At 38.5% G+C, this 576,716-nt stretch overlaps 1 protein-coding gene across 17 annotated transcripts; it reads left to right on the forward strand.

Moving 5' to 3' along the window:
• Positions 1-24,369: 24,369 nt before the first annotated feature.
• Positions 24,370-472,648, forward strand: PARD3 (par-3 family cell polarity regulator). Of its 17 annotated transcripts, none has more exons than XM_033067619.1 (26): positions 24,370-24,556; positions 72,253-72,354; positions 175,105-175,285; positions 205,206-205,384; positions 220,196-220,327; positions 253,428-253,519; positions 256,334-256,345; positions 256,485-256,568; positions 265,385-265,510; positions 266,889-267,268; positions 277,497-277,636; positions 279,151-279,279; positions 283,132-283,170; positions 295,893-296,081; positions 296,598-296,768; positions 306,636-306,786; positions 313,397-313,586; positions 318,343-318,494; positions 319,526-319,570; positions 325,781-326,008; positions 332,683-332,899; positions 354,543-354,653; positions 372,592-372,843; positions 456,035-456,155; positions 467,023-467,150; positions 470,534-472,648. In XM_033067619.1, the coding sequence occupies exons 1-26, from the start codon at positions 24,437-24,439 to the stop codon at positions 470,925-470,927; spliced, it is 4,065 nt and encodes a 1,354-aa protein (XP_032923510.1). In that variant the 5' UTR covers positions 24,370-24,436; the 3' UTR covers positions 470,928-472,648. The 17 variants fall into 17 exon arrangements, with proteins under 17 accessions (XP_032923510.1, XP_032923517.1, XP_032923580.1 ...); XM_033067626.1 differs by having other exon boundaries at positions 318,343-318,491; XM_033067689.1 differs by lacking the exon at positions 354,543-354,653.
• Positions 472,649-576,716: the final 104,068 nt, after the last annotated feature.

Here is a 576,716-nt window from a genome sequence, read left to right on the forward strand (position 1 = left end):
ATGCTGAGAGAATTGCAATGAACATAAACTTGGTGTCTCTATTTATTCTGTACTATTCAATACTACATCATGTTATAGTCATATTTAAACCTGAATGTTTTGCAAGTGTCCCTTCAGAGATCAGTCAGATGTGAGAAGGAGTTACTGTTTTGCAATATGTCTTGGGGGAGGGGTAGATGATAACCCTGCTTTTTATTTTTAATTCTCATGAATTTGTTTTAATATGTAGAGGTTGACAGGTTTCACCCCTGTATCCTCTTGAAGGACCTCTGGCATGCTGCACAATGTAAATTCTGATGGGTGAGGAATTAAGACTATTTCTTGTAGACCTTCTGGGGACAGGCTGGTTGCTTTTGCATTTCTGATTCTGGCAAGATGTGGTTGTATTTAGTCCTCTGATCCTTCCCTTTTTCTGTCTGAAAGATTGAGTGTTTGCTTGAAAGGTCTGAGATTAGTTTCTGGAGGAAGGTCTGTCAAGGATGCCTTTCTTCCCTAATAGGCTGTATTTCTTTTCCATGTGATTGCCAGTTTGAGGCAATATGTGACAAACAGAAATGTCTTGTTAATGGGAGTTTTCTTATTGTATGTGTTGTTTGCTAGAGAATGAGCCTAATTACTTCTTATATTTCTCATGCTCTGACATGAAGGTAGCATTTATGCCTATCAGCTTTAGTGGTATTTAAGCCAAAGTACTGGTGTAAGAAGATGAGAAAAATAGAAGCTGAAGTTTATTATCATTTTTTTCTTCAAAATTCTTTGCTTCCTCTGTTTCTACTGTCTCAGAGTGGGTAGTTATCTAAAGAATGTCTAAAATTGAGACCTTCACAGCTGTGCAAGTTGTGCAGCAACCAACCGTTTCAGGTGTCCAGAAAGGAAAGCTCTTTCAAGAGCAGGAGCTTTTCTCAGAGTTAAAAAAAAGACATATTTAAAATTCTTTTGACTCTGCATCATAGCATGAGCAGCTGTCACCACATCTGACTGGGAGCCTGAAGGATTAGAGGGAGAAAAAACTTTGTTCACTGCAGAAAGACAAGTTCTTGTAAGTGGTTTTAGGCCATTGTGCCTAGTGGTGGGAACCCTTCCTAATTCCTCTTCACCTCCTTGAGCTTTACGTCATCCCCAGTTCTCACCTTGTCTATAAAGTTTTCTGCCTTCATGGTTGCCTTGATTTTATGAAGATAATTTTGTTTTTCTAAAAGGCTGTCTCCCAGCACTTGTTTACAGAGATCCAACCTTGTCTGCATTAAGAGATACATTAAAAATTCCAACCCAGCCCTGGCTGCCCATTCATGTCCCCCATGGTCAGGGCATTGGGTCTGCCTTGGGACAAGGACCCCCTCATCTCAACCTGAGCAAAACCAAGATGAAGAGAAACAATATGAAATAATAATCATAGCGCACAGAAGGTCACTGTATTAACTGTGGCATGTGTATCCTATCAAAGGGGTTTTTAAACTTCATTAAGTAGAATCTATTAATATGGGATGCATATTGCAAATAAAAGTATGTCTTGCAGCATGAAAGAAAGCTCTAGAAGCTCAAGCAAGTGGTTAAAGCACGGTAGAGCAGTAAGAAACACATGTATTGTGAAAAACATATTAAAGCAAACTGCTTAAATAGATTCAATCCTTATGCTTTCTTAAAGCATGTAGCAAAAATAGTTATGATTCTCTCTCTCTAGTTTTCAAATTTCAGGAAATAGCAAGTTAGAAGGAGGGAATATCAAGTACATACAAGGCAAGGAAGTACAGGCTTGAGAGGGAGAAAGTCTGATTCCACACTCTTGTGTGTGATGCTGTTTTCTGTTTGTTCCTTGTGAGCTAGCATTGACCATCTGTATTTCCTTCCATATGTTTTGCTAATAATGCTGGTGGATTTATGTTGGGGAGGAATTTCACTGACTGCACAGTAAGAATGTTTCCTTGACATTTTTTGGTGAAGCCTTAGCAAAAGCATTTTAAATTTAAACTTTCATCTCAGACATTACTGCTGTTTCTGCTGCTGAATTCGGAGAATGAAACTGGCTTGATAAGAATGGACCAAATTCAAAAGTGAGTCAGTTTTAATGCCTAAGTAAAATAAAATGCAAAATGTAAAGAATTTAGACATGAACTCAAGATTAAAAGTTGTCTTTTAGTACTGTAGTTACAAGATATTAGCATTAATAACAATTTCAGTTAGTAGTCTCATTAATAGTAGTACAAGATGGTGCTGTTAATAAAAAAAATATATTTATTAAGTTTTCTAATAGTTGTTTAGTGTTTTGGGCAGTGTCCCTAGTTTGTATTTAATAATATACATATGTAAAATCAGTATTTCCATATTGTGCCACATTATTGACATTTTCTTCTCCTTGGCTTGTTGGTTACTGAAGATACATAGACATAATGCTCACAGAGTCAAACCTTACAGAGATTGAGGCAGACCTCCTGCCAATGCAGCGTGGTATTTTAGGCTGAGTGAAGCCTTTCAGGAGAGAATCACTGAATAATTGATCTGCTTATGTGTCTCAGTGAACTGTCATGCTCCAGTTCACCTGTCTGTGCTTGGCTGAATCCACTGTGAGATGATGGCTGGAGCCAGCGGGCAGAGCCCAGAGGAGGCAGCAGCAGCACCTGTCCCAACATGGACAGGTGGTGAAGCTGTCCTTGCTCCGCCAGGTTCCTTGGACACAGCTCTTGGGATCACAGTTGCTAGAGGCAGGAAAGCTCTTTTCATAGATCTATGTCTACTTTTTTTTCTTTTTTTTTTTAAATGGCAAACCGAAACAACTCTTGTTTAATCAGGGCGTGAGACTCATGTAGCAAACTAACCAGCAGTTTGCTTTAGTATCTCACCTATGTCTACACAAGCATTTAGAAGTTATTTCTTGTGTTTTTAAACTCTGAGGGGGGTCTTGTGCTGCTCTCCAAGCAGCAGCTGGCCTGTCAAAGCAGCAGGCAGCAGCAAAGCTCAGCCTGGAGAGGCGTCACAAGCAGTTTTCCTGCTGTAGCTGTGTTCACCAGGGTCATTCCATGGGGTCTGTTTCTGGAATGCAGGATGACGACGGTGCTTATTCACCACTGGAGAGTATATTTGTAGCATAGTTGAAGGGAGCAGCTGGTTCTTGCTGAGGTCCCTGTGAAATTTATGGGCAAGTGAGTAGCAGTGGAAAGCAAGTTTCATGCAGAAGTTTTGTTCAATGACTCCATAGGTGACTGTAAAGTTTCCTGTAGAAAGAAATATTTAGGAAAACATTTGTGTCCATATAAAATATTGTGTTAATGTCATGTTACTGTAGATTTTCCATGTTTATTTTAACCAAATAATAAGTTGTCCTCTGAGATTAATTAAAAGCATTATATCTGAGGTACATGAGGATCAGTACTGAGTCTCCTGCCATGAAAGGGTGACATGGAGTTCACTTAGAAGCAGCACCAGATCAACCTCTGTCCTTCCTTTAGCTGTGTCTTTCAGACCAGGTGTGTCTTCATACCGAGATATCAGACTTGGGGTAGAAGCCACAAGGGATGCTTAGTGTAGCTGGGGCACCTGGAACTGGTCACTGGAACGTGTCACATTGGGGCTGCATTAGTGTTTTGTAACAGCAGTGGTAGCTTGGCAGGAAAACACAAGTTCTTTCTAGGAACACATAGCATGGAAGTGATAATGCAGCACAATAATTGCTTGACATTGAATTATTATTAATTTTTTTAAAAAGTAGGTTCTGAACACATCTATGTGGGCTTTTTTTGTAACTCATAATGAGTTGCCAAGCACATATGGAGATTTCTCCTTCAGAGGAATTTTTTCAGAGCAAACGTTTGCCAAGAGCTGGGCAGCTCAGTGCAAAACTGTGAGGTTACACAGAGACACAAAAAAACCCAAAAATACAACCCCCCAAACCAACAGACAAAATTTGTGCTTACTGTATCTGTGATTCATTTGATTGCAGTATCAAATCACAAGAGATTGCCCTGAGAGCAAGCTCTTGTGGTTCTTACAGTGGGTAATTCATGCTGCCTCAGTGAGCACTTCTATCCCAATCTGCAACTGTTGGTTTAGTAACTTTGAGGAAAAACCTAAAGCAGTGCATATAAGCCATATAATTTGTAATTATATATTTTAGGGCTTTTCAAGCAGATTCATTAATTGGGAAAGACAAAATAAATTTCCTACTTGTGAAGTTCCTGGACTTGCTGTTTACAAATTTATCACTGTAGCTACCAATTATACCTTATATAGCATATACACTCAATGGGCTGTCCCAAGACTCTGTGAAATTACTTAATGCTTCTTCAGAAAAGAGATATTAGAGAAGGAAATATAGACATTTTGGTTTGGAGTTGAAATGAGTTCAAGTTGATGGAAACAAATGAAAGATTAAACCATAGGACTATAAATTATTGCTCAGTTGAGCTAAGTGAAAGCATCAAATCTAAGCAGCAGAAATGTTTATCTGTGTCACTGTTTGCTTTCTACATATTTGTAACTATGTCATCTGGGAGTGATGTATAGAGGGGTGGATGGGGAGAGGATTTCATCAGCAGCCAAGGATGGGCAGGGTCAGGCTACTGCAGGAGCTGGGTATGGAAGAAGGACAGTGCAGCATTCTGAGAATAATGCAGGCTCTTGGAAGGGTAGCTTTTACCCACGAAAAAGGGCCTAGGGGATTAATTTCCGTCTGCTGCTGCTTTATGGGCAAAAAAACCCCAAATCCAACAAAAAATAACCACAAGGAGTTAGAGATGTGAAACGGGGAAATCTGTCAGTTCTAATGGGGTTCTCCAGATATACACTATTGCCACTGTGCTCACAGTCTGGCTGCAAACCTGCCTGAAATTACATTAACTAATCAAGAATTATGTTTCAGATTGTATTGATTGGTGATATTTTTACTGCTACATGGAATTTGGGGTTTATTTCCATTGAATGAGGGTTTTATTTATTTATTTATTTATTTAGCAGCCCATGAAGTTCATAATCAGTACCCAGGTCATTATTTTATTACTTTTGGGGTTTTTAAAATATTTGTATGTTTTATATTTTTATATATACTTATGTATATATATTATATTTTCATATATTATATATATGCTATATATATTCTATATTTACTTATTCTCATTACTTTTATTGAAAAGTAAAACACGCTATATAAATTTGTGATACTATTTTATGTTTATGGAAATAATATCTAAAATTACGTTGTCTGTAAGACACTAGGGATGAAACAACAGGAGGAGGTTTGTTTTCACAGCCTCAGTGTTTGTCCTGCCAGCCCTCTGGTCAATGTGGACTTTTGTTGCTGAACTGTGCAGTGTCCTGGCCTTGGGCTGCATGGTGTCCACCCAAGCTGTTCTTGTAGCTTTTAAACCAGTGCTGCTGGGGCTTGTTAGTCCACTTCAGATTCCTCCCAGTCTCTGCTGTTGCTACTGGTTCTAAATGCATAAGAATATTATAAAGACACAGTCCTGTCCAGTTCAAAGGAGGTTTTGGTGGAAAAACAAAGGTTGTCATTTATCACCCTTAAGGCCCTTGCCATGGGTTTGTATGCCAGCAGAAGCTCCTTGCTGTGTGGCTGGGAAATTGGTGTGTCCTAGTCTGCCTTGGGAGTGCAGGGCTGCAAGGGAAAATACGCAATTTTACAGGAAATCTAGAGATGAAGGACTATTTTTGTCTTCAAAAATAGTCCTTTGTTTCTTTAAATTCTTTTAAAAGAGTATGATTTGCAGCAGAGTGTGCAGCAAGGTGTGACAAGTAATAGTGACAGAGGAGACATTAGGTCCTGCTGTATGAGACAGAGGGGGAAAACCATCTGTTAGAAGATCTCAAGGTGAGATGGGATATTAGCATCATGATGGAACTCTTTCTGGTAATAAAATCTGCAAAGGAGAAAATCTTTTTTAAGATAGCCCATTTGCTGAAATGAAAGACAGGCAGTAGAGAAGGTGGTGATAAATGAGAAACAGTAAGAAAGAAAACACAACTGGGTAAAGAAACCACCCGACCATCTGTACCAAGAAAAGTGTACACATGGCATCCTCTTTTAGAGACTAATCCCCACAGAAAGGTAGAACTTGCCATCAGTTTCAGAAAAGTGTTTGGTTCAGTCTGATTTTAAAACTTATATACAGCAAATCATTGATGTTCAGCCAGGGTCTGCCAGGGGTTTTATAAAGTATGGGCAATGTTAGAAAATTAGACAGTCAGCTCAGAAGACAGGAGCTGCTTCATTTCATGCTTTCATTTCTTTAGGACCTAATTTCAATATCTGCTTTTATGGAATAGGAAGGCATGGGATGTCCCTCTGAGGGAGCTGAGCTGTTTTGGTAGCACCAAACTTTTGTCCCAGCATCTGGTGGCAGCGAGGTTGACACGGTGTCATGTGCTTGCACTTTGCTGCTGGGTGGAGCTGGAAGCATTCCTCCCACAAAGAAAACCAGGGGGCTTGGAAAATGTGTTTTGCAATTCCCCTTCACTGTAGCTCTTTCAATTACTGGGATTTGGGATGTGGTGCAGTAAGCCAGCATGTTCCTAAAATATCCCATTGCAAACAAATACATAGTTGTACACTGGCCCTGTTCCTTTGTTTTCCTCCATGGGGTAAACAGTATTTTCTTGAGTGCAAAACAGCCTTATGGCCATAGGCTAAACTTCAGTGCCCTGAGACAGAAACACAAATTTTGACAAAGGGCTGGATAAAAAAACAGCCAAGGATTTCACCTCTGGGGCCCTTGAGCAGAAGGTCACTGGGCTGATACTTGGAAAGAGATGTCTATGTGCAGTTTTAGCTGGCAGGTTTATATGTATAAATAATGCAGTAACTGTGACTATGCCCTCTTTACTATGATTTTCCCAGTGTTTTATGGACACTTATCCAGTCTCTCAATCAAATCACTTTGATGGACTAAAGAAAATGAGTGTGACAGTGCAGAGTTTGGTGAATGACAGTAGATGGGCTAATTCTGATTAGCCTGGAGGTTTTAGGTCTGCACTAGAAGTTTCTTTTTATCCTCTAGCATTGGGGCATCTGGAAACATGGAAACATGTAATATTACATCAGTCACATAAATATTTAATGTGGTGCTGGAAGCTGTGAAGAAATGCCATGTGGAGATTCACACTAGAAATACTCTGTCTTCCCAAAAACATCTGCTCCTAGTTCTGAGCTTACAATAGTGAGCTAGATGGATCATGATTCTTGACACAGTATGGCAGGTTTTATGTCCTTAAACATAAGTGTTGGCTTAGTCTGGCTTGTGGCTGCGGTGTATTTCCAAAGTGGTTATGAGTTAACAGAGGAGTGAGCAAAACATGTGGATGGGAGGATGAGGATCCAGCATAAAATTGCTATTTAAATGTTAATGGGAAGGATGTGTACAACACATTCATGAATATAACTTGGTAGTCAAAGGTGTCTTTTGACTGAGAAATATTATTTTACTGTTTATTGTATTTGAATCTAGGTGGTATTCATAGAATTATGTGTTCTGGTAGCCTGGGCTACACGCTGCTTGCACTCCTGCTATTAACCTTGTGAGCAAGGATTCTAATTGCAGTACAGACATAGAGATGGTGCTGCTGGGAACAGAATTGCACCCAGAGTTGCTTTTGAATTGGCAAGCTTAGAACTAGTAACATACCAGATCACAGCCATTGACGAAATTCAGCTGATGAAAAAGATGCCCAGCTTAGGTAAGTGTTCAAAATACAGAAACGTAACTGTCAGCATGTCCATTTATCTGTAATATTTGGTAATTCCAAAAGTTTATAGTACTTTATTAAAACAAAAATGTCAACTTGTGTTATGACTTGCTAGCAAGTGTGCTGAATACTTTTTCAGAATTTCCTTTTTATTTCCCCAGGAAATAAAGGAGGGCAAAATTTACCTGAAGCGATATCACTCAACTTACATTAAACCATGTAATCTGACACAACATAGCAGTTCTGTTTCTCCACAAAGCTGATTTATTTGCTCCTGAAAAGGCTCTTCTTTGGGAAGAATGTCATGTAGGAATTTTGGTTCTGAGTACTGTTGATTCTTGTACTCCTGACCGAGTCAGAGAGATGGAGCAGAGATATTCGGAACTGCTCAGGGAGATGCCTTACCAGGATGCTGCTCCTGAGCACCTTTTGGGTTTGCAGTACTGAGATATTCTCAGAGCCAAAGGAAAAATTCAGAAAATAACCTCAAGATGAGAGTGATAGGAAAGTGATCCTCATGTCACCTTTTCAATCTCTGACTTGCACTCTCCCGTTGTGCTACACCCAGCAAGCTGGCCCACTGCTGTGCTTTGGAAAAAGCGTGGTTACAAGTTGGGGCAGGTTAGTTTAGGCAACACTTGCTTTGAGAAGTCATTGCCTTCAGACGCCCATGCACACACCTACTGCTTTGTCCGTAAATAATTATATGTACATTAGATTACTCTGAATCCTAATTATGACATGCATTTAGTAAATTTGAATGAAATTGTGTGTCCATGTTATATTTGGAAATGGGCTTGGTTTTTTTAAAGTTTAAAAAAAGACCTGAGAGAGGCTGATTTCACCGATAACTTCTACAGTTCTCTCTTTCATCCACCTGTTGTGTCTTCTTGTAACACTTACGTGGCAGGAATTATTTCTATAGACTTTGAAATGCACCCAGTGCAGCTGCTCATCATGAGCCACAGACTCTGCTGTCTGCAGGGCAGGAGGCAGCCAGAGAAGGGGCTGGCAGGAAGGCAGGGCAATTTATGAACCCTCCCTGCCTTGTATGCCAGCCATGCCTAGGAGACTCAGAGCCTTCCTATCACATCTTCTTGTTTTTCCTACCTGGATAGTATATGCAATGAGAAATATTCTGTGTCTTGCAAGTAAGTCACAATACTTCCAGGACTGGTGTCACACTGAGGAAGAGGTCATCCAGTTCTTACTGATAATGGCAGAATATCTTCCTTAAAATTCACATAGAGAAGGAGGCATTTTTGAGTCTAATAACTTAAATGAAAAGGCAGTGATCATGGAACTTACAGCTCTTAAAATATCTCTGTCTCTGCCAGTGACTCACTCCATGGCCCTAAATACCCCCCCGACTTCAGCTTCCTCCTCTGTCAAGGGGAGATGAATACTTACTTGTGTTCAACTGCAGAGATGATGCAAGACTTAATTAGCAATGTTTGTTGAGAGCTCTGAAAATGTGGAAATGTCAGTGCTCTTGATCATCTTGAATAGCTGTTGGCCTGCCTTGTCAATGCGTTACCATCAGGCCCCTCTTCAGAGGTGAATGGGACACGTGAAACCTCCTGGGTTTGTTTGCCTGCCTCGGTGCACAGCTGAAGCTTGGCTTTACATGTCTAAGTAGGTGGACAGAAACTTGGTGGTTTCAGGAGGGAGGGTCACATCCCACCTGTTCCTGGGTGCACCAGTTCCAGGTTTCCTCCGGGGCCATGTTAGAGAAGGTGCTATGGGCTGCCTCCTTCGCCTGAGGTTACATCTGCCTGCTCTACAACTGTGTTTTCTCTTCTGTTTTGTTAACACGACAGCTCATTGGTGGAGGCTATTAAGAAATTATGGCTCCTCTGGCAGGACTCCGGCAGCTGCTGTACCAGCAGAGAGCTGCCTAAACTTACAAAAACAAATCAGAGAGGAATATCATCAGAGGAGAAAAACTTCCATGCCAGTGGTGAGGACCTTTTGAAGCATGAGTTTTTCAAGCCTTTTTTTTTTTTTTAATCAGATGAGGCTGTGCTCATTCAATTATCCATGGGTTCAGCTCATTCTGAGTTCTCTCTTCCTGGGATTCAAGCAACCCTTGGGGAAAACCCTTGTTCAGGGCTGGAGGGTCAGGCAGCCTGCAGGAGGAGGAGGAGGAGGAGGGTGCTCTTCTGTGAGTTTGTCCTACCATGCTGCAGTGAAGTTTCACACACCCAGGCTGTAAAATGGTTCTCAATGAACTCTTAGGCCCAAATATGGGCAGTTCTTCCTATAAATATACAGGAAGGAAGGAACTAGAAGCATGAGTTTTGGATACAACCATAGACTTGGCATTTTTTCATACCTCTATTATACAAGAGCCTGTATACCATTTTTAGGCTCATATTTGAAATGGCTGATACATTTCATGTCCCATGCAGTTCATAATTGCCCAGAACTTTAGTGTTGTTCATTAATACAGAGTTAAAGTCAGACTCCTTTGCAGAACAGGTGGAGTAACTCTGTGCAAGTCACAGAGACTTTCGGTAGCTTTGGGCTTGTGGTCCATGGACATCTGAGGTGCTACTGATAAAAAGTGGCAGCTAAAAAACTCCCCACTTATTGTCAGTAGGCTCTAAATTTTTATGGAAGCATCAAAAGACCCATTGATAGTTGTTTGGGGTCTACACACTGAAAAGGACTGAAAACACTAAATGTAAGTTCCCTTAAGAAAGGCAAATGGACAGTGGGTATCGAGTTATCAAGCACAGATGGCCCACAGAGAGAAACGCCCAAGCAGATGAAATGGTTACAACCTAAAATTAATCTTTCTGTAGTTAACCTCATGTAATTTTGTGGTCATTGAATTACAGAATAGAAAGAAATGAGGAAAATGCCTGGGGCCAAAGTACGATTTCGGTGATAAGTGATTTGGAAGTAATAATAAAAAAAACCTTTGCAGTGCCCACCTAAATATAGGTTAAGAAAATAAAATTTATTGCCTATTGCATACATTTTCACAAAGTTAAAAGTATACACACATAATTAATTGTCTTGGAGGCTCTATTTAAGTGACAGTAATGAGACTTGCAATTCTGTACCTTTCTTTTAAGTTGTATCAGCCTGTCTGTACTTGAAAAGTGTTAACAGGTTTGTTGGAAAATCTTGCTGTGATTGGCCAACATTTTATAAGCTGCAGCCTGATCCAGTTTGAAGATACAGATAAATATTAACCACTCTCAGGTAGAAAATCAATATCAGTTTTATTTTGGCACTCTAGCCTAAACTAGTGACTAGCCTGCCACTGGTAGGTCATGCCACCCTTCCTACCCACCTCTACATATATATGTATATACACAGCTTCCCCCAGCATTTTGTGCCTTCATGACAAGATGAAGACTTCCTATGGTGACCTGGCAATTCCTTCAAGATGCAGTGCTATGTGGCACACACAAACATTCCTTTCCCAACCTCTGTAAAAGAGCAGAATGGTTTTTCTTTCACAGAACTCAATTATTTTTGCAAGAATGCAATGCCATTGCTACTACCTCTCTTGTCTCCTCCCCAGCAGGCCAACATTTATCTCTAGCCTGATGAAGATGAATTTTCCATTTCTACCTTCCCCATATCACCCCGATACTCTCGGGCTGCCCCTGGCCCCCTCCCTGAGCTCGCTCACAGGCAGCAGTTGTGGTGGGTGGTCGTTTTATTTCAAACTCCTCAAGCTGGGAAACTCTGCCAGAGTGAATCACTTTGCCTTCTTATTACTGCAGTTACAAGCAAGCCAAAACTTGCCATTCACGAGGTAACTTTCATTTTGTTCCCCACATTGTTTCTTTGCCCTTGGCTTCCAGAGCTGAGGTTTTTTTCTCTTCTGCCAGCTCTGCTTGTATCCAAAAACAGGCTGAGTGAAGTAGTTACTAAAACTGTCTGAATTCAGGTTACTGCTAAGGATCTTTACTATTTGTGTTTATCTATCTTTTAAACATGCTGGACTCTTCTGGTTGACATGAACAGTCAAGTTCAGTGCTGTGGGTTATTTCACAGTCTGATGAGAAACTGGTGATGAAATCAGGTGTGTCTGTGGCACAGTCCTGTTTATTTATAATCAAAGCCTTGCTTTCCCCTACTATAGGGTAGATCTTAAGCAGCAACAATTTTTCAGATCTAAATCCTATTTCAGGCTCACTCAAGCCTGAAATACTATTTGTGAGGCTTTTTCTCAGGTTTATACATTCTAATATGCTACTATTGCTTGCTCTCTCAGCTTCATGAACTTCCTATCCCACTTCATCCAATATTGCAAAATAATACTAAAGAAACTAGTCCTTTAACGTGGGGCTCTATTTTGGGTAGTGATACATGGAATGAAAGTTGTGTGTCATAAAGCAGAGTTGCAGCTCCTCTTCCTATTCAGCCCACTTAATTACAGATATTAACATGATCAGATGGGAAATCATTGCATTTCTAGGGAGAGGTGAGAGCAGGCAGGTAGGGCAGATAGTCCATAGCCATGTCCAAGTTGTTTTTGGCAAGAGATGGTTTTTGCCAGAAAGAGAGATGTCAAGAGGAAGAAGAAAACAGGTCCTATAAGCCTCAGGGATCACTGTTGTTCTCTGGGTTGCAGGAGGAAAAGCAGATGCTTGAGATAATAGATTGGGGTTTTGGGCAGGGAGGTGTTTGGCTGTATTTTCTTGAGGACAGTGGTGCTTTACCAGGTATCTTTCATCATCAGATGCAATACTTCTATAAAATGACTGCTGAGAATATTTGTGCTGGTGGAAACTGGAAGTGTAAACTGGATTAGGCAGCTCCTGGAACAAAGCTCTGGAGTCCAGAGGAACATCTGCCCCCCAGGGATATTCCTGGGAGGGCAGGACTACCTGGATGTGTGAGTTACTCCTGGGTAGGCAGTGTAATCTTCAGAACAGATATTCAAATATAAATATGAGTCTGAGCCTCCTGACAGTGAGCCAAATTTTCCTGCAGTGTGAAGGCAATCAGATTCATGATGGATCCATTCCACTCCACTGTGGATGCTATAGATCAGTTGGAAATGTGCTATTTTTTAAGAAAACAGTGCTGGACTGAAGGATGTGTCAAGGGGACACCTTTACTGAAAATGACCACCCACACTCTCTGCTGTGGTGATGAAACTGGTAGCTCTCATATGTCTTATATTTCACGTCAGAAAAGCTTTGACTGACAGTTCCAAACAGAGCCAATGGCTGGATGGTGCTCTTTGACCATTATGGTGTTCTTTTTCTAGTGCAAAAGCCAATATATTCTTCTTCTGCCCTTCAATAAAATCTGCAGAGTTCAATGATACAAAAATATACTGCATTTCATCTATTTGTTTAAAGTTTTCACTACAGTTATCAAAATACTGTGGGGCAAACCAAGAAATAAATTATGTTTCAAATAACTAGCCTGTCTCTGGTTAGTAAGATAACACAATACACACTTTTTCCCAAGCCTTTCCAGAGTTTGCAAATACTAAAAAAGTGTATTTGTCTCCAAGAAAATACAACAGAAGACTAATCAAAGCTGAGTTTGTGCCTTCCAATAAGAAGTTAATGGCTTCCCTGGTTTGATGTATAAGAAAGCTTATTAATTTTCTTGCTTGTGGTACCAAAAATATATTGAATAATATACTGAATATATGAATATAATAATATATTGAATAATATGTCAACCGTATGTGCATGGAAGTGCTGACTCCACAGCAGGATAGGCAGACACCAGCAAAATGATGCTCTTAATCCTTCTGCCCATACACTACTGGCTCTGTGAAAACTTGGCCTAGTCATTAGTGCTGCAAAACAAGTGTGCTAACAATTATTAAATCAACCCCCCTCCAGTCAAACCAGTAATGTTTTGTTCCACTGAGTTAGAGTAGACATAAAGCACTACACAAGCGAAATCTAGAGCAACATCTTCCATGTCTGATAAGTCTGGCACTTTTCACCATCACTAAAATTATCTCCAGCCTCCCACGCACTAAAACAGGGCTTTACAATTAGTTCCACAAGTGCCAGTGAGAAGAGTCTCCTAACCATGCCAACAACTACAGCTGAGTTTATCCTGTATGTCTGTATTTGCAGAGACAAGGGTTGGATCCTTCCTGCTTCCACGTATGCAGCCCCAGGGAAAGGCCTCACTCAGCCCATGTGTTGGGATATTTGGTTTTGTGTCCTTCTGTGGGCACTGTGATTAAAAGGGAGCTTTACCTTTTCTTTAGTAGCTGAAGAAATTTGAGACCACAGAGGACTGTGGCTTACTGCAGAGATGGCTGTTTCTCAGTGCTGGTGATTAGTTGCAAGAAATATTTAGAGAGGAGAAAACTGGCAAAGGAGAAGAAGGCTGCATTTAAAAAGATGAACAGAAAGAGAAATCACGGTAGTGATGGGAGACCAGAGCTGTATACAGCTCTCATATCCCTCAGCTGGGATTGTGTGTTTGTGTTTGCAGTAGGGATGAAAAGATTTTTTTAGTAAGCAGCTGTGAATTATTGAATATATCATGGATCAGTATACATAAAGAGGAAACTAAAATAGAAAAAGGAATATCAATATTGCATAAGCAATACAGAAAAGCTGAAAAAATGTCAAAGGGAATAGGTGAAATTATGATCTGATGAACCGGTGAAACATGCAACTAGAAAAAGTTAGAAGAAGTCATAATATCCTAAAAACTAGAGACATTAAAAGAGACAAGAAAGTATATTTGGTCCATAGTACTTAAAAATGCAAGAAGATGCCATGAATACAAAGCTGTCCTGTAAAGATGGGCAAAATATATTAAATATTTTCATGATGAGCAGCAGGAATCCAAATTCACAGTCATCACAAAAGAAGAACAAGTTCAGGTAATTGCTATATGCAAAACAGGGTGCCAGGCAGTATGGAAGAAGGAAGAGATCTACACCTAGTAGATGTTTCTTGTCTGAAAAAAACCTCACTTTTCAACAGGTGCATGAGTAGAAGGATCTGACTGAAGATGGAGAGGATGAGATCAAACCAAAAATTTCTCAGGAAAAAGATCACTCCTTGCACACAGCTTTCTGATGAGGCTGTTATTTAACCAGTGCGCCTTGTGGCAGAGGTGTAATCCTAAGCAAATGTTAGGAGTTGAAGTACTGACCTAAGTCACATAATGTATGTGCAGTCACATTGACTACCTTACCTTTACCAATTTGCCTGGGTACTTGGCATTCAAATATGCCCATGCATAGGCATTCAAATCAGCCATTTTACTGTGAATTTCAGTGCATATGTGACTGAGCTAAAAAACATCAAATTATAATGTAAATTTGCATAATACACTTCTTTCAGTTTTTTGATGCAACCGAAGTGCTTCAAGCTCTCTAGGTAGAGATCCAAGTATATAAAAATACACAGAGACAGTTCATTTCCAGAATTAATTCATTGGCAAAAAAATAAGACATTTATAGAACATTGCTAATAGGAAAAAAAAAAAAGAAATATTCACATATATTGGTTGCAGTCAGGAAAAAATAAAGCAAACTTAAGAGAACAGGTGAAAGCAGAAGTCAAGTACACACTAGATATGCTAAAAATTCCTTTTGGATCTAAACCAGGTTGAGATCTACAGATGTTAAGTGGTAAATATTTTGTGTTTCAGAAAATTTGGATGGATAGACTTAAATAGATGACCCTCAAGCATTGCTAACACCTTCTCTTTTGTCTGAACCATGCAAATCCAAGGGTGTGCAAGGCTCTGTCCCGGACAGAGTGCCTGTCTGCAATGGCTCCCTACAGTGCTGAAAGAAGCAGGGTGAAATATCAGAGCTATTAATCTTGGAAGACCAAACCAGACACCCTCACAGAAGGGACAGGCTCACATCACAGGGAGCCCAAAGCTGTAACTGGTGACTGCTCTGCATCGTGCCATGGACAAGGACAAGTCAGCAAAAGTCAGCAGCTCTTGAGCTGCTCCAGTTTAGTAGCTGGGGTTTGTTTCAGGTGCCTTTGGACACCGTGAGTGACACTGCTGTGATTCAGAGTGTGTCATCGGGCTGTGAGCTCAGTGACCTGCAGGGACAAGGGGGAGACATCCCCAGGTAGGATAAATTGTAGTGTAAGGTACCCATGACCACCACAGCTGCACTTTGCAAGAGTAAGAATTGAAAAACATGGGATCCCTTCATATCCCTTCTCAGTACTTTAGACTTTAAAATCTATTTCAGGTGGAAAAAGTATGGAGAAAGCAGCATTCATTACATTCCTATTTCAAGCTGTGAGCTGGATAAGTACTGGATTCTTCAGGAAAAAGTTGAAAAACTTTAGCAGTGTATTGATAAATCTTGCAAGAAAGAAAACATATTTGCAACATTTACAATATTTACAAATCCCCATGTTACCAGTTTAACAGCTTAAGAAGAAATTGTTTCCTTGGTAGAAAATAGTTGTTTCACCCCAGCAGACTCAAATGATTGAATTCTTGCAACAGCCTATACATAGCTAAACTCTTTGTTGGCTTTTCCGTGTGCTGGTTTTGGCTGGGGTGGAGTTAATTTTCTTCATAGTAGCTGGTATGGGGCTGTGTTTTGGATTTGTGCTGGAAACAGGTGAAGTTGTAATTTCTGTGGTGTGAGAAAGATAATTTTTGAGTCCTTGAGAGCAATTACAGCTTCTTTGGTTATAATGCGCTTGCATACGAGTATCAGTGTTTTACTTCCACTGCCTTTTTGTATGAAGCAGCATCCTGTACTAGTGATTCTCTGTACTTCAACTCATCAATCTGAGCCAAAATTAAAGTTCTTAGTAATTTATTTGTAATAAATTTTATTTTTTTTCCAAAAGAGAAAATAAACTTTGGATAACTTAATAAGGTATATATAATGCATACTTATTCCATATGAAAGAAGAGTTTTTAAACCTAGAATAAATTGAAATCCTAGAGTAGATGACATGGTACATGAAAGGTGCAGCATCAGCTGGATTAGTGTGGAGCCACAGTGTGAACTTCTGGCAAATTAGTAGGCTCCTGAGTTGCTAATTCTGACTGCAGGAAGGTTGGTAGAGTTAATCTTGTCCATCTGATCTATCTGTTTTGGTTTGGATGCATGAATTAATCTGCTTTAAAGTCTTCTCTCAAATCTGAACACACAGCCCCTGCTGACAGTAGCAGGACCTGTGCTCAGGTGTGGTCCTGAAGACCATTCTGTAATTATAATGTGTGGGAAATCTTGGTTTCTAAAGACGCTCCTAAGCGTTTCCTTGAGCCCTGGAATGTCAGTTGCTGAAGGGCCTTTTTGCCCAGTGAAACAAGATCAGACCTGAGTGAAGACTTCTTTTTGGCACTGAGCAGTGGCTCTCAAGATGTTCTACTGCTGCTCTCTGCAGAGACACTCCTGCAGCATGCTCTATGTATAATCATAGTCAACAACAGATTAAAACCTAAAAGATGTTCTTACCAAGTGATTTTGTGGTCATTGCTTTCAGCTCTGCTCACCTGTTGCACCTCGATGGGCCTGATATCCTACCTCTGCCAGGGCTAGCTAGTTGACTTTGTATTGGAGAAGACAGCTTGGCTTTGATTACAGCTTTTGAATCTTTGCAGATCAATTTAAACTGTTTGGCTTCTTCTGTGAGGAATTAAAACATCCTTATGCTGTATAACACTGTACTGAATTTTGGAAAACCTACCCATATACTGTCATAATCTTTTCACTCTTGAATTAAATAGATTACTGGTGGCATGTCATAATCTGTCATGTATTTTAGCTCTTGGGGATTTTCCTATTTCATGTGAGTCTTCCTTTTTACTGATTTCAGCAGCTGCAAATACTTTTAAGCAAGACAACAAGAAGGAAAGGCAATAAAAGGATGTGAGATGCAAAGAGAAGTGGGACTGAGTATGGAAAAGAATAAAATAGAGAAAGACAAGGGGAAGAAAGGAGAGTGAGGTTAATGAAAGGAAAATAAGCAAAATCATAGAGAGAAACAGATCATATGTCACCTCTTTCTGATTTTTTTTTCTTATTTTTTCTCCTCTAAGTCAAGAACTATCTCAAAAAGCAGTGTTTGTATTTCAGCTGTCTGCTTTTGCCCCATTCCTGTTTCAAACACTTGACTCTGGTCATAGCATGCATTTGGAAATTTTTGGAAGTTTTCAGTGAGTAGTTCTGCAGCAGCAGTGGAGGTGACCGTGTGTATCCTGGTCACACTCCCTGCAAGGAAATGTGTAACACATTCCCTGCTAGTTCTTCATGCTGTGACACTTGACTGCTGGCCTGTGCCCTAGAAAAGGCTTTCTGCAGATGCTATGGGACTTTGCTTGGGAGCAAATATTTATGCAGGAGTGATTGTATGTGTTTGCATCAGGAGTGTATTTAACTCCATGTGTAACAGAGATGAACGTGTTCCAACTGCATGTCAGTATTTTTATCCCTCTAAATTCCTGTGTAAATTGGAAAGTCTCTGTTGTAATATCCTTACCCCATGCAGTCCTCCCTGTTACCATCAACACAGGGAGAAGCTGAGTAAAGGATGTATTTCCCTTCAAGCTTTATCAATGTTTTCCTGCAAACATCAAGATAACATGTTTTGAAAGCCATGACACTATCCCATTCACTTTTAGTCCAACAAGGATGAGAAGAGGGTGTGAAATTAAACAGAGATCCCTAAAGAGGAACACCAGCTGAGAAATATATTCTTAATATGTTTATAAACCACATGAATAATTTATTTGGTGGAATATATGTTCTATCATGTTTTGATAGGCCTTTTGACTAACATATCCTGTGGGTGTTCCTCTTCATGTCACAGGAAGGTATTTTTTCAGGAATGCTCATCAATAGATAAAACCTGATAGTGGCAAATAATTTGGCATAGCTTCTCTTCAGCAAATGAGTTTCTCTGGCAGTATTTGAATTTGTTCCAGCTCTGGCAAGTACTTGACAAATGATCCTAATACTGTAGCTCTGTGTTGATGTTGTTTATTCTTTATTTGGGTAAACTAGATAAGGCTGGAGGGCTTGATCCAAAGCCCACAGAAGTCAGTGAAAAGACTCCATAAGCCTTTTTAGTCACTGGAATTCTGTATTCTGTGTTTCAGAGCTTGGAAATCTGTGCCAAGAACTTCTTCAATATCTGAAAGGCTGGAAGAGGAGCAAAGAGCAAACTTCTGGACAGGCAGAATGAAAAAAAAAGAAAGAGAAGGAAAACATCCAATAAATTCTTATCAGAAACAGAATGTCTCCAAGTAGCTTTTATAGGTGAGGTTTCAAAGTGAAATAACCTCTGACAAAAAGGTTTCAACCTTTTCAAGAAAAAAAAAGCTTTAAGACAAAAAGCTTTAAGACAAAAATGAAATAGACATCCTAGAGTCTTAAAATAATATATTCTACAAGTACTCTTTAGTTCAGTCTTCTGTATATTAAACAGGTTCACCTAGATTCCTGATGCTGCTTTTTAATCTCTCAAATTCTGCTATTTTAAATAGCTTTATTTTTACAATTTTAAAATTTTTAATAGTTGCTGGTAATCAAAAAGTTGCTGCAGATTCAATGTTACTAACAATATGCTTATATGTTAATTTTAAATATTATAGGACTAGGTAGCAATGACCCCTCTACTTAGATTATCTAGTATTTTCTAGAGGTAGAAAATATTTTGTTTAGCTTTTCATTTTTTAGTTGTTGGGAAGCTTTGATGACTGTGTGCCTGGAGCTGCCCTTTGAAATTGGTCAGGGATAAAATTCCAAATCTCTGTAAGTGCTTTTTCTTTGTCCTGTGAAATTTTGCAGGGATTTTTTGGTCTCAACTGCTGACATTCAGTGTTTCCATTTTCCCTTTTCCTTTCCTCTGTAAAGCTTGCTGAAACTATAACTGATGATGGACTTTGGGTATAACTAGCTTCATATCCCCAGAGCAAACCCTAGGCTGGGTGGAGTCTCCAGAACAGTTCTGTGGCAGGAGAGAAGGTGACAGATCATTCTCCTCCCAGTGCAATCCCTGCAGTGGGTGTCCCTCATGGCAGGCACAAACCTGCAAACTCCCCACAGCCCTAAGGGCAAATAAAAGGAGTTGGCCAGCTCCAGTGTGTGACTTAGATACGTGCTTTGCTGTACAGGGACATTCAGAACCCTACCTGTATCCTTATGTGGATATAATTCTGTTCAGCTAATAGCATAAATACAGTATGTGGTATAAGAGCAGGCTAAAGCAATTGGTGTGAATTTTTTCCTTATGACATGCCATAGCTCTAGCACACACAAAGACTATTTCAGTATCTCCTGGCAAAGCCCCCTTGTGTGCTCTGGACAGCCCAGTAACTTCCCTCTTTTCATATAGATAATGTTTTTAATTTTTTAGACCTCTAATGATTCTGCTTCCTTTACTGTGGATTGCCTTTAAGGGCCCACACCAAGAAGTAACTCAATATATTTTTGTTCAAGCCTTCCCAGATCTCAGCTCAATAAGCCATTAGTTGATATAAGTTAGAGAAAGCAATTCCCTTAAAACAGTTCCATGATCCCTGAAAACCACCAGAACATTATCAAGAAAACTATTCAAAATCCTTTAACATAATTCTTTTAAAAACAGTATAAGACTAGTATAGCTACAGAAACAAAGAGCAGTGAATTTACCTATACTCATTCTTTAGCCCTAAATACCTTCCCACTACCCAAAGTTGCCTGAGACACAGGTTAGAGCTCCTGGAAAGGGTAGCAGTCTTGTGGCTTTTTTTGAAAATCATACATTGTTCTTTGCTACAATTTCCTTCTTCTATTATACCACAAAGAAAGTTCTTGTCTTCCTAAATTTGTGTGTCTGCATCCCCTAAGTTTAACATTAATACATGTGTAATTCTGTAACTACCTTTTACTGATTTTAGGGCTTTTCAGTCCCCAAATCCCAGACCCTTTGAGAAGTTGTAGAAAATAAGTTTTTATTCAGTTTCTTTTTTCTTTTTTTTTTTCGCAGACCATGGCTAGCCACAATTACTTAACAAGCTTTAATGATTTTCTCATTCATAAAATAAAATGATGGGAAACACTCCCTTACTCCTTTGTGGAAGAACCATAAGTATGGCAGGCAAAAAGTCACAAAATATAATAGCTGAGAAGTCAACCCACTCTTATAGCTGAAAGGTCATTAATGGAAAGATCAGTCACAGACACATTTACTTTGACTAGATTTCTACCTCAGAGTGAAATGTAAATGATTCAGAACTTTCAATTCAGATTTTTGAAAAAGAAATTAAGGCTTTACTAATAACTCAGCAGAAGTGTTACAGCAGGTAGGTATCTTAAATCATTAAAACCTAGTACCGTTTGGTATATCCCTAAGGCATTTTCACAAATGGCACTTTAAAAAAAAAACTGTAATTCTTCAAGGAATACTCTTGCTCTTCAAGTTTGACACTGGTCTTTCTACAGTACTGAATGACCTTTACTTGGTTTAACAAAATATCTATATTAAAAATAGAATTAATTTCAAACACACTGTACATGGAATCAGTGTTTTCTTGTGAAACCAGGGAATATCTGTATGCCATGAACAGACTACGAAACCTGAACATATCCAGAATTATTCCATAAAAATTCTTTGATGTAGAGTAAAAAGGTGGGATAAACTCTGAAATAGCTCTGGAAATCAGCTGCATTCCACTCTCTGAATATTTTAACATTCACATAAAAAAGGCTTTTGATAATCTGCATTTAATTGCAAGATTCTCACTCCTTGCATGTTTGCAGTGTCTATGCAGGGGCTTTTAACCCTTTGGCTGTTTTGAACAGAACTTGACTAGTGATCATTAGTAGTCACAAGCTCTGATTCCCTCCATCCCATGCCACCTACTTCTTCCTGCAAGACAGATGATGTCTTCATGGAAATCCTCCAGCAATGTACCATTAATAAATTAATTGACAGGTTCTGTGGTATGTTAGCTCAGGAAAGCTCAACATCCAGAACTATATATGTGCCACCCATATTGCAGCGTGTAATTTTTGTAAACCAGCAACTCTTGCCAATTCTTCTCCTGATTAGTATAATCCTTTTCTCATAATCTCTTATAATAATGTTTTATACTTCATTTATCTTACATAATTAGACCTCATACAATCTCACAACCTTGTTAAATTTGTTTTTTAAAGTTCATTCTTCCTTTTAAGGAAGAACAAAACAAACACTATATGCAGTAAATTTTGTTAAAAATGTTTTCAGAATGATGTATGTATAACTTGTGTGTTTATCTAGTGGGGAAGAAACTCAAATCTTGGAGGTCTCATTCCTGTTAGGTCTGTCTTATTCATGTGCAAGTCTTTAAGTTTTGGCCTTAAATCAGATCCCAGGATAGATTTGTTTTCATGTACTTCATTACCAAATTTTCCTGTTTCACACATTCAATGGAAAAACTATCAATATTTCTTTCTAAACTGTTGGAGGTGTATTTTTTTTTTCCAGGAGACTGTTAGAACAGCTGGGAAAACTGCCAAGAAACTTGTTAAAGACAGTAAGAGCAGGAATTAAATCACAGAAAAACATGAAAAACCTGTAGCTGTGTCTGAACAGTGAAATACTTACTGTCGACCAGCAACAGTATTAAGCTTTATAGATAAAAAAATATCAAGTTTTAGAATGGTATGGTACAGCTTCTAATGTGCAACATTATGGTTTAGCAGATAAATGCAAATGACAACAGAAGTATAATGTGGAACATTGCAAAGTCTATGACATTGTAAAATTCTAGTTAAAAACAACCTGGTAAGAGCCTCTATTGACTTCACATTTTCACAGTCTTTTCTGCAAGTTTTTTAGCTGATGTATATTAAACCAAGGATTTATAGCTCCTTCATCCTTTCCCAGCAGCTCTTATGATCACCTAGAAAGTACAAAAGCAGCAGGTTAGAGGACATTTTCATATTTTTCCAGTAATAAATGTGATGAGCTATGGCCATAAACCTGCAGAGTGTACTCAGTTGTCTCAGTCGTGAGCTGTAAACTGTTTACACCAGTTTTATTTCATTTCTGCCTTTCTGAACTCCTGCATGCTGCCTTTATTCCACACAAGTGAACACTGGGGATATGACAAAATATAATATGGCAGGTGTGCTTGTTTCCTGCTTTAAAGACAGACTATTTCTCATATAAAGTTCAGATATATTAGTCCAGATAACTCAGGTGGGTAATGGTAATAAAACTGGCATCTAAGCTAAAAATTATCTGTAGGTCAGCAAATGGATTCTTTGGTCTTCAAAGAAAGCTTTCCAAAACTGCATTTATTAGGAGAGGTTCTATGGATTTCAATGAAATTGGACAATATGCATGGAACCAATTTAATATAAACTGACTCCTCCATTTTCTATACTGGAAACTCCTACCTAGAATGGAAAGGGTTAGGGATGCCATTCTCACCCTTGACTTAACTGGGCAATAATTTTACCTTTGATGTTTTAAAAACATCATTAATCCTGCTCCTTAGCTCTCTACCTACTAAACCGCAGACAGCTTTGCCATTTGTACCAGGTTTGAAGTTCTTAAAGTTACTAATACTATTGCTAAGGGAACGAGAGCAGACTGCCAGCTGGGACAGCTGCTGGGCAGGGAGCACCAGAGGACACGTGCTGAGTTGTCCGGTGTTGTAGCAGGGTGTTGACATTATGTGCTACAAAGCTTACTTGAATTTCATATCTTTAGTACTGTGTGTAAGTTAAGGAAAAAAAAAGAAGAAAAAAAGAAGAAAGGTTTTTTTTTTTTCCCCCACTGCCTTACTGTCCTCCAAACTCTGCTTTCACTCTAGATAAATTGTTTTATCATTTCTACACAAAAGATATATATTGTCAGGCCAATGAACTGTGCAATTCCATTGTCCTCGATGAAATCCGTGGAAAAAAATGAACGATAACTGTAAACTCCTATGACTTCTGACAGCCTTGCGGAGGGGATTGCTCAGCGGTTCCATTGATGCTGGCGTTACTGATGATACACCAGCTTTTGCACAGCGTTGGTCCTGTTGCGTTAACAGATGCCCGACAGAGCAGGCAGACCATCGGATTTCGGCGGTGCGCCGTGGCTGTGCCCCCGGGACAGCCGGAGGAGCAACAGAACCCCGCGGTGTCCTGCCTTGCCTTCCCCGGACCCGCGTACCTGAGGCAGGGCGGCAGCAGGCAGCGCCCCGAGAAGGAGCAGCAGCGGTGCCCGTTCCCCCCAGTGGCCCAGCCGGGCCCGAAGGACCAGCACCCCACGGGGCTCCTTGTGCCGGTGCCACCCCGGCTCCGCATCCGCGGTACCCAGCGGGGCATAGCGAGACGGGGACAACCGCAGCCCCTCGGGCTCGGCCGCGGCACTCGCTCCGGCCGTGTGCGGGGCTCGCGGCTCCCCCGCCCCGTCCGCGCTCCGGCGCCCCGCGGAGCCGGCCGGCTGCCCCCGCCCCGCCGCACCGCCCCACGCCTCCGGAGCGGGAGCCAGCGCCGCCGCCCCGCCCGCCGCCGCTGCGCGCCGGGGCAGGAGCCGAGCAGGTGGCCGCGGGCAGCGCCGCGGCATGTGAGCGGCCCCGGGCCTCGGGAAGGCAGCACCGGCCCCCGTCCTGCGCTGCCCTCCCTTCCCCGCGCCTCGCCGGGCCGGCCCCGAAGCCGGGGCGGAGGCAGGGCGCCCGCAGCGGCAGCCCGGCGGCGGCCGGGGGCTGAGCGCCGCGCCCCGCCGGGGGGCGGCCGTGGCGGAGGGCGGAGGGGAAGAGGAGGAGGAGGAGGAGGAGGAGGAGGAAGGCTGTGCGGGGCCGGAGGGACGCGGGAGCCCCCCGGCCGCGCAGGATGAAAGTCACGGTGTGCTTCGGGAGGACGCGGGTGGTCGTACCCTGCGGGGACGGGAACATGAAAGTTTTCAGCTTGATCCAGCAAGCGGTGACCCGGTACAAGAAGGCGATCGCCAAGGTGAGGGGCGCGGGGAGCGGCGCCCGCGATCAATATGGCGCTTCCCGGAGTGGGGAGGGAAGCGAGGGGGAAAAGTCCGGGCTGCCCCGCCGGGGGGAGCGGTGGGAGCGGGGCCGGGGGCGGCCGGCGGCGGCGGCGGAGCCCGCGGGGAGCGGGGAGCGTGTGCCCGGCGCCGCCGCGGGGAGCGGGGGCCGGGGGGCTCGGCCCCTCCGCAGCGGCCAGCGCGGCCCCTCCGCAGCTCTCCGCGGGCGCCTGGCGGGCCTCGGCCCTTTGTTCGCCCGTGCCCGGCGGCCCCCGGGGGTGTCGGTGCGGGAGCCGCCCGAGCCCGGCCGGCAGAGAGCGCGGGGGCCGGCGGTGCCGGGTCTGCCCCGGGGCGGGTGGCGGGGCCGAGGCGCCGCGGGCCGGGCGGGAGCCGCCGCGGAGGGCTGGAAATCCAGCTCCAGGCTTCCCGGCCCTCCAGGCCCGGCGGGGAGGGCGGTGCGAGGGGACCCCGGCGCAGGGGCGTCCGGCAGCGCCCCGCGGGCCGCCCCCCGCGCCGGGCGAGGCTCCGAGGGGCCCGCAGAGCGCGGCCGCCCGCGGCCTCTCCGCCCCCCGGCCGCAGGGGAGGCTGCGCGCCTGCGGGACGGTCCGCGGTGCCCCGGGGTGCGGGCAGCGCCGGCCCGGCCCCGGCGGGGCTCAGCCCCAGAGCCGCCCGCGCCGGCCTCCCGCAGCCCCATGTTGAAATCCCTGGCTGTGCGTGTGAAGGCAGTTGCAGACTTGGCTTTCCCTCCATGGGCAACTTGTTGGGCTTTGAGTTTTTTCCTTTTTTTATTTTTTTTTTTTCCTAATTTTTCTTTCTTTCCTCCTCTTCTCCCTTCCCCCCCCCCCCCCGTACTTTTTTGTTGCTTCAAACTTCTTTGTAATCAACTGGTTTGTTGGGCAGTATGACCATCGTTGGCTGAGTGCTTCAGCAGTGCCCTTCCCCTTTCCTCTGCTTTATCGATCCAAGAAGTTTGAGAGTGCTTCTCTCCCTTAGCCGTTCTGAGACATTTTACACTTCTGATCCTGAAGGTTTTCCTTTGGCAAATGCAGACTGGCTGGCATGTCCTGAAATGTGCAGTGGCAGGAATATTGTGAATGGTTCATTGATTGGTTTGAAGTGATTCCCAAGAAAATTTTTAAAATCACTTTTAAAAGATGCTGGGAGGAGAAAGGTAACTGAGTTTCCCATCACCTTCTCACTTGATTCTTGAAGAACATGGTTTTGAAGGCAGCAAACATATTCTGATTCTGGCTGGAAAAAGAGAAAAATTATTTTTTAGGATATAGCATACCAGCTGTCATTCATATACAGCAGTTAATGTATGTGGCCATCTACTTGCATGTAGGAGACTGGGGCTGAAAGTGCCTTTCTGGTTAAGGTAAAGCCATGAACAGTAAAGTGTGACTCTTGGTGGGACACTGAATGCCTCATTGGGCCATACAGATGAGAGATGTTTGCAGCATTTGTCCATCAGTGTTACAGCATTAATTAAAAATAATTATTTTGCTGTGTTTTGTTCCAAAACTGTAGCCCATGTAACTCCTGTGGCAGTGGAGCATCTGGGCTTCCAACTATTTAGTGGCATTGAGGGATGGCAGTTGCATTCTGCACATAATGTTAAACCTGGAAGGGATTGAAGTTGTAAGCACAGGGGAGACACACAACAGTCACCAGGAAAAGGTTACATCCTTGCAAATTTAACTTAAAGAAAAAGTGGCCAATCTGTGGAAGCATGGGAGGGAAAAAAAGTAACTCTGAATATGGCCGTGTACTTAGGAAAAAGACTGTGGAGAGGCAGCCAGACTTTGACTGGTCCCTGGTATCAAAAACTCTGCATCCTGGGCTAAAATGACACAGTGGTTTTATTTATTAGTATTTATATGGTGGTTATGCTAAATGCCACTGGTATGGACTTGAGGTAGCTGCAATTACTAAGATTGTTTCTCTTATATGGAAATTCAGTGGTTGAAAACTGTAGCAGTGTCCGTGGGCATTCTCTGATTGTTTTATATGGACACTGTCAAACCTTACTTTTAACTTAAATTTGCTGAACATTTTCTGTGGTGATGTTTAGGTGGTGAGGAACTGGATCTTGCAGTAAGTTAGTTTTGTAAGTAGGTGTGTAGTGCTGTTTGCTGTACTCTGAGTAGAGTAACATAGTAATTTTATGGTTTGGATGCCAGAATTCCAGATGACTGTATTTTTGTAGCAGTTAGATGGTTCCTTTCTGTGATAGTGTAGCAGATGAGTGAATCTTCACTTCATAAAGAAAGGGGATGAAATAATCCCTAACTGAGAGGATCAAAGTATATGTGCCCATGTGAACTTACAGCCTGGCAGCTGGTATCAAGCTGACACTGAAATCTACTTCACCACCACTATGCTCTTATGAAAAGAAACATATCTGGTGGAAGATTATTCAAAATATTTGAATGAAGTTTATGGTTTTCATACTTTCAGGAAAACCAGCATTTCTCATCCTGCAAGAATGTGTGTGTGTCTACTGTACACAGCAGTTCCTTCAGGAGAACTTGAGAACTGAGTTGTCAGCCCTTCCCAGATTGCCTCCCACTTTGTCATGGTTTCTTGGTTGTGATTAGCAGTGAGTGATCTGCACAGTGCACTTATGATGTTCCTGTGCAGTCATAGCGAGGCAGCCCAAAACCATGCTTGCAGAGTGCTAGGAGTGAACTTCAAAATTTGACCTCAGTGTTATGGCTTGGTATTATTTAGGTTCAAGAGACATGTTGAGAATGGAAAAAGTACTTATGGAGAACAATCCACATGATAGTACAGTTTTCCTCTCTGTAAAATTTTAGGAGTTCAAAATACACAGATAACAGAACTGCAGTTAGTTCTGGGTGCTATGTCTTTGATCAGGATTCAAAAATTTACAAAAGTTAATTATGGATTAACGCTGCTGTCCATGCTAAGTCTTTGTGTGTGGAATTAGTTATTAATATGAAAGGCTGTGTTTAAAGGCTGGTCTGTGTAGTGTGTATAAATTTTTCTGTTCTTTTGCTTTTGTTCCAAGAGAAGCTTTGTGTCTGAAACATGATGCGTTCTTTCTGCAGGTTGTGTTTGCGGGAAATGAACAAGCAAATGATTTGAGATGTTTGAAATGTCCACCTTGTTCAGGGCAAGTGGAGTCAGCAAAATCGATCATGTTTAATGAAACCCAGTTTTCATGGGGGCACGCTAATGGTGCACTTCTGTGTGGCTGGATGGACTGATGCAGCCTCTGGCACAATCTCTGCCTGAGTCTTAAAGGAGTACAATGTGAGCAGGGGACAGCTGGCCTGAGGAATGGTAGATGCATTTTCCACAGCCTGCTGGTCGAGGGTTGCGCAGATTTGGAGTTGGTGTAGTCCTAGCAATTAATTTAATGGTTTAAAACTTGAAAGAAGGCAACAGTGGTTTAAGAGGGGAGGTCAGCCACATCTGAGTGACTGGATGGCAAAAGATGATGACCTGCACCGAAAGGGTAGATGAAAAATGGGTTATCAAATATTGAACCAGTGTTAAAAGGTAGAAAATTATTATAAAAACGATGTATTGAGCAACTATCAAAAGGAAGTCATTGTGCATCTTGTAACTTTGGTTTGATCTAGATGCAACCAGACTCACTTTTCTTATTGACTTTTGACTGTCAGCATAATCTCTCATGCTTTGGTTTTTGGGGAGGATATTGTAGGACTTTTATCTTCTTTTACTTGCAAGTAACAATAGGCATAAGCAATGGGTAGATATAATTAAAAAAAAAAAATTATCGGATTGTTTGGTCTCCATGATATTTCAGGCTGATGCCCTGCAAATCATGAGCTTGTAGTGGTGCTCCTGGACCTCATATATAATCCTCATTTTCCAGTTAAAATAAGTAAATTAATAATTCTTCTACTGAATCAAAAAAAATTTAATAGAAGTCTTGAGACACCTTTCCTCTCTCCCTTGTCAAATGCTGTAGGAAATGAAGGTTTGTGGGGGTTTTAATGTTGCATGGAACAATACTTCAATTGTTAATTTGAAAACTGCAGTGCACTAATATTTGTGAAAAGAAATGGTAATCTGCTCTTTGATAGTGTTAGAGGCTGTTGCTGATAAGAAACCAGAACTCCAGGAAGGTTGGCAGTGTAAGCAAAGGTAACAGGTGTCAGATGACCATATTCTCATTTAATTTGTACATTGGGGGCTTAGGCCACCCAGAGCTTAAAGCTCCATCTCTTTGGTAGGTCTGACATTCATCAGCAGGGAATTGTGAGGGAGGAAGGCTGTAGCCTGAGCAATTGTGTTTGTGAAGCTTGCTTTTTTTTTCTGTTTTTGATTTTATTCCCCCCAGTGCCAGCTAACAGGGATTATTTGCTTAAAAGTCAGTTTCAGACAGTCGGTTTTGTGCCAGGTACACAACGACAGCTTTGATGCAAGTTCTGTTCTGTAGAGCAAACAGTTGCACAGCTCCTCATGACTGTGTCACTGGGGCATCGTTTGTAGAGCCTGATGCCTGGTGGGTTGGTATGAAAATCTGCTGATTTTTCTTGGGCTTTGTATTGTTCTTGGCGCATTCCCTCCTCCAGCCTGACCACTAGGTTTTTGCCACAGGCTTAAATGGATCTGCCACAATGCCCATTCGGTGACCCCTTTGGCAATACTCAAAGGCAGCAGTGGCTAAATTTAGCATAAAAAAATGTAAAGTTCTTTTTGTGTGTGTGTTTTTCTTGTGTTTTTTTTTTTTTTTAGATTTGGATTTAATTTTTCTATATGTGCAAATCTCAAGCCTTTTTAAGTGGAAAGAAATCTTACAGGCTAATTCCAGAATGCACAGGAGTCTTCTCAACCCCCAAAAGGAGCCAGAATGTAAAAAAAAAGCCTGTCACCCCTGCTGCCCAGTTGGCTATCCGTTTAGTTCTAGCTGACCCCCCGAGGATGATGGTTCTGGACTCTGCATTCATTGTTGGCTGGGTAGTATTTTGGTGATTTACCTGAGGTCAGCCAGGATTCTGTGGGGCTCCTGGCAGTTTTCGCTTATGCTGGGCTCCCAACAGTGAAACCCAACTGATGGGGAACATCATTCTGCTGAGGCTTGGTGAACAGCAGTGGAGAGATGCTAATTTAAGGAGGATGAGTACTGAAATGGGTCATGATTCCTTCATGTTTAGAAAGCTGCTGTGTGATCCTGCAGGTTGGGTGCTGGAAATGCAAGGCATTAACAATATGCATTAGCAAAATGCAAAGGCTGTAGCAATAAATTCCCTCTGCTCATTATGGAAAACTTTTAACCTCTTCTCTCCACTTCCCTGTGTTTTCAGCCAAATCAATGTTTTCTTGTCATTGGTTTATCTGTAAAAACAGGTGGCTCTTGCACATTGCAAGAGAAGTTGCAGGGTGAAGGCAGAAATGAACCTTTGGAGCGAGCGTGGCAGTGGCTGCAGAGGTCCCTTGCATGGGGACTTTCCTGTACAGCAGTGCTGTGCCCCAGGGGACCTGTGGCTTGCAAGGCAGGGAGCTGCACAAGCCCTGCCATGCCCTCTCTGCCAGCTCTTGCCTGTGTTCAGCCATCCGTGGAACAAGGGAGGAGGCTCATCTTAGGAAGGCTTGATAGCCACGCTGAGGCTGTACCCCTGTGATGTCAGCAAGCAGGCACCTGGGATTATTCAAAGCTAATGAAGACAACTGAATTCTGTAGTGTTTAAGAAGAGGGGCTTGAGAAGTGAAGTGCATTAAGCCCTTCAGCTTTGAAGGTGCTTTCAGTGAAGCTTATTTGTGGTACTGCTGAGGCTGGCTGGTGTGAGTAGCACCTATCTCCGGCTGGGATGCATCATGGATTTCAGTTTGGCATTATATGGTTTCTCACTTTTAATTAACAGTGATTAAAGTGAAGTGTGTGTTTGTGGAAGAGTGGCTTGAGAGTGATTTCCCTTTGAGCAAAGCATCATTCAGCTGCTGAGCAATTCCTGTAGCTCTGAGGGGAGGACTGTGGAGCAGCCTGTGAAAGCGCTCAGCACATTTGGGGAGCAGTTCCTGGAGGCAATCTGGGGTTTAGGGAGTTGCCAGCCTTTCTTCTCCTGAGCAATAGCCTTCCACCAGTGGAAAGCCATCTGATTCTCATAGCTTTTTACACTTTAACTTGACTTATAGCAGTCACAGATGTTTCAGTTCTGTTATAAAAACATCACTGGAAGTAACACTTTCTCAGTTGTACCAGACTATGATATCTTTTGGTCGTGGCACATTTAATCTGGTAAAATAAGATGGAGTAAATGGGGGAGAAATGCTGATGATCTTAGTTATACAGAATATGATTCATGTAGCTTTAAAACAATTTCCTGGTTCTTCAAAGGAAAACAAACCGTTTCATCCAAATATAAATTGAATGGATAAAACATGCAACAATGCTGAACCAGTGCTTATGTATATTGAAAATAAAGTAGAATTCTTCTAACATCAATCCAGAATATAGCACAGATGTTCTCACTCAGAAATATTTTCTGAGCAGTAAGAAAATAAAAAGTGAAGCAAGAAGTATTAAAAAATTCTGGAAGATACTTTAGGGCATCTGTGCTTTATTTTTTTTCCTCCTTTTTAATATACATTATGTATTTTCTTTTTTTCTTTGAGGTCATTTTGATGTAATGCTCAGCAAGTCTGGTACTGGAAAATGGATAAAAAACCACCAAGAACCAAACTGCCTTTGAGCTAAGTTACATAATCCAGTGGGGTTGTTTAAAAAACAGAGAAAGTAAAAAAGAAAACAGCAGCACGGACATACATAATACTTGTCGAAATGACTAAGATTACTAGTGAAAGAAAAATGAGTCAAATTTTAAATTGGGGAAAATAATTTTAAATTAACAGCAAATATTACGGCCTTTCTATTTTTGAGAGAATGCATTACTTGTTACAATACCTCAGCAACGTCAGGTTTTTTTTTCCTATGGGTATCACTAGTTATTTTCTCAAGTTGGTCCCAGGTATAAGTAATTTCAATAAATATTTTGTTGCAGTATTTGCCTTTTTTTTTTTTTTTTTTTTTTTTTAAAATCAGGAGCAGGTACTTGTTGGTGACCCATTTTCTACTTCAGTTCCCTGCAGCAAAGTGATTCACATTAATCACCTATTTAGTCCCAAACAAAAGGAGAAATGCATTCCTACTTTCCTACTAAAACTCTTGGACTGCATCCCACACCCTGCATCTGAAGGCTGGGGTCTCTGGTAAAGGAGAAGAGGAGTGAAGAACAAAAGAGTTTCTGTGCAAGGGGATGATCCTTGGTGCCCAGGAGCAGAGATGAGCATCCCCTGGGGCTGGGCCCTGGGGTGCTGCTGTGTTCCTGGCAGAGACCACGCTCTGGTGCTGGGGAAGTTGACTGGTTTTGCCTCCTGGATTGTTGTGCCTCCAGCTTGTCAGGACTTCTACGGTGACAGAAATAGGGCTGACAGAAGGGAAATGCCTGTGGGGAGAAGGATGGTCTTCTGCGGGGCTGGAAAAAAGGATGGGATGTCCTTGGAGTTTGGTGAAAGGAAATGCTTTTGAAGTATAGATAGATCGATATGACTCCCGTTACTTTTTTTTTTCCATGTGAGTGGGAAATGGTTTTTGCATGGAAGCAAGACCCTAATGCAGTACATTAAGTACAGATAAACAGAAAATGCCAAAGATGGGAAGAAATGGGTTAACTTGGTGCCCTGGAGGCAGGTGGTCCATTTAGCAAGAGGACGAAAAATTGACCTCAGTGACGCAACAGATGTCACTCAAAGGCTTTCTTTTTAAAATAAACCTGTGGAATTTATTATAGGAAGCTTTTCTTTCTGGGCAATAAGCTTAGTGAAAGTAGCGTATCCCTGATTTGGTAGGGAAAATAGACTCTGTTTTGGAAAAGCAGTGTCACATTTTTGGCCATACTCTCCACATTCGCTCATGCTCAGCCTGCTGCTGATGCAGTGAAATTATGAATTTGTTGCAGGAGGAGTTAGCTGGTATATCATTAGCAGTTTTCTTTTTAAGTGGCAACATTTATACGATTTTTTTTCCGGGTGTGCATGTCTTTACAGACTCAGAATAGCAATTTAAAATGTTTCTGGTGTTGATGTTGTATTACTAGAAAAAAAGAGGTCACATGGGTATAAAGTATTTTAAATGGAGATAGAATTTCTGGGAGTGCCTGTATGTTTGTGTGTGCACCCACTTAGGTGTTCTCATTTGTTTGAAGAAATGTAGCCACATTTACTAAATGGAAAAGTAGTTTCACCTTACCCCATCTTTTTTGCATGTGCTTTCAAAGTTGTTGAGTTACTCTATCTTCCCCCTAGGCAAAGGCCACATAATGTTTTTTTCTCCTCTGTTAAATGTCAAAAGCAATATCTTACTTGTGAGAACCTTGCAGCAATGTACCTCTTTGCACATGTAATGAACAACTTTGTTCCAAGTTCTTGAAGACCTGAACAGGAAGGAGCTGAATTCAATAAACAGTGGAAAAATTACTCCTGGGGATGCTGAAGTGTCTCTAAGACACTGCACAGCTGAAAGTTTTGTTGCTGCAACAACTTAAATAACAGTTGAAAAACCCCAATAAATTGAAAGCTTTAGAACCTTTTGCTTCTTTAATAAGCTGCTAAGTGAAATAACAAAGCTTGATTTAATTTGACATCTCTAAAAACCTGTTGGACCATATGTTGTGTTGTTTTAAGTGTGGTTTGTTTGTGCTGTCAGTTTGCTCCTCTGTGAAGACCCTGTTCCTGCAGCTGTGAGCACCAGGGAAGCAGCCAGCTACCAGGTACCAAAAGAAGAATTTAGGCAGCAGGGCTGTGGTGACCATCCATTCCTGGTGAATGAGTTCTGGCCTCAGCACTGTGTGCAGCCTGAAGAGGGAAGGGATTTTACGCGCCTTGAATTTGTCTCTGGCAGTAGCAGACTGCTAGAAGACTGCTAGCCTGAAGTGTTAGGCTTTGCTAAAAGTTAGAAAGTATTGTGCAACTGTAGTAATTTGGAGAGTATTACAATAGTAGGAGACTCATCTCTGTACACCTCACTTATTCTGCTGGCTGTTTCTGGTTTTTATTACAGAGATGATGCTGCTGCTTTTGCAGAGAGATGAGGGGAGGTAGCCCAGCCATGGCTGTGGCTTTTCTGGTGGGAAACTGGTTTTGCAGAGCTCCTGCCAAGGGTATGTGTGCAAGGGGCCCAGTGTGAGGCAGCAGGTCAGGCTTGCATTGGGGTGAGGGTGTGCCCTGGATTCATCCCTAAACGCTGACAAAGCTGCTGCTGCTCTTGTGGCACTGTAGGAACGAGGTGACCAGTACAAGAGAAAAGGGCAAAAAAGACTCCTCCACCCTCACTCAGTCAAACTGAGTCCTGTCTTCTGGGCATGGTGCAAGTTCAGAGCATTGTTGCCAGATTCTGTATTGAACAGTTTTTTTAATGTCATTAAGAATACTAATTTGAGAAGATAGTTTTGATGGTTTTTTGCTCTCACTGAGCTTTTTTAACAGCAGCTTTAATTGCTTTTTTTTTTTTTCAAATGCAAAATAGCATAAATAAATGCTGTCTATAATAATTCTGGAAAATTCCAAGTCTAAACTAAGAAATAGCAAGAAAAAGTGGACTGGCTGAAATAAAGTAGAGCTTTTAAATTCAGAATACTGTTTGTAAAAACACCAATGAATGGGATTTTAAATGACTATCACTGTATGCAAAATATTTGTATGTTTAAGAGTTTCCATTTGAAGAGAAAACATTCTATATTTTCTGGACTTAACTAACCTGGTCTTAAAAGAAAATGTTATGCTCTGTGTGTAAAGCAGCATGTTTAACTTGTGGTTATGTTAGCTAATGGAGTAGTCTCCTCACCCTATAGTCAGGGATCACTCAGGAACACAATGCTTTGGTAAACTAAACCCAGATGTTAATGTGTGTGAAATATTACTGTAATCAGTGTCTTATAAGTCTCTCCTTTATTAGTGTAGCTGTTTGAAGTAAATTCTGATGACCCTTTTGTTGCTGTGGCATTGCCATAAAATAGCTGTTGTTAGCTTGAAGCCCTTGCTAAATTGGAAACCATAGGTAATGAAAATCCTGTATTGTATCTTTTGGTGTTTATGAAATATTTAGCTGAAAAGGCTCCCAGGCCTTACCCTGTTTCTGTGGAGGTTATAACTTTCTCTTGCTGGTGAAATTCCCTAGCTGAGGAATGGAAGCAGCAGTGAAGGAGAGTTAACTTGTACAAATTTGTGCTGAGTAAAATATTCTTTTGATATTTGAATATGAGGTAATTAGCTTGAATGTACTATTGTTTACCTTTTAGCATCTGGAAAAGTCTAAACAATCTGCTGAAGGGAACTGTATCCTGAATCTTCCTCCAAAATACGTTTTTTTACAAATGTTTATTTCAGACTTGACTAAATCTGCTTTTCGTGGTGATATTTTCTGAGTGGCCAGTGACCTGTGGGAGAATTGCTGAGCTAAATGCTTGAGCAAAGGTTTGGGCAATGCTCTAGTGTTTTTCTGTGGGTTGTTCAGGGTGATCAGATAGATCCACATAGTTGTCCCCTTTCTAAAAATGCTGTCGAGGTGGAGCTGTAAATGCTTATGCATGCATACTACTCTTCTCAATTAAAAAAGTCCCAATATTTACCATAGCCATCCGCTTCTTGCTTTCATATCAGAGCAAAATAAACAGAAGGCTTTTGAAATTTGCTTTATGTGAGTTATTAAACTATTTGGAATCTGTACATTTTATAAAATGTTTGTCTTGTTTTCATAGAATCATAGAGTGGTTTGGAAGGGACCTTAAAGATCACCTGCTTCCAGTCCCCTTGTCATAGGGGACACCTTCCATTAGACCAGGTTACTCAAAGCCTGATTCTGCCTGGCCTTGAACTTTTCCAGGGATGGGGCAGCTGCAGCTTCTCTGGGCAGCAGAGGAGTTGCAGATTTTATGGTTTTTATGGGTGGTCTGTGTTACTCTCTTTAAGACTATGCATTGTGTCTGTGATTAGGCAGTGTGTAAAGACTGCTTTAACTCTAGCAGCCTTCACAAGCTGCTTCTGATTCAGTGAGCCAGTGTTTTGTTGCCTTCTGAAAGACTTTGTTTCCAAAGGTTGGTGGATGCCAGAGACATGGTGAATAGAGAGAATTAAGACACAATGAGTCCACATTTTTGTCTTGATCACTCTTGGCGATTAGAGCTGTGTGTGATACTGAAATAAAAAAATAATAGTTTTTCTGTAATTAATTAGCGTTTTAGAAACAAGCTGTTTATCATTCAGAATTTTCCTGTCACTTTTTTCAGGAAGTGTGCTGTTCCTTTTGAACCTAAGCGTGGAATGTGACAATTCACTTTGTGTTTTGTGTTACTCTTCAGTGTAAGGTAGAAACTGAGATAGGAAGCAGAGATCTGAACTCAGTTTATAATCAACAGCTCTTTGCAGCCTGCATTTCACCTGATGGGCTGAAGCCAGCCTTTGGGGAAGACCACATGGCTTTGGGTTTGTACACTGTACCTAGATGCAATAAATAAGAGGGTTGGTTCTTTGCAATTGCAAATTGTGCATTTCTCAGCATGAACAGCAAATCACAGCCTGGTGCTGTTCATTGCTTTACTGAGAGGGAGGGGCTGTGAAATCAAACACTGAGCTCAAAGATGCCAAGGTCTGTCTGTTTTAACTTTGTGGTTCCCCTCTCCCTCTTTCTGAATAAGTAGGACTACAAATACAGCATGATATGTAAAAGCAAAGCTGTGGAGTCCTCCCCCCCACTGCTTGCAACTTTATATATAGTTCATTCTGCAGATCAGACTGTCATACCTGCTACCAGCCTCCTTCAGAGAGCAGATTGCAGCCTTGCAATGTAAGTGCTTCTAACATATGTTGGTGATACACCAGCAGCAGGACAAGGCTTTTAGCTTTGACAGGCTCTGCTGGTTTGAAATGTTGTTAAATGGACAAGGGAGAGACAAAATAACGGAGTAATTTGGAAAAAAACCAAGTAAGGTAAACATGCAGAAAGATAAAGTGAGCTAATATAGTCTGCCACTTTTTTTTTAAAGCCTGGCTTTTTATACATATTATGCTTGGTATAGAGCTCCATGAATAAAACTTTCCCCTTTGTGTCTGACTTACACTGTTGCCCTGGTCATTGCCGTGGTGTTGAATTTCCACATCTGTATTCAGACTCACTGGTGCTGGGTTGCACTTGCTGTGTCCCGTTGCAGGCACCAGCTCTGTTAATGCAAGGTGAGCAGAGGCTCTGATTTGCTGTGTGGTTGGGCTACCATGATATATTCCTCACTAGTAGATGAATAGTTTCTATAACTTGCTTTCATTATAGAATGAGCTACTTTAAGTTGCCTAATTTTTAACATGGAGGTAAGGTTAAGTATAAAGGTTGTGCAAGTTAGAAAAGACTGAACATTTTGTGTCCCTACACAGTTAAAAGATTCGCTAATTCAGCTTAAATTCAGAAGTCAGAGCGTCTTAAGAGAAATTTAATGTGATTTTAATAATATATTGTAAAAAAAAATGGGAAGTATTTTTTGGTGAAAACTCTTGCTTACTCCACTTTAGCAAGTTTCCTGGTGCACAGGAGCTTGAGTTGTAGAAAGAGATATAAACAGAAATGAACAGGAGAGGCTAGAAATGCTGTGATTCAGATTTCAGAAACAGTTAGTGTCTTTTGGTTCCTTTCAGAAGCATTGGCTAAATCTTGTGGTGAAGATACAGGAAATATCTGCTTAGTTTTGCTTCCCTAATGCTGTGATTTGAGAAAGAAAGTGTCTGTATCAATGCCCTGCTTCTTCAGGTGTGAAAGAGTGGCACAGAGTAGGAATGGGCTCCTTTTTATCACTGCTTACAAACACAGGCCTGCATTAACTGGGAAGCTGTGTAGGTTTATTCCAAACACAGGTGATGGAGTATGGGATTGCTCACCTGGGAGCAGTATTGTGTATTCCCGTGGCTCATTCTCTGCAAAGACCTCATTAACTGCATTTCACAACAGCACAATGTTAATTGCTGCAAGTGAGTACTGGCATAAAGTCCTTCTGTGGTTTTCTCTGTGTCTTTCTTTGACCTTAGGAAAGAGAAAAGTGCTTTGCTGTACTGGTTGGCTATGCTGCAGCAAAGCTGTGATGCACCCATCAGCTGTAACAGGACACAACACCCAAACCATCTGCAAGGAGATGGCTCTTCAGCACCTACTCCTCCTAGCTGGGCAGTTTTCTTCTTTGCTTTACCACCTTTCCCTTCAAAAGCAAAACTGGCAAACAAATGTCATAGCATGAGATTGGCAAGTATGGATTTATCCCTGCAGGGTGCATAGAGAAAGAAGGCACAGGAGGTCACTGGCTGATCCAGGACCACACAAGCAGTTCAGAACCACGCTGGAAATAAAGTGCTGACCTCCTGACTCCTTAATTGCAAGGCTGTCTTTCCTCTATAGTAAGGATGTGGTAAAATATTACTGTACTTAGTCCTTCTCCTGTCCTGTAGCTCACATACTGTATGGAAAGACACACCAGGTTTTCCAAGCTGAAAACAGAGCAGCTTGTGCAAATTGGAGGTTGAAAAGAAAGTCACTTAGTTTTAGAAAAGTGTGGAGTCCATCATGTTAAACTGCTTAATAATGTCTGTTTCTTTAGTGATTTTTTTTTTTCAACTTGGGTTGAAGCTTTCATATAGCATCTGTCCTTGACAGTGTAGGATGTTGATTCCAGTATTGTTTAAATTGCTTAGAATGTAAGTAAAGGAAATGCTTATGTTTGACTTCAGTATAGCTATCTAAAGAGATTTATGAGTAGCGATTTTTTTTGAAGTGACACACTGAAACCAGAGGAGGTCTGCTAGTGATGTGTTTGGTTTAAGTATGAGAAAATTGGAGAAGGGAGAATATTAATCCATGATAGTAGAACTTAAATCTGTTTTTCAATTTTTTTTTCCTTATTAAAGTTCTGTAGTACTCTCCTAATACAGAAGTGTTGTAAATAAGGTGGACATGGCCACAAAATCTGGGGAGTTGATAAGTCCTCTATTAGTGTTCAGCTGATGCTGGTAAGAAAGAGCTGTCTTCATGCTTATGCACTTTTTTTTGTTTTTAGATTGATGGGGTTAATTGCCTTGCTCTCAGCTTGTAGACTACTGTGCTACAGGTGCTGATTTAAAAGGAACTCAATCTACCAAAACTTTTTAATCCTTTCTGCATGCAGTGCTGAAGAAAGCATGTTTTTCCCTTGTTAGGTGTAAGTGTTCATGATTATAAGGTCATATTAGATCTCTCTATTATGGATAAGGAAATATATAGAGCTGCAGTAGGGCCGGAGACAGCAAACAGGAGAGTAGTACAGAGTAACTTGCTGTAGTACAAATTAAATAATAATAATACTAAACCCTGAAAATTGGGGTTTTTCAAATTATAATTCCAACTTAAACCAGTTCTTTTAGAATGATTGGTTTGAATTTAGCAAGTGGTTTAGATTTTTAATTTAAAAAAAACATGCTACAGCATAACTGCCATTTATTAATACTGCTTTTGTTGAAGCCTTCAGGTTTTATTAACAACTGTGATAGTCATTGTGTTATCTCCAGCATTCTGCAAAAAGGTGGCTGGTGGACTATGCAACTGGGGATGTTTATGAAATAATTTTAGATGACATTATAACTGTTTTTCATATTTTTCCTCTAGGACCTGTATTTTCAAGTGACTCTGTACAGCTTTGATAAACATGCTGTTATTAGGCATGGAGAACCTGAGAGATTTCCGTGAAATCTTGTAGAATGTATCTCTTAACGATTTACATGAATTATTTTGTGTTTCTCCTTGTTGTTTTGACATAGCCCTCTTATTTTAGACAGCTCTCTCCAGTAGAAAGCCCTTGAGAAAAGAAAATCTGCTTGTATTTAGATTTAACAGTCCTGAAGGTAACAGTGCTGATGCTTTGCTTCCTTTGCTGCTTTTGGAAACAACTGTTCCTGACCTGTTCAATTGCATCTCTGTTCCTGGCTTTTTTGGAAAAATTAATTCTGTTCTACTACATTCTAGCCTTTATTGTTTACTTACTTGTTGTTTCTGATTCTTACTATTGATTTTTGCACAACAATGTCCCTTTTTTTTTAATGTGTTGTATGTACATCAAAGATTCTGGTTTCTTTGTCTCCTGCATTTTTGAGTTATATAATGATGCTGTGGAGAGAAATAATGATTCTTTGGAAACTAGTACTGTATATATTCTGTTTTATTTTTAGGCTGTTCACTAGCTATCTTTTAGGCTGTTTTGGTGCTTCTTTTTTAGCTGTTTTAAACTCTCGCCATTCTCTATACCAGAACAGTAATCAAAGAATTCTGTACTGTCCTATTAATTTTGCTGATTAACTGCTTGGAGTTGTTCCTTAAGGCTGCAATAGCAAACAGAAGGAGTGACTGGTGTGCAGGAATGATAACAGCAGTGCTTTTGCTCCAGTCTCTTTCCTGCTCTGTCCTCATACGCCTGAGCTTGCCCTGTGAGGAGGATTCACATGGACAGATTTTTAAGCTACCAGCAATACTGTCCTGGCAATCCTGCAAATGCTACTGAGTCAGGCCTTTTAACAAAAAGTTGAGTTTTATTGAAAGCAATTGAATTGTGATGAGTGGTGATGAATGGATGTATGGTGGTAGCGCTCTGCCAATTCAGATGTTGCTTTTTTTGTTTGCCCTGTACTTTGTAATTGGGATGTGTTTCCAAATGAGGATTGTTCTGATAATGACTTAAAAGGCTATTTCTGTTTCTATTCTATCCCAGGTTGCATTTGTATTGAATTTGTACACCATTAAATAACTTTAAAATATTTATTTAAAAACTAGTGATACTTTTTTTCCATGTAAACACTTTTACTTAATATTAAGAGGGTGTACAGTCAGCATTTCATCAACAACAGACAGAAAATGCATTGGATGAGCTTATTGCCAAGCAAGCTGGATATAGAATCAATATTAAAAAATCAACAAAACTCTGCACTGAGCAATGGGATGTAGAGGAAATAATTTAGTTAAAAATGCTGATTGATAATTGTCTGTATTGTATAGTTATATACTTTTCACTGAAATAAAAAGCCTGTAAAGGCAGGTATGTTCATTGATTTACAGATCACTCAAACGTGACTGTGATCTGAGTCAACTGAATTTCCTTTCTAGGATAAACTAGCATATCCTGAGGATCTGGAACCCTGAAGCACACTTTTTTTTTCCAGTCTTACATTTCCAGGCAGAAAGCAAAATATTCTCATTTTCCTCCATCCTCTCTTTTTTACTTTTCCCCCTCATCTGGAATTGATTGTAGCAGTGGGCACTGTGCTTTTACAAACCAAGGAAACTTGCATACAATTGTGCTATTTGCTTGCTATTTTATCAGTCCAGGGCAAACTGTTCAATTGCACAGTGCATGGGCATAATTGTTAAGGTTTAGCTGTATTTGTACAGAAGAATGAATAGGAGTCATCCCAGCTCTACTGGCCACTGAAACACCTTCTCTGCTTTTCTGTTCTAAAAAACTTATTCATGTTTTCTCCATATCTCATCTGCAAAGCATAAAACTTTGCAAGCATCCTATAGTTTGTGCTGTATGAATCAATGGAGAAAATAGTCTGCTGTGTGTCTGGAATTTGATATTTACTTATGAAATCTGGAAGGTAGAGCATCTGAAAAACAAAGTTGTCTCAACCCTTCTTTTGCTGTACTCTGTGATAATGCCACACTTAGTAAATATACTTTTGAATCTTGTAATGAATGTATGTGGTACCAGGCTGCTCAGGGTGATGTTGTGGTGTGTTTTGTGATCAGGTTTGGTTAAAAACTGGGTGGAAGTACCCTGAAGTCAGCAGAACTGTGTCCAGGCAAAGGGATCTGCCCAGTACAGCTACTTGTAAAATTCTGCGGCTAAAATCGTAATGATATCCATTTAGCACTTTGTGACTTGCAGTTTTTTCAGGTAGCAGCCCTGCAACTGGATACATACAGTGTCATGAAACCTGTGCAGTGCAGCTCAGTGCATGAGCCGGGTGGCCTTGTTCCCAAGAGTGACCCTGTGCAGTTCCCAGCTCTGATCAAGGCTGGTGCTTTGATGTGATTGGATCACGGGGGATTACAGCAGGCAGTGGGGGTGGGAAGGAGGGAAGGCACAAGGGTGTATTTGTGTTGGGTAGTTCACGTCTGAACGCCTGCTCTCTGGAAATGGTGAATGTCACCGGTGTCACTTGCTTGGGTCACTCTGCTGTAGTACTCGTGGAGGGAATTGCTCCATGGGTGATTGTGACATCCAGGAGCAGAGGGAACTGCTGTGTTGTCCTGACTGTGTCATTGCCCTTCCCGAAGCTGCCATGCATGAGTGACAGCCCCTCCTCATCACCTGTCCAAGAGGTTCCCAGAGCTGGCTCTGCTGGCCTTTGAAGGACCTCAAGTGAAGCTGATGGCAGTGCATTTATAGGTAAATGCCCTGCTGAGTGATTCTCTTGCTATTAAGTATGTGCACTGTAGTTTCAGTCTGAATATAGAACATGACTTTTTGGTCTTGTATGTTGAAGCTGATGTAGTGGGTCTTGGTTTTCAGGAGTAGAATATGTTTGAACTTTTCTGGTGGCATTTGAGATCCTCATGAATCAAATTCTCCTTTACTTATGGATCATTGCAGGCTCTGTGATGACAATCATCCTTCCTGTTCTAGATAAATTATTTTTGAAAAAATAATTGATAGGGAAAACTGAAGAGAAAAAGGGTAAAGTAGTAAGAGACTACATTTGATCTTCCAATGGTTTATCTTCTGGATAACCACAAGATTAAATTTCATTGTATTTCAGTTACTGGAATAGAAGTTCATAATTAAGTAGTTAAGTGAATATGTTGAGAGCCAGGTTACTGACATTTTGAGGAGTTACTTAAGTTAGCTTAATTTTTGTTCAGAGGTGGAACTTACATGGGTTTGCATTTATTTTGGTATTTCTTTTATTGTCACACTCGCACACACAAAGATTTTTCTGAAGTAGAGTTTAGTTGCTGTTTTATCAAGAAAGAATTTGAGCTTTGTCCTCAAAAGCCCCCAGGTTTTCCAGAATGTGTTTGGAGTGGCCCCCTGAAATGCTTTCCTGTGACAGAGAACTTCTGCATGGGTACATTTCTCTTTGGTGGCGGTACATGGAATTATTCAGTTACTCAGAAGTCCCTCTGTAGTAGTTTGGGATGAGCATGAAGTTTCACTTTGGAGTGATCTGACATCAGTTGCTGAAGGTAGCCTGCTGCCCCTCATGGATAAAAGTTGAGATTTCAGCTGTCTGTCAGTCTGGGCAATGTGGTTCCCAAGTGAAGGGGCTGCTCTTCAGTTGCCATAAATTGTGAGTGTAAGGGTGTGCTGGATTCCTTTCTAGCAAAAGAAAACCACAGTGATGTAAACCAGTTACTGACCTTCAGAGTTTTGTTTTCTGCAGTTTTGCTGAGCGCTGTTCATACTCCTGATCAATGCATGTGCTTTCTGAAGTGTCTTTGCCTTTGTTGCTTAGGGCTTACAAATATTAAAACTCTTTTAGAGTAGCCCATTCACTGGTGAATGCTGTTAGTGATTCACATACCTATTTTCAAGGGCAAAAAAAACCCCAGAAATTCTGAGCATGATTTTCTTTGTGGTTGGGCAATCATTTTTCACACAAGAAATGATGCTCTTTTAGCATTCAGAAGCTAAAAAATGTAATGGAACAAGCTTCAATATAATTTTTTTGTAATAGAGTACTGTCATATCTCGTGATCTTTGCTATGTACTGCTGGTTAAAGGTGTCTCTTTGCATTTGGAAGGAGCAATAAATGGAATAGTGAATCAGCTGGGATGACAGCTGAGTCAGGCAGCCGCCCTGCTCATGTGGTGGAGTGTGTGTGTGGACTCTGAGCACAGCAAGGCTGCATTGAAGCTTCAGGTGTGTATTGAGAGAGTATGTTGAACTTAGATACTCACACTGAAGTGGAGGTGTGTACCAAAGAGGAAGAGCACAAAGGTCACATTGGCATGAGCAGGGAGAATAAAGGTGTTGAATTTTTCATTGAACAGGCTTGTACTTGTCAGGGTTTAGCCACAGAGAGTGTTTGCCACTATGAGATTTAATGTCAGAGTGTGTGAGAGCTGTCGCTTCTAGTTGTATATGCTGCTGTCTCCAAAACCCTTATCCTTGGTTTTGTTTCATATTCTATATTGAGAATTAAAACCCAGTTTGGAAGACTTACCCAGACTGGTCTGTATAACTGTCAGCTTCTTGTGGATGGTTTAAGAGACTTTTGTAGCATAATTTCTTGTATTAAATGCTGTTGTTTTGCACAGAGACTATGCACAAATCTCTAATTGCAGCTTTTATTGATACCACAAAGTGATATCCTCATACTTAGGTTATCTTCATCTCCTCACCTTGGTTAAGTTTGATGTGTAAGGCAGAGTTTATGCAGCCTGTTAACCTACAAAATTGCAGTCTGCATACATTCTGTTTAGAGGCAATGCAGAGAAATAAATGTCTTTAAGATGTGATTCACCTGTCCTGAAGTAGCCACGTGAAATAGCTCAGTTTTTAGAGTTCAGGAGCTGGCTGCAGCATGCTGCAATCACTTTGGCACACACATTTCCAGTGTGGACTGTCGGGTTGCTCTGGTGGGTCCCAATCATTCCATTTGTAACAGGCCACTTTTACACTGGGGTGTGATCTTGTTGAGTGGCTGTGGTGTGTAAAAGTAAATATACACATGCAGAAACACAACTACCTCCCTGAATCACTGCTAGCTTGCTGTGTGGCCATAGGTAGGGAGCTCTGTCTTTACATGGGATAGAAATGTTGATGGCTTGCAGGATGTTGTGAGGGCTAGACAATGTCTGTATGAGATTGTGTTTATCAACTCATTCCTGAAGGACAGACTTCCCTCTACTCTGGGGACTATTTAACTTCGTGGAGCTGAGCCGTGTTGAGAAAGGCCTCTTTGTATCTGTTCTTGGGAGGAGGAATTGGCACACTCCAGCTTCTCCCACTTTATGCATTTACTCCAATCCATCAATAATGTAATGAGCTTTTTTTTTAAGGCCCGCAACGTCAAATTGTTTAGAAAAGTTATACATATATTTTTTAAAATAAGCTCAGATAAACTTTCCAAACCCACAGATTTAAAGAAAAGGAACATAAGACCCTGTTCATGTCTGTAATCTGATTTTTTTCCCCCCTTACTGCTTCCTAGTTGTATAAAACTTCACACTTTGTGAAAGCAGACAGCTAAGTGGTGATCACATAGGGGTAAATAGGTTTTGCACATGCCTTACTCTTAGAGATGAGAAGTGAGATCTAAATTATTAGGAATCCTGGAAAAAGTGCAGGAGAAATACCAGGGTTGTGTCACCATTTCTGTGCAGTAAAAAGTGGTGTTAATCAGATACATAGGCATGTTGCAGCACAACTGGAAGCTATTTGAAAAGAAATCAGGGTCATTGTTCCTTTTACTGTAAACATTTTGTTACTCTAATTAAATGTATAAGCAGGTAACAGTTGTTCCTGCAAAGTAGGGAGTTGTTATATAGTGTGTTGGGGCAAACAAAGTGTATTGTTTGGCAATTTTATGTAATGTAATTTAGAAAATGAAGTTTGTAGTGGGATGCCCTTATGGAGGTAGTCAGTGTCAGACAACCCTAATCTGCAGCCAGCCTGTTACAAAGATAAGCAGGCCTAAAATTTGCAGGCAGTTACTTGCACTGTTTTGAAGTGAAGTTGATGTTAACAGCTTGCTAGTGTTGGTAAATTTGGCAGTAAAACTTTTTTCAGTTCATTTCATAGCATGAACACTATCACACACAAACAGGTTGTTGCAATATGTTGGATGCAGATGTATTGAGAGGTGAAATGCTCGTTTGCAGTCTTGAAGGGTAATGTTTCCAGTTCAGGATGGGCAGGCATCAGGAGCTTTGTACCATTTCTGGTGTTCTGGAAATGAGATTTTTATAATCCCTATTGTTATAATATTTATAGCTTGCCATTGCTCAGCAAAATACTGAGAATTGTTTCAAGGCTGCAAACCTAGATCTTCTGCTGAAACAGTTTTAACTGCCAGAGCTCTTTTGTGTTGGAGTTAGATGAATATGGAATATTCATTTGGAATATGAAAATACATTTCTTTTGGTTACTTTACAAGTCATGTCTTTGTTTATGTGAGCAATGAAAAAGCCTTCTCCAAACTGGTGTTTCTAAACCTAGTGATCATAAAATCTGTTTAGAAAGACTTTTTTTTTTTTTTTTAATTAGGAGAAACTTGCACAAGATCCAACTTCTTTCTCAGGACTGGGTACTGGTATCTTACCAGGGAGCCTTCTTTTTGTTTCTGCACCGCTTCTCACTGTAATCCTTAGTAATTCCCTGCTGTGTCTGGCTGGTTTATTATTGCTATTATTACTGTTTTTCTCGGTGTAGGTCTTACCCAGTGTTTTCCCCTGCAGTATTTAAGTGAGTGTTTGTTGGGTTGGCAGATGAAGGGTGGGTGTTGGTGGGCACTGGACACTTGGGAGGAGAGTGGGTACTGTAAAGCAAATCTGCTCCTCAGTGCAGAGCCCTGTGAGCTTTGACAGTTCTTCCTCAGTTTCCATGTGGCATTTTCCCAACCTTTCCTGGTGAACACTGATACTTATACTTGCATGTACTGAAATCAGGTATAGTATTGTTAACATTTTGTGAAGCCAGAGGAGCTGCTTATGTGGTATGACACCATTAGTTTTTTAATTTGGAACTCCTTTTGGTGTTTAAAAAGGTGCTTCACAGCTGGGAAATTTTACTTCTGAGAATCCAGGTGGGAATTCTTAGCATTTTATCTCTGCTTAGTGTGGACAAATATGAAGTATCATGAATAGCAATTCCCATGAAACAGTAGATCTGGATAGGTGAGTTAGTGATGAAGTATCAGATAATCCATTGGTTCAGCCAAATTCTGTGGAAAGGTAGAAGATGCTTTGCCACCTGCAGTGACCTGTGAAGCAGTTGGGTTGGTGCCTTGGGTATTCAGGACAAAAAAACAAGCACCTTTTCAGTGCACAAAGCTTGCCTGGTCAGGCCTTGCTATAGTGAGAGTTCACACCAGGTAAGTCCTAAATTTTCTAGTTTATTACTTACTTCCTTGAAGTTTTTAATTTGTCAGAGTATTCACTTCAGACATTTGCACAAATTTGAGGTTCTTGAAAGTCCTGCTGTGCCAACATTGCCAGGCTGATACAAGTGGGCTTTGAACATCTTGACGTTAATAGTGGTTTGAAATGAAGTATTCAAATTAGAAACTCCTAGCCTTAAACCAGACTACTCTAAAATCTTTTATGTTCTGCATGGTGGATGTTCAACAAATATTTTTACTGCAAATTATTTAGAATATCTGTGCTCATTAGGTGCTGGTATCTGAGTGAAAGAAATAGGTCTATCTAGCATTGCAAAAATGTGTATCAGTATCAACACTGGTCAGAAAAAGAAATTCTTCCAGGGAAAATGTATCATCTCTTTAAATTACATTGCATTCAGGTGTTACTTATTCTACTGCAACTTAGAAGAATTTTTTTTGGGAAAAACAACATGGGGAAACTCTGAAAAACAATTAGGAGTAATTGCAGACTTCATCAGGGATGTTAGTGTACAGTTGCCTGTAATGACCGATAAGTTTTGTCTTTCCTATTCCCACCATTCCTCTTTATTTGGAATGATCTTGTGCCTTCTCAGCCTCATAGTCAAGGTTTTGAATAAAGCTTTAAAAACTGGCATTGCTTTGTTAAATGGAGTAAACTTACAGAACCAGTAGGTAGCTGGAGTGTGAGGGATTCTCAGTTTTAGGTTTTTTTTTATTTTTGGATACCATCACTGATGGTGAAATCAATAACAGTTTTAGGCTATATGCATTTGTCATCCTAAGCGTGTTTTTTGATCCTTAAACAAGACACGTTGACTTTTCACTTGTGCTTGAAGCCTATTGCTGGTTGAGGTGTTGACTCTTGTAGAAGCAGCAGTGCCTCCCTCCCTGATGGACATGGGGAGGGACTTGTGCATGGCTGTCCCCCAGGGCTGTGGGGACACTGCTGAAGGGTGGGTGCTGAAGGTTCTGCTGAGAATGCACTGGAGCCAAAGTGGAACTTTTTAGGTGAGGCAAGCAAGTGGTGGCTCTAGGAGAGGCTTTGGAAAATGTCAGCAGTGGCAAGAATGGGGAAGAACCTGATGAGCAAGTAGGTTAGCTCCCAAATGGAGAAGGGTAGCCAGAGGCAAGGAATAATAAGGCCAAGGATAATCATCCTTCCGGTAATGCCTGTACTGAAGAGGGAAGAAGGTTCAGTTATGGCCCTGCCAGCAACACTTTGAAGTGGACCAGAAACTTCTGTAGCCTTTGGACAAAATTAGTGAAAAAAATAGTTGTGAAATGTTTTTTCTTTTTGCTTTTGCTTAAGAATTCACTGGAGAGGGCTGGGGGAAGGGAGAGCAGTCTGTCTTCAAGGAGCAGATTGAAGAAGCATGTGTGTTTTGTACGAAAAAAGAGATAGGAACCAGGAAGGGAAATGTTTGAAAACTGCAAGTTTGTTTGTAGTCATGGGGGAGCTGAAGGAAAGCAAAAGTTGCCTGACTGTATGCACCAGGATGAACTTGTAGTTGAAGGCAACATGCAGTCAATTCAGGTCCTCCTTGAGCTTTTGAAGGGGTCATCATGCTGATGCTGCTGCTCAAAAAAATTCATGACCCAGAAACTACCATTAAGAAAGACTGTCCTTCCCAGCAGGCACCTCTTCATTTCATTTTATTCACAGTCTGGTAGTGAGGGCATTAGTAACACCTAATGCATTCTGGCAACATTTTTCTATATTTACACACTTGCACACTTATTTCCCCTCCCCTAGTTAATAAGAATGCTTGATGTTCACATTCCTCTTTATGCACAAAGGAAAAACTGGGGCAGCAGAATGCTGGGACTGTTACTTCAAATACTGTGCACCTACACAACAACCTGTGAAATCAACAGAAGGAATGTATAAAGGTTTTTCCAAGTCCGAGCTGTGTGTTACCCGTCTGTAATTTTTTTAACATTGGAGTGAAAATTTCTGGGTTTTGTCCATCTGTCTTCTACCTTTCTGCAGCACAGAAGCTAGTAGATCTTCCCCTCCTCCCATTATTTATGCTCATGTCTACTTCCTTATAAATTATTGGCATGTTCTCTAGTTAGTTCTTTGACGACAACAAAAAGAAGCTTGTGTCTTGTTTCAGTAGAAAGCAATTTCCCTGAGGTGAATATCTCATTGTTTTTGCATTGCTGCATTGGCTTAACTTCCGTGTTCCCTTCTTCTTGCTTTTAAATTGATTTAAAAATAAAATCATGAAGGACAGAGGCAAAATGTTTTATTTTGCTACAGGTATTATGTTACCTAAATGATATAGCTGAAAAAGGAAGGAGAAACACTGAAGGGACATGCAGCTGCAGAAACCTCTGTTCCACTATTTATGCTGCTGCCTGTCAAAGTCAACAAATGGCACCAAAATGTGTCAGTGCTGGGTCTGTAGTTAGGTCTGCTTTCTGCTGTTCTCCAGGTGGGTGTTGCCCATCTCTCAGCAGAGCATGGCAGTGTCACTGCCCCTCTCAAGGGGGAGATGGGGTTTTGTTGCATGGTCCCACTGAAATGAACACACAGCATCTGAAAGGTGGGGCCTCTCCCCATCCTGCCTGGAACTGTGATGCTTTGCCTTCCTGTCTATTAATAAATGCTCAGGTGTTTATGAACTTTATTTATTCTTTAGTTTATGTATTGACAGAGGCATTTAAGTGTAAACATTTACATTTTAATTTTAATTTTTAATTTCTTCGAGGCAGTCTCACTATCTGTGTAGTTACCTGCAGGGATTTTTGCTGTTCATGAAAAATTTCAAAATCCTTTAAAATATTTTAGTATAAAATCAACTGTTGTAAAAAGACTTTTTTGATGTGTCTTTTTTTTTCCCAGTGGAATCTGCAGTTACGTTAGGCTGGGAGATTGCTTTTTCAACCACTGAAAAACTTTGAGACAATTTTTTATATTTTATTTTTTATTATTCAGGATAAAAAAAAATTGGTAAATCCGTTCTATGGAGTAGTATGGTTTGTTTTACCAGAAATTGTACTGTATGTCAGGATGTACAGAAACTCATTTGAATCCCATGGGGGCAGATAATAAAAGCGTGAAGGTTACCCTTGTGTTTGCCTCACTGCTTTGTTATGGACACCTGGATGGGGAGTCCTGTGCCAGTGATCCCACTGCACCACAGGTTCCTCATAACCACCCAGTGACTGACAACTGTATTGCAACACAGATGCTTGCAGAGACTCAGGTGCACTGGCAAGGCTTGGTAAAGTGGTGCCTTGTCTTCCCTGGGGTCCCGTGCACCTGCAGTAGGTCTGGTTGTGGCTGTGGCCCCTCTGGCTTCCCTGGGCACAGCATGTTGGGCAGTCATAGTCCCAGCAGTGCTCAGTTACCTTTTACCCTGTACTGGACTGCACCCCATCTCCCTGTTGCAACATCCTGAGCTGAGTGTTGGGGCTATTCAGAGCATTGCCACCTGACCTGCATTTGCAGATATGTTTGATGTTTGGTGCCCAGAGCAGCTGCTGGCTGGGCTGTGCTGCTGGGAGTCACCACAACATGAAGAGTATTGGTATTTGTGGCCAGTGGCATTTGTGTTCTTTTAAAAAGTTTGCAATGTGTTGTGAGCTCCTGCACTGGTACTCCATCTGTTTAGTAACCATGCCCATGTCATTAACAGAGAAGATGATAAACACTTTATAAGAATGGAAGCTTTTGTAAGCTTATTGAAGGCACAGGATTTCATGAAAAACTGCTTTGTGATATTTTGCTTATATTGCAGAATTCTCACTTGAGGTCATAAAAGTGAGAGTATTCCAATTTTTCCAGCAGCAGCAGTATTCCCAACACACCCTGTAACCACAGAAGGCACTAAGCCTCCTGCCCGTTTTGTTCGAACAGAGCTCTCTAGAGTTCTTGAGAGGCGATTCTTACTACATATATATGTATAGCATTATGCTAAATATGCTTTGAAATGAAAAGCAGGTATTCCCTGTTCAAGTACTGTCCTTGCAGAGAAAATCTGTTTTGCTCCAAATCTTCTGATACTTCAGGATAGCTGTGAAGTTAAAAAAATCTTTCCAACAGAACACCAACAGGAGGTTAAAGAAAAGCACAAAGAAACAACACCCAAGAGAAACCCCAACACCCCCCCTGCCATGTACTGCCTATACCCTTTTCCTCTGTTCCCAGTGTACTCATATTTTATTTTCCCTCTCAAATGAAGAAATTATAATCTTTCCAGACAAGATGGGTGAGGCTTGCTCATAATTTTTCCTTTAGAAGTATGAACTTCTTTCAGTCTAAATAAATGGAAAAAAACCCAAAATACACTGAGAAAGCAAATGGGTCGCATGTACTTTAAGTGTGTTAGAAAGTGCATGATGTGTTTTTTAATGGAGGCAGGAATATGCAGAAAATGGAAGAGAGTGCAGAATGTATGTGGCTGTTGCAGAGTCCTTTTTGCAGTGCATTGTGGAAAGTTTCTGGCACCAGTTCTGAACACAGTCTGTCTGTGTTTCAGAGTGAACTTCCTTTCCTAAAGATCTGCGCTGGAAACAATACTCTGGAAAGTATAAATGTACACTGAGGGACACCAGGAAAGGAATCCTTGAGCCCACTTAACTGTAATGCACAGCATTGATTCCTGCAAGAAGAATTGCTTAATCATAAGCTTTAAAAAAACAAAACAGCTGAGCTTGTTTAAAAGTCAAGCTAGTGAAAACAAACCTGCGTCAGGATGTAGTGGAAGGCTTATAAATGTAACTATGATATATGGATGCACTAGATTTTTAATCAAAGGAATAATTTTATCCTCAAGAAAGCACCTGAGGGAACTGAAGGAAATTGGAAGAAGAGAATAACTTACTGTCACCCATGTTTACATTTCCTTTACCCATCCTTGCTGCCATACTCAAACTGCATTTATAGTGAAGTGTATTTGTTTTCACAGTCCAGCAACTCCAGATGTTACAAACAAAATGAGATATGCAGAATGATTATTTAAAAAAAAAATAGTAGTCTGCAGAAGATTTTGGGACTGAAAACCAGACATCTGTAGTGTCAAGAGCCAAAGTGCAGATTGGATGCTCATGAATGCTTCACAAGGAGGGGAACAGTGCCTTGGCCCTGCTGGCTTTCTTGCTGGTCTTGAGTGACTGGACTGGGGTTCAATCTTAGATACAGCTGAATGCAAGATCATTTTCAGTAGAATATGATTTTTTAGCAGTGATAATCAGAGAAGCTGGTTTACATTAGCTTTTGATTTTCATCATTTTTGTTGCGGTTTCTGTACAACATGATGTAGCAGCTAAATTTTTGTGTATGGAGCAACTATCTACACTGTGCAGCAGTACCTACGTTTTAATGCACCAACAGCTGTTCCTTCAGCTAACCTTTCCTATTTTAAAGACTACAATAAATCAGATATTTTTTGCTAAGCATTTTGTGTAATTAGCTTTATAACTTACATATACAGAGAAAGCCATTTAATACTCTTAAGAGTTGAAGCAAAGCAGACAAAATATTTTATTTGCTTTGTCCGCAGATTCACTTCCCATTGTTGTCATTTGACAGTTGATTTTCTTACTTTCTAATACCTTTACCAAAGAACCCCAAACAAACAAAAGCAGCAATAAAAAAAACAAAACCAAAAACAAAACAAAACCCCAAAACCAATTAAAAATTCCTGTGTTTCCTGGAGGAGAGATGCATCATTTCGTGCATTAGAATTTTCTTAACTATTTAAGGAAGTTTAATATTAACAAAATGAGTAAATTACCAGAGAAACTTAGTGTTATCCTGCAAGAAGTCTTGCAAAATGTATAGGTGTGTCTTTTTTGTTGTTGGGTTTTTTTTTTTTTTCTTTTGGTGTAATGTCTGTTTGCCAGATGGTCAAGGCTTTACAGGAGCTGATCTGAGTGTTTGAAGGGCTTGGTGTGAAGTGGGCTGGAGTCCTTTGCTATGTGGTGAATGCCAAGAGATTCTTGCAGGTGTGAAGGGTTTGGGCAGTGGTGTTGGCAGGAGAGGGAATTTTGGAGCTTGGGTGGTTGGGGGATGCTTTGTCTTAAGGATCATTGAAATAACTGAGTGCACATGACTGCAGAGTGAACTTCCTTGAGCCACAGGAGGACTGCCTTCCCCTCTGCATTTCTTGCCTTCCAGTAATGTTATGTAAGGAGCTGGTCCATGCTACAAGCCTCAATGGTGCATTATGCTGAGAATAACTCTTCTTGTTCTCTCATATAAACAGTGGGGATTTAATGTACAGAAATGGCTGCTCAGCAGCAGCTTAGTGTTCGGGCAGTATGTCTGTGAGGATGTTGAAGACTCTTTGTGGCCTGGTTATCTGTGGTTTCCTGGTTTATGGTGGCTGTGGCATATGGGCTTTTTCCTCCCCCAGAGACAGATAGTATGCAGCCATGATTTCTGCTATGGTATCTTTTCCTTGGTCTGTGTGGTTGTAAACCTTGCTTGGCAGAGGGCTTGGAAAAGCTGCATATGACTTCTTTTTTTTCCCCCCAGTAGGAAAGGTGAGGAAGCTGGGAAGGCTCTTGTTATCCTTTGCCAACAATGAATTTGTCTAGTGAGCCTCCTGTTCTCCCCTGTATGTTCAGTGATAGTCCTTGGTGAAGTGGAGGAGGTCTCTGTGCCTTGTTGGTTTTGTTTCCCTGAGGTGCCAGGTGCAGGCTTTGGTCAGAGGAGTAGCATTTGCCATCCAGCAGACCAAGGGCTGTTGGTACTGCTGGCCAAAGTGCCCGTGAGTTGAATTTGAGGCTGTTTTATAGCTGCTTAAAAAACGTGAGCCAGTGCTACTGCTGGCATTTCTTTCCCCACCCTGTTTTCCCTGCTGGGCTTTGCATTGCTGCAGAGGCAGCATTTGGGAGCTGCTTACTTTCAGACCTTGTGAAAGCCAATTAAGGAGAGAAGAAACAGCAAAAAAGATAGACTTAGGCTGTATTGAGGGGTGTAGGAGAGAGCTTGAGGAGGCCTGAGCTTGCTTGATTTGCTTAATTGCCAGGGGCCACTGGTCACAGCATCCCTGGGGTAAGTCACTCTGGCTGTGGTGGAGAGCTGTGTCCCATGGAGCTCTGGCTGCTGTTCTGTGCCCTGCTGATGCCGTGCTGTCCCAAGGGGAATGTGATTCCTAGTCCAGCCTGCCAGGCACCTCTCCCCCACCTCTGACTTGGGGCAATCCTGTTCCTCTACCCCATCCCTACAGTCACCCATGCTGCTGAAGGCCAGACTTCTGCAGGTGGTGGTGGGGCATGAAGGGATTTCCCCAAGTATGCTGGCATTAGAATTTTGTTTTGAAGACTGAATAGGTAAATACTAGATTATTAAGCGTACCCTGGTTCTCCCTTCTTCTTTCCAAAAGAAGCTGAAAAAAAATTGATTTTCTTTTTGTATCATGAACTACTAAGTAATTTTAGTCTAGCTATTTTTTTTAAATGAAACATTTTCCAATAGTAATTTAACTGCAGTAAATAAAACACTTTTATCAACATAAATAGGAACAGAATAAGCAACAAAAGTTTGCATAAAAAACCTTTATGGTTAGGTGACTCAGATCTTGGCAGTGGTGTTTTTTCAGGGGCAGGAGGTCCTGTTGTCCTGGAGAATGTGATATATGACCTCCAGTTGTTTCTGTCCTGCATGTTGTAGCTGAGCAAAACTTCTAGTAATAATATTACACTGAAATTCCTTTATTTAATCCCTTCTTTCCTTGAAGTCATGTGCAATATGTTTGAGAATTTTCTTTTAGTTATTCTCTGATATAAACCAAATCTTGCTCTCATCTACTGAAGGAGGGGGTCATATAAACTAATGAGCTGGCTGTTGTATAGACATCTTTCATATTATGACACACTTTCACTATTTATGCATATGTGCCAACTTCCCTGTGTCATAGCACAGTGCCTGCTTTATAGCAAAATGACAATTTTCCTCTTTGCACATTTCATGGGTTAGGAATTAAATGTATTTCTGAACTTCATTTATTTGCTTTGCTTCCCAAATGCTTCTTGCAAGGATTTCACTAGAGTAAAATGTGATGCTCTATGCCAAGTTAAAAAGCTTTCTGAGAGTGTGCAAGAAAAACAATGCAGATGTGCTATACACATCTTGGCAGAAGTCTAGGGCTTTTTATAGTATATCTGCCATTACAGCTCCTTGGCAAAACATTCCTGTAGCATATGTATATGGCTTTTCAGGCAAACAGTAAACAGAGCTTAATGTGGCTTTCAGCACAGACTGAATCTCTCTGGAGTTGGGGATGCTTGCTCTTGACTTCAGTGCCATTTGAACCAGACCAATTATGCGGTTGCACGTTTGTCTTGGCCTTTCAGGGTAGTCTCTTTTGGTTTTAGTCTGTAATCAAAAGAGAATGTCAGAAACAGAAGTATCAAATAACCTTTTCCTTTTGCCTGTAAGATTGAAACGAGAGACTTGTGTAGGCAGAAATAATCTGAAGCTAAATACAAGGTAATTGTACAAAATGCTTCTTATTTCACTGTTCTGGACTGCCCTGTGAAAGTTTGAACTGCAAACTGAATCTTGTAACTGTTGAAAGTTGTAGTCCAAAGACAAACTGTATTTTCCAGAGTTTGGCTGAAATGATGAGTTTTTCTTTTAGAGGATGGAGATCTCTAAGAAATGACTAATTCTGACTTCTCTCCGTGCCCTCTTTTTAAAATCTTTCTCCTGTAACATTTCTGTGCTGTGCTTAGAGTTTCTGCACATCTTCAAAGGCTGGATGAACATCACCCACTGAACTGATTCTCCTGCTTGCCCTCCCTCCTGCTTGCCCAGGCTAACCCACGCTTCATCCATATAATTTAGACTGTTAAGCCTTGGTGTGGGACAAAGCCCTAGAGTCTCTAAGGGATTTGTGTAATTTTCCCAAGATTGTTTTGATGCTGGTTAGAGTATACTAAAGTTTATTTCTGGCCTGAAGCCCCCTTGTATTTTATTTTTTTTTTGGCTTCAGAAGCAGCCAGGCTGAGAGAGGCAAAGAAGAGCCCTTCTGCCATGCAATGCAAGCAGTGAAACAGGCATGAAGGCTGTACTTCATTCCTGTCAGAGAAGTGCAAAGTACATCTCATTTAATTGAACCAAAATAGGCTGGGTGTTCCAGAATTTAAAAGTAACTAAATTAGCACTGACACTTACAATTACCTCCTAATTGTGGAACACCCCTGTGCACACTTTTCTCTGAGAATAATAAAATGAAATTTTAGGAAATCCACTGAGGTACATCAGTACAATTTCAACTGGATCAACTATGAGCTGTAAGTTTTCTGGAGCAGATGGTCCATCTTTGGCAAAGCAGGATTCTGGTTCCTGCTGAAATGTGTGGTGATGTCAGTAATGAGGTGGGGTGGAGGAGGAGATGGCAGGAGCTTCCCCTGTGCATCACGCATTCCCCACGCACTGCTCACCTGCAGTGTCTGTGCTGAGCTGGGCATGCTCTGCTCACCCCACCCAGCTCTGCTTCTCCTCACAGTTTTCAATAAGTACCTGTAACCTCACCTGGCTTTGGTGCTCACAGAAAAGGTGAGCTTAAAGTAAAGCTTTGCATCTACATGTCTAATATTTGAGGTCTGAAACTCCTAAAGAAATAGAACTTTTCTTTTTTACCCTGTTGGATTGTCACGGTGGTGTGAATAATAATGCACATTTTCAGTTGTGACCAAGCTCCAGATTTTTCATCTTGAATATAAAGCTCTGTGCAGAGTGATATATGCAGTTGTAATTATTTATGGAATTGTTGCTGATATCTGTCATTTGTATATTGAATTAATTGTTTCAGTGAAACATTTGTCTTCTGAATACATGTGAGAATGAAAACTTAAGCAAAGTCTTTCTTGTTTGTTTGGTGTTTGGAAGAAAAGCTGTTTTGAAAACATGACCTTTTTCCTGTGAATCTTGAAGGTGTCTTGTAGCTTATCAAAGTAAAAATGCTAAACTACTAAAAATTTCAAGGATGTCTTATTTGTAATTTAAAAAAAAAACACCCAAAAACCAATCATCCAGAGAAGACTGATATAAAATTCAAAGTTTAAGAAATTTCGTTAGATTTATCATATGAGGTTATAAATTACCACTTTAAAACATCAGTTTGTTAAATTAAAATTGATTTAATTTAGAAGATATGGCTTGTTCTGAATTATCAGCATAACTGTCTGCTTTTAGTCTTACTTTGCAGACCAGTGCAAAGAACAGCTTGAATATGTTTTATTGCATTGGGCAGCAAGATTGTACTTCTCATAGGAAGAATTAAAATCTCCAGTTTCAGAGGTGTATTTTTTCCCCTTGTCTTTATATTTTAGGAGATTGTTTGGCTATTACAGTATTATGTTTGATCTCGTCTGATGTAGATAGTCCAAAAAGAATGTTTTATACAAGCTTTGTGATTCTCAAAGTTTTTGAGTCCAAGGCAGTTTAAATTATCTTTTTTCTAAAGCTAAATGACTTTTGAAGCAACCGTGGTTTCAAGTAATAGAACTAGCTAGGGAACACATTTTTTTGTTGTGTGAAAATAAGTAAGGTTCCCCCCCTCCCCCAACGTTGTAATGAAAGGGATAGCTTTTGTGAAAAATACTTTCTAGAATGCCTGTGAGGGCTGTTTCAGGGAGAGGAAGGTCTCCATGGGACAGGGATGCTCAGCTGGGAGAAGGGAGGACTGATAGCAAGGTCATATTCTGCAGAGTTTTCCATAAACCTGCATCCTCTCAACACAGATGTTGGATGTCTTAATCACTGACACTAAAGTCTCTTCTAGAAAGGCTTTGGATCAAAGGAAAGCTTTGAGTAAGCTGACATTTTTACTTCAAGTTTGGTTTGCACAAAGCTGGCATTTAAGAAAGCTTTCTCCTCAGGGTGAAAAGGATTCCCAGTATCTCTAAGCTGACTTAAAAGATTTCTTTTTTCAACTGGCAGAATTTTACTTTATTGCTAATTCTTGCATTTTACTTCGTCTTTCTTGATGAAAGGGAGCTGCATTCCTAGTGTAACAACCTTCAAGGTGTGTAGAAGAACAGAGTGAAATGACATCAGCCTTTTACAAAATCAGAAGAGTAGAAGATGTGTGAGTCATCCAGCGAAATAAAATGTTATTAAGGCTAAATTTTATGATGCAAACCTCCTGATGGATGTGGACTTGGAAGAGAAGCTTGGCCTAGCTGAGGGTGTTGCTGTGAGTCAGTGTCTGATTTCCAGCAGCTGGGAGAGTCCAATCCCTGCCCGTGTGTGCTGCGTTTGTGTCCCATCACCTACCTTATAGTCATGGGATTTATTACATCTACTCATATAAACAGTCTGGTTTTTAAATTGAGGCCTACATCAATAGGTTTCTTGCCTCTCCCTTTTCTTCATCACTAATGCATGAAAATACCGCAAAGCTTTGATTCCCCTCTTTAGTTTTAAAGGACTTTGGGTCTGTGTGTTGGAAATGCTGCCTGTTTGGAGGGCAGCAAAGGCTTCATCCCTCTCTTGCAGCTGGTACATCTTGCTCTGTGTCTTAACCAGTCAAAGTTCATGACCTCTGTGTATCTGAACAGCTCACTATATATAGAGCAGGATGTTCCCTGGGAATTCTCCTAGCAGCCTGTCTGGTGCAGCCCAGCAGCTCAGTGCCCAGGTGCAGGTGCTGTGTGTAACCAGCTGGTGTGTGCAGTTGTTTGTCCCCCTGTTGTGTGCTGGGGCTTTAGTCTGTACATGGTGGGAGTTAGGTTTCTCCAGGAAAAAGCCTGTGAAAGCAGTGTAGGACCCTCTGCCAAGCTGAAGATTTCTCCTTTAGAAAGCAAAACCCCCTGCTCTTAGAAAATAAAAGTTATTTAATGGAATATTTTCAATTGTGTACGTGTACATAATTATTCTTCTGAATCAAACTAGAATACACAGAGTACAAGAGTAGTCTGAGAATCCAAGTCCAAAGGCTTTGAGGTTGATTTCTTCAAGAACAGTATTTTTGGCTTTAAGAACAGGAGAGCAGGTTTCATATACAAGAGTGGGTGTTTGTGTGTATGTATATATATGTATTTATACACACAAGGTTGTTATTTTTATGCTTGCAAGCTTTTATCAGTCCAGACATCTTGATATTTAAAAAAGTATGAGTGGCTTATAAAAAAAATTAAATTCTTTCAGTTATTGATACTTTCATTGTCTTTTAAACAGTGCAGTTGTTATTAATATAGAAGAGACAAAACAAAGGCCTGGTGGTTGTTACAGAAGAACTGGCAAAGTTAAATTAATTTATTTGAAGTGTTTTGCAAAAATACATGGATGTAGCCTTGTGTTTAGATGAAATGGTTTGAAACTTTGGTTGGCTTGATGCAGTCCTGGCTGGGGAACTGTTAGTGTATGCTATCTAAACCATATGCTAAACTTGTCAAAAAAAATGCCATATTTTTCTGTTCATCAAAGTCTTTTCTTTTTGCTCTACTCTGTTACATAGCAACATGCAGATTTTTCTCTGTAGTGGAGTTTAGGACACTATCTCCATGTACCTATCTACAACCTTGGTTATGCACTGATCATACAAAGCTAGCAGGAGATAGTACAGCCACCTTCGTCTAGCTGCATTTGGGTAGGAAACACATTGGAGAGATCCCAGGTGCTTAATAAAAACAGGTTTTCTGAAAGAAAACTTGTGCAGTTTCTAAGAACCTGTTTGGATTTATTTTTTGTTTTTCTCTACACTTTATTAGACAGAGTTTGTTGCTTAATCTCAAGCATACTGTATGTGTTTCATTTGGGTTAATTACAGAAAATAGAAGTTGCAGTGTTTTTAAAAATACTGCTTTTCTGTGAACAGCTGAGCTGCACCAAAATGAATCATAATTTTTTTCTATTTTATTTAGTTTTTAATCCTGTGTGAAACTTATTTTTGCCGTGAGTTATGAATAATTCTTAGATTCTGTGTATGTGTACAATATAATTAGGCTGTTACACTGAAAACATTTTCAATAAGGCTCTGAAAGCACATAAAGAACTAGAAACTGGAGGTTTCAAACTCTAAGTAGAGGACTCTCTCTAATAGTAGAGGATTCTCTCTAATTTGTCTAGCAGAAGAGAAGAGAGATAATTACTTGGGTTTTACCTGGCTTGAAGGTATAATTCTAGGTGGAATATTATGGTGTGCTTGAGTGTATTTCTAACATTGTCCCAGTGCATGCAATTGTAGTAATTTCTCTGTACCTTCTGCCAAAATTGACTTTGTTACAAATACGAGAATTTCTAATTTAGACCACAGTATAAGTTATGGCTGAAAACACCACTGTCATATCATTCTTATTTTAATCAAAACTTCTGGACATGTAAATTGAAGTGCTCGGATCTCAAAAAATTAAATAGTTGTTACAATTTTATATGTGATATACTCTCAACTCAACTGAGAAGACTTGAAGGTTTAGCTCTTGTTCAAAATAGGGCTTGGCATTGCTGCACTGATTTTAATAGTTATTTTTTATTGCTTTCTTTTCTGGTCAAGAAGACTAGCTGGTTTTGCTTCTCTCTTAATAAAGTCTTCTGCTTGAATTTTGACGAGTGCAGACATGCCGTCGGAGATTTAAGTGATTTTGAAAGATGTGTAATGGGTTAGAGTTCAATGCACTGCTGTTAGCTGCTCCCTATTGCTGGGGGTGACAAGGGAGAAGGTAACTAGAGATGTAAAAGGAGATTTTTAGTGCTGATCACCATCTTCCTGCATTAGTGGATTCATTCTCATGCCTTAAACTTTGCTGATGTTGGTGGGTGCTAATGCAACTGGTCTGGGAGGGGATTGCAGTATTTGGTTGGAAGAGATCTGCTGTGGTAAATGGAAGGGGGGTACACTTTAAAATAAGTTTTTTCCAATAGCCATCATCTGTGTTTGCTTTAAAATCTTGGAATGCCTTCTATTTTCTGCTACTGACCAGGTGTGGAAGTGATGAGAAGTCATAAGCAAATGTGGATGATGGAGGAGAAGAGTGGGTTTTAAGAAGCTAGGGGGAGAAGGGAGGTTGTGGTGCAACTGGCAGGTGATTTTTTGTATTTGTACCAAATTCTGGAACTAGTAGTGAGATTGAGGGAGGAGTTTGAAAATGAAGAGTCCTCATTAAGTCATGAGTAAGGTTCCTTCATTAGGGTTTTCCTGTTATGGGCTCTCTTGACTATTCAAGAGTGTGGCAGTGGGATTCTGATTGTACTGGGGCTAGTCTCAAACTTAGACCTGAGCTTAGTTATTGATTTGAAAAAGAGGATTACTGCTGATTTGTGAGGAGGAACTGTTACTGGTGATCTCTAAACAAAATATAGATGTGAATTAAAATGGCAGGAAAGATAAAATGTAGAAATGGTACCAGTTAGCATTAGTTCTGCCTTTATTTTCCTAGTGAGCTCTCCAACCAGATATGCTACTAGATTTTTTTCATGGAATACCTTACAGCATGGTCAGTCAGTAGGACTACAGCCATAGTAAACCTTAGGGTCAATTAAAAAAAAAAATCTTCAGAAGTAATGAATATATTTGAAAACAAATCAAATAATCCTTGTGAGTTTAGTTTATGGAAGTTTAGTTTTAAGGTACTTTCTCTCCTTCACACTAACATGAAATGCTGCATTGCAGTTTCTGCCCTGGGTTAGCAGCAATCAGAATCTTGAATTGAAAGAGAATTGCAGATCTGTTTTATTTAATCTTATAACATAAACCTGATTATAGTAGTTGAATTTATATAGTGATTGTTCTTGAAGTTCCAGAAAAGCATTAGGCATGTTTAGAAAAGAGTTTCTACATACTTAAATCAGTACCACTGGAAGGAATTGAAATTACACTCCTTCAAAAAAGATTGAGCAATTTGGAAAAGTAATAGCTAAATATTATTGCTACAAATTGTTCCCTGGAGATGAAAATAAGACCTGCTTTGGTTGAAGTATCTTGAAAAGTATTTAAGAGATAAATTAACAGGATACCATGATTATTTCCACATTACTTTTGCAGATGTTTACTGGAAGCCAGTTTTCCTTGGTGGGTTTGACCTGGAGGTACCTGCTCCAGGAGTGTGTCCAGGAGTGTGTTAAACACAGATCCTGTTCCATGGGTGTCCCTTAGATGGTGGAGTGGTGGTGCATGGAGATTCTGGCCTCATGTCAGCCTACTTATGCAGTGTAAAAAGCTCTGTCCATGAGTTAGAATGTGCACACAGGAGAGAAGGACAAAGGTGGGGAATATGGTTGTAATCTTGGGAACAGTTTTATAGAGCACAGGGGAAACTCCTGAACCTTTCACTATTAGCAGGTCTTTCCTACAACACAAATCAGTAGAAATGTCCCTTATATCTATTCTGGTGTTGATTTGTAGGTGTTTCTCAGCATATGTTAGTTTGCCACTTCATTTGTTCCATTTACCATCTTGGTCCAACAGCCACGGGTGACACGCTGCTCCTCTAAAGCAGACAGGGAATTGCTGTGCAGCAGCAGGCAGTGCCCAGGCACCCTGGTGCAGGGAGTGTGGGGGATCTGCTCCCACGTGCACCCTGCTTACAGCAACTGCAGAGGGGCAGGGACATCTCCTGGGTACCCCAGTGCATGGCTGATGGGGTGTAAAGCACCAGGCATGCTGAAAATCTAAATCCTATCAGAAACATACAATATCATAGCTGACCTAAATTGAGATAAATTTTTTTTGTGATTCACATAATTTGTGCATTCCTTCCACATGGTTCAGCAAAACTGTTTATATTGCAAAGTCCTACCCACCAACCCTTGAATCTGAAGTTCCCTGGGGAGTAATACAACCATGAGGCCAGAGAGTGGTATTTAATTTTTTGTCTTAACTTTATATTTACAGCGTGTTTGAAATGTGAGGCAGTGTATGTAATAATGATTTTGCAACTCTCTGTGTATTAATCATTGTTTAGAGTTCACATACTACACAATTAATTGACTGTGTCCATTTGGGAACATATATCAGAACTGGTTGTTTCTATATTTCATGGTACTTGAGATTAATGGCCCCTAAATGAAAATCTTCATTCAAGTGCATTTCTGAAAAAAATTAGGCTATTCCTCTTAAGCTGGATGCCATTTGGGTAGATAACTCTACCCTCTTAAATTTTCCCTTGAAACATTTTACCAGAATAGTTTTTATTTTTGGTTTTGCTTAATCAACATCTATCAGGAGCAACACATGTTGGTCTAAAACGTACAGGTCTGTATGTACACACATGTGTATGTGGTTGGTTATTCCAGTAAAACTCATCATTCTGGTCTAAATCTAGTACTGTAGTTGAAGAGCTGCTGTGGTGGCTGAAAAAAACACAATGAACTACTTAAATCCAAGTAATGCTGCAATGATGGGTGGAGGTAAATAAACTCTTGGAAGAAACAGAAAGCACTTCTTTCATCAGATTCACTTATGGTTCAATTGTCAAGCTGCAATCCTAAGATGTTCTGCATTTCTTCAGCACTGTTACCCAAATTCTGAATCCCCAAGTACAAGATTGTGCACCATTGTAGACAGTGCATTTCACTGCATATTCATGAGCTATGGATTTGATTTCTGTAATTAATAGCTGTCATTTGGAGTTAATACTAGTGATTTAAAATTGTAATCAATGAACAATTCTGTTGTTTTATTTGTTGTATTTAGATGCAAATTATGAAGTAAGCTCTGTGTTACAGCAAAATAATCTGAAAAGATCACATTTATCTTTCCTTACTTGTGGATTTACCACAGTTGGACTTTGTGGCAGTGGTTCAATAGATGTCTTGGATTTTCTTTATGTGGAATTGAAATAAATCCCGTGTAAAGTTTTATTTTGCAGTTAGGGCAGGACAGTGTTACTTAGTGCTCACAGCATGGGCATAATGGAGTTTAGAGATACAGTGTCATATTTAACTTCTTCCACTTAGCAAACAGAACATAGTTGCTCACAGTGTAAACTATCAGTAGCGATGGTGAAAAGTGTGTTAGTGTTTCATAGCCAAGTGTAAAGCTTTGTTCTTCTTTTAATGATTCTGAATTTTGGTTGCCACATGCATTCTGTGGCAGCACAAAGTAACTTTTCCTTTTTGCGGGTGCCTGACTTGGTGCTGGTATCAGAGTCCAGGTGCTGACCCGGAGCTGCCCTTTGGTGGTGGCACCTCCTAGTGGTCAGAGGGCTGTGTGCTGTGAAGAAATGTCACCATGTCATCAGTTTAGACTGCAGGCAATGTTTTCAGTGCAATGTTTTTGGAATAGACTGCCAGGAGATGTGAAATGTGGCCAGAACCCCAGGACCTGAGGGTGTTGATCTGCAGCAGCCAGGCTCACCATGAGCCAGTGTGTGCCCAGGTGGCCAGAAGGCCAGTGATATCCTGACCTGTATCAGCAATAATGTGACCAGCAGGACCAGAGCAGTGATTGCCCCTCCTTGAGTCCTGTGTCCTACTCTGGGCCCCTCAGTGCAAGAAAGACCCTGAGGTGCTGGAGCATTTCCAGAGAAAGGGAACAGAGCTGGTGAAGGGTCTGGAGGAGAAGCAGTGGAGGGAGCTGGGATTGTTCAGCCTGCAGAAAAGGAGGCTCAGCACAGACCTTACTGCTCTCTACAGCTGCCTAAAGGAGGTTGTGCAAAGTGGGGACCTGTCTTTTCTCCCAGGTAACAAGTGATGGGATGAGAAGAAATGTCCTCAAATTGCACCAGGGGAGCTTTAAACTGGATCTTAGGAAAGGTTTCTTCACAGAAAGAATTATCAGGCATGAAAAGAGGCTGCCCAGAGGAGTGATTGAGTCACCATCCCTGGAGGTATTTAAAAGACTTGTAGATGTATCACTTAGGGACGTGGTTTTGTGGTCAACTTGGCAGTGCTGTGTTAACAGTTGGACCTGATGATCTCAGAGGTTTTTTCCAACCTAAGCAATTCTATGATTCTGTGCCTAGTCCTGCACTAGAGGAGGAGTCCCATGCAGTGCCACAGGCTGGGGCTGGGCACAGTGAGTGGGCAGGAGCCAACCATGCACACTGGCAGCAGGCAATGTCAGGAGCATATCCAGGAAGCAAAGGAAGGGATCATCCCCCTCTGTTCAGCATGGCCCCTGTCCAATTCTTGGTGTCCTGAGATCCATTCCAATCTAAATTATTCCTTGACATTAAGTTATTGGGGCATATAGAGATTCTATTCTATTTAACAGGTAATGAAATTACGCAGTGCATGGGAAAGTTGATTTAAAGCAATTAGTGATATGATTTGTCATGGATTAGTGTAGATTGCTTCCAGGTAAAGTAGATGAGTTAAATAAAAATTCCAGGCTTTCATGATGCATGGGGGAAATGCATTAATAGAAAGAACTTGCATATCCTTGTAGGGTAGGAAAACAGGAAGTTTACTGGTACAGTAATCTTGGACTACTTTCCTTACAGATTAGGAAATTACCATTTCTTTTCAGAAAAACAAGGATTTCATATATATATTCAAAAATTTATGTAAACTATGAAGTGGCTAACAGCCAAATTTACCATTTTTAATAGCAAACTTTTGCCACTTTAAGCAAGATTAAGTAGTTCCTTGATGCTTTACTCCAGTGGTAATACAGCACAACTCAATATGTAGCAGTGTTCCAGCAGTTTACTGAACATATTAGTTCAACTTAGTGGATTTTAAAAGGCATTTAATTGCTGAAGTGGATGACTATTTGGCTTATTTTTTTGGCTATCAGACTTCTGTACTGAACACTGACATTGATAGTGTAATGTAATTAATTTTTGAGTAAATCTTTGTTGAAACTGGACATACAGGATGCGTGCAAAACCCAATATTACTTTTTTTTTTGGCTTCATAACATCCTTTCTAACATTTCAGTGTGTCAGGAAGAGTGATATTTGCCATATGTTCAGATTTTGTCTTGGATGGATTTCTGGTAAGCTAAAGCCCTTATAGCAAGGCTGGGAAAGCATTGGTAAGTGCAGAAGTGGAACAAGATGCTTCAGTGATCAGGCTTGTATGTTTTTCTCTTTTTTGTAACTGGTTCCTATCAGATCAGTGTGCATCCCTTGGTTGAAGACATTATGTATAATCTGGTATGTTTGAAAAATTGTCGAATCCTACACCAAACTCTTTTATTAGAGCATGATGTGAAGCCTTCCTGAATGTGTATTCCTCTTTCTCAGTAATGCAGAATAGCAAGAAATGAGCTTTATTGTGGTGTATCTTCAGAACAAAGAGCAGTTTTACAGGTTAAGGATCAAAAAGGTGAAAGGGATAAGGCTTATTTTCTGCTGTACAGCATCCAACTATTTTCTGTTGTAGTGTGTAGCCCTTTTTTTCTTGGCTTCATGGGATACAGGGAAAGTGTATGTGAATGTGCTCTAAAATTCATGGGAGGGGAGTGATTGCAGGTGGAGTAAAGTCAGAAATGGAAAAGACAACTGTCCCTTCAAGTCATCACCTGGTAACTTAAGAGTTGCTACAGGTATCAGTTGCTTTCTGAGCCTTACTGGGCTGCTTTCATTAATGTTAAGTATTTTTGTGGCTTGTGCTCTCATGAGACAGAGAAAGCATTTCTGTTGCACCAGAACTGCCAACTGTGCTGCAGCATCAACATGCATTAGAGAGCACATTTGGCTTTGAAGCTGATTCTCCCATTGCTGCTCTTGGGTGTTATGCAGCAGATCTTCGTGCCTGAAATTCGAGGAGACAGATGATGGGATGGAGATGCAATTGAAACCCAGGGACTTGTTCTTGCTGGCTTCTCAGGCTGTGGAACGTAACTGGAAGCCAGCTGACGTTGCAAGCCTTCATGGCTGTCTTTTGGCACCTGACTCCTTGTGTGGATGGTTCCCGCCTGCAGCACAGAGCTAGACAGGGAAATGAATGAATTCACTGGCAAATTTTCAGATATATTAGTTTTTTATTAACCATAGTTTCCTTTCAGACTGCTTTAACACGCCCAAGTGCCATATGCTGCTAAACAGACAAGTCCAGTACACACCCCAGCCTGGTGATTTAGTTAGTTTTTTTTCTGGGTGTATTCTTGCCACAAAGGCTTTATCTGTTCTCAAAAAACTCAATCCAGTGAAAATAGCCACACACATGGCCTTGTAATTTTGAATTCCAGATGATTTTAAGCAGAAACTAATAATATATACTTACTTTCCTTTTATCTCCTCATCTGTAATTGCAAAGTTATATTGACATACTTGGATATGCTTCTACTCTGTCTTTTCTCCTGTTGGCGAGTCTGTTTTCCTTTGAGTGTTACACTGAAATACAACTGTGTACAACTGTCCAGCTGGTAGTGATTTTTAAAAATCATATAAGGATATGTTTTAAAGCAAAAAGCTATAAATGTTATCTAAATTTAAATAACTTCAGTTCTAGAGACATGATCTTGATAGGCACAGACAGCTTCTGGGAGCTCAGCTTGGCAAAGCCGATTCATTTTCCAAGAATGTTATGTGGTAAAAAATACACTTCCTATTTGGGCCAGAACAGATTAGAAAATACAGGAGTGTGGGGGGGAAAAATACCTGTCTTGCTTGATTTCCAGATGTGTAACAAATTGTAGTGGCAACTGATCTGCACCCAACTGGAGGGTAAAGCAGTTGGGAAACGTGGGCAAAGTTAAAAAGTACAAAGAGCTCCTGGGGAAAGCTTGGTGTCCTCCCTCAGTAGTGTTCTCTGCATGGGCTTCAAACAGCACACAAATTCCACACACACACTCCTCTGCCATCCCAGCTCCAAGTACGTAATTGTAACCAGGCAGATTAATGTCGCTTTTCTGATGCTTCAGGACATCCTGCTGGTGACAGGTGAGATTAAATCGCAGTAGTGGGCACAATTAGTAAACACCAAGCATTGTTCATCAGGCTTTTAGGAGCCTGATTTTCTGCCTTCTGTTAAATAGATTGCTACTTCTCGGAGGTTTGTGGTGCCGTCTTCTTGTAAGATAGGGACAACGTATTTTAAGGAATAATCCTATTTACTGTTACTTTTAATGTTAAATATTTAAATATAATTTTGGAAAGGGTACATTTGTGAAAACCAAGACACCTATTTATATGTAAAGGAATAAGAAATCTTCCTATGTCATTAAGAACACATTGCTCTTTCCATTCTGATTTCTAGATATTGTTTTCCACATATGGTCCTTGTTTCCATTATGTGGGAACATGAAATTGTTAACTACAGAACGCTGAATGATACTACTTAAACTAATGGTTTTCTCAGTTTTTCCTTTGTGCTTTTTAGGTCATTTTATGTAATAAACAGAATGTGAATGCCTGCATTTTTACTGCCCTTGTAATGTGCTCTTGCTTCCAGTCTCAGTGCTGGTGTTCACTTAGCAAATATTTATCTCCCATTGCTGAGGATTAGAAAATGTAATGCTCATGAGCTTAAATCATAACTACCTTTATAATCATAGTCAAGTTGAAGAGTTAAATGGGTGTAGACAGGAAACGGGAGATCTGACTTGCTTAGACTTGAGCTGAGTGATGCAATATTTAAATGAGGATATTATAAATCAGGTTTAGCGTTACTTCTATCCTTGTATTCAATGAAGTGAACTTGCTGGTTCTTCTACCTGAACTAGTGACAAAGGCATCTATGCAGCTTTTTCAAAATAATTGTACTTTGCTAACTTAAACACTGGTGGAGCAGTGAAGCTAATGAGCTCTCTATCACCACTTGTTTTTCTGTCTAAATGTGTTGCAGATTTGGAGAGTGCAGAACCTTTTTGCATAATGATAGCAGTGAAAGAATATAAATGTAGCTTTGTTTTATTGACAAAATATGAAAATCTGATTCTAATATACAAATTCAGATTTTAAAACAACAGCATTGTGTCTGACTAAACCATAACTGAAGCAGGTTTCTTGAAAAACTTGTGGGAGATTTAAAAAAATTTGTTTCATAATTTTTCAGGTTTTTTTGTTTTTTGTTTATTTTACAGAAACTTGACTTATAGACTTGATGTAGTTAGCATTTTTTTTTCTGTTTGATAACTAGAAGACATTTTCCTTTTAGCTTGTGTAAACACCCTTATACATGTGCCCTGAGCAGATCACTGTGGGTAAGTGTTGGTGGCAGTCCCTCATTTTTGAGGTCTCACTTGAGAGCCCTGCACTGCCATGAAGAGAGGGTGATCCCAAAGGTGTTCAGGTGTCCTGAAGGGGTAACTGGACCACTTTGTCTCAGATGTCAACTCCAGTAAATGTCAAAAGATATCGACTCCAGAAATTGGAAATAACCAGTTTCCAGTTTAGGAACTGGTCTAAGTCAAAACTGTCTATTTGACTGGTTCAAAAAATGTTTGAGGACTGCATTACTGCTATTGCGTAGGGAATCGTGAATGTCTGTTTACTGACTGAGATGGAGAAATACAACTTGACCAAGCCATGAATATCCATGTAGGAGTACTTAAAGTCCAATTTGCATCAAGTCTGAAGTTTCTTTCATATTTAGCAGACAGTGCATGTGAGCTGACTCTAGTACATTGTGTTCATTTTAGACACTTCACAGAACAGGAATTTAAATGTGAACATTTATAAAGTTTGTTTTTTTCATGTTGTTTGAATAATATATAGAATGTATATATATTATATAATATGTAGAAATAATTGCTAAAAGTTGGCACCATAAATAGCTGTGGATTTTCATAACTTGGTAAAATCACTGGTTTCCATGTTGTTTTCCTTTTTTTGTTTCTTTTTTCCTCCCCCAGTATGGTGTAACTAATCTCTGTGCAATGTGAGTACTCCCTTGCCTCCTAGACCTCTCTTCCCTCCCAATCCTCCCCCACCAAATCCCTGATTTATGCAAAACCTTTAATAGAGTAAAAGGGCCTCAAGAGAAGACTGTTCTGATGTTTGGAGAGGGCTTTAATGAAAAGTTGCATTGTTATTTCATATTTACTTACCAAATCCCGCCAGAGTAAATTCTTGCCAAACTAGTTTTATATATTTCTTGTCTGGTCTTGCTCACGTATTGTTTTGTATCAGGACCTTGTCTGACAGGAAAAGCGACCAGAGCAGTTCAGGCTATGGCAGTACTAACAGGTGATGCAGTAGAAATGAAGTCTATCTAAAACTTCTTGTGCAATATTGAGAAACTTTTAAAGGAAGTAATTAGCAGAAGTGATGCAGCTTATATATCAAAGCTATTTTTAAGTAGATTGTGCATGCTGAAATAGCACAATAGTGATTTAGGAATGGGTGTTTCTGCTATTGATTCTGTAATCGTGAATGTTTTTTTACATTTGCCTTGGAGGTAGGAAATAGTTGTGGTAGGAAGCAAAAAACAAGGATACATGGATATTGAAGTTTCAGCTTGGGTGCTGTTTGTTTTGATGGATGTAGTCAGGTCACTGAGTCAGTATTGCAGTTATCCGTTTTTAATGTTTCCATTCTTCAGTAAGAAGATTAATTGTTGCGAACAAAAATGGTGAATTGGGTGACGTATGAGGGATCAGGCTCTCTTAAAGCCCAAACTAGGTTTTGCATCTATGATTTTGTAGTGAAGGCTGGCTTATGGTTCAATTCTAGCTTAGCTTTGAGATGGGGAATCTCAGCAGAGGAAACCTCAGTCAAGTCCTTTAGGAGTGCAAGGTGCTTCACAGCTTGTCTGTTTGTGTCTTCTGAGTCTTGGTCTTTGCAAATGTGTTTCAGTATTTGCTGTAGTTATTAGCGGTAGAGGAGTTTTTTTAAAAATGGGCTGGAGGATGAGGAAGGATCTTTTTTAAATTTGAGAGCAGTTTACAAAGGCATCTCTTCAGTGGACTTCCCTTTGAATGTGTTTGTTAAGAAATGTTGAAAGATTTCTGGTGTACACAGGTGACTTTGTCCAACCTGTATATACTAGTGGAGTATTCAAACTTTACAAGTTTATCCTATTATTTGCACTATGTACCTTTTTTTACAGAGCAGGTTTGTGTATTAGCCAGCTATGTAGGCACCTCTGTATGCATGACAGTGTGAATAATGAATGACCATTTTTAATTGTTCCTGAATCTTTACTTTAAAAAATATCTACTGGGTTATCCCCTGTAATATGCTACAACAGTAAGTCTGTTTAGTGCATAAAAACCCACATACTTGAAATCCAGTTAATTGTATAATAAGTGCTTGCTTAGAAGAAATCAGTTAATGATATTTACTACTTAGAGAAATCATAGAAAAAAGTCTGTAACTTAATTTTTGAAATGACTAGCCTAATGACTGTAAAATGTAATTCTGAAATTTGATCATCTGATGATGATGACTTGAAGCAGTATTTAAGGAGGATGTACTTATAAAAGCAATGAAGTTTCATAGTTATCAAATATCTACAAAATATTTGACCTATGCATATATATTATGTGCAAATACATAGAGTTCTAGGATATCAAAACCAAGATGAATATCTCTTGATCTTCTTTTATGCAGCATGTTCTGTCAGGATTTATATACATATATGGATTTAGAGGAATTTTTGGAGTCCCATTTCTTGTCCTGTTCCATGTTTAAGAAATCAAAATATTTTCAAACCTTTTAGGGTGGAGGTTATTTATTTATTTATGACTTCTATTTTTAGTGTGGGTGGGATTTTGTTAGGTTCAGGTTTGGCTTTGCTGTGATGTTTTTATTATTTTTGTTTGTTTGATGCATCACTTCTAGACACCATACCTGAAAAGGCCGATGCTAATTGCTATTTTTAGGAAGTCAGGAACTTTGCAAGTTGATGCAAGTTTGATGGTCCTCCCAGCAGAAACGTTGTGCAGCCTTCTCAGTGAAAAGCAAGGAAGCTCTTTTATTGTGATACACAGTGCAACAGCCTGGGGCACTGGGGGGTGTATTTGAGAAGCAGGATTATGTAGCGTGATCAGACCCTGTGTTTACAGGGCAACATTCCCCCATTAGCAAACAAATCCTTTAAGAATAGCACACTGAGTACTAACCAGCACTTGGGTCTTATGCTGGAGGCACTTTATGGACACAACCTTATTCCCTATGGCTTCCTTTCCTATCAAAAGTAATAATAAATACTATAAAGCCAGTCTTCCCAGTTACTGCTAGACACATGTATAAGCACAAAGCCACACCCACACATTTGTATGCATATATGTATCTGTGGGTATATATAATTTTTTATTTTAGATGTGGAAAGTGTTCTTGATATAAGTTTTAGATATTCTGTTTACCACCCCTAGCAAAGGGCAGGTAGTAAGCATTTTGATGGTGTTAAAATATTGGTTTGTTTCTTTTTATAGCTGTTCTATAAAACCTCATGCCTTTTACAGCTGTATTTAACCTTTTGTGCCTGTTGACCACTATCTGACATGCTTTATTTTGAGGACAATGTATTTTCCTTTTATGCAGGGAATATTGGGAATGTGTCAGAGTCCTAAGTGTCAGTGATTGAATTGTGACTCATGCAGATCTGATAGAAGAGGGAAGACTACATATCTAGTCTGAGGCAATTTATAAAAAGAACTTGAGCTTTACCTCTCAATTTACATTTATTTACAGAACTATGACCTAACTAGATGTTTGATGTCAAGCATTTGCAGGACTGCAATGCAGACTATACGGTAGAATAACATTTTCCTGTTGGCATGTGATAATCTGATACTATTTCCTTCTTCTTTTATGCAGGATCCAAACTACTGGATACAAGTGCATCGACTGGAGCACGGGGATGGTGGGATCTTGGATCTTGATGACATTCTCTGTGATGTAGCTGATGACAAAGACCGTGTAAGTACCAATGGCTATGAAAGCAGCGTGGCACAAGCTGCACATCTGCACATCACTGATGTGTGTTTCCTGCACATGTCCCAAAGTGGGAGTCAGCACAGAGATTTTAGACATTTTTTATGTAGCTTGCCTGACATATGTGAGAAATTGGTTACTGTCATGGGGTTTTTTTTAAATTGAAATAGTGGGTTTTCCATCCTTTCTGGTTCTTTAGCAGTTCGAATAGGAAAAGGAGACTGCAAGGATGAAAAAACCTCAAAGAGTGGAACATTAATGTGCAAAAAAAAAAAAACATCTGTGAGCTGATGTTGTAGCTTTGTGTTACCAGTTAAATATGTGAAAAAAAAAACCATGCTGGTTTTAAAATATTGAGTGTTGGGATTTTTTTTTTTTTTGTTTAATCCAAAAGTCATTTTTGGAGGAATTGCTAGTTACACAGAACTTGAGACAGTAATTATACACTGCTGGGCCTTGAGTGCTTTTATTCTTTTTTAAGTAGAGATTTAGACCACAGTCAACTGAGAGGCCTTTTGTTTGTTGGCTATTTGTTTGAAGTTATAGATACAAGAATCTTTGAATTTCTTGTTCAAAAACATGTAGGTAAGAAATATTGTGGCAAACTGTAAAGTTATGCAAATGTGCCACTTTTCTCTGGAAGGCCACACGTGTTTGCTGAAGTCCTTGAAAGCATCTGAGCCTGATACAGACTTCAGTCTGGAAACATTTTTTGGGACCACACTCCTTCACAGAAAGCATCCTTAATTGCCTCTATTGGAACAGGCACTGTGAAGGCTCCTTGAAAACTGGCCAAATGATGACTCTTAGGCTAATTTTTCAGAAATAGATACTTTGCCTGTAGTTATTTCTTGTGACAAAACTTAATTGACATGGTTATTTCAACCAGGACTTTATAAAGAAAAATTATGTGAGGAGTCTTGGGACATGAAGACTCCTCACTGTCTGAAATGTTGGGATTACTCAAGCTGTATAGAGTAACAGTGCTGAGTTTTCAGGAATTTCTTCCATAAAAATAGTGCCCAGATAAGATTTCATGAAAAGCTAATTAAAACCTCTAGTTGGTTATCTCATATTGAAGTGCTCAGCTGTGTGATTAGTTTAGCTTTTGCTTACAGGCCTCAGGGAGGCTGGTGCAAGTTGTCACTAAATATAAATATTTTTATATATATACACACACAGAGACTTATTTGAATAATGCACTTCTTAGCTTCTCACATGCTCTGTCTCTCAGAAGTTTGAATTCTGGTGATTTCAAGACCTTATTCTTTGGATGTTACCTTGCCTTGCTGCCTCCAAGTGGGGTAATTCCTCACAGTGAAACTCTGTGGGTGTTTTTATGTGCGTGACTAATAGCTGAAAAGGTCTGACTGCAATTGAAGCAAGCAAAGTCATTATTACAATATTGTTTTTGTGTATAGATGGACAAGATACTTAGCAATTAGTAGTATTTATCTCTGCATTTGCCAAGCTCATCTCTGCTGATGGCACCTATGAGTTAAATTTCCTTTTTTTAAAGGAGCTTGCAGCATTGATTAGGAAGGTGCAATATAAACATGCACTGTGCTGTACTGGTTTATATCCTTGAATTAGTCATTCTTGCTTGACCTTCACTTTTGGGTCTTTTCAAGTATTTTGGTCATTAGTAATTGGTTTTTTAGTTTCCTGTAGTGTGTTTTACAGCTGACCTTCTTGGCTCCTTTTAGTTTTGTGTTGTTAGCTTTGCCCCTGTAGCAAGTGTATTCAACTGGTTTTGTGTTGCTAGAACCTAATACAAGCTTCATAAATGGGAAGTTTGGAATATATCTCCAGTTAGGGATATTTTGTATCTGTACACTTAAACATAACTTGTAAAAAAGCATTTAAACAGATGGTGTCTAAACATGTAATTAAATGATTACTGAGGTCTGTAGGATTAGCTGTGCTTAAAATTAAACATTTGCCTATATCTCTCTTTTTTAAAATTGGGACAAAAATGTCTAGGATAATTGGAAAGCTGAACACTTAATGTTTCAGTGTTCATTTTCACAAGAAACTTCTTTATATTCTTGAAGAGAAGTTTGTTGTGTTATTTACTACCTGACATCTGTATTTTTGAAAATCAGTTTGCTCTTACTGTGGTTCTTTAGACTTAAGGGTCAGTGACAAATGTAATTTTTGTCTTTGGTGGTGCTTTAATGCTATAATTGTGCAGTGTCATATCAGCACAATACAGAATGCAGAGCAGCTAAGGACCACTTGTCCTCTTGATGGATTTATTGCTCTGTATAGTCAACTGCCATAGTAAAATAAAACACTTAAGTGATGTGAAGAATATATTTACTCCTATTCCACTGTCTCCATGGAGAAAATGTTCTGTCCTATAACAAATACAAAGACCCTTAGAGCAGCTGTTCTGAAAGGAATGGGAGAAGTATCTTTGATGGCGTCCTTCACATTAAAATGCAGCTTGGTAGGGTACTTTATTTAGCTGCTTCTTCCCTATATTTTGCTATTCTCTTGTCATTTACTAAAACAGAATGGATGAGTAAGGGTTAGCCAGTTGTTTTCTGGAATAATTTGTAATGCTCAGTGTTGTTCCTTCTTAAAAAAAGGAGCAAAGATTGAAACAAACTACATGGAAAAACTGATTTTGCTAAGCTGTTTGTTCCTTTGTTCCTTTCTGAAACAGCTTTTCTTAAGCCCTTTAACATAGTTCATTGAGAAAGGGCATAAAGCACTCCAACTTAGCCAGCATAAGATGTGGACATTTATATTACACAATATCACTGCATGTGAAGTTGCTTGGTTAATACAGTTAATGGTAATAACTTTATAAACAAAAAAGTAATAAATGTTCATTTGAATAATTTTTTTTAGAGAACTTTAAAAATGTATTGAAATGTAATTTTTTTCAGGTTTTACTATGGAAATATGGAAAGTTTTCAGTGGAAACATACCAGTATTTTTTAATTTATGTATTTCTGTGAATACAAATCGGCTGACTTGTTACTGTTTTTGAAAAATATTTGGCTACAAGAAACAAGACTCTATTTTCAGCTAGCATTTAGTCAACTGTTTAACCTACTTCCATTATTTTAAAAATACAGATTTCTTGTGCATTTAGTGATTAGACCAATATTTTCAAGATAGGTTAATAGCCTGTTTTGTTCAGATTTCTGTAACTTGCAAAAGTAGCCCTCTCTATGAAGACTCTCAAAAAACATATGTCATCTTGATAAGTTTCCAACTTGATGATAGCATACTTGATGACCTCAGTTCAGTTTTTAGTAGGCAGACATTCTCAGCAGCAAGAAAAAAACCAAACCAAAAAAAAAAACCCAACTGCAGAAAAATAACAGAACCCAACCATCCTTAACTGTGTTTTCTTCAACTAGGCTGAGGCACGTAGATACTTTAGTAATTCTCATACTTTGGGTGTAATATGGAAGTGCTTATCCTGGGATTTGGTAGATCCTTGTTTATCCATGAAAAAATATTGAAGAAATTGTGGTGTAATCTCCTAAAAAAAAAAAAAGTAGCCAACAAACCCAAAGTGTGTGTATGAATATAACTTGCTCACATTTCAATTCTCACTGAAATACTTATTGTATTTTGAAGAATTTGAAAATAAAATTTGTTTGCAATTATATGTAATTTTTTTATGAATAGAAATGCTCAGACTGTTGCTCAGTGGGAAACTTTAGAGATCAAAATGTCTGTGTTTGGCATAGCTATACTGGTGAAAAAGAGTTTTATTTCTTACCAAGAGAACAAGGATCTGCCATTAACAGCCACTGATTGTGATGGGAAAATAGAGCTACTTTGAAACAATGTAGGTATAAACCTAATGTTAGTTATTCATAAATTCATTTGCTCCAATATGCTTATTTTTTGACAGATTAGTTTGGAATTAACAACGTGTAAATGTTAAAGGCCTTGGCATCTTTTACATTCCTTCATCACTGTCCTGTTAAATTCAACACTGGTTCTTAAAAATAACCACAGTAATTTGGTATATGCTTAGATTTACAGCCTGGCATTATTTCTCTAAACTAAGGTAGACATGGACTTTCTTTGCTTGACTGAACATTTTCAAATATTCAGTCAGCTCTTCACCCTGCATAATTCATGCTTACACCCACTGAGTGCAGAGATAAAAACCAGAGGAATATGGTTTGGTCTTGTCTGGAGTGAAGTCTCCTGCTTCCCACAGTGTTTGTGTGTGTGTGGTGCTAGGTCTGGCCCAGGTCACTGGAAGTTCAAGGTGATGTTGGTGCTTAGTGCTACTTAGACAAACTTTGAACCTCCCAGAAAGACACACAAGAAGTTGCTGGTTTGAGTGGAATACTTCTGGTGAGAATGAGATGGAGATTAATTTCATGGATCTGTGCTGAAATGGAATTTGTAAACATTGATGAGTTAGACTTAACTGTGTTAAGTAAGCAAACTGCAGCTGAAATTCAGGGAAATCAATTGTGCTTCATTTGCATCTGCTTTTAACAGACCTACAGAGATTCTATTAATATTATTATGAAGTGAGTGCCTGCTTGCTTCAAGTGTGAAGAAGTGTGAAGACTTCTAGTGGGAAAAAGTCTTTGAACAGCTTCTTCACATAATATGAAGATATATTAGGACCTTTTCCCAGTGCAGTGGAAAGGAGATGAACTTTGGGGTTTTGTATTAAAACAGATGGTCAATTCTAAATAATACTGTTGTTTTGTTTACTTCCTCTTGGAAAGCTCTGTTGAGTTAGAGAGGCATGTGATACACAAAATGTGGGTTTGGAAAGAATGACTATATTTTGTTTGTAACAAATGTTAACTGGAAGCACAGAAATAAGGCTATTTTGAGAAAATCCATTATAATGTTAAGGTTAAAGGCTAGCTGGGGACTGGAGGGCTGTGATCACAATATCCTGCTGCTATTGATTCTTGCTCTCTCACTCTTATTTTTAAGGGCGGTTATAAAAGACCCTATTTCTGTAGTAAATTCAGGGTAGGCCAGTGACAGCAGGATGCTGTTACAAAGAATGAGATTCTGGTAACCCTGCGCCTGTTCATTCACTCAAAAATGTTAAAGAGCTTTTGAAGTCAATGAAAGCTGTGCAGATAAAGTTGTGTTATCTTTAGATTTCCATCAGCACATAATCAGAATACTCAAAGTTGTGTTGTTTATTCCAAGTTTTGGGTGTCTCTGCCTCATTTAAGCAAACTTGCAGCTGAATTTGCATGTGATTTCTCTTTGATTCTCCAAGTTAAGAATTTAACCCTAAAACCATGGGTAGAGAATAACAACTTTTTGTGCTTATTGTTTCTGCCATTAACAGATTAACACCCTGGAGTGAATGAAGGAACATCTTCTCTAGGTCCCATGCAGCAAATCTGACAGCAAAACCTTAAAATACTCCAAAAATTACTCAGAAATAGGATTATTATAATACCATGATTGGTATATGCTTTTTCCCTTCAAAACCTTTCTATCAAATTGATCATGGCAATAGTTGAAAATTATCTTGTGCCACAGTGTGCAACTTCTCTCGTCTTGTTCTGTGTCTTCATTCCCAGTATCCCAGGAAAACAAGATGACCTTGAAACAATTTGTTGCTACTCACAAGTGACTTGGCAAACACATTTTGGGCATAAGGCGTTCTTTTCTTGTAGCAGCTTAAAATAACTGCTTGAACCACCAAGCTTGGGAAAGTATTGATACTGGGAAAGAAACCCATCATATAACAACCTCATGATTTTCTGTTAAAAAAATTCAGGTTTTGAACAATGGGCTCTTTATGTCATCTACTGTTTGACAGCGGTTTTTATTTTAATTATGTTTTTAGATATTGACAATTTTATTTTACTGAAATTTTAAAAATTGGTAGAAACAGAATGTGTCCATTTAAACCAGGTGTTTTTGCATTAACACCATTGACTCATTGGTGGGATGGCCACATGATGATTTTTAGGTCTGTCTTGCTGATGAATCTAAGGCAGAAAATCAAAGTATTTACACAACCTTTATTCCTAGCTGCTATTTAATGAAAATATATTTGAAAATAACATTCTCAAAATATAAATATTATTTTCAGTCAAAGAATGGAATTTAAATGCTTGTAGTATTTCTAATAGTAAACTAGATTTTAATTTCACAATGTTAATGGATGAGACTAATACCTAATCATATATCTATGGAAGTGAGGAAATAAAGGTCATAATACATAAATATTGGAGCATGCATTTTTCAATCCCTAAGAGATATTTAGATGTAATTAAATGCAGTCTCCTAACTGTAGTTCTTAATTTTTCACCTCTTTCAGCACTGTTCTTCAAGTTGTTAATCTCATCATCACTTAGTTTTTTTAGCTATGTGGTGACTGCATTTCCATTCATGATTTGCTGTGTATTTTTGGGATAAATTGCAATATTCTAATTCCTTTCCTGTAAGGCTCAAACAGTTGTATTGATGCACAAAGAACTTTCAGGTAGGAAAGGACTGACATTTGTAAATCCGTAAGTCAGTTTCCATGGAGATCTGAAGATCTGCAGGTTAATCTGACTTCTGAAAATTAATATTTTGGTTAAAACTGTCCTCTGCAGGCCTATGCATGAATATGATATACTGGAGAAGATCATGACAGTGTTGTCAAGAAAGTCATATCTCACAATATTATTCTATATTCTCAGCACAAACACAGACCTGAGCAACAGTGACTGGATTAGTACAGTCAAAAACCCCCACAGACTTGGCATGGAATAAGAGGAAGGGTTTTATGGATGTGTAACTGGTTGGAAAATGGAAAACAGAGCATGTATTGTTCAATATATTTGCAATTGTTCTGAAAGAAGAGAAGGGAGATTTGAATACTGGAGTGACAAATTCCATTATTGTGTGGGAAACCGAACATGGATGGTGAATGCTGGTCATGAAGAGTTGCAGAGCATGCAGGGAGTAGACAATACCATGGTGGATGTAATATCATTTTGGCAAAGGTGATGTTCTTTTGGAGAGAGACTGCTTTAACTGAATACACAAACTAATGAGTTCTGCAGCTCTTACATTTGGGACAATGTGTCTGATTTTGCAATGGACCTCTGGACACAGTGGTTTACGTGCAAGGAAAAACCAGGTCTCAGAAGGCTTCCAGCAGTTTGCCCTGTTTCTGCCTCTCCCCAGTACTTTCATCCCAGTCCTGCTGCTTGGCTTGTGAGGGCTCTGGCCTCATGACCAGAGGGCTCTTTGGACCCCATCTTGCAGCAGATTTGTTCACTCAGGTGGCAGAAGACTCTTCCTTGCAAAACTAAATGAGTATTTTTCTGCAATTTTATGAGTACAGTAAGTTGACCAAAGGCAAGCTGAGGAGGAAAGGGAGAGGATTTTGCATCTGGGAGTGGTTGAGGTATGAAGGAAGAGGAGGAAGAATGGGAACATGAATGGGCTGAGACTTTGCTTCTCAGTGCAGCAAGGCTGCTGGTGGCTGTGGAGCTGCTGCAGTGATCCCTGTGGTGCAGCAAGGGGTGCAGAAGGGGATGGGTGGGAGGATTTCTCTGCTGTGTGTGCTGGTGGTGAGCCCCTGCTTCCTCCAGCACCAATCCAAGCAACCAAAAAAGATTTTGTAGAACTAGCAAAAAGCACAAAGCAAATGCCAACACTGACTTCAGGTACAGATTAATGTTCTTCACCAGCAATGTCTGAATGCAGCAGGATCTCAGCCTTGAGAAGACATTATAAGAAGCAAACCATAGATGGCTGTAGAATCAGAGGTGATATTGAGAAGTGGTTCTTTGTTTTTTTCAGCACAAGATCTGGGGCATCAAGTGAAACTGTCATAAGAGTAGCTGTCTGCAAAAGGTTTTCAAACTGTCCTTGGCCTTAATTTTCATCAGAATATCTCTGATGTTTATCAAGTGCTGTAGATACTTCATGAACTTTTGAAGGATATATTTTTTCTTGAGGTGTTGTGGTTTGCAAGCACATAATACTGAATTCTCTGCTTATTATAACTCTTCCAAAAGTGATGCTTTTAAACCATGAAAACTGGTAATTTAAGTAGGATTTCAGTTTGTGAGAAAAAGTTTCTTTAATCTAAACTTTGGTGAAAACCACAGTGTGTTGAAATGATGATTGTGTCAAAGTGTCTAATATTGTAACACTGAAGGTCAGTATGTGACTGTGGATAATGACTTCTACAGTATTATAAGCACATCACAATTAAGCAAGACTTTGTACTAAAAATATTTAATAATGGATTTTTTCTGTATCTTGTAATAGTTACAGATTCACTGGTTAGATATAGTTGCAGATAATATAAAGTTGTGCTTTCTAATCCTTCACAGTGTAAATCTCCACTAAAATGTGCAGTGAATCCAGAATTAGGCCATTATAGCTAATAAATACTTAACATTCTGATAGTTTTTGGTTAATTTTAGCAATATCACTATGTCCTAGAGGTATATTATTCATTCTACAGCAAAGGAGGAAGTTGTAAGAAAGGTTAGTTATGGGGATTCATTAACACCGCACTCTTACTCCTTGAGATCAGCAGGTCTTAAAAGAAATGCTGTTCCAGCTTCACAGATATTTCCTAACAGAGGTGTAAGACTCATACACCAGAGGACTGACCCATATTAGAGCTTAATTATAGTAATGGATAATCCGGCAACTATAAATTATTCACAGTTGTTTTGTACGCGAAGTAACATCATGAATAAAATAAGGAAAAGTTTCTGGAAAAGACCCTAGACAGTGCCTAAGTTTGTCAAAGGTGGTTTTCCTCCTTGTCTTTCAACATGGATTAAATGGTTTGTAGAGCTTGGCTCTTTGGATGTGTTTTGCTTAATGGAAATCAGGAGCAGCAACTCGGGGCTCTACAGCCTTGTAGAGTTCCTTGGCTAATACCTTATGCAAGAGAAACATTCCTACCTAAACACAGTCCTGGTACAAAAGTTGCAATCTCAGCTGTCTGATAAGGTTCCCACACTGTCACTAGGATGATAATTCATTACCCTCTTATCCATTGATACCAACAGGTCTTAAGAGACTGCAATAACTCTGTAGTTATTTCCCAGGAAGGATGGTAAGGTTCAGAGTCAGGTGCTTTATTTTCTAGTTGACTTGAAGTTGAAATATCTCCTAGGTTTGTAGCATGAATAGTCTTACTGACAAAGCAGAGAAGGGAATATTTAAATTAGATTAGAACAGAGCCCTTTATGTATTTAATGGGGTGCTTACTGCATGCTGAAGGTTTCTTCAGAAAGGGCCTTAGATCCAAAGAGAAAAAAATAATGCTGTCTTTCTTTGGGAGCTCTGACTTTTCAGTTGACTTCCCAGCAGTAGCCCAGAGAGGAAGGAGTTAAGAAGATGCTTTGAACCAAAGTCTTCTGCTTCATCCCCACACCCTGTTGGTGTACTTCCACACCCTCTTGGTGTGCAGGGAACTACCTCCCGTTCACCTTTAGCGTGCTCAGCAGGATAGTCACTACGTTTTCAGATTAGCATCACTGCTGAAGCCTGTTTGAGTTTATACAGCAAGAAGGAGCTCTGCCTGCTCTTCAGTGACAGACAGCATTGCAGAACCATTGGCTTTTTTCATTTTTACAACCTGTTGGAACAACTGAAACTGTTCTTCTGTGGGCTTAATTCCTTGCAGGCTACCAGATTTCCTGTAGGATTGAAGACTGTTTCATACAAGCTTGGTGGGAGCTTGATGATACTGACTTTTATTTTCTTGGGATGCTGTTAACTTGAAGGTAACCATACTTTGGATGAAATGGCAGACACACCTAAGAGGAAAATTACAAAGAAGTCGTCGTCTTTTTCATATGATCGCCGGAGAGATTCAGTGAAAGTTAGGAGACAGTCCAAGTCTCTTAGCTTTAAGTCTGCTACATTGGGTGCTCAGAAGAGGCAGGCACAGAAAAAGCAGGTTTGTATTTGGATATTCCTCAAAAAAAATTCTTGCTTTCTGAAGTTTTATGGAGTAAATCTTGCTGTGTTATTATGAAGCGGAAAGTAATCTCTCCTGATTTGCAATCTGTGTGTCTGTAGGTATGTGTATATATACCAGCTTGTGGGCAGGTAAAGCTGGATTTCTTTTTTTTTTTTCTGTAATATTTCTTAAGAGCTACATAGATGTATACTGAGAAAAGTCTTCATCTTTTCTGCTTTTAAGATGTGGTTTATGATTTCTGTTTTGTCTCAAGGAGTTTCTCCTATAGTGCAATATGCGTCCTGTGAGCTTTGGCAGTGTTGTTTGTTGTGCTGAAAAACATGATGGGTGCTGAAACTTTTGAAATTATTATTCAGATTGCAGCTGTTCCACTGTTCTTCGTTGTTATTTTTCTTTTTTTAATGTTGAAATGTACCAGACTGAGAGCTTTAGGGAGTGAAATATCTTACTTATTCCAGAACAGGTAATGCAAGTCAACAGAAGCACCTGTTCTGGTGGGACCAGTTCTTGGGTTAGAGGGCAGTTTAGTGCCTTGGCAGTGCTGCTCTGCCATAGTAAAAGACTTTCATACACAGGTCTTTCTTTATATTTTGCTGGGATCTAATTTAATGAAATGTCTCCAACGAGAAGATGCAGTGTCAACTGTTGTAAATGGAATAAAGTTTAGTCAGTTCATGAAATATCTTCGTATACTGATCTCTAAAATTTGTTCTACTATGGAAGGCGTATGGGATCACTGACTGATCCACCTCTCACTCTGCACTTGTGTGCAACTTCTTGAAGGGTTTCAATGAGCTTTTCAGGGGATTTTTAATTAGCTGTGTACATCATAAAGCACTTTAACACTTTGCAAATAGTGTTTCTTCAAATGCTTTGAAACAGACTAGATCTTCAGTAGCACTAAAGCGAATTTCTTGCAAGCAAGTAGTTTTCGGATCCCGACTGTTCCGACTGCGTCTAAATTTTGAGGGCATATATCCATTCAGATTTAAGAGAATGAGTCCAGTTATTGTGTCCAGTGTAAACTTTGGTATGATTGAAAATACTATGTGTTTTATGTTTGTGGGATCATATTTGGTTTCATTACTATTTCTCTTGTTCTTGGAATGTTAAAATGTTCATTTTACATAGCAATAAATTCACTATAAAATATTAGAATAGTCCAGCTTAGTGTTTTTCTTTAGTGTTAATTACAGATATAGCTGAAGCTGTTTTACTTGAATTGAAGTTCCAGAAGTTCAAATGAGGAAATATTTGAAGAAATCAGGAAAACCTTCAAAAGCACTGCAAGCTCTGACAATCCTGCTGCACCCCCACCCATTATTTGATGTGTTTTTTAGAAGTAAAATAATAAATCTCAATTTTATGAAGATGTTAAATGCTAAATGACATCTGTGAACATTCAAGTTCACTGAATCGTTTGGGGAACTAGGCAACTCTATTTCAAAATTTCATTTGTGAGTGCAAATCAATGAGTATCCCTGTATTTTGATTTTAACAGACCATAAGGTTGTTGAGTCCACTCATCTTTTGGATGTCTGCCATGGTTACTGTGTGACCTCTAGTGGTTAATGAAAAATATGCTCAATTACTGAATTAAGGCTGTTACTTGAGCAAATCCTGAATGTGTATTCTTGTTGGTTTCATTATTTAGTCTTCTACATTCTATTTTTATTGAAAATTAAAAAAAAATCATCTGCTTTAGCTAAATCTTTTCCAGTGTCACTTCCAGAAAAAGTGCTTTGCTAAAATTCTTATTCATAGGGATGTGTGTCTGAACTGCAGTACTCATAGATGCAGAATTAGTTTTAAGAGACTTTTACTACTTTGGCTTGGTTACAGTATGTTAGTGGGTGATACATCTGAAATGAAGCACTCTAGACAAAGGTCCATTTTGATCAACATTTGTGTATTGGAAAGATCTGAATAAAGGCTTTTCTAACTCAAGAACGTATTTTTCCCACTTCTAAATGCTCCAGTTAACTGTAAGAAAAGTTAATTTTTCCTGCAAGCTTGGTCTTGTTTCAATCTTCAGATCATTATAATTAAGTGAGACAAAACCATTTTTACCTCCTCCCTGCCCTCCCCCTCTTCCCGCAAGGGCAACTACTTCTATGTGTATTGGAAAGGCTGTTGAACACAAAACACAACTGCATTTGTTACTGTTAACTTTAAAAATTATGGGTTTGAAGTTACCAGAATCTGATCAGTTTTCAACCAGCCAGACCTAATTCTGCTCAGCACAGTGTGACTCCAGGCTGGGTTACTGAGTGAGCAGTAGTTCAGTTACAGCACCAGGAGAAATGTTACTTAAAAATGCTTTTCTTTGTTGATTGAGTTTCTTTCTCTTTTTTTTTTTTTTTTTTTTTAAACGTTTTTCTAATAGATGTTTGACATCTGAGAGTATTTAAAACTCTGCTTTGGTCTTTGCTGTTTTAGGAGACAATAGTAGACTTTGCTGCTCACAATATATGTGGTTTTACTTGGGTGGTTCCCTGGAGGAGCAAGACTCTGCTTCTGCTTATACAAGCAGGCAAGCCAAAATTATTTTTTAAATGTTTTGGTAGATTGATATCAATCAAAGTCTGTCTCAAAATTACAGCATGCTGCAAAATCCTTTTCTGCTTCCTTGGCCTTAGTATCACTGACCTCCCTTTTTTGCAGTTTAATTTCTTATTTTCCTTTTTTTGTGGTAAAATTTCATTTTGACCTCCCCCCTAGTGAAAATTATTATATTACTGGTAAAATAGTAATAAGAATCTGAAAACATTTTTGAGAAAGCATTTTTTACATTTGCTGAATTACAGTGATGTAAAAAATGTTAAGGCAATTTGCTGTGCTTCTCTTGCTGTTCTGTGGGGTTTTTTTGTTAGCTTGGCTAACTTACTAGAAATGAAAAATCATAAAGTGTTCGTTCAAACCCAACAATCTCCTGATGTAGCAATGAATCTCTTTCAAGATAATCTTCCCATCAAATTATTTATTAGTACAGATCACTTTTTTATTCTGTTGCTTTCCCTGGGCTTATCTGTTCTGTGGTAGAAAATATGATGGTAATTACATTCACTGGCTGCTGATACTGTCATATTGATTGATCTGGATGGAAATTACATTCCAGAAATATGTAGGCTGGTCTTCTTAGGTGTAGAAGTATTATGCAACATAATGTATATTTGATAGTTTTAGGAGAAATGGCTGCCTCTTGTTGTCTTTCAAATGAAGAACAAAGTCAGTTGCATGAAGTATAAACTATAAATAAGTAAAAATTTGAGAGCAAAATCCTTATGTGCCGGGGAACATAAAAAACAGATCCAGTTTTATTTTTAGCTGTTTTGTGAGAGCCTCTCAAGTCCTACTTCTCTTTGTCATCGCCAGCTGACTGATTAGTGGGACATGGGCTGGAGCCTCAGTGGATTAATTAAGTTCTGAAGCTGTTTTCCTGATAACTACTTATGTGTTGCTTACAGCATTTTGGAACCTGGCAAAGTTCCATGCTCATACAAGGCTTGCATAGACTGCAGATTTGTGGTTTATTCACTAATATTCCTATTTTTCTTGCATGGAGTGCTACAGAATTGAGATGACAAACCTTTTTTCTCTTTTCTTTCAAGCTCCATAACTCCTGAACCATGTGGGGTTCACTGCCCGCTATCCCAGATGTGGAACAATACATACAAAGAGGGTGTTGTTAGAAAATCTTCCAATCCCTGTGTTTAAATATGATTCAGTTAATAGGAGTGTTCCAGATCCCTTGTTATGAGCATCTGAGAGCAGGCAAAGGCCTATGAGTTACACTTTCTGCTGTCATATCAGAAAGAAACAGAGTGGAAAAAGATGGCAGTGAGAAGGCTGGGGATGTGGAAGGGGTTTCTCAAAAATGTTTTTCACATCAATATATAGTAGACATTCCAGGATCGGGACTATTGGTGTGTGACAGGTCTGGTGAGCAAAAAGCCGTAGCACCAGCCACCATCAAATGATTTGTAATCATTTAAGATATTTAAGATAACTAAGCAGTAAAGAAAAATTAATTATTCTCATTTAATTTTCAGATGTTATTTTTGCAAACCATGATCTGTGATTACTTTTCATCTAGTGACTTTCTTCCTATCTTTTGCAAGAGTTTGTTTTGAATCCTCTAGGGTATCTCGAATGCCTTCTCTGGGGAGAAGGAAATCAGCTTTAAGTGTCAGCCTGAGGATTTGTTGTGAAAAATCTGATCCTATTTTTTTAAAAAAATGAAACCAGACAAGCATGTAAAGAGGAAAAGCATGTGATGTGTAACAGAGCACTGGGAGATAAGAGCGTGTAGGTTCCTCTGGCAGCTGGGTTGTTGGTAGAAAGTGGCCTAGCAAAACTCATTCCCTGTGGAGCCTGGCAGGCTGTTAACCATAGTGGTTTGCTATTATTATTAAAACTGTGGTCACAGCAGGGTGAGGTGGGTTGTAGCTGGTGAAGCAGTAACTCACCTTCAGTTAAACAGAGTAAAATCGAGGCAGAGTGGAATGATAGTGAGAAGTTTGGCCATTGTGAGTCTTGAATTCATGTTTTCCTTTTCTTATTGAGGCTTGTTCATGGAGATTGTGGTAGATGTGTGTGTTGGAGTGTTTCCACAGCAGTGTAAATCATGGTGCCTTGATGGAATTTGCTGTGGTGGTGTTGGTTAGTGTCCTCCTTGCTGCTGATTTTCAGTGCATTGAGAGAGTAGTTGTCCTCTTCCAGAGTTGTGGGTTCCCTCTCTTGGTGCCTTGTCCTGGAAGTTATTATGGTATTACATACAGTCATACCATCTCAAGAAATATTTTGTTGTGGTGTTAAAATAACAGCACGTTGCCAGGAGGTTTTCAAATTTAATTGGTGATTTCTTTAATGCAAGCAAAATATTAGGCTTTATTTTGACAATTTAGAGGTTCATCTGATCTAAATTGAGCTATTATTTTTAATTCTGTTTGAGTAATTGTTGTTATAATTCATGTAAGAGTTAACATGATTGACCATACTTTTTGATTTCTAAAAGTGTGGCTTTGTGGCAGATTTTAGCTGATTTAAGACTGTGGTGGTGCTGCAGGTGAGTGTGACCTGGCCATGTCTGTGCTTCCTATCTCTCCCTGGCTTCACCACTGGGAATTGTTGATTGTGACAAATGGGGTCAATGTGCTGATAACTCTGCCAGAAAAAAAGGACAAGCCATAGGAGAAGGGGTAATACAATGGCCTCTGCTGCAAGGAGCACTCTGGATGCTGGGAGCAGCTTTGCTGTCAGCAGAGCTCTGGATATTACAGGAAAGAATGAGTCTCCCTTAGGAAAGCTGGGTGAAAAAGGCATTCAGGGGTCCAGCTCTGCTAGCCAAGGGAGCAAAATGGCCAATTGGCCATTCCATTTGGCAGTGCATGATCTTACCCAATGCTGAGAGGGAAGGAGGTGCAAGGGAAGGCAGGTCCTTGTTCTTGCTTGTGCCCACAAAGGGCTGATGGAGACCCACAGAAGACTGGGTTAAGTTTGGCCAAATGCAGTATGCTGACCTGGTAGGTTCTGTGTGTATTCACTAAAGTTCTCACAGCTGGAAATACTCACCCTGCCCCAGATGAATGCTTTTGATCTGCTTTAAAATGTAGGCACTGAGGAGAGTAAGAAACAAAACAGTCATGGAGCTATAGGATGGTTGAGGCTGGAAGGGACCTCTGGAGGAGCCAAGTCCAACCCCTTGCTGCAAACAGGTCCTGTGCAGTGTGGATCTGAGCATCTCCAAGGCTGCAGATGGCACCGCCTCTCTGTGCACCTGTTTCAGTTTCTGCTGACAAGGTGAAAAATTGTTTGCAAAGCCTCATCTGACTTCCTGGTGTTGTAATTAGTGTGACTATTGCATCTCCTCCCACTTCTGTGCCACCTCTCAGAAGATCACAACTCTGTTTTCTTTCTCCCCTCCCATTAGGTCACAGATGACAGCAACAATCTTCTCTTTTAGCCTCCTCTTTAAACTGGTTAAGCCCAGCTTTCTTGGCATCTCTTTGCAGATGCTGTGGTCCAGCCTCCACTGTGCTGGTGACTGTCCCAGGATGTTCCAGCTGCACTCAGTGCTGTCACAACCTGGTCTGCAGGAGCTGCCTTCACCACGAGGGTACACTCCTGCCTCGCCTTCCAAGTGCTGCCCAGTGGGGATCTGCCCACCCTCCTGTACCAGCTCAGCATCCTGCTGGCACCCAGCCAGCACTGCTGCACACTGATTATTAATTTAAAATTCTTGGTGGCATTCCCTGATTAGCAAGGAAGCAGCATGCATGCAGGTTTTTTTGCTGCTTATTGTAAAGCATTGTATCCTCAAAATGGGGATGATGCATTTCAAAAGACACTGTTGTCAGCTGCAATAATACCTTTCTAGGTTTAGCCTTTTTTTCCAGTTACAGGGGGAAAAGCCTGCTAAATACAAACTAGATGGGAGAAAAAAAAAAAGAAGAATGATTTCTGGATATAAGTATTATAACACTCCATTTCAAAATGCTCATATTCTCAGCACTTTAGCAGAAACAGAAAATTAGGGTTTTAGTACCTCTCAGTACTTAAAAGTACATTTTAAGTGCTATGCCACTGTTTTTGTGGAATGATGATCCTTGCCTAGTATAGAACTTGTGGGAGTTTTTTGTGCTGTATAAGCAATATTTTGACATGAATTTTAAACAGTCACTGAAGTTCTGAGTGAATGGTCTTTGTTTTTGTTTTAATACTATTAGAAGAAGTTGCATTTTAATGTTACAGAATTTACTAATGGAAAAGGATTTAATCACATTTCCAAGATGTTGTCAGCTTTGTAATAGCAACAAAGTTTTACCCCCTGTTGTCCTGTACAAGAGTGAGTGAGCTTTTTGCTTTACAACAGGCTGATTTTAATATTTCTTGACAAAAGGAAAGAAAAATATTTTTAATTATCTAAAAATATGTCCCCTGGCTCAAAGTATACTTCTCAGATAGAAAGCAAGCAATGTTTTGCTTTCTCAGCAATTTCTGTCACTTGAAGTGTGAATTGATCATGGAGGTAATAGCACATGGGGAAAATCCAGTGGGAACTGTCTGATTTCATATGTGTTTCAGTTCAAACACTTAGGTTCTTTTGATTTGTAGACTGTAATTTTCACTGACAGTATTAGTGGCTTTTAGAAGAACAGTCCCCTGACAGATGACATCCATCTAACCAGCTGCTGCCTAATCTGACTTCAGGCTGAATATTGTGTTATCTGACTAATCTGAAATACAGTAAATATTAATGACTGTTCATCTGTTATTTAAAATAAATAGAAAGTAGTGAGAGAGTGATGCTCACATTTCACGCTTCTGCTGTAACTGGCTTCTTGTCATCTGTGACTGACAGCTTTTCTTCTAGGGTACTTTCTTTGTGAAAAATCGATGTTGTTTTAATTTTCTCTATTCTCCCACAGGCTTTATTACTCCAGTTTTCAGTAGGGTCAGAAATAGTGAGATGTCTCATGTGGTCTAAGTTTAAAACTGAAAAATCAAGATCTTAGTTTTCTTGTCAGTCTTAGGAAAATTACCTTTCACATGAATTAGATATAGTCAAGAAATGAAAAAAAAATAATAAAAAAGCATAAATAGTGCATTACAGATTTAGAATCATATAGTCAAAGAATCCTTTGGGTTGATAAAGGCCTGTAAGATCATCAGTTCAGCTGTTAACCCAGCACTGCCAAAGCCACCACAAAACTGTGTCCCTAAGTGCCACATACACAAGTCTTATAAGTACCTCCAGGGATGGTGACACAGTCACTCCTCTGGGCAGCCTGTTCGCATGTTTGATAACCCCTTCTTAGGAAATCTTTCCTAAGATCCAATCTAAAGCTCCTCTGGCCCAACTTGAGGCCATTTCCTTCTGTTTTAGCACTTATTAGTGGGGGAAGAGAGAGACCCCCACTTAGCTACCACCTCCTTTCAGGTAGTTGCAGCGAGTGATGAGGTCTCTGCTGAGCCTCCTTTTCTCCAGGCTAAACACTGCCCGCAGCTCCCTCAGCTGCTCCTCCTAAGACATGTGCTCCAGCCCTTTCCTCAGCTCTGTTGCCTCTCTCTGGACACACTCCAGCACCTCAGTGTCCTTCCTGTGGTGGACAAAACTGGAAACAGAACTCAAGATTCACCAGTGCTGAGTACCGGTGCACGATCACTGCCCTGGTCCTGCTGGCCACACTATTGCTGATCCAAGCCAAGATGTCACTGGCCTTTTTGGCCACCTGGGCACAGACTGGCTTGTATTGAGCACTCCCAGGTCCCCTTTCCTCCAGGCAGCTTTCCAGCTACTCTTCCCCCAGCCTGCAGTGTTGCAGGGATTGTTACGACCTAAGTGCGGTGTCCTACACTTGGCCTTGATGAACCTCAGGCCACTGTCCTCTGTTCACTGATCCAGCCTGTCCAGATCCCTCTGCAGAGCCCTCCTGTCCTCCAGCAGGTCAACACTTTTGCCCAACTTTGTGTTCCCTGCAAACTGACTGAAGGTGCCCTCAATCTCTCCTCATTCAGATCATTGATAACAATTGTTGGATCCAGCAAGTCAGGTCTCTCTCTGATTTCTTCAGAGAGGAATCAGAGTGCAGGGATTGAATTAAAACCCTTGGATGGATTGAAGTATGTTAAGGCACTCACACATAAAGTAGAGGTGTAAGTTTAAGTTTTAGAATAAGGAAGTAAGTACGTTTTAGAATGAGCTTTAATTACTTTTAGTGAGTAAAAGGTCTCAGATGCCAGAGTAAAAGTATGAGTTCTAGTGAAGGTTAAAAAACATAGCCTTAGATACTAGAGTTTTCCATGGAGGCTTCAGGAACATAGTTTCAGACATAATAGAACTATAGTAAGAATATTGCTTACATTTTTCAGATAAAACAAGATAGACCATATGGATAGTTTATATGCTACCTGGCATGTTAGGAAACTAGAATTCTAATAGGTTAAGAAATAGTGGTTCAAATTTGTGTCTTAGCTTGTTGGGAAGTTTCTTTATAAGAGCATGCATTGGGGAGAGCTGGTGCTTTTGCCATTTGCTTTTGCTTTGCTTTGCTCTCTCACCACCATCATCAACACCTGAGATGAAGACAGGAGCTGCTGCAGCAACATCAGGACTCCAGGAGCAGCTTCTGCTTCTACCTGGGACTTTATACCAAAGCTTAGCATGGATTTTAACATCTGTGACTTTGCTTTTAAGACTAATGTGCTTCTGCAATAACTTTATAGCAACTATTAACTGCTTTGCTCATTTACAAAAACAACTCAAAGAAATTGGTGCCCAGAGCACTGGAGATTTAACCCCACAAACAGTATTAAACAGACAATAGAGATAATAGTGAGCCCTGGGGAGCAGCACTGGTGACTGGCTGCCAGCTGGATGTAACTCCATTTAGCACCACTGGGTCTGAGCCTTGCTTTTCAGACAGTTTTTCACCCAACAAAGAGCCCGCCGATCCAAGCCATGGATAGCCAGTTTCTCCAGGAGATTGCTGTGGGAAATGGTGTTAAAAGCCTTAGTAAAGTCTAGGCAGACACATCCTTTCCCTCACGCAGTAAGCGGTCACCTTGTCATAGAACGAGATCAGGTTGGTCAGGCAGGACCTGCTGTTCATAAACCAGTGCTGGCTGGGCTTGATTCCCTGGTTGTCCTGTATGTGCTGTGTAGTGGCACTCAAGATCACCTGCTCCATGACATTTCCCAGTTCTGAGGTCAGGCTGACTGGCCTGTAGTTTCCTGGATCTTCCTGCCTCTTTTCTTGTAAATGGGCATCACATTTACCAGCTTCCAGTGACCTGGGAGCTCCCTGGTTAGCCATGGGTGCTAATGAATGATGGAAAAGGGCTCACTGAGCACCTCCCCCAGCTCCCTCGGTACCCTTGGGTGGATCCCATCCAGCTCCATAGACTTGAGTGTGTCCAAGCAGAGTAACAGGTTACTTACTTTGGATTATGGTGGTTTCATTCTCTTCCTCATTCCTGTCTTCCAGTTCAGGGACTGGGTACTTGTAGTACTGCTCTTTAATATAAGATTGGGGCAAAGAAGATGTTAAGTACATTTGCCTTTTCCTCATCCTTTGTCATTATGCTTCCCTCTGCATACAGTAAGGAATGGAGATTCTCCATAGCCTTCACTTTGTTGCTAATGTAATTATAGAAACACTTTTATTGTCTTTCATGACAATAGCCAGATTTAAGTTCTAGTTGGGCTTTGGTCCTTCAAACTTTCTTGGTATATAATCTTACAACATCCCTCTTGTCCTCCTGAGTAACCTGTCTTGTCTTCCAAAGGTCATAAACTCTCCTTTTTCCCCCCTGACTTCCAACCAAAGCTCTCTGTTTAGTCAGGCCTGTTTTTCTCCTCAATGACTTTTCTTTCAGTACGTAGGGCCATCCTGCTTCTGTGCCTTCTTGAAGAATGTCCAGCCTTCCTGGACTTCTTTGTGCTTCAATACTGCTTTCCAAGGGACACTGTCATCCACGTTCCTACACATGCCAAAGTCTCCCCTCTGAAGTCCAAGGTGACAATTCTGCTGCCTGTGGCAGTTCTGCTTCTTTCATACTTCTTCAAGAATTGCAAACTATAATTTTGTCATCTCAGTGCCCAAGACTGCCTCCAACCATCACATCACCCATCAGTCCATCTCTGTTTACAGACAACAGGACCAACAGGCACCTTCCCTAGGTGACTTCCTCACCAGCTGTGTCAGGGAGGTCACCTTCCATAAACCTCAGGTGGCTCCTGGACTATTGCTCTGCTGTATTTCCAGAAGACATCTGGTAAGCTGAAGTCTTCCATGAGAACAAGGGCCAGCAACTTGAGTCTTCTGTCAGCTGCTTATAAAATATTTCCTCTGCAACTTCATCCTGGTTAGACCTGGTGGTCTGTGACAGATTTCCACCAGGATATCTGCCCTATTGGCCTTCTTCCTGATTCTTCCTCATGAACACTCAGCTCTAGCATCACCATTATTTAGCTCTAAGCAATCAAAACAGTTCCTAATATATACAGGACTACCTGACTTCACCTTCCTTGCCTGTCTCTACTGTCAACCTTTGTAGCACTCCAGTTGTTATTACAGTCCAGTGAGTTATATTTTCAGGATGGCAAATATGGCAGCTGTCCTCCTGCACCAATGGATTTTATCTCCTCTTGTTTTTATATTCAAGTAGAGCCAGAACTTTTGTAGGAATGGGAATGGTTTCAAAAATCTTTCCTCGAGTGGTTTCCAAAGCATAGGATAGAATTCATGACCAAAAGTTGGAAAGAAGCAGTGTAGAACAGGATGGTGGTTATGGTTATTCCTACTGGTCAGAAAAAAAATTTACACAGCCTCTTGAACTTAGATCTGCTGTATGCTATACATAATAAAGAAATGGTTAGAAAGGTTACTGTAAACTTAAAAACACTTTAGTTGTTCCTGTGCTGATGACGTTTAAAATGAATTATGGAAAGTTTTCATAATGTAGTTTTCTACTTCATTTGCTAATTCCTTGAAAAAAAAAAAAAAGCCACAAAAGAAAAACCTCAGAAAACCAAAGAAATTCCATGGAATTGTTTCCTGAAAAGAAAACCAAAGAAAATTGAGGTGGCAATAACTTGTACCATTTGTCTTTCATTGCTTTCATTCTGGTTTTATTGAGAGCAAGGTCAAACACAAAGTGTTTGTGTTTGAGAGAACCACAGTGTTCCACAGTCTGTCACACTTGAAGTAAATTTGTTCATTAAGGGCTGTTCCAATTTTTAAAATATTGTAAACTTTAAACATTGTTGTTAAACTGCCTTAGGTTCTCTTCTACAGTCCCTACTTTACTGAGTTAGTTTCTCTTGCTCTATTAGTATTTTGGCATGTTCAGGCAGACTACATTGATTTCTTTGTTTTGAATATTGTTAATCTTGTTGCTCATTTTTCATCAAAAATAGCTTTCATAAATCTGTCAGCTGTCAGAAATAGAAGTCAGCTTTGAAAACTTTTTAAATATTGCAATGAATTTTCATTAAAACAAGTTGACAGCAGAGAACATATTTCTTTTTGTGACACCCATCACAGTGCTTTGATGAATGACACTGGGCAGTGTTTTTTTTCACTTTATGACATTGCTCAGGCACAATACCAGCTTTGCAGATGCAGACTGAGACTCCCAACTCTTCCCTATCAGCTCGTGCACCTGTTTGCTCCACAGACAAGCAATGGAGCGTTGGCACCGGCACTTGCTCACAGACATGAACAGATTTGCATTGGGGGAAACAGATGCATAGCAGTGGTGTAATAGTTTGTCTTCCTAGAATGACAATGATTACCTGAATTATTACAAATGTTGATGCTTCCTGCTACAAAACAATTCACTGAACTTCAGTTCTGTACATGTAAAAATATGTTCAGTTACTGAAATATAATGAATTCATTTTTCTTCCTCCTTCCGTGCTCCATCAGAAATTAGGTGGGCTGAATACAGACACTTAACTCAGTTGCAAATGAACTAAATAACTTGAATGTTGCCTTTGGCCTAATGCCTTGGAGTCAGTATTTAGGCACCTGAACAGCTACATGTGGATTACAGAACAGGGAATTAAACTTTTTTCCCCCTGTTATACATCTTAAAAGAATAATAGCTGGCATCTACTAATTAGTAAAAACGTAAGACTTTAGTCCTTCCAAGTGATAAAGTGGTGGTTTAGTAAGCAAATAAACTCTGTAGTAGACTATTTAAATCTTTGGATATAGAGCCATCCTTGCTTAACTAGCTTGCAAGTTAAAGGTTTGTGACTGCAGGCAGCAGGGTCCAACCCAAGCAGGGTAGGTCTTCAGGGCATTTCTGTCTAGCCCTCTGCCTCTCGGCTCTGTTCTCTTAATTCCTGTTCTCAGTCTTCTGAGTGGCCATCGAATGCAAAGGAGTGAGGGTATTATATTGTGAAGGATTGTTCTGTAAAGGTGTTTTTGAGCTGGTGTATGAAGCTTACTGGTGCAAAGATCAGGATAACCATCTTGATGTACCCCCCACCTCCTTCCTTTTTATGGCTTCCAAAATGTATTTTCATTTGCCAAAATAATAATTTAAAAAATGGGCTGTTATGTGTACACTCACGTTTATTGGGAAGTAAAGTGCCTGATTAGCCCCTCTGAATGTATTGCATCCATCTTATGGAAAGGGCAGTGTTTCCTTCAGATTTCCATAGGACCTCCTAGATATGGTATGGATATTGAATCCAGATTAAAGAAATACTTGGAACTGCTCTTACCTGTTCTTAATAATTTCCAAATGTAACAGCTTGGTGATATGGAGCTCAGATAGGCTCCTTTTAAATCACTTCAGAAGTTGATAGGTAGTTATTGATACATTCAGTGAATTTATGTTTTGGTAACTTGCAGAGATTAACACATTAATCTTCTGCTGCATTTTAGTAAACACTTCATGATTCTCATACCCTGAAATTGAAAACGTGTTGCAAATTTGAACCTAGCCTGTCTTTGCTCATACTGTTTAGATCAGCATTTGGGTTGGCCTCATAAAATGTAGCAGCTGTATCTCATGCTTTGATCAAACAAAAAAATAACTTTAAGCTTACTGATTTTGATTGAGGTTTCTGTGTTGTAATCCTAAAATTGTACCATAAGAATCATAATCTGGAGAAAATTCTCCCTTTAAAAAATCTAGATATATTAATTTCTAAAATGCAACCTGCATTTTTAAGTAACTTACCCTTTCTGGTTTTTTTTTCAAGTTTCTTTTCATCACTACTTATTTTCTTAATTTTAGTGCTAGAAAGCTGGTTTTACAGAGAGACTGAAGTGGAAAAGCATATGGCTTTGTGTTGCTGTTGAGGGAATTATTCTTGGAGCCATGACAAAATTATTAAGAGAAAAAAAGCAGTAATTTTTTTTTTGTTGGTTTTACTTTCTGCTTCATTATGTGTTTACTTCAGTAGATAAATCAATAGCAACATCTGTAACACAGTGAATTAATTTAATAGAAAAATTTTGGAAGGAGTAAATTAGTGACATGGCAAAGAGCTTCAGTGTAGATGGAATTAAGACAGGACCTATATATATTTTTTTAAATGAAAACTTTTAAGAAGATAGATGGTGGAAGAAAGTAGGAAGTCTCAGATTTTAAAAAAGAGCATTCTAATACAGTATATAAGCAGAATACACAGCAATCCCAGTGATCTAACTGTGGAAGGAGGGAGGATAGACAGATTTCTCTTTTGGGAAGTCAGCGGAATGACTGGAGGACCTCTGGGGAAAAATACTGATCTTCCACTCCTCCTGTAGCTGACTGTGTTTTGACTCTGTCACAATCATCCTGTGTGACTTTGGGCAAGTCTGTTTTGGAGAAATTGTTGTTATGGTACACCTTGCTAATGAGGAGAAGGAATGCGGCACAGCCAGCTCGGATTTTGTTATACAACTGCTTGTAAGCAGGAGCAGAGTCTGACTTGACAAAGGAACAAACATGAAGGAAGACTTTGCAATTGATTGCTCTTCTTACATCCTGATGTTTTTATGAATCGGATCTTGTGGGCTAGGTCGATGTGTTTTCTAACTCTCATGTTTGTTAGTAGAAGTCATATTTCATAAATCTGTTTGGGTTACTCTGGTGGAATTAGGATGATCCATATGGATCTATTTTTCACTTGGATTTCTGAAAGATGTTTGACAAATTTTGTCCCCAAAAGCTCTAAAGACTTAACAGCCATGGAATAAGGGAGAAGTTTGTCTATAGCTACCAAAAAAAAAAAAAAATAGGAAATAAAGTGGAAGGGTAAATATCAAGTTTTATTGCCAACAGTAGAAGGTCACCAGCGTTTTTTTTCAGAGATGACTGAGACTTGTGCTCTTAGACAGAACTATAAATGAGCTATAGAGGAAAGCAAGAGATGGCAACACTGAGGGATGATGCTAAACTGTTTGGAATGATAGAGAAGGTATCTGTCACAGTCTTCATGTCTGGTGATCAGAAGACTGTGTGATGGGCACTACAATGATAGATGAAATTAGTTCTGTTATATGTTGTGGGTTTGTAGGGGGTTATTTCTCCCCTTTTCAAGTTTATATCCAAAATAATGAGTTTTGAGATAGCTGTTGGAACTAAGCACAGATATCTTATGCTTACAGTTTATAACTTAACAAAAATATCTCTGTCATCCATAGCAGAGGGTGGTGTAATTTTTTTTTTCTATTTACATCACAACTTTTAATTATTTGTAATGGTAACTTCTTTCTACAGGTTTTCTGTAGAAAAAAATATATTTGTTAATGATACTTTAGATATATTTAGCTTTCTGTATTGGCATCAATAGATGAATCTGTAAATTATAAGTTTATTTTTTAAAAACATAAATCTTTCTACTTTTCTAAGATGGTAGTGCTGATCTGGCTATAGCCAGGTATTTTGCATGCTCAAGTAAAGATGTTTGTCTGTGGATTTACAGTCTAGAATGATATTCAGCACATTTTCATTAAGTGACTAGTTTATATAGTACTTTTAAATTTATATTGATATTTACAGTGGTGTGGATTTTTTTATAGCTATTGTAATGTTTTTTCCCCCTACTTGTACTACATTGTGATTGTTATTGATAAGATGGAGAGATATTTCTACCATCTAGTGATGTAGCAGCATGGAAATGGATCCACTGATTGTAAATATAAGCATTAGTTTGTATTCTGTCCATAATGTGATAGAGGATGACTTCATCTAGGATATTTATTGTGATGTCTAAGTAAATAATAAAAGAGGACTGCAGTAATTCAGTTCCCTTTTTTCAAAACTGAGAAATATCTGAAGTAGTCTAGGTAATTCTATTAAGTGGATTCACCCAGTATGAAGTACCTCCCTGTCCTCACTGTCCATTTAAAACCCAGTATATTTGCCCCAACCCTGGCGGTTTTTAAAGCAATCTGACCTAGTGAGAAGTGTCTCTGCACATGGCAGGGTGAGTTGGGACTATATGATCTTTAAGATACTTTCAAACCCCTTGATATTCTGTGATTTTATGGTTTGTAATATGCCTAATTTGTAGTATTCAAAACAATTATTAATATTAGTAATTCAGTTATATGAATACCTTTCAGATATGTTTGCCTTGATCAGATACTCACAAATGTGACAGTATCATGTCGGTGTGTGATGACTCTCCCTGAAATGTGACTGTGAGTGTGAGTCTCCTCTCCTTGTTTTTGGGTGGCAGGATTTGTCTCTGAATCCTGCTGGAGCAGCAGCTGTAGTTTGGCCCCCCCTGAGCTGTGCTCTGGTGGAGCCACTCTCTGGTTATCATCCACCAAGGGAGCGTAAGCAGATTAGTGAGTGGAGCTAAAGTCAGCTTCTGCGAAAGCTTTGTGTCCAGATGCTGTCAAAGCTCCAATTTAAAAAAGTGTTTTGGGTGCCTAAATGCCCAAATCCTTTGACTTTGACAGACTCCAGACATCTTACCGGTGCTGTGAAGCTGTTTCTCAGAAATGATTAAATTGTAGGAGCATGCTTGTTATCTGTGTGTGGTTCTCTCTCACCTCTCTTAGGTAGCGAGCCCAGCCTCATCCATCTCGGCCATTTCTTGCTCCCCTTTGTCCCTGTTGGCAAAGGAGCCCTAGGAGTGCATGCAAAACTGAGGGATGGAATAAAGCAGTTTTCATTGACAGCGTGCAATTTAAGTGGGGGGTGATGCAGGTCCTGGCTAAGGGCTGCTGTTGCTCTGGGCCTTCTCTGTTGGCTTTCCAGTCAGGTTACCTGTGTTCTGTTTTACTTGAGATCAGGCCAAAATGAAATGGCATCTAGCTGACCCAGTTGATATTTAATCTCCTTTGGTGCTTCAGCCTCTCTGTGTTCCAGGATTGGATTCCTCTGGTTTGTCTTGTCAAATAAACATCAGCATTTAAGGATGTTAGGTGGGTAAGAGCATTAGGTGAATTACCTGCTTCTCCCTGTTAGCAGCCTGGCAGTTCACACAGGTAGTGCCAACACTGTCACTGGTACTGTACACTCAATTAAACTGGAAAAATTGTATTTTCCATTGAGCGTTACAGCTGTGTTGAAACTTAAGTGTGTTGAGCTGCTTAGGTTAAATATTTCACTAAGTCTACTTAAGTTATTTAAATAAAATATTTTGGGAATGAATCATCACCTCGTGTTTTCAACAGCATCTGAAATGGGTTCATGAAAAAAGAAATGTAGACTATAATAGATTATGAAACAGATATTAGATTATAATATTCTTTCCCCTTTAAAAATTAAATAATGGCCTATTTTTATGTGATGTTAATGAGCCCTGAAAGTAAATCAGGGTTGAAACTAAGGTCATAGTATCCTTATTTTTGTTTTCAGTAAACATTGGGAACTAGTATAGTTTTTAGCTGCATTTATGTTTCCCAAGAACATGGTGCAAAGTTAAGTGATATGGGGATTTTATCTCAAATACACACTTATAGTGTATTTTGTTTCCTTCTGTGTTTTAGTATTTGCCCATTTCAGGGAATATACATATCTGTATCTATGTATCTGTGGTTCTTATTCTTTGGTAAATTTTATACTGTAGAGATGATATGTGGTGTTCACTGCATACTGTGCATTAAATATTTTTGTATAAATAGTTACCTTTTCAGCATAAAACATTAAGTACTTTGAGATCTGTTACTTAAAGATTCTGAGTGGGAACTGGGTATTGAGATGACAAATGTGATTTGTTGTGGCACTGAATATTACACATTAATGTAGCAATTGGCAAAATTTCCCTCACTCCATTTATCCCATAGGAAATCCCTTGTTGATAAGGATAAGAACAGCTTTTATTCAAAGTAAAGAGTTTTACATGGTTCTTTGCACTGTTTTTGTGATAAAAGTCATCCTAATTTGGTCTTTCATGTTGAGTGCATTCATATATTTGAAGAATGTTGGCTAAAACTGGGATCTTGCCATTGCAGGAGCATATCTGCCTGAAGGATGCTACCCTAAAGAAGAGATCTTATTATGAAATTTATTTATGTGTACTTGTTTGTGTCTGTACACACAAGGGAGATGCAGCATCTATCTTGAGTATAGACAGCTTCAGTCCTACTGTGAGAGGTTACTTGTTTAAAATTCACCTGCAACTGTATCTTGGTTGAGTACGGAATTGTACCTGTAGTATCTTCGTACAGACTTTTTTTGGTCTTTTGCAAAAGACAAAATATGACTTTAGAAAGGTCCTAGGCATTATTTTCTGATTTTTTGGGATTTAAATAATAGGTAACATGTACAAATTGTATGAAAATTAAGATTATCTGTATTTTTAGGCAAGCCTAGAAGGTTTTTATAAAAGTCTCTTTTTTGCAGCATAATTGCCATGGACAGGTGAGCATAAGCTTGGTGCTCTCAGTACTGCTCTGGTTTGACACCTGAGTGTGCCACTGCCAGGGAGGAGCAGCAGTCAGGGAAGAGGAGCTGCTCTGCCCGGTTCAGAATTCTGCATCCCGGAGTTGACCATAATGAATATTCTCTTTTGGTTCTCAGCACGTGTGTAATTAATGGGAGAAACTATTTGAGAGTGAGCCACAGGTACAGGGTATTGTGTCCAGCTGCCTAATTATTGTCATTAGGAAACATTTGCAAGTTCCTGGTGTGCACTTTCAGGAACTTTACAGTGAGGGAATTTCTGTAGATTTTGATGGATTTGTCCATTGTACTAAAAGATGATTAAAGTGATTAGATGTGCAGTGTTGAAGCATTAATTTTCTAAACTTATTTATCAAGATGAGGTAATAATTCTAGTCTACTTGATAATGTTATACACATCACACTCCTTTTAGCCGATTTTTTTCTCTGCAACTTTGCCATATATTTTAGTTAACATATTTGAAAACAGGTATAAAAACTTGTGCACTTATAATTGCATCTTCAATATCAATATCATTGTGTTTTCAAGAAGGTGACTTTACCATACAAAAAAGGGCCTAGAATTAGGGTAAGTTTAATGATCCTCAAGAAAATACTGGGGTTATATGTGAAGCAGATGCCATTGCTTGGCAGTGGGGAAAAAAAGCAGCAGCCTGGATGAAAAGCAGCTCTTCTCTGTGGACTCAGGGCTTTGCTATGAAATGACTCAGAGTGAACAGGGTGCTTTCCACAGAGGTACACCCAGAATAACCCACTCACTGCTCTCTCTGAATTCTTGGAGCCCAGAAAAATCCCTTTATCCATCTTGCTTTTAAAAAACACATCTTTCATTGAGGCAGCTGTATTTGCATTTCCTTTTGCTTTCCTGTTCCTAAGTGGAATGAAGAACATGGAGACACGAGCTACCTCTTGTGTTCAACATGTTTAATTACACTCAGGGGCTTTTTTTTTCTATGTGGTTGTTTTTTGTTGTTGTTTTGTTTTGTTTTGTTTTTTTCTTCTTTTTTTTTTTTCCTTCCCCACAAAAAACATTAAGATTTCAAAAAATTTTCTGAAATATCAGAAGTAGTTATATAGGTTTTTTTTATTATTATTATAATTATTTTTTTTGCTATTGTGCAGAGAGGTAGATGTGGCAATATTTCTACCTATATGTCTTTTAGTGAGACACAAGTTCTTTTGAAGACCTTTTTATAGAGGAGCTGGTCTTCATTTTGCATTCATAAAAACTAGTATATGTTAAAGAAATCAAAGATACGAAAATAGCTTTACAAAGCTATTTTTAAAAACTTTCTGTTAAAATGTGGCAAAATCTGTAACTTCTTCAGAGACATGTAGGTCACTATAAATTAAGATGAATAAAATAACCATAGGTGCAGTTTTATGGCATGAAATTTTTAGTGTTTGTTCAATAGACGACAAAAAGTGTATTGCAAATGGCAACAAATTGCTTTGACTATTTGATCTTTTTTTTTTCCTAGATGTTTGGGAAATCTTTGTCATATTTAAAAACTGTTTAGGGAGAATCTGGCCAGCTAATTTGTAATACTAATGTATCTGCTTTGTCTTAAAGGATTCAAACATGATTATCTTCTGTAAAAGGAACACATAATGCTGCAAGCTTTTATAACATAGTATGATCTAAGATCAAAATCATTGTAATTGCATGAAAATTCAGGGTTCTCTGTTGTTACAGCGTACAGCTCTTTGGCCTTCTTGATTCATGGACTCCTAGACATTTTTCTTTATTAATTTCTGAATTGTTTCTTTCTATTTCTTCACTTATTCCAACTGTTGGAGACATATCAGTTATATGAATCTATTTTGAATCTGAAATTAAGGAAAAAAGTTAGAATTTTTATAATTTTTGGACAACAGAGACTACTATTTCTGATTTGGGTGATAACAGTATAATTGCAAAAGTAGTTTCATAACATGTTTATCTCCTTAATCAGACAGTTTAAAAACTAAAAAATACTGCCTTATTTCTAAATTAGTTGTCAGCAGAACAGCAAGGTACCAGGAGCATGACTGGTGTCAAGTGGAAGTTTATTACTTGAATTCCAGCACTGTACTCGATCCAAACCAATAGAGCTGCAGATCTGTAAAACTGTCTCAATAAATATCTGAGAGCATGGTTGTGTGACAAAGAACTTCCTCCTGCAACTGTAGAGTAGCATGTAAGAGAAGGAGTGAAATATTCTGCTCTTTGTGTAAATGTTGGATTTGGGGGCTCCTTTTTGTCCAACTTTTGTGCATCCACATGTGTGTAAACATGAAGATAGGCTCTCTGTAACTCAGTAACTCTGGAACTGAGGTTTCTTCAGTGGATATCTAGTATCAGCTGTAAACGAGAATGCAAAATATTAACAATGTATGGAAAATGTCACAAGTACAGCGACTTTTGAGTGCTTGACTGCAATCTCCTCCATGATGATTTAATATGATTTAACCCAGAAGTTCCTGTTTATGTGTGAGGTTAACTCCTCAGATGTTTAAAGCTGTTTCTGTCAGTAGTTTGATCCCCCGTTTATGCTTAATTTTTTGCTCTTGGCAGCTTTTGCTTTCTTGTTACTGGCAGGTAGCTGAAGAAGATTTTCATTCTCCTACTAGTTTATTTGAACCCTGAAATGTTTTTGTTACCTACAGTGTAGCAGGAATGTAGTGCAAAATATTTCTGCTGGATCTTTCTATGCATTTAAAAACACCAGTTGCTCGTTGAGAGGCATAAGTGTCAGTTCCCATTTCAGTAAACTATTCCATTAAGCACAGTATTTCTTGGTTATGGGGTCTCCTTTCTAGTTCTTTATTTCTTACAGCATTTTATATATGACACAGATTTATACCACCATGCAGGCTTGTGTATATTTCACATGACCTTGGAATATGCTTTAAGTGTTACTATTTTTCTAAATATAAACACACTTTTTTTCCCTTTTGTTGTCACAACAGATAGGGAACCCAGGTGCCATTCTTGAGGCATTTTGATTTTCTGGTGTGGTGTATCCCTGGCTCATGCTGCACAATTCAGCTGAGGGTGCTGAGTGGAGGAGCTCACTCATTAGTTTTGGCTGGATACAGATTGCTTCTGGGTTTCCCCCAATTTACCTGCTGTGTGCAAGTTTTGCAGTTTATTTGTGCACAAAATCCAGTGGAGATCCCTTGTGAGATTTGTGTGTGAAACTCTATTTAGATGTGGGGAAAATGCCTTGACACTTGCTTTCAGCTGGGATGTGGAAGCAGCGAGCTTTCCTTCGATGCTCTTGTCCAAGCTGTGCAGGGCAGGATGGAGCTGCCTCATGGGCTCACCAGATCGTGCAGCTGCTGCTCTTAACACTGTTAAATGACACCACTTTTGCAACATATCCACTTTCTAATATACACATTTTCAAAACTTATTCACAGTGAGCAGTTTACACTTGATGTGGTTAGTTGTTTGCTGTTTAAATACACTACACTGCAGCCTTGGGCTTTTCTTAATTTAAGCCCTTCACTCATTTTTTTTTGCTATATTAGAAATCTCAGTCTGAATGGAAGGCAGTGGAATGTGTGGCTGCTGTGTGCATGTGACTCTGGTACAGGGGCTCCTGCCAAGCCTTGGAAATAACATTTATGTTCCTATGAACCTGTCTCCAGTAAAGGCTGTTCATCTCAAAGCAATATTTTCCCCTAGAAGACAGTACATTTAGTGCTGGACAAGTAGGTAAAGTCTCTTCAAGGACAAAGAAGTATTTCACTCTTGTTTTATATATTTAGGAAACTGCTGGTGCTTTTTTAATTTCCCCCACTTTTAACCGTTTTATCTAATTCAGGATGTTTTGAGTTATTATTCTAACAGTCACTTAAATAAAAATAAACAATTTAAAATACATCATTAAAAAGTATGTTGTTCCCAAAATGGAGTCAATGATGTGTCCCACAGGACCAGAAAATGAACCTCAGAATATTATGGACAATTTAAAATGGGCAGATTTAATTATAGCAGGAGTGTGCAATTACTGAATGAGGTATGAGAGACATGGGAAATGTTCCCATCTAAATAATGACCAGAATGTGCTTGTTCTAATAATATTCCATAACACATTTAGGGCCCTAGGATTACAACACTCTCAGGTTATTAGAAGACGATGATAATAGTGTGTTTTATTGCCAAATTACTACCATACTCTCTGAGGTATGAAGTGATATTAATGACCATTTTCAATAAGGAATAACATTTTGCAACATCAGTAGCATTTAACCATATTAAAATATGTTGTGTTGTGCAGTAAAGCCCTCGGGTATAGAGATGAAAACTAAAGGGTTTAATTTTGAGATGCAATTGGGAAATTATTTGGACATTCAAGAAAGCTTTAGGGTAAAAATACATTAATGAAGTAAGTTTTTTTAACTATTTGCAATAAATAAAAGATGCATTTATATTACCTGATTGTAATTTTGGTTTATAAAAATGTTAAAATCAGTGCATGGCTCATATTCTGTTTAGTGTGCTATATAAAATTTCAATTATCTACATGTCTGTTAAATCTAGAAATGAACCAATAAAAGAGAGAATTAGTACATATACGTAAATGAATGCTGCTTGGAATGCATATTAAAAATATTTTTCATAACAGAGGAAGCTTCATCGAATAGGTGACAAGATAACATTCAGTTTCTCTGGTAGCATATTCTCTTAATGAGGAGCTCTGTGTTCCTACAATTTACCAACAGCCATTCTTTACAGATTTGTCTGCCTCTTTAACTGTAAATATTGCAATATTTGTTTTGCCAAGGTCAGATGCTCAGACTTGGTGACATTATTGTCATTGATCTAATCAACTGTAACTCTCACACCATCTGGTTAAGTTATTATGTTAATTCCAAGTAAATAAGTTAATTCCAGTCACTCAGAACTGCCAAAGATGGGAATTTTTATGATGTCAAAATATGTCTCTGAAGCTAAATAAACCCTCTGTACATCTTGTGTGTTATGGAATGTTGTAAAAACTAAAGATGTATTTTCCTGTGGGAGCATCATTTTCATTTGCTTAAAACAAATCTGAGTTTTATTTAGAGTCGTAAAAATAAGGAAATCATATTGTGGTTTTATAGTTACTGTAAAATACCATAAAATATTTGTAAGTTTCCATCTTCTGTTGAGTCAGCAGCTGAAGACTTGCACATGATACACATTCTAACTGTATATGATATCATTTTATACTATACAAATACTATTAAATGGGCTCCATAGGATACATTAAGGATTGGTTTGCAGCCATGATTTTGCATTTAATGTCAGATCTGGAAGTGTCAGAATCACAAAGCTTGACATGGATCTGTACAGAAATAATGTGAAGAACATGCTGTGTATTGATTTAGAGCTTTAGTTCTGCTTAGAGATATGAAAGTTAAATCAGTCCTTAATTCTGTGCTAGATCATGGAAGCTTTAGTTCTGTTCTCCCTTAATGTACAAAGATCATGATTTGAGTGAAAATTCAAGAGGTTACCTTTTAGAAATCCTTGGAATTTGTTGGAAGTTCATCATAAGAGAATCGTTCTCATAATGAGAAGTGTCTTCATAAAATGAAGAAGCATTCAGGGTTTAAGATAAAATCTATGTTTTGAAACTCTGGATTAGAATCACAAGAGTCTGATGAAATATGAAGGGCTGAAAATCCTGAAATTGTAGTTAGGACTTGAATGAACCCTGGTTCAGCTCAGATTTGATGTGTATCTTTTCTTTCCATACTGTTTTGAAAAGGTCAGTTTGTGGCTCTTGAGGCTACTCTAGCTGTTGCTGCATTTCTTGTCTCACAATTATTTTGGTTTTTAAGAATAAAATAAAAAGTCTCGTTCTCGTCATTAACAGAAACCTGGTTAGGCCATGTCAGGATAATAAAATCTGGAATCCCACAAGTCTTCATGGTTTAGAGCTGTAGAGGTGCAGAGGTGCTGTCTGCTAGCTCTGATACAGGAGCATGGCCTTGGGAGCTGTTGTGTCTAAATGAACAGAGTAATTGGAAAGGCTCTCAGGGAAGTATTAGAGTTTGGTGGCATAATATGCAAATTATGTGCTTGGCAGCATGGTGTGTAATGCAATTTGAGATGGAGTTTTAACTAGTCCAGTTTTATGCGGAATAACTTAAAAGCAATATAGAGACTTAAACATTAAGCTATTTATGTCGGTCTCACAGTTTAATATGGTTTATTTGACTGGATATTGTTTAAATAAAAGCAAGTTTGCATATGGAGGTGCACAAGTGGATTAAATGGCTCTTGTAAGTAATGATTATAACTTGTTTCTGGTAAACACTAGTAAGTTTGAAATGTATATGGTTGTCTGATGGAGAAACAAGTAAATGAGCTTTCCCCCCCCCATTCTGTATTCATAAGTGCAGTCACCTGCTATGAAGTAAAAAAGTAGGAAGTAGGGAAGTATCGGATGTCTTCTCGTAGCCAGCAAAATTTATTTAGGCTTGAAGAATAATGCATTTAGTTGTGCTGGCTTTGAGTAAAATGTACCATGTATCTGTGTACAGGTTTTTCTTCTGTATTTCATAAAAAGAGAGGTGTGGTAACAAAGCAACTGTTTATTCATCCAAAAGGCTTTTATTGATCCCTCTCAGCAGGAAAAAGCCCCAGTATCTTCACAGGAGATACATATATATATTTATACATATATATATTTTATATATATATATATATGTATATATATACACACACATACACATTATACACATGTGTGTGTATATGTTTTTAATGCACACCAAGAGGAACCACTTTTTCTGTACCTCTGTGTGGGATGAGTGCACTGAAACCCCTCTCCTTTTATTTCTAGGTCCTGGAGTAAGTGCTCTGGGATATGATTGATTTGGCCAGAGAGACTCCACTATTTACTTTCTAACAGGGAAGGAAAAACAAAACAAAACAAAACAAATCAAAACAAAAAAACCCCCAAAACAACACCAACAAAAAAGATGGACTTAAATCTGAATAGAAAAAAGGAATCCATCAGCAGAACATAGTTGCTGTGCCTCAAGACAGGAAGAAAATGGGAGCTATGGAGGGAGATGGAACTGAAGTGCTATTATTCCTACTAACTTGGAAACAGAGTCCAGAAGGAGTTCTTAATTTTTTTTTTTATTTTATTTATTTTTTTTTTTTGTTACCCCTTGCTCCTGGATAGACACAGCTTGGAGTAGCAGTTGGGCTTCACCTACATACCAGGCAGTGTGAGAGACTGCACCGGGAGAAGTGGGAGAGGAAATCCCCGTCCCATTGTCCCTGCTGTGCACTGCAGAGCCCTGGCTGATGTCAGATGCCCAGGGCAGCTCTCTGCTTACACTGCTCTGCTGGGGGTCACAGCTGGAGAGAAGCAGCTGTCCAGTGTTGGCAAGACTGGTTTGGACAACTGCACCTAGCCTAGGAAGAAGATTTTGAGAAATAGAAATATTTGCAGTAGTCTTAAAGCCATGTCAGACAGAGATTTATAAAATCAAAGTATTCTTAGTGTACTGCAGCCAGTGCTGCTCTCATCACAGTCATTATTTAGGCCCTGGAAGCACAAGCAGCCTGCTATTGTTTAATTTGCTGAAATAAGTATAATCCCTTAGTGAATAATTGAAATTACTGTATGTAGCCAATAGCATTAGATAGCTCACAAAGTGACATATAGGGCTTTGGTGAAACCTAATCTTTTGGTTTTGGCTTATCAGAAGATTCCTCTTGATATTCTGCATAAATTTTATCTGTTCCATATCAAACAGAGCTGTGGGTTTTGTAGCTTAAGCAGTGACATTCCTTTCAAAATGCTGCTTGTGTGACAGATTTGTACGTGCTGGGATTGGCAGTGTAGCAGCTCTGTTTTCTGCCTGGAAGATGCACTAACTGTTCAGCAGAGGTCACTGTGAGTTTGTGCTTGAGACATTTTAATGCAACTTATCAAAATGTAGTACTGAAAATATTAATATTATGACTAGGAAATTCTTGTGCCTGCATTAGCTTTGAAATGAAACTGTGTGAATTTTAAGAAAGATTTTTTTTTGAAAGTAGAAAGTGGAGGTGATTGCAAGGTTTCAGAGAAACCTGAATAGCCTTAAGAAATGTGGCATGTGTCCAGAATTTAATCATCTTTGGTATTACTTATCAAGATTTACCCAAATGATGACTTCTGTAGAAGTCCCTCTTCCTCCTCCTCCTTCTAGAATGTGTTGCTCCTCTGATCGCCCAAGAGCCAGGTGTATCTATCCCTTGCACAAATGTTTTACTCCTTCCTGAAGCTCCATTTCCCTGTGCTTAAAAGCCCCAAGATGAGGACAGAAAGGACCATGGTTTTCTATTTCTTTGTTGACTTACTAAAGGCAGCATTAAAATCAACTGTGAGTTCCATCTATTTTCCAAGCTCTGTATGTTTTGTCTTGTTCCTTTCAATGCCACAGTAAGCCTTTTAAGTTTATGGCAGCAAAATAAGCTTTTGCTGCTGTTTGCCCCCTTGACTGCCATTGTCATGGAGGGATCAGTAGTAGTTCTCATCTGCTGTTGGGGAATGATTTCAAGTTAGAAACAAACTAAACCACTCTTAGAGCTTCTGAAAAATGCTGTCTTAAGGCTTTTTGTTTTCCTGCTAACCAATGCTAATTACAGCTTGGAAACAAGTCCTTGGAGAAATCTCAAGAGCTCCCCTTCTTCTAAAGACAACTTCCGATTCTGATTAACCAGAAGCTAATGAGGATTTCAAGTCTTCTGGATTTTTCACTTGATCTTAGTTCTTCAAGGGCTTGTATAATCTTATTATGGAAATAGTGCCAACAGATGTTCGCAATTTTGCATCCGCTGCAGCTCTATCACTGTAAAGGCATGGGAGACTCCAGATTAGCAGAGAAAAGCAGGTGGAGTTACATTGCTGCTACGTGTTTGGATGGAACAAGGAGCTCCAATTCCATTCAAGAAAATACAGGAAGGAGGAGTTCATTTGAGCATGGACACTGCAGGGTGGAAATGCTGTTTGTGAAATTTACACTGGGAGTCTTTTGTTAGATTGGCAAACAGAGCCTTGTCTGAACATATATTCTCAATTTATGTTGACCCTTTATCAGTTTTACTTTTTGTCATTGCACTGAGGTGAAGTAAACTGGAAACCCAGCATGGTGAGCCTTGCAGTAAATCATGCCTGTATTTGTGACTTTGGAAACAACCAGTTTTGGTGGTTGCCAGAAACGGGAACTGTATCACTATTTAGAAGCCTCTGTGGTTCTGTGGCTTTTCAGTTCTACTCCAGTTCAGTCATAGTGTTGTATTTTGAATACCAGAAGACCTCAAAGAGTATCCTGAGGGTGGAATGACAAGTAGTGGTCAATGGCATTTGTGTGTGCACTCCGTAGTGACATTTTTTGAGTATGCCTCATTCTCAAAGATGCATCTGGGGCAAAGATGAGTGGCAAAGGGGTTGATCTGTTCCCCACAGAACAAAAAATTGTGGCTCCAGCTTTGGCAAGGACTCAAAAATTCAGACACAATCTGCAGTTGCAAGGGACCTCCTTGGGCAGAGCCCCTGTGACCACAAAGGAGTTTTTAGCCAGTAAGTTGGAGGTGGAGTACGAAGCTCCCATCCCTTTTGAGGGAAACAAGTACCACAAGGCAGGTGTGTACAGCTATGATCAGAGCAAAACTTCTGATGCTTCAAAATGGGTGGTTTAAAAACAGCATTGTTGGTGTGATGTTCTCTTTTTTCCTTTCTCTGCAGGGTACTGAGGCAAAGTCAACTAACACAAAGTGCAATAGGAGTAGTGGGTTAAACATCTATGTAAAATCTGTGGCCAGGATATTTGAAAAATATGCATAAAATTATCAGTTCCCCGCTCCCCTCCCAAAGTTTCCTCTCTGCAACTATATCTATATATTGTTATGTCCCACTCAAACATTGCATGGTGCCTTCCACTTGAAGATGAACTGTACTAATTAGGATAACATTAAGGTGTTAGATCACACCTTACTGTTAGACCACATCAATTTTGCTTTGATTAAGATACAAAATATCCTTTTTGATTAGTCATCTTGAAATATTCATGATTATTTCTGTAAAGATGAAGGGACAGAGTTAATGCATTTTTGGAGACATCTGCATGACTAAAGAAAGGCTTTATGCAAAGCATTGAATAAAGACAAGGGTTTGTTGTCCACAACAGGTTATTCCATGCACAGAGCATTATTCTGTGGCAAGCCTGTGCTGAAGTATTCCTCAGCTTATAATGGTTCAGATGTTGCTGTGCAGGTGCAGCTGGAATTCCTGGCACAGGTATTTCTGAGGTAAATAACTGTGGCTGAGCAGGTGCAAATAGCTGATCTTCCTCATAGGTGACCTGACAAAATTTACAGTTATGGCTTTTTTTCTGTTAAAGAGCTTAATGCTTGTTGGAGTCTTTGTGTCTTCAGAATGGAAAGATTTTGCTCTGGCTAGCTTGCTGTTTGTTTTTAATTTTTTTAAAAAACTTTTTTTTTTTTTAACTTTAAGTAAGAGAAGATAAGGATTGGACACAGGCAGCAGCTCGTCATAAGGTCTGAGCAATGCTTGCCTGCATGGCATCAGGAGCTCAGAGATGGTGATCCTTTCAGTCATTTCTGTTCCTCTTTTGTCAGTAACCAGAAAATTGTGAAATATTAAAACAGAAATTGCCAACTCATTCTCTACTTAGTGATAAAATGTGTATCAGTTTTCTGGTCCTATTCCCAAGTTTGGCAAACAAAATGGAACCCATTGACTTGTGTTGTATTTATGGAAAATGGCCATGATTTTGGGCTTTTCTGAATAAGATGGATGAAAAATCATAGTAGTTTAGCTTATTCATGCTAAGGTATGGAGAAGAACATTGTGACAGGAATGTAATTTTAACACTGCTGTTAAAAATAAATTGAAAATGTTTCATACATGACATTAGTGGTAAAGAGCATTCTGCTTGTTAGAACTGGTACCCATTATGTGTGCATTAGACACATCCAAGATATGAACAAGTTTTATTGAAAAACAGTTTGTTGAAATGTATTTTTATAACTATGAGCACTGTGGTTTGATTCTGCAGTCTTTTCAGTGAATATCCATAGTTCTAAGACAAATATGTAGGTAACAATGAAGAAAAAACTTTGAAATTCAGCAGTGGTTGTGTGCTTCAAAGCATAGTTGTAATATGGTTGATTATCCAAATAGGTGAGTCCTCTTCCTGATCTCATCCATGTTGTTACAGTCTTTTAACAAAGGTAAGGCAGAGAGCATCTTCACAGTCCCACATCATTGGCGACCTTTACAGGGACATGGCATTGAAGTGACTTCCAGCTGCTTCTGTTTGCACAGCAACATTAAATACTGTTCCTAATCCCATTTTCCTCCTCTCCATATCCATGTAGAGAGTGATTAATTATTATTGTTATTTATTTATTTTTATTTGTTTAGCAATAAATTATGAAAGATAAAAATAAGAACCTCCCCATCCCATTATTTGGTGACCAGTTGCTGCCCAAGGTTCAACTGAAGGGCAGTTGAGAAAAATGATGGAACATCATCCAAAAAAAGGAGGCTTAATCTACACACTTTCTTCCTTAAATTCCCCCCTCTAGAAAATTATATGTTTCTTTGTTTCTTTAAAAACAGTATATTTAGTGGCCTTTGATATGCAAAGTATTGAAATGGTGATGAGTGGTGAAATAAATCTTTCATTTTATCTCTACTTTGATTAGTTATTGACATTTTGTCTCTTTGTGATCCTCCACATATTAATATTTAATGTGCAAAAGGCTAGGGGATTCAAAATCTATGCAAATCAAACCTTCCATATTCTGCCCAGCAATAACCTTGCATAAGAAGAAATATGGACCAGTTACAAGGGGAAATAAAAGGGCAGCTCCTCTGGGCTTGGGTTGGTTTTAGTTCTTTGTAGTTTAAGTTCCACTTGGTGATAGTACTGACTGCTTTCTACACCTTTTCAAATGTAGATACTGAACTGGGAGTGAAGTTAACCTTCCAAGCAATTACATATTCTCCTTTCATAATCAAACATCACTTTTGCTGCTGTTTTGGAAGTGCCTTTGTTTATTTATCTGTGTATATATAAGGATTTGTAGCAGTTCTCAAGCGATGTCTCAGCTTGGGTTTTGTACCTAATTATGATCTTTCCTGAAATAGTCTTCTGAAAGAAGTTTTGGATGTTGCAAGTAGTTAGCTAAATTGAATGGAATTTGGAAATATTTTTGGTCCAAATTTGGTAGGTGTGTGAAAGCTGCCTCCCAGCTCAGAGTATCACTAATCCAATTTGTTGATGTAAAAGATAAGATTGCTTGACTGTAAATTTAATCTAGGCAAGGTCATTGGGAAAATTTGGAATTGGCTAAACTGGGAAAAGGAGGAATGTCATTGTGTGGAGTACAGGCTTGATCTGCTGAAATTAATTTTCTCAGTGGAGAAGGTAAAGGCTTTCTTTCATTTCTCTCATTTTCTCTTTTGAGGTTTGTTGCCTTATGACATGCATTCTTAAGCTTTCAAAGCAATCAGAAAATTGGGGATTCGTCTGAAAACCTACAAAGGAAAACCAAAAAACTCTAAAGAAAACTGTCTGATATTAGTGATTAATGTGCAAATTAAGGTAGCAAACAGCTCAGCATTAAGGCTGGCCTGGGCTATGGTAGTATACCATGGCAGCAATCTCTAAAAAAACCCCCCAAAATTCTCTTTGACAAAGAACTACTTTCTCTGAGAAGGCTAAACAATTTCTGAAGGCGTCTGCCACTCTACAATATGTACATACTCTTTGTATGTTTGTCAGTACTAAATGGATTTGCTTTTAAATGAGCTAGCATATTTGCAGCCAAATGTATTTATCCTCCTACTGCCTCCTGCAACCAAGCATCATAAGTATGACTGTTTAGCATCATAAACTTTTTGACAGGAATGGGTTGACTGCTGCATTTCCTTTGGCTTGCACGATCTTTAAGCTGTCCATTACCTTAGTGCAATAGAGTCTGCCCCAGCCTTGGTTGGACATGTCTGTGAACCTTCACCAGAAGGTGGAGATTCATGTTCCTCCCCTGATTCCTCTGAACCACAGCACAAACCACATAGCCAATTTCTTCCAGACTGGAAAGCACACACACCAGGAGTGCTACAACATTTTTGACAAAATTTTGGTGCCTTGTTTACAAAAATAACTAAGGAGCATAATTTGACATAAGGACTGAATTAGTGGAGATGAGAGCTGAACAGATGGCTTAATACTAAGATTTATGAGTCACCTGAGATATTGAACTTTAAATATATGCATACTTCTTCCTATTCTTAGGGATCTGTACACTTCTAATTCCTCTGGTACCCTTATTTTGGTGTCATGTGGCCTGTTGTGATGTGTATTTTTATAAAAACCCAATTGGGTAATGAAACACTTTTGTTATAGGTTTGCACCTGGAGCTCTAATGAAAGGCCAGCTGATCATTGTAGAAAGTCCTTTCATTTGTGTTATCACTACTCTTTAGGAAATGACAGTCTCTGTCAATTCCCTGTCCAGCAGAAGAAATCACATAAGGATTTACCTGCTTCAGTGCAAAACCAGCAAGGGTGTTCGAACTAACCTGGGTGCCAAGAATCAGGTCTGCAAATCACTCCTCAAAACTCCTGACCTTAAGGCTCTCTAAAATATCAATTTAGCTTCCTAAATATTGGGCCACCTTCTTTTTCAACTATAAGATTTATTAATGACTTTTTGCGTTATATTTATTGCTTTCATTATTAGAAAACAGTGAATTGAGTTTAACAGAATTTTCATTTAATAGAAAAAAATAGTAGTTTCTTGGGTGTATTTTTTCCCCCTTCTTTTTATCCATGTCATGGCTTTTTATTTTGAGCAGGGTGTGGATATATTTTAATTTCTCTTGGCTTCGTGCCTTTCCCACCCAGCCACATGAACAAGAGGGAACATCTTTCAATTCAGAAGTTGGCAAAAATAATGGAGCAGCAAAATTCTACCCTTGGGGAGGACGTTAGGTGTTCTTTTAAGAATGTGAGAAAAGCAGCAGGTTTTGCCTTAAGGTACCCGGGGTGAAAATTGTTATCTTTGCATGGGATCTTTCATTAACACAGAACAAAGGCAACACATTGGAAGATAAACAGAAAAGTGCTACTACTTATAGAGAATATCAGCCTTTTCTTACTAGGGAATTGGGGCATTTTGGATATTCCTTAAGTGTATTCACCTAGACTTTTGTAGCTGGTACTGAATGGTGTTTCAGCTTTTCTAAAATTCACTTTTCATCTTTACTACCCTTTTTCAGGAACCCTGAAAAATTACTTCAATCCAATATAGTTGAAGTTGAAAAGTCATTCATTGGTGAGGAGGTGTAATAACAACATGTATGGGAATAGCTTCCTATTTTCATATTTTATGAATAAACCAAATACTATAGATAATTCAATTATGAAGGATCAGAGAATTTTGTTGATCAGAGGGCACGCTGATTTATGCCATTAACCAATTCAAATACCACAGATCTACTGTGGCAGATGGAGGATCCCAAGGGAAATTTGCTGAAACTCAGTAAGAGCTTGCAATGAAATGGGAAGTAGCAGGAGAGATGGAGAGAGCAGCGTAAGAGGAAGATGAGCAGCAGTCTTGCATGTTGTGTTCTGGAGCTGCATGGCTTTTTGAGTCAAATTTAATATTAGAGTTAGTGCTTCTGTTGCAAAGTTTCTGTTTGGCTGCACTCTTTTACAAAGCACGTAAGACAAGTCTTGTCTGCGGGTGTTTGCAGATTTTGAATTCAAGGTTAACATGAAGAAAACTTCTTGTTTCAAAACATCTCTTGTGCTGAGGGCTGTGGTGATAGTAAGTGCTTGAGTGTGTGTTTCTGTGTATCTACTTAGACACAGAAGGGAGAACTCCTGTCATGCTGTCTCTGACAATAAAACATTGGTTTCCAGTGTATTGATTGGAGATAGTGTAGGCTGTTACTAGTGGGAAATGCTGGTAAGTGCAGCAGAGGTTGAGAAATGGTGTCTTGACTGCTAGGATAAAGAAACTTTCCAGAGGTCACTGAGGTCTGTAGAAACTGGCTGCTTTCTGGAGAGTGTATTTATTGCAATATTTAAGATGTGATATACTAACTCTGACTATGATTCTCAGAAGAGCACAATATTCTGATGTTCTAATGTCACCATTCATAGTCAAGCTTTGTAATTATCATTTATAAGGCACAGTCAATGACATCAGCACTTTACAGGAATGAAGTTCCTGGTCAGAGGAGTTTTCAGTCTAATTATGTAATTAACATGTATTAATTTATTAACTTGCAGATGAATGAGAATTAGCAGAATGATAAAAAGTGAAAAGACTTATTAAACTCCTCTATATTGTGCTTTGTTTTTTTGGTATGCACAGACCTGGACTATACCATCTCATTGAACAGTTGTTTCACTGCAAGAATTTACACACTGAATTTCCTATATGGATAAAATATTGGTAGGATGGAAGTAAAAAAAAAAAAAGTCAAAAAATAAAGCTAAATGACACACTGATTGGATAGATTTTAAAAATGAAATTTCAGGGGATGTACATAATGTATAATGCATATATTGGTAAAATATTTAACATCTGTTTTATATTACTTGCAGTTTCTCAAGGAACTTAAAATTGCTAACACAGTTACCAGGCTGCTTGGGACTTGAACATCTGTGGAGTAGTTGTTTCTCTGTGATTTTTAATTCTTTCCCTATTTCCTTAGATGATTGGTTTTTGGTTTGTTTGGTTGCTTTTTTGGTTTTGTTTTTGGTTTCTTTTCATAGTGACAGTTGCAGTTAGCTGCCTAATTGCAGAGTCATTGCAAATCTTTCTTCTTTAGAGGCTTGCTAATGGCAGTAATTGATTAACGAGAAGCACGTTAAGGTGTCATTATATAACCACTGAAATGTTTCTTTCCATTTCATGGTCAGTGGCTCTTGTTGACCCTGCTGATTACATCATAAATGCAGAAACGTCCTACTGGAAGTTCTGAGGTTCAGTTAAGGGCAGGAAAGAAAATGCTTTTAATGCTGTTTTATTGTCAGGCCACGTTCAAAAATAATACAGAATTTTATTGATGCATTTCACATCTATGATATAAAGATTTCCTGGGAAAAATATTGGTCACAAAGGTAATTTGGAATATAGGCACAAAAGAATATAGGCATTCAGTGTTTATTCTCTAATTTAAAGAACAGGTATTTGTGTTTCTCTTGCATAATACGTGACACTTATGTATATAGGTATTTATATGCATCTGAAAACTTCAGACTGTGGCAAAATTTGTCTTTTACTATTGTTTTTTATTTGTTTGTGTCCGACACACAAACTTTAAAGTCTCTGCCTTTATGTGTAAATAATCCATAGGTACTAATAGGTAGAATGATAATTACAAAATATGACTGAAATAATTATGTAACCAAATGAAGCACTTCCCTGATGCAATGTTAGAATTAGGGCTCTTTATGTACATTTTAAGGTTTCACCCAATAGTTTATAAGATTTTTTCCTTTTTGAGTGTAATTTCTTATTTTCTGGGAAATGCAAACTGGAAACCACATTTGGTTTCAGCTGACTGTGGAGAGCTTAGTTGTGCTGCCCAAAGCTCTGGTAATACTGTAACACAACGAAGTTGAGTATTTCCTTTAATCTCACTTTGCATGTAGGCAAGCAGGAAATAATCCTCATGTTTAACTAGTGCTGTACACAAGAGGAATATTTTCAGTTAATGACTGTGGCAGGGCTCAGTATTGACTGGTGAAGATTTTTCTGCCCCTTTCTACTGAATTCCATATATTCCACGTGCTCCCTTCCAGCCTCTTCCATCTTGCCTTGCTCTTGTCTTGGTTCCTTTATCTACGTAGTTTCAATTGTTCATTCTTACTCAGCACCTTTTATTTTCTGGTCCTAATCTCTTCCTCACTTTCTCAGCTTTGAAAAGATTTCTTTATTTTATCTGCTTTCCTGTTGTATCAGTTTGATACCATTATTAGTAAAAGTGCTGCTTTTGTACTTGGCATAAGAGAGAAATAAAATCAACATGCCCAGCATGTGATGATATTTACGGGAATTTATAATCTAAATTAAACAGTACTAGAACTTGCTGTTATTTGTAAAGAATCAGTTCCTATATGTTCTGTCAGATTTCAAAAACATAAACACTAGAAGCCCTGCATATTCAATCTGTTTGGTTTTATGGCTTTTCTGCAGGCCAAGTGAAATATATTCAGGTTAGCTGGTTCCCGTGTTGCCATCATGTCTAAACTTTCTTCCGGGCTAGAAAATTGATAAGTATCTGATAACCACTGCAGAGACAAAACAGAAACATAAAGATCATATGTTGTGTAATCATCCTGATTACTCTGAGCAGTATAATGCTGCAGGTTTCACTAATCAAGATTAATTGTGATCTAGGCTACCTGAACTGTCATGTAGAGTGGATTGTAATTAAATAAAAATATAATTATTTTAACATTGTGCCACTAATATGTATTTACAATAGGTAGTACTTTTGAAAAGACTCTTTCTCTATACAGTGATTAGGAAGCTGAGTTGTATTTTCTAACTGCACAGATGTTGTTAAAAGCTCATATTTCAGGCCATAAAGACTTATTATATTTGAGCTTGTACAGCAAAAGAAAAATGGTTTCTACATCTGTCTGCTATGTGAGGCATTAAAAAATCTGGAATGGTAGAGATGTATGGAAAGCCTCACTTGTGTGCGTGTGTGTATATATTTGTTTTAAATATGTGGTAGATAATTTATAGTGGGGTATTGCTAAGAAAAAAATGATTTGACAGGTCTTGACAACTCAGAGGAAGAAAATATTTAATACAGTGTATAATAAGAGAATCGCCTCTGTTTCAGCTTTCTCAGCGTGAGCTGACAGGTCTTAACTTGACTTCTTTCATATGGTGTTTTTCCATTTTTATCAAGAATGGATTGTACAAATGCTTTTCTTTAAGGCCTAATGAACCAAAACTTTTTAGGGTATGTATACTCAGGTTGTTTTGTGTAGGGGCCTAAATCTATATTTCTGGACATTCTGTTGTGTATTCTGGCAACTAGAAATGTAATAAGCTTAAATATTTCTTCTTTCCATAAGGAAAAAGGAGTGCATCCTAGGCAACCATACAAAAGAATAAAAAAATATTATCATGCAAGTGGATTTCTGCCCATATACATACAGAATGTTCTTTTGGGTGACTTTTCCCTCTGCTGCTACTGTTTCTGACTCTTGACCATTGCTTTTATTAGATACTGCTTTGTTGGGTGTCTGTGCTTCCATCTGCGCCACTCAGCGATAATGAAGCACAAACACTTCCAAAAGACCTCTAAATATGCTGGCTGGGTGTGTTCCCTGCTATCCGAGGCTCTGCCTTCCTGTGGCTTCCTGCTCAGGCAGGATATTACTTAGAAAAGGTTATTTACTGACCTTGGATGGGTTCATTGAGAGCCATGCTGGGGTTGGGAGGGTATCAGACACTTGCAGGGAGATTGCACTGATGCTTGCTGGGGGGAAGCCGTGGTGTCACGGGTAGAGCAGTCTCGTGCGCTTAGCTGAGATTTTATCTGTGAGCACCAGCTACGGTGGGCTTTTTCTAAATGTGATTTTCTTTTAGAAGATGTTCGTGTTTAAACCAAAGGAAATTAAATTCAAATGTGCTCTCAGATATTATTGAGTCAAGCAAATAAGTGGATAAAAGCAGGCAAGCTCCTGCAATGTCAGGGATCTTTCCCCATCCCTCACAGGCTGGCTGGGTTGTCACAGGTGTGCTGCCTTACGTGTGGTCTCCAGGATCAGGTCCTGCTCTGTGGTCTCCAGGCTGTATTACTCACTGGGCAGGCTTTGAGTGACCCATAAGCAAGCACTTGGGTGGGAGCTCTGTTCTGCTTGGAGGAAACAATTTTGAGCTCCATTCCCAACAGTCCCTTGTGGTGTGGCCACCCCAGCAGGCAGTGCTCAGCTTTGGATGCGGGGCGACTCCAGAGAACATCCTCTGCAGCCTCAGACAGGCTACAGGACATCCCTGTTACTCTGTCATTTAAATCTAAGCAGTGAAAATATATTTCTTAAATTATCACAGAAAAAATTACTGTTTTCTAGAAAAACCCAATCGCAACTAAAAACCACAAAGCATGTGGATTTTTTTTTTAAAGGATTGTATCAGGAAAGGAAAGTATATTTTTCCTTTCTCACAGCTGAAAACAGAGACACTTCTAAAATGGGTCGTCTTTATTTATTTGGTGTCTGTATGAAAATGTAAATATCATGCTGTGTGTCAGACACTACTGAACCTGCCACATGTCCCAGCCCTTCTCCTTGGGAGTGAGTAGCTTTATTCGACCTCTGAAAATGATCAAAACTGTCTTATTTTGTGGCTGACTTTGAAGATGAGTGGCTGTAAATTGCTTGTGCCTCAAGCACTGCAGTGTCAGTACAGGGCTCTAAGAAGAGCAGTCTCTCCCCCCATGCCTGAGCTGCTGAGTGGGTCAGAGGTGGGGGTCGCACAGCTGAGAGAGGTTGCACCACAAGATGGAAACAAGAAATCATTGCTGTGATTAAAACCATCATTTATTCAACCTACATAACCACACACTATGAGAAATTTGTCTTTTCTAAGCAAATGTGCAATAAGTATTATTTGAGTATTACTTATCCAATCATGGTCAATGAGGCACTGTTAATTTCCCAACAGAATAGAATTAAAGCATGTTATTAAGCCTCAGCAGCCTTAGTTCAGCCCAAATTCATGAGACTGTGAACTTCATAACCATAGTTGAGTATTGACACACTACTGACATCTAGGTCCTTTTATGCATTCTGTTTCTTACATAATGGTGGATGCTTTCAGAGGGTACCTGGAAATGATGGGCAGTTTCTGTTCTTGTGCCTGCTCCTGCTGTCATCTTTTTTTTTTTTTTTTTTTTTTTTTTGAAGACTTCCATGTATTTCTGTACACATAAAGCATGTGATTTCTTCCCTGTAGGCACAGTTCAATAAAGAACTTGAACAAGGAACAGTTACATTCATTTCATTGCAACTATTTAAACTGAAATTTAACCTAGAGTATTAAATGCTTTGTGGAGTCTGGGATGAAATGATTGCAATAGGAAACAAATCCTTCTTGGCACATTCCCAGGCTTATAGAGGTGTTGCTAATGTTGTGTGTGGTTAGTTGTTGGGGATTTTGAAAAAGGAGGGAGTAAAATCACCTTACAAGATAAAATGTTTCTTTTTTTCCCATTTTCTCCTCACTGATAAAGACCGGATAGTTAAGTCTCCAACTACTCTTTGCTCTACCTTATGGAAACTTTGGATTGCCAGGAAGTTATGTTATTACCAATATATAATTACCAATATAATGAGTGCCTGGTCAAAATAATGATTTGACCAAGCACTCATTATATATTACTGTTAAATTCTAATTGTGGGGATAAAGAAAAGAAAGACCTCATTATTTTCTATCATCCTGTTTTGACCTTTGTGTTACTGATGTTTTTCATATGTCTATTTGACTCTTTTGCATTGCAAATGTCTCAATTCTGCTTACTTTTAATAAAACTGGATGGAAATTATAATTTCCTTACTCCTTATCTTTAAATATGTTTTATGGTTTTTTTTTTCTTCTCCCCAGTTGTTAATTTTGTCTTGTATGTGAAGTTTCCTTTCTTGGCTTTTGTAATAACAAGGATTTCCTTACAGTTTCAAGAACAGCTTTAGCTGAGCTAAACAAATGTGTACCATGAAACCTCTTTTGTGTAATTGTGTTGCTACATATGTTCCACAGTTTCCACTTGATCTCTAAAACAGTGATTATAGTGTGTGTATGACATGTACATATTTAATTTTCACAAATATATACGCACACCCCTGTATGTCCTAACTTAGGCTATTGTCTCTTAAATTCTTGCATGAGCTGTTGGTTGACTTGTTCCCTGGAAGCTGATTTTCTTTTAAAGTTGAAGCCTTTCTAGGAGATACAGTAAAATGAGATTATGGTTAGATTTCCACTAAGTAATCTATATGGATTGACTGTTGCTAAAGGCACTTTTATTTCCTAAAAAAAAAAGAAATGTGACTTTCTCTGCTTGGGTTTATTACTTTTAAATTAATGTGACTAGTGTAAGTCAGATAGGCTTAGTATGCCAAGTATAGTGCAGCTATTTAATACTTTGATGAAATGTGCTGGAACAAGTGGCAACAAGGCATTTTGCAAAAGTAATCTACTGCTGAAACCACCAAAAATCTATGTTGTCTTTTGGTTAGGCTTTGATTTTTATGAACAGATGTTCTGGTCTTCAGAGATGGTTACCACTTTTTTAGGAAAATTCATATGTGATTTGACAGAGAGGGTCTCTATTTCAGTTGGGATTTGATTTTTTTGTTTGTTTCTGTTCTCCTCAGAGATTCTCTGCAACTTACTATCAGTCCTTCTGGTAACTTTGCAAGTTCAAGGAGTTAAACTGCAATAAGCTCTTTAATCTTACCGGACTTAAAAAAAAGAGCCAACATCCATGTAATTACATATTAGGATAAAAAATTATGGTTTTCACAATAAAAATGCTTTTGGGAGTTGTTCTCATTAAATGAGGCTTAAACATTTGGAGTTTGAGTTTCTGTGTAACAGCCTACCCCCCTGAAGGGGTTGGAGGAGGTCAGGTTTGAGCAGCAGCTGTGTTGTGCAGATGTTTACTTCAGCTGGAGGCAGCCAGCCAATCTGAGCAGTGCAGGGCATGAGCTGAGGACAGTGGCACTGGAAGGGCTGAGTTCCACTGACTCCCACCTCTTCTTTCTACTGAGCTGCTTTACAATAACAGATATGCTGGAACCAGGGCAGGAGGAAAGGTACTGCCCGTCTGGGTGTATGTTTGACTAGTGGAGGAAACCAGGTAGTGAAAGAAGAAGAAAGACTTGATGAAAGGAAGCAATGGAAATAAACAGTAATAAAGTTAAAAGAAGTTAATCTTATCTTTTTCACAGAACTGTGAGAAAAAGCAGCAATGATTTCACAAAAACCTTTGTTAGTCAGAAGAGTTATTTTTTTCTCCTTCCTGTTCTCATTTAAAGTGATAACCTTATTCAAAGTAGCAGATTTGGATGAAAATTATAATTTAATAATCTTTGGCTGTCCTTTTACAGTAATTTCACTATTACAAGCCGCACTGAGTATAAGCCGCACTTCCGGGTGCCAGCAACTTTTCGTTCTTTGTCCATACATAAGCCACACCTGATTATAAGCCACACATTACAATACAGAGTGTGATAAAAGGTATCTATTCTATCACCATCTGTTGAGGGTGGGGGCAGTGATCCTTATCTCTGTGGAAGATACTCTGCTAATGGGCCATCCATTGAAACCAGGTGGGGCATTGTTCTTTATCTTTTCACAACCCATCCTTCCTCCAGCCAGTCATTTTCTGCTAATGGCCATTGAGTCCCATTGTGTGACTGATAAAATTACTGCATCCCATTGGGAGTTGCTCCAGCCAGGGGGAAGAGCCCAACATTTCTTACCAAGATAAAAACAGAGGTTTTGGGACACTAAGGGAGCCCCTTTCTCCACTGGACTCCAGAGGAAAACCGGATTTCTCCACATCACCACTGGACCTCCGGAGGGAAACTGCACCTTGTACAGGAGCACTGCTCCAACTGAATCACATCTGTCACTGCAGGAGGATGCAACCACCGTTTAATGGGACTGCTTCCAACACCCTGCCTGACAGGGTGTCAGGTTGTACTCTGACTTTGTCAGGGTTTGGAGTTTGTTTCTTTGTAGTACTGTATTTCTATTTTAATTTCCTTGGTAAAGAACTGTTATTCCTAATTCCCATATCTTTGCCTGAAAGCCCCTTGACTTCAAAATTATAATACTTTGGAGGGAGGGGGTTTACATTCTCCATTTCAAAGAGAAGTTCCTGCCTTTCTCAGCAGACACCTGTCCTCCAAACTAAAACAACAACTTTTCGTTCTTTGTCCATATATAAGCCGCACCTGATTATAAACCGCACTTTGGGTTCGGACCAAAATTTTAGTCAAAATGGTGCGGCTTATAATCGTGAAATTACTGTACATAATGGAAAATGGGAAACAAACTATCAGATTCCCACTGCAGAGCTTTTAAGCCCTCTGCAACAAAAAAAAAAAGGTAAACATTTTTCCCGTCTAAACAATTTTTGTGAAGATGGCTTTTAGCCAAAGAGTAGATGAATGAAACAGTGACTTAGTAAGATTTGTTTTTACTAGTAATCCTTTTGTAGGTACGTTTTTGACAGTCGTCTGGTTGAACAGAATTCTGTAGTTGAATCAAAAGCATTTCAGACACAGATTCCTTGGTCTGGGAAGGGGTTGGTGTTCAGGAGGAATCTGTGCTTCCTCACTTTTGAACTGTGATCTGTTTGTGTGGTGATATTTTTTTTTTTTTTTTTTTGAGTTGTGACCTGTAATGCTGACACTTGACAAAGGCAAAAGACATGCTTCTTTCCATGATTAGTAGAGATCTAACTTTTTTGAAAAGTATCTTACAGCAAAACAGTAGCACTCATTTGATTAAAATGTAAGTCAAAACTGATTAAAGCATTTCACCCGTGTCTGTCTTCAGATTAGAAAATGCAAGGAAATGAAAATCTAACTTTTCTCACCAGCTTGTGATAGCAATTAATCAAACTTTCTGTAATGAACACAGTCAAACTTTATTGCTACCATTTCCTAAAAGCTTTCTTAAATAGTTCTTTGGAGAAGGAATTCTAGAAGCAGCAAGATCAACTCAGCTGCAGTGTTGTTTTAAAGGGGAAGATGTTTTCCATTATTATTCTCTCTTCTTGTTTTGTTTTTTTCCTAACAGGGTGTTTTGCACTATGTATGAAGTCCTTTGTTTGAGAACAATTTGCTTTTTGCTTTAGAGAAGTGACAAGATTTAATCTCTAGTTCCATTGAGGGGAGAAAGAATTAATGGAAATTTTACTGAAAACACAGAACAACTACAAATATACCAGTTTTAGGCAAACACAAAACAAAACTAAGCCCATTCTGTATTTTCATGGAGAGAAGTTTTTCTGTTGGGAGAGAAAATGAATGTTAAAATTTGCCATTGATTTTGAAGAGAGATTTATACACTAGTAATGTAGACACAAGTTGCTTGTATGTGAGAAATTGATAAAGATCTTCTAGATTTGACTTTGTTTCTTTTTCTTCAGGCAAAATAGTGACAGGTGATTTTGGGATAATACATAATTAATCATTACAGAAAATTCTTAACAATAATCTTATCCATCAGTGGCTTTACCAGAAGACCATGTTTTCTCTCTTAAAATACACTATGTATATACATTTGTCTGAATTGGCCTTAAATGATCTAAGAAGACCACCAATTGGCTCTAAGAATCCTTCACTGTGTATTCTAAAGGTTGCAAAAGAGCCATGGCTTGCATCATTATTGGATGCTTTATTGAGGCTTGTAATAAATGTTACTTAGCTCTTTGGAGATGTCTTGTTCCTCTCCAGGTGGCTTACTTCAGAGTTTATAGACTTAAATTTATTTTTATTGCTGTGATATAGGGTCACTTATCTTCTTCTTTTTACATGTTTAAATTTTGCCTTTTCTTTCCAAGTACACTCCACTGCTTGTGACATCTGACTGTTTTTCATTCTCTCTTTCTGTTGGTCATGTTACTATCCACTGTGCAGCTTGCCTGCTCTATTTAAATACAACTTTTAGGAAAGGTCCATTGTAGATACTAGAAATCAGAAGATGTACATACTGCTCTGATCTTTGTTTTACTGCATTTTTAAGTATAATAATGTAGTTGTCTGCAAGCCTGGGCTACTGATACCTCACTTCTTTATTAAAATGCTGTTTCTTTACCTCCTGTAGCAGGTGTTTGGACAGAAAAGTCTGACATTTTCTTCTGTACAACATTCCTCTCGGCTGGGGAACTCTAACAGGAATTGTTGCACAATGTGATTTAACAGTTTTTATTCTTACTTTGGGAGTGTGAGGACATGACTAGACAGCAAACAGAGAGCACTGCCGAGGTGGGCTCCGAGCTTCTCTTCCCAAAAGTTCATCTGACAGCAGAGGGAGCCTTGATTCACACACCTGAATTACAAGCATACATTTCAATTATGCTGATACCAATTACAAGGGAATTTTTCCCTGGCACAAGTGCATTGGGACTGTTATGGAGTTGTGGCTGGCAGTACCTCACATCAGCCGCCAAATATTGAGCCTTCTAGCTTGCAGACTTAATTACAAATCCATGGTTTTCTTTAGCAATCTGTTGTGCTCAGCAGTGCTGGGACTGGTGATAAGTCTATCAGTTTTTACTAGGTCACTAACACATCACCAGCATTAAATTCTAAATGGCACCTTCTGTGTACACTGCCCAGGCTATCTCTGATAAAACATTAATCATTTCAAGGTTCCATTCAAACCCATTGATAGAAATTGCAAAATGTAATTTAGCTTTGAGAATAGAATTAATGTTTTCTAATAGCTCTAACCTATTCTATGATTTATGGGTTCCACTGCTTGAGGGTTTTCATAATCTAAATTGGTGATTACAGATGATACACAACATTGTGTATCATAAATAGGAATTATGTGTCTGGTGAAAATGATAATGGGGTTTTGTACCTTGTATGTAAATTAGTACATTCAATATTATATTAAAATCTATTTTAGAATTGGAAGATGATTTTGCCTACATATAGCTCTTCCCATCTCCTTCAGTCACTGAATCTGCTGCTGTTTACTCATCCTCCTCTAATTTGATAAATATGTGTTGCATCAGAACACTGTAAAATTAAAGGTGTACCTGTGGAATCTTGTTTTCTATGATATGCTCTTCTTTAAAACATTCTTCTTATTTTTGCTTGCTTCTGAGGATACAATTAAGACTATAAAACTGTTTATTATTCCTGAGGAAATTTTAGCCCAGTGCTCGATGGGTGATGAATGTATTTACTGGTCATATCTGGGAGGATAATTTTTGCATGGCCAAGTCCACAATTGGATGGTCTTAGTAAACGTGGAGAAGATGAAGTAAACATCTTTGTGGACAGTATAACTTTTATATACTTTCATTAAAGATTTAAAATGTGATGTTATTTTTCTTTATTGACCCAAATTTTTACCCTGCTGTGTAGACAGCCAGTATTGAGCTGCTCTTTTTCTTTCATCGTGGGATTGGTGTGCTCTACAGTCTTTGTCAACAACCAGTGATTTTAAAAAGGCTCTTGCTGTTGTAGAAATTAAAAATACCTTGTCTTTAAAACAAAATCATAGAATGGTTTGAGCTGGAAAGAACATTCAAAGATCATCTAATCCAGCTCCCAGCCATGGACAGGGTCATCTTTCACTAGACCAGGTTGCTCAAAGCCCCATTAAACCTGGCAAAGAACACTTTCAGGAGCAGAGCATCCACAACTGCTCTGTTGCCCCAAAGATGAGGTATTCATAACTTGTCTGAAAATAAGTGTGAAACCTGTAGGAAGTTACCTGGAACAACTGGCTTATAATAGTGATCTGTAAATTCTTCCCTTAAATATTTACTTTAATATAAATCTTATGAAGAATAGATGTTAGAATACTCCAAATACTGCTTGCTTTTCCTTTTGTTCTTTATAATGTGAAGATATGCAGTAAAAGTTAATGTAAATTTTAAGTAAAATTAATGGTGATTTTTTGATAGAAATAAATTATACTTTTTAAACAAGGTATTTCTTATCAAACAGTACAAATCCATGTGTATTTCTTATTTATTGTCTATATGTCTAATAATAGAGAAACTTGCTTTAGACCAGACTTTCAATGAACCAAGGAAGTCATTTATTACATTTCCCTTAGAATTTGTAAGGCACTCAGCTTTCATGGTGATGACCATTTATTATTATTTTTATTATATAAATACTTAGATAAAGAGAAATGGGTGCCAGCAGTGAATTAAATAAAACCCTGAATTGATCAATAACTCAATTTAGTTGGGAATTTCTTTAGAAAATACAGTGGTATTAATCAGGAGAGAACACTTCAAGTATAAAATTTGATTTTCTTAGTGGAAAATCAGTTTGCTTTATCAAAATCCTAAGGTCTCTTTCCCCCTTTCTCTCCCCCTCATACAATTCTTCTTCTTCAGTAAAGCTAAATCAGATTTGTCTGAAGCAGTAATTGGTGATTATCTCCTAACTGCAAGACATAGTTGAGCCTCTTTGGTTAATCCTATCTTGCTGCCATCTCTAGTGAGTCACAGCACAGCAGGGAAGAGAGAGGACTGCCATGTGATTTCATTTTTCCTGTGAGGTGTAATTATGTCCAAGAGCTCTGCAGATTGTGGAGGGAAGAGCAGTTGGACCTCCCCAAAGAGATGTGAAATGGTTGGGGTGGAGAATGACTTCCTGTCTCAGTGTGAGGTTCTGTGGCATGCAGGAGGGATCCTAGGTTGTGTTCACAGAATAACAGGTTCTGTGTTCACAGAAGAACAGAATAAGCTGAGTTGGAAGGCTCCTCAAGGACTGTAGAGGCCCTGCACAGCCCCATCCCCATGTGCCCAAGAGTATTGTCCAAATGCTTCTTGAACTCAGTGTGGAAAAGTAAAAACTCCTGTGGAAAAGTTTTTATAATGTTTTAAGCTTTCTTGTGTACTCTTGCATGATCTGTTCATTATTTGGACTAATGAAGTGTTACAAAATGAAATTTACCTAATGGAAAAAATCCCTACTTTATTCTACACAGAAATTAAAAATGAGAAGTGAGGATTATTTATATTTATTCAATTTTCTATATTCTGTTAAAAGCCTGGGTTTTGCTTCACACTTGAGGAAGGATTTATCTGCACTAAAGCATAATTATTATTATTGTTGTTATTATTAACAATGGAGTAGTCTAATAAAAGTTATCTATCACTTCAAATCCTGACTAGCTTGTTTTATTGATGCATCTTAAAATCACTTTGTCAAAGATAACAGTTTCTGTAGAAGTAACTCTTCTGAGAGATGTGGAGAACCTTTCAAGTGACCCCCGTTGGAGCCAAAAGGGTGATTTATAATTTTATTAGCAAAGTTTTCTCTTCTAGACAGCTTCATTGGATGTTTTATGGGAAAAGAAGTGTTTTAGAACTCCAGCCACTAGTTTGTTCTTTCACATTTATATCCCAGAAAACCTGACTTCACCCTTAATGCCAGGTTCTTGGCTCCTTGGCTAGAGTCCCTATTGTTATCAGAACAATCCTATGTAGTGTGGGAAAAGCAAAATGGTAATGAAATTGAAATTTCATAGTTTATGAATTCATTGTGCATCCTCTCTCTAGTCTGTGTTGCTTTCAATTTTGGAGAGCAGATCAATATGATAACTTATGTATCAATCTCTAGGTAATGTTGCATAAAACTAATAACTATAAAGGAACTTTTTCATGAATTGCTGATATTTATGCCTTGTGCTCTTTTAAAGCATTTTTTACAGTATTTTGATATGCACTATAGTGATACTGTGATAGAAGGAAGATTTTTTTTTACATGAGTAAATCTTTGATATGTAATTTTGTTAGTGCAAGTATAAATATATATATGTTTCTTCCAGAGCTTCCCTTTTTCAATTTACCATAAATTTGAAATGATGTTTTCATATTCTTACATCAGCAGAATGCTTTGTTGTCTTACATATTGTAGAAAATGTACTGAAAATCTCTGCTACTTGGTAGAAATCTATTAGTCATTCCAAAAAAACATATTGACAGTATTAGGATTGTATCTTCTATGCTTGTGTAATACAGTAGACTGAATTTTCAGGCCATGGGCAAATCTTGTGTATGCAAAATCCATTTTTAGCTACTTTGAGACTGTCCTTAAGTCCTGTCTCTTAAAATGTCAGTTGAGCAGAAGCAAAGCCTCTAAAAAAGCTGTAGCACAACATCTGTGATTTCAACAAATCTCCTGCTTCTTGTGTTTTGGTGCATTGCCTGAGAATTTGTGGGATGCAGCCAGGCTCAAAGGCTCAGTCTGTAAGGTTAACATGGAGGCATTCACATCATCAAGGATATGTTAAACAGAAAACACTTACGGGTGGTTGTGGGGAAAAAAAAGTATTTCATTTGTTAATAATTGTTATTAGCATTTTATAACTAAGTAACTTCATATAGATCTCCCTGTCTCCCCTCTTCTTGAGATCAGCCAAGATATACAGTTAAAGGTAGGATATGCTTGACATTCCTTGTGAGCCCCTTCCAACTTAGAGTATTTTGTGAAAAACTCTTAAGAGCTGCGAGCAGCTGTGCAGTCCTCGTAGGGGAAGGTAGCACAGTGAGCACCAGCAGTGCTGAGATTCTCTGAGTAGTGCCTGCACCTTGTCAGCTCTGCTCAGCCCTGTGGACACCTGTCAGAGGATTGAAGATCACAGTTGCCTCCAACACTGTAAAGGCCACAAGAAGGAACTTGCTGTGAGATAGGCCACCACATCAGGAGCTTGAGATAAGTGCAGAAGAGAGGAATTTGCAACAGAAAGGTGCGACAAGAGGTGAGGTTTGGTTTGCACATCCTGATTAATGCCTCTGGACAAAAATACCCTGCTGTGGCAAACTGAGGAAGTAGTTACTGTAAGTCATGGGAGTGGCATCTGTGCTCTCTGGATACCTGGAACTTGGGCTGTGTAAGGAGGTATCCCTGGAAGAACAACTTTGGGAACAGCACCACCGAGAAACCAAGGGTGAAAAGAAGGACCAGCTGGATGCTGCTGGATCCATGGGCAGTGATGTCTTTCTGCTTAATGTCTCTCACTCTCTTTTTCTCCCCTACTGACTCCCCCTTTGCCCCCTTCCCCTCACTTTCCCATTCCTTTCTCTCTCTCTGCCTCACATTTACTGTTAAATGGAGACCATACAATTGACTTTTCTTTTAGTTTTCTTTGCACCATAACTCCAGCAGAAGCATCTCTCAATAACTGAACTGCAACAGCACCATGGTGTTCTGGCATAGGAATGAAAATTAACCTACGTGTCCTTAATTGTTGTATTTTCCTCTCGCTCTTCTTGCTTCCTATACTTGGCAGTAAGATTTCAAATTCCTTTTCAGAAAGTGCTGAAACTGCTGATGGTGTGTAGTTAGTTTTTGTTTTGTCCTGGACAAATTGTAGTCATAGAGAGGAGGTTGTAACTTAGGTAAAGTCAAAACCAGAGATTTTGTCCTTAAAAGACAAAATATTAGTAATTGATATGTCTTTTTTAGGCCAAGGGGATATGACAGTAGTCAGATTTTTCTTCTGATTTCTAGTAAGCTGGAAACTGTCAAAGCTTGCTTTATTTTCTGGAAAAATGTTCACTTTCTTGTGAGACATTTTTAGTGTCTTAAGCAGTATAATTACTGCTCTTCTAAAGAATAGGGTTTTGTTTTGTTGAATTGCTAATTGCATAGTTTTACTGAGAATTGGTATGTGCATTTTCCTCCCATCCCCCCAATGATTGCAAAAAGACACATGAGGTTTTCCTCCCTCCTTATATATTTCTTATGTATTAGACAAAATTCAGAGTGAGTGAACAAGGAATAGTAGGCAAATTTTTGACCTGTTACTCTGTGTTGTAATTCCTGCAGGTCTGTCAGAATGAAATTTCTGAAAATGAGTAACAATTATGTAAGTTCAAGGTACTTTTTGGGGTAGAATAGCAGTATGCTACTTTCAGCATTTGCATTTTCAATACTATTGTGTGTGGTGTACGATGAACCTGGCTGGTGAGGTCAGAGCAACTAATTTCCTGCTGATGTGGGTTGGCTTTTCAGAAGTGGTAACAAGATTAAAATAAATTCTGTGGCCAGGAAATGTTGCCATCTCTAGTTGTGTGCTTGCAGATTTTTAGAATGTATATGTTCATGGATATTGTGCGCTGCATATGAAAGAAATAATTACCTGATTTGCTTGTTTGAAATCTGAATTCTCATTTCAAAGATAATTACTGAAGACACAATTATATTTAATTGTTTGAATTTTCAGTTTAATGAGTATTTTTGTAATTGTGGCTTCTTTTTGTTCTGTTCAGAATTCAATGAGAGATGAGATTTTTCTTTTTTTGGTTAGTCATTAGTATTCACAGCTCTATCAGACTGCAGTTCAAACTCTTCACTTGTTTTTGTCACAGAAGATGATGGAGCAAGGTTGCTTAGAAACACTGAGCCACACTCGCAATGGGAGATATCAATCTGTTCTGTGTATTCACCTGCCCATGCAGGGCAGAAAATTGAGTTTTTCTGCAGATTATGTTAATTCATTGCAAGTTTGTTTTATCTGTAGTATGCTTAAATATAGATAAACAGACATTTTGTTTCATTAGATATATTGAGAAAATGTACACTATCGACTTTTTTTAAAACAGTCATTTCAAAATATGAGAGTTCTAATCTGCATACATGGCTTCCAAAAAGAAAGTGTTACTATTCTTAGCTGAGTTAATCAACTTGTCTTTTATTGACAAGTTGCATAAATTGGAGATTATTTCATGATGTATTTAAACCAATTTTTTAAAAGTTCCCAGCTTTAGTCTTCAGTTCAAGAAAATATGTCTGTTTAACTACCACCAGCAATTACATTTTCCCCTAATCTAGTGGAACTCTTGATCTTTTCAAGACGGGCCTAAAAATAAACCAAGTCACTCAAGTTATACAATTTTTGATCTTTTCAGCCATGAGTAACTTTGCCTATTTTTAGACCATCTGTAATTGTACACTAATGTGCTGGAAAAGATAAATGTAGATTTTAATCACTCTAACTTCTAAGCATTTCAATTATTGCACATATTAAATATGCTGAAAATGCATATATTTCCTCCTGTGAGTCTTGAACAGACCTAATATATTTTCAAGGGACTTAAATTTTTTGTATCACTGAGCTCCTACCTCTCTCTCTAACACACAAGCTGTTGTATGGGGAGGTTGTTGACATGACCCTGCTTTATTTTCCTTCCTTTGTGCTGAACTCATCCCCTTTACATCTCAAGAACAAGAAATTAGGTTGAAAGTTGCACAGCAGTTCTTTTGTAAAGCTGTAAAATGCTTGTGGGTAGTAATACAACAGAAAATTATTGGAATAACTATAGTGGGGCCAGAGTAGTAACAGACCAATAAATGCCAAGTGTGAATAAACAGGAAATAATTTAATTCTTGGTTTAGTTTTCACTAAGATTTTAATAAAAATCAGAATCAAGTTATATAATTTATTAAAGCATGTTATGTGTTGTTAATAATTGAATTACTCTGATGTCCACAGACTGAGATATTTTTAAACTGCATCGTTATCTGAATTTTTTGCATGCTTAAAGTAATTGAGTCCGACTTTTCATATAAAAGACTTCAGTAATAAACCCAATACAACCCCCAAAACAAAACAGTAATTTATTATGACATACAACCTTTGGAGTTGTTACAGGAAAATATTTGGCAAACTTTCTTTTTTAAATTTTATTATAAGCACAGTATAGTGTTAAGGAGGAAATATATCTAGTACTTTATGGTGCCACCATTGTCTCCTGCAGCTTCTCTTTAGACCAGGTGTGGGTCATAAGAAAAAAAGATCCCACAACTATGGTCTTTGTCTTTTTACACTAATCTTTTTCCCCACATTGTACTTTCACAATTGCTTTTATAATTTTGTGTTGAACACTACTTTGCATTGTATGACATTGTTATATTCTTTTTAAATTTGACTCTGCATTGATTTCCTAGTCTGTACAGTTATTTCCTTTCTTTCTGTTGATGCAGCAGGTGGCTGTGTGTTTGAACACAGCTATGGATGAGGTGTGCAGATATCTGGGTAATTTTCAGTTCTGTAGTTTCTTATTAGGAAATAATATTTTGAAGATACATGCTTATAATGCTACAAAGTCAAAACACTGTCAAGTTATCCAGGTAACTTGGCAATGGTAAGGAGCCAAATCTTTCCTGAAAGTAATACCATGGAGATAAGGTTTCAGGAAATGTGTTAGGAATGGATGAATCTATTACTGTGGCAGAGTAAAATGTGCAGTCTTCATTACACTTTCAGACTGTGTATGAAAAAACCCCAGGATTAAAACCATCCATGTCAGTAGTTGCTAATTCAACATCACTACAAAGTTGTGCTCTAAATGAGATCCCAGCAGAAAATACAAAACCTCCTACATGTATTAATAAGAGGAATTCTCAGGGGAGAGCCTGTAGATAGGGTAAGGCAAATGCATGAGAAAGCAGAGCCAAAAATATTCTCAAGAGTAAAATCGAGAGGGAAGCAAGTTGAATATGCTCTCATTTTCTTCTGAGTTTGTCTCTGTTTCTTTCTCCTGGCTCTGTGATGAGTTCTGCCATTTCCCTACTGCAGGAGCCACCAGCATTTTGTAAAAGCAGCTGTGCCCAAGCCTCTGCCTGCTGCCTTCAGGCTGCAGTGCAGAATGTGTATTTTTGCAGTGTTCCCTAGGAGCTGTTTGCATCATTTTAGAGCATTTGACACCAGATTATGAGGTCCAGTATTGCAGGTTGATTGTTTGGGTGGTATGGGAAGGATGGGATTGACATGCTGTATTGATGAAAATGGAGTTGGCTATTACTACAGACTCTTCTTGTTTATTTGTTAGTGAAGATGCAGGTAAAGCTGCAGAAGGAATGATTGCTTCTCACCTCCCTTTACTCACCCTAATGATTATTTGAATTCATATTTCATAGCTTTAGGGAGGTGTCTTTTTTACCTGTTCAAACCTCCCTTACTATTGACCCTCAAACACCCCAAAAACACCCCAAAAAAGCAACAACAAAAAAACCCAAGCAAAATCAAATAAACAAACAATCCCTTTAAGATCCTGAACACCAGGCACAGAATTCAGTTTTTGGTATGGCAGCGGGTGATAATGAAGTTGCAGGAATATTTTTAATATACTTGAACAAGATTTTGTTACCCATTTGCTTCTTCTTGGTCTTAGTTTCAAAAAAGCAATACTTGGTTGTGGATGTATGTTTGTGGCTTCTCATGACTGGAATGCTCACATATAGCAAAGGCAAAATTTAATTCTAATGCTGTCTTCTCATCATGTTTAGTAAAGATAATTTGGGATCTTTTCCTTGTAATGAAATCAGAGGGTAGGAATTTTTCGAGTCGTCGTTACCATGAGTTCCTGTGGTAGTAGATGGTGAATGGGGGGAAGGTCTGTGTCTGTGTTCAGGAATGGAGAAGGATCCATTGGTGAGAGCTCAAGCACTGCAGTTGGAAATGGCTGTACAGAAACTCTTTCTCTCTCTTGCTAAAGGGCAGAAATCAAGGGAATCCATATTTAATGTGGAAAGATTTTACAGTCAGAAAAAAATTTTAAACTAGAAGGCAGCATTTTAATGTTCAAATAGAAGTGGCTTTACTTTGTTAGGCAGAGATAAGTCATTGCTTTGAGCTCCCAAGTCTTGTGTTTGTGCTAGAGAGTCTCCCATTATCACATGTACAATAAGACTACTTTTTTTTTTCATTTTCTTTAAGGCACAACTTAGTTCACAAAATGACCTAATTTGGTGTCATTGTCAATATAGCAGTTGAAAGTGGCTTGTGTACTGCTGATATTTGGGAGCATTTATTAAAATAAAGACCTCTGCCTCTATGCAAAACACATACATCCTTTATTACCAGAGTTACTTAATTCACTTTGTGTTTTGTGACATTTTCCTCTTTTTTTTTTTTTTGAGGAAAACCAATTGTTTTTCTAAAACAGTGCATTGTTGCTGTTTTTTTCAATGTTTGAGTGATTTTTTTTTTATCCTACTTATTTAGGGCTAAACCTATAAAATTTGCAGAAAATTTCCTTGACATACAGAAAGGAATAGTAACTTGCACATTTTTCGCCTGTATGCATTTTTCATTATAAGAAAGATTTATGATTGTAATATGACCCTGTGAATTGAGCCACTTTCTGCAGAGCATTGTTTCAGCACCTAAAGCACCAGGAATTATTGGAATGCATGTTTTGCATTTTGATTTCCATCCTATAATATTGACCTTTAGTTTCTCTTCATTTTTGTCATGTTTGCCTTTCTTTGTGCTTAATGGATATCAGTGTTGCTTTTTCTTCATATTGATAACAGCTTTCAGTAACTTCTGTCTTTGTTCACTGGGAGAGATAAATAGTTTAAGTCTTGATTAAATGCCATGTTAGATGTTGAATTATTATTAATAAACCCTTTGCTCTAAAATCATGAGTACAGTAATTTCACGAATACAAGCCGCACCAATTTGACCAAAATTTTGGTGGAAACCCGGAAGTGCGGCCAATATTCCAGGGCGGCTAATACATTAACAAAATTCTAAAAGCTGCCAACACGGAAGTGAGAGCCCGCGGCAGCCCCAAGCCAAGCTGGAGCCCGGCCGGCCCCGGCAGAGGTGGGAAAGCCTGGCAGAGGTGGGGCCAGCAGTGCGGGGGGCGGGCGGCTGAGCCTGAGCCAGCAGGGCGGGGCAGGGAGGGCAGCAGAGCCTGGGCCAGCAGGGCGGGGGAGTCGGCAGAAGCGGGGCTGGCAGTGCACGGGAGCCCGACTGCATAGGGGAAGATAGCAGAAGCAGGAAACCCGGCGACGCGGGGCTGCCCGGCGGCGGAGAAAAACCCCGTAGAAGCAGGACTGGCAGTGCACGGGAGCCACACTGCATAGGATAGGATAGTAGAAGCAGGAAGCCCGGCGGCGCGGGGCTGCCCGGCAGCGGGGAAAAGCCCCGTAGAAGCAGGGCTGGCAGTGCACGGGAGCCCAGGGGAACCGGGGCTAGCAGCGTGGGGGAGCCCGGCGGTGCGGCGGCCAGCAGTGCCGGCCAGGGCGAGCCAACATGGCAGCGGCGGTGCAGACGGGAGCGGGGAGCCAGGGAGTCTGGCAGCGGCGGCGGCAGCAGCACCGCCCGCAGGGCAAGCAAACGCAGCAGTGGCAGTGCAGACGGGAGCAGGGAACCTGGCGGCGGCGGCGGCAGCAACACCGCCTGGCCGGCCCAGCCAAGCCGTAGCGCCGAGCCGGGCCATCCATCCCTATCGGCAACCATGAGCGGGCCGAGCCTGCCTGGCCCCGCCCCGAGCCAGTAAAGCCCGCTATGCCGCGATCCTGTTACTAATTGGCCAATTTGTGAAAGCTGCGCACGGATTCTCGCTACAAACGAAAGTGCGGCTAATATTCGGGGTGCGGCTTATCTATTGACAAAGACAGCAACATTGTCGAGGCACCGGGGGTGCGGCTTATAATCCGTGTGGCTTGTATTCGTGAAACTACTGTAAATCTGAGTGTATTCTTTATGTTCCTCTGGAACTGCTGACTGTATTCAGTATGCATTTCTGGTGCAGCTTTGATTTCAGAGTGAAATGGAAAACTTCGTGAGAAAAGGGAATATTGATTTTTCTTCTAGTTAAGCAATGGTTTTCCAGGTGACAGAGCTCAATTATATTATACTGGTTATTGGACTATTTAACATATACCTTTTTAGTGAAGTGATTCTGAACAGTAATGTCCTATATCTTAATTAAACCAATATTTTGAGGGCAGTTGGATAGAACATACATTTGAAAATGTAAATGTCAAGTATATTGTACCAAGGCTTATCTGTTAAATACTGTGAGGTTACTGCCCAGATGAGGCTGCTGGGAATAACAATTGTTCAGCCTTTTTTTTTCTTTTCTTTTCTTTTATTTTCTTTTTTTTTCCTGTTGACGTGTAATTGGATCATAATGTTTATCCATTTGATAACTACTGCAAAGTGTAAATTAGAGTAAGTTGGAGGTGGATGTAAGAACATGTTATTTAAATTTAAATTTTTAATTACTGAGTTGGAGTAGGTACTCCATGGGAGGTCAGTGTGCAGGCCTCTCCCAGAAGCCTTGTCAGAAAATTCCTGTTAATGGTAGAGAAAAATGCTGAAAGAGAAGAGGTGCCTTGAATGGCAAAGACAGCTTAGTCACTTAAAGGAATTAAGTGCACTCTTTAAAGTAGGTGAGAAGCTGACAGTGTGTAATGCAGGCATGGTTTGTATTCTATATATATACCCTGCATATTGTGAGGCATCCTGACTCTGTGCTGTGTGGGTGTGTGTGTTTAGGGAATCAGTTTCAGTAGTGATACATTCATGGCCTGTTTGGGAAGCACTGTATAGATTTTGTTAGGTGGGTTGCAGTTTCTATATTGATCTAAAACCATTGCATATAAAAATGAAATGTATGGTAATAGGATCTCATTAACCTCGTTGATTTATACATGTTAAAAACTCTGAAATGCTATCTGCAAGGTTTTTAGCTTCCATCTTTTTCTTCCTTCCCTCATCTCCAAGTAGGCACCAGTGCTTCCAGTGCCATGTACAGTGAAGTTAACATTATCAGTGCAATGCAGACATGCTTCTTTATAGCTGGAAATATTTTAATAATTCAGGAAGAATAGTATATTTTTAGATTGCATGTTTCTGCTTCTATTAAATAGCAAGGACAGTTCTGAGTTTTAAAAACTGATCAGGACAGTGATTCATGCTAAAAGTACCTGTAGGGACAATTTACAGCTGTTTTCAGAAATGTTTTCACATTGGATAAGAATATGGTAAGATATATATAAATGTACTGGTGCTATCCCAATAGAGTGTGCCAGTATGACAGAAATAAATAGCCTGCATCTTACTCACTAGCAGCTTTTTATTCCACTTGTTTTTTCCTACCTTAGTGTAGGTTCTCTGAACTATTCTTAAATGTAGAATAGATGAAAATTTTAAATCTCTTTGAAGCTAGCAGAAGAAAGTGACATCTCATCTATAGATGAGCAAACAAGATAAAATATATGACAGGGATAAGTAAGTGGCTATCCTGGTATCTCAGAGCTTCTGTGTTGTTTTGCAGGATGTGACCTTCCAGTTGAGTGAGCATACAGTGAGGGTATCTGTAACTCTGTTTCTTTCTTAAAATAATGCAGAGAGACTGGGGAGTAGAACAAAAACCAGAGGCTTCTCCTTGTAAAGTTAGGTGGTATTTACCTTCATTCTAGCAGTACTTGTTTGATAGGATATGTGCGCATGTCACAGCTGCCGAATGCTGATGCATTTCTTTTCTGGCTTTGGAGCAGATCTGACACAGTCTGGGCTTGGAAGGTTTTTGTTCATCTGGATTAGAGAAAACTGCTGGCTGAGTTGAGTGATCAGGCTGACTGTAAACCTTTTGTTTTGGAAAAAGGTTAAAAAACTGAATAAAAGCCACCATGCCTTACTTCGTGAAGTTGAGATCTTTCAAGATGTTTTATTCTATGTGGAAATAAATTAGCATTTCCAAGCAGGTTAAAAAGAAGAACCAGCTGGACTATCTTACCTGAGAAAAATTAACTAATGCCCTGGAATTTTTGAATATTTTGTGATATTTCTTAGGTTGTTTCCCCCCCCCCCTAACTTTAGGGTCCCAAAAATGAATGCAGAAAGCAATGTAGTTCCACATGGCTGCTGATATATTATCATTCTTCTAAAAAAATGCACCTAATTTTTTTCCCCTTGCTTAACCTAGGCTTTCAAGATACATAATTTCTGTCTTTTAAATGAGATTAAGAACTATTTTAGGTATTTTGCATAATAAATGTAACATACTGTCCTTTAAGCACATACTGTTCCCATATTCACTAAAAAAAAGGAAGAAATAAGCCAGTTTGATTTATAACCAAGAGATTTTTTTTTCTTTTGACCATCAATATCTTTTGACCAGTGCCATCAATATTGACATTATAAGAGCCTGGGCTTTCCATAGAGCTGCACGAGCCACTGAATGGAAAAGGTCTACTTATGCTCTGACAACTTTGTGATTTGTAATCTGCTTTGCTGTCTTTTGGTTAACAGAACATCCCCTCCTAAGCAAGATTCCATTGATGTCTTGCTCCTCCACATGCACTTTGCACTGATAATGTAGCTCTGTGGAGGAAATACTTCCACACAGATGTTACATGAAAGGCATGTAGGAAAAATAACCTTTTAATCTGATTGATGTGTTGCTGTCCCATATGAAGCATAGGCCCCAGCTCTGTTGACCTTTTTGCCTGCCAGGAGCTGTCTCTGCCAGGTGTCCTGTTGAACTTTGGTGAATTTTCTGGGCATGTAAAATTCTACATGCCCACATACATTGGAAGTCTCTTGTGTGAGTCACAGTTTCTATGACTGAGTCTTCTCAAGAGGGAGTTATTACAGATCTTGAGCTGAACCTTGGGTTCTGAAAAGCTATTTCCACCAGAATTGAAATATGATAGACTTGTCTTGTGTAGCTTATTGCTGCTTGCAGCAGTGGTGGGCTTTTAACTTTTAGCTCTTTTAACACTTAGCCTTGAAAACTGAAGGCAAGAAATAGTATTGCTGCATTTTCCCAACAAATTATTTGGTTTTTTGTGGTTGCCTTTGCAGAACCTTCTTGCCCACATCTCTGGCAAGTTAATGCCATTAGGAGTTAAGATATTGCCATCTCTGGGTGGAAGGGTGCTGCCTGACCTGCAGGGTTGCAGGGAGCAAGGCAAGGACAGCCTGTGGAGGGTGTGAGTTCATATTTGTCTCTGTCTGTGTGAAAGGGGAGAGACTTTGAGCTGCAAATGGAGAGCTGGAAGGAGTCAGGAGAAACAGCAGAGAATTCTGCTTGGTATATTTTTCTTGGATTAATTTTTTCTCACCTGCAGTTTTTATTTCACCTAAGCATTACTGAGAACGCTGGACTTTTATTTCTTGAAATATTACAAAGTTTGTTGCCTCTTTAAATTGCAGTAATTTACTTTTAGTTTTAATGACATTTACTCTCTAGGGAGATTCTGAGAGTGAAGAAGTAGTAATTGCTGAAACTCACATGGCTCTTGATATATGAGGGTTAATGTCCATCTCAAAATTTATAAGACCATAATATTTTATAAGGAGTTTGAGGGACATGATTCAGACTTAGCTATTGAAGAAAATTCAGTTTTAAGGTAGCAATAGTGTTGAGCCCTTCTGTGTTCTGTGTGGACCGTGGCAATGTGATGCTGAGTCCTGTGCTTGGGTCACAGCCACCCTCCCCCATGCATCACTGCAGGCTTGGGGAAGAGTGGCTGGAAAGCTGCCTGGTGGAAAAGGGCCTGGGGGTGCTCATCAGCAGTTGGCTGAATATGAGCCAGCAGTGTGCCAAAAAGGCCAGTGGCATTCTGGCTTATATATAAAATGGTGTGATCAGCAGGATCAGGCCAGTGATTGTCCCTCTGTACTCAGCACTGGTGAGGCCACACCTTGGGTTGTCTGTCCAACTGTGGGCCCTGCACACCAAGAAGGACACTGAGGTACTGGAGCATGTTCAGAGAAAGGGAACAGAGCTGGTGAAGGGTCTGGAGAGTAAGTCATGTGGGAGCAGCTGAGGGAGCTGGGAGTGTTTAGCCTGGAGAAAAGCTCAGTGGTGACATTACCAGTCTGTGCAATTCCCTGAAAGGGGATTGTAGCCAGGTGGGGGTTGGCCTCTTCTCCCAGGCAACCAGCGACAGGACAAGAGGAAACGGCTTCAAGCTCCAATAGGAAATGTTCAGGTTGGACCTTCGGGTGAATTATTTCACTGAAAGAGTTGGAGTGGGTTGCCCAGGGGTGTGGTGGAGTCAACATCTCTGGAAATGTTCAGGATATGACTGGATTTGGCATATAGAGCTAGTTTAGTTGACAAGATGGTGTTCAGTCAAAGTATGGACTTAATGATCTTGGAAGTCTTTTCCAACTTTAATGATTCTATGAATTAAAATAAAAAATTGGTCTCAGTCTGTGAGCTGTTGGGCCATATGCCCTGATGTTGGCATTAGCTCCTATCTATAAATATTCTTGTCTTGGCTTTACATGGGATTTAACTGGGAGATGTTTGGTCATTGTTTTGTTTGCATTCAAATGTGGAAACCAGCCAGTTCAAGTAAAACATGCTTGTTAGGGCAAACTAGAAACAAGCCAAGTCTTGTGTCTGATGGCAACAGGAAAGCAGTTGTTTTAGCTGCCATTCACTGGTGATTTTGCTGAAAAATGATGTACAGTGTTTCCAAATCAGTTATGGTCTTTGGGAGATGCCAGTCGTTGGTAAACTTGGCTCCTTTCTTTTTGTCTGGTATTCATTTTGTAATTGTGTGAGGGCATATTACTAGAAAAAGTGGTTTTTATTTTTCAGGCAGAGTGCTACAATTTGAGATTTCTCTTTCCTTCAGTCAGTCTTCATCTCTGTGGTACTGCTCTTGTCCAGACATGTGCCTGACTTGTGTCTTATTACTCTGAAGAGAAACCAGAGCAATACTTTGCAACTCACAAAACCTACCACCATTCTGAATCAGTCTGTTTCCAAAGTACTGTTCAGACTCCTACTGAGAGTGTCCCAGGAGTGTGACATGTGCAGACTGAGGCTGGTGCTGATGGCTCTTCGTTATCTAGAATGCATATTAACTGTATTTTATGTATAAAAACATCTTTGCATACATATGGCCAACAGAACGGTTTATTTCTGGAAAACAGCTCAGCTGTTAATGCTGCTTGCTGATTCTGACCTAGGAAGTCTTCTTGAGGCCCAAATTAGAGTTTCTTTGGGCTTGTTTGTGCCTGTGACGTCATTTATGCAGACTGTGGGCTTCACTATAATGCCAAGTATGAAACAGCATCTTGTGAAGAATTATTTTTGAACAGCTAATTATAACAAAATAAGTAAAAAACATTCTGTATTCATTTTCAGCAGACCCTTCTTTAAAGTTTCTCATCAATTAAATTTTATTTTATACTTGTATCAGCCCTGGTGGTAAATACTTTCTTCAAAAATTTCTGGAAAAAAAAGTGGTTTTTTGTTTCCCCTGTTCATATGATGTTCATGTTGTCATGATGATATTAGGCAATTTTTCACCTCTACACAATCCCTCTGCTGGGTGTGGACTCTGAGGAAATGTCTTAGAGACATATTTTACTTTCTTCTGGTTAATATGGCCGAAATTTTCCTCACAGATCTTAAAAGAAGCCTTATAAATTTTTCTTCAAACACTTTTTTGTTAACCTTCTTAAAGGGTTTATTGCTTGAAATCAGCAGGGAATAAAATATATTGATTTGGAGATAATGACTCAAATTCTGCACTTTTTTTCCAAATGAATTTTATACTTATCTTATAAAAATTGAATTCTGCAGGCATTGCGAGCAGCTTGAAAATAGAAATGGTTGCACAGGATAAGAAATGCAGGGACGAAATTTCTGGCATACTGGGGCAGGTGGTGTTTTTCAAATTGTGGTTTTAGGAATGTGAAAGGTGATGTCCCTGCTGAATAAAATGTAGGACTGGAACTGAAGAATGTAGGTATCTGTTCTATGTCTTACAGATTTCTGAAGTCACTTGCATGGGCATTTAGTCTCTTAATAACCTGTCACAGGCACTGTGAAACATTGGCTTGCCTTGGAATGCTAATATAATTTGGACATTTATGTGGAGATGCAAACATACTATGAAATAATTTTATATTAAAGCTTACCTGTCCAAGAGAGTAGGTAGATGAAACAGATACTTTGGTAGTTTTACAGTCTCTGCCCTAGGGTTCTGTCCATAGCAATCCATATCTGTATCCCATTAGTACTGAGGTGAAGTTGTGGAGTTCCATCGGTGTGACGTCAGTCCCAGTTATTGAGGGGCAAATACAACTGTGTTTGTGGTATCTTTGTTTCTAAGCTGAGCTGTAATGGGTTCTGCCAGGATTTGCCACGTTAGGTTATTCATTGGAAAGGAGAAAACTAGAGAATTTTTTTTTTTAAACATGGTGATGCAAACATAAAGTTGCAAGGCCTTTCTATACAAGGATTTTGTCTTAGCCTTTTAAAACTTTTTTTTTCTCACTTTGTTTTGCAGAGACCTTTGGAGTGTGCTAGTGAAAATAAGTGAAAATACAGACTTCCTGGCACTGAACACTTCCTGGCACATTAACACTTTTCAATTTTCATAATTTGTTTTTGCTGGCTAAGGAGTGGTTCACAGACCACCAGGTGTTCCAGACCTGGAGGTGAAAGCCCGTTGTTTTAACGTTTTTTCTTGAGTACTTTGGTGTTTCTATGGTTTTGCTAAAGCCAAAAATTCTGAAATTTTGCTACAGGGAGACTGGAGTATATGAAAGGAGAAAAAGAAGGTTTCATCTTAGTATGTTTTGTGAGGTGAGCATACACATGTATGTGAAGTCCAAGAGTTTTAAAATGTGTTTGATAACTATAGTATTGAAAAGGTCATAATACAGGAGTGTGCAAACATGTAGCTAATCGTGTACTCATGCCAAAATGTATTGCTGCACATTTCCAGGCACTGGATTTATTATTAGAGAAGGTGGACTTAAAATGAACTCTGAAAGATGCCTTACGGGGGGAAGCCAAATACAGGAGGACTTTCAGAAGTACAGGAGGGAGCCAGTCTTGCTCCACACACAAAATCCTGTTCTCAAAGATGTTGTATTCTTTTGACTTTTATTTTGTACGTTGTTTAAAGAGAACATAGAATGGAATTTATTGATGGAAAAACTAAAGACAAGAATTTACTATAGCATTTTTCATGAATGTATGCCACTGTTTGATGTTTGTTTTCCTTCTATTTTTGACTAAAAAATAATTTGTCTGGCATTAGGGTTGCATTTACCTAGTAAAATGCTGGAAATATGTAATCCAAGTCCTTTTTTTGTTTCTTTTTGACACCTTAAAAAGGGGCATGTTTTACATATCAGAAAAGGAGTAACTAAAGGCTTTTTATTTCAACATTTATTCCAGGAAAATGATCAGGATCTAATAAATAACCAATAGGGAGAATGATAAAGGAAGAGCAAGTCAAGGTATCATATATAATGCTTTCATGCAGCATATTCTAAACTATTTTTTTTCCTGAATGCCCCTCAAGTCAGTGTTTGCCAGCTTTAACTGGCTAGTAGTCAAACCCTGTGAGTGGCTCGCAGGCTTGTGGACTTCATCACGTTTGGTTCTCCTTGTTGGTTTCAGTTTTAATTTAACCTAAGCTCTAAAGATCTTTTAAGGTCTCTTGAACAGTGGATTAGTACTACCTGTGTCTGGGGAAGCATAATGTGAACTACGTTCTATCATCTTGCGTAGGTTAAGGATAGTTGCTTGCTACATCCATAGGGATGTGAAGGTTCTGGATGCTTTCCGTCACCCTTGCACCTGATGGCATATTTGTTGTTTAGTAATTGTGGGTTTCAGCCTTTGTTTTACAGCCCTCAGTGTATTTTTTTTCTTTGTTGAGAAACCAAAAAACCATTGGTTTAATAAAAATGTTTTCAAGAATTATACATACTAATGCATGTCCTTTTATTGTGATATTAATGATACATAACCCCCACTGAATTTGTCAGCCCCAGTCAACCATAAACTGAGGAGCTGTGATTTTTAGCAGAACATTTTGAAATATGAGGAAACGGAAAAAAAAAATACTGCTATAACAAATCATACTTTTCTGCCGAATTGGTATAAAACTGTACTCTAATATGGAAAATCACATTGTGGATCATATGGAACATTTTAAATGGTATCCGCATCTGTTGTGTTTTTCTACTAGCAACACTTACTTCAGAAGTGCTTTTTTGTTGTTCATGTGTGTACTTTTAGTTTCAGTTCAACAAGGTCAAATCTTACTGCTGTTCTGGGAGCAGTTTTTTCTAGAAAAATTGTTTATCTGCATACTTTGGTGGATGGGTAAGAAAGTCTATTAAAGTATAGAATAATGATTTAAATTATGGAGCAGATCTTCTGTTAGGTGCATAAAGAGGAAGCACCTCTTTATGGTAAAAGGTACCCATTAAATATTTTGGGAGATTGTACCATTCCTTTGTTGAGCCCTTGTCTTTCATAGCAGCTCTGTGTTGGTTCTATATAATGAGCAGCAATCCTGTACTTCTCCCCCTCATGCTAACCCAAAATAAAACATTAACCTGTGGGGTTTTTATTGCTGCATTATTTTTGTTACTTCTCACTCCATTAGAAGCATGAGGCAATCACTGGGCAGTGATACATGCAAAGACAGCTGGCTTCTGCCAAGGACATTTGAACACTAAAAATCTTGTTTTGAAATTGCCGTAGTTAGATGTTTTCCATCAACGCAGACCACCAGACATATAAACTTGAGAGAAAAACTTTTTCTGTGGGTGGCTGAAGGTATTGCTCATGTAAGGCCTCCAGGCATTATTGAATTCTGGAGGCCATGATTTAGCACCAACATTGGAAGGTGTCTGGACCATTTTCTCCTGTCATGATGTGCTGAAGCCACCTGCCCATGTATTGCAGCCTGTCCCTGCTGTTAAGGGGGGAGTTGGAAGACAACTGCACATCTCCAGTTGGTCTATCGCCGTGGTACTTGGCAGCACGAGCTCCTGTGTGGTGTGACAATTTTGTGGATGTGCAGCCTGGTACTGCTTCAGGTGCTCATCCCTGTAGGACCCTGAGATGAGGGAGCACTGGTTAATCCAGTAGCTGCAGGAGACGTTGTGGTAGTTTTGTTGAGCAGAGTGAACAAATTCTATCTAATGCACCACTTCCAGAGGTCTAATATTTGTGCAACTCATTAAAATTAAAATACAAAATCTATGTTAGTGGAAGACTGATGAGGGAAGGATTGATGTGTCCAGAAGTCCGTCTTTTCTAAGAATATTTGCAATAACTTATTAAGTACAGTAATTTCACGACTATAAGGCACACCTTAAAGCCTAAAATTTTGGTCTGAACCTGGAAGTGCACCTTATATATGGACAATATTTAGAAATTTGCCAACCTGGAAGTGCGAGCTGTGAGCTGAGCTGCGTGGGGCCGCTAGGCTCGGCCAGGGCGGGGCGGGGCCGCGTGGCTCGACGGGGCTCGCGCGATTCCGTTTCTTATTGGTTACTTTGTTATGCGCGGATGCTCGCTGCAAAAAAAAAGGTGTGCTTTATAATCCAGTGCACCTTATATATTGAAAAAGTTTGGAAATTTTTCCGGCACCCAGAAGTGCACCTTATAATCCAGTGCACCTTATAGTCGTGAAATTACTGTAGTTTACTTTTCTCTATAAATGTTGTTTCTGTAAATTTACCTGAATTGAATACTCTCACGCTATGGAGTGGCTTTTCCTGGTTTCTTTGGTTTGGTTTGTCAGCAAGCTCTTGTATCAGCTCTTATGTTTGTCAGTGCAAAATCGATTTACTTTTAGGGGAAATCAGCTGGGCCAGAGGTAAGCAAGTGGAAGAAAAGTTTAATTTGGTGGGCTTTGATGAATATTGTATTGCTGTTTATGTCCTGAAGCAAACATCATTCAACTTAATAAGACTCATTCAAGTGTATTGAGTGGGATGTGATTGTTTCCTGTTTTGTTCTTTTAGAGACACACAGAGTTCAATGTGTCAAATTATATCTAAATTTAGGACAACAATCCTGAAAAAAAAGGTTTTTTTTTCTTTGAACTTTGAAACATTGCATGGTTATCTTGCATTCATCTACTTTGCACTTGCGTTTTGTATAAAATAATGATTTCACCCTGGATTTCTTGGCAATTTTCTGTTATTAAATCAGTACACTGTGATTAAAATCTATTCTTAACTGAAAGATATATTTAGGTGACACTTGTTTTGTATTTTAATCCAACCCATATTTTAAGATGAAAAACTAGTTGCTGTTTACTATATTAAAGATGTCTGGTAGTACCAAAGTCAGTGATGCGTAGGGGTGTTAGTAATTGGCAAAAAACATTTCAGCAGATACAGGAGTATCTGTGCATTGGGAAATTAAATACTTTATTTTTAACAAAATGGCTGGACTTATTATTTCTAGGAAGAGGGAGTAATAAAAAGGGGAGGCAAAAGGCATTAATAATTTAAGAAAGTTGTCTCTCATAGAAGCATTGCTATCTTTGTGTATCACAATCAATACATCAGATTTCTGTTTTCAGAGTTTTTATGCATGCCATTTTATCTGACAGGTAAAATAATTCAACTAGGAAGGATGGATATGTACAGATGGACTATTTGACTACTCTGCATCAATGGGATTTCCATTTTGCTTGCTTGAAGTGTCATACTGAAAACTTTTTCAACAATTTTTAAAAGATTCCTGACTCTGCTTATCTGTGACAACAGGATAATGCACCTATAACAATAGATTTGAAAAAGTTCCTTGTTTTTTAGTAATCTTACACTTTTTAATAACAAAAAAACCCCCTAAACCTGTGAAAAGAAGTAGACTGTGTTAAAATGCCCAATTCAGTGAAAGATAGTGTAAAAACAGAAGAAAACCCATATTCTTTTAGAAATAGCTGGGGGTTTTTTTTGACACTTCCCTTGTAACAAGTGCAGGGAGCTTCTCCACACATGTAGGTATTCCTGGTTATTTCTTACCTTTAAACATTTTTGTTCTGGAACAGGATGGCTGCTTAGATTCTTGTTAACTTCATCTGTGAAATGGAAACAGTAGAATAAAACCAAAAGCAAATGATTTTTCTAGAGCTAGCGTGTCACACAAAGAGCCATTCACAAACTCCTGTTGAGCTTTAAGTAGGCTCCTGTGTCAAATCTGAGCACTGAAGAGCTTGACTATAGATGAAGGCTCATCAATTTTCTCCAAGTAAATGAAGCTGTTTGTATGTATTATTACTTTAGGACTGAAATATCAAATTGTTCTGTTGGGGAGAGGGAGGGCAGAAATTTCATGCTCCAAATCAAGAGATTGTGGGGTGTGAAATACACAGTGTGTTTGTTCTCAGGATATTTTTTTGCTTATCTGAAGAATTATTTGCTACAAATTGAGCAGACTTTGTTGTAATTTATAACAATATTTTTACATTTTATTATTTCTGTTCTGCTCTTTTCTGTCCTTTCTCTCTCATTTGGAAGTATTTCCTGTAATAAAGCAGCCTCACACACTGGCTTATGCATGTGATGGAAACTAATGATATATGCAAGAAGTATTTCTTCAGTGTCACAGAAATGTGAAAAAAAATTAGAATGACTGTTTTTTTTGTTTGATTGTCACTCCTGCTCAGTGTCACTGCTACTAGCATTGGCAAAATCTGCAGCAGGATACATGGTGCTACTTGCAGGGTTGGAAATAAGTAGATTGTAGGGACTAAGACTACTTGGATCTCAGCTTGGAGGAAAAAATATTAAGGAATTTTTGGGTGATAGTGAAGTTGAAGACCTATGCTCATCCCCCATACCTGGAAGATAATCAGTGACAAGGAAAGTATTGAAACCCTCGAAGGTCACTGTGTACCACATCCATGTCTCTTGTGCCAGTACAGAGAGACAGGAACCAAAAAAAGAGAACACAATTTTTTTTCCAGGCTGCTACCTTACTGAAGTTGTTATTTTGGGGAATTGCAGGGTAGAAACAGATTCCTGTTAAGATTTAGCCTTGTTTTACTCACCTGTATTGAAAACCCCTTTAAATGTAAGAAATTTATTTAGGCCTTTCTGTTCAGACCTGTAGTAATGTTTGCTCTAAACAGACATAGATTTACACTTGCTACATGGCTTTGAGCGTGACTGTTGTTTTTATGGAGACTATTTTACAGCAAAGCTAGCAGGATTATTTTACTACTGAATCCTCATTTTTGAAGATTTCAAGGGCCCTTTTCATTTCAAGTTTTCAAAACCGCTTAATATGTGGACTTTCATGGTCTGGTTTTCCATCTGTTTAACCCTCTACACAAGTTAGGTATTTCCTGAAAGGATAAGTACATAATATTTAACTCTCTGGCTTTTATTTCACTGTCTGTCTGAGGAATATTTTCCTTAGCATTTCAGAAATGAAAGACTTTGTAAGAGGTGTGTTACTCAGAAAATCAAACTTTCAGCTCAGGCAACCTTTGCTTCCTCACAGGGGAATCACACATGTTTGTGTCCTCCAGGTGACTGGTGAAGAAGAGCCTTGCCCCAGGGTCTCCTGTGCCTGTGCCTTTTGAATTCCCTCATCCTGGGAGCTGCAGAAGGGAGTTGTTGCTTGAAGGAGTGTACAGTGCTGTCAGTTCCTTCCCTGCAAATCTTGTTTCTTCTTGTCAGTGTGATGCTGATCTTGCTCTGAAGCAGCTCCAGGTCTCTCGTGGGGTTCTCTGCTGGGTGACCACAGCTCTCAGTGCTCCTGCAGCCCTGTGCACCCTTGGGAGCTGTGTAGGCTGGCACAGTGTGTGCTCCGTGTCAATGCAGGCTGGCATTCCAAACCCTCTCTAGGCACTGGTCCTGCAAACAGAGCCTGGAAGGACACACAGGATGCTCTTCCCGCTGACTGCCAAAGGGCAGAGGGCTTTTCAGAAATGCTGATGGCATTGTTCCTTGCAGAGCTTTCTGAAGCCTGGACACCTCTTTGAAACCAAACTTTGTGGTGTTTCAGATGAGGAACGCAGTGGTGCTGATTCATTTACTTTGCCATTAGACTGAGTCCATTAGTCACCTCTCTTTCCTGAGGGCACGAGTGGGAAGCTGCCAGGCATGGAGACCTCCTCTCTGCTGTAGGTGCAGTCTGGTGTTGTGTGGGGATCACCGTCTGCACACAGGCTAGTCTTTGATACAAACCTCATCCCCTGCTATTTTTAATTAGATCTCGTTTAAAGTATAATATTCTTCTAGCGGGATAGACAAAAGAGGGTCTTTTATTAGGTTACAGCGTAAAAGTGCCATCTATCATGCTGCTCTGCTAAAATAGAATTATCAAATTTTTAATGTTCCTGTGTCTGGCCTGTCTTCTGAAACATGGTATAGTTTTATAGACCCTATTCTTGGTCATGTGGAGACTCTGGGTGAAGTGAGCATTCTTTATAAATATGAGATAGATTTAAAACAATTCTGTTTATTAATTGTGCATTTGTATATGTGAGGTCAGCCTGATTATAGGCTGGACCACTGATGACTTATCTTGCTTTTTTATCATGTATAGGTTTGGGGGAAAAACAGCAATTGTAACTGGTTGTGAAACTGCTTTCATGCAGTGGCACTCTTTGTAAAGACAGCTGTTTTTTGGGCTGGCTGTTGCTTTGCTAGGTTCTTATGCTGTCCCTCTTTCCTGTTGCAAGAAGCCTTGGAAGCAGGGGGGGAGGCTGGTGTAGCCATGAGCATGCTGGCCCCATGTGAGATGTGTTTGACTTCATCTGGGGAATCAAGGAGGTCTGGAAATGTGTCCTCATTTCCCCCTCTAGAACTTTAGGACCCAACAGTGCTGTGTGCTGATTCCTGAACAGCAGGAGAGGTTAGGTGCATAATGTTGAAGCAAAATCATCATGCCTAATTGTTCTAGAATCATGACTTGAGCTAAATATTTCAAAAATATTTCTAGGACTTCTTGAGTAACATCTATGTTTCTTAAAGAACTAACTGCATTTTTAGCATTATTATTAATATGCTTCTTCTAGGTAGTGTTGGGGAAATATTGTTAACATCATTACTTATGAGCTTCTGAGGTCTAGTGTACGTTTCTTTAATTTAATTTGGATTTTCCTGACTCTGCTCATTAAAGCCCCTGAGAGAGATTTACATCAAAATTAATTATATCAGTGGTTGAATTGCTTAAGTAACTCAGAGAACTCAGTTTTGAATAGGTTTGTAAGATGCTGGTTAAATAGTATGCTTGGGTTTCATAAAATGAGATGATATAAACCCTATGGATTCTCATCCAAGATGGCTTTAATGGAAGTAATGACCTCTGACAAGGACCATAGAAATAACTACTGCACATATATTTTACAGTCGGGCTTTTTTCTTTTTTTTTTCTTAAAATTTAGTTGCAGAGTACTGGAAATTGTAAAAAATAATAAATGCAGATATTGTAATAAGAATGTATACAAAAGTAGGCTTCTGAGAAAAGTGTGAGAAGAAAAGAAACAAACTTAATGGAACAAGTAGTGATATTTTGCCTCACTATGAAAAAACTTCATAAAAGCTAATTGAAGTTCTACCTGCAGCCCCTTTGGTTACTTTTAGAACATGATCCTTGAGCATTTTTCACTTAAAATAACCATAAAACTGTAAGTTTGGGTTTGGGATTTCTATCCCTCCCCCCTCCTTTTTGTGGCAATGTAGACCTATAAAAACACGAATTCTAATATGTAAGATGAAGTATCTGGTTGGAAAGGCATGATGCACTTACAGTTCCAGAACTTCTGGCTTTTATAGAAAGATTTCTAATCATGTCGTAGAAAGTGAACATGTAAACCTTATTTGCAAAGTACTTTGATATATTTAAATGGTTTTGAAATCTTATTTAGTTATCTTTTTTTTTTTTCCCAGAAAGCAGCATAAAATACAATACAATATGATTTAAAATACTGAAAAACAGAATTACTTAGAAAACAGAACATAATAGTGTTGTGGTCTTGTTGTTTTATTTTATTCTAAACAGTTAAGGGCTAAAAAACTATTTTTAAGTTTGAAGATGAGGAGAAAATACTTGATGATCCTACCATTTTGTGAGTGCAAAACTTACTTTCACAGAAGGGACTGTGTCCCTTCTGCTGAATGTGCCTTGAAGTGCAGAGAAACCCATCAAAGTTCAGAGCAGCTCTTTATTACTTCTGTCAGTGTTTGCACTGTGCACTGAGACTTTGCAGAAAGGCCAGGAGAGTTCTCCTGGAGGAGCTGGATGAGCACATTGCAGGGATCTGTGTGCTGGAGGTAACCAGAGCTCTGGAGGAAACCTCTGGGGCTGGTCTGCAGTGTGAATAAAGGGGAATGTTGAGCCTCTGGCACTCCTACAGAACCAGAGCCAGCTATTAAAGTGTGACTATTGGGAACTTTGAAGCTGATCCTTCAGGTGACACCTGGCTGAGGGATAACACTCACTGTCAGAAGCTGTTATCCACGGTTCTTTCAGAGTTTCTGTAACTCAGCAAAGGAAGCAGTGCAAAAAATTACTTTGGTGGTATAAGTAAATAGTCTTTAAATTTGAAAATATAGTGAAGTTTTTAGAACTGAATAGGGCTCTTAGGGTTATTCCCAAGGATATCACACAAGCTTGATATTCAGGTTAATTTGAAACATATTTTGAATTTTGTGTGGATCAACTTGATACAAATTGTAGCAGGAAAAAAAATAAAAAGCTTCTTAGTTTTATAATTTGGAAGTCTTGGGTTGAAATGCAATGCTTGAAAAGAACAGATCTGATCAGGTCTGAACAAGTGGCATAAATAGCACTAAATCCCAGAGCCTAGATTTAGATAATTTGTAAAATATTTATATAAAATATTTGTATTATAAATGTATATTTAATTTTGGCTTAAAGAGCCTAAGCAGAAGCACCATATATGTGATTTAGGATGTCCTTGAGTGGCAGGTCATGGAAGAACAGAGACAGGAAATATTTTTGCCCTGTTCTTAACGGCATCTGCTGTTGAAGGTTGTTAAAAGCAGAATAGTGGGATGGGTGGATCCAGGACATCTGTGTGCTTGGTGGGTGTTTGTTTATTTTTTGTGTGTGTGTGTGTTGTGGGGGTTTTAAAAACTTACTTAGTAAATGCCTGATTTTCTAGAAACATTTGAGAGTTGCTTTTCCACGTGGACCTATCTTTAATATACATAGAAGGTATCAGTGGGCTTATCTGCTCAAGTGTCAAAATGGCCTGCTGCTGAATGCTAGTACACAGTTAATTTGTTTTAATGCCATTTTTATGTGCATGCTATCAAGGGATGTGATTTAATGATCAAACAGTGTGGATCCCCCTGGATGGCTCTAGGAAGTAAGGATGCTCAGAGGAACCCACTGAAGACAAGTGTCCCTTTGGCAGCTGCTGACTGCAGCATGAGTGGTGGGGGCTGCCTCCTCCCTGGGTGCCAGTTGTGCTGAGATTGGCCTCAGATCAGACTGGATGTGTTTTTAAAATTGTAATAAATAGAATTTTCAGCTCAATTCTCCTCTCACTAGTGTACTGGGAGAGATGACATCTCACTGATTTTCACTTTGTGGTTTTTGCCACCACTTGAGTGTGCAGGAGAAATAATCTCCATTTTCTTCACTGTTGCTCCATTGTTCTATATTTTTCAATTATTATGCAGAGTAGATTGTACTGTCTAATTATAGGTGAGCTTAGTTAAAGTAGGCAGTCTCTGCTTATAGGGAACATTTCAGCCGTGGTGTTTGTTGTCGGCTTGTTTTTAAAGTGCAGCAGGAAAGAGGTTTGAAAGGTGAATGCTTTTATTTAGTGCTTCTGGGTTTATCTGTCAGATCACAAATCTTACTTGCTGTGAATTTACTGTGCACTGAAATGACATTACCTGGTTGATTTAGTGTGTATAATTTAAGATATTAAAGTAATATTAATGCTTTTCAATAATTGCTCTCTCATTTATCAGTATTTTGATTAATAAAAATTAATATCCTGCATCTTCCTAATGGAATAATTAGGCTATTTCAACACAGCAAAAAGAAATCCAACTCAAACCTATTTCAACAAGAAGATAACCTAGTTTTCCCACAAAAGCCTATAAAAGTAGGGGAAATATTTTTCCTTGCTATTTCCATTTCTAGCTTGTCTTCTGAACATCAGGCTAATAACTTCTTGCCATGTTCAGAATATTTCATTTGAGTTCTGACAGTAATAACCATGTTTTATTTGGCTGTCAGGGGCCCTGTAAGATGGAAAGATAATGTGTTCATTCTCTGTCCAGTGGGAAGAAAATACATTGACTATCTAAAACACTATGAGAAGAATGAGAGCTAGTTAAGTTGATTTTAAAGAAAATAAAAGCTATATATATATATAACTATCTATTGCAGTGGTGTATTGCAAGCTTTTTGTTAGATGGACATGAGTAATTTCTTGAGGATTCTATGGAACAAACTAAAACAAACAGAGCCATGTCTCTTTGTGAATACAGACATCCATTTGTTCTGGAGGTGCCATCACTTGAGATGCTTCCCTGTTTCCTGTACGTGTCATAGGAGATCCAAACTGTTGCAAAGTCTGCAGTGAAATACAGCCTTTAATAGGGAAATACACTTCCTGGGACATCTGATTTAGCAAAACTGACCCGAGGAGTTCTGTTTCAAAGGGTGTGGCTACATCTCCATCGTGGTCACAGCACTGTAGCAGTAAAGCACATGTGTCCTTCTCAGCACTTGCTGGGTTGTGGTGCATGGAGAATTAATTTTAATTTTGTTTGCTTGTTGTCCAGTTGCTGGAAGTCAGAATATGTTCCTGATTTCTTGCCTGGTGGCAGGGGTGTGAGGAAAGGAGCTGCTGTCCATATTAATAATGCTTTACTTCTTTGTCACTCCCATCTGCCTGAGTCTCTTCTCCACCTCAGTCATGTAATTAATCTAATACTGTAGACTGTAAGTCTTTAATGTAAAATAGCCTGTGCATGGGATTTTTAAAGTGCTTGAAAAGATTCATATTTCACAAGAACACAGTAGGTGGATCGTTAATAATGGGCAGACAGATCTAGAATCCTAAATCTAAAGAGACACCTGCTTTTGCAGTCCCTCATGTCTCCCAAAGCTGCTGTGGTGGCAACTCTGCCCTAGTTAAGAAAGAAATTCTTTCCTGAATGATGGTCAGAGCATAAAGTGGGTGGGGTATTCCACTGAGGAAGGCAGAGTTATATTTGGTTGCGTTACTGGGTCATCTACAACGACCTGCAAACAAAAATTGGGCTGTGTTCCTTGGAAGTGCCTGTGAGAGGCAGTTTCAGCCAAGAGTTGCACGGGGCTCAGTGACTAAAAATCAAACCATCACTTTATTTTCTGCTTGTGGACAATTTCAGGGAAACTGGGGCAGGCAGCCCCTTATTATTTTCAGCTCTCGTCTAGACTGCGTGTCATTCCTGAGGGTTAGCACTGCTGTGGGCCACACTAAGACTGCAGGCAGCCACTGATTATGGTTACATATGTCATGTAGATGGTTTTGGGCATTGTGAATACCTTTAACGGGATTTTTTTCTAACTTGCTTTCAGTGTTTTAATTAAAATGATGCTTTAGCTTTCCACAGTCCTCTGTGTGACATCAATAAACACTTGACTGATTGCCTGTCTGACTAATTCAGCTGGACACTTGTCAAAATAATCTAAGATCTTTTCCTATATACAAGAGTAAAGACGTCTGACCATCCAAATTTTTGTCTCTAACCGATGCATTTTTTTTACTTGAGCACAGTCAGCTCTTATTAGTTTGCTGAGTTGAAGATGTGAAAATGACCTATCACGTCATTTTGATGCAGTTTGAATTACTCCTTCAAAATAAAAATCAGATCATGGAATGGATGGTGTTATGAACACTTTGTAACCTTTTGTTTCGTGCTTTCAGATTAGGCTTAAAACATCAGCCTAGGTCTGAAGAGGAACTGGTGTCTTAACAGCCATGTCAGTCTCATAAACTGCATTTTTGTAGCCTTTTAGTCACTTGTTCTTTGATTTAAGCCACGTGGTTAAGATGATGCACAGCATGCAATACTACTACAGTTGTTCCTCTTTGAGCACAGGTTCTGTAGATTTATCCTCAAATGTTGTAAATTATATTTGGTGGCAGTTCTCATATTTGTTAATATCTAAGTTTGATAATTGGAAGTACAACTCTTAAGTGGAATTATACAATCTCTTTTTTTTTTAATCATTATTTTCTTCTCTCCACTCTCATATATCTGTGCAATTGAGTAACACAGATGGGTACTTCCATTTCTTAATTTTAGGCATCGGAATTGTGCTAAAGTTAAACTGGTATCCTTGTGTCTATACTGCTAGTGGAAGATTGCTGCACCCTCCAGAGAGCCATTCAGCAACAGGCACACTGAGTTCCTGCTGCTATGCAGAAACTGGTTTTGCAAAACGAGAATCTAAGGTTGATGTCTGAAATTGTGCAATGCTTCTCCAGGAAAAAATATTACCAAAGTAAATTTTTTTAATGGTTTAGTGTTAAGGTCAATTTGCAAAATTAAATCTGCTGCATGACAGGATGTAAATAGAATGAACTGAGTGTGTAGGAGACTCTTTGGTGCCCAGGTTGTAGGAAGTGTGTCTGGCTGCTGAATAGGTGCCAAGCAGTGTATTTCTTGGTGCTCCTTGCTGGTAGCTGTTCTGCTAACAGCTGTGCAAAATCCAAGACTTTGGGGGTATCAGAAAAACTTCTTCCAGAATATATGTGCAAAATCAGTACTACAGGTTTGGCTGGCATTGGTGACTGGGTTCTGGCAGGAGTGACTGAGGTGCCTTGGTGAAGCAGTATAGCCTGAATATAGTTAGAACTTTTATCTTCAAAGCATCTTTTAGTTTGTAACCACCACTGTTGGTGCCTACTGCAGGTGAATTACTTAACACAGAATGTAAAATCTATGCATAATCTCAATTTTCTTATTTGATGAATTAGACCTTGACAGAGAGGTGTGAGGAGGAGCATACACAGGATCTCTATAACCAGCAGTGGCCCCTGGTTGTAGCAGGTAGCCCTTCTCTTTCTCCAGCTGTGGCACCTCTGCAGGTGCTGATGTTGGCCAGCTCTCCTTACACTGCTTTGGAAGAGTGCACATGCTTTGGAATCAGTGCACAAATAGCTGCACAGAGGAATTGTGTGAGTGTCCTGCCCTTCCCTCGGCAGCCAGGAAGGTCCTTGGCCTGGCTGAGACCAAGCCAACAGCTGTGGCCTGTTTGCATGCATATTTTCTCAGTCCAAAAGTTACCTGCTAGGCTCTGTACGGCCCACTGACTCCATGCTGCATGGCCCTTCTCCAGGAGAGCTGCCCCATCCTCAGCTTCAGGGGTTATGGTGGAATGAGTTGCAGTTCTGGCTCTTTAACCAACCAATTTCCAGGTTTTGGGGAGCACAGCAGTCAAATGATACGTTGATCTGAAATTTTTCATTCCAAAGTTGTTCACTGGTCTTAAATTATTTTTTTTAACCAAGAGGTCTGAAAATGACAGATGATCCAAGCTTTCCACAGAGTTATTTAGAGCTTAGAGGAAGGAGAAAATAAAAGCATCCCTTCAGGTATCATCACCAAATGCCTTTTGCCAGCACTGAACTTGTACTGTTTCCTTGTCTGACTGTGCTCTGCAGGGGAACATTGCAGGAAGAATTTAGGAAGCTGGTCTCTCTCAGCTCAGTTTGAACTGTTTCTACCTGACAGACTTGCATGCAAGATATACTGGACTTTGAGTGACCCTCTTAGAAAAACAAACCCCATTCCTAGTTTGATGTTATAAAGTAAAAAAATTGGGTTGAATGTGTGTTTCTGATGAGAATTAATCACAGCTTGAGTGCCTTAGTTGAGTGATTTTTTTAAAGTTATGTAGGCACAGGGTTTTTTGTTGGTTTTTGGTTCTGGATTTTTTTTTTCCATTCTTTTGTATTACTAGATTTCTAGGATCAAAGTGAACACAGTGAAAAGGCAAGCATGCTGTTAAATCAGTATAATTTTATTTTACAGGATTTAGAAACTGTTCTAATGGTTCGAATTCAGGGTTTTCTCATAGGAAGTGTTTGCTGGAAGGTGAATGGAAAAGTACATTGGATCAGCACAGTGTAAATTAGATTCCAATGTACTTCCAATGCAATATTCAGAGTAGCTTATATTGAACTGTTCATTGCTTTTGCTCACAACTCTCAAAGGTTTTTTGGGTTTTTTTGGAGAGGCTTGGTGAGTGATCTGAGCTGTTCTGTGCTTTTGAAAGCTGAGTGTGCTTTGCATTTCTTCACCCACATTTCCCTGTGGTTTTTCACTTCTGTGCAGTCAGCTGAGGGGGAGCAACCTCCTCCTCATACAAACCTTATACAAACCCTTCTGGGCTGGGCACGTACCACAGTCCCTGTTTTGGGAAGCATGGAGTGTCAAGGTGCATTGTGTGAATGCAGAATGCAGGACGTGCATCCAGAAGACACAACATGCACAGTATTCTTGCTTGAAAGAGCAGTGCAAAACACTGAATTGAGTTCTTAGAAGCACTTGTCCTCTTGAGCACCTGGTGCTTCAGCTCTGCAGTGATTCACACCCAGGCCACAGTTTCTTCTCCTGATTGTGAGTGGGTTCACTTGCTGGTCCATGACTGTTGGTATTCAGATACTTAAGAAAGTTCCTTTACTCATGAGTTGTAGGGGTGGGAGTGGAGTGAAATGAGCATGTAAATAGCTCCAAGTGGAGCTAAAGTTTACTTGTGGGAAGTGTTGGAAAACCAAAATTATGATGCTCAGTTGTTTTCTCAAAGGAAACTTCACATACCAAAGCCTTGATTGGATCCTGGCATTTTCAGGATACAATTTGCTAAATTAGAACTGAAGGAATATAGCTGGTAACAGGCCCCAAATCAACTCATAAACTTAACTTTATTCATGCAAGGCAACAGATAAAGAATGAACAGAAATATGTATAAAGATTGCAGCTTTCTGACAGTGATGAGAGAGTGAGGGAAGATTAGGCACAGCAGTGCTACTGGGGGCAGAATTAAGTGGCCTCAGAAGAAGCGACTCTCGTGTCTGCTCCTCAGCACAATTTACCTCTGAATTTCTGCTGTAAATTGATGACTCCCACCATGAAAGGGTGGGGGAGGCTGCTTTGTATGTGCTGTCTCTGAGATACATCCCTGTTATCTATTCTCTGCTGGTAGCATGCGTGAACGTGAATCCTGTGCTTTAATTCCAGCACTGCATCCGCTGTGCATTCCTTCTGAGCTGTCCTGAAACCTCCACTCCTGCATCCCAGGCTGTGAGTCTTCCCTTTGCCTTGGTGTTGCTGCCTGTGCTGCTGCCTCCTGCTCCCACACTGGAGCCCTGTTACCTTTTAATGCTGCCAGTGTACATGCTTCCAGGGAAAAAAGTGCATTACCTGTCCACTGGCTGGTGCAGAGAGCCATGGTACAGCTGTGTTTTACACAGCTTACACGATTCTTACCTTACGTAATTGCACATCTGTTTATTCTCCTCTCACCTTTGAGAAGCATCAAGACATCTGACATCATAAAATGTCTGTATTGGACAATGCTAAACTACCAGTGCCAAAATAAAAAAGACATGTTCCAGTACAGTGTAACTTCTATTTCCTCTCTAGTTAGTTGTTTGCTTTTTTTCCTTCTCTTTTCCTCCTATCTCTCCATGGTATCTGAATGTGAAAGGATGGTGGAGACAGTCCAGGTGGTGCTTCCCTTTCCCATCTCAGAAATTTCTGTACCAGAACATCCTAAGTAGATGCTTAGTGGGCATAAGAAGTGAGTCCAGCTTTGGAGCTCTATGTAATACTGGCATCCTAAGATTTTGTTGTTGCTATTACTGAGGTTAGTTTTGAAGTACAGTTACGGTTGGCAGCATGTGTGGGTGGACTGGGCTGGGGGATGTGCAGCCCCTCTGCTCTTTGCCTTTTGATTCTGCTTTGCTCACTGCCAAGCTGAGGGAGCATTTGTGGGAATTGGCATGTAGTGGGAACCACATTTTCTTTCTGTGTAATTTCTAAGGGAATTTAAAATTTCAGTTTGGATTGAGTTTTTTACAGATTCCTGGGGCAAATGCTCTCTGCATGCCCTGGTGTCCGCACAGTGGTCTGACAGATTTATTTGTTTGCATTTTCAGGCAGCTGCACTAGTTCACCTCTGAGGATTAATCTCCTTTTCTTCTGCATTAGTTATTTTGGAATTAAGTGTAACATGGAAATATTACATATTTGAAACTTGAGGATTTATCTCTTGGAGTTTTAAGGGACTTAGCACAGCTCAACTACTCTTGGTAAACTAACATAATTTAAAATTTTAATTTAGATCAGCTTAAGGACAAAATGCTTTATCAGTGATCTGTAAATTGTATTGGCTACAACTCAAAATGCTAAAAAAATTCTTTTCCAGACATTTGCCACTTCTCATAAGGAATTTGGTAATGATAATGATTATGGATATGATATGGGGGTACATTTCCTCTATTCATTGTACAGTCTCAAGCCAGTGCTTTCAAATATGTGTGCCTAAAGTTAGGTCTTACCAAAGTGTATTTCAGTACCCCGTGGTGGTTTCTGAGGAAGGTGCTACAGCTATCCTTTGTCTGAAAGTTGGATCACTTCTAAGGGCCTTGCCTGATCTTTATACCAGTCAGGTCAAGAGTGGTTTGCTTTGTAGAAAATAAGAACATATAAAGAAATGACAGTTCCTTTCCTCAAATTATTTTAATATATTGAACTTACATACGCACACGTGGGCACTCAGAGCAGGATACCCACAGTAGTTAGCTCCTTTCCAGAGGCTGGTCTGTGAGCTGCTAGTTTGTACACTGGCAGTACTGGAGCTTCACAATGAGGAGGCTTCCCTCCTGTTCCCCCATTTCTGGCAGCCAGCTATTCTGCTATTTTTCTTGCTCATCTGCTCCATCAGATGTGCATGGTCTGCATGCTGCCTCTCTCACACTCTGCTTTGCATTTTTGCGTTATATCCCATTTTGCTCTCCGTTCTCCCCAAGACGTTTGAGGTTCCCATCTCAGGAATTCCTGTCAAGTTCTGATGTCAGCATCTGTTCCTGACATTATCCAGATGCTCTAATTTTGGGGGCTTTAAAAACATGACTTGTCTGATTCTGTTTTTCTCTGAAACACAAGTAACCTCAAGAGCAGATACGATCATGAAAGTGTTAATCTAATTGTTAAACAATACAGTCGTTTTGGAAAGGACACTTTTGACCACAAGAGTTTTTGCAATTGCTGGTATGTGCTGAATGTAAATTAATTCATTGTGCCTGGGATAAGGTTACTTTTGTGTAGCTGTGGCTAGATGGAGCTGTCAGAATGCGTAACACGGTTTGATTTATGTGCAAAGGCTACACGTGTTAGGCTTTCCTGGTATGTGCTATTCATTTTAACTACTATGGGGTTCAGTGGTGATACCCTTTTACTATTTTAGGACAGATGATATAATGTTTGGTAATTATTTTGGAAAGTAGAGAAATCATTTGGGATACAACAATTAGTCACAGAGACGGTTGCTTTCAGTGAGGGGCAACATTATCCTAAAGCAAGGACATTTGAAACAGTAATGAATGCATAAATGTTTCTGATTAAATGTGTATTTTTTTGTTTTAGTGTGGGCAAAGTTCTTTTAATAAGTGAATGGTCTCCAGTGAGACCGTTAACTTAAAAGTGATCTTGCACATGAGAAAAGGTGACCCTTATGAAAAGTATAAAAACTATTTTCTTGAAGCTATGCTGTCTCTCATTCTCAGTCTTTGCCTTTTAATAATAATTGCTAAGATGTTTTAATTAAAAGCAGATCTGGGATGTATTATCTGCTTCCTCTGTTTAGTTCTTTTAAATGTTAATCACTTTTGACAGCACAATTTACCCAGCTACCTGTGTTAGCCTTATGCAATGTATCTGCTTTGTGTGGCTCCAAAATACAAACTGCACCCCAAAAAGGCTTTCTAAAAATTCATACAGTTGCAAAGATTAAATGTGGCAGGAGAAATACAAAGAAAGAAGAATTAAATGAAGATTTAATGAGGCAGTCAGAAAAGCTATTTCAAGATGGCTGGAGCTTCCTAAGAAATTATTATTTCACGAAAGGTAACCAGATTGAATTCACTTCTGTTTCTGCTGGAAGACATTTAGAGAGCAGTGGAAGGTAGGAGGCAAAATTGGAGATGGCCCTGGAGCTTGTGGACAGTTTCTATCAAGGAGGATTGTTAGGTGCATGCTGAAGAACACGAAAAAAAAGAGAGAAAAGGAAAAAAGATCTTGCCTTCCCCTCAAAAAAATGGCAACCTTTAACTTATTATAATTATATGTATAAATTAAAGGAAACTATAAATTAATCAGCAGAGTTTATTTATCTGTAGGTTATAAATAAATAATCTTTTGCTACATGAGTCAAACAGCTTGTTTTGTGTGATGCTTTTGAATGGAGACTTTGGCAATCAGATTCCACACACTCTCTAACCTTGTGCAAAATTTAATGAAAAACAGAGTTACTACTGAATATACTGTTTTGCCAGCTCGACAAAAGATGTTAAGTTCTGCATATTTTTGCATAATAAAGATGAGTGTTGACAGTGTAATGATCCATTTGGCACAGATAAAATCATGAATGATTTTAATAACCTTACAACAATATTTGAAGTCACTATGAAATATAGACACTTCAACCAGGGACAGACTTGCTGGCCTGGTATGAGGTGTCAGCTACTTTTATAACCTTAATTTTTCCAGGAGAGAATAGAGGAGAAATATAGGCTAGATGAGCCCTGAGGAGATGAGGAAACATTAGGGGACCTGCAGAATGGAAAGGATCTGTTTTGAGATTTTCAGTTCAGTCCTTGTCCACAAGTTGAAGCTGATGGGTTTTGGCAATGCTTTGTGTCTCCTTCCCTAGGCTGCAGTACACTTTTATTATGTGTTGAAAAATGCATTTTATGGTTATGGGGTGAGTCAAGGTAAAATGTAAGAATGATAGTCAAGTTTGGTAGCTTGAAATGATTGTGCATACAACTGTAATTTCTCTTTTGGGTATTTATTTCTTTTTCAAGATTTTTGTATTCATCCAGGTGATGTAGTTGCATTGGTCCCAGTTCCACAGTGATTTAGGGAATTAATTTTCAAAATTAGTCCTGAAAATAAGTCTGGAGTCTTTCAAGCTTTCACAAAAAATGATTTAGGAATATAGTTCTGTCAAAAGCCTCTATTTATGTTCCTGTTTCTTTGGTTATAATGCACTACATTGCTGTCTAAAGAAGGAGCACTGCAAGGTGGAGGCTTCTGCAACAAGTAGTCAAGAATCACAGACTGATGCAAAATTATTGTTAGAGTAGTATTAGAGATGTGTTTTACTGGTCATCTCTGCATTTAAAAGAAAGAAAACACTTGACTACCTGAGAATATGTTTTCAAGATGAATGTGATGATATTAACTTGCTGGTTTCCTTCTGAAATTCTCCCTTCTTACTCTGTTATTTCTTCCTGCTTCTTTTTTTTCCTCTGTTTGTGTTCATAATGACTTAAGAGAACAGATTTGAAAATTCACCAGCTGGCTTTTAAAAGCAGAGTTTCAGAATTACCTGGGCATCTGATTTCTAGCAATTTTATGGGGAGAAAATACATGGGATGCTCTTCCACAACCTTATCTGCCAAAATATTGTTGAAAAAGTGGTTCCAGATAATTTTGAAAATGGTTTTGGCATTGGCAGCCCAGGTTTTGGTCAATGTCCCTGGAGTTGTGCTACTAAGTCATTAAACCTGGTATTTTGTGGGAGACAAACTAGTGTGTGGTGGATGGAAATCCACCTGGATGTGGATGAACAATGCTTTTTGAAATCCATACAGAGATCACTGTAATCTTCTTAGCTGTAGAAAATGTAAAAGTGTTTAGGAAGAGTCTCTCCTTTTCTGGACTGTAAAATGTCATCTAAGGAGTATGTTTTGGTTAAGAGCAGAGCTCTGTGTTTGGCATAGATTCACATAATAACTGTGGTGAGTCAAGATCCTGTGTCTGGAGATTGCCACAGGATGGGACAACCTCCATGGATGTCCTGGCACTTGTCATTTGCAGTCAGCCCAGTGCTGGACAGCTACCTCATAATTTTGTAAGCATAGCCCTAATGTAAGTTAAGTTGCAGTGTTTTCTCTGTTGTTACATTTTAAAGTAATAAAAACTGTTAATCACGGGCAAACAAGTAGTCATTTGCATTTAAGATATTTTACACCCTTATTTAGAGAAGGGGGGCAATAATTATTGTCTAATGTGCTGGTTATTTTTGTCATTATACACAAAATGAAGAATACTGTTATTGTTTTCTTAAATGTCAGAGTTAAATGATTCTCTGTTGGCTTTTTTAAAAAAAAAATCTAGATAATGAAGTTAGTTTAAAAAGGCACCGTATCTCATTGTTTTTCAGACCTCTGAAAAGTTTGGGGGGTGGGGAGGGGATGTGTTATACAAAAGGCAAAAGGCACACAGTGTTGCCTTTTGAACAGACCTTGACGTTTATTTAAAATAAGCCTAATTTAATCGGTATTGTATTGCACACTGAAGATAATTTAGGCTAGTGTCAAGGACAAGTGTTATCTATTCCTTTGTTGTAGTGAGGTATTGAAATAATGAGTGGAACAGAAGGGAATCAGAAAATGTTTGAAGTTTTTCATCTGTGTCTCTAGATGGGTATTTTTAATCACATTCTCCTGGCTTTTGCATGCAAATTACACTGAACAGCACACACTATATAAAATGAAGAGCTGTATTCTACAAAATCTATTTTCTTGAAGTTTAATAAGCTTGCAAAGATTGTCCTGTGCTTTAGCTAACTAGTTACCTTTTTGTACCTCAGCTGAAATTAAAATCTAAGAATTTAATGCTGCTGTTTTGATCCTGTAGCAGAGGAATGGAGAACCTAGTCTTTTTTTGGAGGTTCCTGAAACCGTTTCTTTCTTGGTACTCAATGACTGCAGCTCCCAATGACAGATGAGACAACGGTTAAGATTTAATACATTTTTATTTCAGCAATATATCTTGCTCTGTGACACCAGCCCCTCTAATAACCTAGTGTCTGGATTACTTACTGCATAGCGTCACTGTTTAACTGCTGACCTCTGTGGCAGAAATAAAATACTGAACTCCTGTACGGTCTGTGCTTTTGACTTGGAAATCTGCAGACCTGCAGAGTCATCCCATACCACAAACTCGCCTGCATGAACTGCAGTCAGGGTATCCTTTTGAGCCTTGTGCTGTAAGACATACAGGATATTTCATGGTGTGCTCTAAAAGTGAAAAATTGTTTCAAAAGTAATACTGATATGATTGTCCTCAGTGTGGTTCGCTTGTACTCGTTTGTGCTGAGGAGTCAAGAATGGAAGAGTTGAAATTGTCTTATTCACATGCCCAGATGTTCCCCAACTACTTCCCAAGCACAGCACTCTCTCTTCTGATACCATGTTTTCTTCATGCATCACTTTAAAGCCAGGATGGATATAATTTTTTCCAATTTCTTTTCAGAATGAGCTAAGGAGATACCGTGGTAAATCACGTATTGTGGTAATTTTGCAGAGTATGTCCTTAGCCGTGAACAAGAGGACTGTTGCTACAAAAGCATTTGGAAGAAATCTTTTCTGTATAAATTGAGGATTTAAGAAAATAACAGGGCAGCATATGCAGAAAAGTATTATATATGCTTTCAAAGGAAGAGTTGGTGAAGAAACAATCCATTAAAGAAATACCATGATAAAAACCTTGTGATTGAAAAACTATCCTATTTAGGACAGATATTTTCTCCAGCTGTTCTCATACCCTAACCAAGCATGGATTTAAGCATTTTTGTACCTATCATGGAGGGCTTGCAAGAATTGTGGGAAGCAAACTTCTCTCTAAGCATAATACCTTAATTTTTGCTGAGAAGCATAAAACAAAATTGTTTAAAATAAATTGGGATGGTGTTCTTTCTTCTCACACTCTTAACCGCAGTTCTGCTTTTAGCTGGAAGCTGGGAAATGTCTTTACCCCATAATCTTAACCAAACCAGTTCTGCAGTGGGATGTCTGCAGCATTTCTTGTGTTTGTACTCCCATGGCTGGCTCCATCCTCCGCGAGATCGGGGTGCAGCGATGGCACTGCCCATCCTTTCAGGGCTCAGCTGGTATCAGTGCTGATGAACTCCTTCACTGGGATCAGAAGCTAATTGCAAGAGTTTGTGTAGTGCTCCTTAGCACGGTTACAGCTAACAGCAGAAATAAAGCATTCAGAAGCATGATTTAAAGTACCAAACTGCAGTTTCTAGACCTGTTCCTGGGCAGGTCAGCATGCCCTGCTGAAGAGAAACTCAGCTCCTGGCTCCATTGTCCTTCTGCCCATTCTGTCAGCTTCAGGAAATGTGGGGCCTTTCTGCATTTCTGGGTTGTCTGTCTGTGAGAGCTGACCGGTGTGGATGTGTTTGGAAATCAGCTGCTCGTGAAGACCAAGATCCAGCCCTGGTGTTGGACTTTCTGTGTCCAGTAGGTTTAACCAGGTCAGCACGTCAGAAGGGCTCTGCAGGCTAATCTGTGTGTGCTCTGTCTGTCCTTGTGTCTGTCTGTCAGTCTGTACGTGTGGGCTGGCGGTTCAGCTCTCAGACAGTGCATTATGTGTAGAAGTGAAGAGGTCATGGAGAACCCAATCCAGCCAGCCAAGCAGGAAGCTCAGTGTCAGCTACTACTAATAGTCCTTGAAATAATTCTAACTCTGTTCAGTTATTGTCTTACTTCTTTGTCTAAGGCTCAGCCTGATTTACACCCTGGAGGTCAGGTCAAGAGCAATTCAGACAGAATATACACAAATGACTTTTTCAGGGTGCCATAGTCATGCTTGCTTTTAGACTGTTGCTCAGCAATAAGGGGGAGAAGAGAAAAAAAAAATCTTCTAAATATACATAATATGAAATTAATATTTAAAATAATTTAACATCTTAAATATACTTAAAATATTTTTAATAGCATGAGAACTTACAGAGTAGTACCTAAAACTGCATTTAATTCCTAGTGGGAGAGGATTAGATTGCAATTTAATATTGATTCTAGAATTTCTCAGATCAAAGTGCCATGGGAAATGAATAATCTAAAGCAATGTTTTAATAAAAAGCTTGTATATTTACTTCAGAATAATTTCTTAGATTTAAAGAATCATGAAAAGAGAAGATTTTAAAACTACCTGTGAAATTAAAGTATCCTTCAAATCAACAGATGAGTTTTGATCTTGCAGATACGATTTAACTTGGTGTGTTAAGTTGAGGTTTGAAAGTGAGGGGTGCTTACTTAGTCAGCAGATTTGGAAACGACTTTCATTGAGACCTATGATGTATTTTCCAGCTCTGGCTATTTTATCTCATGGGATTTTGAAGGGGGGGATTACATTCAGCATAGGTAAATGCAGAGTCCTGCCTGTGAGCTGGAATAATCCCTGTCAGCAGTATGGGTGGGAGGCTGCTACCTGTAGGGGAGGAGCTGGTGAGAACTGGAGAGCCTGTTTAATTGTGTCAGCAGAGCCCTTGTAAAGATGTGCAGCTCCACTGTGTTCTGTATGAGCAAGTCTGTAGCCAGCAGGTTCAGGGAAGTGATGAGGCTGGACCTGAGCTGGCAGTGTGCACTCAGAGCCCAGAAAGCCAGCCATATCCTGGGCTGCATCCAAAGCCCTGTGGGCTGCACAGGGAGGGGATTCTGCCCCTCTGCTCTGTTCCAGTGAGACCCACCTGCAGTGCTGCATCCAGCTCTGGGGTCCCAGCACAGGAAAGGCATTGATCTGTTGGAGTGACACCACCAAGGTCATTGGAGGGATGATGGAGCACCTCTCCTATGAGCAAAGGCTGGGAGAATTGGGATTGTTCAGCCTGGAGAAGAGAAGGCTGCTGCTAATTGCAGCCTTCCAGTACCTGAAGGGAACCCACAAGAAAGAGGGAGGAGGATTTTTTTACGAGGACATGCAGTTACAGGGCAAGGGGAATGGATTCAAATTGAGAGTAATGTGAGGGACAGCAGACACATCGTAACAAGGAAAAAGGACCACGAGGGCCAAATGCTGGGAGAGAGCCTACAGAGGTTGTGGACTGTCCATACTTAAGGTTATTAAACAATGCAGCTGGATGTGGCTCTGAGCAGCCTCCTCTCACTGACCTTGGTTTGAACAAGGGCTTGGACTAGTTGATCTCCAGAGGTCTCTTCCAGTTCAGGTTATTCTATGATTCTTTATGACCTTACACTTCTGTATAATCCACTGAAAATCGAATACAAATATTAGTATGATGGTGGAATGTGACCCTTCAAATGCCCTTATTTTTTCCAAAAGCTATAATGCAGTAAAGGTACCATGAAAAGTTCTTTGTTTGGTTCCCTTCCAGCTACTTTACTTTGAAAAGTTTTATGAAAAGCTTGTTCTGAAGTGATTAATTAGGATAGGTAATGATTTTCTTGAAATTCTAGAGGTTTGTTGTTTGTGCTGAAGCTTATCCTAAATTGAAATGGTGCTTGCCTTTTTTTTCATTTTAAAATGCTGGGTAATGTCTTGAGTCTGTAGAGGGGATGCTCAGGTTGCACATGACATCCAGCACAGAATGACTCTTAGATGCTGCTATTTTGCTAATTGATTTTTTTTTTTAAATATCTGTGGGCAATAGTGTATTATTATGAAAATACCTATTCTGTATTTTCTCTTACTAGCTCATTGAAACAGTAGTTATATTTAAATGGGTTTTTAATGAGCCATGTAGAAGAGTGAAGCTCAAGGAATAATAAGAATTTGGGTCTGGCATGGGGCTATTAAAGTCAGTTCAGTCACCAGAAAACCTACGAATTGGTTTTGTATTTAGTTTCTTTCATTTCTAAATAATAATTGGCTACTCCCTTGCTAGAGATTTTCCTGAATTTATGTTTTTTTTTTCCTTATAGTCATCTGTTCATTCACAAGCAACTTGTGTTTTGGGATGTTATGGAGTCTGAGGTGCCATTAGCTGAAATTTGATTTACTGCTGGGCCTTATTAAACAACTACTCCTCAGTTCTGCATTGTAACATGGACTGAGTAACACATAGACTGCTTTAGGTGTAAGTGGTTTTTGCCAACCCTCGAGACTTGCTATAGAGCTATGCTGGTATTCTCCTGCAGTGTCCCTCACCTGTGCTAGTTGCAGAGGATGTGTGTAGTCAGTTCTGTTGGTGCCTTGCTAGTTCACTGTACAGTCTTGCTTGAGACTGGAAACACCTTTTGCTGAGGAAAGGATGCCAGTGATGTTCATGTTTAAATTTTTTTGCCAGACTTCTCCATGTCCTCTTCCCTGGCACTTGCTGCATGTCTGAAAGCGTATGGTCATGATGTGAGAGGGTTGAAATCTCCCTCAGCAGCAGCCCATGGCTGTCACAGTGAGTGCAGGCAGAGCCCTACACAGTGGGACTGCAGGACAGGGCTGGGCTTAACCCTCTGGCATTGGAGGTTAAAGGAAATGCTAGAAGTAGCTACTTTAGTAGCTACTTTTCACAAAGCTCATTTAGATTTTAGGGTCTCAATTGTGCTATCAAAATTTATTTTCAAGGACCGTAAGTGCCCTGTGAAAAAGTTCAGTTATTAAGCATAAACTGAGAGCCAGAATCCCTGACAGCATTGATGCCTCACCAGAGGTGTGTGGTTGAGCTGCTCCATCACTTGGATGCAGTCTATGCTCTCTGTTCTGCTGGAGCCAGAAAAATGACATCCTGGGTGAAAGGCAGTTTTGTCCATGGATGGCCATCCTGCAGGAGAAGCTGTGCAGCATAAATGCCAGAAGACCACAGCAGCTGTGAAAGGGAAGACCACATCTGGAAGTTGTATAGACCAGGAGGGGAAGTGCAGGGTTCAGCCAGGGGAATCCAGACACTTTGGGTTACTCAGCAGATTAACTACTGAGCAATTGGCCATTGAACAGCCAGAACAGACTAGGAATGTTCTTGCATGAAATTATCTCCTAAGTGTCCTTCTGGTGAGAATAAACCAGATATCTAAAATGTTTCCTAAGAATCGAAAAAGGTGAGTAATTTCAGTTTCACTCAGTGTTAAAAAGAGAGGATAAGAAGTGTAGAGCCTCTGTGAGACCCAGAGGGTATGAAACTGGAGGATCAGTTGCTGTCTTTCCAGCAGGAGAATGGAGCTGTAATACTCACAGACATTAAAATAAATCTGAAATCATTGCTGGTGCCTACACATGAACCAGTATCAGATTCATCAATAAATAACACGAAAGAATTAGCAATTTTTCGACAAGTACTTAAGAATAAGAAAAAATTCAAGTGATCAAGTGACAGTCATATCATAGTGGTGGAAAAATGCAGCATAAGTTTCTAGCTTTATGAGTTTCTTTGGTGTGGAGGATGTCTGCTTTTGTGGTTTGGTTCTGAAGAGAGATTACTTGATTGGACTATTTGATAGTGATGAATTGGTTTATATGATAGTGGTACTTAATGAAAATGTAAACAGCCATTGCTGGTGGAAATAGTTTTTTAATCCAGTTAATTAACATTCTTAATCTAGTCTATTAATTAAGACTGCATATGTGTTTACTAATTTTTAATTACTTTAGAATAGAAGGAAATTGTAATAATTAATGTTGGAATGCAGACTGCTGCTGCTGTGTCAATATTAAAATAAATCAATCTTCTTGCCTTTTATTTATTTAAGTAAATATAACCTGGTTAGCATCATGTGTTGAGTCCCAGACAGAGCAATAGAGAAGCTCATCCTCTCTTTTAGAAAGAACAAGATGTTGGATTGTAATTAATTCAGAGCAACCTGGTGTTATAGAGGGCTGAATGCAGTCATAGGCTGGAATGCCTTCCTCCTACCCCAGAGCTAAAGGTACCTCAGTAAAACTTTGTTTTGATATCTCAGGCTGTGAAATAATTTTTTTATAAGGCATTTGGTTGATGAAGCTAACATATTTAGAAAAAAAAATATTATGTTACTCTCCATTGTCTGTCTGCTATGCTGCTATGGAAAGACTCTTTTATCTGTCAAAAGAGAAGAGCATCATGTCACTGGTTTTAAACTGTACTCCTATATTTTTTTGTTGTCAGAGGATAAGGATGGCAATAAAAAAATCCCTTACACCTCTTGAAATATACTAAAGATCACAAGTATGCTTTTACAGCTGGGATAATTGTTGAGTTTTACTGCATCTTTATTTCTAAAAAGAGAAAAAATGTTAGTGAAACACTGAATGCTGTTGCTTTTTAAAATAATTGTATCTTTTGTTGATGATGCACACAGACTTGCTTGTATTTATTAGGGTAGAGTTTAAAAAATATTTTAGTTTATACAGTTGACCATTTGAAGGTTTACTCTAATCCCTTTGCTGAAAGGGATTAACCTTCCATGATTTGTGATCTCAACAAAGCTACTGTCTTTATATCTGAATGTATTAATAAATATTTGAATCTTATTTTTTCTTGAAATAGTTATATACACATACCAAAATCTTATATTGTTCAAACTGATGACACTTCCTGTGCCATATTACTGTGACAAATGATGAAAATAAAATCTCCCACCTTTCAGTTACTTTTGCCATATTATAATAAGAAATGTAAGCACGCCGATCTAAATTAAGCATTTCATTTATTAAATTTGTTTTGGGATGACAAGGTGTTGTTTTTACTTGATTTTATTTCCTATTTGCAGATTTTTAGTTCAATGATTGAAAAATGCAGATAGTCCTTTTCCTCAGGTGATTGAAACTACTACCATATTATCATGTCTTTGATGCATTCAAGTTGAGGTCCCATGGAACATGGGGTGGACAAAATATATTATAATTAATTATTAACTGTTGTTGATATTATATTTGGTCTTTGGTGTGGGTTTCTCTTTCACAAAGAAAAATAAAATTAAACCAAATGGCACCAGTACTCACTGAATTTTGGTGGAAGTTCTTTTAAAGAGCTGATGGTGGTCTAGTATTGAACAACTAAGCTATTTTCTTTATTAATGCATTACTATAGTTTGTTCAGTCTTTCTGCTGTTCATTTCTGCATAAGAGTGGATTTTATGATGAGTTTCTCAGGTTACTGCAGGTGATGAGATCTAAAACTGAAGGACAGGGTACAGGAGGCACAGATATTGGAAATTATTGTGATTCTCGAAAGGTTAGGATAACTTCAGCCATTTATTTCTTATCTAAGGAGAAAAAGATCAACATGGAAGCAGTCTCCTGAGAGTAAAGATGATGTTTCCAGAAAAGATAGTCATCTTCATTTTCTATTCTCGTTATAAATCTGACATCTAAAGCCCAGCAAAATACCATAGGCTTACCGTTGACTTTGAGGCTGATAAAAACTAGTCTAGTAAAGTGTGCTCAATTTTTTTCCAAATTAAAAACATCTCTGTGGCCTTTAAACATGACTCATCACGAGTCATGTCGATGGCACAGAGCAGTGTTTATTGGTGTGGATTCCTGCAGCAAAGGATTCTTCATAGCTTCAGTGACCTGCTCCTATGGTTCCTTCCACGTTGTCTAAGGTGTCTCTGAATGTTTTTTGTTTTGTTTCTTGTTCTTGCAAGGACAGTAGTCAGGGTGTGATACTGCAGTGCAATTCCTCTCCTTGAATAATCTCCTTTGATTAAAATAAAAGGTGTCAAAGAAATTAGAGATAAATGCTTGATACCATAATAAAGTACAAGATATGTTGGCTGTCCTTGTTTCCTGTGAACTCATAATCTTGCAGAATGGCATACCAGGGTCTGGAAACCAAGATTCAAGAGTGTTTTTTTGTATTAAGACTTCCTGTCCCCAAGACTTGCTAGCTCGTTATGAGGACTGAGCTACTGTAGTCCAAATGGCTACTGTACCATCGTAGTGTTGTTCTACAGTGAACTTCCTAACCTGTATTCCTAATGCTAAATAGATTTGGAGAAATCTAACATGGCTTGTGTTTTTTCATGCTGAAAAAATGTTACAACTTGGTATGCCTTTTAATGGAACTGAAGCCTTTTGAAGGTTTGATGCTGTCAAAACTGTGAATACCTGCAAAAAATGATAAGATCAAAAGCTAAGCTTGAAATAAGAAACATTCATTTTTAGGTGTTCTGAAGTTATAGGTTGTAGACTGTCTGGAATAGGCAAAAAGCTGGAGGCAACTTAGAGTAGGAGATAACATATATAGAGATTTATGTGCACATACCTTTTTGCATATATGTAATATCCATAAAATACTTGCAGCTGCATGCATTGAATAATATTTTTCAATCAGACTCAAAGGAATAGAATGTAATTGGGGGATTTATCTTGATACATGACATGCGAAGGACAAAAAGATTTGATGTTTCATGCTAGGATTCTTAAATGCTTTGTTTGTCTTTTGTTGGAATACCTTACAGATCTTCACTTGTGGATTAATTTATTTTCAGTTGCTGGAGACTGGTAATTAGCTTGCTATAAAACAGTAAGAGAGTTATGAGTAAAGTTTTGGAAACATATTTTTGTAAGCATCGATATTTCACATTGTGTTAGAAAATTAAATTTCCAATACTCTTGAGCTACTGACATTTTGGTGTTGTCACGTCTCTTTTGTGTGTAGATTTCTCAAGCATAAAATAATGACTTTTATGGTAAAAACATGTTCCAGCTGTCTGCAGCTGCAGTCTGGTTTTCCTGTTGCTGCCTACCTTTCAGCTAGCACTGGAGAGAGCATGGTCCTTTATCCATTACCAGTTTCTTCTTTCTGTTTTTTGCATGCCTGAGCCTAAATTTGCATTAGGTATGGAATTATTGGCAGAAGTTTGCTATTCTCTGTAATTTCAAAATAACTTGTGAAAAGAGTAAATGCCTGAGAATATTTTTCAAAAACTGAATTCCCAAATGGTTTCAACTTGGACTTAGAGCTGCGGTTTTAAATTTTTTTACTGATGCTTATGTAAGTTAAATTTGAGTAAAGGGACTATTATTAAAATCTTTTGGCTAAGATGATGTTTGAAATTGCTTAAAAAAAAGAGAAAATTACCTCTGATGCCTTTTGGTTACATAAAGTTTTAGCTGTTGTGCTAACAGAATAAACAATTTGCAGAGACCAGCACAGGTTTAAGTTGATTTGCTCCATTTACCCTTCCAATTTGGACAGAAGAATGTAATGCTTTCTTGGAAATGTCTTTCAAATATTATATTATAGATTAATTTGCAGGCTGCAGAATGCTGCTATCCATAACACTTTTTTCTCGTCTTGAAAATTAAGTTCTAAAATGAAATGTGTATAAGAGCTGGTGTTACCTCTTTCAGTATGTTACCAAAGATAAATTGGGATAAATTATTTGTTTCAAATAAGTGCATAAAATCATGTATAGTGGAAAAAATATGTCAGGTTTATCAAAAATCGCTGTGATATTTTTCTTGCAGTGGTGAACACAGACGTAGTAAATATTTATTTAATTAGGGACTTGGCAAAGTTCTAAATGGGACTTGAGACTTCAAACTTTTCTTGGAGAAGTGATGGCAAACAGATACAGACTCCATAAACCTGACTAAAGAAACTTTGCAAGAGAAGCCCATAGCTGAAACTATAATAATAGATAATAGATTAATAGATGGAAGATTAATAGATGATGTCTGATTGTGATTACAACACATTGCACTTTATCTGTAGCTTTCAGTGTGTATCTATATAACTTCTTCTTGAATGTTTTTATTCAAGATAAAACTGTGATTTTGCTCATGATTTGACTCTATGGTAATGATGCATGTAGAGGTATCTAAACACAGATACTGAATTCCAGTGCACAGGCATCAATCCACACTTGGATAGTTTTTTGCATTTCTTGGTAAGATGAAGTGGTTTGCTGGGGAAGGTGCAACCCTTGCTTTCCCTTGGTGCCATTCTTTCTGTGGCCCACAGTGATAAGTTTTGTGTCCCATCAGAGCTGTTGACCCTTTGTAGTATCCAGTTAAGACTGTCTTTCCTTGGGCTGGTGATGTTGTGATCTGGGCGTTGATCAGAATCTCTGCTGATCTACACTTCTTGCTCTTTGGTGGGAAGAAATGATGAAATGCTGATCTGCAATGGCATTTTGATGGTGTTGAATTTTTTTTTTTTTAACAGTAGATTAAATTGTCATTTGCAGCTCGTGGCTGTGTTTGATGAGCAAGATCCTCACCATGGGGGTGATGGCACCAGCGCCAGCTCGACAGGCACGCAAAGTCCGGAGATTTTTGGCAGTGAGCTTGGCTCCAATGCAGCATCAGCCTTCCAGCCTTACCAAGCAACAAGTGAAATTGAGGTCACCCCATCAGTCCTTCGTGCAAGTGAGTAAATGTTCTCGGTATCTCAACATGTTTTGTCTAAATTTACAAAGATGCCAAATGCTGTTACCATCGATGCTGCTGGGAAAAAATGATTCATTATCTGTCCTTATCGAAAGCTGATCAGAACTGAGAAACTGCGTAAATGCTTCTTGCATGCAAGTAAACAAACCTGTTCTGTTTTAATAAATTATTTATAAATTGCTTTTAGGAGCCATAAGCTCCTTCTATGCTGCCAGTTTAAAATTGTCCTCACACTGAAAATCACAGCAATATCTCCAAATGTAGTTGCTGCATGGTGTAATTTTTGGTTTGCCAGTTTTGTTCCATTTAACGAACAAAATGGTAAAAAGAAACTAAAGATAGGAGCACTTTCTACTTAACCTGTCAATGTTGCTAGGTTATGCTGTCACCTTTCCATTAAAACACCTGCTAAAATATGCATTTACTGTGTTGGAAAAATACACTTTAAAAAGCAGAAACTACAGCCAGAAACATCCCTTTATTTTGCTTATTTCAATGTGGGGAACATTTGTTGGAAAACCACATAGCGAGAATTACTTTTTGAATTTCTTGCTCAGGCAGGTTCTTTGAATATTTGAGCTTGTTAAGAAGAAAAATTATGGAATGAAATTTACTGTGTAATTTTCATTGTTGTGAAAAGTACCATGCAAACAAGACAATGTGGATATGGCATCGTCTCCTTTTATGTGTAGTGTCTATCATTTTGCTCACTGAACTTTGGAAATAGGGACTCCACTCCAGAAAACTCTTAGCAGAAGTTAGTATTATCAGTAGTTTGATCTTTTACAGATACATTGTTTAAAACAACCGTATGTAATTTCTAAGAGATTGATTTTGTGTAGGTGTTTTTTAGTGGAAAAAATCTGTGTTTAAGCAGTCAGGGAAAATACGAATGGAAAAGTTACCACTCTGTTAAGTTTGAGGGGTTTTGTACCAGAATGTTTTCTGTAAAATTAAGGGAATAGCATTTAACAATTACCTTACATAGAGCTGAATGCGTGTCTTTTTAAGCTACTACTATGCTTCACTGCAACACAGAATTAAATTAGGGAAGGATTAATGGCAGAATAAAGAAGTATCCTGGAATTTCAGGACCCTTCCATTTTGCTGTCACTAGAGTATGTCACTGCTAAATGCACATCTCATTTCCATGCATAAGCCAAAAAACTGTCCTCCTTGGTTCTCATCTTAGCAGGGGTTAGAGCAGGCAAATGCATACACATTTTCTCCTTAGTGTGATTATCTGGTGTATTATACAATACATGAATTTTAGTGCATCAAAATCATATAGTACAGATAAAATTCAGTGTTGTATTGGACAGCTCACTTATCTTTGGTGTCATTCTGGAAAATACATAGAACACTTGGCTAGTTCAATGATTACTAAGATGACCAAAAAGGGGTTTGAGACCCTTCAGTACAAAGATCTTTAGAAATACAGAAGACTTCTGAAAATGTTGGTAAGGATTATAGCTCTTTGTCACACAAATAAAGTATGTGGAACAATTTGTAATAAATATGTTAACATAAATCAGAAATGTTCCCCTATCTATCTAATTCCTTTTTTAAATGTTGACAGATATATTTTGGTTTTGAATGTTTCAAACCACAGGCTTGGAATCCCAATGCAGTAATATTATCCTATATTAAACATACCTATTTCAGGAATTTCATTTAAATATACATTGAAAATGGAAATACTATCCTTATTGTATTTCCTTTATAACTTGTGAAGTGAAGCATAGCATACAAATGGTATTCTCAGTATTTCAAATAATTATCTTCTTACTGTGTAAGTTCTATTCAGCAAATAAAACCCATCCAGTTTTGCGGTAGATGCAGATCCTGATTATTACATGTTGACAAGGTCATATATCTATTAATTGGATTGGAGATGGGATACAAAATTGCTGTAATTATTGTAATTTTCCAGCTAATTGCAGGGTTGGTGGTGAATATTTTACTTCTAACAAATGAAAAACAGTATTCCGTCTGGAATTGGTTTATAGCATTTGAGACGTTTTGTTTTACCTCTCTGGTGCTTTTTGCGGCAAGGCGGGCTCTGCTCTGCAGCGCTCCCCGCAGTTTTGTGCCCTCGTGCTGCTGCTCACCTGCACCCTCTGCTCCCAGGCACGAGGCTGGGGCTCAAAGCCTGCTGAGATCCTCCTCTCTTTGTTCTGGTTGCCATGCTACTCCTTCTGTTTGTTTATAGATCACACCATCGCTCCTCTCCCAGCAAGGGAAAGGTTAGCTAGATCAGGTCCAGCTGGAAAAGTAATATTCATCTGGAGCCCCTCTTTTCCCATGCACAAACACAGCCTGTACTTTGCATGTTGGTGAGGGTGTGTGTGTGTCAAATTTAATCTTCTTGTATAAACATGGAAACAAAAATGAGGCTGGCCCATACCCTCTGTGTTGTTTTGCATGGTGAAAACACTATTCATGGATACAAGCAGTTGATTTATTTACGTTTCTTATCTAGCTCTTTCTTTTTTACTGCTTTTCTGTTACCCAAGTTAAACTTCTTCTTGTATTTCATCACTTCAGCTGCATCTTTTTTCTAAGCCTACAGTACACAAGGCTTTTTTTGTGTTGTGCCTGCGTGTTTTCTGGGAAGAGGTTGGAAGCTCACTGCAGAAGATTGTTAAAGCATACTGATGTTTATTCCCTGCTGAAATATAAACTGGAGGCGCAGGTGAAAATTGCCAAACCTAATGAGCAATTTGGCAGATAAGACAGGATGTCAGGCAGTGACAGTTCAGCAGCGGGTGCACTGCCTGTGAACCAAGTTGTTTGTTTCACAGTACTGCATTTAAATATTGTAAATAAAATCCCTTTTCAGCTTCATGAGATATTGTGAAAAGGGTCATCTCTTTGTCTTGTTTTCCTTTTAAATTATTTAGCTTGTTCAAGAACTAAGACCACCCTTGGTTATTTGTCTTGGTGTGATTATGTGTAACAAGTCTCTCTGAATATTTCAGCAGTTAGAGTGAAAAAACATTTTTAATACATAACATTATTTGGAAAACATAAGAGAGGTAGGGAAGTTTGGAGAACTGATGTTTTTTCCCTTAAGGGGAAAAAGAAGGTTTGCAGATCCTGTTTTTTCTTCAGCTGTTTAATGGAAAGGTATTTAGAAAATTAAGCCAGAATCTTCTCACATAGGCACATTATTGCTGGGGATAAAAAGCACAAGTTTTGGGAAGGAAAATGCCAGTTAGAAATAAGGAAAACCATTCTCACCTGGAGAGCCAAACAAGCTGCTCTGAGAAATTGTGGCATCTCCATGTGCTTGGAGATAGACAGAACTTGACTGAACATGGCCCTGAACTGCCTGGTCCACCTGGTCCTTTTTAGTGTGGACTGAGTAAACCAAATTACACCCAGAGATCTCACCCAACCTTTGTAATTCTGTGATTACAAATATAAGTAATAAAAGTAAACGATCTACTTCTCGAATCTATTGCTTTTGGAAGTGAATGATGTCCACAGTGACATATTTAGCAGACAGGTGTACAAGCATATTGTGCATGTACAGCTTCCCACCCTGGGTTGTATTGTACTGCTTCGTGCCACTGTGACATAAATCAGCTGCCTGTGCATTTTAGAAGACTCCTGCTTTTGCTTTCAGGATGTCTTGTAGGTGCCTCAGTTCTTTGAAAATGAGATCTGGGGTAATTGTAGGGTTCTCCTAAAGGGTCAGTATCTCCCAGAACACTGGCCAGAGGGCCTAAGAAAGGACTAAGATCTAGCTGGAATTGGTGCACTCCGGTGAATTATATGCTCAGGTGATCTGTATCATATATTTTAGCAGGACTCTCAACATCAATTTCATATTCTGGTCACGGAACCAGACCATGAAAAAAAAAAAGTTGAGATGAGAATATTGTGAAGTGAGTGCACAGCTGGCTGTGAAGATATACTAGAAGTGCAGAGAAGCAAAGAAATTGCTGCAACTTCACATCATTGTTTACCCAGCAGCATGGCTGTTGCTTTTAGGTTCCCTGTGTGCAAGTGTGCTCTTACCCTGCAATCAGCACAAGTTTATTCCTCTCAGGTAAGAGCATGCATGCAGACTTTGACTGGGAATTCGTTGCTATAATAAAGTTCCTGACCTTGCTTGCCTTTGAATTTGTGTCTCTCTCTGCTTTTTGAGTAGTTTTCCGTTGTTCAGTGACAAATTAGTAGGACATATCAGGTATAGTCTCTGAGGGCTCTCTTAGTTTAAGGACTGTTTAATATTTTAGTAAATCTGAACTGGAATATAAAGTATTGCATAAAAACCTAAGGTGGAGTTTCAGGCACTGTGTTTCAGTTCAGCATTGACTTTTGATACATTTATAAACTGTTTTGAAATCAGTGAGCCACTGAATCTGGGAAGAAAAAGGTAATTTGGATGGCAGTACTAATGAACAGTAAAGCCCACAACACTTTTGGAAAGATCCTGGAAATACGGTGCATTATTACCCTGCAGTCATATTTACGTGCTTCCACCAAAAGAGCAAAAGCAAAAGCTGTTGAGGGCTTGCTGCTGTGAGCAGGAAAGCTTAAACTGGAGTGACCAGTTGTGGTGCCAGCCTGGAGAATTTCTAAACAAGATGGAGAGAGTGAAAAGAGAGCAACAAGACTAAGTTACTTTGGAGACTATGATGAATTGGTAGGACTGGTTTATTTAGTTAAGGAAAGATAAAAACTGGTAGGATCCAAGTGTTCAAATGTGTTGATATTTTTCTCATTCTTCACAGCTGATAAGAGAAGGAGGGTTGGCATTTCCTGGGCAAAAGCCATTTTTTTGTAACCCATAGGGCTAGAAAACATGTTTACACCTCATATAGCAAGTCAGTATTTATGGGAATGGTTCAGAGGCAGGATCTGCATGCTGCTGAGCCCTGTGCTGTGCTCTGAGGCAAAAGGGCTGCTGGGGGCAGTCTGTCCTGTTCTGGCTAAGCCACTGGGTTTTTTGGTGATCTCAATGGTGAACCGTTTCTTTTGTCCATTGTAACAATGGGTATGTGTTAACAAATTTGAGTGTTCAAAACATCCAGTGCTAAGCAAACCATTTAAAGATGGGAGTGCATGAGTGTGTGACTTTCAAGTACAGTAATTTCACGATTACAAGCCGCACCTGATTATAAGCCGCACTTCCGGGGTGTGGGCAACGTTTCATTTTTCCTCCATATATAAGCCGCACCATATTGACTAAAATTTTGGTCCGAACCCAGAAGTGCGGCTTGTAATCCGGAGCAGCCAATAAATGGACAATGTTCTGAAAGTTGCCAACCAGCGAGAGAGAGCCCGTGGCACTCTGATTTGATACAAGTATTTATCTAGAGTCCCAAATGTATATTCTGAGAATTTATATGTAAATATTTATAAGGTAAAGACTTTGGTTTCATGGTTTGGAGCACTCCATGTTAGAGTGTTGGCAGAGAACTGCAGAGGTGAGTTCGTATTTGTTCCTGTCTCAAAAATTATGATAGTTTCAGCACTCTTTCCCACATATGGCCACTAGAAACTTTTTCATTCTTGTTTATGTCTGCTTGACTCCTAATTCAACTCTGAGTCATCTTTATGTATGGAAATAAAGATATTTTCAAATGTTGAAGAACTAAGGAATCAAGAGATTAGAAATGGAGAAAGAGAAAGATGAGTTCATCAAAACCCAGATGTTAGGAACTTTATCAGATTGAGTTATCTCTAGGATTAAATAGCTGATTACAAAATATACAGAAGGTCATCCACATTTATAATGAAAGATTAGGGCTTTTTTTACAGACAGTGCTTGCTGAAGTCAGGGGGAGGTTTCCTACTCTCTCCAGTGCGTTTTGGATCAGCTCAGCTTTCCACAGTGTATCTCCTTGGTCACCTTCATTGGTGTTCAGATGCCTGATGTTCCAGTGAAGTTCCAGGAATGGAATACAAAGGATTCCCCAACCATCATCCCCACTGCTACTCCCTTGTCAGGTTCTCTTAGGTTTCTTTTACTGTGTTGGATAGTACAAAAAGAGCCTTGAACTGAGGCTTGCACCTCAGCTGTTGGCATCTGAATAAGGAAGTTTTCTCCTGCATTGGAGTTTGAGAAGATTTAGCAGAGTCTGTTTCCTCACCTTCTGGTGCTCTCACCGTTCAGGAATTCTTATCGCATTTTATCCTTAAAGCTCTGCAAGGGATATGATTGTTAAAAGCCAGAGTTATTGAATCAAAAAATCAGTACCAGGTGCCACTTCCTTCCATGAGGCTAAATTTGATCTTTGTGCAGCACAGTTCTGACTTGAGTGATCTCCAGTTGGTGTTTTCTCCAAGTGTAGTGCTCTGCTGTTAATTTGGGAGTGTTGAGGAGTTTAAAAACCATGTGTTTTTGATGAGACTGTGACACGTTTGTAAAAACAAATGGATTTTAAACTGCTTAAGTTTCTAAATTAACCTTTAATATCTTCAATCTTCTTGGTATACCAGCAAGCAAAATACTGTTGCTTCTAGTAGGATTAAAAAAATCCCTGAAACCAATAAAGTAAAAAAATCTTAGAACTTATTGATTCTCTAGAGGAAACCTGAGTAATTATGGTGCATTTTAAGATATTATTCCATATGGTGAAGACTTCTATCTACAAGTACTAATAATGAGAAGTAATAAAAATACAGTATTGTATCTGATACCTGGTTAGAGGTATCAGATAGCTGGAGAATATAGAACAAGAGAGATAATAAGGAGCAGTTATGAAGATGTAAGTGTTGAATTTGAATAGTTTAAGAAGTCAGTCTTGGATATTAGTCTAAATTTGACATCTTAAATAGATTTAATGATCACTCGAACAACAAGCTATTATGGAAATCAGGGCTGTATTCTCAGAATATTTCAGTACTCATGTTGCGGTTGTTGGGTTTTATTTTCCCTTTCTTTAAATGAAAGGCAACTTTTTTCTTAATGGAACTTTATTTTTTGTGTATGCAAAAATATGATGTCATTTTATCCATTCAAACATTGCAGTGTAGCTGCTCCAGTCTGTAATATTGTGGTACCATGGGTTTAATATCACTGAGATAAAGCTGTATTTATTTAAAGGATTTGTCATCATACATATCAATAAGTATTATATCAGTAAGTGTAATAACTCTTAAAATAGATACCTTCTTGATTGCTCCTGTTTCTTGTAATTTCATTATAAGCAAATGAGGAGCACAGTGAAGGCAAAGAAACATGAATCTGAAATGAGTAGGGAATGCTTTCTCAGAATACAGACAACCATCCTGCGAAATTTTTTACTCTATGAAGGCATATGTACATACTACATTTTTTTACCCAACAGTTTCTAAAAACCTTGTGCAGTATTTTATAGATACCTGTTCTGAAATGTGATAAAACAATATGCTTAAAGGCATCCTTAACATCCAGAGCCACTAGTCTGCAACAGTAACTGGTATCCCAGTTGTACTTTGCTTTGCTTTGCTTTGAGGCAACAGGAATGGTCTTTGAAGTGTTATGAAAAGGGTGGGTAACTGACGTTATTTACTCACAAAAAATCTTTCAACAGGAGAGGATGCAAAGTTTATCAAATGTACTTAATTACTTACTTGGTCCTAAGCAGGCTGATCTTGTGGGATGGGTGGTTTAGGGCTGAATGAGGAGGGGTCTGTGCTGGGGAATCTGTGCTGCACTGTCTATGGTGCTACTCTGTGTTCAATGCTAGTGCATGTCCCTCCTCACAGAAAAACATAGATATTTTTGATCACAAACCCAATGTAGTAAGATATTACACTTAAATTATATCCTCTCTTAGGCAAAACTTTTACTTCAGTGTGAGAATTGTTGCTTACTTTTGTTCATAATTCACAAGGGATCTTCTTGCTCCCTTCCTTATTACATTTGCAGTGCATCAGCACACTATTTTATCTATTTTATTTTATTTATTTATTTTTTGGATGGGAATGTGTTTTGGAGATAGTCCATCTCTTCGAGTGATTACTGGAAAAAAGTTGCTTTAAATTCTGTGTCTTTTGACGTGTTCCTTTGAGGAGGAGGATGAGAGAGAGAGACAGATGGCTACTAGTTGAATAGGGTTGTTTTTTATTTACTGTCATGCCCTGAAAAGGACTGAAACATGATACTGAAATAAAGGAGTGGGTGAGAAATAACTTTCCATTAATTTATTGCCTTATTTCATACTTTAAACAAAGATAAAATTTGTTCTTTCTCCTACCCATCTCTTGCTGTAAATCTTAAATGAATTGAGTACAGTAATTTCATGATTATAAGCCGCACCTGATTGTAAGCCGCACTTTCGTTTGCAGGGAGGATGCTTGCACAACTTTCACAAAGTTGCCAATTAGTAACAGAATTGCGGGATTGCGGAGTTTAGTGGCTCGACTCGGGGCCGTGCAGCCTCGGATCGGCCCCGCTTTTCCCCCGCCGGGGCTGTGCAGGCTTGGATCGGCTCGGGACCGTGCGGTCTCGCACTTCTGGGTTGGCAAATTTCTGAACCTCATCAATATATTGACCGCTCCTGGGTGTAAGCCGCATTTCTGGGTTGGGAGCGAAATTTTAGTCAAAGTGGAGCGACTTATAATCGTGAAATTACTGTAATTAAGATGAGTGCCACCTTCGGAGTGCTGTGGGTTCATGTTAGGGGCAGATGAAGCATTCGGGGTGATAATAAAGTATATGTATTTAGAAGAACTTTCCTCTTTTTGACCCCTGGTACTGGATGCTGTGGAGGTGACAAGCTCTACTTCAGCCCATGGACCTGTTCTGAGCTGAGAACAAGGCACGAGCCCAGCATCTGCTCTCCTGCTGTCACAGCTTGGCCTGGCTCAGTGCAGCTCAGTGTCCTCTTGCTGCCTGGGCTGATGCCAGAGCTGGGCTGTTTGGGGTTGGAGTGGATGTGAGCTCGGGCTCTGTTCCAGGTCTGTGTTTCTAGGCTCTGTTATGCATTTAGGCAAGTCATTTTATCAATAGTTTTGGATTGACAGAAAGTAGAAATGATTGTATATGTAGACAGGGAGTTGGGGACCATGTGGGTTTGCAAACAAAAGCAAACAATGGTGCTTAGGTTAAGTTAAAATGTCACTACTGCTTGCATTCATACAGTAAATGATTGTACAAAGACACCAAGAACAAGCTTGCATTAGCTTCCAAATATTGTGCATGTGAGTCAGAAATGAGGCTCCTCAAAGCAAACTTAGATCAACCATTCAAACCTTATCCTGAGGCACTGGGTTTGATTCAGTTCTCAGTACAGCACTATTCATATTCACGACTCAGAGTAAAATTGGGCTCTTCTGGCAATTGCTGAGCAACAGCTGATTCAAAGCAGACATGATGGATGAGGTTACTACCAACAGACTTCAGGTTCTGCATCTGAGCTAAATGCTCAAGGCAACCCTGTTTCCCATTCTTGGGCACCTTTAGGGTGCGTTCACCTGACCTGTTTTACCACTTATTTCAGGGTGAAATGGACCATTGGCTGCACTGGATGCACTGGCTAATCTCTCTTGTTGGAAGAGAAATGGAGTTGACCAGTTCCAAAATACATGTCTGCAAATCTCGTTCTGCCTGTGATTTAACTCACATTGTGAAAATAATTTCTTACATGAAAGATTAAAAAAAAAAAAAATTATTATTAAGTAGGATGTTGCCTTTGTTGCCTTAAAAAGGTCATTTGCAAATTCGGAAGAGAATGAGTAAGTGGAATTTTACAAAGCAAACAGCTTCTCAGTTTTACTTACTGAGCAATTTTGCATTGCCCCATGAAATACAACCCTATACACCCCTACTTATACTTGGGGCATATATTTGGGTTGTGGACAGTATGTCATGAATGCAGAAAACCTCATGTTCAATTTTTTTTCAGAGTAAGACTGAGTTTGAGATACTTTGATGGAATTTAATGGTTAAACCAACAGTGCCATCTGCCTTGGGTCTGACACTGGTGTCTGGTCACTTTGTGGTGCTGGTCCCAAATGGGTGAACCTCCGCAAAGAGGTGGCTGTGCTTTTTCTTGCAATGAGTTCTCAGATGCTGAGGCATCATAGGTGCCATGTGGCACTGAAAGCCAGCCCAGATCTGGAGGAATAAACATGATGTGGAGTTAATGAGGTCTGAAGCATGTGAGTTGTTTTCACTGCTCTATGCAGTTGAGTGTCTCTGTACCCCATTCCCTGTGCAGGGTGTTACTGCCATCCTGCCTTTCCTGATGTTCAGGGTAACCTGGCTCCCTGTGGACTTGGGAAAGTTCTCTGTATACGTGCTCAGCCTCTGCAATGGGTGACTTTGTAAAGGAGCCCTCAAATACAGGCTATTAAAGTAAATGCACTTGCAAGTTTACAGACAGAATAATGATGAGCAACAACTGCTGAAACTCTTTTGAATGAAATAATGTTTGAAGCAATGCTAGCAGTTCTTTTTAGTAGATTATAAAAGAACAAAATTATATTCACCAGTTTCTAACAAGTTGGAAAATGGACACATGTGGCTTGTTAACCAGCCTTATATAATACACAAATAAGTGTTTCAGTGTTTTCAGTAAGTCCTGGCTTGATCTCTCTGCTTTTGGGCTTCTTGGAGGTTTTCTGCATATGAAAGCTTTCTCCACCAAATATAAAACTGACGTTACCTTCTTCTATTCCAACCCATTTTGAGCTCTGATGTTTAAGACTTTCATTAGATGACAGAGAGATTGTAGGTCAAACACTGACTGACTTTAACAATGATTTCCATCTGAAGGGTCTTATATAGTATAGTCTCTTCATGTTTTATTTAAAATTTTAGTTCAGCTCTTGACTCATGGAAAAATAAATAAAAATGAAGGTCTTACTGCAGTGAAAAAAACATGAAAGTGCTCTGTCAAATGAACTGCATGACATTTATCCATGGGAAATATCCATTAAGTGAGTGAATAAAGTTACTGCTCTAGCTTGACATAGTAGGCAATATTTCTGTGAGTATTGTACATGTAGATGATTTACCTCTACCTCTGTTTTAAGTTCACCTTTAAAGTAATAAAACACAAGTGGGCAAAGTCTTCCCGTAATCCTGCTTTCCCATAGCTCTTTGTTATGTTGCTTAAAACATAACATTACAGTGTAATAAGTATTTTCTGTTCTTCCACCCATAAAGGGTTGGGGGAAAATCTGTTTGCAGTTAGTGCTGGTACTGAGATATTATTTCAGGTTTGTGCTTCGGCGGTGACCGGGGGAGCAGGACGTGCAGCTGAAGGCTCGAGGAGAGGTCACTGCCAGGGTGCTGCTCCAGGAGCTCAAGGAGGAGAAGCCATGTGTAAGCAGCAAGGGAAGGAAGGAGGAGAAAACAGAACTTTTTAAAAACCTATCACCAAAAATTGAAGGATGAAAACGCTTCAGTGATACTGCAGCTGGGAATACTCATGGACACTTGTTTACTGCAGCTTGGTCTGCGTATTTCTTCTGTTAGCTGAAGAGTTTATCCCAAACTGTGTGTGCTGGCAGCTGCTGTGCAGTAGCGTGTCATGGTGGTAGCAAATCCAGAGAACTCATAGAAAATGGGGGTACCAAAGCAGTGTGTGCTTGAGCCATGTCCTCAGTGGTGCTGAGAGTGAGCAGCTGCCCTCCAAGGGTGCAGGCTCTGGGTTTGCTGTGCCCAGAGTGTGCCCCAGACCCCTGGCAGGGAAGCAGTGCTCAGGGCAGCGCGGGCTTTGCTGGGCTCAGACCCTTTGCTGGGCTCAGACCTTTTGCTGGGATTAGACCTTTTGCTGGGCTCAGACCTTTTGCTGGGCTCAGACCCTTTGCTGGGCTCAGACCCTTTTCTGGGCTGAGATCTTTGCTGAGCTCAGACCCTTTGTTAATCTCAGACCCTTTGCTGGCCTCAAGCCCCTTTGCTCGCCTCAGACTCCTTGCTGGGCTGAGATCTTTGCTGTCCTCAGACCCTTTGCTGTCCTCAGACCCTTTGCTGTCCTCAGACCCTTTGCTGAACTCAGACCCTTTGCTGGGCTCAGACCCTTTACTGGGCTCAGTCCCTGCAGTCCCTGCTGCAGCTCACAGCTGCTGGGTCCATACCCAGTGGAATGAGCTCCAGGACGAGAGCTGTGCCTGTGTGTGTGGCTTGACTGCTTTGTGGAAGTTCCATGTAGTTCCCCATGGCTGTCACTGCAGGGTAGATTGTAATGCAGCTGTTTATGTGCTGTTTGCCTGGGTGCCTGCTGGTGTTCGAGCCAGTTTCTAGGAGTCTTCATTCTGTGTTTTACCAGAGTGATTTCGTGCATGTGAATTTTTTGCATGGGATTGCTATTATGGGATGAGTTGAATATTAAATTACTCCTCAAACCCTGAAGGCAGTACATCAGCTCCACTCATCCTAAGCAATTTGTGCTATGCTGTATGTACCATATCCTAGGTTCAGTTTCTCAGTTTTCCCAGGGCTGGGATTTTGCTCCATTTGTTTCTATTTTTCTTTTTCAAAGTCGGAATGTTTTACTGAGGGTGAAAAATATTTTTAATGAAGTATTTTAATTTGCTCTTGTGTTATGGGCTTGTGTTCCGCCTCGCCCTCATCCAGGTTTTGCCAGATGTTTTAAATATCTTCTTAGTACATATGCTTTCAAGGTTTTTCTGCAAATCCAATTGTGTTTAACAGGCACTGAGTCCTTGTGAATCAGTGTTGTATTTTTCTCTACTTTATGCCTCCCAGATCTGACAGATGTCTTGAGTTCTAGGACAGCAGGTTTTCAGTGTTTTCTGTATGAAAGCAGTTAAGTTTGGTACATAGTTAGAATTTCCTCAGAAAGGAGCAGAGTTTCAGGCGTCTGTGGGAGGAAGGCATTTCATTGACCACATGTTTTTACAGCATTTAGTAAGTTTAGTAAATAATTAAATCCAATAATTCATCTTATGCTATATCAAAAGGGATGGCTTTTGTAAGGAAAAATGTATTTGTGGGGGTTTTTTTTTTGCATTTCCCCTCCTTTTTTTTTTTTTTTAATCTTTCCTTGGAAAAATTTCTTAAAGTCATACTTTTAGCTAGAGGGATGGTAATTTTCACTCATAGAATTCAGTTTTGTTTTCCTTTTGACCAGCCAAATTAAATACATTTGTTTCATTTTAGTCATAACTATTTTATTACTTTCACTGCAATGTAAACTGTTTGCTCTGTGTTTCCTTCCTTGATTTTTTCCCTCACTATTTTTTCTGTCATTTACTTGTAAGATACCTGAAGGGTCATTTTTAACGATGAAAAGTGAGGAAATGTCAAAGGTAGAGCTGCTGCTGAAGGCTCTTTGTGTGCTCAGGGCTTTCTGTCTGTGGTTATCAAGCTGCAGAATGTGAGATGCTCAGCACGTGTGATGGGATGAGGATTTAACCCAAGAGAAGGTTAGCTGGTGACTTGATGCTCCTTCCTTCTGTTTCTATTTGCCGACTTCCAGATTGAGAACCTGGTGCATCTGGGTTAACTTGATGCCTCATGGAAATTTTAGAAAGAAGAGGGTTCACTTTATATCAGCCTGTGATCAGAAACAGAAGGAAAATGAAAAATAGAAGGCATGAAGAATTCAAGACCAAAGATGCATGGATCAGAAAAGAGGAGGGGGGAGGGCAGGAAGAGGAGCTAGTGGCAGGGAATGCTTACCTCCCTGGGGACAAATAAAAATACATAACTGTTTCCGTGATGTTACTTTGCTGTATAAACAGTTACCCTAGGACCCATGTAAATGATCTATGACTATTAGAGAGAAAGTGAGTAGGTTGCTGCTGCCCTCCTGCTCACCCTTTTGCTTTGCAGAACTCTCTGTAGAACCTGAGACCTGGTCCATGCGAGAAACTGAAGAAACAAATCCCCAAAAAAGTTAAAGACACGAAAAGGAAGGATAATCCCACATGATTACACTCTTCTTATTTCTCAAGTGTTAATCACAAAATGAAAAATGGTAGTGTGCAATGTTAGATTTGTGTAAGTGCATGATGACATTTTGAATTACCTTTCCTGAAACACAAACTGTGGATTGTCTGACATAGAAGACATTCACTGAATTGTGGAGCTTTAAAAATGACAGTCCTGGGGCTTTGATGGATTCTCTGTCTCCCGAAGTCTTGAAATTAAAGTCAATATTTTTCTGTATTTCCAACAGAAGTTAAAAGACTAAATGCAGACATTATTGCATGGTGTACCTGGGCTTATATAGGTGTTTGACAGGATGATCACAGGGTGTCTTCAGGATCTGAGTTATGAGTCTTGTTTGGAGTCTCACAGTAGTGCTGCAGTGTGTGTAGCGAATGATTCTTTGCATACTTGGACCTAGGCTTTTCTCATTTGAAGATTCTTCTGTATTTGTTTTCTTAACATTTTATTTCTTTTTGGTGCAGTTTTTTCCAGCTGCACCCTCTCTCATTGTTTACATTGTCCATTCCAGCAAATTCTATAGGCTTCCCATCCTGTCTGCCACTGAAATCTGTATATACTGCTCCAATTATCCCTTGCTCCTGCAAACCCTCCAGCAGCCGGGTTTCCCATTTATCCATACCCTACATTTTGTTTGTAGGTGGAGTGTGTTCACTTGGTTAGGTATGTTTTGTCTAGCTTTGTTGTGTGTTTGATTTTTATAAGGATAAAAACAAGAAAATTAATTTTAATTTTTTTTTTTTTTGCATTTGTTTTTTTATTCAGCTCCTCCTTTGTTCAGAGGAAGTGCAGACTAAGGAGGATGGAAGCATCAGGTTGAGTCACCATAACCTGGGCTGGTCATGTTCTCCTGTGGAACTGGCTAGTGAATCACCCAGGAAACTGAGGCTGACAAAAATTCCAGATTAATTTTTAATGCTTTCTTGGCCTATTAACAGAAACTGATCTGTTTTGGCTCAGCTGAACAAAAAATTGATGTTTTGAGCCCTTTTCTTCCCAGAGTATTTATTCTCTTTACTGTACTTCATGACCAACTGCTGGCATAGCTGTATTACAAAAAATTCCTAAGACTGTATTTTGCAACAATGGCTTCAAGTGTGCTCTGACTTAATTAGTAGGAAAAACCAGCTTATATCTCTGGCTGTATTAGGGGCTTCACGCTGCTGTGTGTGACTGCTTATTGTTGAACATTTAATGCAGAAGACAGTGTACCTGACAGATGTGGGATTTTTTTTGAGAGAAAAATAGGTTAAATATGTAAGTCACCACATAAATGCTGAGTATGATTATAAAATGCAAAACTGATGATATAGAAATCTGTGAGGAGAGCCGTGCAAGACTGCCTGTGGGCCTAGGATTTTTTTCCTTTGCTTTTACAGCAAGAGACTAGAAATGCTTATGCAATATTAATTCAGGATATACAGCAAATTGGCATTTGGAAGCATTCAATTTTCCTCATAATTGTTCTCCATTCACTTGGCCGATTATCAGTAATTTCAGGGAATTAAAGATGCTCTTTTTAGAAGTTTCTAGTGAACTCTTTAGAATTGTCAAACAATAACAAACCTGCCACTTAGGCAGCAATTTTCCCTCTTGCTGTCCTCACACTGATGTTAGATTGTTGTGTGGAAGGGCTAGACAAGAAAACTGCCATGTAGTAAATCAGCAGGAAAATTTTTTTCAGCCTCATGCTGCTGAGTGAATTTTGATCCAAGAATTTTTGTGTTTGTTTTGTTCATGCAAAGACTTTAATCCTTCAGTTTGGGAACAGAGAGGTTGGTTTTCTTTGATAGCAAATCTGCTAAAGTGTATTTTGTTAAAGAACTTAGTATTATATTTTTGTGGATTAAGCTTGTTAAGCTTCAGTCATCTCTAGGTGAATCCCACTGGAATGCAATTCAAAGCGTGTGATGTCCATTCCTTTCCTTTTCTCTGCTGCAGTGTGAAAAGGGAAACAAAATAGTTAAAAACCTCTCCGAAAGGAGGTTGGGAAGTGCCATTTACTGAAAAGGTGGCACTTTGTCCTCTACTGAGTCTGTGTCACAGGACTTCCTAAAGCAGAAAGTGTGCACAGGGGCAAGAAGTGCAAAATGTCAGTGGTCAGAAAGGGACTGTTCTATGGTGATCTGTGACAGCGTGTTCCAGTGACCTGGTGGAGATACTATATTATGTACCTGCCTGCAGGTTTTGGATGTGCTGAGCATAATCATCTCTGTCTCATGATCTCTGCCTCTTCCTTTCTCCTGGAGTTGGCAGGCCAAGGGGCCAACATCCCTGTGCCAGCCAGGAGTGAGGAATGTGGACATCGGAATATGTGTGCTTGGGTAGTTTTGGCTCCCATTTCCAGCCCCGCTGAGATGTTACTGCTGAAGAGGAGCAGCAGAGCTCTCCAAGATGTTTAACTGCTTTTGTCCTCAGCTATGTGGAAACAGCAAAAATGTCTCTACATTTGATAGGTGGTTTTAGTCCGGCATTTGTATTTGAGATAACCCAGCTGCTTCTGAGGAACGTAAGAGCAGCCTTTCTTTGCACAAATGGTTTTGGTCATCTCAGAAAGAGCACATGCATCTGTTTGGTTTATTTAAATCTTCCCTAAATTAGAATTGCTGTAGTAATCACACAAAAAGGTACAATGATGGTTGTATTCCAAGATATGGTAAAAACTGAGGGGGCTTACTGAGGCTTGCTTGATGCTGGGCATGGAACAAGATGCAGCCCAATCTGTCACACTCTGGAGTGTTTTGTAATACCTGCAGCCAGGAGTTCTTCCTCCATGAGTGGTCTTTTGTCTTGCTGGCTTTTGCATGATAACCCCCCCCCACTTTTATTGAAAATATTCTGTTGTGGAGGGCGTGGAACACTCTCCATTATTAAGATTCAGGCTTCGTTTCCCACATATGTAGTCTTCTCTGCCTTTTTAAAATTGTTGAGAAGGTTTGCATTTTGTATATGTTGCATCACCAATAGGTAAGTTTTCTCTCCTAAGCTTGAACTTGAAAATGAAAATGTTATACATCCTTTGGAAGTATTTTCAAAAGCTTGAAAATCTCATCTGACCAAAAATAAAGTGAACTCTGTCATAAATTAATAACTTTTACTATAGTTGCAAAAATTCCAGAGAAGAACACAAAGTAATGAACTTGTCCTTAGAAAAGTATTTAGTTTCAGAAACAGTTCAGAAGTATTTTTCATGTTTATTTGAATGGTATAAAAGATAATGTTTTAGTTTTTCTACAGACAAAATCCCAACTAAAGATAATATGTATCTGTATGAATACAAGTTTACTTTTCTGGAATGACTTTGAAAAAAAATCTGCATTCTCTGTTTCAGCTAGTCTTTGTATTTGTAGTGATGAATAAGTATATTAGATGTTATTTAATGCAATAGATTTTTGACTTCTCATATGAAATATTAAATACACTAGCTCTCATATAGTTATAAAAATACTCTGCCTTCAGATATTGCATAAACATAGGTAGCTAAACAATAATAAACTATTTTTCTGCTTTCTTATTTCACATGAAACACAAGATAGCTACTTTTATTAACCAGTAAAGTGATTTTAGTCAGAAGCACCATATTTAATGTAAAAATGGTGCAGAATGAGAACATTTGGAGTTAATTTTCAGATTTTTAACTAAGCACTTCAGAAAACAGAGGTGGTTCCTGCTGGAAGCACATTGACTGTGTGGTGCATGCTGCAGAGAAGTTGATGATCTGTGAGAGCTCATGGGTGTTCTTCCACTCACAGTCGTTTGTGCATCTTCCTTGTGTGTTTTGCACAAGCCATGTAAGGATGTCTGGATTTAAAATTAATATCATAGGAAGGTCTTATTACTAGGAAGTGTTCTAAATTCTAATGATAATAAGACTTATTCCCTAAAACCCTTTGCTCTCAGGTAGGTTAAAGAAATAGCTCCATCAGTACAGGAGATGGCTCTTTTCTCTCTGTGGCTTTTTATTTAGTGGTTATGCAGGTAGATTTCTTTAGAGGAGTGGAAAACTGTGAGGAACTGCATTCCACAGAGCCTTTGTGAAGAATTAACTGAAGCTAAAAGTATTACTACGCTGAATTTTATTTTTGGTTATAACAGGAGCCTCTTATGGATATGCAGATATAGTGGGGGTAGGGGAAGCCTGTGGATGCTGAGGACTGGATGCCATAGTGCTCTTACAGCTCTCCTTTACATCCTGGCTGGCATGCCAGTGCAGCTGGGACACTTAACTAGAAAAGTAGCTCTTCCTTTGCATCTCCATGTTGGCATTGGATGGAGAGTGACCCTTCCATATCCCTGCTTTGCTCCTGGATGCATTTTTCCATGGGCTGAGGTTGTTAGCCTTGACACTGCAGGGCTGTGTCTGGGTGTGTGGCAGTCAGGGAACTGAGCACTCTGTCCATTAGCCCACATGAAAAGCAACCTGGCCATGGGCTCGTGGGAATTAGAACAAGTGTAGTTCCTTTGTTTTCCTGGTTTTCCTTCTGTCCATCCTCAGCAGAGACTTTGTTAACTTCCAATCTTTCTGTGAGGAGGGCTTGGGAGAGAGTGAGGTGCACAAGGTGCTTGTCTGGCTTCAGGGGCAGAAGAAGCCTGAAATTCAGTTGCCAGACCAGTTGGAACATGTTTTCTTCTGCTTAGTGTAGGGTGCAGAGTGTGAGGGATTTTGCAGACTACTCTTGTCCAGCTGACTACTTGCAGGGCATTTCCAGGATGACCTGCCCTGGGCTGTTGATTTTCCTTGGAATCTGTTGACATTCCTCATGTTTAAGCAACAACTCTAATTATTCATGCTAATGGAAGAGGACCAAGTAAAATATACTGGTAGTCCATTCTTTTTCTGACTTCAGTGTATCAATATATTTTGGGCTGCAGAAAAATAACTACCTTATGAATCTTCTTCGAAGAAGGAAACAAAATGAGAATTCTTTAATAGCATAAAATGAATAATAATAATAATGATAATAATAAGTTTTATAAAATAAAATTTGTCCGCCTCATGTGCCCTCTCTGCATGCAGATACTTTAAATTATTGTAGCACATTCTAGGATGAGACAAGGAGAGAGCCTTGTGGTGTGGAAACAGCTTGGAAAAGTTAGCTGCTGGGAATCTGACAAATTCTGGCACGAAGTATATACCATAGTATTTCAGTAAATATCTTCTGTTAGTTCTGGCTAAAGCTGTTTCTCCACTAAGAAAGATGATCTTCTTCTCTGGGCTAGAACCAATCACAAATTCTAATAAAATCTGGCAACTGCAAGCATGAAAAGTTATTGATCCAAGAATTCACGAACTGTCTTTCATGTAGCAAGATTTCCTTTTGAACCTCAGTTGAAACTCTTCCTATTGGCTTATTCTTGGTTTTGAACTTTTAGGAATATTTTTTTACTCTTTTCAGATTTGGCAATGTGAAATAAAAAAATGGAGTGAGAGGCACATAATTAAGCGTGCAGTAGTATAACAGCATGCTTCCATGGCTGTAGAAGGAGAGGAATGGGAAGGAAAAAACAGAGGAAAAATAAAAATTAAACAAATGAATTAAAAAAAAAGGAAGGAAAAAAAAAGACATTGCCAAAGTTTTTTTAAGGTGTAAAAATATTCTTCATTTTTAGAAGAATAATTTATGCTCCCTCTTGTTGTAGAGGGCTTTGAAAAGTACATGTAAACATGCTCAACTTTGCACATACTTCAAGCAGCACTAGTTTTCTACTGTTTACTAGACATGATTTTAAACAGTAAGGGGATATTGAGAAAAGAATTAAGGATGTCTGCTGGTCTGTCACCCTGTGGAGAACAGCAGGCATTATGTGTTATTGTCCCGTTGTGGGCATTACCTGAACGATTTAACAACAGCTTCCAGTGTAGTCTAAATTGTCTTACTATTTGGCTTTTGGAAACACCAGAGTTTTCTGCAGAAAGTGATCTTTAACATTAAGAATGAACAAGAAGATTATAGCATGTTGTGTTGAAGCTGGAGCTTCTTACTCCCCGCTGTGTGGTTGGAAAGACGCTGTTTGGTCGCCATTAGTTTTGTGTAGTCACCAAACTTTGCAGTTTGACAGACTGTTCTCTGACCTACCCCCAATGAAAGGGCAGGCACAACCTCACATATACCTGCAGTGAGCAGCACTCCTTGCCCTGCCATGCCATGGTCATGGCAGCTCTGCTGCCGTGCGTTCCCTGTGGATGGGAAGGGTTGGTGGCATTTCATCTCATTACTTAAACACGCAAATGTTTGATGTGTCTGTGGGGATTCAGCTTGATACTTGCAACTGAATGACAGAAAATAATATTCTTGAGATCTTTATGCTCTGTGCTTTGCCTTTGAGCTGTATTAGTCCCTGCGTGCAGAAGAGCCTTTTGCTAAATATTGTTTATCTGAGCACATGGGGTGGCATGACGTGGCCTTTTCCTACTTCTGCTTGAGATCTTTTGCTCTTCTTGGTCATCAGCAGCAGATAGGAGTTCAGTGGAACATTAACTCACAGATTTGATAATGAGAGCATTTGATAATGAGAAAATGTTTCATGAATGTACCAACATGCTTCTAATAATCCTAGTAAATGTTTCTGTCATGGAAACAAGAGCAATTGCCATTAAAATTGCAGAAGCTGTTGGTAATTTTTAATAGAAGTTCAGGACTATGTTCACTCTGTCTTTTATAGATGTTAGTTGTAAATTTTGTTTGCTGTGTTGAAAACTCAGTAATGAGCATAGAGGCTATTCCTTCCCACGTGTTCTATTTTTTTTTTTCATATTGTGCATGTAGCTATGCACATATAATTTCTGTGCAAAACCCTAATCCTTTAAATGATTGTGGTCAAGTTTTCTTGGTTGTCACAATTACTGTACTTCAGTTAAAAATCTGTCTAAATAATTTCTGTTATGAAACTATCTGGATTATGTGTAACTCAGCTTCAGATCCACCTCCAGGCACTGATATCCTCAAATTGTTGCCTTCTCCAGCTTGACAGTGGCCTGTGATATACAGGCTTGTTTTTGTATCTCAAAACCCCCCCAGCTCAGTTCTTGGTGACTCCTGAACTTCTCTGCAGTGGAGCAAGGCTGGAGCCAGCCATGCTCACCCCAGCCTGAAAAGGAGTGTTGCCAAGTTCCTGCTCAGTGGGAAGGAACTTCTCCACACAAACATGGAGAAGTAGCAGATTAACAGCCATACATCTCCAAAGACTGAGCATTCATCTGATGACTGGCAAAGAAATACCTCTTCCCTTACTGCTTCAAAAATAACTGAGGTAAACAACCATCATACATAGCTTGTTCATAGGTGCTGTAATTAAGACACCAGTAGGATCCCTGCTTCCACCCCTAATTTATCATACCCTGTGTACACACTGGACTGTTCAGTGGTGGTACTATCATGATGTCTTACTCATGCGGAAGTTTGGGGCTTTTTTTTTTCCCATTCTGACCCTTGATAGAAATGCTGCAGGTTTTCATTTCCTTCCCAGGGAGAGGCCAGTGTGTAGGATTTCCTTCCCTGGGCAGTTCCCAGACAGGAGATGCTGATGGACAGCCTGCAGGCTCTGAAGCCCTCTGGGTAGTGCAAGCCTTTACTTTTCAAGTCAATATGTAGTATAATTCATGAGCGAGTGGATGAGCATTTGGTTTGGATGGAGAGTAGGGGAGGAGAGAGATTCCCATACCAGCTTTGTAAGGACTTGTGTAGTGACAAATATCGTATTAATTACACAGATACCTGCTGAATTGCAATTAAGCATGTTTAACTCTTTGGCATCTGCAAATGATCCACACAGGAATTCTCACTTCACACATGAGGTCATGTAGCGATGTCCGAGGCTGTGTTGGCAACAGATATCAAAAGAAACTTTATTCTCTGATAAGTCAGAAATGGACATAGACTAACAAGTAGTACTGAACCCCTAATAACTGGTGCTGCAGGGTACTGCATTCTCCCAGCCCTTTTCTCATCACATAAAAGCACAGTGGTGGCCTGGGGACCAGAAGGGGGTCATGACATTAGCAACCACAGCAGGTTTTCTCTGACTGACTCACTGATGAAAGAACTGTACTGTGCATTATACACATTATATCCTTACTTGTTCTTCCCAACTGAGCTCTTCAAGTTACAATCTAAATCCTATTTGTTGCGTCTATATATTTTCTCCTCTATCCAGGAAAATGTTGCAAACATCTTCCTTCTTTTCTTAGCCTACCCAAAGCATATAGACCATAAACAATCAACAGTTTTCATAGCACTGCATTGTGTTTAGTAACAGGAGGAATTTTTCCATTAAGTTTTAGGGGATGTTTCAAAGTTGTGGTAAGAAAAATATCTGTCACCTTCCTTCCTGTGTCTCAGTATGCTGAAGTTTTATCAACTCAAAGCAGCCAGGAATTTGCTCCCATGACTGTAAACTCTTGCTTGCACTGCAAAATGAACGAAGATGTGTAACACAGTGTCTTCATTAAAATATAAATAAATATTAATCATAGTGTTATTAGCAAGGCATGATCTTAAATGAAAGCAAAATAACTTCAGCAGCAGCAAAGCTGATAATGTTTCCTACTGTCACACAACTGTTTGAAAAAATAAGACATAAATTTTTGCAAAAATTTTGGCATCTTGAGGAATAGAAGTGCATTTTTCTTACATATGTAGTGGTAGCATGAAAATAGGTAAAGAGGTAATCCAGCATGTTTTAAGGAAATCATGAAGAATGTACCCAAAACCCTGAGACTGTAGCTCATTAAAATATACTGAAACACAATTTTTTGACAGAGATGAGTAGAACATTTGTAAAATCTGACATTTTTGTCTTTTCTTTTGGCATGCAAAGATATTTGCATTTTAGAAAAGAGCCCAGAGAAAAGAGACAGAGAGGGTGAAGGTAATTAAATTTTAATTTCAGTTTTAAAGATCTTTCTCTAATTAGCTTTAAAAGTCAGTGTCTAAGTAAATTGAGTTTCAGGGTGCAATCATAATTTTCTTCCTGGATCCTAGTATTCAAAAGTAAGAAGAAAGAATATTAGAGAAAGAGAAGGAAGATTGTTATTTTAAAGGCCTTTCAAGATAAGGATTTAACATTACCTCATTATTGAAATATGACTGTGGCAGGTTGTTTTTTTATTTCTGAATTTCAGAGTCATTGAGCAGTCATGGTTGGGGAAATGGGAAACTTAGGTTCTATTAAAAGTAGCTGAAAATTATACAAGGAAAGTAAAGACTTTTTTTCTTTCTTCTGCTTTGTAACAAGATTTTTTTTTCAGTGGCTTGCTTCCATTCTTTTCTCTGTTATCCATTCTTCCAGTTCTGATCATAAGCATACGAACATAATGTCCTATGTTTCTTAAAGGTATGCTAGCATGCAGTGGGCTTCTGTTTGAGTGTTTTACACAGCCAAGTGCCTTTTCTCTACATTTATGTGATGGCTGGGGACACAACCTGCTGCATTGATCTGCCATCTGCCAGACCACGTTGTGTTTTTTTAGTGCCCTGGCCCAGCCTCTGCCCTGCTTCTGCTGTGGCTGCCTGCCAGAGCTCCATCTGCATGGGGCAGTGGTGGGAGGAGAACAGGCTAAGGGTTACTTGACATGGTTTAATGTGCAAGTACTTATAAATGTGCCATTTTAAAACTAAAGATACAAGAAAACAAGAGAATATTTGATAACATTGAAAATATGTCTGTGAGAAGTACATAAGCTGTTGTTTGACGATGAATTGCTAGAAAAACAACTGAAAACAGTTGGTTTGTACATGAAGTAGTTATAAATATCTGGAATTGTGTGAAACAATGATTTTTTTCTCGTAAGAGCAGAGGAAGTCTTGGTATTTAACCAAGAGATCTGAATGTAGAAAAATTAATTTTAGAAGTTGATCTTTTCACGCATAAACATATTTTCAAGTAGAGAAATGCTAATTATTTAAACTATGTCACCTTTCTTGTAATTCTGAAAGGGAAAGCCATGAATACAAAATACTTGGCATTTGCAGGTGAATGCTGTGTAATTCATGTAGTATTTGCAAATGTTGAAGCATTTTATAGAACTTAAGTGTCTTGGAATGTGACCATAAACAATTCAATACGGATTAAAAATCAGCATAGAAATCATAAAAGTTGGAGGCAATCTTAGTCTAGAGATTGTTGCCCAATAGGCTTTCATGAGGCTTCCTGTCACTTTTGGTTTTATTTAACATCTTTAAATCTGAGAGAATCAGTACTGTAAAGAGTATGTTAATTAAATTTCCAGATGTTAATAGACTATGAAAATAGAATAGCATGAATGAAGGGAAGATATAGAACCCAACAGATGTGTACTACACAACTGAATACAGTTTGATTCAGCTTGAATAAATAGAAGATAATGTATAAGAACATTGATCTAAACTGAACTTACACTTTAATTATCAAGACGCTGAAGTGAGACTACAGAAGAAATCTTAGGATTTCTATGGATGTTCTGGTTGATACCATGACAATAGAAGACCCAAATATGATTACTGCAGACTATGTATTAGCATCAAAGTTCAAAAAATGACAGGGATGATTTAAACAGCACTGAGGGTATTTCATAAAAGAAATGCACTATTCAGGGTGCCTTCTGAACAAGTTAAGACTGGAATAATATTTACAAAAATGAACAGCAATAGAGACTTAAAAGAGGCAGAGGTTTTGTGCTGTGTAGCACTGTTTAGGGGAGAATTGAGAGGTCTGTGACATAAAAATAAAGTTTTTAAAGGGCAGGGGGGGTAGCTAATGACAGGAGGATAAACTTGGAGAGAATAATACAAATAAACAGATTCTGGATATTTTGACATTTGGAAATGCTGTTTTTTTTCTTTTTTAATGGTTTCCAGGAGAGAAAAAATACTGCTCTGGGCCACGAGGAGAAAGTTAGTGGTGTGTGTATAAATAAATAAATAAGTATATGTGTATCCTCTTCCTTTACTGTGACATTCAAAAGTATGATTCTGAAAAGATCTGCAACTGGTGGTAGCTTTGCAGTGCTCCTGTTTTGTATCCCTCCCAGCTGCCATCTCCCCATAGTGTGCCTGTTTTCTTCTGCAGGACAGATGGTGCTGTTATCCCAGCAGTGGTTCTTCACCTCTTGGAATGGCTTAAGGGGTTTTTAAAAATTATTTTCATTTCTAATTCAAGATGCCTACATTTGATTTGCACTGTTTGTTAATCTTGTAGAGAAGTGCTGGCTTATGTTAGCTGCTCTTAGGGTTTAATGTAGTTTGCAGATAAGTTCACAATCAGCTGGTTTTTGTCTCCAACTGTTTTTCTTCTATCCATAGTCCAGCCTTCAACGACCCTGGTGGTCTTTGCAAGTTACCATCACCTTGTCTTTAGAGGTTTGCAAATATGAAAATTGAACTGATATGGGGATTTGAGCTTTTGAATTTTGTAAGGGGTGTTTGGCTCTTGCTGTGTCCAGCTGAGTGGAATAAGGAGATGAACTGAACCTACTGAAATTGGAACCACAGCTCTAGGAGCTGTGCTGGAGTGTGAAACTCTAAGGTTAATCTAAATATTTTTGAAGAGATATTTCAATTAAATATAGACAAAGCCTTAACTTGTAGTTCCAAGAACTTCAAGCTGAAAGAAGCAGTCCTGCTTTCCTCAGCTGCAGGATGACCCTGATTAATCCTTTCTCTTGGGCTCCACATGAGGATTTGAGCAGAATGATGAGCTTTGCTGTTCAATTTCTGTCTCCCATCCCCAGACTGGATTTTGATGCTGATGTGGGATCTGTGTGTGTCTTGTGTATACAGTGCACCCTGATGTACATACATATATATCTATGGGATCACTTTCAGGAATTCTGTCTACCCTGAGCAGCTTTTTGGTTAAAAGCTGCTCTTTCCCACAGAGTTTTTTGCTTTTTTGAATGATTTATCATTTTCCCAGAGATGTCTCCTTGAGTATGGAGAGAAAAAAAAATCCTCTTCCGCTCTACTCATCTGTCATGAGCCTGATGGTCTGTGTGAGGTGGCCAGAAATGGCTCTAAGATCGTTTTTTCATTTCTGTGCCTTAAATCCACTGCACACCAAATTGCGCAAACTGCAGTGGCACTGGGGAGCTATAGCATCAGTTGAAACCTTCACAGAGTAAAATTATCTATAAATATAACTATGTATTTTTCTAGTCATGCCCTCCAAGTTGACATCCAAGAGGAAATTGGTATGGGAAGGTATATATTAGCTCTGCTCTGGGGGACCACCATCCATTGTGCTGAGTGCCTGCACGCAGGGCGACACACTCAGCTTTATGGATGAAATTTGCCAGATCCTCAAATACTTTTGCTCGTGAGCATATTTGAAAATCAGAGAAGGTGATGACCCTTTTAAAATAAAAATGGAATTGCTGGCAGGAAGGGAAGGTACAACTCTGTGTTCTTTACATTTAAAGATGGTTGTAAAATGTGTATTGGCTGTTTTTATAATTTATAGTGAAACTGCTGTTGCTTTTAATAAAATGAGACTTCCAGTCAGAATTTCATGATTATGAATGTGAGCATTTTGTTATACAGCTTGGATCTATCCTACAAATAATCATTTTCTAGCAGAATTCTGGCTATATACATAACTTAATGGGATTCTCTGTCAACATAATTCTTTCTGAAGTTGACTCTTGGTTGAATACTTTAAGTCCTTGAATGTGACTCAAGAACTGAGTTAGTGGTAACTTTCATGATTTTTAATTTAATTTTTCTTTATTCCTTAGACTTTTAAAACTTCCTGTAACTCATTATTAGATTTACCATTTCAAGTGCTTATTTAAAAGGCACCTTAGCTGCAGAAGCAAATCAATATTTACAGTGCATTAGTGCCACAGAGAATTTGAAGCCTTGTGATTAGAGTTCATTGCTGTTTTATCCACTCTTCAAAGAAACCACAGACTTCAAACAGTATCAGCCATCATCCTGGAATCAGTGACATTGCATCGGTCCCATGCGTACTTTATCTTGTGGTTTAATTATTAAGTTCTTTTCCTTTGATTTTCCTTTTAATATTTCAAAGTATATCCTCTTCAAATCTATAAATTCTAGTCAAATTCTGTAAACTAGAGGATTGTAACCAACAATATATTGGTTAAAAAAAAATCTGTTCAATATATTCTTTTATGTTGTTGTTTTAATGGAGAGTATCAAACCCAATTTAGAACAATCTCTCAGATCAGAACTGAAGAGAATGCAGGAGATGGTGTTTGCAGCTTGTGGTTAACATAGTGTGAACAAGATTTAGTTCTTGGATTAAGACCTATTGACCAAGCAGCATGCATTAGAGCCAGCTCTGTGTGCCTGTCCCCCTCCAGTGATAAAAAAAATAATGCCCATATGTTTAAATTTCTTGTTAATTTGGGAAATACATAGATGCAACAGACACAAATTTTTGTCTTCTATAAGTCACTTTATTCCAAAATTTGCTTGGTAAGACAAATCACTTCTCCTTATGTATAGAACCATTTCCATAAGAAGAGACTAGAGGAAATCATTTGTATCTTCATATTGACTGAATACCCTTTTTTCCCTTAAGATTTGATGAAATGTTTAGCAAACATCTGAAAATATCTTGATAGCTAAACTTACTAAAATTAAACTAGTCATACTAAAGGTGGCTCATCTATGAGTAGATTTTGTAGAGAGGCTTCTCATAATGTTCTTTCCATAGCATATTAATATTTGGGAATTCCACTGTATGATTGACTACCTGTATTTTGAAGAGTCTCTACTCACCGTTGTGCAAACTGCCAGATTTTCACTACAAAGCAAAAGCCAAGGCAGAGATAACGGCTTGCTCCTCTCCAGAAATGCTGGCTTGATTTCCTTTCTTTGTTGCAATTTGGCTTTACTTCTTACAGAAGTTCACCCAACTGAACTTTTGTTTTGTCAAGCAATTTGAAGAAGAAGTGTAAAAATACAAGAACATTTTGCTATCACCGTGCTTATATATAGACGTACAAACATAAGGAGCAAGTGAACTCATGTTTGAAAATTCTGATTCTCTGTTGTAGGGTGGGTAGTGAAGGCAAACATGATAATATGCATGGGCTGCTACTTGGAACAAATATAGATTGGTATTTTACTTAAGTGGCACTACATGCTACAGAGCCCCTTTTTGGCCCAGGCTGATCTAATAAAGCAGAGTGTGTGCTCAGGGCTGTGCCAGCAGCACAGGCACCGCTGGGAAGGGGTCACCTCATCCTGTGTGCTGGGGCTGCAGCTGAGCCACCCCTGCTCACAGATCTCCTGGGCTTTGACAGGCACTGTTTGTGTCTTTGCCATCCAGGGGGAAAGGAGATGCTTTGCCTTCAGTGGCTTCATGAAAGTGAAGTAGTTGAAAACAAGGCAAAGAAAAACCCTCTATTAGAGTCTACAAGTATATACTGAGAAATCAAATTCTTAGTAGACTTAACTCTGACCATTAATACTTGCCTTCATAATTAGTGATCTTTCATAAAATATTCCTTTAATTAATTCTAATTCCATTATGCCCTAACGTGTATATCTATATGTGTATACATATTTATAAAAGAAGCTGTTTTATTTGCTGGAAATTACCTTTTGTTATGAAAATTAAAAAAAAAAAAAGAAAATTGAAAGCAAAGAGAAATAGTACAACAGTTGTGGGGGGAAAAAAATCCATTAATTATTTGTTATTCTTGTTTACCAGAATGAACATGAAATAGATTGACTGTTTTGGTGTTTGGTCATGTAACACTTGTTTATATCTCAGTAGCAGGAGTCCTAGTGGATTAAAAAAACCTCGTGTTTTCATTGTGTGGCATGATTTACTGTATTTTTCAGTGTCTTCATAATGCCCTGCAAAATAAGATTCTTTCATATTAATAAATGTAACATTAACATGAAGCTATTGTCAAGATTGAGACAAGTCATTTAACAAACAACTCCTGTCACTGTGTTTTCCTGTTAGTATTGCCAGACATGCACCCTCAGTTTCCTTGGGAACTGTTTCATCAGAGCATTAGTCCTGGTTTTTATTCTCAGCTGTTGCCCATTGTGCCTTTCCCACTGACTCAACTGCTTAGGTGCTATTGCTTTCACCTTTTTCCTTTGCACTTTGCATTCAGAGTTCCCAGTGCTGCAATAAAGAGAAATAAAACTGATAAATCACAGCCTCTCCATTCTGATGCTGAGTGGGAGAGTACTAAGAGGTCACAAATTCAGGCAGTGAAACTTCTGTTTGGGCAAGCAGAGGATAGATGTGTGGGTATTTTTGTAGGAAAATAAATAAAATTGGAAAAAAATAAGTTGTATTTCAAAAGAAACTTACTTTAATGTGCTATTAAAGTTTCCAGAATGGATGTGACCTCTACATATATTAAGAAAACCTTACCTCTTTCCAATCAGTCTACCTTCCTGCTGCATCATTTTTTACTAATGATATATTTTTCTCCTGTCCATCTTACCAGCTGGAAGGCTAAGGGAAGCAGGGTAAATCAGCACAGATCTTGCTTGAGCTGTCAGGAAGAGGCAAAGGAAGAATGCAGAGTAGAAAACAGTCTCTTCCCTAAGTTTAGAAAAGACATGCAGAGTATGTTTCAGAAGGTCAGGAGGTGCCTTGGCTGGCCTGCAGCTTCCTGCAGCATGTTGTGCCAGCAGCCCTGGCACTGGGGTGGGGGACACATTGTCCAAGTCCACCCCTTCCTTTGCCACCAGGCTTTGGCTACTTGCTCTTTAAAATATCTGCAAGTCACCTTAACCTCCTGGTTGTTCAAGTTCATGTTGCGTCTTTTTATTTTGCACAGCACCCAACAGATAGCTTTGTACTTGGAAAGCCACTGAGCTGTGCTTGGTTCAAAGGAGTTGTTTTTCCCTTCATTTTCTCCCTGTGTGGCCAAGCAGAAAAGCTGTGGTTTTGAGGGACAGACCTCGTCCTTGAGGAGCTATGCTGAGGTCAATAACTCCTTACTCTGTGATACCACATTTGGTCGCAGCCACCCATCCAGAGCTTGAAAAAATATTTTTTCTTTGTCAAAACCATTTTAAATCTAGTCAATGTTTATTTACTGTCTGTTTTATTCTTCAGATATGCCTCTCCATGTCCGACGTAGTAGTGACCCTGCACTGATTGGCCTCTCAACCTCTGTGAGTGACACAAATTTTTCTTCAGAGGAGCCTTCTCGGAAAAACCCTACCAGGTGGTCCACAACAGCAGGCTTCCTCAAGCAGAACACCCCTGGAGTGCCCAGTGCTCATGAAAGAAAGGTATACTTCTTTCTCCCTCTTTAGTAAATAAATTACAAATGTACGTGAATCTTAAATTGTTTTCTGCTTCTCTCATCTTCTTTAAACTTGTGTTTTTTGACCTTGTCCACGAAACCCCATCAGCAGCAGTGGAGTGTTTGAGTCACACATATCCTGCCCTTCACAGACTCTCTGTGATAACCACAGCAGGGACTCTAAAAACTTGATTTTTGTCCTCAGCTGTAGTTGAACCTCTGATTACTCACTATTCTGCAAATTTTATTTTATTTTATTTTATTTTTCAACTTTTTCTTAATGCTAGTAGGCCAGGTCTGTAATAATTTTTACTGATCTCTGTAGAAGGCCTAATGTCAGTGAATAATCTGCATGCCCACAGCTAGTCTGGTTTGTCTTGCTATCACAGCATTGCTAATTTGTACTTTCTGAGGCTCTAGTCAAGTAACACAAAACACAAATTGCAAATTATTTCTCTCCTTGATAACAGTCTTAAAACAGTGACATGTAGTGTATTTTTCCTTCATTTTTTCAATATGATTTCAGTATCTCTACATCAATTGCATTATTTGCTAGAGAAGTCAGCAAGAAGCGCTCTTCTCAGGGCAATATTAAAAAATTGGAAGAATCATGCCCTTTTGTACAGATCCCACATTGCCCATAATTGTGATGGTAACTTGCAGACAAACTCAAAAGGAAAAAATTTACATTTTCCAACAGAAATGAGTAATTTTAAAAGAATGTTGCATTTTTGGTTGCCATTCTGACTACACAGCACAAAGTCCTCTTGGAAAATATGCAGCTTATTATAGCTTTCATTCTTTTCCCTTCATTCCTATTAACTCTGTGTAGTATAAATGCAAACTAAGTCTCAGCAGTCAGGATTCACACACCCCAAATAAAGAAGTCTTTATACACTGCTAATGAACCAAACTATTTTCAGTGGGCCTTTGGTCATTTCAAAAGAATCTCTAGAAGCTTAGTGCTCATAGGCACTGAGGTCCCTGTTTATGCAGAGGTGTCATTTTAAATAGGTTTTGTTAGGTTTCTGCTTGATCAGGATTTCAGGCAGGTAATAGTATGTTTTCTGTCACTTGTACTGGTGTGGTACAGAAGTGTGTGCTCTTTTGTAAATATGTGTTTTATACTATTCTGATTCAGAGAAGAAAAATTGTAATCTAATCCATTTGAAGTATTAACATTTTCAGTTAATTTTTGTGAAATGATAATGAGATGACACTTTGTTACTCCACAAGCATAGATATGAAGGGCTATGCACTGCATAATCAGATTTGTTTGAGTGTCTGAAGTTAGCAGATATTGGAGAGAACTGAACAGCAGCTAATCTTTCACACTAGTCTTCTTGCATCATTAGCTGTCCAACATGTACTTACTCTTGATTTTTGTGAAAATATTTCATGTCTACTGGAGCATGGTGACCAAACTGGAAAGGAATGTATATGATCTCATGTAGGGATGGGAAGCAAGGCACCAGAGAACATTAAATCAAGAAGATTGGAAAGAGCTGAAGTAACATTAGTTAGTACAATAAATGCTGATAATTTCCTTTATAATTTTTGAACACTCTGTATATTGATCATTTGAATAGAGCAGATCACTATTTTTAATAGCTAAGGTGCAGTAAACACCTGGAATTGAATAATTGCTTATGTGAAGTGTGCTTTGAATTAATCCTGAGTTCATTTATGCTAGATCGATTTTTTTTCTGTTTTCAGTGTCTTGATTTTTTCATGTGAGTCAAGATTTTGTAGCCAATCCTATTTCTTTTAGGGAGAGGTATTAAGAAGTGTTGTTTCCTTTCACAGTATTAGCAAAAATTTCATTTGTATTGTTTTTCTAAATGGTGGCATTTTTGAAGTCCGTCACCAATCTCCTACCGAAGTACTAATAACGAATTTTCACAAATATATTTGTGTTATTTGAGCTATAACAAGTCATCAGTAGTTTTCTTATGTTAGGTTGTTTTCTTCAGCTACTCGGATAACAAAGAGATGGCTGTGCTTTGTTCCAGACTGTTTCATTGATTATAGATGACACAGACATTTTGAGAAAAGCAATGAGAACAATCTTAATTTTCTGCTCAGTGCATTGGGCTTGAGCACCCATATATCTTTTGTGAGTAGTTGGCACTATGTAATGTTTTCACTGCAGTTCTCTTTCTTGACAGCACAAGAACATATGTTCTTGGGCTGAGATTTGCAGCACAGTTGTAGATTAGCAACTTTGCCCCAGCAGTATCTTGCAGAAACATGAAAAAGGTTTCTGGGAGAGTTGCCAAAAGCTTCATCCACCTACTGACTCTAAGAAGTGACATTATTTTCAACCCGTCACCTCTAAAGAGAAATAATTGACAGGTAGAAACCCTGTCCAATTTTTGGAGGAATTAGCACAGGGGAAGCTGCATGTGTCTGGCAGAAGGGATTTATTTCGCAGGGACAAGTGAGAGAGGACGTCTTACTGGTGTTTGTTTCGTTTTGGGTATGAAGAATTTGGAATGGCAGGAAAATGGGCAGATGCCCAAGCTGAAATGAAATGAAGGGGTGAGAGTGCTGCCATGCACAGAAGGCTCTGAGAAGCCAGGACATATGCCAGTAGTTCTGGGCAAACAGAAAGGGAAAAGGGTGCTGGGGTAGAGAGCAAAAATATGGGCTGTTTGAAGCATCCTGCTACTGTAACTGTAGTGCAACCTGTAGTCACTGGGATAAATGAAATGAGGATCAGGATCTCCTGTGTCCCTAAGGAGGGAATGACCAGAGGAATGCAGAGTATGCTTTGGAGGGGCCTGAGTTGGTCCTGCAAAGATTTGGATGTGTGTTGAACTTGAGATGCATTTCTGTTATAATAAATAGGATGTTGTGATATGAAATCCTTACCCAAACTGGCTGTGCATTCTCATCCATTTTTCAAATAATCTTCTTTATTAACAGGATATCATAATATACTCTGTATTGTTAGAATTGGAATCTCACATAATTTCTACTTTCTGTGTTTTTCATCTGTAAGAGCAACTGGAAACCAAGGGGTTTTTGTCCCAAGGTACTAATTTATTTGCAGAATTATTGATTATTTGCAAGTTATTGTAGTGCTGTTAACTGTACTTAGGTAGGTAATTCATGACCTAATCCTTCCCATGAATGGTTTCAACTAAATGAATACGTCTTCCCATCTGTGAAATATTCACAAAATTGGCTCCTGATCACCTCTAGTGGGTAAATTTGCTTCTTGGGATTTATTTTTTAAAAATTGAATATTAAAATAATTTTCAGATATTTTTGTGTGTGTATGAGAGATATGTCTTTGCTACCTAGTGACTCATGGCTTGGCTTAATCCTGTCCCTTGCTTCCTTGAGCCATTCTAGCGAAAAAAGAAGAAGTCTCCAAGTAGAAATCTCTTCTCAGAGGCCAGGAGTAATAGCAGATTTGCAAGGTGTAATTTTCTTTGAATTGTATTGAACTGTACAGGTGAACAGATTATACACAACTGAAGCATATCATATGTATTTTTTTCCACTGCAGTAAAATCTTTTTTGATATTGTTGTTTTCTGAATAACTGCTGACTTGAATCACATTCTTAATAATTCAGTACTAAAGCCTATTGGCTTAACTAGCTGTCTTTAATAGATGTGAGCTTCATTAATAAAAATCATGTTTCTTTCCCCTTAGATGTTGTGTTACAGTATTGGAAGAGTGTAAATGCAACAACTAGTTATGTTGCATCTTATAACAACTGTGAATTAATTATCCTGTATATTTTCAGTGTGGTTTTTTTAAGTTTACAGCTTAATTTGCGATAAGGAATGTTTATAATTACAAATTATTTACCTGCCTTGATCCTGCTTCTCTGAAAGGATGAAGGCTTATCTAGTTAACCTGCCTTACTTAATGCAGGGATCCACTGTGGATAACCAGCTTATGACAAACTTACCACTGTGGCTTTTCTGATTTTGATTCATATGTTGCTCTGTCAGAGATAACAACATTGATACAGCAGAAAGAATTGAAAATGTAGGTTAAAAAGGAGAGCTCATGAGAGAGAAAAATGTTTGTGCATGGGCTTCTGTGCCTCTGGCTCTTGGGTTCACCCACCTGCAGCAAAGCAAATGGCACACAACGTGCTCTGTGGGGTGGATCAGCAACAGCAAGCACATAACTCAGTGTACTTGGCACATCATTTTGTAATTGCTTTTTTTCCTTTGCTTTTTGTCTTTGCTGTTTAGTCAGCAGCCAAATTTTTTGCTTATTTGTTATTAAATGGGTTTGTCCATATATGTATTTTGAGGTGGACTATCACTGTAGGAATAACAGTTTTTTTCTAGGGTATGCTTTCTTCCTGCTTGGAAACCTAATTTTTTTGGCTCTATAAACTGCAGAGAAAGAATTTGAAACTTCATGTGAGTGCTCTAAGTCTCATCTAGCATCAATTACCTTACCTGCAAAACATTGTGTTTCCCACATCTCCTATTTCAGGTAGTTTTTCTGTTCCTGTGGGTTGAGACTGATGAGTACAAATTTTCAGATTGCTGGGTTGCAGGGTTTTGCAATTACGTGAAAGATGCAATGCTTTCTAATCCTCTTTGTAAACAGAATGAAAAAAATACTTCTCCAATGAACTGTATTTAGATCAGAGAAAAGCATGCATACATTTTTTGAAAACCAGTTTCACAATCAAATTTAAAGTGAAAATTAGTTTTACTTACCTTGAAGTCCTTTTAAACACAGCTTAATGAAGTTTGTTTTGTCACTGCCACTAAAGACATGGTATTTCAATAGAATTTAAGTTTAATTCAGAGGGATTGAAGAGCCCTGTGTTAGAATTGTGTGTTAGTCATTTTATAGCCAGGAAATCTAAGTGGCAGAGTAGAAATCTATTAAATTAACTAGGGAAGGTTGTGGGCTAAAAGACTGGGCATCATTCTGGGAGCCAGAGACCACAAAGTGTTGCTGATGTTTCTTGGAAGCCTTAGTCTCTGTTTTTGACTCCTTCAGAAGGGAGGTACTGTGAACAGTATTGGTAAAGTGCTGTAATGCAGATCAATCGGCTAAGGAGAAGTTCAGGATATCTGCAAAGAGCCTGGCATCTCTGTCATGAGAGGTTTTAAACCCCCCATGATGAATACAGCTTCCTGCTTTTGACCTAAAAGTGAAATGTTTTAAACAGAAGTTCTGAGGGATTCAATAGCCATGAGTATTTGTTCATCCAGTTATGTTTGAGCAGGGCTTTTTTACTTTTCAATGATATGGTCATGAGTTTTGTCATTTCAGATGTGATTTTGCATAGACTGAGAGGAAGGGAGAATGAGTGAGGGTTATCCACAGGTGATGAAATAAAGTGTTTTAATATGTAAAATGTTATAGGAGAGAGATTAATGGAAAGTCAAGAAAATAGAAGTTATATGCATCAGTTTTCTTCCTTTGTGATAGTAACTTCTTGCTGGCAGTTTGTTGCTTGGTAATTAAATAGTTTAGAGGAATTGTACCTAAAGAGAATGCAATGTGAAACCAACACAGTATGTGTGGTTTTTGTCTTGGGTAGTGTGCAAAATTCATGACTTTCACTGAATCACAGTTCAGCTGAAGTTGGAAGGTACCTCTGGAGACTGTCAAGTCCAGCCTGCCTGGTTAAAGCAGGGTCAGCTAGAGCAGGTTACTCAGGTCTGTGTCCAGTCAGGTTTTGAGTATGTACATCTCCAAGGATGGAGCCTGCACCACCTTTCTGGGCAACTTCTTCCAGTGTTCGATCATTCTCAGAATAAGAAAGATGTTTTCTTACGTTTTGATGGATAATTCTTATTTCTTCTTGTGCCCTTTGCCTCAGATGCTTTCATGAATACCATGAAGAATTCTCTGTCTGTCTTCAGCAGAATAGCTGGTGATATTTTAATGCAATGAAAACTCTTTGAAAGAGCTCAAATTTCCTGACTTTCAAAATGTGAAAAGAAATATAATGTTTCTTATCATCACCAGCAGGTTGGGAATAAGAGACACAAAGTGAAAAATCCTTGCCTAGTGCACAGAGGTAACAGCCAGTGTGCATCATTTGATGCTATGCTGTTCCATTTGCTGAGGACTGTGTACATGGACAGGATTCAGCTGTTGGCATTCTGAAGTCAGTCATGACCACATGTTAAATAGGAAAAAAAAGCCAACAACAAAAGCAATAAATCTGAAGTGAAAGTGTAATTTTCTCTCTCTCCTTTGTTGTTTTACCTCTTTTTGCTCCAAGTCATCCGTTTGTGGATGCCCATCTGTCAAATCTCCTCTCTGTCCCCCTGAAGAGAGATATCAGTGCAAGATCTGAGAGCTGGTGAGTTTTTTCCACTTCTGCTCTCAGGCTGAGCAAATCTGTTAAACACACTGCCTTTGTTTTTCATCAGTAATGTAGGAAGAGTGTGTATTTGTGTCCCAGTGCTGTGCTGCCCCATGTCTCGCTCAGAGTGATGGGTGAGGAATGTCTGGGTGAGCAATGCCTGCTCCATGGGTGAGGGGACATGGTGCTGCATCATCAGCTGGGAGTGCCAAGGAGGGTCAGGATGAGCGAGTCTCTTACTCGTGATAAAGGAGTGGTGGAATGTGCACAGGTTGTTTGTCTTTTCACTTCAGTAAGTGCAGTGTACAGCACCTCTCTGAGAGCCACTGAAAGCTAAACTGAAAACAGAAAGCTTTCAAGTACATGGTGTAGGATAATTGAAGATTTTGGCATTCTTCTTAGTGAGGGTGTACTTTGTAAATTCCCATGTTTAAGTGTTTGTTTCTATTTGTTTTAATTTTTTATGTTTTTGCAGCTCTCTCTTGGTTTGAGGGTGAAAAACTGAAGAGTAGGTTGATAAAAGATTGAGTAAGTTTAAAAAAACCCCCAAATGTTAGACATTCAAGTTCAGTGGATTTTTTTACCTCCAAAGGCTAGAAGCACATATATTTTCTGTGGTTATAGCTGGATCTTTTTTGACCTGCTTTTGTCTATTTAGTTGTAACCTACAACCATGCAACCACATACACTTTTCATTCAAGAGCTTTTGCAGAATAAAATATTTGCCTGTCTTGCTTTCTGATTACCAAGATTGTGTATTGGTGCAAAGCATTTGTGGATTTTGGCTGCATGTGCAGCTAGCAAGAAAAAGAAGTTTAAAGTACAATTCAGGTTGCAGGCTGTGCTTCCCAACAGTGTTCAGACATGAACTTGCAAGTTTTAAATGGTGAATATTTCATCCTTTTTTGCTAAATTTGTTTCATTTTTAAATTGACTTAACTCATCTAGCAATGAATAAAGACAAGACAACCAAGCAGTATCAGAATAAAATTCACTCATATGTGGAACTAATCAGTGCAAAGGAGTAGTAAGGCTGGGGTGGAGATGTTAAGCTTTAGTTAGTGGGGAAAATCAGCTCCAGTAAATACAGGAATTCCTAGTCACCCTCTGCACTTACTTCTGTTACGTCTTACTTTGAGGCTGAATCAGACGTCACTTGGCCTGGTTTTGTTTCACAGCCTGATGGGATGATCATTGTGTGCTACCATCCAGTTTTATTGTGTCTTTGTAAACAAGCTCTTCAGCTCTTGTACGCAGATGTCCAATTTAAGAGCATTGTCTGCTGAGCACATGAAATAAATGAAACATGGACGAAGCTAAGATGAAGAAAGATGGGAGGGAGGCTGTTCAGAGTGAGGAAGACCAGTGAGACTGCAAGGAGCTAAGGGTGTGTGTGCTACTGTAAACTCAGATAAAAGAGAAACACTGCTACAAGCCCTGGCCTGGTTCCTCTTTGGGCTTTTCTCCACAGATCCCAGGAGTAATTCTGGCTGAGGTCTGAAATGAGTTGGCAAGTTGGATGAGGTGATGGATGCTTTGCTGAGAGCCCAGTGGAGCTCCTGGTCCATACAGTTCCATACAGAGGAGGGTACTGGTGTGTGGGTGACACTGGGGAAGGGTTGGCGTGTGTGAAGGTACCACGGGTTTGGAACATGGCCTTTGTGCTTCTTACCTTAAAAACCTGCTCTTCTCCATGCTGGCCATGTCATGAAGAAAGGGGAAAATCACTTTGATTAGTCAGAAAAGACAGACTGGTTACCTCATATCTCAACCTCCTTTCTTCATTTCAGAACATCAGATGCAAGTTTCTAAACATACAGACAGCCAGTTGCAGCATTTTAGTGGTATGGCCAACTAAAAACATCTACTGAACACTTAAAAGGCTAATGCTGATGGTTTATAAGATATTCTTTATTTCAAGATCTAAATATAAGGTCTCCATGAAGTTTCCTATATTCCCTTGTTTCCTGTTTCTCTTAGCTTCTGAAATATTTTTAATATTGGCATTCAATTTGTTAAATCCTATTTTCAGAGGCTGCTTTGAAATTAATTAATTAGCAGCTTTTTTTTCCTTCTTTAATTTCTTGGCTCTCCCAAGGAATCAAATGAATCATGTCAACACTTAAAATAAACAAACAACTTTACAAATTGCATTATCTCTAAATCCAAATTGGCATAAAATAAATAAATTTGGGTACAAAAGCAAATATCTGGTGAAAATGACAGGACTGTGCAATATTATATTATTGCATTTAAACAGATACCTACAGAGATTCATGTATAGGTGGACCTAAAAATCTTTAGATGCCTTTAAAGTGGCACAGGAAAAGAGAATATTCACTTGAATGAAAAATAATAGAAGGGGAAATGGTCTTCTGAGTATAATGTGTAGAGAAATCAGAACTGTAGCTTCATGACACTTTAACTTAGCTGGTTCATTTATTTTTCTCTAAAATAGAACCCTGGTAAACCATTTCTTTTTAGTTGCGCTTACAGAAATGAAAGCCAGCTTCTGAATTATAATTGCAGAATATAAACTGCTGTATGTTATTTGAGCTGTTTTGCATTATTCCTTGTGGGGGTTTATTAGGAGATTAATAAGTAATGAGTGGAAGGAAGAAGCAGCTCTTTCCTGTCCCTACATCTGAGAAATAACAGCACACGCTGTTTGGAAACTTCTGGCTTTGCATGTGTATGTGCAGAGATCATGACATTTTTCATTTTTGTGTTGTAAACAAGAGACATCAACAGAATGTTTTGGATAGGCAGTATTGTGTTTTTTAGTTTACTCTTAATTTAGCCCATATTCTTCAACACTGAGTGTTTACATATAACACCACTTGCACAGAAAACTATCTGTTTATCATGGCCTATAGTTATTGCTTTGTTTTAAGGTCAGGCTGTGCTTGTCAGTCAAAGGATAACATGGAATATATAAATTGGAATAGCACAGCTCTGGAAATTTCTGAATGTAAGGTGATAGAACTTAAGCAGAACACTGTATTTTCAATTGCTTTTTTCCTTGTTGGTATCTAATGAGCTCTTCTAGAAGCATAATACATTAATTCCTTTCATGGAGCTGTACAGAGGGTCATTTCTGAGAAAAGTCTTTCTGAAAAGATCCAAATAAATGTGGAGTGGTCATTCTTCTCATCTATTTTCACCATAAATAGGGCATGCGAGTTCTTTATTAGACTATTATATTTGTATCTTCTGCAAATCAGTTTTTACCAGTTGGAAATGACCCCTGTTCTGGGTCAGAGCTGATAGAAGACATGAAGCTGTGGTAATTCTTTAATGTGAGAGTCCTCTTTTACTTTACTCCTTGAAGAGTGGCCTCAGATCAAAGGTTTCGGATACTGGGTGACTGTAACTCATTCCTTCTTCTCTACACTAAATGGCTGGGCTGTATCTGGATTATTGCAGCTTCTGGGGTCGTGTTCTTCAGTATACATCAGGAAAAGAGCAACCTTGGAAAACTGAATCTACCAGGCATAAAAGGAAGCTCACCCAAGCAGTACTGTTAGTTTCCTAAGACATATGGATAGTTATAGGAAGTGACTGGTACAATTAGTTTGGAGGTAAATTACTGACATTTGGGAGAAATTGTTGTTAAAAGATGCTATGTTAATAGAGAGAACAGTTCCAAATCTGACATCTGTGTAAGTAGGGTTTTTTAAAAAATAGAATTTCTGTTCATGCATTGCATCTTTTGGATTAATTAATTTTATAGATGTAATATATTTTCGATGTAAAATAGACATTATTTGTGCAGCCTTCTTCATTTTTTGGCTTTATTTTTTTTTTTTTTTTTAGAATTGGGGGTCCATTTGGTTTTATCCCATATTTATTTGTCTCAAATACAGTTAAAAAGCAACCACAAAACCTCAACAAAATAAGAAACTTCAGGAATCTATTTGCTAGACCATCAGACAGCATGGAAAATGGGTCTATGTGTATATTATTTCATTTATAAACAGATGTTTTCATCAGACAGATTTGCTTACATAAACTCACATAAACTGTGTGAATGTTTTGGTAATTAATTACAGCTTTTAGCATCCTGTCTGAGAGTGACACCAAATTGTTCAGTGTCTAACATGGTCATAGTGGAGCATTAAAAGAAAGTGATTCAACAACAATAATTGACCTTATAGACATGAATTTGCTCAAAGTCTTTCAGGTGAAATCATAACCTCAAAAGACTAAACAAAGTCTTTTTCTTAATCTTTCATCACAAATCCTATCTCAGTCTGAGAACATCACAAGGAGCTAAAGCCAAACAAATAAGCAGCCTTTTCCAAAGTGCATAGAATAGAAGGAAAAAAAACTAGATAGCAAAAAAATGATCAGTGCCCAAAATGATCTCTCTTAGTGACTGTCTAAAGGACACATGGGCTATTTGCTGTAGGAATAATTCAAGTGAAAACTTGGTTTGCATATTTGAATTGTCTTTCAGAGAATTACTTTGAAGAGGTCTGTAATGTATCTTACCTCTGTTGTAATGCTGTCTAGTGTAGTTTTGTTTTAAATAAGCAACCAAAATTTGCCACACTTTAGCCATTCTGGAGGTGAAACAAAGGGAAAACCCAGTTTCTTCACTATTTGTAATGTAGCAAATCATTTAGCAGGAGTGGAACTGGCACCACACATGTGGAGAATGTTCTGGTTGGGTTGTGGTGCTGGGAGTTTGCAGAGGTACAACTGCAATTTAAAATCACAAGTGAATTTATGCAATGACAGCTAGTAATTGAAGTACACAGATCATTCTAATGCGTCATTTCGTCTACAAGCTGCAAAGTCTTTGATGAGACTCTTGTTACATATTGCAAATCATCTGAAATTAAAAGTACAGCAAAATTGCTTCATTTTTCCTGTCCCCTTTCACCCAATCCTCCAGCAAAACCCCACAGGGACACCATGCTGAACTAAATCTTAAAGTGTTAGATTATGTGTCCTTATTAAAATGACTCTGAAATGCTGCAGTTAAGTGTAGTGGTGGTATTATGACTTGGCAGTTTTAGTATTATATTGATCAATTTCCATTTCAAACATGATAAACCTGACATGGCCCATGGTCCCCAAAGATGTTTGGGAAAAAAATCCTTCTTTTTTAAAAAATTAGGGCATTTAATTGTAACTGATGATGCATGTCAGCCCTGCTCCCAGGAGGGCTTACAGCTGCATTTCCAGAAGAAATGGGAATTCCCTGTGTGACCCTGATGGCTTCTGTACCATGAAATATCCTCCTTTATGATATTGTAGCTTTTTCAGCTGGATGTTGGGAGCACATGTGCTAAAACTAGATCATGCTGAAGACAAGTACAGCTTTCTGGATTAGCAATGAATATTTTACACAAAAAAAAAAATCCCCAAACAATATCTATTTCAAATAGCAGCATCACAGCTGGCTCAGTAAATCCCAGTGTTTAAGCTGCAGTGATGTTTTTCACCCATACCTCTATAGTTTGTCAGCATAGCTATCTTTGAATTAGCTCTGGCAGAAATGGAAACCCCTGCAAATCCGGGGTTACAGGTAGCCAGGAGCACCTTCAGGCTGTGTGGTGTAGGTGTCTGTGAGAAGGATGGCATGTGGCAGTGCTGAGTGCTGATCCCTCTGCTCCTTTTCTAGCTTGGTGCCTGTCCCACTGTTGTCACTCATGGGGTACAGGGACAGCTGTTTGCCACAAAGCAATGACAAAGAAAGGAGTGAAAGTTTTGTCTGTGGCTGGTGGATCTTCTAATATTTCACTCGTTGGCTAACGGCATCATGACTGTGTGTGTGATTGCAGCACTGGTATTTTATTCCAATCTGATGATAGCACTATTTTGAACATTTGAAAAAAGGTGAGAGGTGAAAGTGCTGAGAAACCAAAAGAGTTACAGAAACCACATCTCACTACCATTTCAGCTTTTATTTCTGGTGTCAGAAAAAAATTACTGAGTGACTTGGATGCCTTTTGTGTAAAATGAGCTGATTTAAGTCTTAGCAGGAGAAAGGTAATCTTCTACAGAAGTAGGCTACAAGCAGAAATATTTTGGTAGGTGGGGTGAATGTACTCTTCCTGTCAGCACAGATAACACTAGGTGTAAACTCTTTGCACAATTCTTGACATTAGTATAGATACACAAAACAGAGGCCTAATTTAACTCTCTTGGCTTAGATAATTTCACTTACATTGAGTGCTGTGATACCTGAGACTTTTTACAGCACAAATTTCCAATATAAACTTTGTGCAATGTGACTGTTCATTGTGATTCTGTGATCTGGTGATTGAATGATTGAAGAACAACACATCCCTAGATGAGCATTTTTCCTTCTCTCTTGCTCTTGTGAAACACTCCTGTGCAGGCATAATGGATGCTGCGTGGAGACAGGTCTTTGTGTTTTATAAGTAAAAATGTCTTTCTAAAAAGTTTCTATTGAACATTGTAAGTGGGAATCAATAAAAAAATGGAATTCTCTATAAAATACAGAAATACAGAAAACATCTTTTTTCATAGGAAGAAAATTCTGTTCATTCAGACTAGGTGATGGTGTGTCAGGTAGTGGGTTATTGTAGTAGGTGACAATAATGCATCCACCAACTGTATGGGTGGTTTTGTGCATAAAATGATTTTTCGTTATTTCTTTGTCAGATTCTGATTTTGTTGTTATACCTGCCCACCACTTTGAACAAGAGAAATTGTTATTTTGGCGTATAGGAACTGTGCCATCCCTGTCACCTGAAGAGAAGAATTGAATAAGAGAAGCAGCAGGAAAAAATCAATTTGTACACACCATTCCCTGGCTTTTATGGCATTTGCTGTACAAATGAAGCTGACTTCTACTTCCCCTTTCTAAGCAAGACACTGAGCAAGTTTCTAGTTTGCTGTGGTGTTAACCAGCACTGGAATACTGGATTGTTTTTAGTTGCTGAAACACAAAGTTTTTGCTCATTTGTGGCAGAGTAAAGTAATTTAGATTTATTTGTTAGGCTGGTTACCTGTGCAAACATATTTTTTCAAGGTTATCTTGTGCTGGGTGAGTTGAAGCTTTAACGTCTTAAAATGGAAGACTTTATTTTATAGTACAGTGTCTTTCAAGAAAATAAGTTGTCATCAATTAAGAAAGCTGGGAAAAGATTGGTCTTGCACAGGAAGCTTTTGAAAACTGCTGTATTTCACAGTATTTATACTAAGACCTGAATTTCTTAGCAAAACCTGTAATGTGTTTACAAGCAACAAAGTTGTGAAGGACAGTTGTAAGAGAATTGATGCTACATCTAGAATACTGGACTAATATTGTTCCAGGCCAAAGAAGTATCAATATGGCAAACAGGGAAAGGAAATACTCATGCTGATGGAATGAAGCATTGATTTAAGAGGGGGTCAAAAATCTGCTGTGTGCTATAAATAAAGAAAATAACAGTTTTCTGCAATGTGCACTGGTATTTGTTTATTATTTTAGAGGGTTTTGAGATTCCTAAAAATAGTAATATTGCAAAATATGTAGGAGTACAATCCTGTTTTTAAAATAGATACTTTCTCTAAATTATCTGATTTGGCATGAAGATAGACAAACATTGACTGGAAAAAATACTCTACTTCTGAAGGAAGTATATTTAAATATTATATAGTATATTTATAATTTTTCTTTTGAAAAGCTAAGCAGAATTTTTCTCTCCATGTATTATTTCAGTTGGAAGGAACTAAGCTATGTAAGCTATCAGTAATACTGACTTGAGGCTAAAGGTAACTCCCATCATTAAGAATCTACCTCTGTGCTTTTGTTGGCTTTTAGTGATCAGGCTGGGTAAGGACTAATAACCTTTAGAAGCTGAAGAATTTGTACAGCTTGTAGGAAGGATGTGCAGACAAATTCATCAATTAAAAATAAAGAGAAAAATTATCAGTCTCAGTAGGATCAGTGTGTCTCTGTCAGCACAATCTCCATCTGCTGCTGTTCTACAAATGTGACTGTATTTGTATACCTTCAGGCAAACCAGGCAAAGCACCATTATGTGAAATAATAAATTCAAGTTTTGAACTCTACAGCATGCTATTGTGGTCTAAAAGACCATACCTGGAGCTGTGAGACTGCTTTGATTGTAAAATTGATTGCATACAGAGACTTGAAAAAATTATATAGCGGCCATAGCAGTCACCAAATGGGCTCGTTTGCTCTCAGTGAGAATGAACTGAGGAGCGTGATGCTCTGAAAGCCTTGCTGAGTATGTACTTGGGAATCTCTGCACCAGAGGTTTGAAAAAGAGGAAGGGAGCATGAGTGGGTGGAAGATTTACAATGCCACCAAGGCTTTATTTGGGCATCCCTGGCATTAAGGAATGGGAGCTCCTGCCCTTGAGTGGCCAAGCAATCGCACTGTCCGTGGGTCCAGTCCTTGGGTCCAGTTTTCCTTTTGTATTAGTTTAATAACCAGCTGCATTGTTAATGTGCAAGGACTGGTTGTTTTTTATAAGACACTTTTTTGTTTCTTTTAAACTAGAAAGATGAAAACTACAGAAGCCTACCACGAGATACTAGTAGCTGGTCTAACCAGTTTCAGAGAGACAATGCTCGTTCATCGTTAAGTGCCAGTCATCCCATGGTGGACAAGTGGCTGGAGAGGCAAGAACAGGTAATATATATGTGTATATATATATTACTTTATCAATCTAATCTTTATGCTACTCCAAGCTATTACAAAGAAGTGTATTCTTACCTGACATAGGCTCTCAGAGCATAATAGAAGCATCAGAAGTATGCTGACTTAATTTGTATGGGATTCCTCTGCTTCAAAAAAACCTGCATTAAGACTGAAATGAACACCTGAAAATAATTTAATTTCATAAACACATTCCTATTGTATATGGAGTGCTGCTGTTCTTCACAACTGCTACCAACAGGGCTATTTTAATTAGTATTATTTTGATAAACACTGCCATTGAAATCCAACAATAATACTACACAATAGCCAAATGTGGGTCAGTTTTGGCACTGCACTTTAAAATGCTTGTTATTTTTAAGACCGCAAACATATTAATTGTACATTTTATGACAGTCTTATATTTCTTTACTGTATATTTATATTGCTTTTTATCTTAGGCATTTTTGAGACACAGTAATTTCAATTTGTGATTGTTTTTATTTTATTTAATTATTTCTTAATTTATTAATAAGTCAGTAGTCACAGAGGTTTAAAGGTCTGAAATTCAAATTACCTAGCAGTCACTTCACGTCTTTGTATATGCCTGAAATTTTCAAAGTGTCTTCAGATGTATATGGAAAATGCATCTTTAATATGGAAATTGGAAATACAGCAGCAAGCTCATCTGTAGGGTAGTGCATATGTAGAAACATTACCTCATTTTTCTTTTTTATGCAATGTGCCATGAAAATACTGAATTTTTGCATTGAACAAAATGTATAGATTTTCTATTTTACAGCAATAGGACCTAAACTCAGAATTTCCTTTATACAGAAGAGCTTCAAAATGAAATTTGCTATTTGACACAGCCAGACTTGGTTACACTGTACTGTGTGATTGGAGGGGAAGGTTTGTAATCCAACATTGGGCTGGTATCCTGGGACTGATCTCCTTCACCCACAAATCCCTTACTGACATTTGAAGTTTGGCATTGCCAAAGCATAGCAAACTCCAAATATTCTTTATTCAAGCCCATTCTTAGTTTAAAAGGAGCTTAAATAACGTCACAGAGTATTAAAAAAAACTACTCAAACTCCTCCCAATTGTGAGTGATTAACTATTTTTATGCCGTGTAATTATCTGCAAACTAATTATATGTTCTATGAGAAAAATTCTGTCTTTGGTGTTTCTATTATTTTCTCTGCACATTTAATGCCAGTGTTCCTTCCATTGCTGTTTTCCTCCAAGAAGATGCAGTGTTAGGTTGGATGAAGTGAGCTGCTGTCTCTGTATCAGCCTGTGTTGAAAGGGAAAGTGCCCACATTTGAAGGCACCTCCTGTGTCAGTTCTGCTTGTTTGATGTTGTCAAGGCATGTTTCCATGCATCATTAGATTTGCACTATGGCAGTTAATGAAACTGTTGTCTCAGCAAAAGAAGTTGGATTAGAAATCTTAATAGTGATCATCTTGTAAAATGTCGGGTACATGAAATTTTAATATATGATGTTTCATATTAAGCTTTGTGTTGATTTTAGTCTCTGAACAGCTTAACTAGTTCAATTTGTTCAACAATTAGATAAATAATTTGCCAGTAGTGGTAGACTGGTAGCTTTTTTGTTACCAGAGTTAACTGTTCACAGTTTGAGATTGTAAATATGATGTTTCTTTAGAGCAAGTTCTCTGCTTTTTGTTTTTGTTTGTTTGTAGTGGTGGCTTTTTTATTAACAGAGAGAGTTTATTCTTTGAATATGTTAATGATTCTGCATGTACCTGGAAGATCAGGATCCTTGTGCAGTTTCATATCAGCAGGATAATTAATTAGACTGAAACCTGTTTAGCAGGATACATTCAGGATAAAGTTTGTTGGGAGAGTGGTATGCACTGTATGGAAGAAAGGAAGGGCCTGGTAGGGGATGGAGTAGCTGCAGACAGAGATATTCTTCCACACATTTCAGTGTTTTTAATGTCTTCTTCAGTGTCCTCTGTGGGACGTCATTTCCCACTGGTTAAACCTTCACTTCTGAGAAGGGGAAGCTCAAGCAATGAGGTTGCAATCTGGCATCATCAATTAACTGAGCAACTTGTGTTCCTGTGTGCTTGGCAGAGCTGTGGAAGGGCTGGAGTGCTCTGTGCACCCTGCCAGGACCCAATGAGCAGCAGACAGCAGGTCTGGCACCAAGGGAAAGGCAGCAACAGTGCCAAGGAACCTGTAGGGCAGAACCCATTACAGATACCAGGGGGATTAATAGTGCTGATCTGACCTGCTCTTCAGAGAAGGTAGTAGAAAACATTGTGTTCATCTTGCAGAATCCAGAGACTTTTTGTTGGATGAAGGCTCTTCTGTCTGGGCTCAAATTACTTCTCTCAAAGTTGGTCTCATCTCTTTCTTTTGAATATAGGGCGAGAAAAAATTCCAGGGTGATCTTTGTCACCTTCTAGCATAAATGAACTTTCACTGGAATTACATTTTGAACGTGTGATGTGCTGAAGAAGTACAATTATTTTTGTGTGGACAACACCTCATTTCTTATTAACAGCACTAGGGAGCAAACTAATTCTGTAGCATCACTGCTCACCCTGAAGATGAAACAAGAGACATTGTTTCTAGGAAACCATTATAGACCACTGTAGTAGGGATTAATAAGGGCATAGAATTAGATATGTTCAAGTAGATGTTAGAGAAGTAGTTCTGTAAACTTGTCTGGGTTTTAGCACCTAAAAATGGAGGAATGTATGAAACCCATTAAAATTTCTGGCAGTAATTGTTTTTGCTTGTATCTGTTGAGTTTTACTTGGGCTCTAGTAAATTAGAGTGATACATCAAATAAATGGAAAAGATTGGTTTACGAGTCTTTAAGGTCTTGTAGGTGTATGTGCTGGTTAGCTGTATCTGCCTAGCAATTGTTCCCAGTTAGTTCCAGAGCCCTCTGGTTGTCCACAGGGCAAATGATCCAAGTGTTTCTCAGTAAATTCTGATATTTCTCAAGCCCATTAGATAAGTTATGCGGAAGACTGTACCAAGAATCATTTCACCACTCTGGAGCCAAAAATGCAAATTCAGTTTCAGAGTACATTTAGAAATGTAAGGATTTTTAAGGGCTTTTTACAAGAACATGTAGTGATGGAACAAGGGGGAATGACTTTGAACTGACAGAGAATAGGTTTAGAATAGATATAAGGAAGAAAATTTTCACTAGGAGGGCAGTGAGACACTGAAACAAGTTGCTCCAAGAAGTTGTGGATGCCTCATCCCATCAAGGCCGGGTTGGATGGGGCTCTGAGCAAGGTGAAAGGTGCCCTTGTCCATGGTGAAGGGGTTGGAGCTGTAGATGATCTTTAAGGTCCCTTCCAACCCAAACCATTCTGTGATTCCAAGATCATATTTTTTACTCTTTCACTCAGTTAATTCTTTTTAACAGATTGTCAAGTACTGGGAAAAAAAATTTGCAATCTTTAATTTGATTCTGAAATATCTTAAAAAAAGTTGGTTTTTATTCTTTGTCTTGCCCTTCACAGCACCTTCCTTTTCCCCACAGCAACCAAACTTTAAAGAATAGTTGAAAAATCTTATTTTCTCTGAAATTTATTCATATATGAGGTAATGTCACTTTTATTTGAGAACTCTTTCTTCCCTTAGTTCACCTCAAGACTTGTTTGGGCCCTGATCAAATCTGGCCTCATGCTGTTTCATACCAGGGAGACATGAAAGGGAATGCGTGAAAGAGTTAAAGTTTTCACCAATTCCTTAAGTTTAGGTACACAGAAACTTTCTCTCACATGGTCATTTTTGTTTTGTTAGTCAAATATTGGAACTGACAGCAAACAAGACACCTTGAATTGAAGCAGTATATTCCTTGCTCAGCTGGTTGGGAATGCATGCAAGGACAGCAGGAAAGGAAATCATAAAACAGCCTCACTTTAGTTGATCAGATTCGCAAATACAACAAGTTTAGTGTGTTTAAAACTACAGGTAATTCTATATATATACGGATATATATTTTTTATACATTTATGTATGTGGTATATATCTTTATTTAGTAGTGCATGAAAACAAGGTAGGAGATGGAGTAAAATTTCATAGTTATTACTGAAGGACGTCTGATTCCCAAGTGCCCTATAGCTTTCTGATATCCAGCAAAAGCCAGAGACTAGAGCAACTGGAATGCATTCTGAAATGGCAAGAGAAGCTGGTTACTACTGCTGTCTTCTTGAGCAGAAATGTGCTGTATGGAACAGTTCCCTGAGTTATTTTTGTTCATGACATCTGCCCATAGTAATCTGGTACAGTTCCTCTGGTTCCTGTTGCCGCAGGATCAGACATGGAAGTAGCATATGGGTCTTGTGTCTCCAGCTGTAGAGTACCTGCCTTCAGCTTGTATTTTCAGCAAAATAAGGCCTGCTTTTAATATGATTGAATATGCTCTCCTCAAATATTTGGATACTATAAATTAATGCGTTTCAGCACTGTCAAGTTGAAAAAAAAAAAATCAAAGCTTCAGAGTTAGTTTGGTGAATTTAAACCACTAATTTTATGTGGATTTGTCAAATTTTCATGTAACAACAAAAAACCTGTTTCTATTTAATGCCTTAAGAAAGAAGGCAGCAATGCAGCTCATTTGTTTTGTTTATTTCTAAATGTTTCATAGTGTTATGGCTGATGTATATCTTTTGTTTTCACTAGTGTACCTCTCTTGTGCTTCCCCTTGTCTGACAGGTGTATTTTGGCTTTTTTTCTCTCTCAGTTCTATCTTTTATTGTGACTGTAACTGAAGTGGAAGGGTCTGTTAATACTGTTTCATGGCCTGAAAATGGGGGAGGCTCAAGGGTGTGGAGGCTCTTACCTCAAACTCTTCACATCTAGAGATTGAAACTGCAGTAAAAATTATTGTCATTATAAGGAACTGGGCTTTAAGATTTGGAGAAAGGAATAGCTAGGCTTCAATTAGAGGAATAATTTTAACTGGTTATCTATTACTCTGTAAAATGTCAGGGTTGAGTCTATTGCTTCCCTCTCTCTCCAAGGACCTTGCACTTCATAATTTGTCTCTTGTGATAACAACCTTAATGAACATAGAGCCATGGCAGCATATACATTATAAAATACAAAGATGGTTTTAAAGTGTATCATACTCCCTGTAAAGGATATCTGTCACAAAAATAGAGAAATGCATGTGTTCAGAGCTGCACATAATGCAGAGAGCTACCTTTTTGGGGGGTTGTCAGTGGAGGTCCTGTATGAAATGCAGGGAAATGTGTGTGTGTAACCATGAGGCTGCCCAGTGTTTGTGAAACCAGGCAAGAACATTGAGGCTGATCGTGGGAGGAGTAAATGTAACTAAATGTCATGTGTTTGCTTGTTTCTGGCTGGGCACATGATTTAATACTGAGAAATTTGACACAGTTGTAACCAGGGGAGGTAGAAGTGACCAGTGCTCTGGTGGAGGATTTAATGAAGGTTTGTGTTAATCAAAGAGTTGGTTGGAAGACCTCAAGGTGCCCCTGCAAGAGTTCAAAGTCTTCCTATCCACTGGCAAATAAAGGTTTTTTACTACTTGAGATGGGTTCTTGGCCCTGTGATCACTCTGGCTTCACTCTGATAGGGCTGTCAACATCCTGACTGCTACAGCAGTTGTTTCTTCTGGGTTTTGTACTGTGAAGAAGGTGGAAAGCTGGTTTTGGCCAAAGAATATTTTCTCTTAGCTGATGCTGCTACAGGTAATTAGGTATTACCTGCTCCCTTTATTTCTTTATATTGGCAAGATGTGAGCTATTTCAGTGTAGGAGCTCGAATGCGCAGATGAAATGTAAGCTATCAAGTGCTGGCTTCTCAACCTCCACTCAGCATGAAGAGGGACAATTACAGCTCAGTAAGGGCAGTGGTCTGAGGCAGCCAAATGTCCTGTCTGCCTGCCAGAAGAGCACCCTGACATCTTGGAGCTATTACTAAATATACATGTAATAATGTTTTCCTTATTTTTTCTCCTTTCTTCTTAGACTAATCACCCCTATGTGGAATACTTTGCATATGTAATATGGTCAAAATTCGTACGCAATTTCTAACAGCATTTGACTTCCCATAAGACTGTTGTAATACTGGAGAACCACTGATCTGTATGGGACCATGATCTCTACATTTGTTTCAGTGTTCTTCCTCTGTTGCTTTTGTTAGATAGGAGAAAATTCTATGTGTAGTGAGCTTCAAAAGGAGAAACCTGTATTTCAGTGGTTATAATGTGAGTACTTAACAAAAACTGTCCAAACTCCTGGTTTGTTTACCACCGGAGTATGGATCTGCTTGAAGCTGAGGTGTGCAGGAGCTCAGCTGGTCACTTCCAGGCTGGACATGCTGAGCTGCTTCCAGCAGTGAGGTTCTGCTGCTGGTGAAAGGTCCAGTTCCCACAGACACATCTCCATGTGGAATGGCTGGAGCTGGTTCTGGTACATGTCAGAATGCTTAAAAAGGGGCAGGGAACTGGAAACAAGCTCTTATGACGTGCATTTAAGTTCTCTGGTTCTGTATTTATGGTTTCTGCTTTTAAGGTTAAAATTTTCACCATTTTTCAGTGGTGACAATCAGAATCGTAGGTCTGTTCTAGGTATAAATCTGCCTTTGGATTGATTTCTAAATCTAATCCTAATTTCCATATTTAAAATAAAATTGATTTTTAAGTTCTATCTTAATCTTTTTCTGATTTTTTTTGTATTCCTACACCCATGGAAGAGTTTTCATATTTCCTGAACTCAAACAAATATCTGTGTTTTTCTGTATAAACTGTAGCTGTGAATATGTTAGTACAGATATTTATTAAATATTCTCTGAATGTTTGTATATAACCACAGAAACAAAGAAGCCTTAAAGAGAATTATTTTTATGCTGAATGCATCAGTACAGAGATAGAATAAAATTTCAAGATACAACCAATGCAGTATGTATTAATGTTAAGAAAATATTAATGCGGAATTTATAAGTCTGTGCATTTTCCTAGAAAATGGACATTTCTGGACATGACCATAATTGTATATTTTGGAGAGAGAAGAGTCTTATTTGTCTTGAAGTCATGAACAGATTTGAAGTTGTTTTTCAGTGCTGAGGATTTCAGTTTATATGAGGTAGGAGGTTGGAATAAACAGCTTTATTGCTTGGGGACAGCTGTAGTGGTGATGCTTTTATAAACACTGTTTCATGCTGGCATCTATCTTGTTCTCCTTTCAAAAATAATATGTCATTTCATACTGTGTATTAAATAGGTGAGACAGTTGGGGGCTACAGTCAACTTTCAGTTATATGCTGCTGTGTAGATACGAATTCAGTGGCAGAATGTAACTCCATATGTGTCCACATTAAAAAAAAAGAAGGAAAAAAAAAAAGTGCCATACCAAAGCCAGAAATGGCAATTTTACAAAAATATTCCTGTTTTTTAATTTTTATAGAAAGAGACATGCATCATGTTCAGGTGTGTATTATCCTCCCACTCGTACACTCTCACAGATGTTCAAGTATAAGCAGGCAGATGATAGACTGGTCTGAAATTTAAAGAATCAACAGCCCAGGTTGGAGGACACCTGATCACCTGATCCTACCTTTTGTGGGAAAGAGAGCCTAGATGAGACTACCTGGTACCCTGTCCAATCCTGTCTTGACCACCTCCAGTGATGGGAACTGTATCATGTTCTTAGGGAGGTTCTTCCAGTGATTGTTCAGATTATAACAAAATCCCCCAAAAACCAAAACTAAACCAAACCAAAGAAACACCACCAACAAATCTTTCTTGTATTAAGATGAAATCTTGCCTGAAGCAAATTATACCTGTAGCCCCTTGTCTTCCAGCTGTGTGTTCTCTTTGTGGAGACACAGCCTGTCCTCTCTGTAGCTACCACTTAAGTACTCAAATAATGTGATGAGGTCCCCCTGAGCCTTCTCCAGGAAGAATACTTCACTTCCTCAGTCCTTCTCTGCAGTGCCTGCTTTCCAACCCTTTAATCATCTTCACAGGCCTCCTCTGAGCCCTCTCCAGTGCATCCTTGTCTTTCATAGACTGTGGCAGATAGAACTGGATGCAGTTCTGCAAGTGCAGCCTGACAAACGCTGAATGGAGTGAGATATAACTCTGCCTCTGCTGTAAGACCCACTCTGTTTTGCAGAAACTTTTTGGAAAGTGTTGTCACACATGAAAGGCATTTTCTGATTTGCTAGTAACCATAGATTGCTAATTTTCTGCCGTTTTGGACCAAGCTATTTAAATAATCCTGTTGTTATGGTAATTTATGGTAATGAACTCACCATACCAGCAGTATAAATAATACTCTCTAAAATTGCAGAGAGATGCTTTAGGAAGCTTTCAGTTAATTATTGCTGTTAGTTTTTTGACTGTTTTCTAAATAATATGTGGAACAATGTTATCTCATTCTTTCTAGACTTCTGTCTGTCCATGGCAGCAGGTCAAATAATGAAATCTGAAAATCCATTAATGGCCCTGGAAAAGCATTTTGTCAAAGGATGTGTCTGGATTTTTTCTTCTTTGTTTTCTTTCTTCATGCTGTGAAAAACGTTTATCTTCTCATATGTTTACTTTCTACTCCAGGTGTATATAATGTATTCCCATTTCTTGTTTATAATAAAAATGCTCTCTCTGTTTCCATAATGTGCTTGTTGGTGCTACTGTGCTGTGTCTTCAGTAGTCCTGATGGGAATGTGGCAGGAGTTAGTCCCGTTCAGCCCAGCTTGGGGTGGTGATGGTCACAGCTCCCCCCTGCACAGCCCTCCCTGCCTGGGAAAGAGGGGGAGAGTGGCCCCGAGATGGCCGAGTGAGCAGCACAGAGCAGGAGCCACAATTACAGAGTGCCAAAGTAATGCAGAACTGAAATACATTAGTAAAATTAAAATTTGTCCTCATTCCCTCGGTGGGTAATACAGTTAATGAAAATAGATCCAACCAAATTAAGATAATTTATTTCATTAGTTTACGGCACTGTAAAACTTTTCAGGGCAGTAGAGCCCTTCTGTGCAAACCTGAAATAGATGCAGTTCCACTGTTCACTTCAAAGAGCACAAAGGTTAAAACTTTTAAGTGTATTAAAGCAATTCTGTTAATTGTGTCTATAGAGGATTCTCCCTTGCCCTTCTTGGTAAAGTATTCTTAATTTAAAATTCACATTACACTCGTTCTGCATTCTAGCTTTTAACCAAAGTGTAAATATGTGATTACTTGTGTCTTCAAGGCATAAAAAGAAATTATGCATTTTTGTTTCAGAAGGTGGTACTGGTAGTACATGGTATTTATATTTTACCTTTTCCCCTTATCTGTATTCTTATTTTCTCTGCACTACCTTTCTCTTCCTCCTGTGTACCTGCTTAATGGTTTATAATACAAGTTTCTATGGGGCAGGAACCAATTCCTTGGAAGGAAAGAGGTGCTATCTCTACACTCCATTTCCTAAATCCCTTTCCTGTTTTATTTTGTGCAGTCTTGATGCTGTTTTTTTTCTATGTTCTATCAGAAGGACACCATTCAAAATTAGAAGGTCAGTCCAGATGCTGTAGGCTTGGGTTTTTTTCACCAAACTACTGAGTAATTTTTCTTGGAAGGAACCTCAGATCATGTAGTCCAACCACCTGCCTGAAGCAGGTTCACCTAGAGTGCACATGATCATATCCAGGCAGGTTTTGAATATCTCCAGAGAAGAAGACTCTACAAACCCTCTGGGCACCTTTTCCAGTGCTCTGTCACCTTCAAAGCGTTATTTTCTTGTTCCTTTCAAATTATAAGAAAACCTAACATTGACAATTTGCTTGGTTTTGTTGTCAAACCAAGCTTTTATAAGTCTTCATTAGGAGCCAAACTGGTCTTAACTTTAAATGGAAAAGTAAGTGCCCTTTTTATTTTTTTTTTTAAAAACTGATTTTCTTCCTGATACAATTTTTTTCTTCTAAATGGCTTATATTACTTTAATTTTAAAGTCGTATTTTTTATATTATTAATTTGTAGTGAAAGTTTTAGTTTTCCTACACTAAAATAAAACCACTTTTAACACTAAAATAAACTTTCCTGGACTGGAACATGGGTGTGAGAACTCTTGGCTTCTCATTTTAATTTTTAGGGGAGGTTCAGGTAAATCACTGATGAGACCTGCAAGTCAGTTAACTCCAAGCAGAACAAAAATAAAGACAAAATGGTTATTTTGGGCAAGAGAAAAAGATTTTAGATTTAGATTTAGATTTAGATTTCAAATAGTAGCAGAATTATTTTCATTTTTTTTTTCTTTCTATGCATTTTTCTTTCACTAATTGTGAGGAAGGTGCTATCAGAAAAGGGCCAAGTTTGTCCTTTCTGTTGTAGAAGTGATTGTTAATTTGTCTTCCATTGGTGGAAATAGGAAAGGTGCTTGCTCTTTGAAATCCTGTGTGGACAGGTCATTTTAATGACATGGTTGCACTTTGCTGTAAATGGGAATGAGACTGTGTAACTTGGAGTTAATAATTGAGTTATGTGGAAGTAATTTGTCTGGGTTTTTGTTTTATTTTGGGTTTTAAATTTAATCTTGATTTTATTGCTTAAGTATGAGCATTTCATTATTGAATGTAGTACTCTCTGGCTGTATTAAGTGGTTACTATAATTTATAGGCTACTTTGAGAAATGTCATGATTCTCATGAAGTGACACAGCAAGATTTAGAGAGTGCAGCAACTGAGTGAATGGAATTACGTCATATGACCTAGTTGATGTGTGATACCATAAGATTTTAATTTATTTCCTCAGTATAACTGGGTGAGAGAAGAAGATAATAGGCCAACCTCATCAGTTCATTCAGTGGCTGATTTGAAAATAAGTCCATTCTAAATTGATCTTGAAACTACTTGGAGTACTGCTCAACTTCCTATCCAGGGTGAGCAGGTACAACAGGAACTAAGTTGGTTAGGAAATGGGGCTGTATGAAGAAGTTATTTATATATGTCACATACAAAACAGAAAAAACCAAAAATACCTCTTTTTTGTAAATACTTTTATTTGATCTGATTTAATAAATAATTAAAAATCTTTTCAAACTACCCAGGAACTAACTGCCAGCTGCCTTGTGGCACTGGTGAGGTTTTTTGATGAACCCCTGTGCCAAAGTAAGAACACCGATATGTAACTGGTTCACTTATTCTGGATGATGGAGGTTCATACTCAGAATACACAGAATTAAAGCAAATACAGCACAACCAGTGTTTCAATGAAGAAGCAATCAGTTGGATGAACAAAAGAGTTTCTGTAATAAACTGCTGCAAAATTTTACTTTTCAAAAAAATACTACTTTTAAGTTTGATCTCTTGAATGTGATATTTTAAGAATAAGAATTGTTGCCCAGATTCCATTTTAAGGTATTACTTTCATGCCATCTGCATGTGGTTGCTTCCACTTCATTTTGATTGAAATTTTTTATGCTTCTTTTTCCAGCCAAGAGTTGACTATTTATGAATTTGAGAAGAATCAGTTGGCTATCATTTTCATTTGCCATTGAAAATATTGCTTGTTTTTGCTGTTTAAAAATCAGAGCAGTATACTTATAAAATTATTTTTAAAATGGGAGGGGAAAAAATTACTCTTTGGTTTGTGTACTGCAGGCATTTTTACAGACTATGGAATACACACACATGAGGAGTGAGGTACCCAGTATGATCCAAACCTCCAGTTCTCTTACTATTTCTTCAAAATGCTAGGCAGGAAGCCAGTGTTCAGTCACTTTGTTTCAAAGCTTAATTTCCGCTTCCTTTTGTGATACCCTCATTTCTCTTCAAAAATCTTTACTTTCCTAATGTGTAGGAACTCATGATTGCTTTTAATTTCCACTCATTTATCCAAAGCATAGACTAAATTAAATGTCCTGAAATAAAGCAGACATATCTGTTTAAAATTATTGAAAGTTGCACTGAGTATTCCATCATGCCATTTTTATTTATCTTGTTTTTCTAGGCAATAATTGTTTCAACAAAGCACAGAGTTCAAAAAGCAAGTCCATCAGTAGTTCTTCCATGTAGTTACACTTTGCCACTATAAATAGCTTTCTCTTCATGACAACTCTTTTAACTCATCCTCTCATCAGAGCTGATGTATTTTTCTGACTTGAAGGTCTTTAAAACTGTTCTCCATGTAAAAGACAAGATATTATATTTCAGTAGGATAGCGTGTATTGTAGCATTATGGGTAGGTGAAATTAATATAGCTCAAGGACTGGCACATTTTTCTCTAGATTAACAAATGTCAGTCGTACTGAAAAACTAAAGATTGGGTAGGAGGCACTTCAGCTCCATACTGGTGTGTCAGAGGACAGCAGAATATACTGGGATGTAGGCTGGGAAATATGTAGGGAAAAAAAAAGTTGATATATTAGAATCAGTGTGAACCCACATAGCTACCTACACCATTGCAACGCAGCTCCATAATGATTGTTTAATTTTATGGCTTGTTTGAGACACTTTGTGCACGTAAAATAAAAGGAGGTGCAGTGGAAGAGTTGTGCCCTCCCATGGTGGCCCCTGGGGGTTTGAGCACGTTGGTGTCAGGCACGCTTTGACTTGTCTTACTCCAAAGCCAAACCTCAGAAACCTTGGGTGAAACCAGAGCAGTGCTTGCATCTGCTGAGTGCAGCTGAGACTGTTTTGGGTGGTGGGAGTCACTTCGAAACCACCCTGGGGCTGTTTCAGCAGAGCAAACAGCAGCTGCTGGGGCTCGCTCTAGCTGGGTGTTCTGGTGAGAAGCGGTGCCTCTCTGGGTCATCTCAGCCAGGAGACTCTGCAAAAGATAAAGTTCATTTCATCCTTGCTATCCTTGTTTGCCAGTTAGAACACAGCGAACCTTCACGTTCATTTTTACAGTTCAGCTTTGTTACTGCTCATCAATATAAACATTGGAGTTAAATGAAGTACAGGTCCATACTTGTTTGTATGCCGGAAATACAGAGCAATTTGTTAACTGCTCATTTTTAGGAACACTTAAATTGTTGTCATTGATGGCATGCATACATATACATATATATACATATATATGAGCATCTCTATGTTTACATGTGTCTGTATATAACTTCTAAAACTTTCAAACAAAGGTTCTTAATGGATTTTTGTTTTTTTTAAACATTCATGTTGATGAGTGTTCAGTCATTTTCCTTATATCTTGTGCTTATCTTGACAGCATCAGTAATTGTTTTAGGTAAGAAAGTGCCCAGTGTAAACTTCAGCATACTGGAAAAGGTTGTAAATAAATATATATTTTTTTTTCTTAAAAAAAAAATTTGGCTCTGCTTTTAAGCCTTGTGAAAAGCAGTGGTCTTTATGGTTATGTCTACAGCTAGCCTGAATTGAAAGTGATGGCATAAGATGCTTGGTTTGTTCAGTTACACAGACCAGCATCAACAGAATTCATTTAGCAATCTGGAAAATTGGTCTTACATCATGTGTTTTTAAAGTAATAATAATAATTATTCACATTTAGATTCTAAAAGGATCTTTCAGGAAAGGCTGAACTTCAAGCATATGCGCATCAGTTTCTCAGTTTTCAAATCCTGGATTATTTTTCTTTCCCTGTTTTAATACCAGTAGTCTAAACTGGGATAGCTTTTAGGTAGTTATGGTGATTAAAATCTAGGAGACCCTAAATAAGACTGGGGGTCAGCAAAGTTATAAATGTGGCAGTGCTTGACAACACAGACTCTGGGAAGCACAGTCCTCCTTGCATCTGTAGCAAGAAGCCTGAGTATCATTTCAAGCAGGAATGTTTTAGAAATGCTCAAATAACCAGTTCATGCTCAGTTCTATAGTATTATAAATCTGTAAATGGATTCTGCAAGTCACCTCTCTAATCTCAGTGACAAAGTTAATTTTTTCTTCCCCCCAAAGACATTAATGTCACAGTGTGGGATAGTTCTAACTTGCTTCCCTTCTGTTTTAGTAGCCTGGCAGAGCAGATATCACGGTCCCTGACACATCATTTTTTCTCCATACAGTACAGTGTACTTTGGGGCTGTAGCGCAGCAGTAGACTGGCCCAGGAATCACAATCTGGGATTATTGTCTTTGTGTATCCTCAAGGAGTAATATTTTAAAGTCACTGCATCTGTTGGTACTTAAGAGCATGATTTTTACGTTTAATTTTTGCCAGTTTTTACCATCTGTGTGTCTGTTTTTTGGCTCCTCGCTTTAATTTTTCAGTTTAATTTCTCAGTTGCACTGGGATTGCTTTCTCTTTCTCACACATGCTCTTTTTGAGTCATCCATGAACTTCTATTAAAAAAAATTATTTACAGCAGTTGCATAAGAAAATTCTTGGCCTTCACATTCTGATTTTTTTAATGATCTCTTTATATTGAGTCTCTTAGTAAATGCATGTCATTTTTGGAACTGAAGTAACTTATTAGACTTTGTTTAAGTTTTAAAAAATTACTTTTGGATTAAATTGAAGCATTTTGGCGGGAAAAGCTAGCTTGATCACATTCAACACATTCTAGTCTTTCATACTCATTTAGTTTTTAATGCCCAGGAGGGAATAATTTTCTTGAGAAATCTGTGTTATAATCATAAACAGACATAATTCAGTAATTTTCTCATGAAACATTGGCTGAAGTTCTTGCACTAATGACTTGAAGCTCACACAAGCGGGAAGGTTTTTGTTTAAATTCCAAGAAAAATACTAATGAAATGCATTAAAATAGAAACCAAATACACAGGCAGTGTATTACGGGCTGTTTTCAATAAAAATGATATATCTTCATCAATTGAATAAATGTCTCACAAATTCAGGCATGTTCTAGCATTTCAAAAATGTTCTGATAGTACTTGAGTCATTTTCTCTGCTTATCCCTGATAATTTTTTTACAAGAAATTACATTGTGTAAATAAAGTGTTAACGTGCAAGGGTAACTCTATTGCACATCTATCAAATATTTTCCTTCTGTATGCATTTGTGAGTATTGAAAACTCCACTGCTGCTCTGATCTTTTTCTTTACTTAATTATTTTATACTCACTTAAAATATAATACATTCTTTAAGGTCAAATTTAGTGGCTTTTTAAAAGCATGCTAGTTTCTTTTTAGCCTCTTTCAAATATTTGTAACTGAGGATTTTAGAGTTTGTATTTACCTCCTGGCGTACTTGCTTGCTCTTAGTTGACTTTAAACTAGAATATGAACTTGCTTCCCTTTTGATCTTTCCCCCCCACCTTGGTTTCTAATGAATATTTTGTGTAATGCTGCATAAAACACTGAGTAAGGATTACATTAAAATACCAACACTAGCAGGTAAAAACACGTCCTTGTGTATGAATATGGGGCTCCTATAATCTGTAGTGCCCCCTCTCTTTGTGTGGGCTGCTTTGCATTGTTAACAATACTGTAGATTATCCAAAGACCAAAAAAGTAATGCTTTGTTCACCTGAGAATTTTTTTTTTGAAAGGAAGTGTTGCTGTGAATTTCCAAGAAGCAGAATTAGACGTCTTCTCTTCTGTCCGCATATGCCTCTAGCTTTTCCTAAAAACACTGTAACCACCTTTTACTGCATTACAAAACTGGAAGGGGATGGTGTTTTTTCCTCTAGGTAATTGAACTTTCATTCCTATGCAATTTTTTGTTTGTTTTAGAGGAAGAGGACTGTTACTGCTTATTTTTAATTATCAGTTGTCAAAAAATGTAGTGGCATTTTTCACATTTACTAGTAGAGATTCAAACTGTATTTGAGTGGTATCAGAAATTATTTAAATTACATCTTTCCAAGTTAGAATTCCAGAATTTTCTCCAGTTCTAAGGATTTTATTACTGCCAAGTTTAAATTCCTGATTTCCTGACAAATATTCTGTTACTGTAAAAGAAAAGCTGAAGGAGCAAACCAGTATCCATTTCCCAGTGTACTGAGATGAGCATGTTTTTACTACTCTGCAAAAATATGGAGCTGATTTAGAGTTGATAATATGTAATCAAGAGACTGCTGATTATTTTTTATCCTGTGACTTGACTCTTAAAAATTTGTGTGTTTTCAGTTGTGAGTATAAAGTAAGAGTAACAAGCAGGATCCCTTCAGTACTATGGTCTGTTAGAAAGTGCCAGTCACCTCTGCTGTCTTTTTTTCTTGCCTTTTACATGGAAAGCAAGTTGTCTCATATTCTCATGAGATGGAGCTGTAATACCATGAGAGCAAAACCATGTATGCATTGGTCTTTCCACAGTGTCAGTTTACTTTGGGCTGAGAGAATTCAAGTAGTATTAAGTATTCCAAATGCAATGATGAGAGCAATCCATCTGTTTCCAGCAGCATCCCCTCTGAACTGGAACCTTGCTCTTACCTTGAATTTTAACTAACTGTGTAAATCTAAGGATAACCTATATTTGAATGCCAGACACTCAGCTGTACTTTACAGGATATTTTAAAAGGCTTGTGGGAAGCTCGATGTAAACTTTTGTCTTAGGTAGTTTCCCAGCTGACTGGTACGTTGAATTAATTGAGAATGGGAAGGGCTGGTTCAATTCATTTCCATCCCTTGCATCTCAGTCATTTTCTGCAACGATGCATAAGGATTGATTGCCATAGCAACAGTGTTTTAGCTTGTACTACTGTGAATGTGGTTAATGATAATAGAATTATCTACTCATTTTAAATCCTGTTATATTATTAGGTCATCTGAGCCATCCTCTTGCTATGTATTGAGTTATTCCCTGTAGCCTATCTTGTAGTTCTTTGTCCATGCTGCTTTTACATGTGTTGAGCAGTGGGGATTCTGCTTCTTCCCTTGGGAGACTTTCGAAATCTGATATATCACTCCATTAAGGATTTTTTCCTGGTATTTAGCCTTATTTTACCTTCTTTCTTCCAGCTACATGGATTTGTACCACATGGATGTTCTTTCTTTTCTTCTTTCCTATCCAGCGTTTAATCCTTTTTATTTACCTGTATCAGAATATAACAGCTCGGTATTTGTGTATTTCTTACAGGATTTTCTTATAGGGAAAAACAGGTTTATAAATACATTCTTTGTTCTTTACTACCTCATTTTGACAGGAAACTCCCTAGTTCTCAGCTAGTATTTAGATTACCTGAACTGCATAGACAAAAAGCTTCCAACTTTCCCATGTTTAACTCTGTTTGCTGCAGCATATACACCACTGGATTTATGGTTCTTGTATGTGCATCTGTGCCTGATTCTGTCTGGTGTTCATAGTGGTCTGTGGTGAGTGGGAAGATGTAGTTTTTTTCTCATAAAGCTGGAGAGATGTTCCTTCATCCTTGCTCCAAGTCAGCAGAAGTCTCCTCTCTGTTTGTCCTTGTATGGCCAGGCTAAGGGTGGATGAGCACTGGTATCTCTGTTCCCCTCCACATCCACAGTTTGCACACTTTACTCTCTGGAAATTTACTGGGTTTCTAAATCCTTTCTGCCTGTGTGGTGTTTCCACCATAAATAGAAATATTTTCTAGTCACGTCCAAAGAGACATTCAAGTGGAAATGCAGTTGTCTGCTCCACTTCAGGCATTTCTAACTCTGTGCTATGTGTAGGTCAAGCAGACCAGGAATTAGTTTAAAACAAATAAAATATAATACTTTCCCATACAATGGGACTGTGGGTTACATACTGCATCATTGGCCCACTCCATGTCTGCTTTCTCCAGTGTTGTTGTGGAGCTGGTAAATAAGACAGAGGAGTAATGTAATCTTTCCAGTAATCTGTTGTTTTCACTGCTGCTTATGCTTTTGGACTAATTTTCTTCATTAATATTTGATGTTATACCATTGCCCATTTTCTTTTGTTTTATTCATCTACAGTATAAAGAAGTACTTATTACATTAATATTCATCCATACTACACCAAGAGGGAAAAAGACTAAAGGGAATTGCTATTTGAATTTCTTTTAGAGCTAAATTTGATGCAAAATCATTTCATAATGTAGTTTAAACCAGATATATAAATATACCTTAGTATTATCACAGACCAATTATTTAATGTATGGTTATTTTTGATGGGTTTTTGGAGGTTTATTGGTTTTTGTTTTTGAGAGGTGCTACTTTTTCCAAGATTCTTCCCTTTGAAGCTTAGGCTAGATTGCATTTCTCAGAATTCTTTGTCTTGCATTTATTTGTGTTTCAATTTCCTCAGTCACCAGAATTCTCAGTCCACCAGTGTAATATAGTGAAGTCTTACAAAACTCATTGATCATGTTTTAAAAGATTGTTTTAAACCTAAGTTGTATTTCCTGGCAAATTTCATCACTTTGTTTTTAACTTCCTCTTCCACTGATTAGAATACATGTATGTTTTGTTGTTTGCTTTTATTTAATTAAACTGCAAGCAGATTCTAAGTATTAATACTAAGGAATCATTCTGAGCTTGTAAATAGATGAGGATAGACTACAAAAAAGAGGAGTCAGTAACCTGCTGATTATATTAAATGAAAATTCATAGGTTTTGAACTAATTTGTTTTGTTTCTCCCCATTTTTTTCATCAAATCATATAATCTTATGAGAACACCATGAGCTTTATTAATTTCAGTGAGGAGCCTTTGAGCCTTTGTCACAGAATTTTCTAATTTTTTCCCCCAAATTGGTTTTGCCTTTATAGTAAATCAGTTTTAATATAAGATTTCGTGGACTTTACCGTGTTTCAAAAGTTCACTCTTTGATTCACTCTTCTAGTCCTGTAATGATAAAGCAGATAATTTTCTATTTTCCATCTAGTCAGTACTGGTGGATCAGTATTGTCCTTGCACTGCCCTGTGCAAGAGCCAGAGCTGGCAATAGCAAGGTGCTGGGCTAGCCCAGCTAGATTGTCTGAAAATTTATGTGTTCTGTGACACTGGAAAGGGCCAAAGATCTTACCCAGGGATGTAGAGAAAGAAGCTCTCAGTGCAGCTTGATTTCTAAAGTCACTTCTTACTGAAATCCCAGCATTTGCTTGTTCTTCAGGTTTCTGCAAACTTTCTTTTCAGAGTTTGAAGAAAAAAGCTTCAGAATGGGAAAGTAATAGGACTTGCTTCCATCTGGTTTCCTAAAAGTATTTTGTTTTCCAGGTTCAAAAAATAGACGTGAAGAGTTAAAGCAAAATAAACATTTATTTCAGGAGGTCTTGGACTGGATTAGCTTCATTGATTGGCTCATCTGGGATTTAAATGTGATTTATGGGAAACTGACAAGTTCCTGTGCATTTGGAAACCTTCAACCTGCCTTTAGCTACTTTGGAACTGATTAAGTGGCAACTAAAAAACCTTGTGTCAAAATCAGAATGTTAAAATGTGGGATTTAACAGTGTCTATGCTTTTGGAGTTCAGCAGTCTATGCTTTTAAAATCCTAATCAACAAATGCTTTTCTTGTTCCTTGTTGAATTTTGCTCCCCCAAATGCTACTTGTTTGCATTTAAAAAGTGTTTATATAGACATCGATGCATAAAGTGCTACAACTTTGATGAGAACACTCAGGTACATGCTTCTCTATTGTGTCTTCTTTATTTTTACCTTTTTTTGGGGGTGGGATGGATGAAGAGGAATTCAACCAAAGGATGTGGGGTTTTTTTCCCCTTTTTGTTCATGCATCTTAACTTTTAATGCATTCAAGAAATAGCATTTAAAAGCATATCTGTGTCTGTGTCTTAATTTGGTCTCCCTCTAAGGAAGATGGTAGAATTTTAGTTATTCATATGAAGTTGTTCAGTAACTGCTTATGTGGTGACAAAGGAAGTTCTGCTGTGGATTAGAAACTGGCAGGGAAAAAACAAATTACAAAAAATAGGTCAGCAGCATGCAAGGGCAAGAGGGATTTATTCCTGGAAAGCCTGCTCTTTTTGAAAGAGGGGGAGCTGCTGATACAGCAACTTCAGTGAACAAGACACAATTATTTAGATTAGTTGAAAATAGGTAGGATTTGGAAGGAGGTAATAAAAGAGGGATGATATTAAAAGAGAGATGGACATAGTGGAAGTTACTGAATGCTGAAATGAGTGCCTTGAGCTGTTTTTGGGGCTGCAGATGAGCAGTATCCTTTCAAACAACATTCTTAGGCCACAGCAGTAGAGCCATGTTCAGTTGCCTCTGCTGCTGAAAGAAGCAGTCTTTGCCTGCTTTACTTCCTCCCTTGTGCCTCCCTAAGCTTTTATGAGGCTGTTAATTAGACTGAACTGGACCAGCCTGGGAAATGTAACCAATTAAAATTGTTTTTATTAAACATTAATTTTAATTTAGCTCTTTTGTATAATGATACAAATGCTTGAATAAACTGAAAGAAGAAGGTGGACAGAGGAATCCAGTGCCAGACGTGACCATCTGGGGAGGGGAGAAGAGGAGACTGCTGCTTTCAACAACCCACATCTGTGGTTTGTGCTGGCCTTGCAGGATAATGAAATGCCAGGCTGAGGTGTTATTATGGGCTGCAGAATGAAAATACAATTGCTTGGAAATACTGTACACATGCTGAATTCAGTCCAAACTGCCCCGACTTGTTGTGGAAAAGGAAGAGAAAGAATTGCAAATGGAAATAAGATCTCTGAGAAGAAGTTTAAAAAGAATTAATTTTATTGAGGAGCCAGGATTTCTTCTGCTTCCACAAATGGCACTAAATGAGTTACTTATTGAAACCCCCTTTTTTCAACAGGTAGTTTGCAAAGTGCCTCTGGAACTGTGGTTGTAGCAGTTGTGTGATGTCCTATACTTTGTTCCTTGGTACATTTTAGACAAGGAGTCTTTGGTGGTCCCTGGATAACTTAATGAGGTGGTGATGATGAAGTTTGGCTGTTGATCTTGTTTCATCACATGTGGAAGGGTTTTGCATGGCAGTGAGCAATGCACATGTGCTGGTGCAGGCCCAGGACCAAACTGCTCCAAGGGAGTCAATGCTTTTCCCAGCCTTTCTCCAGCTGCCATTCTCCAAGAGGTGATGGAGCCTGTGCTGCTGCCTTTTTGGTTGAGTTCAGGAGTACATGTAAATATTTTACATTTTTCTTAAAGAAAGGCTCTGTCTGTCTCAGAGACATCACCCAAAACTGAAAGCATCTGAGGCTGGAGATGAAGCTCAAAAACAGGGAAAGAATTCTCTTTGGTGCCTCAGTTTCCTCAAATAAATAATTTGGAGAATAACCTCTAATCTTCCTGTGGGTGCAGTGAAGCTGAAGTCATTATTGTCCATTAACTGCTTTTGCCATACTGTGCTGGAGGGCACTAAAGAAGTACTGAATAGTATTTATTTTAAATTTGATTTAGTGCTTTTGATTAAAAAATGAATAAAATTGTCATAGACCAGATTGTAACCCTGTAGGCACTTGGAATGGAGCATTTGTAAATGAAGCATTTACTGAGAAGTTTGAAATTGTTTTTCATGTTGGTTTCAACAAAACAAATTGAGCAAAGGACAATGAAAAATGCTATAGCATTTTCTGTTATTAAAATGGTGAATTTGTTTGGTGCCTAAGGTAAAATCCATGTTGTGCAAAAGACTGAAAAAGAAAATTTTACAGCATAACAGCGAAACTCAATTGAAGCAATTTTAGTGGAGTTTCTCCGTGGAATGAGGTGGAAAAAAAAGTGGAATGCAACTGTGAATTCAGTGAAAGAGAAGTAAAAGATGAAACTGCTAAATGATGAAATCTCATCACTCAAAATTTCAAAGGAGCTGAGAACAGGCTTGGGTGCCTTGTCCCTCTGCTTCAAGGCTGGGTGTCCTGCATCACCATCACAGTGCTGGCACTTCTTTCTGAGTCTTCCTTCTCTGGACGTGGGGCCAGAACCTTGCCTGGCTTTTTTCTTTTGGGGGAAGGAAGAGCTGGAACAGTAAGACTTAACATTAAGGTCTATGCACATTAGGGCTCCTTTACCTCGGGTGTGTTTGATGTGTAACACAAAAGACCTTTAGAAACAGATGTGTTGGTGTTTGTATTTTTAATCAGTATGAATATAAATTTAAAAAGTCGTAAACTAAAGCTATATGTTAGCAAATCCTAGCAAATGAAAAGTGGAGTTGAGTCACTGTCTAAATGAGAGGAAACCAGTAGATTTTTCTTTAAGCAAGATGATAAGATTTTAGAATATCAGTGGAATTGAGGGCACCCTCGTTAAATTTGCTGATGACACCAAGCCTTGTGGTGTGGGTGACACTCTGGAGGAAGGGACACCATCCAGCGAGAACTTGAAGGGCGAGCACGTGCAAAACCTCATGAAGTTTAAAAAAGGGCAAGTGCAGGATCCTAAATCTGGGTTGAGGAAATCCCAAACCCAAAATACAGACTGGGTGAAGAGTGATTTGAGAGCAGCCCTGAGGAGAAGCACTTGTGATTTTTGGTTAAGGAGGAGCTGGACCTGACCTGAAAATGTGGATTTGGCCCAGAAGGCTACATGTGTCCTGAACTGCATCCAAAGCTCCGTGGGCAGCAGTGAGAAGGAGGTGATTCTGCCCCTCAGCTCTGCTCTGAGATCCCACCTGGAACACTGCATCAGCTCTGGGACCCCCATTATAAAAATTACACAGACCTGATGGGGCAAGTCCAGAGGAGGCTGGAAAGATGAGCAGAGAGCTGGAGCACCTCTGCTGTGAGGAGAGGCTGAGAGAGTTGGGGCTGCTCAGCCTTCTCAGGGGAAACCTTATAGCACCTCCTGGTACTTAAGGGGGCTTACAGTAAAGCTGGAGAGGGACTTTTTACAAAGGCATGTACAGTACAGGAGAAGGGGGAATTGCTTCAAACTGAAAGATGTTGGGTTTAATATTAGAAGGAAATTCTTTAGTGTCAGAGTGGTGAGACACTGGAACATCCAGAGAAGTGGATGCCCCATCCCTGGAAGTGCTCAAGGCCAGGCTGGATGGGGCTCTGAGCAGTCTGGTCTAGTGAAAGATGTCTCTGCCCCAGCAGGGGATTTTAACTTATGGGACCATTTAAAACAAAACTATTACATGATTTTTATGGTTCTTTGGTCAAAACTAACAGGGGGATTGTTAGTAACACAAAAACAAAAGCTTTGAAAGTTGCATTATCTAAAGGAGACAGAACTCAAAGAATATGTCCTACATTTAAACTCCCACCAATGTACAGACTTTTGCCTCATTGGAAAACAGATATTTTAATAAAATTTTTAAAAAGACAAGTCTTCAGTGAGCTTTCTGATGTAATTTCTGAACAGTCCTGAGCCATTCTGAGAAAAATACCCAGAACTGAATTTTGTTATTAAGATGCCTGTGTGAGTAAAATGATGTTTTGTGTGATGGGGAGCAGAGTGCTATACTTTTACCTTGCTTCTAAATTGAGTCTTACGTTCAGTACTCCAGGGCATTGAACTGTTCTGTACTTGGCTGAAGCTAGCGAAATCCTTGCATGCTGATACAGATCTGCAAATCAAGCAGCAAGGGACCATTTCAGATTAAAAAAAGAAAAAAAGAAATGAATAAGGATAAAAGAGCTATGAGACCTGTTTGAAAATTGCCTAATGACAAATTCAAGTTGCTAAATAAGAAATGCTTTTTTGTATCTTTAAAAAAAAAATCCTCAGAAGGATGAAAATCATGGTCTTTGAAAAGGTGAGGTGAATAATAATATATTCAGGAGTGTTAGAGGGAAAATGTGATTAATAAATTCTTTCCTTTGTCTCAATATCAAGGGGAAACTATGTGACTTATCTATAATACATCTCTGCAGAAGTCTTTTAGATCTCTAAACTTATAGGTGGAGGCATGTGCACTTGGTTTTCTGCAGGGAAAGTGTGTCCCAATTTCATGTTTCTGTTGTCATTTTTTAAAAAAAAATCACGCAGGACTTAACAGCTTTTTTTATTTTCCTGGTGTCTTTATACAGAATAAACTAACTTGTCAGATTAAAGGGAAAAGTATTTAAAATTCTCTTGCTCTACATTAGTTACAAGCAGGTGAATTCAGTGTGGATCTATTTATAGGAGAAGTAATGGATGTGCCTAACTTGACCTACTTTAGACTACTCAACAGAAAAAAAACAAACACAATGTAGTTGTACTGCACTGCCATGTAATCTGTAACCTGATTTTTTCCTACCTTAAGAACAAAATAATGTCTTGTTGTTGTGGCCTTTTAAATACATGTGTCTATTTAGAAACATATCTATCTATCTATCTGTATCTATATCTATATCTATATATCTGCATATATTTATTTCCTGGATGCCATAGTAACAATCCATGTTGTTGAGTTTTTTTTTAGTTCCATAAACATCAACTTCTGAACGTTTCTGGTCCTGAAATCCCAGAACTGTATTACCTGGCATTGTGGAGTAGGAAGAACGCAAGTTCTAAAAGAAAATCAGACTTCATTTTGTAAAATCAGTTGTGATAAAATTCAAGTGAAGCACCTTCTCCCAAAGCAGGGGCAGTTTCCTCTCTGTATGCAGGTGTTACATGAGTTAGCAAGGGGTGGTCGTAGGAGCAGTGTGTGTATCAGTTACCACCATGAAAGGGAAAATAAATTGTGTAAGAAGACATCAACCAGAGTGTGTTTGTTACATGCCAAGTGCTACACTTAGGTTGGTTCACCATGTGGGGATGTCTCTGTAATTGAGGTAATTCCTGCATTATGCAAGGTAGATGATAACCAGGCCTGGCCTTTGGGCTGAACTTTGCAGGGGAATTCGATTATACATTGGCCTATAATTGTAGCCTTGTTTCAAGTAAAGCTGATAACTATTTCCTTTAAATACACTTCCCATAATTCTGACATCTAAGTAAGACTTTGAGCCTGTATTTAATATGAACCCTAATATTTGTTCTGCACTGGCAGATCTTGGTGGTCTGTATGTCAGTCTGTGAATCATATGAAAAGAATATAAAACTTCAGAGATTTGAACATGGAAATACTCTGTAGATAAGCCTTATTTAAAACAAACAAAGAGCAGACTTACACCTGTGAAACAAATATGTTTTGAATCATGAGAAAAAACAGAAAGTGGAATAAAGACTGTAACTAGGCAGTTACACAAAATAAACCCATTTTGAGGCAACTATCAATTTGAGGTAATTTGTTATAGTTTTGCATGGGTCTATAAGAGAGTTACTTGTCTTTGCACTTCTCTTGGACACATCTATAATTTGTTATTGATCAGATCTTCTGAAAGCTATTTGGATGCTTCACTTAATATTAAAAGTGTGACAATCCATGCTTTATATATTTGATACATGTAGTGCATGAGAGATTAGTACTTTATTGTTGCATCTAATATTTTGCTTGATTTTATCATTAAGTTTGATTTTAAGGATTAATTTTAGTGGGCTCCCAACAGGCAGCACTATAAGTGCTGTGAAGCCTTGTCTGGTCCTGCCAAATCTTTTCTGGCTATTCTTGTTAGCTGTGGTTGATTTTACTTACAGGTTGCTCTGTAAATGAACTGCCTGACAAATTCATTATGTGATGAAATGCTTTGAATTTTGTAGTTCTTCAAATACTTGGCATCTAATAAAATGTTTAAAAAATAGGTTATGCACTGCAGGTATTAAGGTGCTAAGAAAAGGAAGAGATAAGCACATTTGGTATCTTTGAGCAAGATGCATTTTATAGCTTAGCATCCTAAGCTGCTGCTGAGACATTTGAGATCCATTTTCATATTTCTCATTTTCAAGAGTCTTACATTTGCCTTTGCAAACATATATTATTATCCCCAACATGTTAATAAGGAAATGCATGATTTTTGCCACTATCATATAGCAAATCATTGTAGGAAATTAGAAAGGACACTTCATTTTAAGTCTCTCTTTAATATAATAAATATATCATCAAGGTATTTTTAAAGTTGAATTTGGCAACACTTTACCCATTTGCCATAATTATATTATTTTGTAATGTGCTGTGAGTGCTATAGTGGGGCACATTGTATGTAGACTTAGAACTGATGCAAAATGACCGCAAAAACAACTTTGTGCTCCAGTAATACTTGAGCCTTCTTTAAAATGTCTCTTAAATATGATCTGGTGGGAACAGCTACATATTTTTGTTATCCACTTGATACTTGCCATCTGTAGAGGAACTTAGATGTATGGATTTGTTCTGGTAGCTATTGCTTTGGAGCACATCTCCCTCTGCTTCCCACCCTGGACTGTCAGTGGTCCTGGAGAAGCCATTGAAACAATCCAGAGTGGGATGACCTCAGTTTGGGGAAAACAAACCCTTTAGTTTTCAGTCAAACAGCAAATGCAGCCTGTGAAATATGATTACAATGCACATTGTGAAATGCTTGACAATCGGTGGTGCTTTAGACATTACTAATGGGCTTTTTTTCTGTCAGATCCCTTTTGGTGCTGTTTTCCTTGTATGGGGTTGCCAAGTTACATGAGCGTTTGCAATTTTTGGCTAATAATTTTTTCCCTTTTCCTCAATATTTTTTTCTTTGCTGGTAGGCAGAGACTATTCAGATACATGAATTAAGAAGCACATTCGATCAACAACAAAAAAACCTTTTGACTTTTAATGCTGTTTTCTTGCTGTTCGTTGGTAAGCTACCACTGTAAGGACATACCCAAGATTTTCTTAACTGTGAAGAAGCAGAAGCAGCAAAATGTCTCAAGCTGAATTCACTAGCAGGAAAACCTTTTGCCTAGGCTACTAAAGCTCTCAAAAGGCTCTTGTACTTTTCGCTGCTGTCTGCAATGCGTACTGTAAAAAGAATTAACTGCAGCATAATCTAGTAAAAATAATTTTTACTGGAAACTCTGCTACATGGCCAAGCAGTATTTGTGTTGTGCTCCTGCCACCAGCCTGGCTTGCTGTGTGATAGAGGTGTCTGCCACCAAATCATTACAGAACATATGGGTGTCATTTCAGTGATGCCTCACAGGTTGTTGAGCCCCTAAATACTACTGACTTCAGTGAAGCTCTAAATTTATGCACTCTACAAAATAACTGGAATACTATAAGACTTATTCAGCTGTTATTAATATTGCTAGGTTTTTAATACATGTTTTAGGAAGTCATTATGAATGAAAAAATGCTAGTTATTCAAAATTGAATGAATTGTCACATACCTTTTGCCAAAGGAAGGTTGTATCAAATTATATTGGCTCTCAGGTGTTCTGCTTTTTGGACAATAGGAATACAAATTCATCTCTCTTTAAATCTGTAAAAACATTTCCTTTTAAGGCACTTCAAAACAGAAATAGTGCCATTGTGAAGCCAACTAGGCTTAAGGCTCAGCTTGATCAGTTTAATAAATGGGAAATAAGAGATGATTGCCTGTGATAGCAGGGAATGAATTTGATATTCATCAGAGACCTGAGAAATCCCTTCCATTCTGCACTCCTCTATGTCTGTATGATATCTATTCACTGATTTGACTGAGCAAGGCAAATTTCATTTTGGAGTAGTGAGGCATATTAAAACTATGTGAATATTGTCATTTCCAATTGCAGGATGACCATCTTGCAGAAGGACGTGGGTAACACAGGGATTATTGAGATGTAAAGAGAATATTAACTTGTATATGTGTGTGTGTGTGTGTGTGTATATATATATATGATGAAATAATTTTTGCATGGGTTATTTTGTGTTTAAGTGGATGATGATTTAATGTAAGTCTTCTCTCTCCCTGGATTACTGATAATAGCAATGCACCAAGTACAGGGCTGTTGTGAATTACACAAAGCTCTCACCTAATTATTTGTGCATATATATGTATGTTCAAGAGGGAACATAGCCTATTTTTTTGTATTCAATATTTTTTTGGGTTTTCCCCATGTTGTCTTTGTAACTGCTCTTCAGATTTGATTGAAAATTGCCATTCTCTGGAGATTTGGCCAGTTAATCAAAAAGTGAGAACATTAGCACAAAAGCCTGACGCTGGTGTATTTGTGCTAGTTAAGACACAGGAAAATAGGTCCCTTAGGAGCTGTTTCCCATCAAGTGTGATCATACAGAGAGAGAGAGAACCTACTTTATGTTGCAAGAACCAAACAAACATTTATGAAGCACAGCTGCCAGGAGACTAATAGCGAATATGTCTCTTCTTCCATAATCATTACAGAGAAGTGCAAGAGACTAAGAGGGGAAATATGAAGGGAAGGGCATATTTCAATAGCAAAAGCTTTATTTTATTTTTGTCTTGGCTGAGGAAAAAAAATATTGTCAGGAGCTTGTCATTACTGTCATTACTTGTCATTACTTTTCTGCAGTAAAATTTAAAGCACCTGTTGGGTGTTGGATCCTTTGAGTTTGGTATTTACAGAACTTACACTCACTATGCTAAAATTTAAAAAAAATAAATTTTAAAATAGATTAAATAGAAAACAAACAACCCAGTGTCTGGTGCTCCTTGGGAAAATGATTCTCACTGTGATGCTCACTGAGGCAATGCTGTCTCCAACCAGGTCTCAGGCCACACAGCCCCTGCTGAGGGACTGAGCTGACTGAATACCATACTCATATATGATATTAATACAAGATACAGAAATAAAATTATCACAGCTTATCAGTATTACATCAGCTCAGTAATATCTGAAGTTTAAATCGGTCGCATTCTTGAAGGAGGAAATAGGAGGAATTTTAAAATGCCAACAAAAAAACTTCTCTCTTTGCTTTTCATTTCATTGAAGTCTGAGCATTGCAAGATGTTCAGAAAAGTCACTTCTTGCATACTGCCAGCTCAGCAGGTACACAGCTTTATGTCCATGCTAGCTGTCCTTTCATCGTTTCAAAACATGCAAACAGTATTGACATTGTGTTTCCTTTGGATGAGTGTGATAAAAGCAATAATTCCTAGGAAAAATTCCTTACAAAAGTTATTTTGTGAAGATGATTACTACAGCAATAGTTGCATATCAATGCTTTCCTAATCATTATAGCTCATCTTGCCAGCTTCTTAAGGAGTTGGGAAAATGCACAAAAAACTGTAAAGGAGGCCCAGACAGAGCTCTCTATCCTGTCCTTGTGCAGGTACATTTCAGTGTATCTAAATCTGCTTCCACAATCAGTTCTTTCCTCTTACTGCAGACTGGCAGTGCTGGGTTGGTTAAGCGTTGGACTTGACGATCTTAGAGGACTCTTCCAGCTGAAGTGATTCAGTCATTTCACAGCATAGTTGCTATTTTCATTATAGGTGTAATGATGGCCAGGGGAGCAGACCTTGTCAAGGAGTGCTCAAGTAATTTGAAATTAGAGTTTACTCTCTTTTATATAGTCATTATTACTAAAATATCACTTTCTGCACAATAATGGATTAGTTATTATAACCCCCTGAACTGAAAAAAACCCTAGCCAAACAACCCAAGCCAAAAACCTTTGCTTCCATTTTTTTCCCAGTTATTGGTAGACTGGAGATGTTGCTGTTGAATTTGAGAGATGGGATTAAGTGTTCAGAGAAGATAGGTTTATACATAATCCTTACAGACCTTCTGAGCCCTTTTCCCATTGTGTCTGCCTGAAGCAGACTGTGATCCTCACTTTCTCCGAGCAGACATCTAGAAACAAAGGCTGCACAAATGAAACATTAGGAATTTACTGTTCAGACTCCATGACTGCTATTGAGTTTTCTTTAGAAAATTAAATTTCTTTAGTAAAAAGACAAGGGAATGTGAAGCTCTGCTTCTGTTTTGGGGAGTTCATGAGAAGTGTATTGAACAGCTGAGATGAGTGGAAAAGTGTTCTTTGAAGATGAAGTTGTGGATTAATTGGATGCAGGGGCTGATATTTTGGTAATGGACATTAAAATTTCCAGTAAGACAGGGAAAGCATGATTTTGAGCTTTGGAAATTACACTAGGCAGATTTCATTGAGATATTTTCTGAGAAAATGTAATTAAAATAACTGAGTTCATATATATTGGATAAAGTTCTGTTGGCAAGAATATTGCTGATATTCCTTAACTCTGCAGATTTTGTAATCCCAAGTGGTGGTAGAGAGACTGTCTTCAAAAATAAAGACCCAATTTGCCACTTTTCATATGTATTTCATTAACACTGTGCAGGTGAACTGTGAAAGGGACCTTTTTATTGTTAGAATTTTTAGCACTAATAGTCCATTTTGAGCAGTTAAGATAATTTTTCAGGTTTTGAGTCATTAATTTTATTACAGAACTTAGAAAAATAATTATTTCTTTTTATTTTTCAAACAGTAGGAAATTTTACACTGAGCAGATCAAGATATGGAGAAGTATATTGGAAGATACGCTTTAAATTTTCCTCTGTGCTGTAAAGATGAAAGGATCTTTTAATTACTCCTGTTTCAATTTTGGAAAAAAACCACATTCTGTCCTTAGTACCTATACATTTAAAACTATCTTTTGATATAGCAGATATCAGTGGAGTGGTTTTATATAGAGAAAAGAAACCTTACACTTTTGGAAGCTTGTTCAAATCAGTTATTTCTCAGAAATATCTGCATTAATATCTGTGTGGATTCACAGAAACTTTCTTGCTCTGTTAAATGTCCTTTTCCTTGTTTACCTCATGCAGGTTGAATTTTCCTTTCATAAGAAAACTGCTTTCCAAATAAAGAAATAATTGCTTGATGCAAGGATTTTCACAACTAGTTAGTTACTTTTCATAGTAAATCAGAATTTTAAGTCAAATCCCTCTGCAGGTGTCCAATTTTTCTCTCCGTTCACTTCAATGTAAATCAAAATCTGTGTTATTTTGAGAAGAAAAGAGTGTCTGATTACTGTAATATTAAAGATTTTTAAAAGGGTACATCTTACATCTGTTGATCACGGCAGTAGTGTTTCATTAGGATTATGATTGCTCCTCTAAGCACCTATTTATGGGCACATGCATGTTTCTGATACAGATCTGTCTGCTGTCCAGGAAAAGCCAGACAGAGGCGTGTGGGAGCTGCTGTTTCTTAATTGCTTGGATAACTGACAGTCAGTGTGGTTCCAAAACTTGCTGTGTTTATGATTCTCGAAACAAAAGGCACAAAATGTAGATGTGATGGTGCCAGATAGCATCTGTTTTATGTAGCTTTTAATTTGCAGTTTCTGATTTGTTATACCCCAATATTGAAAGGTGCACAGAGGCAGGAGGCAGCTAAGTTGACTGTTCCCTTTGACCTGGCTGCACCTGAGGTCATCCCTCCTGCCTAGGAGGGATGCTCCTCTCCTTGGCAGGGAAATCCTCTGGGCCACCTGGTGGGACAAAAAGAAAGGAAGCAGAATGTCCAACAAATGGAGAGTCTGATGGGAACAAGAGCAAAGGTACTCTCAGGGCTGGGAATGGTGGAAAGAAAGGTTTGTACAAGGATTTAGCTCAAGCATTGCACAGGAGGCTGTCTCCCAGTCAGGCACTGAAGGCAGCTCCATCAAGAGCAAGCCCCAAGGATTGCTGCAAACACTGAGTGAGGCAAGGGGAGCTTTGTTTACAGACTTAAAGTAGTCAAGAGAAAATCTTTTGGGGCTAAAAAGGGATGAAGTGTAGGACCCAAGTGTTACTAAATGAATGATGCTTACATTGCACATATATAGATGTCTACAAAAAAGACACAGAATAAAGCCAGAGATATGTATATGCGTGTACATATATATATATATACACATATATATAATTTATACACACTTGCATGTTTGCTTAGGAAAACCACACATAAGTAATTGCCAAAAAACATAGTATTAATGAAGTCATGTTCATCTGTGTTGATCTTTTGTCATAAGTGAGATTCAGAATTGGGTTTGATCAGCAACTCTGATGAAAAGAGTTCTCTTTAGGCAAGTAATAGGTTCAGTGCAATAAAAAGATAACGTTTTCTACAACCAGTAGTGTCCCTAACTTCAAACTAGGAAACCCATGGCGACAGTGATTTGCAAGATGCTATATGAAACAAAGTGTGGAATACCTGTTTTCAGTATGAAACAACTCCAAGTGTTCTGGTTTTCCTTTATAAACCTTTTTGCATGTGACTTTAGACTTGGCGTGGAGATTTAAATATTTATTTAATTGTAAACTTTATGCAGTGGTATATGTAAAACTTCAACTGAAATCAGTAAATACACATTTCTAGGCAGGTTCAAGATGCTGTTTAACCTTTGAAGTGTATTACTTACCTTGTACTTAACAGAGGGATGATGAGGGGGTGCATATTAACTCCTCTTTAGTACAGGACCATCTTTCTTCCAAGTAGCTTGACCTCACAAAGTGTGCTGCTTTCCAGGATGCACAAGGCATATCCATAGCCCATGGAAGCCTGATGCATCCAGTCTCCTGCTTTTGCACATTCCCTGTGGAAATCTCAATTGGACCTTACCAACTGTCTCTGCCTGCCTTTAATATCTCTTCAGTACTTTAATAAGTTGTCTGACTAAACTCATAGTCTGCTAAACTCATAGTCTGTCATGTATTATTTCACTGACCTGATGTCTCTGGCTCTAGAGTCTGTGTTTGAAACCTACTGCTAACACTCTATAGTATTTCCTGTTTGATTACATGGGTATTTAAAAGTATAAGCTTTCAGTGATTAACATACACATAAGAATGGGTTTAGATGTTCTTACTGGAAGTCCTTGAATTACCCTGATCGAAATTTGGAAGTACAGCATTCACAACTTTGACATTAGTTATACATTTGGTGAATAATGTATGTACTTTTTGGAAAGTGAAATTAAAAATAAAATCAATTGGTGAGCATTAGAGCCTCACATAGCTCTTTGATGTCAGCCTTCTCTGGCAAGCTATTAATAAAGGCCGTGATAAAATGTTTAAAAAGCTCTTGGTACTTGATGGAATTACAGAAGCTGCATTTTCTTATACTGTTTTTAAGTCTTTGCAAATGAGCCTCAGTGGTCTGCCTTGTGTGTTCAGTCAATCCCCAGTAACCTGCCCACGGAGAGCCTGGGAGGAGTTTCCCTAAACACTGCTGACCATCAGCTGATTTTGGGCTTTAGCTTGTCAAACTTTTAAAAAAATGCTTAGTGTGATAACTTCTGTAGCATGGCTTTTATAACTGTAGTAAAATTATGATGTAACACTGACCAAACTTTAAATATCATTGCAAAAATGCATAAAGTGACAAAAACCAATTTAGAACAGTTTCAGACGGAAGAGGAAAGATTTTTTGCATGTGCATTTCCACTGCACGTGTGGTAACCCAAATAATCCGAGAATGGTAAAATGTCATTACTAAAATGAACTAATAAAATTAGATTTAAATAATTTTAATTTTTTTTGTAATATCTAGGATGAAGATCGAACAGAGGAGGACAACAGCAGAGTTGAGCCTGTTGGACATGCAGACACTGGCTTGGAGAATGCTACCAATTTTTCCCTGGAGTAAGTTACTGGCAGGACATAATGTTTTAGCAAGTCTTAAGATTGAACACAGAGTAGTGAAGTACTCAGAGTAGTATGAGTAATAGTGTTCTTAAGAAAGTGGGGCAATCTTTTTTAGGTCATGTGTTATTTTGGTTTTAAACAATGGACCTTTTTAAAACAGATTTTAAACAGTTTAAAAAGCTTTGTTGAAGATGAGCATCAGAAACTTGACATTTATAAGTGCTGATGCTACAGTAGATTTTCTGCCTCAAAGAAGATGCTTATTTGATAGAACTTTGAAAACTTGACAGAAGGAATAGGGTCAGTGCTAGTACAAATAGGTCAACAGGCAAGAATTTCAAAGGGGAAAATCCTAATTCCAATCACTAGTTCACAGTCTCTAGGAAGATGTGTCAGGGTCACAAATTGTGTGGTCAAAAACCTCTTACTTTGTGAATGGATCAAAACTGGTCTTTTGTTAGCTCCACCTAATTTAAAAATACAATCACTAAATGATATTTTTTGTCGTCAAAAGATACAGCAAACTTGACATTTTGCATTTCATTGAAAAGGACTGATCCATACCTTGTTATGGAATTAATGAGAAAATATCCCTTCTAGCCTTAAATTAAATATTTTAAATTAATTAACTTAAATTTTAAATAAAATTAAATCTTCTATTCCTGTTATTTTTTTAATTAAATTATGAATTAGGGACAGAGGGTTTAAATCTTAGATAAAGATCATGGTGACATCTATTAGGCAGTAGAACGTGCATTTTACTCGGTTCCATTTACAAAATCTGTTACATTGTAAATTCCAAATGCTGTTTCCTAAATAGAATTTGCAGAACTTCTGTCAAATGTAATGCTTGCTGGTGTTGCTTTTAAGTAACTTATTGACTTCTCATCATATGCTACTTCATTTATGTTTTGTTTTGTTCTCATACTTCTTTGCATGTTTGTTTGAAGAAGTTGGCCCAAATTTCTGAGAAAATCAGGAAGCCAGATTGAAAGAATCTCTCTTAGGAAGCAATCATTTCCTCTTGTTTTCTGTTTTACAGAATTTAACATTTGAATCTGGGATAGATTTTTTTTTTTTTAATTTTTAAAGAAAAAGTGTAAGAAAAATGAGTAGAGATGTTAAGTGTACATTTTGAACAAATCAAAAATAATTGACTCAAGCATTAGAACAAGCTAAATCGTGAATGCTGGATATGAAAAATAAGTGTTGAGGTTTTTTTTTTTGTTAAATTTAATCTGTTTAGTTTCCACTTACGCAGTTCCAGGTGTATCACACAGATTCTCACTTGTTCTCTTTCTTAGCCCTTAATTTTCTTCTAAGCTAATAGCAAAGTCAGAAGAAAGTTGATCACAGAGAACCACAGACCTACCAATATGTCTTTTAGAGCTCCTTTTGAAGGCTGGAGGAGTTGCTTGAATCCTGTGAGCTGCTTTGCACACTAGTTAATGAAAACTCAGCCTTAATAAAGAGTGAGAAGGAAATGAAGTCACCCATACAGAAACAGCACATAGAGCAGTATGAAATGTATTGATCTCAGTCTTAAAACAGTGGTCCATGTCTGAAGAATAACATGTTTTTGGCTGAAGTCTCTCAGCTCTCCTGTTGTTGCACTACTTTCTTGAGCTAACAGTGATAATAAGGATAGAGACCTTCCATTCATGTTGTTTAAAAATCAAGGTAAAAATTCAGACATCAATTGAGGCATACAGTGAATGTAAAGGCTACCTTAAAAATACATTTAAAAATTTAATGTAGGAGAAACCTAAAACAAACTGTAGCCCGGGATTTGTGTTCACTTCCCAACCCTATGTGGTTTGGTTATTCTCAAATTACAGATTAAGAGCTGCAAGATTTCATAATGGGCCACCATATGATCAAGAGCTTATTGAAGGAAGTAGAAAATCTTTTACTGCTCTTTGCTCCATTTCTAGATTAAATTTTATTTGTGTTCTTATGAGGAGCAAGCTTTTCAATGATCTGTGTGTATATATATTTAGTGCCAGGAAATATGGAAAAAGTATGTAACACTAGAGAGAGGCATAAGCCACAAATTTAGATTGTGGCTTCTGTTCAGATCTCTCACTTCCAGTTTTACTGAGAGGTTCAGCCTTTGCGTATTATTTTCTCATTTGTGTATTTATAACTCTTTATGGTTCATGGGCTATATTCCACCTTTCCAGATGTGGGCATGTTTCAGACACATTAATAGATTTGCTCTAAATCTCTTTCTACAATTTTTGCATGTCTCTTTCTGAACCTGTATTTTCTTCTTCTGCTTTTTTCCTCACTACAGCAAAAATTATAATTGAGAACTAGATGCATGGTTGCTTCAGGGGACGTCTGGTTGGTTTTGAATGTTACAGTTAAATCTTACTTTGGAAACTTTGCTTAGTAAGGAGATGCAAGAATCTTCCAGTAAAAGAAATGGAATTACAATAAAACAGATTAATGTGTTTTAAAACTGGAAGGATTTAGCCAATTAAAAATGAAATAATTCTCATTTGATTATGAGGTAGTTATAGGAAAGCTAATGTTAAAAATTAGCACTAGTTCTAAGATAAAAAAAGTAACGCATGCTAGTGCTAAGCTGAGCTTTTGGGTTTGTGAGGAAAAAATTCTGTGTGGCATTTTAGGTATTTCTGCTCAATGGTCAGTTTAGAATAAGAAAGAAATAAAGCAATATGCATGCAGTGGTGATGATGAGATCTATTTTTATGTATTCAGCTAAATTAAAAAAAAATTCCTTGATTTCTCTTGGTTCTGTTAATTGAACTATTTTTGATGATTGATCTCCTTTCATGCCATCAGATTAATCTTCAGGTACGTAGTATTCAACAATGCTTTCATCACCATGACTTGGTTTCTGGAATGGTTTTGTTTTTGTGTGTGTGTTTGTGTGGGGTTTTTTGGTTCCTCCACGGTACATGTTCATATTCCCTCATTCGTCATTGTCTCACAGTGATATGGTAAAGCTGGTAGAAGTCTCCAATGACGGCGGGCCTTTGGGAATCCATGTAGTGCCTTTCAGTGCCCGAGGCGGAAGGTAACGTATCGTGTAGGATTTTACTTCCATTGGAATTTGCTGTGCTTTATCTTGCTTGTGTTAATTTTTGTATCGTGTGCCTTTGCCCTCTGTAGAATATTGCCTGTTTCTCGAGAGTCAGTCTCTCTGGTTAAGAAAGGAAGAATTGCAAATTTACTGATTCTGTGCTTGGAATGGACTCTGTAGCTCAAAGGCTCTGCTTGGAAGGAGTTAGAATTGGGTGTTGTAATCTCAGGGGAAACTGAAGGATAAAGACATTTCCTTTTGGACTCCTAGAATTTATAATTCACCTGCCCTAATTCAGGTGAATATTTGTGCAACATTTCCCTGCTGACTGTTTAAAGCCACAAATTTCCAAATAACAGCAGGAATCTAACCAGAGGCATGCTTGCTTTTGCATATTAAGGATAGGGGAGAAAACAATTGCCACACTTTAAAAATTTAATGCTGTTCCATCTGTTGGGGTTAAAATGAAGTAGCAAAACCAGCTGAAACATTCTGGTTTGGGGAAAAGTGAACTTGTTTTATAGGCTGAACAAACTCCTGAAGTTGATTGTTTAAAAAAAAAAAAAGTAAAGAAAAAGTACTTGACATTAAAAAATACAATGTGGGGGATGTTATTAATAAACAGAATACATAATGTCTAATTTTTACTTTTCTAATGTAGAATTTTAGTGTTTAGGGTCACAAAGATAAACTCAGAAAAAAAAGTTAAACTTTTGTGTTAATTAGTGGTGAATTTGAAACTTCTAAGTACTTCGAAAAATGACAATTTTTCAGCAATATATGCAAGTTTTATTTTGGTTTTGCAAATTCTAAGTACACATTGTTCCTTCTCTAAGAAAAAGGAGAACAATTATATATATCTTAAAAGTAATCTTTGCACATGAAAAAGGAGGCTATGTTCTCATGTCTATTGTCCCAGTAGCAATTTCAGTTTTATAATTAAAAACTAACAAAATGACAAAACTAACTTGTTATACAAGTGTATCTCTCAAATATTAATATGCTATTTTCAGAAATGGTAGAGTATTTGAGGTGTTTTTCCTTCTATACCAAATATCTTCATGGAGTTTTAAACACATTATAAGAGCTTTATTTGTGGCTGTTGCTTAAAACCCAATGCTTTCATAGTCATACTGACATGTATTATGAGAAAATGTAATTTGTTTTACTTTAAAGATACTTTTTCTGGGGACTACAAGTATTAAGAGCAAACTTCTGTTGAGTGGTGAATTCTTCTCTTCATAATCTGAAATTCAGTAAATTCAGTGTAGGGATGGAAAGGGCATGAGTGAACAGTAACTTCAAACATAACCCAGAAGTAAATCCTGTAGAGTTAGAAATGGTGGAAATGTTCACACACTTATCTGGGATTTCGATAGTGTGAAGGGCAAGGAAAAGACTGGTTTAAGAATGTCAACTGCATACTAAGTGCTTGTATAATAAAATTGATGTTAAAATATATATTTTGACATTTTGAATAAGAATTTTAACTTGGGTAAAATTGAATTCCATCCTGTTAATGTGGTTGTCAAATCTGAGGCAAAGCTCAGACTGTTCATACGTAATGAGATCATGTTAAAGAAAGAAGCCATAAACGCAAAAATAAATATATAATTAAAAAAAGAGAAATTTAATGATTTCATGCAAAATTATATGGTAAAGTTTTGCTACATGCCGGCTAATTTTAAATGTAGATGTTTCAAATCAGGACATACTGGAAAAGCAAATTCTGTTACAAGGGAAATAATTTTTATATTAAAATGTATCCTCTTTTTCTTCATAATACTAGAACTCACTTCATTGAAAAATGGACCATATGAGTAATTGCTGAGTTTTTTCAACCCTTCAAAAAATAATCTGCTGAAGAGGGGAGACACTTGGTCCCATATCTTGAAAGTGTAGAGGAGCAGAGTTAAGGAGGATCTAGAATATTTCCAAAAGTTTTCTGCCATGCCCTGTGTGTTCTAATGAAGGAAAAGCAGAGTTCATTGCTTGGGGTCGATTCTAAGCGCTTGTGTTGTGCTGCTGCTTTACTGTCTGCATACCCACGCCTCTGCATGCTTTCAGGTAGGATAAACACATTTTTCTCCAGCTGCCTCCAGTGTGGACAGGGAAAGGAACACACCCAGGTTCAGCTGTGAAGCAGTTGGTGGGGATGTCGTTAATTCTTTTGCCCCCTCCTGGTTTTCCACTTCTTTTGAGCAGATAAGACACACTTGTTTCTCGTTTTGCTAGATTCAGAGGGAGAGCAGACACATGGTAGGGATCTTCTGCTTCCCACTTATTTCTCACTGCAGCACGTGGCTGCTCTTTGTTCCTCCTCTGGCTGCAAAAAATAATTCTCCCTGCTACAATCAACCTACAACTCCCTGCTTACCAGGGGATTTGAGCAGGGGATTTGCTTAGTAGAAACCTAATTATAGAAAATCAAACACAGGACAGACTAAAGACTTTGAGGGATGTCCAAAAAGAAAGGATCTCGTGTCATATGGTTTAGTCCACTGTCCCATAGTTGTTTTATATTTGCTTGCTTTTCAGTTCCAGTTATGGTGTGTTTTCAGTTAATTTTCTTGTAGTTGATTTCTTTTGCTTTTGAAATTATTGAATGAATAACTTGAAAAAGTGTAAAAACATATTATGCAATTCACCTTTTGTTCCGCTATGCAATAAGCAGAAGCCTTCTCTGACCAAAAAATTCACACCAGAAAAACCTTCCCTGAGGAAACACTCCAAAACTCTAAAAATTATGTGCCATAACTCTGTTCTTTACTTCTATTGAAAAAATATTTGACTTTTTCATGATCTTTTGAGAATTTGCAATAAGAATCTTTTGAGTACTGGCTTTTAATCTTGAACAAAATCTGTAAAGGTTTCTGCCTTGTCTGTATAGATACTACAAGTTATGTTCCTACTAAAACAGAGACTTTTTTAAATTAAAAGAATGGAATTTCTCTGGGAAAGGTACTATTGATTTGTAAAGACATGGTGAAACTTTATTCTGTGTATATGTTTCCTTGTTATCCTTCTGGATTTGCCTCTAGAAATGTATCAGTCTTTTATTGGCCTATTTGATCATATGGTTTTGTTAACAGATTTTGTTCACCTTATCAAAAGGGAGGAGGGTATACATATTCATCACCTTATGGTTCTGCATTTTTTAAGCATAAAAGTTTTGTTTGCAAACCTGCTGGCACATTTTCACAATGGCATAGATGCAGTGCTGAGCAGAAAAGGAGGCATGAGAACGAAAGCAGCAGTGTTCAGATAAGAGTAGAAAAAAGAGGAAATGAATGAGAGAAAAATATGAAAGAAAATTCTAACTCTGTACAAAATTGCCATACCACCAATCCTTCCTTCTTATTAGGTGCTCGGAGACAGAAGCAAACAGTCCTTTAAGAATCTCGTTTGAGCAGCCTGGATGATGTGGGATGTTATGTTGATGTTTAAGGGGATGCTTCAAGCTCTCTACAAGCTCAACAATAATTATAGCATAATTTACCATTATATAGCCTCTTCTACCTTTGAAATCTTCTCAAGCTCTATACCCTAGCTGCTCTTCTGAAATCCTGCAATGTCTGTCTTTGGAAAGAGATTCAATTGACACAAGGAATATATGAGATAACATCAGAAATATCTGTGAATAATGATATGGAAGTTAGAGTCCCATAGTCCCAAGACTACTCTGAAGTCTGCTTAGCAAAGCAGAACTGAAAAGGATTTGGATATTCATCTGAAAACCCCACCATGAACATGCAATAATAAATATCAGACGTGTTACTTTCATACAGACAGATATGCTCAGCTCTGCCAGCTTTTCTGCCTGTTGAAGTATGCCACAAAATCCATGATTAACTGCACATCTAAAACCTGAAGCCAAAAATGCTCTGTTATATATCTTAAATGACTTAAAATCTTAGCAAGTCTCAAAAGAAAGTAAAAAAGCGAATTTTTGTCAGTTTAAATGACAAATTTAAAAGGTTTTGTTAAAAAAGAAAGAAAAACTTCAAATGAAGATGGGCATGTAAGCATACACAAACCCTAACTACCCTTACTAGAAATAGAGAAATTTGAATTTTTTTTAATACTCTTTCTATTCTTTTTTTTTTCTTTTATTGGAAGTACCCTTCATTTTCTACAGTTTATACATTTACCTCATGTGTCATTGCAAAAATTTTAGTCTTGTACTCAAGGTACAAAGAAAACTAAAGTAATATGTAATGGCCATTGTCTATACTGAGAGTCCATAATATTGCCTTCAAGGTGCCTCTCTAATGATCAAATTCTCTTTGATCAAGTAGGAGGTCCGTACTGTGCCTCTCTATTTATTCCTCTCCTGCATTTCCAGCCTTTTAAGTCTCAAAGGTAGTTATGGCTTTTAAAAACATATGTATGGGGAAAAAATTCTCTGTGGAGTGAATGTACCATTCCCTCACTCTTGTATCTGAATTCACTGTCTGATCTCAGCCTTTAAGAAGTTTTATAAGCATAATTTGATGTATTACTCAAGCTAAAAAGCTTAGGGGTGGTTACCTAAGATTGGGAATTGGTTCTGGACTTCAGGCATGAAATTTAAATGCCTCCACAGCAGTGCTGTGATGTCAATATTGGGTAAAGGAGTTTAAGTGCAATTTAGCGTTGATAATTTAACTTGAACAAACAAGCTGATTTGCCTACTCTAACCACTGAATCTAGGAATTTTATACTGTGTTTATGTTCTTGTAGAACTTTTCAGAGATCTTTCATAGCATGAAACCGCTGCACATCAGCTTTTCAATCAATCCTTATTTTTGTACCTTAATCTAGTTTTTGCCTTTTCATGTTAGTGACTTTAGGTAAACATTTAAATTGGCTATTTTCTGTTCTGTCTGATTTGATTACACTTCAGTTAGCTTGCAGGTAAATGGATAAATAACTTCAATGTGTACATACAATGGCCCATGATGGCTGAATCATATTCTAGATGCTCAATGTCAGTTTTTATTTTTACTTACACTGTCACTTTTTATTAAGATAAATTATCATCATTTCCATACATCTGGATGGCATGTGGAGAGTTCGCATTTCACAAACTACCCCAACTAAGTCAGGCAATTTAGATGTCAATAAAAAATTCACTGCTTGTTTCTAGTTTTATCATTGGTTGTAATTTATACTGAGAACTGAAATGTTAACACATGTAACTGAGTTTATTTTAATAGTATAATTAGAGTAATGAACCTTGTGGAAATACAGTGGTGCAAATGCTAATATAATCTCAGCTGCTTACATTCCCAATTAGGTATTTAAAACAAATACAAAGATTGAGCTCTGTGCTTTGGCAGTTTCCCTTCTGTTTCCGTGTCAGCTGATGTTAGTCTAAAACAGCACAGGTACCAAATTTCTGTTTATAATTATTGTTTCAACAGGATTATAGACTTGCAGAGTGTTTAGTGAAGGTTTATTTGATATTTAATCTCATTCATGAAAATGTTGGAGTTTAAAAGATTTGTAATGGAAGAATTTATATTAGAAACTGTGTTGACTTACTTTAACTGGACAAAATTAAGCAAATTCACATATACCCATACATTTGTATGCTACATGGTTGTGTTTTAAAAAAATGTATATACTGACTTTGGTACTTTATATCACATGAATTTCGATGCTTTCAAAATTTATGTCTTCCTAATGTAGGAAACATAATATTGAAGCTGTTAGTAGAGCTCCACTTCTCAGGATTAATGATGGTGGCATATGGCAGGCAAAAAAAATCCAATTTGTTTTTAGGTTACTGCATATTTGCAATATCAGGTCTATTCTGTTTATCTCCAGTTGCTGCAACAACAAACATGAATTTCCATAAAGTCTTTTTTAGAGTCACATTCTTACATCTAACCATAATATGCTGAAGAAGTACTGTAGGAAATTGGTAGGTTTTTGTTAATTTTTGAAAAACATACATTTTCCATAGTTCTAGTTTTCTCCGCTATGCAAACCCTCATTTGGGAAATTGTTTCTGGAATTGTGTCTAAAGGGATCTTTTGTGCCATGTGTTTATATAAAACATTAAATAAATTAAAAGGTACTGTGAGGAGCCTGGTTTCAGGTTTGACTCAGTCTGTTCATCCAGCCTTGAATTTGCTCTCAGTGACTTTAGCTTTATATGCCTTGGTTAACCTAGCTATAACATTTGTTAAAAAACAAAATCCTCATGAGCACCATATGCCATGTTAGAGATGAGCAATCTTGCTTTAGCAGAACTTGTAGCCTTTGTTTAATGAGATTATTTACAATTTAGACTGGTAGTTTATTTATCTGTTACATTTTTCTACTATTGGTTAGGATTAGTAATATATTTTTACAGATTTGAGAGCCTAAGTGGAATAAATGTAAGAAGTGTCAAATCAAACATAAAGGTGCATCTTGCATTAATAATTTGATATAAATTCAGAAAGTGAGACAGTAAAAAGCACCATTTCAAGAAAAATGCTGTCAAAACTATTGATAGAACAATTATTTTGTAATCATAAGTACATGGAGACATTGGGATGAAATAACCACATTCTTTTGTATCGTGTATTGTCATTGTATTAAGTTAGATTGTTGTACTTTGTGTAGATATTGTTTTGATATTTTGATAGCTTTGATATTTAACCATATAAACCAAACACCTGTTGTTGTTACTGGGTATGGTCTTGTGCAAGAATTATATGCACATCCAAATTCTGAGTACACTTGCATCAAAGAGCTGTTGGGCATCAAATGAAAGAAAAGGAAGAGTAGACACAACTCCTTCCTTTCCTGCTCAGGTATTTTGTTGGTTTTCTCTTAAATGTAGCATTCCCTATTTTATATTTGCTTTGCCTATCTCTTCCCCATTTAGAGTTATGCTCTTCAGTAGCTTCACTTTGTGGCTCAAAGACAATCTCCCCAAAATAAATTCATCAACTCACAAGTGAAGAAGTCACAAACTTGTTTTCTAATACATCAGTTTTCTGTGTCAAAACTATAATTCTCATAGAAGTAATGTAGTGAAGCCATACATGTATTTTTCCTTTTTACTATTAATATAACCATTAGTTTGGTTCTTCATGCAACTATCAAACCATCTATAATTTCTTTATAATTATTTCTCAGTTTTAAAAAATCTCAGACTACCTTCAACACATTTTTCAGTGAACAGAAGGGAAAAAGGGATTGAATCAGTATTTTAAAGTTTGTTTTTCTTACTTCCTGTGACTACCTAACCTAATAATGATCAGAAAATTGTAGCACAATCAATAGAGCACAACAGGGTCATTAGGTTTAATGTGCCACTGCTGAGGACTTGTAGAGTTTTTTGTCATGCAAATGTCTGACTCAAACTTAATTTGATGATTTGTGTTGTCAGAATGCTTTATGTTGTTTTTCTCCTCACAGGCTGTTTACATGTTTAGATCCTTTCAACAACATATCTTAATGTCTCTGGGTGGTTCCAAAGTGGAAATACTACTAGGATCATTTCTCCTACTCCTTCATCTGTCATGTAGGAGAAAATGTATGACTGTTCTGCAAAAAAAAAATATTATTTATTTATGCTGACAATAAATTGGTAAATTAAGAATTTTGAGTGGAAGAAATAAGTTAATTTTGCTTTTCTGACCCATTTGATGAAGTGCTCAAGTGTGTAGGTTTCTTTTGAGCACATGAGGAGTCCTTCTAAGCACCACTGACTGCTCATTTGCTCTGAGGTATTATGTGAATGGAAGTGCTATGATCACTGAAAGGTTTTTGTTTAAAAGACATGCATGGTCTTGCAATTCCTGCTGATTTGGCAACAGTATTTTTCATGCCATGCCTTGAAATGAATTCTGAAAAATGTAATGCTGTTGACTTGGATGATGTGAGTTTGACCCGCTGATACATCCTGTGGGATTTCACTGTAAAGCTGATCTTCTTTAAAAAAAAAAAAAATCAAATGCAATGTCAATGCAAGAATAATTCTGAAGATTGAATTCTCCTTCAGGTAGAGGGTTCAGGTATAGAAACATCACTGACTTTTCATGCTATCCTACCAGTACCTCAGAAGTCCATTCTTCAGGATCCTTTTTCATAATTTCATGTTGCATATTTGTTCACCTTTTCTCTCTAACAATGTCCTTAAGATGATACTGTGGGTAAGCATGAAACAGTGGAGGCTAACTCATTGCACAGAGGCTATTGAATGGAAATTGTCTTCAGTTAATTAATTTAAGAGAATATTCTGATTTTAAAAAGAGCATTTAAATTTTTGATTTCCTCTTTTTTGTTTTATTAAAAAATGTTAAGATTTAAAAATAAAAGCATTTGGTTCACATGAAATTCTTGAATTGTCTATCCATCCTCTCATTACAGGCTACTTATTATATGAGATTACCCCATGTTTCACTTGCTCAGGAGTAGTAGTAAAGGCTGTGGCATTCTCTGCTAATTCAGAAATTCAGATTTTCAGTTGAACCTATTCAACTTCAGTTAACTAGCAGAAAAGGTGTCTTTTCTCAGATATGTGATGGTTCTTGGAGTTTTTACTGCACAGAAATCTTGGCCTTTTTCAAGAATGGATGTGCTGTCATCCCACAGCCTGTTCATTCTTACTTTTGACATGTTTGATTCACCTAGCCTTTTTGTTTTATGGAAAAGAGGTAATAAATCAGGTAATTCTTGAAGTTATTTGAAACTGTGCTATCCTACTTCAAGGTAAAGATGGTTTAAAATATAGTTTCTGTAGTGATCATGATAAAATATTAAATCAATAGGATTTTCTATATTGCAAATTATTCAGATAGTAATAATTTGTAATCTTAATGTTCCAGAACCCTGGGGCTGCTGGTGAAGAGATTGGAGAAGGGTGGAAAAGCTGAACAAGAAAACCTTTTCCGTGAGAATGATTGTATTGTCAGGATTAATGATGGAGACCTGCGGAACAGGAGATTTGAACAGTAAGTGTTCTTACCACATGTTACATTGCATTATTTAACACTGCACCTCGGAATAATCTGTGGAAGGTGAGAAAAAAACCTCTAACCTCTAAGCTTGCCTTTCTAATACAGAAAAGGTGCACTTAGGGACATTAGTGGCTTTTATATAGCCAGACTAAAAAAAAAAAAAAAAAATAAAAAATCAGGATAATTATTGTCGTTAGAGTATATGCAATTCTAATTTGGTTGGTTGTTTTTATACATGATAGATTTTTTTTCTTCTTATATTGGTAATCTATTGTTCTTGAAATTCCCATATGACTTTTGCTCTTACCATGTTCAATGTAAATGGACAACTTGGAGACTTTATTTTTAATATTTTAAAAATATGTGGTTTTTTGATTGTGTGAGAGCTAGAGGCACTGTATATGCAGAAACTTCCTGGAGAAGTCTGAGAGATAAATATTTGCTTAGTGGTTGTGTGGACTTGGTTGAATCTCGAAATGAGTCAGAAAGACTTTCAAGAGGGAAATTAGATTGTAGTTCACACTCAGGTAAGTGAAAGAGGAAAATAGAAAAGAGGTATGCAGGTAATGAGTGATTTCATGGATGATAATATTGTTCTGAGGTCTGTAACACACTGAGGGCCAAATATCATTTGTTCTGATCATCTTGTACTTAATATATATTTGAAATGTGGTTTTAATTTCTGTGATTCTAACCTGAATTGAAACATAACCCTGTACCATATGGTTGGAAGCAGCTTGTCTCTGCTTGTTCTAAGGTTCTGAATCACAGTTTGTAAAGTCTGTGAAGAGACTTTGTTGACTTCATATACTTTGGATTGTGACCTTGAGCCCAGTGTCTGTACAGAATTGAGCATTTTTTTCCTATTTCTTAATGTTGCATTCTGATAGACTACTGGCTGAAAAATTTGAAGTGTAAGCTAGACTGGTTGCAAGACTCCATATAATCAGAAAATTGTGGAATACGTAGCCTTTTTATAATTAGTAATTTTAATTCTAATAATTCTGTTGTCACTGTGGTAACAGCTATTGCAATTATTGCAATTATCAAGGTTCAAAACAAAAGGACACTGCAGTCCTGCTGTAGAACTGTCTGCATTTCAAGACTGTGGTTAAAATTTTTGCTTTTCTGAATGCAGTATTTGCTACATTAGTCGTTAAGCATATTTAACCATAGTGTTGCCCTAAAGCAGTAAACCTTAGCGCAAAGCAGACCAAATAGGCTAGTAAACAGATTCAAGTTTTATGGTTTATGCTTGAGTGCAATGTGTCTGTCAGCTCGTGTTGCTTAATTAACATTAGTAATTATGCTTATAATGTCTCGTAGTCTGCCAGTCCTAATTTGCTAATTTTCTGTTCATTTTAAAACCCAGAGCACAGCATATGTTTCGCCAAGCCATGCGTACGCCGTTCATTTGGTTCCACGTGGTCCCTGCGGCGAATAAAGAGCAGTACGAGCAGTTGTCCCAGAGTGAGAACATGTTCTACTCCAGCAGGTTCAGCCCTGATTCCCAGTATGCTGATGGGAAAAGTATTAACAATTCTGGACTTCACACGTTACAAAGAATGTCTAGAGCGGGTAACCACCCTGATCAGACAGACTCCTACTCGCAGCTACCTCACAGTGTGAATTCATCAGGGAAACCACCCTCCGGCCTCGTACCATCACCTCAGAAAGTTCTCACCTCCACTGCAAACAGTGGCTATAACACCAAAAAGATAGGGAAGAGGCTCAGTATACAGCTAAGAAAAGGTAAGACCAGCAGTGTGCTCCTCATACAGCAGGAGGGGTGTGTGTAGGGTATGTGTGCAGGAGGGCTGGCAGGAGCAGGGGTGCAATGGGCTGCTTTTTGAAGCCAAGGCACTGAGTTGTCCCTGAGAGCAGGCACAGGAGACCCACCCTGCATTCATCATGTGCAGCATGCTTGCAAAAGGCCATTTTGAGGAGTGCATTAGCATTTTTTTTTCTGTTTCTCAGCTAATAAAGTAGTGCAGTAAATGCCTCAAATTCTGTTGGCCAAGACCCAGGGTGTGGTGAACTATTTAATATAAACAACTAAGCTAAAATAGCCCATGTTCTGTACTTTACAGTTATGACTTTTCAAATTGAGTTTTGCCTTTAGATTTTAAGAATGTTTTGGATCCAGTTGGTAAATTGGACATTCTAATTTCCAGCTAAAGCTTTCATTTTTTTCCACTGAGATGTTAAAACCTTTGGTTGAGATGTAATGAGATATTTCCTGTCTTGACCCTTATGCTAATATAATTTCAATGGGGGTGAGAGGCACTATTTAAAGTAGTGTGTGCTTATCTCAACATCTGTGTTATATGTGCACGTGTAGATGTACATCTGTAAAATTTTTATGATGTGTATCATTTTTATGATTTGGTATTTTTTTGTAGTTAATGTGTAGATGCTTTTAAGATAGTTTGAAGTATAACAAAATGACATTTAGATGCCAGTATTCTTAGCTCTTGGGAAATGATTTTTTTAAAAGATTATACATTCTGTAAGCTTTATGGTATTCAAATGAGCATGTTTGAGATTAGCTATAATTTGGTCTCTAGCAACAAGAATGATATTTACATTACACAGCAGAAAGTTTAACCATATGACAATATTCTCCATGAACTTGGGGTACATTCCCCTTAAGATACTCTATGTGCTCAATGTTAATAATATTTATTAATTAATCTTTTTTTTGAAATATGTTGAAGACAGTGCACTGAACAGTAGAGATTTTACAGTTTCACAGGTACCAGGCTACTTGTCACATTATCATTATGCTTTCCTTTCTATGAACTTCACATGAACCACCAGATTGCTTCTTTCTGGTTGCTGAATTTTAAGCTCTACAAACTTGGATGACATAAGGTTGAGTTGACAGTTTGCTTCTGTTGTTGATGCTCCTTCAAGAATTTCTCTAGGCCATCAGCTCAGATCAGCCTACTTGGAAAAACTTGCTGTTATTGGTTGAGTAAGGAATCAGTGTGCTTATAAATATGCTTTCAGTCACTACAGTGATTTTTACCTGGGTTTTTTGTGTCTGTGGAAGTTTTGGAAATATTACTTGAACAGTACATAAAAGAATTCTCAGGCAGAAGTGGAAAGAAATATTTCATATAATTTTAAAAGCACCAACAAATAAATATATAATTTGGGACCACAATATTTTTGTGTGAAACAAATATGGTGTTATAGCTCCTCAGAAGATGCAAGAATATAATTTTGGTGTGTTAATGATTTTTGACTGTGATATAATGTTTATATTTGGTCATCTTTCACTGGATACTGTTTTAGGAATACTCCTCCCAAGTCTATAATATAATTCATCCTTGCTGGCACTAATATCTTAGGTGGGTTTGCAGTAAAGAAGATGCATGCTACCTGTTGATGAAAAGTGATCTCTCTAAGATGCTTTAACATCTAGTTCATACCAGAGGAATTTGATGGCTCCTACAGTAGTAAGAACTTTGGAATATATTTAGAATATATTTCAGATGCTTAAAGAGGATATTTGTTTCTAACTATTTGAGAGTATTGCTTATGATAGAATGGCAGCTAGCTCAAGTTATAGATAAAGGCAGAAACTGTGTTTTATGCACAGTAAAAATGAAAAACATTCATAAGGAAAGAGGCCTTTTTATAATTTCTGTCTTTCATTTGTTAATAGCCACTGTAGAAAGAAGCATGCCCTTATTGACTCACATTTTGACTTACATTTGATCACTCTGGGAACCTACATATGGAACAACAAATGCAGCAATACACTTAAGGATGCCCCAAGTATTTTGTAAATAGGAGTTCAATAGGGATGTTGATTGTTTTCGGTGATTATTTCTAAGGATGGATGTTGTAGTAATACAGGCTTTATAGATATTTATCAAATGTTCTTATTTGTATTTGACAGGCAGCAGTTTCACCAGTTAGCATCATTACTTTAAAAACTCATTGTGGGTTGCATTAAGGGCATGCCAGGTGTTGTCCTGAAATTCAGTTTTCATTTAACCTGTACACTCTGATAATGGATGTAGTATATGAGAATTGAATCTTTTGCAATACAGGCAGACCTTCTTTATTACAGCTGTATTTTTATATATTGCATAAGCTTTATGATATAAGATGACAATCTAGAATAACCTTACAGTATGTGCTTCTGTAATTATGATTTCTTAATATTTATTACTGATTTGGCATTTTAAAATAACCTGAACTTTCATTGGATTTAGCTGTTTAATAAAGTCAGAAGAGAAGGTCAGTCATATGTTTCAGTCAATGTGGAATGTTTGTTGGCTTTTCTAAATGAAAATGGATATCTGTTTATCTTGCCTTAAAGGTCAAGGCCTGAACTTTTAGCATATAGATGTAGGGGTTATTGCTGATATTCTAATGCCATTAAGGCTGTATAGCAGTGTAGCTTAATAGCTCACACAAATTAAGATAATGCAAGATATGACAGTGAGCCTATGTTTATATACATTTTGGTGTAAACTGATACACAGTAAGTATAAATAAATAGAAATAGTTATTTACAGCTAATGAATAAAGAAAATAAGATCATTGATGCAACACCCAGAGTGTTAGGACAAACTTTGACCTCATATGCACCAGGACACTCCCAGAGTGTTCCTTCTTTGGCTGCAAGTGTTTGAGCCAATGTAACTGAGAGGAATTTAGTTCAACACTTATAAATAATAAATAACCAATTATAAAGCAAATGACTCTAAGGTTCAGTCTTTGAACACTTAATAACTCACAGCATTTAGCCTGATACTCACTAAAGTGTTTGAAAGGCTGCTTTTCCTTTGGACATTGTACTACTCAGATTTCATTTCTACTGCTCTTGATTCTGCTGTACTAAGACAAGCCTGAAGTACTCAGTCTGGAAATTACTTAATCTTATTTGATTGCCCTTCAGTATAATGCTCATTGCATCATATGATTTCTATCTATCTAAATTAAATATAAAACTCTGGAAGTAAAATGTCAGCACTGAGCTCAAGTTAGTCCTAGTCCCACCAAATATTTGCTAATTTTTTGTATGAAGTATTCAGTGCATCAGAATTTCAGTCCACATCTCCCCACTTTTAAAGGGTGACTTAGCCACTGACCATGGGAGTTGTGATTATCTCTTCCTTTCTGGTCTCTCTTTTGCAAAACAAGAAGAAGAAAGGGAAAGAAAGGAGTGACAGAACTGTCAGGAAAGCTGTAGTGGTTACCAAGTCCATCACAAACAGGACATAGCAGCTCTGTTCTAGAAGATGAGTCCTGAAACAAAGGAGGCACCTCTGCACAGTGCAGGAGAGAGAAGCGGTTAAATTGTCGATGTGAGCAGGATTTGCTCTTCAGAGTTTCTTGTGTTCCTGTGTGTCTTGCTGCCCTCACTGAGATTAGTAATGCTACATCTTGCATACAGAGCTGATCTGAAACTCTGCAAGTCCCACCAGGGGACTGGGCATTCGGTGCTATGGCACAGTGACAGTCAGCCCTGCTGCACCCAAGTTCCTCTCTGCAAGAAGTTGTTAGAGACACAAATAGTTGTCATGGATGGTTTGGGAGTATGCAGATTTGAAATGGCGTCATATCTGCTCTGGACTGGAGCACATCTCTGGACAATTATTTGCTTTGCTTGGGTTCATGAAGAAGAGTGTACAAGACAGGACTCTGAACTTGTCTGTAAGATATCCTGCATCATGTATCTGAAGTGTACAGATTTATATGCATTTTTCATTACACTCTCCTGTTTTCCCCACACAGTTTCTTGAGCCAGACTTTGAACTGACATTTTAAATTTTTGTTTAAAATTTCTTTTGAAGTGATATGTTCTCTTAAAATTCCTGCTAAGATGCAGAGAGAATGTTTGTCACTTTTGAAATGAAGCATGTAGATGCCTAAATTACTTCAGTGACCTTGAGAAATGAGATTCAAAAGTGAAGCAAATAATTTTGAGCATTATTAGTCACTGAAGAAGCATAAACTGCATCAAGTTTCATCTTTCCATTTTTTAAAACTGCTTCTGATCATCATTAGCAGGCTATAGCATAAGGGGAAAAGAGTTGCTTATATTAGGTTGATCAAAGATCTTCTTGAGTGGTCTGAGCTTTACTTGGAGGAGAAAACCTCACTTGTTCCAAATCACTCAACTACATAAAAATGGGTATGCAATTAGTCATGATAGTGCATGTGGCTGCAGAAATTTTTTAGACAGCTGAGCAGTCACCCTTTTAAGCAGTCATTTGCATGTACAGTAATCCTGACTACACGTGCACAAATTCTGAAAAAAAGGGGAGCAGTAAAATGGTCTTGTTTAGTTTAATGATACGATAAGAACATATTTACTGTTCAAATCTTACATGAGGTTCAGTTCTTTAAAAAAAAAAGTTGATTTCTAATGTGGAACACTAGGACAATTAGTTCAGCAGCCATCCATCTGTATCTGAATCTCCAGAAAGGGTCTCCTGTGAAAAATACAGGAGGTTGAAGTGCTTGGAAGGACAGTGTCAGCTCTGACTATTGTCAGAGAACATTTTGCCCTTCTACTTAGTTTTATTATAATGTTATTTCTCTCCTTATTCCCCATCCCAGTATAATGTACTACTTTTATTAAGTGATGATGCCTTATTTTGTGATTTTTGTGATTTTGTGTCACACAAATCTGCAAATTTTCTATCTGAAACCAACCTTGCTTATTGTTTTAGGAGAGTGTGCTCTTTGTCTTGCATGAAGAATCTACACTGTCCCCTAACAATCCTTTATTCTATCTGAATATGAATTTTCCTTGTTAAGGTTGCTCTGAAATGTTCTCTGCCTTTCTTGCATAAGTGCTAAAAAAATGTGATGCCAAATTTTCAGTTTTTGATTTCTATAGTTCCAGAAGTGAGTTTTCTGTATTTCTTCTTGTTGTTTGTTTGTTTGTAAATTTTTTTTTTTTAATTTAGAGAGATCTGTATTGAACTCCCTGAGAACTCATATGCATTTTCTTAAATTAGACTTGAAGGAAGAGCATGATTTACTTTTAGTACTGCTTACAGTGCTGGAAGGCAAGACAGCTGTAAGAGAAGTATCATAAGATGTTGACAGTGTAGGTCCTTCAGTTGTTCTTTACTGGTTTCTGCCCCAGTGTCCTTTTGAGAGGGATGGAAACACTGCAGAGGTGATCCTGGCTCTTTGTATTGTATCCTGGCAGGGGCACATTTTACTGCTGAGAATTTAGACCTGCAGCTGGTGCTGAATGGGGAGTGCACAACTTTTTGTAAAGAATAGCTTTAGACAGAAATGTTATGCCAGACACCTTCTTCCCACAATCAAGAAGGTAATCCCAGCACTAGTGAGAAATTAAACACTTCTTCTCTGGGAGATAAGAGTCTAGTCATCTGTGGTAAAATTAATAAAATTTTTAACATTCTGTTAGTTTATGATCAGACTGCTTCCAAATGAAATGATGATGCTTGTTTAAAAAATATGCTTAATTAAATTATAGGAATGGATTTTCTCTCCCCCTTACCTTAAAGCTGCCAGAACTTTTTTCTTCTGTAACAGCAACTTACACATCAAATCTGCCACTTTTCTGTTTGTTCAAAATAGATCTTTTACCATTGTAACTGCCCTTTTTGTTCATTTAAAACTACTTTGTGTTCAGCTCAGAGCTGGCTGAGCTCTTGAGGGTAATGAGACTTTGGAAGGCATGTTCAGCATCACATTCAAGAAAAAAGGAGAGCTGTAACTTGTCCAGAGAGCTGATTTATCAAGGAAGCCTAACAATTTAAATTACACAAATTAGTGGGTAATTTTTTAAATGTTATTATCACTTGCTGTAAATCTCTGATCATTGTTAGAGATGACAGCTATAGAAGGAAGAAAATGTTTTCAACCCTTTCAAAAATTTACCAAAGATTAAGGGGAACATAGCTCAAAAAATCTAAACATTGCAAAGTAAAGCTTTTAGCTTTGTGTACAATGACTCCTGTGTTTTCTAAAATATGGAAATTTCTTCTGTTTTCTATTAATTGCGGTTCTGCCTGTATGTGTGTCCAGTCTCTTCTGTATTACTAGCATAAATCAGAGGAGCCTACAGTATATTCACACAGTTCACTCATTATTATAATGCAGTTTTATACCCTAAGAACTGAAAACATTTTAGCAGCAGGAAGATATTAAGATCTTATATGTATTTCTATCAACAGGAGAGTGGAAATGAATGGAGTGGGGAGAACTAAATCAGTTATGTGTATCAAAAAGAAAAAAAAAAAACCAAAACCAATTCAGTCACAGAAGTAATATTTATTTTTGTCCTTGGTTGGATGTATCTATTTATTTCCCAGTGTTGTGAACATCTAATTTATATATAATAAGCATAGTAGTTTATGAAGCTGTATCATCCAGCCAAGAGCAGCTATGGGGCATGAACAGCCAACTGAAGCAGAGAAATGGTAAAAGGAAAATTACACCCAAAAACTGCCTCATGCAAAGCTGCACAGAGCAGCACAGTAAAACACAGCCCAGTTGAGGCCCCTTCTTTCTACAGAAACAAGTAATTAGAATTTTCTTTTGCTAATATCTGGGCTCAGTGTGGATTTGTGACATTCTGCAGGCTTTGGTAAAGACTTTCTGGAGATTTGACAGCAGAAAATGCCACAGTCCAAATTTATATCCTGTGTGCATTTGTAATGTGAACATTTCAACTTCTGTTTTTTCCATGGGGGTTTGAAGTGCTGTGTGTGTGAACCAGACATCTGTAATGATGCTGTAATCAGGCAATGGGGATTAAGCTTATTAATAATGAAATATTGTCCTGGGAGTGCACTCGTGTTCTGATATTACTGTAGAAATTTTAGCAGACAAAACCTGTATTCAAAGAGAAGTATTCAACACTGATCCTTATAATAAGAAAAAGATAAATTCCATAAAAAGCTGAGATGTGACTTAAAAAAACCTTATTCAGATCATCTTCACATATTGCAGGGAATTAAAGAGCTCTGTGAATGTTTGAAGCATCATTAAAATTGGGAGGTCTCCTAAGTAAAATATGGATGTTATGAGATCCAGTATTTTTTAATGTCTATGTAACAGCATAGATAAATTTTATATTTGCCTGAAAGTGGATGAAGACTTTAAAATTCAAATGTCAACTGTCTTGAATGCTGCAGAAGGAAGGGTCTCAAAATAATTAGCCCAGAGAAACTGATCCATGTTTCCTGAACAATAAGATCTATATGCCCTTACTGTGTATACAGGAGCACTTAGTTATCTTCAAGATGAAGATTTTAAAAGCTTGTGTCATGGCCAATCCTGTCACCTGTGTCAGTTTACTTCTTAGCACGATTTCTGTCTTAATAATAAAATATATTGTACTAAATTTTAATCAAATGCAATTGTGCAGATTTCAGAAATCTGTATGTTGAGCACTCGTTATGATATTTGACTCCTGCTTTCTTTGCATGTGTGAATATTAATTTGCTATCTAGGAAAGTAGGTTTAGTAATTAAACACAGGCAACAGAAATTAATTAATTTATAGAAATTAAGTAACGTTGCGGTGAGTTGACCTTGGATGGACACCCCCCTCAGCTGGACAAGGGAGGTGAAACACAGCAAAAAAGTTGTGGGTTGAGATAAGACCAGGGAGAGATCACTCACCAATTACTGTCATGGGTTGAAACTAGCGTGACTTTGGGAAATTAATTTGATTGCAAATCAAATCAGAGTAGAGTAATGAGAAATAAAACCAAATCTTAAAACATGTTCCCCTGACCCCTCCCTTTCTCCTGGACTCATCTTTACTCATGAAATCTCTGCCTCCTCCTCCCAGCTTGCACAGCGATGGGCAATGGGAGCTGCAGTCAGTTCATTACATGTTGTCTCTGCCACTCCTTTCTCCTCAGAGGGAGGACTCCTCACAATCTTGTGTTGCTCCAGAGTGGGGTCCTTCCTATGAGACAGTCCTTCACTGGCATCTCCACGGTGAGCCTTACCCACAGGCTGCAGGTCTCCAAGAACTGTTTCAGTGTGGGTTCCCTCCATGGGGTCAGTCCTTTAGGAATGGGCTGCTCCAGTGTCAGTCCCCCACAGGGTCACAGATCCAACCAGCAAACCTGCTCCAGCTCAGGCTCCTCTCCATGGGACCACAGGTCCCTGTCAGGAGCCTTCTCCAGGGCAGGTTTCCCATAGGGAACAACCCCTCTGGGCATCTGTCCTCCACAGGCTGCAGGTGGATCTCTGCTCCACCATGGACATGGGCATGCACATGGACTGCAAGGGGACAGCTACTTCTCCATCATCTTCTCTATGGGCTGCAGGGAAATCTCTGCTCCAGCACCTGGAGCACCTCTGCCCTTTTCTTCTGCATTGACCTTGGGACTTGCAGAGCTCTCTTGCTCACTCGTCTCTCTGGCTGCTGTTACACAGTTGATTTTTTTTTCCTTCTTAAATAACATTACCGCCTCAAATAGTTCAGTAGTTGTGTGTCTTTCACACAGTTTGTGTTAAGCTTCCCACGACCTGCAACTGACAACGGTTTCATAAAAGTTTGGTTTCTGTCCCCATGACATTTTACACAAGTGTGTGCTCTGTGGCTTTTAGGGACCTACCTGATTCTGCTGAGTCCTAACTGCAGGTTGCCATTATAGGTCAGCTTAAATGTAGGTTGGGCCTGTGTATGCCTAGCAAGGCAACTTGAACTGTAGACAACTTGAACTTGTTGCTTTGACAACCTCTGATAAGTTTTAAATGCAAACTGTGGGTGCTGACACTCCACTGGATGGCCAACTCTCTTCATGTTGCATTAGAGTCCTGAATAGACTTGATGTAATGTTGAGGGGGCTTTTGTAGAGTTTCAGGGGTTGTTTGGAACCTTGGGTAGATTGGATCTAAAAGAGGCTCACAAAGCAGCTTTCTGCGTGGTAGGAAAGGCTTCTGTTTGTCCTCAGCTTGTGAACTGATGGTATACTTAATATTTCTGAAATACAAACAAGTCTCATTTACGTATTGACTGGACTCCTGCTCTGGAGTTCTCCAGGTCATTTTAAGTGCCTCTGTTTTCTTCAGTCCATCTTGGCCAAGTGTAGTCAGTCACCTGGATGTCCAGCAGGACCTCAGAATGGCAACCTGGGTTTGCTCCCTGCCTGCAGGACAGACACCCAGCAAGAGCTGAGGTGAAGTTGGGGGCAGAGGAGTTGACTGAAAACAGCCTGAGGTTCCCCAGAAGAGGAGAAATGAGACCACTGAACTCCAGTAATGTCACCTGACAGTGTCCAAAGTGAGACACACTGCCAGTGTGCACAGTGTGCAAAGTGAGACACACTGCCAGTGTGCACAGTGTCCAAAATAGAGACACACTGCCAGTGTGCACAGTGTCCACAAGTGAGACAGACTGCCAGTGTGCACTGTGTCCAAAATAGAGACACACTGCCAGTGTGCACAGTGTACAAAGGGAGACACAGTGTCCACAAGTGAGACACACTGCCAGTGTGCACAGTGTCCAAAGTGAGACACACTGCCAGCATGCCCAGTGTGCAAAGTGAGACACACTGCCAGTGTGCACAGTGTACAAAGTGAGCTGACAGAGCCCCGTGCCCAGCAGCATCGGCTGACTGTTGCTGTTGAAAGAGCTGCAAAAGAGAAAGACAGGATCATTGATGAGATCCAGATTGACAAGGGGGAAGACAGTGATAGGATATCAGATATGCTTTGTTCTGATTCCTTGTCACTCAGCTCATCTGAAATAGAAAGTCAGAAATATGGCAATGACTTGGAAGTCATCAGAACAGCAAGTTGCAGGGAGTGCCTGCTGAGCCACCTGTGCCCAGACGCAGTGCTTCAGCTACAGCTTTTTTGTGGATCTTGTGTGTTCTTTATTTATCATGAAGTAATTCTTGCATCTTACATGTATTTTCATGGATTGTATTGGTGAGGTATACATACAATCTGCTTTATATGTAATATAAAATGTGCATTTTAACTAGTAATGTACATTCTTTATGCAGGTACAGAAGGCTTGGGATTTAGCATTACTTCAAGAGATGTCCCAATTGGTGGCTCTGCTCCAATTTATGTGAAAAACATCCTTCCGAGAGGTGCAGCTATTCAAGATGGGAGATTAAAAGCTGGAGACCGATTAATTGAGGTGAGGAAATATTACATGTTCCTTGTCTGCATTTTGGCATGAGCCCACACGCTGTATCATTTCCAGGGGATTATAGTATATTATGTTACAGGAGAATTTTTCCCTCTTTTTCCTTTTTTTGGCTGTATTTTTTTAGGGAAGAGATCAAGTTGCTGGGAATTTTCAGTACATACTGTTTGAAGAGCTGGACCCAGACGTACAAAAACATAAGTTTACATGTCCTTATGTGGATATAGTGTCATAGCCTTGCGCTGCTGTTTAGGAATATAATGAAGCAAATATACTGAAGCTGTTTAGGAATATACTGTTACCTAGTAAGGAGAATTAAATCAGCATGGAGTAATAGACCAGAATTTATTGAAGATGTTGCCAAGGATGGGAGGCAATGCCCTGAAAAGGTTTAGTGAATTAACTGAAAGGGACATAAGAGGAGGGGAGTCCTACTGAAAATCAAGGCCACTTCCCTCCTGAAGTAAGGATGTCCTCAAGGGAACTAAATCTCTCTTGGATAAGTGCACTGCAGAGATCTTTCTGCAAATCTAGCTGGAGTGATATGTTACCACCCACAGCTCTTCATTACTGTCCCTAAGCCAAATGACACCGGAGGTACAGCTGAGTCTGTAACTGCCTCTCAGTGCTCCAACTTCACTTTACTGCAAAATTGGCCAAGTCAGCTTGAAATGTTGCTGGAGGATAGCCCCCTGTAATTACTGTAATTCAAGGTAACCCAGATGACTTGGGTAGAAGGGACTGAGAAGCATTTAAGACAACAGCTATGGCATCTCACCTGTGTGAGCTGTGCTCTCTTACGAGGGGAAGAAAAAAGATGGCTTGCTGACTTCTGAGCACCATGCTCCCTAGCTTAACAAAGTTAGCTGATTTGCCTTCGTTTCCAAAATGTTTCTCAGCAAGCGAGCCTGAGATTATTCGATCTTTCTCTGGCTTCTCCCTTACTGAAGTTAGCTCACACAGTGGGAAATCCTGCATGTATTCCACACCTGCCTGTCCTGATCAGTGGCATGTGGAGGCCAAGGGATTGGACCACTGAAGAGAAGCAAGAGTAGCAACCCCAAGGTTACACGGGAAAAGAATTACTTTCTACTTTTGTCACAATTCATTGTGCTAAAGATACTTGGAAGGTATGTGTAACACCAAGACATGTGGAAACTGCCATTTTGGGATCATACATTGATTTTGCCAAAAAATACCTATGCAGACATTCTTGAAAGAAATGCTGGTAAATGGGATTAGTTGGCTTTAGAGCGTGCTGGACTATACTGTTGCTGCTGAAAAGGAGGGAAGTATAAATGTCTGGCTTGTTATTTGTATTTGTATGGGAAGGATGACCGTTTAATTCTATTAAAGGAAAGTTGTAATGTGAGCTAATAAGCAGATTTCTCCAGTGAGAGATTTTTAATACTGTCCCATATGATTCACATGACTTTTTGCTCTAAGTGTCTGCTGGTTTCCCTGTTTTGGAGTCTTACTGATGTCTAACATTTCCTTTGTTGCAGGTAAATGGAGTTGATTTAACAGGCAAAACTCAAGAAGAAGTTGTGTCCTTGCTGCGAAGTACCAAGATGGGAGGAACTGTTGCCCTTCTGATTTTTCGTCAGGAAGAGACATTCCATCCAAGGGAACTGGTGCGTAAAATAGAGAGCAGCTAAGAGATTCAGATGAGAATGATCTTGTCTCCTGTTAGTAAACATGCATGGCCAGCAATGAATATAAGAAAAAGAAAAAAAAAAGTATTTTGCTTTTTATTCAGAACATTTTACATGCATATTTTCTATTTTCTTCAGGATCTGCTATTGGAATTAAGTATTTGTTGATAATGTATAAGTGAGAGTTTTATTTTGAGTGAAAATATTTATTATAGGAGAAGCTATTGCATAGACTTTATTGGATGCATGCAGACAAGCAGATTATTTCATATCTTTCATAGGGACAAACCTATGTTAGAAAGCCTGCCATTTGTCCCACTGCTCACTAATATGTTCTCAAACATATAATATTATGCCAAAATAGGATATGTAAATACCTTTCTATCAAAAAGTGGAAAATATAAGAAGTAGTAGCCTTTTTTGAATATAAATGCAATCTCTGTGGAAAGGAAACCCTGCAGTTATTAATTTAGCAGGGCAATTCAGAAGATGTTTCTAAGGAATTTACATTAAATAGAAATAAAATGATGTTTCATACTGTACCTGCTCCACTTGCATAGTGTATATTGATAGTTCTCTGATAATTATTCAAGATAATGTCTGTTATGAAAAGGTAGACTCTGAATGGTAGCAGTCTTACTTTGTTCTGTACTCAATTAAACTGCTGAAGTTATTTATTATTTGTATTATTGTAGCTATATACAATTCTAAAATAACTTACTTGGCTGCATTATTGTAAGAAGATAGACAAATATAATTATGATGAATTAATAACTTCATTTTTTTCTATCGGATTTGTGTTATTCTGAATGCAAAGAAAATTAATTTTTGTTTGGCCATTTCAATATATAAAATATTAGCCTTTTACTTTTCAAAACTACCATTAAACCTAGGAAGTCAGAGTGGCAGGGGAGGTTGCAAATGAACCAACTTTTACCTTAAAATTCTTGAAACATGCCTTCAAGCGCTGAAGTGAAAGCTGTCATAAAGTGAAGAAAAATAAAAACTTGAAATCCTATTACACCCTATCTTATCACTGTAACAGTGAAAGCAATCTGTTTATAAGTTCCTATGGTATAATTTTCATGGCACTGCTATCTTTCATAAAGGTGAATGAAAATGCTTTTTGAGATTTCTAAATAAACTTAGAAGTAAGAAAATGTCTTAATTTTGTGTATATTATTTCTGTGGTAAAATGAGGATTTTTTAATGCATAATTTGACATGAGATTTGGTTTAAAAAATTGTAAACAAATAAATTGGTGTAAATAATGCAGAGATTTAGTAGCAATACATTATCTAGTTTTAAAATAACAGCAAGTCAGCTCCTTTGAAGGAGTTCAAGCTCAGCAGCTTCCTTGCTGTGGCTCAGGCAATCCTCTCTAAAATACTTTGGCAAAGTCCAGCCTAGGGAAGCCAGATCTTGTCGTGGCTGAAGCAGGTGGCAGGTGGGTTTTGCACTGTGTAATGAGATCAGATCTGAACTGGTGTGTTTTTCTGCATCTCCAGTTGAACAAATGGTATTGTGAGGATCTGACAGTACATGTGTGTGATGATCCTCTGTTGCATAAGGATTTGTTTGTTTGCATTCTGACACAAAGAACTCTTAGGTATGCACTGCTGACTGCTGTCAAAGAGCAGGAGCAGAATTGCTGGAGAAGGTGTTGAACTTAAAGTTGTCAAAAAGGCTGTTCTTTCTTCTCTGGTAAGAAATAATCCTTAAAAAAATAAAGCAAGTATTTTCAACCAGTTCCTCTCACTGATTTTTACTGACTTTTTGAAAAAAAAACAAAACAAATTACCCTGCCCCCCCCCAAAACAAACAAAAAAGCTAAGAAAAAAAGAAAGAAAATTAATATTGAAATAGGAAGAATGACCTGAGATCATGTCCATACACTTTTTCACATGCAGACCTTCTCTGACCACTTTGGAACAATTTGTCTTTGCATCCTTCCCCTATTTCTCTCATGTTTTCCACATTTGTGCTTTAAAATATTAACTGAATGAGATGTGTCTCAGAAACCATATGTAGAAAATCATGTTATTTGATGTTATCCATCTTATTAAGGGCAGGACTTGCTGTTGCTTACTGAGAAAATTCAATATTAAAACCATTTTATATTTGCCAAAATTTGTATAGATAGTAATCCCAATAAAAGAGGTGTTTAGATGTTATGTTTTATGTTTTGGGTTATGGCTTGTTGAATGACTTTTGAAAAAGATTAAACATTGGGTTTCTTTTAAAGTAAAATGAAGATAATAAACTTCAGGAAATTTAAGGAGTTTAATATTGCTGTTATTATCTGTAATATGAATGGAAATGTGTAAGTGTAGCTAAAATTTAGGGGATTATTGAGCTGAACCTGTTTAGATGGTACAGGATCTCTGAAGGTTGCATGGATCAGGTCAGGTATGTGTGTGTGATGATCCAGTGCAGCAGAGCACGATAAAAGTGAGGAAAATGTGGAAACAGGGAATAAAATCAAGTTGGCAGAAGTCAGCTTTTCTAATTAGTGAGAATGACCATGTTTCTCCAGAATACTGGGCATTTTATTCTTCCCACAGTTACCTAATGCCAGATAATAGGTAATGTATTAGGGCTTGTCCACACTGATGTGAGCTAGAGGCACATTGTCTCTGAAAAACCTTCTCTCCCTACTCCCTGTTTTTACAAAAGGGCCAAGGATTACTCTGGTTAAGTAGAGCTCCTGAAGCGCTGTGGTTCCCTCACATATCTTGTGAAGAGTTTCCTTGGAGCTGCTATTGACTGCATGAATCCTCTGAAGGATTGGCTTAGGATATTTAGCTTTTGAGCTGTATTCTCAGTACCAGCAGATACTGGCTGGCAGCATTAGTCTCTAGTACCCTAAGAATTAATATGTCCATTGGTACATGTGGACCTTTACATTTGCCTTGTAGTTGTCTTCATTTTTTTTGCTTACTGGTTGTTGGCTTCAGGTTGAAGCTTACTGGATGTTTGTGTTGCTGTTTTGCCACTACATTTTTGTGCTCTATCATTTGATTTTCCTGCAAAACAACCTAAAGCAAAAATATCCAGTAAACTCTAGCATTCCATTAGGGCCCAGAAGAATAGAAAAAAATGACTGGCTAGCCCAAAAGTGATCAGCCAGCCAGCACCAAGATATCTCCTGAGCTCTCAGATGGGTTTTAATATAGGTGGGTGTGGGCTTGGAAGAGCCATAGTTCCTTATGTGTGCTTCCAGAATTGGTTGTGGGATGCATTTTCCAATGGTGTGTGTTTGCCTTATGCCAAGACACAGGTGAGGAATGCAACATAGGAGAGTCCCTTCTCTGGTGCACTGAATGCATCCTCTTGTCCTGGGATATGCAGAGCTGCAGTTCTAATTCATCCAGACATGATCAGAAGGGGAATCCCTTGCTAAAATGAGAGTGGATTTTTAAAAAAATAGGTACTCATTTAAAATATTTAGAAGGGTTCATCTGGACTGTTGAGGTCATTCTCTGAAAACTTCAAAGTAGAAGGGAAATGCCAGGGGGGAACTTCCCTGAGTGAGAACTTTTCACCAGCCAGAAAATGGTGCGAGCAGTTGTGGTTCTTCCTTGGCCAGACAGTCACCTCCCTTATAACCAGGCAGAGTCATGTGCATGTGCCATAAGGACCCTGGAATTATTTCTGTTCACTTCTCATGTAGTAGTTTTTTAGACAAATTTCAGTCAGGGGTGAGATGAACACCCTTTATTTTTTACTACAACTTCACGTCAGAATTAGAGCTCTTTGTTTATCCCCTTCTGTTAGATAGTATATGTCGTATGTAGTTGTGTTCTTATTTATTTTTTTTACTTCCTTTAGAATGCAGAACAAAGCCAGTCACAAATTCCAAAGGAAACGGTAAGAGCTTTGTCTTTTCCATATGGAAGACTCCCAAATGTTTTTAAATTGATATGGCACTTCTCAATCAAAGTTTTACAGATCCTTCTTTCACCTTATATGCTGTAGATGGCTCTCTGTAGCTTTACATTTTAAATGTATTTTTAATGTAATTTCAAATACTGTTTGGAAATTATACACAATTCCCTTACTACGTATGTTCAAGTGCCATTTGAAATTACATCTCTTATATACAGCCAAGGGCCTAAAGTTAAATAAGAGTAGACTTTAGCTTGGGTTACAGCTAATTATTTAAATCATGATTATATGATAGAAATCTGAGATACAAACACAGAAATTAGTCAATTAGAATTTAAGTCTTAATTGTGTCTTCATAGCAACTCATTGTTAGTTATTTTTAAGAAACTACATGGAAGTAGTACTAAGTTTAACCTTTTGAGGGCTGCAACAGGTCTGTATGTGATATTCCAATGGGACTCTAGACTAGGTTGTGTAATGTTAATATATCTCACTTCAGTCAGTGGAATGTGATCAGTCCAATATACAATATACTAATACATCTTAAAAGTTTTTCTAAAATAAAAAGTGTATTTTATGAAATACAAACAGAGAATATAATAGGAATATTTTACCTTAAAGATATACTGGGTCTTAGTTAAAAACATGCTTGAAGAAACTCCATTCAGTTAGGTACCTATTTAAAAATTAAATAATCTAATAATTAATAATCTAAAAATCTAATACATTAGATTATGGAGATATTGAGAAGATTCAAGTTGGGATTTGAAATGAGTTAGGCTGCTGTAAAACAAAAAGAGCTTCTCTAAATCATTCAGAATATCTTACCAGCAATGGCAAGACGGTATCTGGATTAAAGAGAAAGTCATGACTAGGTAAAGATATGTAAGAGCCAACTCAGTGAGGTAATCAAGGGAATGTTGGTTGATCCTATTTATTTTTCAGGCCAGAGGAATGTAACTGTAGAAATGGGAATTTGGGTTAAATGTTACCAATATTCTCTTCTATCCTTCTGGCTTTTAGTGTCCTTCTTGCTGAAACTCATCTGCTTAAGGGCTCTGCAAAACTGTGGGTGCACCATTGTTTGAGCCATGCCTTGCAGTATCCCTTTACTGCATCTCATTAGAGGATGTGTGGTTTTATCTTGATAGGTTCTTATCACGTATTGCTGATATATAAGGAGATCAAAGATCAAAGCCCAGGATAGTATTTCTATCTGTAATCAAATACCATTGAGGAAAATTTGTGGGTGCAGCCTTATAACAGTATCCTGGTATTAGGAGTTGAAATTCCACCCCGAAGCTCATTAAGATAAAGCAGATTGCCTACAAGGTGTTTATAGAAATCAGTTGCTCATCTGTTGAAAATGTTTTGTAGCAAATTCCGTGGTGAAAACCCTTCTTCGACATTCTTGGAACCAACACCCTAACTTCATCTAAGGAAAGAACAAAACACTATGGATGTCTCCCATTTGTTCTCTTTAGATGTGGGGTAGAAAATGCTTGTTAATCAGGAGGTTGTGCAGGAGGGACAGGGAGTGCATGAGTAGCTAGGGATTTCTGAAAAAAACAGCTACAAAGCCCTAGCAAGCCTTGAAAATATGGGACTGAATTGGAAAACATATGAAGACTGAGTAACATATGGTTACTGAGGGAATGAAGCTAGAAACCTAATCAATACAGAAAAAATTTGCCTAATGTATTGGGTTTTTCATTCATTATCCTTGGGATTTTTTGTTATTTATGTAAAGGCTCAGAACAACAGTGATTGATAGTAGGGACACTAGATTTACTGACTCCAGTATGTGAATAAAAAATGGGACTAAATGTGAAAGGTTTTGGTGGGTATTCGTAATGCACAATGCTTTTGTACTTACGTTCCTTGTTCCCATCTACTTAACTTTGGATAAGTGTGATACCTCAATTTTACAGAACTAATTTTCCTGAGCTGCACATTAATAATACAGTCACACATTCTTTATTATTATTTTTGAAAGTATTTCTCATCGCTTTCCTTTATTCTCCTTGGTTCTGCCTCAATACCTATTTATTTCTCCTCTGTCTACTTTTCAGGTCTTTGAGATTTCTAATCTCGCAATTTCTATTTCTGTGCCTACTCTGATCTTTGTGCTGTTAGCAGTGAGGTTTTAGTCTCCAAGTGTCAAGGACTTGATTGTAGAAAGCAAAGCAAAAAAAAAACAACCAACAGAAGAGCATGATAAAGGCAGTGAAGCTATAGAAATGAGAGAGGTGGAATGCGAGTCTGTTTTTCATTTAAAGGCAAAATGGTTGTGGGGTTTTTTGTTGTTGCTTTTATGTCTTTGTGGAGAAATAGCAGGAAAATACACCTTTGAAATAAAAAAAAATAATAAAAAATTAAAAAAAACTCCCATGAAAGTAGAAGGCTTAAAATAAAATCGCTAAATATCAAGCCTAACTTACCATTCTTTGCTCAGGTGTTGCCTTCATGTAACTGTTACTTTGAAATGGTAAATTTCATGAAAATTGTGGCACTTGGATGCAGTAGTTAGTCCTCATTAAGGTAATAAAAGAAAACCTTGAAGGCAATTTTTTCTTAATTTGTGGCCTGAAATTCTTGACAGAGTTATTCCCTACATCCCTACAGCCTATATAAGAAAGCATATGAATTCAGTTTTTTTATGCACCATCACAGAATACAGATTCTCAATCCTAAACTTCAATATGAGAAGATTTTGTAATTTGATAGGCTCACACAATTTAAGCTCTGCTCTCCAGTTTTACATAAATGCAAATTGCCGGTGCAGCTTCAGCTTCTATCCAGCAACTGTGCCCTGTTGAAAACAGGACTGGTGTTTTTACCTTCTGCTGTCCTTATGAACAGAGCCATTGCTCTGTTTCCTCATGAAGCAAGGAAATCTCCTGTATCTTAGTTGAAAGGTTGTTTCACTCAGCCATGAGTTTGTGCCTTTTGTATAGCTGATGACAGCATGGAACAGATGCACCTATTGCTAAACAGGGTGGTTATTTGGAATGTAGGAAATTGACTGTAATATGAAAAAACTATTAATTTATCATTATTACATTTCTGTTTCTAAGCATAATTATCTTAATCCTGTTACAGTGCATTGAAATGAACTGTTAATTATGCTATGTAAAACATCTGCCAATTAATTTTTCCTCATACTCTTTGAAGGTTGATAGTGTTTCAGTAATATTTTACTTTTACAATTGTCATTCACTGTTTGTTTTCTGAATTCAAAACCAGCAAGTTAACTTTCATGTAAGCCTAATGCTACAAAAATAATAATTATCATATGAGTAAGTATTTTCTAAGTGTTTTTTACTGATAAGAAGAGATTCAGAGTTAGAATTCAGGATTTCATTTCGTGAGTGTTGCACTCAGTAGCATGGAAAGCTTCAGTTTTCTGTTCTCATTTGTTTTTCTGTCAAATTGCTGTAAGTGAGCAGAATGTTATGAATTTAAGTGAGTGCAGGATTCGTAACAGTGACATAACAAGAGTGGTTGGTGTGTTGGAACAATATATAAATGATTAGCAGCACTGATAGAAATTGCAAATGGGATTGTTTTTTATTTTCTTCTGAACCCAAACATTTGATACTTCAGTTCTTTTCTAAATTTCACTTTGATCACTGTGTTTTTTCAGATCCAATTGCTGTTCTTGCCATATTCTTCTGTGTGTGATTCTGAGTAAATTAGCTAGCTACCCTTTTCATGCAAGACTTCACTGCCTATAGGAAATGGGTGATACTGGTCAGAGGCATTTTGCAAGAACTTATGAATAGTTACTTTTGTACACTTTTTGTTGATAAATTTTCATATTGTGAGTATGAGAGGCAATACTAGCAAATGCCTAGAAGAACATGATTTGTATTGATTGTTGGATAGAAAATTCTTGTGGAAAAAAAAGCACAGTCAGTGTTGAGCTTTAAGAGGATGTGTTCTGAGTGCATGGATGTTTGTCTTTTGCTCAAAAGCTGTTTGTATTACTTCAAGATACCTAGTCACTGGGGATTATCCATAGATATTTTTTAAAAGCTGTAATAAGTTCCCACCACTTCCTGTTTAGCACCTATGTAGAACTTCAGGCTGCTGATCCAAATGTCTGAACATTGAGCCAAGATCATAGATAGACTAATGTCAGACTATACCACCAACAGTGCTCTTATCAATAGGTAGAGAATTTTATTGAAGGAGGATATGTCTGACTGATGCTTAAGCTGATGCTGTTATTTCCTCCATGGTTCATAGGAATGCTGCAGATATATTTTCTATCTTTTAATCTTATAATCATACAAGGCACAAGGGTGATTACAATGTCTTGAAAGCATTTTTAGTTCAATTTTGAGTGGTTTCAGCTAATAATTTAAATAAAGTTTTGGCATAAGAAATAGATCACTGCCCATATGAAAGAAATAGGTGGTGAATGTGTAATTTCTGCAAGGTACTGCTGTGGATTCAGTCTTTTACCACAGAGATAGTCTAGTATTAAATAGCATGTTCTGGCACATTTATGACTGGAGAGAAGACATTAATTCCTAGTGAATAATTAATACAACAGTTAAGTGGCTGTGATCATGAATGCTTTTTGACCAGTCTGAATTTCCTGGAACGTTCAGTGATAAGCCACATAAACTTCTGCATAATGCAGCGCTTAGAATTGACCCTCAGGCTCGGTTTTGGCTGTTAGCAGCTGGTGATTCACCTGGGATGTGGTGTGGCACATTTAAACTGGCCTTGTGCAGGCTGCTGTGGCTGCATTCTGAACGCTGGCATTGAAGACTTTCTGAAAAATTCCCATTTTCATGGAAGACAACATATGTGTCCCTCCACCTTGACAGGGTTAAGTGACACCATTGCAGAGTCATCCAGAAGCCACACCTATTTGTACAAACTTGTTGATTTGGTGCAAACCTTGTTTTACTGCATCATTGCCTTTAAACTCTTCATGTTGATTCTACCTTAATATTAAATGCAGGGAAAATAGTGAGATGAAATGGTTTGCCATGGTTGCCTGAAAGTCAGCAGCAGAAGTAGGAGAAAGACACGGATCCCTCCAAGGTGCTTCATACTGGCTCCACTTCATGGGGAATCTGTTTTTCTTGCCTTGGGTTTCTACAAAGGCATTATTTCTCTTTCAACTTGTTTTTCCTGTCTGTCATTTCCAGACACTAGCTCTTTCTTCAGTCTTTCAGGTCTTGTAAATCCAATAGGCCAGTGGGAGAAGTATAAGGATTTTTAGGGAGCTCTGTCATTTGTGTGTTGGGCATTGAAGTTTTTCTTGAAGAAGGGATAGTGCAGAGAACTGTAGCTTTATAGGCTTCTTTGGCAGAACAGACACCTGCTGTGTACCTAATCCCTTGGCTTTCACTTCTCTAGGATAAGCAAAGTGTAAAGAAACGGGTTTAGCATTACAATCACATGTTTATGTTTCAGGACATACAGTAGGAACAAAGTTTGATCAGGAGCAGCAGTTTTGAACAGAGTATGTTTGCCTGAATAAAGTACAGTCATTATGGTACCTGCAACAGACTAGTCCCTGTAAGAATTTCTGAGATTAAGAACCAACAGAATGTAATTTTAATGGTCTGATTAATTTTTGAAATGTAGAATCTTATTTGATTAAACCAGTTTCTATGGCAGTCCAGATCAGAGTGTTGGCATTAAGGAGGGTAATGTATAGACGAGCAATCGACTTCTTATAGAGAGGAGTAATAAACATGTGGATGTACTTAAACATGGGCTTTTGCAGAGCCTTGATTTCCATTCTAAATGAAAATCACATGCTAGAATTTTTGTACTTTGGAAAAGCATTTAATTTTTTCCTAAATCTTATCTTAATCCATCCAAACCTTTAAACTGAAGTTATTTTTTGCATGTGGAACATCTTTTTTGATATTAAATTAAATCCTTAAAGTGGACACAACAGGAAAGGCAGTGGGGCTGTTTTACAGTACATTCATAAGCTAGCATTTTTGCCTATAAATACTTAGGAAAGTTAATCCACATCTAATATACAAAAAACTCTTCCTTGATGGGATTAAGATTAAAGGAGAGCACATTTCCCATAAAATCTCAGAATTCAGATCTAGTTTTTTGATATTTAGCAGCTGCTGTTTGATTTGAATTAATGCAATCTTTGCCAGATGTGACATATTAACTTTGCTAATATAAATAATAAGTCTCTGTATAAGAGCAAATAAGATTCATTAGTGTTTATCAAACATATGACAGATATTAAAATTCTTAGCCTAGGAGAAGCTAGAAAAAAAGCAAGCATCAGAATTCTGGCTGTTTTGTTGGCTTAAGCCCTGTATCATTTTATAACCAGGTAAGTAGACACTTTAGGCTCTCAAAATCTGTGATGCAACACAACTGTTTAATCTAAAAAAAAAAAAAGAAAGATAAATGGCCTTGTATTTCAGGAGAAAACTGGGTTGTAGTGTGCATGCCACTACTGGATCAGTAGGCAGGATCTTCTCTGCTTATTGGCTTGCTCTAGTTATGTTTTTCATTAATGCCTACCTTGGTGGGATGCACCAGGTCTCCTCCCAGGGAGGGGCCTCAGCTGCTCTTAGGGAGGTGTGTTTCAGCTACTTACATTGCTCTGTTTTCAGTACCTCCAGCAGTAATACATTCCATTTTTATAACTACTAAACATTACCCCCCACAAAACAGTTGTTGACCAAAGAAGCTGTTTTGTTTCCTTAGAGCTGTTTGTTTTATATATTCTACATTTGTATATCCGATGGCATAGGATGAGAGTGATTCACCATTTTTTTGTGTACCTCAGTTTAGAGGGTGGCCTGGTAAGACAGCAGTATCACCTACCTAACTTGGAGGACAAAACAGTTTGAGTCATCTCTGATGTTAGAATGTCTTTGTGCAATAGCTAAGTGAAATCCCTTCTCTTGCATGTATCCTGTCCCATTCTATTTTGTTACAATAATACAGAGACAAGTTTTGTTGGTTTCCCAGACTAGAAGGCTTATGATTCCTTAGTATGGTGGGTACCTTATCAGAAAGGATTAAATAATGGATGCTGTATTAAAATCTTCTAACGACTGAAATAACTTGGAAAAAGCTGTTATGGTAGGTTGGAATTCCCCATTATTGGAACCCAATGGTTAAACTTTGGATTTTGCAATTTCTAGTTCTTTTACAGCCTGCACTTCCTAGAGAGCTCTTAGATCTACCGGCCTCATCTCTTGAGAACTTCAGGTTTTTCATCTAAATAAACTGTAAAGAGAGAAGACACATTTGTGAGGAAAAGGCTGATTAACAAAATAGTATTTAAACAGAGGCTAACAGGGCTGTAATGTCAGAAGGCTGGGCACAACAGAGCTTAAGAGAGGTAAATTGAATAATCAATGGGGTCATTCAAGTTGTTAGGTAGTGTTTGTGCTGTAGTGAATTAATCATATGAATGTCATTGTTGTGTATATATATACTGATATAAGGGGTGTTGTATGTGTACATGCATATACATGTGCATTCAAGAGCTCTGTAAAAGTTTTCATGTACATGTGTTCATATGGATATACAGGTTACCCTTCAAGAGTGGAGATGCAGAGCTTTATTGGTCGCTCTGTGAAAGGGAACAGGAGCACATTTTTGTACACAGAATCACAAAGTAATGTGCAAACAAGTTTCAGTGACAGTAACTGCTGAGAAGGCAGCAGGTCTAAGCTTGCAAGAGAATGAACTTACTGGAGAGAGTGCTGCCAGATTTGTAGCAGCAGTGAGTCACTTAGGAAACCTGTCCTAACTTGACTGAAAATTGCTTCCCCCGTTAGGTGGGAGTAAGGTTTTCTTTGCTGTTCAGTTTCTGTTTTCACCTATCTCATACTGCTTACTCACCAGCTGAACCCTGATGAGGTCCTGCAAAGGGAAGAAGTGCCAAGCAATAGCGTGTAAAACACGAACCCCCAGCCAGTCGAGAGAGGCGATTGTCCTGCTGTGCTCCTCAGTGATGTGGCCTCACCTTGGAAATTGTGTGAAGTTTTGGGAAAAGAAAGTTCTCAAGCTATTAGAGAGTGTCCAAAGAAGAGCAACTGGGATGGTGAAGGGCCTTGAGGGGAAGCTGTCTGAGGAGCAGCTGAGATCACTTAGTCTGTTCAGCCTGGAGAAGAGGAGAGACATTATTGTGGTCTTCAGCATCCTCCCAAGGGGGACAGGAGGGGCAGGCACTGATCTCTGTGGTGACAGTGACAGGACACGAGGGAATGGCCTGAAGTTGTGTCAGGGGAGGTTTACGTTGGATATCAGGAAAAGATTCTTCACCCAGAGGGTGGTTGGGCCCTGGAACAGGCTCCACAGGGCAGAGTTCCAGAGGTGTTTGGACAGTGCTCACAGGCACAGGGTGTGACTACTGGACTGTCCTGTGCAGGGCCAGGGGTTCGACTTGATGATCTCTGAGGGTCCCTTCCAACACAACATATTGTGTAATTCTGTGATAACAGGATAAAGAGGAGATGCTGTTGCTAGTATGATGAGAAAGCTAATGGCACTCTAACTGTCGATGTCTATTTTAATGTTGTTTATAAAATTAAATCTGATTTTATGATCAGATCAGAATTTACGTAGAAGATAATGTTATGTGGAAGAGAAAAACAATCCCTCCCTTTAGCTTGCAGCTTTTTTTTAAACCTCTGTATATATCAAAACACTGCTGTAAGGTTGCTCTAGTCAGTAAGTTTATCTTTAAATTTACGATATATTTGTGTTGTATTTAAAAAGCGAAAAACTTATCTCAAATGTCGTTTAGCATAAATTGATGCTAAATACGATTTTGAAGCCAAAAAAGTCACCTACATATTTTATCACCAATCAAATTTTTATTGCAAATTACATACTTGAGCAGCTTCATTCATCCAGCTGAAGTCATTTCAGATGACCTTTTCCTCAACAGCCTCTGTCTGAACAGAATATTGTTTTGCTGTTAATTGTTTTGGACATAGTGTGTGAAAAATCTTAAGGGAGTTGAATTTTGTTGTTCAGGGTTCACAGTACATAATTTTGCTTGCATGTTTACTGCTGGCCTGTCAAAATATATGACGGAGTAAATTTCTCCTACAGATCAATTAATCATGAAAATAGTGTTGAGGTGTTTGATTGACATAGTGAAGCTGTTAATTTAAAGAGTATCAAGATCAAATGGAAACTACTGCAATTAAGAAGTGACTCTGTTCTCAGCTGAATATTTTTAGTGCTGCGTTTTAGATTTTTTGTGTATTTTTATGCTGTCTCATGGATGTATGAGGGAATTTCTGTGATTTGTTACATTTAAATACTTAATGTTCCACACAATTTCAGTGCAAATTTTATTTTTTTTATAATAGTGTTTTTATATTGATTAGAGAGAGTTGCTGTACATGTAATGTTTCTTCTGTACTCTAATGGTCTTTGCAGAACAAAGGATTCAGTCATTATGAGATTTTGCTGAGGGTTTTTTTTGTTTTGTTTGCATCTTTATAACTTTGGTTCCAACTACTGTGGTAGCAGGCTAAAAATCTTCCTGCTCATTTCTCTGTGAATGGCTCCTTTATGACATGCTTAGAGGTTCCTGGTCACTATATGGTGGTGTTCCAAGGTTTGCATTATGAAATTATGTTCAGTATATCATACATAATAGGGCCTTCTTTGATACCATGGTGGCACAAATGCTAAATTTACTGCTTTCATATCCATAGCCCTTCAAAGTTTATAGTTCAGTTTTTATTTGAAAGCCAGATCTTTCACATTTATTGCACTTTTTTTTTTTGCTCTACATTCAAGCATATGATACTGACAGGTGTCACATGGAATCTAGAGAGCAAAAAGCTTCTTATGTCCCTAAAATTCCAGACACAGATATGGTGGTAAAACAAGTGTGCTTAGGTGGGAAAAAATGTGGATACCCCATGAAGTCCCTAAAGAAATTTACCCAGAGCCTAGTAAGGGTAATTTTCTTCCTTGGATGAGTTGAGCAATTTTCTCATGCCTTCAGTACTTCTGAAGTAGCACTGATCCAGTGCTGAGGCTGCTGTTTCTCATTTTTTCATGAGCATGATCTGCTCACTCATGTACAGCTGCTAAGGAGTAATTTGTTCCAGGTTTTGGCCTCATGTTTCACCTGTGCAGTCAGGTGTCTGTAGCCTGATATTGCTTTATTTCCTTATTCAAGATTGCAGGAAACAATCAAGCCTAAGCCTCATATTAAAACCAGTGTAAGTGCTAGTAATGCAGCTCTTTGGTCTCACTGAAGAGAAGTAGGGTAGAGGCCATTAGCCAGGGCTTTGGGAATGCTTATGAGATGCTTATTCCAATTGACCTTTTGTCATATAGAAATGCCTCTGACAGGCTATGCAAGGAAGTGGTTTAGTTCTCTGCCCTGGAAGGGAGACTGCTTTGCCTGAAGTTTTGGTGGATTTTTTTTAAGATTAGAAAATACTGGAGCAAGAGAACAATTGATTTTAAATTTATGTAAACAGCAGGAAAGAAAAATTCAATAAGCATATCTGCTTTCTTTGATAGGCCACACATCCTACCTTGGCTTTATCTCTCTTTTGACTAGGAAGCTTTATTCCTACTACTGTTTATTAAGGAATATGGAAGTGATCAGTGTTACAGAAATTATAAAGTAGCATGCATCTGTCTCAGATTGTTTTATTCTGCAGCCCCTTGACGAACGTGGATTCAAGTGTGTGTTGAGGATAGTGCTTCTGTGAGCCAAGCAGGAAAATTAGGGTGGCAATTTTCCCATAATTTGGGAAACATCTTTTAGATAGAATGTTTTTCAAGGGACACAATACACCTTTCCATTCCTTACAGCTAGCTTTGGTTATGCTGTTTCATGTGGCCAAGAGATGTGTTTGAATAGTGGGATTCACAAGCAAGCCAACCTAGTTATGGCACATTGATAGAGGGTGTAAATTTTCTTTTTTTCGTTTTCTTTTTTTCTTTTTTTTCTTTTTTTCTTTGTTTTTCTTTTTTTTTTCTTTTTTTTAATGAACCACTGTGCTTAGTTATGAACAAAAGGAGTCTAGTGCAAAGGCAGGGGCTGGTGAACACATGAAGGTTCATGTTTTTAACTAGGTGGGAAAAGACAGAGCTCCTGTTTTTCTTCCCTCAGCTGTTGCAGCTCTCTCAGCAGTCTGACTGCCTTCCCATATGACATTTTTGCACCGCATTTTTAGGTCAATGGTGACACAACTAGCATGCTTGTGCCCAAACTGATCATCTCAGTCTGCTGTACTCCACATGGCTTTCACATCTATCTTTGCCATAGGCTGTGTTTGCATTTCCTCAAGTCTTAAGAAACAGGGACAGCTCAGCGGCGCACATTAACTTCTCATACGTCTTCTCACTCATATGAGTGAGCTTTGCAAATAGATCAGTGATGTGGGAAAAGCTGGTATAAAATCAGTGTCAGAAACAGAGGTGACATGTTGCTAAGATTAAAAAAATTTAGCCAGATTAATTCTTCCAGAGAAGAACTGCCGATGCTGGACATTTGAGTGTGTATTCAGCTGTATGTTCTCTTACTCTTTCTCTTTCATGTGGGTGAAAAAAACCCCAGCTCAGCTGGATTCACAAGCATTATTTTGCAGAGAATTGCCTTTAAGGGCATGACTTTTTTCTTTAATTGATAAAGTTATAACCAAAAGTGGTTATAACCACTTTGTTAGATTCGAAAGAGGATCAGAATCAAGTGAACAGCAGCTACTGTAAAGGGTAGGGCTGGTGAACAGCCGGTCCCTCTTGTTCCTCCCTTTGGCAGCACTCTCTTGTTCATGAGCACTGCTCTTCAGGGCATGGCCACTTTCATTCCTGGGTGTTGTGCCCATGCTGCTGCCCCATGAGTGTCACTGCTCTGTGGGGACACTGCAGAGCCTCCGGTCCCAGCCTGTTGCCACCCTGAACTTGGCAGGAGATGAAGTGTGAAGCTGACCCCTGTGCTTGTATGACTTTTGGATGCATGGATGGGTGTCACTGAGCAGCTCCTTGCTGGCAGCAGTGGCAGGCCTGTGACTGTAAGTCATGGTGCTTAAAACCTGGGATTATCCCAACTAGACTAAAATTGGGTATTGAGGACAACAAAGATCCAGAGGGGTGGGTAAGAGGACAGAGGTGAAGGACAGAGCTGGGAAAGACAGGAAAATTGGTACTGAGAGCTGGATTTGATGATAAACCTGGCAACAGCAGAGAGATGTACTGTTGCTGATCCCAGCTGTGTAGTTTTCTGTTTTTTCCTAACAGAGATAATTTTAAATAAAATGAAGTGAACATGTAATTATTGAATCAAATTTTCTTGCACTTAGTTTCTCCCTAAGACTGCAAAGCTCTGTAGATGATGGTGGTATTTTAAAAATTCTGCAGATTTTCAAGTAGGAAAATATTTCTGATAAAGCTCTCTTTTGGCTAATGAAATAGCAGCTTGCCTGTGAGTTAGTATTGATGGCAGATTCAGTAATGGCATGTGATGCAATTACTTTACTAGAGAGAGAAGCACTTAGACACAAATTTAAGATATTTCTGAACCTAGGCATCAGCTGGAGGTGATTGAAAATACACTATTTCTGCACATTTCTTCTCATAATTACTGTGGAAAATATTGTGGCATTGTAGTAAAAAGCAGAGAGTTTAGAATGCTAATAGCTGTAGGGGGAAGAGAATTCCCAAAGAAATGCTATTTTATAATCCCATGCTAATCTCCCCAACAGAAAGCAGAAGAAGAGGAGCTTGTCCTCACACCTGATGGCACCAGGGAATTCCTGACTTTTGAGGTTCCACTGAATGACTCTGGGTCAGCTGGGCTTGGCGTGAGTGTCAAAGGTAACCGGTCAAAAGAAAACCACGCTGATTTAGGAATCTTCGTCAAGTCCATTATTAATGGTGGAGCAGCATCCAAGGTAAGAGGGAATATTTGTGGGAATATCTGTGTACTTTGGTCTCTCAGTTTGGAATTTGTACTTCCAGTTTTCCATAAGTTATTTTGAAAATAACCATAAATCGAAAATGAATGGGTTCTCTAGTGTTCTTCAATTATGCCATCAGAGGTAACATTCAGATTTCTGCTCACATGTTTGCACGTCCCAGGATTTAAACAGCCCTAACAGAATTGGGAAGGAATGAGCTGTCTCTGGTGCAGTTCCATTAGTATGCCATTTGAGCAAACAGGTTATGATAATAGCTTTCAGTGCAAGTCTATAATTGGAATAGACATTTCCTATAGTGGCTGCAATGGAAGCTATTATTGCAGTGTTCATTTGGCCATAAACCCTTAGTACTAAGTATAGTTGGTTTAATATTTTTCTTTTGATTAGTTTTGTTTTTATTCTCTCCTTTTTTATTCTCTCTATTCTCTCCTTAGACAAAGCTCCCTTTGAGTGTGTTTATGTAACTATCTATAATTTTTACTTTTCCAGGATGGCAGGCTTCGAGTGAATGATCAGCTAATAGCAGTTAATGGAGAGTCATTATTGGGCAAAACAAATCAAGATGCTATGGAAACCTTAAGGAGATCCATGTCCACTGAAGGAAACAAACGAGGGATGATTCAGCTTATTGTGGCAAGGCGAATAAGTAAATGCAATGAGGTAATAAGCTCTTGATATTGGGCTGGCAATTTTCACTTCTGAGGTATTTGTGTTTACAGGAGATGTCATGTTTCCTCTGAGACTTGAAAAATAATATCTGAGAAGCTAAAGAAAGAGAGAATTACAAAATGATCTGAATTTCAGTGTTAGACATGCTAACGTTATTACTGATCAATAAAGTTTTTCTTTTGAATTTTTTTGTCAATGAAAAACAGGAAACACTGAATAAAACCATATTGATTTTGTAATTGGATCTCACTGTTTACGTGATGTTTGTTCAGCGGAGTTTTTTATAGAGGTCTATTAGATCTTTCAGTTATAGACTTCGTGTTAACTGACTTGTTTCTTTGTCACTTCCAATTTTTAAAATTAAGAGTAGAGCTCTTATATTTCATTATTATATTTTATCGAAACAAAAGTTTCATGGATAGATTCTATAAAACTTTACACAAAAAATTCAGTCATTTTGGATTTTAACAATGTTGTGTCTTGGCCTTAATTGTGGGGGAGATTGAACTACTGAATTCAGGGTGAAGTGGTGATTCTTCTGATGATTTGCGACTTTTTTCTTCCCTAGGGCAATATTAGGTGTTGATGTTTTGAAATATATTAATGATTTCTGATAGCTTTTCTTCTATTTAATGTAAGTAATGATATATACTAGGAATTTATGGACATATACTGAGAAGGACTGTGGATGCTGTGGAGGACTGAATTAGACTTCAGAACAAATTGGAGAAAGGACTGAGTAAAATAGGTACAGCTTAATGGCATGTCAGAAAAGCATCTCTTCCTTAGAAATCTGAAAGTCAATTCTTTCATTCCTGCTAATAGAGTAAGGTCTTATCTGGAATGTTACTTACATCGTGCTTCAAAAATGATGTGCACAAATTGGCTTAGTATCTCTGCACCTACCTAGGGGAAAAAAGAATAGTTTACTTTTTAATGCATAAATCTAATACCCAGAAAAAAATCAGTCCATAGTGTATTATAAAATTATGTCTGGAAAAAGACATTGGGCTTTTTAAAAGTGTTAAGCTCCTCTTGATCAACTGCTTATACAAAATTTTTGTACACATACATGTTTATATATATAAGGGGATGTCCTTATCTAGCACTAATTTAGGCTGTCCAAACTTTGGAGACTGTTCCCTATTTTTACCCAATATCAGATGCTACTACATAATACTACATAAAAAAGGTGAAATATTTTAGACTATTTCTGTGTTTAGGTTTTTTTTTCCAAAAGGGTGATCCCTTTTCTCCTAGTGGAAGTCTTCTTGATTGAACTAATACACACAGTGTAAACATGAAGGAGATAATCCAGCAGTGATGAAACAAAGACATTTCTCCTTGAATCCAACACAATTTTTGTTCATTCAAGGACAGCTTGGTCTCCTATATCTGCTTGACATTTAGTACAATTTATTTTGCAGAAGTCATGTGCCAAAAGCAGCATAGCTGACTGCAGTATATGTGCTTCAAGATGAAAGAACTGATTGTGGAAGCAGATTTAGATACACTGAAATGTACCTGCGCAAGGGGGAATAGAGAGCTCTGTCTGGGCCTCCTTTACAGTTTTTTGTGCATTTTCCCACCTCCTTAAGAAGCTGGCAAGATGAGCTATAATAATTAGGAAAGCATTGATATGCAACTATTGCTGTAGTAATCATCTTTACAAAATAACTTTTGCAAGTAATTTTTCCTAGGAATTATTGCTTTTATCACACTCATAAAAAGGAAACACAATGTCAATACTGTTTGCATGTTTTGAAATGATGAAAGGACAGCTAGCATGGACATAAAGCTGTGTACCTGCTGAGCTGGCAGTATGCAAGAAGTGACTTTTCTGAACATCTTGCAATGCTCAGACTTCAATGAAATGAAAAGCAAAGAGTTTTTTTTTATGGTATTTTGAAATTAAACTCTGTACACTCCTTTCAAGAATGCGACCGATTTAAACTTCAGATATTACTGAGCTGATGTAATACTGATAAGCTGTGATAATTTTATTTCTGTATCTTGTATTAATACCATATATGAGTATGGTATTCAGTCAGCTCAGTCCCTCAGCAGGGGCTGTGTGGCCTGAGACCTGGCTGGAGACAGCATTGCCTCAGTCCTTGGCCATGTGTTGCAGCCTTGGCTATATTATGCTTAATTCAGCAGCACAGGTTGCTTAGACATGCTGGTGTACAAATTGTCCCCTTGGAAGATTCCAGGAACAGACACCAGGAAAGATTTTTAGTGTTAGAACACAAAAAGAAATTACATTTGCCTGGCGACAAATTCAGGAGCTTGCAGATTAGAAGCAAAAACATAAAAAAGACAGACCCTTATCTTAAAAACTCCCACCTTTTATCACATAGAACAGATTCATTTAGTTTGAAGATTGTTGATTCCAGCCACCAACCCAGCACTGCCAAGTCCACCCCTAAACCATGTTGCCAAGTGTCACATCTACACATGTTTTAAATATCTGCAGGGATGGTGAGTTGCCCACATCCCTGGGCATCCTGTTCCAAAGCTTAACTATGCTTTTCATGAAATATTTTACTTGATATCCAGTCAAAATCTTCCCTGGCCCAACTGGAGACTGTTTCCTCTTGTCCTATCACTTGTAACCTGGGAGAAGAGACCAACCTCCCCACCTGTCTAAATCCTGCTTTTAGGCAGTTGTAGAGAGCAAAAAAGTCTCTCCTCAGCCTTCTCTTTACTCCAGGCTAAATGTCCCCAGCTCCTCAGAAATTGGGGTTTACTGGTTTAATTAAATATAAAAAGAAATGTTCAACTTCTGAGAAAGTATTTGCAGTGTTTTCTATGCTCTTCTTCCTCCTTTTTTTTCTTCTAAGTAGTCACCATAAAAAAAAAAAAAAAACAGCAGAAGAAAATATCCTGTTCAACTGATTTCTTTGTTGGTTCAGCATTTTATGTGCCCACTCTATAGACAAAGACATAGCATTGTTTCATGTTAGTCTGAACCACAGTTAAGTGGAACTGGCTTGGTTTTGTGTGTCACCAAGAGCAGTGTTCACTCTGCTCTGTTCAGTGCATGGCCAGTCCTGCCAGGTCAGGTCTTGGCTGATTCCCTGCCATGCCATGGAGCACCCACAAGTGTCTCAAAAAGGGAAATCCATACAAGGGGTGATAAGGCCAATGCAAAAATGATTGCGCTAAACATCTGGATGATAAAAGCAGATACTGTCTGGATGATAAAAAAAAAAGTCCCACAACAAAATAGCAGCAACAAGAAGAAAAAAAACCCAAACCCAAGCCTTTTTTCCCCCTGCCTTCAAGTCCAGTAATTGTTTTGCATTTGCAAAGTCAAACTGACTTCCTTTTAGATAGACTACACAGCTTCTTTCTTCAGCAAAACTGAATTTGAATTGGATTTTTAAGGACGTTAGTGGTATGAAACTGTTCTTTTGGTTTTAATGTCAATTTTCATAATCAGTCCTAACAATTGCTTAGGAGGGAGAATTAATTTTGCAGCATGGCTCTGCAGATTGTTGCTTCTGCATGTTTCAATTTAGACTGGGATTTTTGTGTACTTTTTGTATTTTGTTTGCTGTCTAGAAGTGAGTGACAGCTCGACCTCTGTTGTCCTGGGTTGAGGGAGGCAGGAACAGTTGCTTCTGATCTGGTGCTGGGGCCCTGTCTTTGTCAGAGAGCTTTCTTTGGCTTTTTGAACATGAAGTTGTTTCAAAACTTTGTAAAGTGACCTTGGATACTCCTTTCCCTTGCTGTCAAACAGCTTCACAGGTTCTCATGTTGTAAACTAAGCCTTCAGAGCAATTATAATAACAATATAAATGTACATAAACACCATAAGAGTATTATCTTGACTTCAGACACACAGGGGGAAGATAATTTGTATCAACCCATCCGTAACTGTTGAGTCAAAAGAGACCACAAACTCCCCAGAAGGTAAAAAGAGATTTTGTGCTGCTGTGGTTTTGTTGAAGATTTGCCTGTAGAAAGAATTTTCATTGACTCACAGGAGATAGTGTGTAATCCATCCAGGTTTTCAAGTGAATTGTCTTGTAGTAAATATTGATATAAGCATGGAGTGTTAGTTATGAATGAACTCCAAGCCAGAGCTGTGCATCTTGAGTTTTTCTCCTGTTTGCATTTTGTCTATACAGAGTACAGCAATGTAGAATTCTGCAAGCTGAACTACTACAAACATTGCAAAACTGTGTTTAAAATCTCAGCCACTCCAGACAAAATCAAACACTGAAGATTTGATGGACATTGTTAAATTAGTGCAACAAAGCCATTTAATTTGAGATTAACCCCCATTTTAAAAAAGTTAAACATTCTATTTTGTCCTGTGTTCTCAACTTCCAGCCTTGAATGTTGACTCATCGACTTTCCTACATAAATATGGAGAGACTCTTTCAGACACATTTCCAAAACTGTGAAAACAGTGGGGAAAATAGAGAGAATAACAATAATATTGACTTGATATTCATATGCAGCCAGTTTTTAACACCTCCTTTTACAGAAGAGGCAGCCATCAGCTTTTTAGGTCTTTAACTCAGAGCTGACATTTTTTTAATTGCTGAGATTTAAGGAGAAACAGTGGAGCTCCTTGTGCCATGTTCTGTTAATTAGTGATGCTGTTATGATTAGCCTGTATGGGCAAACAGCTGGCGGCTGCATGGCCAGAACGTGCTCAGCACTCAGGCATGACTGCCAGGCACATCCCTGCAGCTGGCAGCTCCATGTGCTGATTCAAGAAAATAAAGGTAATTGTTACTTTTGGAACCCTGCACTTTTCAGTCCTGCAACCTGGACAGCTTAGAGACACAGATTGCTTGTCTGCACTCTGTTCATGTCACAGGCAGGCAGCACTTGTCTGCCATTAAGTGAGAGAGCATCACCATTTTCCTCAAAATGAGAAATTTCAAGGGTTTTTCTTGTCTAGATGTCCCTTTTATTATTATGTTTTTTTTTTACAGAATGAATATTTTGCCAAACCTGCCGCAGATGAAGGTTTGCAAATGTTTTACGGATCCCCAAATTTCTTCATGCATGTCTGTTCATTTTTTTTCCCCGTGTGAAAATGAGCAGACTGTGAAGCAAAGTCCTGATTCCAGACCGTATAAGGACCTCATAATTAATGAAATAAATTGACTGATAGATCAATGAGAGACTTAGCAAATGAGTGGTTTCATTACAAAAGAAACAAGCATGCATCTTTTCCAGTATGTGTGCAAGTATAAAACATCCAGCATCATTTTCCCCTGCATGCATTACCTGGTTACCTACATTGAAATTTACGTGACAGGTTTGTTTTTTTATTTCTCACTAAATTAGTCTTGTGATGACCTTTTGGAATTTAACTGTCAAAATGTCTTTAGCATCTTCTCCAAACACAGTGATTTCCTTGTTCATTCCCATCTCCAACTCATTGATAAAGCTGTTTATCAACTTTAGCTGTTCCCAGCTCTGATTCCTAGGGGACTCTACAACTTTTGTCCATCCTGAAGATCAATCTTTGTGTCCAATTCTTTGGCCAGTTTTCAACCTAGAAAATGAAAATTTAGTCCTATGAAAATTTAGTTTCTTTAATGCCTTACATATCGATGCCTTGATATAGACTAGAAGTATTTTAAAAGTATCTATGTTGTAAAAGGAAGCTGTGTTATTTTGGTCATCTTAACCACAGTACACAGATAAGAAGGAAAAAAGAAAGCCTGGGGAATAATTCTGTGTGACAGAAAGAGCTTCAGCATTCTGGATGCAGTGTCATATGTAGCAAATATGTATATTGACTTCTTTAACACCCATAATGCTTGCATGCCTATATTTGGATAATTTATTTTCTGAAGGAAAAAGGGAGTCTGAGTCTTGTTTCATTAAAAAAAAATTATGTTTGTGCTTTGAATATTTTGGCACTCTTCTTGTGCATAAACTTTTTTCATATTTATGTACATAACTTCAGATAGGATGGATGATGGTGTTTAAGTAAAAGGCACTGCATTATTTGTCCTTTTATCATCTAGATAAGCAGCAGCTGGGCTAGCTAGTATAGACAGTGCTTTAGCAAACAGCTGGTTTTTATCTGAATGACAAAGGGTCAGGGTAGAGACCGTTTTTTTATTTAATTTTTAAAAAAATCTTACTTCTCTTTTTAATTTAAGACAATGGAGAGAAAAGGAGCTACAGGCAATCTGTGACATGGGAGGTTTTATTGCATTTTTACATATATGATCTTTTAGTACAGATCACTGCTAGGATCCAGAGAGGGAACTCTCTCATTTCAGTCTAGAGAGAAGAACAATCTGGATCTTACCAGTCAGTTTCTAAAAATATCTGATGAGTGTAATAAAGAAGTAATAAAGAAAACTTATCCAGACTCTTCTCAGGGCTACCCAGTGCCAGGACAAAAAGCAACAGGCACAAACCAAAATACACGAAGTTTCTTTACACATAAGAAAAAAAAAAGGTCTTATTAGAGGCCAACACTGGCACAGCCTTGCCCTGTGAGGCTGAGGAGTCTCTGATCTTGGGGATATTCAAAATCCAGCTGGGCAGGGCACTGTGCAACCTGATCTTGCAGACCTTGCTTTGGGCAGGATGTTGGATTAGATGATTTCCAGTGGTTTCATCCACCCTCAGTTGGTCTGTGACTCTGAACTGGCACACTAAGGGGTGCTCCAGCAGCTGTTGATAGGGGACCATTTGCCATGTGGATTTCTTCCCTTGCAAGGCCTTTAATGAAGTTAGGATTTTGTACAACTTTGTTTATCACTCTTTATCAGTTAATCCAATCAAATTATACCAGAAAGCAGTGAGAGTGGCTAAGAGAGGGAACTAGAATGTGTAATTCAAGCTCTTTATTAGAAATGCATAATGAAGAACAAGTCTGTTTGAACTGCAATCTTGCTTTGGACTGTTTGTCTTGGTCCAAATTCTATGCTTTTTTTCTTGAACAAACTTTCTGTTAGTGATGTAAGGAAAAGGTGTTTTGTGTTTTTTTGGTGACAACCAGTTGTCTAATTTTTGGTGTTTTATAAAAGGCATTGTATCTTCTGTAAAATATTTGTGTACCTGACTGTCAATGGCCTTTGTTTAAACCTATCTTTTGAAATGCTAATTAGATAGGAAAAAGTTTTACTCACAGAAATTATAAAATATGTGGTTCACCTTACAAAACACGCCTATATAAATGCAGCACTCCTGCTATTTCTTTTATTTACCCTGTACTTTACTGTACTACCAGGAGTGAATTTCTGTATATTTCTCTGCTTCTAAACCATCTTCTTGTCAGTGTCTTTCTGAAAATCTCTTGAGATCTTTCTGCAAATGTCTGAAAGTTGATGGCTTGTCACACGAAGAAGGACTGTGTGATATGGCTCACTAAAAGCTGGACACTTGTTACATAAAGTCATCAATATAGCACTGGGAGAATAAATCCCAAAGCACTTTGATATTTTCACACCTTATTCAAAGGCAGTGAAATAAAGGGTAGTTCATAATATAGTACCTTTATCATGCAGTTTTAAGCTCTCAAGCAGTCTAATGTTGCTATGCTCTTTTTTTCGTAAAGTGTTTCAGAAGTTAACATTTCTTTTCAGATGTGCCTTAGATTCCTTTATACCAGAGTCTACAAATATTGTTTAATTTACTTTTCACTAAAGCTGTCAGTTGTAATCTGCAATTTAAAAAAACTAATAAAACAAATCCTCATTTCACAATTTAAACCTTATTGAGTCTAATTCACTTGCACTGCAAGTTTATTATTCTCCTGCAGTTTGACGTGCCTCCAATTGTAATTGTGTTGACCCTCCGATGCAGTAAATCTCCCCGGTGCTTATCAGACTGGGAGAGATAAGTCTACAATTTGGAACTTCATTAAATATCTCATTTATATTAAACAGATGATGGCTTTGAACAGAAATAATAATTTTTACGGAGTCTGCGGCCTCGCGATCGCGGTCTCCTTGACCGCAGAGCGGCGTTTCGCTGCCCTCCACTCTGTGCCCCGTGTCAGCAGCCGTCTGTCCATCGGGCTCACTTCAAAGCCTCTGCTGGGCAATGGGGCCGAGTGCTTTGTGGCTCTTGAAGCAGATTTTTTAAAGCCTTTCATAGCATGCATTTCTTAGTCGTCTGGGGAGTGCGGGTGGAGTGATTAATAATGGGCAGCTGTTTCAAAAAGGAAAAACAAGCAACAAACATGTTGCTTGTTTTTGTAGTTCCTGAAACTATGAACTACTCCTCTCGTGCTTGTTTGGAGATCAGTCAGTACTTGGAATAATGATTTCCAGTGGCTTCAAATAGTTTGCAGCATGCTCAGTATCTTTCAGTATCTGGTCCCCAATGTATTTTGATATGTATGAAATAAATGCTGTGGGATTTGTGTAAGGACACTGTGTTTAAGATTTAACTATGTGCTTCAATGTGAAGAGGTGTGTTGGTGAGAAGAGCTAATGCTTTGATATCTGAGTTCATACTACTTTTCTACGAATACATCTATTTTTAATAGTTGTTTACTTTCTAATAGAGCTGAATTCAGCTCACAATGTTCAGGTGAATTGGTTTAAAGGTCTTGGCAAATCGCCTTGGTGGCATTACTGAGAGGACAGTGGGGTTCTGGAGCCCAGGTGAACTGAGAGCTTTAGGGGCAGCAGGAAGGCTGGATGGTGTGAGGATTGGGCCATGGTTTGGAGATTGGAGTCTCTTATCTCTGCAGGGAGCAACTGGGCCCTGCTACTTTGGGCATCCACAGTGACCTGTGTGTGCACAGGTACTCGTTCCCATGGGTGTGTGCTGACAGCAGAGCTCTAGCTGATGGGGTTGCTGAATCCAGGTAGATGATACCAAATTACCTTTGCGTCTCATGGGTGCTGCATTACCTGAGTTCTGATTCTCTGGGGCTCACCAAGGAGAACTTGACTCTGTCCTCTTGAAAAATATGAGAGGCAACTGTAGGGAAACAAAGGATAACCAGCTTCTACCATCAAAGGCTGGGCTGGGAAGACACTCAGGACAGTCTTCTGGAGAGCAGCTGGGGTGGGCAGGAGGCTGTATGTGCAGCCTTTCTGCTCTCCTGTACACGTGGCCAAGCAGCCTGTGCCCATCACTTCCACCACATACTTCATACTTCATCTGTCTTGTGATGTCCTGGAGAGTCTGGCTGCAGTTGTGGTGGGCAGGGACCTGGCAGCTCCAAGGGCCTGAGGGCTGGGGTGGAGGGCACCCCAGTTCTTACCACTTCTCTTTCTTGTTTCTCTGCCTGGATGCTCCAGCAAGAGATTAGAGGAGCTTCTGGGCTGAATGAAGCATGTAAGAGCTCTTTATTCTGCAATCAGGAAAGATAAAACAAACAACTCAAAAATAAAATTACAGTGAAGTCTGACAACATTTCTGTTTTTTTCTTTTGTTCCTAACTACAAAACTTTGGAGTGTGATGATTTCATTTGAAAGCAAGTTGCACCACTGTGGCAGCAGCAGCCCAGTTCCAAATGAGAGTTCCTGTTCCATGCTCCTGACAAGGGCCTTGTTCTGTTCAGCTGTCAGTGTGCAGAAGATGGCCCAGCTGTCTGCTGATGGTATTGAAAACAGTCCAACTGTCTGTTTAAGAAATTATCCAACAAAGAGACACCAAAATGGAATGGGATTTTTTCACCGATTTTCTGCTGAAGGATTTGAAATTTGACAGGGCACCATGGGGGGTGCAGTGTAAAGGGGTTAGAAAGTTGGTCATTAGGCAGAGCTGTCACTGCAAATTATCTCTGTCCAGGATGAGAAGTTCTAGTTCATTTGGTGCTCAGACAGGTCTAGGCCTTAGGCAATTTGTTACAGTTCCCCCATGTGGTTAAGGGGGCACTGGGCACTAATGTTCCCCTCTCTTTGCAGTTGGAATCACCTGGCAGCCCCTCTGGGCCAGAGGTGCCCATAGAGACTCTGCTGGATGACCGGGAGCGGAGGATTTCCCACTCCCTGTACGGCGGGATCGAGGGCCTCAGCGAGTCGCCCACAAAGAACGCGGCGTTGGGCAGGATAATGGGTGAGCTGCAGCAGCTCTGCTGAGCAGGGCATGTTTCTATTTCTCTCTGTGATTCACTGAAGGGTGATTAATGTGTTATGTGGGAATTGGGAACATGGAGATTGCACTGACCAACCTAAAACGTGCCTTAAAATTCTTCTATGCAGCCTTCTGGATAGTTAATGTGAGGAAGAAGGTAAGGTGACATCCTAAAGTGAATTCTGTATCCTGTGACAGGTCATAGAATAAATAATAATAGTATTTAACATGGTCTTTCAGTGTCTGGTTTGGGACAATAAATTATTGGTTGTTCTAGGCTCCATGTCACATCAAAGTCAATGAATCGTGGGAATTCATACGTTTTTTCCAGCATTCCTTTGCCTCTGTTTCAGTCCTACTAAAATACAAAAATAAATAATCTAACTTGCATCCATTTGTGCTTATTAATTTATTTGAATTTTTGCTTTGTATGACAGCAATTTTAAAACCTATAAATAAAATCATAGCTAATTTTAATCCCTTGTGTAGATCCTGTGCCCTACCATCTGCATGGTCCCAGTGGATAATGAGGTTATTAGTGGTTGCTTTGCAGCAATTCAACTTGTGATGTACGGAGCTAGGTAATAAAGACTTGCCTTGCCACAGGAGTGGCTGGATTTACTGACTAGGATGGGATTAGTTTGAAAGGATTTTCAAGTTTAAACACAAAAAGCAGCTTGATGAAAATAACACCTGACAGAAGACGTGATGTTTGCTCGCTTGAGTTGCAAATTTTAAAAAGGCGACATGGCTATTAAATCTAGGGCTTTTTTTTTTAGTGTATTAGATTCACAGAATATATTAGAGGATGCTGCTATAAACTTTATATGAAGCAAGGTTTAACTTAGTTTTGTATTGCTTTAGATTAGTTTTCAGCCTTAGAAAATTAGTCTACCACTTAGTCTTTTCCAGTCAATAGTTTGTGTGTATTTTTCACCCTATATATTTGGATTGGGGATTTCCCCCCCATGTTTTCTTTTTAAAATAATTTTTGTATTTTGGGTTTGCATTTTCTTTGTGGTAGCAAAATAGGACTGTTGTTAAACTCTCTGAAAATCCACAAGTTTGGTATTTAAGGTATTTCTTCCAGTAAGTCTTCTGTCCTTTTTGTGCATTTGGGCAATAGTAATTAGAAACTTATCATATTCTGTTCTATTGCATTTCATTTTGTGCAGCTTGGAAGAAAAAATGTGCACATGAAAATCAAAGCAGTGTGAAACCTTGTCACCCAAAGTCATATGCTCTTAAAGATAAAAATTTAGAAAAAATTGCATTTGTTTGTCAACAAATTTAAAGAGTGATAAAATAATTTGATGTCTTTAGCACTACTCACTCATAGAAAGAACCAGTTCTTGTGGTGTCAAGGCTTTAGATAAAACATTTGCAAAGCACTGCCTTCTGCTTTTTCCATCAGTGCTTCAGAGGATTTACACACAGAGCTCATATAAGCGTTAACAAATTATCACTTAAACATGTTGTCCATTGATGGGAGAAGGAACCCAGAGAGAGTCTGGCTGCTTGTGTGTCAGCAATGCAGTTTTTTTGACATCAGAGAAGCATAAGGCTTGCCATGCCAAATTGAACTAGTAGTTCATCGGTCTGGTATCATCCCTTTAGCAGTAACCAGTAATTGATGTTTAAACTACAAAAAAAAAAAAAAAGTATTTCCAAGGCTGTTAACATCTAATACTTTTAGATACCTTTGCACTGTATACATAGGCAGGAAAAAACCCCAAAAAACCCCATCATTCATTTTCTAAGTTTCTTATAACCAGAAATTAATGTTTTGATTTCCTGTGAATCACTGTTTTTCTGAAGTTTTTTTCAGGGACCAGGAACTATGTAGAAAAGTTGTTGGTTGTGACTTTAATCCATTGAATCATTAGTGGAAGCATGTTAGTGGAAAATCAAATTGTGCCTGAACCTCATAGCAAATTGATCTAGTGGCATGTAACTCAAAACTGGTCTTTCCAGGATTGGGACTGTTCCCTTCTGCAATCACAGCAGCTTCACAGACCTGTGATGTTTAAAACCAGTTTTGGGGAATGGTCAGTTTTCTAATAGACTATTTTTTTCTGAATTAATGAGTACCACTAAATTAAAACTATAGTATTCATAATCTTTAGCATGCAGGTTTTCTTGCAGTGCTATACTACAGACAGATGTTGCCTGTTGTGAGAGATAGGTACGGTTGCTTGTTTCAGCATAGCTAACATTTTAAAGACCCAGTCACTTTTTATGTAGTGGAATCCCTGTCTATTTTGGCATTGGTAATGAGAAAAAAAGCAGAGCTATTTTTATTTTCCCGATAATGTTTGTGTGGTGTTCCATGACTCTTCCTCTCTTGAAAATGGGCCTAAAAGTGAGGATTAGTCCTAAGAACAATCTGGCTGAAGAACACTGGAGGTCTGTACCTTCCCACACCAGTCCTGCCCATGAAAACCAGCAAAAAGGAGTTCTTTATGCACTACTGCTTCCCTTGAGTGCCCTCCCCATATCAAGAAGCCCTTTGATGAGCTCTGTGAATCATCTGGTGTCTTTGATTTACCCCTCAATGGATTTAACTATGTAAACTTTTAGTCCTCAGTACTTTTTAGTGAGGAGATGACAGCTTGTTTTCACAGATGAAGGAGTAGGTCTTCCTGCTGCTTTTTTTCTTGGATGGGTTTGAGTTTTCTTCCTTCCTAAGTTAGACTATTCAAAAGTAAGAATCTTAAAGTCTGGAAAATGCCTGCTTGTTTTAGTCATTGCTTAAAGTTGGAACAAAGATTTTAAGAGTGTTTTGTTCTTTTAAATACCATTAATGTAATTTCAGAAAGGTATTTAAGACAATTTCCTTACTCTTTCATAAGTGACAAGCAAGAACTGGTTGTCAGAGCCTTGCTGTGAGAGTGGGAATAAAATACCAATTTTAGGATGTAATTTAAATTATGTAAAATAATGTTTGCCTACTGCAATAAAGCTGCATGAATCTTTTCATGTTTCTGATGATTCTCATGTTGATCTACTTTTCTAGGTACTTATTGCTATTATAGTTTTCTTTATGCTTTTTATTTGATAATATTTCACTGAAAATTTTGATGGAGAAAAGATACAACTTTCTGTATTCAGGGAATACTTCTGGTTTGAAGGAGATGGAATATTTTATTTATATAAATTGGGTCTTTTAAGAATTAGATGGTTGTAATAAACCCTTCTATATATTTATTTTAATATTTACAGGGTGCATGTTATTCAAAGTAACAACTATATTATACTGGTTTGCTTGGCTCTATAATTAAAAATTCAAGTCTTCTTCTGATATACCATTCTTGTATATAATGCATTATGCTCCTGAGTTTTGCAATATACAAATACATAGCTGCTGTCTCTATAAATTATTCTTATTCAACAAACAGCTTAGTACAAAGTCCTCTTTCATCTCCTTCTTCTAGTTGCTGATATTTTTTTGATTAACTTGGTGGGTTTTGTTGCTAACAGTGACTAAACAGAAGTTATTTATCGGGGGGTACACAGAATAACAATCCCTTGCACCGAATGTGCTTTTCATCCTGAAGGATCTGCCAGAACTTTGTAAAATTTGATGGTTCCTACAAAACAAGAAATACTCTGTTCTCTACATAAATAATTGCTGTCTTAAGGGTAGAATCAGGAGGAAGCACTACTGACAAAAATTTTGCTAGAGATGTAGAGTGTGTGTCTCAGGGAAATGAAAATAATCCTTTACAATCAGAATGTAGTTCCTTGGCCAGGAATCTCATCAAAATGTGGTGCTCTTCTACAACAGTTGACAGATCTGAGCACTTTCTTGAAATCCAAGGGCTGCGTACAGTGGAGAATTTTTTGTTGTTAGTTATTCTCCAGGCATTTGTTGTGCTATTGGTCTGAATCCCACAGTATCAACATGCTCATGAGTCATTCATAAGGTAATACTGGGTTCTGAACATACGGTGAGAGTGTTCAACAGATTTTGTAGACCATCCTTTAAAGAGAAAGCAATAGCAAAAGCACAAGGATCAAGCCAGAAAGAGTTCCATGACAATGCAGTGTCAGTATGGGAGCCAAGTTGTCCCAGCAAACATATTAAACAAACTTCAGGGATTTTCAAGATTTGAAAGGACCTGGAGCAGATTAGTTCTTCATGAATAAACTTGTTATTCATACTATGTACTGTATGTGCTCAGGGTTTTTTTGGAGTGCTTTATGTTGGTGGTTTAATTCAGGTACAAAGTATTTTCTGGTGTATTATAGGTGTATAATAGGTTTGAAGGTGTATGTTATTTTTTGAAATATGCTTGACATATTTTTCCTTGTAGGATGAAAATCCTAATAGTCTCGCACCAGCCATCTGATACTGAAGCTCTGAGGCTTTTTTTTTCTGCACAGACAGATGGGAACTCTTCTTACGCAATAGTTTGGAGTGGTCCTCAGCCTGTGCTTCTTTAGATTGGTAACTTGTTCAGGAAATTTGAGCATCATTGTCGTGAGATGAGAAAATTCGAAAGGAAGAATGTTTTACCTTGCTTAGTACAGTGTCCAAAATATTGTATGTTATTACAGATTACCTCACTGAAGTTGAATTAATAGGTACAAAACTGGACTTGAAGTGTAGTCAGAGTCTAAATTTCACAGAGTGTAAATAGCATTTTTCTAGCCTGGGGGAAAATTATTTTCTTGAAGAGGTTTGTAGACAGGTTGAGCAATGCCTCAGATTCGTGGATCAGTCAAATAGACTGAAGATTACTGGGTTTGAAGTTTCTTTGATGTTTCCTTGTAAGGTTTCTCACAACACTTGTGGAATTAATTCTCCAGGGGTATTTTCTGTCCACTTCAGCTGTGTTCTCTACAAAGGATGTATTGAGTCCAGTGCTGAGGTTTGTCCAACCATCTGCTGGAGGTGAAGCCTTTCACCTGTTTTTAGCCTCATCTGCAATGAAAAGCATAGGCACGTCAGATGGGTTTTCTCCTAAATTCTAAAGCAACTATTAAAATGTCAGTCTTCACCCTTGTCAGATATAAAGAAGGGTAGTGAAAAGTTAAAAGTGTTACTGAATTACTGTACCCTCTCAAATGGGAAGTTCAATCTGCTGAATGCCATAAGGTTATACCTTTTCACAATCAATTCTTTGGAGACGTTATTAACTACAGAGTTAACAGTCTTGCAGGCATTATGTTTGGAAAGAAGTACATTACTGGGCTAAATATTAACCTGTCCATCAAAGGAGCTATTGCTGGGCAGAATCAGATGTTATGCAAACTGCATACATTCATTTCAGTTTGACAGTGATGAGATGTTCACCATGCAGTACCTTTTACTTCCAACCACTTTTTCAGCCTTCTTTAATGATCCCTTTTGAAGCTAGTTTTTCCCTGTTTGGAAAGATTACTGTATGTATTATCTAGTGCAGTGAGGATTTTAGCTACCTCTTTACATATAGGGTTTTGTTTGTTTGTTTGTTTATTAACAATTGCATGCAAAGGTAATGATGATAATTGAACCCTTTACAGAAAAAACTTTATTTTCCCCTAATTATTCACATTTTTTCCATATCTATAGTGAAAGTCAAGCGTGGAAATATTTGAAGCAGTTTAAGATATGGAAATAGAAGTTTTGTGATACATTACTCTGGTGCATGATAGTTTTACAGTAATTTTCAGTTTGTTGTAAGATTAATAGTTGATTAAGCTAGTGTGTTTCTTCTCATGAGATGTGACAATTTTACAAATTGTTTTAGTAAGATCATACCATCTTTTAACTTCTGCTCTCACAAATTTACCTGATGAAGTCTACCACTGAACAGACTAATGTTGAGTCTTGATATAGTCCCTATCATGTATGTGATGGTTATTATTTAAGCATTTTAACAAAAGTGTTAAAACTTACTTGAATTTGTTGATAATAGAATTAGGCATTTTTTTTTTCTCCAAATGTTTCATGTGTCTGCTTCCCGGCATCACTTGAACACTTTCTCATTTCACGAGGGCCAGACTGATCAGGAAGAGTGATGGCCTCTGTTTGTCCTTGTGCATCACATTCTTTGTTTCTACCAAGCAAAGGTGATACACGAGGACATACAGTCTCCTGGGAGAGGTGCTTTTGAGTAGTTCCTCAGCCAGGACTTGAGACTCAGGGTACAGACAGAAACATGGGAAGTTCTCTTCGAACATCAGGAAACACTTTTTCAGTGTAAGGGTGGCCATGCACAGGCACAGAGTGCTCAGGGAGGTGGTGCAGAAGCAATACTCAGAAGCAATTTGTTTGGAGTCCTGGGCACATGGCTGTAGGTATCTCTGCTTGAGTGGGAAGGGTTGGACCAGAAGAGAGGTCCCTTCCAAACCTCAACCCTTCTGTGACCTTGTGGTCTTGCAGTAGGCCACAGAAACAACTGGTGTGCATCACTTTTCAGACTTCTGCACAGGAAGATGGGTACAAAGTGAGGCATAGTTAATTTTATTATCTGCATTGTGTCACTCTTATCAGTAGCACTGCAGTTTGACATAACCTTTTATCGTCTGACATGAAATATTTTTCAAGGCACTGTCTGCAAGCTGCCGTTATTTAGTTTTGGGTTTTTTTCTCCCTTTTGTCCAGGTAAATATCAGCTGTCTCCAACAGTGAACATGCCCCAGGATGACACTGTCATTATTGAAGATGACAGGCTGTCAGTCCTTCCTCCTCATCTCTCTGACCAGTCATCATCCAGTTCCCATGATGATGTCGGGTTTGGCACTGTTGATACTGGTGGATGGGCTAAAGCTGCAATTAATGAGTCAACAGACTGGTAAGAGCATGGTGTAGGGGAAGGAAAAAGAGAGAGCTTAGTTGCTTCTTTTGCTTTAGTTACATTTTTGGCTACTGCTAATTTTAATTTTTTTTTTGTCACATTTGGATTTTACTGTTTTCAAACTGGTAATTGTCCCTGTTTCAGGGAGGAAGTCTGTATAAATACTTCTGGTTGCAGTTTTGTGCTGTGTTAAAGCATATTTGTGGAAATGTTACTTAGACAGTATATAGCTCTGTTACTTTGATGATCTAATTTTAAACTAATTGTTAACTGACCTAGCTTTTGTAAAAAAAAATTTAGCAAAATTTAAACACCTGAGTTTATGAAAGTTGGAAGACTGATTGGAAATTGTAATTTATAAGCCCCACTGTAAATATTTCAAAGTTTATAAAACAGATTTTATTTTTATATTCCATTGTATATCTAGGAGCATTTCAATACTTCTGTATACTTCCTTGCTTTTCCTAATAATGTAGTAATCTTTTAAATTTACTTAGAGGTCAAAGCTCTTTGTTTTGCCTCTGTGTTAATGCTTGTGTAAAAAGAGCTAGTTAAGATTTCTTTATTATGTGTCAAGAACTACTGTTCATATTGTTAGATGATTTGCAAAGACAATGTACTGTGATAGCTCCACATTTAAATATACAGAAAGTAACAGTTCCACATTTAAAACTAAGGAAAGTAAGTTTATATGTTTAATCCATAGTAAAAATAACTCGTGTGAGTCCTAGGTTGACTGTCCGATTACTTTACACATTTTAACGCAAGAACCTTAGAAGAAATGCATTGAACTCCATTACTGACTTGTTTAAGTTTCTGGCAAAAAAATACTGTTTATTGCTTAGTTAGTACAATTAATACAGATCTAAGATTTAATTTACAAGTCCTGTAATTATCTATAGTAATAGCAAAATAAAAGCCCACCTCTGTATGCTGCTACTTCTTAAAGCTAGATAATTACCACAAATGGTGTGAAGTACATGAATTTTCTTATTTTTCTTGTCTCTTGGGCTTGTTATGAATGTGTCAGCAATATCTTAATAAAACAGCAATAGCACCTGCTGGCTGATATGCACCTGTCAGCTTCTTCTTGCCTTAAACTAGTTTATTTCATCTTATATACAGGAATTGAGTTCTGTATTTTAAGCTCTGTTTTAATGATTGTATGAAAATGTAATTTTTTTCATTTTCATTTAGTTTTTTTTTTGATCATGCAGCTCCTTCTTATGGACAAGTTATACCTGTAGTCTGGGTCCATGAAAAGTCTGTTTGTCTTTTGTAAAAGTTTTTAGAGCTGAGAATCTGACATATTTAAATAGAATGGTACTCGAACCTGCACATAATAGCTTATTTCTGAAAGAGTATTTTTAGCTGAATGTGAGCAAAATCCTATGAAATAAAGTTAAAGCCCATTTGAAAACTGCAGATGCTTTTACATTGACTCCTGCAGTGTGTCTTGCTATTTACTTCTTTGTAAATGAAGTAATAGTAAAGAAAACAGGGATTAGATAATGTAGAATTGATCACAGTCAAAAAAAAATTAAGTGTTGTATAAAAAGCAGTAAACGTCTTCAGATACAATGGCACTTAAAAGAGATCAGTGTTGGGCTTTAGTATCTAATGTATTCTATTTGTAAAAAAAAAAAAGTAAATAGCAATAGAATTAGATTGTTGCTATAATTTCCTGTTGCTAATGGATGAAGAAAGACTTTTAAAACGAAGGTGCATTGTATAATTTTGCTGGAAGGCACAAAGGGTAAAACTAAGAATATGGATGAAGGGTTATCCAAACAAGAATGGCAGCTGTTCTGAATCACAGAAGAAAATGTAAGCTTTTTCAGCCTCACAATATCTGCTTAATCCTTGATGAAAATGTTATGAAAACAAAGGGGCAATAAGACAGGATTAATAAATGGAATTTTAATAACATTGAGGGTCAGAAGACGGTTACATTCTTTTAAGGATCAGCTGTCATTCCAGAAATCTTATTTGTTAAGTATTCTAGAATATAGTAAATTGCATTTGGCATTGCTTAATGACTTGCACTAAATTCACCTCTGTCTTTTATTGATGTAGTTGAAAAATATTAAAATGAGGCATTTTTAGGGACATTAATTCCTCCTATGTGCTCGTTGGCTTCTGCATTGTGGCTCTTCTCGGGGACTTTTGAATACTTTTAGACAATGTAAATGAATTCAGACTCCTGTGATCCACTCCTTCCTTAATTACTAAAACACACTCGTGGATCATTAATAATAGAAGTAAAACAGGACATGAAAATTCAGAACTCTACATAAGGCTCAAATAAAGGTGCTAAGTAGCATCTTTAGAGTGGAGGATAGCATGCAAACATGTGATAATAATTCCCTAAGTAAGTATGTGTGGAAGGGAGGCGTGACAAGGGCAGATCAGGGAAGCAGAAGGTCTCTCAAAGTTGTGTCAGTGGAAATGCTGGGTCCAACCTCCCAAAATCCCAGTTGCTAATGCCATGCCCAGACCCTACTGCTCTCTCTGGGACCTGTGGTGTCCTTTTCAAGTTGTATTTGACACTGGAGTTTTAGTGTGTTCTTCAAGTTCAATATATAAGTGTGTGCTATGTTTACGTGGAAATGATATTCTGCTCTACTAGAAGTTTTATATAGATAGATCAAAGCAAGCTTGTATGAAAAAAGAAGCATACAGCCAAACCAAATAATTTTATAAGTTCAACTTTTTTAGAGAAAGTGTCACATGATACATTTTGTTCAGCAAGATGAAGCCATTCATTTTAACAAACGTGAGCCTTGCTAACAGATGTTGCAGGAAAAAATTCTCACTTAGTAAAACCACATTTTTCTGGCCTTCAGAGACAGGGCTGACTAGCAGGGAGCCAGAAACTTCTGTGTGGCCTTGGGAAAGTCAGTTATGATCTGATTATGAAAGGTGTTGAAACGCTCCAAGTTCAGTTTGAGTCACTTTTCAGATTTAGGTGGTTCTTACCCAGCTATGTGTTACTCTGCTATAAATGCTAGAAGTGTATATTGGCCTTGTCTGTTTTATCTTTCTATCATGTGGAGATAATTTTTTCCCTATTTTGTGGGAGTGAATGTTAGGACTAAATAGTTATTTTTGAGTTTGGTCTCTGAATCATCAGAGCTTTTAAGCATATGCTTGAGAACATTGCTAAATTGCGCAGACATCTCTGAAATAGTTGCAGTAATTAAATGTAAAACATTATGAGCCCGAGCCAGGAACATTAAAGTCAAAAGGCACTTGACATTGGCTTTATTCACATAAGCTCTGATCCTGCTCACACTGAAGTATTACATGCCTGTCACAAGCACATATCTTATTATTTGTAAATCTGCCATTACTAGACTGAATTTCTTTTTGGCTGCCTGATAATGAGGATAGTGATTTTCATCCTTTATAGTACTTTATGCCTTTGGACACTTTTCTTTACCTCTTTTTTACTGTTTTGCCTAATACCCAGATGTTTCTTGATCAAAGATACTTCTGTAAGTGAGAGTACATGTCATACATACACATGTGCATGTTACAGAATTTAAAATTGTAAGTTGTTTTTTGCCTGTTTCTCAGTAGGAATGAGAGGTATATTATACTTAGCCCTTACAGTAAAAATAATTCTTTAGAAACATGGTACTAAACAGTAAGATGTATGAACACAATATCTTGAGTGGCATTTAGAAATCTATTTAGAGATCTCAGAGACAAAATATTTAACTTTTTTTTCTTAATCTTGAAGTACAACAATATTCAAACAGGGAATTTTGAGAGATTTACCTATAGGATAGATAACAATGGTCCAAAATACTGGTTTTTTTCAGTGTTTTATGCTTGTGATTTCTTTTTGTGCCAGCTGAAGTAGAGATCTATATACTATCCCCTTTTCTAGGAGCCAGAAGATCTTTGTGTGAATTTCCTTTTATATTGTTTATTAGCAGGACGCCATCTTGCCTTTTGAAAAAATGTTTTTAGTTTGCACACCAAATTTTGCCTGCATTCTTGCACTCATGATTCTGCCAGTGTTTGAGCACTGTTAATAAATCTAATCTTCAGCTCGCTGAAAACCTGACTCACTGAGCTGAGGTCACTTTAGAAACCTGCAGAAGAAGCAAAAACCAAATACAGTTCCTCCCATTTCTGATTTGGTGGTGGATCCATTGTGGCAAATGCTTGTTCTGTGGGAAAACAATGAGTAAATATTATAGCTGTTTGTCATAGTCAGGCTAAAAGCAGGAGAAGCTGTGAAAAATCTACATGAAATTTCACCTATGGAGAAAAATTTTAATGCAAAATTTTTAAATTAAGAAGTTTAAAGCTCTGTGGGCTTCAGGCAGGAAGCATCTATTTATGCTTTACTAAAACCATTTTCTGATAGCTACAAACCAGATAACTTTCTATCAATAGAATAATTTTTTTCTCAGAAAGAAAAACGAACTGTTTTATTCTCCTACAAATTATTAATTATTCCTGTGTTGGACTTTATGTTCTGATAGAATATGTATAATGCACCAGATGTGTGTATCTTTTGTTAAAACTATAAGTTAAATTCTTGATACGTTTTAACTAGAATTGCTTAATGAAGTAAAACAAATTCATTGGTGTGTAACTGAATACTTGCAGTGGTGTATTTAAAACTGTGCACTTAATCGTTGGTAGAAGTCACGTGCTAAATAAATTATTTTCTCTGAAGAGTGAAAGGTTGCGTGATCTTGATAAATGTTCGAATGATTTTTTTCCCTTCCTACAGCACCCTTAGTCCAGATGTTGATCCAGTACTTGCCTTCCAGCGAGAGGGTTTTGGACGCCAGAGCATGTCAGAAAAGCGTACAAAGCAATTTTCAGATGCCAGTCAGTTGGAGTTTGTTAAAACACGAAAATCCAAAAGCATGGATCTAGGTAGTGAGTGATGTTTTTTCAATTTTTTTTATTTGAACCTGATTTTCTTGTTGTAAGTATATAGATTTTATAATTCCAAACAGATTGTGTATGTGCAGTAGTGCTGCACATAATGTCTATTTGTGGGTAGTAAAGTACTAACTTGAATGGCCAAGTGGCCTGGGTGTTGTTTGTTGTTTGTAAATGTCCATACAATCAAATATCACAGCCCTCTGGATATATGTTTATACCTAAACACAATAAACAGTATTTATTAAAATGAAGGTGAAAAATGCATTTACCAATCCGTATAGAATAATTGTGTAAAACTGTGGTTCTGTGTAACCAGGTTTATTCTCAGTCCATGATTATAATGCAGTTAGCCTTAAAGGTCCTTCATAGTCTCTCATTTTGTAGATGAATTCAGAATTAGAAAATGGGACTAGGCTGACATTTGTTTGAGACCCAAGTTTTAATATTTATATCAGAAGCCCTATAAAGTAGCAGCAGCTAAGACAGGCAATCATAGTGATCATTTCAACTGATAAACCAACTGAGAATAAGTAATTCCTAACAAGCCCATCAATTTTTCTACCACTAAATTTAGAATCTGAAGTGCAGACTCTAGTAACCTCAAACAGTGAGTTTCGATGTTTTAAACACACAGAATTCTCTACTCAGAATAATAAAATAAAATGAAATTCCTTTCTTTACAATAGTTGTGAATGTCTTGCCTGCAATCCCTGATTCACAAACTTCCCCAGGCTACAGTCAGGTTGGAGGTGTTGACTTGTCGTGACTAGTGCCGTGTGCTAACGTGTCCGTAACATACTGTACCTGCCTGTGATGTGAACATGACTGACACTGCATGATGGTTACTAGTTTGCTGCCACTTCTACCCAGAATGTTTGCTTACTCTTGCAGTTTTGCATGAAGTAGGACATTTCTAAGGTCCCCTAACGTGAAAAGAAAATGTGCAAACCAGAAGGAATGTTGAGTGCATGTGGGGCATGGGCACTAACTGGGCTAACCGTTATGCATTTACCTTTTAACAGTAGCTGACGAGACTAAGCTCAGTACAATGGATGACCAGAAAACAGGTAAGAATTGACAGTAAGGCTGTTGCTATAGAAACCTTGGTCAAAGCAGCTTACCACCATTACAGAACTGCCAGTCAAATTGCATGAAAACATGAATATTCCAGTACTTGCATGACTGCTTTCTATTGTGAATAATCAAGTCATACAGAAAAAGAAAATTTTTCTATAGAGATAAGTATCTAGGGTAGTATATTCAGCCAGGTCATGCATGTGATTGTAGGCAGACACCTGTTTCTACACTTTAAACTCATAAATATTCAGAGTTGTTTGGGGTTTTTTGTCCTTTCAAAAAAAAATCTTGGAAAATCTCCTCCTAGCTTCAAACTGTAGTGCACAGTGAGATGATTTAGAAGATTCAAGTGTTTGGCTATTACAGTGCTAACACAGTGCTTGAAAATAATTATATTAATTAGAAAACTACTGCCTTTGCCTTAAGTGGTCATCAGAAACATGTTGTGCATTGAGTTGAAGATTATTAGTGCAAGCTGATTTGCTTTTGGAGCTGAAACATGAGCATCGTAACAGAGCAAAAGAATATGTAAATAGAATCTTTTCCACATACCATTCATTGTAATGTTTCACAAAATGATAATGAGAAATAGCTTTCAAGGCATATTTTTTATTAGTAATTAAAATAATGCACCAACTGCAATTATGAACCTTTATGATTTATTAATATAAGTTAACTTTTGACCTATGGAATGCTATTTTAATTAGGCTAGATTCAGAGGACACCATAACATTACTTAGCTGTAATTAGGAACAATTCACCTTTTTAACCTGAAAATATTATTTATTTTAGCATGATTTGAGGAGTAGTGCATTCCATACAGAATTTACATGTAGTAATTCACAACTGCATCTCTGTTTAACTGGACTGTATAACATGAATAGGAATACTGAAGAGCTGTAAGCAATCAAGTGATAAAATTACAGTTTTTATTGAACAGATAAGTCTTCTAGCTTTTAAAGCATTGCAGAATATGACCACAGACTTGCAGCTTTGCAAAAAGAGAATGGATAAACAAAATCAAAATATATGAATGTTTTAGAGAATTAAAGCCATCAGAGTGTGAATGTAAGAATGTGTTAATGGTCGTGGTAATAATTGTGCTTAGAAACAGCCTTCACCTCTGAGCATTATTCACACAAAAGCAAGTTAAAGACCAAACTCGAAATTATTGTTAATTATTTTTTAATTTCCTTATTAACCTGTATAGTTGAATGGGATGTGGTTAAAATGGTGAAAACCTGTGTGTTTTAGTAAAATACAATCCTTAGGTTTTAAGAACGCACAGTGGTTTTGGTGGTATCAGTAGAGGGTGGGATTAATTGAGTGTAGTTTTCCTCTATGTGTAACACCTGGATTAAATTCTAAAAAAAGAGACAAGTTGGATAACTTGGGTGAAAGAGCATGACCATGCCATCTGGACTAGGCAGTTACATATTTTGTGCGTAGCAAATGTGCTGGAAAAAGTTTTCAGTGGCTGGAAAAAAGCAAAACACCTTTTTCTGTACTTGTCTTTTACTTATCTTGTGTACTTTTAACCAGGTTTTGTATATAAACACTGGATATCTCCCATTACTGAAGATGGATGTAGCTGTTAAACAAACCACTTACTGTAGTTTGGCTTAAAAATTGTCCGGTTCTAAGAAAAAAGTATGCTTCAAATGTGTGGTGAACTATGCTTTAATGAACTCTAGAAGCCAGAAAACTTCAATATGTATTTACTTTAGAAAAGATAAAAACAAACTCTGTTACTGTGACAGTTGGATTTAATAGTATTGGCTGAAAAGGAGAACACCTCCAGCCCTAGTTACTGTAATAGTTTTTTAATTATTTTTCTTTCTATAGTTCACTTGAAGTACCTAATCCTTGCAGTGTTTACAGTTCATCCTAGAGGTCAGAAGTATATTCAGTAGCAATTGAGCATGGCTCATTTATGGAGTCTCAGGCATACTACAGCTCTAGGGGGTTATTTTTCCATGTGCATGTTATGAAAATGAAAAAAGAAAAAAATCAAATAACAATTATTTAAATTACTGATTTATTTTACACAATGCTTTTTAATTAAACTTTTGTTAAATGGAATAAAAATTAAACTGCTTTTGATGCAATTTCTTGCTGTATTCCTCTTCTGCCTTCCCCAGATGAAGTGTTAATCTCTTAGTGTCTGAACTGAACTAGAAATGGAAAAATTTATCAAATGAAATGGAGCAGATGTTACTAAGTAAATAGACTCACTGATAATGTCCTTCAAGGAAGTGTTTAGAAAGTAGACTTTATGCCTTTGCAAAACTGGTTTAATGAAATCCGGAGAAGTTTTTAGCATCAGTTGCAGGTAGCAGTTGCCTTGACAGCTCATAAAAATAATGTTTCAGAAAGAAAAAAGTTGTCATTTTAAATGATTTAAAAGAATGTGCTGATGAAAAATTTGTTTTATAGACTAAAATTAGCCAGTGGATGAAACATCATCTATCCCTTGACAGCACGCACTTTGCCTTTGCAGACTGCCCAAGCGGATTTGTGTCACTGTATAAATAATTACCTTAGGGTGAGATAAGGAGAGGAACAGAGAGTTGTTAAACAGCATCAGCACAAGGGAGAAGCAAAGGACTTGGGATGGGGAGCAGCACACAGGCTTCATGTGATGTCTGTGTGTTCAGTAGGTGTCCGTGCCATGGGAGAGGACCCTGCACATTCGTGCATGGACAAGGAGTGCATGCATGGCTGGGAGGGCAAGGCTTGGCCCTTGTCCCCAAGGACTGGCCAGATGGGGACACAGGGAGTGGAGGTGCATGTGTGGTGGGCAGGCGCTGTGCTTGGCAGGTCACAAAGCCCTCGGAGATGGACAGGGTGTGGGCACTGCCGAGCTGTGGGGAGGGTGCATGGTGGCAGTCATGGCAGGAGAGCTGCTGGGATACAGAGGGATGAATCTATCTCAAAGGATACTTGTTAAGGAAATCATTGGAAAGGGAGATTTTGATAAACTTCAAATTTTAAAGAATCCCTTTCATCCTCAGTCATATAAATATGCTTTAGGTAGATGTGTCTTTTCCTCTCCTTTTTTTCTACTTTAAATTCTGGTGTCAAAATAGAAGTAGAGCTCATTCTGAGCAGATAACGCTTCTGATGATTACCACCAGTGCTGTAAAGGCTGGAAGAAAATGCTGACATTTTTGTATTTAGAAAACAGCGTTTTGATGTAAGTCATAAATTTTAAACAGAATCCATTTTAAAGAAAGTTTGCTGTTTTTTACCAGATTATGGGTAAACAACTCACTTCCTGACTGGTGAATTCTAGTAATAAATTCTTAACACACAATTTACAGGGACACCTAACTGTATATTTTGAGAATAGTAGATTTGCTATGAAATAGCCATAGAAGATAATGAAGATATTAAAATATACATAGCTCTGTGATCACACTGATAAAATTGCTTGTGAAAGGAGTTTTCCCCATTTCAGATTCTGCAACCTGTTCACATTTGTGTTCATGGCCACCCAAGTTCAATAAATATTCTTATCATTTATGTAATCCATTACTAGTTTTACAATACTCAACATTAGGTCATATCCCAGATGGGATATCCTTTGGGAAAATACAACTTACATAAATACAGTTCTCACAAAGGAACTGTATTGGGTGTCAGGAAATGGAACTTTTTTTAATGTTCTTTATGAACACAAATGGGCACATAAATGCCTTCTTTATAATTACTGTTTACAGAAAGAGCCACTCAGTATTTAGGAAAAGATATATGAGCATTTCATGTGGAAGGTTGCAAAGCAGAATGTGAAATAAGGAAGTTTACAGTAAGTTGCTATGTAAGAGGACACCCTTTCCTTTTGTATATGAAATTGGATCTGTCAAACAGCTGGTTTATATATGATTGTCCCATTTCCTCTTTTCTTTTCCTCAAAGATGTTACATTATTTTTTTTCTGTCTCATAGGCAATCTTGAAAAGTAAAAAGCAAAGTAAAATCTCATTTCTTGTGTACTGCAGGCATTAGTGGAGGAGCAGCAGATTTGACCATGGACTAGAAAGGGGACAGTTTTATAGGGCACGGTGTAAATTGGAATGCTTTTACTTGGCAGAGAGAATGTTCTGTGAAATGCTCTCCTTAGACTTTGGGCCATTTTCAGAAATTTGGTGATTCCAGACTGAACCTTGTTTGCACAGCTGGGAAGCCACCAACCCTCCCTGGTTCTAGCTGGCCCTGTGCTCTGTCCCAGCCACCCTCACACCCCTCAGCCCTCTAACAAATACAGGCTGTACGTGAGAGGGTGTCTCTTCTAGGAGATGGGAATTAATGAAGATAAAATTTCTCATGTGTTGGGGTGCATTTATTTCTGACCACGGGTCCTAGCAGCAGGACTGCAGACTGCTGGGGGAACCAAACTGCAGGAGCTGTCTAGACCTGGGAGGGAAGATTTTTGGTTTATTTCTGTTTACAAGTTAATCTTATCAGTAGGGCAGCTGAAGGGAAATACTTTGACAACTGCTGTTTGAATTTATTTGATCTCAGGGATTTCAGTTTAACGTAATTGCTGAGACTTTTAATAGCTGAATAGAAAATGACAGCATTCACTGCCTTAGTTCAAGGTACCAAATGATGTGGAGAAAATTTGCCATGCTGCTATTCAGCATCTCTTCTGTGGGGACAAACAACCCCCTTTTCTCCCCAGCTAATACTGAATAGTTTTAGTAGTGCAGTAGCAGTTTTCCCTAATTTAAGGTAACTTTACATACCTTTGATAAAGAGCAGTGACAGATACTGTCTCTCTTCTGTCTCCTAATATCTACCAGAATAGGGACCATCTTCAGAACTTTGTATTATTCCAAGATAAATGCTTAAAAGAGGCAGTTTTCTTTTATTACACTATTATTCACACCTATGCTTACTAATGTGCTGTTCGTAGTTTTAGTATTCCTGGGGATTTAAGCCTTGGCTCTGGCTCTCAGTGGCAGCTGGCTGTGAAATTTATTTCTGACAGATAAGGGTACTGATGTCAGCTGGGTAACAGCATACCACCTGGGACTGTTGTGGTGCCACAAAAATTCTCTTTTGTGCCCCCTTTGAGTACAGAAATAGTGTGAATTTCATATTATAGGTGAGGGGTCTGGTCTCATAATTTCAGGAAATGTAGCCATGATGATGTTGTCCCACCTCATCTTGCTTGCCAGTCCCAAGTCCTGCAGTCCTACAGTCTAGCTAAGACTGTACTTGTGCTTTTGAATGAAATCAATGAAATATGGTTGGGTTTTTTTTTCCTCTGGAAAATCTTCCCAGTTTTAACTTTAGTGTGAGATCTGACTGTGCAGTTATGAGAATTGCAGTACAAGTGGTTGTCTGAGAACAAAGGCTGTACATTTAACCCACAAACCTGAGGAGTAAAGTCTGGATGGAGAAAGGCTTTTGCAGAACTCTGCCTGAGGCTTCCTTGGCACATCTCTGGACATGCTGCAGTGATAAGAGCTGCCCTCAACCCCAGCAGTAGTAGTGCTGCCCAAACAGTCACTCTTTGGGAGTGCCAGGAGTGTCTTTCATTTCCATCTGGATAGCTGGTATTGCCCATTTTATTGGGTCCTTTCCACAGATTATTGTTAAGCAATTTCACAAAATCTGAGCAAGTCAGCTAATACTTCTCATAAGTATTTAATTTAAAATTGTTAGCAATTTGGTGCAAGTGTTTTAAACTCAGACAAACAGCATGTTCCTTGAAACCAGAGTCAGTTTACTTTGCAAGACTGTTATACTAAACACAGTGAGATTCATGGCAATAGTCTCTGTTCATCAGTTGCTAGTACAGAGGAAATTTTCTACTCAAACCAAAAATAATTAATTGTTTTGTTAGATGGCATTAGATATGCATCTATGCTGGTTATATGAGCAAAGTTTTTAAAGCCCCATGATTTCTTTATCATTTAAATTGTGTAAAATAATGGTAATGGATGTTGGTCTCTCTTCACTGATTTGAAAAGCCAGACATTGCTAACATTGTCGGTTTCGTTGACTGTGACTTGACATACTCATTGCTTCTGAGACCAACAAATCTGTGGAGAATTCCCTACAGATTATTGAGAGATGATGTGAATAATGTTAAGTGGGTCCCTGAAGACTTTCAGGATGGATATGCATAATCAAGCATGCTGTTCTCAATACAAATTCTAATTACTTTTTTCCCCCCTTTAAATCACTAAGGTTCCCCAACCAGAGATGTGGGGCCTTCATTAGGTCTGAAGAAATCCAGCTCGTTAGAAAGCCTGCAGACAGCTGTAGCTGAGGTGACTCTGAATGGTGACATTCCTTTCCACCGCCCGCGCCCACGAATTATCCGAGGACGAGGCTGCAACGAGAGCTTCAGAGCTGCCATAGACAAATCATATGATAAACCTGGAGCAGATGATGATGATGAAGGCATGGAAACTTGTAAGTAAACTGTTGTTTTACATAATGAGTGTTTATGGCATAGGTTAATTCCTTTAGAAAGTGACTAAAGTAGTAGTACATAGTTTTAGAATTTTAAAATCATAGAATTAACTTCATCAGTATTTAGGCTTTTTCACTTCCTTTGCTTTAATGGATTGCCACAATCTGCAGCTTTCTTCCTTTCTAAAGTAAAAGAATAAGATTATTGGGAATGTGTTTACCTAAATTACTGGGAAAATATTCTGTAAGATGGCTAATTAATGTGCTAATGTAAACTAGAAAAAAATTTAGGCAGAAAGACAAACCCACTAAATTTATGTTACAAAATTATAGGCATCTAACTTTGAAATGGTACATTTGTAGTGTTGGGGGAATAAAAAGAAATCACTGTCCTTTAATTAGAGTGAGTAAGGTTGGCAGATCTAATCAAATATAAAGTTAATGATCAGCTATTACCCACCCTAATGGGCATTCATTTACATTTTCAGTTCTTTAACCCGAAGTATGACCCAACATGTGGAGAATGTCATTAACATAAAAGAATCACTTCAAAGCTAACCTTATCATTATTGAACTATCTAAGAATGGGCTGGTAAAATGACAACTCATATTGAATGAAAATAGTATGAATGGTAAATTACCTCAATCAGGGGTTGTATTAGAATCATTGAATTTTTAACCTTCATGTTGTACTACTTTCAACTTGTCATACACCAGCAGAATTTTTTTTTAATCAACCTGCAGCTAGTTAGAAGTTTATGAATGAAGATGATGATGAGAAGGTTGAAGTAGTAAAGTATTTAGCCTGAATTTAATAAAGGCTTGAAAAGGAGTTTTTTCACTGTCTTTTGAAAGTTTTTTAGTTTCAGAAATTCTGTTTCGTAAGCCTCATTCCCTAATATTCTTTTATACGTTACTTCTGTAACCACTCTTTTATTTTTTTAAAAAACTCCTGGCCTTTTTTTTTTTATCTGCCTCTTTTTAAGAGTGTTCTGAGGCCACATGGGAGATCATTTTGCCAGTCACTTTTCTCAAAGGTAGCTACAGATTGAATTAATTCTGCTTTACTTTTCCAGCACCTAACAATTTCGCATAGCAGTGAGGCTGAATGCTGGTGTGGTGCTGTTGGCTGTCAATCTGTTTCTGGCCAGTAGAAGAATAGTTGTGATAAAATGTGCAATGATCCTACTCATTCTTACAAACTGCATGCCTGTGGTCTTTTGGGACATAAGACCTTGTTTTTATAGAAGGCCTTGTTGGTGTGAGCCCACTGATGGCAATATCCTGGTTTGAGGCTTCAGATATCCAAGGTTTATCTAGAAGTTACAGATGGTTTAACTTCAATTGATCAAAAATATAGTAAAACTGTTGTTGTGAAGAACTCTCAAGGTGAGAATAGGTTTATGAGATTCTAGTAAGGGGTTTTGAGCTTGTTAATACAATGTATAGAGAGTAGCAAGGAGGTATTTGGAACCCTTTGGATCCTTCACATGGGAGCAGGGGTGTTGTGGCTTAACTCCTGGAGCAGCCAAGCCCCAGGCAGCTGCTTGCTCACTCCCCCACCAGTGGGACTGGGGAGAGAATTGGAAGGCTAAAAGCTGGAAAACTTGTGGATTGAGGTATAGTCAGCTTCATAGGGAAAGCAAAAGCCTCCTACAAAAGCAAAGCAAAACAAAGAATTCATTCACTGCTACCCATGGATGGGCAAGTGCTCAGCCATCCCCAGGAGAGCTGGGCCCCATCATGTGTGACTGCTACTTGTTGGGAAGACAGACACCATCACTCCAAATGTCCCTGACTTCCTCCTCTACCCACACCTTCATGTACTGAGCAGGATGCCATGTGGTCTGGAATATCCCTTTGCTCAGCTGGGGCCACCTGCCCTGGCTATGTCACCTCCCAATCTCCTGTACATCCTCAACTTCCTCACCACTGTGGCCATATAAAAAGCAGCAAAGGCCTTGGCTCTGTGTGAGCCCTGCTCAGCAGCAACACAAACATTTCTATATTATCAACCCTGTGTTCAGCACAAATCCAAAACACAGCTCCATACAAACCACTGTGAAGAAAAATAACCCCATGCCAGCCAAAACCAGCACAAGCAGGAACCAGACAAAGCCTTCTGGCTGAAATCAAAATGTCATGGGGGGAGTCTTTGCCCTCGTCTCTGTCTGGATGAAGTTGTCTCACACTGGTGGACCAAGAGCCACCTCATGTCATAAGAGAGCAAGAGCAAGGCTTGTCAGATCCCACATAGTAAAGAAGGGCTGAGCAAAGTGTGACCAAGCTATATGTGCAGAACTGTGCATTTTATTGTGTTTAATAACTTCCACATATGGTAATGTAACATCTAAGAAGTATTCCAGAAATTTGAAATGCCAGGTTTATAGAAGCAGATGAGTAGAAAAGCAAATATAATAAGTTGATTGGACAGAATTCAGTCCTTGAGGATTTTTTCTTCTCATGGTGACTGTGGGAGCTTAGGAGCTGTCCCAGCCCTCTGTTGCCTGTCTTCCTGAAAACGTCTGTATCTTCATTAAACCTCACAGCACTGCAGTCTGCTCCACTTTGTGTAAATTCTATATGGCCTTAGGTTCCAGAGAATTCACCAAATGGTGTCTTCAGCTGGACAAAGTTTGGGCACATGTGAATATGTAGGAGTTTAACAATCTGGTTCTAACGTAACTAATGCCTCACTGCTGTCATAACGACGTTGCCTAAGTTTTTAAAAAATTGTATTTAATTATTCCATAATTGTTTGAAATTAGAATGTGGCTTTTTCTCATTATAAAACCCAGGCAAACATGCTGGTGGTCTATTTGCTGATGCCCTTGAGGTTGGATCCATTTGTCTTACTGGAATTTTTTTGCCTTTCTCCAAGTATTTCAGTGCTAGAAGTCGTCCAGACAGTGACCCACTTTGGATTAACAAATAATAGCACTGCAATGTATTGTATAGAGGAGTTCCTAACATGTCACCATTCCTTATACAAAGGCCATAAAAAATACAGGTAGTATATGTGACAAAGGGGCTGACTCTTCCAAATGTCGTTGGAACAATGTGCTATTAAATTACTTAATGTGGGGTTAAAATCAGAATGCACTGACTGGTTCTGAGGTAACATTTTAAGTATTAGAGAAGATGTGTGTGAGTTTTAACGTCTGTAAAAAACGAACATTTGTGGAAGGAGGTGTGGGTGTTCAGATTTTACAGATAATTTTTCCTGGCTTTTTTTCTTTTTTCTTTTTTTTCTTTTTTTTTTGTTTGTTTTTTTATTTTTTTGTTTTTTCTTTAATACTTGAAATAGCTGACTAGAAGCAAAATGTTTATCTTTAGTGGCATGAAGAAGAACAAGGAATTTTGATTGGGAGAGATCAACAAAGCTTTCTAATCTTTTGCTGAATCTTAATTGCTGGAATTTAGGGCTGTATTAAATATCACAATAAGAGGCCTAGAAAGCTTAGTGGCAAAATAGTTTCACATTAAGTAGCTTTGATTCCTCATGTGCATCTTTTCCATTTTATAGGCTAATTAGGAGAATAGCTTCACAATACCTGTTTGTGTAGTTCTCCATACTGCAGTGTGGTTCATGAAATGACACTAGTGTTCAGTTTAATTGATGTTTAAAGTATACTCCAATTTAATTTTTTGGCTTCAGCATCCTGAATGGGGAGGCAGGAGGTTGCAGGGAAAAAAGGAAATAACATCACCAAAACAAATACATCCTGCATTTTGCAGTAACCTAATGTCATTACTGCAACATAACAAAAATTAGAAGTTTCATTTGTAGCTTGGGTTTGAATTTTAATTGAGCAGCATTTGCATTTGTTCTAAACACCAGTAATTATGTGTATGTTAATTGCAGGATGACTGCACTGCATAAAAGTGAAACAAGCTTCTTCATGTTGGGTCTTTTTAAGGAAAGTGGAAATCTATTTAGTCCAGTAGAGAGACCAGTGTTTACTCCAGGAGAGCAGGCATCCCAGTTCACAGGCCTCAGTCTAAGCTACAGAGTTAATTGCAAGAAAACTGTGTATGATAGACAAATATTAATTGCAACTCAAATACAGAAAGGAGAAAATCTTCTTCATGGAACGGGCAAAATAAGTAGTAAGTGAAAGCTTTGTGTCCTGGTTCTGGCCAGGACAGAATTAACTTTTGCAGTAGCCAGGAGGGGCCATGGCCAGGACCCAGAGGTTATTCTGTGTCACCTCACATCATTTTCCAGGGCTGGGGGAAGGGGTCCCTACCAGGTCCTGCAGAATAGTGGAGGGAACAGTGAGTGTTGTCAGAGGTGAGAACTTGCGTGCCAATCATTCTTTCCTTGTGTGGTCTTTTATTCCTGGTGTTGCTGCCATTGTTGGTTTTCTTATCTCATGGCTGTCTCCAGTAAATTGTTCTCATCTCAACCTGTGATCATTACCTTTTGTGCCTCCAGCTGTCCTTTCCATCCCAATGCAGGGGCAGAGGGAAGGGAGAGTCTGAGTAGGAGCACCAAACTGGGGAGCACCTTTCCTAAACCATGACACACTGTTATGGCAAATTGTTCCACAACTCAGCATAGCACAGTAAACAGTACATATTTATGATTTATTTAATGTATTGTTGTATGAGTATGAACAAACACAGGTCAAAACTGATTCATCTTTAAAATTCTATCAGTGAAGTTCCAAGTAAACAGTTGACTTCAAAATTAGTCAGAAATTTTATAGTTTTTTTCTTTTTTTACTAATTATATTCGTTTGCAAGTACAGTCTTTTAAATGTCTAGTTAGAACAGATTGTAGCTATAAATTAACATGTAAAAAATTACCATTCCAAAGTGCTTTTCCACAATTCTTTTAATAATAACTAAATATCATTCCAGATACTGATTAAGAAATGCTGGGACCAAAAAAAGGACAAGAACAGCTAGTACAGAGGCATGTACAGAACCTATTAGTTTCCTAAAATACAATAACATGAATATTAGAACTGTTTCTCCAGTTGAGAAGCTGTATCATCTGCTGTGCTCATACCACTCCTGAATTAAATGCCAAGGCCTGGCCACTCTGGTGGTTTGTACTTCAGAGTACTAGTTAAGATTGAAAAATAATTATTAATGTGGAGATGTATCTGACATGGTATATTTTCCTTGAAATATGTCTGTATGATCATCCAGGGCTGGAAATATTTATAGAAAACTTGATACTTGGTGAATAAGTACAATGTCTGTTGGACATGTCTATGGATTGTAATATTAAGGAATAAAGAATATTTTGCAAGCAAGTTTCTGAGAGAGAGAGGATATATTGAATGGCTTTTCAGTCAGTGATTTGTAGACTTTCCAGGTTCAATGATTTACTTGTAAGGTGAAGATGAATGATAACTAAGAAAAGCAAGCTTACATTCTACAGTAGTCTATATATGAGAAATTTCTGAAGAATTACACTCTTCTATTGGCTGTAGAAGAGTTGCTGAGATCTTGAGCAGTATTATCAGAATAATACTAAAAAGTAGTAAACATAGGTGAAACTACAATTTTTTTCCTTCTATAAGCCATGATCATTTCAAAATCTTATTGAGTGCCAAATTTTTCTTTCTTTTCCATAGACTGTGTATATATAAAGCAAGGCTGTATTTATCAAATTCTACTGCCAAAAGTTGTTTAGAGCCTTTGTATTCATTGGAACTACAGGAGGCAATACTAAGTGTGCATCTGTGATCCTAATTGCTGCTTTGTGCAGTCTGTGGGAAAGCTGGGAGATGGTTGGAGCCCTTCTTACATGTGATGATATAAAATGTTAGAGCTCATGGAAAGTCACAGCTTCATGAGCCATGCAGTGCAGTGTTCTGACCCACCAGCTGGAAGTGTTTTATTTCTTTCTTACTAAACTACTGAAGCAGTTTTCAGGTTTTCAGTGGATTTTTTTTCTTTTAGTAATTTTTCTTTCAAACTTTCTGAAATACATGTGGGCTGTGAAGTCTAACCTTGGGTGTGCCTTAGGACTCCTGGTCTTGATTAGGATCAGAGAAGGAACATGTTACTGCCCTTAAAGTATTTTACTTGTTCTGCTGGATGAAATCTCCCCACCTGAACCTCCCAGGCTACCTCATCTCAACCAAGAATAGCACCAAAAATAACAATCATAGTGCTTGATGTGTTCTAAATGACTCCAGGAAATTAAGAAGCATAACAAAACTATTCTATGCTTCCAGAAGGAGAAAATGTCAATTATGGCTTGTGTTGAGGGTTAACACTCCCTAATGACTTTCGTATTTTTATGAGAATATTACTAAGCATTTATGGACAAAGTATGCTGCACTGCTGTTGTTACTTCTTGCAGATATTTCTAAATCTCTCCTCAACTGATTTAGGTACTGAAACAAAATGAGCCAGTTAACATCACTTTGCTAATCCTCTTTATTAATCCATAGATTATCCTGAGTATCCATAAAGTGCAAATTGTGTTTTGCAGAATGGTCTGGAAAGGTGAATTTTTTACTTTTATGATTTTAGTACTTCTAATGAACCCTCTTGGAAATCCATGTGAGCAGATACTGATTTAAAAAAAAAAAAAAGTTTGTTGTGGTTTTGCATATATTCTACTTCAAAATACATTATGCAATATACCAAAAAGTCTGCCATTTTTGTTTGTTGTTATGTTCCTGATGTTTTTTAATATGTGCTTTCAGTGGAGGAAGACACAGAGGAGAGCTCAAGATCTGGTAGAGAATCTGTATCCACAGCAAGTGACCAGCCATCCCACTCATTAGAGAGACACATGAATGGAAGCCAAGATAAAGGTGACAGAAAAAAAACTGGAAAGGAAAAGAAGAAAGATCGAGATAAAGAGAAGGATAAAATTAAGGCAAAGAAAGGAATGCTGAAAGGCTTAGGAGACATGTTCAGGTAGGTACTTTGCAATCAAATGTAAGTGAATTATAAAAAGAAGTTTCTTTTTCTAATTTGTCATTATATTGTAAATTGTTGCTGAGGCCGTATTTTACTGTGCAAATCCATACACAATGCATATAGGCTGATGTCTCAATTTTTGAGCCTATGGGTGGTGTCATAAAAGGGAAGCAGCTCAGAATGGAAGAGAAGGAGATGGCTGGCAGGCCAAAGGAAAGGAAAGGCAAAGGAAAAAGTAATCTTAAGCCACAGACTGCTTGGTTTTGAAAGAGTATTTGGTGATGTCTAAGTCATCCACATAACCTTTGACAACTCAAAACATTTGGGATTTTGTTTTTTTCTTCTGTAATATTTTACCCAATGTGTTGCTAAATGAATGTTTTTCTTTGCTTCACTATTGACTGTTTGTATCATGGAGGCATGATGTGAAAGAGATTAATCAGTTTGAGATTGAGAAACAGCATGCTCCTCTCAAGGAAGACAAGATCTAAGGTTGTGTGCTCTGAGAACCCATAGAGAACGGGTCAGGGAAAGGCCTACTTTGCCAAACACTGAGTTCTTTTTGAAGAAGTTATCTCTCCAGCTCCATCTCTCCACCTTTCAGGCATAAGTGATCTGAAAGGAGCACACTGCTGAGGTATACCCTGCTGTGGTGGGTAAATGTTGTAACATGACAAACATCTTTGATCACTTGTGGAAAGGGGTCAAAGAGCAAGAAAATCAGTCCTTCCTTTAGCAGGCTAGAGTAAATAAATTTATTTCAAAGAAAAAGCAATATTAAGGCACTGTTTATTTCGTTACTTAATTTTAAAGTGAGGTACTGATATTTTAAATATTTATTAATGATTCTGCTCAGAAACCACATAAGGGGAGCTTCAGTTAACTTTCATCACATTACTTTCTTTATCCTGTAAAATATTAGTTTAATATGTATTGTAACTGCACAGGTTCTTGAGAATTGTTCTGTGACTGAGAATCATATTACAAGAGTAGTAAGTAGAAAAAGTGGTTAATTAGGAAAAAAGGTAGTTAATTAGAAAATATTGTTTTGACATCTACTTTAGAAAACACAAATATGAGGCTGTTAGACAGTGTATGCCATAGAACACAAGAAGAAATATAAAAGATAGTCCCACATGTCAGGTAGAAGAGAGTCCTTCAGCCCCTGAGACCCATGGGGATGCTCCTTATCCTCTGGACATTTGCCTGCCTCAGTTCAAGCCTGGAGCAGAGCATTGCACCCCACTCTGGGAGAGTGTGGAAGGCAGGAGATATAAAATGCTGACTGGTTCTTTTCTGCTCTCTCTCATTTTTAAACAGCAGAAATGACAGGTAAAGTTGAGGCATGATATGTGTGATAAATTCTACAGGCTCTAAGTAGTAGCATCTTGGATACCTTGAGTGTTGTCTTGTGAGTTCAGTCAGAAAGTGTTTACAGCATCTAGAAAGCTTGGACAGCTTCATGGTCCAGACAAGGTAACCTTTTCTGTGTGCTTGATATACTACTTCTGAAATCTCTAATCTGGAAACAACACTAATTTGAGTGATAGGATGATCCAATGCTTTGTTGTTTGCTCTTCATAACAGTCAACATTTTCTTGAGTTTGTTTTTTTTTTTTCCTTCACTACCATTTCTGAGTGAACTTTACTTTTCAGTCTCCTCTTAATTAAAGTGAGAGCAGTGCTATCTGGGTATAGCTGACTCCTCCTGGATCTGTAAATTAGCTTACACCTTGTCAGCCCACACAAGAGAGGTGTTCCTGGCAAGGAAGAAAATGCTGATTGAGAGAATTAGGCATTATGCCTCATTTCCACTTGGTGCTTGATTTGCTTTGCTGACAGGCTTCTCAATAATGTTTGAGCGATGGGCTTTGTTATGTCTGCAAAATAAGCTACTACTTCTACCTATAACATGCTTTGTTTTTCTGTACATTTGACATATATCATAGATATCAAGTAATCACTGAAAGAAGTTTTGTGATAGAAAATAATGATGACAGTAACATTTAAAATTCAAACCAGGATCAAAGCATAATTGGATATTTTAGTTCTGTACAACATTGTGATTTCTTTGTCGTTCTTTTTCTTTCCTCCTTTTTCACTTTTTCCTTCTTTTTCAGTACTCTTAATTTTTAAACAATCTTTCTTCATTAGGTTGGATGGGCAGAAACACTGGCAGGACGAAATTGCTATTAACTGGCACTTAATTCCAATGTCTGTATTTAGCCAAAGGGCTTTTCATTGCCTTTATGCAAACTGACATCTGATAAAGTAGAGTCTGTGTGATGTGTAAAAATAAGTCTCCCTGTGTTCCTAAGTTAAAATCTTAGGATTTGCTTCTGGAATCTTCATTAAACTCTACTGTGAAATGGAAAATCCCACTAGAGAGCCCTAGGTTACCTTTATCCTTCAGCATCTACTCATCATTTCCAAGAAATCCCTGGATGATTCAGATAAGAAGTTAAAATCATCAGTAAATCTTCTAAACACCTCCATTGTTTTACTGTTTGTATCCAACATAGTATAAAGAGATTTGACATAACCTTGGTGGAGAACTGCAAACTGCAAAACTGTGTGGCTCTGGCACACACAGCTCCCATTATTTCCAGAGGACCTTTGCTGGCACTGGGCTGTGGACAGGCTGGAAGTTCATCCTTCTGACTGTGACATAAATCTATCTGAGGATGCATGTATTTCTTTTTTCAAATTGACATTTCAGGACACAACAGATTATTGAATTATGCCATTTGGTTGAGAAGTCTCTTCACAGATGAAAATAGGACAGAAGTTAGCCTAGGAAAGTGTTGAGCAGAAATATTGGTCTGTTGGAGGAGAGGCAGATGCTGCAGTGCTTTGCTTACACCCGAATCTCTGCTTTCTTCTGAGTAGTGAGATCATTCTTGTCTTAGCCTTTCAAGAGGACCGTGTGCCAAATCCTGTGGCCTGTGAAATGCTGTGCAGTTAGAGGGTGCCTGGATGGCCACTGCCAGCTGAGCAAATAGGTTTTGGGAAGCTGATATGAAGTTCTGCTAGTTTTTTGTTTCAGAGAAGCCTTCAGTGGATATATGTTTTGACATCAGAAGTTTATAAAAATCTGTGTGCTTCTCCAAATGGAGTATGAAATATGTTTATTCATTTTGAGTCTGATTTTGTTTATTTTTAAGTAGAGATTTTGTTTCTTGATAAAAATTAACCTGACAAAAACAATCAGTAGTTGATGAAGTCATTGTAATGCTGCCTTAAGAAAGAGTCTTCACGGTTTCAAAGAGTGTGCCTGTAATTAGTGCTGGTATATGTATGTTATTTTAATGAGTCTCTGTGTTGTGTGATTCTTTGACATTCCTCTCCTGACAGAAAAATGGCACAGGGTGCCTTTTTCCCCTTCCTTTTGTCCCTGTCACGTACAAAGTATTTTTATGAAAGTGGCTCTCAATAGGATATGAGAGAGGAAGATTTGAAATGTTATTTTTGAAGGCTTTGGATGGTGATGATGAGGAAATGACACATCTGCTGTGGTGCTGCTGATCACTTACAATCCCTTTACTTAGTTCATGCTTCTTCCCAGTGTACAAGCTTAGATATCATTGTTAGATGGATGACTGGACTGGTGATGATGTAAAGTATGTCCAGCAAGTGGTCAGTCTCAGGAAATAGTGTGTCTGAGGAATAACATCTTTAGGAGCAAATGAACCTTCAAGACATTGAAAATAATGAGGAGGAAGAAGCAGCTCTGGGTTTTCAAAAAGGCAGGAAAGGGAATAGTAGGGTGGCCAAGCTAGCTAGTAATGTCTTGCTGAAAATATCTAGAGACAGTCATTCACTGCCTGATTAAAAAAAAAAGCCAAACCTACTGAAAAAATTAACCCTTGATATGACTGGAGAAAAATGGCTTTGAAAATTCATATGGTATGTTTAGATTTGTGTGGGGAGCAGATAATGAGAACAAAATATGGGAAATATGACTTGTATCTTAACCTGGAGTTTAAGCAAGCAATATCTGCATTGGTTTTGAAGGTTATTTATGGAATAGATGTAATGTAATTTGAAGCATCTGTGGATAAGTATGTTATATGAAGCAAATAAATTTTCTACCATAGGAATTAATATCTAAGTTCCACATAAACATGACTTTTCAATGGAGAACATAAGCACTGTATATTGAGCTTCACAGAGCAAGGTAGTTTGCTCAAAATTAATCATATGCATAGGTGTTTTTTTGTATCAGAGGTTGCATATTTAGAGACCTGGCCTGTAATGCTGATGGACATGTAAAGTCATAATGTATGGTAGGTGATCCTTAATTCCCATTTTAAGTATGGTAGCATATAGATGGGTAAATCAATGCACTGAATAACCAATGCAAATTTAATATACACAGATTACCATTAAAATCTAATCCTAATTAGATTTAATTACATTTAAAGTGATTACTGGGAGCCTTGCAGTGTTGTATCTTCCAGTTTTGTGAGAGGAAATAGATAATTCAGTTTGCAACCTTGTTCAGTTGAAATCAGATATACTGCTGGCTATTTTTCTCCACACACATCTGTTTCCAAGGTGCACTGGACATGTCCAGATTTATAAACATACTATTTGTAGCTCTGAATTACACATTTCAACCACATTAGCTATCTGAAACCACTGACTAGGCATTTGGGAGAATAACCTATGTGGATTACTGTTGCTTGTTACATGACTTCCTTGTATTGCCTATTCTGGTTTTCATTTACGTTTTCTCATTGTAATGTCTGTGAGGAGATGAAAAGCAAGTCACAAAGGTTACACCACTGATTTAGTAACTACCTTCTTTCTCGTTAATAGCAATCTTCAGACTTTTAACTAGGCACAATAACTAAAACATGTCAGAGTTGTGTAAAATACTGTTGAATTATATCCTAATCAGCAGGACTGGCAAATACCTCAAACTTGATAAAACAAAATGTATTGTCTGATTTCTATCATTCAGTAGCTTAAGAAGCAGCAATAATGACATTTTCCTTGGAAGCATGACTAACTGGACTTTGTATTGGTGAATGACACTTACTGATATATGGACTTAATAGAAAACATGGGAATGAGCTCTAAAAGTTAGAGGGTTTTTTTCTTTAGTGCTCGTGGAACAAAATGCCATAAATCTTCAGCCTTGAAACACAGAGGAGGAGGTTAGTGCTTAAACACCCATCAGCTGCATCATTTCAAACTTGGAAGCTCATTGTGTGCACACTGAACTGTGCCTGGGTTTGCTAATGCTCGTATGAGAGCGTTGCCGACAGCTTGTGGAGCTTGTGCTGAGGCTTTCATCAGGAACGCTGAGCTGGGTCGTTGGTCAGGTAAATGGAATCTGGGGCCATTTGTGCTCTGGTTTTTGCCTGCTGCTATTAGAAGCCAGCTGGCAGAACTGTCATTAAGTCCACATCTGCTTCCCCCCTTCTGCCACCAGCTAGAAAATTCATGGCCTACTATAATCCTGGATCCAGGGTCTAAGCAGGATATCCTTTCAAACTTAAGAGGAGGAGCACCGACCTCATCCCGACTGCAAGTGGGATACTGTTGATGCACCTTTGCTCCTCTGGGCTACTTTGTCCTGATCCATTTTCAAAGTTTCAGCTGGCTACTGGGACACACAGCCTTTCAAATGAAATCAGCCATGCAGCAAATTGTCATCTTTGATGCAGAGATGATTACCCAGGACTCTTAAAAGGGTCTTTCAAGGCACTTTCGTATTCTTCACTTCCTTCTTTCTAATTAAAGCTAAATAAGGGGTTGAAAGAGATAAGCTTGGTTGGAAATAACTTTTCTTTTTCATAAAGGCAAGTGGTGCTTCTTCCTTCCTCTGTGCATTTCTTTGCCTCTCTGTTTCCTGCTGCTGATGGAGGCAGCTGCTTTGAGGAGGGGTGTGTTTCATTGCCTGCAGCCCTGAGCACACCAGCTTTTGACTAAGATGTCATTGGGGCAGGGGGTGGTGGAATGGCAAATTTATGTTTCTAAACCAAACAAGTTCACATAATCTGTCAGGGATTTAAGGAATGCAGCTTCATTAAGTGGTTAGTAAACTCTATGACTTTTAAACGAAACACAGAAAGCAGTGGTATGCAATTGTGCAAGGGAGATTTGAAGTGGGAGATTAACATAATCATATGTGGCTTTCTGGTTTGTCACTCTGACAGAAAGCAGGGCTTTGCTCTATGTGTTCTTAACACTGGATTTTCCCAGAGTAAATCTTGAACTTATAAATCTGATGGTGGTATAGTGTATGGGGGTTTGATTGTTTTGGGTTTTTTTAAATTTTCAATGGAATCAGGGCTCTTGTTTCTAACATCCAGAAGTGTCAGGATGACTTGTTACTAGAGAGAAGTTCATAGTGGCTGCTAACATATTCTCCCAGTGTTCTTCCTTTGCTTGTCAGTGACTTTAAATAGAGAACCTTTGACACCTTCAGCTCTGTCTTTGCCTGCAAAGCAAGCGAGGGAGGCAGGCAGGGTGACAGCTGAGCCCTCCGCATCCTGCCCGGCGTTCTGCGCTCTTCTCTTCCAGGCCTGCTGGATGAATATAGAACACAAGTGTCAAGGATGACACCTTCTTTATAATCTCTGCAAAGCCAGCCTTTTCAGGGAAGAATTTGTTGACAGTTCAGAGATTCAAGTCAATTTCAGTTTAAGCTCATGTAGAAATAGGATTTTTTCCTCCACCTCATGTGATAATTGAAGACTAAACAGGCAGTGCCCTAGTCCATAACAAAGCATCATGAATAAATGCTGTCTTGAGACATGAAGTATTTGTTAGGTGAAAAGCTCTGTTAATGACATTTGTTTTGTTATCTCTTGGAAAGATTCTTTTGGGGTTTAATTCACTACTGGTAGCACCTGTATATTGGTATATATTGTGGATGCTGTAGATTATGTTTTTAGAGCAGAGTCTTCTTTGAAAATCCTTCTTAAAAATGGGAATAGGAATGTTGACTTAGAGGAAAATTAATGCAACTTAATATACTTTTGTATCTGGGATGACATAGGTGGTTAAGTCATATTTTCTTAAGGTACTTAAGTTGGCAGCTGCAGGACACCTGATCCTTTTCTAAAAGGCAAAGCTCCAACTTACTACTGCATTTCAGTTCCCAGGAGCAATGATCTGTATTTGTGGTGTGCTGGCAGGCTGATGCCTCCTGTAAAGATGTTACCATGTCCTACTATTGTGCAAAGAAGTAATCATTAAAGACATAATTATGCAACCCTTCAGTGAAAATGGCAAAATGGGATTAAACCAGTGTGTAATTTCTGGAATGGAATACACTGGCACAGAAATAGTTGATGAGCACCTGTGTTTCCCTGAATGCACTAGCAAAATAGTAGGTATAAGGCTTTCAGAAGCCTTATTTAGGCTTTTTAATTGTTATTTCAGGACAAACTAAGAGGAACACAAGTTTTGTAGGAAGAATAAGAGAGAAGGAAATATTGGAAACACAGTGACAATGGGGTATAGAAGTAGTATTTCCCCCACTTTGAATTTGTCAATGACTTCTGGAGGGAAAAAAAATAAGGAGGAACTGAAGAGATATTCAAAATACTGCACTCTTAGTGATTTGGGCAAGAAATGTTTTCTACTTGATTCATCTCCTACTCACAGCAGCCCAGCTTCAATTTTTCATCAGCTGAGTGTCATGCCCAGTTTAGTTTCAAATATCTCCAAGGATGGAGAGTCAGCAGCCTCTCTCAGCAGCCTGTTCCAATGCTTAACCACTCTCCTGGTAAAAAGTATTTCTCCTTGGTAAGATAGGAATAAGAGACACTGAATAATTGCTGGTACGAAAAATGTGAATCAATCAGCATGTACTTATCCTTCTCATGAATCAAGAACATGTGGATGTACAATAAGATTTTCATGCAAGAAAAGGACATTTTAAAGGACCTTTGTGATATGCTGTTACCCTGAGGGGCCCCAAGAGTAGAGGAACCTGAGCCTGTATTTGAGACTCATGACATTCATGACATGCTAAGTGTTAAGGAAGAACTTGCATAAATAAAGTGGTTCTTTTTTTTTTCGTTGTGCTTCCAAACATCTTACTTTAAATTGTCTTGGACTGGCAACTGTTAGGATCCTGAGCTGATTGGCTGATGTTATAATAGTGTCTTATAAGATCCACTGAGCTAGAAAAGTTGATTATTTTCTGTGGAACTGAGAAAGAAACAGTTGATATAAATCTTCCTTTCTACTATTTCATGCTACACCAGAAATTGTCATCTATTTTTTATTAAATATCTAAAGTTGGTGTTGTATTAATGCTGATACTTTTAATTTTTATCCCAAAGTACATATATTAAGTACAACCTCAGGCATTTGTAGTTCAGCCAGTCATAAAAGGAGGAAGTTTATTTTACTTTTGGAAGGGGAGAAAGGGTTATTTTTAATTCCACTCATGTTTGGTCGATTCCTTAGGATTTAATGTAAGAACATAAGAATTTGGTCACACAAGAGTTAAATGACACCCAGGAAATCCCTGTATCCCAGTGCTTTGCCTCTGACACTGAGCAGCAGAAGCTCCTAAGGGTGGGATGCCAGAACTGGGTGACCATACACAGTTCTTCCCAGTCTGTCTTCCAGACTTTCAGTGGGGATTTCTTGGGACAGTGCCTTTGTGCTCAAGTACAAAATACAGTGTGTGCACATATTCTGTTCTGGGCAATTTGTCTTGTTACCGATAAATTGGGCTATATTTACCTAATTCCAAAATACTACAAAATTTGAGGTATTCCATATACAAAAATGTCTTTTAGAGATTGTGTAAATGACTGTTGTATCAAGGAGCTGCTTTTGCATTTCAAGTGCACAGACCTGATTGCAGTGCACTGCAGTAGACCTGGCTCATTATGTCAGCATTTTATGGCACTCAGGTAAGCATGTTTACAAAGTAGCAGTAAACCTTTTTGATGTGCAATAACATTTCAGTAGTTAATGCAGTGTTCCACTGCATATTAAATTTTACCACTTCTGTGCAAACTTACAATAAGCAGAAGTGCAAGAAAGGGCTGTAGATGTTTATAAAATAGATCCTGCTGGAATGAATTCAAGAACTAGTTTTACAGTGTATGTTTGGTCTAGCTGATGATGTGGTTAACAGTAAATTTTGAAATGTTTGCTTTTGCAGAAGATAAATTCTCAATTTCTACAAATGTTAACACTTTTTTCAGGACTTAGTTGCTATCAGTCTTGTAGCTCCCAGTCCAAAAAGGAAAAAGAACTTACTACAGTTTCATTAAACTGCTTGGTGAACTTGTCTAATTTCAATAAATATAACAGCATACTACTGATATGACTGTTTTAAAGAGTTTGTATTTTATGTTGAAAGTATGTTGGAAATGCTTATTGGTAGAGAAATTCTCTGTTATAAATAACTAATTCAGTCAATGTTAACTGAATATTAACTTCACAGATTTAGCTTTGTCAATGAAATCTGCGTAGTTAGTTCTAATGTTTTTTGTGTTTGCAATAAAAAAAAACTCCTGGAGTTTGCAAGCTGTTTAAACTTTCAAGAGGAACTATTTTCTCACATTAAAAATAGGTTATTACCTGGTCCATGCTAGTGTCTCCAGGGGTTTTGATGTCCTGTGGTGTTTCCCGTGTTGTATAAATATGAAATATGTGTATGCTAAAAACATATGCTGGAGCTCCCAAATACTGGTGTTGAGTTTAATTTGAAGGTGGATTTTGGACAGATGAATCACTGAAAATGTGTGTAATTTCCTTTTTCATGCTATGCTGTTACAAGTAGTGCTTGGTAAAAAAAAAGTCTAATCAGTGACAAAGTTTATGGATTAGCTTTAAAAGATCTGAAAAAGAAGATTAAATAACAAAAATGCATCTAGAATCTTATCTTTATCAGCAATTTTGAGTATCACAATAATAAAAGTGGTATATTTTTATACTGATTGCTAGTGCCTCTAGCATATTCAACACCAGGTGTGTTTAGTATGCAAGCTGAACTGCTATTACACATTTCAACAGCAGCATACCACAAATAAATCTCAAATATTTCACAATGTTGTTATAGATGCTATCATTGTCTTTAACACATAGTGCTAAAATCCTGAAATTCAGAGTACAGCATGCTGGCACAGGCAGGAGTTTCAGATGTAGTGTGACAATTAAAGTATTTCTTTTCTCTGATGTTGCTGAGCAGGTAATGATACCAACAATATTAAATTCTGTAACCATTAGGAGTCCTGGTATCATCTGTAGAGTTCCAAATACTTTGCTAGTTCTGTTTGCTTTTTATAACCCCAAAGGAAGAAAATTGCTTGTGTAAGTTCAAGGAAATGTGAAGAATCAGTGCCGTTTTCATTGTTTGGGATTTTTTTCCCCAAGGTTTATTTTAGGCTATTCAGAAGAAATAGTGAAATGGCAGTGATAATTGGTGTATACTGTGTGCAGCACTGAGAGTGAGCAGAGCTGTTATCATTTGAAGAAGAACATCTCAAGAGCCAGATATCTTTGAAGTCAAGTCTGGGTTTATTTTAAACATCATCTGTCTGGATTACTAAATAAATACAGGCCTAGTCATTTGCTTCCTATAGTGCCTGCGCATGTAGAAATGAGAACAATAATGTCAGTCTGTATGGGCTGGTCCAGGTCTGAGATTTTTGATTTTCAGTGCTAGGAGCTTATTTATATGGTGGCTGGAACTAAAAAAAAAAGGAAAAGAAAAACAAAACAAAACCCAAAAACCCACAAAAAAACCCAACAAAAAAAACCTCAGAAACCAGCACCTAACTCGCCACCCCACAACTCTTGCCTGTAATTAGTCCTGAGCAACTCCTGCTTTGTACATCTTTTGAATCTGAAAAAATCTCAGCTCCCAGCTTGGCCCTAAAATAATCAGCAGTGTAAATCACAATTGATATAGTTATTTCAACTGCACTTACCATGAAGACAGCTCAAGCTCTGTCTACTGGCAGCTACAGGATGCCAGGCATCTCCAGGGCTCCAGGTAGCTCTGGGCAAGCCCTGGAAGCAGCTGCTGCAGGGACTTGCTGCCAGACTGCTGTCCCAGCAATGATCCACCTGAGTCTTCTTGCATCTGCTCCAGAGATGGTTTGTTCTGCTGCTGCTGCTGCAGTGCAAAGTCTTGCTCTTCATTTTCCACCCAGAAGATACAGCATGTGTAAACTAAATTTTCCTGCTGCAGGGCAGAATATCAACTGATAGAACAGAGTGAAGCCAGCAGTGGCATGTTAATGTTACCCAGAGCCTTGGTTCTGGCTGAGTCCCTGTGCCCTAGCCCTGTCTTTGCAACAAACTCAAAATAATGTGCCTGTTAATTTTTGCTCTCTGCATTTTATGATAATGTAGATTCATAGAATCACAGAATGGTTTGAGTTGGAGCTTAAAGACCATCTAGTTCTAACCCCTACTGAGTAGGGATATCTTCCACTAAATCAGGTTGCTCAGAATCCCATCCAACCTGGTCTTGAACACTTCAAGGGCATTTAAATTAATTGTGTTCTAGGGTACCTTGTAAAGGTGTCCTGTTGGCATGATTAATTTGGTTATAGAATGACACTATTTTTTAGCCATAAGGAGACTTGAGTGGCACTGTGAAACCCAGAATGAGACAGGAGACCCTAAAGTGTAACCTACAGCCATCAGCACTAGGGTACTATGGCTCAGTGAGGGAAATTGCTTTTTGGTGTTGTGGGCATCCTCTGAGAAGAGAATGACAGCTGCATACTTGTCTGGTTTTAGGAATATTTTGTTTAGACTTGTCCCACAGATCTTACAGTGTTGACTGTGGTCTTCTGCTGGAAATTGTTTGTGTCTTCTCTATCTCTTGTATGTGCAAATATGAGAATGAGGCTAAAGATACAGAGACATCACCTATTGCTTAATTTACCCTGCAGATGTTATTTCCTAGGAGGTGTGTCAACAAAGATCTCTAGTAAATGACAGAAAAAGTGCTGACTGATGTATTAACGTTTCTAGGTAATGAGATCTATAGGGAAAATTTAATCTTTAGAAGGTTCTGGATGAACTGCAACTAGTTTGATTCACTTTTTGTGTGTCTATGTTAACTTTTGCTGATTTTGTACAGTGTAATTGCATGACTGCAAGGCTTCAGTTCTTGGAATAATGTTACTGCAATTTCCTGGTCTAACTAGCTTGTGTATTACATTTCTGTCCTAATTTCTCTGCTGTGGCATGTGCTTAGTGAGCATTTCTAGTGATTTTCATGTTGTAGCTCATGTTTACCTAAGGCAGGCCTATTAAGCAAAGCGTTTTGGATGTAAAATGGAGCCGTGATACCTCTTAGTGTTACTGAGGGATTTTTTTTTTCCTTTTCTGGCAGGAAAGTCTTGAAGCAAATTTCCCTTGCCACTTTTTCTTTTTATTGTCTTTTTCTTTAGCCATCTCTTGAGTGCCAGTAAAATGGGTGGGTTTTTATGTTTCATTGGCATTTCTTATAAGGTCTGCCTTTAGACCAGTACCCATTTTCTAGATTGTATTTCTGTAGGGTTGCAAAAAATCAGGGTAACCAGATGCAGTATTTGTCTCTGGCCTGGCAAAGTGTTAGATTTAACAAAAGAAGCTAATAAAAATGTTCAAATTGACCCTTCTCATCATTTGGACTTCTTGGAGCTCAATCAATCACTCATTATTATCAGAGTTATTCACACAGAGGCAGAAGTGCTAGTGTTTCTCATAATCAGCCCTTGAGCCAGACATAATTTGCAATTTGAAGCATTGTATTTGGAAACAATAATGCATTAAAATGAACAGAGCAGGAATTAGAAGTATAGTTGTGGAGAGAACGCATTGCTGAGTAGCCATGGTTTAAACACTGTCTCTAAGGATCCCTAGTGGACACTGCTAATTAGAGACATACAGTGTACTATTGTTTGTACCTAAATGGGTCCACAGTTTTAAAACTCCTCTGTGGAGCATGACAAATGCAACAGCAGAGGTTGCTCACCTTGCTGCGTGGCTGCAGGGCAGCTGTGGGCAGGTGGGGAGCGCTGGGGTAAGGTGCTGTCACCTGTGCTGTCACCTGTGGTGTCACCTGTTTGCCACAGTGTGAGCCAGAGATGGGGGCTGAACCTGGCTCCCTGTAGCATAGGATATAGGATTTTACTTCTTCACAGAAAAATTGCTTATGTTATAGAAGAATGACTACATTGCACTTTAGATTGTCAGGAACTTGTTAATAGTGGCTGCAGTTGATGCTGAGAATTTGGGAAATTTTTGTTACCCCTATGTATGGTATTATGTACTGCAAAATAGGGAGTCACATGTATGAATGTGCTGCTTTCTTCAATGACAAGTAGCACACAGTGTATCAAATTTAAGCTTGGGGCAACTAACTGTGGTCAACAACTACTCTCTTTTTTGAATACATGCACAGCATTAAAGAGCTTTGGTCACAAACTTTAAAATCACTTATGAAATGTCCATTAAAATGTCATGTACTACTTCTGTGGTTGCTTCCATCATTGATGGCTGTTAACAAAATTGTACCTAAGCAGAAGATTTTTTTAAATACTCCTGACTCCTTCAGGGATGGCACAGTCCCCAGTTTAACAGGTTTTTTCTGACCACTATGAATATGAATTATTTATGGTGACTTTTACTGTGTTGTGGTATTGCTTACTGAGTAGATTTGGACATCCCTGCTATCTTGCTGCTGTCTTTCCAATAGTATCTTTGTAAAATTTTTCATACTTTCTTTGAAATTCTCATCCTGCTTTTCAACTGCAGTAGTTTGAAGTAGTTGTTAGGGCTTTTTTCCGATTCCTTGTTCTTTCTTTCTTTTTTACTTATTTATTAGAGCTGTCCATGGCTTCAGCCAGCTTCAGGCAATCACGAGTAACAATGCAAGAAGATCATCTTTTGTTTAGAAATTTGCAAACAGATGGTCTTTCCATAAAAGAAATCTGTTTTTAAAAGTTCCACCATTTTATGCTGGAAGTAAATATTACAAATGCTTAAGTTGTGAAAAGAGAGCGACTTGGTGTGAATAATATTCTGCCTGTTGTATCATGCCTTTCAGGAAATGTTATCAAAACTGTTTATGAAAATAATTGAATGAAACCTCGTGACATGTCTCTATTTTGGCATCATACCATTTTCTTTGAAGTTGGGGTACTGGCTCACAAAGGCAGGCAGATTCAGTTTCACTGGCTGGAAGCAGTTATGGATCACATATGTTGTTTGCACTTCTTTCCAGGAAGTTGTTGTGGGAATCACGGGTGCTGCTGTACACTAATTTTGGGGTATATGCAGTGTCCTGTCTGTTCTTTTTGAGTAAACTTAGTTTGGTGAGATGTACTAGAACACCCCCTTGAATGGAGCTGAAAACTGTTTTGTTAATGTTTGGAAGGTGATACAGAGGCTTCTGGGAGAAAATGTGTGACTAGAACACTGAAGACCTTCACACGCTTTACAGTATTCAGGCCCCTTCAAAGGGCTGGTATTTTGCAGTAATAGCCACTTTGGTTCTAGTGCTTTAAATTTCTGTGTTTGTGAGTTTCTTTGTTGCTTGAAGGCAAACCTCACTGTCCTGAGGAGATAAAAGTGTACCTTTGTAGAGTATTCTTCATTTTCGTGAGTTACCTATGACCTTTTTAAAGGTGCTTTTCTTGGTTTGTGCCAGCAGAGTTCTCCAGGAACCCTCCTGGCAGGGGTCCTCCTCTGAATGTTGCACCAGAAGGATTGCTGCTTTATCAGTTTTAACATCGGCAAGGAAATCCATGGAAAATGAAGTTATCAATGTCTGTTTTAATTATGCCTGCCAGCTCCTACATCAAGGTGCCTGCACATCAGTGCTTTTGTGTCATCTCAGGATAGTGCTGCTGCTGAGTCACTCCAGCAGTCATTCCACTCCCTCCCAACAAGTAGAATCGGATCTACTAATTTGATTAGTAGCTTGTGGTAACTGGCTATTTCTAGAAATCAATTGCCGATATGTAAATGTTTACATCTAAAAGCATGTTTTTAAAAATAGTGCTTGCACAATTTTGCTTGGAATGGAAGGCTTCTAAACCTTCAGGTCATCACTAAAGAGGGTGGCTTTTATTTGTGTGCTGTGTTAAATCCTTGTTTTTGTTTTTGTTTTTTTTTTAGCAACAGAATGGTTTAGTGTGTCCCAATAATATGTTGCAATATAAATCTTATGATTTTTCTGATACAGCAGGGTGAAAAAGAAATCATTGCAAAATCATTCAAACAATGTTTACTGCTTGTGTTATGTGTGTCTGTGTGTGTGTGTGAATACTCTTTGCTACTGTGGGGATAAGAGCATGCCTTGAAGCCAGAAAACACTGACAAAATAGCTCAAGACACTTACCAATTGTTAATTTTTAATGATGGGCTTTTTTCTATTAAGGAACATAATGCTACTGAACTTTTGTCTCAATCAATTTTTGTGTTTCTTTCATTAATCAACTAATGCATGTTTCTTCTGTAGCTCTTTATTCTAATGAAATATGTGGATGATTTGGCAGACGACAATGATCTCATCAGTAACGCATCAGAGTAAAATCCATTTAGCAGATTACGAGTACGTTATTTCTGTTGTATCAAGGATGCTGATGTATATTCTTTCAAACTGAATCTATTTTTGAGATACCTTGTAAATGTGGAATTTCTGTTGTTACTCATGTGTCCTTGCTTCATTTGTTCTATCTGTATTTCTATCTATTCAGGCAAAATCATTTACATGTTCTTTATGTCTACATGTGTACTTTATGTACATTTCCCACATTTTTTAATATATATAGCATCATGTTGCTATAGCTTGAGCCTGTTCTTTAAATGCTCTGCTATACTGTCTTTTCTGTTGAGCCTCATACTGTTCAGTTGCTCTGATGCACTGGCCCAAAGCCACTGAAGGCACTTGTTAGTCAGTGCCTCTCTGTTCAGCATGATAGACTTTGGATTAGGTCACCTCCTAGTTGGTGGCAGTCATTCAAGCAAGTAGACTTGAAAGTGAGCCAGCTGACCGTGAGGTTTGGGTATTCATTTTTGTTTGATTAGATTATCCAGAGTTCATGAGATTTCCTATTTGAGGGTCAAGCTTACGGCATGCAGGTCTGTGTTCTCATCTTTTTATTAATAATAACGTGACAAACCAGTATAATAACCTCAGGAGTCTGAGGATGGTCCTTTCCTCTGATGTGACTTGGCTGTTACTACTAGAGATCATACATTTAAAAGATGGTCCTCTCACAATTTTTGATTTCTTCAGTTACTGTGATTCCTGTTGGCTGAATTTGAGGATTAAGTCTGTGGATCTGTGAATATGACTTTGAACATTTACACTTATCTTGAAACTTTCTCCAACCCTTAATGTAAAAGGAGAATTAAGAAGATGTAAATTAAGTAGAACTCTGGAGTATCTTGGCAATTAGAGTGAACAAGATTTCAGCTGCTCTCTTTCATCAATTTCTCACAGTCTTGGACAGACAGGGTATTTTTAATTTACAACCTGTATTTCGATTAGTCATAGAAGTTTTTTCTTTGCTTGTGCAGCTACAAAATAACATTAAACTACTTTTTAGCTATACTTTTTATAACAGGGTTTAAATGAGAGAGCTACTGAATAAACTAGCTGTTACATGAAGTAAACATTGTTAGCATTATGAAGAGATTTTGCTATAACCATACAGTTTGTATCCTCAAAGAAGCATTAAGCTGTATCTGTGAAAGGATATTTATGAACAGGATGGTAATTTTTTTATTACTTGGGATTTGGAGGAATATGTGCACTTCTATTTTTCTCTTTTATTTTCTACTCTATAATCTGTGCTCTGCTTTTAAGAATTGAGACTGAGGGGAGTGGTGCCCACAGGTCAGTGTTGTGCTTCTGTAGCTGCAGGTGCTTCAGAGTAGCTGATATCACTGAAGCTTTAGCAACAAAACTGTTTTCCTCATGAATATGGTAACTCATTGAGGCAGCAGTGTGTGTAATTTGGTTGCACGTCATGTAGCAGCTCGTGTCTGTGCATTGGTATCTTGTGCAGTGATTTAGGCTGGGCTTTTATAGCTCCCAGTCAAATTGTTGGCACCAAACACTGCAAAAGAAAAGAGCTTGGGATTGGATTCTCAAGACTGTCTGAACGTCAGTGCCACAGATGCTCCTTTTCTGCATGGTTTTGGGTTTTAATTCCCAGATTAGTAGTTTCTACCTTAGTTTTTAAGCACTGTCCTCCTTTTCACTAATGCAAGGAGCATTGCTGTGCACAGATGCTGAGTGATGGAGTTTTCATGTCTGTATCAGAAGGAAAGTTGTCATTTCATTTGCATTTGTCAGAACTCCAACAAGTATCCCAGCAGCCAGCCCCCAGCAGTGAGAATGAGACCATCTCAGATGCAGACAAATCACCAAGTGCTTGAGGCTCTCTAACCAGCTGCAGGCAGCAGAGAACTGCTCCTGTGTCTGGGGAGGGAGCAGCAAGAGCTGGGATCACAGAGCTTGGCTGTGTCCTCAAGGCCTTGCAAAAGCCTGGAGTCTGACACAGCACAAATGGATGGTGATTTCTGCTTTACAAGAGAGAGATCTTTGATTGCACTTCGCAGGTTTCAGTCTGTTCCCAGTAAGTCACTTCAGTGGGAGAACTTAGTAGGTGGGTGTGCCAGGCCTTTCAATATATGAATTATGGAAATAATAGTATTGGAAGCAGTAGGGTTCCAAATTTGCCATGGGACATACGTCCTAATTCAATCTCTCCTTCCTTTTGAGCGCCTGAGCAGTAAGAGGTAAGATTCACAATGATGCAAAGCCCGGTGGCTTGCAGGGAAGGTGTCAAACACATAATGTTCTGGGAGCAGGTCAGGGACTAGAGGGGTTGCACTTGTAAGGAGGTAAAACTTTCATGTAGGTAAAGCCAGATCTTTGCATTGGGCCAATGCATTCAATTCAGGGTGTTGTACATACCAGGAGTAATCCTGGGGACCTGACCCAGACTTCTGAGTCACACAACTGAACAAGAACCACCAAACAGCAGCAGAAAGGGCTTTACTCTGGCTGTGGAGACAGTGCACAATAACTGTGGGATGTGCATTTGGTGTTTTGAAGGGATATTGCATAGACTGCTTGAATTTCAGTGGTCTGAATAGTCTTATTTCTAAATGTCCTGTTTTGGTTAATATTCATGAATAGGAAACATCATTTATATGAGTAGGAAACATCTACCTGAAGTAATTAGGACAGGTGATTTTCAACAGCTTGACACCAGTGTAGTCACACCTCGATACAGCTGGCAGAGTTTTAACAGCTGGCTTTAATGGTGTGCCTTAGCATTGCTGGATGTTGCATTTCTGTAGTTAAAAACTTAACTTGATTATGACTGCTAAATAAATAATTTATAAATGTCTGCTATAAATTTAGTGGAGAGGATGCTGATTTGGGCTGTGGGTTTCATTATAACTGTAAATCATACTTCATGAAGGAAACACTTTTAATAGAAGTAAATAACAAACACATTTATTGCTGGCAAGAGTAATCTTACCAAAGACAGAATGATGTTTGGAGTGGGGAGTGATGTCTGCCCTTGCAGAAATAAAGGAGGTGTGTGGGGGTGTACAAATGTATCTCCATCACAGTTCTTTTCAGCACCTTTCTCAAGTGCTTGGTGGCTCTCTCAGCATCTTCTTGAGATGCTATCTTAGCATCTTCCAAAGCTCTGTGATTGCTAAGCCACAGTTAACACAACTGTGCATTGTGCTAGAAACATGAAACCACAATCAGGGAGGGGGGAGGATGGTGCTTGATTTTTTGGGTTCCAGTGTAGGGACAGTGCAGTTAATGTTGCTGAACTTGTTACAGGCAGTGGTGATTATGGCAGATAGATCACTTCTGCGGGTGACAAAGTCCAGAGAAGGCACCTGTGCAAGACCACCATGGTTCATACTCTGCCAGGCTGTCCACTGCTGGGATGACCACTGAGCTTGTCAGAGATGGGCACTGGGAAGTCTCCGGTCAGAGTGGGAACAATGTGGCCACGCTCTGAAATGCCTGGGAAAGAACCAGAGCTGCCTTCCAGAGACTTTTATCAGGATGGTCCTCGGGGGCAGAAGGAACATTAACGCTGGACGATTGGAAGAAAACCCTGAAAGAGAAGAAGGGTTGTTGCCACAACTTGTTCATGACTCAAAGCAAACTGAGCCCTGGTGCTGCTCCAAGTGCTCCATGTGTGGTGCCCAGCTTTGCCTGTTGGGAATGCACATGAGCTCTCTGTGCTCTGGACTTGTGTGGTTGGATCTGCAAATTCAAACCATTGAATTCTGCTAGATTTACATTATATGTTAACATTAGAAATACTCTCCTCACAATCATGCAGCCTGATCAGACATTTACTAGATTACTTATAAGGATTATTAGAAATTTCCTGTGTACTTTATTTTTTTTTAATAAGGTGATGATTTCACTATATATCTGTTCATCCTTGCAATGAATTGATTTATGGTGGCAGAAATGCTGTTTTGCTGCCAAAACCTAATGAGCAATAACTAAATCAATTTTTTACCCCCCCTCCTTTTTTTTAAACCGTTATTTCTTTTTTAAAAATAAACTGTATACTCCAGAATTTGATTCCTTTGCTTTGCCTGACATTTTAAATGGGTTGAGGAAGGACAGGAGATGGAAGCAAATGTGAGCATCCCAAAGATGCTGTGCTAGAGTGCCACATATGTTACTTGTCTCCTCACAGCTCTGTCAGTCAGACCCATGCTGCCACCTCAGGCACTCTCTGTGTATCAGGGCAGAGTTCTCTGCCAAAACTCCTCTCTGGGCTGGAGGTTTTAGGGCTATTTTAAATTAAACTATCTATTTTGTCTGGTGTGAAACATCCAGAACTTGATTTGAATCTCTTGTGTCATATATGTAAATGCTTTGTATAATGGTTTTGGTTACTCCCTAATAAATAGGTGGATGTTTTAAAAGATACATGTTGGTGTTTTGAATTTGAATGTGTCAGTTTTACATGAAACATTATAAAATCAAAGACTTTTACTTTACACCCTATTTTACATTTCTTAATCCCATCGTGTCCTCTGCCTATGCTCTTTCAGTTGGTTATTAATAAATAGTTTTAGTTTTCAGATGCCTGAATTACTTTGAAAATGAGCAATCTGTGCGGAGAATGGGCACACACTTTAAAGTTTATGTGTATGCTCCTATGCTATATTTTTGTGTTTTGGTTTTGAAGAGCTGCCTTAAGAGCCATAAATGTGATTGCACAATATAAATAGTATCTCTTGATTGAATGGCCAGAAATTAATAATTCTGCAGGGTTAATGTGTAATGTGTCTTCAACCCACACAATGGCTTTTCTCCTAGAATCAAAAGGAGCAAATAGCAAAATATTATAAATGCCTGGTGAACTCTAAATACTTTAAAGATGTTATATTAACAGGTCAGAAGGAAGCTGTAAGAACTGGTTTATTTCACTGTCCATGAGCATTGTGTTGTCCTGTTGGCACTATTGCTAGACATGTTTATTTGCAAGTCTCAGTGCTTTTATTTCACTTTTAATGTGGACCTGATGGTGAAGTGCTTCAGTGTCAGTCAGCTCTCATATAAGTGTTTGGTATGAAAAAAGTAAAATTCTTGCTGCCTTTGGTGTGATAAATGATGCCACATTTAATTGGTATATATACTGTTTAAGAGATACGTATTAGCCCTTCTGCCTTAAGTAGAAAATTTTCATCTAAAGTTTAGATCTATTTAGAGGTTATATTAAAGTGTTTGGTTCACTCTATTCAAAAGTCATTCCTTACAGAATAGGTCAGAAATGTCTTAAGAAATATGAATAATTTTGTCCTAATAATAACTGAGTATCTCAAATGCCAAATTCTTCCCTCCCTGGAACTTCCTCCTTTAAACTCCCTAAAAGTTTAAAGAAAACAGTAGAATGTGCAAATATGGAAGAAACCTAATATATTTGAAATGTGGCCTTTAGAGGGGAAGAGGAGATGTGAAGAGGGCAAACTCTGGATTGGCAGCACCCATCTCTGTCTAGGGCACAGACAGCTCCATCCCTCCATTCACCCTCCCACACTGGAACACCCTTGGGGAAAGAGTCATGAGCAGTAAAGTTTAAATAAGACCCCATGGTGCTGAAAAAGAATAAATGGACAGTTTTGAATGGCTCCCTCTGTGTGGTGAAATGGCCCTTGTGGGGTGTGGGGGCTGTGCTGCCCCCAGAGCTGTTGGACCTGCAGCTCCCTCTTTCCTCACTTTCACATTGGGAAGCTTTAATGCAAACCTGAGCTGTGTCCTTGGGCAGAAATGATGTTCTGAAGCACTGTTTGTCTGTCTGTCTAGAAATAGCAGCCCCAAAATCCTGGCATTAAAGAGAAATGTGGTCCAGTTTTTTTTGTTTGTTTGTTCTGTTCTTCAGTGAGGAATTCTGTAAACTTTTAAGAGGAGTGAAATAAAAATAAAAATTTTCAAAAACTTGTATAAAAAAACCCAAACCAAAACCCAACCCAGAAGCAGCCTGAAAATCCTAAAAATTGAGATTCTGAGGTTTTGCACTTTCCCTTCCTGGTTTCCCAGCAGTCCTTCTTGGAGAACTCTCTTTGTCATGGAAGAAGGAAAATACAGTTTTGTTCATGTCACAAGTTAGATTCTTTTTTTGTGTGTTATTAACAGGTTTGGCAAACATCGCAAAGATGACAAGAGTGAGAAAACTGGTAAAATAAAAGTGCAGGAAGCTCTTACTTCAGAAGAGGAGAGAATACGAATGAAGCAAGAACAGGAGAGGTAGACTTCAGTATTTGCTTAAACCTTGATAGAGAGAGTTTGTATTTTAAATTAAATAACTGAAGTTCAATTTTCACTGATGAAATTTTCCACATGTTGATATGTTTATATACTTTAAATAACAAGACAAAACTGGATTTATTTTGGACATTAGTGTGAACAACAGCTCCTTTGGCTGTGTGCTTAACAATCTTTTATAGATGCAGAGCTCCCTTATTGAGGAGACTGAAGTAATAAAATGAAATGCCTTCTCTATATATTCTATAACTGATTTTATTGACATTTTCAGAAAACAAATATTTATATAGAATGAAGTATGTTTTGTATTTTTCTTCAGAGTTTTTCCTATCTAGATTTTTCATTGATAAATTTAGGAGAAATCTAAAAATTATACTTACCAGTTTGTCATTGAGTTCAGTCTATTTATGTGCCATGCGTCTGTTTATGGAATGAAATATATATATATATATTAAACTGCTAATTGTAAAAATGAGTGGTGAGTACCTCTATTTTTCCTTGTCAACTTCCCTTAACATAAAAAAATCTGTATAATATATATGTTATATGATCTTCTCAATATTTCCAGTCTGCTTTTCATCCTGTCTTTTGTAATCCTAGATATCTGGGGTCTAGACTCTGGTGTCTCTCAGATCAATTTAGTTAAAATCTTGAAAAGCTTAGGTTATCAGTTAACTTATACTGGCAGGTGTGAGTGGAGAGACAACCTCTTTGAGTAGATATCACTTCAGTAAGGAGACAAAGTTAACAAAGTTTGATTGCTTAAGGGTAAATAGATTCAGATACATTTAGCAGTGAAAGTGAACTCTGCATTAGAATAATTTATCTAAAAATCATGCTATAGCTCAGCCATAAATTTAGGATTGATGCAGAAACTCTGAAGGGAAATTTTCTTGTCCTTGTAGAAGAGAAATCACTAATTAGTCATAATGATCTCTTTAACCATCATGTCTGTGCACCTTGGTCTTCTGCAGATAACAGCAAAAGTTCATGAATGGTGGCTTCATCATTAACAGCTCAACAGAACAGAGAGCCACAGTAACTCTTGTGTAGACTCCTCAGTTAAACCTAAAATGGTTTGCTTTCAGTTCTTTTAGGGTTGAGTGATTTACAGTAAAGGCAGACTGGGAGTGTGTGTTTATTGGTTTAACTTGTTAAACGCCAGAAACTTTATCCTTTGTGACCATCTGTTTAGATTACATCATGGGAATTTTTTTACTCTTTAGCAGATACACTACATACTGATGTAAAAATTTATTCTTGTCTTTGTCCATCCACTCTGATTTTAGAAGGTGGCTGGATTATAGTGCCTGGATATTTTTGCTAGTCTGATTGGTTTTTATTTTCTTTTTTTAACAAAAGTGAGGCAGGGTCATTAAATTTGTTCCTGTTTTTAAAAGTAAAGTGCTTGCAGATTAAATGGTAAAGAGGAAATCTGGAATTGAAGAAAATAAGTGATGAGGGTGTTTGTGCAGCCAACTTCCCTTCACATGGATAGAACAGCCACAGAGCTCATGCCAGGGTGCAGAGCCATGGAAGGCTGCCTCGGTTGCTCTGCCCAGCTCAGGGCAGGGTATGGTTGGCCAGACAAGCACCACACTGTGCCCTGGCTTCACACACTGCTGAGCCTCAGCTGGCCCTTAGGGTTTCTGTGTAACATTAGGTCCCCAGAAAATCAGCCATACACATTTATAAAGAGGAGAAAGACTTGACGTCTGGGTTAGTAACATTTCTCTCTCTTCATTCTCTCTCTCTGTCTCTCTATGTCTCTCTGTCTCTCTCAGTAAGAATGGTCAGAGTATAGACTGTCCATGTGATGATGTAAGAGAGGTTGCAATAGTCACGCTGGGTACCAAGGTAGAATTATGAAATTATTTATATAGCCCCCAATGCATGGAGCAAATCCTAATCCCTGTCCATCAAGTAATGCTAACCACTTTGAATCTTTCCTGGAATCTCACTCCTCGTGTGTTATAAAAACAATTTTATGTGTTCACTGAAACTGCAGAAAATGCATGTGCCAGAACTTCATAACAGCTTGATGTTACAGTAACATGGGTCCTTCTCCTCCCATTATTCTCTTTCCCTGTGTATTTGCTTTCCTTTGTGTTATGTCGATAAGAGAATGCAACTTCTTTGGGGTAGTCGCATGTACAACTAATAAAAGATAATAAAATAGCAACCGAATGTGTGAGGTGCTTCCTTATGTTTCTAAAAAATTCATATGTTGATTTGGTCCATGGAGACTAAATATTTTTGCAGTTAGATTGCAGAGTTTCCTTTTGATCCTGTAAAATAATGATGTTAGATACATGCTGTTAATGAAGAGTACTCTTGCAAATTAACTGAACAATCCCTCAAAATGCTTACTAGGAGACTGAGTAAAATATTATTGTCAGTGTTGGCTCATAATGGCTGCTATTTTAACTTTGTTTTCTGTGGATTTTTTCTCCTCATTTTTTTTAGTAGCGCAATTCAACTTCTTCTATTTTACTTGGTATTTGATAGTATATACCTCTAAAATGATGCAACTCTTTGGGGAAATAGGTTGGATTTAATGAATTTACTATGTATGAGAGGCTAGAAGCAAAAATCCTTAGAGGGGTCAGAGAACAAGTGAACAGCCCATTAAAAAATCAATCATCCCCACAATTTTATGGAATTATTAATTTTATATAGTATTGTGCTTACAGTGGTATTTTCTTAAAAACCCAGCATTCATATAGATTATGAGACAAATAAGAAAATTCATGCTCTTCAATTAACCATGATTAAATTAGTAAAATTACTTTTCATAAATATATTATTAGTAATAATTTATTGATTCTGTGATTCTTTGATTAAGGAGTGTATCTCTTAAGCTACATCTTATATATATTGGATATATATGTATATGGCGTGTGTTTACTGACAATCTTAAAGTAAATTTGAAAAAAAAATGAAGTTACCTAGTTGAAAATACAGCCAGCTTTCCATGACAAGGAATACTGGAGCAATTAGGGGCGTACTTGATGAGACCACCCACTAGTCTTACCAAAAATTCTGTAAAATACTTGCTATTTGTAAATCCTCCAAATGTTGGAACAACAGTTCATCCAAGGCCATAGAACATTGCCCCATGTCACTATGCTTTAACACTGGTTTACTGCACAAAAACAAATCTGCTTGTATTATCCTTGAGTATCTGCCAAGCACTGGTCTTAAAATCTGACTGGGCTCTGCTGTGCTGTGAGAAAAGGTTCTCCCCAGCAGTGGCACAGTCAAAAACTTGAGGCAGGACTAGGCAATAGGCTTTCTGCATGTGCCCTTGAGTCTCCCAAGAAAGAGTCTGTACTGCAGTCTTGAGGAAGCTGAATAAGAATTATAATTAATAATTCAGTTAGCTCTGGTCCTGTGCCAAATCATGGCTGGTTTACATATGTGCTGATTTGGAGCCCCTCTTTGCTGTGTGGTCATCTTGTCTATCTGTCACTGGGCTGCTCAAACTGGGTACCACTGAGATGCTACATTCACCTGGGGAAACAGCCCTGGGTCCTTTGTGGTTTTGTTATAGAAGGTCTTTAATCAAACCCAGAGTCTTCTGACGTACTGTGGTTTTCATATCTTCCTAAGATGTCTTGGACTTTGCAGACTGGAAATGTGTGGGATCTTGAGCTTTTAGAGATGCTTCCAACTTTTTGTAGTTTTACACAAGCATTGCAGTGTTGGGTATATTTAAAAGGGTATTTTGAAACTTCAGTCAATGACCAAGAGGAATGAGAATGAGTTCAGAGGTGTGGTCACCTTGTGTTGCTGTATGTGAACCTCTGGAAGCCCAGAGACCTTTCCAGTCTAGAAATCCTCTACATCAGATCTTTGAGGGCCTCCCAGAACAGTGTTGCTGAATATTTAGCCAATGTGTCCATTGATATCCTGGTTGCCCTGAAATGTTTTCTGAATTCTTCAACACCCTTTAGTGTAGCCTCTTTCTTAGGAGATGTGAAGACAGAATTGTTCAAAAAGCCTACTGCTTTTGTCTTCTGGTTGTTATTGGTAGTTCTTGTTGGAGTGAGACATCCCTCCAAACAGCAGGTTCTCTGATACCTTTGTTTCTCCCTCTTCCACACCCTTGCATTTTTCCTTCAATTTAACTTTTTGTTGTTTTGGCCTTTTTTTTCCGTTTTTTGTTTTTTTTTTTTTTTTTTTGTTTTTTTGTTTGTTTGTCCGGGGTTCTTTTGTTTTTCTCTTTCTTTTTCTTTCCATTTCTATTTTGTGTTCATTAGAAAATAAATTGTCAGCAAATCCAAAACCTTTGTCTGTGCTCTTCCCTTCTTTAGCACAGGCATGTGTGGTTTTTGGCACACATGGCAAGGCTGTATATGCTGGTGATCTTCAGCCTTGGTCTGACTTCCTCTAGCAAAGAAAGTTCTCCCTGACCTGAACAACTTCACTCTTTGTACCCGAGTAGTAGATAACAGAGGAATGAACTAAACGTACCTCTTTGTGAAGTTTTTAAGAAATTCATCTGAATCCAGCATGCTTCACTGCTGGATAATGCTTAAAAGATGAAAGTTGCAATTCTCATGTAATCTCGTGATTCAGAGTTCGTGATCCGTCTGTGGGCAAACAGTGCTTATGCTGTAATCCGCCTCTAGAGGCACTTCTCCTCTTGGAAGCAAAGTCTAGAGGATATTTTCTCTGTTTGGTTAATACACTGATTTAAGAGCTTTACTAATGTTCTATAAATCTCTGTGTTACCATAAAAGCGTTTTAATCTTAGTATTGTATTCTTCCTCAACTTCCACTGAAACTGATGCAAAATCAAGTGCTTAAACACCTGTGTTGGGAGGATCAGTCTTGAGGAGATAAGGAGAAACCTTTTGGGAGAGAATTAAAGTGTTGTGCTGGTGGAAGCTCTGTGCCAGAGGCTCCGGAGATGCTGGGAGGGCGATAGAGCGGTCAGATGGGTGCCTGTGGAGCGGTGCGGTCCCAGCCGGGGCTGTGCTGTGCTTGCTGCAGGACATTCACAGGGCGGAGCGGTGCCGCGCTGGGTCCGTGCATGGAATCGCTCCGGTCCGGACCTGAGCTCTCCTGCTGTGCCGGTTCCCCCTCCCTGTTCCGGAAAACATGACCTTTAGTTCCTCCGGCTGACAAAGGGAGCTGCATTTACAGGGCTGTGCCGTCACTGTGCCCCGAGTGCCGGCGGCTCCCGGCCCGGGCGGTGCCTGGGGAGCGGCAGGGCCGGGAGGGGGAGCTGCGGGCTCGGCCCGGCTGCACCGGGATCGCTCCGTGCCCGGCAGCGGTGTCAGCTGGGGACAGCCCTGCTGGGCGGGGGAATGGCTTTGGGCAGGGAATGGCTTTGGGCTGGAGATGGCTTTGGGCAGAGGATGGCTTTGGGCTGGGGATGGCTTTGGGCAGAGGATGGCTTTGGGCAGCGGGAATGGCTTTGGGCTGGGGATGGCTTTGGGCAGCTAGGAATGGCTTTGGGCAGCTGGGAGTTGCTTTGGGCTGGGGATGGCTTTGGGCAGTGGGAATGCTTTGGGCTGGGGATGGCTTTGGGCAGCGGGAATGGCTTTGGGCAGCTGGGAATTGCTTTGGGCTGGGGATGGCTTTGGGCAGCGGGAATGGCTTTGGGCTGGGGATGGCTTTGGGCTGGGGATGGCTTTGGGCAGTGGGAATGCTTTGGGCTGGGGGTGGCTTTGGACTGGGGATGGCTTTGGGCAAACGAGATGGCTTTGGGCAGTGGGAATGAGTTTGGGCCCCCAGGATGGCTTTGGGCATCCAGGCATGGCTTTGGACATCCGGGGATGGCTTTGGGCTGGATACGGCTTTGGGCAGCCAGGATGGCTTTGGGATGCCGGAGCAGTGCAGTGTCGCGGTGTCACGGTGTTGCAGTATCGCGGTGTCGCGGTGCCCGGGGAGGCGGCTCAGGAGCCTGTCCTGCACTGGCAGATTTGCTGTGCCTTTGGAGCTCAGTCAATGGGCTGACAGCACTTTTTTTGTGCAGATGTAAACAAGGCTGCGAGTAGAGTGGGTGTCGTTCACGCATTATTTGTCCTAATTTTAGAGGGAAACATTCTGACTGTTCATTAATAGTTAAAATAAAATTGGTTTTGTTTTGGTTTTTATTCCCTGAAGGATCTGGTTATTCCATAAAATGCTTCCTGTATTATATTTTCCTACGGGTATATGGGTCTTTATCTCTAACATGTAATAAACTTATCTTCATCTTTCTCTAGTACCATTAAAGCCACAAGCCCTTTGTTGTAAAAGTATACTAATGAATAGAAATGTTACAACAAGAACAGAAGTCTTGTGTTTTCCCTTCATCATGCATCATCCATTTTAATTAGACGAAAGGGTGGTGAGTACTGTGACAAGAGTCTGGAATTAAAATCATTAATTGATGTCAAGCTGACGAGAGACTGCTAACATGAATTTACTGACAGCAGGAAAGAAATTAACCTTATTACTTTATTTAGTACATTGGGACTATTTATTATATTTTCCTATGCAAGTTCAATGTATTCTGTTAGTGATGATAGAAAAAGACAAATAATTAATAAAACCTACATAAAGTTTTATTACTTCCTATCAGTGACATTGGGATGAAAACCACATCAATAATTTACAAAAAAACAAACCCACCACATCCTTCTAATCAATGTAACTCATCAAAACTGTTACAGCAATATTTTTGGTATTTTAGATGGGTATAACAGGCTATGCTCTCTAGCCAAGTAGGATTGCAAAACTGATTTGATTTAAAACCATGTCTTAGTTTCTTAATGTCAGTGTTGCAAAAAATGAAACATATTTTCTACAGCAATGACATTGATTGGAATAACTGTCTGGTTTGATCATCATTGGAAGGTCAACCTAACAAAGATGAGTTTTAATGTTAAGCATCTTTATTCTTTAGATGAAAGAGTACAGCAGTGTCTTACAGAATGACAGCAGCATCCTATAGATAATTTGTGACCCAAAGGTCATAATAAAAGAATAGAGGGAAGGTCATCCTGTAGTAAAGGCCATCTGGAACTGTTAAAGTATCAGATGGAGTAGGGGGCTGAACAGCAGGACACTCTTGGTGTCTTTCCAGATTTCCCAGAGAGACCATAATATTTTTATTGGAAAACCCCAACTTTTTTCCCCCTTAAGCAAAATATTTTCATCGAGCAGTTTCATCTTACTTTATGGAAAAAAGACAACATGCTGTGATAAGGAAAGGATTTTTGTTTCTTACATTGCCTAAGAGTTATCTGTGTTTTTAAAACAACTCAAAGGTTCAGCTTTACTTTTTCTGCTGCTGTATTTTGATGCCACTTAACAGCTTTCAGAAAAACTGTTACCTCTAAAACCATTATTACTGCAAACATTAAGAATATAAGTAATTTGTAAAGTATTCTGTTAAAACTTTCACCTTCTTCTCATCCTGTAACAGAGGAGAGGAAAAATTCCTCAGTGATCAGGAAATCAGGGCAATATGTTTCTCATTCTCACTTATTTTGTGATGGGGTCTGCTTGTCTCAGTTTCATTGAGATTTGTAGCATTGTTTTTGGCAGTAGTTTTTTACATAATGGATAAGGGTGCAGGATATGAAAAAAAAAATCAATGGCAGTAATTTTTGGAAGAGAACACAGAAGTGAAGCATGTGAATACTGAGCTTTGGAAAAACATTTCAGGCCAGTTCCACTTCATAAAAATACTGACTTTGGGAGCTATGTAAATTGAAGCCTTTGTAGAATATAGTTACTGGAGCAGTTTTTCAAACAAAATACCACATATTCTCTAGCTACATATTGTAATTATAGAGATTTTAAGACATTATGCTAAAAGCATATTTTCTCTATTATTTTTCTATGGTGATTCAACACATTGCACCTGGGCAAGGTCTAGCCAGATCCCTTGCAATATATTAAAAAACATAATTTAGGTGGTCTCTATAATATTCGATGTTACAAATTAGTTTAAGGTGTCTTGTAGCTCATATAGATTCAGTGCTCTTTTAGACATATCAGTTCAAAGTAAGAGCACTGAAATGTTTCACTTCAGAATGCCAAGAACTTTAGGCTAAGGCAGCACCATGTCCTCTGATGCCATATGAACTCTCCTCTAGTGGCAGAGTTACTGTGGCAAGGACTTATCTGAGAATTAAAATAGCTGTACCAGAGTTACTAACTTACTCAACTTATTCTTGCTGAATTGAAAAGAGCTCAAAAGATTTTCCACACTTCAGGACCCTGTTTGACAGGAAAACAAGGCAACAATCCTATTCCTTTTTCTAATTCTTAAATGTAGCAGCAAGTATTTGACTAGCCAGAAAGACACCTAATGATACATTCGTAACAGCAGATCAATCCTCCCTCCACACCACAGCTGCAATTTTTGTTTTGTAACCAGTTACTAGAATAAACCTTTTACCAGTTATGAGACGCCTTGGTCTGTTTCTGACCATGCTAGAGATTTGTGCTCTCAGTACTGTGACCCAGTAAGGTGTTAGGAGTGAATCCTCAGAGGTGTTATAGGTTTGAATTTGAGGGTCCTCAGCTAAGATATTGACTTATAAGCTATATTCTTTATTGGTTTGAGTTTTTTTTCTCTTCCTTTTCTTTCATCTTTAGTGTATGAAATTCACATAATCCTTGCTTTGTTGTGAGGTTTTTTCATTGCTTTTTTTTGTCACTTCATGCTGTTTCACTTTCCAACTTCCAGATTAGGCTATTTTATACATAGTACACTAGAAACACAGAACAATGGACCTGAAATAGAGCTAGCAGCAGAATTTTGTGCCCACTTTTGTTACTAGACTTCAGCTAGAATGGCATGGCTGGTAAATGGGCTCAGCTCAGCCAACTGATGGCAGTATCATAGCTCGACCTCCAGTTGCTGCCTGCAGTATCTGGGAATGACTGATTTGATTCAGGGCATGATATATGGTACCATTTGAAATGTGGTATGCTTATGTCATTCGCTTCTTGCACACATGGGAGCAGCTGCTCCTTACACATCTAACTGCAGAATTCAGATGTTACCCACCAGTGCTGCTTTCTGAAATTGTTCTCTACTTAGAGGAAAAAAATGTACAGGAAGAAATGGTCCAAGCAAGTCTCTATGAAAGAGGAAATCAGAGGTCTTAAAGCAAGGAGGGTTGGAAGCAAGAGCTTGTGTTTCAGCAATGTTGTGTTTCAGCAACAGTTGAATATCATGATCTCTTCCTTTCTACTTCAGCCCACCAGAAGAGCTAAATAGGAGATTAGAGCTAAAATAATCTAATGATCAGGGACCTGTTGTCATAGGTGTAAATATCAGCCTTTCTGGACAGTTTTTTATGCAAAAGAAACACTAATTACCATTCTACTTTCAGACAGCAATGATGTTCTTTGCTGCAATATGATTCCCAACAGAGTAGCAGTCTCAGTTGCTCATTTGGGTGATCCTCCACTGCTACGGTCACTGATCCTTGGATCAGACGTGAAAATTAGGACAGAAAATTGCAGTCAAGGAAGTGTTTGTTTTGGAGACAGGAGGACCTGTGCTGTCTATGTACCTGTGACATTCTCCTTTGGTTGAAACATACTCTTTTAAAAAAGCACAGCAAACCCTCCACCCTAAAATGTGGCAGACTGTTAACTGCAAAGTAGGCTGAAAGCTCCATTGAAGTGTATGTAAGATAATTTGCAGATTTTTAAACTCAAAGTAAGCAAGGATTTTCACTTGCTTACTACAACATCCAAGAAAGCAGGTGTGCAATACTCTGCTGGGGGGACACGTCTTCAATTTGGAAAGACAAAGGGTGAATCAGGAAGGTCAGGGGATAAGGAAGGATGGGTGTGAAATGTATGAGAGATTCTACAAGGTTAGAGGAAATAATTTAATGTCTCCTTTAGTTTCATCAATGTCGCTTGATTTCAAATTGGTGTTTGCACTTCACCTGCTCATATGCATAATATTTACTTTCTCTCCTGCATTTTTTCATTTCTTTATGTCTTCATTTGTATTTTGCTGCCTTCTTTAATAGCCTTCTTTAATATAACTCCTTATAAAAATGAGCATAATGTTCTCTCCTTAATATATTAGGGCACTTAAAGTAATCACCTTATCACCTTTATCCTTCACCTTTTTTTCTTTTTTAACTGCAGCCCTCCTGGGTTGTAGCTCATTAAACGTTTTTGAAATTCTCATGCATCTCTTCTGATTTGAGGAGGGGGGATCTTCAGAGAGACAGTAAGTACTATCACATACTCTAATTGGCAGATAGGCTGTGATTGTTGAAGGAGAAAGAAAATTAAGACTGTCTGATTATGTAGATACATTTCTTTAATTTAGAGATGATGGGCAGCCTTTTTAAATAAAAAAAATGTAGTTAGTCCTTGTTATATTTCTCAGCTGTTATAGAACCAATATGTAGGAAATATATGTATGTAAAATTTCTATGTAGGTGCAGAATTATAGATCTTTAAGAGCGACCATGTCACTTTTTCAAGGTAAGATCGGCAGGGTACGCCACTCTCGCAAGATATTTGTTTCATCCTGGATTTTTGGAGGGGGTTTTTTGCTTTAGTTTTTGTTTGTTTGTGCGTTTTTTAGTTTACAATAAACTCTTCCTACCTTAAACAGCTTCCTATGGCAGTCTTTTCCACTACCTTTTGTTTAGGAAGTTGCCCTGCTCACAGTATCTTCACTCAATTATTCTTACTTCTGTTAAATACTTAATACATTATTCTTTTCCTCTGGTGTTTGCAGACTGCTGTTATGTCCCCACTCTGTCTTTTTCTTTCCCAAACAGCTTGATGTTGTTGACTCATATGTGTTACCCAGAAGAACATCCAAATCCATTCCTGAAAAAGCAACTCACAGATTTTTTCCTCTACTTTTAATTGATTGTTTAATTATTTGAACTATGTAAATTACCTAGTTACTGTTATTTAAGTTAATTATATTTTTGAAGTCTACTCTATATTTCAAAAACATTTGAAATGTTAATCCTTTCCTCCAAAGTTCCTTCATTTGGGTTTTCTGCAGATTCAACAGTGTCCTAATTAATAATGAAAACCCTGAGTTAATTCAGATTGATCCACATAGAAAACATCTCAATCTCTCCTTTCTGGTGACTGTGAACCTATTCTCAAGATACTCTGTAGGAGCAGCCTTGTTCAACCTATTGCATCCATCCCATTGTTTTTCTTAGCCTGGGACTGTTCCTGCTCTGTTCACAAGGCCATTTCCCGTGTTTTAGAAGGGAATCTGACTGACTTAGCCACATCTGTTCTTGATAACTCTATGGTGGCTACTGCTTGTCCCATTATCTCCTCTGTGCTTACCCATAGTTTACTTAAGAAGGGATTGAAATTAAACTCATGAGTCTTTAATTCTCCTCCTTCTCTGAGGTATGTTTGACTTTTCCTAGTTTTTTTGTATTTTAGCTGTCCTCAACAAGTTCTCCTAGTTACTGAAAAAGTCTGAGGCTGCTCAGACAGTTGTGTGTGTCAGATGAGCTTCAACTACTTTAACCAGTTTCTAGCTACATTTTTTTGCTGGTATGTTGAAGTTATTTTTGTTACTGGTGGTTGTCAATTATGCTGGTCATCTGCTTGCAGTCAACCATTTCAGTGAAGACAGATGCAAAGGGAAAAACCATTAAGCCTTAGGTCTCCTCAGCATCATCTGTCAATATCCTTCCCTCACTGCCACGCAGGGGAGCAACCTTTTCTTTGCTCTTCCTTTTACTGCTAATGCAATTATGCAATGATTTATTGTCATCTTTAAAGCTCCCTGCTACTTTTATTTCACATTATGCCTTGGCCTTTCTGATTTTGTCCCTGTATGCTTGTGCAAACTGACCACATTTTGCATGTGTTTCCTCATGTGTCTGAGGTCAGAGGATGGTCATATTTCAGTCAACTGGCTGCACATGTATATCTATAGCAGATAAGGCAGAACTGCTAATATTTTTCCTTTAATGACTTGAAAAAGGTGGGTCTCTAGCCTTTCAATTTAAATACTATGTTTACATAGCTGTATTTTCTGACTTTTTAAAAAGTGTGCTTAAGTTTTGAATGAAATGTGGGGAAATGAGGAAGAGGAGGTGTCTTTCTTATTTACAAGCTGTGGCTGTTGGTGGCCAGGACTATCCATTGTGCACAGTGATCCTTCTGAATGATTTTCCCAGGCAAGCAGATGGCTTTGCTAGAGATGGTTATAACTGTGATAACTGACTAGCTCTAATCATGGTAAGAAAAGCTAAGTGTCATATGCCGGTTCAGAGTGAAATCACAGTAATGCCTATAATCAAGGTACCCTCATTAGAAGGGTAGTTGTCAGAAAAATTCTGCTTGGCTCCAGACAAAGGTCAAAGAAAAATACAGGAGAGGACAAACTCCCATATTGACTTGATTGCCAAAAATTAGAAAAAGGGCCATTAAAGCCCCGAAGGCAGTTGAGGAGATTGGGGGAGGAGCAGTGAGACCTGGTGTGCTGTGCCTGCAAGGTATTTTTCACTAGAAAAGAAGGAGGGGACAAATTTGACAAGATCTGGCTGCTGGCCAATGCACTTTCTGACCTCTTTATTAGAAACGATATCTGGCAAAAATTGGACTGAATGTGTTCATCCCACTGGACTAACTTGAACAAGCTGCCTGGCTTTATAAACGTGTTGTTGTTTTTCTCTGTTTCCAATCCATCATCCCAGCACATGCCAGTCTGATGGTAGAAGAACTGGGAACTGACAGCCGTGAATGGCTTGTCATTAAGCTTCTGTCCTTTCACAATGCTGTTTCTATCCTTAATAAACATTGTCAGCCTTCTCACATATGTGGAACTGCAAGCGTTCAATACTGATTTTGTAAATGAGTGAGTCTCGGTGGAAAAGACGAGGGTGTGGATTATCACTTGGGCAATAGCTGAATCCTGGCAGCAGCAGGAGGATTAATTGAATTGACCAAGCAATTGCACACCAGAAGCAGCAGCCAACTTTTTTCTGCTCTTAGGGGAGGACATTGCTGCCATTGCAATGGCAAATGTAATGTACTAACCATGAATATCCTTCCCATGCTGTGTTCATCAATTAAGATAAGTAGTGATTTTTTTTTGCAAGGACCTAAATCACTCTAGTATGAAAAAATCCAAACAAAGGAGACTGAAGGTCCCAGGGGATTTGGGATATATTTGTATTTTGCTCCTAACTTCAGATGAAATTAGGTTTTAATTCTTTTGACAACTTTGCTTATTCACTTTTACCAACAACAGCTCCACAGATTTGACTTTTCTGTTGCTGAAAAGAGTTAAAGTTTAGTTCAGAGAGCTGCTGTAAACATTTAGCTCAGGGTGGCATTGAATCCCAAATTAATATGATTACTTAGTACCCACATATTAGTTACATGGCTAAATGTCCTTTGTTGTCAAGGAAGGGCTAGTCAACACAGTTGGTAGAGCCTGGAGAAGGGTTTGGCTTCACCTTAAAATGTCCATGAAACAAATGTTCGACTGGACCCTGCGGCCACTGCCTGTTGTGACTGAATCTTGACCAGCTCTCCTGGGAGCTCAAAACATACCTTGGTACCTAAATGTAGGTGTCTAAAACGAAAGTTGCCTTCATCAGAAAGCTGAATATCACTCACAGTTTTTAAGAAGGGAATGAGGTAGCTGTTGTTTGCTGGGGACAGCCATGCAAAAGCTTTTGCCTTCTTTTTGTGACCACCATTTCATGTGCATAGGAGTTGCTGTACAATGGGTATGTCTATCATTACTGGATTAGCTTGCAATGAAAAGCTCTTCTAACAATTATAGGAAGTTCTGCAGCTAACAATATTGTCATTTGAAGCAGTTATCATTAGCTTTTGAATTGAATGGCACATAAATGCATGAGGATAGTTTATACTGAACATTGTAATTTGAGTCTCAAAAGTATGACAGTGTGTTGTTGACATTTTCAGTGTTAATGCTTCAGAAGAAGGGTTTAGAAACTTCTTGGGATAGCTTTTGTATTTTTAAAAGTTCAGTTTAAACACTGAAAAATTGATTAGCAGTTTTTGAAAAAATTCTTTGGCAATGAAAAGAGTTATGTGAATGTTAAGCATTATTACTATTATTATTATTATTATTATCATCATCAAACACCCACAAAATCCTCTAGGAAGGCCATAGATCCTCAAAATTAGCTGATCTGAATCTCATACATACACTTTTTTATTGTGCCATGTAAAGGAATACAATTCTGTGTAGACAACTTAATACACTTATTCACATTATGACACCAAAGCAATGTGGTCAAACACTTCTCCAGATTCTGGATTCTTTAGCAGGGGTGTGGCTGATTAGGGCTGAAGCACAGAGCGAGTTCTAGGTTCTCATCTGTGCTTACAGTGTGTTTACATAACCATTGTAATCTTCCCCACAACAGTCTGCACTGGCATTTCCTGTATAGATACTTGATGTGGTATGTGCTAACAAATGTTTTAGGGTGTTTAGGGTATATGTATATCAAGCATGTACACACAGGAGCACACAGAGGGCCCAACATAAAATACAGCATCACATTAAATTCAGGTCCTTATATAAAAATATATTCAGAGTTAAAAGCTGTTATGATTCAAAAGGGATAGTGCAGTATTCAGCTGAGAGCTCTTATTATTTTCAAGAATATGCCTACATATTTCTCCCTAGTCATTTGGTTCCTTCAAGTTGAAAGACATAATGTTTAAATGTGTTATGTCCTTGAAAAAGCAAAACCAAGCATATTTTAAACAAAATATTCAGAATATGTTAAGCAATTGGAATGCCTGTACTTTTGAAAGTATATGAAATACATGAAATATCTATACTTTTGAAAAATCTGAGTATTTTGGGTTTCAGTATAGTCGGACATCTCACACCTTTAGTTTTAGTGTTATCTTTTGTTAAATGTTATTGCAAACAGTTACTGGGTACTTTGTTCATAATTAACAGAAATATTAATATGTTTAGACTCTGATTTTTAATACTATGTATGTCTGTTAATACATTATATTAGCAATTGTAGAAAATACTCTAAAAATTTTCCTGGTGGATGTGAACATAATTACTTGCATAGCACTTCAACAATCAGTTCTTTCCCACTTGAATGGGAATAAGTATCCCTCATGGAGCCATGCATGGGAAAACCTGGATGCTCTGGCTGCATCCAAACTATTAAAGAGCAAATAAGCAGATGCAGGAGAAAAGGTGGTTTACATGAAACAGGGAACACTCATGTCTGCTCCTGTGGGGATGATGTGATCTTCATGGTCAAAAGTCACAGAAGTTCACTGCCCTCTCCCATAGCAGTTTGTGTAACGCAGGCAGGTATCACCCACAACCAGGTAAATCTGTTTTATAAGCACACTATTACCTGATAACAATGTTTTCTTCTGATGGAATTACTCTATGCCACATTATTGTTATACTGTCTGATTTCATGCACTAAAAATTCGGTTATCTAAAATACATGGATTTTTTCCTTCAAATTGGTGTCAGACAGTGTTCCTGTATGTGATGATAAATTGTCCATTTGAAGGAAGATTAAAGCTACCAGCGTCTAAGAAATTTCTGATTTCCTTTGCTTCTGCCATTCAGAGGACAAGTATCTGTAGATAAATACATTTCTTCACAGAGTAATTAATACTGGGCTACAAATTTGGAGGTAAACTGCAGTGAGAGGAATCAACATGCACAGGTGATTTTCAGACCTGCTTCTCCTCCTACACGAACCTTCCAAGTGATTAAGACTGTAACACTTCTGAATTAACACCTTTGGGGTATAGGAGACTGTAAAATATCTATTTTTATTTTTAAATAGACCTGCAGAAACCCTATTTAAGTTTGAAATGAGTTTTGGATTTAAATTTGAGTCCCTGTCCACTCTAAATTAAACAAAAAACAATTTCAGTCTGATGTTGCTGAAATTGTAGAGGAAAATTCTCCCAGCTGACTAGTGTTATAATTTTCACTTCCATTTTTCCCTATTAAAATAAAAAGCAACCAGTAAAGAAAATAATTTTGTGTTTGCAAAGTTACGTTATTTTAAACTAAACTTTCAAAAAAATGATTTTCCTTTTCACTGTGACTGAACATGGCGCATGTAAATGGACCATTGAACCATTAATGTAGATGGCTCTGTTGAAGGTAATTCAGTCAATCAGTTGTATCCCAAATCACTATCTATGGTCAATAATTTCAGGATTTGTAGGGGAAAACATGTCTGTGTATCCATGCCATCCCTGTATTACCTTATTTTTATGGTGATCTTTGTTAGTCTAAAGGAACAGTTTGCTTGGGACTCAGTCTGAGGAAGAGACACTTCTGATATTCACACACCAGCTCAGGGCTGGATTCACATGCTTGAACACAAATGACTTGTGTCATCTGGGCTGTCAAAGTCTGAGACTTCAGCATGACCTGGGGGAGTCCTTGCCCAGCAGCTGCGAGTCCATCAGGATTACCTGGGGATGTCAGTGCCAGAGCTGTTTGAACAGCTCACTCAAGGCTGGGTATCCAGTCTCCCAAGGAAGACCTCAGCAACAGCATCAGAAGTGTGTCTGGAGTGACTCCCTTCATTCTCTGACACATGGATGGTTCCTAACTCTGGAGTCTGCTGCCAAAACTCCTGGCCACACGTGGCTGATCTGAGCTCACCTGCTGCTGGCATTAAGATCTCATTTCTCTATCTGCACTCTGAATCCCACCCTTTGTGTATCCCCTTTTGTTTTTGTAAATCTAACCTTGAAGGGGGCAATTTAAAATTTCCAAGAATGTCAAAGTTACCTAACTTTTTTATTTTCAGAAGGGTTGAGACTTGCTTTCAAAAGAGGCAGAGGCTTTGAATAAGCTGCTCTTGTTAAAAGTTGGCAAACAGGATGTCTTTGGAAATGGCACACAGCAGAGATGCACAGAGCTGTAGTCTGCATGGATGGATGCTGTCACACTGTACCCATGGCTTGTTAGATGAAAAAGGAGCACATTTTACTAATGGAAGGGAGGAGACAGCTTCATTTTGCAATGATGACAGAGCATTACATTGGTCTGGGGTGACAGTGTAAAGGAGGGGTGTGGTCAGTTCGTTGTGTATATGTGTGTGCAATACATCAAATTTTATAAAATACCAAAGAGACTTTGAAGCCCAGATGAAATTTTTGTAATAGCTTTATGTGTTTTTGAAAATACGACCTGTGCTCAATTCGTGCTTGTCAGATTCCTAAATGTCATCTATCTGTCACTTTTTATCATATAGCTAAATTAGTGCACATAGATATAGACCTTGTCCAGCATCACCTTTCATTTGTAACTTTAACACAAAGCACATGTTTTTACTTTCTGAGAAGATGCAGCCTGCTTTTGAGAGATGCCAGATTCAGTCTGTTTATATTATTAAAAAGCATGCACATCTCAAAGGAATCATACAAGAATTTGTTTCTGCTGTTTACTGCATGCATGCAAACATGAATGTATCTGTGTGTCCACAGTTTTTAAATTCTAAAAAAATATTATTTATTATTAAACTAAGAAAGTACATTAAAATTCCTCTCTCTAAATACATGCATTAGAACCATTAAATCTGGTAAGTTTTGATGGAGTACAATACAATATGAATGGTCTCAGGCCAGGTAATAGCACAGGCATCCTAAGAAGAGCGAAATGATTGATTAACTCTGTTTACCAGTAGCTATGGCTAGTCATTATTTAGCTAACAATGAAACAAAAGACAGTGGATAATGAGATGTACTCCTAAAAGACCAATGTTGATTGTAGCATTGTTTCAATCCAGGCTTCAATGTCCAAGGTAAACTTGAGACCTCATGGCAAACTGAAACTGGAAACCTTCACTGGTTTCCATTAAGATAAGTAACCCAAAATGTCTGCTAACTGCTGCTTTCAAATACCTCAGGGGGGACATCCATCAGTTTCAGCCTTCTTTCAATTTTTCAGAATCCAAGCAAAAACTCGAGAATTTCGAGAGAGACAAGCTCGGGAACGTGATTATGCAGAGATCCAGGAGTTTAACCGGACGTTTGGCTGTGACGCGGATCCAATGTACGCCGGGATCGCTGCCTACGACTCTCCAAACAGCGGCACCATAACGCTGAACAGACCACAGAGCCCGAGGGAGGGCCAGACCGTGGAAGCCTTGTACGCCCAAGTGAAGAAACCACGCAACTCAAAGTCTTCACCTGTGGACAGGTAGGCGCCACACATCGATCAATACAGCCTCTCAAAACCTGCCCTTGTATTGCTTTTGGGACATGGTTGTCCACATCAATTGGAAAGGCAGAGCTGTGTTTTTATTAATGGCTTTTCAAGCCTTTATGTAGAACAGTATTGAACTCAAATTAACCTGTTACAGAATGGGATAGGAAAGTTGTTTTCTGCAGAGCAACTGCGTTTCTTCTCTTTCTTCAGATGGTTTGGAATTTTGGAATCACTGTTGGGCATCATTAGAATTAAATTAAATTTTTTAACGCAATCAGATTTATTTGTCAAAGCTCTAGTGGATATGTTTGTGGAATACGACATTTCCAATCTATTTACAGCTGTTACAAAATCTCTAAAAGGTTACTGTTGCTAAAGCAAAAATGGGTTAAAGCTTACATGGATTCTAGTCCTACTGTAGTCCTGAACTTCAGTCTAACAGGTTTAGCTTTTTGATTAAGTATAGACCAAGTGAGCAAATTCTAAGCTTCACTCTTGAGTTACTTCTTGGGTTGTAGCTTATGATTTGTACTCTTCCTACAGTTATGTTATCTGAACTGTCTTGCTTGTTTTTATGCTGAATCTGGGCAAAATTCTAGTTTCTGTTGGTGGACTTCTGAGTTAATTTGAAAACCTGAAAGTAAAACAGGCATATAAACTAACATAAAGTAAAAATAGTGAAAGGCAAAAATCACAGGGGGTTTTGTGCTTTAACAGTGAAAATACACCTGTTTTCTTGGCTTACTATTGTAAATTTGTAGTTCTGCATTTTCTCAGAACTTACAAAAATTAACACTAAAATCCTAGTGCAAGACATATTGTTCACTCATGTGGAAGTTTTTTATTTAGTTCATAGTAAAGCCATTTATTTTGTTTTCCACCTCACTCTTTCCAGCAGAAAAATATTGAATTTTCAGTTCAATCAGCAAAGCATGTCTTTGTGTGCAGTGTTTAAGATCTGTATAGCTTCTTCATGAGCAGTGGTATTCACCTTGCATATTCTGTTCTGTATTCTGTGAATGGAGTAATTTATATTTCAGCTAAATATCTAAAACGCTTTGAGGACTGAGAGTATTGTATTTGACCCTCCACTTGATCTATTTTGCCAAGTTTCTTTACATAATATTGATAAATATGCATCCTCTAATATGACAAATGAGAAAATCTCATGCATCGTGGAATGAGTACATTTTTACTAAAAATTGGTTGCACATTTGCCTTTTTATTTACTCAATCACACTTCTCTCGCATTCTGTTAAAGGTCTACTTTTTGTAGTAAATGAAAATAATTTATATATTGTGGATGTATGCACATTATTTCAGTGAAGGAAGCAAAATAGTGTTAAAAGATGTCAGCTTCATCTGTGTCCTTGAAATTTTGTATTCCTTAGCCTTATATTGGCTGGCACTGGTACACCCAGGTGCCTGACATTTCAGCACTTTTGTGCCTTTGGAAATCAAGATAGCTTGGTTGGATATGTCTGCCACGTGGTGACTCTCGTGGCTGTTTTTGTGAGACCAAAGGCAGTGTTTCATGCTGGAGTTGAATGGCATCAATGTCACATCAACAAAAAAAACGTTCTTTGATACAAACCTGGCACGGCAAAATAGGAGACCTGCGTGACCCAGTTAACTCTGTGTGGTGGCTGATAAAAGAGCCAGGAGAGAGTGAGTAAAGTGGAAGATAATGGAGTACCAGGGGAATCTGATGTTAATCAGGTGGGTAGGACTGACGAGCAGTGCAGCAGTTTTGTACATTCAGGCTGCTCCTGGAGCACGGAGGGTCCTGCCTCTCGCAGCTGGATCACGCTGTGACAAAAGGAAAGACCCAGCACACACAATGGGCCTGAGCAAAGGGATAAAATGCAAGCAGGGTACTAGAAATGGGGCATGAAAAACCAACCCTAGTCCCTTGATCAAGGGGGCACATTTGAGAAGAAACACCCAGAAAGAAATATTTAATTAAGATGTAAAAATATTATTTGCTGTACTCTGAAATACCTGTTCAGGGGTCTGAGGCATAAAGATCTGGTTTGTAGGGTTTTCTTTCCTCTCTCTCCTCATATCTTTATCAACAACCAAGCTGTGGAGATGGTAAATCCCAGCTGGTTCCAGGAGACTTTCTGGGGAATGTTGCAGTGATGTGCACAATCACAGGCTCAAAGTTACCTCTCCCAAAAGCTGGGTCTGTACTTTGGGCCTAGTGCTGAGAGAGTGTCACAAAATCATATAGTGAATAGTTTGGATTGGAAGGGATCTTAAAGATCATCTGGTTGGGCATGGAGGAGGTGCAACAGCTGTGAGGGAGCAGCTTTGAGTCGTCCTTGAGGTGTGTGAAGGATGTCTGGGAGCTTGACCTTTGTAATATTCAGTGTGAGAGCCTGGATTGTACCTTCCCAAAGGCTGCTCTGTCTTTTACAGGCTTTATCTTAGATATACTAAGAAAGCATCATCTGAGCACTGTTCTAAGAATCTAGTTGTGACCATATGGACCTGAGGTGCTTGTTAACTGTTTTGTCTCCTTGTCTGTGGAATACCCATCTCCTTACCCCATGTGCACTGCAACCTCTTTCTTGCTATCCCTTTCCAGCAGTGAGACCTTCCTCTTTCACTTGGCATCTCCTATGATGCCCCTTTTGACACCAAGCATCCAAGTCCCTTTGCTCAAGGCTCTTCTTCATGGAGCTCTCTTCTCTGCAATCTGATGTATTCTGATAATGCTACAAGAAAATTGATGAGAAATAATTGGTTGCAGTTCTCCATCCTTAAAATGAGTGTTCACCTATGGTGAGTGTTACTTTCAGTGTGTTTTACTTCTTTGCCCTCCCATCCTTTCCTTTCTTCTGGATGTTTCAGAGGTTACCCAAGTGAAAACAATTGCTTCCAGCCTTTGTGGATGGAAAGGGAAATCACTCACAGTGTGTTACCCTTGTGCTGAACTGCCAGGAGCTGGTAATGGCCAGGCTGTCTCAAATCTTTAGCACGTTCATATTAAAAGCAGCATTGTTTATATGGGAAATGTTATTTCTATTGAAGTTTGGTGCTTAGTGCCAAACAAAATTTGACATTTAATTATGTCCAAAAGGTTATTTAAAAGTCTGTTACTAAGGAGCCTATAACAAAATGTCCTATAATAGTTTGCATGCCATTGCTGAACACTTATGACAAACTTTTTTGTAACTTGCAAGAGAATTACTGTGGCTGTGTGTGAGGCCTTGTCAGGGTTTGTTTTGCTTTAATATTCCCTCAACTTCTCTATTTCTTTCATCAACACATGCCACCAACTGTTCTAAGCTTAACTGTATCACAGCAAATAGTGACTAGCAAAGTGGGGGACAAGTATGTAAACTGCTCATCAGTGTAGACAGATAGTACAAAATGGTAGGAAACACATGGTTGTTCCTTAAACTTTGTCTGTCCATTTCTCTAAATAGAAAGTAGATCATATAATGTCAATATACAACAAAGGAGAAAAAGATACTAACTCACTCATTGGAGGCATTCACAGCTAGATGTGCGTAAGTGACAATGTTTTACCCAATTTTACCAACAACAACTATTAAAAAAAAACCCAACCTGTAAATAGTAAATTCTACTCAAATATATCCTTACAGGACTTGAAACTGGTTTGGAATTACTTTAATGCAGATTTGTATTGCATCAGAATTCACTCATTAATGAATACTTGTGGGATTTAGAGGGGACAGTGCTGCTTGGTTGGTTGGTTTGGCTTTTCAGTGGTTATATCAGTTACAGATGTAGCACTAAAAAAAGTTACTTTCTGTTCTTTATCCTAGAGAATCAAAGCAGATTGTCTTTCTTAACAGAGGAGTTTATTGCTCAGAAGAAAAGAAACTCTGGCAATAAATGAACAAACAAATAAATAAATATGTTGGAAAAGTTTGCTGATCAGCCTTGCTCCATATACATAAGCTGCCCTTGTGACATCAGCTCCATCCAATTCACTGATAGCAAATGGAGACAGGCAGCTAAGAAGTTTTTCACTTATGTTAGGCATTGATGGAGTGAGGCAGAGGTGGAATGTATAATCTATGTTTATTTTACCATTCAGGAAAGAGGTGTCTCAAGAACATAGTTCTTGAGAATAAGGCTTTCAGCTTAGCTGAAAAATGTCTCTAGTATGTTTTGCATTACAGAGAAGAGAAGCTGAACGACTGATCAATACTGCTTTTCATGTAGATGACAAGGATGCCATACAGTGGGGCTTTATGGCAATCACCTGACATCCATAGCTGAGCACGATGTAGAAAGGCAACTCCTAATGGCTGTCACTCTGTAATCATTTCCCACCAAGAGTGCATTGTCCTGAAATAAAATTGAAGTAAAATAGGCACTGCGCTGCTGCAAATCTAAATAGCTTGAAAATAGTAGGTTAGACTCCTCCAGCTTGCTGAGGACATTTTAATGGAAACATAAATACCATAATCACATGCTTTTTGCATGCATTTTGCCATTAAAAGAAAAATCCTTCATTTTAGAAGGGAGACCTCTATGAACTGGTTTATTTTCTATCAGGAGTGGAATCAAGTTATGTCAAAGGAATATCTGGGAACTGAAAATAACCCCGCTTCCTTTAACTGTCATCTGCTCCGTGCAAAGAGGCAAGATTGGTTTTTTTCAGGTTGGGTCACATACTTTTCTCGCTGCTTTTCCAAAAAGAAAGAGAGAACATTTTATTAAGTTGTTAACTTTTATTCTCTCAGTAATATCTTTGTGCTTAAATTGGCATGAGAGTAATGAAACCTGGAAACTGCTTAGAAACGCTTTAATATAATAAAAGAATATGTAAAAAGTGAAATAAGCAGACCCTGTCTTTCTAGTGTGTATAAAATAACTCTTAGCAATAGCAGAATGGGTCATGAAAGCTATGAAATACTATATTACTGTGCTTGGATAAATATTTGTTAAAAAAGCAGGCTCTTGTGCAGCTATATTAAACTTCTTTATTAGTAGTGTCAGTCACAGGAGTGTTCTTAAGTCTGTGGGATCATTTATGCGTAGGAATCGGCCAGGCCCACCAGAGATAGAGATAGGAGTTATTACCCAGGGTGATGCATCCTGTAAATGCTGGGATGTTTCTAAGATGAAGAGATTTTTTGATGGCTCTGGAAGTTGACTTGAAGAGCACTTTTCATGAAGGGAAAGGCCATGGCACTGCAAACCATCTATCCAGTGACATTTAAAACCTGCAGAGCTGTGCAGAAGGCTAACAACCTATATTGAGCAAGATTATGAATAAGCTCTTCCCTTCTACCTCTGTTTACTTCTCTTCCCTGATCTGGAAGTGTTTTCCTATCTCCTGGATCCCTTGTTCTTCCCTGTTTATCACCCTCTGCCATCAGAGCCCCACAGATACCCTGCTACAAGGAATGTACCACTCATGCAGGTAAATATTATTGAGAATGCTCAGGTTGAAAGCATTTCAGAGCAGGGACCTTCTTGTTTTGCACACTCTGTAAGTAATTGGTAATGTTTCAGAAATCAATAGTCAGAGGTTTCAAATCCTTCCCTTCCAGTCAGTGTCACTCCTTTTTGGCATTACAAAGCTTCATTCCTGTGAGAATCTGACTTCTGGAAAGGCTTTCCTGGCCTAGGAAATGGCACATATGCCATTATGGATTAATCAGACTCTCCAAGGCAACCTGCCTGGAGAGCAGTGGGTTAATGAACTGTTTGCAGTTCTCTAATGTGTAAAACTGAAAATAATACTTGGAAGTCATTGTGGTATTTTTCCTCATCTGTCTGTTATAACCCAGAGAAGGATTAGTTAGAGCCTCTGTGAGACTCTTCATGGGGTTTAATTTCACTTTAGTGCTAACACATTGGGTTTTTTTGTTTCTTTACCCTTCATCCTATAAGCCAGTAATCCTTGCCCCCAGGACTGCCTAAAAATTAGCTTGGTCTCTCATAGACCCATATACTTAGAACCCAACAGACACTATTAGCATTGGCATTTTATTATCTTAGGTTGGTTGTTTTCTTTTGTTCTTCCATCTTGATAGAATATAAGACAAGTTTTAATATAAATTCATGAGGATTTATGTAGGCTCCCTATTGTGAAAGTATGCAATTGCACTCCCCTCTTTGGGTTACCACTTTGGTGGAATAAATGGCAGACTTACAGTGAACTCTATTCAGGTCTCCCATTTTAATTACTTTAAAGTCCTGCTCGCTCTCTGAATAGATACCAAGCACTGATATAGTTGTGAGAACCACATCCTTCTCCATTTACCACAGCCACAGCCTCACTGAAACCCCGGTGGTTTCTCTTCCCTTCCCCTCTCCTGCAGCCAGCTTGCCCTGCAATAGAAGTGTGGCAGCTATTTGTTTGTTTTCACAAAAGCAGCTGGAGTTAGTACCTCTACAAATGGTTGCAGTGGGCAAATGCAGAGAGAGATAAGAGAGATGAACTTCCTGCTCTGGGTTATGGGAGCAGGAGGTGAAGAGGGACCCACCCAAAGGCGCCCTTGTGCCCCTGTTCTGGGAGACTGAGGATGGTGCTGGAGGCTGGGAAATCTGCATAGCTGGGTGATTTCAATTCCTCTAAGTGCAGGTGGGAGACTGTTTATAAAAGGGGGGTCAAAACCTGTCACTTCAATACAACATATTAATAATTTAAATACATTGTAACTGATTATGTGTGTTGGTATATTAGTACAATTTGCTTGCAGATATAGATCAGTTGAGTGTTTTGTTGCTTGGATTAAAAAAGAGAAAAACCTTTACTAATTTTTTTTCAGATGGTAGAAGTTTATATGTAATGAAAAATAAAAAAAGAAGGAAAAATAAAACTATAATTACATATCCCAGTCTGAAAAAACCCATGATGCAAAAGCTAGAAAAGGCTGTGTCTCAGACATCAAATGGTTATTGTATGGCTTGAAATTGCAGTCCAAAAACCCAGCTGTGTGTGTAACGTGCACATCTTTTTTTCCCACTAATGCCATCAATGCAACTTGAAATTCTTCATCCTGAGAAAATTATGGGGAATATTTGAGTACAGAAAGCTGAAAAAGGAAAGGCTTTCCCATTCATTAAATCAAGTGCTTTGATCCTATCGGTGTAAACTGCTTCGCAAGACTTACTAACCAAAATTTGGATTGCAAACCGATGTTGTGCTGCACTTGAACACCATAATTCAATCAATTTAATTTGTTGTTGCTGTTGAATGTGGTCCTTTCTAAATAGAATACAAATTTATGATCTTTTTGTCTTTTATGTCCCTCCAGTCAACCCATCTGTTCCTCTTTGGTGAAGGATTCAGGCTTCTCCTTTCCAAGCATTTGAAGAACTAGGGGTTTTTCATTTTAGCTTTGTCTGGTTATGGGAGAGGGGTGCACAGGAAGAGCTTGGAGAGAGTCCTGTGTTTTCATGAAATCTTGGCTTTTTACTTTCTAAAATTAAATATGCAATTTGAAGTTAGATCTTTAATGAAGTTTAATGGATGGACAGCAAAATGTTTTAATATTGGAGGGTTGAAATTATTTTCCTTATTTTCTATTTTTATGAATGATATCTCCTTCACAGATGAGACAAACTATATTTAACTACACTGTTTATCCTTATGACCAGTCTTGTTTGTTTATGTGACCTACAAATCATCCTGCTTATGGTCAGACTACTTTGTCACTGGAGGAAGTGGTGGAGTCTAATTGTGGGGAGGAATCCTCTGCAGTGAACTTCAGGAAGGAAAATAGCATCACTTCATATAGGTTGCAGGGGGAAGTGGTTAATTCCTTTTAACATATTGTAAACTCATTGAATGAATGTGTATGAAACACACCACACTGGCAGCCCTGGAAACTGAGAAATTGCTGAAAGATTTCATTTCAGTTTGTTCTTTTTTGGAAAGCTGAAAAACAGTGCTTTTCCACTCATCACTCAGAAAACAGTGTATATTCCCACAGCCCTGTACTTCATGATATATTGTTAAAGAATTGGTTTATAAGGTGTTTGAAATCTTGTTCTTTAAGGCTCAAACACTGTGATGTGAAACATTGAAAGATTTCTTGCATGACTTATTTTATATGATTAGGTATTTCTGAAGAACATCAGACATTTCTAGAATCAGACTTACTTGCCATTAAATTTTTTCATTCTTTAAAATACTGGTGGCATTTAAATAGCTTTTCAATTTGATGTGTTCATAGCACTCTTTCTTGCATGATGGATATATCAAATGTTATTATGGTAAATAGATGACATATTTGTAATGGATAGGTAATTTCATCTACTCAGAGTTCAGACAGTGATAGAACATATAAGACTTAATTTATGAAAGAAAAAGCAGAGGAGCAGATTTTCTTCTTTTTAATTTGTGTGTATAGTTTTGTAACAATAATGCATGGCATGCCTGAGCTGCATTGCTTTCTGTAATGAAATGTCTTCTGTGTGCAACAATTCATTGTTGATTGCAGCCTTCCCTCATTCCTAGGTTTCCATTTGAAAGGAAACACAGTACAAACTGGGATGAAAAGAGAACACATAATTTCTACTCCCAACATTTAAAAAAAATCATTAGAATTAGATTTAAAGGGATGTGAGAACTTATGTCCCTCAGACTTTTCATTTCCACTTATCTTTGGGGTGGGAAGAGCTCTGACCTGGCAAACAAAGAAGACAGAAAATACTGGCATTGGTCTTTATTTCCCAAGACATAGTTCATGGCTCATTAACAGTGGTACTATATGTTACTATGCTGCAGAGAAAACAAGCAGAAGTTGCCTGTCGTTACTTTGTAATTGAGTTAGTAGATATAGGGTGAAAAAAAAGAAAAAAGAAGAAAAAGAAGGTTTAGCTGTGTATTATTTTGTACATCATCTTAAACTGTGCTGTGTCTGCCAGCTTAAGATAAACTCTATGCATATTGGCTGAAATGTCAAATTAACACACCTGTTTTTAGGATTGCTAAATGCCCATCAAGGAATGGAGGTTTGTGCTGAAGCTATTTTAATTAGCAAAGTGTGATTTAAAGGTTGCTAAAATCAAAAAGAGCTTATTCATTTTTCATCAATAATAATTTTTCTTAATATTTCATCAAAACCCGCTGATTCGGAGACCACCTTCTGGGCTTTGATTCATTAGGACTGCAGACATAATTTAATTTTTTCCCCTTTCCTCATTCTGTGATATGCTCTTTCATCTTTAAGACATTGTTAAGATGTTTCTAACATTCACAGATTGCTAATTGATCCAACTTTTTTTAAAACTGTACTTAAGACAGAGACTTCTTTTTTGTGGAAACAATTTTCCATGCATTTGCTTTTATTAGTGTTTTTTTTCAATCCCTGTATCTGATAAAGTATAATTTCTCAAACAGACATTGAAAATGGAGGACAGGTATGGTTTTATATATGGCAAGTGAGGCAAAAATATTAGAGACACAATAGAGGGAATTTAACAGAGTTGGTAGAGTTATTAAGATTGTGAAGTTACTACATTAGGCCTTTATAGTTCATCTAGAACTAACCTGTATTAAAACAGTGCTCTAAGAAATGTTTTTTTGTCTAAATCTTTGGGGGATCATGGAGAAGAGCAATTATGGGAATTTATGCAAAAGCATTCTGTGAAAGGATGTACAATTAAAAGAAATTGCTCCTTTTACTTTAGTAGGGCTCTTCATCTAAGTTTTGTCTACATTATCATACTCTGGTAATTTCTAGTCCCCAAATGCATTTCTGTTACTACAGTAATTTCACGATTATAAGCCGCACCATTTTGACTAAAATTTTGGTCCGAACCCAAAGTGCGGCTTATAATCAGGTGCGGCTTATATATGGACAAAGAATGAAAAGTTGCTGTTTTAGTTTGGAGGACAGGTGTCTGCTGAGAAAGGCAGGAGTTTCTCTTTGAAATGGAGAATGCAAACCCCCTCTATCCAAATTATTATAATTTTGAAATCAAGGGGCTTTCAGGCAAAAATATGGGAATTAGGAATAACAGTTCTTTTCTAGGGAAATTAAAATAGAAATACAGTACTACAAAGAAACAAACTCCAAACCCTGACACAGTCAGAGTACAACCTGACACCGTCAGGCAGGATGTTGGTAGCAGTCCCATTAAATGGTGATTGCAGTCCTCTTGCAGTGACAGATGTGGCTCAGTTGGAGCAGTGCTCCTGCAGAAGGTGCAGTTTCCCTCTGGAGGTCCAGTGGTGATGTGGAGAAATCCGGTTTTCCTCTGGAGTCCAGTGGAGAAAGGGGCTACCTTATTGTCCCAAAACCTCTGTTTTTATCTTGGTAAGAAATGTTGGGCTCTTCCCCCTGGCTGGAGCAACTTCCAATGGGATGCAGTAATTTTATCAGTCACGCAGTGGGACTCAATGGGCCATTAGCAGAAAATGACTCACTGGAGGAAGGATGGGTTGTGAAAAGATAAAGAACAATGCCTTGCCTGGTTTCAATGGATGGCCCATTAGCAAATTATCTGCCATTGAGATAAGGATCACTGTCCCCACCCTCAACAGATGGTGATAGAACAGATACCTTTTATCACACTCTGTATTGTAACATGCGGCTTATAATCAGGTGCGGCTTATGTATGGACAAAAACCAAAAAGTTGCTGAAACCCAGAAGTGCGGCTTATAATCAGTGCGGCTTATAATCGTGAAATTACTGTATTTTAAGTTGAGCTTCATAACCTGTTTCTTCATGGAAGATCTCCCTGCAGAACAGTATCTGGAAAATTTTCCATTTGGGTACCTTGTTGAAACAAGGAGTTGCTGATTACTGAGCATGGAGGGTTGGAGCAGCCCAAGTACCTTGGGCTGTCCCTGCTCCTTTTCTGTGAGCGCTTGGAAAACTGTCACCTCTTCATTTGCCTTTGCTCATCCCAGCTGTGAAATGTGTCACATTGGGTGGGTGCACCTGATGTCCATTCTGTGAAGGCACAGTGAATTAGAGAAGGGCCGTCTTTCTTCTGTGAGGCAATGTTCCTCAATTCAGTCTAATTAGAATTTCAGAAACATCCTCTACGTCTTGCTTAGATGGCCAGAGCTGTTATTTGTCCTGTGAAGCCACACTGAGCAGTTCATGCAGACTGAATTTCATTAGCTTTCATTAGTTGCACTGTTCTGCTGTAGTTAAAATTGCTGCAGCTCAAGATGTCAGAAGTGAGCAGGAAAATAGGTAAAGCCAACATACCATTCAGTGTCAGAAATAATCTACTTTATTGGAGCTCACACATTTTTTATTACTCCTTCTCATGGCTCAGATGCCTCCATCTTTTATGTAACATGTCATATGTGTGTGTCCACATTCAGTAGAGCACATGCCCACGTGCAGAATGAAATGCTGATACAAGAATGTGTTTAGCTGACAGAATTTTTATGTGCATGTGTTTATGTCTGTCTATACGTTTTTGTATTTAGAAAAACTCTAAAAATTCCTCTGCTCCAGAGGAAGTGACCTCCAGAAGTCATCTAGTCCAACCCCCTACTCAGGGGTCAGGTCAGGTTGCTCAGGGCTGCAGTTGTGTCCTGAATATCTCTGAGGATGGAGATTTCATTCAGCTCCCTGGGTGTCTGTTCCAGTATTTGATCAGCTTCATGCTAGCTAGAAAAACAAAGGCAAAAATAAAAAGCTTTTTATATCAGAATTTCTTGTGCTCCTGTTTGTGTCCATTTCCTCTCATTCTAATACTGTGAAACTCAGAGAGGAGTCTGGTGTGTGTGTAACAAATAAACTAAAAATCCCAACCAAAACTGATTCATCACTTCATTCAATATTTGGAATATGAAACAAGAGATCCAAAATTTTCAGGCATCAAAAGAAATTTTAAAATAATGATTACCTTACAAAATAATTATCATTGAACTTCTTGAATGATTGCCAATGTTGGCCTTTTTACCCATTGTATTTTCATATTTCAGAATACACTTAACTACATGTCCTGTTTCTCCCAAATTATTTTGAAAACATGTATTGTCTTTTTCTCTACTACACTCTTAAAACCTGAATAATAAGTCTGAGAAGAAAGTATAACTCTTGATTCTTCTTTAAATAAAGGAAGTTGCATAGGAAGTTGTCTTTTCTCTTTTAATTCACGTATTTTGTATTATGCTTACAGCATTCAGCTCCAACAAAAATGATGCATCTGAAAGTATCCTGAAAAATGACTTGGAGCTGTGTGTGTTGTTGGATTACTCCTTACACATACTTAATTCTGCTAGGGCAGGATTGCTGCTGTGTGGGACGTGTGGCTCTGACAGCCTTTCTTTTGCTAAAGGATTTTCTGGTTTTCTCTTTTAACTCTGAGGTTCTACAGCTTATCTGCACAATTTCCTGGACAAAAAGAGATCATAACTCTCAGAGAGATGATACTGTGTTGGTGGTGAATTCTGAAACAAAGGCTCCTGAGCACTTCTCAAAGTCCTGCTTGACATGTTCATTCTGGGCTAGACTTTGCAGATGGTGAGTGCATGCAGGGATGGAGGCTCAGGGAGACACAGGATCTCCTGTGGAAGAGGAAGCACCAGAGGAAAGAGGGGGAAATGAAGCAACTCTCCCGTGGAGATCAGGAGCGATGTGGGATGGAGATCAGGGAGAAGCTGCCTGCTGAGCCTGCTGGGACAAAGGGGAGCCAGCTCTCCTCTCACTTGCAGGAAAAAAATAATAGAAACATCAACTACCCTCCTTGCAAGCACAAATGAAGAATAGGTTGGTCTGTGCAGGGTTATCTTTCATTTAGAGAGTATATTTGCAAGAACTCCATAACCTCTGATGGGAGTTGTACTTTTATGTAACTACACCTTCACCCCTCAGCTGATCCCCTCACCACTCCCTGCACTAACACCTGTGCAGTGACACACTGCTGCTCTTCAATTGCACATAAATCAGGGCCAGAGAGTGGAGACAAGCCAGGATGGTATGGAAAGAGAATTTAAGTGTAAAATTAATTACCTGGGCTGGAACATGGCCAAGGCACCAAGGTTAACACCTGTATGTTTGTGAGAACTGCCTGTTGATATTCTTCCAGAAACTATTTTCTACAGAGTTACAGAGAAGACCTTGGTAGTCACTTGGTCTGATCTCCTCTGTTGGTTCTTACTGTGGTGTATTCTATCACTTGTGTAGTGCACATTGAAATAGCATTGTGTGGACTCTTTCTCTTATAACTCTTGTTTGAGAAGACAGTTCTTAGAGACAGAAGAAGTACATTCTTTTGAATGTACTACGGTCTGCAACAGAAAGACATAAACATCTGAGATTCACAATACCTATCTGAGTGTGTCCCTAGAGGTACTAAGAAAGGAGGAAAAAATTATTTTGATGTGATTTCCTCAGTCACAAAACAGCAAGTTAACTGCTGCTGAGAACTGAACAAAGCGAGCTCAGCTATCACCACATCTCACCAGAAAAGACACAAAGTGTTACCATCCTCCTTTCCTTCTTTGTTTGTAGACAAATGCAACATCACTCCTTTTGTGTGCTTAGTTTAATCATATCTTTCAAATTTCACCCTCTTATTTCATTGCTCCATCTTCAGTCAATTTATATTCTCTGGGTAGAACACAGGAGTGCCATTTCAAGCAACTCAACAGTCACATCTTTCATCATTCTGCCTGAGCTACTCAAACCTTCTCTTCAATGAGGCAATACTGAGAGCAGAGCTGCCTCAAGTCATTCAAGAGCTCTGAAAAGTGGTTTTCCATTTCTTTCTGAGTCAGGTAATTATCCTGTCTTAAAATCCTCCATACTTTGATCTGAAGGTAGCTATCTCTTGAATACATATATCTCTCCCCTCTAGTAGGAGGAGAAATAAATTGTGTTCTGCTCTTCACCTTGTTTTAGATGGGTGTTTTTCATTTGTAAGAAACGCACAGCATTTCACAATGTTACGCACAGTGTGTCCTGATTTCATGTTATGCCTGTTAGTGTTACCTGAGCATCTTTTCAGAGCAGGTCTACAGGACATAGTGTGTGTTTGTCATGGGAGGTTGAATGTGGACATCCAGAAGGAAAACTGCCATTCCTACAGATTGAGCCAAATCTTGGTAGCTGTGGCTGCAATATTTTATTCCTTACAGATGAGTGCTGGAAAGGACTTCTGCACATTCAGCAGCTGGGTACATAATCTAGCATTCAAGCTAGGCAGTGTTAAGATCAGATTTTTATTTTTTGTTATTGGTTTTTGTAGTTGATAGAATAATGATCATTAATATTTCACTGGAATTTATTTTAAAACAGAATTATATTGTAATGTTAGAGGGAAATGTTGAAACTTGTATTTGATTTTAAATTGCTGTGTATCCAGTCTGACAAATTGTGCTAGTATATAGGAAATAAAAGAATTAAGAGAAATTTAAACTCATGTGAGGAGAGGAAGGCAATTTTATACAGTAAATAAATACAATATTAAGAAGGATGGCATGAGGGAAATGGTTGATGTTAGAGGAACGTATCAAAATAGGAGGAAAGGAAAGTTAGAAGCATCAGGCTGAGGACTAAGGATGAGAATGAGGTTGTGTACCCAAGGCAGAAAGAGCTCCCAGACTTTGGACTTGGAGATGACAAGAAGGTGGGATGAAGATGGTAATAGGGGGCAAAGAAAGATAATAATTACATTTCAACAATCCTTAATGTATGTCAGTAAGGTGCTTGGCTGTGATATAATTCAAACACAATTCACCAGAATACAACCAATTAAATTCTGCTGTATTATACTTTCCCCCCCCCGGTATGAGCTCTCTTCCAGGATTCACCTGAGATTAGGCAAAGATATCTGAGCTCATTTATTCTCACCCTGCAACTTCAGCAGTGCTGCACATACAAAAATGAAGCCTTGACTGCTGCATCCCATTTGATACCACACCAGAACAATTTAAAGAGGCATAAAACAGCAGGAGCTGCAATGTAGGTGTTCAGGTTCTTGCTGCTTGGTCACATTACTTTCTTTCTGTAACTGCAAGGGTGTTGCAAACTTGATTAAAAAAATTAATGATGAGAAACAAAGGGATGAGCAAAGAGACCAAAAGAAAAGAGTGAAGAAACCGTGCAAGAAGTTTATTGCACGCAAGTCATCCAATTATCCCTCAGAGCCCACATCCCTTGTCTAATTGCCTAAGTTGATCCTTCTTCTGGAGTGAATGGATTAAATGAAATAGCAGGGCTGGTGGAAAGCAGCCTATGGGAGGCATTTTGTGAACAGGCTTGCATGAACAGCAGAATAGAGTTTCTATCTGCTTCTGTTTGTCTGGGCCTTCTGTTATCAAAAGAGGAGCAAAGAATGAAAAATATGAGGGCCTTTGATTAGAAAAGAGTCCCTTTGGCTCGGAGCTGAGACACTGGGGGATGCTGGAAAGCCTATCCTGATGCTTTTTATGCTGTGTTAGTCTGTATGGTATATCTCTCTCTGGGATCATAAACTCTCACTTTACACTATATTAAGTTCATTTGAAAAACTGAGGGAAAACGAAACTTCTTCAGAATATCTCACAACAAATTCACTAGACACTGGAGAATGTCAGGATTGAGCTGGCATTAAAGTGAGAGTGAGTGGCAGCCTGGACCTTGTCTCACAGCAGTCACATGTGCCAAACTCACAACAGAGGAAAGACAACTGTCAAGCTTAATGTACCTTAAAGGACTTCTGTGTAATACATTCCTCTGCAAACACACCAGGTAAGAAAGAGTCCTGTCTAATTTAGTATCTCACCCTGTTATGCAAAATATCTCCTGCAATGATCACCTCTAGACAACATCCGTCCCCTTTCCTCCTGCAAAATGGTGGAAATATTATGAAGGGAATGAAGTCAAGAATATCCTGTAAAAGAACGAAAATGAGAGGAAATCAGTCTTCTCCCAGTCTTGTTTCCTGCTGGCCACAACCTTCAGTTTTGCCCAGTACATTGCCCTGTAAAAGAGTACATTTAGAGCACAAAAAAATCCCCAAGAGTGATGTTATCTTACTTTTATTTGTACAATTCCATAGTGTGGTGCAGTATTTTAGAGAGGTTATAATAAGATCAGGTCTGTCTGTCTTCCAGTTGTTATGTGAAATGTTAAGGTGTAATCCAACATTAGAAAGAAAGGAGGCTACAGAGGTGGTAGGTGGTTCATTTGAATGTCCTCAGGTGACATCAAGCTAAGAAATTAATTTCCTGAGAGAAACCTGCGGCAGAATGGAAACATTATCTGAACTGGAAAGGGCTTAGCAGAGAGGGAAGAAAAAATGATGTTTTCTGAGCAGTCCTAGACCTGACTTACAGCTGCTTATACCTTCCTTACTTATACCTCAAATTTTGTTTAAAAAGTGCTATGCAGTTATTTCATCAAGACCATTTTCCAGCTTGCTCTGTGGTGAACACTGAAGTGATTCATGCAATCATACTGTTCTGACTGAATAATTAAAACATTTGACAGACTGAATGTACAATGGTTTACATATGCTTCTCTCTCTATATATATATACACACATATATATATATATATGAGATGATTAACAGGACTAGGTCTTATGTCATATTATTTGATGGTTCAATGAACTGAGCTTTCATGCTGCGCTTAAGAATGTTGCTAACATTAAGATAGTCATGATGGCTTATGGCTCTAGCTGTCAAATTAAAGAATTTCACAGAGTTAAAGATAAAATATTTGTGAAATGTAGAAAACTTTAAAAATCGTTTAGATTCAAAATTTTTCATTCTAAATTCTGTTCTTAGGTCCTGGAGGATGAATGGATATCTCTGAAATACTCTGATTTGATGTGGTTCCATTGGGCCTAAATCTGTCAGGATGTGTCCAAGCTATACAGGCTCCATAAAAATAAAATTCAAAGCTTTCAGAAGGAGCTTATTCATGCCTAAATTAGAAAGCCAAGCTATCTATATAGCCAAAGGAGAGAGCTAGTATCCTCAGGAGAGCAATTCAGAGCATGTGAGTGAGATAGCTTTAGGCAGAGTTGCAAATGCTCCCTGCCCATACATATTAATCCTGCCCTGAGGTCATTTGGTTACCAAGTTGATAAGAACTCTTAAAGTCCAGAGTCAACCAAGCTTCCTCTCTGGACATGGTTCAAATGAAAGTCCATTCAGTGAAGGCTTGGCCATCCACAGCTCTCCAGGGCATTGTCTGGTTTGCTCTGATGATGTTCTATAATCCTGACGTTGTGGTGAATCAGCATCACTTTTACATCTGCCTTTAAAGTCTTGACACTCTCATTAAACAGAGGCACTGAGGAGGATGTTCACACACAGTCTAGGTATTAAGAGAGAGAAATCTATATTGTGCATAGATAGAGATACCTCCACAGGGAAAATCAAAGCACTCTAGGAACATGCCTCTCTAATGTCTGGGACACCTGATTTTCGTAACACATATCCTGCAAATTAGACGTGTGAATATCCATGAAAGGCAGATGCAATGTCTGTAAATATTTGGAGCAACTTTGGATGTCCTAAAGGTCACAAATCTGGCCTAAAACTTCAGTCAAGAAGGATTTTCAGCTGCTGTAGGTCTGTTTCATATTTGCCTTTTCAATGGATATAAGTCTTTGGGTCACTAAAATGACACTTAGATTTCCATGTTTAGGCATCAGAGTTGATGATGCTCACCAAGTGACTTTTAGCTACAATTACAGTAGTCAGGGAGAAAGTTAAACCTGATTCATATACATGGATCAAGCTTAAAACCTCTGCACCATCCTGCCCTTTCCCTGTTGGTTAGATCAGTGTCTGTCCTCATTCCTGTGCATGAAAAGACAAAGTATCATCTCTGAATTGGACAGTGTCTGGACAGCTATTGTGTACTTTCAAATACTCCAAAGTGCTAAAATGTTATGGGATTTAAATGCATGTAAATTTGAAATATTTGTAGGTAAAACAATTACTATGTAAAGGAATTAATTTATAGGATTATACTAATCAAGTACTTGGAGCTTTCCATTTGCATCTGTCTCTTTTCATCATAAAGTGTTTTCTGGGGTAAGAATATACGCAAGACAAAAAGCAGTGAAGATTTAGCTCACTGAATCTGGCCAGTTTTAGAATGTTTCTGGGCTTGTATTCTTCTGGAGGCTCTAATATTGTTAACTAAACACTGCCTGTTTCCTGTTTCAAAGCTTATTTTTTCTTGTAAGACGACTTAAATGCATGGATGTTTGTTATCACTAACTAGCTATCTCTTTTTGATGGGTATTTAAATATCAGAGACATATATTTGATAAATAACTGGGGGCTCATTTTTAAGACGGGTATTGTTTCCATATTGTACCATAAAATTTTATATGCTTCAGTAAAAATAATGCCTGAATTGTTGAGTAATGTCTATTTGTAGCTTTTGAGTAAACTCTCCTGTGCAATCTTTACATACTTGAAGTTGAATTTTAAAGCTAAATGTTGCTTACAGACATTTCCTCAGCAATTTCAGTTGCATGTGATAGCTCTAATTTGGCTGCTAGAGAAGAATTTGCCTTTCAGGGACAAAATAGCAATTGTATACAGTCATGTACTTTTACATGTTCCATTAATACCATTTACTCAAGCAAGACAAGAACCAGTTTTATAATGTAGTTTGAGAATCTGTAAGACTATAAGGCTTTTTGTTTATGTAGATAATATAGTATATGATAGACTGGGGGAGACATTGTTCAAAGAATAATTCAAAAAAGCATGTAATATTGATATTTCAGCAACCATAATACTACTTAAGAAGTCATGGCATTATGTAGTCAAGCCTTTAAAATGCAATAATAGATGATTTTAATATTTGTAATAGAATTTTTCTCACTTGATTACTATAATTCACTTAATAAGTAAAACATTTAAAAAATTTTATGTTGGCAGTGCCAAAATAACAAAGGACTTACTTAACATGAAAGTGTGCAAACAGATGTTGTTTAACTTCATAGTCAATAATTATTAATGGAAAGATGTTTCATAAATGATTTTCAAAAGGATGTGCATCTTTTCAAGAGGTGGTCTTTGCTGCTGTCAAATTCTGAGAGCCCCCTGATATGATGTAATAGATTTCTCAAAACCAGTAAATAGTTTATTCTCCCTGTTTGCGGTGAGTCAACAAAAATACTGCATTTACAGGGGAAGTTAAAAAGATATTTTTGTATAGTGAGAAAGAGAATGAAGCACAGGAAGTAAATGACTTGTAAACACTGGGTTTCTTCAACATCAGAAGTCTTTATGGTCATGTGAGATTGGCACTACCAGATGAAGCTCATTTTTATGGGAGCAGGACTTTCAGGTCCCTTTCAGCCAGGGAAAACCATTTGGATTCACTGAGCATTTTGTGTTGCCTATTATATGGTATTTTATATAGGCCCCAGTGTAAACTGATTTGACTTTTTTTTTTTTTTTTTTTTTTTGGTAAGGACATTATTATTTTTCTGATAGTCCTATTAGATTATGTGATTTTTTTAGGAATATTTGTCCTGGTAAAATAATTTTTGTGGCATACTGTTAGGTTTTATTATTAATGATATTATTAATATTATTGTAATTTACTAGTAGCATTTACATAGAAGTTTGAGAGAATGTTTTGCTAGGACTAAGAGAAACAGAAAAGAAAAAAGGAACTGTTAGAGGTGGTAGCATGATCCTTTGTGCTAAATACTTCAAAATATAGAAAATTACCTTGCCTTAACATAAGCTCAATATATTATGGGAAGTTAGAAGTTCAAAGCTAATGCTTTGAAAATTTGTACAAAAGTAGCTTTGCCAGAGAGGCAAATGTTTACTTTTTTTTGTGTCTGAAAAAGAAAACTGTAACTACTATGTTTAAACTGCTGTTATAATAAATATTTTAAAATAAGTATGTTGCTTTGGCTTCTTTAAGAAACACCTCATTATTACTGCAGTGATCTTCAGGGTGCTTTTAATCAGGAAATCATGTAAATTGGTAGACTAGTTGGCAGCTAATAGGCTTCAAGCTTTGGGTGAATTATTTTGTGCTCATACAAGTAATAGGCATATTAAATCTGAGCATTTCATCATCAAATCTCTAATAAAAGTGAACACATTGAATAGTCATACTTAGTGCTTGTAACGTGCTTTGCTGCTCTGGGGCATTGCACAGACTATTGCTGCTGGAACCCTGTGTGATGTTGTCACTGCCTCAAGAAAAAAAATCAACCCAGCTAAAGCAGTCAGTAATGCACCTTGCACTGAGGTGAGTATCAGAGAGGTTTCTTTATGCATTTGTACTCCTCCCTGGATATTTGCTGTTACAAGATATGGAGCAGATGGACCTTTTCTGTCATCCAGTCCAACTGTTTTTGGTTGCTTAAGGTGGAAAAAAATTAGGTTAAGAAAAAAATAGGCAACCAAAAAAGGGCATAAATAAGAAATTTATAGTTTGGTGAACTCATTTGCATATGCAGTTCACTGACTCACTGACTTCTTGAATTCACTTGCAGACACTTTGTGAAGCAAATAGGAATCATTGAGTCCAACTGTTAACCTAAAAGTCTTATGTATCTTAACTGACTGAGTGACATAGATATAGATGTCTTTGTTTTATTAGGTGAATCCCACTCTCTGTCTGACTCCAGATACTCATGAAGTTGCCATTTAAATCTGAGACAATATACTCTTCATTGACAGTGGTGAAAAAACAGTGTCCTAAAATTGCATGTAGTTACCATGCAAGTACCCAGGTTTTATTCTTGGGGGTGGTGGGTGGGGTGTTTTTATTAAATCACGAATTAGGAGAGATGGTAGAAGATGGACTTTGGGGTTGGCTATAGGGCTACTAATTTCAGCAGCTGTAGTAAAAATTACCACCACTTGCAAGATGTCTACTGTTTTTTAGCACCTTACTTACTGCTTAGCGTAGCGCTGTTTAGGGCTGTGGAGGGGTATGTGAATTATGCAGCTTGCATACTAAATTTTTCTGGCCAAATATTGTTCACTTAAGTTTTCTGACTGTTTCATATTAAACTTCTTTAGCCTCATTTTCAACTGCTTGCACCACTTGTCTGTGTCAAGAGAAATATTCTCACGTCAAACATGAGAAAAGCAGGGCATTCAGAAACATCAACCACATCTGAATCTTTTTCCCTGAATTTTCTGTCAGATTGTTGTGTGAAGGCTGTGTTGGAATCCCAGTGCTGAAGACATCCCATGTGCAAAGTGCAGCTTTGAGCTGGGTGTGTTGCTGTTCCTGCTTCCAGATTGCACTGCAGGATCAGGCCTGTGTCACACACAGAAGTGGTTTGTGCTGTTTTAGATTAAATTACATTTCATCAGTGCTCTAGATTTTATTATCATCAAAAGAAGCATTCAATTCACCTGCCATTTAATCTCCCCCCTTCCTCCTCTCCTATTCAAGACTGAGAACAAATGTTGAATGAAATTATTTTAAAACCACCTATTTGAGACATATTAAACTTAATCTTTCTTGTCCTGGGATGTTTGAAGTTTTCTGCTTTGTCAATTATCAACGTGCTGGCTTCTGCTGGACTTTATTCAATACTCTTCTATTTCATTTTAGAAAAGTAAATTTGAATTTTGGGTTTAGCATGTATTTTCTCTCTTTTTGTGCAGTCTTTCTAAGAAATATAACTTGTATGTTTTTAAATATTCAGATTTTTAATCTTCAACCTAAAATTTGTCTTTCAACACAGTGGCAAGACACATTTGCTTATGGAACTCTTCAATGTCTCTTCAAGACAATGCATCCTCTACCCTAATGTATTGGTATCTATTAGATTTCTCGTATTAAATGAATAGGAATCATTTTAACATTCACTTTATTTTTTTAAATCATGTGTCTAACAGCAGGCAATGTTATTTTTCTTCCATGGGCTTTGCTTATACACCCACTTCCTTTTTTGTCATGATGAATTTCCTTTGTAGTTGATTATAGTGATTTTCTGGTTTGACATCCCTCAGGCTCTGCCTTCTAAATCAATATCTTTCAGTGACCGTTGTTGTGATGAGCTCCCCCCCCCAATTTAAAGAATACTTAAGAATAACACAAGTGAAGATTTTTTATGATATGTCAATTTGCTTTCTCTTCTTATGTCCATTTCTCAGTCAAATCTAAATAAATTATTGTCTAAAGGTTTCTCATTTTCTGCTTTTACAAATTGCCACAGTCCAGATTTTTTTTTCCAGGCTGGCATTTATCTTTGTCTTGTAGCTGTCCAGATTTTGAAGTATACAAATACCACAGACCCCTGATGTTCCTTCATTAAATGTATTTGAGGTGTTGACCAGATTATGGAAGTCATCAATTCCCTCTTAAGACAGAAAATGCATCTCAAGTTCTGTGGAAGAAGGGGGAAAATAAACTCTTTGTTTGCTTGCTCATCTGGGAAACTACAGTCTGTTGCCAAAGCCAGTTACCATGAGCTTTGATTAGAAACCAGCAAAGACAGCTGCTGAAAAACATAGTGAGAAAGATTTTAACTGCTTAGAGAAGAGTTCCTTTGACTTTGGAAGAGCAGAGGGACATCGCTTAGGGAATATGAATATGCATTCCTTTTAATATGTAGATGGCTATGGATGTCGATATTCTAGTTTGCAGTGGTTGTTGTTGTTGTTACTGATTCACTCTGTCTCCCTCTCTCAAGACTCTTTCATGACCCGAGGGTGCTTTTTTCTTTAATTTTAATTATTTGTGTTGCATCCATCTGTGCAGACTTCTAGTATATCAGATTTTGCAAAATGTGGCCATGAATTCATTTGGCTTTAGCTGAGTGATCACAAGTTTGCTACTTTAAAGTCTTCCAAACAGACGGAAGGGGGAATTCTGTGCTGGTTTAGAGATACATGATTAGTCGCTACATTTCTGAGTGGTTTTGTCCATGTAATTCCATTTATCTGGTGATTTTCTATTCTCAACACAAAATTTCAACAATAAATTTTTAATTCAGAATCCTAGGTACTTTGTTGGAAAAGCTTGTTAACCTATGAAGCTTCTTGACAGCAGCAATTTTGGAGGTTTTCTTGATTTTGCAGTTTTTCCAAGTTGCTAAAGGATTTTGCATACTAAAATATTGTGTTGTTGACAGAGTGAACCTGAGGGCGTCACTATTGGTGTTAATATTTCCATACAGAGCCACTTGCCTTTCCCAGAACTCTGGTGCTCTGCTTCAGTAAACAACTGGGCTACTGTGGTGTCTCACAACCTCCAAAAGGAGGAATGTTTTGTTGCCTTTCCAGTTTCCTCCGTTTCTGATGGTCTGACCTCCTCACAGTGGCAGTTTGGGAATCACAGAACCATTTGCTGGGCCAGATCTGCTCACTGGCTGCACAGAAAATGCACTTTTCTACCCAGTGGGTGTGGGAGAGGGAAGAAGTGCTCATGGAAGGGCAGAAACAGATAATTCTGTGTACTTGGATGGCGTCACCTTTTTGTCAGCTGGCAGTTTAAGGTGGATGTGTGTCCTGCTGTGCCTTTTCCCCTTCAAACCTAGAATGATGTAAAGAGCTTCACAGTCAGGAGTCAGACCTGACTTCTTTCTGTCATAGTTCCATGATATTTATATTTAATTTGTTATGTTCATAGCTGATCCTTAAGTAAAATACAAAGTAATAATCTTTTAATCCTGTACAGTTTTGCAGGTTTTTGATGGGATTTTGGTAGGGAGGATTAACTCAGTTGGTTAGAGCAGGGTGCAACACCAAGGTTGTGGGTTTGATCCCTGTACAGGCCATTCACTTCAGAGTTGGACTCAGTGATCCCTTTGGGTCCTTTGCAACTCAGAATATTCTGTGAATCTATGATTCATTCATTCATTAATGCAACTGACAAAATAACCATCTTGTAAGGCTTGTTTCAACATTTCAATTTAAGAACTCCATGTTCAGAACAACATTTTCCAGTTTAGCTACTTAAATTTGGACTGACATCCATTTTCTATAATCCCCTTTGTCTTATTTTCAATGATTATCTATGATTTTGAAAACATGTGTCTGAGGTTTTCTGCATTTTAAATTCAGTGCCTAAGAGGAGGTCTCATCTTCGGAAAATGTTGACTGCATAGTGTGCAAATACTGCAAGACCAAGATTAACATACAGACACATGTTTATCCAAGGTGAACAAAACGTGTTCTTAGCATTTGTGAAAGTGAATGATATGAAAAGAGAAAATGAAATTACATGGGAAGAAATAGTGTAGTAACTAATAATCAATCTTCTGATATTTGAAGTTACTGATACAGCACAATAGCAGAAAAATGAAAACATGAGGATCAGCTTTGACAGAATGACTGGAAGAAAGCTTTGAGAAGGATGAAAAGGTTATTGATACTCCAGACGAAGAAGGGCAGCCTGAGCAATGTCATTGGCCCCAGTGGGAGGAGATATGAAAGGAAGATTTTGGACACCTGGACCGGGGTTGCTCAGAGCAGATGTTTTTAGTTTCACACCTGGCTTCTGCTCAGGAATGGCAGTGCCCATGTTGTAGGTGCACAAAAGCAAAGTAAATGTAGCTGACATGTTTTTATTCCCTTATTGTAATTACTTGGTTTCGTTTACTCCTCTCTGAAACAACATTGTTTAGAGCAGAGCAGCAGTAGTTCAGATTCCATTTTTAATTTGAAAGCAGTGGGATTAAGTTACCTGGCAAGAATTCAGTGGTCAGAGTCTTGACATTTAAAACTGTTTATTTTAAAGGATTAGAAAGATTTCTTTTTCATCTCTAGTCACTGAAAAATATTAATTCCTTGCATTAACATAAAAAATACTGCCTATAGAAGAGTTTAAGTAACTCTTAGTCTCTTTCATGGCATCCTTTAATTTTGAAATTAGGAGGTTATGATCCACTTTTTAAAAACACAGTTTTTTCATAAATTATGATAATTTCTTATAAATTGTATTTCTATTTCAGTTAATTTGCACTCTGCCTTGTAGTGTCATTGTCAAAAGCAGACATAAAATATATTTCTTGTATTGTAGTGAACAGAGTGTTATGTGTGGTGCTGCAGCACAGCAATGAATGTAACATCAGTGTATTTGGAATGTCAGACATGGTGTGTCAGCTATGTGTGTGAGGGTACCTGACTCCAGGTAAGAAGAGCTTCTGGGGAGGAAAAGATGTTGAGAAATTGAGCAGTAGATTTACCACAATGGGTCCTCACATCCTGGTACACACTTCCCTGTGTTCACAGAATTCTCAGCAAGACCTGAATGAGCCTTTTTTTGGAGTGCTTTAGCCTAGACCTTGCTACTGTTTAATTTAACATGGATATTGGAGAAGCTCCATGTAGCTCAAGCCCCAATGTATTGGGTGTAATTGTATAGCAAATGACAATTTTGACTCCTTGCTGCTTATAGTTAGGGTGGGACAGAAGCAAGAGTAAAGCCAGAATGAGAGAGAAGGAAAAATATCGGATAGATACAGATTTTAGCGAAGTTAACTTAGTGGAAGATTATAATAGCATATTTTATACTGAAGAATGTGAGTGTATAAATAGGGATTATATGTATTTTGTAATTATGGGGTGTGATTGTGTGATACATTTTGTTCGTTCAAGGACATATTAGGCATTAGATAATTATACAGCAATGATGCCAAATCTGACATTAAAATTAGTGCTCTGAGATTTATACCTTTATGGGTTTTTTTTTAAGAAAGACCTTAAACAGTAAGGCCTTAGGTATGTGCAGTATTTACTCACTTGTTAGGGGTTAAGATCTTACTGAGCCCTTTCATGAATCTGCTAATTTCAAAAGCTCAACCCTTTGAAATATTCTATTCAGCTCATTACTGTACCAAGCTGTGACACTTAAATAAAACAAAGATTACATTTCAGATCAATGACGGATCACACAAAAATGCTTTCTTCCATCCTTTCTTCTGACCATATGTTTAGAAAGTCACAGGAAGCCAGCCTGTAATCTGTAGCTAAGAGTTTAAAATCACATGCATTTTTTGTGACACATACATGTACAGTGCTGTAATAGTTTGTATTAGCTCTAAAGGCTCTGTGATTTGACCTTGACATCTGTCAGATATCCTCTCTCACACATACCCCCACCAAGAAAAAGGAAAACAAAAAAAAAAGGAGGTAAAAACCTTTTTTGGAACTCACATATGTGTATATGCTTTTACTTCCCTTAAAGTTACTTCCCCCTGGTTACTTTGTACTTCAACTGCTGTTTTTTTAAAAACATCCTCATATATTTTAGTGTTATTTTCCTGTGTGCTAAAATTTTACATATGATGGATATGAATATTCTTTTCTTTTTGAATAATTTTGGTCTGAGAAGTTATATTTTCACACTGATTCCTCAATGCCTTCAGCAGATAGTCTTCAAACCTAGAGTGATGCTTTAACTGGTAACTTCTACATGGAAGTTGAACAAACCTCATGCAAAAATTTCTCATGAAATCCTGAAGCATGCAGCAGGGAGGAGAGAAAATTGTGCAAAATGAGGCTGCAATACCTATAACGAAAATTTGAGGGGATTGTATTAATTTCTGTAACAGATGAATGCTGCCTCTGCAGCATTGTTCTCCATAGCATTATTACCAGGGTAACTTTAACCAACTTAAAATTGAATGCCTCAAATAATGGAATATTCATTCTCATCCTAAGAAAATACTTTCCAAATGTATGTGAACCACCTGATTTTTTGCGGGTGACTGTATCTGGCATTTTAAAAAAAGACAGCACAATACCTGCAAAACTGCACCAATCCCATTGAAATTATTTGTGGTTTCAGTGGATACACCTGTAATTCTGTTCAGTGTAGCCTGCTAGATTTTAGAGAGAATTCTTTTGCAGTCATTTTATAAAGACAGAGCAGAGGGAAAGTTGTCTGTAAATACTCTAGGCATATTCCAGTCTTAAGACAGTGTCTTGGCCCTTGAGAATATTCACTTAAAATCTCAAATTTTTAACAGTTCCTTTAGTTGCTTATATTTCAAGAATATTGTATTCCCTGATTGTGTTAATTTTGTGGGTGGGCAGCAGTGACATGTAAATTGTCAGAAGTTTTTGGCCCTTTGATAGATAAAAATAGATAAAATAAGAACATTATATCTTACAAAAAATCTAAGAAATTTCAAGAAGTAAGTTTGCTCAAAGAAGCTGATTTAACAGTGCTGTGATTTATATATCACCAGTGGGAGGTGGCATGTTTAATATTGTGTAGTAGCATAAGGCTCTTATTGTCTGTGATAGTATTTGAAGTGTATTTTTCCTTTCTGAATTTGCAATCCATAGCTATAGCAACAAATAAATATAGCCGTCACATTTACAACACCGTTATTATGTTTTACATTTGCTATAAAAGGTATATTTTAAAATAATTCTCAGAAGATAGATTATAGCAGTTTTACATCAGGGTTAGCTTCCTAATGGGTCCTCAGAGTGAGAATGTGCAGCATTTACTGTTTATTAAAATGAACCACTAAGTTTTCTAGACCTGGTGTTAATGTTATGAATTGCATTAAGAATTAGATTTTCAAACTATGCACGTGATTGTATTTCAGAATACTCAGTGCTTTTTTTATATCAATTATCTCAGGAATTTCATGGTTAACTACAGCTTGCCACAGTTATAAAACAGGAACTCCTATTTATTGGTGAAGTACTATATTTATGTTTGAACAAAACACCTTTTCTTTTACTTTGCTTATCAACAACCACTACTGTTTTCAGCTAAGGTTACATTTAATAATTAGGTTTTCTAGGGGCAAGAAGTCAACTATATCTTTAATGAGTTCCGTGACATCACTAGGGCTGCTTATGCTTCTTGGCAATAGTCTGCTTTGTGTGAGCAGATCACATTAGCTTTAAGAGAGTAGCACAGATGCCAAGGTCAGGGCATTGGTAAGTGAGAGATCTTTCAGTAAAATAAAGGCCTAGAACTATCCAAGTCAAGGAAACAATGAACTGCTGTTCAGCAATATGGTAGCTGCTCTCTTAAGTTATTTTGTTCCATGGTTGAGTGTTTCCTATGTATCCTTTGCCCGTCACAGTTTGAGGAACAAGAAGGATCCTGGAGGTTTTGGGCTGAGTGGTGAGAAGAAAAAAAATGCAGATGCCATGATAGTACTGCCCTTTCTGCTATTTTTCATGTTTCAGTACTCCAAGCATGGTGGCACCTTTAATCTGTGATGCAACCCACATAATCAATTGGAAATTTGCAGAAGGAGAATTTGTGGTGGAACTCTTTTTTAATACCTGGTTGAGATTATCTACTCTTGTAGTTGGTCTGTGGTTTAGCATTGAGGAACAGAAGTATAGTGCAAAAGGCTATTGTTTTATCTCTGTTCAAAAGGTGAAATTAGCCAATTTTTACCCATTTGTACTTCATATTCCTGTAGATTGTGCCTAGAGGAAGAATTGGACCTGCTTTTTGCCTGAAGTCAGAGAGAAGACCAGGGACAGAATTAGTACAAAGAAAATGGAAAGGAAAGAGTGAAACAAGACCCTGTAGAGAGTGAGAGCCAGTAATGGGTGTTATAGCAGGTAGGAAAGACAGGAGAAAATGCTGAAGAAAAAACTCTGAACTGGAAATGACCTTCAACTGAAACCAGAGTGTTCACAGAGAGAAGTAGTGGAAAAATACGCAGATATTTGTATGAGATTTAAAATTTGTGCATCCCATCAGGCTGAGTAACATTCATCCATGTGTTGCGTTCTGTTGGAAATGTTAATTTTTTTTCATGGCACTTGCCAGCTTGCTCTCATAGATTCAAAATGCAGCCTCTACTGGTTGTGTTAGAACTAGCTGAGGAATAAACATGCCCAATTACTGAAATATGTCAGACAAAAAAGATGCCATACATAGAATGAGGGGAATAGGAAGATTGCTTTTCCCTCAAGGGGATTGGCAACAATAACAGTAAAAGTTGACTACACTCCTGCATTCCAAGTGATTTAAAAACTTAAAACGTCATAGCACATTTTTTATGTGATGGCTTTAACTCATTGCCAGGGCAAGGCACCATTACTGCCAGGATGTAGAGCTATGAAAGCAAGCACTTACAGCCACAGCAAGACCTACCAGCTTGGAAGTTCCTTACTGACTAATGCCTGAAAAACGAGGTGCCTGGACTGGGGAGGAGGCTTCGTGTTTAATTTGGGATTGTTCGGTGCCCTGAGCTCCGCTTCTGTGCGTGACCAAAGCCGAGCTAATCCAAGCAGCTTGACATTTCCCTGCCTACTCCCATCTGTGTGCCGGAGCACAGCGAGCGAGCACTGACTCAGCTGGAGCCCTGCACAGTGTGTTGCGGTGGCTGCTGAAACAAAGGGGAGCCAAGCTCATCATCTGACACCACAGTGGGTACAGCAGCATTTAGCAAATGAAAGATGGGAAATTGTTTTTCACCTTTTTGTGCCTCATTTTTTCCTTTGTCTCAACTGTGCCATTGTAGAACAAAAAAAATGCCCTGGGAGAGAATAAGAGACTATGAATATTTCCCTGAAGTGTATGAGGTCTTGCTGGGGATTCCCAGCTGTTTATGCCCTTGCCTTTTTTTTTATTCTGGCTGGTGACTCTTTTAATGTATATTGTATAAATGGATCTCCAAATTGTTTGAACTATATCTTTTATTACATGAATCCCAATTCTATAAAACCATGGGATGGCAGAGCTGAAATGATTTCTCCTGTCATATAATGTCATACTCAGTTTTTCAGGTGCTGTTGCCTTGTATGTTTAGAGAAACAGCTGGTTTCTAGGGAATGGGTTGGAGGCCTGAGGAAGAAATTGTTTTCCTCTAAGCAGGTTTATGGGAGCTAGTTTGCTGTGATTGATTGTGAGAATCTAGGTGTCTGAACACCAAAACAAAGGCAGGAAGAAAAAGGTGGGGGGGAAGGAAGAAAAACTGACATCTGAGAAAACAAGTTGTTCAATAAATACAAGCCCTAAGAGCTCCTTCATTCCATATGCAGCTTGCTCAGGTTTCCATGAGAAAATCTTGCCAGTAGGAAATGGCAATACAGATTTTAATCTGTAGGGAAAAGCGAGAGTGCCAGATCAAATACAGCACAAATGCCCACACGTTGCTGTCTTCTGGCTCAGAGACCCAGTCAGTGTGTTCAGCCCCTGCTCCCAGATTAGTCCCCTCTGCCCATCTCAGCACCTTATGCTTTTCCATGCAAAGTTTGCCATCAGTGTTTTCCACTCTGGCTGAGAGAATGCTTTCCTTCTGTATGAAACACTATCTGGAACTGGTACCTTGCATCCTAAACAAAGAAAAACTAACATCTTTGATACCCTAATGAAGCCTCATGAAGAAATCTCTGTTGGTTAGCATTATTGACCCAAATATGCCATTTCAGGTAGTTGTTTCAGTGATTCCCCTGGAGCTCTTGCAATACTTTCCTGAAGCTTGCCACACATTAAGGTTTTCCTGCTCAGCGTCCTTTCCTGAGAAAGCTCTCAATGTCCTGTCACTGACCTTGTCCCCTAGAAAAGCAATGCCCACATCACATGCCTTGGGATTAGGAAGGAGCATTTCTGTGCTTTTGACTCTTAATATAGTGTGCCAAAAACTCAGTTACAGTTTTACAAAACTGTAACAATTGGCTTACAGGACACCTTGTTGATGCAGTAACATTTAAATAGTGCATCCATGAAAAAAATGAGGAGCTGGCCCAACAGACAGTGCTGCTATGTAATGAGATCTCAGTGCTTTCCTGAAACTTCCTATATTCATAATGAATGTGTTATCAGACATTGATATGTTATCAGATATTAAATTAATAGTGTAGTGTTAGCACCACAGGCTTTCTTCAAAGCCTGTACATGGTTCAGGCTGATGTTTTAACTCCAGTACAGGGATTCCACTGCTGGACAAACAAACCCCTTACTGTTGTGACATATGTGCAGTAACTGTGTGCCAACCTAGCAGACCATAAATGTGTAGCAGCTATGAAATCCAGTGAAAACTGAAATGCAGAAATTTGCTTGGTTTATTCTCTTTTGGAGTATCAGGAGCTCAGATCTTGAAAACGTGGTGATGGATCATCCTATACTCTGCTGCTGAAAAGCAGCATTAAGAAAGTTGTTGTTTGCCAACTTTTCAGAAGTGCTGTCAAATAAACCCGTATCTTATCTAAGATAGGAATTGCATTAGAAACCTCACTAAAATGTAAATTAGATTTTACTTCCTTCCAGACAGAGTTCATTCCTTAAAGGTAGGTCTTTTCCCTCAGAAGTATTCACCATAGGTCTTTATTAGTCCCTTGATCATCATTTACTACATCCTTTATGTTTCCAGCTGCCCATAGAGTGTGGGCTCTCTGTGAAGGATCTGAGTCTGATGGGTAATCCCAGCAGTGCTGTGAACTGCACAGGTTGGAGCTGGGAGAAGTTCAGATGTGACCACACTAGCCATGTGTCACGGCACTTTATGCCTGCATATACTGCACCAAATGCAGTTCTGCAACAGAGGAGAATATCAAAGATGTTTTGAAGGTTGCAAATGGGTTTTATGAGTGAGAATCATCCCTTTTGTTGCTTACAAAGATGAAAGCGCTCAATTTTCACACACATGAAAAAAAAAAGACTGTCAGATGTTTTAAATGTAAAAACTGCATAATGTGGCGTCTTGTCATATCTGTGGTTCCCTTGTGGATGAAAATTTTAATCAGATGGTTTTGTACTTTAAAGGCTTTTCATTTGATTTACAACTTGTAGGAGTGGAGTAGCAGTAAGCAATCAGGGAAAATGCCATGAAGAGGACAAAAGGAAGGTGAAACACAGCGTTAATAATTTAGTTTCAATAACCTTAAAAGGTTTACCAGTCACTTTTAACCTTGCATCAGAAAAGAGAAGAGCACAAAAAGCAAGCTACTGCAGTGAATCATAAAAACGTTTCTTTTAATTTGTTACTCATTTATCTAAGTCTGGATAGAAAGCAACCAATACATTTGTTAAACACAGGGGCCAGAAAGACACCTACCCATCAATTTGACTTAGTCCTTTTGGAAGGACTGCCTGCCATTTCAACAGAGTCAGTAAAGTCATGAACCAATGGTGGTTATGGCTGTGGAAATGTAGCACTTATGAGCTATTTCAGACTAGCCAAAGGAAGATTTTAAGCAGGCAGTAGGGTTTTCAGAAGTACTTAAGCAGGTTGGGCACCTAAAAGTTATTGATCTCAGAGGGAATTAGATACCAATTCAAAGCTTCACATGCTTTCAAAAAACTTGTAAGCACCCATGTTTGGGTTTCTTGCCTACTGACCTGCAGGGTCTGAATCTCTATCTGGTCTCATGTAAGCCAGGGTAACTTAAAAGTGGCATCTTCAAAAGTTGGTTGTGTGGGAGTTTTAAAAAAGGAGTGTAGTTTTGGTTTTTGTTACAAAGGATCAGGACATGATAAAAATTCATGTGGCGTTTGTATACATAACTTCTCAGCTGAACAGTTGTGCCTCCATCTCCTGAACATATACATTTCAAATTTTGCCACAAATGTGCTACATGTATTTCAATTTTTGGCACAATGCTTTGAAACCATCTTTGTAACTCTCTGTCTTCGTGGTATTAGGCAGTTTGTACAACACTGGTGAAAATGTTTCTGAGTAAAAAACTGAATTCCTGAGATCCAGGTTGGGGAACCCAAACTTTGGGACCTGTTATGATCTAGTCTAATTTTAATAAAAATGGTCCAACGCTTAAATGTCCAGATACCTGGGCTGTATAATGAATTATAGACTCCTTTTTGTATACCAAATATGGGACCACAATAATAATATTCTAATTTTTATTTATTTATAAGGTTCTCCATAATTTTTTTATACAGAAAGCCTTAAATACCCATTTATCTATCTTCTGTGCACTTTAAAGCCAAGCTTTGAACTCCTTTAACATTAATTATTCCACTCAAAACTGCGAGATGTGCTCTCCTTTTTTGTCAAGTAGACTTGTTGCCATTTGACAGCAAGATTCTGTGCATGCTTTTGTTTTGCAATTTTGTGTTAGAACTGGAAAGATTTTGAGCTCCCTGTATAGTTTTTTCTTACAGATCAGAGGGAATAATCATTTATTTGCATTGCAGAAATAATCAGTAACTTCACTTGTAGGTATAAAAGAAATGCATGTGAAAACAGAGATTACATATTCATTTATATTGAGAAGCATCACGTAAGTGTGGAAAATAGTGATGATTGTATCATTTTCACTGTTGCCAAAACTGATAATTGTAAAGAATCAGGTCACTTTTTAAAAAAAATATATGAGCTGGTAAAATTGATTATTTCCATCTTGTGACATTGTTAATTTGCTAATTACTGTTGCCACTGTAGTGGCGTTCTTTTTATGAGAAGTGAGGGATGAAAATCCAAAGTTTAATGTAGAGAAAAGAAGTTGTCATTTGAACACTGAGAAATCCACAGATGAAGATCTCCACGAGTGGGGGTCACTAGGCTAAGAAATGTGTTCCTGTTCTTAGCTGCTGTTGGGTATAATGGTCTCTGCTCAGACAGGTAATGGTGTATTAGGGATTAAAGTAAGGTCTTTCTGATTTGTTTGCATTTTAATGAGAATGTAATTTCTTAGTCTTACCTCCATGTAAAACCTCCACACTGTCAGATTTGTAGGGATATTCATGAGTTTAAAAGGAATGGTAGTTAATTAGCATTTGGAATATACTATAGCTTTGAAAATGTGGACTGGGGGTGGGATAAGTCTGAAACCAAAATAGACTAGCACACCATAAGTTTCTATTTGAAGTGAACTAATTGAACTAAATTACTGGGTTTTACATTCATGGATAGTCTGTCTCCTGATTTTTATTATTTTTGCTAAATTGCTCCTTATTAGAAATGGCTGTTGTTGGGTCCATGAATTGTTGACAAAAGAATCTCTTCAACTTTGCCTTTGATTATTCATGGTATGCTGTTGATCTTTGGAATAATATTCTGTAGGCTTTTAGAGCACAAGGAGCAAAACTTTTATAAACTGAAAGAAGGAAGGCTTGAAGTGACTTTAGGTCACATATGCAAACACTTTCCATTTAAGTCTTTGTTCAAGAGGGTTTTGTTCACAAATAAGCCTACAGATATTGAGTTGATTTTTAAAAATTTTACTCAAAAGACCTTCATTTCTTCATCTGAGGTATGCAGTGTGTTGTAAGACTTACAGTAGTAAAAAACTTGTTTGTTAGGTAATGTACAAGTATCTAAATAATAATTGTTTATTTGCTATTTCTTAATCTTAGCCTCAGATATATTGTTCCTGGAATCTTTGCTAAATTCATTTCCAAGGCACTAACTCATGGGAGCAGTCTCATGATTTCAAGCTGAAGGACTCGAGTGGGCTTTTGTAACATTTTATTTATGGAGTTCATTTATTGACTTTTCTGTAATGCTCAGCACTGTGGTGTCTGAACACCTCACGGACACTAATGCTTCAAGTATCTCAGCACTCCAGTGCAGTTGGGAAAGTTTTATTTTATGGATGGGGAGTTGAAGCACTTAAAAACTGGCTGGCACAATCACCCTGGCACTTTGCAGCAGAGTTGAGGAAAGAACCTGTATTGTCTAATTCCCTCTGCGGCACCTAGAGCGAAACACCGTCTTTCCTCTCTAAACAAGTTTGCACTTGTTTTCCAATGACAAATAGATGGTCAAAGTGGTTTAAAGGTCTGTCATGGTTGGAAAGCATCAACTGTGGTTCCAAAGTTAACCAGGAGCTTAAATTTCCTCTCTGCTGGCAGTGGCCATGGCCCCTTGAATTGCAGTCACCACAAAACCCCTGGGGATGCACCATGACTTTGTCATAGTTCAGCTGAAATTGAAAACTCTGAGTGTTTTGGAACATGGAACAGGCACCAGTGAACTGTGAATTCTATCTATATGTATGTCTATATTTTTGTAGGGAAACCATTGAAAATGCTATGAAGGAGGAGGTAGCAATGTAATTGCTAAAATAGAAGTGTTTCCATGTGGGAACATCATCAGAGTGAAGGAGAGGTTGTTGGAAAAATTATTCTGATCACCAAAGTTTATTTGAGTTTGGTACATCTGTACAAATGTAATTTGCCTTTAAGTGTAATTGGCTGTCATGTTAAGTTGCCTGTCCACTGTGAGGAAATCACCGTTATGGCTTTTGTATGGGAAGGAGTTCAGGAGTGCCTTGTTTACATTGCTACCATTTATAAAACATTTAAAGCAGCTATTCTGCTGAATAAACATTCAAGAGCCTGAAGGATAAGCATATCGCTTAAACTTCTTAAGACTAAACTTTCCAAACCATTTCCTGCCAGAGGGACCTAGCAGTAAAATTGCAAACTCTGTGCTCCAAGATGAGATAGGCAGAATTAGATTAAGCAGCTTACTGTTGACATGTCTATTGATCTGGGTTCAGCGCCGTTTCCTGTCTCTGCTAGCAGTTAGATTGCTGTATACAATAACACAGTGGCCTGGTTTATGTGAAATTGGGGGACTCCGAGCATCAATTACTCCAGGAAGGCAGTGGCACTGGGAGATAAGGTTAAGCCGCTCACAGTGTTTAAGACTGCTGAAACCCAAGCAACATATTTGCTGTCTAAATTGCTGCTTATAAATTTGACAGCATTCCATTTATGTTGTTGATTTTTTTTCCCCTCTCCAAAGAGAGATCATCCTGTATTATTCTCTGCAGGTAGCAGTTTGGCTCTCATTATAAACACGCATTGTTCGTTAGCCTTCACTTCCTACCAGCTCTTTGTTAAAAGTTCCAAAGCATCACCTGGATATTTGAATAGAATACACTTAGACAGGAGGGAGAAAGGCATGAAATGTTATAGAAAATGCCCATAATAAACGAACAATATTTTCATGGTCATATTGATTCTAGTATTGCATTAAAGGTATCCTTTCTTTTTTTTTTCCTTGGTATTTGGGGATACAGCATTGAATAACGGTGGCAAAAAGGAAAAACATCTGGTACCCTTGAATTTCTCATTTAATGTTCTGTTTTCTTCATAAGCAGTTATTTCTTATGCTGTGTGACTTTTTTCTCTTTCTTGGAGACTGTTAACAGGATCAGTTAAAAGCAAAATGATGCTTTTCACATTTAAAGAAGCCTGTAGAGAATTGTTTCAGGGGTCTGCTTGTGATTAACTCAACCTGGATTTTTTTCTCTGAAAGACGGTCATACTGAAGAGGTTTTCTCCAGAGAGCACCTTTTAAGTCACTTTACAGGTGGCTATCTCAGTTTTATGCCACACGCATTTTCATTGTCTTAAAATCAACCTTCAAAAAGAAATTCAGTATTCCCATAGAAGTATCAGCAAAGTTGTGTCAGTTCTGGCGTTGTGATGGGAGATCTGTGCTGTGAAACTGATGAAAGGAAATATTTTAATAGTGACATTTGAGTTCATTTATCATGACATTTTAGGGACTTGGTGGTACATATTTTTATCTTTGAACAATCTCCCAGCAGTCTACTGCCATTAAAGTGGGGGAGGGCAGTCCTTCCACACAGAGCACAATGCTGTAAAAGTCCAAAATGATGCAGCAGTCAGCTGTGATGAACTGAAGTAGTTCTAACTGGTATGTGACAAAAAATGGAATTGCCTCATTTTATTAATTTTTAAATATCTTGACATGCTATAATTAACATTGCCCTATGCTAAAATTGCAACAACATCTGAGCTTCTATATATTGGCTCATACCTTGATGCTATAAATGAATATAGGAATATGGGAAAGCTAACAGAACATATTTCAAGTATGTTTTAGCATTTCACTGGCATATTTTTGAGTTTTATTTTAATGAGTTGCTGATTGATGTTCTTGTTGGCAATGCATAAGGGGCACTAAAGTACTACCAGCAGGTGGGCACTAATAAATACTTTACATTGCTGAAGAGTGTAACTATCAATACAAAATCTACTCCAATTATTGCAAGGAGACTGAACCCCAAAAGTCCAATGTCACTGAGGTTTATAATTCTACCCTCATCTAATGCTATTGTGCAGGTACATGTGTGATCTTTACGGGGAGTATCCACTTTCAGACACTGCACTGCCTCATCACAATAGGTTTCTGTCATTTAGTGATTTAAATTACATCCTTTTATTTTGTTAACTCCTTTAATAAGTGTTTTAAACTGCCACCTTTCTGCTCTTTCTTTCTTGCACCTTCTCCCTCCTGCAGAGTCTCCTTGCAGGCTTGCTAATTCTTCAGGGGTTTTCCTGACACCTTCCTGTCTGTCAGTCCTGTACAGTTAATCAAGGGAACCAGTGAGCATGCAGGGGTTAGCCTGGCTTTGACTTAATTGTGCCTATTGTTATAGGGGAAATCAGCACCTGGTGCAGGGGTCCAGTGCTGCTGATTGCTTGAGAGGCTCAGCTTGCAGTACTGTGTACAGCATGATGACTTGCCCCAGAGTTGCTTCTAGTTGTAAAGAAAGAATTCTAGCATTTTTAGCCTAGAAAAACATGAAAGTAATAGCTTAAAAGTAGATAAGCTCATACTTTGGGAATTAAAATAAAGAACAAATTAATAATACCCATTGCAGCTACTCTTCTTGGCTGCTGAAATTGTATTGTGACTGAATTGGTTATAGCATGTACGCATTTAACTACCAGCCCTCTTTAGCACATCTGTACATTGTCAAGCATAGCCAGACAGTAACAAGGCACTATAGGAAAGTGATGTGGAGTGACACAAATCAGTGTCTGAAGGCATCAAATACCCATGTTTTTTTAAGGTCCAACACAGCTTTATCACAGACTGTCACTGATCGTAATTTAGCTCATTTTCCACCAAAAGAAATCAGAAAAACTAGTGCTGGATTCCCACTAAAAGTGAGCTCATGTTACGTGAAGAATGGTTGCATTTGTTTCATGCTTTGATTGAAAAGCAAGCTGAGAATAAGGAGATTTGGACAAAGTAAATCTTTTGATTGTTGACTTCTCGCAGATAGCTAGGCTGCTATAGCTCTGCAGTTGTGTCTCTTTGATGGTGTTGATATTACAAAATGAACTCTTACAGAGTAAAGACATATCAAGCCACTAAAAGCCAGCAGAAAGCAGTGTAAAACCCAGGCAAATTAGAAAAGGATAGAAATGGTTCTGCAGATGCTGTCAGATGAGCTGTCATCCAACAGCATATCAGCAGAGTATTTCCAGTTCAGCCTTACAGACCATGTTTTTATGTCAGAGATTTTTCATAGTTTCTAAGTTTTCCTGTGTTGGAGTAAGATCCAGAAGCCATAATGTCTTCAGCTATATGTGAGGTACCTGTAGCAGTGTGATAAATAGCTCACATATGCCACAGGGTGGATGCACTTTCTCTTTTCATGATACTAGTGATACATAGCTATCATTCCAAATTTAACAGTAAGGAAAAAATCACATAAAATTATTATTTTCCAGTATTTAAAATTACTTTCCTAAGTATGTATGAAGGGAATTACATCTTTTTGAGGTTTTCCAGATGACAAACTGCCAAATGGTATCAGGGCTCTCAACATTCATATTCAAAGGAGTGTATTGGAAAAAGTTAAGTAGTGTTTTAATAAATCACTGTATTTTATGAAATTCATTCACAAATTAATTTATAATTCCCTAAATAATGAAAAGAAACACTCCTGAAATTATTTACATTTTCTTCTCATTGCTTTCATGTGTCCAGAGCTGAAATAAAATCTTTATTCTCCTCAGGTCTTTGTTTCATTATATTGTAAGACTTGAAATCCAGTGCCATTTTCACAGTATCAAAAAAATTATTCTATCCATTTGATTTTAAACCTTTATTTAGGACATCCTACAACTCTCAAGTTCTATCAAGATAATTTTAAGTGATTTTTCTTCCATTTGAAATGGAATTGCTTCTTAAGAGGAAAGTTTGTCCTATTCTAACGACATGGAAAAATTGCACATATGACAGTGCTGTTCGTGCTAGGTTCTTTGTGCCTGAAGCTCTCATGATGGAGTCATTTACAATTTTACTTCTTCATTGATAAGCCATTATCTCTAGACTGTTTTTATAACTGCAGGGTTTTGCACTTTGCCACAGAGGAGTGGGACTAAGTTCACAGCAATCTATTTCCCTAATTTCTCCATAATGCACTGTGACCTTTCCCAGGATGGTGTTTCTTTGTAGCAAGATGAAGAGGAAGAAAAATAAGAGTTTGCCCTTTCCAACTAATTGACCAATGTTTTGTTTTAAAGGTAATGTTGCCTTTTTAACGCAGTTGTTAAAGATATAATTTCTTTATTCCTTTGTTCTATTGACTCCTCCAGTACTCTGAAACATACCATAAATGCAGTCTAAAGCTTATTATGTAGAAATTACAAGTAGAGTTCTATTCAGTCCATTATTCAGTCACAAGGCTTACAAGTAATACTCTTGGTAATGTTTGTTACAATGTGTGATAGCGATTGAAGTAATTGTTTACTAATTTGTTCTCTTAAGTGTGTTTTAACATTTTAATCTTTAAAGGATGTCCTGTGGGAGGAGGAGTAGTTTTTTGATCTATATATTATGAAAGAATGGAAAAATCTTTTATGTGTAGGTAATTCATTTGAAGAATAAAAGTTCAATAACATTCTGAGAATAAAAATGAAAACTTTGTGGTTCTTGTGTTTTCATGAGGAAAACTTATTTTTGTATAATGTTCTCAGGAAGATGTGTGATCTGGATTGCACAAGCAGCTATAAAGTGAGACTCAATGAGGAAATAAAGGCACTTTGCATTTACTGATTCTGCTCCCAAGCCATATGTTTTAACATGCATGGGGTTTGTTTTGCTGTTTCAGGGCGGAGAAGCAGTAAAAGCAAATATTCACATATACACGCACAGCAGACTCTAAATTCAGCTCTTTCTGAACATAAATTTGCTGTCTTCCAAGTAGGAATGGAAGGTTCCCTGTGATGTGGCAGAAGCTGCAGTGCATAAGGAACGGTCGTACACTGGATAGACAGACATTCTCAATGCATCAGACTTCTCTGTGCTCAATTGGAAAAGCTATTAAGCAGTGACTGCAGGGCAGTGTTTTTACTTTTTCCATGTCTTGGCTTGTTTATGTTAAATCAGACCACAGGAGGTCTGTTGCGTTTCTCTGGCAGTTATTGCAAGGCTTGCTGTGGCAAATTCTATTTATGACACTTTCTGTATCCTAGGTGCAGTGAATCTTGGCAGACAATCTGGAAAATTTCCCATCTTTGTACTTACAGAATATAATATCTCAGTAATGGTGTGACTGTGGTGATTCACTGTGAAGGTCCTAAGTTCAACTACCACAGTAGCCAAAAAATCTAGACACATTTTAATTGCTGGCATGACATTTGAAATATTTGCTTCACCATTGGATATAAAATATTAAATTTAAACTCCTCCTGTTTTGGCTGGAGTATATTCAAATTGAAGAGAAGATCCAAGAGCAGCATTTCAGAGGTGTAGGTTAATGGCTTCTGGCCAGCATTTTTTTGCCAATGTGGTGGTCATGTCTGTTAAGAGCAAATAATCTTACATGTGTGTTTCTTGGCACTGCAACTATTCTTCCTGATGCATGCACTGTCAATCATGTGATTGTCCTACATAAATAACATATTGATGATTACAGAGATCTGGGATTTTGTTATGGTTCTACAGGAGTGTAAACAAGTTGTCAAAAATAATTTATCCATGCGCTAAATGCCATTGGTTATTCCATTGTAAAGTCTCACTTTCAAACCGCCAACCAACTTTTCTTAGGGCAAAAGTGAACCTTGTAAAATCAGAGACCATTGCAACCTTTTGGTAAAATATTTTATATTAACTTAGGGAATGTCAAAATACATGCAGTTTATCTACAAGAGAGTAAAACAATGTGACAGTGAACGATTGAGCTATGCTCAATGACTTTCTTCTGGGGTGTTTAGAGTCTTCTGCTGCTTTTAAAACCTGCATCTCATGTCCAGGCAGGGGAAATTAATTGTCTGTTTATAAAACAATCCAAGTTATGGCCTCAGGACCCCATTCTCTAGAGTGAGAATGATGATTATATAGATGGCCATCAAAGGGCCAGGGCTTGTGCGACCGCTGGGTGAATAATAAGGCTTTTGTGGGGTTTTTGGTGTCTTGTCTTTGTGTTGGGCTGCTGATGCAGTTTGATAAATGTGTAGAGCTGGAGGATCCATGGGATAATTGGCACAACTGCCACAGATCTCTGGGAGGTTGCCTGGAGCATCTGCCCTGAAGCTGAGAACCCCGGCTCTGGCAATGCCACAGATCTATTTGCCATCTTGCCATTAGTTTCCATGTAGTGACAGAGCACATGGGTCCACTCAGTTGCTTGTGGAGGCTGCATCAGCATGGAAGTGTGGACTAACCTTTTCCTGGCATCTCTTTTTTTTGTGCCATATCAGATTTCCAAATTCTCATGCAGTTTCACGTCTGTCATTGGCATGGAAGTGTTGACAGCTGCTACATGATGGCAAAGCAAATGCATCCTTGCCTTCTTGCAGTCCTCCCACTTGTGACTCACATGGGGTTTTTTTAAGGGAGAGTATAAAGACTTTAAGGACAAAGGATTTCTTTCAGCATTTTGGGAAGCTTTTTCTTTCTTGTGCTAAGAACCATCAGATTAATAAATTTTGCTTTGAGGGATGTACCTGCTTTACAAGACCAACACCTGTGGACTGCCGTAATTAATGTGTGAATCTAAAAGTGGTAAGAGAAGACAAAAGAAATGAAAGAGAGCTCAGTCTTGTGTTTCCCAGCTGCTGATGCCGGTGACTTCAGGAGCAAATGCCGATCATGCCAGAAATGCAAACAGCATGTGGACGGGTTTGTTTCCATTGTAAAGAGATAGGATGCGTAATTAATTTCATGAGGCCTCTGGGCTGCTGTTGACAAAAAGTGCTTACACCACAAAGTTAGGTTGTGGGTTAAGGATAGGGTTAGGAAAGGTTTGAAGTGCTGGTCCCTAGACTCAAATTACCTTTAACATTTTCTTTAATGATACAGATACACTAGTTTTGCTTAATTACACTTTGCTGTCTCAAGCAATCTTTCTTTTGAGTCACTGAAAGTTTTATTACAACAATTTAATCTGATTATGAAAATTAATATACTTGTACCATCTTTAATTTGCAGAGTGAAATTTCCTTTTTTTCACATTTCAACCAGATTAGAAGTATATAGTAGAGACTTGTGAGTTTCAAAGTCTAAAATTTTCCAGTGCAATGTGTTATAAAGGCAATATAATAAAAAGCAATGTGTTACTGACATGTAAGTCAAACTTAAAAATGCATATCTTGAATCACCCAGGAACTTGGATGAAATATAGAAAAGCACACGTATAAGAAATAAGAATGGGAGGAATTCTGAACAATGATAACAAGAGCCTGAAAACACACATTTTGTTTCCTAGAACTTGTGTGTTTGGGTTTAGTTGAAGCAGAATGTATGAAGTATCTTCCCTTTTATTTTTATGTCGAGGCAGCCCTGCTTGTAGGCTGTTGGGTGTGTCCACAGTAAGCCTGGGGTTTGCCTCTGTCGCCTGTGCCGTGCAGGGGTGCAGTGCCCCAAGTCCCCTGCAGAGGTCTGAGTGCTGCCCCAGGGGTGTCACCCTTGCCCCAGGAATGGGGACACTGGAGGATGTGCCAAGCGCACACTTCTGCTGCCTTCACTTGAGCTGAGTTGAAGCCCTTCAAGGGTGAGTTATCCCTGATACTGTGCTGTGAGTTGCTGACACCAGGGATATGGTGAAAGCTGATAAAAGTGTCACTGTGGCTGACAGTAAGATGTTTAGCAAATCTGACCCATGATTATTTCCAGAGACTGCTTTTGCACTGCAGAATTTCCTAATGTGCTGCCTTAGAAAGCTCAGCTGTAGGATAGCATCTGCTCCATGGTTTTATCTTTCTTACCTTTTCTGCAGCTCCTGATTTTACTTGTGTCTTGCAGAGGCATGGGGGTATAATGGGACACAGGTTGAATGTGATGGAGAAATAAACTACAAGAGTTAAACTGCAATGTCTAAGGAATGAGAAGCCATTGGCCTTCTTAATGCTGAGAGCAGATATGGTTTAGTACCAGCCGATTAGGGGTACAGCTGGCAGCCAGAAGGGCTGTGGCTGCATATGAAAATGGAACCTTTACAAGACTAAGAAATGCCCTGAATGTAGGTGTGAAATTACCCAGAATTTGTTTGAACACATTTTAACATCATCTAAGAGATAATCCACAGACAGCACAGGACTTAAAAACACTTAAATTTGTAAATACATGTTACATCATTTTTTCATTAGGGAATCTGTACTTTTCCCCTCCTGAACCTGGCAAAGATTGGGGCTTAGAAAATTAGTAGAATAGAAGTTCAGAGAACACCCAGAATATATCAGAATGGTGATTCTCCTTGCTTAAAAATTAAATTCTCTTAGGGGGGAAGAAAGGTTGCATTTTGCATTTCTCTACGTCAAAAATGTTGCTGGATTATTTTCTTAAACCTACTAGGTGAAAAAAGTCACCAGTTTTGAGAAGTGCCATTTGATATTTATGAAGATATTAAAAGCAATGTCATAAGTAAAATAAAATAAGCATTCAACATGTTTTTTGCAGAAATAATATTTTCATTTAAAGTCAAAATGATGAATTTCCTTACTACCCTCTTCCAGCTTTTTGTGCAAATTGTATGTAAATGAATGCAAATAAGCAGTCCTCACTACTAAGTTGCTTAGAAGTATAAAAATGTATAAAATTAAGGTGTTCAGACAGAGCTGTGCATCTCATTTATGTAAAGAATGTTTAAAATTAAATATTTCAGCTAAGTGTTATTGTTTCAGGTAATAAAATGCTTTCTTAGATATTACAGAGGAAGTGCACAGAGATTTTGTTGCCTTCTGAAGACCAGTAGGGTATATGGGAATTAGTCCTGTGTCAGCCAACCAACCAACCAACCAACCAAACAAGAAACTAGGAAATAATTAAGAGGTCAGCACTGCAATTTTGAATGCTTTCCACCCATGTGTGGACTAAGCTCCACCAGTTTTCATGACCTGTTTTTGTCTGTCTTACTAGTTAACACTTCTGTAGTAGATAAACCTGAAACTTAGTGGAAAAGAAACCTTGAAAATCAGAACCACAGAAAATTTTCTTTTTCATTCAAAGCTGCTTAAAACCTGGTGCTACAGCCAGCAGACTCCCCACCCAGCTCTAATGGGGCTATGCAGCACGCGAAAGGAAAATTCTGCTTGATTTTCAATAAGATACCAGGCTTGAGTAATGCCTGTGGTGCCGTAAGGGATTAACGATCTCCATGCTATTTATAACAAGGCAAACTAAATTGCAATTTTTAGAGAATTATTGGAGTTTTATTGTGCTGCCCAGCTAAATTCAGTGAGTGGGACTCATTAGTGTGTAAAACAGAGTTAATTTATACTGAGTATCCCCCATCTTTGAATGGGAGCTCTATGTAAATCATCTTTTCTGGTCATTAATTTAGGCTGTTTGCATTTCCTTTGCTGTGGGAGCATAAGTATGAAATATTAACTAAACTTCTCTGGTGAAAGTGCCCCCTCATGCCTCATTGTTGATGTGGAAAATGTTTGCTCTTCTTGCAGAACTCCCCTGCAACTGATGGGTGAGAGCTGTATTATGCAGTTGAAACACCTAGTGATAATTGGCATTTAAAAGAAATTTCTGTAGCTCTAGAAACAGGAAACCAAGTTATCTCTAGAAAGTCATTCAATGATCACATCCGAAATATTGGGAAGAGTATAGAGAATCTTTCAATTATTGATTCCATCATGATTGATCTTAGAGTTTTTTGAAGTAATTGATGGTATTTCTTTAGTTCAGTCTGTTAGTGCAAATAATTATTAATCAATATGCACTCAGCTCTTACTTTAGAAGATAATTTTAACACATGATTTATTCTGAACATTTCAATTGAACTACCTTTACAAGGAGAAAATCAATTGACTAGTAGTCTAAAGCACTCTAATTATCTGAAGAGCTATATTCTGTTTTAGTCTTTTTGTTTAGATAGTTTGGGTTTTTGTTTGGTTGGTTTGTTATTTTTTAAATACATTGTCCAATTGTGATATAATCCTTTTGCTAGGCTGTACTTTGCTATCCTCAGAAATATACTAATTCTCTATTTCAGGTTATTTAGTCTTAGAAATGTTCAGTTCAACACTGAAAACACACTAGGATTAAACCCTAACATTAGAAATTAAATAATGTGCAAAACAAAATAAAAATATAGCTTTTTCCACATGAGGAAACGGTTGGGTTTGTTGGTTTGGTTGGGTTTTTTTGTGAATGTGTCAGCACATTTGTAATTTCTTTAGATGTTTTCTCATTCATAGCAAGCATAGCAGTGGAAAATTACAGGTAATTTGAAATGATAGTGGGATGCCAGAACTTAGACAGAGGTTTGAAACATTGTAGGACAAAAGGTGAAATCATTAATTCATTTGCAGTGAATATTAAATTCCTGAAATATGCATTACTCTCTCATTATATTTATATTTATGTGTTTTAATATGCCTGTAAATATTATTGTGAGTCTGAAGGAGCATTTGTGCCGTGTCCATGAGCATGTCAATATAGCCTTTCAAAGTAATTTGCACTTGGGCTGAGGCATAAGGTTATGGAGCCATCTGTCGTCATGAGAAATCATTAGAATAAAGAGTGCGGTACAATTCCACTCATGTTCATGATATGTTGCATTTCAACAGCACCAGTACAAACACTTCTCTCAAATGCCCTTCATAGGCCTAACAGGGAAACTCGAAAAGAGTCTTGTGAACAAACAGATCAAATGCCAGTGGATTCTCACCAGCCTAAGACTTCAGCCTGCAGACAGTCTTGTGGTGGCTCTTTGGGATCTGGGGCGGGTTACCCTGTAAGTTCCAGGGGGAGAGTTTCTGCCTCTAACAACAAAAGGAGTTGATGTTCTTGAAATGGCCTGAAGTTAATGTTTGGTTATATATCCATTCTTTACTGCATTTCTTGTATTTCTCCCAAATTGGACATTGGACATATAAACATCCATTTTGCTATTCAATGAGATTATAGTCATTGTTTCTCAGTTTTCATGACTTTCTATAAAGCTGCCAGAAATGACTCTTTTGTTCTTTAGGAATAGTACAGGATTTTTTTTTTTCCTTGGTACGCCAGAAATGCTATATATCTTCCAAGTAGGAAAGTTTAGATCTTAGGGTTGTATTTTGCTGGAAACATTCCTTAGGAAGTTTCCTTGGAGGATGTTAGTAATGTACGTGTAAGATTTTTAAAGAAGCCAATAATAAAGAGAAAGCACTACAGTCTGAGGACCCAATTACTGAAACACTTGTGCATATGTTTACTTTTAAGTCATTAAGTACTGTGCATATGGAAAACATCATGTTCTTAATTTCTGAGCCTTGATCTTCAAATATAAGTGTTGTAGAAGCAGGGTTTTTGAATTTTATCCTGTTAGGTGCTGAGTACCTTATTTACTGTCTGATCTAGTGGGAGATCTGCCTGCTCGTTAGCTTGTAGCAGGTAACTTTGTTATCCAGGCAGTTGGAAAGGAAGAAGTGAGTTTGCTTTAAGGTATAAAAATGTATTTTACTTGATGTTAATTCCTACAGCTGACGGCATGACTGGCTCTGAATGACCTCCCAGAGGATGTCCTGGGAGGAATGCTGTGGTAGTGTGTATTTTCCTGCTAAGAGCCTGTGACAGATGATCATGCTTTAAATTATATTTCAGATGAGACAGACAGAAGCAATAACAATGTGAATATTAGAGTAAACCTTTGCTCATTTCAAGTGGTTAATTAATGTTGTCAATGGCTTGATCTGAGATCGGGATTTCTATAGGAGTAAGAGAGGGGTCAGGCTTCAGACATACTTGCTGCTCTTGTTTGGTGTCTGAGAGTCTGTGTGCTACCTCCCCTTCTGCAGAAATAGCAACTCTTTTGTTTTCCTCTGTAACAATGTCTTGCATTAGTATAAGTAGCTAAAGTTATTAATGAGAATTCTGACCTGGTTCAAATCAACCAGATTTTTTTCCTTTCAGTTTAGTTAATGGCCTTTCTATTTTTTTGCTCAATAGCTGTTTCAAAAGCTGTTTGAAGAACAGCTTTTAAAAACCTGGGGTTGGAATCTGTGCTATATCATCTGCCTTATGAGAAAACAGTTGAGGAATATTTGTTCATGTAGCCAAATCAATAGGTTTTTTTAACTTGGCTGTTTTAACTATATATTTTTTGAAGGTGATTATCTCCAACAAGAGATAGTCTGTCTACTGGGTATAGTAAAGGTGATCTCTTTCAGGTTATTTAGTTCCATTTCCAACAGAAGTGAACGATTCAGGAAGTGTATTTGGAAAAGTCTATTTTTCATGAGTTCTAAGGCTAGAACAAAGGACAGGAGATCATGATGGTGTGCTGGTAGGGCTGCCACACACAGGAGTACAATAGCGAGCACCTCTGACTGCGGAGGAACTGCCGAAGCACTGTAAAATCAACTCGCTGTGTGTGAAAGATCAAGCAGGTTAACTCCTGGGATTTTTTTCTATCAAGATGCTTTCTTCCTTCCATTCTGTTGCCTGCTGTCTTCAGAGCACAGTGGTATTGAGACTCTGCAGATTTAAAACATCTGTCTTTCCATCTCCAGTGTACTACAGAAAGATAACTCTCAATTTAGTCCTTAAAAATTTAGCTGCATGTTAGGGTGCCTTTGCTTTTAGGAATTTTTACCCTTCTTGAGGCTGGAGGCTAGGCAGCTATTTTCTGTAGTGTTTTCTATATCATAACCCTATTTTAATTTTTTTTAAAAGAGTATTTTTAGGCATTATTACAGAATTCAGATCTATTTAATTAAGCCCGGATTAGGATCCTAAATTATTTTTTATTGCCCAACGGAGTGTTTTCTTAGGTGTCTGAATTGTGTTTTTGAAACATGAAAACAACAGCAGGCTTGGTATTGTTGTAAGGGAAGAGTCCGTAGTTTATATTAAAACAAATTTGGAAATAGATACACTTTATTAATTTTAAATCATAGATAATGTACTCATATAAAGCACTGGAAATTTCATATTGTGATGAATGTGATTAATTTAGCTCATTGGGTACAAATAAGTCTGAACTAAAAATGCAAATATATTTGACATCATATGAGGAAGTAGGCATTAAAACCAAGTCTTGAGAAATATGATAAAGTTTACATTTTCAGGTTATATGATGCAAATACAATTATAATGTCTTTCTAGGTACTCACCACAGGCTTAAACTTTCAGGTTTGAACTCACATAAAACTGTCTTAATTTATGAGCTATGTCATGCTAGTGTTGGATAACTAGCTAGAGGATAAATCTGTAGTTAATACAAATCTGTCTGAGTTGATGATATTGAATATAATTTATATAGAAAGTATAGGTTTTTTGTGAGAAACAGCAGTTTTATTTGACAGCTTTAGTTATAGGCATGGTTATTATCCTCTATCGTTGCCTATATTCTCAGGAACATTTTTTGCCTTTTGCACTTTATTTAGCATTTGAGGATTTTTTATTTTCATTTTCTACTTACAGTGGATTGTTGTGCTACAGTTTGGAGGTTTCTATTGTTTATAGCCATTTGTGTAATCACAAAATCATAGAATTGTTTGTGTTGGGAGGGACATGTTAAAGGTTATCTAATCCATCCCCCCTTGCAGTGAGCAGTGAAATCTGCAGGTAGATCATGCTGAGATCTTTGTTTATGTGTCAGATGTCTGCTGATGTTGAAAAAGAAGGAAGGAGCCCACTAAGTCTTGTGATCATGTATTATAAGGGCAGACAGACATGACTCCTTCATGTTGCATTTTGGGAAGGCAGGACCAGAGGCTCATGGCTTATTTCAGAAGTCCTTCATTAACTGGATGTGGGATGAACCACTCTCATAACTGATTAGCATGGTATGCTATTCATAAATAACATGCAATTAGCATATGTTAATAATAAGCAATATTCAGCTGAAATGTCAACATGCAAGCAGCTTAGACAACATCTGTTTGAGCAAGACATGCATTCTACCCCTGTTTTACAGAGCAGCACTTAACCAAAATTCTTGGTGAACCAAAGTTTGCTTATCTCTCCCAGGGTTGTACTGCATACAGACAGTAGTGAGCTTTGCTGAGCGTAGCCCCTGTAAAACTGGCATTTAAGCCAGCTGGCATATTTCTACTGTATTCTGGGACTGAGAACGTGAAACACAGTTTGTTTAGAAGGAAAGAAATCCACTGAGCCTTGGGAAAGCTGAGAAAATCTCTTCCTAACAGATAAAATAAATGAAATCTTAGCTGAAGGTTTTGATGGTCCCTCAAGACATTTGACTAGGCACAAAGATGGAGGTGTAGAAATGTGTCACTGTGGCATAGCTGCAACTCTCTCTGTATGATCTATGTATATGTTCCCGTATAAATACTGGTATGTGGGTGAAAATCACATGAGAAATTATGAATACATTTCTAAATATATTGTGCCAGGATATTAAGTTTTTCAAAAAGCTTCTTTACACTAATAATTTATTTGAGAAATTTAATAACTCTGCTCCATTTTTGTGGTCATGTGCAAATCACCTATGTTTTGTAGGGCCTGTTTTCAAAGTTTTGTTTCTGATTTAAGACCATCTTTTTCTGTACTGGTCAGTGTCCAGAGTAGTATTTATTTTATTTTATTGCTCAGGCCATGGTTCCATGGACTGGTGGCTCTTCTGCAGTCAGTAAAACAATTCCTTTTGTTACTAAGCCTATTTTCCCCATTATTACCTTGACTTGAAGAATGGATTTGCTTCATTGTATTAGAGAGAATATTTTCTGACAGCTTTTGAGTAGAGATCATTAAAAAATTACCAGTTTGAAATGTTGACTTTTGTCTCTTTCTATTTTTTTTTTTTTTTTGGTCTCAAAAATAGCTTATTACATCTTTCAATTTTCTAAATAATTAAATCTCCTTGAAAACTCATGTGAATTCTGTGTTATATAGTACAGGTTGTAATTAAGCAGCGTTATTAACAATTTTGTTGTTGATAAATTTGGGCACAACTCTGCTCTTGCACATTCCAGTTGACTTTATGGGTCTGATCTTTCTGCACAGACTGAAAGACTGATGTACTCTGTGTACTGTTGACAGTTTTACACTGTTGTAAAACTAGAGTAACAGAATAAAAAAACTGTGCCAAAATCACATGCTAGCTATATGAATAGCAGAAGATTTATGGTATCTTTAACTGCCCATTTCTTTACAGTCAATGGCTCCTGTTCTGTAAATGATGAGCTAGGCAAGTGTTTTGTTGACTCTTGACAATTGACACTTGATTTAGGAAATTAATTCTATTTACTCTTTTTGAATAAAACAGGAATTTTGTATACTCTGGAGTTTGTCCAAATGCAGGTGATGCTAAAAACAAAGACAAAGTTATGTTTTGGAGCTGTCTCTGTTGAGCAAAGAATGTCTTGTGATGTTTAATCATAACCATCACTATCAGAAAAGTCACCATTTCCTAGCCATGTTCTTAATGGTAAGCTCTTCATAATGCATTTCCAAAAAAACCCAGTGCTTATTATTGCTTTGAAGTTTATCCATCAGCTACATTAGAGCCCCAGATATTTACATTTTGAGTTATTTATTTTTGTTCTCCTTCTCCCATACCTATCAGTATATTTGTCTGTATGAAGTTCTTCCTGGTCCATAGTTGAAATTACTAGGTAGTGTTTTCCTGTGATTGTTTAAGTGATAATATTTTGTACAAGAGAACAGCTGCTAATTTTAGTGCAGGAATGTCCCTCAGTTATATCTCAGTTTTATGTGGAAGTAACCATACCCAAATCACTTCACTAGAGCTTTGCATGTTACTTTATTTAAGCCTAAAATGATGCTCCTGTAAAAGAGGATGTAAGAAACTGCAAAAGTTGCAGCCCCTCATATTTATGTTTTCCACCTTGTATTTGTGACAGAGTCAAACCAGGCTACAAAACAGGACAATCTGTATTTTTGAAAGGGGAGCTTTTATGCAGCAGAAATGTGAGCTGTGCATGGAAGTGCGTGCTTACCATGCTGATTAGAAAGGTAACCAGAGCTTCATTGTAACACATGGGGCAATTCTTCATCCTTGACTTTCAGTACTGAATACTACACTGAAGTTAGTCTTCCTCAGCTGTTTACTCAGTAGAGAAAGAATTTTGCTCCCTTAAAGCCTGTTTAGTCCTCCATTGAGACCAGCCTGCTAAGGAGCTGGAATGGCCATGTTCATGATTCTGCATCATGCTCTCCTTGTCCCGAGGCAGTAAAAAAAGGGTTAGCTCAGGACAGGAGTGTAAACACTCTGAATGTGTCAATGTGAGGGCACAGAGGGGCTACCAAAGAACCTCTGGTATTCCATTGAGCAGACTGACTTCTTGCAGTTTTAGAGGGATCTTGTTCGTGACATGCTACTAAGTAGGTAATCGCTAGATTGCAGGTTAATGCAGGGGGCAGTTTATTTGCCCATTGGATTAAAGCTTGCAGAAAATAGATGAACAGAAGAGGAAAGATCAGAATTAGTGGAGGAGAAGAAGTGACTTTGGGAGCTTTTAATCATTTTGCTTGAATTAAAAACCATCTGGTATTTTAAATTTTTTTTAAAATACATTAGCAAAAAAAGAGTTGGTTTCTATCATGGATTTATTTTTCTGCTTCAGCAACCAATAGGCCTGTACTCAATTATTTATAATGACTTATCAGTAGCTGTGAAGGGTTGAGATTTAACATGGTAATGGCAGTATTGTATTAGCACGCAAACTTTAAAATTAGGTGGAATGATACATTTTAAAGTAATGTTTTAGTCTCTTCATTCTATTAACCCCTCAATAGCTTCAGCTCTTCTGTGCAGATGTGAGTTTTTCTAAGGAGCAGTTGAATATGAATCTGTGGAAGTTCATTCTTTCCATAGATGCCTTGTAAGGTTCTCAGGCACAGATTCATGAAAATTACAAAGTAATTCTAGCAAAAGGTTGTATGTAAACAATTCAAGTCCATGTCCCATCTGTTCTGAGCAGTTAAGCAGGTATCTTTCTGATTCCCAATGTGTTTCACAGTGAATCAAGGCATAGTAAATGGAGGCAATTCAGACTCCATTCTCAATTCTTTGTTTATATTTTCCATGGGGAAATTCTCCTTCTGTATTTCTCTGAGTATGGAATCTGAGATGTATTCCACTTTTGAACAAGGATTTGGCACTGTCATCTTTTTGACATAACTTCTTACATCCTGTTGTCAATGCTTGCCATTCCAAGATCATGAGGATGCTTAAAGAAATCTTGAGACCAAATTTTTTTCTGTTCTTTAGATGCATGTTATTGATTTTTGAGCCTTTTAGAGATTTAGTGGCTTGTGTTTGCAGGCTTTTTTCAGTCATGTGAGTAGATCTTTCTCTAAAGGAGAAAACATTATTTTTTTGAGAAGTGGAACTAAAAGTCTTATGTCCTAGAGATTTTTGTCCTGTATCTTCTAAACTCTTTGTTTCCAGAAAGATACCAACTCCCTTCCTATTGCACTCCCACCTGAAAAAAAGGCACCAGTTGTACAAAGTTCAGCAAGTCTAAAGCTACACATGTGCTGAGTAGGCAGGATAAGAATGTTGGTCAACCAACTGGCAGCTCCACAGCCCTGTCTTAGGGTTGAGTTATGACCATAGTCCCAGTGGAGGGGTCAGCAATTTCAGTTTCTGTCCTTGATCCAGACAGTGATTTGTACAAAACTTTAAGGAACTTGATTCTTTTTGATATTTTTATCCCTAATTCTATCTTAAATCAGGCTGTAGTTGGAAAGATACTCAGTTTTAAATACAGACCAGCATGATCATAAAAGCTTCCTTTTCTTAGGCAACTAGATTAAAAATGCAAGGGATGTGTAACTTCCATCATTTGGCACTTTAGGAAAATACATAAATGTCATAAGAGTAAGGATTAAATTGTGAAACTTGGATATCAGCACTGTTATATTCTGTTCATAAACTGATCTAATTTCTCAGATATAAAATGTGTGATCAGGCTGTGCAGTTTTGAGAACATTTTTTCCTATTTACCATGGCAGACTATTGGCAGGAAGAAGCAAAACTGCCTATTACATAGGCATGATAAAGCTGCAGCAACTAAATGGAAGTTGAGGTGGAAACCCCAGACAGAGGACTTTCATTAGGAGAGCAACAGCCTCTGCTCTCCCCCAGCATTGCTATTCACTTCATATTGGGGATTTTATAACCACAGAAAGCTCTGTGAGTTTAATTGCTGGAAGTTAGCTTTTATTTCTTTTACCAACATCTAAAATTCATGCTCAGGGGCACCAGTCAGTCAGGAAACAAATCTTTGCTCTGAGTTAGCCTTTGCAGGTGGTTTAAAGAAAATTTAATTCCTTCCCACTTGGCCATGCCAACACCTTTATCCTCTTGATGAGTTCAAAGTGAAAGTCTCCTCTGAGCTCACTGGCGGTGCTGCTGCAGCTGACTGGCAAGCCTGGGGTGCTAAACAGTTGTGCAGGTGGCAAGCTTTGCACATCACCTCTGTGCCTATTATTTTGCTTGAAAATACGTAACTGCACCTTTCCCAGAAGTGGCAGCAATGAAAAATTGTACCACTTTCTGCATCAGCAATTTTAAATGCTAATTGTACGTGCTTGTTGATAAACATAGGGGCTCTTCTAACAGGAACATAATTTATCTTTTTATCCCTTCATCATCATGTCCACAGTTTTCTAATTAATAGGTTTACTGAAGTCTATTGTGTGGTAATTTTATGGTATTTCTACTGTTTGGTATATTTTCTACAGTAATGTGCAACTTCATAATGTCTTCCTAGGTTTTCTGCTTCTTTCCTCTGAACATATGTTATGCCATTTTTCAAGTGATTTAATAGCATCCCTTGACCTTAAAAATAAAATAAAGCTAGATCAGTGTATAAAACCATGGAAAAACTTTAAAAGCAGCCTCTAGTGCACCTTCTCTCACTTAATCCAAGAGTCATGAGACAGAATCATTTATTACTTGCTGTTCCTGCAGTAGGTGAAATGACATGGTATATCTCCTTATTTATCATAATGTTTAGCTTATATAATGGAATGCTTTATTTTTGTAAGGGTAAGTTATTAAAGAAAGGTATAAAGAGAGTGGCCTATTACAGTAATGAATTATTTATAATATAGTGAGTGTTAACCAGAAACACTGGCTACTTAGCCCATTGCAACACCTGTACCACTATCTTATTCTTTACCACTGAACAGATATAATATTTACATTAGTGCTTAAATTCAATGGGAAAAAACCAATGTGGCATGAATTTGACAGATGTACCATAAGAACTTAAACACCTGTTTTCTGTTTAGTAATTTAAGAGCTTTGGAAAGCACAGGCACAATGCAGACCTAGGGCATGTGTGACGAATATAATTTCTCTTTAAGATTCTTAGTCATCACATAAAAGAGATTTTTTTAAAATGTGTAGGGTTGTTTGGGTTTTTTTTGCAATATTTCAACTTTAATTTTCTGCTATTGTGAAACTGATAGTTTTTAGTAATGTCTTAAAATTTGAGCAATTCCTCTATCATGTAGCATGAAATACTGCAGTGCTTGAATGCTTGACTTTCCCAGCTCAGTAATTTGCAGAGAGGGGCTGCTCTATCTGCTCTTCAAAGGGGAAATTCTTTAGACCTATTTGCAAGTGTGAATCCGGAGTGGTGTCTCAGGGTCAATGCATTGCCATATGGAAGCATATTTCAGTCTACCTTTCATCCTTTCTGCTTGTGCTGGCTTGGCTTGTATATGAGAAATGAGAGCAGAAAGGGGGAGATAATATACTTACCATATCCCTGAAATCACAGAAGATGGAAATGTATAGTGCATCATTTTAAGAAAGGGTATTCTGCTCTACTTGCTGAAGAGGCTTTTGCTTAGCATCTGAGGGACCCTTCTCTAATTCTTTGTGTTCTTTAATTACAATGCCACCTTCATGGGCAAGACACAACTTTTAGCAAAGTCATGGAGAAGGTTCTGTGGTCAAGTTCAAGAAGTTGTTTCTATTTATCTGTGGGTCATCTTTTTGTTTTTCTGAGATTGCAGTCGATAAAAAACCAAGTAAGATGTGCTTGGGACCAGCTGTAATCCTGTGTCCCTGACACAGCCAAGACCATGGGGTGCTCTGTCCCTCCTTTCCTCTCCCCAGCATTCCCACCTGAAGAGGAAAGTTCAAGAGGAGTGACAGCCTAAGCAATTTGGCTTGCTGAGGAGTCTGCCGCACTAGACATAATTTCAATTTACTGCTGTCCAGTAGAAAATGGAATAGAGCTAGAGATCTGCCTCATGTCAGCTGGAGAGTTCTGATTCTAAAGGGAACTCTGCAGTGCTGCTGCAGTTGCACAGACCTAATTGTGTGTGCACAAATACGCAGCCAAACACATACACGCTGAGGAAAGCAATTGCAAGGCATAGCGAACAAAACATTTTCATTTATTATTTTTAAAGTCTTCCTTTCTGGAGTTCATTTGTTCATCTAAAATAATACATATATAACTTTTTGTAATGAGTGAGTATTATCATGCAAATTCCACAACTATTAGCAGATCTTTCAGCAAAAAGAATTAACTCTTACCTTACTACTGCTCTTGGTTGATTCATAGGTGAAGCAAATAAAGTGAGTCCTTGCACAGTCAAGTGTGTCTTTGGCTCCAGAAATTCTGTGTTAGCATTTATCTGTTGTAGCTGGGAACTCTGGGACTGGTGTGAACCAGATGATTTTCTGAAGGTGAAAGGGCAGGGTACATATTGCTTTACTCACTGTTACACAGACCTGATCCAGGCTTGTACCTGTTGTTGCAATCTTCTTTACAATGCGCTTTTCAGTCTCTCATTGAGATTGCAGGCTGCATTGGTCCCTGATAATGTGGTGGTATGGTGGTATTGTGTTTTAAATAAATTCTTATTTAAAACACAATAAAAATGATGAATAATATTGAAATGCAGGACACAGAATCAGTAAACAAGGGAGAACATGTATTTACTCTCTTATTTTTTGCATTGAAATAATTTTGCAAAGAGCATTAAATTTTTTTCAGCCCCACACCTCCTTTGAACTACAAAAACATTATTGACATTGAAAGGATATTTTCCTCTGTGCAAAAATGTATTCCTTGTGCAGAAAAAGTTTGCTGGTCTGAATTTTCTTAATCAGTTCCTCTTTTCCTTGTTCAATGTAGTATTTCTAGTCCATGTAATTTCAATTTAAGGTTTCAGATGAGAGAAAAAATAACTGCATATACTGTAAATTATTCCAAAGATTTTTCACCCTTATGGTATATTCTGTTCTTCTAATAGACATTCAGTTAAAAGTGTGGTGACAGAAATTGCAAATTGCTTCTTTTAATGTTATCAAGGTTACATGCAGATGTAGGACTTTTCTGTTCCTACATTGCACATCCAGGTACAAGAATCCAGTGAGTACACAAGCTCTCATAGTCACTGTGTAAGAATCCATTTTCTGTTGGTTGTTTATTAGGACTGCTAAGATATTTTTTAGTTATCACTTGTGCTCAAAATTTTGTTCTGAAATATGCAGGTTTTCATACAAATCTTGAGTTCACTGTTCAGTCCTAGTGACTCTTCATAATGCACATCTTTACAATGTCACCAATGATATTCCCATTAGCTGTTGTTCCTTATTTACAAATTGTTTTTCAGATTCTCAGTGTTCTTTAACGTGTTTAATATCTGAGCCGTGTTGATTTTTGTGCCATGCAACTTCTTCATCAGAGAGATAATAGGGAGAGATATTTATACAGAAATTAAAGCAAGTATTTTCAAAAGTTATCTTTATCTACTGAATTTGTAATATCATCACAAAATGGTATGAAATTTTCCAGGAAGACCTGTTTTCTATTAAACAGTGTTGATTGGTATTAATCATGCTACCACTCAATCCAACTGATTGCCTCTTTTAACACTATTTTCACAATTTTTCCTTACAAAGAAGTCATGTTGAGACAATCCCATTTATTTCCTTGAAATGTTGACACATTGTGTTTTTTATAGATTTTAAAATTTCTGCTGTATTACAGTAGATATTACACTTCAAAATACTTGCCCAGAGAAAATCCTCAAACCAACCCTTAGAAATTGTAAGCCACAAGTAATCTCCTCTTGCAAATTTGAAAAAAAAAATCATGTAGATGTTTGCCCTTCAATAATCTCCTTATTTGCTATTCAGTTAACAACATTCTTTCTCCACAAATATATTAAAAAAAAATTTCCTTTGCATTATTGTTAATAATTTCTGTGTAGCAAGGGACATGAAGCTAATTTTAATTTCTTCTATGGTCCGTAATTTTTTTCGTTAAAAAGATGTCCCTTTTTACATCTTACAACAATACAAAACTGATCCAAATAGTTTAAATTCACATCCTAAAGAAAACTATGAACATGAAGAAAGCGGTTCAAATACATTTTTAAATTATGTTGCTCAATGTTTGGTAAAGTAGCATCTTATATATTTCAAAATGCATGTGTCTTGGGTATGATTGGGTCTATTTTGTTTTAAAATCCATTTGAGCCTACAGTTCTGCTTTTCTGGTTTCTTACATCTTCTTTAAAATTTTGTTTTGACATTGACAAACTGAATGTACAAATGCCGAGAGAATTCACGTTGAGTAGCCCAGGCAACTGTTTGCCAAGAGTTTGAAATGCTGGAGACTCTTTTTTCCCATTGAACAGAACATTTTCATGCTCTGAAAAATTAGAACATAATTATTTTCTAGTTTTAAATAAAAATACAATATATTCAAAGTTTGCATCATAAATTCTATTTCCTTTCTCTAGCAAAATGACCAGGAAACTTTCTTCTTGCCTAGGTTAGAAAAGAATAAGTTATGTCATTCCTTTTGCTTTGAAGAGCTATCTGGATTTTGAAAAGGCAACACTGCCATATTGCCTGGTTTGAAAAAAAGGTTATAATGCTCTTGTAGTATTGAAAAAATAATCAAGGGGCTACTAATACTTTTATTGTTCTTGAGCTTGTTCCTTAAAGGAGAATCATATCCATACTTTGCAACATTTTGGCAGTTTCCTTAAGGCTTTTTGCAGCTGCATTGATTGTTGCTGCTAATTGGAAAAGTAATTGGAACATGCCTGCCTCTTGCATTTTACAGCCATGCCCTGTCATTAGCAAAAGTGATGCCCCCTGACCCTGACCGCTCTCAGAGGTCAAAATATATCATTATATTGGAGTGCAGTATTTCATAACAAAGGCCATAGCAGTAGCATAGCTTAAACATTTGGGTGGTTTTTTTAGTGAAAAGAATAGCTTATCAAAGGAAAGAATGACCTGCTAACTATATTTATCTTACACTTTGAGTAACTGCTGGCAAAATACAGAGTCCTGAGACATGCTGTGTAAATATTTTATGAAGGAAGCTTCTCCAGCAGAGATGTTAATAATTTAAAGTATGATGTACTACATACTGAGTTTTAGGCATAGACATTTAGTAATAAATTTGTATTTTGTATGAAAGACTAGTAAATGACTCCCTTGCCACGTATTTTGTGTTACAATTGTGTTTGCATGTCTTCCTTCATAAATTATGCCTATGTATATATATGTCACAATAAACTTGGGTTTTTCAACCAGACGTGATTCCAAGGTCCATTTAGAAAGGATTATGAGTCACTCCTAAAAATTATGTAGCCTCCAAGTCAATAGTGTCTGCCTCCAAGAATATTTTGTTGGAGTTGTACATTTATTTTGGTTTTCCTTCTGAAACTTCCTATGCAATTCAAGGGGAACAGTCCCCTAGATGTGCAACTATTGTTTTTAAGTCAGGTTTTATTCTGTTAAACATGGCTGCAGCAAGGATAACATTCCTCTGCCTTGGCAGTCAGTCAGTTGGAAAAGCTGGCCAGGAAACTAAAGCCGTACTTTGTAGATACTTTTCTGTCCTCGTCCGATTTAGGCATGTAACTCCTCTGGACTGAGTTTTAAATGTGCTTTCTTTAGAAAACTAATTTATGGTATTTGCATACTGCTTGAGTGCTTTGGGTTGTTTCAGAATAATGTTGTGGTGATAAATATTCACATTATATTTCCAATTTTCACAGTATTCATGCTGGGCAAACAAAGTAGATAGACCACACAACAATAAATCAGTGTAAGGACAGGCTTATAAATGTGTCAGTCAAAATATCTTTTAATTCTTCAGGTTTAAAATTTTATTTGCCAGTTCTGCTGTTTGGATTGTACTCTTATCTTTTTGTCCTCGGTTGCACTTGCTATTTTATTACCTCATGATTTTTTTAATACGAAATTAAGTCTCTGTTCTATGTAGAATTAACCAGAGGGAGCATCCAGAGTATGCAGTTATTTTCCAGTTTGTCAGAGTAGGTTTACTATTTCATACATGTGTGGTATTTATGACTGCAATATAATAAAATATTTAAATTTCAGATTAAAACTCTTCTGTACTAAAATCCAGAACGTCTTCTGTCAGGTATTACATCTCAGCATTAACTCTGCCTCTCTGCATCAGATAATGCTCCCTTATTTGTATTTGTTAATAAGTGCAGACATTCATACTTTAGTACCTGATGGGGATGTAAGAGACAGAATATAGATTTTTTTCCCTAAATTAGAAAATTATCTGAACGGATGGTTGATTAATAATCATTCTAAATTGAAGTGCTTTCATAAGCTACCATACAGAACCTCACTTTTAAAAAATCAATCTTTCAAAGCTGTCACTTTTGTCATTTGTTAAGCATTTGTTGAGGAGGAAAGAGAATATTTGTCCTAATTCTGAACTCCCTAAGCTGTGCCAAGAAAAAGAAAAAAAAAATTAGCCATCCCACTAATGCACTGTATTGCAACAGAGATTAAATTGATCAGTCTTAGGCATTTCCAGGGTGTCCCTTGCTGTAATATCTGGGCTCTGTATTGATGTGCTCCACAGTGCACTAACAGGTAATAGAAAATACTTCAATAGCTAGCAATATATCTAATTCCACAAATGACTTTTACCATGGTGGATTATTGAAATCATAAGCCTGGTGTTTGAAAGGGCTGAGATTTTGGTGAAATGCTAAGAAGAAAGGACGAGCATATTTCTCATATTTGTGACAGCCTATTCTGAGTACGTGATGGCTCCGAGCCGACCCAGGAAACTTTCCCACAGAGGTTTATTGCAGGGCTGGGACTGAGAGTGAGGGTGAGAGACAGTCGTTTATAAGAACTGATCCTGGATCTGTCATCTACTCTTTGAGTGGTTTTAACACTGAATTCTGCTGCAATTTCCTCTTCTTAATGAGCCAGTGAGGATGAATCACTTAATGTTTGAACATATCTTTTAAAATGTTACAGGCTGTTCTTTGTCGACTTTCATTAAGCTTTTATTTTAATCTAAGAAGACCAATCAAACACAAAAGACATGCAAAGTACTTCATATTTTAGCAAAGCCTGTTTAGAATGGATAAAAAGAAGGAGAGAAAAAGAGAAAACTGGATCTAAGTGCATTTAAGTGCATTCTCTGAGTGCATGTCTCCTGGTATGACTGACCTGAAATACCTAATGCTGAAGCTTCCAGTAGAGAATCTGATCCTGGGGCTTGAACAACATACAACACAGACTGGCTAGGAATTTGTAGTTTTGCTGCAGGTGAACTTCCTGTCATAATGGATGTGTTCAATAAGCTGTAGTTATTGAATTTAAGCAGAGTCTCGGTTCTTAGAGCAATTCAAGGAGTTTTGAACACTGAGACCCAGCAAATGCCATTTTTGACCTCTTAATAAATTATAAATACATGACTCAGGGGCTCAGAGCATGGATGCATTGCGTTTTCTCTCTCTTGAAAACAGGGGATCACACTCAGGCGCGGGGCACTCAGCTGGGGAGAATTGTTCTTTGTTACTTTTCTTCCTCTGTAGGTTCTTTTATTGCCTTTAGACATGCTGTAAACAAACACCAATCTCTCTCATCTGTCACATTAACTTGCAGGCTGCTCAGCAGTCCTCAAAGTCTCACAAAGGTCGTAACATTTCTTTAATCATATCTAGTTTACTTTTCCTGTGACTGCCCAGTTTCCATGCTGTTGTCTTGAAAATAAAGTATGTGATATTAACCTTTGGGTATTTGATTTGTTGGTATTGCCAAGAGGAAGTTGAAAGCAGACAAGATCACAGTTTGTTGTTTGTATCCGTTGTTCTGAATTTATGGTGTATTTAATTAATCCCATGCTTCATGTCATCCATTAGTCACCTGAAAAGGCCAGAATTACTTTGACTTTCCAAGGCAGGTGGTTTGGGGACAGGGCTTTTGTCAGAAGTTTCAGAGCTTAATCATGTCTTGGGAAATGCTGACACTCCTTGTTGCACTGACAAACACTGCTTGGGTACTTCCCATGAAAACTGAAGGATGGCCTGGACACCCCTTTTGAAGTCAAGACACGTTTTCCTAATGTCTTATTGTTGGAGACCTCTGTATGAAAGGGAAAGGTTTGTTTTCTTTGTGATGTGAAGTATAGTTCTCAAAGGAGCCACTTAGGCATTTAGCCTGTCTTGCTAATGCCTGTAGTGTCTGTGGCACAATGAGTTTCATACACCTTTACTGTCTTTTGCATGGAGAGTTTGAATTTTTTTCTTAGAGTATTTTGTAGCTTTACATTGTTCCCAGCTAGGAGGTGGGAAAGGAGGATTTTTCTGGAGTACAGTCTCACTAAGCCTGCAGGCTGCAGGGTGCAAGGGTTGGTGGATTTTCCTGAACTTCCAGTGCTACTCTGTTAGATGTTCATCTTCTGAAAAGGAAAAACTGCTTTTATGTACATACTGTTTTCAGACTAAAACCAAAGGAACACTGTATTTCCAAGTATAAAGGCTGTGATCTCAGGGGTCAAACTTTCTTTATTTCACTGCATAGTCAAAAGTTGAATGAAACCAACTTTCTGTTAGATCTGTGCTCCTCAAGTGTTTCTTCCCTCCACTAACTTTTTTGTCCCTGCACACTTGTGTGATTTGTCCAGTGGTTTGTCTCCTCTCTACTTCTGCCTTCACTTGTCTGAGTTTGGTTCTCACTCAATTAAAACATTTGTCGTCACTTTCTTAGTCTCATTCTCATAGACTTGGGAGTCTTGGCTTTTACCAAAGTCCTCTTATATCAAGTAGAAAGAAACCTCTCTAGGTGTCATGTCTTGTGGGATCCTTAGGTATCTAAGGTAAATTTTACACCCATCATTCATAGTGTCTGGGTACTGATTTTTCTCCCTAGAGTAAAAACTGACAAGCTTTGACTCAGACATTTATCTTTAGATGTCTGAAATTTAAGTGAGATGATTCTCACACTATCATTTATAGCTTCTTTATAAAATCCCTAAACTCCATTCTTTTTCCCATCTTTTCCCAGTACCTTCTCTGGTAATATTGTCACATTTTATTATGTTATTCCTTATCTCCCCTTCAGATTTATGCATAAGTACTTCATCAACCTTTAAATCTCCTGGTATCTCCATAAACATATGTTTGTTCCCCTTCTTCCCTCCTTGAAGTTCCCTTGGCTCTCCTCTATTTTAAATTTGCGTCTCAAAAAATTGTTTTCTCCCATATGACTTCTCCACAATCTTTTTCACTTCATTTCTTTAATAGCTTATCTGCAGAAGAAGACATGAGCTGAGAGGCAGAGGTGTCTTGGATAATGTCTCCTTTCTTTCTTTCTTTTGTGCCAGCTAAAACAGGATTAAGGAGTACTCAGCCGGTTTTCACTGCTGTGCTCTCCTCACTTTTCCCCCTCCCCAGCATCCTCACAACCTGGTTCCCTTGACTTTCTTCCTGCAGAAGGCAGGTGGTTGGATGCCCTGAAAGGAAAAACCATGGAGCTAAACTCTTGAAGAGCAGATGTGTGTACTGACCTGCAGTAATAGCCTAAAACCTCTAGAAATCCTTTCCCTTTACTCAGAAACAGCTCTTTCAGACTATGGTCATTAACATTTGCTTCCTGCAGTGTTTAAAGTCTCTGACACATAAAACCAAAGTCTTAGAGAGATAGTAGGTAGGGGGAAAAATACACATTCTATTCAGCAAATTTAGTCTACTCCATATGTTTTTACTCGGCAGCTTCTTTTCCTGACTTGAAACGCCGTGGTTGCAGCAGCAGCACCTGCCTCTCCCAGACTTCCCATGAACTTTCCTAATGATCTCTGCCTCACTCCCCCTCCATCTCAGACACCCTTTGCTTGCTAGTAGAGAATGAAGCAGGAGGTGAAGTGTTTCTGTCTTATTTCTCATCTCTCTTACATGAATTTTACTTGTACAAACGTGAGAGTTTGAACAGAGGAGGGAAAGGTCCTTGTGAAGGGATCAGATCTTAAACAAGTTTCTTTCTAAATTCTTCTTACCAGCCACCAGCTTCATGGTGCTCCGTGTGCCATCTGAGATGAGGGCTGCAGTTCTTTAATGGTAACACACTCCTTGTATCAATTCAGTCAATAAATGAATTATATGAAGGGTCAAGGTTTACAAACTACTGAACTCTCTACTTGTATACTATCGTTCTCTTACTTGCTTTTCTCATTGAAAAGTAATTGCTTTGAGCACCAGAAGTGATTACAGGATGACACCTTTATAACTAGCCTCAGGATCTCGTTCTGAGGACAAACTGAGCCTGTAAAATGCTGTATGCCTCACCCAGCAATTATGCTGTTGTAGCTAATTTCAGAAATCATAAATTGCCCATTATTTTTGAAGAGGACTAGGGTTTTTTCACTAGTGGGACTGAAAGTGGATGCTTTTCTGGTTGATTTTTATATGGCTTCCACATATAAATTAAGAAATAATCTATTTCTTTTTATTTCTCATAATTTTTTAATTTAATTCAAAACTTAATTATTTTATGATAAAATTTATTGATGAGCAGCTTGGAACCTCCTAAAATATAGATTTTAATTTTTCTATGTTAAAAATAATTCATTATGAAGGTGTAATTGTAACATATTATAATTGCAGATCAGGCAATTCAATCCACAATAAAATATTTTAATGTATTAAACAATTTTTTTCATGTCAATACCACCATGAGCATGGATACGGTCTTTTGTGGCAACTTATTACTGAATGTTGTCTCTCATAAGGCAATATACTCTTTCTTCTGTTTGGATTTTTGTGGTATACATCATGAAATACCTAATTTTTCTGAAAAATCCAGTACTGGAGAATAACTGCATAAACCACTTCAATTGCAGTCCATGAGAGCCTGCAGCAATTTGGGAACAGCACAGGTGTTTCATGAAGTGATCCCAAATGGAACATGTACAGTTCAGGTGAATTAAAATGAATGTTATGATTTAAGGTATAATGAAGTATTTCATTTTGGTAGATAATTTTAGGGCAATGTTTTCCACCATTTCTGCATCCTAGCTTTTTCCAAAGCTGCTTCCTTCATGGAAGAATTTAGTATCTGACTTTTCACCTGAGTCTGGATTTTGTACTAAATAGAAATTCCAATTCTTAACTGGTATTGGAAATCAGTAACCTCCAGTGCATATTTCAGAGGCAGGAAATATATTAAAAGCACTGTCTTTAGGAAAATGATATGTGTAACCCTCAATATGATCTATTGTTAACACAATGTAATTTTACGAAATTTGATTAGATTATGCAAAAGAAGTTCCCTTAAATTATTAAAACTAACATAATAGATGTTGGATGAAGAAACTGTGGGACAGTACTGAAATCCATAGTATTCTGTCCTCTTCCATGCCCGTGTGAGGACATAAAGAAGAAAGAATTTCTCTTACTCTCTTCCACCATGCAGCTCCTGTTTGTACTGCTCTAGGGTGGCAGGACCCTCTCACAGAGACTCACTGTGTTCCACAGGGAAATGGGCCAGATTCAGGATGTCCTGGTGTATCTTCCACCATAGGCACTAAGAAACCACAAAGCAGGCTGATTCCATTCATCACTGTTTGCTCCTTGGACCCTGGCTGAGGGGGTCTGACCTCAGAGCTCGTGGCAAAGCAGGAATTTGAGAGCAGGGTAGATTATTTGCTAGATATGCTTATTTAGATAAGAGGCACCATTGAGTCTTTCTAGATGAAACTGGAACAGTTGTGATGACATTTGTTTTACTGTGCAAAGTGGTCGGTCTGTCTTTCATGGAATATTAAAGGGAGAAGACAAAATCAATTTTCAAAGCAGGTCTATTTGGACAGCAGTCAGAGCCAAACTACTTGGAGAACAAGAAAACTAAATTGCAGCTAACTGTAAGGGACCATTGTGTTAACACTGGAAAAAAAGCAGTGTCTGAAATGAAATTGTGAATAGCAAATTCTTGGATGACTGAATATCTGAACAGTTGAGCACAATGTGAGCAAATAACTTTGTGATCCACACGCCAAAGCCCGATTTTATTGTAAAACAGAGTGCAGTGATTGTTCAAGACTTTCAGCTGTCTTCATGAGACAGGCCAGGTGTGCATATGCTCATTCATGTATGGCATTGTGCATCTCCTACATAATTGTTGAGATCATCCCATTTGTTGGATCTGTAACCCCATAGTCCAACATAATATAAGGGGAGTCTCTGGGGGCTGGGGGAACTGAAAGAAGTGTATTCCTCTCTTCGTAAAAATAAACCTACCTAAGCTCAGTAGGGTTTCCTTAACAAGCATTATTAGGAACTGACTGATCAGCAATACTACCCACTTACATCTGGCATTGAATTTCCCAAAGATATAGCTTTTTCATTATCTTAGGGGAAAAAAAAAAAAGGAAAAAAAAAAAAAAAGAAACCCTGTATGCTTACAGGGTAAATCCTACTCCTTTAGTGCACTGTTCAGTTGTTCAATATATAATCTTTTCTGTCAGCTCTCTACACTGCAGCATTGGATGCTGTGGCTCTAAAAAGTAAATGACTGAACCAGATCAGCAGAGAAGTGTAACAGATTCTTTCAAATGTAGCCAGTGCCTTACAGAATAATTCAGTTTTCAATTAATACACAGCAGCAAAGTACAGATGGAAAAAATAACTAGAATTGCATGAATTCAATCACCATGAAATCCAGAAGAATGCTGGCTGACAGCAGATGAAATTTGATTTCTGAAGTAAGGTGTATTAAACAGTTGGGGGACAATGACTCCTGATTATAGAAAGAAGCAACAAAAGTCCTGATGCTTTTCTCCCAGTTCCCTTATGGAAAAGGGGAGAATCAGGCAGAACCTGTGAAAAGTGACAGCTCGTGTGAAGTCTAATCCTGCTGGTTTACCACTGAGGATAGTTTTAATTTCCAACTGCCAATGGCATTTGCTGTTCTGTACATAAAATTGCCCTTAGCTGGTATTTTTTGACTGCTGATGAGCTTTATTCAATTACTTTCTGGATACTCCCAGCTCCTGTTGACTGCTGGGGGCACTGGGGACACTGCAGCTGTTAGAAAGGGCTCCTCAAAACATGTAAATGAAGGGTTGTGAGTACTGGTTCCCCTGCACTGCTTGAAGTCAACTTCTAGCTAGGTTGGTTACCTGGGAAACAGCTGTCAGCACAGTGGAAAGGAATCTATTTAGTGTGGTGGATAGGTGATGGTTTTCCAAAAAAAAAAAGAGAAACAGCAAAAAACCCCACCACTGCTCCATAAGGCTTAGGTTTTTTGAGTATATAGTGAAAGAAATAGGAGATAGGGTGTTCTCTTAAAGTTTGTTAAGACTAAATTATTCTTTGAACTAAGTAGTCTGGAACTGCAGAAATGTTTAATTACTGGGAAGAGTCTTTTTATAAGGAATTTAAATTTCAGTAGTAGCTCAAATTTTGTTTGTAGCAACAATACTAAAAATAACATTTTTAAAATTTGCCAGTTACCTTCAATTAGTATGCTGCAAAGATACCAAAATGGAGAATAGTTAGTTAGGTTGTTGACATTTTTTATCTTCAGGAATCTTCCAGAAGCACTAGTCTTTAGATCAGTCCTCCACTGAAGTTAAATATTGTTGAATTTTTCGGGTAGTATTTCCTGCACCTGCAGCTGAGACAGGCTAAGAATAGCTTTTCCAAAGTGGTGAGAGTTAAGAATTCCTGGCTTATGTGCTGTGCTCAGATTCACTGACCCATGTCATATCTCAAAGACAAAAGCAGAAAAGACAGTGAAATGAAAATGCTGGGTGTCTTGGCACCACTTATGCGTTTCTGATGGCCCAATGATAACAGCACCATCAAAGCTCAAGTTGTCACCTGTATTGTTGTGCAGTTTCTTTTTAGAGAGGTTTCGTGCTGCTGTTTTGGCAGAGGATAACCACATCCCTTTGAACTATAAAATGGGTAAAAAGTACATGCCTGCTTATCTTCTTTGTTCATAAAATTTTGCTTTAGCTGTTAATGTTTCAGTTTGAGGAGGACTGAGCATCTCACCACTGGTTTGTCTTGTGACCAAGGGGATTTCCAGACTCTCACTGCACAGGTACTTTCTAAGGTTCCTCTTCTACCTTGCCCTGGTTTCCTTAAGGCTGCCTGAGGATCCAAATATCTCTATTATCTAAATATCTAAATATCTCTTGTTGTCCTGCACAGTGAGTGCAGGACACCCTAGGGACCAATTTCCATTGGAAAAGCCATATTCCTGCCTTTTCCTCTGCCCCCATCATGTGTCCCTGGCTGTGGTAGAGCTCACAGAGGGATCAGGGCATTGATCTTCCTGAAAGCAAGTCCATTTGAAGAAAAGAATAGAAAAGAAAGAGGAAATAATGATTTTTTTCATTCAGATCTTTGATTTGGATAATTAATTTCATAAGTGCTTTGTGGCTTAGAGGCTGGGACAGGAACATTCTGCTTGGAGAGCAGAACTTCAACATCAGTTCAAAGAAAGAGTGAAACACACTGCAGTTCTCTTAGACAGTTTTGAGAATCTCAGCCTAAAAAATCACGTGATTATTTTATAGTAATAATCTCCCTGTTGCTTAGTTTAATCCTGTAGAAACCAACATGTCTGTACCCCTACACATAGTGAAACTCCATATTTTTTTCAGGACTGTCTTTTGAAAAGCTCCATTTAGTCTAACCATTTAGTCCATCAGCTGGAATATTATCATCTCAATTACCCATGCATTCTTGTCTGAGATCTAATATTTCTCAAGCTTCCAATATGCTACAAAAATGTATCAAATACCATTAGTTGGGAACGCCACTGCTCCATAATGCTCAGTTTCCACTGCTAGTCTTGCTAATCAATATCCTTAAAACCACAGTTCTTAGCTTAAGTTAAATATAATTGTCCTATAGGAAAGATAGAAAGGAAGGAAAAATATCCTGGAAGCTATTTGAAGGCAACTACAGCTAGCTGGGAGCAGATGATGAGAGGAAATGATGCTAGATGAACACAGCTTGTTCCATGGGTTCATACTTTATGGTTCCAGAAATAAAAATACTTATCCCAAACACCATGTATATGGTTTTACTTTTGGATCTTTTTTTAAGTAATCTCATGACAGTGTTATTGCCTCAAAACAATTAAGCCCACCTAAAGGAACCAGGCCTAGGCTGTATTTATTCCTGCAGAAGGAGAAGCCAAATTAAGCGCAAGAGGTATCTGTGAATAAAATGACATGGCATGAAAAGGTTCCTCCTCAGAAAAGGAAAATTTCACATGGTTAAAAGCATACGTTTATGTTAATTAAGGACACATCTAGGGTTGGAAGGCTTGAGAAATTGATATTACTGTACAGAATATAGATGATCACTCTTAAGTATGTTGTGCCTGTAACTGCATATTACTGTATGCTCCACACTATACTTAGCAAGTCTGTCTGTCAGAAAGCTCTAATTGCTTTATGTGTGAGAACATTAAGCTGCAATAAATTTATATACACAGCTGTTCCATTACTGTGGAACAAGTTTTATCTCCTAATAAATTGATGTTTCTTTTTAGTGTCAACTCAACCCAAAATTTACACCCAAGAAGGTGAACCTTAACATCACATAATTAGTTCAGTGACACCAGTGGTAATAGAGGGTATACACTGTTCGTCTCTTAAACATATTGATGGAAAAAAGTTTTGACTTCTGTTAATTGTTTCTTGAAGGCTTAATTGTGATTAAGAGCAGCTTTAATTGGAAAAGGAAAAAGAATCACGACCTTTAAACATACATTGCAAATAGCATGTCTGCATTCACAAGGAGTTGCACCATAACGGGAAAAAAACTAAAAGCCTTTTTTAAAATAGAGCAGGGGGAAAAAAGGCATTGTGGTTCTGTGTGGAGTCACATTTAGGTTAATGGAACAGAAGCTTAGACTGCCCTGGACTTTTGATTAATATTTAATTAATCTTCTGTAGAAGACTCTGATTTGAATTAAACTGGATACTAATAAAGGAACCAATTCACCAAAGAGATCACATAAATTTGACCTGCCATTATGAGAATTTAGATTAAAATGGCCAAAGTTTTGTTTTCTGCTCATTTTATGCCTGGTCTATATCAAGTGCAAGTAATTTACTAGGAGTGATGTAACTGAAAAAATGCAGCCGGAATTGGTCACTAGTAATAGAGCCTTAGGTACAATATGACATGCCATTTGGTTTGTTTTAAGTAAGTACCATGAGCTAAAGAGCTGTATTGTTCTCTCAATACCAGCTTTTACAGCTGGAAAAGAAGCATTTAGCTGTACACAACAAAGGGAATTATCATTTGATTAAAATAATGCCTGGAATGGTTTCTGGGAGTTGCTTGTACTTCTGCATTGTCTGTTAATCAGAGTAGCAGTAAAAATGATGCAAATGAAGTCAATTCCCCAGGTGCTGTGACTTCCTTGACCTCCCTACCCATGTGTGTAGGGGTAGCTGCAGTAAACATTGCCTACTATGAAGACAGGGAGGGGTTGAACTGTGTCATGAAGGATTCTCATTTTTAACAATCACGATGGACTGTAAAAAGCATCTACTCAATTTCAATGTAGGAAAAATGAGTTTGTAGTTACTTCACTCAGTTTTTTCTGCCATCTCTTTTCACGGTCAGGGTAGATACCATCACCATCTTGTGTGCTGGTCAGCTCCTGACCTAGTGAGCAACTTTGGTGTGACCCTCTCCATTAGTTTGGATGACACCCAGAATCCCACAGAATTTCTTTAACTATCATTACTGAGTTCTCATTCAGGTACTCTGACTTTAGCAGCCTGCTCTAATACCTAATTCATCAGATTTTAGGTATCTCCAGGGTAGTCCTGCATGGCTTGGCTCCTTTTGCAGTCAGTCAGTCACAGAGCTGAGCCCTCACTCTGTGCATTTGTTCTGGGGAAAAGGAACATTTCACAAATGTGTGTGTGCCTCCATTGTGCAAGAGCAAATCTGTTCTTAAACTGTGAAATCTTTGGCTAAGGACTGGTTGTAGGCAGTCTGTGCAGTGTCTGCTGCAGATAGGGTTCTGCTATTTGAGTAATACTTAATGATGCAGAAATCTGGCAAAAATAATAAAAAGTAAATAGCAAAAGTGCAGCAAAATCAGATCTTTGTGGGTCCTGCTTAGTAAGGATATTTATCATTCTTTCCTTACATAGCCTCTAATTCCTGGTTTTGGTTTTCCTGGAAAGCAAATTACTGTGTAGCTCAAATGGGAAAATTAATGGAAACTGAACTTAATCTGAGGTAGCAGCACAGCAACATAAACTGATCTCTAGAAGTCATGTCTTGCCTCAGTTCTTTTTGAAAATTCCAGTTTCTCTTACCATTTGTATGGGAGAAGCAATTTGTAATGAAGGCTGGTGCCTGCACAAGTGGTATGCAATGTCTGGTACTCGTTCTCTCTTTACAGGATCATGGCAGTCACACATGAAAAAAAATAGTGTGACCTGTTACAATATAACTCCTGAATTACAAAGTCAGTACTACATTATGAGCTTATTTCAGTGATTAATATTAAATAACCAGTGCAGTTTTGTGCTGATGTTTCATTAGTCTGTCACTTAGCAGCTCATTGCATTAATAAGCCTCATTGTATTGAAAAGGATTTTTAAGAAATTAATTGCAATTCTTATTTTTAAGATAATTGAAGAAGCTGCACTAATTTTTAAAATTGAGGTAGAAAAAATGTGGTAGAAAAAATAGGTTTAATACCTTTTAAAAATAAATATATTTTTTTCAATTGGCATAGTCTTATATGTGTGTCTCTCAGACATTTCAACCTACTAGGATTTTGCCTAGTGAAGAATGGTCAATGCCAGTAGAAACAAGTCTATAATTTGCATTAAAGGGAACTGGCTTTGCAGTATGGTAATAGCTGCAGTTACTTGCTTGTAATATTTCATCTTGTCTTCTGTGAGCATGAAAGAGCATTTTGTAGGTATGTATCAAATTCTTCAGGTCAGTTGGGTTCATAGCTCTGTAGGCTCACGGTTCTGTAGCTTAATTTTCTTCTGCTGGCAGAAGTTCTCCTTTGCTGGAAATACCCAAAGGAAAAGGAAACTCTTTAAAACTATGCAGAGAGTGTTGGAATGTCAGGGTACAGCTTAGCCTTCTGTCACTTCTTTAATAATTATACATTTTCTGGTGTTGTAACAATTAATTCCTTCTATTGGAGAGTGGTTGTATATGAACTATGGGTGGTCTAATTAGCTCTTTCCTTGAAATAGAAATTGTTGCCATCAGTTGTTTGAAAATTCTGTTTTTATCTCAATGCAAGTCTGTCATCCCATCAATGCCTTCAGAGTCTTAATCCTGAAATAAGAGAGGAAGGAAAATATCTTAAATAATGAGTTGCAAAGGCAATTTTTTTATGTTGGAGGGTTGCTTTTCATAGATATTTGTTTACTGTATAGATCAAATGCTGAGTGTGTCCTTTGACAAGTGCAGTCCATTAAATGCTTTATTCATGAACTGGGATCAAGGGATTGTCTCAGTTCTAGCCTGCTCTCTGAAATAAGATAATAAAAGCAATTTCTGATAAGTATTATGGTTTAGAAGAGTGTAGGGGAAAAAAATTTCTTTAATCTCTTTGATCAGATTTGAATGGCAGAAAAATCTTATGCATTAATGCTTAAAATTAGAGATTTTATCAACAATCATTTTAGTAAGTAGAACTTGAGCTGCTGTGCTGAATAAATATACTTCTCAGTACATGTAATGTGTTGATTTCCCTGGAGTTGCTCTGTAATTCATTGTAGAGAAAGAATGAAGAAATAGTAAATAACAAAAAGAAGAAACTGAGTGATATAGCTGTAAGTGGACATGTTCCAGTTGATATGATGTGCATCTTTCTGGCAGCCAGGGATAGCTTACCTGATAATTTCTATAGCAAATTGTTTTAGACTTTATCCCTGAAATTCATACTGCTAATAAAAAGCTAAGAGCTGAAAATAATTCATTATTTCTTCCCCCAAAACCTTGTTCAGATCTTCACAAGTCCATAAATTCTGAAAGCTCTGTTGGGTTCAGTGGGTCTAGACAGGTTTGCATAGTTGAAGCTCAAGCTCAGAGATGCATTTTAGAGCTCTGTACAGGAACTGGCATTGCTGTTCTTTAGTTAGAATCACATATGGAGCAATTTCCATTTCAGCAAAGCTTACGAATTAGAAATCTCACTTCTTTAATAGCGTTCAGGAAATATTTCTGGTTTCTGCACGGGGCCCATGAAGCGAGCGCACGTCAGACGCTCCAAAGGCAGCAGAAGGTTCTGGTTTACAGCAGCGTTTTTGCTGCTGGGCCTCCTGCCTCAAGTGTCTGAAATAAAATTACAGTACAATTTATTATATTTATTATCATGCTGTAGAAGAAAAGACATTTTCATGTGTTATGATCTGAGGCCCTATACCGTGTGACTAATCCGTTGTATTTTGGGATATCTGGCCAGTGCAGGTTTGAGCAGCAGCTGTGTGTGCTACAGTCATGTCTGATATCTGCAAAACTTTTTTTTAGCACTTACCACTTGGACTGAAATCTTTCTGATTAAAGATATCAGAAAAAAGCAGTGTCTTAGAAATCCAACTAGGTAATGATGACAAAATAAAGTGATATCAGTTTGGATATATTTTAACATGATGTCAAAACACATTGTCATCAAAATCCCCAGAGACACCATTATGGTGTCAAAATGAGACGTTACCAACCTAAGATTACAAGAATAACAACGAGATATAATACTGTTGTAACTTTGCAATGTACTGCCAATATCATGCAAAATAAATTCGATGCGCTAAGTGGAATTACTTATTATGTATGTTTCATTCCTTCCTGTTTACTAAAAAGCATATGGCAATTATGTTACCCAAGAAAACCTTATAGCATTTGCATAGCATTTACTGAAGTAATGTAAAAGTTGAAGTACAAATTAGCTGTACTGTTGAGACCTTGACCACAAAAACTGTTGTGCTGCAGTCCTTGGCTTATCTCAGGCATGCCTATACATTTATATATGCTTCAGAAACTAAAAAATTTAATGCTTTTTTTCATAAAAGAGAATTACAAACAGCAGCATAGTGTACTCTGTAAAGAATCCTTAAAATAATACTAAAGTAAATGAGATCAGCTTATGGTATGAACTTTATACAGAGCTTTAAAAAAGGCTCTTCCCCATTTGTGGTTGTGTGAATGCAAACACAGAGAAACTGAGTGACTTAGTTTTGTTCTAATGAGTTTTTCTGCCACAAGATTAAAGTGTTGGGTTATACTGCTATGCCAGTTGACCATCACCTCCTACCAAGCATTCCTAGTACCAGATTTCTAAGGATGATTTGTTTTCCACCTGCCTTGAGCACAATTTAACCATCTAGAGTGGCTTCATCTGCCCTAATGTCCAAAACTATCCTGAGCCTGTCCCTCTACTCCTCTTTGTCAATGAAAAAAAAGTAATGAGCTCTTGAGAGTAATAACTGCATCCAAAGACAAGTGCTGTGATTGCCTTCTGGAATAACTCATTTCTCTGTATTTCCCATGGAAAGGGTCCAGGTGAGTAGTCTGAGCTACATACTTGCCTTTTAAATGATTAGAGTTGGTTGCAAAAAATTGCATTTTATCTTCTCCTGGTAAATAAGTTAGATTTTCTATAGCCTTTATCAGGCTAATTGTCTTGGCAAAATGTTGAAGTGGTGTTACAAATAAATGTATTTTGACTGCAGTAAGAGATGCGTGCTTTTGGGTTTCTGAAATCTGCACTTGGGTTGAGACTAAACAGGAAATAATAGAATTCAGGATTTCTAATCCAGTGTTTCAAAGCAAAGCAAGATCCTCAGCCATTACTGGGCATCCTGCACAATACATCTGAAAAAGAATTCCTGAGAAAAAGACATGTTTAGTGTTTCCAAGAGGAAAAATAAATGAAATAACTTGAAACTTCATCTCAAGTAGTAAAAGTTGGGTTCCGCCTAACTCACTAAATAACCAAGTGAATTTTTGAATAAAAGGTAATTGCTGTCTTTTTCTGTCCTTATCTGGAATTGATTTTTTAAAAATATAACTGTAATTTCACAGCAATTTATAGTTTTAAAGTCAATCAAGACAGTGTGGTGGTAAACCATGATTAAAACATCTATTCACTAAAATCTTAATTTTTAAAGTACAATGCTGAAAGGATTTATCCAGAAATCATTTGTTTTGCAAGGTATAATACTGAGATTTGTTTCTACTCTCCATATGCATATAATATTTAATTTAACAATCTTAATTAGTTTTTATGCTAATCAGTGTAAATCTTAGTGATAAACTTGATAAGAAGGCAACAGTCGGGCGAATTTAGGCATCAATTCAAGTAATCAATTTTAGCTTTGATTTTTTTTTTCTTGGTTGATTCATATTGTGTGCACAGGCACTGAATGATGAAATGCTTAACACTAAGCTCAGATTTGAAGTTTAATTTAGAGATTGCAAGTTATCTAGTTTGAAAAATAGAACAGTGATGCCACAATTTTCTGTGCTTTATATAGGGTTTCTAATCTACTCTTATCAAAGGGAGTCTCCTAAACTTTCACCTGCATTTGGCATCCTTAGACCAAGTAATTTTTGTTTGTTTGTTTTTAATGGAAAATTTCTCATTCTGCAGTTTGAAATTGGCCTACAGTTAAAGTAAGATATAACGTAAAATCAATCAAAATATTATTTGAAGATTTATAATTCAATAGCCCCTCTGTCAAAGTACAGAAATAATTATGCTATAATTATGTTAGAGGCTGGTAAGGACAGGGGAAGACATGTGAACTTTATGTAATGTATTATCATTTTTAATGTTCAGGCATTTTAAAGAGAAGTCTTAGCCCATATTTCAATGTTTGTCTAGCAGAGTATTGCTTAACACTGTAGTTTAAATGAGTACTTTAGAACAAGATGTCATTTTTATTAAGGGCAAGTGTTCACAAGAGTCAAACACATCCTATTTTGTTTTGTTAGTTGCAACATCCTGGTACATGTTTACTAAGTGTTTTCTGTAATTAAAGAGTAATAGCAACATAAAATATTTTTTGAGTTTCCAGTATAACTTATGTCAATGCATTAAACAAGATCTAAATAATTTTAAAGTGAGGTTTTACACAGAAACAAAGCTAAATTTCATAATTTACACTATATTTTTAAATACTGAATTATTTAAATAAACTTTTTTTTTCCAAATCTATTTTCAAATTTAGAAATTTGAAAATTTGGAATAATTTGAGTGTCACTCCTGTTTTTTCTTCAAATGGTGCTATCAGGATATTTTTACTTTTTTCCTTTTTTTTTGATGTTGCTAGACCCCTCCCATGAAAAGACACATTCTTTTTCTGCACTCCAGCTTTTGCCAGAGTTGGGCTCTGAAGCAGATTTTATGGTGGTGCAAAGCACAGTGTCAGCACAGAGCAGAGGCTGAGTCGTGTGAGATGTGCTGGAGGGAGCTGGGCTGTGCCTACATCACAACATTCACACCTCACAGGTGGTGCTGGCCACAGACAGATGTTCCTTTTTGCAAATCCTGCTGTGCTTTAAGAAGTGACTGCTCCCTAGCTGCTTCTGCTGCCCCTCTGCTGAGGGTTCCTGCCCCCACATCTCATCCTGAGACAGCACGGGGAGCTCTCCCCAAACAGCTTCTAGCAAAGCAGCTGGATTAGCTGAAGTGGAAACAAAGGCTGACATGGCCTGAAGCCATGGGGATCTTCTGGATGATCCCTTCTGCTGGCACAGGAGTGGCCAGCAAGGTACAGGAGGGGATTTCTTCTCTGTGGTCTTTGTTAAATGTCTGTGTATTGCTGTGCCAGGCAACTCTAACGCTGGCACAGAATAGCCTGTGATGCCTAATTGTGGATGTTCATCAGGCGTAACAGCAGTGGAGCCACCACTGTCTCTTCCAGTTAGGATAGGAAGATTCTTAGGTCAGAGCCCATTTCTCGTCACCTGACTTTGAAGTAATTTTGTATTTCATTTGGAATCAAAACTGAAAATTTCTTCTTTGCTTTATCACTAGTATATTTTTAATTTTCTTTTTTTCATTATTTATTCAATCTTTCCCTTTGTATTTCTGCTACTTCTTTAACATTCTCATAAGAAATTCACAGTAAGATGTCTTGTATTTTCTTTTAGGTTTCGTGGCATTCTCTTTTTTCTTTTCCTTTTTGTTTTTTTTTCTAACTCAGAAAATGCAATACCCTATGACAACAGCTGTAACAAGTTGTGTGTGGCTGAAAATTGGCTTGGCTTATATCTGCAAAATCTAACAGCTCTAAAGTAAGACTTAGACTGTGTGATAACCCAGTAGCTGTTTTCAGATGTTTATAGCAAGTTCCTAAAATCTCTGCTTTTCCTTTTAGTAGAATTCCACTGAAAAGTAAGACTGGATTTCAGTCTCCGGTGTGCAGGCTCTGACAGGCTAATAAGGAAGAGTGATGGTGGCAATAAAAAGGGTCTTGGGTGCATTCTTCGTATTTCACTGGTTGTAAAATGATGGCCCTGCTACAGAAGGGCCACAGAGGGACTCAAAGTGAAATCTAGTCTGGAAAGTTTGAAGAGACTGCTGAGGGGAAGTGACCTCCCCATCAGCCCCACCTCTCCACGTTGTTTATGGCCATCACACTGGAAGTGAGTGCTGAGTTTAGAGCATTTGAGGTTACCTTTTTAATCTGAAGAAGAGGGGTGTATCTTTTTAATTTTCAATTATTTCTTCTGTTGAAATTGTGTAAAATGATCATCTAAACACAATGTCAAAATTTGGAAATTAATTTTATTCACTGAAGAAGAAAGTGAGTTTGTTTGGAGACTTTTGTACTTCAAGGTATTGCAGTTGATGAACTTACACTGTGAAGGTAAAGTGGAATGACACAAATTCCCAATAAGCTGATTTCACATGCATATATATTGACATAAATCCTAAAGTTTAAATCTTGTTTTGATGGAATTACTATGCTGAAGTGTGTAGGTATGTGTACAGGTGACATGCTGTATCTTGCCTGTCACATTAAGCCAATCCCTGAATTTAACTGCCTTTAAAATCTGCAGACTTTAAAGGATATATAATGCTCTGTGTTCATTTAGCAAATACGAAATGGCAGGAGAGGATGAGTTTTATAACTGTGTGAACAGTAGAAATAAGCCAAAATTGAAAGAGATCCGGGGGAAAAAAATTCTGGTAGAGTGTATACCCTTCAGCATGCAAGAAGCTGCCCTTGTTAGAAACTAACTTTGCATGCATAATTAATTTGAACTGCACATTTTGTTTCTTACAACTAGAAGAGAAATTGAATTCAGGTGTTTGGTGAACATATGGGGGATTTACTGTGAATTTATGACCTGTGGTTTCAGTGTAAAAACCCAAGACACTAGCTGATAAAACTTAATGAAGCTTGTGCAGAGAAACTATTTTTATTTGCAGTTCTGTAATTCATACATTTTTTGGGTTTTAACACCTCTCCCCTACCTTTTTATGCCTTATTCCCAATAAATTCTTTGACACTTAAGAAAAACAAAAGTAGTGTCGAATGAGGCTTTTTATGCCTCTTTCCAGGTTACAACCATTGTACATTTGTAGTCTAACAAATTTGATCTCTTGCTCAGCTAATTTTTCTCTCAGACTGACTGTAGGGATTCTGTAATCATGTAACAGCTTTTTTATCCAGCACCATCCATGGCTGCTCCTGTTTGTGTACCATGTCTGTATGTGTTAATGTCCACGTGTTCATGAAAAATCCATTTCCTGATGTCTCAGAAAAGGACCATGTGTAGGGCACGATGGCAGGAGAGAACCAGCCAAATCAGTTACACTAACTTAAGCCTGAGGAGTGGCATTTAGATGTTGAAAAATAAACTACAGTACAAAATAGTCGGAAAAGGCCAACCTGCTCTGGCAAGCTGGTGGCAGGAAGGAGACAGCACAAACTGTGCTGCTGCTCAGCCCTCACCTCCCTGTGCCGTGTGGGCACAGTCATCTGTGTCACTGGTGATTAACAAATCTGCTTGAAGTGAGCAAACCAGCAGGCTGTGCATTGGGACGGGGTGGGAACTTTCAGGCTGGTAAAGGGCACGCTTTCATTTTATTTTATGTCCATGACTTTTTGAAATAACTTGACAGTTTTTGCTTATTCACCCTCAAGGGCTGTCCTAAACAGACAAATCCATCTGCTTGGGGTTAAGCGCTGTGGCGAGAGGATGCTTGAGTTCCAGTAAATGTAGCAGAAGTTTTTATATTCGATTATCACCACTCTGCTTTCTGTTGGGCTGCTTCATCCTGCTCAAGTGATGAAGAAAGGGCCAATTTTGTAGACATTCAGTTAGTCCTGTACTTTGGTAAGGATGTCTGCCACCAACCATGGCATGGCCACATTGTCAATCCTCAGTGTGGGGGAAATAAATTTGTTTCTTGCTCCTCTCTGTGTGTAGATAGAGGTAGATACAAATTCAGAACTTTATTTTTAATATGACTCAAGTAATCTGTTCAAATGGAAAGGAATTTATATCATACAAATGGGTGATAGATATTTGCCAGCTTGAAGTAAATAAGAACCCATCTGTGTTTTATTACTGCTATCCAGAGATCTAAGCAGCCAGTCAGGCCAGCGAGGCCCCAGCAGCTCAAATGTGTGATAGAAGATTTCAAGGTGTAAAGAACACTGTTTGTTTACTAACCTTTTGGTTATTCTAGTCGAGTTGCAACTGCCTGGTGGTGTTGTTAAGACCCTTTTCCATGCTTTTTCAGACCAATAAATTTTTTCCCAAAGCTTCAGTCATCCCTGTTCAGTGGCATGTTTGTACCTACTTTATCACGCTGAAAATCTGACTGTTTTGAAAGGAATACAGCTCTGCACATCAGTGCATGACATCACACTGAGACATTGCTTAATGATCTGAGACCCTGATGGCCATTGCTGCAACTGCTTGTTTCTGGAAATATGTGACAGCCCTGGCCTATCTAAGCCTTGCTTACCATTGCATTTTTAGTCTGTGCTGGTGGTGGTTTTGAAGCAGCACTCACAAAACAACTGATTGTGAAATGTGCCATCTGCAGATGGAAGGCAATGGGGTGCCAAATAGAGCTGTGATACAAGGAATGACAGATGCTTTGCAACCCAAGTAAACTTTGCCCCTAAAAGCCTTTCCTTGAATTTTATTTATTATAATAACCTTTAATATAGAGAGCACTTTGATAGAAGAACATCACTGGTATCTGATACTAGGAGGTCCTAATTGTCTTCTGCAAATTCACAGCCATCCTGTTATTAAGTAGGCATGAGGGAAGGCTGTCTGGCCAAGCTGTGGTTACTGTAAAAAGTTGAAATTCCAGTTTTGCTAAAAATTTTAAAGCTAGCAAAAGTCAAATCTTCAATAGCCTTTGGACGGATTTCAAGGTAAACTTGCTCCTTCCTGCTAATAGTCCTGAAGTCTTTGAGGTGGATCTGCCTTCAGGTTTTAAGTGCATTTGAATGAAGGACTCAAACAAAACATGGCACATTTAATTGAACTTTTGAGGACTTGCCCCATACACCCACAGTGGGGAATTTAAGCAGCAAGAGCACCTGCAGCCTGCATCCTAGTAGTCTATTGATATGACCCCATCTTTCTTGGGTCAGTTCATCCAATAAGTCAAAATTCATTTTGCTTTGGACTGGCTAAGGACATTTCACACGGGATATAATTTGTTTAGCTCTGCCCCAAGGGATAATGATGTGACTCACATAAAGATTTGTAGATAGAGCAGAACATCTCGGCACCTGAAAAGGAATAAAGTTAGATTTGCACTGTTGACTCCAAAATTTTATTGGTGGCAGCTTTCCCCTGTGCTTATGATTTTTGCATTCCACCCTTCTAGAAGTACTAATTGGGAGTTGAATGAGATACCAGGTGGGGGTACCAAGTGTTCCCTGAGTGCAGAGGAAGTGCAGTGGGAGACATAACCATCAAAAAAAGCAAAAAAAAGCACTGATAATAAGAGTAACTGGATGAAAAAAGACACAAAAAGAAAGAGGTGACAGCATGGCAGGCCAGGGCAGAGATGTGCAAACCCTCAGTGATGAGAAGTTTAAGGCAGTTTTACTTTAACCTAAAGAGTCAGAACAAGGTAGAAATGAAAATGGAAAGCAAAGGAGGTGAATCTAAGATGCAGACTAAACCCTCAAATAATCTTTAAAGAAATGTATCTTAGTGCCTCCTTTGTTGTCTGCCTTTTCCACTTCTAAATAAAAATATTAAATTGTTGTATTATTATTAACCCACTGACTTGATCTCACTTTCTGTTTCTTAGAGACTTTTTGAGGTCTAAAAAATTTGAGTAGATACAGAAATGCCTTTTTCTAATTTTGCTCTTTCTTTTCTGTGAAATAGTCCTTTTTATAATTCACTTCTTTTGCAATTTTCTAAATCTGAGTCATGTCCCTTGCTTTTCAGATAAAATAGAAATACTATTAAAAGATTTATCTTTTCTGCCATTATCAAACCTTTAATAAGTTTGAATAACTTTTTTTAAATCAGCTTGACTTCTTTTTTCTTTTCATTTTTGTAAGGTTTTTTTTTTTGGCATTAAAATAAGTTCTTATGTCTGGAGACAAGTTGATCATAAATCCCAAGATCCTCCCTGTCCTTTGTTACTTCTCTCTGCAGTGTAGAGAGTGTCAAGTTCATGCATTTGTTGTTTGGGCACAGACACATTTTGGCTTGATGGCATGGACACTATGCATTTTCTTGCTATGCCTCTGATAATGTAATTGTTTTAGTCAATAATTATCACAAAATGTGCAGAAGCCCTCAGATCTGTAATAGCCCTTCCAGTAGCCCATTTGGGGCAGTGTATCCTGTGTAATGCACAAGGTCTAGGGCAGTACTTTTGGGGTTTATCTTCCGTTTGCCATTGGATAAACTGCATCAGTGTCACTTTTGCACTATGATCTCTAAAATCTGAAACAACCTTGATTATGGAACACTGATTATTTACCCATCATCTTGAATACCACAAGGTGTCTATGGATGGCACTTCTCTAGTAATTTGTGCACAGAAGTTCAACGACTTTTCTATTTCAAACATATATTCTCATATGAAATATTAATAGCTATATTTTTGCTTCTTTAAGTGCAATTTATCATGGGGAAAACACTTGTCTGTGTAGAAAGTAGTGGATTACTTGTTTGTTGGATTAACAATACCAGTTTTAAAAATCAGCAGATCTTTTAGAAGTGTTTTGTAGGTCTTGTATTGGATTGTGATGAATCCCTTTAAAATGTAAAGTCTATTGCAATGCATGGGAAAAAACAAATGGTTGTATAGTAAAGCTGGCCAATGGCCAACTGACAATAAGGAATAAATTTACATAAAATAAAACTGTAAATAGAGATTAGCTGTTTCACAAAATGAAGTCGAATTAAGAAAATAAAATTAGCAACACACCTACAATGAAGTGGAAATTTTGAAAATACCAGTGTTTCATTTCCACCTGTTCTAAATTAAGCTTTCTTTTAATTGTATTTTTCAAAAGAGTAATTTGCACATAGAAATTGACTTACCTTACAAATAAAGCATTTCCTGAAGCTCCAATTTGGGTTAAAAAAAGGCATGAAAGAAAACACTTCTCTAAATTCCTTCCTTTTCTTTACCTTTGGTTTCAAATAAGTTAAACAAAAAAAAAAAAAGTCAACCCAAACCACTTCAAAAATTAGCCTTTGCTAGAACCATACTAATTTTTCTGTCTGGCCAACCAAGCACTGATAAACTCTGTTTATTGGCACTGAAAAGAGTGGGAGGTAACGTCTCAAACATCTACAACCTCCAATCCCCTGCACCTACCAGTCCCAAAAGACATGGAAAATAGTCACAAATGGACTCTGGAATTGTCGCTTTTCATACGGAAGAAAACACAGGGTATAAATTGACTGTGCTTTATTGTACCCTGTGTCCCAGAAAAGAAATCTATGGAATTGCTTTCCATTGTCTCTCTGCAGATTTCTCTTTTGAAACAAAGTAATAGCTGTCCATTCCTCATCAGCTCTTTTGAAATAAACAATGAAATGCAGGGCACAAGAAGCCCACAACAATAGATTAAAATGTTTCTGGTTAGTCTTGATATATCGTGTTTGTTTGTCAGGCTTTCTGTGGTTCCCACATTAACACGTTTGAAAGAGTGGGGTTGTAGGGTCAGGTAGGAACTGCACAGCTGGAAAAACGTCAACAAGATTAATAAAAACCCACTTTCCCTCTTCCCCATGAAGGAAGCCATTCCTGTGCATATTTCATTATGGTTTCACGTACACTTGTGCTGTGGAGTGTGGGTTACTGGGCACTGTGGAAAATTGATGGCTTTGAAGGACTGAAGGTTCTGGGTGTGCTGCTTTGTATCAGCACCTGTGGGACTGAGCCCTCCCCAGCCCACTGGTGTCTGTAGGGCTGAGTGAAGCCAGCCCTTGTCTGCTGCCCAGATCCATTCCTGCCCATGGCCCTGTCAAATGGATGGCTTTTTACTGGCCCCCAAGCCTTTTAATGCTTTCAGACTGATCAATTTAAAAGACTTGTTAAAAACAGAACTAAGGGATGACAGGCTCTTATTGATTGGGGAAAATAACCAAATTTTATATAGGTAGAGCCTCCAGGCATTGTAATTAATTTGATGTGAATAAAGATCGGACAGTACTACAGTTTATTGATTGGGGAAAAGTATCTTTCTTGTTTATTCAGTAGCAGAGATCATTAAGACTTTTAATTTCCCTTTATGTTAAGTCTGACACTACTATATCTATTACTCTTCATTCTCCAGGAGTGACATATACTGAAAAGGTGCCAACAACTTATGATAAGTTTTAGAAATATTCTTGTTTGTCTTGTCCTTGCGACATCTGAAACGACAAACAGCATTAATAATCTTTAAAAGAACTAAAGGTCTTACTGCAGTAGCAGTCCCAGTCCCAGTCTCAGGTGGCAGGTCTCAAGTAGATTGATCATTTCCATCCTTCCTCTTTTAGCAACAGATCCACGCCCAACAACCACGACCGGATACAGCGCCTGAGGCAGGAGTTCCAGCAGGCAAAGCAAGACGAGGACGTGGAGGACAGGAGACGCACTTACAGCTTTGAGCAGCCGTGGGTGAGTGTGCCTATCAGATCAGGAGCTTGGCTGACTCCTGCTGCTCCCAAAAGGGAGGAAAGGTGCTCTGCCTGCATACTTCTGCCCTTGCTGAGATCCCCAACTTTGGTTCATTGATGTTTGCTTCATTTCTAAACTTCTTCAGCCATCTGTCATGTGTGCAGATAGCATTATTTGCTCTGTGGTTAGACCCCTGACTCTGTGAGTTACTGCTTGGATTAGTATCAAAGGCAGTATGTATCGATCTGAAATTTTCAAGGAAAACCAGAATAAAATAAATACTAACAGTAAATAATATAACCATGTAAATGGTATTTTCTCTGAAGCAATATCACGATGTTTAGTTATTTTCATAAAGGCAGAGCTGTGTCTTTTCACAGTAAGAGATGTGCCTGCTTTACGATAGTACCACTCTGACACATTTGCTGAGATAGCTCTGTATTGAAATATATGTCCTAATTGATCTTTTAAATCCTGTTCAAATTGATCTAGCAATGTGATACAATTATTTAAATACATGTGCTAATCTTGATTAACATAATTGAATTAATTAGTGCTGCTTTTTAATCAATTACATATCCTAAATTAGGATCCTTTAAATATGGGACAAAAACCTGTAATTCTTTTTGAAAATTCCATGATAAAGATGGTGAAGAACTTGTTTGTGTTCCCAAAAATTGGGAACCATGTGGTGACAACAGTAGAATTGCTCACAGCTTCCTCTGAAGCAGGTGAGGGCGGTGAGTTATTGTTGCTCAGCACTGCCATGCACACGAGGCTGAGGTGAGAATAGCCCAAGAGCCACATGTCTGTGTATGAAGTCACTGAGAGCAGCAGTATCAGGATATAGCCTTCTCTTTTCCTGTGTTAGAAAACATCTAACTTCCTCTGAAATCGAATAAATAATATAAACTTTTTTTAATGACCAGATGCTTTCAATTTGAAATGGGGAAGACAATGTGATAGCTCATCACAGGGATAGTTGAGATGTTTGGGGTAGACTGGAGCTGGGTGTAGCTGATGCCTTCTGTTACCCATATCAGCTACTGTTTGGTTTCCAAATGAGAGATTTGAGCAACATGCTTGGGAAAACTGTGTATGAGAAAAGCTTGCACTCTTGAAAACTTGGGAACTTAACTACTGAGGGTCATGGGGCAAATTGTTGGATATCTAAATCCCATAGCAACTTTAGATGGTCTACTTGGCTTTATATTAAAGTTTCTTGTAATGAGCGAGAAGGGAGTTTATTGGGATGACAGACTGATTACCTTAGGAATGGAATAATTTCCTAAATTCTGGGTCAGAACATTGACCTTTCTATTTTCTCTTATTCAAACAAATGGTATCTCTCTGTTTACTCTCCTTCTACAGATCATGCAAATGAGCTCCAAGTGACTAATTCAACTTAATGTATTAATATTAATTCTGAGGCTTATTGTTGCTTTTGTAAGAGCTGCTCTGTTGTTAAATACATAAGTGACCAAATGTTTTATTTTAGATAAGTACTTTAAAAAAAAGTTGCCCAGAGTCTATTTGACTTATAATTTTATTTTTCCACCATGTACTGGAGCCTTTCAAGATCACAATGCCTGGAAAGGATAAAGCAATGACCTCATCCATTTCAGCAGTTCAGAGTCATTTCAGTTTTAAAGAGCTATAACCTTCTTTTGTTAGGACAGTGCTGTACTACTTTAACATGTTAGTCTAAAATTATGGACATTCTTAAGACAACCTCTCAAAACAGATCCAGATGTATTATTAAATACCAATGACACACAAAAAATTGGTTTATAATACATGTGTAGGAAAATCCTTAGATACATTCATCAGTGTATTTTCAGTCTGCTCCATCTGTTGGTTCCAAACCACAGCAGTACAAAGTGCAACTGTACATGGGCCATTGTTGAAAAGAGTTTTTTTCACCTGAGGGAGATGGGTTGTGCAGCCTTCATAAACAAAAGGCTTTGCATACAGAGAAGCCTCTGAGTCACAAGACAGCAGCCAACTCTGACGTGGTTTGGATGGAGAGAGAGGAAAAACCTATCCTTGGAGAAGTGTGTGCTATGAGGTGATAAGTAGTTTGAGTTTCTCATTACCAAGCTGATGGGATGGTTGAGGATAGGGAACGAAGTGCTGATGTGATGTGGGACTGTTGGTTACTTTAAGTATAAATGAACATGGAGTTTGTAGTGGAAGTAATGGATGTTGATGGAAATTTGGCAGCTCTGAGGATATTCAGAGGAGCTCAATGCCTTAGAAACCCACTAATATATTATAAAAATGGTCCTGTAAATCTCACCAGCTCCAATTCCTCCCAGATTATTGATAGCCTGTGACACAGGCTTCCAGTTACCTGTGGCAGATACCTTCAGTCTCCTGTGTGGGTGGGAGGCAGATCCCATTCCATGGAGCCAACATCAGGCTGGCTCTGTGTGGTACCTGTGGGTGCCTGCCCATCCCTTTCTGCTGGGGCCCTTCAGGTGAAGGTCATTTCTCTGTACTTGAGCAATGCAGCAGCACTGGACTTTTTGCCCCACTGTGTTTGCCTGCCTGTAAACAAAGTACTTGACTGCCTGAGAGTGTTCAACAGCACCAGGCAGCTGAACAGACACAAAAAGTGATAGTGCTGGAATGAGATGACACTGTCTATTAAGCACCATAACATTTCTGCTCAAGGCCATTTGAATGACACACTGTTAGGGTTTAAATAACTGCCTGAATGTTGCAACATCGAGCTGTCTCTAAAATGCACTCGTTCTGCAAGCCGAGTCAAAGCTGTATGGAAGAGATTTTGGCATTTGTATATTTTAGGATGACTTTCTTCATAGCTGTTCTTTTTTTTTTTTTCTTTTATGTGGTGCTTTTTATGTGTGTGTATTTCAAAAAGTGAAGTACAAGAGACTTTCAAGGGCAATACTATAGGCCCGATGTTGCATGGAAAAAAAAAGATAAAAATAACGTGAAATTTGATTAATCCATTTGAATCCTGCTGTTGTTAATTCCAGTCAAAGTTTGCAGAAATGTGTGTCTGGGCATGCAGAATTGCATGGAATTACAGTGTGTCTGGTAATATTTAAGGTCCTTAATGTTGCTATGACACTTTTATACCAATGAAGATTCTTTTGGGGTTGATTTTTCTGTTTGGTACCAAAGTTGAACCTCTGTTTTCTGTGCTTTTCTGCATTGTGTTAGGTCTGCTGAGGGTTACTTTGTACCAGTTCCAGACTTTGGGGGACTTAGTTGTAATTTGTTCCTCATCTCATATTTTTGCCTAGTCACATTGTGATTAACAGACACACCCACTCTTTCAATAACAAAACCACAGCTCTGTAACCCTAAATGCCATGGGAGTGAACAATCCAATTTAAAAAAGAGAATTTTAAATCCATGGAAAACACTATAGCTGCTTGCCAGTCCTGCTTATAGAAGCACACCAGTGATCCAAAAAAGCCCACAGAGATCCTTGAGGGACAAAAGTTGGTGCTTTATTCCATCATATTCAATTCAATAATTGGTGCTGAAAATGGGAAGTGGCAAATTTCATTCAAAAATGCATTCATCTCCAGTCATCCTGGATCTGTTTGAATGATGGGAAAAAACTGGCGTTGAGAGAGCAGTTGAGCAAAATGTACTTTAAATATTTAGGAGTCAAATAAAAATATACAGTAATTTCACGAATACAAGCCGCACCAATTTGACCAAAATTTTGGTGGAAACCCGGAAGTGCGGCTAATATTCCGGGGCGGCTAATCTATTAACAAAATTCTAAAAGCTGCCAACACGGAAGTGAGAGCCCGCGGCAGCCCCAAGCCAAGCTGGAGCCCGGCCGGCCCCGGCTGAGGTGGGAAAGCCTGGCAGAGGCGGGGCCAGCAGTGTCGGGGGCGGGCGGCAGAGCCTGAGCCAGCAGGGCGGGGGAGCCCGGGAGAACTGGGGCTAGCAGCGCAGGGGAGCATGGCAGAAGCAGGAAAGCCGGCGGGTGGGGGTGCCTGGCAGCGGGGGAAGCCCAGCAGAATCGGGGCCAGCAGCGTGGGGGAGCCCGGCGGTGCGGGGGCCTGCAGTGCCGGCCAGGGCGAGGAAACGCGGCGGCGGTGCAGACGGGAGGGGGCGGCCGGCGAGCCTGGTGGCGGCGGCGGCAGCCCTGCCGGCGGGGCGAGCGAAAGCGCCGCCGCGAGCCGCGAACCGCGAGCCGCGAACCGCGAGCCGCGAACCGCGAGCCGCGAACCGCGAGCCGCGAACCGCGAGCCGCGAGCCGCGAGCCGCGAGCCGCGAACCGCGAGCCGCGAACCGCGAGCCGCGAGCCGCGAACCGCGAGCCGCGAACCGCGAGCCGCGAACCGCGAGCCGCGAAAGCGGAGCCGCGAACCGCGAACCGCGAGCCGCGAAAGCGGAGCCGCGAACCGCGAGCCGCGAACCGCGAGCCGCGAAAGCGGAGCCGCGAACCGCGAGCCGCGAACCGCGAAAGCGGAGCCGCGAACCGCGAGCCGCGAACCGCGAGCCGCGAAAGCGGAGCCGCGAGCCGCGAGCCGCGAGCCGCGAAAGCGGAGCCGCGAACCGCGAGCCGCGAAAGCGGAGCCGCGAACCGCGAGCCGCGAACCGCGAGCCGCGAGCCGCGAACCGCGAGCCGCGAAAGCGGAGCCGCGAGCCGCGAAAGCGGAGCCGCGAGCCGCGAAAGCGGAGCCGCGAGCCGCGAACCGCGAGCCGCGAACCGCGAGCCGCGAACCGCGAGCCGCGAGCCGCGAACCGCGAGCCGCGAACCGCGAGCCGCGAAAGCGCCGCCGCGAGCCGCGAGCCGCGAAAGCGGAGCCGCGAGCCGCGAGCCGCGAGCCGCGAACCGCGAACCGCGAGCCGCGAAAGCGCCGCGGGGCGGGCGCGGCGCGGGGCGGGCGCGGCGCTCGCGAGGCGCGGCGCGGGGCGAGCGAAAGCGGCAGCGGGGCGGACGGCGAGCCCGGCGGCGGCAGCCCTGCCAGCCGGGCGAGCGAACGCGGCAGCGGGGCGGTGCTGACGGGAGAGGGGGGCCAGCGAGCCCGGCGGCGGCGGCAGCACCACCCGGCCAGCCCCGCCGAGCCGTGGCGCTGAGCTGGGCCACCCGCCCCCGTCGGCAACCATGAGCGGGCCGAGCCTTCCTGGCCCCGCCCCGAGCCAGTAAAGCCCGCTATGCCGCGATCCTCTTACTAATTGGCCAATTTGTGAAAGCTGCGCACGGATTCTCGCAACGAACAAAGTGCGGCTAATATTCGGGGTGCGGCTTATCTATTGACAAAGACAGCAACATTGTCGAGGCACCGGGGGTGCGGCTTATAATCCGTGCGGCTTGTATTCGTGAAACTACTGTACTTTATTTTCTAAATATAACAGCTGACTGGGTAGTAATATATACACTGCCTGACTTGTCTGAGTATAGCTTTAATTACATGCACAAATTTGTGAAAAGTAAATAATTACATGATTTTCATAAAGACTCCAGGACTCCTAATAATATATTTATACATGGCCTGATAAATAAAGGCTCAAAAGGTCTGGTGGTCTATGCTTGGGTTTTTTCTGCTGTTACTTGGTGTGTAGGTCTTGTCTCTTTTTTTTCTGTTTAAGATACTTATTTTTTATCTCTGTACTCAAGTCCTTGACCTTATCAGAGCCATAATAAATCTTAAATAGTCTAAAATTCTACAGGAAAAGCAAAAGCCTAATTTTTATTGCTATAACGTTGACCATCGCATATCAATATTACCTGAAAAAATGAGTAACAGACTTTATTCAATACAAACACTGTAAAGTTTATATCAGACTGTAAATGATGTAAAATTACTCAACATATTAATGAAAAAGAGAAGTATTGTAATAATTCCTTCTATTATTAATCAATTTTAAACATCTATTTCAGGAGATTTGAAACAAGATATTAGGCAATATCTAATGGAGTAATGCAGTCAACAAAAATTTGCAGTTTCTCCTATCCCACAATCTGTTTCAGAGAGGAAACAAAAGTTATGCAGGAAAGTGTCTCCACAGAGACACTTTAGCTGTGTAGTTAATATCCATTCATATCCATTTTATATATCAAATCTACAAAGGATTTAATAAAATGCCAGCATTTTTTACTAAGGTTTAGACTCTAACTTTTTTAAACTTTTTTTATGCACTAACTTTAATTTACTAATATAGTTGAAATTTAAAAATGAAGGTATAAGATTTTTAAATGAAATTAGGTTATTTTGGTAAGCAAATGTATTCATAACTCACAGGCATACAGTGAGCATAAATACCTCAAGCAGAATTTCAGGGTTTAGGGGTTTGTTTCTGCCATAATGAAGATTTTTTTTCTGCTGCTCCTAACAGAGACCAGAAATCATTGTTCCATACTGCTCAGCTTCCTACATATACACCATGCAAAGGTACAGAAAGGAATGGGGTTTTCTTATTACATGTTGCTTGAGTTAATACATGCACCTGTTGGCAATTTTTAAAAGACATACTGCTATATGTTCTGTTCACCATAGCAACATAAACACAAATATGGAAGTAAAAATAGTTTTCAAGGACATCTCCCAGAGACATTGAATGTTTTTTATCATTTTGAATTTTGATATACACAGTTACTGGATTGTCTGTCATCTGTGCCAAGTACATTTACACATAAAGCAGGCAAGGTCATTTAATCTTATCTATTTCTAATTAGTGCTGCACTCTAAGAACCATGGACTTTTGAGGGGCTTTGTGCCTGCCAAGTTCCCAGGTGAACTTGAAGCTTCTTGGTTAAACACCTAGTTTAATCTGGAAAAAAAAAATTAGCACATTTATTTTAATAAAGTAGGGGTCTTTTTTAATAACTGGGAAAATCCTAAGGGACTTGCTCCTTTAGTAATCTCCCTGTTAACTATTTCTTTATCAACCCAAAGAGTTCTGTGAGTCTGAGTAAACACTTCTCCCAGCTTGTCCCTGTGGCTCTAGGCTGTCAGATGGAGGTGTCCCTTCCACTGGTAGATCTCCTGTCACCTGAGCTGGCTGGATCTCCCTGACAAGCCAGTGCCCTGCATGGCCTCCATGATCTCCTCTCTGTGATTTTGTGGCAGCTTTGGTCTGTGCCATTCCTGAGGGATCCGTGCTGCCACCACACAGAGCTGCCCTGTGAGGGTGGAAATGCCTCTGTGCAGGGACAGGAGCTGTGTGGGCAGCCCTTGGGATAGGTAGGAAAAGACAGGAGAGATCTTTGTCACTAAATTATGTTGCCCTGGACTGTTGGTGATGGTCACTGCAACATGAGCCATGGTGGTTACATGTTCTGTTACAGAGCCATTTTCTGTAACGTAAAAAAATGTTGTTTGTATAAAGTGAGAAAGTAGGAACTTTTAACTTTGCAGCCCTGCTTTTAAATTAATGCATCTTTGGGAAGAGAACTGTGTAATTTCATCTATCTTAAAGCACAATTTTACGTGCTGAATGTTGTTTAACAATGCTGAATGCACTATCATTGCCGCTTGAATGTATTGTGGAAGACACGAACATACATTTATTTGTATAGCTCAGCCTTGGTTGTTATTGTGGCCTTGACCACATCCTAATTTAACAGGTCAGTGCTTGTCATACATCTCATTGCAAGCAAGGCCAGGGTTCTTATCAATCTGTTCTGTGAGGACTGAGCTGTTGCCAGCTTTGTTGGATGGTTTCAGGTTGTTATAATTGTACTTAGCCTTGTGCTGCTATCAGTGTTATAATTGCTGTGTTACGTGTGTTCCTTGTACAGTTTCTTTGCTGTTGAAAGATCTGAAAATAGTGCAACATTTTTTTTCTTAATTTTCTCCATTTTATGCTAACATGAATGGGCTAGGCATTTATATAGATGTGTGTTTAGGAATATATTTTATTAAAATACGTGTGTATAAAGGCATATTATGAGAAATGAGACAAAATTACCAATTAGTTTTTGAAGACTAGAGTTACTTATTATATTAATATTTTTTTTTAGTTACTTTAATCAACAGCACATTGAAGGATTACATCGCTGTATGGAGATTTGCATTTTACTGAGCAAGTTAAGGGTCCAAAATGTAATATATTAAGTCTTCATATCAGCATAACCATATATCAAGTGCATTTACAATGGTATCAATGAGGTTTTGAATGAAAAGTTTTGTAAGAAAGGCCTTTTCATTATTAAGATTGTTGAATGCACCTGTCTATGTGTATATATGCTATGATATGGGATATGTGATTACATACAAAGGGAGTATTTTTATGTCTCATTGACATATTTTTGGATACTTGAAATGAGATAATAGATTCAATTATATGAACAGCTTATTGTAGATGTGAACAACATTCAGACTAAATAAATGTCCTTTCCACATTAGTTAATTATTGCAAATCCTTTTAGTTTAACAGGGCATACAGGTACTCATACCTTCAGTAAATCAGATAATGGATTTGAGATGTTTGCCTTTAGACCCATCAAATTATAAATGTCATCCATTAGGTGAAATTCTTTGTGAACTGCAGAGAATCCAGACCTGACTCCTCAGATCCTGTCATTCTGGGCATGCGCTACAGCAGGCAGACAGGAGAGACAGCTCCTGCCTCTATTGAACCATTGGTTCCTCTGTGCATTAAAAAGAAAGATCTCTGAAGTTACATTTTGATCTTAGTCCATTCATACTCCATTAGGACTTTCAGAGCCTCTGTCACTTTACTGCAGGCTTTTGTGGTAACTTCATCTCTCTGCACATGTGTGTGTGCTTTCTAGATGATGCATTTTATTGCCTTGTATAGACCTAAACTGAGCAGGAACTCGATCCTATCTCCACCAGTTTGGTGATTTAGCCATTCTCTGCACTGTCAAATTCTTTAATCCTTTATATTTACAGCCAACTGAAAAAAGTGAAACTGTTTTCAAATAAAGAGAAGCAATTCTGATTTCATGTCTTATCTGTGATAACTGCTTTCTCACATATGACATAATGTAGCTGCTAGCTTTCCAATGTTGTTGAAGTGAAACCCATGAAATGAGGAGATTGGCTGTAAAATCTTAGTTTAAATGTTTTTATTCTTTATGGGGAAGTTGATATGGGAACTTCTGAGTTTACCTCTGGTTTGCTGTAAGCTGCTTATAACCACACAGGAGAGAATTCACAAATAAACCTTGTGATTTTCAGGTAATCACTCCCTTCCATAAGCTGAGCCCTTCAATAAAATACCAAATGTCAGAAGACTCTCAATAAAGTCAAGAAAGTTAGAAATGTTGACATATGCAATAACTGAAATGCTGCTCTGTATGTGTTGCCCTTATTTAATATAGTGGGAAATCTCTGTGGGGGTTGTTGGTTTGGACATACATATGTACAGCTTATTCATCTCTAAGAAAATTTCCCACAAGGCTGACACATGTGTTTCAGTTTTCTCAATTTGTTGCTTCATCTCACCATTCCTAAAGCGTTTTCCATTAGAAATGCTGTTTTACTGAGGTTTTTACAGAGTAAACCTATTCTGAAATAGACATTACTGTTACATTCAGGATTCTCTTAAATGAGTTCGCTGTTATTCCTAGTCTATGCTTTCACATTCTGGTTCTTTCACCCAGTAATCCTCTAATAATGGGAAAATCATATCTGTTAAATTCTGAGACTGATGCTCTGTCTGAAGTATATTCTCATTGACAACAAAGTTTCTAAAAGTTGTACACCTGTTTAAATCTTCTTGTTTCTGGCTACCTGCAGGTACGTGACTATAGTAAGACACTTATGTCACAAATGACAGCTCTCGTTTCTAAAACTTGTCTTGTATGTGCAAAGCTTTTGAAAAGCCTTTTATCTTGCATATATTTGTGAGCCATTAGGATCTCTTTCTGCCGCAGAAATTGTAATTGAAGAAAACAAGAGATGTTTGTTTTGAGGAAAAGCAGAGATAAAAAGGCAAAACATGCTTTTAAAAATAAGTCTCAGACGAGCTGTTTCAGTCCCAGGCTCAGATGAATGATTATGCTCCCTTACCTCTCCATATTTAAATGTACACATTTTGAATAGTACTGGTAATTTTAAGGAGGAAAAAAAATAATGCACTCTTTCTTTGTAGGCAAAAACTTATTAGTAAGAGAACAAGAAAAGCCCATAGCATTCTTTGATTTTTGTGACACTCTATTTTGCAAATGAAATTCACAAAATCTGAAGAAAGTGCTAGGGTAAAATGAAAAATAGTATCTGTACAAAAGTAAACTTTTCCATGTTCCAAAGTTTGAATCCAGCCATTCTGTCAGACCTTGAGCTGTAATATCTCTATTCCCAGAAAGACCATCCATTTTCACTTGCTCTTAGTATTGGCTTCAACGTTTCAAATTGTCACCTCATTAAGATCCTACTCAGAGATACAGGATTCCTCATTGTCCACAAGAGGCTTGCTGAATTTATCTACTTGATCATACTGAACCAGAAACTGTTTTCTCTGTCTTTGGGCCAACTGCAAAATAGGATGGTTCCACTAAGGCAGAGAATCACTTGAGTGTATGGGTGAGGTTCAAAGAAGCTGCTGTGCTCCTTCCCCCCTCAAATCCATAGGGGGGTGTAGAACTTAGCATTGCCATGACTAGGCTAACCTTAAAAATCTGAAAATCTGTTCCACTGACTTAATTTATATTACACTGCCATAAAAGCATAACCCATTCTAGATGATTGTTTGCCTCATACATCTCAGAAATGATAGGTCAGAAACAGAATTTGCAGCACAAGCCACTATTCTGGGTCAGAATTTAACCTAATTATTGTGAAAGAACTACTTGAACTGCATGTTAAAACAAGTCTCACTGTATTTGTACAACTTAAATGATAGCTCTTTTGTGGGCATTTTTCTGCTGTGTTTAAGACACTTCCATTTTTGTTTTGTAGCCAAACACCAAGACGTACTCCCAGAGTGGGCGGCACTCCGTGTCAGTAGAGGTCCAAATGCAGCGGCAGCGCCAAGAAGAACGAGAGAGTTTCCAGCAGGCTCAGCGCCAGTACAGCTCCTTGCCCAGGTATGGCAATGTCTGAAGCTGGTCTGAGTGTAGGAGCCTGCAACTAATTTCATTTGTGGAGGAAAATGTTGTACTTCATGCCAAACTTTTATTCAGCGTTGGTATCAGGTGGAATGTATTCACTGTGGAAGAGGCATAGAATTTCTTAAGTGAGAGCATGTGGTAGCTGAGAATTGCTTCAGAGAATTGCTTCAGAGCTGATTTCAGGAGAATTTGATGTCATTCAGCACCCAGTAGAGTTGAAATATTAAAAAAACCCTATTCTTTGTGGAACAGCATCCAGTTTAATTTTCTGCAATTCCAAAAGTATCCTGAGCATGACATGTGTCCCCTTTTGACATATCAGATGATTTTTTTTCTGTTGCCTAATTCCTTACTGGGTGGAAATTCTATCTTTGAGATGTTAATATGGAAGAAAAAAATTAAAGGGAAAAAAGACCTCCAACAAAAAATATATGGAACTGAGAAAATTATTCAAGAAATCAAAGGTCTTCTAGTTTATATACATTTTTAATATATGGAATGCTGAAAATTAATACTTTTTTTTGTGCAAAAAGCTATGGGTTTTTTTTAAATAGTAAGTTTTTAAGAGATTAGTTGTTTGGGTAAAATGTCTTTTACTTGATATTTAGTTTTAAGAATTAATAGAAGTGTAGCCAGCTTGTATTGCAAATTAACTCTCATAGTTAAGCATTATGCAAATGGTCTTTGCATTTTTAAATATCAGCAGCAATGGTTGAATGGAGAATAATATACACCAGAGGCTGGTGTCAAATTGCTTTCCAATAAGGCTGTATTATTTTTCATGGCTTGTGTGGAAATGGTGTGGAAAAAAATCTGTTGTGACAAGATATGTTTTACCAGGTATATGATAACTCTTTTTTTGGAAACAAATATAAGCCTTATAGCAAAGTTATCTAGCCATGAACTCATATCTTAGCAACATCTATGAAAATAAAGCAGTTTCAGATATTTAAATGCTTTAACATCTTTCAGTGTAGAATTTTTCTGTGAAGTTTGGAAGGCGGGAAGGGGAAATGCAAAGTTCCTGTGTTTTCTGAAATCGTTAGTTTGTCATCTTGAAAATCTTTATATCCCCTTTTCTTTTTTATCTATGCCTTCCATTGAAAGTCACCACACCTATTAATGCTATATTTTTTCTCCTGAGAAATTCTCTTTCAGTTATGCTAGCCCCACTCAACCATGTTCATTTATAGTTTCAAAACTATGATTTTTAAAACTTGCTTCCCCTGTTCACAATCTCTGGTAGCATTTAAAAGTTGGAATTCGTTGCGGTGCTGTTTAATGGCAGAAATTAAAAACTCTAAGGTGAAAATTAATCTACAAGAAAATTAATCTACAAGAAATATGAAAACAGATCATAGAACAGCTCATAGAAATGCTTGTTTTGAAAAGAGACTGAGAACTTTACTCAAGGTGGTTTCAACATGAGAAATGGCTAGCAATCGAGCAATGCACGTTACTGTGTAATTAATGATAATTTAATGGCTTCGTTTGAGCTCTCTGGGTGTTTCAGCTGTGCTGAGAGCAGACGGAACTGCAGGGCTAAAGTTCAGCACTGTAAATACCACAATACTCCTCTAACAACCTGGGGCATCGAGTTCTCCAGCTTTACAAACTGTTCCTAACGCTGTGACTGATCTTTAAAGAAATCTTGCTGTTATTCTGAAACCTAGGGCCCACGCTTAATGTTGCAACCATGACTTTGTAATGATTGAAGTTTGTACACTGGCTTCATTCTTGAGCTTTGTTGCCTTTCATCCTGTGTATTCTCTAAGAGCCTCCTATTTTTTTCCCTTTGCACATTCAAATCTTTAGTACTGAAGGCAAATAAACTCTTGAGTCAATTTTAAAGGAACTTCCCAGCAAGAGAGGGGAAGTGTGCCAACAGATTTTGTACAAGTACCAGAAAACAGTAAATTAAATTTCAACTAGTTATCCTCTTGTCCCATGTGAAACTGTAAGAGCAAGGTTTAACTCCACATTAATTCTCTATTACTTAAAATTTATCTTGCTCTAGATCTGGAACCTGACACTTTTGTAGCCTACAGAGGTTTGTTCAGTTTGCTCTTGTTCCAAGGAGTGATAAAACATGGCTCAGAAGCATTGTTGCTCTGGCAAAGTTGGATATGAGAATACCAATAACAACTATAACAATTTTGTAAGAATTTACCTTATGTTGTGATTTTTGCTGCAATAATTTGCATTCATCTTGCATAACACTTTTCATCCTGAGGTGGAAACTCAGAATCAGTTATGAAATAAGGCAGACATGGTAATTTTCAAATTATACATGTAGAAGGAAGATTGCAAAAATATTAGGTGAATTTTTACTTTTAGTAATGGTAGAAAAATTTTCCAGTTCTACTGTCTCTCTGTGGCATATTAATTGGATGAGGCTACACTGTCATATGTGATGACATGAAAAACCAAGTCATATAAACAACTAAATTATTTTCTTATTGATTTATGTCGCAATATATTTTATTTTATTGCTTGATTCTCATACTCTAATTTTAATCTCAAAGTGGGTATCTCTTTTGCTGCAGCACAAAATTGTTTTACTTTATCACCACCAATCTTATTTTAAATTCATACAAGCATCTAGCAGTTTGATAGTAAATTAAAGTTATTTCAAAACCATAATCTGTCTTCAAAATAATGTGGTGATTTATTGTCAAAAGAGATAAGAATTTGTAATTCCTATGTGTATTTGGCCTATTTATTTACTCCTTGGAGCCAAAAAATGAACAAAAACTGTTATCTCTTCCTCTTTTATGAAAGCTATAGCAGACTGGGGAACACTCCTTACAGCACAAAATTCCTTAGTTCTGGAAACGGGAGAAAGAAACTGGAACTACCTCTCAGTAATGAGCTTTATCTTCTGACTTGTGCAGTGTTAGGGCAAGTGTTTTAAGGATCTGCATGTTGCATTTTTAATCAAGTGTCAGTCTAGATTAAATCTTTCATGAGTGACTTTACGATTGCTGGCTGTTACCTGCATTCTTAGGAAGCCCAGCAGCATGCATGGTCTTTCCTAGTCTGCAACTGAATTGTAACACTCTTTTCTTGAGAACATGAGGGTAATTGTAGCTGGGTGTGTTTTCATGGCATATTCCTCCTGCAGAGGCCTAGAAATATACTTCACTCTCTAGGAAATGGTCTCCCAATGAAAAAGACAAGATATCATTTAGGGGCAGAAGAGAGCTGTGACTCTAGAAAGTGACTTCTACAGAATGCCATAGCTGGGCAAAAGCTGATGACTCGGCAGAAACTGCCTTTTTTCCAGTGATCATTGTCAATAACAGTCAAAGGCAAACCAGAACACTTGTCTTAAAAACCTTTTTCATTTTTCTTTTCAGGCAAAGCAGGAAAAATGCTGGTTCTGTATCTCAAGACTCCTGGGAGCAGAGTTATTCCCCTGGAGAAGGGTTCCAGACTGCGAAGGAAAATCCCAGATATTCCAGCTACCAGGGATCAAGGAATGGCTACATGGGGGGACATGGCTTTAATGCCAGGGTGATGCTAGAAACACAAGAACTGCTCCGTCAAGAGCAGAGGCGGAAAGAGCAACAACTGAAAAAAAAAACTTCTTCTGAAGGGCCTAGCAACTATGACTCATATAAGAAAATTCAGGACCCTAATTATACCCCTCCTAAAGGTCCTTTCAGACAAGATGTACCGCCTTCACCATCTCAGGTAGCGAGGCTGAACAGATTGCAAACACCAGAAAAGGGAAGACCGTTTTATTCTTGAGGTGAAGAAAATGAGGATCAACTTACCATGCAATAAGGAACATTTTCATATAAAGACTTCTATTTTGAAAACTTTTTACTGATGGTACTAAGGAATATATCCGTTTTCTATTTCAGTGCCTTTGAAAATACGGGCAAAGCGTTGGTGGGCCTTAGGTCTTTGCCGTCGTGTCCCAAGTGTTAAATCCATGGAAGGACGTTCCACCATTTGACAATCATAGTGGAAATGAGCAGCACTGCCCCTGCATCCCCAGTTCTGTAGCCCAGCCCCGTATCTCTCAATGGCTCTTTGCTAGGATTTGTTGTAATGTGTTTTACTTTGCAGTGACTTGTTACACCAACATTCTTTGTGGCATAAAACTAATGAATTTTGAGGTTGAAGGAAGCATTGACATGTCCTTTATTATTTCTCTTGGATCAGAAGGAGGTGTACATATCACTCTTGAGTGGATAAGGCTGAGCTCTACTATGGATTGCAGTTGGAGTTCTGATATGTTTTATGGTGGAGTCATTACCAGTCTTTGTTGATCAATATTTAAGTGTCTATATGCTGAAAAAACTATTCTTCTTCTATTATGCACATATGCACTCTTTTTTTCTCTCTCTCCCCACTCTGAGCTTATTAAAAAAGTCTTTATCCTGGCTCATGAGGAAAACAATATTAAGCTTTCATTTATCCTGAGAATCCTGTTCCAATTGCCTTATAATCTTAATGCACAGTCCATTACAAATGAAATAACTAGAGAGAGATTATTTATACAGACACAGCCAAACCTTTGATAAGTATATTTTACTATTTTATTAAAGATGGAAAAGTATGAACACACATGCAATTGTGTTCTGCCTTGCTTTGCTTCTAAATTAATTTGGTCATTTGACGCTTGTATCTAGGAAGAGAGCTAAGGAAAGGTGTCATGTCAGCTCATCTGATACACAGTAGTCTTTGGGCAAATTTTGGAGATAGCTCAAAGCAAGAGCAGAGGAAATCAAAGTTTTTCTTTGGATCAAATAGCTGTAAAGAGAACAATTCCCTCTTTTTAGACATTGTGAAGCTTTGTGGACAATTTCCTTTGTGCTTCCACATACCATATTGTTGTATCTTGATGCTACATTAAAAAGAAACCTTTAAGTCCATGAATGAGAGATAAGTGGAGACAAACTGTTACACTTCATCCTGAAAACATGTCAGTATCCAAAAATTGCTAAAGCAAAATGATTGCTCTAGCAGAGAGTAATATTTGAATGGGCATATGGGATATGAGAATTTCTTTTGCAACAGCTGTTTTTATGTTTGTTGGTCTGAATTCATGTATTGTAAAAAATATAGCTGGGTTGCTGAAGTGCCTGCAAATCCTGATGTGAAGAGGCTTGAGAATGGATCTCAGCATATTGTGTACAAAAAGGAGAGAAAGGAAAAAAAAATCATGTATTGCGTGATTAAAAAAAAAAAGGCCTATTTTTTTTTACTGGCACATTTTATTTTTGCGCCAACTCATTTCTAGAATGTATGTGAAATATCAGCACACATATCTGTGTCTTTGATGCCTGTTTGTTAACAGTTTTTTTGTTGTTAATAATGTACTCCATGTTTAAAAGTTCTTATTAGTGTAAGCACAGTGACATTGGATGACAATAGCTTTTTTTACACAGAATTTACAAAACTGTGTAAAATGGCTTTCCTTGTACATATGAAATTTAGAATAAAAGGCTGTTTCCATCCTTGTCTTGGTATTGCCTCTAGAACCTATGAAAACTGCTGCAGACTTTGAGTTTAAAAAATATTTAACAGATGTTTTATACTATTCCTAATGGTTTGTGTGTTTCATCCTGAGAAAAAAGAGAAGAAAAGAAAAGAAAAGAAAAGAAAAGAAAAGAAAAGAAAAGAAAAGAAAAGAAAAGAAAAGAAAAGAAAAGAAAAGAAAAGAAAAGAAAAGAAAAGAAAAGAAAAGAAAAGAGAAAAGAGAAAAAAAGCACAAAGAAAAGTATGGAGCCCAGCTGAGCACCTGAAGACTATCCTCAGAGGCAAAACTCACATTGTTGAACATGTTTTATTTTAGGCCATACCTATGACATTTAAAAGGCACATTTTTAAGACTAATCTCTGTGGCAAAAGTCTTCCTTTCTGTAGCATGGAGTCCTCTGCCCGAGGAGAGCACTGTCAGAAGGACACCCACTCCCATCTGGCCAAATCCAGGCATGTTTTAGGAACCCCCTCTGCACTTTGTGTATGTTTTGGGGTCTGATGGGAGCCCTTCACAGGAATGCTGGCATGATAAAAAAAAGGGAGAAAGCAGATTTGTGAATAAAGCAATATTTACAGTGCTACTGATACTCAGTTTCCCCCCTTAGTATTGAAGCTGAGTCTGGTTTTCTCTTTCTTCCCCTCATTTCTCATTTTGTTGGTTACTGCAGGAATGTCAATCATGATTCTGTGTATGCATGACATCAAGGTGTTGCCATGGCAATAATAGTGTCAAATTATTCACTGTGACTTTAGTGTGGGATCTCATGGGGAGGAGTAACAGGAGCTGTAGGGTGGACAGGCAGCTTTCAGTGCCCAAGTAAAGGCAGGATTTTCCAAAAGTCTTAAATTGCAATGTCTTGCATTTGTGTGTGGGGAAATAATTGCATTTGCAGTTTTGCAGGCCTTGCTGTCTCATCTCCTGACTGCATTCCCAGATTACATAGTTTGACATTTCTACGGATTTATTTGCACTGGCAAATAATTGCAAGCACTAAAAAAATGCATCCACAGGAATAGAAAACAGGTTGAAGTCCTTTTAAAAACAAAGCCTTTGATAAACTGTTGTAGGAAAAAGGGCATGTGTTTGGAAAAGTATGAAATGCAGGGTGTTTTATGTGTGAGGATGGCATATGTTAAAGTTTACTCTTTTATGAAACTCCTCTTCAAGGTGCTAACAATTTACCATAATTAGATGTGCTCATGAAAGAAGGCAGATGTTCTCTTTGGGCCGTGTCTGTGTTATGTTAGTAAAGAATAAGGTCTTTTTCTGGCTTTGTCATCCTGTCTTCTTCCTGACATAGTGTAGACAGGATTTCTAATATTAACTCCTGTAAGTTGCAAAGGGTGATAAGGAAGTGGGAGGGAGATATTTTAATAGAAAATGACCTTTAGTTCTGCCTAGTGAATAGATTCAAAAGTTAATTGAGCTAACCGCATTACTGCAGTAATTTGTTTGTGGATGCATTACCATTATGAGATTAAGTCTGTAACATTAGTACATTTGAGAATGGTCACAGGACAGACTGTGAGGGAGCTTACAACATCGAGGAGTGGGTGTACAGCTTGCTCAGTTGAAACCCTGAGAAAACCTTCTGCAAAGCCTCCTGTATTTTATCAAAATAATTTGTTAATGCTATTGAAATTCCTTGGGAAAGTTTAATATTACTAATGCAGAATACTGCTTCCTTTCTCAAAAAAACTATTTTCCCTCTTCTTATGGCCTCCTTGGAAGCATGAGTGCAACCCTAGTGAGTTATTGCATGGGCCAGATAGTTTAATGCTTGTCTTTGAGAACTCTGCCATCAAAAACAGCAAAAAATGGCATAGAGCCCAGCTGAACATGGTTGGAAAGTACAATTGCCATTTATTGCTGGCAAACAGCTGGAAGAACAACAAAACAAAATTGAAGCCCATCGTGACTGTAGATATGTGGTGATGACTGTAGATATATGGCCTGCCTTTCAAAGCCGCACTGATGTTTCGGTCACGTTCTCCCTGCTAATGAGTATCTGAAACACTGCATTTATCTGTTCTGGGTATTTTGAGAAGGGAAGGGTTTGGCCAGACAAGGAAGAGATGTGCCAGATTAGCAGTGTTGGCTAAACATAGGATATTCTTGAGTAATTCAAACCTTTGAACTTGGGTTGTTGAGATTTAAAGTGAATTTGGCTATTGCATGTCCTGGCTTGCAAGACTGTTTTCAAGATATTTCCTAATTCTGTTTGCTGTGCCTGACTGTTTCTACATCTTTCTCTCCCAAGTCCTCAGTTGACTTAATAATAAGCATTGTGAGGAATCTGTCAGGAATGCAAATGCAGAAAAAACCTTCATCTATTTCCTATGCTGCTGTTGTGCCACTCCATCCTAGCCTTCCAGATTCAATTTAAAATTCAACTTAAGCATGGCAGAGAAAGGGTGAGGGTCAGAAATCCACAATGGGAGCTGACTTTGTGAAAGGAGGGTTTGTGTGGTATGTGTGTGTGTGTGTGTGTGTGTGTGTGTGTGTGTGTGTTTGTACATGAGAGAGGCACAGGCTGGGTTAATTTGCCTTTAATTCATGTCCCTCTTCAAAAAATAATTTGTGGCATTTCTTCAGTGTTTTGCCTATCTGTGCAGAAAGCAGCTATGATTTGATGCACATGGTCATTGTTTCACTCCTCCTTGTAATCTCTTCTAATTTGTATCAGCATCACACTCTCTCTTTTACATCTGCTGATTAATTCTGTTGCATTTATTTGTTTCTCTAAATGACATGCAATTCATTCATATCCTGGGCTACTTCTTGCCAGTGATTGATTTTTCTCTCTTAGATTTGTAAACCTATTTTAATATTTTTCTGTCCTTAGGAGTAGCATTATCTTTTGTAATTCACACTTTAATCAGTTTTAAAATTTGAGACTGTAACTTGAGTTGGGATTACACAAAAGCAGACTAAAGGACATGGCTTTGATTTCTATTCTGTGCACAGTGCACACTTCCTAGGCACTTACAGGAGCTGGACAGAATACTCTCTGAATGAAATGAAGAAAAACATCAAGCCCAGGATCTTTGGAAGGAAAAAAATATGGGAAGTTTGGAAGATATTTAAGCCCACAGTGTTCCATCTATGTGAAGAAAACCCAAAATTCCTTAATGTATCTCTCTGCCTGACTGATGGTTTCACAGCTCAAACTGACATGACTGTGGTTTAAAGGCAGATGGATGGAACAGGAAGCTGCTTGCACCATTCCAGAGGGTGCCAGGACCCACTTCCTTTGCAAATAGGCTCCCAAAATTCTGTTTTCAGATGCACATCTTATAGCAGACAAGGTCTGGAATGGGCTTATATTCACAAATTGAGCTCTCAGTGCAGTGGCTGCAGTGACATCTGTCAGAGAGGGAGAGATGAAAGCCACAGGTGATAATAGCTTCAGGTATCTGATTTTAATCTGCTTGTTTGCTGGAGTAATCCTTGTCTTAGAAAAATAAGGTAAGAAATGAAGAGTGAGGGAGAGGTGTAAAATGTGAGTAAAATGGTTCTTCACTTCACTTACACTCTTGTCACTGTTACAGCCACTGGGATTTGGTTGTGTCTTCTTCTTCTTTTTGCCCCAAAGGCATAAAAAGGAATAAACTAGGTAACAGTAACCTCAGCACAAAACTCAGCACTCTTCTAGAGAGTCACTCTATTGTGCAGTGCAAAAGATGTGAATTAATAAGGTGACAAAGAGAACAACGTTACTGTCCCTCTGTTATATCCTCTGTGGGTTTCCCTGGGGTGTGTTTAGATTGTCAGTCCTTGGGACAAGGAGCTGTGTTTATTTTTTATCTGTAGAACAGAACAGTATTGTGGCAATAAAAGCTAGTGAATATTTGGCAGCAGAAGGGGGAGTTGATGTGAGAAGAGTTTTTTAAAGTTGGTTTACATGGACTTTTGCAGCAGGTGAATTATGTATTCCTAGTCATAATAATATTCTCATTTTTAAGTACAGACCATATTGCAGGGGTCTTTGCTACAGTTAGAGTTCCTCAGGTGTCTTCATTTATCTAAGGCACCACTTCTTTAAAGCACTTAGAGAGAGTGAAAGAAATTTCTTGTGGAAATAGGAGACACATTCTCAAAGTCACTGAAGATTGCAAAGTATCTAGAGGGATTTTAAGAGATTTTTCAGGAGCTGCAGCTTTCTGCCAGGAGCCCAGAACAGTTATCACCTGTGTTCAGAAAGCTGGAGAAGACATTAGCTTTCACTGATCCACCAATGTAATTCATATTCCCCCCTTGAATATGCTGAAGTCTGAGACCCCCTTCTGGGTACCTATTACATTTTATGTTTTCCTTAGGAGCAAAGGCAAAGCTTTGTAATAGTTCAACTGTAGCCAGGCTATTAAAAGCAAGTAGGTTCTTAGGAACAGGAATGTCTTTGCCTAAAACTTTGCACCTGATGGTGATGATGTATGTTTTGCCTCATTCTACCAGCAGGCTGTTGTTGGCTGCTGGTGACACACGTCTTCCTCAGTGTGTGCTACATCCAGGCTCTGCTCTGTGGTCCAGACTAAACTGCAAGAACCATTGTAGGAAGTGTTTATAAATAATGTTAATGATACTCTATTGCTATATGGTCAGTTGTTTTCTGGGCTATCAGCTACAAAGGAAGGCAAATTTACACCAGAGGAACAACTTGCTTGCAGTTTAAGGCTGAGAAGTATTTTCTCGCTTTGGCTTCTGGAACTCACTGAAGGTTAATGTAATCCACTGCAGCATAACAGGGACTGGAAATGGCCATGTCTTGTTTTAGTGCCTGGTTGATGATTTGTAAAAGTCTGTTTTATAGTCTGGACTGAGTCAATTCTGATTTTCTACATATTGTTCCTCACGTTGAGAACTGAATAAAATAGTATTAAAAATTGAAAACACTAAATTATGCAACCTGTTGCTAGCCAAAAGCTCAGTCAATACTCCAGTCAGCAAAGCAGAAATTTGCCTTTGCACATTTCATTCTTTTTTTACAAAATAATGCACAGAATTTTTTATGAATAGTAGTATACAGAATTTAACAATTGTTCTTTTTTTTAAAGTCAGTTTGCATGAATAATTTTCTCATCTTTATGCAGAAATTTTCTGCATTTTTGTTGACTAAAATATTACTAATCTAATTTCCTATTAAAAAACTCATTTCCAGCATTGCAGAGCTGAAAGGTGCTACCAAGCATTTAGTCTTCAATTTACATACAACAAACCCTGTAATCTGATGGGGGATTTCACACAAGGATGGCTGCATGCAATTACGTGGGCAAAGAAAAAATTTCATCCAAGGATCTGCTCTACAACAATTTCATCTGTTGGTCTCCCATTAAGAGTTCTGTTGTTAAATTGCTTATTGATGTGGACTTAAGAGCAGAAAAATCTACACAGTGCTGTCATATCAGGTTTTCAATGCTGTTTGCATTTTCCTTTTCTTTTTCTTTTTTAATTATAATTTGCATTTGTTAGAAAGAGACAAAGTAAACAGATTGGAATAATTCATTTGAGTTAACACTCATTGACAAGAAAACATTAAGCATTCTCCAGATGAAGCATCAGTCATGAAAGACAGAAGGATAATCCTAACATTACAACTCAAGTAAATTAGTTTTTGGATATATATTCCAGCATTGCATGAAGCTGTACCAATTCTTAATACTGTCATAATAATATGCACTTTTAAATGCTGCCAGAAATCATGATTACAACAGAGAGAGGATTCACTGTTTGTGTTTATTAATGTGGGAATGTTGGAAGAGTATTTGGTATTAAATGTCACAGTCTACAGTGATTGGAGCTAAACTGTAAAACTGATTGGGAAGATTTGGGCAGATAAATACAAGTGGCAAACACACTGCCATGGTGGAAGTACATTCTGATGTTGTGCCTCTGGCACTGCAGAACAAGTGCAGCCTTGTGAGCCTGGTGCCACTCCTTTGGAAAGGTGGTGAGAGGAATTGGAGGGTGCAGGACCAAGGTAAGCATGAGCCTGAAGCACATTTGCTCCTTTTGAGTACAAGGGAGCCATTTGTACCTTGGCTGGCCCACTTTATTTCCCAACTCAGCTGTGGTTGTCCATAGGTGGGCAATTGGGTTGTGTTTTTTCTTAATTTTCTGAAGACACAAAATTCTGCCCCACCATTCTGTGCCAAAAGCACCATCACAGTTGATCCTTAGAAGCTTTGACTCAAAGGCTGGCAACATTTCCTTCAAACAGGATGGAGGGAAAGCAGGGCAGGGAACTACCTTGCCCTCTCTGTGTGTTAGGGATTCATTACCACAGAAGAAACCATTGCAGTAAAGCTAGTTTACTTAGCTGTTTTATTTCTCTTGAATTAGCTGGTGGACTGTGAATTTCACAGTAGTGTCCTCTGCTGCACGAAGTTTAAGATGCAGGACTCAGGCTGGGAAGGAGAATGTGGAAACCTGACTTCTAGCTCTGAAGATATTAAAAAAAATTTTACAGAGCAGCTGATTTATCTCCTAGTGTCACCATGAGTGTTGTCCCAGTCCACACTAAACCATAAATGAAATGTGGTTAAGGGTTAATCTCCCTTTAAATACTATGTATATTTATCAAATGGTGAGTAATTTGCAATATTATGACATGTGGTAGGTGATATTTGGATGCAGCTGATACAGTTTCAGCAAAGAGCTGAGAGAACAGCAGCAGTCCTTCCATTGTGTGGAGCTGGCGTTGTGAGGCAGCAATGAGAGAATGCAGAAACCTAACACAGAACACAGGCTTCTTCTTTTGTTAAACACCTCCTCCTAAAAATGCTGGCAAGTACACATTGTTTCCTTATCGTTTTTTCCTCTTGAGAGATTTCAATTCCATTTACCCCACGGGCCCAAATCCTTCCTGAGCACACGAGTTAGACAGTAAGGAGGATTATCAGAAATAGCTCAGACAATGACCAAAAGCCATCTTCTGTGCCTTTTCTTTCCAGCCAGCCACCCAAGTTTCATTAGCAAGGGGATGAATACCATATCAGACTGCATAATCAAATCCAGTGACCTGTCAGAGCAAGCACTCTTGCTGTTTCTCTTTGACTGGGCTTCAGTTCTGGCACCCTTTTAACCCAGATTTCCTGACACGTTTTAACTTGTAGACATTTAAGGATACAACTGCTGAGCTAATACGTTTTCGATTGTCCCCTTATAGTATGTATGGTGTATTTACTGTCATGATTTCTAGTAAAATTGGAGCACCCTGATGCCAAAGAAATAGCCTTTAATTTAAAGAGCATCAGCAAAGAAGAGTGAAAGCATATTGAATAATAGAAATGTCTGCCCAGTTTTTCCAGCAATTTTTCTGCCTGTGATATTTGCCAGCACATTCCTAATGAATGTCTTAAGGTAAAAATGACTGCTCATTTGGATCTTGAATGTCATTCAACATATGGAAAGAACCACTGACTTTTCTTTAAATATAGTCCCATGTAGTCACTGTTGAAAAAGCTTTAATTTTTGTTCTTTTCCCCTTCCAAATACATTGCAATGCACTTAGTGGATTAACACTCAGCAGAGTTCAGAGAAAGTCATATAAGGTGCCAAAAGGGCACATTCTTCTGTTGCAAAGTCTAAACCTAAACTGCTCCTTAGAGCCAACTCTAGATTTTGTAAAGAATGAGGGAAAGATTATTTCTAAATGCTTTTCCATACAGTATGTTTCCCTTTTTTTCCTCTTAACTGAGTCAAAAAGCAGCACAGCCCAACACAGACATAATACAGTTTTTGTGACTTGTTAAGGGAAAACAGAAGGGCTGGTTTCACACCTCCAGGGTAACTGTGCTACAGAAAAGGGTCCCAGAGCAGGTGCCCTGGCAGACCCCACATATCTCTATGGTTGGTTTGTCTCTGGGCATAGAAAGCAGGAAAATTTCTATGAGGAACCCTCTCAAGGTTTTTTTCAGAAGGTTACAGTATAGTGCTTCTCCCCAGTCATTCCAGAATTCTAGGTGTTTTACCAAGTATTAAGTACTGAGCTGACTTAACAATAGATTTTCTGCTCTTTTAGAGTGAACATCTCAGGAAAAAAATCTGGGATTCCTTTTATAGTTTTTTTTTTCCTTTTCTTCCAGAGAGGTGTGAAGTTGGTTAACTACCCAACCATTTTGCCCAAGGAGGATAAAAAATAATACCTTTGCCAGCACAGACATTCTCCAAAACTGAGAGATGCCATTTGTCCCATTTATTAGCAAAATGTGAAAATTACAGAAGTCAGCCTATGAGTGAGGTACCAAACCCAGCAGCAAGCAGCAGACAGTCTCATGTATGGTGTTAGCACCAGACCCAGATCTGTCTAATAACTTAAACAACTGTGTCTTGGCATCAGGCCCCAGAGACTTTAGTCCCTTTTTTTTTTTTGAACTCAGTGAAAATTCAAATTTTTAGTACTAATAACTTTCTAATTGGCTGATTCTTTTAGTATTTTCAGATTAGGCTGTGCTTCTTGGCAAGCAGTCTTTTATAGACAAGCTCTTCACAGCCAGAGTTGCATCCCTACTTAGTGTGCAGAAGTAATATTTCTTAGACAGTAATTTCTTAGAAGTAATATTTCTATTTTGTGTGACAGAGAAGGAGCATCATAAGCTAGTGGCAGTTATTAATTTTTAATATTTTATTTCAAATTTTAGGGTGTGCAGTTGCTGGATAATGAAAAATACTTGGAAGCAAGCATTTTGGGGAAAACGTACATGAATCAGAAGGATGCTTATTTTGTATTTTCACTTCCTATGATCTTCAGAAAATGCTGACTGCAGTCAGCAATGTTGGCAACAGTCCTTTTTCACAGAACCCTTGAAGTATTGCAATACTTCATTGCCCACAACAGCCAGCCAGGCTTTTAATAAATTAGTCCTGAAGGTAGAGATAGATTCTGTAGAGATTCTGAGGTCAGAAGAGACTGCTATAATAATCTAGTTTATTACCTAACTTCCTTTTTAACACTAGCTGTAGAATGCCGTTCAATACTTCCTGCACGAAACCCAGTTTGTGGCTGAAATCAAGAAAATCTTTCAGAAAGACATCCAGTTTATATTTAAGATGATAAGGGGCAGAGAATTTACCACATCCTTTGGCAATATCCTTAGTTTTTAATTGCTTGTACTGATAAAAATTTATGTTATCCTCAGTCTGAAGTCTGCTAACTTCGTCTTTAATGATCTTGCTGTGCCTTTTTGTTTGCTCAGTTAAAGGCAAAATTACACGCACATAACTTTACACACTAAACATGACTCAATAAGAGCTGGGTTCCAAATGAGAAACATTAGCCTTGAGTCTCAGAGATCCTGATCATGGAAAAATGAGCACCCAGATGGTACTAGAGGAGGAAGAGAGAGAGGAAGAACAAAGCCCAGAATTATGTTACATGCTGAACTTCCATCTGCAAACTGGACACAGTCAAAAATAGAGATCAATTTTTAAAATCTGCCCTGTAAATACCACAACTAAGAAATACCCTTTCAAAATACTGGCTACTCTCAGGTGAACATTATCTTGGTGCTTCAATACCTTCTTTTTAATGGATTGGGGATGTTTTTAATGTTTCTGTAACTAAAACCAGGCTTGTGTAACAAAGAGATGGTTTGCAGGCTTCTAGTCAGTACTGTGACCTAGAGATAATTCCTAATGCTTTTTCTGTTTGGTATAAAATCATGATGCGTTGTCACCTTGAACCTACCATCCTCTCGTAAAGGGCTTTAATCTTATTCTCCCTGTTGAACAGAGGCATTCTAATATCCTTTTGTAGTCAAATCTTAGGATCTGACTGAAGCTGTTTTCAGAGAAAACGATGTATCTGGTAACTGAAAATCTAAATTCTATTTGAAAACCGAATATAAATATTTTGTATTCTAATAATTTTTTATTTTTTCGTACTGAGGAAAAAAAGGAGAACAGGAACTTCAACTTGAAGATTAAAGTCAAGATAAATGCCTAAACCAGAGCCAGTACTCCAAATCCATTTTTCCCTTTTCTTTGCTGCCAAGTTTTTTTCTGTAAACTAAGAGGAATATTTGCCATTGCAGTGATAAAACTCTGAACAGCAGAGTTCCGTCACGCCAGGGAGAGAATATGATACTTTACATGAGCATGTCAAGGTAATGTCAATTAAAAAAAAAAAAAAAAAAAAGAAAAATAGGAGAAAGGGGAAAAAAGAGGCACAGAGTGACTTTAAATCTTTCACACAGATCTTATCTATTCATAACCCAAATCAAAGCAACTCTGATTGCTCTATCAAGTGTAATATATAATTAAGGCAATTCAGTCCTAAGGTTCGGGGTTATCGCAGTTCTTTTGATTTGAGTCGCTGATTGTCTTAGTGAAAGAACTGGTGGGGAGCTTTTTGACAGAGAGGTTTTCATCATAAAGAAAAAAACCCCATCTGTCAAAAGGAAAACTTTACAGTGAGCATAAAGCCTGCAGAATAATCAATAGCCCAGGACTTACAGCACTTCCAAGAGTGTGGCAGTGCAAGTCCCTGCTCTCAGCTGGAGCAATGCCTGAACCCTGGAGCTGCTGTCTCGCCAAGACTGCGCCCAGCACCCTCTCCTCTGGCTTCCATTTATTGCATTGCAACAAACACCCAACTTCTGGGCTGCACGTTCAGTCCCTCGGTCTGTCTGGCTGGTTTTGGTTTCGGTACAGGGGTGAGGAAGGTTTGAAATGTTACGAAAACACTCTGTCACACAGCTCATGTCAGCTCCCAGATCTCTGTGAACTCGCCTGCCCCGAAGCTTGACCTCTGCAACTCTCTTTGAATGTTCATTGTAGGAGAGGCGCAGAGCACACATGAATTCCTGCCTTTCTGCAGCACCTGTGAGACTGGAGGAGCTGGGCATATGCTCACGCTTTCTGCGCTCATTCCTGCCGTCATGAGTCGGGGTGTGAGCCGCACGCAGATTTTCCTACCCTTTAGTGGTGAGGTGCAGACATTCTGAGGAAAGGATTGTGCTACATCTACAGCGTGCTTAAAGCTACGTGTTAGCATGATGCAGTTAGGCTGAAAGGTGTTAGTGGCTGCCAACAGGGATGTTCTGGCTCCAAAGAAAATAACAATCCTCGTTAAAAATAATGGGAATGCCAAGCAATCGGCCAGGCTACGCGAACAAAGCAATCAAGCCCCTTTATGAGGTAAAAGCAGCTGGTGGCTGAGGAAATACCAGCGGCACTTGGATGTGGCTTTACGACACAGGAGCTTTGCAGCAAGGAGCTGATGGAGTTTGCTCCTTCCTGCCCTCCTCCCTCCCTCCAGCCCCTTCCCAAGGCTGCTGCCCAAGCGCTGTGAGCTCAGCTGGCCCCAAATGGGGCAAACAAAGCAGGGTCAGAGAGGGCTGGGGGAGACAGGGTCCCCCAGAGCTGTGGCTGCTACCAAGAACCCATTGACTGAAATAACATTGAATCTGCAGTCTTATATTACATTGATATCTTTTTTTTCTTTTACATTTCTGGTGGTTCAGTATGATGTTTTTTTCATATTGATTTTGAAAGGAATAAAATAATGCAGTTTCTCTATTATCTTTAGTATAAGAATTTAGTGCCTCATAACACATTTTACTGAATGTAAGGCTGAAAAAAAAGGAAATAATAAATTCCTATCCCAGCCATGCTGCTTGCTAGGAGGTGTGTCTTTATCATCTGCACTCCGTTTGTGGTGGGATTTACATTCTCTACCTTGAGTTAGTCAAAAGTGTGTAGGGTAAGTTACTCATATAAATGTATTTCTGAGTCAGCTGAGGGAGAACTGCCTGCCCTGAAAAAGGGTTCAGAACTGGGTGCTAAGATTGGCCTAGCCTTAAGGAAAACCTAAATGGTTGACAGCGAAGTGTTAGAGTATTGAAGATAGGTGTGATGAATTCCACTCTTTTAATCTCAAGATATTGTCCTACTTAAATTTATACCAAGATTCCTTCATATTTCAGTGGGATGAGGGTGTGTCCTTTACATGTCCCTTTAAGAGAATTTCTTTCTCATATTTCAACAGAAAAGCACACTAAAGTTCCTGAGATGCCCAATCCAAATGAATATCTTTCTCTGTGTCCCATGTTACACTAGCAAGGGTTACAGTGGTTAGTGCTAAGTGGGAGGAAAAAAACAGGTCTCCTTGCTTTTTGGTAAATTCCTGGTCTTTATCTACCTCACAGCTCTGGTACTCTGGAAATGTAATTAATGTTTGTTAAATGCTTCCTAGGGGGAAGATACAAAAATCTCCCTATTAATAACAAATATTTTAAAAGGGAGTGTTGAAAACTTACTTGTAATCATATTTGCTACTGATGTATTATGGAGGAGATAGAAAACCAACATAAATAATTACCAGCCTGACAAACCATGCAGCCCCAATCACAGGAATTGCCCAATACCAGCAGGAAACCATGTTGAAAAATAAATTAAATAAAGTCTTTTGTTCCAAAAAGTTATATTGAAATGCCCACCATCTGCTTTAACCTCCCAACAGTGAGGAAATTTAGCATCTGAAAATCTCTCCTTAACTCATCTCATTGTGCCCTGCAAATGGAAAACCTATTTGCATCTAATAGAACAAGGCATGCCAATAGAAATCTCATATCTATTGGCAAGCTGTGTAATTCCTTATAGCTGCATAGTAGATCCAGATGCTTTGGCAAGGGATATCTTCCTTCAGGAATACTGCTGGAGGGAGCCTGTATTGATTGTCTTTGCAATTATAGATCAGGCCATGGCAATCACTAAAGACAGGGAAACATTTTAATTCTGCATTGTATAGGCTCATTCTTGCCTTTAAAAGCAAACAAAAAAAATCCATCTGTTTTTCTTGTCTTTATTATTTTAGGTGTATCCTTAGAAAAAGAAAAAGTATTCAATGGACGAGTAAGGAAGCTAGCAATGTGTCCTGCAGACATTCCCAGTCTTCACACAAGACATTCAACAATTAAAATTCTTCAAGGAAGATCCAGCTCAAAATTCCAGTAAATAACTGCAGATCAAGACACTGATTGTCATTAGACTCTTCCACCAGCCCTCGCTAATAAAGCTTTGACTACCTAGGTTAATCAACAGGCTGGCTGCCCCTTCAGAGCAGACCAAGAAATCTGCAGGTCACTGGGGGCTGTTGCTCCACTGCATACACAGTTGCCTTTGTGTTCAGAGCCTGTGACTAGACACAAGTCAGACTAATTTGTCTTAATTCAGTTCAGTTAGAGGGGGGCAGGTTGTAGATGGGCTTATATTTAACATTCAGCAAATCAATTTATCATGAGCTTGTGGCTTTACAGGCACATCTTAAACTGACATAAGTAGATGGCCCACACTGTGGCTTCTGGCACACACAGATCCAATTCAGCATAATAGCATCAAGTCTCATTTGAAGATATTTGTAACAAGTTTTAAGTGGTAATCATTATATTTAGTATTCTTTTAACCTAGGTCTCTAGATTTCAGTAGACAAATAGGAGGGTGTTTGTCAGCAAGATGCTTGGGGAACTGGTATTTAATCTTATCTCAACAGAAAAGCTCAAGGAAACCAGAAAGTCTCTGAACATTTCCTACCTGTTCCATACTTATTTTATTCTACTTCACTGATGATTTTTCCAATATGTAAATGCACTCATTGATGGTACTGAGTTTAACGCACACAAGTTCTTTAACTTTCCCTGGTGCTTTTCCTTTTCAGTGGTGTAATTAGCATAACATGTTTAAAAGCTATCACGCTGACTTCCGAGTTATTTACCTTGGAGTATGCCACTGACACAAGGCAATTTTGCTCTAACTTGCAGCCTCTGTAGAAAAACAAAGCCCCAGCTGAGGATAGATTCCCAGCCTCAAGAGAATGTAACCAGTGAAAAGAATGGTAAGATGGAAAAAACTAGGGAGTGTTACCTTCTTTACTTAGACTGTCTGAGAAAATACAAATATTACTGCTTTAAGTCTTGCCCATGTAACATGAAATATGATCTCTTTCCTTTAGACAAGTTACATATACAAAAAGAAGTAATAATGTTATAGAATTTTTTGTGGGCAACTTTCTTATTTTGAGAAACCTTGAGTTCTGCTGTGTCTATTAGAAAGTTTGCTATAGGGAAAATACCAAATTCTACAAATAATCATAGAGTATGCTGAATACAGTTTATTGGCTTGATCTTTCATATTTAATTGATGTTGCTATGAAAATAAAGTTCAACCAAGCAGAAGAGGAAAAAAAGTATGTTGTGCCACATTAATTTTAGTTGTAGAAGCACATAAATAGCCATGTGATCATTCCATAAGTTAATTTCATACCCCTGAGAAAGGCTCAGTCTGGTTTTTTTCCTTGTTAAAATTTCACACTAATAAATGAAATTGAGTGTTCATGCTTTGCTGGACAGTCAAAATGAAAAGATAAGAAGCTACTACTGCTTGTCTTGACCACTCTGCCTTCGTCTTCGCCTGGGCACCTTCTAGATAAGATGAAATACTGTGCCTCTGTGGCTTGAACCCTTTCTAAAATATGATAGAAAGGAATGCTTTTCAAATGGAAAGATGATTTTGCGGCTGTGTTCCAGAAAAAAAAAATTGCAAACAGCAGCACAGAATCACAAAAGAATAGGGCCAACATCATTTGACACAAATGGAAAACTTTCATTCACATCAATAGGCTTTAATCAGACCAGTCTTTTCTTATTTCCTAGTTTTGTTTAGGAACATCCTTTAGACTTAGAGTGAGAACTAAACCCTTCTCTCCCTCCCCCTCCATATTTACGATCCAGGCTTTTGTAATAGTAGCATTTTCCTGCAATGCCTGCAGAATACCAATGAAATACTTCTTCCCATAGTGACACATACAACCATCCTCAAGTGGGAGGTGCAGTATTTACAGCATCCTACTAGACTCCCTCTTCAGCGTGCTAGGTTCCTTCATCTGTGTCTCATGGCTTATTACCAAATGCAGTGAGAACACATGGAACACCTACACCTCACTAGAAAGACAAACTGAATGGCTTAAAACACACAGCCTTTCAGTGATTGACTCACAAATTATCACTTGGTGAACAGGGACTTTATTGCACCTACACTCTTGTGTCAAATTCCGGTCAACAAAGTGACACAGCAGATAAGTTTAGATGAGGGTGTTTACTGGTGGATAAGACAATAAAAATCTCATGGCCCAAATGTTTTGAACTCCTGGACTTTTTCCCAGCTTCACTTTTTCTTTAAAAACACAGTATGGCAGAATTATCCAGCAGCCAACCCAGCTGTATATGGATTCTCTCTATATGGGATTCTGTAATTCATGTTTGTTTTTAAGCATTGCTAAGGGTGTTACTCTGGTAGCAGTCAGGGTTTCTGGAAATAATCAGTGAATCCCAAGTCAGAACAAAGGTGCTAATGTGGTACCAAGTTCCTGAGTAAATAAACAATTGCTAAACAAAATCTTTTCAACAGCATTGCATGTCTGTGTCAACATTGTGTTTCCTCCGTGAGTCATCTGGTCAGCAGCACTCCAGCTACATGGGAGAAGTCACCACTTCCTACAGCTCTCTGCCGAAGACCGGAGTTTTGTGTCAGAATGTAACACTCAGGATTTCCTGTGAGCCACAGGAGTTGCATTTTTTGGCAGGATTAGAGAAAAAAGTCAGGTTAGAAAATCCTGATGGGCATATTTGAGGGGAAGAAAAGACATGAAACAAATGCTGTTTGTGCCAGCCTCAGGGTCCATTAGCTAGTCAGACATGGAAATGTATTTGATCTTTATCACGCAAATACAGAAATACAGAATTTTAATACATGGGAAGGATGCCTGAGATATTTCTTATCCTGCAGATTTATAGGAAATTACCAATAAATGGGGGGAAAAAGACAACCACACAGACACTTATTTGTTTATTTCTAATATCCAGCACTTCAGTAAAAACACAGATCTTTTTTGTGTTCATAACTGGATCCAGAAACAGGAGTTACCTACTTTCTGGCTCAGATTTGGTGGAGTAGCCATTCTCTTGAGATGCTTTTTATTAAATGTGGGAAACCTCACAGAACTCCTTGATTTCATATGATTGCTGCTAATTAAGAGATGTAGAAAGCATATGATCAGTTCATCTGATAGGATTTTTGCCAAGGCAGTTTGAAAGAGATTGCAAAAATTTTGCAATCTGTGTGTTGGTCCTGATTCAGCTTGAACCTGAACTTCAGGGTCTGCTTTTGAATGTCCTCTCAACTCATTATCTTTTCCTATTTCCTGTTAAGATGCTTTCCCAAGCCCAAGCAGAGATGTTCAGCCTTTTTCTAACAGAAATACAGTAAATCTCTCCTCTGTCATAATAATGCAAGGTTCTTGAAAGAATCACTTCTCGAATTTCAGACTAATAAGTTATTATTTTTCACTGATATAACACATAGGTGGATAATGTTCCATCACCAGTGACTATAATCACCCTCAGCCCCAATTCAGCATCCCAGGTTCTGGCTTGATTAAGTATTTGTCACTTCTATTTCATCCTCTCCTGACAGAGATAACTTTGTTTTAAGTCAAACTGTCATACTCCGGAGTTCAGGAAGGACGTGAAAATGTCAGGTAATAATCCCTCCTCAATTTTGTGAGTAGGTAACATTGCTAATATGCAGAACCATTAGTATGTTGGCATGAATTTAGCTTAATCATTTGCAGCAGTTCAAGCTTTATTAAGATACCTTAAAGCTGATCTGGATAAGCTTCTCCTATCTTTACATGGTTTGCTCTGCTTTCAGTACTTACAAAAGGCACATTTAATCTTGCAAATTCTCCTGAACCTTTGTAACTTTATTTTAAATTAATATCATCAGTCATTGGAGCATTTTGAAGAAGCAAATATAATTTTTTCCCCAAGGAAACAACCTCTTGAAAAGTAATCTGGTTCAAAACAGTGTGTCTATGTAGTTATTGCCATCTCTGGATGTTGGAGGCTGTCATGCTAACATCCTTAGTTGTGCAAATAAACAGAAAAACTGCCACATTAAACAGACAGTCAAAAACTAAATAATACTCAAAAAACCTAATAAGACATTAGTAATAAATGACTTTATGGTCTCTCATTTCCATCTCTCTTTGTTTTTAGTAAGATAGTATCTGCTATTCTCTCCAACTCAAAGCATTAAGAAGAACATTCACCTCAAGAGTTAAAACTTCAGAGAAAGGGAAGAAGCATTATCTTTTCAACATGTTTATGGAACATGTTATACATTCAGCATGTTTAAAGAAAATTATCTTTGACATATTTATACTGCGAAGGGGCTGAATGTAAGGTTTCCAAAACTTTTGTCCTGTTGAAGACGAAATTGAGTTTCTATCCATATCTTCTACTAGACAATCCCATCTTTTTACTGGAGCGGGATGGGATCATTGGTGTACTGTACCCATCCACCCACCCAGCTATCTTCTCTGATTTCTTTTATCCTTTGAATAGTTGTTTTTGGGGTTTTTTGTTTTTTGTTTTTGGTGTTTTTTTGTTTTTTGGGATTTTTTTGGGGTTTTTTTTTTTGCATAGCATAACTCGGATGCAATATTCAGTCCTAGTTCACTTTCTTGTTACTTAAATGTACTTGCTTGAAATGCGTGACACCTGCCACGTCTGTACCTTCAATAATGATGACTAAACACAGCCAAGGGGCAGTTTTGTGGCTGATGAGTCAATTTATCTGCAGGAGTAGATGACATACCCCTGTTCATGAGTAAGTCTTTGTAAGTAGTCAGTGAGCACTTCAGAGGTGAAGAAATTTTTTGGTTTGAAGACTGCAATTTTGTGTACAGTACCCAGTTCCTCTATGATGTGGCTGCAAACATTGTGTAGTTTCTGTGCTTATTCACCCAGAATCTGCTTGTATTTCTGAAACCTTTTAATCTGAATAAGATCTCTCTTGAAACTCTTGATCTTCTCTCTTGACTTTCCCTCATTATGTTTGTAGTCTGCCTCCCACTGCAACACATTATAAGCAAGTATTTTGCTTTCAAGCTCACAACCCCAGAGCAAACTAATGGTTTCTAAGTCATGCCTTGGTTGAATTCAAGTTGTTTCCATGAATTCAAGTTAACAGAACTGATAGGATAATATTTTCTTTGTGGGAATTCAGACTAAAGTCATAATCACCTTTTTCTCAACAACATTTTAGGGTGACATGATACAAGGTTTTACTCTGAGATTTATTTTCAGTTTGTCATTCCAGAGCTTTATGGCACAGTTATTTGGTTTCCCACTTATTGGCTCCAATGGATTTTGCTAAGTCATCTCTACTTATGTGGTATCTAACATGACCGGCAATCACTGCTCACTGTTCATTTCTTTCATCATTTCTCATGCCGGTTTTTTTTTTTGGAGTTGAAGCAACACCTATGAGAGCATCTTCAAAACCATCTGGTTTTTCCAAACCAAGCTTTTAACAAAATAGCTCAATTAACACATTTACGTTGTCTTTTACATTTCTGTATGCCACAGTTTCCATTTCTCCTGACTACAAGTATTTCAATGTTGTGATGCACTGGAGCCTGCAACAGCAGCTTCTTGAGGTTCCATAGAAGTCGGACCTCATAGTCAAGACTAATTTTCACTCAGCCTTACACACATCAAATTCTCTAAGCTGGAAGAAAAAAAACCCTCTAAATATTCCAGAAGTAAGCTGAAGTGTGCTGTGAGTGACTCACAATGCCCAAAATGCCATTCTTTGCAAAGTATGCCTTAACTTAAATAACCAGTTTTCTGGCTATCACTTTGAATAGCTCTGAGGTGTAATAGAAGGTAGTTCTCTCCCTCCAGACCAGGCAGAAGGCATGTATCTATCTTTATTTAAAATTCAAAAGTTAGGAATGTTTATAAAAGATTAATTTATTTGGTGTTTCAAGCACAACTTTTCCCATGCAATAACATATTTTTTTCATTGTCTTACTCGCTTCACAAAGCCATTAGAATTTACTGATGAAAAACTATTTATCAAAGGTTAAGTATCTGGAATTCATAAAGCATCTGGTTATAGAATCAAATTTAATATCATTGAGATTAAAAGTTTACCAGGAATTGATTATAGATATTTCTGTTCTTTGTAAAAGAAAGAATCTGAAAGGCCAAATTTTCAACTTATATCCCTTGTTAATGCTTCATAGAAGAAAGTGGAGATGCATTCCAATGAACGCCAGCTGAATATCTGGCTTTGAGATCATCAAAGCTAGTGTGTATTAACCCCATGTGTTTATTGGCCACACACTTCCCACAAGTGCTGATGTGAATACATTAAACGCCCTTTTGGGAAATTAGCTATTCTTATTATTGGGAGACATTAATCCTTAAAATATAAGCTATTTCCTTGATGGAAGTTGTCATGGTTTAATCACAGCCGGCAACTAAGTTCCCTGTTCCCCTGCCCCCAAGGGATGGGGAGGAGAATTGGAAAAAAAGGTAAAATCCATGAGTTGAGATAAGAACAGTTTAATAATTGAAATGTAATATTAATGATGATAAAATCATAAAGTAATAAAAAGGGATTCAGTGAAGAGGAGGTGGGGGGAAAGGGGTGGGGGGAGATAAAACCCAAGGAAGACGAGTGAGGCACAGTTTCTCACTGCTTACTGATTGATGCCCACATGGTTCTTGAGCAGCAATTGGTATCTCCTTGCCAACTTCCCATACTTTAAATACAGAATATAACCTTCTGTGGTATGGAATATCCTTTTGGATAGTTTGGGTCAGTTCTCCTGGCTAAGGTTTCCAGTTTCTCGTGCACCTCTTTGCTGTCAGAGCGTGAGACACCAGAAAGTCCTAGACTTAGTGCAAGAACTGCTCAACAGTACCTAAACCATCAGTGGTTATCAACATTACTCTCATATTTAATCCAAAATATGCAGCACTGTACCAGAAACTTAACTCTATCCCAACTAAATACAAGTTCGAGATACTATTAAAAAACCTTAAAAATTATACAAATGTATAAAGAAAAAAGGAGAGCATTTGGAAAGTGGAAGGTGTAAGACTCTAATGTAGTGTGCTCCAGAGTTTCTCTAGGTGGGAAGTAAACTGGGATTTGGAGGATTGGATTAGTATATCTGTCCTAATGGGAGTGATGGGTGTTTCATGTATTAGTTTTCAGGTATGTATCTGAAAGGAAAGTTGACTGAAATGAGAGTACCAGAAATCCACTTGTGCATTATCATATTCAATATGAGAATAGACGTAGATGATTTCTCAATGGTTAGTGACCTTGGAGGAGTCTGAGTATGAGATTGGAATAAATTAAAAACCTTGGTGGCCTCCATAAAGTGAAATAAATTATAAGTGAGAAGAGAAATGGAAAATAAAATATGTGTGTTTGCTTTGTCTGGCCTTATTTTTTTTTCTTTTTAATTGCATTTTTATTTCCTGCACAGATAACCAAAAGAAGCTTAGAGCTTATGAGAAAAGGAACTTGACTTGACTTGTCTTTATTACCAGCAACTTTTCAAAAGTAGTCTTCAATATCACAGACTGATATGATAAATGAATCTCAAATAGAAATTTGCTTATTGCTCCCCATGGGGAACTGATTGGTTATTTGTTTTATTATTTTATCGGTTTTAATCTTCATGTTGTAATTATATTGGTTCCTGGACATCATCTCAGGAGTGAGCTGTATTACAGTGAGAACCCAGGACAGCTTCAAGAGAGTGCTGAGTAAACTGATAATTCAAAAACTCCCTTTTGTTTCTTCCTACAACTGACATATTTTAAGATAAGAGCAAGAAGAAAAAATGTCTTTAAACTATGTTATGTCCTGTAAGTAGTGTGAACCATTGTCACATATCTGCAGTGCTCAGATGGTTCAGTCACCTTTATTCCTTTCTTTCACAGCAGACAAATTTGTTTACATATTTAACAGGTTAAGAATGATGAAATTCACATGGGAAACATTTCTAAAGGAAGTGTTCTCATGAAACTCAAGTTATACATGATACCACTCTTTCTTGTGTGTTTTGGGTTTTGCTCTCTGAAAGAGGAGTTTACATAGTGTCACCAAAACCCATGACCAATGCACTCCCCAAACGAAAACTTCCTGGATTATTCTGATGTTCTTCCCACCCCTTTCTAAAATGTTGGTGTGCAAGAACAGAACACTTTTTCACTCTGAGAGAGTTAAATCCAACATAACAAGTCCTAGCTGTTTATAGGAGATTTATTCTGCAGTAAATGTCCCTTTTCATTTAGCTCTATTAACTAATTTGGCAGACTTCAAAAGAATAAAAGACCTATTAAATAATTGTCCTAGAGACTAAAACATTTAACTCAAAAGTCATATGACGATTGCCAGGGACTGTGTTTGTAGACACAGTGAAGTAAGAATTCCTTTAGGAAAAAATGAGATTTTAATTATTGACTTCTAGCAAGACATGATTAACAAGGGCTTCTCATCCTCACTTATCAAATCCCAAGTGTCTGCTCCTGCATCTACTGTTTCTTAAGTAAAATCCCCAAACTTCCTTCCAGTTCTCAGAGCAGCCTCATTAAATCAACTGTAGTTAAACCTCCAGTAGATTAGAACTGGTTAGGGGAATGTAGATGTAACTCTTGATTACCTTTCTAAAGCTGATGACACGAATTGATTTTTAGAGATTGGTCAGCCCCACTACTGCCAGCGAGCCACCTCCTCCCCACCCCCAGTTTTCCCAAGAAAGGAGTTAACCTGTGCATTTAACAGGCTTGCAAGAAACATATTGTTCTGCTCACAGGTGATAGCTGGGTTTTTTCTCAGCATAAGAAAGCCCCCCAAGTTCTGTGATCCATTGATGTTATATGGTTTGTATTATCTTTAGAAAAGACACACTACCAGGGAAAAATATTGTATATCATCTCAGCAGGGGACTTGGAGCTGTTTAGCACTATGTAATTGGATCTGGGACTAATCCTTAACTTTGATGAGGCCAAGAGGAGTTACACCACTGCTATTTCCAGCACATTAATGATAGACAAAATGCTTAAACACACTGTCTAACATTGATTGTAAAAGACTAAATACATTTCAGAGTCAAATTTTGGGTCTGTAATATGCTTTTGGATGATTCTTGTTTTCTTTGGTCAATACACATATGATTTTTATCATTTGAAGCACACAATAATTTAGCAAGAGTAATAAACAGAAAATACATTAAAAAAGAATAATTTTACTCAATGATGATGTGCCTTAGATCAATTTTGTAATAGTCTGCGTTTATTATGTAACAGATAAACAAAAGGAATATTTAAATCAAAGAAATGTCTGCTGCTTTAATACAAGGTAAAGCTTCACGCACTTTTAATAATTCACTGTTGGTATTGCATTTCTTGGATTGGCTGTTAGTTTAGCCATTGTGGAATATTATTGTACAGTAAATTAAAGGGAACATGGCATTATTCCTTTATACCTTATTTACTGTGGGGTTAATTATCAGGCTGATTTTAATATTTGGTCACTAACAAGGTCTTACATGGTTTAATTTGTCTTTTCAACGTGTTTTTTTTGATTGCTTATTCACAGGTTGTTTGTTTTTGTTTTTTTTTTTTTTTGGTCATCTTCCAAGCTTTTTCATTTGTCTCATATGTAGGGTACAAATGTTTTATATGGCTCATATGCATTCACACAGTAGGTGCCCAAGGCAATGAAGTTGCACTTCAAATGTAGTAATTTCTGAATCAACTATACAATTCCTACACTGAAGGTATATTTGCAAAATCTTTTGGGTAATGTATTTCATTTTAAAAGCTTCATATATTTACTTGAACGATCTGTTTAATAAGAGATGTATTTAATGATGACAATAGTTGTTTTTTTTCTCCTAAGCACATTTCATGTTTAGGAATTCTCAAATTACATTAAGAAAGGAATTTTCTTCATCTACTCTCAAAATTCAGTGTTGAAAGAGAATAATAATTTTTCAGCTTTGACCAAGAACATCTGGAAACATATGTTTCCCTAATAGAAAGTGAAATGGCCTTTGTTGTCTCCAAATTGCAAACACAATTCCATTTTACAGATCTTGCCTATGGAACATCATGTATTAGGCTTCTTAAAGCACAATTTTTCTGACTTAGAAGTATAAGAGTAGGGTTAGTAGTCTCTTGCCAGTTTTGAACCTATAGTTCAAGGCAGTCTAGGTTTTTCAAACTTAACTTGTAGCACTAGAACAGCTCCTCCAGTTTTTGAAGTGCCAGCTTAATGAATCATTCCCTACAAAATAGTTGCTTCTGAAATTTCAGCCAAAGCCCTACTGCTCTTGCAGGAGCCTGTATGCTTTTATCTTGCACGTTGGTCTGAGCTGCAAAAATGTTCCAGTTTGTCACATACTGTTCTGTACTGTCACTTAGAAATATGCTTGTGCTTGCTGAGTGAATATTGATAAGATACCTTGAGACTGTGATAAAAATGGGGCAAAGAGTAGATATCTTTCAAATTTGATAAATAAAGTCTTTAAAATAGTGATAAAAGACTTCTGAGAGTCCATTATTGAGAATGAATTCTCAGAGGTGTACATGAAGTTGGGGGCTTATTGTTTGGTCATGCTCTTTCAAAGGTTTAGGGCTTTTACTCTGTGTTCTAAGAGAAAGCTCTTTGAAGGTCATGTTTGAATTCAAAGCTGTACTTATTGTCTGTTTTTCCATGCTATCTACATTAGTGTTGCATATCACATTTGGGAGCCCAATACCTCCTGAAGGTAATATTTTCTAATTCCACTTATCCTACCCTCTGGTGTAGCATTTGTCAGTGCAGGTTTATGTCTGCAGGTGTTGATAAGGTAAAAAAAGCTACCTGAATAACATTATTATATTGCTTATTTTTTTACTAGGTAGTTTGAAATTATTGTCACTGCTGGACTATAGTCATGTGTTAAAAGATAGCCTGCCCTCCTTCTGCTGTACCACCCTCAGTACTTTAAAGCAGAGGTAGCTGTGCAGATTACCTGGCTGTGAAAAATCTTACAGTAACAGAGAGTGGGAAGGAGGGAAGAGCCTGCAAAGAACAGAGATGGGGGAGGATCTGCTTTTCATTGCAGGTGTTACTCTTGTACTGAAGGCTATGGCTCCTTGTTCAGGTGTCTTAGTGGGCAGTTACAGTAATTTCACGAATACAAGCCGCACCAATTTGACCAAAATTTTGGTGGAAACCCGGAAGTGCGGCTAATATTCCGGGGCGGCTAATCTATTAACAAAATTCTAAAAGCTGCCAACACGGAAGTGAGAGCCCGCGGCAGCCCCAAGCCAAGCTGGAGCCCGGCCGGCCCCGGCAGAGGTGGGAAAGCCTGGCAGAGGCGGGGCCAGCAGTGTGGGGGGGCGGGTGGCAGAGCCTGAGCCAGCAGGGCGGGGCAGGGAGGGCGGCTGAGCCTGAGCCAGCATGGCGGGGGAGCCCGGGAGAACTGGGGCTAGCAGTGCAGGGGAGCATGGCAGAAGCAGGAAGGCCGGCGGGTGGGGCTGCCTGGCAGCGGGGGAAGCCCAGCAGAATCGGGGCCAGCAGCGTGGGGGAGCCCGGCGGTGCGGGGGCCTGCAGTGCCGGCCAGGGCGAGGAAACGCGGCGGCGGTGCAGACGGGAGGGGGCGGCCGGCGAGCCTGGTGGCGGCGGCGGCAGCCCTGCCGGCGGGGCGAGCGAAAGCGGCGCTCGCGAAAGCGGCGCTCGGCGAGCGAAAGCGGCGCTCGCGAGGCGCGGCGCTCGCGAGGCGCGGCGCAGGGCGAGTGAAAGCGGCAGCGGGGCGAGCGAAAGCGGCAGCGGGGCGAGCGAAAGCGGCAGCGGGGCGGGCGGCGAGCCCGGCGGCGGCAGCCCTGCCAGCCGGGCGAGCGAACACGGCAGCGGGGCGGTGCTGACGGGAGAGGGGGGCCAGCGAGCCCGGCGGCGGCGGCAGCACCACCCGGCCAGCCCCGCCGAGCCGTGGCGCTGAGCTGGGCCACCCGGCCCCGTCAGCAACCATGAGCGGGCCGAGCCTTCCTGGCCCCGCCCCGAGCCAGTAAAGCCCGCTATGCCGCGATCCTGTTACTAATTGGCCAATTTGTGAAAGCTGCGCACGGATTCTCGCGACGAACGAAAGTGCGGCTAATATTCGGGGTGCGGCTTATCTATTGACAAAGACAGCAACATTGTCGAGGCACCGGAAGTGCGGCTTATAATCCGTGCGGCTTGTATTCGTGAAACTACTGTAATCTCTTGCTGTTAGAGAGCAGCACTGAACATAACCACTAAACTACTGATGGTAATGGAAGTCATTGAAAAAGAAGGGAGCACTAAAAGTGAGCCATAAACCCCTCTGCAGTTGATTTTACTCTGCAAGATGTTGAATTCTGTACCCACCATCCTTAGGAAGAGAAACATGTGGATCCCCCAGCCCTGAGATGTACCCTGAGAGGTGCACATCTGGCCTTGACAAGGGGGTTACTCCTGCAGGACCAGATGTAAGGGGTGCCTGACCTCATGCCTCTGCAACACTTCAGTCTGAAAATTAATCTTGTTCCTTTAATATTTTTCTTTGCCTGTGGGAGACAAAAAAAATAGTGCCCCACTGACTGGAAACAACCACGCTTTGATTGCCACATGATCTTAAACCCAATACTTCTATGAGAGGTTAAAAACTTACCTGTGTGCTTGAAGCATAATAAAACAGGAGCCATGCTCAGGAGCCTCTCTCAGCTGTACAGACAGCTCAGCTCCTCCGCCTCTGCTGCAGCTCCCTGTGCCTTCCTCAGCAGAGCATCAGACCAGCTGCAGGCGTAAATACAACTTGGCATGTTCGACCAGACCTGCCTTTCAACACCTCCCATGTGACAAAACAATCCCTCTTTTTGTTTCTGTAATAGGAACAAGCACCCTAAAACATGTTTAGCTATAATGGAGGTAGTTACCCGAGTTTCTCAAATCCCCTTTTTCCCCAGGCTCAGGAATAACAGCACTGGGATCAAAACATAGGTAATAAGCTCCTTGGAGAAAGAGTGTGTTCCTACATCACAGAAGAAAAGTTTGTGTAATTTCAGCATCTTTTGCACCCCTATTTTTGTGTTCTTTTTTCATCTTTCTACTGTCTTAGCTCCAGGAGCTGCTGCAAGATATTCTTATGCATTTACTCCATATACCAACATGATGACCAGTGTAGAAGTGCACAGGTTGGTAATTAGCTCAGCCTCATGGGTTGTCAGCACGTTCCATGAAAATCCAGTATTTCAGTCAGCAATGTGATTGTGAACAGGTTTCTTTCTCCAAACGTTTCTAACAAGGATATCTAAAATGTTATCACTAGATGCATGCAAAATACGTGTTTGTAAGGACAAATAAATGGATGACATTTTTAGCAACCAATTTATTTATGTCTGGCGAATTTTTTCAGCCTTAGTAACCATAAGAGGATAAAAATAGCTTAATCATAATTCTGGTTTCACCAGGATCCTATGAAGATTTGTTAGATAATGTGTGAAAGTAATAGAGAACTGTTTTCTGTGACTGTCTCACTCCAGTTTTGGAGGATGAACTAGTAAGCTTATTCTTAAATCCTCCTTACAGTTTTGGAATTATTATTCTCATTCACATGCCTAAATTCCAATTAAATCAAGATTTAATCACATTTCATTGTCTCAGTGCTGAGCAGTGGTATCCAGTATGTTATCAGACAGTGCTAATAGATGCAGCACCTGTGAGAGATCTGATAACCTTTTGGAGCAGCATCGAAGAGTGGGCACCCGCCAAAGGTGCTAGACAGATCTGTGAGAGCAGTTTAGTTGAAATAGCAAGGGAAATTCAAACTGCTCTCTCACATTTTGCATAGAGCCTGAAAGTGCCTGGCCTACTAAAGCTACATACTTTGGAGCCAGAAAAGATTCCTCAGGCACTATGGCAGAGGCTTCTGCACCTGGTCAGAAGCCCTGGCAGGAGAGGTGAGGCACTGTGCCTAAGCAACCATGCAAAGTGATAAGAATGACCTTAAAAACCAGTCATGCTGGGCTTGTTTCTCAGAGCAGTCAGAGTGGTTTGCTCTCCCAAGCATGAGGACTGTTTGTTTCCACAACGTCCATGGTACAAAATAAAATCAAGCCATGAACCATAGCCTAGACACTTGGCACATAGAAGGGAAGCTGACACCTTGCCCTCTTGCAACTTAAAGAAACATCTAAGCACAATACAAGCACAGTGTTTTTAATCTCTTCAGGATATGGATATGGCTGGGAAACCTTCTTGGCTTTAGGTTTCATACTTGACACCCTCCTACAGCCAGGACATTTCCCTGGTTGCTTGTGGGGACAGATGGTTCTTTGAATATACATCTGATTTCTGGAGAGGGCACAAAAAAAATTAGAAAATTAGGCTTATTCTAACCTGTGGAATTTGTCTCACCATTTTTATATTCCTTGTGAAACAAGACCATTTCACTACCCAACCTGTCCTGGGATTCAGTGCTTGGAGAGGGAGTTATGCTTATGGCCTAAGCCTCACAAGGTTATATCAGAAGAACATGGCAGGAACTGAGGCTACATCTGGTGAGCTTTGGTCCTGGACTGTGGATCCAGCAACCCACAGATTTGCTATTTAACTTTGGCTATGAATGCAGAATTCTGTGTTTCTTTCAGAAGGACACTTTTTTATGATGGCAGCTGAAATTGTAATTATTAGTTTGGAGCTAAACTGGGCAGGGGAGAGAAAAAAAAAAGCTGGCTTTTTGTTTTTGTTTTTTTTTTTTTTTTTTTTACCCAGAGTATTTACTGTCCAAGATTGCTTCTTAGGTTAATTCATGGTGAGCATTTTTTTAGTTTTGCTTTTTAAAATGTCTTCTTTGCTTGTATCATTTAAATTTTATGATTTTAATTCTTTGGTAGCTTACAAGGTTTTTGATTTATGGCAAAGATTTTTAGAGTCCTGCTCCTTCATTAGTGTATCCAACATTTACACTTCTTCAAATAAGCACAGATATAAATAGAAGATGTGTTCATTTAAGCAAGACCTGGAAATGTTTTTCATATTAATCATTATAATAATGAGCAGCTGATTAAATTATTGATCATTCAGGATAAACCGTACCTTAAAAAGTTGTGGAACTAGGTGTTTGAAGCTGATGGAGACGCTTTTTTCATTAGTGTAAGATCTGACCCATGAATATAATATGCCCCATCTGCTGCAATAATGGCTGTGTGCATATTATCAGCCTCCCCAGCATTTTGTTTTCAGAAATATAGAAATTATCATTACTTTATTGCTATTCTAAAACCAGAATAGTAATTTTATTCTACTTGGTATGGCCATTATTCATACATGTCTCTTATTTAAACTAAAGCTGTATTTCATAAGGTTGAAGGTCCATTTATTCCAAACATTCTTGGCACTATGTAGAAACCTCAAAGTGCATTGTTTTCATTTTTGACAGAAAACGATGCATGACATATTTTTGTTAATGTATTGAACATATGTAGTACCTACTCCATAACAAAATGTACAAAATTAATAGCCTGTAGCTGTTTCTTTGAATTCAGAACTGATGCATGGGCAAAACATATGCACTTAATCTATCAATATAAGCCATTAAGATTAACCTGTCCTGTACTTGATTCTCAGTGTAAAGAGGTTTTCTGCTGTGATAAGGTAGTTGAATTATCACGTGATACAATTCTGGCTCCCAGAAAATGTTATAGTGACTCAAATAACAGCAGCTTCTCTGCCTATACATCATGACTTTCCATGGTGTTTTTACTGAAAATCTGTGTAAACCCATACTTTTTTCACCCTGCACAAATTTAGGCTGATAGAGTAAACCACTATGGCCATGGTAATAGTAGCAATCAGGGAGTGAAAATTTTGTGTTGCTATTTTAGGTCAGTGACAGTAATAAGAGTGTTTCTCCACCCATTCAAATTATTCCGTTTAGAGCCTTTTCTGAAATACTTTAAAAATTATCTTAGATACCATAAAATGGTCTACTTCTTCAATAAAGAACTCTAGTTGGAGTAAGTTCATACCACTGGCTTAAGCTATTATTATTATTGTTGCAATTACCATGTTTGATGAACTGAATGTCTGATGATATGTTTTTCCCTTCTGCATCCACAATATCTGCTTGCACTTTGAAATATTCCTTCACCTTCTGAAGCTTGCTTAGAAAAAGTTTAACTTGCACTAGGGATTGGAATATAAAAGCAAATTGATGCATTGATTTCCCCATTTCGTCACCTCTAGAGAACAATTCATAAAGCGCGGAAGTTCTAACTAGTCAATCAATAGTTGCTACTTAAATCAGAGACACTGCAGATAGCCTGGTGTTATTAAAAGTGTTCTTCAGAAGACGATAATAAATGAAAAGAGAGGAACCAGTTCAACCTCTGAGTGGAGTTCAAGACTGACACATCTAAGAAAGGGAAGCTGCACATGCAACTCATCCTTCTTTTTTTTTTCCCCAGAGACAAATGAGAAAAGCATATTTCCCTAAAAACTTTCCAACTCTAAAGAACAGGGACAACCTGAAATACCAAAAAGTTTTGTGAAAAACCCCAACGACACAATGACATGGAAGTCTCTGTCAGACCCCTGGGAGGTTGTTTGAAGCCCTGACTTCCCAAATCCATTCCAGAGGCCTGGGTCCTGTATGGCATCAGACACCCTGGTGTTCCCACAGCAGAGGAGAGGTGGGAGTCTCAAGACTCAAGAGACGTGTCTGAACAGACAGTCTGAGCTGGGAGCCTCCAAGAAACCTCAGAGCCAAGCAGTTTGAGTGTTTGATGCTCCTGCATGATTTCTGGAATATGGTGAGGAGATGTGGGAGTCAGGAGGCAAGGTTTTCATTTCCCTGGAAAATTTCAAAGATTGTTATTTCATTCTGGAGGAAATTTAAGGATTTGACTTTAGCTAAAAAAAAAAAAAAAAATTAAAAATCATATGGAATGGGAATTTTAAGCTTCGAACATTTCAGCTATAAAAGATTTTGCAATACTCTTATGAATGATGCAGCTGACAAACGTGTCCCTCCATGTGATGGCAATGAAGGAAACTAAAATTACAGCGCAAGATGCAGTTCTGAGTGTTCTCGTTCTGAAGCTGAACTTTAGAGTTGTGAATAATGCAAACTCCAAATGAAGTTGATTAGGCTGTTTATCAGCTTTTGGGAATTTGTTATTTTCCTACACCCCTTAAAAGGGTGTACATCTTGATCTTAATTGAGGACCTAACAGCAGAGTGGTAAGGTGTGATCTTGCTGCCTTTCAGCTGAGAGCACTCGAGTTGCTCAGGCACATGAGGTGGGACATGACAAGTGGGGGCTGTGGTGGGCACTGGTGGGCACTGTAGGGGTTGAGACAGGAGCACCTCTGTAGAACAGCATGCCCTGAGACAGAGAGAAATTAGCCATTTAATCATCAAAGAAGCATATGAACATTTTAAAATTCATATGACAAAAAATATTTCAGGTGCTGGGACTGGAGGCACACACTTGTTGAGGCTCAACACTGAAACCAGTGTCACCCTTGAGGGACTCACAGTGGGATAGGGACAGGAGAAATTGTTTAGCATTCACAGCAGGTCACTGTGCACTCAGGGGGTTTCTCTGGGTCCTGAGTACACTGCAGACCCACAGCCTTTCTTACACAGCAGTGGTGCAGCCATGTGCCAGGATACCTGTGCCCTGACTGGGAACAGATCATGTTCTTTACAGTCACACCTTAACCACAAGAGTGGGCTTTTCTCATATTGTTCCATCACAAAGAATAGAGCAGCAAAGAGCCTATGTCTGTGCAAAAAGATCATCATTTAAATTCCCACCCAGTAATGTTTGCACAAATAAAGCTGGGCTTGCTGTCTCTTAGTTCTTTAATAAAGGGGAAAAACCTTTGTTAACCCATGGACAGCAAACTGCAAAATGAGATTTGGTGTCTAAAGATATTTCTACAGTTATTATTAGATTTAGAGACCTCCAGCTATATCAGTACCCAGAATCAGTGGCAGGGTCAGTGCTGTTCTGCTTATCCTGCCTAAGAAAACATTCTTTTTAGCTAATAAAGTTTTCTGAATCTGTGAGTGCTCCTCTATTGTTCATCCTGGTGCTCTTCTGTTGCATTTAAACTATATTAGATTTACAGCAAGCTGCCACTGAGATGATACCCAGTGACCTATTTGCATTGGCCATCTCACATGCTGATGTAATGGTGCATGACCTATCAGCAGAACTTTCAAAAATGGAAGATTGATTTGGCTAAGTGTTAATTGTTCTATTAAAGGCGAGAAGAAATGCTGCACACCCTCCTTCTCTTAACCTCAAGTCTGACCCTGATACTATCTGTCACAACTCAAAATATCCTCCCTACTTCCACACCTGTACAATTAACCCTAAATAATTACAGTCTCTAATGGACCCAACATGTCAGGTTAAAATCAGATTCTCCAAAGAGATTTGATGAAGTGGGTTGAGGTAATTCTGTTCCAGTGTGGCAAATGAAACATACATTATTATTAGAAGCTATGAGTTGATGCTGATCATTTATAAGGTCCCTCGTTTTGAGAGAAGTGGAGATAATATATCACCAGGAATAAGGACAGTGTGGTAACACTTTTGATGTGAAAAACATATTTTAAAGCATGATTGTGAGACAGAAAAACTGCCTAGCTTAACAACCTGATATATTATTACTAGACAGTCCTTTGAGAAAGTTACCCTGAAAATGAGATAGTCTTACAATACGCCCACATTTCTCCTGCAGTGGGTAGATAAACACCAGGTGTATGGCTCTTCTCAGTAAAACATCAAAACCAATGTCAGAAACAGCAGCAATTTTATGAAGCACAATGAGCTGACAGTGATTTTTAATTCAGTTTCCTCAGTGTTGTTTGTTGCCATGCTAAGCTGTGCAAGACATCTATGGGATAATAAACAATCCAACTGGTTAAATTCAGCACTACTACCAGGAATAGTGTAGAAGGTCCTGAGCTGGTAGCCATCTAAACGACAGATTCTTCCCAAAATAAGCTAGAGATATGCAGAAAATTGATGATAGTTAGCCTGAGTCTAGTATTCATGTCAAACAGGAGACTTGTTCTACTGCAGAACAGAGCTGCTTGCATGGCAGCCTTCTCTGGATGGTGACCTCGCTGACCAACAGCAGCTCACAGGCACTGAAGGCAGTGGAATGACTCTGATAACAATGCAAAGCTGCATAAAGGGACAGAATATACCCAAGGGGACTAAAAGGGAAACTGTAAATGATTGTTGGGAGAGCTGGCATCAGAAAGGAGCATATAGCAATAGATTCATATTGTATGAACTTCATCTCCTCTGCAGTAACTCCCTCTTAAGTAATTTAAGGTTTCCACAGAATGTCTCCTAGAGCTACAACATCACCTGGTAAAGGGCAGATATAGTCAAGTGTCAGCCACTCCTAACAGCAAACAATACCTGGTGCATTCATTCAGCTCCTAAATTACCTACTGGAATCTCATGATTTTTAATAGATGTCAGAAATTCTCATAGGTGCTGTTGACCACAAAAAGAAGCCTGGCATCAATAGTCATCGGTGTGCATCAGGTTCCTTTGAAATTATTTCAACATAAACTAAAATTCCTCTGTGAGAACCTACACAGTGAGGTGTAATAGAGACACACATAATTCAAAGAGATCATTTATCTTAGAGTAGCATGTACTTTACCTTTAAACCAGTATCCAATTTGCTAAACTTTTCACGGGAAAAGAATTTGGGAACTTGACTCATATTTTGGTTTGGCATATTTTTGGCATATTTTATTTGGGAAAATTTTATTTGCCATGTGTTGGTGTATGATAGAGCTAGTTTGTAGCAGTGCCTAGTGTGCATACATAAGTTCTAGGTCTTATAAAACCTCCAGGGTAAGGGAAATAGAGGTAGCATGTAACTGCTCACAGAAGCAGTCAAATCTTAGTCACTGCTGCAACAGTGTGATGGGGAAAAGAATTTTTCAGAACAAAAACTTTAGACACTGAAAGAATTCAGGAATATGAATGCCACTGTCTGTCAGTGGCACAGTTTCTTATACACTCAATGACCCAATTTTCAGGAGTATTTAGAAATCTAAAATTTAGATAAGCACCTCCTGCCATTTCAAAAAGCACCCATTCCATTGCCACTGAAATCTGCATCTTTAAGTGCAAAATTACCTTTGAAAACATGTCTGAAGTTGCTTTAGAAAGGATTACACTCTTGCCAGTTAGACGTTTGAAAACTTTACAAGATGATATATCACAAAAGCCAGGAAAGCAAACAAGCCTTCCAGTTCCTCCCAAAAATTAAAGGAATATAAAACATTATCCCTAAGCTCTTTAAACTCACTGATTAAAAGCACACTGCATTCAGATGAAGTTTAAATGTGGCTCTTTTTAGGCTGATAGTGTCTCTTTAAGGTAAGTACTTTCAAATGGAACAACTGCCAATTTATGGAAATTTTAATACTTAACAACCTTGACAATGTCCTTTTGATTAGCTTGTGAGAATGAAGTTGCTTTTGATAGGAAAGTTCGTTCGCTTTTTAAAAATCTCTATGTATTATGCTGAACAATCTGAATATCAGCAATGTGTCATTGGAAAAATTTGGTAACATATGCAATTTTGCACCAAAATTCAACTAGGAGAAGCAAAAGATCAAAGTTGTCTTCTCTCTTAGGCTGCTCTGAAAGGTGCTTATAGCCAAGTAACATTTTTCTTTTGTGCTAAATAAAAAAACAGAAAATAGAAAAAGAAGTGTCATATTTAGTTTGAATCACACATGATGACCCCTTGCAAGAAGTAAGGAATTCAACTGGTTTAAGGATATGAATGCAATTTTATTATTTCAGAATCATGTATTCCATTATTTCCTAAAAATTTAACCAGGATAGAAAGTCACTGCATATGAAATATAATATGTAGTTATCCATAATTTGGTCAAAATAAATGAATTATAATTATAGAGACCTGATATAAGATTGGGATAAGTTCTTAAAATCAGATCACTTTTTTAACAAGTAAAGAGGTGCCTGGTAGTTAAAAAGAGATGATGTCTGATGTTAAAAAAAAACCCCAAGGACCATGTTCTGCCTTCACTGAGGTATTTTTTTTTCCACAACTGCATTTAATGCCTAAAATCTGATCTTTTTGTTAGTTTGCCTGCCCAGGAGCTACCTTAGGGATATTTTGACCTTGTCAGGACCAGGAAAGTGGATGTTGAGTGACTGAGAGAGAAGAGGATTTTTAGTCTGACATTTTGGGTTTTGACTTGCTGCTTTTTACTGACTGCACTGATGAAATAGCTGCCTTGTTTGAATAAGCGCTAGTAGATTGCAGGCTGAGCTCAGGCCCTATCAAAGGAGCACAGTGGAATATTATGGCTGGGATTGACACAATATGGGTATTTCCTTCTGCTTTTAGTCCTCCTGCACTTCTCTCCCTACTACATTATTTTCTAAAACCCAAAATCAGAGCCTTGAGCAGTGTTTCAATACCCTTGGAGAGAAGATACATTATTTCCTTGACGTGTATAAAGAGCTTTGACAAAGCCACTACTCTCAGTATGTATTAGGATGAAACTCTCATGCCCATTCCTGTTAACCCAGCACATCCTTTTTTTCTCCCTTCATTTTAGCAGGAGAGCTGAGTCTATGTCCTGAGTAATTACCAGAGCCTGTTTTGGTCCCACTTTCTCACTTTTCTGCTCTATTCCTTCCTGTCACCTCTTTGCTGGCTTCCTCCTCTCAGTCATTTCCTGCCCTGGTGTCCCCTCTCTGTCCCATGGCTGTGGGACATCACTGCCAGCTGTTCTGGGGGGCCAGGGGGCTGCAGAGGGACAGGAGGGATGTTTGAGCTGCAGCTGGGCTTGTGTCTCTCTCTGGCTGAGTTACATCTCCTCCACTTGCACAGTGAGCCACCTGAGGAAGAAGGCAAGTGAGGAACAACGAAGTTAGGAGCTATGGGATTGGTTTTTGCCATTTTTGGCACATTAATGGCTTGAAATGCAAAAAAAATTTAATAAAGATAGTGATTAACAGCATCAGCAGCAGAAACAGATGGACTCCAATGCCTAATGGATGTGGAGCATCCTCATTAGGATCTTGTCTCATCTCCTGACCTGAGTCCAAAGCATGTTGGTGGAACAGATAGGTGTTATAAGTACTAGAACTAATGCTATTGATAAGACTGACATGCTGATCTTTATCTAACACTCTTCATTCATCATCTGTTGTTTTTTTCTTTAATTCATCATGTTATTTTCAAATATTTTTCTGCAATTTGGGCTAAAGAGCTACTTTACTCATGACTGATAACATGTCAAATTTAGAAGTGTTTTGTACAGTGGTTATAATTTCATTGCTTATCCATAGTAGCTTAAGCTATGTTAAAACAACAAATGCATAATTTAAAATGGAAGAACGGATTCTTCTTAGGAAAAGTTTTAATGGGGGCATTAAGATTATCAAGTCCTCAGGGTCTTTTTCCAAAAAATATGAATGAGGGAAAACAATGAATTGTATTAGAGGCCTGACTGAAATGTTAAATATAATTTCTGCTGCCATGAACACCATGAAATTAAACTATGTGCTTATCTGCTCAGAATACATAGTTCTGTTCTAAATAACATTTTTGTGGGGAATAAAAGTAGCAACAGTCACAATGCAAATTCAGTCTTACATTTTTAAAAAGTGACTTATGATTGCAGCCATTTAAAATGTGAATTTTACACTAGACAGAATAAAGCATAGCTAGATTTTTAATAAGGATGTATTGTTTAATCTGGATTAATAAAAGCTAAAGGGAGAGTACAAAAAGTTAAGTTCCCTCTAAGGGCAACTGGAATTTCAAACCGAAACAAATCATTAAAAATAAAGACAAAAATAATGGTCCACATGTAAAGCCCTGGTGCAGAGAGTTAACTGTGCATTCAGCTGAGCACATTTATCCTGCTCTGCTGAGACAGACTGGTAGGGTAGAAGATTTTCAGCATTTGTTCATTTAAAGATAAGGATAACTCTGTGCACAGAGCACTGCACGCAGAATGCAAAGAGACTCCCTTCAAAGTCTGCTCAAGTCAGTAAACAGACTTCTTCAGCTTTATAAGAATTCTTGCCTATCCTCTTGAAATTCCACAGGCAAACTCTGCCAAGGCAGCTACTTCTAATTTCTGTTAAATGAATGATGTCTTATTCAACTCAGACTGATAAATAATTCTTTCAATTATGGGTTTGAGCTTGCTATCTCCCAGACTCTGATGCGTTTGGTTTAAGCATCAACATTATGACTCATCTGAATTATGTTACAGCAAAAAAACCTTATTTGGTTGCCACCATTTTTTCCTATCAAAATGAAACACAAAGTAGCTGTCCCCTGATTTTTCTCTCTCCCTCTGTCATTCATTTTCTTATACACATTTTTACTACAGAAGCTGACTTTCTGAGAACTGTATGTTTTTCTAGAGCTCAAAACAACACATGACCTTACTTGTCTTTCATTATTTCCTTTACAGATTTTTTTAATTCAAATATTGTTTCAAAACTTGTGCTCACAAAATAAACATACCAATATCAATACTTACCATTAAGACAATACTTTCAGTTTGGGGGGAAATCATGTTTAGGATCTGAGAAAACAAAGTGGAATATATTCTTTTTTGCCTGTAGCTTTGGAAACTTGAAATTCCCATTATCCTAAGAATTAAATTGGCTTACTCTAATGCATACAGATGGCAATGCCTTGTGCTAGGTACAGATGCCATTTTTTTTTTCTTTTTGTCCTCAAAGGAGAGAAGGAAGAGTCTAATCTGTCCACCTGCAAAAAACATTAAGATTTCCTAACATAAAGTTTTATTCTAAATACAAAGTTAAACGGTTTATTCTACATAGCCCCATATGCATACTTTGAGACATCTTTTTGTGAATTTAATAATATTTTTGACAGCATTATTCCTCATATGACATTTCTTGGATAGAAAACAAATTAAAAATGTGATGACTGCTGAAATGGTAAAGACACAGCAGATGAATCCTGTGGTCAACAAATATTATTGGCAAAGAAACATGGCAAAACTATTTTTTGAAGTACATATATTCCTAATTTAGAAAAAGGGAATCACTATAATCTCTATTAGGCAATCATTGAGAAGTTTAATGCATGAAAAGAGAAATCTTTATTTCAGTTCATTGACTATTCATGCAAATATATTTCTAACTTGTTTTTTTTGTGCATGACAGTCAGTGATTTTGCTTAAATTGCTATTTTCTGCTCTAAAGGCAAACAGCATCATTTTCAGGCTCAAAACTGACTGTAAACAATTCTTATGAACAAAAAATTCAGGCGTTCAACTCTATACCCACAGCCTTTGTTTCCCATGAAGATCTGTAGGCTACAGTAAGCACTCATAGGGATGTTCAAGGAAAGCATGAAATTCTCTCTATCTGTGAATTACTGCAGATGAAACTGCACAACCAAGTGAAATTCCTGGGATGTCTCTCTCAATTTTGATAACATAAACATTCATTATCCAGTTAGGTGGAGTGTGACTGAGGTGAAGGTGCTTTTTCTTAGAAAATGTGAGTAATTGAGTAAGTAGATCATAAATTATAGTAAGATGTTTGTCACGTAAAACATTGAACTATTCCAGATATAAACTGGCTTTATGTACATATACAACCATATTTACATGAAGCTTACACAACCCTTATACAAGAAAGGAATGACCTTACCCTGGCTTGATTCATATAGGATAATTGGATGATTGCTTCTTTGTTAGAAAATTTTGGGGTCATTCAATACATGTGATTCACTGGAAGAAAAACAGCTTAAAGAGATAGCAAAGACTTTGCAAAAAAACCCAAAAGAAAAGAAATCTTTACATGTTAAATAAGGACAGACACTGTTTTCTTTAAACTCTGATGAGTACTGAAATGAGTCCCATGAATTGTCTTAGTTGTGGCATCTGCAGATTTTCTGTCTGGTTAAAGTTTAGTCAAAGTCCCATTTTTAGAAAGGGGACTTTGGAGTACAAAACGTAAGAGGAATATTTTAATTGTCATTGGTCCTAGAGAAAACAGGAATCCTGAAGAGCCTATTTTTTAGGATTCCAATTAAGAGACTTCTTTCAACACTCTGTTTTCAGTCAGATTTTAAACCAACTTTTTATATTTTCTTCTGCCTTCTTAAGTACATACTCATACTTCCTGCATGTCATGAATGAATAAAACAACCCACAAACAAAGGTTACCCTCTGCTCTTAAATCCTTCTGGTCCCTAGATATTTCTGACTGATGGAAATTGGATGTAGAGGCAAGGCAAACTACTCTGGCTAAATGCTTCTGAATAGGATGATGGTCTGCTGCTACATAAATCCTGTTTGCTGTCGGATCCCTGGAGCATTCTTTGTTCTGGCCTTGGAGAGATTTCTTGTCAGCCCACCAGACAGTAAGAAGAAAACTGCAGTTGATTCTGTCAGAACACTGCACTAAATGATGAAACTGATGATTCTACCTACATGTACATTCAAACTTCTTTTTCAGAGTTTTCCCTGGTTCTAGCTCAGTTAGGAAAGGCTGAAGAAAAAAAAAGAATTTGCCTTTTAATTATCCAAATGTTCTTTTCAGAGAACAGCTAACAGTGCAATTTCCTTGAACAACATGTATTTTTTCTCTGCAGAGTAAATGCAAACAGGGAGAATGTAGGACAGATGGGGAACAGGAAAAGGTGCTAAAGGAATAGAAATATTGTGCAATAATTCTTCTAAATCTTTCCTTTCTGATGGGCTGTGTTGTACTCAAACACAACTCATGTCACTTACCACTTGAAACTGCAAGTAGTAGAGATTAAACAATAAGCAGTTACTGAGGAGGAAGAGTGGGGTGATAAAGCTTGTTGATGGGGCTGTTTTTCAGAGCAGTAGAAATGACAGCCCACATGGACAAAGTGATGCAGAAGGACCTCATGATACTGAATGATTAGACAGTAAAACAGCACAGGAATTCAATACAGTTAATGTAAATTGATGGACAACAGGAAAAAATCTAACTTCACCTATAAAATTATAAACTCTAAGGAATTTGGGAATGAAATTGTGGGGTATGACCACAGTGTTCATTAGTAGTAAAACAAAATGTAGTGTTAAGTAATCCTAGGAAAAAGATTAGAAAAAAACCCAGAAAATATTTCTTTAATGTATAAATTCATTTTTTATCTTCTCCTTGAATAATATGTACAATCTCAGCTTTCCCATTTAAGTTTAAACTAAGTGTCCAATCCATGTAACACTTTGAATGGCAATAAAGCCATCTCATATTGACTAGGACAAATGTGTACAAAATCATGAGGGGCATAGAAAAGTTGGGCATGGATCTCTTGCAGCACAAGCAGCAGGAGAGCATCTATACCTACAAGTTAGTAGTTGAAAAGTTCAACATAAAAGTGGAGAAGGTCCCCATGGCATGTACGTAAGCTATGGAATTTCTTGCCACAGGATATTGCAGATGATAAAAGTTTATGGAGTTCAAAAAACAACTACAAAAATATATAGTGAGAGAGCTAGTAAGTTCAAAGACATCATCTGCTGAGGAAGCTGTGTTTTCCAAATTGCTGGATTATATTTTAGGCAATTGTCACTTTGTGCTTGCCTTGTTGTTGCAATGCTAGATAAAAGATGCTAAACTAGATGAACCATCAGTCTGGTTCTGCAAAAGTGTTTTTACTTTCTCTTATGACACAGGAGGGGCTGTTGAAGTGGAAAGGATGAAACTCCAACCCTGCTGAAACAAAAAATCCCAGCACTCTTCAGCAGGGTTTTGAAACAAATGTCATTTAAAGGCTCTTTCTACACAAAGGCATCATTCAAGTATATATATATTTGCAACTGAAGTGTGCATAGGGTGGTAAATACAGTTTTACATATAGATTTTAAGTCTCCCAAGGAGAGATGAATTGATTTTGAGATGGAGAGGAAACGTGCAAACACTGGCATAGAGGTACTTTCAATCAGTGACCTAAACTCAGGATTGCAACTTACTACACCTTTGCTTCTATTTTTGGGGAAGCCAAGAGCATGCTGTGAGACATGGTCAGGTCAGGTCATTGGAAATATTTGCTGTTGAATCAGGGATATTGATTTGATTTCACTGAGAAGAAAGGCATTTGTGGGAGTATTTGTCTGTAACTACTGTTTATTGCTTCTGGTTTGTCCATTAGGATGCTCTCTGCTTTATTTCTTGATGTTAATTTACTGCATCTCAGTGAACTAAAATATGAGGTTTTTTTCTGGCATTTTAGCAAGTAAAATGTGATTCTGAGAACTCTGAGAAAAATCATGACCTAACCTTTCCCAACATAATGATAATAATGATACCATTTACAGGAAAAAAAATTGCCTTAAATTGGCTAGAAAACACTTATGTTAAAAGGCACCTTACCAACATGAGGGAAGAAAATGCAGAGTACATTTTCTTAGTTAATTTTGGTTAAATAGGCTAATGAATGTTTTCCACATAGAAGCCAAGATTGCCATGTGGAGCAAATGCTGCTTGTTTTTCTTTTTCAGTTTGTTCTTGGATTCTGTGCCTTATATGGATCCTGTGCATGGCATCAACAAATTTAAAAACTGATTTGTCTGATGCCTGAGAAACAGAGCTCCTAATAGGGTGCCATGTGTCTGGCCTATTCAGGAGGTGGATTTGCATTCCCTTCACAGATTTTTGCATGCCATTTTCTGTGTTTAAGCACAGAGTTAGAGCACAACATCCACATAATCCATCCCAGCAGGTTTTGGGTTCTGAACAAAAAGTCCTGGGGTAAGAATAAAACCTGGTAGTACCCAGAGTACCAAGCCTTGCCTCAAGCTGGTTACTGGGCAGAAGTTGAGCTTGGAGCAGACTAAGAGATGCACCATGATTGTACCAGCATGTGTGTCAAACCCTTTGTTTCCAGCACTAAAGGATTGACTCTCCCTACTCTTCAACCTTTAGGCATGAGATTTACACTTTGTTTCATTCTTTGTAGATGCCTGTTTACAGTCAAAAGTCCTTCCAAAACCTTGAGTTTTGCTTAGAATATGGTTGTCAGAGAAATAATTTCTCAAATCTTTTCCTTTACCTCCTCCTTGGAGCCCTGCAGGAGCACTTCAGTCATGTTTTTTGTGACCTTTTTCTGTAATTGTCAGTGATAATAACTTTTTTATTTTTTTTTTTTAAGAAAAAAGGAGTCTGGTCTTTATAATCAACTGACAGCAGGAGCTGGGGTTTCCAAAAAAGCATCAGAGATGGTGAGATTCATGATAAAAGTATGCCTCAGGAGATCTGCTTTCATCTTTTACTCTCTCCATCTTTTTCCTTGCTTACAGGTTGCAGCAGTGAAGCCCTGAATAAGCCTCAAATAGTACTAAAAAAAAGACTTGGAAACTCACCCATCGTGACTGCAATAATACTGTTGGAGTGGCAGCAGATCTTCTGTTCTTGTAGAGCTGCCAGGTTTGAGCTGTCCTGCAACAGAAGCTGCCCATGGTGTGAAGTAGACTTTGGTCTATAACTGCAGTGGCTGTAATTAAACTTAATTGAAACCATGTCTGTGAGACAGAGGGACAAATGTCTTTAGGAGCATCACTACAGCTGCATCACTTCTGAGTAGAAACCATATTAGCAAGAGGAAAATAAAACCCAGTATAAGGTACTGTGGGTAAGCTGGTGCTGTGCAATGCCCCAGATTGTACTGCAGGAAGAATTTATGGCAGAGTTATAAAGCTGTTGGGGTTTTTGTAAGTATAAAAAGCTGTAAGGATGAATAGTAGTTTTAAATACATGTATTTCCTTTCTGTTGGTCCTTCACAGGTTATTTCACTGTATTTTTATTGCTTACATCTAGCCACAGGGGAAAGCTGATTAAGTGGTCTAATTTTTCCTTATCTCCTATCTTCACTGCTTGACCTTCCTGTTTGAGTGTACTGAGTATTTCCAACTGAGTTCTATTACGAAATCCAGGTTGTGTTCTGGAAATATGTAGCTTCTGATGAGCTACAAGAGAAACACAGGTGGATTTCTGATAGCAACATGCCTGAGCTCTTGCCAGCTCATCTTATGAACTTCCAGAGGCTTCAAAGCAACCGTGTTGTGCAGAGTCTGTCATTTTGACAAACTCTGTCATGCAGGTTTCCTGGGGCTGGATTTCCTGAGTCTGCAGAGTCCCTGCCATACACACAAGAACGACAGGAGCTTTGGGTCAGCTTTCCAGGTGAGATCTGAAGTCTGGCTCATCTTCCTTCCCAGCTGAGATTCTTCAGCGTGCAGTATTTCCTAGCACGAGCTGGGGATCCCAGGAGCCCCAGGAGCCCCACCTCTGCATCAGAGCTGCTCTCCCATGCTAACCTGGCAGTCAACAACCATGATCAAAGCTGTTGTGTTGCCCATCGACCTTTTGATATTGTTACAACCAGTGGGAAAAGATGAAACCGGGAGTAACGGGGAGATTCTAGCAGACTGTGAAGGATTACTGTGATGAACTGGGGAAAAGCAAACCTTGCTGCTGTAGTGTCCTTCCTCTGCAGCTCACAGCCTGGAAACCCTGAGGACTTCAGCTCTGTTTTTCACTCCTGCAACACTGTGTTTGGCAGCCTTGTAGGTTCCTCTCTGAGCCAGCTATCTCATGGCTCCAAACCCGTTGCTGTGGAAGAGCAGGCAGCAGTTTTCTGAACTCGGCTGTAAATTGCAGCACTCCTGTAACTTCCTGCAGTCAAAAGAGCCATGCCAGGTACCTCACAGCTTGTGCTTCTTCCAAATGTTGTTGTGGGTGTCTCAGATGGTCCTGGGCACATATGCTCGTGCTGCAGAATTTCCCATCATTTTCTTTCAATGGAATGTTTAAATTCTTTCAAGCAGAATCTTATTACAATTCATTTTCAACAGCAATTCCTACTTAACATTTAGTTCTGAAATGAAAGGCTGCATTACTTGGAATTTCAGAATGGTAACAGTCAATTTAGACCAGGTGAGCACTGACATTTGAAGAAACCTGGATCTCTTCTGGCTCCTTCAGCTCTCTGCTGATAGAACCTCTTTGGCTGCTCCCAGAAAAACCCTGAGAATACTGATGCTCACATACACTGTTTCATACTCATTTAATCTAGTTCCTTGTCTCAGACACTTCACAAATTATTGTAATATTGCCATTACTAGTCAGAAATATTATATCTAATTATGCTAACACTGCAGCATTGGATTCACTGATGAGATCAGATTCTATCTGATCCATTTGAATTATTTTCCTTCAAATACCATTCCAGGCTGTCCTTTTAGGATGAAAATTCTCACCGTCTCACTCTTCTTTTAGTTGTCTCCTTGCCAGTCACTTCCACTCTGTTGCTGCTCACTCCTGTTCTATAATGTATATTTATAAACTGCACATAAGGTCCCCAGTTGTGTAAATATTTGGTTTGTTTAAATGCAAGTCATAAGTACTGCATTTTTCCTTGTTCCTATTTGTTTGTGTCATCTTCGTTACTTCCAGGAGTAATTAGACTCCAAGTTTTTCAGGAAAGGGAACACATTTTCTGGCTTGGCACAGTTAGCCCCAGTATGGACCAAGACCAGGAGACATTGCTGTAACATAAATAAATAATAACAGGTCTAAAAATCTTTTCATCACCTTAATGGCTATGTGATCTCTGTGCATTCTTCTGATCACTGTAAGTAGTTGTAGAAAGCATTGTGATAACGTCAATAGAAGCATGGTATGGTAATGTAAAATTAATGAGCTAGATGGTAATCTTTTTAGGCAAATCGTGTTCTGTAATACAGCACACCCTCTCAATTAGTCTGTTCTCAGGAGCCAAGGAATCAGTGTATTGTGTGTCAAGTGCAGGGTAAAATTGGCTGCACTGCTCAGGAAGGTCAGCACAGCTGAAAGCCAGCCCTCATATGGAACAACCTTACACTGGAGAGCATTACAGAGGGGATCCATGGGACTTGCATGTTTTCAATGACCCACAAAAATCTGTTAGTAAAGAGGAGACTTCAGTGACCATTGTTATGAAAACCAAATTAAGGAAGCTGGGCCTTTGTCATCTGAAAGCCTTTGCTCTCCCAGAGCACTGATCAAGTCATTAATGAAAGTTACGACTAGTGGGGAGTGAATATGTGTTTCATACTTTCCATGTCTATTATCGCTCAAATCATCAAGACTGAGATTTGGACTTTTTTACATGGTGCATTTGATATCTGAGTCGCTCCCTAATAAACACTACGAAGCACAATATCGAGTGGAGAAGGAATGTGATGTGCAGCCATGGCAACTGACCTCCCAGCCTGGGGAAAGGTGCCCTGGTGGAGGGAGGCCTGGGGGTTGTACAATGCTGACAAGGAATAAGATTATGCTGCTTTATCTGATACTTGCTGAACACCAAGCAAAGTTTTCTTCAGTTCTACCTCTGCTGCCTTTTTTGCCAGTGCACGACATGCTCTGGGCAACACACAGGTATCATCAACACAGAGGAGCTACAAGGCCATGGATAAAACTCACTGCAGTAGCAGTGATGCAAAGAATATATTTGATTCTATAGTTCACTCAGAGAAACTTCCAGTTTTTTAATGAGCTCCATGGGAATTTGATTAAAGATTTTCAGACTAGGTTCGTTATTTCTGATGAAGAACTAGTGAAGAAATTCATTAATGGAACAATTTCTGGAGGCTAGGACTTAAATTTGGTTTACATCATGAGAGAGATTAATTTCATCTCAAACTATAGCTCAGTGGACATTAATCTATATCACAGTTCTGCAGCCAGTGAAAGTAGAAATTCATGTTTGGGATCAAAAATTGACAATATAGCCAGTTGTGGGTCAAACAAGAACTAGTACAAAATTTTTTTTACTTTCATAAAATTCTCATTAGTTATCGATTTACTGAAAATTTTTGACTTAATACAATAACTCCAATTTAGAAAGAGTGTAGATCATCTTGTGTTTAATTTTATAAACCAACTTTAGACATGTCCTGATTTGTTTGAATGCTTGTGGACAGATACTCTAGGTTACAGAAATGATATTGGCTGTAAAGGAAGGTGAAGTTTATCTTCTATTTTAAAACTGCTGCATGCTACAATCTCACTCTATCTTTCATAGAAGAAGTATCTCCAAAATGTCAAAACAGTAATCATGGTAGAATAATATAAAAGGTGTATCAACCCTGATTTTTCATTCTATGTCCCTAACCTCTCAAAAAAAACCACATAATTTCTTTATATAGACACCAAAATAACATTTTATGTTTCTCCTTATGTTCTTTTACTGTATTTAGTTGCAATTTACTGCAGCAATGTTACTTGGAGAATATCCTGTATTGGTCATTTGGCAATGGGATTCAATTCATTCCAAAAAGCAGGCATCACTTTCCATCTTAAGCAATTGCAGCCTACAGTATTAATGGTGTCTGCATTAATGTAGTCTACTTTATGAAAAAGCCTCTATTATATTTTATTTATTAACATTTTTAGAGAATCTATTTTCACTCAGGTCTTCAGCAGTGGCTAAAGGAGCTATTTATTTTACATAGAAGTTATTGACAACTTCAATTACAAAAATCTCCCTTTGTTCAAATGGCAAAACACAATCCTGGAAAATTTCCTACCTCTTTGGGTTTTGTGTGAAAGTTAATTTATCAGTTGGCATACCACTGGGTCCAAACCTGCTTTTACTGAAGTAAGTGGGAATTTTGCCATTGGCTTTGATGGGAGCAGGTGCACGCCCCTAATGAGGTGTGTAATGGAAGCAGTGTACACACAAAAAACCTGGACACAGCCAGCATGAGAAACACTGAATAAGAAGAAGGATTTCTCAGAATCCCAGAGCACGTGAACAGTGTGTTGCAGTGACATTTAAACATTGACAAGAAAAGTGAAGAGATCAAGTGAAAGAATAGAATAGACAAAAAGATATTGTCACTCCGGAACAATTCACCTCATGCTTGGAAAAGTTTATAAAAACCTTGAATAGAGAGGGAAAGGGCATCATGATAAATGGGAACACCTAAGCCACATTAGATCAGCTGATAACACTGTCATCTTTGCCAAAATCCCTGAAGACCTTGAAGCACTGATGAGAGAATTAATCATGAAAAGTAGGCTTGAGCAATTAGGATAGGAAGAGTTGAGCTGTCCCCAGTGAAACTTGACCCCAACCTTCAACCCCTATTGAAATCAAGTATGACCCAAACGTTTGCTGGATTATGAAAAAAGGCAAAGGGTGTTTTTTTCACCTCATTATTCCTCATTTCATTCACTGTACTCAGTATAGGGTGCTGTAGATAATCTCAGACTGGTATCAACTAAAATAGCACCACAACAAGACACCATGGCTTTATTAGCCAGTGTTGCATCCACAGTAATTAGCCCTGTTTCTCAGTGGCAAGGAAGGGCATGTTAATGAGGCTGAGTGCAGTGATAACTGATCCTGAGGAAGCTGCTGTGTGAACCAAGTGAGACACTGGCTTAGTGCTGGGCTGCTCTGTGGGGATCAGATCTTGTGGTGTTAACTGGGTGAGCTCAGCACAGTGAGATCCAGCACGCAGCAGGATGTGTGTGTCCTGGGCAATGCATGTGCCAGGATGCTGCAGGAGTGCCTGTGCTTGAAAAAACTTCATGGTACCTCATGTTCAGGAGAAGGAGGGATAAAATAGGAAGAGGAAGACCATGGCTACTTTCATGCTGCAATCTTCATGCAAGTTATGTGCTTTGGTTTTGGGTGAGATATGTGATAAGACAGGCAGAAGACAGGGGAAAAGAAACAGAGGCTGGTGATGCTCTGTTTCTCCTGTTGTCTCCTGGTTGTGATGAAGGAACCAGGCTTGTTTTACCCAAAGGTGCTAATGCTCATGTGAGATGAGCACAAGGATGATCACATCCTGAATCCTGGCTGTTGGAAGCAAGAGTGGGTGTTTGCACTGCCCAAGACAGGCTGTGCCTTGTGCAGAAAAACGGAGGAGTTCTGTGCTCTGGGCTTGGAAAGGTTTTTCAGACCTTTGATGGTCTGCTAGTTCTGGTTTGTTTCTTGGTTTGTTGGTTTTCTTTCTTTCATTAATGTCACTCTGAGTCTGGACAGCATCCTCGAGGGGCATCTTTGTTGGACATAGCTACTGTTTACTTATCCACACTGAGTGTTTTATCTTGGCCACAAGCTGAAGCACACATAATGAGGAAAGGAACACTCATTATTTGTCTTCTAGATTGGCAGAGCTGCATGGGTGAAGGCAGATGCAGATCTCTGGGGATGCTGCAGCTATTGTGGTAGGAATTTTTTTCCAGTCAATATTCGAATGAGGTCTGGGAGATGAATGTAATTTGTCTCTAGTTTTATTTTTAGTGATTTCACTTTTCTGGCTTAAGTATTTCATTCCCTTTTATTGTCAAGATTTATTACCAGAACTGTTGTGAAATGCAGCCAATTTGAGTCCTCCAACTCCTTCTTCCTAAACTTAATTTTTGTCAATGAAATAGTTTCCTGTAAAACATCTAATTGTTGGTTTATTGGCAGATTACATCCATGAGCTTTTTTAAAACTGTCTAAGGCCAGCACCAATTAAGTGACTGGTGCCAAGTCCCTTAGTGGCTGATGGAATAAATGAGAATTTCAGTTGTTTCAGAGCTGTTTTGGACAGTGAAAACTTAAGAACAGTAAGTTCCTAGTTCCTTGCTACAATATTGGTATTTGTGTTCTTATAGCTCCATTTTTTGATAACTTTCCTGTTGGGTAGAAAATGCCATTATAATAATCATTATCAATAATTTTCAATTGGGAAAACAGAACTCCAAGGAATGATAGTCAAGTTTATATTACAGAATACATCACAAGCAGGAGAAGACACAACCTTTCCTGGAGGGGACAGTTGTTTATACAGGAGTGCTTTTTGGGATGAACTTTTCATTGGATCTGTCAAGGGATAGGTTAGACTGAAAAAGGGGAATTCCATGCTGTATTTTTGCATCTGTACCAGAAGATTTTGTTCATTAAAAAAATCCATGGAGGAAATAATAACTCTCTAGCCAAAATGCCTTGCCCAGGCTGTGGTATCTGGGCTGGGGAATGAGTCAGATCTTATGTGAGAATCCCTAGAGGTGACCCCTTTCCCCCATAGCCCTGCTGAGCTGGGACTTTGCTTGTTGCAGGCAAAAAACGTCTGCAAAAACAATTACTAAAAGCATTTTTTCTTGAAACAGTGCCTTCCACTAAGTAATATTTGAGTAAAAAATACCAGTCAGAATGTTTTTGTCCATTTCTTCATAAAGACAGCACCTCCAGGATATCTGTATTTGGGTTTTAGCAGCTGGTATGTGCTTATTCTGTGCATGCTCTTTCAAAACATGAAAGACACCACACTGGTTAAGGGTGGGCTGTGATGAGCACCTTAGCTCTGAACACACAGAGCTGCTCTGTAATGGACTAGAAAGTCATGTGCCTTTAACTGTACCTTAGGGGAGGCTTAGCTCCTCACCTGTACCTAAAATTTATTGTTCAAACTTGTATTTACACCTGAACTTTAAATTATTCTCTACTCTAAAGGAAAGGAATAAAGGATCAACAAATAAGGGAAAACATGTGGGTTTTGCTTTAGCTGTGACTTACTGAAAATATAAATTTTGGGCAGCTATTTTCTTTGTTTACGTACAAAATGTCAACTAATTCTTTCATGAAACCTAATTTTAATCTTTTTTTTTTTTTAGATTTATTATCTCCTTCTCTCCCTCTCCCCCTCCCAATATACAAAGATTAAGAAGTGAAGTTTGACTTCTGTGCTCCTGAATTTTCTTTGAAAGTCAAGGAGCTGTCAGGATGATGAGTTATTGGTTGTCAATAAAGTAACTATTGATCATAATCTTCCAAAATTCATCCTTCATATGTGTATAAAAACAGAATATGCTGTGAACTGCAGAACAGAATTAATTATTTTGTCCCCAAGGGAAGAGCAGATAATTGCCAAATAACATTTCTATCAAAGCTGTAGCTAAGTCCTGAGTATTACGTGGAGCAAATTCCACACTCCTACAAAATGAATAAACTTGTTGGTACCTTCACACAAATTAAGCCTTGTAACATTTCAGTAAAAATCCCATTAGGAATGTACTCATTTTTATAATTAATTTGAATTTCTTTAAGGATAAAGGAAAAACAAATCTTTGAAAGAGTAAGCACATATTCAGAAGTCTTGTGCTTTCCTGTGGATGTTTTTATCACACTGGGTTTATGTTGTTATTTTTTAAGGATTCTTTTATCACTTGTTGATCAACATAATTTTAAAGACTTTCATATTGCTGAGGTCTGTACTGGGATTGTTGAAATATAAATTTTGGAAAGCAGTAGTGTAGAGAAAGGATAATTTATGCTTTGCACTAATTCCCTCCTATCTATTGACATAAATTACAGCTTTGAGAGACGGAGATGCCTGAAGCTCTCATTATTTTATATACCGCTTGAGCTCAAAGAGCAGAGATTTTGCAGCTGAGATTTTCTAACTAACATTTCTCAGGACATCCAAACTATTTTCCTGAAACTTATACTAGCCTCCAGAATCCAGTAGAGAAGCCTTTGAACAAACACTGCACTGGGAATTATTTTCGCAAAGCAAATTCTCTGTTTCAGAATGCAGAACTTTTTATTGGAAGAGGTTAAATTATTTATGGGAAATGAGCTACCCAGCAAATGTATCTTTTTTGCCTTGTTTGCAAGATCTGATTCTGGATCCCATTAATGTATTTTGTTATTCAGAAGTCTTTTCCAATAAAATGAGATATCCCACAGTGCAATGTCTCCTGGCTGTTTGTGGTGCAGGGCCAGTCCCCTCCACAGCACATGGCGCAATTACTGCCTAGCTGCAGCTCACTGAACAGGGTGTAAATGCATTTCCCAAGTCACCTACCTCAACATGTCCTAACTAAGCCAGACCTCTTGTCCAGAAGGAAACTTCACTCAAAACTTCACAAGTAGGCATTTTCTTCAAGTGCTTTAATAAACAGTGAAACCACAACATCTGAAATGGTATTTCTTGGCAATTGGATCAACACCTCACAGATCGATTATAAGGGCACTTCTGTCTTCCTCAACTACCCCATCCCAGTGCCTCAGCCAGTGAGGCTTGGTGGTGAACACACTGAAAATGCATCTCAAGGGGAAGATTAGAGGACAACAGAGCTGGCTGACTTTCTCCTGCTGCTACAAGAGTTATTTCCCTGCCTTCTCACTGTTCTCCTTGCTTCTGGCTCCTGTGCCTTGGGCATCCTTCCCTTCTTCTTCTCCAGTTTGCCCTAACTTCGGTGCCTCTGGACTCATCACTGAGATGATTTAACTCACAAAACCCCCACAAAACTGCTGATTTTCTTTGGCTAATTCAATATTCTGCCTAATTATTGAGTTATGTCAGTGTTTACAAGAGTCTGCTGACTGCCAGAGCTCCTGAATATGAAAGATCTGCTAACATAGTGGTCTGAGTAGTGAACTTATTTTTGTGCCCAATGACTAGAGAGACTCTTCCATCACCTAGCAAAGAAGATCACTGAATAAAAGCTTTTCCAAGCAAGTGGTACCTTCTGGGAAGGAAAGTATATGAGTTGGACCTTGATGATCCTTGTGGGTCTCTTCCAACTTAGGATATTCTATGGTTTTATGATTAGAAATAATATTCATAGGGAGAAGTGGCTATACTCACAAGAAGGAAAGGTTTAATTCCTATTTAAGTCCTTAATTCCTTTTTCCTGAACCAGAGGACTCTAAGCATTCTGCAAGGGTCTTCTAATCTCTGGCCCACAGAAATGCTGTCCTTTACAGGTCCAGAAAGTGGCCTGGGGAATGAAGATGGGAGGGGACTGAGCACATCAGAGTGTGATGCTATTGGAATAACAGCTAAGGGAAACAGAGCTGGAGAGGAGAGGGCTACCCATGGCCACAATCAAAGGTGTAGCACAATCAGATTCTTGGGATGGGTAGGTGCTGGTGTGATAGACTTATAAATAAGACTACAGTTTTTTCAGGTCAGTTGTCTGCTTTTCTTTGAAGGGAGAGAAGTGCAGCTCTGAAGCTCTGGTTGCTGAAATCCTCTGAAACATTAAGCACTGATGAAGCTCCAGGGAGAAATGGATTTTAATTTTTATATATATTCTAGAACAAGGAAGTGAATGAAACTCTTTGGACTTTCACAAACCTATTTATTGTGGCATTAGTTTGTACTGTATCTGGGAAAAGTACTGGAGCTGGAATCAATGTCTCAGGACTTGGGAGGTTTCCCACAAAAGAATTATGAAACCGTCAGAAAAAAATCACAGACTGAGGAAAACACAGCATGAGAGAATGAGTAGATCAGAAGGATATTTCCAGAATATCTACTGCAGGTCTGTGGGAACAAACTCTGCTTTTGCTCCAGAATGATTGTAAGCTTTGAGGATGTGGCTAGTCCTGTGCCAAAGCCCAGCAAATACATTCTGCTATAAAAAAAGCAGCTGCTGTCTTGGAGTACACTGTGAGCTCCTATCAGTTCTCAGAAGACTACAGAGCACAGCCATGGGAGCAGTAATGCTGTCTCTGTGGTGTAAGCACAGCTTTCCTGTATGTGACCTGGGAAGATGAACTCTCATGCTGGAAGGAGGAAGAGAATCTAGGAGATGAAGGTTGGCCCAGTGTTTTGAGAATGCAGAGAAGCTGGACAAACAGAGCATCTCTTTGGCCCGGTGGACTTTACTTCTATCCTGGGGCAGAATTTTCTTTCTGTGCATGGAGTCTTGGAGCAGAGGCCTCCAGAGGAATGTGAAAGGTCCAGCAGCTATTTGCATTGCCTGGATTAGGAGAAGGGAGGAGCTGCTAAAATGAAAATGGTGGGGTCTGGAATGTGTTAGGGGAAGGAAGTGAGCCAGCAAAGGCTATTTTCTCCCTTTCCTTATTGTTTTCTGTGTGCAAGTCTGAGCAAACCTGAGAAAACTCTGCCTGTTCAACTGAATGCAGGTGGTTCCTGGGAGAAGGAAGGGCAGACACTTCAGGAGTTTGCTGAAGCCAATTTTGATGGTCAGTTCAGGAATCAAATTGCCCCCAGCAGAGCTCTGCAGTGAGACTGTTTTGTGCAGTCACTCTAATATGACAGAATATGAGAGAAGAGCTGGTTAAGAAAAGTATTCTTTTCCTGCTGGCAGCTTGGCAGGTCTTTCTTCTAGGCTTAGTAATTGTTTAGCAGCCATAGGTGCTAGGGTAACACAACCTGGAGTAAGGGTAGTTTTAACAAGATATTTTTTAAACATGCACATCTTAAAGGGATTTGAAAAGGGAAATATAATCAAACAGACACAAGCTCTGAAAGCTGCAGCAGTGGTCAGATGTTGCAGAGTTCTCTGTTAGAGTTCTCAGGCCACTGTTTGGTCCAAGTTCAACCAAGAGTCTATGGGACAGTTACTTTTGGCTGGGCTTTTTGGCAGTAAAGGACTTGTTTGTTCAGTACTGCAGCTACAACTAGGAAGATTGGAAGCATCTTTAAGCAACAAACCACAGTGTTTAGGAATTTTATGCATCCCAGATGGGATGGTGGATATTGAGCAATAGGATCCTGGGGGCCCCCCTCTGTTTTCTCTCAGGAAATTTGTATATGGAAGATTACAGTCAACTATCATGTGAGAGATGTTCATAGCCAGGATCTGTAAGCTAGGAATGTGTGGACATAAGAGTCTTTAAGGGAATAAGATATACATTGATGTTGAAGGAGAGAACTGGGAATTAGTCAAATTTGTAAAAAGCTTGAAGACAAAGGTATTTTCTCTGATATATTTGAAGACTGTAATATAAAGGATTATGGAGGAGATATTGAAGAACACACTATTTTGTGTGACCCACTAGGCCAGAGGGATCAATCCTCTGAGCTGCAAAAAGGGCAGAGAAAGTTATGAACCTGGGCTTTAGCTAAATATGAACCCATCTACGTCATCTTAGAGCCCTGATCAATATTGCTGTTCCACTGACAGGATCATTGCTCTGGCTGATCCAGAAAGATTGTGCTGATACATTGACAGCACTCTGGGATTTAATACAGGCATTTTAGGAGCAGACCAATGGAATTTTCTGAAATGTTTTCAGGAGTACTACAGACTACACAGAGTGACAGGGAAGATGGGGACTCCTATGCATGACTGACAGATGTTCTTCAGCTCTGCTGATCATGAAGGACACGACTTCCTTTGGGGAAAACAATTGACAGCAGCATTGCATGTTCAGGTTTATTGAGCCTTTCTGTACAGCTTTCAATTATGTCTTTGGTAGTGGTATCTTACCTTGAGTTCCAGTTGCAACACACTAGCATTGATGCAACTTAGAACCACGTTTTGCTTTGCTTATACTCATGAAGAGTGATGTTTTCATGAACTCAGACAGAATGAGACTTTTTTTGCAGATTAGAGCAGAAAGTATTATTATTATGGTTACTGTTATTATTAATATTGTTGTTGTAGTTGATGTTGGCCAGTTTGCAAATAAGAAATGTGCCCCTGCTATGTAAAGTTTTGGCCATATAATGGAAAACATAAACAAATGCTATCAGCCTTAGGTGGTAATTTCTACTGTATAAATAATATTATGATAAATTCACAGGGTGTGTTATCTCTAATGAATAATTCAGCCAGTTGCAGCTATAATGAGGAATGTAGTGGAAATTCAGTGGCTGAACAAGTATTTTGTGGTGTCTATTACAACACCTTAGGCAAAATTTTACCAATCAGGTTTTATTCCTCAGGGATTTCTTCCATGTCTTGGAATCTTTAGTATTTATTTATATGGGGAAGGGGAAATGGAATTGGGTGATTTTTTCCCCCACTGTACATTACTGTGCTTCATTTACTTTGACAGAGCAGTATTGTGAAGAATGATACACTTGAAATATTGAACATTTTGCTGGATGCCTGATCTTGCATTTCCTCTCTGTGCTGAGTTAATTCACTTTGATTTCTGTATGATTTTTGCACACAAAATAATTACAGGATCAGAGTTTAATTTTTTTACAATTTGTTACACCAACAGCACCAAAACCACACTGAGATAATTGACCTTGACTTCTCACACATGCATACCTCCTTATCTTACCATGTAGGACATGCAAGAGGGTTCAATCTCATCCCTTGCAGAAGGACTGATACTTGAGTGGCTGCTGGAAGCAAAGTGATTGCAGCACCAAATGTGAATTGTGAGTCTGTTGATAACACACCACCCACGATAAGAAAGGCATGCTTGTCTTATTAATTATTTATATTTGGAATGCACTTATAATATTCTAGCAGAGACAAGGTTTGCAGGGAGATATAATTGGGAATAAGTTGGGCTAATAAATGACATACCAAAAAGAATTTTAATTAGATTAGAAAAAAAATTGAAATAAATCATTGTATAAGAGAAGAAAATGAATAAACACAGACCATTTTACCTATTCTTATTCACAAAAGTGGTTTGATAACGGAGACTTAAGCAACTATTAGTATCTGTGTAGTAGACTGATTTTTCTGCACAGAAGTAAACCTATCAATCCCCATGTTGGAGGGTGGCCCTTTGCAACTACAGACTTGATAAATTTTAATACAACTTAGAATCATGATTTATGTTGGGACTGTCCAATTGTTTTTGGGAAAGAAAAAAAGAGAAAGAAATCTATGCTGAAAAATGAAGGTTAATAAATAAGTGAACTTTTTTTTGTCCCCCTTTTTTTTTTCTTTTTTCTTTTTTTCTTTTTTAATTTTTTTTTCCTGCCAGCACCATTCAAAAGTTACAAAGTTCAGTCCTTTTCACAATGCTCTGCAGCAGTATAGGAAACCTGTGCTGGCTTCAGTGTCAATCACTGTTTAGAAATGTCACCAATAATTTGTACTCTGGAAGTGCTCAGTGTGTGAACCCCTGGCTCTAATTGGATCCACTGATTTCAGCTAAATCTCGTCCTGTCAGCAGCTCAGCAGTAGGTAGGATATTGAAGCTCTAATGAATCCAGTAATAACTTTAAATTGCCAACCTGGATTATTTAAAATTTTTATGATGTTGAAAATAGTTTTGCTTTCCAGAGGGAAAAAAATAATCTCCAATTAGTTCTTAAATAACTATGCTAAATTACTGACCAAGCAAATGAGACATCGGTATTTTAGGTGCGTGAGAGTATGTATATCTGAGTTCCCTCTTTTGAGAAAATTATGAAAAGAAAATTAGGAGACAATGATGTCCAGATAAGTTGGATCAGGAAAATATGATTTCATGCTTTGGTCTAGCAAGCATAGAACTAATTATGGAAGTAAGCCTTTTTTCTGAGAAACAGGGGTGACAAATCCTATATTGTTTCAGTAGCTGCTTTGGTGAGATAGAGGCAGTGCTGCTTTTTCAACTTTTTACTTTCTTACCCTTGTTGTCTAATGAAATGTGATGAGATGTGCAAACAGAGCTGTTTGTCTGTGTCCATCTATCTGCTCATGTCTTCACCCAGGAATTTTACAAGTTGTGATGAAAGTTTAGCAAATTTGATAAAGGATTAAATGTCTCAGAGATATCAAGTGTATCCAAATTTGATGTTTACCAATGCAGAAAGATCCTATTCAGAAGAGACAGTTCAGTCCAGATCAGTCTGCTCACAGCTGTGCTGTAGCAGTGAGAGATCCACCCTGCCTGTCTGGGCTTCTGGCCACAGAAGTGCTGACAGTGAATGAGAATGAAGCCTTGCATTGTCAATCCCTCCATCCTCTGCCTACTTGCAAGGTCTGGCAAAGGCTCCTTAGTGATAAAAGGAAATGTCTCCGGTGGTTGTAGTGGGCAATCCCCACTTTGTGAGGCAAGAGAGCAGCACCATGGGGAGCAGAAAGGATGCAGAAAGCTGCTGGAAGCACCAGGGAACTCAGTAGGTGCAGGGACACTGAAGGCAGCTGCAGCTAATGAAGGAACATGACATGGAAGTACTGAGAGATACCACAGAGTGGTTTGGGCTCACACTTGTGGGGAAGATTTAAGGGTGTGCAGGGTGGGATTAAGAAGAAATGTAGAGTTACTGGTGATACTGGAGAACACAGGATACAAATCCAACAGCAACAAGCCTTCACTAGCTGTGCAACACATGGAATGGTTTGGTTTGGTTCGCTTTTTTTAGCTATGACTCATTTCTTCCTTGAGTTTTCTGTGCTGAAATGGCATTGCCTTAAGATATAATGCAGCAGGAACTATCCACTGAGATGCAGCATGAATACTTGCAAGAGCACTGAGAGGATCTTCTTGTGAATATCTCTCTAGGCTAAAGCAAAAGGTGTTTTTCACAAATAAGACATATTTTTTTATTATCCAACTACATAAGTGCATATTGTGTATCATAAAGCTGAACAAGGCTTACACAACCCATAATTACAATAACATTATAGCTTCCTTGTTCTCAGAGATGAACATATATATCCAAAATATGTGTGCTCTGTCTGAAGACATGAGCCTCATCTATTTCTGCCCCTGCTATTATGCAGTCATAGTAAAGCAAATGACCTAGAACTAAGAACAACTTTTAAAGCATTGAATTTATCCTTTGGCGAATTACAGACCTTATTTTTTATTGCATATGAAGCAATCATTTGAATAATGCCTATTTTTCCACCCTGCCCTTTCTTTGTGCTGTTAAAAAAAATAGAAATATTAGTAATTGCAAATCTTGCATTGTATTTATAATTTCAGTTTTTCCAGTTCAAAATTTTCCGGTTTAAAATATTTTCATGACAAATTATATCTTTTCTTGATGATTATCTCATCATTAAGATTTGAGTTTATTATATCCTTATGTAATTCTTTAAACCAACCCCAGCTCTACATTCACTTACTACTTTCAGTATTTTTTTTCCTTCCTGAATTCTTGCAATATTTAAATGTCAGTATACTTCATTTTCCTGTGGTCTCAAATAACAGGAATTTGGTCACCTCAGGCCACATAGAATAACTGCTTGATAGAATTTAAAGAAAAATAAGGAGATAAGCATGCATTTCCTAGCACTGGAAAAGCAGAAGAAGGTTTTTTTGTGTGCTTGACTGACTGAACTCTCCTCAACTGATTGTTCAATACATCTGTGATTGAGTTGTACTGCTAACAGCATGCTAAGACACTGAAAGTCTAGGATAGAATCTTTCAATTACTGTTTCATGCCAAATACATGAATGTTGTACAGATATTGCATTTCACTATGTCATAAATTACCCAACTTTAATGTGCGTTCATTCAGTCTCTTAATTCCTTCAGCTTGTTTTCTCTCAGTTCCCTTTGATTTGCCCACATCCTCCTGATGCTGAAGTATCCAGAAGAGAGGAGAGGAAAACGATTGCAGAAGCAAGATAAACTTGGAATGTAGGAAGCTGCGGTTGAATTATTTTATGTGTAAGCTGAGTTGGAAACTGCAAGCACAGTACAGAAAGAATATATTCAGATTTTGCGTTGCAAGAAAAGGAAGAAACCCATATGAAAAATGACCACAAAAGGAAATGGGTAGCTGAAGAACAGGAGGATGTAAGCCTGCCACCTGCCTCCTTTGAAACGAAGTAGCTGGTGTATGCATGTTTTCCTTGGATTCATTTCAGTCCAGCTTTCAAAACTTCTGCTTTTCTTACTCTTGGCTCCTTTCATGGTGGGATTTCCCCAAAGATCCGTTGATTTTGCTTCAGGTAAGTTAGGTTCTTTATGCTGCTGCATCAGCCAGAGCTGCACTTCTGTGAACAAATGTTGCATAAATTATGAAGAGTGGAAAGGAGAAGGAAAAAAAAATCCATTAGTAACACTTAGATTGTAAGTGTCTGATAACTGTTTTAATAACTGTACATTTGTCTTAAGGATCAGAGACTCCAAAGGCAAGTATGTGGATTTTCAGCTTGTTTTCATTGCTTCATGTATCTGTAGGTGGAGGAGAAAAAATAAACATAGATAATACCAAATGGAATGAGTGACTGGAAAGTCAAACTCCTAAGCTCCTTTGAGATATTTTATCCAGCTAGTAAACTCTTGCTAGATCTATGCAGTAAATGCTAAAGAAGCGGTGTTATTTAATTAGATAATATTTGCAATGTAAATGTTGATAAATTAGTTAATGGGCTGTATTCCTTCCTTGCATAGGGCTGCTGAAAGTGACAGTCCTTGGAGTAAAGGAGAAGTTGCAGCATAGGATGCCTGCAGCTTCCCTTGTGCCTTCACTGGAGACACTGAGGACAGCCAACATGACTGGCTGAGGGAAGAACAAAGAACAGTCTTTTCTGGTGGTGTGCTCTGCTGTCACTCTTCCCACTGACTTACCTTAGCAGGAATTTCAAGGGGAATCGACAGAAAGCTTCCTCAAGGCAGGCACCAGGTGTAGGCACATATCTTCTCACTGAGAGTCCGTCAGGATTTGGGAAGAGCAAAAAAATTAATCAAGAATTGGATGCTGTGAATTTACAACAGGGTTATTCAAATCAGAGGTGCCTGAACAAAAAATGCTCTCCCAGTCATGGTCAAGGTCTTGGCTGGGAATCTTACTAGATGGGGAACTTGCTAAAAGCAAGATCCCCTTGCAGTTGTGGCAGAAAACCAAACCAATAGGAGCTAGGACTGTATGAATGACAACTCCTGTATCTATAGTGTGAATGGCTGTTTGTGTTTGGGGATCATAAAAATGTCAGAGCTGGTTTCTTCTGCTGCGCTTTAGCAAAAGTTCCATTTTAGTGCAAAATGTACCTTTACAGGTGTCTCACCAAAATGCAACTGTTAAAACAGAAAAAACTTGGCCAACATTGCAGCATAGAAATGTCTGGGAAATATTGACTGGAGCATTCATTACTATTTTTCTAGGGACAGATTTTCAGCATTAAGTTCTCTTCTAGCATATAAAATCTCCTGCCTGTAAATAATTACAAACACTTTTTTCCTATAAGCAATCACAGTATTTTAATTCAAGTTCTAGAAACTAAATAATATTATTTACAGCTCTTAAAAAAAGGTCAAGGCCAGAAGGACCTTTACTAGACTTTCAGGTTTACACTTTTGTGCAAAAGGTCAGCTAGCACATTTTCTTGTCCCATTTAAGTAGTCATGAAAATTCTCACTGTTGTCGCTTGCCTGCTCTTTGGCAATGATTAATCCAAGTCTTTTCAGTGCCCCTTATGAACACAGGAACAACCGCTGCTCTGTCTCTGCTATGGATACACCTTTCTTACGGAGGGATGATTGTCCACCACTTTTACATACATGCCATGCTTCCATGGCATCATCTGTGCTTGGCAGCAGAGTCCACAAGCATGGCAGAAAGAGTTGTTTTGAATATCTGATTGGTCAGTAGAGCTCTCTGTAACTGGGGAAACAGCAATAAACTTTTGCACTGAATTCAGAGTTCCTGACAGAGGCACCTTCAGCAAGTGCATGAATGAGTTCACTGTACTGTGTGCCTTTTCTCTGCTCATAACTCTTTGCATTTCTCCTACAGGTTTGCCCTAAAGCTGAAGGCATAGCTCTTCTGCCATTCAAACAAGTGCAAAGCCCCAGGTTTTTCCCTCAGGGTGGCTGGCCATGGGTGCAAGGCAGTGCCACAGGAAGGACTAAGCTGTTCCTGCCTTGCTGCTTTGGCCAGGGTGTTTCTTTGCCCTCCTGTCAGCTGATTTTACCCATGGATGCTGAGCATTCCTCTGCCTCTGCAGCACCCTCCTGCCATTTCACTCAAGTCCTGAAAAACCCCAAAGTGGCTGCTGAGCTTTAATTCGAGTGTTCACAGGTAGCTGGCAATTAGCACTAACCTGCCTACCCTGCCTGCACAAAGACAATGAGAAACAGAATTCCTTCTGCTTGACGATGATGATTGCTAAGACACTCTGGCTAAAATGTGTCTGAGCTGTTCCCTCCCTCTCCCTCATCCAGCTGGCTCTATAATCATCAGCCCTTTCCACTCAGGCTGCAAAGTAGCACTTAGCAGAAGAGCAAGGTTGAAAAATGCCAGTCGCTTTCATAACCATATGGCAACCACATTCATTGGGTGGCTTAGAAGGGCTGTGATGTTACCACATATCTGTAATTTTTCTGTTATAATGTGGACAACCTCAGGTACAAGTTTAGCTTAAGCCAAAAGCAGGTTTGAGTGTTTCATCTGACTCTTATTGTGCAGTAGAAAAACATAGATGCATTCCTACCTGTAAAATAGTTTTGTGAGTCCCTGCAGAAAGGAAATGATGCTGATCTAAGACAAGATTCTGATATCCTAGGGGTAGAAGGTGCAGCCACAAAAGTTTTCCTTTTAACTGTACATGTACTTTTAAGTAATACACAGTATTGTGAATATGTAAGAAAACAATGCATAAAATGGGGCCTGAAACAAAAGGTCTCCTCCACCTCATTCTCACCTGAACTTACTCCTGCTTCTTGCCTCTTGCTGATACTAACATCTATAACGGAGATGAACTCAGTGAGTAAAGAAACAAGTAACCCTTAAATAAAATTAGGTTTTGTGATAGTTACATGCTTGTGCAGAAGGATGCATGGGCTGGGCAGGAATACCTGGGACAAGGAGCAAGTGCTGGGACCATGCCCTGGCCTCTCATTGAACATGAGGAGCAGGGAGTGTGCTGAGAGGTACAGTGTTTTTCAATACATTTTCTGTTCAGTGACCTTGAATTCATTAATTAATTACCCTGTAACTGATGCTTGTCAGAAGAGCACATTTTTCCTTCTGTGGGCATTCAAAGATAGAAAATCATATCATTGCTGTTTTTAAACCATTCACACCATTTGTGACTAGGGGAAGAAAGAATACTTGTCTATCCCCCAGCCTGAACCAGACATTTGAGGTTTTGGCAAAGTCAGTGGTTATGTGGAAGCACAGGGAGATATATGTAGAGATTCTCACAGTGATCTGTGCAGCATACGTGATTTGAGAGGGCTCAGGGAAAAACAAGTTTCCCAATTCTTTCTGGTTAAACATGACTAACAATGAGGTAATGGTGGCTCAGAAACATGTTGTAGTTAAGGTTGCACTCTAGAGACTGTGGTTAGCTTCCCAGGCTCTGCAATTGGGCCAAGAAAAGTAATTACAGCGATTAATAATAATGTTTGATTTGCCAGTCACATAGTCCATTCCTCAGAGCTGGTTGGTCTGGAGGAGGGGGAGGTAAACTGTAGGAATGAAATTGGAACAACAAAGTACAGCTCTTGCAGTGTATAACCAAACGCTGCTGGAGCCACCTCAGTCTGGTGTCAGCAATTTCCATCCAGCTGCAAACAGCAGCCGTGGGCTGTGCCGTGTGGCAGGAGCTAACCTCCTGTGTGACGCTGGGATGGATGTGAGCAGTGCAGGGATAACTCACACTCTGTGTCCCATGGCTGGGGCACTGCTGAGCAGAGGAGAATGCTTTGTGTAACTGAGCACCAGGCACAGCGATGCTGTGCTCTGGAGAGAGGCTGTGCTGCTTGGCAGGGCTGGGCCCTACAGCCGGGATAACGTTTTGTATTTCTGAGGATGAACAGCTATGAGAACCTCACCTTTCTGCTGGGGATTTACTGGGAATGCAGCAGTGAACAGCAACGTATAACGGGAATTGAAAAGGGAGCCTTGTCTGCAGCACTAATCATAAAACCTCAATAACGTCCCATTGTGTTTGCTACCCTGCCTTTCAGTGTGCCTGTGGGGAAGGTGGGGCACACAGGAGGAAGCAGGCAGGGGCTGCTGTGGCAGAGCCAGCGGGAAAAAAGCAAAAGCCAATCCCTTGGCAAAGTTTGGCTTCATGATTATTGGAGTCCTTGGTGTCACCACAATGAAGAGGCGTTGCCATGGAAACCATTGCAAAAGATTAAGCATATCAAGGAAACCTGATTGTGAGAGAATGCTTGGAAATAGAAGAATTAAATTAATGGAGAAATGATGTTTTTGTTTCATTTCACAAGTCATGGTAGAAACCTTTACATTCACAAACATCCAATTAAGAGAGAAGTTATAGTGAAATCTGCAAGCCTTATTTCAGAGAAGCATGATTGCTCTATAATTAAAGGAAAATAAATAGTGTTTTACTATCCAAAATGAAAATCCAGTGGTGCAGACTCTGTTATTCTTCATTTTCCCACTGTAAGATCTGCCGAATTTTTTTGACATTTGAGGCAGACAGGCCGCAGTGACCCCCTGGGATATACTCACAGGTGCAGTGGCTTCCAGCCATGGAGTGGCCAAATGCATTTCAGATAGTTGGGAGAGGAAGGGAACACTTAACTCCTCATTCTCTTTTGTCACATGCTGGCCAGGGTCCTGGACCAGCTAAGCTGTGCTCATTTGCAATTTATGAGAACAGAATGGCAAAGGTCAGTGTTTTATTCTGTCTGTGCTGGGCACTGCCTACGCCAGTCCTTGGCATAAAGCAAAAGGCTCCAAACTGTTTTACAGTGATGAGAAATTATTAGCACAGCTGGATTAGGCAACTGGGAAGAAGGTAGGCATGGAGCTCATGACCACTCCTCAGGGACAACCAGAGAGTTGGCATCGGGACTGTACAGAGGAAACAAAAGCCAAGTAACAAGTTACAGCTTTCATGCAGTGTTAGACAATAACTAAGTTTCATGGATGGACTGGAGAATCCAGCCCACTGACCCCTGCCCTTGCATCAGCACTTTGATGTGTCACAGTCAGCAAGGGATTCATCTCTTAAAATGGTATTTCTGGCCTAGTATAAAATCAGTGACACTGTTTTCACCCTGCTGCTCTGAGAATGTTTCCAGGGAAAGGGGAGATTATGTTTCATTAGTGCAAACACTAAACTCTGTGTCAAGAACACACAATGAAGTGTTTGGCAAAACCAGAAGACAACCCTAGGATGACAGTGTGCAGAGGCTCTTGTTTGGACAGGCTGTGTCATTAAGGCTGTCTTGCTCAGCTCAGAGTCTCTGAAATAAGGACACTGGAACATCTGAAGAACATGGCTCCTCCATCTCCTCATTGGAATGAGAAGTATCCATGCTGTTGAATCCAGCCACGGTCAAAGAGCTCAGATTTGGTCAAAAAGGTCTTCACTCACTTTAAACCCCTGTCCATTGACTAGACTCCATCCAACCTTACATAAATAGAGCTCCATTTGCCCAAACAGTGCTGCTTCAAAATGAAGATGTCAAGGGAGATGATGAAATTATTAAATCCTTCTCAATCAGGAAATATGGATCTGCAAAATTTTTTTATTGAACGTATGTGATGACCAACGCCTTCCTTCTCTGTTTGCTTAAGGCATTGCCTGAGGTGACAGAAACTCACACAGAGAAGACAAACACAGTCCTTCCTGATTAAGTTTTATTACGGAACCCCAAAACTTTAATGCTGACAGAGTGTCCTGCACTTCACTAACCCTCGTGTCTTCATGAAGATTCACTTTCCCAAAGTGTATATGGTATCAACCCTGTGCTAGAAGGTGGTGAGTGATTAAACTTCATGGGACTGTCACTGAATGATGGAAGAGTGTTGGATACTCAACAGCAGGTCCAAAGGTTGTGTGTTGAAGATGGCTTTGACACTGCAGCTGGACTCTTTTCATTTACAACTGTCACATAAAAACTGTGACACTTGGCAATCTTTGTCTCAATTTTGCAAGATCCCAGACCTGACTACTGCATGGTGCATTTCCTAAGGTACCTCTGAGAGCCCTTTGGAAACTTGAGTTGCTGCGCATGATTGTTTCAGATGCTATGAATAGAAGTGCCCTGATACTGGGGTGATGAACGTAAAATAAAACCCCAGATAAAGAAAATAATACACCAGCAGACACAAACAGCTGTACCGATTTCCTGTTTGCATCTGGCCTCAAGTCAAGCTGCTGAGAAAGCTCTCTAAAGTCCTGCATGCATGGAGTCCTGCTCTGCTGTGACTGCCTCAGCCTAAAAATTTTGCAATGATATTAAAAGCCAGCTGAGATATGTGCTCATATTTTATTGCAGGGAGCAGCCAGGCTGTGTGGAGCACTCACGGTCTTGTCTTCTGTGTTCAACAAAAGCAAACAAGACGTTTTCGGGATCTGGCATCCAATTCAGCTTTCCTCTCAGGTTTTCTCAGAAGGGGCTTGGCATTTAGTTTGTTGACTTTGTGGGTTTATATACTGATCAACAGCATGTAGTGTTTGTCGCTGCTGCACATGGATCCTGAGACTTGTACAGATCAGGAAAAAGGTACAATGAAATGAATCCATAAAAACGTGTTTTCCATTTTGTATTCTAGCAGACTAGGGAAATATATGTAAAAGAAGAGAAAACACTTTTAGTTCTTATAATTAAGTGATATTAAATATCTCAATGTGAATCTCTGTTAAGAATAAACAGTGCAGTAGTTTTTTCTTTCTTCTGCCTTTCCCACACTGTTGTGCTGTTCACTTTATTATTGCTGTCACAATCTGCTCTCTGTCCAATATGATTGCTATCCCCAAAGGTTTATTCTACATAGCAAACATCCTGTAATAGTGACCTAGTCTAATAACAGGAAATTTATTTTTAAACTGCATAATGCCTGCTCCATATTAATCTGCTTCTTAAAAAAAAAAAAGCCCAAAAAACAAAAAACAGAAGAAGTTTGACATGAAAATCTACTAATATTTCCCAAAGCCTGATCATTTTCCACAAAATAGTATATCTTCTGAAGTTCAGAGTATTCACTAATTTATATAATTTAGATAGCAGTGCATCTAACAAGCATTTTTTTCTTTCTTGTTCTGGTCAATAAATGCTAAATAATAAATATCAGGAAACAATCAAATCCGTTAAACATCAAAGGCCAATGCTCATCAGTCACAATCTTTTCAGAAGTAACTTTATTCTTCTCATTTCAACCAGTAGTTGCAGAAAGAAGTCAACCCTTGATGTGCATAGACAATAGTCTAAAATCCCTTGTGACTCTCATCATACATTCCAGAATGGGTTAATTTTTATCCAACTGCATTCCTCTTCCCTTCCTCCCTACCTGGTCTCACCTTTGCCATACCACTTTGGGGTTCATGGCACTGTTATCCAATGGGTGATAAGACATCAATCTTGGTTTTTCTGTCTCTAAGTGATTTTCTTGGGAAGCAAGAAAACCCATCCTGTCAGATCATTCTTCAAAGGCCCAGTAAGTTTGCATTCACTACATCTGCTGGAATATCTAATGAATAAGTGTAATCCTTTTGGGTTTGCTAACACAAAGAACTAATACATCTTAGACCATATTTTAATACCCTTAAGCCTGAAGGGTCACATTATCAAATCTCTGTTCTATCAAAGTATTTTCAATTGCATCTTTTTTTTTTTTTAATGCCTTAAAATGTGACTTGACAGTACTCTTTCCAGATCAATTTTGTATTCTGCATTGCCTGCCTCAAGGATATCGTGTGCATCTCTATCTTAATGAAGCTGAGTTCTGTATCTACTACCAGGCTATTTTCTCCCAGATAAATCATCATGTCTGCTCCTGTCAATGCATCCAACGTAGTGCATGGATGAGAACACCAGCTGATTTCCACTAGTCTGTCTGTGTTCCCTGTGTATCACAGCACTCTGCACTGCACAGCTAGCCCCCAGTGCTTCCCTCATCACTGCTCTGACACTGATCACCTTTATGCTTCATGGTTTTCCTTTTTATATGTTGAGTGGGGCCTCATGCTCTCAGACCAATTTGCAGGAAAGAAAAATTGTTCTGTGTGTTAGGCTATGTGAGAATTCAAACAAAATTAAATTTAGCAAAATTTCAGAATAGTTTCGTTCCCAGCTTGGTCAAATCCTTCTTCAGATAAAATACTCACAAAGCTGTCACTGATTCTGATGGGAAGTATGTGTTGAACACTTTACATTGGTGCTTTCCCACGTTAGCATTCATCTAGGACATCATTTAACAAAAAGTCTAGCAATGTCTTAATACTAGAATTGAGATGGATTGTAAAACCATTAAGTTTTGTATCTGTTGCCAAAATGTCCTGGGAATGAGCAAGCTGCTACCAGCTAGTTGATAAAATGTGTATGCTGTGCACTGTCTGATGGGCCACTGCACTCCTCGTAAAGAGTTTTGAGTCATTAAAACAGTTACAAGAGGTATGGTTGGTTGTGCTTCCCAATCTCTAGTGTATAGTGACTTTATTTGATTGAGTCTAATTAAACTTCTAAAAAGCTGACAAATGTCCTTTCCAATTATTGGATGTATTTGCTTTTGAAATGCCAGTGCATTTATGGAATCCCTGTTGGGGAGTGGGGATGGCTGGAGCTGCTTGGCCTGCCTTATGATGAGCTGCAGCCTGTGACAACTGGAAACCAGCACACAAAATCCTCCATACTCCCATGGATACGAGGGATATTGACAGGAAAACTTGCCTTTGTATAAGCTTCTGTCACCATTTTCCCCTTTTTCTTCTCTCTGGCTAGGCAGGATTAAAAGTGTGCGAGAAAAAAAGGGGTGGGGGAAAAAACTCAGTGTGTTCTCTGAATGCATGGCTAATTTCTTTAGTGTGAAACACCTTCCCTTCTGTTTCTATTTCACATATTAACAATTTTATCACATGCAATAAAAATTATAGATAAAAGTGTTACTAAATATTTTAGGATTTTATCCATTTCAACATATGCATTTTCCCATTCAAAAGGAGAAAATCTGGATTCGCAAGAACCCTGCAAATGACAAAAAATGTCAAAAAAAGCAAAATTTCATTAACTTCCTTAGAGTTGTGGACTGTACAAGATCTGCCATGTAGACTGCTGTAGCAATATCTTATTAATTTTCCGTAGAATTCTTTTCCGTATAAGCAAACTCTCTGTTAGTTTGTTGTTAAAAAAATGTGTCAGTTCAACACTTTTGCAATAAAATAGAGATGGGCTAACTTCTAGAGAAAGGCCTCATCTCCTGCTGGAATTATCATGATATTTATGTAAAAGTAAAGACTGCACCTGTTATAATCACTCGTTTACACCCTTTTAAAATAAAGCAATGCTTTTTCCCCTCAGATCTAGTTCCAGCATTGAAAATCTTTACAAAGACAGCTGTATGCTGGGGTCAGATGCAGTGGGGTGGAGCTTCCCCTCTTCTGGCATGAAAGTGTTTCTGCAATTTTATACGGAACAAGTCAAAGCTTGTAAAAAGTAATTTATGAACTTGGATAGGAATCTGTGCTTGAAGAGAAAACAGTTGGTGTGATTATGGACAATAATGAGGAAGCAGGTGGGATACTCTTGACTTTCCACTGATAATATGCAATGGATGAATAGAAATGAAAGACAACTTTCCTTTCCTGGCATTTGCATTGTCAGAACTACTTTGACCTTTAACTGGTCCATCCACTACATTTGCCAAGGTGCTGTTCATGGCGTGTGTGTTGCTGACAAGGATGACCTAATATTAAAAGTAACTATGTTTATAACTTTCTCTTGGCCCCTAGTTGGGTCAAGTAAAAAATATCGAGGAACTAGATCAGAGATTTAGTTTACTAAACTAGATTTTGAAGGGAAATAGTGCTTTATATGAAAAAGAGCAATACAGGGGTGAAGGAAATTAAGGCAACAGCAGCCAGTTGGGATGAAAGAGGATTTTGGGCTGAAAGTGAGCTCTGGAAGTCATCTGGTCCACCATCCCAATCAAAGCAGGGACTGAAGTTCACTTGCAAAGCAAAATCTTGAAGAAAAGGCATTTTTTTCTGCAGTAAGCTGCTTGCCTTCTTTTGTTTTTCTGAGACATGAGGTACACAAGGTGCATATAAACCTTGCCAGGATACCAGTCAATGCCAGAATGCCACATTAAGCAGACCTCTGTATCAATTGCTTTTACTTCCAATTACTGCTTCCCAACCCAGCTCCTGCTCCCTGCAAAGGCTAACTGACTGACGCTGCTGAAGTCACATAAGTGCTGATAATACCAAGAATTTGGTCTGCACTTTATCAGCAGCCCTCAAATCTCATTACCAGGTGGATAGACATCATTATCTCTTTATCCCGTTGGGAATAACAGTGTGCAGAGAAGTTCCTTAGTGAAGGTCATACAGCAAGTCACTCTAAGAGTCTGAAAGTGGAATTAAGGTCAGTTGTATCCTCATCACAGACACTCACATGTTGATAAAGCTGCTGGCATTGCACCCATGCAGTTATCAGGACCATTAACTGAGCCTCCTCGTAGTGGGAATGGGAGGGCTAGTGAATAAGAACTGTCTAATGTACCTGTCTAGAAAGATGTTCTCTGTCCTGAAAGATAAGAACTAAGCTAGTGACTAAGCTGGTGTTCATGTGATGCTTAAAATTCAGGCTTTTCTAGTGTTTCCTGTTGATGTCACTTTTTTTTCTTTCTTTTTTTTTTTTTTTTTGTGTTGTATAGTGTATAGTGTGACCACACAAAGTATTTCTTTGCCCTCAGAAAAAAGCAAGAATACAAGCCCCTTAAAACTGAAAGTGTTGCTAAAGTCAGTACATAAACCTGAACTCAAATGCACATTTGAGGTGTATCGGCTATGGAAGGCTCCTGACAATAATAAGAGTGGCTACTGAAGCTTACCTCTGCTATGATAAAATGTGTTGCCTGCTGAGAGAATGTTTGTCTGGAGCAAAAAATCAATGGATCACGGCTATTCCTCACTGTTATTTATTTTAGAGCCGATCCAGTTTGAACAGTGGTGCATTTGATCTAGCAAAATCCGGTAATTTTTTGCTACTATTTCCATTGGTGAGTTTTTATTCATTTCTTTGTCATCCCTTTGTAGGTTCAGGCAGATCTTTCTGTTTATCTATGCAAATATTTCATTCATTGACTCTTTATTTTCTTTGTTTCTTTCCCAGAAGACATCTTTATTCATTACATATCTAAGTCCTTTTCTTTAAGCTCTCTAGCTATGAAATACAAGATATAATCCCTCAATTTATTCCAGTCTAGGAAAAAAAATCAACAGAAGAAAGGCTCAGGATATGTCATAAGATTTATTTCCACTTCAGCATTTTAGACAACAGATGATCCATTTACAAAGCAGTGATCTGCGTCCAAGACTGGACTTCCTGACAAATGGATGTACAAGGGAAATACACATTCTGAGTATGATTTCTGATTACCTATGACAGGTACCCGAGGGTGTCTGTCTCTTTACAGCTTGAGAATATTTGTTTGTTTGTTTTTTATGTAAAAAATAAAGTCCTGCTGAATTGAACTGATAAACTTCAGGGATGAAATGAGGTCCTGATTGTTGCCAAGAAAAATAGTATGATGTGTGGTTATGTTATTAATCTTGAGAAAATGCTTTAGGGTAAAAAATTATTGTTTCAAGTATATGTGAGCACTTTTAAAAAAAGTGGAACAGCTGAGAGCAGTAGAATAGAGGCAACTTTAAAAAGAATAGAGGACTTTTTTTTAAATTAATTTAAATGTCTGTTCCTAGTGTAGTGTCTAAGATAAGCTACAGATATTCACAGTTGCCAAGAAGGTGAAGGTGCAGTGAAAACACCACTGGGGAATTAATTTCAACCTATTATTCTTCAGCAAGTATATTGTTCACAGTATAATTCTATTACCAGACACGATACTGAAATGGAGCAGGCAGAGCCAGTTGGAGCATGGGGATCTTGAATAGATGCTCAAAATAGCACATTCATTTTCAGCCACCCCACAATATGTAGATGTATACACTGTGATTTGTAATTGACCCTAAAACTTACCATCTACACACCACAGTTCCTGTGAGTACCTCTCTCAGTTTTCCTGCCAGTTTGACAACAAAGCATCTCATCACAAAAGTTTCATAAATAATTTAGTTGTGAGTACTTTGAGAATTTTTTCCTTTCTATTGAGCTTTTGGCATTCCTCATCTAGGGGTAGAGCAATGCCTTAATAAATAGAAACAGTTCCTTTTTAGGGTTTATACAAATAGAGCCATTTGAGGGGGCAAATGGGACTTCTTTGATTTCTGTTGTAAATACTGCTTGATGATGGTGGGGCAGAAGTAAACGTAACTGTTTTACCAGCTCATCAGGACCTGGTGAGGTGCAAAAAGGGACAAGGATAGAGAAATTTGTTTCCATAGGCTGTGGGGTGTCAGCACAGTCAGTACCTGAGACAGGCAGCACTGGATGTGAATGTTTGGGGAGTGGCAGCAGACTGACTGCTCTGACTTAGCCAGGGCAACTGTTCATGTCCATGGCCACAACACGATCCTCTGCAGAACCAGCAACCTGGATCTGAAGGAAAGGGCTAAAGGAAAGGGCTGCACCTCTGCCTCTGGCCTTCTGCATGTGTGACTAGAATAGAAGTAACATCATGATGGATTTCCTGTGCTGATGCTCCTTCCTATCCTGTCCCTAAAATAATTTTGTTTCAACCCAACAATACTACTGGGAGTAGTAGAGGAGATGAAAATGGCACCAAGCCATGCAGCCAAGACACTCCCTGACCACAGTGAGAGCTGGAGATGGATCAGCTTGATCATGCAGCTATTGAGCACTATTGACCTTCTCTGCCTCTTTTCCTTATCACTGAGTACAAACAGGTATTAAGGAAACCTGGACAATGGGTAGAAGGTACCTTTTATCCATTGAAATTTACAGAATGTGGGCATTTCATTTTACCCATTTACAGAATGCGGGTATTTCCCTGTTTTGTGGGGATCTGATAATCCAGAAATGCTTCTGCTGATTTTATTCAAGGGACTGTTTTCTGCAGTGTTTCTTTCACATTTTGAATTTTTTTAATCTGAGAAATTCTGCTGAACGAAGAACTTTAGAATGGCCAAGATAAATACCATTCCACTAAGCAAAACTATTCTGCAGAACTATGAAACCTACTCATTTTACCAGGAGGCTCAGAAAGGGATAATCGGACCGGAAATTTAAATTAACTAAGACATTTGTAAACCGAGATCTAGCCAACATTTTTGAAAAATTAGAAATCAAGAAAATAAGTCCAGCTATCCAAATATTCTTACCCCAACTATTTAATTTGCTAAGCACACTTGCATTGTGTTTATATTGTATAGTGTATTGTATTTTACAGGGGTTGGAATATTGTCTCCTGGTAGAAAGGAAGTTGTTAAACAATTGTCCTTTTACATCTGTCAGCTCAAGGCTATTCATATTTATTCTAGTGGAAGCTGAACCTTTCAACTATTTCCTCACATTCATCTGTCTTATCCCTCCCACGACAGACAGTCCTCCAAAAAACTCTGAGACTTCTGTGAATACAGGTTACTATGTGCAACTTTGAACTCCCCACATCGCACACAATAGAAATAAACCGATTAGACGTTCCCTGATTATAAGAAGCCTTGTCAGAAAAATGATGTTACACATTTCTGTCATACAAGATACCATTAGGCACCAAAATGATGATGTGTTGCACATTTTGAACAGGCCTAGCTCATGCCTAATATAAGACCCACTTGAACATTGTAGTTTTGAAAGTTTGGTTCAGGCTGATAATAAATGGCCTCATATTCTACTAATAAGAGATTGTGGGAAAGGAGGAGAGAACAGATGAGACAAAACCTAATGAAGAGTGAAAATACAGAGACTGAAAAATGAAGGGAAGAACGTTCATCCATCCTTATTACTTACACAAAAGTTAAAACAGGATAAGAATAACTGTTGAAATGTAGACCAAAAAAAATGGTTTCTGGCATCTCTCAGCTCTGCAGAAACATTCCTGATAATTTGTACTTCACACAGGAAATCATAGCCACATATGTCATTTTGAGAAATTCAGACTTCTGAGATTTGAAAAGTTCCTCTATTTTTTCCAGCACAATACAGCTACAGTGCTTTAAATTATAAGGGAGTAAATCAAGAATAAAAGACTTGACTTCAGTGAAATTTGACTGGATTTATATTCTTATAATTGAAAGTCATGTTGGTGAAGAGCCATGAGATGTTACATATACTAGATCCAAAATGCAAGAGGGCTGATGGGTTATCTCTACAACATGAGTAATGAGACTATTCCTGGCATTTTTCAGGGAACAAGTAATTTGTACAAGTTTTTCTTTCATTTATTTCAAGTAACAATGAACAAACACTCTGAAAAAGGCAGGAAGGAGAAACAGCAGCAGGGATCTGGCAAAAACAACACATTAAGTTGCTCTATTAATAAACTGATCAAGGCCAGAGCATAGACACAGGCACTGGCTGGTGCCAGCCCTGCCCCTGGCCACTGCTCTGCCAGGCACGGCGTGGGCTGGGTCCAGGTGCTGGCACACAGCTGGGGAAGGACACCCTGCCTCACAGGGGTGCAGCTGTGAGGGTTTAGCTAGTCCTGCCACCTGGCACAAAGCTTGGAGAACCAGCCCCAGCTTGGTTTATATAGAAGTGGTTGGTGAAGTTACTCTAGGTCATGGGAGGGAAATGAGGCTCAGCCACTTTGGGAAGGGAGCAGTGGTTGGCAACAATTCTCTCCATATCAGTAAGCACCTGGAAAATATCTGCTGAGGAATGAAGAAGGTTAGGTTAGGCCAGGTCTCACTTTCATTAATTGTTGGATTGGGGTTTTTCCCTCCACCTTTTTTAGGTGTGAACACAGTGGGCTAAGAGAAAAGCCATCATCAGTGCAGTCTCCTCGTGAGTGGGCTGGAAGGCTAAAACAGGCATTGTACACCTCAGGCCAGAGCAACAGCACCTCAAAATCCCAGTGTATACAAGGAAGATGGCAGCTGAGGGATTTCTGTACTGATCAGGAGTAGGTAAAATGTAACTTTATGGGACAGACACTTTCCACAGACCTCTTGCACATTCAGATCTGACGAGTGGGTGTATTTGTCTCAAACACTGGCATAATGCTAACACCTATACAGTCCTGGGAGAAAAACACAAAGGGAATCCACAAATGCCTCGCTTCCTCACAGTCTGCCCATACTGATCCTGCTGTGACTCCTTGCCCTGCTCCTTCCCTGTCCCCAATCCTAAGTCCACTGATTGCATCATCTCCTCCCACTGTCCCTCCCTCTCCTTCTGCATCCATGGGTTTTCTTCAGTTTGTAAACTCTTTGGGGCAGTGACTCCTCATTTGAGTACAGCCCTAATGGACACTGTTCTTGGCTGGCCCCAAGGCACAATCACAATAAATGTGAATAACAACAATAGCGAAAAACATCAACATTAGTAATTACAATAATTATTATTGTTATTATTATACAGTCACCAGAATGACTTGGTAATTATTTGCATAATTTGTGTAAATAATTTGCATAAGCAGAATAAAAGACTGCTCCCATATCCAGAGATCTCAACCATAACGTTTTGTTCCCAGTATGTGCCAAGGTTTCCCACTGGTGTCAGTGGGAGATTTTTTCCTTGCTTATTCTCAAAACCAATTGCTCTGATGACAGAAATCAGTGGGAGTCCCAATAACATGTGGCTTCATCCAGTGGGGTGCTGAAGGTGCTTTGCTACCCCTGTCTCCAATTAACCTCTTTATTGATGAAGGTACTCAGCAATCTTCAGAACCTTCTCATGATGTGCAGGATTGAGCCCCTCAAGACAGCTGTCTTTGAGCTCTGCCTATGCAAAGTGAGCAGAGATTTTTTTCCTTCTTCATTTTAATTGCCTATTTACAAAACAGATTCCAGCAGCTCAAGAGCATTTATGGCCTAATGGAGAAAGCCACAGTGGGTGGCTTTTTGGCTCTCAAAAAGGGAGAGCCTCATCAGTGGCAGAGGGAGGAAAGTACACAATGCAGGCAGGGCAAGGAGCGCTGGGGGAGCAGAGACGACTTACAGAGGTGTTTGCAGAGTGCTCTTCCAAAGAGCCTGGCACTGCCTCCAAGCTGCCAGTCTTAGGAGGGAAAACACTGTATTTCAATGTAGAGCACAGAATAATCTGAGAGGCACCAAATGTCTGCGACAGTATGTCTTGTCATTTCAAGGGTGCAGTTCCTGGGGCTTTGTGCACAATTTTTCAGTTTACAAGCTCTTCCAGGATCTAGGTCTCCCAGTGAGGGATGTAATCTCTGGCACATGACATTAGGACACTTCACTCCAGAAGCAGTATGAAAATTAAGTTAGAAGAATGCTGAGGAAAGAGCTGCAACATGAAAAGCTGACATAATATGGGATGGCAGGCAGAAACTTCAGGTTGCTACAAAAAAGCCCTTCTAGGCTTAGGATTTGTGGCTTAATGCTGTGCTAAATCTCATATGTTGAGACAGTTTGACTTTTCTTGTAGACAAAAAAGAGTCAGCCTGAGAGGTTAAAGACTGCAGTGCAAACTCTCCAATGCCCAGAGAGCTGAGGCTCTCCCTGGCCAGGACTAGGGCTCTGCCCTGCTGCAGAGGGGAGCCCAGATGAATATACTGTGTAAAGCCTGTTCATCTGTCTCAATAGCAGCCAGGTTAGATTAGACTGCAGGCAAAAGCATGTTTTCAATGCCTACTTTCATGTTGGGCAGTCAGTGCTCCCTTTTGCTCCTGGAACTGCTCTGGTTCTGTGGCTGGAGTAGAGAGCAACAGCCCAGGCTGTGATTGCTGCTCTCTAAACACATCATTAAATATGGGCATGCCAGATCTTACAGGGATCTGGCCTTCCTGCACTTGTTTGACTTACTGATGAACAAGTTAGAGCTTGCTTCCACTCCACAAAAATGCATCTGCACAGAGGGGAAGATTTCAGCTGCCTAAGTCTGAAAACTGATAGAAAAGATTATTTGTTGTGTGATACTAATTTGTTTCTCACCCCTGTGAAACTGATCCTCCCCTTGATTATGAGGACACTCCACAGCTCCTCAGAAAATTTAGTTCTAATTAATGACCTGTGACTATGGATAAAAATACAGTGACCTCTCTGACCAAATACCCAGACCTACTCACAGTGCCTTCCTTTTGTATTTATTTTATGGCCACAATAAGTATGATTTTGGGTTGGTTTTCTGTGCTGACAAACCTTTTAATCCAGCTATTCAGCCACCTCAAAACCCTCTTTTGCTCCTCATAAACCACAGCCCTACACACTGTCAGCTGCAAAGTTAGTTGGATTTAAACAAATGCCATATTTCTACTCCTTGGAGGTCTGATTGTGAACCTTGAACCATTTGTTTCACTCAAGATTTTAGTTTTGAATATTGACAAATAATCTAGGAGGGAAGATGTTTTTGAATCATTATTTGCCACCCTTAGAAAATCCTATATGCCCAGGAGAAGATTTTCATCTCTAAAGTTGAAAATGCTAATCCAGCTTTAGGTAAGTATCCTGTACACTAACTACAGGAAAACAAGAAATCCCTACAGATTGTTCCCCATTTCACATTTTATGTATGTTCTCATATACACAGACATTATTCCCAAGGCCCTATCTTTTTGTTTTTTGTAGCTGAACAAACAGCTTAGTGCCTCTAAGTCAGAAAAGAATCTGTTTCCCAAGTTTTGCTTGAAGTAAATCTCCATTTTTTCAGCTGATCTCCTGGTAATTGCTTCATCTTCCAGAGTTAATTTTCTCCTTTCTGTATTGCTGTCTTCAGATTGCCAAAACTGATGCCAAAACTGACTCATAATAGATGCTCACTCAACATTGTTTTTGCATTATACATTATCGGGGTCAGGATGTGATTACATTATTAGATTTTATACATGAAAGAAATATCTGTATTTGAGGAATCAGTTGAGAGGAGAGGGGGAAGGCAGCCTTTGTGTCCTGTACTGAAAGACTAATCCTTAAGGCTTGATTTTGTGTATAACCTTGGGTTTTTGCACCTGCATGAAACTAAAGGCATTTACATGTCTAGCTATTATACCTGATTGCTGGCTAATTATGCATGTGAAAATGGAGATGGGGGAGGGAGGAAAATAGATCTAAAAATATTCTTTTTCTTGGTGTTTTAGATAAACCGAGATATTTCCCATATAAACCCCTTTACAATAAAAGACATTTGGCAGGGAAGTAAGAGGTATCTTATGAATACCAACACAAATACCATTTTCTAAATACTCTCCTAGCCAAATTTCAAAGCCAATTAATCTTGATTTTTTATTTTTTTTTTCCTTCAAACAGTCATTAAGGGCTGGAGAAGAAAATGCATATGTTTCAATACCAAAGGTATAGCAGATTATTTTGCTCATGGCTTTGTCGAGCAACACTATTTGCTTTAGGATTGTGCTGTTCTAAAACTCCTTGTCCTCACTTGAAACAACTGTGTGTGGAGTATGGATGATTTGCCATCCTCAACACTGTAAATCACAGCTGCATCAAAGACACTTGATAGAGGGAGAAGAAAAGGAGAATAGAAAATATTGTGTTAGGGCTCCTGTATTTTTATTACTCTAGAGAGGATAAGAAAAAGGAAGAAATAAGAAATATACATTGTGTTTGTTCAGCAATGGAGTATGCATCTATGAGAGCTGATCAAATGCACACAAATATGCTCATTTTGCCTGGCATTATGTAGAAGACATTTTCAGGGGTGCCAGGTTACTAAGTCCTCAAATCCATTTACTGTGACCTGGAACAGTTGTTGATTTCCATTTCAATAGTTATTAAGGTTTTTTTCCTAACCATCAGCGAAGCTTGAAATAAATACATTTTATTAGAGTTGGCAAGTCTGAGAACAGATGTGAGATCTCCCATAATCTAAAGGCAGGGAACCCATGGGACAGCAGTGTTCAGGACAAGGGCTGTTTCCTTCCAGAAAGCATTGGCTGTGGAAATTCTCAAAGTGTGTGAGGTCCGCACACATTTCAGTTATGTAAAAGGAGAACTGAAAGGTATTTTACCCAGTTCTGGTGCTTGCCATTTTATTCTGTTAATGCACAGGGAGATATAATGTCATGATATATTTGTTTGCACTTATTTGTGATGCCTAGTCCAGATTGCACAGACATTTTACAGTATTAGACCCCAAAACCCAGACCCATAAATCACAAAGAACATCTGTTATTCCCTTGTGGGAAGGATCTTAAAAGAGTGTCTTCTGAGCATCTCTGTTGTATGTCATTTATTACAAGTGGGCCTCGGCCTGGAACAAAAGAGACCTCCTACATCCTCTACCCCAGGCAGCAATTAACTGACCTCATCTTCCCACCCCCTTCATCAGCCCCCACAACCAATTATCCCAATCAGCCTTTCTGAAGAAGACAACTGGGTGAACAGGTGGACTATTATTCGAAATAGTTTTGTGCATTTGGAAAAAAAAAATTGAATGCAACAGGATACTTATACAATAGAGGCTGATGTTGTAGACAAACTGAGTTGTGTAAGAGTATTTGATTGCAAAGATAATTATAATATTTTTCATTATCTCTTTTTCTTGAATAGAGGTGTGTATACATGTGCCTGTGTGTGAAATAAATTTTTTTAAGTCTTTTGAGGTCTTTTCAATGTACTGGATAGAGCTTATACAAGTAGTAGTAATTCTATATATTGTGTACTGGCCTCTCAAAAATAATTTATTGATAGGACAGTATAACTTCCAACTATTGTCAGACAAGAATATGTGTATAGAGGCTGACTTTGGCCCACAGGATAAAATAGTAATATGGTAGAGGGTAGCAAAATATGGTTAAGTGCAGCAGAAGTGGTTTTGGTCCTGGACAGTCATGGGCCATGGTGATGAGTATGCAAACTCTGTCATGCAGGTGGGAGAAGAAATTAGGATCCTCCCTGGAAGAAGACAGCTGAAACAATAGATGTTACTGTCCAAATCCCTGTCCTTGGGGCAGGCCTTGACCAAAGGAGAAGAAGGGAAGATTTTCTGAATGGGAAATAAACATTGCTTCGATTATACGAGTACAGAAGGAGAAGATGAACAGAAAGCAGCCTAACAAAAACAGGAAGATACTGACCCTGTGGTCTTGAGAAAAAGCAAAAGGAGAAATAAGGTCCTTTGGACACATAATTGGCAGTACCCAGATTTGAACTTTTGGACAAGAGGGTATTTATATTGGTCTTGGGGAAAACGAAAGCAGAAAAGTAGAATATACAAAAGTGAAAAACATCGATTAGTTTCATCAGTGCTACCAAAACAAAAATACTCCTGAGGTCTGAAGTACTATGAAAAATATATGATTGATGCAAGAATGAAAATGTTGAAGAATATTGTCCAGATTGTAAGTATAGAAAGCACTTTCATATATTTCTCGAGTTTATTTCTTTTCTGTGCAGTTGTCAGTTTACAATCCGTTTAAGCTATATGAAACTCTACTGTATCAAAGTGTGTATGAGCATATGGCTATAACAGTTCATGAGCATGTGATAAACAGAAAACTGGTACCACACTGGCTATAGTGTGCACATGCACACCTTTGATTGATTTTGGAGATTGGGCCTCAGATCTCTGAGAACTAATGCAAAAATAATAAGTGTCCAGCTTTGTAACATTTTCCAGACAGTCAATCTTTTAGCAAGGTAACAAGTTTACCGACTGCATCCTTCTTGGCTGGCTTAAATTACTTCAATATTCAAAATGTCCTTTCTCAGCTTCCACTGTGAAATATGGGAAATCAGGAAAGTAGCTGTTTCTAATCCAATTGTTTCAAAGTCCATTCTGAAATCTGTACCCTGCCGAATCAATGGCAAAAGTCCAAGAGACTGAAGTGGAGCCCAGATTTTATAGATGATCTGGAAAAAAGGAGTGATTTTTTCAGGCTTTCACAATAAGTATTTTAATATGCAGCTTATTTATGTACTGCTACAAAAAAAGTTAAAAATCTTGGCATTCTTTTAATGGTAGCATTTTGCCAATGTCTAGTGAAGGGCAATGAAAAAGATTAAGGGATGGAGCATCTCTCTTACAAGGACAGACTGAGAGCTGGGTCTGTTCAGCCTCAAGAAGAGATGACTGGGAGCGGACTTGCTCACTGTCCATCAGCATCTGGAGGGAGGGTGCCAGAGGATGGAGCCAGGCTCTTCTTGGCAGTGCCAGGCAAAAGGACAGGAGCCAATGTGGTATGAGACCCCTGAATATGAGGAGGAACTCCTTTCCTATGTGAGTGACCAAGAAGTTGTGGCGTATCCCTCATTGGATTTGTTTAAGAGCCATCTGGACACAGTCCTGCACCCTGGGATGGCCCTGCTTGAGCAGGGAGCTTGGACCAGAGAACCCACTGTGGTCTCTTCCAACCTCACCAATCTGATTCCAACCATCCAACCTGATTCTGTGATTCTACTTAGTGTTCTGCCAGTTTAATAGAGATGAGCTCCAAAAGTAGATAAAAATGTCAGGCCTTATGTTAACAAAGCTTGGAAAACATGCTCTGGCTAAGGAAGACATAGCTGGTTTTGTAACTAAAGTCTCAATCTACTGGAACATTTTTGCTATGAATGAATACTGTTGGAAGTAGATCTCCAAAACTAGAAGTTTTGAGTTGATTCATTTAAGCATTATTGCCTTCTACTGCATTTGCCATGTTGAATTATTATTAATCATGCTGTTAGCAATATGAAGTGACCTCCTTTTTGCAAAAAAAAGGGCAAGCTCTTGTTTCTAAAGTACTCAATTACACAGCAGATAAGTATTAATGCCCCATTTTATAGACATGGAATCAAAGAGGGAAAAGCATCTTTGTCAAGGCCAGGAGCTCGTGTGTTCTGTGCCTTAGCAGAGCTTACCATGCAGTAGGCCATACAGCTTCCAGCAGGGTGCTGGTGATTAGGTGTTTTTATAGCAAGCTCTTTGTAATTCTTAATTTTTCCTAAGGTAAAGGATTGGTGCTTGGCTGTAATGTCTATAAAATGCTAAAGCTGTTAAAACACGGTTTTTGTTGTATGTCATCCAATTTGCAGTTGGGAAATGGTAAAATTTGCTTAAATTGAAAACATATGTTGTGCTGGAAAGTAGGTAATGGAATTGCCACCTTTGCACATTTGAGTTCCATGCCTTTTCTGCAATTTACACAATAATAAACTGAACTAACGAAGCTATTTTAGCCATTATAGATCATTTTATTTGGTGAGATAAGAATCTTCATGGTAGAGCTGGACAGGAAACATTTTTCCTGTCTTGTAAATGCTTTCTTGATTTCAAAGATGTTCCTCTTTGAAATCAGGTGAACCTAGAGGCTACTAAAATGTGCTATGAAAGAAGCTCCTCACCCATCCCAGCTTGGCATAAGCAGAAGGCCGGGTTCTCCTACAGGTTATGAGATGCTTGGCTAAGAGAACATGGTACTTTCTGATTTTCACCAGAAACTCCATACTTCATAAAGGTTATAAGTACTTTAAGAACAACAGCAACAACAAAAGGTTTTAAATTAACTTGCTTTCGTTGACTTAAAAAGTGTGTTTCAAAATTTCTGTCAAACGGCACTTTATATTTTCAGCAAACGTGCTGTGACTGAGATGTGTCTCCTAAGAGACTTTGGGCTGAGAGATTTCCTTACTCTCTCCACTCAGAAGTGGGTATGTTTTTTGATATTTTTTTTATGAATCGCAACCAGCCACCCTTAAAGTGTGGATTCAGAATGTGCTGTGAGAAAAGCTTGTGACAATGTAATGCAATTTCTCCATTGCTGTCCTTCCCCTTTCTTGTTTCTCTGCTACTGTCTCACTGTACTTGTTAAGTGTCTAAAGGAAAGGTTTTGAATTTGTCTTCAAACCAATGTGTCTTAGGCATTTTATTTTGTTCTGCTGTGTGTTAAATTTTTCTTTTAAACCTTCACTCTTACCCTCCAGAATTTCTTTCTGTTTTACTTGACTGTTTTCTTCCTGTCATCTTTTCCTTTTTTCTTGCTATTTGTGACTGTCATTGCCTTTGGGATGGGAAATGGCTGCAAGCCAAAAGCCAGAGAGCAATCATAAAAAGCTATCAAAGGATGAGTAAAAGATGAGAGTAAATATGAGATAGTGTTGTCCTCTGAAAGCGTAATTGCAGCAACCTACCTGCCTCGCCTGTCTGTAGACAAGGATATCCCTGGGACTTTTGGAAGGACAAATTGTATACTCTGTTCAGACAGATACACAGCTAATTCTGAGTGACCACTAGTTAAATTACATCTGAGAAACACCTGGCACATGGGGGAAAATACTCTGAACTTTGAACCCATAACTGGTTCTCCAGCTGAAAGGGGACAGGAACTTGTGAGAAGACCTGACAAGTGTAAAGGCTTGGATTAGATAACAGAATTTTATTTTTTTTTCACTAAATAATTCTTCATCTCTAATGCTAGAAACTGCATTGTTGAAAAAATATGACAGAAGAGTGACAGAAAATACAATGACAGATTTCAAGCACACTAATAATCACTTTCTCTCATTGCCCAAGAGTTTAAACAAGCTTCTGTTAAAGTGAACCCATTTGCTGAACAAAAATTGCTTATCTTTTTGTTGCATTGTTCTTGTTTTATTGTTATCATAGTTGTTGCCATTATAATTAGTCCCATTGCTTCTGCTCTTGTGCCCCAGACATGACAAAAATCACACGCTCTTTAAGCATTTCTGTTGTAAGAAACTCCTGCAAATCAACCTCAGAAGGGTCCCCCATATATATTTCAGATCCATACCTCAAGGACACCCCTGACCTTTTTTATAATGTTTCAGGTTTATCAAGGAAGCTAGCAATGGAGAAGAACACTGGTGTATCATGCACTTCTGTATCATGTATTTTCATGCAAAATTCTATTAATGTTTATGTTGTGCCATCTTCTTTGTTATATATTTATAGTATTGCCTAAATCTCTGGATTTCTAATCTGTGAAATTAAGAAATTAAGAAATTTGGATAACAACACCATCAGAATAACATTTTTATGATATGTTTGAGGTTCAAATGCCAAATATATTCCTTTAAAATCGACAGTAAAACTGGTTTTGGCAAATTCTGGAATGCAAAGTGTATAGCTGATTTACTGTACTAGGAAAAAAATAGGATCTGCCTTTTCTATATATAACTCATTACAATTTGCTTTCCCATGGCGAGGAAGAAGTAAGTGAATAAGAGTATTATCCTCTGACTGTGTCTATGGAATAAACCAGTGTCTAAACACACTCATGCTTGCCTTAAGAGGCCAGTATAGGGATTTAGCAGTGTTATGAGCTTAATATAGTTAGTCTTTTAAAAAAAAATATGTCAGAACTGTATTTGCCATGTCGAGGAACATTTTGACATGACCTCATGCTGGAAGCAGCTGCTTGATTAGAGTGACTTCTGGAAGAAGTTTGTCTGTGTTCTGCTTCAATACATTCCTTCTTTTTTCATCATTATGCTAGAGGTGTGCTTCGACTGCAAAGTCCAGATCTGTATTCAAACTTCTTCAAAGTTGGGGATTGTTTGATGTCTAAGGGCAAATGAAGGTTCTGCACAAAATAAGGTTGCAGGCAAAGGTACGTAGCAATTACTTTGAGATACAGGATGAGAGTTCCTTGAAAAACGTTGATGTTCTTGTTCTTTACTTTGTTTGTGGCTCTAGGGATGAGTTTCAATTGGCAAAAGAGTGGAAACAGGCCAGGATATGTCTCTGTTGGACACTTGCTGTCCCAGATGTTCTTTCAAAGCTCTTTGTTTATATATGTCTATGTCTGACTTTCTGCCACAGCGAAAAAAAAAAAAACCAAAAAACCCAAAAAAACGTATTCCCGGAGAAGCAAATATTCTCATAATCTCTGGAGGCAAAATCAATGCAGTGCATCAGACTGTGGCTTTAAAGTCCCAGCACAGGCTGGAGAATGAGCTTGAAGCAGAATTGATACATGGACTGGATGAGAGGTCAAATATCCTTGAATCCTGCTGGCTGCAGCTCTGAAGGAGAGTGGCAGGTTCATGGCAGGATGTGGTGACACTGACTGCAAAGAGCCTGTGCAGAGCCCCTGGCAGCTGAAAGGAGCCTTGGGGAAAGGAAGACGTCCTAAAGGGAATACCAAGACAGACACAAACAAGACAATAAAGGATGCAGGATACTATATACTGTCTTATATATATAGTTGTATACAGTATTATACTGAGATAAGTCTCTCTGTGATTCAGTTTTATCTATCTGTTCATTAACATCCCTGGCATAAACAAATTAAGCTGATTTTACTCAGTCTCATATTAGCAATTTAAGGAACGTGGGCAGCTCAGCTTCTTTTTTCTTCCTGAGTTCCTCTTCTCTCTCCGTTATGCCCATGTCTTTTGTACTGGGGAGCCCAGAACTCCACAGCGCTGCAGCTATGAACTCACCTGTTTTGAAAAACCAGCAAGGATCACCTTCCCAACCTACTGGCCATACTTTGTCCAGTGCAGCCCAGGATACCCTCAACCTTCTTTGCTGCAAGAGCACGTTGCTGGCTCGTGCTGTCTTGTTGGGGGTTGTGCTGAAGACCCATTTCCCCCTGACTTCTTACTGGCACCAGCTAGAGCACACCACCAGACACTGCTGCCTGATTGCTCAGGAGAAGCTTTGTTCACCAGAAAGGTGCCCAGGTGTTTCTGGAGAGCATGCCCAGCTCTGCCACATTGCCAGGCATGGCAGAAATTGCAGCATTGCCAGGATTGGAGCTCAAGGCTGAGTCTGTGCTTCCCAATGGAACAGTTTGGACCTCCTGGATTGTGAACAAAGGCAGAGAGCTCCACTGTGCCTTGCCTGCTCAGCTGCCCCCAGGTATGGCAGAGCAGAACAGCTTCCCTTGTTTGAGGCAGGAGGGCTTGTGAAGATCTCATTTTCTGCACAAGCTAGCTCACAGGTTTTGTGTATAAATTGCACGTTAGTCACTCTCCTCTGGTGTTGGTACCTGAGAATGGGATTAGCTGCTGTCCCCATCAAAAGCATGGAGCAGTAAAATATTTCCACATGGCACAACATAGCCCCAAGTGACAAAGCATGCATTATTTTCCTCTCCCAGAGTGTTTGGAACAAGCCATACTGAATGACGTGTCACATATTAAGAACAACTTTATTTTTATCCTGATGGAATTCCAGGAAGCTAACTCCAGTGCCCTCACACTGACTGAAAATGCATGATGTGTCCTAATAGCTACAGGCAGGACAAGGCAAGTATGTAAAAGGGACATTTAATTAGTTGTTCCATAAGGAACTGAAGTGTTGTTACATAAATGGTGTGTTTCTGACAGGCTTGAAGTTCTTTAATGATTTATAACACTAGAAGAATTTTGATATATTCAGTCTAGAAAGGCTGTGAAGTTTATGAGACAGATCATTTTAAGTTTCTTTAGTGAAGTTTATTGGAATTTAAACCAAATTCAAGAGAAAACCATGTTGCATATCATCTTAGCCTTTAAGCCAGTTCCTACAGTTAGAGTAGGACAATATCTCCAAGTTAAAAATGTTGTCGTTACAACATTCAGTCCTGCAAAAAAAGTGGAAATCAGCCTTTTAATAAGATGGTACAGTTGTCCTAATTCATGTTTTAGAATATTTGCTATAGATTATCATGTGCAGTGCAACACCCACACAAGCTTACTCAGTGGCAAGGCCCCATTATTCTCAGCATGCTGCAGTTGGATCTTGTTCTGTCTGCATGAGTCAGACAAAATGTGTTTGTGTTTGAGCAATTTGCACAGGGTATTAAGGTGAGTGTGAAGACACTTTGTTCTTCTGACCAACAACATTTGGCACCATTTACTGAACTCTGCTGTTGTGTTTCTTCGATTTCCAGATACGTGTGGGTACTACAAGTCTTTCTTGAAATACAGGATTTCTGCCTGTGCCCAGCAGCCTCCTTCGAGTGGCAACCAGATCCTTAAAATATGTGACTGAGGAGAGATTTTTTCCCAAATGCACCACAAGTATCTGATACTCCTGGAGTGGTGAAAGGAACTGAGAGGGAACCAGGAAAAACAAAGTTTGAAAATTAAAATAAACCCAGTGGCCAAAACTTTATTCCAAATTTCATAAATTTCATCTGGTAAGCTTCTCCCGTCAGATGAGTAAAATATTATACCACACTCTTTTCTTGTCTTTTGGAAAGCAATGAACAGAAACAGTTGCAGTTCTTAAACCGAAATCCAGCTATGCAAATTTTCATACAGAAATGAACATCTTAGGTATTGTGATACAAAACAATGTAATTACACCACAACATTTTAGATATTTAAATGTCAGAACTAGGAGGTGCTAAACATGGTTAATAGTACAATAATATTTTCTGAAGGAAAAAAAACGAAAAGGTGAAAGAAGAAAACTTTAGTTAGCATAATAATAAAGCTTAGCTTTTAGCAGCTGTTTTGCATCTTCAAATCATTGCTAAATTATTAACTAATTGATACCAGATCCTGCACATGCTAGCTCAGTGCAGATTCATGGGGAGGAAGCCAGCAGAGTGCTATTGTTGGCTGGGTAGGTAGACAAATGTTGCCATGTGAGTGGTAGGAAGTAGTAATGTTACCATATACAGCCCAGCACCAGGCCCTCTGAGCACTGGTTCTAGGAGTAGTAACCTTGCCTTCGAAAGGATATAATTGCTCTTATGGGGTTGCCTTACATGGAAACTAAATGATATCAAGCTTTAATAATTAAATTATGCAGCCAGTCAGAGAAGGACGGATTTGTTCTCAATAGAACACAAGAGACTACTTGCTTTGGTGACCTAATTGCTGCAGCTTTAAAAAAAAGACAAATGATTATGATAGCTGATTAAAAGGAGCCAGGGAGCTTATTCACATTTGCCAAGAGCACACAGCAAATCAAGCTTTATGACTTGAAATGAACTCGGTGCTTTGTCCAGATTAAATTAAGAAAGGTGGTCACTGAAGTGGGGAGTTCAGAAGAGTGCTTGAGATTGGAACTATGAGAAACGAACAACAGAACTGAAATTAGAAAGGTATAAGAGAGGCAGAAGCCATTTTATTTTCCTACCATTTATTTTCTTCAGAGGCTAGTGAGCAGAGAGAGGGGAAACTTATACAGGAGCAAGAAACCACAACAACCCATCTGATAAAACTGCATTAAAAATGTAGTCATGGAAGTGAGTGGGCAGTGATGGGAAATCCTTGGCACACATCTAAGTGGTACTCGTGGGACTGCTACTGCACCTGGACACCATCAGGGGAGCTCATTTTGTTTTCTCCATGAGGGATATGTGCCACAAAAACTAAAACAAAATTAGAAGATTCTAACACTACAGAGGTTTCTCAATAAATAACGTACCTAAGTTTTTGGAAATCTGTGGTACATTCTGTGTTTATAAAGTAATAAAAAATATTATTGATGTAGTCCACAAAGGAGATTCTATGCAACATTGCAGGCTGCTGTGTTCTGGCAGCCTCAGCCTTCCTTGTGCTGCATAGGCAGGATACCCTTGCCTGAAATAAGAAGGATTTAGGTGTGGAAGTGTTGAATTCCTTTGTCTGAGGTCCACATCTGCACAAGGCACTCCTGTTTCCTCAGCTGTCAAGAGAAAAAAATTCCTCTGATCTCTCTTACGTGAGAGATCTCCAGGAGATGAAATGTTATCTAGATGTACTTTCTCTGTTTGCTGCCAGTGAGCTTAAGGTGGCTGAAAAACAGACTGCTAAATTTTACTTTCCCAGGGCTCGTGACTCACCAGAAGTGACATTGCCAAGCTGTTATGTGGACCTGGAGCCTTTTGCATTTAATAAACAGGGGAGAGGGAAGCAGGTGAAAGCTCTTACCCTTCCATGTGATCAGCTCATGGTTACTCTAAGGATTCATGACAAGAAATCATGTTCCTGGGGTCCTCCATCCCTTAGGGGCTCTGCTCATCCAGGTGACACACCACAAGGGTGAAGAAGTCCCCAAAGTGGAGCTGCTGAGGGGCAACCAGGTTGGAAATAAAAGGTGTGGGCAGGTTATAAGATGCAATTCCAGCTCTTCTGAAATAGTTTACAGTTTCCTGATATGTAACCTACACTATTTCAGATTACCTGCCCAGGGCCTGTGGGAGATGGAGGATGTGCGTCCTGCTTCACCCAACCCACACAAGGGAAACTAGAAATCTCTTCCACAATTATCTACTTATGGCACCAGCAGGATATTTGCCCACTGCCATTAAATAACTTTGCTGTGATTCCTGCCATGTGGAAAATGTCTCAAAAGCATATTTAATGGCATGCAAACACCAGCTGGCCAGGTTAAGTCTCGGGTGCAAGGATACCTTTGGAAACATGAGCGTATCAGCTCTTGGCACTTAGAGATTGGAACAGCACATGAGGCTGCTGAGAGACTCCTCTCCATCTTCCTGCTTAACAGGCCATGAATGCTCTGCACTAAAGCTTTGTTCTGAAATGGAGTCTTGTCAAACATTTTTCAAGGACCTTTCCTGAACCTGGGCTGAGTTTTTCAAAGGTGTCTATGGGAGTTAGCTGTTTCTCAAAGATGGGTAGTGGAAGTTGTTCTTTGTTCTTTTGAATGTCTCTGTATGGGCAATTTATGGCAGCTGCTTAGAAATGCCATTGAAGCTTAATCAATTAGATGACTTGCTATGTTAAAAAATACATAAAGGAACCATGACAATTTTAATGAGGCTTTTCCATTGGTTTCTATGACTTCTGCTATTTTGTGAAATATGCCCTGTGAATTACAAATTCTTTTATTGAGAGAGGGAATCTTGGCCAGGGCCCCAAGGTTATTACTCACTGTATTCAAAGGGTACTTGGGATCTTTAATTTCCAACTGGAGAGCTGGCAGAGGGACAGTAGGTTTAACATTTCCTCTGAAGGATGACACCTCTAAAAGTGCCACACGCTGCTTATTACTGCAGTACACTGGATGGGAGCCAAAGTCCCAGTATGGGACTTGAACCCACAAGTAGTTGGCTGTGAGACAGACATGCTACCCACAGAGTCACAATGACATCTAGTAGCATCTTAATTTAATAGAACACTTTTTTCAATGGCAGTCTCTCATCTTGCATTTCTACATGTCTGGATCACTGAAAGTTTATTTTTCACTTCAACATGCACTTAAAGAGAATGTCACTCTGCTTTGTTTTTCTGTATTACTTTTGGCAACTATGAACAATATACTCTTCAATAGCTGTGTCCATTTGAAAGTAAACATTTTATCACCAGTTCCTCTAAGATCTTTAAAAGTTATGACAAGAAAAAAATCTAACTTGGTTTAAAAATAAGCTGGTAAAGCATCTAATTTGATAGAAGATCCTAGGAGCCATGAACAATCATACCTTTTTTCAGATGTTTTCAAATATGTGAAGACCAAGGACTGGTTGATGAAACCTCCTTCTCTGAAGCACGTTTTTCAACACTGGCATCTACCTCTTATATCTGGAAGTGAAGTAGTTTGGTCCCCAGACATCTTTGTGGCTACTTGGTAAGAGCACAGTGTCAAAACCTGCCATTGGAGATGGAAAACACGCAGCATGGAGAGAGGCAGGAGGCAGTGGGTGCTGGGGGAGGAGGAGGGATCTGAGCTGGGGGAGAGAATACGTCTAGCGGAAGAGGGACAATGCAAAACACTTGGGGCAGAGCTTTCTCATTCTGGCACAACGACCCAGCTCTTGTGCCACTGACAGAACCAAGGCTCTTTTTGTGTTTTTTTTCTTGGCTCTTGATCTGCAAAAGGTTGGGCACTGATTGCCTAAGCACAGATCCAGCTTTGCAGGTGCCTGGGAATGGAACTGAGAGAACACTGCCCCAAGCCCTCCCAGGCTGACTGCTCCTCTCGCCTAAATGAGCTTCCCTGTATTTGAGCGTTTGCATAATCCAGGATTAAACTGTGAGAGCTTTACAATATGTTTGCCCTCCAGATCTGAAAGTTTATTTTTGACCATAGCTAATAAATAGTTAATACTCACATTTGATTAAAAGAAACCTTTACTAAGAAAAAAACAAACCCAAAGCAAAACTCATAAACTCCGTAAATATCAGGGAGATTTTTAAAAAATAAATATATATAAATAAAACATTAGTGCACTCAAGGGAAAATAATGCCATTTTGATCTCACTTAGAAAATATATTTGTCAGCATTTAATGAAAAATATAAGCTGTTCTGTCAGGTAGCTAACAGAATTTTTAAGATTGGTGAGGATGATACTACTTCAAAAGCACCGCCAGTAATTTACTGTTCATTTGAATGCATCAGCTAGAACACAAGTTGTTCCTCACTGCAAGGTGAAGTTGGTGGGATTTTTAACTAGCAAGAGTTTATCCATGGGTCTCTCAAGCCTTGCTTGGATACCAGTTCTCCAGTAACCTTTTAGCGGCGTCAGAGACCCCTGGCCTCGGGGGCAAGCCCATGGCCTCTGAAGGTCTAGGCATGCATGGAGATCTTTGCTGTAGATACAGCTGGGATTTGGGGTCATTTTCCCCAATGAAAGCATAAAAAATGCCTACATTAATCATAGGTGCCTTTCAAAGCACCTCAAGAAGGAGACTCCTGTAATTCGAGAATCCTAGACACCAAAGCCAAGTCCAATGTATGGCTAGCTCTTGGTGGCTGTTTTAGTACAATACTGCAAATATGTCACCAGGTCAATGGCACTGATCTTGATGGTTAACTTTTTGATATTTGAAGTTGGATGATCTACCCTGTGGTCATTATGAAGTATTTGAACAATGTATGCTCCCTAAGCAAACTACATTCCTGAGAAGAGCAACCTAACCTTTTAAAATCACAGTTTATATTTCTCTATCTTTTCTTGGCTGATTCTTGGCATTAAAAACTGTTACAACAACAATGTCATCAAGGGCAAAATGTCTACAAAGACAAAAAACACAACAGGAAATACTTTTAGAGGTGAAAATCATTGGTGATGTTCTTGCCTCAGGGATGACTTATGTTTGAAATCTGGTCTGCACTACTGATGCGACCATTAATTTCTGCAAACATCATATAATTGGTTTTGGAAGTCAAATCCCCTCATTCTTCCCGTAATAATTTTGAGCACCTATCATAGTTTTGTATATGCTCAGCCACAGAGTGAGGTCCTCGTCCAAAATCTGATCTTTATGTGTATCACAGACAACTAATTAAAAAGTAAATTTACTACCAAGATTCATTATTGAGACGTAACTCAGATATTCATATAACTGTTACAGAGAAAAAAAAAGAAAAGTAATGAGGGAAAAGTGTTCAACAAACATTTACCTATGTATCATTAATTAGTTAACCAGCAATTCTCACAGTTTTAATATGGAAGCTATTGAATAAACAGTGTGTGTGAATTTTAATTCCATTTTGAGGGTGTTCTCAGAAGCTCCATTCATTTGATGTTTTTCTGAAAATCCTAGCTTGGAATTAGATTTCATCTCTAACTTGGAAAAAAAAAGAGGAGCAAAGAAGAAAGGACTGAAACCAGGAGCAGCATCCCGAGAATTCTAAATTATAGAAGCTAAGTAAAAAGAGCCCAACAGTTATTTTTAGTCTCAAAGTTTATATGCTATATTTAGACCATAAAGAAGGAACTGGCAAACTCAATGTTTTTGAGTGCTTCAAAGAAAAACAAAAAGTAATGAGCCAGAAGAGAATATTAAACAGGGACAAGCTTCTCTACAGCTTTATGCAGGTAAGGGGTATTTCCTCATTGTCACTGCCCTGTGCAGTCATAGAGCTTTGCTTTGAGAGCCTGCTCTGCAATTCCAAGGCATACACTGCAAGCCATAGAAAAGGAAACACTTCTTACAAATAAATCAGTGTCACAAAAAGTGCAAAATGACTGCATTTTAGCCTGCAGTGAAAAGATTCCAGTTAATGCACTAAGTATGAAATCTGTTAAATTCAGAATTTTTCACTTCAACAGCTCTCAGTACATATGAAGTTTTCTTTAGAGAGACAAAATGGCTATGGGCCTAAACTGTTAACTCAGTAATTTCACTACCACTCCTTTAACATGGTGTTCAGGTTTGTAGATTATATAATTATTTTCATTGGAAGGCACTTTTTAACATCTGGGAGTCATTTGAAAGAATGTAACCAACCTTTTTTCCCTTTTTTTTTTTTTTTTTTTTTTTTTTTTTTTTTTGAGAATATCTTCTGTTAATATTTAACCCATAACTGATTACATGATTTACCAGTTTAACCCTGACCAACTTCTGAAATTTATCATCCTTGGTTGTTACTACACAAATTTATCACAGTAACAGAACTTTTTCCCAGTTCTGTCTGTGTACAATGCTGTTCTTGTCTGTGACAAGCTGCTCCATTCACGCTGCTCTGCTGCCTTAGCTGGGCTGACACTGAGAACAGGAATTCCCTAAATGGGGTGGGACATCTTCAGAGGGAAACTTATTTTTTGATTGTAAATATCCTTTCTTTTTCAACAGTGGGTCCTGACATTTTTCCCTGCTTCTTGCCTCATCTCTTATGTTTTCAATCTTCAATATATGGTATTATATGGTATAGTGTGACTCAGAAAACCCTTAGAAGTTGATAAGATAATATAAAAATAATGCAAAGGTGATTATAAATATGCACACTGCAATATTCCTGGGCTAAGACCCTAGGATTTTGTGGCCTTTCATAGCTTCCCAAATTCTGTCCAAGCAAATTTCAGCTATTTTTCAAGACTCTAGTGGGCCAAATCAGTGTCAGCTTTGTGTTACCCTTACTTTCCATTGACCCCTTTCCCCTTTGAGTGAACTAAGAGGTCAAAGAGGGGCTGGGGAAAAAGGCCAAAAAGAACAATATAGCAACAGAAAGGGCAATATACGTCTTTTAAATAAGGTCTAGGAAAGGTCATAGAGTAAAGAAGTGAGGGAAAAAAAAAACAAAATAAAAGGGCAGGTGCAAGCAAGAGAGCTATTAAATCAGAGATGAAATCAAATTGGGGAATAAATCAAACAATAGAGTCTAGACAGAAGAAAAGGTTGCAGGCCCTAAAAGTGCTGGGAGAGAGAATATATCAATGAAGACAAGACAAATTAGGATTTGCACACTTGTAGTGAAGGAGTGCCCAGTAGAGTACATCTTATAGGGGAGCAAGATGCATGGGGGAAATTCATCTTCTGTGTATACAGTGGGAGTGCAGGAATAAGACCAAAATCAGTTTGTTGCTTGATTCAGAAGGACCAGCTCTGATTGCTTAAATATTGAGTCTCATCATGATGGAGGAGAGCAGCAGCCTTCACCCAGTCAGGGATCCAGTATTGACAACTTTTGTGTCCAAGCAGAGACAATGGGGAAGTTGAGAGAGTTCCCTGACACAAATCATGCCCTAGTTATGTAGAAATTGAGTCTCTCTTCCGGCCATGCTAATACCACAGGCACTTGGGGGAACGATTTAATTTGTTTTTACCTTCAACTTTGGAAAAGAAAAGTTTCTGCACATTTTGGAGAGCCCTCACGCAGCTGAAGGTAAGAGCTGTGATGGTTGCCTGCATGGAAGAGGGATGGTTTTGCTGTTGTGTGATCTGCAGAGCAGTTACACTGTACCCATGCATATTATTGCCTCTGTAATTGCATCCATCTTACCTCCTGTGAAAACAAACAAAGGGGCTCCCATACTCACTTAAAACTAGATAAACAACTGTTCTTTGGCCATGTGACAGATACTTATTGCCTGTGAGTAGCCCATAACAGATAGGAAGGACAAGGATTAGGGTGGATTTGTAAACCATAAATTGTAGAAATCCACTTGGCAGTCTCCAAACCAGACTCTTCTCTTAACTTTCCTTGAGTTATGTCCACGGATAAATCTGCCCTTCTGTCAAAACTCAGTGAAACTTTGTGCTGTCACCTTTTACTGTGTCAGCCATTTACATGTCATTAAGGCCAGAGCTTCAGCAAATCTAAATTAGCTCGGCAATTTTTTCCCTCCCAATGAAGGATGAGATGTTGCATTTTCTGTGGCTCTGTATAAAAATGCGCCAGATGAAATTCATTAGAAATCAGTGAAAATGAAGCAGAATCATGCAATTCATATTGGTTTTGAAAGAGCTGAAAACAAAATTGCTGCTTTTAAAATATGTTTATTGATATATGAAAAGAAATCAAACTTCTGCTTGTTTCTGCTTTTGCCCACAATAACTGAAACTACGAAGTAATTAACCAAAACTAACCAAACCAAAACAAAAAACCCATAGCAAAACAAAAATTAAAAAAAAAAATCCAGAGGATTAATTAACATTCTAAACACTAAATTACTGCATTACAAAAATTCAGCGTTAGACCAGATGTGGCATTACTCATCTGATTTATTTGGACCATGTGGATAGTGGGAAGCCAGCAAGCTGAATGAGGAAGTCCACACAGAGGTTGAAAGCAATTTAGGTACAGAGACATCGCAGGCAGGTCTGACAGAAGAAGACGAACACTCCCTCAGCTCTTTGCTGCTCTTCATCTGCCAGACAAAATGTTTGAGTGCACTTCTAAATTCAATCCAAAGTCACTCAGGGTTGAAACTATCACAGGTTCACCAGAGCTTTGCAGCCTGCACAACCTTGCAGCAAGCAGCCCAAAGTACTAAAGACACTTTTAAAACTTGGAAACTGGGTTTTATTTGAGTAATAGCTAAAGGAATATACTTATTATGGAGGAAGTCTAGAAGGAAATACAGTAAACTGAAAGTTTGCAAACTTTCTCCTGCACTGTGTCCTGGCAAGACAGGGACATTCTGACAGGGCTGCTCTGAATATCAGTAATTCAGTGTTGCTCTGGGTTGTGACAAAATTTACAGTTTGTTTTGGTTACTCCACCATAATTCTTTTCTTTCTGTGATCTCTGCTGAACCTGTGTTCCTTACACTTCCCAGAGGTCTATCTCAGTGCTCCAGGCTCTCTTCTCCTCTGCTGAATCCCTTATGCTCACCTTGGATCCAGAAAACATTTCCTCAGTGGGCAGGGCCTTACTCTTCTTCAAAGTTCCTTCCAACCCAAAGCAAAAGAAGCAAGGAGGCTTCTGTTGTACTCCCCTCTGAAAAAAACCCCAAACCTGGCATGCATTAACACGTGGCTCCCATGGAGAACAGAAGTCTTCACAGTAAGCTCATGACACCAAGGAAGGGGTTAATAAGTTCATCCCACCAGCTATGGTCCAGTGGTAGCCTGATTCAGCTACAGGCATCAATTACCTGATCTTAATACCTGCTGCCTTTCAGGGGTCCAACTCCTGTCTGCACACCCAGGTCTTTGGGGAGGCTCCAGGCCCTCTCCACATGTGGCCACTCAACTTTCATCTTCCAGTTTAGAGTTAGGTTTGGAAACTCTTGGTTTTGTGCACACTAAATCAGATGCTCTGGAAAAGATGACATTTTCCTGAAGGTGAGACAACCCATCTGATCTGCATTTGAATGTGTTAAACAGACTTCACATCCCATTTGCCTTGGGCAGGATGATTATTTCTGACCACCAGCTGGGAGCCATTGGGAGCTGCTGCATCTGCACGCTGCCTCCAGAAGTTTATCTCTGCTGCTTTGGCCAATCTGTGTCTAATTTTCCCCCATGTCTCCCTGTAAACAAGCATTGCTTTGATTAATCTGTACATAATTTTCCTGTATGTCTCCCTGTAAACAAGCATTGCATTTCAGTTTAACAACAGCCTCAGCAGTGATGAGCATAAAATATAACAGAGTGAAACAGAACAGCAGGATGGCAGGAGCAGAAGAAAGATACCTGGAAAATCTGAGACATAGTCTGACCACTGGCTCATGTTTCCTGACTTTAAAATGGGACAGACAGGAAGGAGTATATGCATCCAATGGGACTAGAGGAGGCAGGGTCAAAACAAAATATTAAGGCAGAAATGGAACAAATGGCAAAGATGTCACATGGACAGAGCATTGTGAAAGCACTAAAAGAAATAAAGGACTGGAAAGGATGTTGTTTTTCCTCAGATGCAGTGATTGCAACCGAGAGCAGATTTAGTGACAAATGACCAGAAGCAATAGCATCTTCCCCCTTTTTTCTACATGTTACAGCCTTTGTGATAATAGTTTATTCTTCTAAGTCACAGCAGCTCAGGCTTACGTCCATTACTGTTCCAGGAAGGCAAAACATAAATGAATAATGAAGCTTTCCAGAAGCAGGGTGTCAGTGCAGATCTAGCTCTGAAAAGGATCCAGCTTCTGGGGAAGTTGCCTAAGAAATCTCTTAGGTTTGAATCCTTGAGGTTTCATAGTTTTGAGCTGATAGTTTAACAACAAGTTGTTTCTCCTTGTGGAAATATTGATGGGTACAGATCACTTCACGGAAATGGGTTACTCTTCTTTTCTGTGAAACACTTAACGCTGTTCTTTGGGAAAATCTCAGCTCTATGCTGCATTTGAATAGAAGGAAAGAATGTTATGACAGCTAGCAGGGACAGGGCAAGGTGCCTGGTGTGGTTGTTTCACTATTGTTCCTCTTTTGATTCTTCTGCAATGTTCCTGTACAAAGACAGCTGCTGCAGATTGAATAGTGCATCTTGAGCATATTAAATGTATCCTGCATATTCAACACAGAAAATAAATGTCAGATTCTCAAATTATTGTGCATTGTTCAATAAATTTGGCCCCATTGTATAATTTTTTCTAGCATGGTTTGTCTTTCTAACACAATTTAGCAGTTTGTTGGGTTCCTTTCTTTCAATATTAAGATATTACAATTAACCCAGTATTATTCAAATAGAAGAAGTCTTCTTGCAAAGTCCCAAGGTGAACTCTGAAATAATGGAATGTAGTTGCTGTTGTCTGATATTTACTTGGATATGAAACTTCATATAATTCACACCATCACAAACTGTATTTTACAATCAGGAGGCGGAATCCATGGTTGGCACAACTCCACTGAACTCACTGGAGTTGAACTGCTTTATTGAATTGCCTTGTGAGCCTATGTATTGTAAGTGGATGTGCTGCAGTCCTTGGAGTGGAAATATCAATGCCTTTCAATATTGCACAAATTTAACTATAACTCTAAAGTCCTTTAATCCCTCTAGGGGCATTATCTTAGTTTTATTAATGTGCAGGGAGGGTCTTTTCTCTAATATGCTTCATTAGCCTATCTCGGTAGAGAGGTTGTACTTGGAATCTTCTTCAATTGTAAAATTGGAAGCATCTCTATGATGTAATCACTTTATGAGGGTATTTAAAACTGAAACTTTACTTCTGGGGATGAGATCACATCATAGGCATTGACCAGTGTGGTTATTTTATTGCTCAAAATACTTGGGGAAACTGCTTCTGAGAATTACCTTGTTATTTTAAATGTGGTTCTGTGGTGCATATCCCACCCACCTCTAAGCCTGGCCTTCAGCTTCTTGGCCTGTTCTCCTTCCCCTCCACTCAGCCAACTTTAGCTTTAGCTGGCACTTCTTTTTTGAATTTCTAGTTGTCAAATGAAAAACCGTTTCGCCATGGGTCACTGTTTACAAGTAATGTTCATCAGTCCACCCACCAAGGCCTTTTATTTCAGGTCTGAACTTGAACTGATGCTCATCTGTCATCACCATCCTCCCACTCCTGCTTGTTTCAGCCATGCCTATACCAGGGAATTGTGCATCCCTAGTTGCTGATATTGTTAAATTGTGAGGTTGCTTTTGCCACACCTGCCCCCATTCTTGCAAGTGGAGATTTGGATAACAGCGTGGGACAGTGATGGTTCCCAGTGGGCAGAAGGGTCAAACACCTTCAAGGAGGATGGAATTTTGCCATGTCCACAAAAACTGTCACCCTTGCTATCCTGAGCTGCCTGACATAGTAGCAGTGATTTGTAAATTCTGTAGCTGATTTATAAATTTAGAGGGTTTGACTACAATTTTCCTGTTCTGACTGGGAAATGATGACCTGAACAGGGATTACCCTGTAAGTAACAACCAGATGTGCTAAGAATCAGGATCTCATTTCAGTTGTAGGCTGCACCTGCTGATGAAGGACTGCCTTTTTTCCCCTGCCTTCAGTACAATGTTAATCAAATGAGTACCAATAAAAACATGATAACAAATAATCCTACTTTTAAGTCTTAATTAAAATTACATTTCACCTTTGGGAGAAAGGTTATACCTTGATGTTGTTTATTCTGGCTTTTTCACACACACTTACTATGTATTAAACTATTACTCCAGGTGATGACTATCTAGGAGTTGGTCGATTTCAGAAAAAAAAAAATTCATTAAGAGGAAGAAATCCAGCACAGTTTATAAATATATTCTGGAAATTTATTGCTAAGCAGTAGCTAAAGTCAAATCATAAACTGAGCTGTAAATATTCTGTTTAGATGATCCAGTTTTTGATAAAATCTTTGTATTATCTCTGTGCTTCCAGCCACCTGGATTTCTCTGGATGTGTCCTAGCAAGCACACACAAAAAATATACCAAAATAACAAGGTGAGTATTTAAAGTTACACAGATTTTTAGATGTCTTGAAAGTATAGCTATGAACTTTGATTAATAGCAATACAGCTAACATCACCCATTCTGCAAACAAGCAAGAAACCTCTTATTATTACATAGAAACTTCATATTATTGCACAGGGAACATGTGTCTGTACCCCCATAACTCCTCCACCTGTACAGACTCTAAAAGAATTACTCCATATGGAGGACTAGCTATTCAGTTACTGATTCTTGCAAAATACTCTTATGCTCATGTAAGATATTTGTTCATGTGGACCAGCAGCAACTCTTTGTATGTATGTTTCTTGGCTGGTCTGCTGCCATCTAAAGCAAGTCTTACTCATTTATTCAACAATCTGTGCAAATTTAACATCATTCAGTTAATGATTTTCCTGCCAAATTCACAGAGACATTGTATTTAACTACAAACCTCATTTTAATATCCTATTTAAAAGTCTAATTGAACCATCACTATTTTCCCTTTGATTTGTTGTATCTTTGTGTGTTGTCTTGGAGATTTTGATGTTATGTCCTTCCAGCTTTATTGATATTTATAACACGGACAGCATGTTCCTAGAGGCATAAAAGGGTGGAGAAGTGCTCTCTGATGGGATACATTTCAGGTTACAAAAGGTCTAAGGAGGACACTTCACTTCTATAAATGGAGATGCTCTATTAATGAAAATGTTAAAAGAAAACAAGCAGCTAAAACTGGAGTACATGTTGTGGCAATCATGGTCATGGAATTAGCCATGGAACTTCAGGTTCAAAAAAATGAATACAAACCCCAAAGCTAGCTCTTTGAAGATTTGAGGAAAAATAAATATGTTAACATCTGCAAATAATCCCTTCTAGGAGCAAAAAAAAAATACATAGATTATTAATAAAAGAAAAATGTTGAGTCAACATACATTTTCAATAAGGCAGTTTGGACTGTAAAATACTGAAATGTCTCTTGTAAAGCATGTCTAGCTTTTAGTGGCTACTGGGACAGGGTACTTGTTGGCAAACTACTCCTGTAAAGAACTGTAGGATCTAGTGCAGCATTTCCCAGATTCTGAAATCCAAAACATAATCAGCTCACATGTGCTATACCCCATTTATAAAAAAGATGGTTCTGATGCTATAAAAAAAACCCAAGTTTTGTACAATCTAATAAAACATGTTGAAGTACAGAAAACAGTGATTTCTACCAGTTTCATTACTTTTCAGTGTTGTAGCAGTAGTCACAGGAGATAGACCAGAAAGATGTAAGCAGATTACTTCAGGAGGGCTGTATTCTCTATAATTTATTACTGGGATGGCCCAACAGCCACATTTATCTCTGTAACAGGAGAAAGGCATCCATTTTCTCATGCACAGATTGAGTAATGTTGCTGCCATATTTTATTTCCAAATTAGAGGAAATGTCACTCAATGTTCATATTTAAAATGAGAAGGAAGAAAAGCATTCCCTTCATTCAGTTTAAAGAGAAAAAAAAAGAAGTTAAATCTGTTAAATATCCACTGACATTTGTATGAACTTAAAGCAAAGCATGCAGCACATCTCAGAGTAGCACAGTTCACATATTGTATCAGGTCATCAATTTTTAGACTGAAATATTTTGATTTTCTGTGTGGTAAACAATCTCAGCAGTTGGTTTATTATGCAGAAGGCCCAGGAAAATCTTCTATAGCCAGGATGCAAAGATGACCTGTGTGCACCCTATAGACCTACATCTCACAATAAGCACAAAGGTAGAGTGAGATAAACTGTATCTATATGTGCCATACCTGCAAATACAGAGGACTCAACTTCCTATGAGAAGCTTAGAAATCATTCAGCCATCTGCTCTGCAGATCACTCAGTCCAAATATAAATAATTTGGACAGCACATAAAGGAGAGTTCTTTTATTTTCCCTCCCACACATATTCAAAACCAATCTTGAATTTGAGATCTTTAATTCAAAATTGTAGTCCAGCCTACAGTCCCTACTGGGAATTAACATAAAGCATTACCTATAAAAGGAATTAAAGAGTTGGTATCTGCGTGCACTTCTCAGCAGCTGGTCTATATTTGATGTATATCTCTGTTCCTGGCTCCATTATAGAAAGGGGCAGTACAGAATGAGCTAACTGGCAGATATCTCTAAGGATCCTCCTTTGAAATCAGCAGGAATTTCAGCAGAGTTTCCTTTCTTCTCCTCCTGCACGGATGAGGTCCTGGCATGCTTGAACCTGCTGTGCTTGTGGCTTCTTTCGTCAGTGTTCGAATCTGCTGGGCGGTTTTTGTAGGAGCTCAGGAGCATCCCAGGGAAAGCAGGTTTCTCAGCCTGTGGTTGCTGGCTGTCCTGGCAGTAATGCAAGCTCCAGGTCCTTCAGAGCATTTGACCTCTGTTTGGTTTTTAGGAAAACATACTTGATTATGTTCTTGAAATCTTAACACTTCACTTTCAAATATTTGTCCCACCAGCTGTGTCTGATTCTGTAAAGTCCTGACCACTGTGAGCCATCACAGGGCTTTAGCTGGACAATTACATTCTTTGCAGTGCTCCTGCCATGCTCCACCACTGGAGCTGGAAGCTGAACAGTTTTTGTCCAGATAGACTTATCCTTCCACAGCGAGAAAATAAAATATTCACAGTAGATTATGTTAGCTGTCTGTCTGAGCTGCCTTCACACATCCAAATAAGCTGCCCCATTTTTCAAACAAGCCAGCTGCCTTTCCCTGAGTTTCACTACCTGTATCAATCTTAACACGATTTAAATAAAAGGAAGAACTTTAAAATGTGAGAGAACAAGCCGAGATATTTTCCCATGGGGCACCTCTGAGCACAATAGTATCTTCACTTCAAAATTTTTTCTGTGTCTCTTTCAAGCTAACCACATCCAGACTGTGGACATGCCAGGAAATGCCATTCTGGGACTAATTTACTGGTACTGAAAATGTTTATTTCCAGAACTGTCACTTTCCAAGGGAATTTGAGTATCCACAAGTATTTCAGCTGTAGGGATCCATTTTCTGGACATTTGGGATCCATCTGCACTTCAGTCCAGCTGGAACCAAACGGGCCCCATCCATCTGTAATCTCCCTGAAACTGTCCAGGACTGTCAAGGAAATTGCACTATGACCACACTGGAACCAGTGTTGGTGTTGGCTGGTACAGTTCAATGCTTTGTGTGGAATGAGATTAAATGAGATCATTTCACTACCCTTTTGGTAAATTCTGTTGGGAAACAGCTGGAGGCAATGATTTCATTGCCTTATTATTAGCTGTGTTATAGGACACAATAGAAGCAGAAAAGAATAGGGGTTGTGTCAGAATTTTCTGTAAAACAGTTCTCTCCTGCCCAGGCATCAGCACTGGGTCAACAAAACACTGATCAGATCTGAATCCCAAGAGCTGGCTAAAAATGGAAGGACACATCAAATGGGGCTCCATATAGGCTGAGTTTAGCTTGTTTTTTCATTAACAGATGATGGAATAGCGATTGCACAGACGATAGAAACCCAAAAAGGACTTACTGCAGGGTAACCTTGAATGTAAAACAATCTTGACAAGCTGGAGCCAGTCTGGGGAAAGCACTGGGTAGCACACCTAGGCAGAGCTAATCATCTGCACAAACACATCATCTACACTGGGCAGCTCAGGATAGCAGGAGTTTACAATGAATCAGCACGGTAACTTAAGTCAATAATTTCAGTCTGTTGTCCCATGTTCTTCTTCTTTGAAGGGATCTACAAGCAGGCACAGCTTGCTCAAGGCTGATTTTCTGCTGCACACAGCCCAGTTTAGAATCAGCAACAGATTTGCTAGGTTTGGGGCATTTTGAGAAGCGTGGTGAGCAAAGAGAGAGAGTCCAGAATAAAGGAACAGAGAATGAACAGAGATTTATAAAATCCATCTGGTTGGATTGACTGAATGAGCAGATGATATCTAGTGTGAACAAGAGATAATGGAGAGGAAAACACAGCAATAGTCACTTAAGCATGTGACATGCTAGTGCTGGGGGAAGTTAACACAGTCTTGTGTTTTGGACATGAAGAAATAGGTAGAATTATTACATTTGAAAAATGGGACTGGACATTTGGAAAAACTCTCAGATTGTACAGACAGGAAAGAAAAAGGCAGTGTGCACAGTGAGACTTATGGCTGCACAGATGTGTAAGTATTAGAGAAACAAACATCTTTCAGGATACATCTTGCTTTAGGAGTCCTCCAGTTTTTCTGATCCTTCCAAGCTGGAGTAAAATGGCCATGGTCTCAACAACATTCCTGAACAGCAGCTTTCCTTCAGTGAAACTGCAGCCCACCAGTGCTCCTCAAGCCCAGCCTGAAAACTGTTGAAAAGAAACAGAATATCTGAAATGAATTAAAATTTGATAAGAGATTGATCTTTCAAGAAGAAAGTGTGATTGAAAGAAAGAAGAAAGAAAGTGTGATTGAAAGAAAGAAGAAAGAAAGTGTGGGAACTACCACTGTTATTTATTTAGGAGTTATGAGATAGCCTCTGTTGCTGCAGAGACAGGAGGCAAAAGTGACGTCTTCCTGTCTTACACCTTCTGTTTCCCCTACCTTAAGCTAAGATCTACCTAATTTGCTGATTTTTTTGAGCCTATAAAAATCATGAGGTTGGCTCGACACTTTATAGAGATGACTTTCTGTAGGAGAAGTATCTTATCTCCTAAGCCAAAACTCTCCTTTGCAATACAAACCAGTAGTGGATTAGTGCTATCTTAGTCTCTGTCTTATTTGGGATGGGTCAGCTTAGCATCTTCTAGGATGCCCTAAAGATTATTAGCCCTAAAGATTATTCAAAGTGCATTCTGTAAGGAAAATTAATTCTCTACCAAGTGAAGTAAAATAACACAGTCAAACACACAAAAAAACCAAACTTCACAGTCTTCAAATAAATATGATAGAAAGAAAAGGCCACATAAACTTTCTGCATGGTCCTGAAAGTTAACAGCTCTCCTTGGTGAGATCTGGTAAGTCAGGTAAACTGGAGCTGCATTGCCATGAAGGCATCTGAGCCTGGTGACAGTACAAGCTGGTTTGAAGTACACTGGGAACACTAGCGACATCTGCCTCCTTAAGACTTAAAGAAGTTGCCATGCAGAGACCTTTAGTCAGGTACTTATTTGGAAAATAATTAAGTGACAAATTTTACCTTGCTCTGGAAGAGCAAATACCTGAGGACCCTCCTCCCAAAAGAGGAAAATAATCCTAAACAAGTAATTTGTGCCCCTTGCTAAACTGTAGAGGCAATGAATGACAGTCAGGGCCTTACAAATGGGATCTGTAAGAGGAAATTATTCCTATAATCCACTGATGCTTCTTCTTTAGAGGATTGCTGGTTTGCTTAGATTTGTCATTTGCATATTTTCAGCCCCTCAGTCCTTCTGTGAATTGTGTCTCTGCCTCCTCTTTGCCATCAGCTGGCCATCCACCTCCTTTTAAGCTCTCTGAAAAAATCTGCCCTCCCACAAGTACACTGTTTTGCTTTTGGATAGACAGTGTTGAGTGTAAAAACTCTTTGATAATTTAATTCACTTTGCTGAATTATGATTCTGCATGCACCATTAGTTCAATCACAAACCAGCTACAATAAGAATTAGGTCTGTTTTGCAACATGAAGCAGACAAGGCTGTTCACTGGAGCAGTCAAGGGTGTTTAATGTTACATTTGTTGTTGACTTTGAAAACAAACACATGTGCACTGATGTACAGCAATCTGAAAGTCCCATGCAGATGTAACAGCAGAGGCATCTCGGGGATCCAGGGTTTGTGTTCAGAGAGGGTGAGACACAGAGGCAGCAGCTGAGTGAGAGCCTCACATAGTTGTGCCAGTGGCACCAGGCAGTAGCTGTAGGGAAATGTCTGCAACTCTGTAGGAAATCAGAAGACTCAAAACTGAAAATAGGAGCTTCCATCATGGATAGGGGTTGTCTGAGGAGCAGTGGGTTTATAAACGAGAGCACTTTAGGAGGTGTGTCACTCATCTCCACACAGGCTCATAAGTTTGAAAGAGGAAACTTCGTGTCACTGGGTTACATTTAGTATTGAATTCTGATCAGCTTTCCCTGGCTAATAACATTGACTTTGACCTCAGCAGGGCAATTTGTGACAGAGAGGTAATCTCAACTTCTCTCTCATCACTTCTTCCTCATCACTCTTTCACCGCACATTTTAACACTCACTCATGAGAGGTTGGCTGGGAAACCAGAACCAAACATCACCTAACTGTGGCTGAGTGCCAGCCTGCAGCTACAGTCCAAAGCATATATTGCTTAAGAACCTCTCCAGTATTTATTTTGGAGCGCGTCATCACTTTCAAAATTAAGTAGTAAAGTATTTAGCATACCCTCTTCTACTTTCCTCTTGGAGCCAGAATTTTTACAGGAAGTCCCCAGTCAGAAAATATTTTTGGCATGGAAATTGCTTTTAACCCGTGGTATGTTGTTCACTTATGCTGTAAAGGTCTAGGCTGGTCAAGGGGAGAAGCCAACAGCTCTATCCTTGAACAGCACTGTGTGACGTGGAGACGGGTGAGAATTCAGTGATGACAGCTCAGAGTTCTCTCAGCACTCTCCTTATCACAGAAATGGTGCAAAGCCATTTTGACATGCAGGAAGAGTTGCCCCACTTGGTAATGTATGACAGCACTACAAAATGAAAATGTTTGCCATTTACATATGACTGGGGACAGTGAAAGGATTTTAGAGCAGTAAATTTTACGTCTTTTTTGTTTTGCCAATCAATAAAGCAGACTGAGCAAATTGTTTTTTGGATGTACATATCAAGAAGCAGGAATTTAATTTATTGCTTGACATACCCTTTCTTAAATTAAATAAGAAAATATCTCACTACCTTAAAGTCTAATGAACTGGTGATTGTCTTGTGATTTTCTTGTTCCTGTGATTTTCTACTTTTCCTGCAAAACAGCTTATAGACTTGAGCTGCTTCACCCAGCACATTTGCAATATGCCATGTCCAAGAACATACTCCAAAATCTATTGACATCCTTATAAGATATCCAGATTAGGTCCCAGCTATTAAACAAATTTTAATTGAACATATTGTTCAAGATAATAATCTGTTTCCTGTCAGAGGCTGTTGTAGTTTTCAGATCTCCCGTTGTTATTTTCTAATATTTA

This window comes from Catharus ustulatus, chromosome 1 (genome assembly GCF_009819885.2).
Source record: "Catharus ustulatus isolate bCatUst1 chromosome 1, bCatUst1.pri.v2, whole genome shotgun sequence".
In the NCBI taxonomy this organism is placed as follows: domain Eukaryota; kingdom Metazoa; phylum Chordata; class Aves; order Passeriformes; family Turdidae; genus Catharus; species Catharus ustulatus.

Coding starts and splice junctions, on each gene's coding strand:
- PARD3 (XM_033067619.1), top strand. CDS start 24,437: ATGAAAGTCACGGTGTGCTTCGGGAGGACGCGGGTGGTCGTACCCTGC. Junction 296,082..296,597: donor ATGGTGGAGCAGCATCCAAG/GTAAGAGGGAAT, acceptor TTACTTTTCCAG/GATGGCAGGCTTCGAGTGAA. Junction 354,654..372,591: donor ATGAAGCAAGAACAGGAGAG/GTAGACTTCAGT, acceptor TCAATTTTTCAG/AATCCAAGCAAAAACTCGAG.